The sequence below is a fragment of the Lonchura striata genome, chromosome 28 (genome assembly GCF_050655825.1).
Source record: "Lonchura striata isolate lonStrDom1 chromosome 28, ASM5065582v1, whole genome shotgun sequence".
NCBI lineage: Eukaryota > Metazoa > Chordata > Aves > Passeriformes > Estrildidae > Lonchura > Lonchura striata.
The window spans coordinates 955,277-1,501,011 of NC_140730.1; the positions used below are offsets into that span (position 1 = coordinate 955,277).

At 56.1% G+C, this 545,735-nt stretch overlaps 28 protein-coding genes and 1 long non-coding RNA gene across 92 annotated transcripts in view; 16 read left to right on the forward strand and 13 right to left on the reverse strand.

The window, feature by feature from the left end:
* CILP2 (cartilage intermediate layer protein 2) overlaps positions 1-3,604 on the reverse strand; it is an 8,870-nt gene extending 5,266 nt beyond the window's left edge. Inside the window, exons 1-4 of the mRNA XM_085562163.1 lie at positions 3,451-3,604; positions 2,354-2,500; positions 1,038-1,304; positions 1-9 (exon numbers count right to left, since the gene is read on the reverse strand). The exon at positions 1-9 is cut by the window's left edge and continues 174 nt beyond it. Of these exons, the coding sequence (XP_085418289.1) occupies positions 1-9; positions 1,038-1,304; positions 2,354-2,500; positions 3,451-3,604 (577 nt within the window). The remainder of the gene's footprint in view (positions 10-1,037; positions 1,305-2,353; positions 2,501-3,450) is intronic.
* A 3,655-nt stretch (positions 3,605-7,259) lies between these two features.
* YJEFN3 (YjeF N-terminal domain containing 3) lies at positions 7,260-17,950 on the reverse strand. Its single transcript, XM_021544879.3, has 6 exons — positions 17,473-17,950; positions 13,351-13,459; positions 10,934-11,044; positions 10,734-10,847; positions 9,986-10,130; positions 7,260-8,171 (listed from the first exon to the last, which is right to left on the reverse strand). The coding sequence occupies exons 1-6, from the start codon at positions 17,517-17,519 to the stop codon at positions 7,975-7,977; spliced, it is 723 nt and encodes a 240-aa protein (XP_021400554.1). The 5' UTR covers positions 17,520-17,950; the 3' UTR covers positions 7,260-7,974.
* A 494-nt stretch (positions 17,951-18,444) lies between these two features.
* Positions 18,445-22,026, reverse strand: NDUFA13 (NADH:ubiquinone oxidoreductase subunit A13). Its single transcript, XM_085562280.1, has 6 exons — positions 21,917-22,026; positions 21,548-21,626; positions 21,290-21,361; positions 20,338-20,407; positions 19,035-19,177; positions 18,445-18,715 (listed from the first exon to the last, which is right to left on the reverse strand). Exons 1-5 carry the CDS (start codon positions 22,008-22,010, stop codon positions 19,058-19,060), a joined length of 435 nt encoding a protein of 144 aa, XP_085418406.1. The 5' UTR covers positions 22,011-22,026; the 3' UTR covers positions 18,445-18,715; positions 19,035-19,057.
* Positions 22,027-27,713: 5,687 nt separating this feature from the next.
* On the reverse strand, positions 27,714-62,353 carry GATAD2A (GATA zinc finger domain containing 2A). 10 transcript variants are annotated; one of them, XM_077788881.2, is made up of 12 exons: positions 62,248-62,339; positions 50,986-51,036; positions 43,837-44,099; positions 42,735-42,846; positions 40,258-40,386; positions 38,278-38,370; positions 35,216-35,347; positions 34,113-34,280; positions 32,049-32,313; positions 30,880-31,169; positions 30,130-30,298; positions 27,714-27,984 (listed from the first exon to the last, which is right to left on the reverse strand). In XM_077788881.2, the coding sequence occupies exons 3-12, from the start codon at positions 44,088-44,090 to the stop codon at positions 27,854-27,856; spliced, it is 1,743 nt and encodes a 580-aa protein (XP_077645007.2). In that variant the 5' UTR covers positions 44,091-44,099; positions 50,986-51,036; positions 62,248-62,339; the 3' UTR covers positions 27,714-27,853. The 10 variants fall into 10 exon arrangements, with proteins under 10 accessions (XP_077645007.2, XP_085418399.1, XP_085418400.1 ...); XM_085562273.1 differs by having other exon boundaries at positions 30,880-31,199; XM_085562274.1 differs by lacking the exon at positions 62,248-62,339 and adding an exon at positions 55,546-55,693 and having other exon boundaries at positions 30,880-31,199.
* Positions 62,354-64,610: 2,257 nt separating this feature from the next.
* MAU2 (MAU2 sister chromatid cohesion factor) lies at positions 64,611-86,117 on the reverse strand. Its single transcript, XM_077788880.2, has 19 exons — positions 85,683-86,117; positions 85,412-85,429; positions 85,099-85,164; positions 84,189-84,284; positions 83,124-83,218; positions 82,070-82,097; positions 80,729-80,884; positions 79,639-79,785; positions 78,399-78,489; positions 78,032-78,135; positions 76,901-76,978; positions 76,190-76,255; positions 75,879-75,962; positions 73,653-73,702; positions 73,361-73,438; positions 72,121-72,232; positions 69,835-69,925; positions 67,417-67,544; positions 64,611-66,773 (listed from the first exon to the last, which is right to left on the reverse strand). Exons 1-19 carry the CDS (start codon positions 86,100-86,102, stop codon positions 66,699-66,701), a joined length of 1,983 nt encoding a protein of 660 aa, XP_077645006.1. The 5' UTR covers positions 86,103-86,117; the 3' UTR covers positions 64,611-66,698.
* A 295-nt stretch (positions 86,118-86,412) lies between these two features.
* Positions 86,413-111,791, forward strand: SUGP1 (SURP and G-patch domain containing 1). Of its 3 annotated transcripts, none has more exons than XM_077788878.2 (14): positions 86,413-86,454; positions 88,848-89,019; positions 90,463-90,566; positions 93,148-93,360; positions 98,119-98,242; positions 99,616-99,719; positions 101,817-101,940; positions 103,070-103,656; positions 103,916-104,022; positions 105,066-105,243; positions 107,111-107,217; positions 107,878-108,023; positions 109,433-109,562; positions 111,147-111,791. In XM_077788878.2, the coding sequence occupies exons 1-14, from the start codon at positions 86,430-86,432 to the stop codon at positions 111,171-111,173; spliced, it is 2,148 nt and encodes a 715-aa protein (XP_077645004.2). In that variant the 5' UTR covers positions 86,413-86,429; the 3' UTR covers positions 111,174-111,791. The 3 variants fall into 3 exon arrangements, with proteins under 3 accessions (XP_077645004.2, XP_085418407.1, XP_077645005.2); XM_085562281.1 differs by having other exon boundaries at positions 101,829-101,940; XM_077788879.2 differs by having other exon boundaries at positions 98,131-98,242.
* A 1,600-nt stretch (positions 111,792-113,391) lies between these two features.
* Positions 113,392-122,454, forward strand: TM6SF2 (transmembrane 6 superfamily member 2). Its single transcript, XM_077788746.2, has 10 exons — positions 113,392-113,617; positions 114,525-114,628; positions 115,916-116,013; positions 116,450-116,553; positions 117,155-117,237; positions 117,320-117,444; positions 117,519-117,620; positions 118,483-118,575; positions 119,627-119,746; positions 121,764-122,454. Exons 1-10 carry the CDS (start codon positions 113,529-113,531, stop codon positions 121,956-121,958), a joined length of 1,113 nt encoding a protein of 370 aa, XP_077644872.2. The 5' UTR covers positions 113,392-113,528; the 3' UTR covers positions 121,959-122,454.
* A 99-nt stretch (positions 122,455-122,553) lies between these two features.
* On the forward strand, positions 122,554-129,006 carry HAPLN4 (hyaluronan and proteoglycan link protein 4). The gene is made up of 5 exons (XM_085562285.1): positions 122,554-122,942; positions 124,048-124,165; positions 125,229-125,591; positions 127,006-127,308; positions 128,189-129,006. Exons 2-5 carry the CDS (start codon positions 124,048-124,050, stop codon positions 128,518-128,520), a joined length of 1,116 nt encoding a protein of 371 aa, XP_085418411.1. The 5' UTR covers positions 122,554-122,942; the 3' UTR covers positions 128,521-129,006.
* A 470-nt stretch (positions 129,007-129,476) lies between these two features.
* NCAN (neurocan) lies at positions 129,477-145,694 on the reverse strand. Of its 2 annotated transcripts, XM_085562284.1 has the most exons (15): positions 145,455-145,694; positions 140,975-141,054; positions 139,492-139,881; positions 137,420-137,594; positions 136,826-136,953; positions 135,271-135,564; positions 133,862-135,013; positions 132,642-133,751; positions 132,313-132,429; positions 132,091-132,204; positions 131,813-131,971; positions 131,650-131,732; positions 131,424-131,568; positions 130,355-130,537; positions 129,477-130,259 (listed from the first exon to the last, which is right to left on the reverse strand). In XM_085562284.1, exons 2-15 carry the CDS (start codon positions 141,045-141,047, stop codon positions 130,030-130,032), a joined length of 4,353 nt encoding a protein of 1,450 aa, XP_085418410.1. In that variant the 5' UTR covers positions 141,048-141,054; positions 145,455-145,694; the 3' UTR covers positions 129,477-130,029. The 2 variants fall into 2 exon arrangements, with proteins under 2 accessions (XP_085418410.1, XP_085418409.1); XM_085562283.1 differs by lacking the exon at positions 145,455-145,694 and having other exon boundaries at positions 129,477-130,263.
* A 7,842-nt stretch (positions 145,695-153,536) lies between these two features.
* NR2C2AP (nuclear receptor 2C2 associated protein) lies at positions 153,537-157,256 on the forward strand. 4 transcript variants are annotated; one of them, XM_085562290.1, is made up of 6 exons: positions 153,615-153,738; positions 154,608-154,654; positions 155,036-155,126; positions 155,263-155,368; positions 156,832-156,894; positions 157,029-157,256. In XM_085562290.1, exons 2-6 carry the CDS (start codon positions 154,614-154,616, stop codon positions 157,148-157,150), a joined length of 423 nt encoding a protein of 140 aa, XP_085418416.1. In that variant the 5' UTR covers positions 153,615-153,738; positions 154,608-154,613; the 3' UTR covers positions 157,151-157,256. The 4 variants fall into 4 exon arrangements, with proteins under 4 accessions (XP_085418413.1, XP_085418412.1, XP_085418416.1 ...); XM_085562287.1 differs by lacking the exon at positions 153,615-153,738 and adding an exon at positions 153,537-153,609 and having other exon boundaries at positions 156,832-157,256; XM_085562286.1 differs by having other exon boundaries at positions 153,606-153,738; positions 156,832-157,256.
* Positions 157,257-158,143: 887 nt separating this feature from the next.
* RFXANK (regulatory factor X associated ankyrin containing protein) lies at positions 158,144-166,971 on the reverse strand. Its single transcript, XM_077788874.2, has 10 exons — positions 166,939-166,971; positions 165,897-166,011; positions 164,952-165,023; positions 163,274-163,354; positions 162,018-162,083; positions 161,678-161,778; positions 161,027-161,152; positions 160,396-160,462; positions 159,310-159,390; positions 158,144-158,339 (listed from the first exon to the last, which is right to left on the reverse strand). The coding sequence occupies exons 2-10, from the start codon at positions 165,928-165,930 to the stop codon at positions 158,278-158,280; spliced, it is 690 nt and encodes a 229-aa protein (XP_077645000.1). The 5' UTR covers positions 165,931-166,011; positions 166,939-166,971; the 3' UTR covers positions 158,144-158,277.
* A 275-nt stretch (positions 166,972-167,246) lies between these two features.
* BORCS8 (BLOC-1 related complex subunit 8) lies at positions 167,247-172,034 on the forward strand. Its single transcript, XM_077788875.2, has 5 exons — positions 167,247-167,308; positions 168,347-168,459; positions 169,577-169,641; positions 170,470-170,562; positions 171,582-172,034. The coding sequence occupies exons 1-5, from the start codon at positions 167,272-167,274 to the stop codon at positions 171,622-171,624; spliced, it is 351 nt and encodes a 116-aa protein (XP_077645001.1). The 5' UTR covers positions 167,247-167,271; the 3' UTR covers positions 171,625-172,034.
* A 1,839-nt stretch (positions 172,035-173,873) lies between these two features.
* Positions 173,874-183,009, forward strand: LOC146765049 (myocyte-specific enhancer factor 2B-like). Its single transcript, XM_085562291.1, has 4 exons — positions 173,874-175,151; positions 182,188-182,267; positions 182,402-182,605; positions 182,673-183,009. The coding sequence occupies exons 2-4, from the start codon at positions 182,214-182,216 to the stop codon at positions 182,829-182,831; spliced, it is 417 nt and encodes a 138-aa protein (XP_085418417.1). The 5' UTR covers positions 173,874-175,151; positions 182,188-182,213; the 3' UTR covers positions 182,832-183,009.
* A 1,676-nt stretch (positions 183,010-184,685) lies between these two features.
* On the forward strand, positions 184,686-188,452 carry LOC110478323 (myocyte-specific enhancer factor 2B). The gene is made up of 5 exons (XM_085562164.1): positions 184,686-184,734; positions 185,411-185,553; positions 186,298-186,388; positions 186,474-186,558; positions 187,418-188,452. Exons 1-5 carry the CDS (start codon positions 184,686-184,688, stop codon positions 187,704-187,706), a joined length of 657 nt encoding a protein of 218 aa, XP_085418290.1. The 3' UTR covers positions 187,707-188,452.
* A 4,895-nt stretch (positions 188,453-193,347) lies between these two features.
* On the forward strand, positions 193,348-222,296 carry LOC144247597 (uncharacterized). The gene is made up of 5 exons (XM_085562317.1): positions 193,348-193,476; positions 195,049-195,172; positions 210,349-210,842; positions 219,177-219,286; positions 220,638-222,296. Exons 2-4 carry the CDS (start codon positions 195,162-195,164, stop codon positions 219,185-219,187), a joined length of 516 nt encoding a protein of 171 aa, XP_085418443.1. The 5' UTR covers positions 193,348-193,476; positions 195,049-195,161; the 3' UTR covers positions 219,188-219,286; positions 220,638-222,296.
* A 334-nt stretch (positions 222,297-222,630) lies between these two features.
* TMEM161A (transmembrane protein 161A) lies at positions 222,631-232,162 on the forward strand. Of its 4 annotated transcripts, XR_014950265.1 has the most exons (13): positions 222,631-222,663; positions 223,329-223,432; positions 223,915-223,995; positions 224,098-224,195; positions 224,710-224,866; positions 225,851-226,002; positions 226,772-226,832; positions 227,123-227,266; positions 227,929-228,042; positions 228,757-228,931; positions 229,888-229,984; positions 231,489-232,012; positions 232,058-232,162. XR_014950265.1 is itself a non-coding variant. In XM_085562309.1 (12 exons), exons 1-12 carry the CDS (start codon positions 222,661-222,663, stop codon positions 231,743-231,745), a joined length of 1,449 nt encoding a protein of 482 aa, XP_085418435.1. In that variant the 5' UTR covers positions 222,631-222,660; the 3' UTR covers positions 231,746-232,162. The 4 variants fall into 4 exon arrangements, 3 of the variants coding, with proteins under 3 accessions (XP_085418435.1, XP_085418436.1, XP_085418437.1); XM_085562309.1 differs by having other exon boundaries at positions 222,631-222,669; positions 231,489-232,162; XM_085562310.1 differs by having other exon boundaries at positions 231,489-232,162.
* Positions 232,163-235,889: 3,727 nt separating this feature from the next.
* On the reverse strand, positions 235,890-257,982 carry SLC25A42 (solute carrier family 25 member 42). Of its 6 annotated transcripts, none has more exons than XM_085562315.1 (8): positions 257,900-257,982; positions 248,919-249,035; positions 246,748-246,859; positions 244,964-244,989; positions 243,271-243,437; positions 241,636-241,752; positions 241,130-241,281; positions 235,890-239,421 (listed from the first exon to the last, which is right to left on the reverse strand). In XM_085562315.1, the coding sequence occupies exons 2-8, from the start codon at positions 248,994-248,996 to the stop codon at positions 239,096-239,098; spliced, it is 978 nt and encodes a 325-aa protein (XP_085418441.1). In that variant the 5' UTR covers positions 248,997-249,035; positions 257,900-257,982; the 3' UTR covers positions 235,890-239,095. The 6 variants fall into 6 exon arrangements, with proteins under 6 accessions (XP_085418441.1, XP_085418439.1, XP_085418438.1 ...); XM_085562313.1 differs by having other exon boundaries at positions 241,130-241,309; XM_085562312.1 differs by lacking the exon at positions 257,900-257,982 and adding an exon at positions 249,260-250,005 and having other exon boundaries at positions 241,130-241,309.
* Positions 257,983-258,454: 472 nt separating this feature from the next.
* LOC116184534 (uncharacterized) lies at positions 258,455-259,570 on the forward strand. Its single transcript, XR_004149290.3, has 2 exons — positions 258,455-258,717; positions 259,085-259,570. It is a non-coding gene; the product is annotated as an uncharacterized LOC116184534 (long non-coding RNA).
* A 6-nt stretch (positions 259,571-259,576) lies between these two features.
* On the reverse strand, positions 259,577-269,764 carry ARMC6 (armadillo repeat containing 6). 4 transcript variants are annotated; one of them, XM_077788864.2, is made up of 8 exons: positions 269,636-269,764; positions 268,291-268,420; positions 267,829-267,908; positions 266,290-266,848; positions 264,873-265,018; positions 264,204-264,335; positions 263,623-263,760; positions 259,577-261,492 (listed from the first exon to the last, which is right to left on the reverse strand). In XM_077788864.2, exons 2-8 carry the CDS (start codon positions 268,409-268,411, stop codon positions 261,280-261,282), a joined length of 1,389 nt encoding a protein of 462 aa, XP_077644990.1. In that variant the 5' UTR covers positions 268,412-268,420; positions 269,636-269,764; the 3' UTR covers positions 259,577-261,279. The 4 variants fall into 4 exon arrangements, with proteins under 4 accessions (XP_077644990.1, XP_077644991.2, XP_085418433.1 ...); XM_077788865.2 differs by lacking the exon at positions 269,636-269,764 and adding an exon at positions 269,376-269,485; XM_085562307.1 differs by lacking the exon at positions 269,636-269,764 and adding an exon at positions 269,069-269,301.
* A 938-nt stretch (positions 269,765-270,702) lies between these two features.
* On the forward strand, positions 270,703-298,781 carry SUGP2 (SURP and G-patch domain containing 2). Of its 14 annotated transcripts, none has more exons than XM_085562295.1 (12): positions 270,706-270,977; positions 271,874-273,433; positions 275,392-275,509; positions 280,117-281,384; positions 284,621-284,747; positions 287,303-287,738; positions 289,024-289,075; positions 290,677-290,741; positions 292,614-292,750; positions 295,264-295,865; positions 296,429-296,607; positions 297,765-298,781. In XM_085562295.1, exons 1-10 carry the CDS (start codon positions 270,863-270,865, stop codon positions 295,382-295,384), a joined length of 3,999 nt encoding a protein of 1,332 aa, XP_085418421.1. In that variant the 5' UTR covers positions 270,706-270,862; the 3' UTR covers positions 295,385-295,865; positions 296,429-296,607; positions 297,765-298,781. The 14 variants fall into 14 exon arrangements, with proteins under 14 accessions (XP_085418432.1, XP_085418428.1, XP_085418430.1 ...); XM_085562294.1 differs by lacking the exon at positions 289,024-289,075 and having other exon boundaries at positions 270,708-270,977; positions 287,303-287,790; positions 295,264-295,525; positions 295,725-295,865; XM_085562292.1 differs by lacking the exon at positions 289,024-289,075 and having other exon boundaries at positions 270,708-270,977; positions 287,303-287,790.
* Positions 298,782-305,327: 6,546 nt separating this feature from the next.
* HOMER3 (homer scaffold protein 3) lies at positions 305,328-337,709 on the forward strand. Of its 6 annotated transcripts, none has more exons than XM_085562322.1 (12): positions 305,328-305,640; positions 317,163-317,284; positions 320,626-320,782; positions 323,483-323,614; positions 326,126-326,233; positions 328,307-328,428; positions 330,264-330,420; positions 334,239-334,349; positions 335,332-335,412; positions 336,323-336,669; positions 336,709-336,815; positions 336,854-337,709. In XM_085562322.1, exons 2-10 carry the CDS (start codon positions 317,271-317,273, stop codon positions 336,509-336,511), a joined length of 1,071 nt encoding a protein of 356 aa, XP_085418448.1. In that variant the 5' UTR covers positions 305,328-305,640; positions 317,163-317,270; the 3' UTR covers positions 336,512-336,669; positions 336,709-336,815; positions 336,854-337,709. The 6 variants fall into 6 exon arrangements, with proteins under 6 accessions (XP_085418448.1, XP_085418447.1, XP_085418445.1 ...); XM_085562321.1 differs by having other exon boundaries at positions 305,328-305,400; positions 317,160-317,284; XM_085562319.1 differs by having other exon boundaries at positions 305,328-305,400.
* A 799-nt stretch (positions 337,710-338,508) lies between these two features.
* On the reverse strand, positions 338,509-349,089 carry DDX49 (DEAD-box helicase 49). 2 transcript variants are annotated; one of them, XM_085562318.1, is made up of 14 exons: positions 348,951-349,089; positions 348,525-348,648; positions 348,160-348,245; positions 346,978-347,099; positions 345,278-345,465; positions 344,725-344,865; positions 344,088-344,163; positions 343,934-344,010; positions 343,013-343,110; positions 342,653-342,727; positions 342,161-342,214; positions 341,394-341,482; positions 340,865-340,936; positions 338,509-338,985 (listed from the first exon to the last, which is right to left on the reverse strand). In XM_085562318.1, exons 1-14 carry the CDS (start codon positions 349,063-349,065, stop codon positions 338,791-338,793), a joined length of 1,512 nt encoding a protein of 503 aa, XP_085418444.1. In that variant the 5' UTR covers positions 349,066-349,089; the 3' UTR covers positions 338,509-338,790. The 2 variants fall into 2 exon arrangements, with proteins under 2 accessions (XP_085418444.1, XP_077644867.2); XM_077788741.2 differs by lacking the exon at positions 342,161-342,214.
* A 92-nt stretch (positions 349,090-349,181) lies between these two features.
* On the forward strand, positions 349,182-358,447 carry COPE (coat protein complex I subunit epsilon). Its single transcript, XM_077788873.2, has 10 exons — positions 349,182-349,364; positions 349,963-350,025; positions 351,244-351,344; positions 352,030-352,182; positions 352,955-353,008; positions 353,508-353,589; positions 355,264-355,419; positions 356,526-356,594; positions 357,096-357,170; positions 357,634-358,447. The coding sequence occupies exons 1-10, from the start codon at positions 349,197-349,199 to the stop codon at positions 357,679-357,681; spliced, it is 969 nt and encodes a 322-aa protein (XP_077644999.2). The 5' UTR covers positions 349,182-349,196; the 3' UTR covers positions 357,682-358,447.
* A 3,862-nt stretch (positions 358,448-362,309) lies between these two features.
* Positions 362,310-376,947, forward strand: CERS1 (ceramide synthase 1). 2 transcript variants are annotated; one of them, XM_077788868.2, is made up of 7 exons: positions 362,310-362,531; positions 369,794-369,953; positions 371,410-371,590; positions 372,776-372,937; positions 374,876-375,023; positions 375,783-375,919; positions 376,337-376,947. In XM_077788868.2, the coding sequence occupies exons 1-7, from the start codon at positions 362,310-362,312 to the stop codon at positions 376,377-376,379; spliced, it is 1,053 nt and encodes a 350-aa protein (XP_077644994.1). In that variant the 3' UTR covers positions 376,380-376,947. The 2 variants fall into 2 exon arrangements, with proteins under 2 accessions (XP_077644994.1, XP_085418459.1); XM_085562333.1 differs by having other exon boundaries at positions 362,311-362,531; positions 371,332-371,590.
* A 1,086-nt stretch (positions 376,948-378,033) lies between these two features.
* GDF1 (growth differentiation factor 1) lies at positions 378,034-383,068 on the forward strand. Of its 3 annotated transcripts, XR_014950267.1 has the most exons (3): positions 378,034-379,647; positions 379,763-379,800; positions 379,840-380,550. XR_014950267.1 is itself a non-coding variant. In XM_021552549.4 (2 exons), exons 1-2 carry the CDS (start codon positions 378,097-378,099, stop codon positions 381,420-381,422), a joined length of 1,155 nt encoding a protein of 384 aa, XP_021408224.1. In that variant the 5' UTR covers positions 378,034-378,096; the 3' UTR covers positions 381,423-383,068. The 3 variants fall into 3 exon arrangements, 1 of the variants encoding a protein (XP_021408224.1); XR_014950266.1 differs by having other exon boundaries at positions 379,763-380,550; XM_021552549.4 differs by lacking the exons at positions 379,763-379,800; positions 379,840-380,550 and adding an exon at positions 380,626-383,068 and having other exon boundaries at positions 378,034-378,454.
* Positions 382,570-408,342, reverse strand: UPF1 (UPF1 RNA helicase and ATPase). 2 transcript variants are annotated; one of them, XM_077788855.2, is made up of 24 exons: positions 407,825-408,342; positions 401,977-402,119; positions 401,582-401,671; positions 400,237-400,404; positions 399,263-399,443; positions 398,640-398,801; positions 397,955-398,039; positions 397,712-397,810; positions 397,396-397,513; positions 396,485-396,644; positions 396,279-396,397; positions 395,865-396,029; positions 395,571-395,685; positions 394,767-394,910; positions 393,453-393,666; positions 392,196-392,313; positions 391,012-391,168; positions 389,999-390,141; positions 389,143-389,317; positions 388,400-388,481; positions 387,440-387,601; positions 386,510-386,727; positions 386,058-386,180; positions 382,570-385,506 (listed from the first exon to the last, which is right to left on the reverse strand). In XM_077788855.2, the coding sequence occupies exons 1-23, from the start codon at positions 408,047-408,049 to the stop codon at positions 386,061-386,063; spliced, it is 3,363 nt and encodes a 1,120-aa protein (XP_077644981.1). In that variant the 5' UTR covers positions 408,050-408,342; the 3' UTR covers positions 382,570-385,506; positions 386,058-386,060. The 2 variants fall into 2 exon arrangements, with proteins under 2 accessions (XP_077644981.1, XP_077644982.1); XM_077788856.2 differs by having other exon boundaries at positions 397,396-397,504; positions 407,825-408,339.
* Positions 407,870-447,332, forward strand: COMP (cartilage oligomeric matrix protein). 6 transcript variants are annotated; one of them, XM_085562331.1, is made up of 26 exons: positions 407,870-408,008; positions 410,476-411,408; positions 412,560-412,688; positions 413,876-414,006; positions 424,129-424,235; positions 425,592-425,645; positions 427,418-427,491; positions 432,589-432,669; positions 433,703-433,788; positions 434,736-434,787; positions 435,803-435,975; positions 437,952-438,089; positions 439,012-439,089; positions 439,515-439,682; positions 441,436-441,540; positions 441,669-441,776; positions 442,465-442,624; positions 443,366-443,484; positions 443,709-443,761; positions 444,064-444,257; positions 445,286-445,464; positions 445,618-445,666; positions 445,846-446,042; positions 446,148-446,320; positions 446,491-446,630; positions 446,768-447,332. In XM_085562331.1, the coding sequence occupies exons 9-26, from the start codon at positions 433,723-433,725 to the stop codon at positions 446,812-446,814; spliced, it is 2,199 nt and encodes a 732-aa protein (XP_085418457.1). In that variant the 5' UTR covers positions 407,870-408,008; positions 410,476-411,408; positions 412,560-412,688; positions 413,876-414,006; positions 424,129-424,235; positions 425,592-425,645; positions 427,418-427,491; positions 432,589-432,669; positions 433,703-433,722; the 3' UTR covers positions 446,815-447,332. The 6 variants fall into 6 exon arrangements, with proteins under 6 accessions (XP_085418457.1, XP_085418458.1, XP_085418454.1 ...); XM_085562332.1 differs by lacking the exon at positions 432,589-432,669 and having other exon boundaries at positions 424,129-424,230; XM_085562328.1 differs by lacking the exons at positions 407,870-408,008; positions 410,476-411,408; positions 412,560-412,688; ... (2 more) ...; positions 425,592-425,645; positions 427,418-427,491 and adding an exon at positions 429,315-429,543.
* Positions 447,333-453,159: 5,827 nt separating this feature from the next.
* Positions 453,160-510,947, reverse strand: CRTC1 (CREB regulated transcription coactivator 1). Of its 9 annotated transcripts, none has more exons than XM_077788860.2 (15): positions 510,758-510,947; positions 491,080-491,196; positions 489,672-489,719; positions 486,865-487,002; positions 484,440-484,501; positions 483,580-483,674; positions 481,245-481,330; positions 480,820-480,863; positions 479,220-479,443; positions 473,993-474,126; positions 472,979-473,230; positions 470,201-470,302; positions 461,671-461,757; positions 458,848-459,028; positions 453,160-456,727 (listed from the first exon to the last, which is right to left on the reverse strand). In XM_077788860.2, exons 1-15 carry the CDS (start codon positions 510,881-510,883, stop codon positions 456,516-456,518), a joined length of 1,908 nt encoding a protein of 635 aa, XP_077644986.2. In that variant the 5' UTR covers positions 510,884-510,947; the 3' UTR covers positions 453,160-456,515. The 9 variants fall into 9 exon arrangements, 8 of the variants coding, with proteins under 8 accessions (XP_077644986.2, XP_077644985.2, XP_085418313.1 ...); XM_077788859.2 differs by having other exon boundaries at positions 473,993-474,129; XM_085562187.1 differs by lacking the exon at positions 510,758-510,947 and adding an exon at positions 509,750-510,130 and having other exon boundaries at positions 473,993-474,129.
* A 10,346-nt stretch (positions 510,948-521,293) lies between these two features.
* Positions 521,294-539,602, reverse strand: KLHL26 (kelch like family member 26). Of its 2 annotated transcripts, none has more exons than XM_031507153.3 (3): positions 539,473-539,602; positions 526,628-526,810; positions 521,294-524,075 (listed from the first exon to the last, which is right to left on the reverse strand). In XM_031507153.3, exons 1-3 carry the CDS (start codon positions 539,517-539,519, stop codon positions 522,494-522,496), a joined length of 1,812 nt encoding a protein of 603 aa, XP_031363013.2. In that variant the 5' UTR covers positions 539,520-539,602; the 3' UTR covers positions 521,294-522,493. The 2 variants fall into 2 exon arrangements, with proteins under 2 accessions (XP_031363013.2, XP_085418315.1); XM_085562189.1 differs by lacking the exon at positions 539,473-539,602 and adding an exon at positions 526,913-529,839.
* Between the last annotated feature and the right edge of the window lie 6,133 nt (positions 539,603-545,735).

Genomic DNA, 545,735 nt, shown 5'->3' on the forward strand with positions numbered 1-545,735 from the left:
AAGGGTGATCTGCGGGAGACTGGGGGTGACCGGGAGCGACTGGGATGGACTGGGAGTGACTGGGATGGACTGGGACTGACTGGGAGTGACCGGGAGTGACTGGGAGTGACTGGGATGGACTGGGAGTGACCGGGAGCAACTGTGACTGACTGGGATGGACTGGGAGTGACTGGGAGTGACTGGGACTGACTGGGAGTGACCGGGAGTGACCGGGAGTGACTGGGATGGACTGGGATGGACTGGGACTGACTGGGACTGACTGGGAGTGACCGGGATGGACTGGGATGGACTGGGAGTGACCGGGAGTGACTGGGACTGACTGGGAGTGACCGGGAGTGACTGGGAGTGACTGGGATGGACTGGGATGGACTGGGAGTGACTGGGACTGACTGGGAGCGACTGGGATGGACTGGGAGTGACTGGGACTGACTGGGGGTGACCGGGAGCGACTGGGATGGACTGGGAGTGACTGGGAGTGACTGGGAGTGACTGGGAGTGACTGGGACTAACTGGGATGGACTGGGATGGACTAGGATGGACTGGGACTGACTGGGGGTGACCGGGAGTGACTGGGATGGACTGGGATGGACTGGGATGGACTGGGAGCGACTGGGAGTGACTGGGATGGACTGGGATGGACTGGGACTGACTGGGACTGACTGGGATGAACTGGGAGTAACTGGGAGTAGCACTGGGAGTGACTGGGAGTGACTGGAGACGGCAGCCCAGGGGTTAAAGGGGCACGCGCCACCCCCATCCCGCAGCCCAGGGGGGACACGGGTGGGACACGGGTGGGGTTCACAGGAGATCCAGGTGTGCCCCAGGTGTGCCCCAGGTGTGCCCCAGGTGGAATACAGGTGTGCCAGGTACCCCCGGTACCCCCAGACACCCCCGGTGCCCTGGCTCACCCAGCTGCCCCCCGGTGCCCCCAGGCACCCCCGGTACCCCCGGTACCCCCGGTGCCCCCAGGCACCCCCGGTACCCCCGGTGCCCCCGGTACCCCCGGTGCCCCCAGCTGCCCCGGTGCCCCGGCTCACCGGGCGGGCACAGGAAGCGCAGGCGGTAGCTGGCGCAGGCCGTGCCCGGTGGCGGCGGGCGGGTTGGGCAGCGGGGGCCGCCGGTGGGGCTGGCACCGAGCCCCGGGGCCGCCGCCCGGCCGCCGCTGCGCGCCTCGATGGCCGCGGGCCGGGCGCACGGGCGGGCACCGAGCCGGGCCCTGCCCGCCACCGGGGCCCGCCCGGCACCGGCACCGGCACCGCCGGGGTGCGCGATGCTGAACCACGGGCTCCACACCGGGCCTTCACCTGAGAGGGACGGGGGACGGATGGGACAGGGGGACAGCGGGGACAGGGCTGGGGACAGCGGGGACAGGGCTGGGAACGGGGCTGGGGACACCGGGGATGGGGCTGGGGACAGCGGGGACGGGGCTGGGAACGGGGCTGGGGACAGCGGGGATGGGGCTGGGGACAGCGGGGACGGGGCTGGGGACAGGGCTGGGGACACCGGGGACGGGGCTGGGGACACCGGGGACGGGGCTGGGGACAGCGGGGACGGGGCTGGGGACACCGGGGACGGGGCTGGGGACAGCGGGGACGGGGCTGGGGACAGCGGGGACAGGGCTGGGGACAGCGGGGACAGCGGGGACGGGGCTGGGGACAGCGGGGACGGATGGGGAGAGGGCTGGGGATGGGTTGGGACACGCTGGGGATGGTTTGGGACACTCCGGGGATGGGTTGGGGACAGCTTGGGGACAGCTGGGGATGGGTTGGGGACAGCTGGGGATGGTTTGGGACACTCCGGGGATGGGTTGGGACACTCCGGGGATGGTTTGGGACACGCTGGGGATGGTTTGGGGACAGCTTGGGGACAGCTGGGGATGGGTTGGGACACGCTGGGGATGGGTTGGGTCACTCCGGGGATGGTTTGGGACACTCCGGGGATGGGTTGGGACACTCCGGGGATGGTTTGGGACACTCTGGGGATGGTTTGTGACACGCTGGGGATGGTTTGGGACACTCCGGGGACAGCTGGGGATGGGTTGGGACACTCTGGGGATGGGTTGGGACACTCCGGGGATGGGTTGGGACACTCTGGGGATGGTTTGGGACACTCCGGGGATGGGTTGGGACACTCCGGGGACACGGGAGGCAGACGCTGAGGGGCAGCTGGGACGGGGATGGGCAGTGGGGCAGTGGGAGGGACGCGGGGCGGGGCTGTGGGGACACGGAGAGGGGACAGGGGACACAGCCCACCCTGTGGGGACACGGAGAGGGGACGGGGGTGACCCCAGGGGACAGGGCAGGGTCATGCGGGGGGTGGCACAGGCTGGGACACGCAGGGGACACGGTGGCACCTGCCGTGCCCAGGTCCGGCTCCTCCGGGGCTCCCCAGCGCTGCCCGGCCGTGCCAGCCTCGCCCGGCTCCGCCTGCCGCTCCAGCGGGGCCGGCTCTTCCCCGGGACCCCGCGACTCCAGAGGGGCCGGCTGGGACACCTCTGTCCCTGTCACCCGCGGGTGGCACCCCGGGGTCACCTTGGGCACCCCGTGGCCACCACCCCTGCTCCAGCAGCCACCCCGTGGTGGGGGGACCGACCCTGCACCCCCTGTCCTTGTCCCCGTCCCTGTCCCTGTCCCTGTCCCTGTCCCTGTCCTGTCCCCGTCCCTGTCCCGTCCCTGTCCCTGTCCCTGTCCCTGTCCTGTCCCCGTCCCTGTCCCGTCCCTGTCCCTGTCCCTGTCCCTGTCCCTGTCCCCCTGTCCCTGTCCCTGTCCTGTCCCTGTCCCTGTCCTGTCCCTGTCCCTGTCCCTGTCCCTGTCCCTGTCCCTGTCCCTGTTCCAATCCCAATTCCCAAACCACAACCCTCAAACTCCAAGCCCAAACCCCAAACCTCAAAAACCCCAAATCCAATCCCCAAGCCCTTAACTCCAATTCCCAAAACCCAAATACAGCAATTCCCAAAGCCCAAACCCAAACCCCAAAAATCCAAACCCCCAAACTCCAATTCCCAAACCCCAAAAACCCCAAACCCCAAAACCCCCAAAACCCCAAACCCCAAAAACCCCCGAAACCCCAAAACCCCCAAAACCCCCAAAATCCCCAAAAACCCAAAAACCCCAAACCCCCCAAACCCCAAAAACCCAAACCCCCAAAACTCCAATAACCCCAAAAACCCCAAAAACCCAAACCCCCAAACTCCAATTCCCAAACCCCAAAAACCCCAAACCCTAGAAACCCCAAACCCCCCAAACCCCAAAAACCCAAACCCCCAAACTCCAATTCCCAAACCCCAAAAACCCCAAACCCCAAAAACCCCCCAAACCCCCAAAAACCCCAAAAACCCAAAAACCCAAACCCCCAAACTCCAATAACCCCAAACCCCCAAAACCCCCAAAACCCCCAAAAACCCCAAAAAACCCCCAAACCCCCCAAACCCCCCAAACCCCAACCCCTTACCTGCTCCCAGCGCCGGTGCCGCCAGCATCGCCAGCTGTGCCAGCAAGCATGCCAGGCGTGCCAGGCGTGCCAGGCGTGCCAGCGGTGTCAGCCGTGCCATCTGTGCCGTCTGTACCACCCGTGCCAGGCGTGCCAGCGGTGTCAGCCGTGCCATCTGTGCCGTCTGTACCACCCGTGCCAGCTGTGCCAGCTGTGCCAGCTGTGCCAGCTGTGCCAGCTGTGCCAGCCGTGCCGGTGTCCCGCGCCGCGGCCGCGCGGGCTCCGAGCGCCGCCGCCGCCGGGGCCGGGCCGGTTTTTATGCGCGGGAGCGGGGCCGGAGCCGCGCCAGGAACGGGCCCGGCCCGGGCAGCGCCCGCGGCTCCTCCGCGCGGAGCCCCCGCGGCTGCGGAAACCGGAGACGGCGGGAATGCGGCGGGAGGGAGCGAAAACACGGCGGGGAAAGACGGGGGATGATGGAAATCCGGGGGAAATGAGAATACGGGAGGAGTGGAAATCCAGGGGAAATAATGGAAATACAGGGGGGGGATAATGAAAATACAGGGGGGGAATAATGGAAATCCAGGGGAGTGAAAATACAGGGGGGAAATAATGAAAATACAGGGGGGGAATAATGAAAATACAGGGGGAGTGAAAACACGGGAGGAATGGAAATCCAGGGGAAATGAAAATACAGGGGGAGTGAAAATACAGGGGGGAAATAATGAAAATCCAGGGGAAATGAAAATACAGGGGGGGAATAATGAAAATACAGGGGGGGAATAATGGAAATCCAGGGGGAGTGAAAATACGGGAGGAATGGAAATCCAGGGGAAATGAAAATCCAGGGGAAATGAAAATACAGGAGGGGAATAATGAAAATACAGGGGAAATACAGGGGAATGAAAATACAGGGGAAATGAAAATACAGGGGAAATGAAAATACAGGGGAATGAAAATACAGGGAGGAAATAATGAAAATACAGGGGAAATGAAAATACAGGGGAATGAAAATACAGGGGGGAAATAATGAAAATACAGGGGAAATGAAAATACAGGGGAATGAAAATACAGGGAGGAAATAATGAAAATACAGGGGAAATACAGGGGAATGAAAATACAGGGGAAATAAAAATACAGGGGAAATACAGGGGAATGAAAATACAAGGGAAATAAAAAATATAGGGCGGAAATGCGGGGGAAATGAAAAAATCAGGGGAAATGAAACTACAGGGGGAGTGAAAATACAGGGGGGAAATGCAAGGGAAATAAAAAATACAGGGGGAAAATGTGAGGGAAATGAAAGTATGAGGGAAAGGGAAATACAGGGAAAAGGGGAAGTTCAGGGAAAAGGGAAATATGGGGAAAATAAAACTATGGGGAAAAGAAAAGGATGGGGGAAAGGGAAATACGGGGAAAATAAAAATATGGGAAAATAAAACTATGGGGAAAAGAAAAATACTGGGGAAATAAAAATACAGGAAAAATTAATACTGGGATGGACTGGGAGGGACTGGGAGGAACTGGGGGGAACTGGGAGGAACTGGGGGGAACTGGGGGGAACTGGGAGGAACTGGGGGGAACTGGGAGGAACTGGGGGGAACTGGGGGGAACTGGGAGGAACGGGGGGGAACTGGGAGGAACTGGGAGGAACTGGGAGGAACTGGGGGGAACTGGGGGGAACTGGGAGGAACTGGGGGGAACTGGGAGGAACGGGGGGGAACTGGGAGGAACGGGGGGGAACTGGGAGGAACGGGGGGGAACTGGGAGCCCCCATCTCCCTCCCAAATTCCCCCAATCCCCCCCACGGGCCTCACTCACCCCAAATCCATGGAAATCTGGGAATGCGCTCGGGTTTGGGGGCACCGGGAATTGCTGGGGGAGATTTGGGACCAACGAGGAACCCCCGACCCCAGTGACCCCAAAACCGCCCCCAGTGACCCCCAAAACCGATCCCAGTGACCCCAAAACCGCCCCCAGTGACCCCAAAACCGCCCCCAGTGACCCCAAACCGCCCCCAGTGACCCCCAAACCGACCCCACTGACCCCCAAAACCGCCCCCAGTGACCCAAAACCGCCCCCAGTGACCCCAAAACCGACCCGTGACCCAAAACCGACCCCACTGACCCCCAAACCGCCCCCAGTGACCCCAAACCGCCCCCAGTGACCCCAAAACCGACCCCAGTGACCCAAAACCGCCCCCAGTGACCCAAAACCGCCCCCAGTGACCCAAAACCGACCCCACTGACCCCCAAACCGCCCCCAGTGACCCCCAAAACCTCCCCCAGTGACCCCAAACCGACCCGTGACCCAAAACCGCCCCCAGTGACCCCAAAACCGCCCCCAGTGACCCCCAAAACCTCCCCCAGTGACCCCAAAACCGACCCCAGTGACCCAAAACTGCCCCCAGTGACCCCAAAACCGCCCCCAGTGACCCAAAACCGACCCCAGTGACCCCAAAACCGCCCCCAGTGACCCCCAAACCGCCCCCAGTGACCCCAAAACTGCCCCCAAATTCCCTCTGGGCCCCTTGGACCCCAAACCCCGCCCGGGATTTGGGATCGTGCGGGTCCGGGGGCGCCAGAGGGTTCGGGGTGGGCGGAAATCCCGGCGGGTCCCGGTGGATCCCGGTGGATCCCGGCGGGTCCCGGTGGATCCCGGCGGGTCCCGGTGGATCCCGGTGGATCGCCGAGGGGACACCGGGGACAGTCCCCGGCTCGGGGACACCCCCGTGGCGCGGGGGCTCCCCGTGACCCCTTCCCGGGTTTGGGGGGATTTTTGGGGATTTTTGGGGATTTTTGGGGATTTGGGGGATTTCAGCGGCCCGAGGCCACCAAGGTCCCCCCGGTCCCCCCAAACCCGAGCGGCCACCGGGGCTCCGTCCTGGGGTCCCGGGCTGGGGTTTGGGGTCCCGGGCTCGGGTTTGGGGTCCCGGGCTCGGGTTTGGGGTCCCGGGGCCACCCGGGCTCGGGTTTGGGGTCCCGGGCTGGGGTTTGGGGTCCCGGGCTCGGGATTGGGGTCCCGGGCTTGGATTTGGGGTCCCGGGCTGGGTTTTGGGGTCCCAGGCTCGGGTTTGGGGTCCCGGGCTCGGGTTTGGGGTCCCGGGCTCGGGTTTTGGGGTCCCAAGCTGGGGTTTGGGGTCCCGGGCTCTGGTTTGGGGTCCCGAGCTCGGGTTTGGGGTCCCGGGCTGGGGTTTGGGGTCCCGGGCTCGGGTTTGTGGTCCCGGGCTGGGGTTTGGGGTCCCGGGCTGGGGTTTGGGGTCTTGGGCTCGGGTTTGGGGTCCCGGGCTCTGTTCTGGGGTCCCAGGCTCGGGTTTGGGGTCCCGGGCTGGGGTTTGGGGTCTTGGGCTGGGGTTTGGGGTCCCGGGCTCGGGTTTGGGGTCCCGGGCTGGGGTTTGGGGTCCCGAGCTCGGGTTTGGGGTCTTGGGCTCGGGTTTGGGGTCCCGGGCTCGGGTTTGGGGTCCCGGGCTGGGGTTTGGGGTCCCGGGCTGGGGTTTGGGGTCTTGGGCTGGGGTTTGGGGTCCCGGGCTCGGGTTTGGGGTCCCGGGCTCGGGTTTGGGGTCCCGGGCTGGGGTTTGGGGTCCCAGGCTCGGGTTTGGGGTCCCGGGCTCGGGTTTGGGGTCCCAGGCTCGGGTTTGGGGTCCCGGGCTGGGGTTTGGGGTCCCGGGCTCGGGTTTGTGGTCCCGGGCTGGGGTTTGGGGTCCCGGGCTGGGGTTTGGGGTCCCGGGCTCGGGTTTGGGGTCCCGGGCTGGGGTTTGGGGTCCCGGGCTCGGGTTTTGGGGTCCCAGGGCCAGCAGGGGTTTGTTCTGGGGGCCACCAGGGCTTTCTTTGGGGTTCCAGAGCCACCACCAGGTTTTTATTTGAGGTCACAAGGCCACCAGGGCTTTATTTGGGGTCCCAGGACCCCCAGGAGTGATTTGGGGTCCCGGGGGTTATTTGGGGACACAGGGGTGATTTATTTGGGGTCCCGGTGATTTATTTGGGGTCCCGGGGGTTATTTGGGGACACAGGGGTGATTTATGCGGGGTCCGGGGTAGATTTATTTGGAGTCTCGGTGATTTTTGGGGTCACAGGGTGATTTATTTGGGGTCCGGGGTGGATTTATTTGGAGTCTCGGTGATTTTTGGGGTCACAGGGTGATTTTTTTGGGGTCCGGGGTGGATTTATTTGGGGTCCCGGTGGTCTCTGGGGTCACAGGGTGGATTTTTGGGGGTCCCGGGTGGTTTTTTGGGGTCCCGGTGGTCTCTGGGGTCACAGGGTGGATTTTTGGGGTCCCGGGTGGATTTTTGGGGTCCCGGTGGTCTCTGGGCTCACAGGGTGGTTTTTTGGGGTCCCGGGTGATTTTTGGGGTCCCGGTGGTCTCTGGGGTCACAGGGTGGTTTTTTGGGGTCACAGGGTGGATTTTTGGGGGTCACAGGGTGGATTTTTGGGGTCCCGGTGATCTCTGGGGTCACAGGGTGGATTTATTTGGGGTCCCGGTGGTCTCTGGGCTCACAGGGTGGTTTTTGGGGTCCCGGGTGGATTTTTGGGGTCCCGGTGGTCTCTGGGCTCACAGGGCCACCACGCAGTCGCTGCCCGGGTAGTGCCGGGGGCCGATCCCGAATTTGCGCTGCAGCTCCTCGGGCACGAAGCGCCCGGCCAGGAAATGTCGCCGTCCCTGGAAGCGCCGCGTCACCTCCTGGGGCGCCGCCAGCGACACCAGCACGGCCGGGCTGATGTCCCCGCTGGCCGGGCCGGGCGCCCACCCTGGGGACAGACGGACAGACGGACAGACGGACAGACGGACAGGGACAGGGATGGGACAGGGACAGGGGGACGGGGGACAGAGGGACAGGGGACAGGGGGACAGGGGAGAGGGGACAGAGGGACAGGGACAGGGACAGGGGGACGGGGGACAGAGGGACAGAGGGACAGACGGACAGGGGAGAGGGGGACAGACGGACAGACGGACAGGGATGGGACAGGGACAGGGGGACGGGGGACAGAGGGACAGGGGACAGAGGGACAGGGACAGGGACAGGGGGACAGGGGAGAGGGGGACAGGGGACAGAGGGACAGGGACAGGGACAGAGGGACAGGGGACAGGGGGACAGGGGAGAGGGGACAGAGGGACAGGGACAGGGACAGGGGGACGGGGGACAGAGGGACAGAGGGACAGACGGACAGGGGAGAGGGGGACAGACGGACAGACGGACAGGGATGGGACAGGGACAGGGGGACGGGGGACAGAGGGACAGAGGGACAGAGGGACAGAGGGACAGAGGGACAGGGATGGGACAGGGACAGGGGGACAGGGGAGAGGGGGACAGAGGGACAGACGGACAGGGGAGAGGGGACAGAGGGACAGACAGACAGAGGGACAGGGGAGAGGGGGACAGAGGGACAGACGGACAGAGGGACAGGGGACAGGGATGGGACATGGACAGGGGGACAGGGGACAGAGGGACAGGAACAGGGATGGGACAGGGACAGGAGGGACAGAGGGACACCGGGACAGCGGTCAGGGGACACGGGACAGCGGGGACACCCGGGGTGGCTCAGGGGTGTCCCGGGGGTCTCGCTGCTGCCGTGTGACAGAGAGGGAGCACCGGAGGGGACACGGGGACCCCTGAGGGGACACGGGGACACCTGAGGGGACACGGGGACCCTGAGGGGACACGGGGACACCTGAGGGGACTTGGGGACACTGAGGGGACTTGGGGACACTGAGGGGACATGGGGACCTTGAGGGGACTTGGGGATACCTGAGGGGACACGGGGACCCTGAGGGGACACGGGGACACTGAGGGGACACGGGGACCCTGAGGGGACACGGGGACACCTGAGGGGACACTGGGAGCACCTGAGGGGACTCGGGGAGCACCTGAGGGGACACGGCAGCACCTGAGGGGACACGGGGACCCCTGAGGGGACTTGGGGACACCTGAGGGGACTTGGGGACACCTGAGGGGACACGGGGACCCTGAGGGGACACGGGGACACTGAGGGGACACTGGGACACCTGAGGGGACACGGCAGCACCTGAGGGGACACGGCAGCACCTGAGGGGACACGGGGACACCTGAGGGGACACGGCAGCACCTGAGGGGACACGGGGACACCTGAGGGGACACGGCAGCACCTGAGGGGACACGGCAGCACCTGAGGGGACACGGGGACACCTGAGGGGACACGGCAGCACCTGAGGGGACACGGCAGCACCTGAGGGGACACGGGGACACCTGAGGGGACACGGGGACACCTGAGGGGACACGGCAGCACCTGAGGGGACACGGGGACACCTGAGGGGACACGGCAGCACCTGAGGGGACATGGGGACACTGAGGGGACACGGGGACACCTGAGGGGACACGGCAGCACCTGAGGGGACACGGGGACACCTGAGGGGACACTGGGACACCTGAGGGGACTCGGGGACACCTGAGGGGACACGGCAGCACCTGAGGGGACACGGGGACACCTGAGGGGACACGGGGACACCTGAGGGGACACTGGGAGCACCTGAGGGGACACGGGGACCCTGAGGGGACACGGCAGCACCTGAGGGGACACGGCAGCACCTGAGGGGACATCCAGGCTGACGATGGGGATGCGCAGCAGCCGGAGCGTGCCCAGGATGGCCGCGCAGGGCTCCGGCCCCTCGCTGCCCTCGGCTCCCAGCACCGCGTCCACCACGGCGTTGTAGGCGTCGTCGATGAGCTGCACCTGGGGGCGACGGCGACCTTTGGGTGTCCCCGCGTCACCTCGGGCCGCGCCCGGCCCCGCCGCTCCGCCGCCAAAACAAAACAAATCCCCCCAAAAGCGGAGCGGCGGCGAGGGACGGGCGCGGAGCCGAGCCCGGCACGCCGAGACGCGCGGCCCGGGCCAGGACGGTGAATTTTGGGTCAAATTCCTGCGTTCCCAGCGCTGGGAGATTCCAAAAATAACAGAGCCGGTGGCTGCAGGCAGCGGCCGCTGGATTCCGCGGCATCCCCGGGATCCCGGCAGCGGGAGCGGGGAGCGGGAGAGGGGAGCGGGGTTTGGGGGTTCGGGGGTTCGGGCCGGGAAAGGGAGGAGGGAATGAGCGATAAATCCGAGAAATTGGGCAGGGCGATTTTAGGGAGAGGGAAAGGAGAAAAGAGAGGGAAAAAAGGGAAAAGCTGGAGGATTTGGGGGCTCGGAGAGGGGAAAAGGAGGAGGGGGATGAACAGGGGGATTTTGGGATAAAAAGAGAAGGGAAAGAGGGGTAAGCAGGGGGATTGGGGGATTCCAGGGGAGGGGGAAAGGGAAGGAGAAGGGCCATGAGCGGGGCTGGGGCGCCGGGGTCACCTCGGTGGGCAGGTAGGACAGGAAGGGGATGTCCATCTTCTCGCACTGCGTGGTGAAGTCGCGGTGCAGCGGCTCCGGGGAGCGCTTGGGGTAGAAGATGGTGGGCTCGTAACCCTGCGGGAAAGGGCAGCGCTGGGGCCGGAGCCCGGCAGGAGCAGCAGCAGCAGCAGCAGCGGCAGGACGGGCGCGGAGGTACCCACAAAGCTGCGGAGGTGGCGGGCGCACACCAGCCCGATGGCGCCGTTCTGCGCCGGCCCGCACGCCACGAGCAGCGTGGGCTGGCGGCGCGGCAGCGACGGCAACGGGAACGCCTGCGGGGACAGCGGGTGGCACCGTGACACCGGGGACTCGGGTGGCACCGTGACACCGGGGGGCAGCGGGTGGCACCGTGACACGGGGGGCAGCGGGAGGCACCGTGACACCGGGGCACAGCGGGTGGCACCGTGACATGGAGGGACTTGGGTGGCACCGTGACACGGGGGACAGCGGGTGGCACCGTGACACCGGGGACTCGGGAGGCACCGTGACACGGGGGACTCGGGTGGCACTGTGACACCGGGGACAGCGGGTGGCACCGTGACACCAGGGGCAGCGGGTGGCACCGTGACACGGGGGGCAGCGGGAGGCACCGTGACACGGGGGGCAGCGGGAGGCACCGTGACACCGGGGACAGCGGGTGGCACCGTGACACGGGGGGACTCGGGTGGCACCGTGACACGGGGGGCAGCGGGTGGCACCGTGACACCAGGGGCAGCGGGTGGCACCGTGACACCGGGGACTCGGGTGGCACCGTGACACGGGGGACTCGGGAGGCACCGTGACACCGGGGGCAGCGGGTGGCACCGTAACACCGGGGACAGCGGGTGGCACCGTGACACCGGGGACTCGGGTGGCACCGTGACACGGCACCCAGGGTGGGGTGGATGTGGCACATGGAGCAGGACGGGGATGAGATCAGGGGAGGGAATGGGATGGGATGGGAATATGGGATGGGATCCATGGCACGGCACGGGATCCATGGCACGGGGTCCATGGCACAGCATGGGATCCATGGCACAGGGTCCATGGCACGGGGTCCATGGCACAGCACGGGGTCCATGGCACGGGATCCATGGCATGGCACAACACGGGGTCCATGGCACGGATCCATGGCACGGGGTCCATGGCACAACACGGGGTCCATGGCACGGATCCATGGCACGGGGTCCATGGCACAGCACGGGATCCATGGCACGGATCCATGGCATCCACAGCAGGATTTGGGCAGCACTCGGAGTGGGATGGAACAGGGGCCGGGCTGGGATGAGGATGATGCCTGTGGTGGGATGAAGATGATGTCCACGGTGGGATGAAGATGATGCCCACAGTGGGATGAAGATCATGCCCACGGTGGGATGAAGATGATGCCCACGGTGGGATGAAGACGATGCTCACGGTGGGATGAAGATGATGCCCACAGTGGGATGAAGATCATGCCCACGGTGGGATGAAGATGATGCTCATGGTGGGATGAAGACGATGCCCACGGTGGGATGAGGACAGCGCACACCCTGGGGTGAGGACAATGCCTGTGGTGGAATCCCAAGGTGGGCTCAGGGTGTGCCCGGGTGGGTCAGGGTGTGCCCGGGTGGGCTCAGGGTGTGCCCGGGTGGGTCAGGGTGTGCCCGGGTGGGAGCGGGGCCGTGCCCAGGGCAGGGGCACGGAGCTGCCCGGGCCGGGCCGTGCCCGCGGCCCCCCCATCCCGCCCGCTGCACATTCCAGGCTCCGCTGGGGCGGGAGGAGGGAGGAGGAGGGAGGAGGAGGGAGGGAGGAAGGCTCTGTTTATCCACTGACGGATTTTTTCCTGCTCACGGATCCTGGCTCCGGGACCCGTCCCCAGCGCCCGGAGCGGGACACGGCCCCGGTGGCCCGGCCCTGGCCCTGGCCCAGCGCTGGCCGCGCCGCCGGCACCTCCTGGCACCGGGGACACGGCGGGGACACCGCGGGGACACCGCGGGGACACGGCGGGGACACGGCGGGGACACCGCGGGGACACCCCGGCCGGCTGGGCGAGCCAGAGCTGGGGGGCCCTGAGGAAGAGGAGGATGCTGAGCCCCAGGTGGGGTCAGGGATGCTGCAACGGCACCAAAACATTTCTGCTCCTCGGGCAGCCCTTGGAGCAGGGAAGGGCCGATGGAAAAGCTGAGGCGGGCGCGGAGCTCCCGGCCCGAGGCACAAAGCTGCCCTTGATGGAGCCCTGGGCCTCCTCCTCCTCCTCCTCCTCCTCCTCCTCCTCCTCCTCCTCACATCCCGCACGAGCCCCGGGCGATCCCAGCAGCAGCGACATCGCCAGGACACGGGGACACCTCTGGGGACCCCCACGACCCCCGCCCCGACCCCCCGGGCAGGGCTGAGCATCCCCCTCCCCATGGGGACCCCAGCCCCTCGGGGTGTCCCCAGCCCCTCGGGGTGTCCCCAGCCCCTCGGGGTGTCCCCAACCCTGCTGCGGTGTCCCCAGCCCCTCCGGGTGTCCCCCGCCCCTCCGGGTGTCCCCAGCCCCTCCGGGTGTCCCCAACTCCTCGGGGTGTCCCCAGCCCCTCGGGGTGTCCCCAGCCCCTCGGGGTGTCCCCAGCCCCACCTTGGTGACAGCCACGGCACAGGCGTGTCCCCAGATCTCGATCAGCTGCTGCCGCCCGAAGCGATAATCCTCCAGCAGCTCCTTCTCCATGGCCTCGGCCTCCGCCCGGCTGCCTCGGGGACAGGCGGCGCTCAGGACACGGGGACGGAGCTGTCCCCGAGCCCGGCAGCTCGGGACCCGCTCCGCCCCGGACGGGATTTTGGGACGCGGGGCGAGCGCGCCGGGGGCGCGGGGTGGGCACCGCGGTGGGGACGGGCACGGGGGGCACGGGGGTGGCACAGGGATGTCGCACGGGTGGCACACGGGTGGCACACGGGTGGCACACGGGTGGCACACGGAGGACACCGTGAGCCCAGGGCCCGGGGCGGGAGCGGCGCTCGGCCGAGCTGGCGGCGGCCCCGGTTCCCCGGTTACATAAAAGCGAACAAAGCCGCGGTTGTTCCGCCGCCGCCGAGCCCGGAGCTGGCAGCGCCCAGCGCGACAATAATTGCTCACATCTGTTGGCTTCACCTGCGCGGGCGGAGCGGCCTGGGCCGCCTCCAGCGCCCGCCGCGGCCGCCGGCAGCGAGCCCGGCCCCGCCGGGCCGGGATCCCGGCGGCACCGGGGAACCGAGCGGGGCCGGGGCGTCCGGACCCCGCCGTGCCCGGGATGGAATCCGAGCCCTTCTGGGGCCGGGATCCCGGCGGCACCGGGGAACCGAGCGGGGCCGGGGCGTCCGGACCCCGCCGTGCCCGGGATCCCGGCGGCACCGGGGAACCGAGCGGGGCCGGGGCGTCCGGACCCCGCCGGGCCGCGATCCCGGCGGCACCGGGGAACCGAGCGGGGCCGGGGCGTCCGGACCCCGCCGTGCCCGGGATGGAATCCGAGCCCTTCTGGGGCCGGGATCCCGGCGGCACCGGGGAACCGAGCGGGGCCGGGGCGTCCGGACCCCGCCGGCCCGGGATCCCGGAGGCACCGGGGAACCGAGCGGGGCCGGGGCGTCCGGACCCCGCCGTGCCCGGGATGGGGGAACCGCTCAGAGCCAGCCCCGGGAGGGCACCGGGCACTGCCACGGGGCACCGGGGGTGCCGGGCTGGGGTCCCGGGTTGGGGCCCCAGGCTGCAGGGTGCTCCCACCGCGTCCAGGCTGTCCCTACGGACCAGCCAGAGCCCAAAAAATCCCTCGGTCATTCCAGCAGGGCCCCAGCAAGATCCTGCTTCCCCCATTCCCACATCCCACCCCTTGGCTGTCCTGATAAACCTGCCAGGAAAACTCCATCCCGTCCGGTTCCATGTTCCCATCCCATGTTCCCATCCCATGTTCCCATCCCAGATTCCCATCCCAGATTCCCATCCCAGATTCCCATCCCATGTTCCCATCCCAGATTCCCATCCCATGTTCCCATCCCAGATTCCCATCGCAGATTCCCATCCCATGTTCCCATCCCATACTCCCATCGCAGATTCCCATCCCATGTTTCCATCCCATGTTTCCATCCCATACTCCCATCCCATGTTCCCATCCCAGATTCCCATCCCATGTTCCCATCCCATGTTCCCATCCCAGATTCCTATCCCATGTTCCCATCCCATACTCCCATCCCATGTTCCCATCCCAGATTCCCATCCCATATTCCCATCCCATATTCCCATCCCATACTCCCATCCCATGTTCCCATCCCAGATTCCCATCCCATATTCCCATCCCAGATTCCCATCCCATACTCCCATCCCATGTTCCCATCCCAGATTCCCATCCCATGTTCCCATCCCATGTTCCCATCCCAGATTCCCATCCCAGATTCCCATCCCATGTTCCCATCCCATGTTCCCATCCCATGTTCCCATCCCAGATTCCCATCCCATATTCCCATCCCAGATTCCCATCCCATGTTCCCATCCCATACTCCCATCCCATACTCCCATCCCATACTCCCATCCCATGTTCCCATCCCAGATTCCCATCCCATGTTCCCATCCCATGTTCCCATCCCATGTTCCCATCCCAGATTCCCATCCCAGATTCCCATCCCATACTCCCATCCCATGTTCCCATCCCAGATTCCCATCCCAGGTTCCCATCGCAGATTCCCATCCTATGTTCCATCCCATGTTCCCATCCCAGATTCCCATCCCATGTTCCCATCCCATACTCCCATCCCATACTCCCATCCCATACTCCCATCCCATATTCCCATCCCAGATTCCCATCCCATACTCCCATCCCATGTTCCCATCCCATACTCCCATCCCATGTTCCCATCCCATACTCCCATCCCATGTTCCCATCCCATATTCCCATCGCAGATTCCCATCCCATGTTCCCATCCCATACTCCCATCCCATGTTCCCATCCCATATTCCCATCGCAGATTCCCATCCCATGTTCCCATCCCATACTCCCATCCCAGATTCCCATCCCATATTCCCATCGCAGATTCCCATCCCATGTTTCCATCCCATACTCCCATCCCATACTCCCATCCCATACTCCCATCCCATGTTCCCATCCCAGATTCCCATCCCATGTTTCCATCCCATACTCCCATCCCATATTCCCATCCTAGATTCCCATCCCATCCCTGTCCCCAATCCTTTGGTGCCCTCTAGTGAGTCCCAGCCCTGTCCCAGCCCCGCCCGGGGGTCCCGGGGCCAAAGCCGGGGGAGAAGGGCTGGGGAGGGACCGGGGCTGCCCGGAGCCCCTCCCGGGCCGCCCGGAGCCCCTCCCGGGCCCGCCCGGAGCCCCTCCCGGGCCGCCCGGAGCCCCTCCCGGGCCCGCCCGGAGCCCCTCCCGGGCCCAGCTGGGTTGTCCCCGCCCGGCGAAAGCCGCGCGTGGGCCGCAGTTCCCGTTCCCGAGCGCTTCGTCCCCGGCCGCTGCTGGCAGGACTCGCCGGGCCCGGCCCCGCGGGGCTGGCACCGGCACCGGCACCGGCACCGGCACCGGCACCGGCACCGGGCGGGGGACACGGCGGGGGCGCCCCGGGAGCTGCGGCCGCACCCCCGGAACGCATCCCAGTCCCATCCCAGTCCCGCATCCCAGTCCCGTATCCCAGTCCCATATCCCGGTCCCATCCCAGTCCCGTATCCCGGTCCCGCATCCCGGTCCCATTCCCCGTTCCATATCCCGATCCCATCCCGGTCTCATCCCAGTCCCATATCCCAGTCCCGTATCCCGGTCCCATCCCAGTCCCGTATCCCGGTCCCATATCCCGGTCCCGTATCCTGGTCCCATGCCGGTCTCATCCCAGTCCTGTATCCCGGTCCCGCATCCCAGTCCCGTATCCCAGTCCTGTATCCCGGTCCCATCCCGGTCCCATCCCGGTCTCATCCCAGTCCCGTATCCCAGTCCCATATCCCGGTCCCGTATCCCAGTCCCGTATCCCAGTCCCGTATCCCGGTCCTATCCCCGTTCCGTATCCCGGTCCCATTCCCCGTTCCCGTTCCGCCGCTCGCTCCCGGCACAGCCCGGCCGTGGGATCCTCCCATCCCTGCCGCTTGTCCCCGCTGTCCCCTCTGCGTGTCCCGGTGTCCCCGGTGTCCCCAGTGTCCATCCCGGTGTCCCGCTGTGCCCGGTGTCCCCGGTGCCCATCCCAGTGTCCCCGGTGCCCATCCCAGTGTCCCCGGTGCCCATCCCGGTGTCCTGGTGTCCCGGTGTCCCCGGTGCCCATCCCGGTGTCCCCGGTGCCCATCCCGGGTCCCCGCGCTCCTCTCCCGCCGCCCTCCGGAGCATCCCCGCCGCAGCCATGGAGACCCGGGATGCGGTTGCTCCGGCAACGGTGGCTCCGTGGGTACCGACCGACGGCCTCAGGGGACACCCGTGGGGACCGGGACCGCGCCGGGGCTGGCTCCGAGCCGGGGCAGCTCCCGGGGCGGCGGGGAGGTCCCGTTCCACCCCCGCGGGGTCCCGGTCCCGAGGCAGCCCCGGCCGAGCGGCGCCGCCCGGAGCTGCCGGTGCTGCCGGTGCTGCCGGTTCAGCCGGTGCTGCCGGAGCTGCCGGTGCTGCCGGAGCTGCCGGTGCTGCCGGAGCTGCCGGTGCTGCCGGTTTTGCCGGAGCTGCCGGTGCTGCCGGAGCTGCCGGTGACGCCCGGTGCTGCCGGCGCTGCCGGGGCTGCCGGGGCTCCTCGGGGGGACCCCCGGGCTCACCTGAGGTAGCGCGGCGGCTCCCGGGGCGGGCCGGGCGCGGAGCTCATGGCGGGGAGCGGGACGGGAGCGGCGGCGGAGCCGAGCACCGGCGGGAGCCGCACGGAGCCTCCGTGCGCGGCCGGACCGGACCCGGCGGCTCCGGATCCCGGGAATGCCGAGGATGCTCGGCCGGATCCCGGGAATGCCGAGGATGCTCCGACCGGATCGGATCCCGGGAGTGCCGAGGATGCTCCGGCCGGATCCCGGGAATGCCGAGGGTGCTCGGCCGGATCCCGGGAATGCCGAGGGTGCTCGGCCGGATCCCGGGAATGCCGAGGGTGCTCGGCCGGATCCCGGGAATGCCGAGGGTGCTCCGACCGGACCGGATCCCGGGAATGCCGAGGGTGCTCCGGCCGGACCGGATCCCGGGAATGCCGAGGATGCTCCGGCCGGACCGGATCCCGGGAATGCCGAGGGTGCTCCGACCGGACCGGATCCCGGGAATGCCGAGGATGCTCCGGCCGGACCGGATCCCGGGAATGCCGAGGGTGCTCGGCCGGAGCGGGGCCGGCGCTCGGCGGTGCCGCCCGGGGGGAGGCGGCTCCGGTGCCCCCGCCCCGCTGCCGGGAATGCCGCCCGTGCTTCCCGGCCCGGGAATTCCAACCGCGCCGCAATTCTGGTGTTAAACCCGCCCAGATCGGGGCTTTTCCCATCCCAAAAGGAGATCCCAATCCCAAAGGGGGATCCCAATCCCAAAGGGGGATCCCAATCCCAAAGGGGGGATCCCAATCCCAAAAGGAGATCCCAATCCCAAAGGGGGATCCCAATCCCAAAGGGGGATCCCAATCCCAAAGGGGGGATCCCAATCCCAAAGGGGGGATCCCAATCCCAAAAGGAGATCCCAATCCCAAAGGGGGGATCCCAATCCCAAAAGGAGACCCCAATTCCCAAAAGGAGACCCCAATTCCCAAAGAAGGAAATTCCAATCCCAAAGGGGGATCCCAATCCCAAAGAATTTATTCATTTATTAATTCATTATTTATTAATTATTGAGGAACAGGAGTCAGAAGAAGCTCGGGATGGGGGAACAGCCGGAGAGAGACGGGAAAAGGGGGGGAAGTTTGGGAAGGGCGGGGTTTGGGATTTGGGGTTTTTGGGGATTTGGGGGTTGGGGATTCGGGGTTTTTGGGGTTTGGGATTCGGGGTTTTTGGGGTTTGGGGTTTTTGGGGATTTGGGGGTTGGGGATTTGGGGTTTTTGGGGTTTGGGATTCGGGGTTTTTGGGGGTTTGGGATTTGGGGGTTTGGGGTTTTTGGGGATTGGGGGGTTTGGGATTTGGGGGTTTGGGGTTATTGGGGATTGGGGGGTTTGGGATTTGGGGGTTTGGGGTTTTTGGGGATTGGGGGTTTGGGATTTGGGGGTTTGGGGTTTTTGGGGATTTGGGGGTTTTGGGATTCGGGGTTTTTGGGGATTTGGGGGTTTGGGGTTTGGGGTTTTTGGGGGTTTGGGATTTGGGGTTTTTGGGGATTTGGGGGTTTTGGGATTCGGGGTTTTTGGGGATTTGGGGGATTTGGGGGTTTGGGATTTGGGGTTTTTGGGGTTTGGGGTCAGACGTAGTTCTGCAGGCCGAACTGCTCCCGCTCCAGCTCGCCGCGGGGCCGCAGGAAGTAGAGCTCCTCCAGCGTGGGCGGCACCCAGCGCTCCGTGTGGAAACGGGACTCGCCCACCTGCAACGGCCGGAACGGGCGGGAACGGTCGGGAACCGGGACGGGAACCGGGACGGGAACCGGGACAGGAACCGGGACAGGAACCGGAACGGGAACCGGGACAGGAACCGGGACAGGAACCGGGACGGGAACCGGGACAGGAACCGGGACGGGAACCGGGACAGGAACCGGGACGGGAATCGGGACAGGAACCGGGACAGGAACCGGGACGGGAACCGGGACGGGAACCGGGACAGGAACCGGGACGGGAATCGGGACAGGAACCGGGACGGGAATCGTCCAGGAATGCCCGGAATTGTGCTGGGAGGTGTACTGGGAATTGCTGGGAATTGTGCTGGGAACTGTGTCGGGAATTGTGTTGGGAATCACTGGGAATTGTGCAGGGAATTGTGTAGGGAATTGTGCAGGGAATTGTGTCGGGAATTGTGCAGGGAACTGTGCAGGGAACTGTGTCGGGAACTGTGCAGGGAATTGTGCAGGGAACTGTGCAGGGAATTGTGCAGGGAATTGTGCAGGGAATTGTGCAGGGAACTGTGTCGGGAACTGTGCAGGGAATTGTGCAGGGAACTGTGCAGGGAATTGTGCAGGGAATTGTGCAGGGAACTGTGCAGGGAATTGTGCAGGGAATTGTGCAGGGAATTGTGCAGGGAATTGTGCAGGGAATTGTGCAGGGAATTGTGTCGGGAATTGTGCAGGGAACTGTGCAGGGAACTGTGTTGGGAATTGTGCAGGGAATTGTGCAGGGAATTGTGTCGGGAATTGTGCAGGGAACTGTGCAGGGAACTGTGGTGGGAATTGTGCAGGGAATTGTGCAGGGAATTGTGTCGGGAATTGTGCAGGGAACTGTGCAGGGAACTGTGCAGGGAATTGTGCAGGGAACTGTGTCGGGAATTGTGTTGGGAATTGTGCAGGGAACTGTGCAGGGAACTGTGCAGGGAATTGTGTTGGGAATTGTGCAGGGAATTGTGCAGGGAACTGTGTTGGGAACTGTGCAGGGAATTGTGCAGGGAATTGTGTCGGGAACCTCCTCGGGAAGGGGCAGGAGCTCCCGCAGCGATGGGGGGAGGGCACCGAGGGATCCGAGCGCTCCCGGAGCTCCGGGGGATCCCAAATCCCGCGGGATCCCGGGGCAGCCCCCCCATTCCCCGGGAATGCCGAACCTTCCAGCCCGGAACGTCCCGCATGATCTTGGCCTCCTCCTCCAGGTTCTCCCGCAGCATCCGGAGAGTTCTGCGGGACAGGGGCACGGGAGGGACCCCAGACCACGGAGACCCCAAAGCTCAGGGACCCCAAAGCTCAGGGACCCCAAAGCTCAGGGACCCCAAACCACAGAGACCCCAAAGCTCAGGGACCCCAAAGCTCAGGGATCCCAAACCCACAGGGACCTCAAACCAGAGAGACCCCAAAGCTCAGAGACCCCAAAGCTCAGAGACCCCAAACCCACAGGGACCCCAAACCACAGAGACCCCAAAGCTCAGGGACCCCAAAGCTCAGAGACCCCAAAGCTCAGAGACCCCAAAGCTCAGGGACCCCAAAGCTCAGGGACCCCAAAGCTCAGGGATCCCATCCCACAGGGACCCTGATCCCACAGAGACCCTGATCCCACAGAGACCCCAAAGTCCAGAGACCCCAAACCCACAGGGACCCCAGACCACGGAGACCCCAAAGCTCAGAGACCCCAAAGCTCAGGGACCCCAAAGCTCAGAGACCCCAAACCCACAGGGACCTCAAACCAGAGAGACCCCAAAGCTCAGAGACCCCAAAGCTCAGAGACCCCAAAGCTCAGGGACCCCAAAGTTCAGGGACCCCAAACCCACAGGGACCTCAAACCAGAGAGACCCCAAAGCTCAGGGACCCCAAAGCTCAGAGACCCCAAAGCTCAGGGATCCCATCCCACAGGGACCTCAAACCACAGAGACCCCATCCCAAAGTTGATTCCCAGTTGCCAAAGGGGGACGTTCCCAGTCCGAAAGAGAGGATCTCTGTCCCCAAAGGCAGATCCCAGTCCCGAATTTGGGTCCCCAATCCCGAATTTGGGTCCCCAGCCCCGAATTTGGGTCCCCAGCCCCGAATTTGGGTCCCCAGCCCCGAATTTGGGTCCCCAGCCCGTACCTGCGGTCCGACTCCGCCTGCAGCAGCGGCATCAGCGCGATGCGAGCCTCCAGCTCCTCGATCAGCAACCGCCTGCGGGAGCACGGGCACTGGGCACGGGGGGCACAGGATGGGCACTGGGAGCATTGGGGGCATGGGGGGCACTGGGATGGGCACTGGGAAGGGACTGGGATGGGCACCGGGGGCACGATGGGCACTGGGATGGGACTGGGAGCACTGGGATGGGCACTGGGGTCCCTGGGGGTCCCGGAGCTTCACCTGCGCTCACGGTTCCACTTGACGAGGGTGTAATAACCCAGCAGGAGGCTCCCAACGCCGAGCGCGAACAGGCTGTACCCTGCGAGGGGCGGGAGGGAGTGAGGGGAGTGAGGGCAGTGAGGGCAGTGAGGGGAGTGAGGGCAGTGAGGGCAGTGAGGGGAGTGAGGGCAGTGAGGGGAGTGAGGGGAGTGAGGGGAGTGAGGGGAGTGAGGGGAGTGAGGGGAGTGAGGGGCCGTGAGGGCAGTGAGGGGAGTGAGGGGGAGTGAGGGCAGTGAGGGGCCGTGAGGGCCGCTCAGCCCGCCCAGCCCGCCCAGCCCGCCCGGCCCCGCTCCGTGCCCCCCGTGTCCCCCCGTGCTCCCCCGGGCTCACCCGAGAGGCCGCGGCGCGGCAGGTGCCGCCGGTAGTCGATGGGGCCGTAGCCGCCCGGCGGGGCCATGTCCTGCTTCACCTTCGGCGCCGCCATTGCGACGCTGCCCGATGACGTCACCGCGCCGCGCCGCCCCCTTCCCGCGCGCGGGAAACTCACGTGGGGCGGCCACGTGAGCGGTGGGGCCGGCGCTTAAAGGGGCAACGTGCGCTTAAAAGGGCGATGCCACGGTAAAGCCCCGGGGGGGCTCGGGATCGACCTCCCATCCAATGGGACCCTCGGGATCGTCCTCCCATCCAATGGGACCCTCGGGATCCACCTCCCCTCCAATGGGATCCTCGGGATCGACCTCCCCTCCAATGGGATCCTCGGGATCGTCCTCCCATCCAATGGGACCCTCGGGATCCACCTCCCCTCCAATGGGATCCTCGGGATCGACCTCCCATCCAATGGGACCCTCGGGATCGTCCTCCCATCCAATGGGATCCTCGGGATCGACCTCCCCTCCAATGGGATCCTCGGGATCGTCCTCCCATCCAATGGGATCCTCGGGATCGTCCTCCCATCCAATGGGACCCTCGGCATCATCCTCCCCTCCAATGGGATCCTCAGGATTGACCTCCCATCCAATGGGATCCTCGGGATCCACCTCCCCTCCAATGGGATCCTCGGGATCGTCCTCCCATCCAATGGGATCCTCGGGATCGACCTCCCATCCAATGGGATCCTCAGGATTGACCTCCCATCCAATGGGATCCTCAGGATCGACCTCCCATCCAATGGGATCCTCGGCATCGTCCTCCCATCCAATGGGATCCTCGGGATCGTCCTCCCATCCAATGGGATCCTCGGATTCCTTGGGATCATCTTCCCACCCACCAGGATCCACAATTCCTTGGGATCATCCTCAGCCATCATGGGATCCGTCACTTTGTGGGATCATCCTCCCATCCCACGGGATCCCTCAATTCCTTGGGATCATCTCCGCTCACACGGGATCCATTCCCGACATTCCCCGGCAATCCCAACGGGAATACGGGCTGGGAAACCCCAAACATCCGGAATTTTCCTGGAATTTTCCAGGCTGGGCTTCACCTGCAGCAGGATCCATTCCCTGATCCCTCCTTTTCCCTATCCCGGAGCGTGGCCAGACTCCACTGCTGCCCGGGAATTCGGGACAATTCCATGGGAATTCGGGACAATTCCATGGGAATTCCCACGTGGCCGTGGCTCTTCCCAGGCTCCGGGAATTTGGATTTTATCCGGAATCGGGGGAAAAATCCATCTGGGAATGTGCTTGGCCCGTTCTCATTCCAGAGGGAAACGCTCCAACGGCTCCGTGACTTTTCCGGGAATGTCCAGGTGAACTCCAAGGCTGCTGGAGCAGGAATTCCAGGCGGGAATGGAGAGGCTGGATGGATTTACGGATTTGCTCCGCCGGAACGCCGCGACGCGCCTCTGAAGCTGCTCCACAAAATTCCACAGAAATCCACAAAACTCCCGGATTTTTGCCGCCCTCTTTTCCCATTCTCTCGTCTTCCCGGGATTTTTTTTGGGAATAATCCTCAGGAGAGGAAGGAGCAGATCCGGCTCCGTCTGGGTGATCCGTGAGATCCATCCCGACCCCCAAATTCCCGGGAATATGAGGCAGACCCAGGAGCTTCTCTGTTTATTATCATTCCAATTCCGAGCCCCCAAATTAATTATCGATTAATTATTAATGAATGATCAATTCTGGATCCTGCCACTGGTGGGATTAGTGAGAATTATTAAATGTTGGAATTTATTCTGGAATGTTTTGAGTCCCAACAAATCCAAGGAATAAAAACCCCACCCTGTTCTCCCTCCTTCCCAAAGGAGAGGGAAAAAGGAGCCAAATTTGGGTTTTTCCCCCAAATCTCCTGGAATTTCCCCCATTTCACCCTTTCCTCCAACCTGAATTCCCGGTTTCCATCTGGGATTCGACTTCGGGAATTCAATTCCAATTCCTCCCCCTGCCAAAAAATGGGATAATCGCTGGGAGAATCCAGGGGTAAAGGAAGAATTCCCAAAATGAGGATAAAACCAGACACGGAATAAAACCCAATCCCGAATCCGCTGGAATTTTGGATTTCTGTTGTTTTCCCCAGGAATGGCAGGCGCAGGAATCCCCCGGATATAAAAAAAAATGTGGGAATTCACCTTTTTTTTTCCGAGTTGGGAACGCCGAGGAAGAAAACCCTTGGATAGAAAAAAAAATTCCAACCCCCTTTTTTTTTGTTTGTTTTTTTCCCCACGGTGAAATTCCCAATCCCGACCGTCGGGAACGACGAAATCCAAGGAAAAACCACAGGGCTCCCCGGTTCCACCGCGGGAATTCTCCCTGGAAAATCCGGGATCTCTTTATTTCACGAGTTGCTACAACCTAAAGTACAACGGCGCTTCCTGGTTCTCCGCGGCGTCCTGGAAAATCCCCAAATCCCGGCGGGAATTTTATGGCTTTAGGGACCCCCCGGATCCGGAGCCGCCCCGGAGCGGCTCATGCAGCGAAGCTCGGGAAGAGCGGGAAACGGAATCCAGGATCCCGAGGGATCCGTGGGAATCCAAGGGTGGGGGGTGTTCCCAGGGATCCGGGAGAACTCTGGGATTCCGGAATGCCAAAGGGGGATCCATGAGATATCTGGGATTCCGGAATGCCAAAGGGGGATCCAAAAGATCTCTGGGATTTGGGAATTCCAAAGGGTGATCCAAGAGATCTCTGGGATTTGGGAATGCCAAAAGGGAATCCATGAGATATCTGGGATTTGGGAATTCCAAAGGGGAACCCAAGAGATCTTCAGGATTCCAGAATTCCAAAGGGGGATCCAAGAGATCTTCAGGATTTGGGAATCCCAAAGGGGGATCCATGAGGTATCTGGGATTCCAGAATTCCAAAGGGGACTCCAAGAGATCTCTGGGATTCCAGAATTCCAAAGGGGGATCCAAGAGATCTCTGGGATTCCGGAATTCCAGAAGCCTCAAGGATTTGGGAATCCCAAAGATCTCGGAATTTTTAACCCCAATGGGTTCAGGAATCCCAAAGGGGATCCAGCAGATCTCCAGGAATTTGGGAATCCCAAAGATCTCAGGAATCAGGAGCCCAAAGGGATTTGGGAATGCCAAAGGGGACCCAAGAGGTCTCAGGGATTCCAGAATGCCAAAGGGGATCCAGTCGGAGATTCCCAAATTCCCAAGGGGATCCAGAGCAGGAATAAACCCGGAATTTCTTCCCAAACTCCCCCTTCCTCCACCATTCCCAAACATTTCCCTTCCAGGACGGAATTCCACAACGGGAATTTTCCGTTACGTTGAGAATTTCCCCCCCCCTGTTTTTCCCATTTTTTCCGGGGCTTTTTCCTGGAAAAAGGAGACCGGGAAGAGGTTTGGAAAATCTGTATTGAAGAGCTGGAACCACTTTGGGCCTGGTCCCAATCCCAAAAACCGTCCCGGCGTTCCCACATGGAATCCTTGCCCACACCGATCCCAACCCTGGCACAGCCTGGAGGGAACAAAGCAACGCTCCCAATTCCCGGCAGCATTCCAGGAACATTCCGGAAAAACCACGTCAGAACCAGGCTGGAGCCCAGGAGCCGCGTTCCAGGTGGAATTTGGAGCTTCAGCCCCATCCCATCAAAGATTTTGGTTTTCCAGCCTCGTTCCATGCTGGATTTTCCCTCCCTTTCCAAACAAATCCCCCCCCCCTCCCCCCCACCCCCTAAATAAATTTTTAAAAAAATTTTTCCTGAATTATCCATCCCCCCCAAAAAAATTGGGATGGAATATTTGGAAGTGTGGACACAGAGATTTGTTTGGATTTTTAATTCCAAATCCTTCAATTCCAACATTCCCAATGATTTTAATGATCCAGGGTTGGCTGAAATTCCAATTCCCAAGGGAATTCTGCTGGGATCCAGAAGGTTCTGACGTAGTTTTTATCCCTCTGAATCCTTCTGTGACTGTTCCATTCCCTGTTTTTTTTTTCAGGAATCATCCAAACTCTGGGAATAAACGAACCAGGTTTCCCCCCACCGCAAAAAAAAAAAAAAAAAAAAAAAAAAAAAAAAATTGGATTTTAATTGGAGGAATTTTGTTGGGATTTTTTTTTTTTGGGAATAAATGAACTTTTTCCAAACACTGGCATCCATGAGGAAAAAAACCAGGAGAGGAAAATTCCCCCGAACCAACCCCAGGAAATTCCATGTGGGACAGGAACAACAACTTTTCCATAAAATCCAACGGAATTGAAGGAATTCCACATCATCCCTCTGGCGGCATCTCCCAGTCCAAGCTTGGAATGAAAAGAAAACTCCAAATTCCAAAATTCCAACCCAATTCCCACATCTGAGCTCCTCACATCTCTACGGAAAACTCCCCAAAATCCGCATCCGGGTGGGAATTCCGGGGGTTTTTATCCAACCAATCCCAGTTTGGAAAACAAGGGGGTTTTGGGTTTTTTCCCTAAACTAAATCCCTAAATATGGAAACGCCGGGAAAAGCGGGAAAAGGGAGGGGTTTTGTCACTCGGATCCCGAAGGAATTCTTGGCTTCAGCGATTCCTAAGAAAATAAATCCGGATTTTCCTGAATTTCCCCCCACTTTTTTTTTTTTTTTTTTTTTTTTAATATATATAGATCTCTAAATTATATATATTTATAATTTCCCCAAGAAAATTCCCCAAATTTCCCCAAGAATTCTCCTCATGGAATAAGGCCTGGAATTCTGCCCGTTGGATTCGTCTGGAATTCGGGAAGAAGCCCAAGGAAAAAAGAGGATGAGAAACCAAAAATAAAACCAAACTGGCCCCGGATGGATTTTGGGTTGAACCTCTGGAATTCCCAGAAAAACGATGGAAAACTCCATCCCAAATGGATACAGGAGCAAGCTTGGGATGCCTGGAAGAACTCAAACCCCAGAGGGAAGGATTGGGAAGAGCCGGAATTCCCGGTGGGAATTGAGAATGGCTCCCAACCCTCCCTGCCTGCATCAGCTTCTGGAATTCCTATAAATTCTGGAATAATATCCCTCAAAACAACATCAGAAAAGGAAAAAAAAAAAAACAAAAACAAAACAAAAAATCAACCCAACCAACCCTCCCAAAGGAAAAAAAAAATTCCCAAAAAGTTTCGCTTTGGAGTCTCTGGGAACGTCGGGAAGGCCCAAAATTCGCGGGATGAGAAAGAACCGAGGTGGATTTTGTCTCTCAGAAACTGCAAGGGTTGGAAACTACCAACGGTTCCGGAGTCGATTCCAAGCAGAATCCAAGGAAAAAGGTGGGAATTCCCCGCAGCAATTCCCGCTCCCCAGCCGAGGTTTGGGCGGCAGCCGATCCGTAAGGGGGAAAAAGCAAACCAAGCTCAGCCGGAATCCGGGATTTGCGCTTCTTCATCCTCCTCTTCCTCTCCGTCGGAATTTTGGGATCTCGGGATGTGCCGCCTGCTTGCCCGGCTGGAAGAGGAGCAGGGAAAAGGAGCAGCCACGAACTCGGCTCACGAAACGCAGGATGGGGCCGGAATTCCTCTCTCCACGCCCCAAAATTCCGGAATTCCGAAGCATTCCCGGCAAAAAGTTCGGCGTCGGCGAAGGCAGAGAGGAGTCGCTGAGTCCTTTCGTTTTTTGTTTTGTGCTGGTGCCAAAGAAATTCCAAAACTAAATACGGAAAAAAAAGCCAACCGAAAAAAAAAAAAAGAAGGAATTCTTTCTTCCCCCTTTCCCTGCCAGCTTCCATGAAAAATCTGGGAGCCAACGGAGCCGGGCTTCGGCCGCCCCGCCGCCGTCACTTCTCCCGGCAGGGACGGACGAGGAGCGGCGGCGTCGCATCCTGGAAATCCTCGGGGCGTCATCCAGTTGGGATGGAAGCGGATTCCACGGAATTGTGGTGGAAGAGGAAGGATGGCGGAGCCTGGCCAAGTTCTCCCTGGGAATTACTTCCACGTGGCCGACTGCGGGATGGAGCGGGGCGGGATCATGTCCAGGAGATACTCGCGCTGCCGCTCCACGGCCGAGGCCGACTTGTGCACGGCCAGCGCGGGGCTGGCGAAGGGCAGGGCCCCACCTGCGGGAAAACGGGAATTGCGGAGTCACGGGAGGCCGGGATAGCCCGGGAACGCCGCGAGAGGCAGGAGGGTGCACACGGGAATCGGGATTGGGACGCGGCCGATCCCGGTGGGACTCGGCGCCGCCGGGGTCCCAGCTCATCCCGAGAAACGCAAAGGGTTGGGGTGAGAAGTGGGATTGGACCTCTGGAATTAGGGAATAGCTTGGGAATGAGGGGGAAAAGAACAAAAAACCACGGAAAAGCAAGATTTAAATAGGGATTATCCCGTGGAAAAGCAAGATTTAAACAGGGATTATCCCACAGAAAAGATTTAAACAGGGATTATCCCATGGAAAAGATTTAAACAGGGATTATCCCACGGAAAAGCAAGATTTAAACAGGGATTATCCCACAGAAAAGATTTAAACAGGGATTATCCCACGGAAAAGTAAGATTTAAACAGGGATTATCCCGTGGAAAAGTAAGATTTAAACAGGGATTATCCCACGGAAAAGATTTAAACAGGGATTATCTCGTGGAAAAGTAAGATTTAAACAGGGATTATCCCACGGAAAAGATTTAAACAGGGATTATCTCGTGGAAAAGCAAGATTTAAACAGGGATTATCCCATGGAAAAGTAAGATTTAAACAGGGATTATCCCACGGAAAAGTAAGATTTAAACAGGGATTATCCCACGGAAAAGTAAGATTTAAACAGGGATTATCCCACTGCAATCCGGCACCTTCAGGTTCCAAACTCATCCCGGTTGGGATTAAAGTCAGGATTTGAGCTCTCTGGAATTATGGAATGGCTTGGGAATGAGGGAAATAATGGAAATTATAATGTATAAATAATGAAATTGTAACATATAAATTATTCTAATTAAATATCAAATTAAATTAAATCTATGAAATAATTTTCTTATTAAAAGAATAATATAAATACTATGTAACTATAGAAATCATAATATAAAATTATATTTAAAACTTCTATTTATTTATACATTAACTTTTCCTATTAATTCTATTATTTTACATTAAATATAAACCCCCATATATAAAATATACATAACTAAGATATAAAGCCTATACCATAAAATAAATAAAACCCTACATATGAAATATAAATTTACAAAAGAAATATAAATTATATCAATTTTAAAATATATTATCATATAAAGTTTTGACTCCAAATGGATAAACCTGGAATTTTTATTAATTTTAGCCACCATCCCATGAGGACAAATCACTCCAACACCAACTTTCATTTTCCAACTTCAGCACCACCCCATGAAAATTCCCATCCAAAAATTGGGAATTTTGGGCCGTGATGGCACCAACTTTCATTTTCCACCCTCAGTATCACCCCATGAAAATTCCCGCCCAAAATCTGGGAATTCTGGGCAGGGATGACACCAATTTTCACCTTCAACCCTCAGCATCACCCCCCAAAAAAAATGGTAATTTTGGGTACTGATGACACCAACATTCACCTTCCTACCTCAGCACTGCCCCACAAAAATTCCCACCCAAAAACTGGGAATTCTGGGCTGGGATGACACCAACGTTCACCTTCAACTTCAGTATCACCCCATGAAAATTGGGAATTTTGGGCAGTGATGACACCAACGTTCACCGTCAATCCTCAGCATCACCCCACAAAAACTGGGAATTCTGGGCGGTGATGGCACCGATTTCACCTTCAATCCTCAGCATCGCCCCATGGAAATTCCCACCCAAAATTGGGAATTCTGGGCTGGGATGGCACCAGCTTCACTTTCCACCCCAGCCCAGCTGCAGGAATGGCGAGCGGGTGCGGGCTGCGCCGGGCGCCGTACCCGCGCTGGGCGCCGTACCCACACCGGGCGCCATACCCGCACCAGGTGCCGTACCCACATCGGGCGCCGTACCCGCGCCGGGTGCCATACCCACCCTGGGTGCTGTACCCACACCGGGTGCCATACCCACACTGGGCGCCATACCCACACCGGGCGCTGTACCCGCACCGGGTGCCGTACCCACCCTGGGTGCCGTACCCACACCGGGCGCCGTACCCGCACCGGGCACCGTACCCGCACCGGGCACCGTACCCACATCGGGCGCCGTACCCACACCGGGCGCCGTACCCGCACCGGGCGCCGTACCCACGCTGGGTGCCGTACCTGTGCCCACGGGGCTCTTCTTCCAGGCGCCGCCCTTGCCGCCGGCTCTGTCGTGCCTGCCGGGCCGGCCGCCCGGCGCGGTGCCGCCCGAGGAACTCTGCAGCTTGGCCGAGGAGCTGAAGGCGTGCGGCGCCCCGCGCGAGGCGCCCCGCGGCATCGCGCCCGAGCTCTGGGGAGGGAAAGGCCACACACGGAACACAAACATCACCCGCTGTGGGATTTCCGGAGGAATTCCCGCCTGGCGCGGTGGGGAGGGAACGGGGTGGAATTCCCAGAGCAGCTGCGGCTGCTCCGTCCCTGGAATGCCCAAGGAAAGGTTGGAGGGGGCTCGGAGCAGCCTGGAAGGTGGGAATGGAGGGTCTCTGGGGGCTGAACTGGGAGATCTTTGGGCCTGGATCATCTTTGGGATGGGATGATCTCTGGGATTGGATCGTTTTTGGGACTGGATGATCTCCAGGACTGGATGATTTTTGGGATGGGATGATTTTTGGGATGGGATGATTTTTGGGATGGGATGATTTTTGGGCCTGGAAGATCTCTGGGACTGGACAATCCCCACAGCCTGGCAGAACACCTACAGCCCACCCACCCCAATCCCAACGCGAGGGCCAAAGCCGCAGGCCCTGGGACATTCCCCACAGCAGCCCTGGGACATTCCCCATGGCATTCCTAGGACACTCCCTGTGGCATTCCTGGGACATTCCCCACAGCATTCCTGGGACATTCCCCATGGAAGCGGCGCGTGCCCACCTGCTTGAGCGCGTGGTGCTGCCCCACGGGCTCGGCCTTGGGCTGCCCGGGCGGCGCCGCTTGCTGCAGGATCCTCTGCTCGATCTCCTGCTCCTGCTGCAGCGCCTTGACGAAGGCGGCCTTGAGCCGGTTCGTGTGCTCGGCCTTCAGGGCCTTCTTCTGGTTGGAGGCCATGCAGGTCTCGCACATGATGGTGCCGTTCTTCTCCTCCCGCCAGCGGCACGTGAAGTCCGTGTGGCACTGGGCACACAGGTAGGGCTCCCGGCAGGACACGGCCACCGCCACCTTCCCTGGGGGACAAAGACGGCGGGTCACCTTCCCTGGGGGACAAACACGGTGGGTCACCTTCCCTGAGGGACAAACACGGTGTGTCACCTTCCCCGAGGGACACACACGGTGTGTCACCTTCCCTGGGGGACAAACAGGGTGTGTCACCTTCCCTCAGGGACAAACACGGTGGGTCACCTTCCCTGGGGGATAAACATGGTGGGTCACCTTCCCTGGGGGACAAACATGGTGGGTCAGCCCCAGTGTCACCTTCCCTGGGGGACACACATGGTGTGTCACCTTCCCTGGGGGACAAACAGGGTGTGTCACCTTCCCTGAGGAATAAACACGGTGTGTCACCTTCCCTGAGGGACAAACACGGTGTGTCAGCCCCAGTGTCACCTTCCCTGGGGGACAAACACAGTGTGTCACCTTCCCTGAGGGACAAACATGGTGGGTCAGCCCCAGTGTCACCTTCCCTGAGGGACACACACGGTGGGTCACCTTCCCTCAGGGACAAACAGGGTGTGTCACCTTCCCTGAGGGACACACAGGGCAGCCAGCCCCAGTGTGGTTGAAATGGTTTTGGGGAGGTTTAAACGATTCCAGTCACGCTTAAACCCTGCACTTCTGGAGGTTTAACTGATCCCAGCCAGGTTTAACCGACCCCAGGCGGGTTTAACCAACCCCAATCAGGTTTAACCAACCCCAAGCAGGTTTAACCAATCCCAGCCAGGTTTAACTGACCCCAATCAGGTTTAACCAACCCCAGGCAGGTTTAACCAACCCCAGGCGGGTTTAACCGACCCCAGGCGGGTTTAACCCACCCCAGGCGGGTTTAACCCACCCCAGGCGGGTTTAACCCACCCCAGGCAGGTTTACCCGGCTCTGCCCGGGCTCACCTTGGCTCTCGAGCAGGTTCTGCACCACCTCCTCCAGCCCCACCAGGTAGATGAACTCGTTGTTGGCGGCGCTGGGCAGGAAGTTCATCTCGGGCGCGGGCGGCTTGGGCGGGGGGATCTCCAGCAGGGTCTTCTCCAGCTGCTTGCGCAGCGCCAGCTTGGCCGCGGCCTGCCGGCTGCCCGGCGCCTCGCCCGCGCCGCCCGCCGGGGCCGTGCCAGCCGGGCCCGCGGGCACCGCCGAGCCCTTCAGGGACGTGGGGGACGCCTGGAGAGAGACGGGAATGGGATACATCACTGGGAATCAGGGAATGGGATCCATGGGATCACTGGGAATCAGGGAATGGGATCCATGGGATCACTGGGAATGGGGGGAATCCCCGGTGCCGCCCGCCGCGGCTGTGCCAGCCGGGCCCGCGGGCACCGCCGAGCCCTTCAGGGACGTGGGGGACGCCTGGAGAGAGACGGGAATGGGATACATCACTGGGAATCAGGGAATGGGATCCTCGTTGGGTCATTGGGAATCAGGGAATGGGATCCATGGGATCACCGGGAATCAGGGAATGGGATCCATGGGGGATCACTGGGAATCAGGGAATGGGATCCTCGTTGGGTCATTGGGAATCAGGGAATGGGATCCATGGGGGATCACCAGGAATCAGGGAATGGGATCCATGGGATCACCAGGAATCACGGAACCTGACACTCTCAGCCCTCCCAGCCCATTCCCAGTGAGAATTCCCAGTCATTCCTGGAAACGCCAACCTGGACCTGCGGGATGTTGATGTTGGTCATTCCCACTCTTCCCATCCCACTCCTGATGGGAAAATCCCAGGAATTCCTGGGAATTGCTCAGTGTTCACCTCCATGATGTTGATGTTGGTCACTCCCACCCCTCCCACACCGTTCCTGGCAGGAATCCCAGCGGGAATTCCCGGGAATGCTGCTCACCTGTGGGATGTTGACCATTCCCACCCCTCCCACTATTCCTGGCAGGATTCCCGGCAGGAATTCCCGGGAATGCTGCTCACCTGCGGGATGCTGACCATTCCCACCCCTCCCACGCCGTTCCCAGCAGGAATTCCCGCGGGAATTCCCAGGAATGCCGCTCACCTGCGGGATGCTGACCATTCCCACCCCTCCCACGCCATTCCCAGCAGGAATTCCCGGGAATGCTGCTCACCTGCGGGATGTTGACCATTCCCACCCCTCCCACACCATTCCCAGCAGGAATTCCCGACAGGAATTCCCGGGAATGCTCCTCACCTGCGGGATGCTGACCATTCCCACCCCTCCCACTCCATTCCCAGCAGGAATTCCTGGCAGGAATTCCCGGGAACGCCGCTCACCTGCGGGATGTTGACCATTCCCACCCCTCCCACTCCATTCCCAGCAGGAATTCCTGGCAGGAATTCCCGGGAACGCCGCTCACCTGCGGAATGCTGACCATTCCCACCCCTCCCATACCGTTCCCAGCAGGAATTCCCGGGAACGCCGCTCACCTGCGGGATGCTGACCATTCCCACCCCTCCCACACCATTCCCAGCAGGAATTCCCGGCAGGAATTCCCGGGAATGCTCCTCACCTGCAGGATGCTGACCATTCCCACCCCTCCCACGCCATTCCCAGCAGGAATTCCCGACAGGAATTCCCAGGAACGCTCACCTGCGGGATGCTGACCATTCCCACCCCTCCCACTCCATTCCCAGCAGGAATTCCCGACAGGAATTCCCAGGAACGCCGCTCACCTGCGGGATGCTGACCATTCCCACCCCTCCCACACCATTCCCAGCAGGAATTCCCGGCAGGAATTCCCGGGAACGCCGCTCACCTGCGGGATGTTGACCATTCCCACCCCTCCCACACCGTTCCTGATGGGAATTCCCAGGAATGCTGCTCGCCTGCGGGATGTTGACCATTCCCACCCCTCCCACACCGTTCCCAGCAGGAATTCCCGGCAGGAATTCCCAGGAATGCCGCTCACCTGTGGGATGTTGACCATTCCCACCCCTCCCACTCCATTCCCAGCAGGAATTCCCAACAGGAATTCCCAGGAATGCCGCTCACCTGCGGGATGTTGACCAGCAGGCTGGCGCTGGGCACGTTGGCCACGCGGATCAGGCCCTGCTGGATGATGCGCTGGCCCTGCAGCTGCACCGCGGGCACGGCGGCGCGCGGCGCCAGCAGCAGCGGCGGCGGGCCCGCGCTCGCGTGCTGCCGCATGCCGTGCATCTGCTGGGAAAACACGGAAAAGGCGCTGGGAATGCCCGGGAAAAGGGCAACCCGCCAGGAAAAGGAACCCGGGCTGCCCTTCCCAGGAGACCAGAGATGCTCCCAGCATTCCAGCCCCCACATTCCCACGTTTCTGAGTGGATTTGCTGGGGAAACATTGAAAAGGTGCTGGGAATCTGTGGAAAAGGGGGTGGGAATCTGTGGAAAAGGGGGTGGGAATCCATGGAAAAGGAGGTGGGAATCCGTGGAAAAGGGGGTGGGAATCCGTGGAAAAGGAGGTGGGAATCCGTGGAAAAGTGGGACTTGACAAGGAAAACAAACCCAGGAATAATTTTCCCTTTCCCTCTGTCTTTCCCTTTCTTTCCAAAACCAGGGGATTCTGAGCATTCCAGCCCCAAATTCCCAAATTTCTGAGTCCCAACTCCCGAGTGCTGCTGGAATCGATGGGTACAAAGGAGAACGGGAAGGAAAAACAAGGAAAAGCAGGGAAAAACAGGGAAAAGCAGGGAAAAACAGGGAAAAACAGGGAAAAAGAGGGAAAAGCAGGGAAAAGCAGGGAAAAGCAGGGAAAAACAGGGAAAAAGAGGGAAAAAGAGGGAAAAAGAGGGATTGGCTTCCACTCCCTCCTCCTGCTCTCATCCAGCCCCAGGAAATGAGGGACAAAGGGGAATTTTCCCATTTCAGGGCTAGAATTGGTGGGATAACCAGGAGGAAAACCAGGAAAAGCAGGAATTGCCTCCCACCCCTTTTCTGGGAGACTCCCAGAAAATCCCCCCCAGAGGAAAAAACGCCCGAAATTAACCCCAAAAATGCCGGAAAACGCCGTTTTCCTGGGACACACAAGAGCCCGCACCGCCGCGGGACGTCGGAAGCGAGCCGAGGGGGAAATCCCGGATTTTCCCATGGGATGGGAAGGGGGAAAAGCGGGAGCAGCTCACCTGGGCCCCTCGGACCAGGGGCGGCATGACGATCTGCGGGCTCTGCTGCGAGCCCAGCTTGGAGGCGGCCGCCGGGCCGGCCCGGAGCAGCGGCGGCGGGATCCCGGAGCCGGGAACGCGGCTGGACGAGGCCTGGAAAAACGGGAACGGCCTCAGCCCCGGCCGGCAGCGCCGGGAAAACCGGGACAGGGAGGGACGGGACACGTCCGGGAGACAACGCGTTGGGAAGGCTGGAAAGGGGAGAAAAACGGGGCAGCGGTGGCATTCCTGGGAATGGAATGTTGGGAATTGTGGGGATGAAGTGTTGGGATTCCTGGGAATGGAATGTTGGGAATTGTGGGAATGGAAGTGTTGGGAGTTTTGGGAATGGAATTGTTGGGATTCCTGGGAATGGAAGTGTTGGGAATTGTGGGGATGGAAGTGTTGGGAATTGTGGGAATGAAGTGTTGGGAATTGTGGGAATGGAAGTGTTGGGAATTGTGGGAATGGAAGTGTTGGGAATTGTGGGAATGGAAGTGTTGGGATTCCTGGGAATGGAAGTGTTGGGAATTGTGGGAATGGAAGTGTGGGAATGGAAGTGTTGGGATTCCTGGGAATGGAAGTGTTGGGATTCCTGGGAATGGAAGTGTTGGGATTCGTGGGAAGGAAATGTTGGGATTTATGAAGGGAAAGGAAAAGCAAGGAAAACACAGAGGAGGGAAGAAAAACATTGGGAAAAATCCTGGGAGAGGAATGAGGAGAAAGGGAAAGCTTTGGGAAAATCCTGAAGAGGAAAAAATGGGGGGAAAAGGACAAAAATGGGGGGAAAAAAGCGGTGGGAATTGTGGGATTTCTGGGAATGGAAGTGCTGGGGTTTGTGGGAATGGAAGTGCTGGGATTTGTGGAGGGAAAGGAAAAGCAGGAAAAAAGAAATGGAGAGAAGAAAAGCATTGGGAAAAATCCTGGAAGAGGAGAAGGGAAAAGCCCCAGGAGAAATCATGGAAGAGAAAAAGGAATCACAGGAAGGAAAAGATCTGGGAAAAAAATCTGGGAAGAGTGAAAGGAAAAGCAGGAAAAGAAAAAGAAAAAGGGAAGAGAAAGTTCTGGAAAAATCATGGAAGAGGGAAAGGAATGAGGAGAGAGGAGTTTGGAAAAGCTGCTGCCCGAGGATTCCCGGAATTCCAATCCTCAAATTCCCTCCTGGTGCTGGGCCGGGATAGTCCCAAAATTCCAAACTTTCCTCTGCATCCCAATCCTGGCCTTTCTCCCCTCCCTCCTTCCTGGATCAGGGAATTCCCCCTTCCCAGGATTTGGGATGTCGGGAATTTCCATCCCGAATTTCCATCCCATTCCCGCGGAATCCCTCGGCTCCTCCCTCTGGAATTCCTGGAATTCCAGCCAAAGCCAATCCACGTTCATTCACCCAAAATTCCATAGGAATTGTTGGGATAAACAGGATTTTCAGGGTTAAATCCAAGATTCCCTGAAGGTTTTCCAGTTCCTCTGGAAGTGCTTCCAAAGGAAAGATTCCCACGCCTCTGGATTAGGGAATGGCTCCTAGAGGAGGGCAAATCCCTCCCTTTCCTGGAATTCCAGGGGTTTTCCAAACCCTTTCCTAAGGAAAATCCCTCGTGCTGGAGCAGTCTGGGGCTCTGGGTCCCGTTATCCCAAAGGAAAAGAGGAAAAGCAGGAATGTTCTAATCCCAAGGGATTTCCAGGGTGATTGACAGCTGTCCATGGATTCTGGGGATTTCCTTCCCCGAGGATTCCCAGGATTTAGCTCAGCCTGGAATGGGATCGCTCCCACCCCGAATCCTGGAATTCCCCGACAGAATCCTGGGATTCCCCGACAGAATCCTGGGATTCCCTTAACAAAACATCCCGCGATTCCCGAGCTCTTCCAAAGAAAATCCAGGAATTCCCTCCCAGAGAATCCTGGGATTCCCTCGCAAATTCCAGAGAGAATCCCGGGATTCCCTCAGCAATTCCAGAGAGAATCCCGGAATTCCCTCAGCAATTCCAGAGAGAATCCCGGAATTCCCTCAGCAATTCCAGAGAGAATCCCAGAATTCCCTCAGCAATTCTGGAGAGAATTCCGGAATTCCCCCAGCAATTCCAGAGTGAATCCCGGGATTCCCTCAGCAATTCCAGAGAGAATCCTGGAATTCCCCCAGCAATTCCAGAGAGAATCCTGGAATTCCCCCAGCAATTCCAGAGAGAATCCCGGGATTCCCCCAGCAATTCCAGAGAGAATCCTGGAATTCCCTCAGCAATTCCAGAGAGAATCCCGGGATTCCCTCAGCAATTCCAGAGAGAATTCCCTGGAATTCCCCAGAGGAATCCGCTGGCTCAGGAATCCCAATCCCTCCTTTCCCGTTATCCCTAAATCCCGTGGGAGCTGGGCGATGCTGGCGGCTTTTCCCGGGAATGCCGGGCTTTTCCCGGGAATGCCGGGCCTCTCCCGGGAATGCCGGGCCTCTCCCGGGAATGCCGGGCTTTTCCCGGGAATGCCGGGCCTCTCCCGGGAATGCCGGGCCTCTCCCGGGAATGCCGGGCTCTTCCCGGGAATGCCGGCCTCTCCCGGGAATGCCGGGCTTTTCCCGGGAATGCCGGGCCTCTCCCGGGAATGCCGGGCTTTTCCTGGGAATGCCGGGCCTCTCCCGGGAATGCCGGGCCTCTCCCGGGAATGCCGGGCCTCTCCCGGGAATGCCGGGCTCTCCCGGGAATGCCGGGCTCTTCCCGGGAATGCCAGGCTTTTCCCGGGAATGCCGGCCTCTCCCGGGAATGCCGGCCTCTCCCGGGAATGCCGGCCTCTCCCGGGAATGCCGGCCTCTCCCGGGAATGCCGGGCCTCTCCCGGGACTGCCGGCCTCTCCCGGGAATGCCGGGCTTTTCCTGGGAATGCCGGGCTTTTCCTGGGAATGCCGGGCTTTTCCCGGGAATGCCGGCCTCTCCCGGGAATGCCGGCCTCTCCCGGGAATGCCGGGCTTTTCCCGGGAATGCCGGCCTCTCCCGGGAATGCCGGCCTCTCCCGGGAATGCCGGCCTCTCCCGGATCTTTCCCGCTTTCCCGGCTCCCACTGACCTGCAGGGAAGCTTTTCCCGCGGGAACGGCCTGGGGGCCCCGCACCAACGGCGGCGGCGCGGCCGCGGCGCTTCCGGAGGGGCCCGAGGAAAGCTGGAAAAGGAAACAGCGGAAAGAGAGCAGCGGGAAAAGGCTGGAAAAGCGGGAATACAGAGCGGGAGCGCAGGAGGCCGGCAGCGGCGGGAAAATCCGGGAAAATCCGGGAAAATCCGGGGAAATCCGGGAAAATCCTGGGGAAATCCAGGGGAAAATCCTGGGGAAAATCCTGGGGAAAATCCGGGAAAATCTGGGGAAAATCCTGGGAAAATCTGGGGAAAATCCGGGGAAAATCCGGGGGAAAATCCTGGGGAAAATCCTGGGGAAATCCAGGGGAAATCCTGGGGAAAATCCTGGGGAAATCCTGGGGAAATCCTGGGGAAAATCCGGGAAAATCTGGGGAAAATCCTGGGAAAATCTGGGGAAAATACGGGGAAAATCCTGAGGAAACCTGGGGAAAATCCTGGGGAAATCCTGGGGAAATCCTGGGGAAATCCTGGGGAAATCCTGGGGAAATCCTGGGGAAATCCTGGGGAAATCCTGGGGAAATCCTGGGGAAATCCTGGGGAAATCCTGGGGAAATCCTGGGGAAAATCCTGGGGAAATCCGGGGAAAATCCTGGGGAAATCCGGGGAAAATCCGGAGAAAATCTGGGGAAAATCCTGGGATCTGCTCCCGCTCATCCCGGCCCCGCCTGGGGCAAGGGGCTTTGGGAATTGAAAGGAAAATCCTCAGGAACTGGCAGGAGAATCCTTGGGAATTGTCAGGAAAATCCTTGGGAATTGTCAGGGAAATCCTCGGGAATTGTCAGGGAAATTCTCGGGAATTGGCGGGAGAATCCCGGGAAAGGGAAGACAAGACACCAGGGACTTCAAAATCCCAGGATGAGGGTTGAAAATTCCTTGGAAAAAGGCTAAAATATCCCAGAAAAATGTTTTAAAAATCCAGGAAAGGGCTTAAAAAATCCAGGAAAAAAGCCACACCAGGGACTTCAAAATCCTGGGAAAAGGACTGAGAATTCCTGGAAAAGGGCTGGGAATTCTGGGAAAAGGGCCGGGAATTCCAAGAAAAGGGTTGGGAATTCTGAGAAAAGGGTTGGGAATTCTGGGAAAAGGGCTGAGAATTCCTGGAGAAGGGCTGGGAATTCCAAGAAAAGGGTTGGGAATTCTGAGAAAAGGGCTGAGAATTCCTGGAGAAGGGCCGGGAATTCCAAGAAAAGGGTTGGGAATTCTGAGAAAAGGGCTGGGAATTCTGGGAAAAGGGCCGGGAATTCCAAGAAAAGAGTTGGGAATTCTGAGAAAAGGGTTGGGAATTCCTGGGAAAGGACTGGGAATTCTGGGAAAAAGGTTGGGAATTCTGGGAAAAGGGTTGGGATTTCCTGGGAAAAGGGCTGAGAATTCCTGGAAAAGGGCTGGGAATTCCCGGAAAAGGGCTGGGAATCCCTGGGAAAGGGCTGGGAATTCTGAGAAAAGTGACGGGATTCCCGGAACAGCGCTGGGATTCCTGGAGCAGGGCCAGAATTCCCAGAGAAAGGCTGAGAATTCCCAGAAAAGGGCCAGAAATCCCGGAGCAGGGCCGGGATTCCCAGAAAAGGGCCGGAATTCCCAGAGCAGGGCCGGAATTCCCAGAGAAAGGCTGAGAATTCCCAGAGAAAGGCTGAGAATTCCCAGAGAAGGCCATTCCTGGGGCGGCTCCGGCATTCCCAGAGCAGCTCCGGCATTCCCGGTGGAGCGGCTCTGCCATTCCCGGGGCGGCTCCGGAATTCCCGGGGCAGGGCTGGCATTCCCAGAGCAGGGCCGGAATTCCCAGAGAAGGCCATTCCTGGGGCAGGGCTGGAATTCCCAGAGCGGCTCCGCCATTCCCGGCGGCTCCGGCATTCCGGCGGCTCCGGCATTCCGGCGGCTCCGGCATTCCGGCGGCTCCGGCATTCCCGTGGCTCCGTACCTTGGGCGCCGGCGGCTCCTTGTGGCTCTGGCTCTGCCGCAGCTTCTTGAGCAGCACCAGCTTCGCCTCCTCCAGCCGCAGCTCCTCCCGCAGCTGCTTGATCAGCCGCTCCCGCTGCTCCGGGCTCCGCTGGGATCCCGGGAATAACGGTGTCAGCATCCCAATCCCGGTGTTCCCAATCCCGGTGTTCCCAATCCCAGCATTCCCAATCCCAGCATTCCCAATCCCAGCATTCCCAATCCCAGCATTCCCAGCCGCAGCTCCTCCCGCAGCTGCTTGATCAGCCGCTCCCGCTGCTCCGGGCTCCGCTGGGATCCCGGGAATAACGGGGATCAGCGTTCCCAATCCCGGTGTTCCCAATCCCGGTGTTCCCAATCCCGGTGTTCCCAATCCCGGTGTTCCCATCCCAGTGTTCCCATCCCAGCATTCCCAATCCTGGTGTTCCCAATCCCGGTGTTCCCATCCCAGTGTTCCCATCCCAGCATTCCCAATCCTGGTGTTCCCAATCCCGGTGTTCCCAATCCCAGTGTTCCCAATCCCAGTGTTCCCAATCCCAGCATTCCCAGCCGCAGCTCCTCCCGCAGCTGCTTGATCAGCCGCTCCCGCTGCTCCGGGCTCCGCTGGGATCCCGGGAATAACGGCGTCAGTGTTCCCAATCCCGGTGTTCCCATCCCAGCATTCCCAATCCCAGCATTCCCATTCCCAGCATTCCCAATCCCAGCGTTCCCAATCCCAGCATTCCCAATCCCAGCATTCCCAGCCGCAGCTCCTCCCGCAGCTGCTTGATCAGCCGCTCCCGCTGCTCCGGGCTCCGCTGGGATCCCGGGAATGACGGCGTCAGCATCCCAATCCCGGTGTTCCCAATCCCGGTGTTCCCATCCCAGTGTTCCCATCCCAGCATTCCCAGTCCATTCCCAGTCCATTCCCAGCCCATTCCCATTCCCAGTCCATTCCCATTCCCATTCCCATTCCCATTCCCAGTCCATTCCCAGTCCATTCCCATTCCCAGTCCATTCCCATTCCCAGCCCATTCCCATTCCCAGTCCATTCCCATTCCCAGTCCATTCCCAGTCCATTCCCATTCCCAGTCCATTCCCATTCCCAGTCCATTCCCAGCCCATTCCCATTCCCAGTCCATTCCCATTCCCAGCCCATTCCCATTCCCAGCCCATTCCCATTCCCAGTCCATTCCCATTCCCAGTCCATTCCCATTCCCAGCCCATTCCCATTCCCATTCCCATTCCCAGTCCATTCCCATTCCCAGCCCATTCCCATTCCCAGTCCATTCCCATTCCCATTCCCATTCCCAGCCCATTCCCATTCCCATTCCCATTCCCATTCCCATTCCCAGCCCATTCCCAGCCCATTCCCAGCCCGGAGGAGCCCGAGGGACAGGGAGGAGTCCCAGGGAAAATGTGGGATTTTCCCACCCATAAATCCCATGGAAGGGTTAAGGGAGGAGAATTCCCAGCTGGAATTGGGAATTAGGAGAAGCCATGGGGGTGGGTGGAGCGGGAAGGGGAAAATCCGGGATTTTTGCGTAAAAAAAAATGAAGTGGGAAGGGTTAAATGAGAATTCCCAGCTGGAATTGGCTCCCGGGCATTGGGATTGTGAAGGAATGGGAATGGATGGGGCTGGGAGCGAATTCCGAGAGAAAAATCTGGGATTTTTCCATTAAAAAATTCATCGGAAAGGCTAAACGAGGAGCATTCCCAGCTGGAATTGGCTCCCGGGCGTTGGGATTGTGAAGGAATGGGAATGGATGGGGCTGGGAGGGAAAAACGTGGCTGATCCCGGGATTTCCCAGCCAATCCCGGGATTTCCCAGCCAATCCCGGGATTTCCCAGCCAATCCCGGGATTTCCCAGCCAATCCCGGGATTTCCCAGCCAATCCCGGGATTTCCCAGCCAGTCCCGGGATTTCCCAGCCAATCCCAGTTAACCCTAAACCAATCCCAGTTAACCCTGACCAATCCCGGGATTTCCCAGCCAATCCCGGGATTTCCCAGCCAATCCCGGGATTTCCCAGCCAATCCCAGTTAACCCTGACCCATCCCAGTTAACTCTGACCAATCCCGGGATTTCCCAGCCAATCCCGGGATTTCCCAGCCAATCCCAGTTAACCCTAAACCAATCCCAGTTAACCCTGACCCATCCCAGTTAACCCTGACCCATCCCAGTTAACCCAGTTAACCCCAGTGGACCCCAGTTAGTTAGCCCCAGTTAACCCCAGTTAACCCCGGTTAGCCCTGGTTAGTCCCGGTTAGTCCCAGTTCCCCCGGTTCCCCCAGTTACCCCGGTTAGTCCCAGCTAACCCGGTTAGCCCTGGTTAGTCCCGGTTAGTCCCAGTTCCCCCGGTTACCCCGGTTCCCCCGGTTAGTCCCAGTTACCCCAGTTACCCCGGTTAGTCCCGGTTACCCCGGTTCCCCCGGTTAGTCCCAGTTAACCCAGTTAGCCCCAGTTAACCCGTCGGTTACCAGCAGCGCGGCCGGGCCGGGCGGGGCCGGGCCGAGCCCGTTGAGGCGCGGGCTGGAGGGTTCATTGTCCGACAGCACGATCACGTCTGGGGACGGCTCCCGACGGGAATCCCTGCGCATGGGATGGACACGGGACATGGGACATGGGACATGGGACACGGGATGGACACGGGATGGACACGGGATGGACATGGGACACGGGATGGACACGGGATGGACACGGGACACGGGATGGACACGGGATGGACACGGGACACGGGATGGACACGGGACATGGGATGGACACGGGACACGGGATGGACACGGGACACGGGATGGACACGGGACACGGGACACAGGATGGACACGGGACACGGGATGGACACGGGACACGGGACACGGGATGGACACGGGACACGGGACAGCGCGGTCAGACATGGGACACGGGTCAGACACAGGGCACGGGACACGAGACACGGGACACGGGACACAGGACACGGGACAGTGCGGGACAGACACGGGACACGGGACACAGGACATGGGACACGGGACATGAGACACGGGACACGGGACAGACATGGGACACGGGACATGGGACAGCATTCCCGGGATCGGGTCAGACACGGGACAGCACAGGACAGACACGGGACACGGCACATGGGACAGACACGGGACAGACACGGGACAGACACGGGACAGACACAGGACAGCACGGTCAGACACAGGACAGCACGGTCAGACACGGTCAGACACGGGACAGACACGGGACAGACACGGGATAGACACGGGACAGACACGGGACAGACACGGGATAGTGCAGGACAGACACGGGACAGACACGGGACAGACACGGGATAGTGCAGGACAGACACAGGACAGACACGGGACAGACACGGGACAGACACGGGTCAGCATTCCCGGGAGCAGCATTCCCGGGATCGGGTCACACAGGGACACCATTCCCGGGAGCATTTCCGGGATTCTCTTCCCAACTTTCCCACGATTCCAAAGGAAAAACCGGGAAGCTCCCAAACAACCAAACTCCAACTCCACCCCGAGGATGAGAAGGGCTCCAAAGCCGTTCCCGAGCCCAGGAATTCCCGGAATTCCAAGGAATCCTCACCCTTTGGATGTGCTCATGTCCACGGGCTCGTCCCCGGCCGGCAGCTCCGCTCTGTCGGCGCCTTTGGCCTCGGCGCCTTTCGGCATTCCCGGGATTTTCCCGGCTCCGGGATCCGCTGTGATCCTCGCGTCCCCCTCGGAGCCGAGCTCGGATCCCGGAATTCCTTTGTCCATCCTGAGTTTTTTATTGTCCGGCTCCGATTCCCGCTCCAGGGCGCGCTTCTGGCTCCGGGTGCGGCATGAGTCCTCACTCATGGCGAGGGCCTGCAGGGAAAGGGTTAAAACTCCGGGAAATCCCGGGAAAAGGGGGGGAATCCCGGGAAAAGATCCCGGAAAAGGGGGGGAATCCCAGGAAAAGATCCCAGGAAAAGGGGGGGAATCCCGGGAAAAGATCCCGGGAAAAGGGGGGGAATCCCGGGAAAAGATCCCGGGAAAAGATCCCGGGAAAAGATCCCAGGAAAAGGGGGGGAATCCCGGGAAAAGATCCCGGGAAAAGGGGGGGAATCCCGGGAAAAGATCCCGGGAAAAGGGGGGGAATCCCGGGAAAAGATCCCGGGAAAACGGGGGAAAAAAAAACCAGGAAAAGGGGGAAAAAATCCTAGGAAAAGAGACATCAAAGGGTTAAAAATCCCAGGGAAAAAAGGGGGAGGAAATCATGGGAAAAGGGGGGGAAATCCCGGGAAAAGATCCCGGGAAAAGGGGGGGAATCCCAGGAAAAGATCCCAGGAAAAGGGGGGGAATCCCAGGAAAAGATCCCAGGAAAAGGGGGGGAAATCCCGGGAAAAGATCCCGGGAAAAGGGGGGAAAAAAACCCCAGGAAAAGGGGGAAAACATCCCAAGAAAAGAGACATCAAGGGGTTAAAAATCCCGGGAAAAAAGGGGGAGGAAATCCTAGGGAAAGGGGGGGGAATCTCGGGAAAAGATCCCAGGAAAAGTGGGGGGAAATCCTGGGAAAAGGGGGGGGAAAATCCCGGGAAAAGGGGAAAAAAAAATCTCCTTGGAAGGGGGTTAAAAATCCTGGGAAAAGGGGGGGGAAATCCCGGGAAAAGGGGAAGAAAAATCCCGGGAAAAGGGGAAAAAAAATCTCCTGGGAAGGGGGTTAAAAATCCTGGGAAAAGGGGAGGAAAAATCCCGGGAAAAGGGGAAGAAAAATCCCGGGAAAAGGGGAAGAAAAATCCCGGGAAAAGAGACATCAAGGGGTTAAAAATCCCAGGAAAAAGGGAAGCAACGAAGAGTTAAAAATAGGGAAAGGGGAAAAAAAAGGGGGAAAGGGTTAAAAATATCAGGAATGGTGGGAAAAATCCTGGGGGAAATATCCCGGGAAAAAGGGAGAAATCCCAGGAAAAGGGAGACATCAAGGGGTTAAAAAGTCTTGGGAAAGGGGGGGGAAATTCCCGGGAAAGGGTTAAAAAAATCGGGAAGAGGGGAGGAAAATCATGGGAAAGGAGAGAGATCAAGGGGTTAAAAGATTCTGGGAAAAGGAGGAAAAATCCCCGGAAAGGAGGGAGAATATTCCCGGGGAAATCCCAGGAAAAGGGAGACATCAAAGGGTTAAAAAATCCCGGGGAAAGGGGTGGGGAAATCCTGGGAAAAGGAGAGGAAAAAGTCCAGGGAAAGGGGAGAGAACTGGCAGTTAAAAATCCCGGGAAAAGTGAAAATTCCCGGGAAAATGTCCCGGGAACAGGGAGAGAGCAGGGAGGGAAAAATCCTGGGAAAGGGGCTGCAGAATCCCGGGAAAAGGGAGGCACGAAGGGGTTAAAAATCCCGGGAATTCGGGATGGAATTCCTCCATTTCCAGCCAGGACAAAGTCCGGGAAAACTCTGGTGGGAAGAGCAGCCCGGGAAAGGAGGGAAAAAACCTGGAAAAGGGGCTGGAAAACCCCTGGAAAAGGGGAGGGAAAAAACCTGGAAAAGGGGCTGGAAAATCCCTGGAAAAGGGACGGGAAAAAACCTGGAAAAGGGGCTGGAAAACCCCTGGAAAAGGGGAGGGAAAAAACCTGGAAAAGGGGCTGGAAAACCCCTGGAAAAGGGACGGGAAAAAACCTGGAAAAGGGGCTGGAAAACCCCTGGAAAAGGGGAGGGAAAAAACCTGGAAAAGGGGCTGGAAAACCCCTGGAAAAGGGGAGGGAAAAAACCTGGAAAAGGGATGGGAAAAAACCTGGAAAAGGGAGGGAAAAAACCTGGAAAAGGGACGGGAAAAAACCTGGAAAAGGGGCTGGAAAACCCCTGGAAAAGGGGAGGGAAAAAACCTGGAAAAGGGATGGGAAAAAACCTGGAAAAAGGATGGGAAAAGGGAGGGAAAAAACCTGGAAAAGGGGCTGGAAAACCCCTGGAAAAGGGACGGGAAAAAACCTGGAAAAGGGGCTGGAAAACCCCTGGAAAAGGGATGGGAAAAAACCTGGAAAAGGGATGGGAAAAGAGAGGGAAAAAACCTGGAAAAGGGGCTGGAAAACCCCTGGAAAAGGGGCTGGAAAACCCCTGGAAAAGGGGAGGGAAAAAACCTGGAAAAGGGGCTGGAAAACCCCTGGAAAAGGGAATTCCGGGAGTTTTTCCAGCTGGAAACCTCTCCCAGGAGAATCCCAGCCCATCCCAATGCCCAGGGCAGGAAAGGGAAGAAAAGAGGGAAAAAATTCCTCTGAAATCCCAGGGAAACCTTGGAAAAGGAGGATTTGAAGGATTTTCCAGGAACGGGGATGGGGTTGGATTTGGAGGGAAATTCCCAAATAAAATCCTGATGAAAATTCCAATAAAGTTCCAAAGAAAAAGGAGAAACTTGGGCTGAAAATTCCATCTTTTCCCACGTCCTGGAATTCCTCCCCGGGAATTTTGGAAGCCAAAATTCCAACAACCAAAATTTCGGGAACAGGAAATTCCCAGAGGCGGAAAAGTGGGATTCCAACACTTCCCAAAACTTTCCATGGATTTGCTGCTCCCAAGGATTCCCGGGAGAGATTCCTGCATAGCCCGGCCTCGGATCATCCCAAAATTCCTGGGAATTCCCTTTTCTGGGAGGTTTTCCCAGGAAAATCCACGGGAATTCCCGGCTGAACGACTCCAGTCCTTGGCTGGCAGCGCCAGGGGGAATTCCCAAACTTTTCTTTGGGAATGCAGCGCCAATCCCACTTTTGCCACCCAAACTTGGGGAGAGCAGCAGGTGGAAAAGTGGGATGGAGCCTCTGGAAAAGCGGGATGGAACCTCTGGAAAAGTGGGATCAAGACTCTGGAAAAGTGGGATGGAGCCTCTGGAAAAGTGGGATGGAGCCTCTGGAAAAGTGGGATGGAGCCTCTGGAAAAGTGGGATCAAGACTCTGGAAAAGTGGGATGGAACCTCTGGAAAAGCGGGATGGAGCCTCTGGAAAAGTGGGATGGAACCTCTGGAAAAGTGGGATCAAGACTCTGGAAAAGTGGGATGGAGCCTCTGGAAAAGTGGGATGGAGCCTCTGGAAAAGCGGGATGGAACCTCTGGAAAAGCGGGATGGAACCTCTGGAAAAGCGGGATGGAGCCTCTGGAAAAGCGGGATGGAGCCTCTGGAAAAGCGGGATGGAGCCTCTGGAAAAGTGGGATGGAGCCTCTGGAAAAGTGGGATCGAGACTCTGGAAAAGCGGGATGGAGCCTCTGGAAAAGCGGGATGGAGCCTCTGGAAAAGTGGGATGGAACCTCTGGAAAAGCGGGATGGAACCTCTGGAAAAGTGGGATGGAACCTCTGGAAAAGCGGGATGGAGCCTCCGGAAAAGCGGCGCTCCCGCTTTTCCCGGGATTCCGGGAAGGGCCGGGGGGGCCCCGGTCCCGCGGGAATTCCCGGGCCGGCATTCCAAGGGTTAAGCGCTGCCATTTCCGCGCCATTCCCGAGAAATCGCCGGGAACAAAATGGCAGCGCTTAACCCTTGGAATGCCGGCCCGGGAATTCCCGGGAATTGCCGCCGGGAATCCCGGGGGCCCCATCCCGCCGGGAGGAATCCCGCTTTTCCCGCAATTCCCGGGATTCCCACCTGGAATTTCTCCCGCTTTTCCCGGATTCCCGGCCTGGGAATTCCCGGCAATTCCCGGGATTCCCACCTGGAATTCCTCCCGCTTTTCCCGGATTCCCTGTCCTGGGATCCCTGCAATTCCCGGGATTCCCACCTGGAATTCCTCCCGCTTTTCCCAAACTTCCTGTCCTGGGAATTCCCTGCAATTCCCGGGATTCCCTGTCCTGGGAATTCCCGGCAATTCCCGGGATTCCCACCTGGAATTCCTCCCGCTTTTCCCGGATTCCCGGCCTGGGAATTCCCTGCAATTCCCGGGATTCCCACCTGGAATTCCTCCCGCTTTTCCCAAACTTCCTGTCCCGGGAATTCCCGGCAATTCCCGGCATTGGGATTCCCTGGGATCCCTTTGATTCCCGGCAATTCCCGGGATTCCCAGCAGGATTTATCCCGATTTTCCAACCCCCCTCCCCCCACGTCCTTCCCGGATTATCCAGGATGGGAATTCCCGGAGTTTGTCCCGAATCCCTTGGGAATTATCCCGAGGCTGGGAGAAGTTTGGGATCAAACCCTGGAGCAGCTCCAGGAATTCCCGGGGGAATTTTGGAGCCTCCCAGATGGAATTTTTATCCAAGGGAAGGGAAATTTTTTGGGGAAATTTTGTGGAATTCCCACAGGGATTTGGGGAAAATCCTTCAAATTCCTGCTCCTGGAAGTTTGGAGCTCCAAAGGCTCAGGAAAAGTGGGAAAAGAGAATCCCAAAATTCCGCTGGAGCGGGAAAATGGAGATCAGAGGCTGCCTGGAAAAATCCATGGGGGAATTCCCGGAATTTCTGTGGAATTCCCGGAATTTCTGTGGAATTCCCGGAATTTCTCTCAAGTTTTTTGGTGAATCTTCCCTGGGGAAGAGCTGGAATTCTGGGAGGAATTTGTGGGATTTGATGGGAATTCTGGGAATTCTCCGGGTTCCGTGGACTAAAGGCGGGAAAATTCCCGAAAAATTCCCCTTTTCCCGCGGGAATGATTCCCAGATTGTTCCAGCTGGAATGTTCGGGACAGGAGCGGGATTCCCGGGCCGGGATTCTCTGGGAATGCAGAGAGGAAATCCAGGAGCACAATTCCCCATTTTCCCTGGGATTTTCCAAGCGAATCCTCCTATCGTTAATTAATCCCTAATTAATCACTAATTAACCATTAATTAATTATTTATCCATTGTTGATTTTCCATTCCAAATTCCTCCTTTAAGGGAAAAAATTCCCAGATTTAGTTGTTGGGAAGCAACAAAAATATCCGCGGGTTAATTTAAATATTCATGACTCGTTCACATATTCATGAGTTGATTTAAATATCCCCGCATATATTTGAATATTAATGAGGCGCTGCAATCGGATCTTTCCCAATTAATTCCTCGTTAAGGAGGAATTTCCATCTTTAAATGTTCCCAATGCCAGCGGCTTTTCCAGCCGGGAATGGGGAAATTCCAGGCCGGGAATTCCTCGGGATTCGCATTCCGGAGATTCCGGCCGGGAATTCCTCGGGATTCGCATTCCGGAGATTCCGGCCGGGAATTCCTCGGGATTCGCATTCCGGAGATTCCGGCCGGGAATTCCTCGGGATTCGCATTCTGGAGATTCCGGCCGGGAATTCCTCGGGATTCGCATTCCGGAGATTCCGGCCGGGAATTCCTGCCCCGGGATCATCCCAGGGAAGAGCAGCAGGACAAGGAACTGCCGCGGGATTTGCGACCCACCCGCCCAAATCCCGGATTGTTCCAATTTCCCGGGAATTCCGGAGCCACAGGATCCGGGAAAATCCCGGCCCTATCCCGGGACAATCCCAGCCCTATCCCGGGACAATCCCATCCCTATCCCGGGAAAATCCCGGCCATTTCCCGGGAATTCCGGAGCCACAGGATCCGGGAAAATCCCGGCCCTATCCCGGGAAAATCCCATCCTTATCCCAGGACAATCCCATCCCTGTCCCGGGACAATCCCGGCCATTTCCTGGGAATTCCGGAGCCACAGGATCCAGGGCAATCCCGGCCCTATCCCGGGAATTCCGGAGCCACAGGATCCGGGACAATCCCATCCCTATCCCGGGACAATCCCATCCCTATCCCGGGACAATCCCGGCCATTTCCCGGGACAATCCCGGCCATTTCCCGGGAATTCCAGAGCCACAGGATCCGGGACAATCCCGGCCCTATCCCGGGACAATCCCGGCCATTTCCTGGGAATTCCCGGCCCGTGGGATTCCCGGATCCACTCCGGGAAAAATCCCGGAATTCCTGCGGGGACATGAGCCCGGCCCAGGTGGGAGCTCAGCCACGGCTCCTCCCCGAGCATTCCCAGCTCCAATCCCAAATCCAAATCCAAATCCCAAATCCAAATCCAAATCCAAATCCCAAATCCAAATCCAAATCCCAAACCCCAAATCCAAATCCCAATTCCCAATCCCAAATCCCAAACCCCAAATCCCAAACCCCAATTCCCAAATCCCAAATCCAATTCCCAAATCCCAATCCCAAATCCCAAATCCCAAATCCCAATCCCAAATCCCAAATCCCAAATCCCAAATCCCAAATCCCGCCCCCCGGGCGCTGCCCGGCCCCGCCGGAGAATCCCGCAGGAATTCCAGGAGCTGCGGATCCTTTGGAATTCCCAATCCCTCGGGAAGCGCCGGAGGTTTTTGGGAAAGCTCCTCCCGGAGCTCCCCTGGGGCCGCTCCGGGAGGGAATTCCAGTTCCCATGGCACGGAATTCCCGGGAATTGTGGATCCTGTCAGGGAAGGGCCGGAATTCCCGGGAATTGTGGATCCTGTCAGGGAAGGGCTGGAATTCCCGGGAATTGTGGATCCTACCTGTCAGGGAAGGGCTGGAATTCCCGGGAATTGTGGATCCTACCTGTCAGGGAAGGACTGGAATTCCCGGGAATTGTGGATCCTGTCAGGGAAGGGCTGGAATTCCCGGGAATTGTGGATCCTGTCAGGGAAGGGCTGGAATTCCCGGGAATTGTGGATCCTACCTGTCAGGGAAGGGCTGGAATTCCTGGGAATTGTGGATCCTGTCAGGGAAGGGCCGGAATTCCCGGGAATTGTGGATCCTGTCAGGGAAGGGCTGGAATTCCCGGGAATTGTGGATCCTGTCAGGGAAGGGCCGGAATTCCCGGGATTTGTGGATCCTACCTGTCAGGGAAGGACATGGGGTCCCGCCGGGATGAGCCGGAGCCGAGGATCCTGCGGGAACACGGAGAGGTGAGGGAATGCCGGGAATTCCCGGGAGCAGCGGGGCTGGGAATGTGGGATTGGGAATGTGGGATTGGGAATGTGGGATTGGGAATGCGGGATTTGGGAATGTGGGATTTGGGAATGTGGGATTTGGGAATGCTGGGGTGGGAATGTGGGATTTGGGAATGTGGGATTTGGGAATGTGGGATTGGGAATGTGGGATTGGGAATGCGGGATTTGGGAATGTGGGATTGGGAATGCGGGATTTGGGAATGCGGGATTGGGAATGTGGGATTTGGGAATGCTGGGATGTGGGGTTTGGGATTTGGGAATCCCCGAACGACGGCTCCATGACAAGAATTGGGAATCCCAGCACGGCACAGCCACGGGATTTGGGAACCCCAAACGACGACACGATCCCGGGAATTGGGATCCGGGAATCCCAAATGAACCGATTCCCATAAAACCGGGAGGGCTCCCCCTGGCACCAGGATTCCTGGGAAGGAGGATTCCCACGGGAGCCTCCCAGGGTTTTCCCTGATCCCGTAAAATCCCCCCGGACGAGCCGGGCTGGCCTGGGAACGCCCCTGGATCCCAGGAATGGCTCCTCCCGAATTTTCCCAAGGAATTCCCAAGGTTTGGATCCCAGCAGGTCCCGAGCTGGATCCAAAGGTTGGGACTTGCCCCGGACCCGGCCCCGCCCGAGGCTTTTCCTGGGAATTTGGGATCAGGAAGCTCCAGAAGCAGCTCGGGAAAACATCCACGGAATTCCCAGATTTCCCTCCATTCCCGGTTTCCATCCACGGAATTCCCAGATTTCCCTCCATTCCCGGTTTCCATCCATGGAATTCCCAGATTTCCCTCCATTCCTGGTTTCCATCTATGGAATTCCCAGATTTCCCTCCATTCCCGGTTTCCATCCATGGAATTCCCAGATTTCCCTCCATTCCTGGTTTCCATCCACGGAATTCCCAGATTTCCCTCCATTCCCGGTTTCCATCCATGGAATTCCCAGATTTCCCTTCACTCCCGGTTTCCATCTATAGAATTCCCAGATTTCCCTCCATTCCTGGTTTCCATCCACGGAATTCCCAGATTTCCCTCCATTCCTGGTTTCCATCCACGGAATTCCCAGATTTCCCCCCGTTCCCGGTTTTTCTGGGCCGGGAGCAGCTCCCGGGGCCTTCGGCCATTCCCGGCTTTTTCCGGCCCCGTGATCCCGGGAATTCCAGGGGGAATTAGCAGAGCTCACCCCGAGCTGTTCCTGCTTAAGAGGATCTGGGAAAATCCCAGGAAATCCTTTGGAATTTGGAGCTGCCCCGGGAGTTGAAACTCCGAGGGTCCGGGAGAGCTGGAATTCCTTGGATTTCACTGGGAATTCATGGAATTCTGGAATTCCAGCTGTGCTGAGGCTCAGGATTCAAGGGAAGGAGCCCCCGCTTGGATCAGGAGTAGGAAAATCCTGGAAAAGTTTGGGATCTGTGGGAAAAACTGCAGAGGGAGCAGCACGGAATTCCCGGGAATTCCTGGGAGTGTCTGAGGGCAGCCTGGAAAAACCTGGGATAGCGGGAATGTCCCTGCCTGATCCCAGAATTCCATGAACCCGTGGAAAAAGAGGGATTCATTCCCTTTCAGGATTCATCTCTGGCTTTGGGATCCCACCAGCAACATCCCTGGTTTGGATCTGGAATTTTGGGATCTGAAACATCCCAACTTCCCAGCATTCCCAACTTCCCCCTATTCCCAACTTCCAGCCCCTTTCCCAAAATCCACGACTTTCCCACTGATCCAAGCTCCATCCCGGCCCCTTTCCCAAATTCCCAGGCACATTCCAGCCCTTTCCTGCTGCTCCCAGGCTGCTCCCAGCCCTTTTCCCAAACTCCCGGCCCTTTCCCGCTGCTCCCAGCCCCTTTCCCAAAATCCCGGTCAGATCCCGGCCCCTTTTCCCAAAATCCCGGTCAGATCCCAGATGTTTTCCCAAATCCTGGTCAGATCCCGGCCCCTTTCCCAAAATCCCGGCCCTTTCCCGGCCCTTTCCCGCTGCTCCCACCCCCTTTCCCAAAATCCCGGTCAGATCCCAGATGTTTTCCCAAAATCCCGGTCAGATCCCAGATGTTTTCCCAAATCCCAGTCAGATCCCGGCCCCTTTCCCAAAATCCCGGTCAGATCCCAGATGTTTTCCCAAAATCCCGGTCAGATCCCAGATGTTTTCCCAAAATCCCGGTCAGATCCCGGCCCCTTTCCCAAAATCCCGGTCAGATCCCGGTCCTGTCCCGCCGCTCCCGGCGCTCCCATCCCGGATTCCCAAAGGTCTCTCGCTGTCACTTCCCGCGCCTCTCCCAGCTCCGGCCCCGTTCCCGGTCCCGTTCCCGGCTCATTCCCGGTCCCGGTCCCGTTCCCGGCTCGTTCCCGGTCCCATTCCCGGCTCATTCCCGTTCCCGGTCCCGGCTCGTTCCAGCTCATTCCCGGTCCCAGTCCCGGTCCCGTTCCTGGTCCTGTTCCCGTTCCCGGCTCATTCCCGGTCCCGGTCCCGGCTCATTCCCGGTCCCATTCCCGGCTCATTCCCGGTCCCGGTCCCGTTCCAGCTCATTCCCGGTCCCGGTCCCGGTCCCGTTCCTGGTCCTGTTCCCGTTCCCGGCTCATTCCCGGTCCCGGTCCCGGCTCATTCCCGGTCCCATTCCCGGCTCATTCCCGGTCCCGTTCCCGGCTCGTTCCCGGCCCCGTCCCCGCTGGTCCCGGAGCCCAGCGCTCCGTGGGATCGGAGCGTTCCCGGGATTTGGGAGAGCTCGGGAATTGCAGCCCGAGCGAGGCAGGAAAATCCCGGACGATCCCGAGGAAAAGCGAGCGGGGAAACCGCGGAAAAGCGCCGGGAACGCTCGGGAGGAGCCGGGCTGGGAATCCCGACCCCGATCCCGATCCCGATCCCGATCCCGACCCCGATCCCGATCCCGACCCCGACCCCGATCCCGATCCCGATCCCGATCCCGATCCCGGCTGGAATTCCCGGCTGGAATTCCCGGCTGGAATTCCCCGCCCGCCCCGGGACAAGTGAGGAGATGCTCGGGAGGAGCCGGGCTGGGAATCCCGACCCCGATCCCGACCCCGATCCCGACCCCGATCCCGATCCCGATCCCGATCCCGGCTGCAATTCCCGGCTGGAATTCCCCAATTCCCGCTCTCCCCCTGCCCGCCGTGTGCCGGGCGGGCCGGGAGGGTCCCGCAGCCCCCGGGACTCCCGGTGCTCATCCCGGTGCCGGTCCCGGTCCTCATCCCGGTCCCCGTGCCCATCCCGGTGCTGATCCCCATCCCGGTGCCCCTCTCGGTGCCGGTGCCCGTCCCGGTGCTGATCCCCATCCCGGTGCTGATCCCGGTCCCGGTGCCGGTGCCGATCCCGGTGCGGATGCGGCGCCGATGCCGGTCCCGGGCAGCGCCCGCCGCTGCTGCCGGCGGTGCCGGTGCCGGTGCCGGTGCCCCGGGCACAGGAAGGGCGGCCGGCCGGGGACTCTTATTGTGACACGGCCCCGGCCCGGCCCGGCCGCACGGCGCGGCCGCGGCCACCGGGGGCACCGGGGGCACCGGGGGATCCGGCACCGGGGGCACCGGGGGATCCGGGGGATCCGGGGGATCCGGCACCGGGGGCACCGGGGGATCCGGGGGATCTGGCACCGGGGGATCCGGCACCGGGGGGACCGGCACCGGGGGGCACCGGGGGATCAGGGGGATCCGGCACCGGGGGATCCGGCACCGGGGGATCCGGCACCGGGGGATCCGGGGGGCACCGGGGGGCACCGGGGGATCAGGGGGATCCGGCACCGGGGGATCCGGCACCGGGGGGACCGGGGGATCCGGCACCGGGGGCACCGGGGGATCCGGGGGATCCGGGGGATCAGGGAGATCCGGGGGCACTGGGGGATCCGGGGGATCCGGCACCGGGGGCACCGGGGACACCGGGGGCACCGGGGGCACCGGGGGACCGGCACCGGGATGGGCACTGGCACCGGGGGCAGCGGCGGCACCGGGGGGGCACCGGGGGCAGCGCGGCTGTGCACGGCGGGGATTGACTCCCCGGGGCCACCGGGGAGAGCCGCGGGGACCGGGGGCTGAGCGGGGCTGCCCGGGGGCTGAGCACGGAGTGCCCGGGGGGGTTTAGGGGGGTCCCCGCGTCCCCGGTGCGGAGCGGGCACGGAGCGCTCGGGGCGGCGGCGGCGGAGGAAGAGGAAGAGGAGGAGGAGGAGGAGGAGGAGGAGGAGGAGGAGGAGGAGGAGGAGGAAGCGGCGGCCCGGCGGAAAACCCGCAGCAACTTTCCCAAACAAAAGCCGGCGGCGCCCCGGGGCGGCGGAGTTGCGGTTCCCGGTGGGGACGAGCCCCGGGAGCCGGGGCGGCCCCGGTACCGCGGCCGGCGGCGCTCGGCGCTCCCGGGGCTCCGCGCGGCCGGGCAGCGGCGCGACTCCGCCGGCAGCGCTCCCGCAGCCCCCGTTCCCCGCGGCCGCTCCGCTCCCGCAGCGCAGAAACTTTTACCGGGAGGAGCGGCGGGCGCCGCTCCGGTGTTTCCGCGCCGCATCCGCGGGGAGCGCGCCCCGCTCCGCCGCTCCGCCGTCCCGGGGCTCCGCCGCTGTCCCGGGGCTCCGCCGGGGCTGCCGCGGCCCCGCCGCTCCCGGGGCCAGCTCGCGCTGCTCACACATGGAGCCGCGGCGGCACCGGCGGAGCATGCGCGGGGCGGGGCGGGGCGGCGGAGGGGCGGCGGAGGGACGGCGGAGGGGCGCGGGCAGCACCGGGACCCGGGGCCATACCGGGCCGTACCGGGCCATACCGGGCCGCACCGGGCCGCACCGGGGCCGTACCGGGGCCACACCGGCCCGTACCGGGCCGTACCGGGCCGTACCGGGGCCGTACCGAGGCCGTACCGGGCCATACCGGGGCCGTACCGGGCCGTACCGGGGCCGTACCGGGGCCATACCGGGGCCGTACCGAGGCCGTACCGGGCCATACCGGGGCCGCACCGGGCCGTACCGGGACCGTACCGGGCCCGTACCGGGGCCGCACCGGGGCGCACCGGGGCCGTACCGGGGCCGTACCGGGCCGTACCGGGGCCGTACCGGGTCGCACCGGGGCCGTACCGGGCCGTACCGGGACCGTACCGGGCAGCACCGAGCCGTATCGGGGCCGTACCGGGCAGCACCGAGCCGTATCGGGGCCGTACCGGGCCGTACCGGGCCGCACTGGGGCCGTACCGGGGCCGTACCGGGCCGTACCGGGCCGCACCGGGGCCGTACCGGGCCGTACCGGGCCGCACCGGGGCCGTACCGGGGCCGTACCGGGCCGTACCGGGGCCGTACCGGGCCGTACCGGGCCGTACCGGGGCCGCACCGGGGCCGTACCGGGGCCGTACCGGGCCGCACCGGGGCCATACCGGGCCGTACCGGGCCGCACCGGGCCGTACCGGGCCGTACCGGGCCGTACCGGGGCTGTACCGGGGCTGTACCGGGACCGCACCGGGCCGTACCGGGCCGCACCGGGGCCGCACCGGGGCCGTACCGGGGCCGTACCGGGCCATACCGGGGCCGTACCGGGGCCGTACCGGGTCGCACCGGGGCCGTACCGGGGCCGTACCGGGCCATACCGGGCCGCACCGGGCCCGGGCCTCGCTCGCCGCGGCCGCCGCCGCTTCCGGGCGCGGCGCGGGGGGAGCCGCCGTTGTGTCGCCGGCCGCCATTGGCCGCGGGGGTCGAGCGGACGATGTGAGGAGGGCGGTGATTGGCTGGAGCGGCGGGCGGGGGGCACGCGGGCAGCGGCGCGCTGGGAGAGGCCACGTGGAGAGAGAGAGGGACGGACGGACGGACACGGGGACAGACAGGGGGACAGAGAGAGAGAGAGATGGACAGAGGGACAGAGAGAGAGAGAGAGAGGGACGGACAGACGGACAGAGGGACGGACAGACGGACAGGGGGACAGAGAGAGAGAGATGGACAGACGGACAGAGAGAGAGAGAGATGGACAGACGGACAGAGGGACGGACAGGGGGACAGAGAGACGGACAGAGGGACAGAGAGAGAGAGACGGACAGACGGACACGGGGACAGAGAGAGAGACAGGGGGACAGAGAGAGAGAGAGACGGACAGACGGACAGAGAGAGAGACGGACAGAGGGAGGGACAGGGGGACAGAGAGAGAGAGAGACGGACAGACGGACAGAGAGATGGACAGGGGGACAGAGGGACAGAGAGAGGGACACGGGGACAGAGAGAGAGAGACGGACAGACGGACAGAGAGAGAGAGAGAGATGGACAGACAGACAGAGAGATTGACAGACGGACAGAGAGAGAGAGAGAGATGGACAGACAGACAGAGAGATGGACAGAGGGACAGAGAGAGAGAGAGACGGACAGACGGACAGAGAGATGGACAGGGGGACAGGGACGAACAGACGGACACGGCCACAGAGGGACAGACAGACGGACACAGGGACAGACAGGGACAGGGAGGGGACGGACGGACGGACGGACGGACAGACGGACGGACAGGGCCCAGCGGCGGTGGCCGATGCAGCTGCGGCTCCGGGAGGCAGCGGGACGGGGGCAGGGCTCGGCTCCCATCCCAAAATTCCCCGATCCCACAAAAACTCCGGCCCAAGGAGAACCCAAATCCCTCCGGAGAATTCCCCAAATCCCGGGAATTCCCCAAAATCCCTCCGGAGAATTCCCCAAATCCCGGGAATTCCCCAAAATCCCCGAGTCCCCAAATCCCGGGAATTCCCCAAAATCCCCGAGTCCCCAAATCCCGGGAATTCCCCAAAATCCCCGAGTCCCCAAATCCCGGGAATTCCCCAAAATCCCCGAGTCCCCAAATCCCGGGAATTCCCCCAAAATCCCCGAGTCCCCAAATCCCGGGAATTCCCCAAAATCCCCGAGTCCCCAAATCCCGGGAATTCCCCCAAAATCCCCGAGTCCCCAAATCCCGGGAATTCCCCAAAATCTCCGAGTCCCCAAATCCCGGGAATTCCCCCAAAATCTCTGAGTCCCCAAATCCCGGGAATTCCCCCAAAATCTCCGAGTCCCCAAATCCCGGGAATTCCCCCCACATCAGCGCCCGGCATCCCCAGGATTTTGGGAAAAGACTTTTCCAGGGAAGTTTGGCTGGAGCCAAATCCCAAATCTCAATTATTTCACACCAGAATTAATGGCAGAAGGATTTCGGAGCTGTGTGATTCTTAATTATTAATTATTAATTAATTATTGATTAGCATTCCCAGATCTCCGCCATACTTTCCCAGCTCGTTCCCGTTTTTCCCTCGCCCTGCTGTACCCCAACCCAAAAAGAAATCCCTAAAAGCCCCAAATTCCTGGAATTTGGAAGGAGGATTTGGGAAGGTGGAGTCAAGGCAGGATTGGGAATCCCAAATATTCCCGCAGGGATACGATCCCAAAGACAATCCCACGGATATCACCCCAACAGCTGGAAAATCCTACGGGTGCCACCCTAAAAGTGGGAAAATTCCATGGATGCCATCCCAAACGTGGAAAATCCAATGGATGCCACCAAAACCTTGGACAAATCCAATGGATAACTCCCCAAATCTGGGAAATTCCAAGGACATCACCCAAATTTTGGGAAAGCTCCATGGATGTCACTGCAAAACTGGGAAAGTTCCGTGGATATCGTCCCAAAAGTGGAAAAAATCCAACGGGAGTCAAGCAAAACTTGGAAAATTCCATGGATGCCACCCCAAAAGTGGGATAATTCCATTTATACATCCCAAAGCAGGAAGATCCAGTGGATGCCATCCTAAAACTGGAAAAACCCAACGGATACCGCTCCCAGCTGGACAAATTCCATGGATATCAACCAAAACTTGGGAAACCCCATGGATGCCACCCCAAAATGGGAAAGTCCAATGGACATCGCCCCAAAGTGGGAAAATTCCAGGGATTCCACCCCAAGGCTGGGAAAATTCCATGGCTATCGCCCCAAACAGCTTCCCTGGATCAGATCCCACGGGAGGGGAGCGATCCCAGCGTTTTCCGGATTCCTTTGGAATTCTGCTCCGGTTTTCTGCCTCATTCCAGCGGCTCCCAGGGAACGTTTTGGGATTTCCCGGCTCCTCCCTCGGGATGGATGGGATCAGGGAAGGAATTCCTGCCTGGGAGGGAATGGGATGGAATTCCCAGGGAAGCTGGGGCTGCTCCTGGATCCCTGGAATGTCCAAGAAGGGAAGGATCCAAGGAAAACTTGGAGCTGCTTCCAGAGGTGCAAGGAGTTCCAAAGGAGCTGGAGAGGATTTGGGATAAGGGGTGGAATTGCAGGGCACAGGGAATGGATTTGGGATGGAATTCCAGGACTCAGGGAATGGATTTGGGATGGAATTCCAGGACTCAGGGAATGGATTTGGGATGGAATTCCAGGACTCAGGGAATGGATTTGGGATGGAATTCCAGGACTCAGGGAATGGATTTGGGATGGAATTCCAGGACTCAGGGAATGGATTTGGGATGGAATTCCAGGACTCAGGGAATGGATTTGGGATGGAATTCCAGGACTCAGGGAATGGATGGGGATGGAGCTCTGGGATTTGGGATGGAGCTCTGGGATTCGGGATGCAGCTCTGGGATTTGGGATGGAGCTCTGGGATTTGGGATGCAGCTCTGGGATTTCACACAGATCCCTGGGATCTGGGATGAACGCCCAGGAATCCCCCCAGAATCCAGGATCTGGGACAGATCCCCGGGATCCAGCGCAGACTGCCAGGATTCCAGGCGATCCCCAGGCCCGCAGGTTTTGGGGAAAACCCCCGGATTTGGGCAGTTTGGGACCATCCCTCGGCTTTCCCAGGGAATCCCGGAGTTTTCCAGGGGATCCCGCGGAGTTTTGAGGAACACGCTCCCAAGTTTTCCAGCGGATCCTTGGATTATCCCCCAAACCCTCGGGATTCCCTCAGAGCCCGGGGTTTTCCAGCAGAATCCTGGGATTTGGGGCAAACCCTCAGGATTTCCTGCAGAGCCTCGAGTTCTGGCACAAATCCCTGGATTTCGGGACAGCCCCTCAGCTTTTCCCCCGGCTTTTCCAGCAGACCCTCAAGTCTTGGGATAGACCCTCAGATTTTGGGGCAGACCCTCAGATTTTGGGGCAGACCCTCAGATTTTGGGGCAGACCCTCAGATTTTGGGGCAGACCCTCAGATTTTGGGGCAGACCCTCAGATTTTGGGACAGACCCCCGGATTTTCCAGTGGAAAATCCCTCGAGTTTTCCAACAGACCTCTGGATTTTCCAGCAAAGCCCCGAGTTTCCCTGCCACCCCTGAGGTTTTCCAGTGCATCCCCAGCTTTCCCTTCAGCCCCTCAGCTTTCCCCAAATTCCTCAGCTTTCCCTGCATCCCTGTTCCTCCTTTCAATCCCTCAACTTTTTCTGAAATCCCTCAACTTTTCCTGTACCATTCAGCTTTCCCTAAACCCCTCAATTCTCCCAAATTCCTCAGCTTTCCCTGCATCCCTGGTTTTCCCTTCAATTTTCTCCAAACCCCTTGACTTTTCCTGTACCACTCCGTTTCCCCAAACCCTCAGTTCTTCCCAAACCCCCATTTTTCCCCAAAACCCTCAGCTTTTCCTGTATCCCTGTTTCCCCTCAACTTTTCCTGTACCACTGTTTCCCTCAAACCCCTCAGCATTCCCCAAACTCCTCATCTTCCCTCAAACCCCTCAAATTTTCCTGTACCAGTTTCCCCAAACCCCTCAGCATTTCCTACATCCCTCTTTCTCCCCAAACCCCTCACTTTTTCCTGCACCAGTTTCCCCAAACCCCTCAGCATTTCCTGCACCCCTCTTTCTCCCCAAATCCCTCAAGTTTTCCTGTACCAGTTTCCCCAAACCCCTCAGCATTTCCTGCACCCCCCTTTCTCCCAGACCCCTCAGCATTCCTGCATCCCCGTCCCCCCAAACCCCTCACCTTTTCCTGTATCAGTTTCTCCCCAAACCCCTCATCATTTCCTGCATCCCTGTTTCCCCAAATCCCTCACCTTTTCCTGAATCCCTGTTTCCCCAAACCCTCATCTTCCCCCAAACCCCTCAGCATTTCCTGCATCCCTGTTTCCCCAAACCCCTCACCTTTTCCTGCACCCCTCTTTCTCCCCAAATCCCTCAAGTTTTCCTGTACCAGTTCCCCAAACCCCTCAGCATTCCTGCACCCCCCTTTCTCCCAGACCCCTCACCTTTTCCTGCACCCCTCACTTTTCCCTAAACCCTCATCTTCCCCCAAATTCCTCAGCATTCCTGTACCCCTCTTTCCCCCAAACCTCTCACCTTTTCCTGAATCCCTGTTTCCCCAAACCCTCATCTTCCCCCAAACCCCTCACCTTTTCCCGCAGCAGTCCCCAGCCCCTCACCTTTCCCGCACCCCTCTTTCTCCCCAAACCCCTCATCATTTCCTGAATCCCTGTTTCCCCAAACCCCTCACCTTTTCCTGCACCAGTCCCCAGCCCCTCACCTTTCCTGCACCCCTCTTTCTCCCCAAACCCCTCACCTTTTCCTGAATCCCTCTTTCCCCAAACCCCTCACCTTTTCCTGTATCAGTTTCTCCCCAAACCCCTCACCTTTAGCTGAATCCGTTTCCCCAAACCCTCATCTTCCCCCAAACTCCTCAGCATTTCCTGAATCCCTGTTTCCCCAAATCTCTCACCTTTTCCTGAATCCCTGTTTCCCCAAACCCCTCACCTTTTCCTGCACCAGTCCCAAACCCCTCACCTTTTCCCGCACCCCCCTTTGTCCCCCAAACCCCTCATCATTTCCTGAATCCCTGTTTCCCCAAACCCTCATCTTTCCCCCAACCCCTCACCGTTCCCGCAGCAGTCCCCAACCCCTCACCGTTCCCCACGCCCCTTTCTCCCCGGCCCAGCGCTGCCCGCACTCCGCATCCCTCCCGCACATCGCGCTGCTTTTCCCCGCCCCGTGCCCAAACTTTCTCGCTGTTTCCGGAGCGCCGCCGCGGGCCGGGCGCGCACCGGGACACCGGCGGGGCACCGCGCTGGCCCGGGCCAGGCCGGGCCGTGTCCCGGGCCGTGTCCCGGGCCAGGTCCCGGCCCCGCCGCCCCCCTCGCACTTCCCGGCTCCTTTTCCTCGCTCTTCTTTATTATCGCTCTCACCCTCGCCCCCCCGGCGCCCGAACCCCCCGCGCCCCTCCCGGGGCCGGCGGGCGCGGCCCGTGCCCAGCCCGGGGGCCGCGGGTGTCACTCACTGTCCGGAGCCCCTCGGAGCCGCCTCCTCTCCTCCTCCTCCTCCTCCTCCTCCTCCTCCTCCTCCGCCGGGGCCCGGACTGGGGCCGTGGGGGGAGGGGAGGCGGCTCCCTCAGGTGGCCACGGGCGGGGGGGGGCGGGGGGGCTGCGCGCGCACGGGGCCCCGCCCCCCCACCCCGTGCCCCCCCTCCCCCACCCTGCCCTCCCCCACCCTGCCCCCCCCTCCCCCCCCCGTTGCCAGGCAGATTTGGGACACCCCCGGCCCCGCCCCCTGCCCCGGCCTGGGGCGCAGCCTTAGCTGGGTTTTTTTTTAATTTTAAAATCTTTAAACTAATGATTGACAGCCGCGCCGGCCTATAGAAAGAGGGGATGCCGGCCCCGCGGCCAATCGCCGCGAGGAGGCAGCGGTGGCCCCGCCCGCGTAGTAAGCAGGGAGGTGGAAAAGGCGCGGTTTGGTTTTGATTGACGGGCGGCTTGGCCAATCGGCGGCGCAGCCCCGTGGGGCGCGCCTCGCCCCTGCTGTGCGGCCGGAAAGAGGCGCGGTGTGGGTTTGATTGATCGCTGAAGCGCCCAATAGGAGGCAGCGTGCGGCCGGCGGCAGCCAATGGGGGCGCGTTCCGCGGGAGGGGGCGGGGCGGCGGGGCCGTTTCGCGGGCCGCTCCCGGGACGGGCGCGCCGCCCTTATCCGCCCGCGCAGGCCGCGCCGGGGCCGCAGATAGGGCGGGCGGGGCCGGCTCCGGGGCGGCTCCGGGACGGCACCGGGGCCGGTTCTGCGGGCGGGGATGGCGGGGAGCGGGAAGGGCCCGGGCCCGGTGCTGCCGGGCCACCGGAGAGCCCCGGGGCCGCGGCGGGGCTGAGCCGCCCGGGCCGGCCCGGCTGCGGCGCCGGGATCCTTCCCGGTGGGATCTGGGTCATTCCCGGTGGGATCTGGGATCTTTCCCGGTGGGATCTGGGATCATTCCCGGTGGGATCTGGGATCATTCCCACTGGGATTTGGGATCGTTCCCACCGGGATTTAACCCCGGGATCGTTCCCGGTGGGATCTCGGTCCTTCCCGGTGGGATTTGGGATTATTCCATTGCATTTAACCCTGGGATCCTTCCCGGTGGGATCCTTCCCGGTGGGATCTGGGATCGTTCCCACTGGGATTTAACCCTGGGATCGTTCCCGGTGGGATCTCGGTCATTCCCGGTGGGATCTGGGATTATTCCATTGGGATTTAACCCTGGGATCCTTCCCGGGGTGGGATTTGGGATCATTCCCACTGGGATTTAACCCTGGGGTCCCTCCCACTGGGATTGGGATCATTTCCATTAGGATTTAACGCTGGGATCATTCCCACTGGGATTTGGAATCGTTCCCACTGGGATTTGGGATCGTTCCCACTGGGATTTGGGATCGTTCCCACTGGGATTTGGGATCGTTCCCACTGGGATTTGGGATCGTTCCCATTGGGATTTGGGATCGTTCCCATTGGGATTTGGGATTGTTCCCATTGGGATTTGGGATCGTTCCCACTGGGATTCGGGATCGTTCCCACTGGGATTTGGGATCGTTCCCATTGGGATTTGGGATCATTCCCACTGGGATTTGGGATCGTTCCCACTGGGATTTGGGATCGTTCCCGCTGGGATTTGGGATCGTTCCCACTGGGATTTGGGATCGGCTCCGTTTGGTTGGAATTTCCCACAGGAATGAGAGAAAAATCTGGGAACGAACCCCAATTCCAGGCGCTGGGAGCACCCCTGGAATCCGGAGTTATCCCGGAATTCTGGCAGCTCCAGCGGGAAATCCGGGGAAAAGTTCCGCCTCAGAGCCGGGAATTCCCAGCTCGGGAGAAAAGTGGGATTTGGGGAATTTTGGGGGGGATTTCTTGGAGATTTTTTAGGATTTTTCGTGATTTTTTGGGGAAATTTTTAGGGGATTTTCTGGGAAGATTTTTTGGGAATATTTGGGGGATTTTTGAGGATTTTTTGGAGGAATTTTTGGGGATTTTTTTGGAATTGTGGGGGGAATTTATGGGGATTTTGGAGCTGTTTTGGGGATTTTTTGGGGGGATTCTTTGGGAATGGGATCCAGAGGGAAAACAGCTGCAGGCTCTGGACAGAAATCCCATTTTTTTTAAGCTGTCCACACCAGGGATGGGATTTTAGGGAGAAATCCCGCCCATTAATCCTGATTTCCAGGATTTTGTGCTCATTTCTCCAGAGAATTCCATGATTTTAGGAAGCAAAACTCTCAATGAAACCAACCTGCAGAGAAAATCCTGGATTTTCCCGTTTTCCTCCAAAATCCCCAGGAATTCCAGCTCCTCCTTCCCAGCTCTGCTCCATGGACAAAAAAAGAAGGAAGAACTGCCACGAAAAGCTATTAAATAATTTAATATACAATGGTAAAAAGCTCTGTACATGGGAATTTCCGTGGGGAATTCGGGAATTCCGGAGGAGCCCCCGGGATTCCCGCGGGATTTTCCGGCCGGTTCACCCATTCTGAGGGATTTGCACGGGAGATTGAAGGCGGAAAATTGGGGATTTTTGGGAATTCTGCTCCTTCCTCGGCGGCTCCGGGGGTGGGAACGGCGCTTTTCCCCCAGAAAATTCCCTGGGGAATTCCCAAAGCTCGGCCCCAACCGCAGCTCTCCAGAATTGGGATTTTTTTCCCCATTTTTTTTCCGAGTTTTTCCCAAAGTTTTTGGGATTTGGCCGCCCTGGAAGTGCTCAAGTCCAGGTGGGAGCAGCCTGGAATAGTGGAAGTGTCCCTGCCCTGGGATTGGGATCATCCCGAGGCTTTTCCAGCCCAAAATTTGGGATTTGGATCCCAACATTCCAAGCTGGATTGGAAATTCAGAATATCGGGCCTGAAATTCCAGAATATTCTGGAACATTCCGGAGTTAGAAAGGGAAAATTTGGATTTCCTGGATGGGGTTCGGAATTTTCAGCCTTTCCCAACGCAGGAAAATTCCAAGGAAAAAGATTCCAAGGAATTGGTGAGCCCCAGAGGAGATAAAAACTGGGAATATGCTTCCCAAAAACCTCAAAAACTGGGAAAACTCCCCCAGTTCCTGATGAAAATCCCCAGATCCCAAAATTCCTGGGATGGTTCTGTCTCGGTGGGATCCCAAAAAAACCCTCGGGAGCCTCTGGAATTTCCCACAGGAATTCCAGCCCTGCATTCAGGCTGGAAAATCCCCGGATTTGTGAATTTTTTGGGATTTTTTCCCATTTTTTTTTGAGTTCCAACGGCACCAAGAGTTTTGGTTAATCCCCAAAAAAATCCGTAATAAAAACTCCCAATCCTCAATCCCCAAGAATTCCAGGGATTTCCAGGTCCTCTGGAGTTTTCCAAGAGAATCAGAACCTGGATTTCCATGGGGGAAAAAAAAGAAAAAAACAACCTGGAAAATCCCAATTTTTGGGAACGGGACAAAAAAACCTCATCCCTGGAATGAATCCCAGAGGGAAAAACTGAGGAATTTCAGTGGAAAAAATTCCTTGCTCTGGAAAAAGGTGGGATTTGGGAAGGAAAAATGCTGGGAATGAGGGAATTTTAAAGGGATTTTAAGGGAATTTTAAGGTTCCTTCCCCATCCATTGGGATTCAAAATTCCCAAAAATCTCTTGGAAGTTCCAGGGCTTTGGTTTTCCTCTCTCCAAGAATTCCAGAGTTCTTTTCCCTCCCCCTTTCCCAAAAAACTGGAGGAATTCCAACTGGGAAAAACAACTTGATTCCACCCCAGGCACTGCTGGGATCCTGGAAAAAACTTCCAGCTTTTTTCTGGGATTCAGCATTCCCAGATTTCTGGGAAATCCAAAAAAAACTGGGCTAAAACCAGGGAGTTTAACCTGGACAAGGGAACTTTGTGCCAAGGGCAAGGCTGGAATTCCATCCCAAACTTCTGGATCAGGATTATTCCCAGGATTTGGGAATCCTTAAGGCACGGCTGGTGCCTCCAGCCTGGAAAAATTTGGGATCAGCAGGAAAATTCCGGATTTTTCCCAATGCCAACGGCGCGGGGAAGAGCTGTGGCTGCGGGAGGGACATCCCAGGAAATCCCGGATTTCCTCCTTCCCAAAAAAAATGGGAATTTCCCCTCAGGGGAATTCCAGCTGGGAATCCAATCCATGATTTCCTCATCTCAATTATCCCCGAGGATTCGGAGCTTCCCGCTGGAATTCCCAGCCTTTCCTGGGAATTCCCTCCAGGATCAAACCTTGGGATTCACCTGGACATTCCCACCTGGAAAAGAGCTCCGGAGGCTCCGGGCATCCTGGAAAATTCCTGGCTTCTTCTCGCTACCAGGAGGAATTCCGAAGCTTTTCCAAGGATTTGTTTTGTTTCTTTTCCCAAGATTTTGACGCTTTCCCCCCCCCCCCGCCCCCCTGGGATGTTGTTGGTGGATATCCTGGAGTTTTCCTGGAGTTTTCCTGGAGTTTTCCTGGAGTTTTCCTGGAATTCACAGCAGGCTGGCCAGGCTGGTGGTGGGGCCGTTCTGGGCCTGGAACTGGACTGGGGGGGGTCCATCCGTCCACTGCAAGGGAAAAACGGGATCAGAATCCCGGGGAAAATTCCCAGAAAATTCCCTCGGCATCGTGGCATTCCCAGGAAAACCCTAACCCTCCCCCAGGGATCCGAAATTCCAACCCCACATCCCGCTGGGATTCGGTTTTCAAGGGGGTTTTTTGGGATTTCAAAGCCAAAATCCCAGGAAAAATGGGAGAAGTTCCCTCAGGATCACGGAATTCCCAGGGAATCCCACATTCCACCAGGGAACCCTGCTGGGATTCGGTTTTCCAGGATTTGGGTTTTTTGGGTTTTTTTTTTGGTACTTCAAAGCCAAAATCCCACTGGGAAGGGTTTGGATGATCCGGAGGGAAGAAAATCCCAATTTTCGCTGTGACAGCACTGAAAAAACCCTTCAAAAATCCCGTTATTCCCGGGCATATCCCGATTTCCTACGGGATATTTCTGAGGGATTTTTTCCCTGGGAATGGCAATTCCAGGATTCCAGGGATTGGGAGGGATCGGGATGACGCCGAGGGAGGAAAATCCCAACTCTGGATGGGACAGCACTAAAAAAACCCATTAAAAAAAGCTGTGCAAATGAGGTGAAGGGTCCTTTTTGCCCCGGGAATGTTGGGAATGTCGGGAATTCTGGGAATTCCGGGAATTACCGTGATCAGGTTGTGCTCGGGGAGGCTGCAGGCCTCGATGTGATCCTGCAGCAGCTGCTGCGAGAAGTTCTGGTGCATCTGGGCGGCCTCGTGGGCATCCATGGCATTGCCACACGCCTTGTTCAGGTCTGGGAACGCGGAAAAATCCCGGGATTTGGCCCCTTCCGGCCTCGGGAAAATCCCGGGATTTGTCCCCTTCCCGCCTCAGAGAAATCCCGGGATTTGTCCCCTTCCCGCCTCCGAGAAATCCCGGGATTTGTCCCCTTCCCACCTCAGAGAAATCCCGGGATTCGTCCCCTTCCCACCTCGGGGAAATCCCGGGATTTGTCCCCTTCCCGCCTCCGAGAAATCCCGGGATTTGTCCCCTTCCCGCCTCGGGGAAATCCCGGGATTTGGCCCCTTCCCGTCTCGGGGAAATCCCGGGATTTGTCCCCTTCCCGCCTCGGGGAAATCCCGGGATTTGTCCCATTCCCGCCTCAGAGCCGCCCCCATCCCAAAATCCCTGCCCTGGGTCCGGGTTTCGTGCCAAAATTCCCTCCGGCTCAGGCTAAACCTGCTCCGAAAGCTCCACGGAAATCCCAGATTTTTCCCCAATTCCCAACTCCTGGCAGCACCCAAATCCCAGGGATTGCCTGGATTGGGATTTTTTTGGCGCTTTCCAGCCTCATCTGGTGAGGCTGAAGGTGGAAAAATCCTGGGATTTATCCCGTTCCCACCTCAAAACAGCCCTCATCCCAAAAATCCTGCCCTGCGTTTGGGGGCTGCACCAAAATCCCAAGGATTCCCTGGGATTGCAGGGAATAAAATCCCAAAACTGCCAGGGATCCCCTGGGATGAGAAGGAATAAAATCCCAAGATTTCTAAAGATTCCTTGGGATTGTAGGGAAACGGATTCCCAAGGATCCCAAAGCTCCCCTGGAGCTGCACATTCCCACCCTTGGGATAATCCCCCAATTCCCACCCTCCCCAAGGCTCTATCCCAGTTTTTTGTGGACACTGAATTCCCCTGGAGTTACAAATTCCCGTTCCCCCACAACCCTGGGATAATTCCCACTTTTTCCCAAGGCTGTATCCCAGTTTTTATGGATCCCAAAGCCCCTGGAGCTGCAATTCCCATTCCCCCACAACCCTGGGATAATTCCCACATTTTCCCCAGCATTCCCACCCTCCCAAAGGCTCTTTCCCAGTTTTCCAGGATAATCCCTGATCCCAAACCACCCCTGGAGCCGTCCATTCCCATTCCCCCTCTCCCAAATGCTCTATCCCAGTTTTTTTATGGATCCCGAGTTCCCCTGGAGCCGCCCATTCCCATTCCCATTCCCATTCCCATTCCCATTCCCCCTCTCCCAAATGCTCTATCCCAGTTTTTTTATGGATCCCGAGTTCCCCTGGAGCCGCCCATTCCCATTCCCATTCCCATTCCCATTCCCATTCCCATTCCCATTCCCATTCCCATTCCCCCTCTCCCAAATGCTCTATCCCAGTTTTTGTGGATCCCGAGCTCTGTGGAGCCGCCCATTCCCATTCCCATTCCCATTTCCCTTTTCCCCATTCCCATTCCCGCTCCCATTCCCATTCCCATTCCCATTTCCCTTTTCCCCATCCCCATTCCCATTCCCATTCCCATTCCCATTCCCATTCCCATTTCCCTTTTCCCCATTCCCATTCCCATTCCCATTCCCATTCCCATTCCCCCTCTCCGCCAGGCTCTATCCCAGTTTTTCTGGATCCCAAGTTCCCCTGGAGCCACCCATTCCCATTCCCATTCCCATTCCCATTCCATTTCCCTTTTCCCCATTCCCATTCCCATTCCCGCTCCCATTCCCATTCCCATTCCCATTCCCGCTCCCATTCCCATTTCCCTTTTCCCCACTCCCATTCCCATTCCCATTCCCATTCCCATTCCCATTCCCATTCCCATTCCCATTCCCATTCCCATTCCATTTCCCTTTTCCCCATTCCCATTCCCATTCCCATTCCCATTCCCATTTCCATTCCCATTCCCATTCCCATTTCCCTTTTCCCCATTCCCATTCCCATTCCCATTCCCATTCCCCCTCTCCCAAATGCTCTATCCCAGTTTTTTTATGGATCCCAAAGCCCCTGGAGCCACCCATTCCCATTCCCCCACAACCCTGGGATAATTCCCCCTCTCCCAAATGCTCTATCCCAGTTTTTGTGGATCCCGAGTTCCCCTGGAGCCGCCCATTCCCATTCCCATTCCCATTCCCATTCCCATTCCCATTCCCATTCCCATTCCCATTCCCATTCCCATTTCCCTTTTCCCCATTCCCATTCCCATTTCCCTTTTCCCCATTCCCATTCCCATTCCCATTCCCATTCCCATTCCCATTCCCCCTCTCCCCCAGGCTCTATCCCAGTTTTTGTGGATCCCGAGCCGCCCGATCCCGGCTTTACCCCGGAGCAGGGCGGAGGACCAGAGCTGCACCGACATGTCCGGGATCTTGCTGGCCAGCTGCATGGCCGGCACCACCATGTTGTTGCTTTCCTGGGAAAAAAGCGGCAAGGGAAATGGAAAAAACTGGGAATTGGGGAATTTCCCCTGCCCCTTCCAGCAGGGATCGAGCGGAAATGACGGAAAATTCCCGGTGGGAAACTGGGTTTTTGTGGCTGTGATCGATGCGGATGGGAGGGAGGAAAGTGCTGCAGATTCCCAAGGATTTCTTGGGATTGAAGGGAGTAAAATCCCAAAATTCCCAAGGAATCCATGGTGTGGAAGGCAATAAAAGCCCAGAATTCCCAGGGGTTCCCTGGGATGGAAAGGAATCAGATCCCAAGGATTTCCTGGGATGGAAAGGAATAAAATCCCAAGATTCCTAAAGATTCCTTGGGATGGAAGGAAATAGCAGTCCCAAGAATTCCTTAGGATTTCCGGGGAATAAAACCCCAAGATTCCCAAGGATTCCCTGGGATGGAAAGGAATAAAATCCCATTTTTCCCAGGCACATCCTGATTTTCTCTGGGAGTTTCTCAGGGATTTTTTGGGATTTGTTCTGGGAATGCCAATTGCAGGATTCAAGGGATTGGGATGATGCAGAGGGAAGAAAATCCAAAATTTGGATGCGACAGCCCTAAAAAACCCTTTAAAAATCCCATTCCTCCAAAGCACATCCTGATTTCCTTTGGGATTTTCTCAGGAATTTTTTTGGTGGGAATTCCTGGGAATGCCCATTCCAGGATTCTGAGGATTGGGATGATGCAGAGGGAAGAAAATCCCAAATTTGGATGCAACAGCCCTAAAAAACCCTTTAAAAATCCCATTTTTCCCAGGCCCATCCGGATTTCCTTTGGAATTTCCTCCAGGATTTTTAGTGGGAATTTCTGGGAATGCCCATTCCAGGATTCTGGGGATTGGGATGATGCAGAGGGAAGAAAACCCCAAATTTGGATGCAACAGCCCTAAAAATCCCTTTAAAAATCCCGTTTTTCCCCAGGCCCATCCGGATTTCCTTTGGGATTTCCTCCGGGATTTTTTTGGTGGGAATTTCTGGGAATGCCCATTCCAGGATTCTGGGGATTGGGATGATGCAGTGGGAAGAAAATCCAAAATTTGGATGCAACAGCCCTAAAAAACCCTTTAAAAATCCCATTTTTCCCAGGCCCATCCGGATTTCCTTTGGAATTTCCTCCGGGATTTTTTTAGTGGGAATTCCTGGGAATGCCCATTCCAGGATTCTGAGGATTGGGATGATGCAGTGGAAAGAAAACCCCAAATTTGGATGCGACAGCCCTAAAAATCCCTTTAAAAATCCCATTTTTCCCAGGCCCATCCAGATTTCCTTTGGAATTTCTTCCGGGATTTTTAGTGGGAATTTCTGAGAATGCCAATTCCAGGACTCCAGGGACTGGGATGATGCAGAGGGAAGAAAACCCCAAATTTGGATGCGACAGCCCTAAAAATCCCTTTAAAAATCCCATTTTTCCCAGGCCCATCCGGATTTCCTTTGGAATTTCCTCCGGGATTTTTTTAGTGGGAATTTCTGGGAATGCCAATTCCAGGATTCTGGGGATTGGGATGATGCAGTGGGAAGAAAATCCAAAATTTGGATGCAACAGCCCTAAAAAACCCTTTAAAAATCCCGTTTTTCCCAGGCCCATCCGGATTTCCTTTGGGATTTCCTCCGGGATGATTTCTGGGGGTTTCTGAGAATGCCAATTCCAGGATTCTGAGGATTGGGATGATGCAGAAGGAAGAAAATCCCAAATTTGGATGCGACAGCCCTAAAAATCCCTTTAAAAATCCCATTTTCCCCAGGCCCATCCGGATTTCCTTTGGGATTTCCTCCGGGATTTTTTTGGTGGGAATTTCTGGGAATGCCCATTCCAGGATTCTGAGGATTAGGATGATGCAGAGGGAAGAAAACCCCAAATTTGGATGCGACAGCCCTAAAAATCCCTTTAAAATCCCATTTTTCCCAGGCCCATCCGGATTTCCTTTGGAATTTCTTCCGGGATTTTTAGTGGGAATTTCTGAGAATGCCAATTCCAGGACTCCAGGGACTGGGATGATGCAGTGGGAAGAAAATCCAAAATTTGTATGCGACAGCCCTAAAAATCCCTTTAAAAATCCCATTTTTCCCAGGCCCATCCGGATTTCCCCCGGGATTTCCTCTGGAATTTCCCCGGGATGGCCCCGGATGCTCGGGGGCTCCCGGGAATGCCCATCCCGGGATCCCGGCTCACCCTGTGGTTGCCCAGCACGTAGAAGATGTGGCCCAGCAGCACCAGCGAGCACGCCGTCAGCCGGTTCAGGTCCTCGGCGTTCGACATCTTCAGCGTCTCCCGCAGGAAGCGCCTGGAAAAGCGGGAACGCCGGGAAAGGCGGCGTGGGGGTGGCTCCCGGGAAAGGCGATTCCCGAGTTTCTGCTTGGATTGGGATCTTGGAAGGTGCGGAGCCTCGGGACGAGAGGCCGCGAGGCTCCCCAGGGTTCCGCGGCATTGCAGGGGTTAAGATCTCAGGATTTGGGGAATAAAATTCCCTGGAAAACTGGAATTCCCTTCCTTGGGATTGCAGGCATTAAAACCCCAAGATTCCCAAGGATTCCAGGGAATAAAACCCCAAGATTCCCAAGGATTTCAGGTATTAAAATCCCAAGATTCCCAAGGATTTCAGGGAATAAAACCCCAAGGATTCCAGGTATTAAAACCCCAAGATTCCCAAGGATTGCAGGGAATAAGATCCCAAAATTCCCTGGGATTGCAGGGAATAACATTCCCAACATTCCCTGGGATTGCAGGGAATAATTTTCCCAAGATTCCCAAGGATTGCAGGGAATAACTTTCCCAAGATCCCAATGATTCCCAAGGATTCATGGGAATAACTTTCCCAACATTCCCTGGGATTGCAGGGAATAACTTTCCCAAGATTCTCTGGGATTGCAGGGAATAATTTTCCCAAGATTCCCAAGGATTGCAGGGAATAACTTTCCCAAGATTCCCAACGATTCCAGGGATGAAAATCCCAAGATTCACAAGGATTCCGGGGAATAACATTCCCAACATTCCCTGGGATTGCAGGGAATGAGATCCCAAGGAGTCCCTGGAATTGCAGGGAATAAAATGCCCAAAATTCCCAAGGATTCACAGGGATAAAAGTCCAAGAGTCCCAAGGATTCCCAAGGATCGCAGGGAAGAACATTCCCAAGGATTCCTTAGGACTGAAGAGAACAAGCTCCCAAGGATTTATACACACTGCAGGGAATAAAATCCCAAGGATTCCCTGGGATTGCAGGGAATGACGTTCCCAGGATTCCCGAGGAAGGAGCTCAATCCCCACCACATCCCCCAGCCAATCCAGGAGGAATCCGTGGGAATGGGATGGGGGTGAAGCCTTGGCATTCCCTCTGCCATCCCAAAAAGCCAGGCTGAGTTTTCCCACAGTTTTTCCCAGTTTTTCCCACATTTTCCCAGGGCTTGGACTCACTTGGCCTCGTTGTATCTTCCCTGGAAAAAGGAGAAGAGCCCTCGGATGTAGAACGCTGCGGCCCGGAGACAGTGGGAGCTATGGAAAAAAAACCCACGGATACCTCAGGATCCCACCCCAATTCCCAGGAATTCCAGCCCAAAATCCAGCTCCCAAGCACAATATTCCATTTCCGCCCCATCCCGAGTTTTCCCTTGGAGTTAGGTTGGGTTTTTCCCCCTGATCTGTTGAAAATCCTGCTGCAAATCCGTCATTTCCAGCCCGGGATGTTGGGATTTGCTGGAATTCTCACCTCACTGGGAAGTTGTGGTCGGGATTTATCCTTTCCAATAAACTGTAGAGCTGGAAAATGGGAGAGGAAAAGAGAAAATGGATTTTCCAAGGAAAAACCAACACCAAAACACCGAAATCCACCCCAACCAGCCCAAGTTCATCCCAATATTGGGAATTTTAGGCTTGCTTTGATCCCAAAAATCAAAGTTTTATCCCAAACCTCCTCCAACTGCACCGCATTTCCTGGATAATCATATTCCCAAGGAAAACTTGGAGCTGGTGGATCTGATAATGAATTTGATATTGGATTCTATTGATATAGAATTGAATTAAAGAATTCACAATTTTTAAAGCTGTTTTTTTGCTTCTCAATGGTTTTTCCCCAATTTTGTGTGCAGGAAGCAAAATTCCTGGGGAGAATCTTCCCAAGGCAAATCCCTGAGGGGTCTGGGAGGGTGAAAATAGAGAATTTTGGGAATAAAACAGCAAAACTCAGGAGCAGATCCCTATTTTTGGTTATTTCTGTGATGCCCCCAAACTGCTGGATATGGAAAATTATGGAAAATGATGGAAAATGGATGGAAAATGAAGCCAAGGGGTTGAATGACACATGAAAGAGTAAAACTTCATTCCAATGGGAAGAATTCTGGGAATAATTTAGAATATTTGGAATTTTCCAGACGATTCCTCAGGAATTCCCAATCCCTGATGAAGGAGCTGCTGCCAGCAAGGTTGGATGGCAAAAATTCCCAGAAAAAGGCAAATCCCAGGAATTTTCTCCACAGAAAAAGGGGATTTCTCATTCCCCTCATGAAGGAGCTGCTGCCAGCAAGGCCCTGATGGGAAAAACACCCAGATAAAACCAAATCCTGGGATTTTTTCCCAGAAAAACTGGGATTTCTCATTCCCCTCATGAAGGAGCTGCTGCCAGCAAGGTCTGGATGGCAAAAATTCCCAGGAAAAAACAAATCCCAGGAATTTTCTCCACAGAAAAAGGGGATTTTTCACTTCCTGATGAAGGAGCTGCTGCCAGCAAGACCCTGATGGGAAAAACACCCAGATAAAACCAAATCCTAGGAATTTTCTCCACAGAAAGTTGCAATTTCTCACTCCCTCATGAACTGGCTGCTGCCAGCAAGGTCTGGATGGCAAAAATGCCCAGGAAAAGGCAAATCCCAGGAATTTTCTCCACAGAAAGTTGAGATTTCTCACTCCCCTCATGAACAGGCTGCTGCCAGCAAGGCCCTGATGGAAAAAATTCCCAGGAAAAGGCAAATCCCAGGAATTTTCACCACAGAAAGTTGAGATTTCTCACTCCCCTCATGAAGGAGTTGCTGCCAGCAAGGTCTGGATGGCAAAAATTCCCAGGAAAAGGCAAATCCCAGGAATTTTCTCCACAGAAAGTTGAGATTTCTCACTCCCCTCATGAAGGAGTTGCTGCCAGCAAGGTCTGGATGGCAAAAATTCCCAGGAAAAGGCAAATCCCAGGAATTTTCTCCACAGAAATAGGGGATTTCTCACTCCCCTCATGAAGGAGCTGCTGCCAGAAAGGCCTTAATAGAAAATTCCCAGAAAAACCCAAATCCCAGGAATTTTCTCCACAGAAAGTTGCAATTTCTCACTCCCTCATGAAGGAACTGCTGCCAGCAAGGTCTGGATGGCAAAAATTCCCAGGAAAAGGCAAATCCCAGGAATTTTCTCCACAGAAAAAGGGGATTTCTCACTCCCCTCATGAAGGAGCTGCTGCCAGAAAGGCCTTAATAGAAAATTCCCAGAAAAACCCAAATCCCAGGAATTTTCTCCACAGAAAGTTGCAATTTCTCACTCCCTCATGAAGGAACTGCTGCCAGCAAGGTCTGGATGGCAAAAATTCCCAGGAAAAGGCAAATCCCAGGAATTTTCTCCACAGAAAAAGGGGATTTCTCATTCCCCTCATGAAGGAGCTGCTGCCAGAAAGGCCTTAATAGAAAATTCCCAGAAAAAGGCAAATCCCAGGAATTTTCTCCACAGAAAGTTGCAATTTCTCACTCCCTCATGAAGGAACTGCTGCCAGCAAGGTCTGGATGGCAAAAATTCCCAGGAAAAGGCAAATCCCAGGAATTTTCTCCACTGAAAAAGGGGATTTCTCACTCCCCTCATGAAGGAGCTGCTGCCAGCAAGGCCCTGATGGCAAAAGCACCCAGGAAAAGGCAAATCCCGGGATTCTGTGCCCAGAAAAGCGGGATTTGGGGAGAGCCCAGCTCACCTCCTGGTGCCGATTCCCCTCCCGGATGTAGACGCTGGCCAGGTTGGTGACAATAAACGCCCACAGCTCCTGGTGGGTTGTGAGCTGGAAAGGAGAAAATTCCCACATATTTCAGCCTTTTCCTCACAATTCATTCATTCCCATTAAAAATTCCTGGCTTAAAAAAAAATCACACATCGGTATTTTGATGAAAATCCCCCCACAATCCAAGGAAAATCATTAATGAGTAATGGAATTAAGGATGGCTTCCCTTCCAAATTCACGTTGCCATCCTCAAGTTTCCACGAGAAAATTTGGGAATAAAATCTCACCCTCAGTGCTGTAGTGAATTGTGCTTCTGCGTTATCCATGCAGTTGACAGAGATGCAGTAGAGACCCTGGAAAAGAAAGGGTATTTTTTGGGAATGCAGCCCAAAACATTCCTGAATCCATGGAAATGTTGGGATAAGAGCAGGAAAAAGGGAGCAATGAGTCTCGAGTGTGGGGAAAATCGGGTATTTTCACAAAATGTCCTTTAAAATAAATTATTAATGGGAAAAAAAAAAAAAAAAGCTTAATTTAGCTTAAAAAAAGGCTTTCTTAAAATTATGGAAAACTCAGTATTCCCTACAAAAATCCTTCTCCTGCCACAATTCCCACAGAAAACCATCTCCAGTAGGCACAGCTGAAATCCCTGGATTTCCCTTTTTCCAGCTGATTCCTCCCAAATTCCCCCTCCCTTCATGAAGGAACTGCTACCAGGTAAGGCCTTGATGGCAAAAACACCCTGGAAAAGCCAAATCCAGGGAATTTCCTCCACAGAAAAGTGGGATTTTCTCTCCAGGAGCTGCTGGAGCAGCCTGGGATAGTGGGAAGTGCCCCTGCCCCACCCAAGCCATCCTGGAATTCTGCTTCCAAAGGGTTTCAAGGCGGGGATGAGCTCCCGCAGCAGTGCAGGATGCAGATCTGTAATTCCCAGGGAATCTCCTCTCTGGAATTCTGTGTGGGATGCAGAATCCCAAGGTTTCACCCCAAAAACTCACCAGGAGCGTGTGCAGCTGGGCAGCGTGGTTGGAGAAGAGCCTGGGAGACTGCTGGCACAGCTGGCAGACCTGGGAAATCTGGGAAAGAACACAATTCCCCGTTTTTCCACCCAAATCCCGCTCCTCGCTCCCCTCATGGATGCAGGGATCGGCTCCAGCATCTCCGGGGCTGGGTGTGAAAAGGGATTTCCTCACATCCCTCCCACATCCCAGCTGCTTTGGAATGGTTTCCTCCACCCCTTGGAATTCACGGCCACTCCTGAAGCGCTCCAGATTTTCCAGGAAAAGTGGAATAAAAGCTCCCAAAATCTGGGATTGGGGCGAGTTCCTGGAGACTGGAGCAGGAGGCTGAACCCCTCCCCATTCCCAGCACATTCCCAGTAAAGCTGACAGCAAGGACTGGGTGATCCCGTCCCGGGATGGATCCCCACGATTTTAAAATGATTGGAAAAATGGGAAAAAGAATGTTCAGCTTCCTCTGGAACAGCACAAATCAACCAGGAAAGAGGAGGAAAAGCAGGAATGTGAAAAAATGGGAAACACCTGGACGAGGCAGGGACTGGAAGAGGAAGGGGAAGGAGCCACTCTGGAATGGATGGAATGGGAAAGAAAACACTGGAATCAGCCTGGAATTGCCACCAGGAAGGTGCCAATCCAATCAATTATTGATTATTCCATGATCAATTCCAAAGTGCCCTTAAATAAACGTTTTAGAGGAGCCAATCCCACATTTCCCAAGTCCTGAGCCCCACCAAGGCTGGCTGAATCCATGATTACCCCAGCAGGAATTCCCACCTGAGCCCAAAACTGCAATTCCCACATTTTAAAGGCTGTTCCTGCAGGATATTCCCATTTTTTGGGAGCCATTCCCAGGCAGGAAATGCTAGAATTCCCACGTTTTGAATGCTGTTCCTGCAGAATATTCCCATTTTTTGTGAGCCATTCCCAGGCAGGAAATGCTGGAATTCCCATGTTTTGAATGCTGTTCCTGCAGAATATTCCCATTTTTTGGGGAGCCATTCCCAGCCGGGAAAGGCTGGAATTCCCACATTTTAAAGGCTGTTCCTGCAGAACATTCCCATTTTTTTGGGAGCCATTCCCAGGCAGGAAGGGCTGGAATTCCCACGTTACCTCCTGCAGGGCTGTGGCTTTGTGTCCCGTGACCAGCCTGCACATGATGATGTGTTCCAACAGAATCACTTGGAATGAGGACAGGATGGGGCTGCAGTCCAGCACTGGGAAAGGAGCAGGAGCAATTCCATCAGGCATTTGTGGAATGTTTCAAATCCCACCCCAAAAAAAAAACCACCCAAAAATCTCATTTTTGTACTCCAAAGCCACCACCTGGCCTTAAAATCAGGGGTTTAATCTTGGTTTCAGTCTTAGGCTGACCCAGCAACTCAACCAGGCTGCGGGATGGGTTTAAATGAGGAGCAAATAACGGGATTTTCCAGGATTTTCCTGGAATCCAGCTGAACTCCAAGCCCTTTTTCCTTACTTTTGAGCTTCTCCAGCTGCATGAGGGCTTTGTCTGTGTACTTCTGAGCCTTCTCCAGGTAGCCTGCCTGCATGGAATGCATCACTGTCACCTGCAGGGAAGCACAGCATGCATTACCCACCTGGGCTGCAATTCCCACCTGGGCTGCAATTCCCACAGCGGAAATCCCTGGGAAGTCCTGGAGCACCCCAGGATGGTGGGAGGTGTGACTGAGAGGGTGGGAATGGATTATTTTAAAGTTCTTTCCCACCCCAACCATTCCACAATTCCCAAAATTTGTCTGGGCAGAGAGGGAAGGGCTGGGAATTCACGGAATTCCTCAAATCCCAGATTTTTAACGTCACCAAGGGTTGGAACCATCTCCAAGAAATGGAACAAAATCCTTCAGCAATTCCAAATCCAGCTCTCCTCATGCTGATATAATTAAGCCAAAGCGGTTCTGCTTTGTGCAAATGACTCAATTTTCATTTGACTCAGGTATTAATTAATGAATTAGTGAGTTATTAATTAATTAATTCCCGTTTCCAGCCTGGAATCTCCTCACACACTGAGCAGCCCCCTCAGCATCACCCCAGGGCCGCTGAGGGGGAAAAAAGCACCAAACAGGTGATAAAATTAAGCCAAAGTGCTTTTCTTTTGTATAAATAACTCAATTTTCATCTAAGTTGGATGTTAAATAATAATTTAATTAATAATTAATTAATTCATCCCCATGTCCAGCCTGGAATCTCCTCACACACTGAGCAGCACCCTCAGCATCACCCCAGGGACACTGAAAGGGAAAAAAGCACCAAACAGTTGATAAAATTAAGCCAAACTGGCTCTGATTTTTACAAATTACCCCATTTCCATTTGAGCCAGGTACTAATTAATAAACAATGTAATAATTAGCTAATTAATCCCCGTTTCCAGCCGGGAATCTCCTGACACACTGAGCAGCCCCCTCAGCATCCCCCCAGGGACACTGAGGGGGAAAAAAACACCAAACAGTTGATAAAGTTAAGCCAAACTGGCTGTGATTTTTACAAATTACCCCATTTCCATTTGAGCCAGGTACTAATTAATAAACAATGTAATAATAAATTAATTAATCCCCGTTTCCAGCCGGGAATCTCCTGACAGACTGAGCAGCCCCCTCAGCATCCCCCCAGGGCCCTGCGGGAAAAGCAGCCCAAAGCAGCTCCAAACCCGCTGGCTCCAGAGCGCTCATTAAGGGCAATTAGCAGTAATTAGCTCTCACCAGGTAGACCAGCACACACATGTGCTCCTTGGGCAGCCAGTGGAAGAGGTCGGCGGGGTTGCTGGGCAGGATCTCGTCGTCGTGCAGGGTGGAGATGGTCTGGATGCACTGCTGCAGCTGCTTCAGGCACGGCTTCACGCTCTTCACCTGTGAGCGAGTCCCGCGCGTTCCCTCCGGAATTCCTCACGGCCCTCCGGAATTCCTCACGGCCCTCCGGAATTCCTCACATCCCTGCCTCTGGGATGCTCCGGGAGAGCAATTCCCAACCATTCCCACCAATTCCCAACCATTCCCACCAATTCCCAACCATTCCCACCAATTCCCAACCATTCCCTCCAGAATTCCTCACATCCTGCTGCTGGGATGCTCTGGGAGAGCAATTCCCAACCATTCCCAATGGAATTCCTCACATCCCTACCGCTGGGATGCTCTGGGAGAGCAATTCCCAACCATTCCCACCAATTCCCAGCCATTCCCTCTGGAATTCCTCACATCCCTGCTGCTGGGATGCTGTGGGAGAGCAATTCCCAACCATTCCCACTAATTCCCAACCATTCCCTCCAGAATTCCTCACATCCTGCCGCTGGGATGCTCTGGGAGAGCAATTCCCAACCATTCCCTCCAGAATTCCTCACATCCCTACCGCTGGGATGCTCCGGGAGAGCAATTCCCAACCATTCCCAGCAATTCCCAACCATTCCCTCTGGAATTCCTCACATTCCTGCCAGAATTCCTCACATCCTGCTGCTGGGATGCTCCGGGAGAGCGATTCCCAACCCTGAAAATCTCATCAGAGACCATACAAAAATATATAAATACACAAAAATATAATGTATATATATATATATATATAATATACATACAATTTATGTCTTTCTATTTATATATATATATATATAAAAATACAAAGACATAAATTGTATGTCTATTATATAAATTTATACAATTTTTACACAATTTACGTAAAAACATAAACGATATAAAAACCTAAGGGACGTCTCTCGACTACCGCGAGCCACGCCATTCGGAACGAAGCCAAGAGGAGCTCGCTTCCATGAAATCCCCCAATCCCGTGGGGCTGTTCCCGTACCTGCCCGGCGTCCAGGTAGTGCGTGACCTGCAGCACCAGGAAGAAGACCCGCAGCGATTCCTTCTGGATGGGGTTGCCCTGCCAGTTCTCCACGATCTGCCCGCACAGCGTCAGCAGCGGGTGCACCTCCTGCAGCTTCCGCTCCATCAGCAGCAGCTGCAGCGCCAGGGGAAAGCGGGAGAATCCCGAGGGAATGGCAGTGCCAGGGGAAACCGGGAGAATCCCGAGGGAATGGCAGTGCCAGGGGAAAGCGGGAGAATCCCGAGGGAATGGCAGTGCCAGGGGAAAGCGGGAGAATCCCGAGGGAATGGCAGTGCCAGGGGACAGCCGGGAGAATCCCGAGGGAATGGCAGTGCCAGGGGACAGCCGGGAGAATCCCGAGGGAATGGCAATCCCTCAGGAATGGCAATGCCGAGGGACAGCCGGGAGAATCCTGAGGGAATGGCAATGCCAGGGGAAAGCGGGAGAATCCCGAGGGAATGGCAGTGCCAGGGGACACCGGGAGAATCCCGAGGGAATGGCAGTGCCAGGGGACACCGGGAGAATCCCGAGGGACAGCCGGGAGAATCCCGAGGGAATGGTAATCCCTCAGGAATGGCAGTGCCAGGGGACAGCCGGGAGAATCCCGAGGGAATGGCAGTGCCAGGGGACAGCCGGGAGAATCCCGAGGGAATGGCAGTGCCAGGGGAAACCGGGAGAATCCCGAGGGAATGGCAATCCCGAGGGACAGCCGGGAGAATCCCGAGGGAATGGCAGTGCCAGGGGACAGCCGGGAGAATCCCGAGGGAATGGCAATCCCGAGGGACAGCCGGGAGAATCCCGAGGGAATGGTAATCCTGAGGGAAAGCCGGGAGAATCCTTCGGGAATGGCAATCCCGAGGGACAGCCAGGAGAATCCCCCCAGCAACAGCAATTCCAACGGACAGCCAGGAGAATCCCTCCGGAACGGCAATCCCAAGGGAAAGCCGGGAGAATTCCCCAATTCCGGGATTCCCCAATTCCAGAGATTCTCCAATTCCATGGATTCCCCAATACCATGGATTCACCACTTCCATGGATTCCCCAATTCCATAGATTCCCCAATTTCAGGATTCCCCAATTCCATGGATTCTCCAATTCCATGGATTCCCCAATTCCATAGATTCCCCAATTCTAGGATTCCCCAATTCAATGGATTCCCCAATTCAATGGATTCTCCAATTCCAGGATTCTCCAATTCCAGAAATTAGGATTGGAATATTCACCTGATTCCCACCCCTCTCTCCCCCCCAAAAAAAAAAAATCCTCTGGAATTTGCAATTAAACAGGGAATAATTTATTTTAAAAAGATTTGCAACTCACCATCCCCTTGCTGAGCAGAAAGAGAGCTCTGGAATAAAGGAAAATAAAGTTAAATTCCAAAAGAAATTACTCCATCCACAGGAAAAAACAAACAAACAAACCAACAAACCACCAGGAAAAACAAATCCGCCTTTTTCTCCCACTAAAAACAGGGAAAAAGAGAATAAGGGCAGCTGATAGAGGAATTCCCAGGGAATTAGGGGAGGAAATTCCAGAGAATTCAGGGAGGAAATCCCAGGAATTCAGGCGGGAAATCCCAGGGAATTCAGGGATGGAATCCCAGGGAACTCAGGGATGAAATCCAGGGAATTCAGGGATGAAATCCCAAGGAACTCAGGCGAAAAATCCCAGGGAATTCAGGGATGAAATCCCAGGGAATTCAGGGATGAAATCCCAGGAATTGAGGCGGGAAATCCCAGGGAATTCAGGGATGAAATCCCAGGGAACTCAGGGATGAAATCCCAGGGAACTGAGGCAGGAAATCCCAGGAATTGAGGCGGGAAATCCCAGGGAACTCAGGGATGAAATCCCAGGAATTGAGGCGGGAAATCCCAGGGAACTCAGGGATGGAATCCCAGGAATTGAGGCGGGAAATCCCAGGGAATTCAGGGATGGAATCCCAGGAAATTCAGGCAGGAAATCCCAGGGAACTCAGGGATGGAATCCCAGGGAACTCAGGGATGAAATCCCAGAGAATTCAGGCAGGAAATCCCAGGGAATTCAGGGATGGAATCCCAGGGAACTCAGGGATGAAATCCCAGGGAATTCAGGGATGGAATCCCAGGGAACTCAGGGATGAAATCCCAGGGAATTCAGGGATGGAATCCCAGGGAACTCAGGGATGAAATCCCAGGGAATTCAGGCGGGAAATCCCAGGGAATTCAGGGATGAAATCCCAGGGAATTCAGGGATGGAATCCCAGGGAACTCAGGGATGGAATCCCAGGAATTCAGGGATGGAATCCCAGGGAATTCAGGGATGGAATCCCAGGGAATTCAGGGATGGAATCCCAGGAATTGAGGCGGGAATGCCGGGACCCCTCGGGAATTGTCACCTGGTGTACTCGGAGCCCACCACGCGCGCGTACTCGGCCCCCACGCCCAGCAGGTCACAGGCCGACACCAAATCCTTCTCCAGCGTGTGCAGTTGCTGAAACGGGAATAAAAACAGCCACAAAAACTCAGGGTTTGCTCCATGAATCCCAAGAAAACACCATTATCCCTGGATTTGCAAATTCCTGCTCCTTAAAGGGGTTTCAAGCCCGTTTTCCAAAGACATCTGTGGCGTTTCCAAGGATTTGTCTGAGCCCAGAAGGGTTTTTTTCGCCTTCAAATTCCTAATTAGTGAGAAATTGGTTAAAAATGGCAAAGGGTGAAAATCCAGTGTTGATCAGATCCCAAGAGCTCCAAAAAACCCAGGGATTGTCACACTGGAGCAAGAGTTTTCCCAGCAAGAGGAGCCTCCGAGGTGTGCTCCCAAATTTGATCCCGTTCCCAACCCCAGGTGGGAATTCAGGAAGAGAACAAGCTCCAAGGAAATGGGAAAAATGGGAAACTCCAAGGAGAGGAAAAGCTTCGGAGTCCTCAGGATGAACTCCTGGAAAACTAAATATTCCTTAATCCAAAGGGAATTAAGGTTCTTTTTCCATAAATACGCTTCAGCGTGCCTCTACTCCTATAAATATTTTTAATTTACAAGTATTTTGGAATGTATTCCAAATCAGGAACAAGAATTTTCCTTGGATTCTTTTCCTTGCTCCTTTTCCTGGTTACTTTTCCTACTCCTCCCATCCCACATTAGACATAAAACAACGCTCCCAACCCCAGCAGGATTTGCTCTCCCTGCAAACCCCAAAATGGATTTTCTCCCTCCATCCTTGGAATTCCAGGTCTCCGATTCCCACAGAGTGATCCTGGCCGATTCCTTGATCCAATCCAACACCAACTGCCTTTTCCCTCTCCACTAACGACAAATTTTTAGGAACTAAAGGGATAAAAAGCAGCCGTTTGCAGCAATGTTTTAGGGAACATCAGACTGCAAGGCTTCCAGGCTGCTCTGAAGGGGGATGCAGGATTTTTCCAGGGATTTTTCCCCAGGAATTGCTGCTGCAGGGACTCACGGCCAGCTGGAAGAGCAGCCTGCAGTGCCAGTAGGGAGTCTGCTGGGAGATCTGGATGGCTTTTCGCAGCAGGGGCTTGGCCGTGTCCACGGAATTCTGCAAGGCAAAGAGCCCCAGTCAGCACCCAGCAGCTGGGAATTCCCGGGAAAACCACGGGAATTCCTGGGAAAACCACGGGAATTCCCGGGAAAACCACGCCCGGAGGCGAGGCTGGGAGGGGTCAGAGTGCTGGAAAAAAAAAAGAAAATTAAAGTGGGAGAAGTTTGGGGCTGCTCCGTCCTTGGAATGGCCACGGCAGGGCGGGATGGGACTGGAGAAATCTGGGATTTGGGAGGATTGAAGAAATCTGATAGGAGAAATCTGGGATTTCGGGAGGACTGGAGAAATCTAGGATTTTGGGAAGATTGGAGAAATCTGGGATTTTGGGAAGATTGGAGAAATTTGGGATTTTGGGAGGATTGGAAAAATCTGACAGGAGAAATCTGTGATTTTGGGAGGACTGGAGAAATCTGGGATTTTGGGAAGATTGGAGATATCTGGGGTTTTGGAGGTTTGGAGAAATCTGGGATTTTGGGAGGTGTCCCTGCACGTGGCAGGGTGGGATTGGATGGGATTTAAGGTCTTTCCAATCCAAACCATTCCAGGATATTCAAAATCCTGAGGAAAATCATGGATTTCCCTCCCTCTCCCCTGCCCATAAAATTAACATTCGTTTAATAAGGACCCAAAGATTTATTTGGCCAAGCAAAATCCTCTTGCAGTGGGAAACTCTTGCTGCAATTCCAGCAGGAACTCCCTCAGTAAGGAAGGAAAAAAGCCTCTCGTGGCAGAAATGGGATTTTTTCATGGGATTACCCCGTTCCAAGCCCAAATCCGAGGGGCACAGAGGGGTTTTGGGGGGTTCTCTCACCTCCTGGCAGTAGAGCTCCGACAGCAAACTGGCTGCCTCGAACTTCACATCTTCAAACTGGGGGATCTGGCACCAGGGTTAAGGGAACCACAAAATCTGGGTGGGAAAGAGCAGCAAAGCCTCCACAACCCCTCAGGAAAATGGGGGTGAGAGGGGATTTAAGGTCCCTTCCAACCCAAACCCTGCGGTTCTGTGAAAGCAGATTAAAACCACCCATCCCATGCCCCCGTCCCCAGGCCCTTGAGGTGTTCTGGGGGTTTCCTTGGAGCTGTTCCAAGCACGGAGCTTTTCCTGGATCCCGGGAAAAGGATACCTGCTGGGATATCAGCCACTGCAAGAGAACACAGCGGGTTAGGCTGGCACAAACCCCCCCAGCACCCTCCTGCTCCGTGCCCGGAGCCTCCCACCGCCGCCTGCCCTGCTCCTCATCTTCCGCCGCCTGCCCTGCTCCTCATCTTCCCCCGCCGCCAGCACCTCTCAGCCGCCCCTCCCGCCTCTCCTCACCTTCTCCAAGAGCCGGAGCCCCGCGCCCACCGCCCCCAGCCGCTGCCCGGTGCCCCCGAGGCCGCCCCAGCGCCGCTCACCGCCTTCTCCAGGTGCCCGCGGGCCTGGTCGCCGTTGCGGGTGTGGTGGTAGAGGACGGAGCCGAGCTGGAGGTGCGTGCGGGCCTCCATGCGGGCCGGGGGCTTGCGGGGCAGCACGGCCTGCAGGCAGTGCACGCACAGCCGCACCTTGGGCGGGCTGGACGTGCGGAAATGCTCGGCCAGGCCCAGCAGCGCCAGGTACCACGACTCGCCCGCGGCCGCGCCGCCGCCCGACCCCGAGCCCGCCGCAGGCCCCGCCGCGCCGCCGCCGCCTCCGGCAGCTCCGCCGCCGCCTCCCGCGCCGCCCGCCGCTCCCGCCGCCTCCCCGGAGCCGCTCCCGCCGCCTCCCGCCGGCTGCGGCGGCTGCTGAGGCGGCGGCGGCTGCTGAGGGGCCGCCGCGCCCGCCGCCACCGCCGCCATCTTGGGGCCGCCGACAACACCGCCGCGGGGCGCGGGGCACGACGGGACTTGGAGTCCGAACGCCGCCGGCGCGGAGGGGCGGTGGGAGTTGTAGTCTGCCCTCCCGCACCGACGGAACGCGGGGCGAACCGGGGAACGAGCGTAGCGGCGGAGCCGCCAGAGCGGGGCGGTTCGGCCGCCCCGCCAGCGGGGCTCGGCGCGGCGGGAGGAGCGGGGAGAGCGGCGCGGTGGCTCCCTGAGGGACTACATCTCCCAGGGGCGCCGGCGCTGGCGCGGCCCCCGGCGCGGCGCGCCCGGCGCGGGGCACGCTGGGACGGGGGCTCCAAAATGGACAACCAGCGGGATGCGCCAGGTACGGCCCGGCCGGGCGGCCCCCGCCGCTCCCGCCGCTCCCGCCGCTCCTCCCGCCCCGCCGCCGCCCCCGCCTCGCCCCGCCGCCCCCGGGGCTCCGGGACGCGGGGGTGGCGTGTGCGCCCGGGCTGGGGGTGTGCCGGCAGGGTCGGGGGCTGCGAGAAGCCGCCCCGTTAAATCCCCTCCTTTTCCCCCTCCTCGTTCCGGGATGGATCCCCGCCGCCGTTCCCGGCTCGTTTTCCCCTAGGGAAGCCGGGCTGCTGGTTCGGGATGGCTGCTCTGTTAATTCCCCCCCGTTCTCCCTCAGGAAAACCGAGCCTGGGGTCCGGGGTGGTCTCCCCGTTATTTTTCCTCTCTTTTCCCCCAGGGAAGCAGAGCCGATAGCTCGGGGAGGCTCCACGGATGATTTTTCCTCCCCTTTTCCCACAGGAGCCCCAGCTGTTCGTTCCCTCTCTTTTCCCGTAGGAAAGCTGAGCTGGTGGTTCGTGGAGACCCCGCTGCTGATTTTTTTTCTCTTTTTATTTTGTAGCGAAGCTGAGTTTGGGATGATCCCTCCGTTTATTCCTTCCCTTTTCCCACAGGGAGAGCAAGCCTTGTTTTGGGATGATGCCTGTGTTAATCTCCTCTCTTTTCCCACAGGGAATGCGACCCTTGATTCAGGATGGTTCCTGTTAAATTCCAGCTTTTTCCCTCAGGAAAGATGCCCCTAATTTCGGGATGGTCCCTGTTCTTTCCCCCTTTTTCCATAAGGAAGACCAGCCTTGGTTTGGGATGGTCTCTCCCTTAATTCCTGAGGGAAGCTGAATTCAGGGTGGCTCCCACTCTAATCCTGCCTTTTTCCCACAGGGAATGTGAGCTTGATCTGGAGTGATCCCTATTAAATCCCAATCTTTTCCCTCAGGGAATGCGCCCCTGGATTTGGGGTGATCCCTATTAAATCCCAATCTTTTCCCTCAGGGAATGCGCTCCTGGATTTGGGGTGATCCCTGTTCAATCCCAGCCTTTTCCCTCAGGGAAGGCACCCCTCATTCACAATTCTGGAGTTAATTCCGAGACAATTCCCAGACTAATTCCCACTTTTTCCCTCAGGGAATGCGTCCCTTATTCCAGACAATTCCCAAGCTGATTCCCGCCATTTTCCCTCAGGGAATGCGCCCCTCATTCCAGACAATTCCCAAGTTAATTCCTGCCCTTTTCCCTCAGGGAATGTGTCCCTTATTCTGGACTATTCCCAAGCTGATTCCCGCCCTTTTCCCTCAGGGAAAGCACCCCTGATTCCGGACAATTCCCAGGCTGATTCCCGCCCTGTTCCCATAGGGAATGCGCCCCTGATTCCAGGCAATTCCCAGGCTGATTCCCGCCCTGTTCCCATAGGGAATGCACCCCTGATTCCAGGCAATTCCCGCGCTGATTCCGCCCTGTTCCCATAGGGAATCCACCCCTGATTCCAGGCAATTCCCAGGCTGATTCCCGCCCTGTTCCCCCAGGGAATGCACCCCTGATTCCAGGCAATTCCCAGGCTGATTCCCGCCCTGTTCCCATAGGGAATCCACCCCTGATTCCAGCCAATTCCCAGGCTGATTCGCGCCCTGTTCCCATAGGGAATCCACCCCTGATTCCAGGCAATTCCCGCGCTGATTCCGCCCTGTTCCCATAGGGAATCCACCCCTGATTCCAGGCAATTCCCAGGCTGATTCCCGCCCTGTTCCCCCAGGGAATGCACCCCTGATTCCAGGCAATTCCCAGGCTGATTCCCGCCCTGTTCCCATAGGGAATCCACCCCTGATTCCAGGCAATTCCCAGGCTGATTCCCGCCCTGTTCCCCCAGGGAATGCACCCCTGATTCCAGCCAATTCCCGTGCTGATTCCCACCTTGTTCCCATAGAGAATCCACCCCTGATTCCAGCCAATTCCCAGGCTGATTCCCGCCCTGTTCCCATAGGGAATCCACCCCTGATTCCAGGCAATTCCCGTGCTGATTCTCGCCCTGTTCCCCCAGGGAATCCACCCCTGATTCCGGCCAATTCCTGCGCTGATTCCTGCCCTGTTCCCCCAGGGAATGCGCCCCTGATTCCAGGCAATTCCCAGGCTGATTCCCGCCCTGTTCCCATAGGGAATGCGCTCCTGATTCCAGCCAATTCCCAGGCTGATTCCCGCCCTGTTCCCATAGAGAATGCACCCCTGATTCCAGGCAATTCCCAGGCTGATTCCCGCCCTGTTCCCATAGGGAATCCACCCCTGATTCCAGGCAATTCCTGTGCTGATTCCGCCCTGTTCCCCCAGGGAATCCACCCCTGATTCCAGCCAATTCCCAGGCTGATTCCCGCCCTGTTCCCATAGGGAATGCGCCCCTGATTCCAGGCAATTCCCGCGCTGATTCCGCCCTTTCCGCAGGGAAGGCGAGCCGGTGGTTCGGCGTGGCGCAGTCCAGGGCGGCCAAGGCCAGCGTGAACATCCTGCAGCAGGAGGAGCTGATCGCCCAGAAGAAGCGCGAGATCGAGGCGCGGCTGGAGCAGCAGGCGCGGCAGAATTCCCTCAGCATCCCGCAGCTCCCGCTGCTCGGAGAGTGCGTGGGAATCCCGGGAATGAATCATCCCGGGAACGAATCCCGGGAACGCCGGCCTCCTGCCTGCCGCCGCTGGGAAGGGGAGCCGAGGGAGGAAATCCCGCTTTTGGCAGAGCAGAGGGAGGAAAATCCCGATTTTAATGGAGTAGAGGGAGGAAAATCCCGATTTTAATGGAGCTGAGGGAGGAAAATCCCAATTTTAATGGAGCTGAGGGAGGAAAATCCTAATTTTAATGGAGCTGAGGGAGGAAAATCCCAATTTCAATGGAGTAGAGGGAGGAAAATCCCAATTTTAATGGAGCTGAGGGAGGAAAATCCCGATTTCAATGGAGTAGAGGGAGGAAAATCCCGATTTTAATGGAGTAGAGGGAGGAAAATCCCGATTTTAATGGAGCAGAGGGAGGAAAATCCCAATATTAATGGAGCAGAGGAGGTTTTGGTGGATTGAGGAGCAAGAATCCCAGTTTCAATGGAGCACGGGGGAGAATCCCAGTTTTAATGGAGCACGGGGGGGAAATCCCAGTTTTAGTGGAGCAGAGGGAGGAAAATCCCAATTTTAATGGAGTAGGAGGAGGTTTTGGTGGATTGGGAAGCAAGAATCCCAATTTTAATGGAGCTGATGGAGGAAAACCCCAGTTTTAATGGAACAGGAGGAGGTTTTGGTGGATCAGGGAGCAAGAATCCCAGTTTCAATGGAGCAGAGGGAGCGAGATCACAGTTCTAGTGGAGCTGAGGGAGGAAGGCCCCAATTTTAATGGAGCAGGAGGAGGTTTTGGTGGATTAGGGAGCAAGATTCCCAGTTTTAATGGAGCACAGGGGGGGAATCCCAGTTTTAACGGAGCAGGGGGAGGAAAACCCAATTTTAATGGAGCAGGAGGAGGTTTTGGTGCATTAGGGAGCAAGAATATCCCGGTTTCAATGGAGCACGGCGGGGGGGGGAAATCCCAGTTTTAATGGAGCTGAGGGAGGAAAATCTCAATTTTAATGGAGCAGAAGGAGGAAAATCACGATTTTGGTGGATTGGGGAGCAAGAATACCAGTTTTGGTGCAGCAAGGGGAGGAAAATTCCAGTTTTGGTGGAGAAGAGGGGGAAAAAATCACAGTTTGGGTGGATTAAGGAGCAAAAATCCCAATTTTAGTGGAGCAGTGAGGGGGAAATTCCAGTTTTGGTGGAGCAGAGGGAGGAAAACCCAATTTTAATGCAGCAGAAGGAGGAAAATCACGGTTTTGGTGGACTAGGGAGCAAGAATCCCATTTTTAGTGGAACAGAGTGGGGAAAATCCCAATTTTAATGAAAGAGGAAGGAGATTTGGGGTTCTTTACGTAGTATGGTGGTAGGTGAGGAAAATGACCAATTCCAGGGGTTTTTCCTGTCCCAAATCCCACATGGGAAGGGCAGGGAAGCTCCCAAATTCCAGCCTCTGTTTTTCTGTCCCCGCTCAGTGACGACAGCTCCGAGAGCGAGGCCTCCGTGTCCAACAAGTTCGTGAACGATGGGAGCTTCCTGCAGCAATTCCTGAAGCTCCAGAGGGAAAAATCCAATGCTGGTAGGTCCTTCCTTTCCCAGCCCAATCCTGGGATTCCCGGGAATTCTGTCCCCGTCATTCTCCCCTCACAAACTGCCCCAAATCCCCCAAACATTCTGAGAATGCCCCAGCTCCAAACCTGGGGAGGAAGCGGCCGGAGCAGACCTGGAGCCTCTCCCAACCCAACCCAGGATTCCCAGGAATAATTTCCTTTTCTCCTCACTTCAGAAAATGCCCTAAATCCCCCTAACAATTCCAGGAATACCCCAGCCCAAACCCCAGGACTGCCAGGATAATTTCCCTTCATTTTCTCCACAGAAAATGCCCCAAATCCCCCCAGCAGCCCCGGGAACACCCCAGCCCCAAACCCTGAGGAGAAGCCGAGAATAATTTCCCTTCTCTCAGGGCAGGCCTGGAGACTTTCCCATGCCAAATGTGGGATTTCCAAGAATAATTTCCACAGAAAATGCCCCAAATCCCCCCAGCAATGCCGGGAGGGCCCCAGCCCCGCAGCCCAGGAAGAATCCGAGAATAATTTCCCTTATTTTCCACACAGAAAGTGCCCCAAATCCTCTCAACAACCTCGGGAATGTCCCTACCCAAACCTGGGAAGACAATGAGAACAATTTCTCTTCATTTTCTCCACAGAAAATGCCCCAAATCCCCCCAACAGAGCTGGAAGCACCCCAACCTCAATCCCTGGGAAGAATCCAAGAATAATTTCCCTTATTTTCTCCCCAGAAAATGCCCCAAACCACCCAGCAGCGCCCCGGCCCCAAACCCTGGGAAGAATCCAAGAATAATTTCCTTGTTTTCTCCCCAGAAAATGCCCCAAATCACCCCAGCCCCAAACCCCGGGAAGGATCCAATAATAATTTCCTCAGCACCCCATCCCCGGGAAGGATCCAATAATAATTTCCTCATTTCTCCCCAGAGAATGCCCCAAACCCCCCCAGCAGCGCCCTGGCCCCCATCCCCGGGAAGGATCCAATAATAATTTCCTCATTTCCCCCAGAGAATGCCCCAAATCACCCCAGCCCCAAACCCCGGGAAGGATCCAATAATAATTTCCTTATTTCCCCCAGAGAATGCCCCGAACGCCCCCAGCCCCAAACCCCGGGAAGGATCCAATAATAATTTCCTCGTTTTCCTCACAGAAAGTGCCCTGAATCCCCCCGGCAGCACCCCATCTCCAGTCCCCGGGAAGGATCCAATAATAATTTCCTCATTTTCCCCACAGAAAGTGCCCCGAATCCCCCCGGTGGCGCCCCGGCCCCCATCCCCGGGAAGGATCCAATAATAATTTCCTCATTTCCCCCACAGAAAGTGCCCCAAATCCCCCCGGCGGCGCCCCATCCCCGGGAAGGATCCAATAATAATTTCCTCGTTTCCCCCACAGAAAGTGCCCCGAATCCCCCCGGCAGCGCTCCATCCCCAATCCCCGGGAAGGATCCAATAATAATTTCCTTATTTCCCCACAGAAAGTGCCCCAAGCCCCCCCAGCAGCACCCCATCCCCGGTCCCCGGGAAGGATCCAATAATAATTTCCTCATTTCCCCCAGAGAACGCCCCAAATCCCCCCAGCCCCAAACCCCGGGAAGGATCCAATAATAATTTCCTTATTTCCCCCCAGAGAATGCCCCGAACGCCCCCAGCCCCAAACCCCAGGAAGGATCCAATAATAATTTCCTTATTTCCCCCAGAGAATGCCCCGAATCCCCCCGGCGGCGCCCCATCCCCAATCCCCGGGAAGGATCCAATAATAATTTCCTCGTTTCCCCCAGAGAACGCCCCGAATCCCCCCGGCAGCGCCCCATCCCCCATCCCCGGGAAGGATCCAATAATAATTTCCTTTATTTCCCCCAGAGAACACCCCGAATCCCCCCGGCAGCGCCCCATCCCCGATCCCCGGGAAGGATCCAATAATAATTTCCTTTATTTCCCCCAGAGAACGCCCCGAATCCCCCCGGCAGCGCCCCATCCCCCATCCCCGGGAAGGATCCAATAATAATTTCCTTTATTTCCCCCAGAGAACACCCCGAATCCCCCCGGCAGCGCCCCATCCCCAATCCCCAGGAAGGATCCAATAATAATTTCCTTGTTTTCCCCCAGAGAATGCCCCGAATCCCCCCGGCAGCACCCCATCCCCCATCCCCGGGAAGGATCCAATAATAATTTCCTTTATTTCCCCCAGAGAACGCCCCGAATCCCCCCGGCAGCGCCCCATCCCCGATCCCCAGGAAGGATCCAATAATAATTTCCTTTATTTCCCACAGAAAGCACCCCGAATCCCCCCGGCAGCGCCCCATCCCCCATCCCCGGGAAGGATCCAAGAATAATTTCCTCATTTCCCACAGAAAGTGCCCCGAATCCCCCCGGCAGCGCCCCATCCCCGGGCCCCGGGAAGGATCCAATAATAATTTCCTCATTTCCCACAGAAAGTGCCCCGAATCCCCCCGGCAGCGCCCCATCCCCCATCCCCGGGAAGGATCCAAGAATAATTTCCTCATTTCCCACAGAAAGTGCCCCGAATCCCCCCCGGCAGCGCCCCATCCCCCATCCCCGGGAAGGATCCAATAATAATTTCCTTTATTTCCCCCAGAGAACGCCCCGAATCCCCCCGGCGGCGCCCCGGCCCCCATCCCCGGGAAGCGGCCGGCGCTGCCGAAGCGGCCGGCGCCGGCGCGGAGCCGCGTGCTGCAGGCGCGGAGCCTCGCCCTGCCCAAGGCCGGCCCCGGCCTCCGCCGCCTCAGCGTCTTCCAGGGCCCCGACGAGGACGACGAGGACGACGAGGAGCAGTGGCTGGAGATCAAAGGTCAGCGGCGGCTCCTGCCCGCGCCTGGAGCGGGAACGTGGGCAGGAATCCCGGGAGGAGTGGGGGTTTGGGATAAGGGTTCATTTCGGACAGGATTCCCTGGGAGGAGTGGGGGTTTGGGATAAGGGATCCGTTTGGAACAGGATTCCCTGGGAGGAGTGGGGGTTTGGGATAAGGGATCCGTTTGGAACAGGATTCCCTGGGAGGAGTGGGGGTTTGGGATAAGGGATCCGTTTGGGATAGGAATCCCGGGAGGAGTGGGGGTTTGGGATAAGGGACCCGTTTGGAACAGGATTCCCTGGGAGGAGTGGGGATCTGAGATAAGGGATCCATTTGGGACAGGATTCCCCGGGAGGAGTGGGGGTTTGGGATAAGGGTTCATTTGGGATACGATTCCCTGGGAGGAGTGGGGGTTTGGGACAGGAATCCGTTTGGGACAGGATTCCATGGGAGGAGTGGGGGTTTGGGACAGGGATCCGTTTGGGACAGGATTCCCCGGGAGGAGTGGGGGTTTGGGATAAGGGACCCGTTTGGAACAGGATTCCCTGGGAGGAGTGGGGGTTTGGGATAAGAGATCCATTTGGGATAGGAATCCTGGGAGGAGTGGGGGTTTGGGATAAGGGTTCATTTCGGATAGGATTCCATAGGAGGAGTGAGGATCTGAGATAAGGGACCCGTTTGGGACAGGATTCCCCGGGAGGAGTGGGGGTTTGGGATAAGGGATCAGTTTGGGACAGGATTCCCCGGGAGGAGTGGGGGTTTGGGATAAGGGATCCGTTTGGGATAGGAATCCCGGGAGGAGTGGGGGTTTGGGATAAGGGATCCGTTTGGGACAGGATTCCATGGGAGAAGTGGGGGTTTGGGATAAGGGATCAGTTTGGGACAGGATTCCCGGGAGGAGTGGGGATCTGAGATAAGGGATCCGTTTGGGATAGGATTCCATGGGAGAAGTGGGGGTTTGGGACAGGAATCCATTTGGGATAGGATTCCATGGGAGGAGTGGGGATCTGAGATAAGGGATCCATTTGGGACAGGATTCCCTGGGAGGAGTGGGGATCTGGGATAAGGGATCCATTTGGGATAGGATTCCCTGGGAGGAGTGGGGGTTTGGGACAGGATTCCCTCAGTCCTAGTGGGAAGTTGGCTGGATTTATGCTAGGATAATGGGCAGGGCAGGATTCCCTCCCGGGACAGGGCTCAGTTTGGGACAGGATTTGGGGTGGTTTTATCCCGGGATAGGGCTCAGTTTGGGACAGGATTTGGGGTGGTTTTATCCCAGGACAGGGCTCAGTTTGGGACAGGATTTGGGGTGGTTTTATCCCGGGATAGGCTCAGTTTGGGACAGGATTTGGGGTGGTTTTATCCCGGGATAGGCTCAGTTTGGGACAGGATTTGGGGTGGTTTTATCCCGGGATAGGCTCAGTTTGGGACAGGATTTGGGGTGGTTTTATCCCAGGACAGGGCTCAGTTTGGGACAGGATTTGGGGTGGTTTTATCCCGGGATAGGGCTCAGTTTGGGACAGGATTTGGGGTGGTTTTATCCCGGGATAGGGCTCAGTTTGGGACAGGATTTGGGGTGGTTTTATCCCAGGACAGGGCTCAGTTTGGGACAGGATTTGGGGTGGTTTTATCCCGGGATAGGCTCAGTTTGGGACAGGATTTGGGGTGGTTTTATCCCGGGATAGGCTCAGTTTGGGACAGGATTCCCTCAGCCCCATTGGAAAGCTGGTTACTTTATCCCTATTTACCATAAATGTGTATTCCCAGCACAGTTTTGGGGCAGATTTCTCCTTTATGGAGTGAAAATTCCAGCAATTAATGCTGGTGGGTTCTTCCAATTCCAACTGAAATCTAAGGGATGAAATTCCTGACGTTTTAGATATGAAATTCCCAATATTTGACATATTAAATTCCTGATATTTTAGATATTCCTGACCTTCCCTGAGTTCAGTGTTTAAACATTACTGACCTCAGCCTGGAAAGTTTTTTGTCTTCAAATTATCTGAGAGCTTAGCCAGGCAAAAATATCAGAAAACAACAGATGGGGAGAAAACGTGTATTGATGGATTTGGTGGGTGGCAAATCCCAAAAATTCCATTTGCACCTTTGGAATGTTGTGCTGGGCTCTCCAAGAAATCCTTATTCTTGTCCTTAAAATGGGATTTTGGGGGTTTAAGTGCTGGAAAAGGAGGAATTAGTTTGGGAACATGCAGGGCAAATCCATGCGTGCGAATAAATAAAACAAACGACACATCCAGCACGGAGCTGTTCCCAGGTAAAATCCAAAATCCAGGTAAAAAAAATCTCACCTGTAGGTCCTGAACGCCTGGAAAAACAAGGAGTGGCAGGAATTATCCCGGGTTTTATTGGGATAATCCAGGGCAGGAAGCCCCGAGGCAGATTTGCCTTAGAATGGGAATTTCACGGGTGGGTTTTAATGGATAAAAGGAGCTCGGCTTTGTGGCTGCCTTTATCCATGCCCAGAATCCCACAGAACCCTTTCTGCTGGGATTTGTACCAGCACAGGCCTGGGAATTCGGGAACTGAGCGTGAAATGTGCTGGGAAACTGCAGAGAGCTGCGCTGGCTTTGCCTTAATTGCAGATTCTGGGGCTGATTCCCAAAATTCCCAAAATCTCCGGGGTTACTCCCACCCTGGGCACGGAAACCAAACTCTGCCTTCCCAAAATTCCCAAAATCTCGGGGTTTATTCCCACCCTGGGCACGGAAACCAAACTCTGCCTTCCCAAAATCTCGGGGTTTATTCCCACCCTGGGCACGGAAACCAAACTCTGCCTTCCCAAAATTCCCAAAATCTCTGGGTTTATTCCCACCCTGGGCACGGAAACCAAACTCTGCCTTCCCAAAATTCCCAAAATCTCTGGGTTTATTCCCACCCTGGGCACAGAAACCAAACTCTGCCTTCCCAAAATCTCCGGGTTTATTCCCACCCTGGGCACGGAAACCAAACTCTGCTTTCCCAAAATTCCCAAAATCTCTGGGGTTACTCCCACCCTGGGCACAGAAACCAAACTCTGCCTTCCCAAAATCTCCGGGTTTATTCCCACCCTGGGCACGGAAACCAAACTCTGCCTTCCCAAAATTCCCAAAATCTCCGGGTTTATTCCCACTCCGTGATCCCTGTAGGAACTCCTGGGCACAGAAACCAAACTCTGCCTTCCCAAAATTCCCAAAATCTCCGGGTTTATTCCCACCCTGGGCACGGAAACCAAACTCTGCCTTCCCAAAATTCCCAAAATCTCCGGGTTTATTCCCACCCTGGGCATGGAGACCAAACTCTGCCTTCCCAAAATCTCCGGGTTTATTCCCACCCTGGGCACGGAAACCAAACTCTGCCTTCCCAAAATTCCCAAAATCTCTGGGTTTATTCCCACCCTGGGCACGGAAACCAAACTCTGCCTTCCCAAAATTCCCAAAATCTCCGGGTTTATTCCCACCCTGGGCACGGAAACCAAACTCTGCCTTCCCAAAATTCCCAAAATCTCGGGGTTTATTCCCACCCTGGGCATGGAAACCAAACTCTGCCTTCCCAAAATTCCCAAAATCTCGGGGTTTATTCCCACCCTGGGCACGGAAACCAAACTCTGCCTTCCCAAAATCTCCGGGTTTATTCCCACCCTGGGCACAGAAACCAAACTCTGCTTTCCCAAAATTCCCAAAATCTCTGGGTTTATTCCCACTCCATGATCCCCGTGAGAATTCCTGGGCACAGAATCCAAACTCCAAGGGGTTTTTTTTTTGGAGCAGGAAAAGCTGCTGCTCCGGCCACACAGGCTGGAATGTTCTGGGAATGGCTTGGCAGCTGGAATATGGATTAAGCCAAATTCCTGCTCTTTCCCTGCTGGGATTTTTAGGGAACAAATCCAGCAGGAGCCAACTGTGCTAAAGCTGGGATGAGCTGGGCGCAGTTGAAACCTCCAAACTGGGATGGGGTGGTGGATTCCCAATCCCTGGAATGCCCAAGGAAAGTGGGAGAAGGGAAGGCTCCAGGAAAACCTTGGAGCTGCTTCCAGAGCCTAAAGGGGCTCCGGGAGAGCTGGAGAGGGATTTGGGACAAGGGATGGAGGGACAGGACACAGGGAATGGATTTAAACAGAAAAAGGGGGATTTGGCTGGGATTTTGGGAAGGAATTCCTGGCTGGAATGGGCTGGAATTCCCAGAGAAGCTGTGGCTATCCCTGGGAGCTGGAGAAGGGAAATTCCAGGCAGAGCTCTGGGCCTGAAAGGCCTCTGGGAGAGCTGCAGAGAATTTGGGATAAGGGATGGAATTCCAGGAGCCAGGGGGTGGCTTCAGACTGAGGGAGGGTGGATTTAGGTGGGATTTTGGAGCTGCGGAGAATTTGGGATAAGGGATGGAATTCCAGGAGCCAGGGAGTGTCTTCAGACTGAGGGAGGGTGGATTTAGGAGGGATTTTGCAAAGTAATTCCTGGCTGTGGGGAGGGTGATGAGCTGCAATTCCCAGAGAAGCTGTGGAAGCATCCAAGGAAAACTTAGCCTAGCGGAAAAATCGGGAGCGGGACGAGCTTTAACCTCCTCCCACCCCACAAAATGTTGGATTTTCCCGGTGGGAACCCCCCGGGGCAGCTCAGAAGCGTGCAGGAAAACGAGGAATTGTGCTGTGAACTCCTTCCTACAGCTGCGTGCCCCGTGTGGCGCTTTGCCGGCCCCGCGGCGCTCGGCAGCAGGGCCCCGCTCCCGCCGGGGCAGCCGACCCCACGTACTGACAGCTCCTTAAAGTTTTGCCCCCAGAGGACTCGGAGACGCGGCACGTGGTGGAAAAGCTGGCCAGGTTCGTGGCTGAGGGCGGCCCCGAGCTCGAGAAGGTCGCCGTGGAGGACTACAAGGACAACCCTGCTTTCTCGTGAGTGAGGAGCGACGCAGCCCGCGGGGCTGTGCCCCGGGAGGGGCAGACAAAGGGTGGTGTTCTTCCCGAGAGGGAAATCTGGGATTTGAGAGGGAGGTTTGGGTTGGTGTTCCTCCCTGAGAGGGAAATTTGGGATTTGAGAGGGGAGGTTTGGGTTGTGTTCTTCCCGAGAGGGAAATCTGGGATTTCAGAGGGAGGTTTGGGTTGGTGTTCTTCCCGAGAGGGAAATCTGGGATTTCAGAGGGAGGTTTGGGTTTGGTGTTCTTCCCGAGAGGGAAATCTGGGATGTCAGAGGGAGGTTTGGGGTTGTGTTCTTCCTGAGAGGGAGGTTTGGGTTGCTGTTCTTCCCGAGAGGGAAATCTGGGATTTCAGAGGGAGGTTTGGGTTGTGTTCTTCCCGAGAGGGAAATCTGGGATTTCAGAGGGAAGATTTGGGGTTGTGTTCTTCCCGAGAGGGAAATTTGGGATTTCAGAGGGAAGATTTGGGGTTGTGTTCTTCCCGAGAGGGAAATTTGGGATTTCAGAGGGAAGATTTGGGGTTGTGTTCTTCCCGAGAGGGAAATCTGGGATTTCAGAGGGAGGTTTGGGTTGGTGTTCTTCCCGAGAGGGAAATCTGGGATTTCAGAGGGAGGTTTGGGGTTGTGTTTTGCCTGAGAGGGAAATTTGGGATTTCAGAGGGAGGTTTGGGTTGGTGTTCCTCCCTGAGAGGGAAATCTGGGATTTGAGAGGGAGGTTTGGGTTGTGTTCTTCCTGAGAGGGAAATCTGGGATTTGAGAGCAGAAAGTTTGGGTTTGTGTTCTTCCCTGAGAGGGAAAATATGGGTTTGGTGTTCTTCCTAAGAGGGAAATTTGGGTTTGTGTTCTTCCCTGAGAGGGAAATTTGGGATTTGAGAGGGGAAAAAGTTTGGGTTTGGTGTTGTTTTTGTGAGGGGGAAAATTTGGGATTTCAAAGGGGAAAGTTTTGGTTTGGTGTTCTTCCCTGAGAGGGAAAATTTGGGATTTGAATAGAGAAATGTTTGGGTTTGGTGTTCTTCCCTGAGGGGGAAAATTTGGGATTTGAGAGGGAAAAGTTTGTGTTTCTTGTCCTTTCCTGAAAAGGAAAATTTGGGATTTGAGGGGAGACAATGTTTGGATTTGAGGGGTGGAAAAGTTTTTTAATCCCAGCACTGGGGGGCAGAGGATTCTTCCTTAATTTCCCTTCAAACACCAAAATTTGGATGCAAGTCCTTGGATTAAAACTCCAAAATCTAATTCCATGTTTCAGGTGCATTCTGAGTAATTCCTCTGCTTTTCCATGTGGGAGTTGGAGCTGTTTCTATCCCAGAATATCAATATTTGGATAATTATTTTTCTTTTTTTCCCTTTTTCCCAGGTTTTTGCATGATAAGAACAGCAGAGAATTCCTATACTACAGGAAGAAAGTGGCAGAAATAAGGAAAGAAAATCAAAATTCCCAGGCAGCCTCTTCCCAGAAAGGTAATTCCCACTAAAATCTGGGGAATGGCAACAACACGAGGGAAATTTGGGGTTTATTTGGGACTGGGGTGGAAATTTGGCTGCCTGGAAAGAAAATTCCCAACTGGAAGGAGAATCAAATCCTTCTGCCAAAAAATGTGGATTCCCAAAATATTCCTGGGATTTTGAATGGGATTTCCCTTGTATTTGTCAAAAAAAAAAAAAATTCCAAAATAATTCTCTAGCATTGAAAATTTAGGAAAAGAGGAATTTTTTTCCCCTCGGTTTTTGTTGGATTTTATTGGAGTGAGATTTGGAATTTTTCCGGGTGAGAATTGGGATTTTCCATAGGGAATTTCCCCTGAAACAGCCTCCAGGGGGTGCAGCGAGAGGAGATTTCAGTGGGTTTATGGGGAATTTGGAATTTTCCAAAGGATTTCCTCTTGTCCCCGGGTAATTCAGGGGCAAAACATTGAAAAATGGATAATCCTGGGTGGTGTAATCCTATGGAAAAATTCCTGGCACAAGGGAAAAACCCCAGATTTTAAATCAGGGATAATTCCAGGTGGTTTAATCCTATGGAACATGACAAAACCTTTAACTAGGCTTAATTCCAAGTGGTTTAATCCTAGAGAAAAGTGCCTGGCACATGGAAAATTTGGGATTTGGGAGCCCAAAGCTGCCTTATCTCATCTCTGCCATGCCTGCTCCCCAAAGTCAGGCCTAAACTGAAGTTTTTGTGTTTTCAGCTGTTCCTTTGTGCCAATTCTCCCCTTTAAACCCGACTTTAGGCCTCTCTGGGGTCCTTAGGTCCTTTCCCCCATCCCAAACTCAGACTTAACCTGATGTTTTGTGCTATTTAACCGTTCCTTTGTGCCAATTCCCCCATTTAAACCCAGCTTTAGGCCTCATTGCAGTCCTTAGGCTGAGTCCCTGCTCCCAAATTTGGGTTTAACCTGATGTTTTGTGCTATTTAACCGTTCCTTTGTGCCAATTCTCCCCTTTAAACCCGACTTTAGGCCTCATTCCAGTCCTTAGGTCCTTCCCCCATCCCAAATTTGGGTTTAACCTGATGTTTTGTGCTATTTAATCGTTCCTTTGTACCGATTCTCCCCTTTAAACCCGGGTTTAGGCCTCATTGCAGTCCTTAGCCTCCACCCCTGCTCCCAAATTTGGGTTTAACCTGATGTTTTGTGCTATTTAACCGTTCCTTTGTTGCAATTCTCCCCTTTAAACCCGGCTTTAGGCCTCATTGCAGTCCTTAGGTCCTTTCCCCCATCCCAAATTTGGGTTTAACCTGATGTTTTGTGCTATTTAACCGTTCCTTTGTGCCAATTCCCCCATTTAAACCCAACTTTAGGCCTCTCTGGGGTCCTTAGGTCCTTTCCCCCATCCCAAACTCAGATTTAACCTGATGTTTTGTGCTATTTAACCGTTCCTTTGTGCCAATTCCCCCATTTAAACCCGGGTTTAGGCCTCATTGCAGTCCTTAGGTCCTTTCCCCCATCCCAAATTTGGGTTTAACCTGATGTTTTGTGCTATTTAACCGTTCCTTTGTGCCAATTCCCCCCTTTAAACCCGGGTTTAGGCCTCATTGCAGTCCTTAGGCTGAGTCCCTGCTCCCAAATTTGGGTTTAACCTGATGTTTTGTGCTATTTAACTGTTCCTTTGTTGCAATTCTCCCCTTTAAACCCGGGTTTAGGCCTCATTGCAGTCCTTAGGCTGAGTCCCTGCTCCCAAATTTGGGTTTAACCTGATGTTTTGTGCTATTTAACCGTTCCTTTGTGCCAATTCCCCCCTTTAAACCCGGGTTTAGGCCTCATTGCAGTCCTTAGGCTGAGTCCCTGCTCCCAAATTTGGGTTTAACCTGATGTTTTGTGCTATTTAACCGTTCCTTTGTGCCAATTCCCCCATTTAAACCCAACTTTAGGCCTCTCTGGGGTCCTTAGGTCCTTTCCCCCATCCCAAACTCAGATTTAACCTGATGTTTTGTGCTATTTAACCGTTCCTTTGTACCGATTCTCCCCTTTAAACCCGACTTTAGGCCTCTCTGGGGTCCTTAGGCCGGGTTAGGCTGGGCTGGGGTGAGCTGGGCCCGGGACTAATCCCTGCCTAAAGTTTCCCCCCCAGCCGACCAGGAGACGCGCAACTCGGCCGAGAAGCTGGCGCAGTTCGTGGCTGCAGGGGGGCCCGAGGTGGAGGCCATCGCCCTGCAGAACAACAGGGAGAACCCCGCCTTCAGGTGGGCAGAATTCCTCCTTTCTGGGGGGCTTTTCCCAGGGAATTCCCAGGGAAAGTCCTGGGAATTCTTAGGTTGAGGTTTTGGAGCAGCCAGACTGGAGGTGCTCAAGTTTGGGGGGCTGGGGTGGGAATTTTGCCCTGCAGAACAACAGGGAGATCCCTGCCTTCAAGTACAGGAAATTCCTGATTTTTGGAGATTGTTTTCCAGGGAATTCCCAGGAAATTCCCAGGGAAATTCCTGGGAATTCTGAGTTTAGGAGGACATTGGGGTTTTGGAGCAGCGAGACTGGAGGTGCTCAAGTTTGGGGGGCTGAGGTGGGAATTTTGCCCTGCAGAACAACAGGGAGATTCCCAGCTTTCAGGTACAGGAAATTCCTGGTTCTTGGGGGTTGTTTTCCAGGGAATTCCCAGGAAATTCCTGGGAATTCTGAGTCTAGGAGGACACTGGGGTTTTGGAGCGGTGGGACTGGAGGTGCTCAGGTTTGGGGTGCAGAGGAATCAGCACGTTCCTGCTTTTTGGGGCTGCTTTTCCTTTATGGAATTGTGTTCCCTGCTCCCAGTGGAAGCTGCACTGGCTGCAGGGATAATCAGGATGCTGCTGGAGAGGCGGGAATGCTCTGGGAATTGCAGGAGGGAAAATTCCAGTGCTGGATCCCAGCCTAGGAGAGCTGGGAATGAGCTGGGAACTCTGTGGGCATTCCTGGAAGGAAAATTCCAGTGCTGGATCCCAGCCCTGGAGAGCTGGGAATGCCGTGGGAATTGCAGGAGGGAAAATTCCAGTGCTGGATCCCAGCCCTGGAGAGCTGGGAATGCCGTGGGAATTGCAGGAGGGAAAATTCCAGTGCTGGATCCCAGCCTAGGAGAGCTGGGAATGCCGTGGGAATTGCAGGAGGGAAAATTCCAGTGCTGGATCCCAGCCCTGGAGAGCTGGGAATGCTGTGGGAATTTGAGGAAACTGCTGGATCCCAGCTCTGAGACTGACTGGAGAGCTGGGAATGATCTGGGAGTGCTGTGGGAAATCCAGGCAGGAATTCCACGGCCGGATCGCTGCTCTGACTGGAGCTGGGAGTGCCCTGGGAATGCCCTGGGAATTCCCGGCAGGAATTCCCGGCTGATCCCGTTGTTTGCAGGTTCCTGTACGAGCCCCACAGCAAAGGGCACCGCTACTACCGCCAGAAGCTGGAGGAGTTCCGCAGGGCCCGGGCTGCCCCCGGGGGCTCCCCTTTTCCCGGGAATCCCCCCTTTCCCGGGAATCCCCCCTTTCCCGGGAATCCCCCCTTTCCCGGGAATCCCCCCTTTCCTGGAGAATCCGGCCTCAAGCGGAAGATCAGTCCCGAGGCTTCTCCGTCCCCCCTGCGCTTCCCGCCTCTCCCGGTGCCCGTTCCCTCCCCTCTCCCCGTCCCCATCCCGCCTCCTCTGCCCCTTCCCGTTCCCTCTCCCGCTCTTCCCGCCGCTCTTCCCGTTCCCTCGGCCTCTCCTGCCCCGTCCTCGTCCTCCGCCTCCCCTCCGGATCAGCTGGCCCCCAGTTCTGCCCCGATCCCAAACCCTGCCGCCGCCCCAAATCCACCCGGGACCCCAAATCCCGGCCCCATCCCGAGCCCCGCTCCGGGCAGCACCAAAAAGAAGAGGAAGAGCCGCTGGGGGCCGGAGGAGGAGAAGGTGGAATTGCCTCTCCCCCAGCTGGTGCAGCAGCTGGATTCTCCCTCTCCCCTCTCAGGTGAGTGGCATTGGGTTTTCCTGGGAATCCCGTGGCTCCAAAGTGGTTTTTTGTTTCCTGAGATGAACGTGGATCAAGTTTTCCAAGGAATCTCTGCTGTCGATCCCATTTTTTCCCAGTAGTTATATTTTCCCTTCGCTCTGTGGGAATTGCAGTGACAATTCCATTTTTTTTTTCTCTTCCCACCCTTTTATTCCCTTCAGTTCCCTCTCTGCGATTTTTCCAATCTCCGAAGGTTTTTCCCTGTTTTTTCCTGCAGTTCAGGACCTGAAGGGTCTGGGATACGAGAAGGGCAAACCCGTGGGTCTGGTGGGAGTCACGGAGCTCTCGGAGGCCCAGAAGAAGCAGCTGAAGGAGCAGCAGGAGGTGAATCCCAAAATTCACTGTGCCCCACTGGGATTCCTGGGACAAAACCCATTTTCCCCAGGCTGAACCCCGTTTTTCCAGGACAAACCTCATTTTCCCAGGCTGAACCCCATTTTCCTCGGGCTGAACCCCGTTTTCCCAGGACAAATCCCATTTTCCCCAGGCTGAACCCTGTTTTCCTGGCCTGAACCCCGTTTTTCCCAGGACAAGCCCCATTTTCCCCACTCTGAACCCCGTTTTTCCCAGGACAAACCCCGTTTTTCCCAGGACAAACCCCGTTTTCCCCACTCTGAACCCCGTTTTTCCCAGGACAAGCCCCATTTTTCCCACTCTGAACCCCGTTTCCCCACTCTGAACCCCGTTTTTCCCACTCTGAACCCCATGTTTCCCACTCTGAACCCTGTTTTTCCCAGGACAAACCCCGTTTCCCCACTCTGAACCCCGTTTTTCCCAGGACAAGCCCCATTTTTCCCACTCTGAACCCCATTTCCCCACTCTGAACCCCGTTTTCCCCACTCTGAGCCCCGTTTTTCCCAGGACAAACCCCATTTCCCAGTCTGAACCCCATTTCCCCACTCTGAACCCCGTTTTCCCCACTCTGAGCCCCGTTTTTCCCAGGACAAACCCCATTTCCCCACTCTGAACCCCATTTCCCCACTCTGAACCCCATTTCCCAGTCTAAACCCCATTTCCCCACTCTGAACCCCATTTCCCCACTCTGAAGCCCATTTTTCCCAGGACAAACCCCATTTTTCCCACTCTGAAGCCCGTTTTTCCCAGTCTAAACCCTGTTTTTCCCAGGACAAACCCGTTCCCCACCCTGAGCCCCGTTCCCCACCCTGAGCCCCGTTTCCCCACTCTGAACCCCGTGTTTCTCACTCTGAACTCCGTTTTTCCCAGGACAAACCCCGTTCTTCCCAGGACAAACCCGTTCCCCACCCTGAGCCCCATTTTTCCCAGTCTAAACCCCGTTTTTCCCAGGACAAACCCCATTTTCCCCACCCTGAACCCCGTTCCCCACCCTGACCCCGTTTCCCGCGCAGATGCAGCAGATGTACGACATGATCATGAAGCACAAGCGGGCGATGCAGGAGATGCAGCTGCTGTGGGAGCGGGCGCTGCAGCAGCACCAGCACGGCTACGACAGCGACGAGGAGGTGGACAGCGAGCTGGGCACCTGGGAGCACCGCCTGCGCCGCATGGAGATGGACAAGACCCGCGGTGCGTGGCACTGGGAATTCCAGAGGGTTCCAGAGGGGAATTCCAGCCCTAGGGAGCACCGGGGAGGGTGGCATTGGGAATTCCAGATGGGAATTCCAGCCCTAGGGAGCACCGGGGAGGGTGGCATTGGGAATTCCAGATGGGAATTCCAGCCCTAGGGAGCACCGGGGAGGGTGGCATTGGGAATTCCAGAGGGGAATTCCAGCCCTGCCCCGGGCACCTGGGAGCACCGCCTGCGCCGCATGGAGATGGACAAGACCCGCGGTGCGTGGGATTGGGAATTCCAGACGGGAATTCCAGCCCTAGGGAGCACCGGGGTGGGTGGGATTGGGAATTCCATCCCTAGAGAGCACCAGGGCAGGTGGGACTTAGAGTTCCAGAGGGAATTCCATCCCTAGGGAGAAGGACAAGACCCACGGTACCTGGGACTGGGAGTTCCCGAGGGAATTCCATCCCTAGGGAGCACCGGGGTGGGTGGGATTGGGAATTCCAGCCCTAGGGAGCACCGGGGAGGGTGGCACTGGGAATTCCAGAGGGGAATTCCAGCCCTAGGGAGCACCCTGGGGTCAGGAATTCCAGCCCTAGGGAGCACCGGGATGGGTGGGATTGGGAATTCCAGCCCTAGGGAGCACCGGGGAGGGTGGGATCAGCATTCCAGAAGGGGAATTCCATCCCTAAGGAGATGGACAAGACCCAGGATGGGTGGGATTGGGAATTCCAGTGGGAATTCCTTCCCTAGGGAGATTGACAAGGCACAGGGTGGGTGAGACTGGGAATTCCGGAGAGAATTCCATTCCAGAGGGGGAATTCCATCCCTGTCCTCATGGACTGGGAGCTGCAGGGACAGTCCCTCCACAAATCCCGAGGGATTCTCCACGAGTGCTGCTCTCCGTGGTTTTCCAGAGTAGGGATTCTCAGTGGGCGTTCCTAGGAAGCTCCATGAATCCCATGGGATTCTCCATGGTTTTTTCTCCATGTTTTTTTCTCCATGTTTTTTTTCCTCCATGGTTTTCTCCATGGTTTTTTACTCCATGGGGTTTTCTCCATGATTTTCTCCATGGTTTCTTTCTCCATGATTTTCTCCATGGTTTTTCCTCCATGTTTTTTTCCTCCATGTTTTTTTCCTCCATGTTTTTTTCCTCCATGTTTTTTTCCTCCATGGTTTTCTCCATGTTTTTTTTTCCTCCATGGTTTTCTCCATGGTTTTTTTCCTCCATGTTTTTTTCCTCCATGGTTTCCTCCATGGTTTCCTCCATGGTTTCCTCCATGGTTTTCACTCCATGGTTTCCTCCATGGTTTTCACTCCATGGTTTTTTCCATGGTTTTTTTTCTCCATGTTTTTTTTTCTCCATGTTTTTTTTTCCTCCATGTTTTTTTCTCCATGGTTTCCTCCATGGTTTCCTCCATGGTTTCCTCCATGGTTTCCTCCATGGTTTCCTCCATGGTTTCCTCCATGGTTTCCTCCATGGTTTTCACTCCATGGTTTTCACTCCATGGTTTCCTCCATGGTTTTCTCCGTGGTTTCCTCCATGGTTTCCTCCATGGTTTCCTCCATGGTTTTCACTCCATGGTTTCCTCCGTGGTTTCCTCCATGGTTTCCTCCATGGTTTTCACTCCATGGTTTCCTCCGTGGTTTCCTCCATGGTTTTCACTCCATGGTTTCCTCCATGGTTTTCTCCGTGGTTTCCTCCGTGGTTTCCTCCGTGGTTTCCTCCATGGTTTCCTCCATGGTTTCCTCCGTGGTTTTCTCCATGGTTTTCTCCGTGGTGTTCGTGGTTTTCCAGAGTGGGGATCCCAATGGGCATCCCTGGGCTGGCCCGGGAATCCCGCGGGATGCTCCATGAGCTGGTGTTCCCTGCTTTTCCAGAGTGGGCGGAGCAGCTGACCCAGATGGGCCGAGGGAAACATTTCATCGGGGACTTCCTCCCGCCCGACGAGCTGGAGAAGTTCATGGAGACCTTCAAGGCGCTCAAGGTGAGCGCTTCTGGGATTCTGGGAATGCTCCACGCTCCTCCCATGCTCCAGGCATTCCTGCAGGGAGGAGAGGGATCTGAGTCCCACTCCGGGCAGGGAAATGGGGCAATGTTTGGGAAAGATTCCTTCCCTGGGAAGCAATTCCCAAGGGATCCATGGTGCTCCGTCCCTGGGAGCATCCTGGGATGGTGGGAAGTGTCCCTGCCCGCAGGATTGGATGGGCTTTAAGGTCCCTTTCCACGCTGGAATTCCACGATTTGGGAATTTTGCTGGAATTCCAGACAAACCTCCCACTCGGCTCCTCTTTGGGATCAGTGGGAAAAAATGGGAATTTTTCTCCTGCTGATTGCAGGGAAGTGCAAACCCCACGCCCACAACTCCAGCACCTTCCAGTCCTTCCCAAACCCTGGAATTCCTGGAATCTGACTCATCCCTGTTTTCCAGCACGGGGCTGACATTCCCTGGGATTCAGCCTTAGGAAAGAACCAAATCTGAGGCTGCACCCAGGGAACAACCTGGAATTCTGGAGATGTTGGAATCCCGGGAAATCCTGGCAGTTCTTTCCCGAAATCCCGATTTGGGGGCGGGTGAAGCTGCTTTTCCATGATCCATGGAATAAAACATCCCCTTTTCCCACTTTTCCCGTTTTTCCCGCTGCAGGAGGGCCGGGAGCCGGATTATTCCGAGTACAAGGAATTCAAGCTGACGGTGGAAAACATCGGATACCAAATGCTGATGAAAATGGGATGGAAGGAAGGAGAGGGATTGGGATCCGATGGACAGGGAATTAAAAACCCTGTCAGCAAGTGAGTGCTCCTATGGATTATCCCTTCTTTTTTTCCCAGGAATTCCTGCTGGAATCACAGCCCGGCTGGGATTCCTCGCCTGAGCATGGAAAACTCAGCCCAGCAGAGAATTCCTGATTTTTTTTGGGACATTTCTCCTGGATTTGTGGCTGTAGCTGGTGCAGGAATTGTCTGAGCCCCCAAATCCTGAATTTCCAACCCAAATTTCCATAGGGAAGTGCAGATCCAAGAATTCCTGTCTGCACCTCCCCTCTCCCAGGATTAAATCCTTAAAATCAGAAAATCCCGGGAATATTTGCTCTTCTTGGTGTCATAAAATCCTGGAAATATTTAAAAAATCCAGTGGGAAGCAGATCCAGGGGAGGATATTCCAGCCAGGATCCCAGCTTTGTGTGATCCGACCAGTCTTGATTTCATTCCATGCCCAGAAATGTTGGGATTTGATCCCACTTTGGGCATTCCAAAGGGATTCTTTAGGTGGATTAGCTTACATCCAAACCCTGGGAATTTGGGATAGGAAACCAATCCCTGCTTCCGTCCAATACCAAACCCTGGGAATTTGGGATAAAACCGATCCCTGCTTCCATCCAGTACCAAACTCTGGGAATTTGGGATAGGAAACCAATCCTGCTTCCATCCAATACCAAACCCTGGGAATTTGGGATAGGAAACCAATCCTGCTTCCATCCAATACCAAACCCTGGGAATTTGGGATAAAACCGATCCCTGCTTCCATCCAATACCAAACTCTGGGAATTTGGGATAGGAAACCAATCCTGCTTCCATCCAATACCAAACTCTGGGAATTTGGGATAGGAAACCAATCCCTGCTTCTGTCCAAACCCTGGGAATTTGGGATAGGAAACCAATCCTGCTTCCATCCAATACCAAACTCTGGGAATTTGGGATAGGAAACCAATCCTGCTTCCATCCAAACTCTGGGAATTTGGGATAGGAAACTGATCCCTGCTTCCATCCCAATTCCCAGAGATTTGGGATAAAACGAATCCTGCTTCCATCCAATACCAAACCCTGGGGATTTGGGATAGGAAACCAATCCCTGCTTCCATCTGAATTCCCAGAGATTTTGGATAGGAAACCAGTCCCTGCTTCCATCCAATACCAAACCCTGGGAATTTGGGATAGGAAACCAATCCTGCTTCCATCCAAACCCTGGGAATTTGGGATAGGAAACCAATCCCTGCTTCCGTCCAATACCAAACTCTGGGAATTTGGGATAGGAAACCAATCCTGCTTCCATCCAATACCAAACCCTGGGAATTTGGGATAAAACCGATCCCTGCTTCCATCCAAGTGCCAGGGGTCTGGGGAGGAGGTCCCGGGGCAGAATTCCGTGGGAATTCCCGTGGAGGGGGTGTCCAGCGGCGCCATTCCCGGGTTTCCCGCAGGGGCACCACGACCACGGACGGGGCGGGATTCGGGATCGAGCGCCCGGCGGAGCTGACCAAGGAGGACGACGAGTACGAGGCCTTCCGCAAGCGCATGATGCTGGCCTACCGCTTCCGGCCCAACCCGCTGGTACGGGACACCGGGAATGGGATAACGGGAATGGGATTGGGATAACGGGAATGGGAATGGGATCACGGGATCCACGAGTACGAGGCCTTCCGCAAGCGCATGATGCTGGCCTACCGCTTCCGGCCCAACCCGCTGGTACGGGACACCGGGAATGGGATCACGGGAATGGGAATGGGATCACGGGAATGGGAATGGGATCACGGGAATGGGATCGGGATAACGGGAATGGGATCATGGGAATGGGATCGGGATAACGGGAATGGGATCACGGGAATGGGAATGGAATCACAGGAATGGGGTCAGGATAACGGGAATGGGATCACAGGAATGGGATTGGGATAATGGGAACGGGATAACAGGAATGGGATAACAGGAATGGGATCACAGGAATGGGAATGGGATCACAGGAATGGGATTGGGATAATGGGAGAACGGGATAATGGGATCACAGGAATGGGATCACAGGAATGGGATCACAGGAATGGGATCACAGGAATGGGTTCACGGGAATGGGATAATGGGAATGGGATCACAGGAATGGGATAATGGGAATGGGATCACAGGAATGGGATAACGGGAATGGGATTAAGGCTGGTGTGTCGCTTCCCACCAAACCCACTGGTAGGGAATGGAATTGGGATCGTGGGAATAGGGATGGGATGGATCGAGTGGAGTTGGGAATGGGATTGGGATGGAGCCAGTGATGAGGGAGAGTCCCAGGAACAGGGCAGGGACGGATCCCCTGGAATGGCGCAGGGATGGATCCATTGGGATGGGGCAGGGATGGATCCCCTGGAACGGGGCAGGGACGGATCCATTGGGATGGGGCAGGGATGGATCCCCTGGAACGGGGCAGGGACGGATCCATTGGGATGGGGCAGGGATGGATCCCCTGGAACGGGGCAGGGACGGATCCATTGGGATGGGGCAGGGATGGATCCCCTGGAATGGCGCAGGGATGGATCCATTGGGATGGGGCAGGGATGGATCCATTGGGATGGGGCAGGGATGGATCCATTGGGATGGAGCAGGGATGGATCCATTGGGATGGAGCAGGGATGGATCCATTGGGATGGGGCAGGGATGGATCCCCTGGAATGGCGCAGGGATGGATCCATTGGGATGGGGCAGGGATGGATCCCCTGGAACGGGGCAGGGACGGATCCATTGGGATGGGGCAGGGACGGATCCATTGGGATGGGGCAGGGATGGATCCATCGGGATGGGGCAGGGATGGATCCATTGGGATGGGGCAGGGATGGATCCATTGGGATGGGGCAGGGATGGATCCATCGGGATGGGGCAGGGATGGATCCATCGGGATGGGGCAGGGATGGATCCATTGGGATGGGGCAGGGATGGATCCCCTGGAATGGGGCAGGGATGGATCCATTGGGATGGGGCAGGGATGGATCCATTGGGATGGGGCAGGGATGGATCCATTGGGATGGGGCAGGGATGGATCCATTGGGATGGGGCAGGGACGGATCCATTGGGATGGGGCAGGGATGGATCCATTGCTGATTTTTGGGATAAAATCCCAAATCCTGATGATTTTCCCATTGTTTTTTTTTCTCCCTACAGAACAACCCACGGCGACCTTACTACTGAGGAGGGCTTTTCCCAACAGATTTCCTGGGAATTCTTATCCCAAACTTCATCATCCATCTCTTTTCTCCCAATATTATCCAGCTTTTTTTTTTGGAATCACAGCTCCTCCTTCCCCCATGGAAAAGCTTTCCCAGCTTTTTTTGGAGACAGGGGGAGGGTTTGGAGCAGCCCCAAAAATCCCCAGGGGCCTCCAATTCCAAGGAGTTTGGGATTTTTGGGAATGGCAGATCTTCTGCTGCTCCAGGAGGGAGGGGTTTTATTCCTTGATTTTTTCTGGGAATCCCAAATCCAAGGGATTTTGGGGAATTTGGGGAACCAGTGCCTCCAGTTTTGCCTCTGGATGGGTGGATCTGGCCCGGATCTGTTGGGAATTCCAGGATTTGATGGATCCAGGGGGGATTTATTCCCTTCCCAGGGATTTTGCCAACACCTTCTGTGCTTTGGGATGACGAAGACCCAAAATTCCAAAGCCACACTTTGGAAAAATCCAACAGAATTCCAGGACCAGGCTTTGAAAAAATCCAGTTGGGTTTTACTGTCCTAAAACGGAAAAACAAAACCTCTGGAAACACAAATTTTCTTCACGGAGTCTGTAAATAAAATCAAACTTGTTTGTTCCTTAGGTTTAATCCTTGGAATTTTTTGGGAAGAGAGGGATTTTGGTTTTTTGTTGTTTTTTTTTAGGGTGGGAGGCTGCCCTGGAACTGGGTTTTCCAATGATTTTCAGGGAAAAAAGCTGGATTAGGTTCCTATCTTGGGATGCTTGATGTGATTCTTTGTTAATTTTTTTTTAATTACAGAGTCGAGGGTTTAGATTTTAATTAAAACCGTTCCAAAGCTTGGAATGGGGAGGGGTGGGGGGGGGGGAGATTATTCAGGGAAAATCCAAAATCTGGGAGCCTGCAGCCCAGGATCCAAATCTTTCCTTTTGTGACCCCTTGCCCTTCCTCTCAGGACTTCTTCCCTGGATCCCAGTCCTGATCCCATTCCCTATCCCAGTCCTTCCCTGGATCCCAGTCTGGGATTCCAGTCCTGATCCCAGTCCTTCCCTGGATTCCAGTCTGGGATTCCAGTCTGGGATCCCAGTCCCAGTCCTTCCCTGGATCCCAGTCCTGATCCCAGTCCTGATCCCAGTCCCAGTCCTTCCCTGGATCCCAGTCTGGGATTCCAGTCCTGATCCCAGTCCTTCCCTGGATTCCAGTCTGGGATTCCAGTCCTGATCCCAGTCCTTCCCTGGATTCCAGTCTGGGATTCCAGTCTGGGATCCCAGTCCCAGTCCTTCCCTGGATCCCAGTCCTGATCCCAGTCTGGGATCCCATTCTCTATCCCTGTCCTTCCCAGATCCCATTCCCCATCCCAGTCCTTCCTTGGATCCCAGTCCTGATCCCAGTCCTGGATCCCATTCCCTATCCCAGTTCTTCCCTGGATCCCAGTCCTGATCCCAGTCCTGGATCCCAGTCCTGATCCCATTCCCTATCCCAGTCCTTCCCTGGATCCCAGTCTGGGATTCCAGTCTGGGATCCCAGTCCTGATCCCAGTCCTGGATCCCAGTCCTGGATCCCATTCTCTATCCCTGTCCTTCCCAGATCCCATTCCCCATCCCAGTCCTTCCCTGGCTCCCAGTCCGGGATCCCAGTCCTGGATCCCATTCCTGATCCCAGATCCCAGTCTGGGATCCCATTCCCTATCCCAGTTCTTCCCTGGATCCCAGTCCTGATCCCAGTCTGGGATCCCAGTCCCAGTCCTTCCTTGGATCCCAGTCCTGGATCCCAGTCCTGGATCCCATTCCTGATCCCAGATCCCAGTCTGGGATCCCATTCCCGATCCCATTCCCCATCCCATCCTTCTCCCCTCGTCCTTCCTTATTCCCAGGACTCCTTTCCTCCCTGCCAGGGTCCCTCCGTGTCCCTCTGTCCCTCCCGTGTCCCCCTGTCCCTCCCGTGTCCCTCTGTCCCTCCCGTGTCCCGCTGTCCCTCCTGTGTCCCCCTGTCCCTGCCCGGTGTCCCCGGTCCCTCCCGTGTCCCTCTGTCCCTCCGTGTCCCCCTGTCCCTCCGTGTCCCCCTGTCCCTCCCGTGTCCCTCTGTCCCTCCCGTGTCCCCCTGTCCCTGCCCGGTGTCCCCCTGTCCCTCCCGTGTCCCTCCCGTGTCCCTCCCGTGTCCCCTGTCCCTGCCCACTGTCCCCCTGTCCCTGCCCGGTGTCCCCCTGTCCCTGCCCGGTGTCCCCGGTCCCTCCCGTGTCCCTGTCCCGTCCCCGCCGTGCCCCGCCGCCCTCGCGGTGCCTCTGTGGCTTTAAGGGCGCTGCCCGGGCCGGTCCCGGGGCGAAGTCCGCGGTTCCGGTGCTGGCGGCGGGGCCGGGATGCAGCTCCCGGCGGGCCCGGCCGCCCTGGCCGCCCCCCTGCTCGCCCTCCCGGTGGCCTTCGGTGTCAGCGCTGTCACCTGCCTGGAGTGAGTGGGGACCGGAGAGACCCCGGGACCGGGAGAGACCCCGGGGAATGGGGAGAGACCCCGGGAACGGGGAGAGACCCCCGGGAATGGGGAGAGACCCCGGGAATGGGGAGAGACCCCGGGAACGGGGAGAGACCCCGGGAACGGGGAGAGACCCCCGGGAATGGGGAGAGACCCCCGGGAGCGGGGAGAGACCCCCGGGAGCGGGGAGAGACCCCCGGGAACGGGAGAGACCCCCGGGAATGGGGAGAGACCCCCGGGAATGGGGAGAGACCCCGGGAATGGGGAGTGGGGACCGGGAGAGACCCCGGGAATGGGGAGAGACCCCCGGGAATGGGGAGAGACCCCGGGAATGGGGAATGGGGACCGGGAGAGACCCCGGGACCGGGAGAGACCCCGGGAACGGGAGAGACCCCCGGGAACGGGGAGTGGGACCGGGAGAGACCCCCGGGAACGGGAGAGACCCCCGGGAACGGGGAGTGGGACCGGGAGAGACCCCCGGGAACGGGAGAGACCCCCGGGAACGGGAGAGACCCCCGGGAATGGGGAGTGGGACCGGGAGAGACCCCGGGAACGGGGAGAGACCCCCGGGAACGGGAGAGACCCCGGGAATGGGGAGTGGGGACCGGGAGAGACCCCGGGAACGGGGAGAGACCCCCGGGAACGGGAGAGACCCCGGGAATGGGGAGTGGGGACCGGGAGAGACCCCGGGAACGGGGAGAGACCCCCGGGAACGGGAGAGACCCCGGGAATGGGGAGTGGGGACCGGGAGAGACCCCGGGAACGGGGAGAGACCCCGGGAACGGGGAGAGACCCCCGGGAACGGGAGAGACCCCAGCGGGGTCGGGACCCTGACCCCAAGCCCGGCGGGGCCGGGCCGGTGCTGCAGCCCCGGTCGGTCCCGCAGCCCCCCGGCCCCGGCCCCGGCGCTGCTCCTGCTGCTCCTCGGCCTCGTGTCCCTCCTCATCCTCACCGGCAGCATCGGCCTCGTGCAGGACCCGCTGTTCTGCGGTGAGAGCCGGGCCGGGGCTGCGGACAGCTGGGGCTGCGGGATTTGGGGTTTGGGAGGAGCCGTGGGACCCGCACGGGCGGGGGTTTGGGGTCTGAGGGGAATTGGGATTTACACAGAGAGGGAATTTGGGATCTGAGGGGAATCGGGATGTGAGGGGAATTGGGATTCACACGGAGCGGGGGTTTGGGATCTGAGGGGAATCGGGATGTGAAGGGAATTGGGACCCGCGCGGGCGGGGGTTTGGGATCTGAGGGGAATTGGGATGTGAGGGGAATTGGGATTCACACGGAGCGGGAATTTGGGATCTGAGGGGAATTGGGATTCACACGGAGCGGGAATTTGGGATCTGTGGGGAATTGGGATTCACACGGAGCGGGAATTTGGGATCTGAGGGGAATTGGGATGTGAGGGGAATTGGGATGTGAGGGGAATTGGGATTCACACAGAGCGGGAATTTGGGATGTGAGGGGAATTGGGATTCACACGGAGCGGGAATTTGGGATGTGAGGGGAATCGGGACCCGCACGGAGCGGGAATTTGGGATCTGAGGGGAATCGGGACCCGCACGGAGCGGGGGTTTGGGATCTGAGGGGAATTGGGATTCACACAGAGCGGGAATTTGGGATGTGAGGGGAATCGGGACCCGCACGGAGCGGGAATTTGGGATCTGAGGGGAATTGGGATTCACACAGAGCGGGAATTTGGGATTCAGGATTTGGGATTCTGGGGACCCTGCACGGAGCAGGAATGCGGGATTCGGGATTTTGGGGACCCCGCACGGAGCAGGAATGCGGGATGCGGGATTTCGGGGACCCCGCACGGAGCAGGAATGCGGGATTCGGGATTTGGGGACCCCGCACGGAGCAGGAATGCGGGATGCGGGATTTCGGGGACCCCGCACGGAGCAGGAATGCGGGATTCGGGATTTTGGGACCCCGCACGGAGCAGGAATGCGGGATGCGGGATTTGGGGACCCCGCACGGAGCAGGAATGCGGGATGCGGGATTTGGGGACCCCGCACGGAGCAGGAATGCGGGATGCGGGATTTGGGGACCCCTCACGGAGCAGGAATGCGGGATGCGGGATTCTGGAGTACCTCACATGGAGCAGGAATGCGGGATTCGGGATTTCGGGGACCCCGCACGGAGCAGGAATGCGGGATTCGGGATTTTGGGACCCCGCACGGAGCAGGAATGCGGGATGCGGGATTTGGGGACCCCGCACGGAGCAGGAATGCGGGATGCGGGATTTGGGGACCCCGCACGGAGCCCCCCTGCTCCCCGCAGTGTTCGCGCTGTTCTCCTGCGTGTCGGCCGTGGATTTGCTGATCGCGCTGGAGGAGGACGGGATCATCTCGGGCATCTCGGAGCTCTACGTGCGGGAGGTGCCGCCCTGCCCGCGCAGCCCCGGCTCCGGCACCCGAGCCCCCGGGGACCGGCTGTCCCCCCGGTGGGACTGGGTGTCCCCCTCGGTGTTCCCCCCGGTGGGACCGGGTGTCCCCTCCCGGTGGGACCGGGTGCTCCCTCCCGGAGTCCCCTCCCGGTGTGACCCGGTCCCCTCCCGGTGTGACCCCAGTCCCCTCCCGGTGTCCCCTCCTGGTGTTCCCAGCCCCGGTGTGACCCGGTCCCCTCCCGGTGTCCCCTCCCGGTGTGATCCTGTCCCCTCCCGGTGTCCCCTCCCGGTGTTCCCAGCCCCGGTGTGACCCCGTGTCCCCCCCGGTGTGACCCGCTCCCCCCCCGGTGCCCTCCCGGTGTGACCCGGTGTGACCCGGTGTGACCGGTCCCCTCCCGGTGTGACCGGTCCCTCCCGGTGTCCCGCAGGGCGATCCCCACCTGCGCACGGCTCACGGGCTCCTCAGCTGCTACTGGGCCGGTACCGTTCACTGCGGGCTGGGCCTGGCGCTGGCCGGGGCCGCGGGGCGCAGGTGCGCGGGGGAACCCCGAAATTCCTGAGGGGCGGGAATCCCGAAATTCCTGAGGGGCGGGAATCCCGAAATTCCTGAGGGGCGGGAATCCCGAATTTCCTGGGGAGGGTGTTGGATAATCCCGAATCATTTTGAGGAGAGGGCTCAGGGGTCGGTTGGATAATCCCGAATTGCGAGGAGGGGCTCGGGTTGGAAATCCCGAATTCCGAGGAGGGGCTCGGGTTGGAAATCCCGAATTCCGAGGAGGGGCTCAGGTTCAAAATCCCGAATTCCGAGGAGGGGCTCGGGCTGGATAATCCCGAATTCCGAGGAGGGGCTCGGGTTGGAAATCCCGAATTCCGAGGCGGGGCTCGGGTTGGAAATCCCGAATTCCGAGGCGGGGCTCGGGCTGGATAATCCCGAATTCCGAGGAGGGGCTCGGGTTGGATAATCCCGAATTCCGAGGAGGGGCTCGGGCTGGATAATCCCGAATTCCGAGGAGGGGCTCGGGCTGGATAATCCCGAATTCCGAGGAGGGGCTCGGGCTGGATAATCCCGAATTCCGAGGAGGGGCTCGGGTTGGATAATCCCGAATTCCGAGGAGGGGCTCCGTGTCCCGCAGGAAGCGCTGCCGGCCGCTGGGGCTCTTCTGGCTGGGCTCGCTGCTGATGAGCGCCGTGGTTTTCCTGCTGGGCAGCCTGATCGGTACCGGGCGCGGGGAGCGGCGGGAGGAGGACGAGGGGGAGCGGGAGGAAGGCCCCGCGCCCACCCGCGCCCCGTCCCGCAGGGAAGTACAGCTCCGAGCTGAGCCCGGCCTTCCTCCTCAACCTGCCCTACCTCCTCCTCCTCGCCTGGACCGGCCTCCGGCTCTTCCAGCAGCCGCGGGCGCCGCCGAGCCTCAGCCCCGCCGAGGTGAGGCCGGAGCGGGGATTTGGGGGGCCGGGGGGAGCGTGCGGACCCCAAAAACCCCAAAGTGCCTCTCGCAGATTGAGGAGGAGCAGCGCAAACCCCTCCACCGCCGGCCCCTGGACCTGCTCCTCATCCTCATCCTCATCCTCACCGCCGCCTTCACCTTCTTCAGGGGGATGGTGAGGCCCGGGGGGCTCGGGGGTCCTGGGGGAGTCCTGGGGGGCTCGGGGGGGTTCTGGGGGGCTGGGGGGGTCCTGGGGGGCTGGGGGGGTCCTGGAAGGGCTTGGGGGGTCCTGGGGGGCTGGGGGGGTCCTTGAAGGGCTTGGGGTGACCCTGACTGGCCTCGGGGGCTCTTGGCGGGGCTTTTGGGGGTCCTGGGGGACTCTCGAGATGGTCCTGGGGGCCTCGGGGTGGCCCTGGAGGGTCTTGGAGGGTCCTGGAGTTGTTCTGGAGGGTCTTGAGGGTCCCAGGGAGGGTTTTGGTGTCCCGGGGCGGGTTTTGGTGTCCCAGGGCGGGTTTTGGTGTCCCAGGGCGGGTTTTGGGGTCCCGGGAAGGATTTTGGTGTCCCGTGGCGGGTTCTGGGGTCCCGGGGCGGGTTTTGGTGTCCCGGGGCGGGTTTTGGGGTCCCAGGGAGGGTTTTGGTGTCCCGGGGAAGGTTTTGGTGTCCCGGGGCGGGTTTTGGGGTCCCAGGGAGGATGTTGGTGTCCCAGGGCGGGTTTTGGGGTCCCAGGGAGGATGTTGGTGTCCCAGGGCGGGTTTTGGTGTCCCGGGGCGGGTTTTGGGGTCCCGGGAAGGATTTTGGTGTCCCAGGGCGGGTTTTGGGGTCCCGGGGAGTGTTTTGGTGTCCCAGGGAGGATGTTGGTGTCCCAGGGCGGGTTTTGGTGTCCCAGGGCGGGTTTTGGTGTCCCAGGGAGGGTTTTGGTGTCCCAGGGCGGGTTTTGGTGTCCCAGGGCGGGTTTTGGTGCCCCGGGGCGGGTTTTGGGGCCCCGGGGCGGGTTTTGGGGTCCCGGGGAGGCTCCCCTGCCCCGCCGTGCCCCCCAGGTGGTGCTGGACTGCCCGGCCGATTCCTGCTTTGACTACACCTACCTGCACGAGCCCTACCTGCGCGACCCCGTGGGTTACCCCAAGGTGCAGGTGAGGCTGAGGGGGCGGGGCGGGGGTCGCGGCGCCCCCCGAGCCGCGGGGTGACGGCGGCTGCTCCCCAGATGTTGATTTACCCCAAACCTGCTGCCCTCCCCAGATGATTTACCCCAAACCTCCTGCCCTCCCCAGATGTTGATTTACCCCAAACCTGCTGCCCTCCCCAGATGCTGATTTACCCCAAACCTCCTGCCCTCCCCAGATGTTGATTTACCTCTTCCACCTCCTGCCCTCCCCAGATGCTGATTTACCCCAAACCTGCTGCCCTCCCCAGATGTTGATTTACCCCAAACCTCCTGCCCTCCCCAGATGTTGATTTACCCCAAACCTGCTGCCCTCCCCAGATGTTGATTTACCCCAAACCTCCTGCCCTCCCCAGATGTTGATTTACCCCAAACCTCCTGCCCTCCCCAGATGTTGATTTACCCCAAACCTGCTGCCCTCCCCAGATGTTGATTTACCCCAAACCTCCTGCCCTCCCCAGATGTTGATTTACCCCAAACCTCCTGCCCTCCCCAGATGTTGATTTACCCCAAACCTCCTGCCCTCCCCAGATGATTTACCCCAAACCTGCTGCCCTCCCCAGATGCTGATTTACCCCAAACCTCCTGCCCTCCCCAGATGTTGATTTACTTTTTCCACCTCCTGCCCTCCCCAGATGTTGATTTACCCCAAACCTCCTGCCCTCCCCAGATGTTGATTTACCCCAAACCTCCTGCCCTCCCCAGATGTTGATTTACCCCAAACCTGCTGCCCTCCCCAGATGCTGATTTACCCCAAACCTCCTGCCCTCCCCAGATGTTGATTTACCCCAAACCTCCTGCCCTCCCCAGATGCTGATTTACCCCAAACCTCCTGCCCTCCCCAGATGTTGATTTACCCCAAACCTCCTGCCCTCCCCAGATGCTGATTTACCCCAAACCTCCTGCCCTCCCCAGATGCTGATTTACCCCAAACCTCCTGCCCTCCCCAGATGTTGATTTACCTCTTCCACCTCCTGCCCTCCCCAGATGTTGATTTACCCCAAACCTGCTGCCCTCCCCAGATGCTGATTTACCTCTTCTACCTGCTGCCCTTCCTGCTGCTGGCCGCCCTGGGGCTGGCGCTGCCCGGCTGCTCCTGGCTGCCCGACTGGAGCCTGCTGGTGGCGGGCGGCGTGGCGCAGGTGGGGCCGAGAGCCGGGATTTGGGGGGAAAACCCCAAAATCGGGGATTGGGGAAATCCCAACATGGGGCACTGGGGGGAAATCCCAAATCCGGGGATTGCGGGGAATCCTAAACTGGGCAACCCCAAAATCCCGGGGATTGGGGGGAAATCCCAAATCCGGGGATTGGGGGAAATCCCAAATCCGGGGATTGGGGGGAAATCCCAAATCCGGGGATTGGGGGAAATCCTAAACTGGGCAACCCCAAAATCCCGGGGATTGGGGGGAATCCCAAATCCGGGGTTTGGGGTTCAGATCCCGGCTTTGGGGGCAGATCCCGGGTTTGGGGGCAGATCCCGGGTTTGGGTGGTAAATCCCGGGTTTGGGGGCAGATCCCGGCTTTGGGGGCAGATCCCGGGTTTGGGGGGCAGATCCCGGGTTTGGGGGGCAGATCCCGGGTTTGGGGGGCAGATCCCGGGTTTTGGGGGCAGATCCCGGGTTTGGGGTGCAGGTCCCGGGTTTGGGGGGCAGATCCCGGGTTTGGGTGGTAAATCCCGGGTTTGGGGGCAGATCCCGATTTTGGGGTGCAGGTCCCGGGTTTGGGGGCAGATCCCGGCTTTGGGGGCAGATCCCGGCTTTGGGGGCAGATCCCGGGTTTGGGGTGCAGGTCCCGGCTTTGGGGGCAGAGCCACAGCTGCAGTTGCAAGTGGAGCAGCGGGGCTGGCAGATAATTGCCTCGGCCTCGGTGGATTTGGCCCGAACCCGGGATTCGTGGCACAGAAATAGGATGGAGAGAGACGCTGGGCTATAGATAGGATGGGCTGGAGCCAAAACCCCCCTGAGGTTGGGACCTTGCACCTCTTAGGGCCGGGCTTTGCACATTTAGGTCCAAGGCTCTGAACCCTTTGGGGTTGGGGTTTTTGCACATTTTAGGGCCGGGGTTTTGAACCTTTAGGGCCGGGGTTTTGTCCCCTCTAGGGCCGGGGTTTTGAACCTTTAGGGCCGGGGTTTTGTTCCCTTTAGGGCCGGGGTTTTGTTCCTTTAGGGCCGGGGTTTTGTTCCTTTAGGGCCAGGGCTTTGTCCTCTTTAGGGCCGGGGTTTTGTCCCCTCTAGGGCCGGGGCTTTGTTCCCTTTAGGGCCGGGGTTTTGTACCTTTAGGGCCGGGGTTTTGTACCTTTAGGGCCGGGGCTTTGTCCCCTCTAGGGCCGGGGGTTTGTCCCCTTTAGGGCCGGGCTTTGTCCCCTTTGAGGCCGGGCTTTTGTCCGCTTTAGGGCCGGGGTTTTGTCCCCTTTAGGGCCGGGGTTTTGAACCTTTAGGGCCGGGGTTTTGTCCCCTTTGAGGCCGGGGCTTTGTCCCCTTTAGGGCCGGGGTTTTGTACCTTTAGGGCCGGGGCTTTGTCCCCTTTAGGGCCGGGGTTTTGTACCTTTAGGGCCGGGGCTTTGTCCCCTTTAGGGCCGGGGTTTTGTCCCCTTTAGGGCCGGGGTTTTGTCCCCTCTAGGGCCGGGGTTTTGAACCTTTAGGGCCGGGGTTTTGTCCCCTTTGAGGCCGGGGCTTTGTCCCCTTTAGGGCCGGGGTTTTGTACCTTTAGGGCCGGGGCTTTGTCCCCTTTAGGGCCGGGGTTTTGTCCCCTTTGAGGCCGGGGCTTTGTCCCCTTTAGGGCCGGGGTTTTGTACCTTTAGGGCCGGGGTTTTGTCCCCTTTAGGGCCGGGGTTTTGTCCCCTTTGAGGCCGGGGCTTTGTCCCCTCTAGGGCCGGGGTTTTGTACCTTTAGGGCCGGGCTTTGTCCCCTTTAGGGCCAGGGCTTTCTCCCCTCTAGGGCCAGGGCTTTGTCCCCTCTAGGGCCGGGGTTTGTCCCCTTTGAGGCCGGGCTTTTGTCCCCTTTGAGGCCGGGCTTTGCCCTCTTTGGGGCCGGGCTTTGCCCGCTTTGGGGCCGCCTTCCTGCACATTTCGGGGCCGGGGCATCGCTCGCTTTGGCCCGGGGGGCTCGCAGCTCTTGGGGCCGCTGCCCTGCCACGGCCCGGCCGTGCCGCTGTCCGCAGGCTCAGTTCGCCCACCTGGGCTCCTCGCTGCACCCCCGCACGCCGTTCCCGTACCGGACCCCCGAGGAGGCGCTCGGCACTTTCCTGCTCTCCAACGCGCTCTACGCGCTGGCCCCGCAGCTCCTGGCGCTGCGCTGCCTGCGCTGCCCGGCCTTCTTCCTGCGGCCCGCCGCCGCTGCCAGAAAGCTCCAGTGAGGGTCCCCGATGTCCCCCGGGGCAGCTGGCACCTCCCGGGGCTGATGTCCCCTCCCCGGGGCTGCTGGCACCTCCCCGGGGCTCCTGATGTCCCCCCGGAGCCGCTGTCCCCATCCCGGAGCTGCTGTCCCCATCCCGGAGCCGCTGTCCCCTCCCGGGGGATCCCACCCGGTGCCTCTCACCCCGCTCCGAGCACTGGGACCAGGTGTGTCCCCGGGGGTGTCCCGGGGATGTCCCGCAGGTGTCCCGGTGATGTCCCGGGGGTGTCCCGGGGGTGTAGCGGGGGTGTCCCGGGAATGTCCCGGGAATGTCCCCGGGGTGTCCCGGAGGTGTCCCGGGGCTGTCCCGGTCCCGCAGCAGCCGCGGGGACATCGCCGCGGTCCCTCCCCGGCGGTCCCGGTCCCGTCCCGGTGCCCAGCCCGGGCTGGGAGCCCCCGGGGGTGGCGGCAGCGCCGGGGGGACGCCGGTGACAAAATAAAGGAGCCCAGGTTCGCTCCGAGCCCGTGTGTGCCCAGCCGGGACCCCCGCGCCGGGCGGGGACACCGGGGCGGCCCCGGGTGGGCGGGGTGAGATTTTGGGGGGTGGGCACAGGGCGGGAGGTGGTACCGGCGGCTCTGGGGTGGCACCCGCCGGGTGGGTGCCCGGGCTGGGGCTGGGTGGGCGCAGCCGCCCTTGCGGTGCCCGCGGTGCGGATTTACCGGGCGCGCTTCCCCGCCTGCTCCCGGCCCGGGGTCCCGGCAGTGCCGGGGGGCTCCGGGGCGCACCGGGCGGGCCGGTGACCTTGGCGAGCCGCCGGTCCTGCGCAGCGCCGGCACCGGGGCAGGGCCGGGCCGAGCTCCCGGCGTCGCTCCCTGCGCGGAACCGCAGCGGCGGCACCGGCGGCGGCACCGGCGGAGGTACCGGCGGAGGTACCGGCGGAGGTACCGGCGGAGGTACCGGCGGAGGTACCGGCGGGCCCCTCCCGCGGGCGGCACCGGGCACACGGTGAGTGCGGGGCTGCGGCCGCCGGGCACCGGGACGGGACCCCCGGGACCGGGAGGGACGCGGCAGGCGAGGGTCTCCCCCTGCGGGGCGGCGGCGGCGGCAGGAGCGGGGCTCCCCCCGCGCCGCGCTGTCCTCGCCCGGGCACCGGAGTCCCGCAGCCCCGGGGCTGCCGCCGCAGTGTCCCGCACTGCAACACCGCACCGGGCCCGGAGCGCCGCCACCGCCGCAGCCGCTGCCCCGAGCGGCACCGGGACCCCGCGGGGCTGCCGCGCTCCTCCCGCCCCCGCGGCGGCCACCGGGATGCCCGGGGGGGTTTCCCGCGCCCCCTGCCCCCACCGGGCACCGGGACCCCCGGGGGGGGGGGGTGCCCCGCTCCGTCCGCCCGCGGACCGCGCACCGGGGCTGCCGCGCTCGCCCTCAGCCCGGGCTTGGCACCGGCACCACCGGAGGGGTTCAGCCTCTCCCCCAGCCCCCGGACCGGGCACCGGGACCCCCGGGGGGGCTGCCCCGCTTTCTGTGCCTCTCGAGCGGACCCCGAGGGCCCGGGCAGCGCTGCCCCGCTCCCTTTGCCCCCGGGACGGCGCCGGGACCACCGGGAGGGGCCGTCCCTCCTCCTGCCCGCGATCGGGCACCGGGACCCCCGTGCCCCCATCGGGGGGGCAGACCCAGAGCCAGGCTGGCATTTGGGGCGCCCCGCGAGCGGGGCTCAGCCTCGCAGCCCCCCGAGGAGGGGGAGGCGCCTCCCGCGGCCCCTCCGCGCTGTCCCGGGCCGGGCTCGGGGCTCTCGGGGCCGCCGCCGCCCGCCCCGCGCCCACCGGTTCCGCTGCCAGAGGTGCCAAAAATAACTGGGGCGATCCGGCCCGCTGCGGCTGCCGCGGAATATTCATCCCGCCGGGAAGCCCCGGGGCACGCCGAGCTCAGAGCCGCGGCCGGGGGTCCCCGCGGGGCTCGGGAGGCGATCGGGGGGCGCAGCGCTGCCCGACCCCCGCCCGGGCACGGGGCGGGCGGCAGCGGGTGCGGGCACCGCTGGGCGCTGCGGGGGCAGAGCGGGGGCTCCGCTCGGCCGCGGGCTTTGGGGGGCTCAGGGCGCTGCTGTCCCCCCCAGATGCGTCCCCGCAGCCCCTGGGCCGCCGCCCCCGCGGCGCTGCTGCTGCTCGCCGCCCTGGCCGCCCCCGAGGCGCTGCCCGGCGCCCGCGGCAGGAAGAAGGTGGTTCATGTGATGGGTGAGTGGGGTCGGCTCCGGCGGCACCGGGACGGGTTTGGGGTCGGGGGAAGCGCCGGCAGCCTTTGGGCTGTTGGGTGTAACGCCCGGCAGAGCACGGCCGGGGCTCTGATGCGCCCCCCGTGTCCCCCCCTGCCCCGTGGGAACCGTCCTGGGGTCATCCCGAGCTCTCCTTAGGCTTTGCAAAGTCCCACAGAAAAGGGGAATTGCACCCGAAGTGTGTCCGCACGCCCCCATCCTGCTTTGCCCCTAAAAGCGGGGAATTCAGCCCCAAAGTGCGTCCCCACGTCCCCATCCTCATTACCCCATAAAAAGGGGAATTCAGCCCAAAAGATGCTCTCACATTCCGATCCTGCTTCATCCCCAAAAGAGGAATTCCCCCCCAAAGTACGCCAATCCCCCACATGCCCATCCTCATGTACCCCATAAAAAGGGGAATTCAGCCCCAAAGATACTCTCACATTCCGATCCTACTTCGTCCCCAAAAGAGGAATTCCCCCAAAGTGCGTCCCCACATCCTCATCCTCATGTACCCCATAAAAAGGGGAATTCAGCCCCAAAGATATTCTCACATTCCGATCCTACTTCACCCCTAAAAAAGAGGAATTCCCCCAAAGTGCGTCCCCACATGCCCATCCTCCTTTATCCCATAAAAAAGGGAATTCAGCCCCAAAGATACTCTCATATCCAGATCCTACTTCACCCCTAAAAAAGAGGAATTCCCCCAAAGTGCGTCCCCACATCCTCATCCTCATGTACCCCATAAAAAGGGGAATTCAGCCCCAAAGATGCTCTCACATTCCCATCCTACTTCACCCCTAAAAAAGAGGAATTCCCCCAAAGTACGCCAATCCCCCACATGCCCATCCTCCTTTATCCCATAAAAAGTGGAATTCAGCCCCAAAGATGCTGTCACATTCCCGATCCTACTTCGTCCCCAAAAGAGGAATTCCCCCAAAGTACGCCAATCCCCCACATGCCCACCCTTCCGTGCCCCTCAAGGAGGGGATCCCCACGCTCCCACCCCACTCGGGAGCCTCTCCGTGACCGCGTCCGTCCCGCAGAGGGTGACAGCGGCGCCGTGGTGGTGCAGACGGCGCCGGGCAAGGTGGTGACCCACCGCGGCGGCACCATCATCCTGCCCTGCCGCTACCACTACGACGTGTCCGCGCACGACCCGGCCGAGATCCGCCTCAAGTGGACCAAAGTGACGGAGCCCATGACCTTCGTGGACGTGTTCGTGGCTCTGGGCAAGGCCCGCCGGGCCTTCGGGCCCTACCGCGGCCGCACGGAGCTGCAGGAGGACGGCGCGGGCGACGCGTCGCTCATCATCCGCAACGTCACCCTGCAGGACTACGGCCGCTACGAGTGCGAGGTCACCAACGAGCTGGAGGACGACACCGGCGTCGTCAAGCTGGACCTCGAAGGTGCCCGCGGCCGTTCCCGGCCGGCCGGTCCCGGGATTCGCGCGGCCCGTGCGCCGTGGGGCTGTTACGGGGCTCCGGAGGCGGCTCGTTGTGGGGCGACGGTGGCGAGGGGAAAGCGCCGGGGACGGGCTGTGGCAGAGGGGGAAAAAGCTTTTTTAGGGGGTCAGGAGGTGGCAGAGGGGAAAAAAGCCTTTTTTTAGGGGTTCAGGAGGTGGCAGAGGGGGGAAACGCTTTTTTAGGGGGTCAGGAGGTGGTAGAGGAAAAAAAAGCCTTTTTTTAGGGGTTCAGGAGGTGGCAGGAACTCCCAAACCTCCTTGCAGAGATTTCCCAGGCGGTTCCCCCAAACAGAATTCCCATTTTCCCAAATCCCAGAGCAGAATCTGCTGGAGTCTGAGGTTCCCTGCAGTCCCCAAACCAGGAACTCCCAAACCTCCTTGCAGAGGAGATTGCCCAGGCGATTCCCCAAACCAGAATTCCCATTTTCCCAAATCCCAGAGCAGAACGTGCTGGAGTCTGAGGTTCCCTGCAGTCCCCAAACCAGGAACTCCCAAAACCTCCTGGAACTCCCAAACCTCCTTGCAGAGGAGATTTCCCAGGCAATTCCCCCAAGCAGAATTCCCATTCTCCTAAATCCCAGAGCAGATCTGCTTGAGTCTGAGGTTCCCTGCAGTCCCAAACCTCCTGGAACTCCCAAACCTCCTTGCAGAGGAGATTTCCCAGGCGATTTCCCCGAGCAGAATTCCCATTTTGCCAAATCCCAGAACAGAAACTGCTTGAGTCTGAGGTTCCCTGCAGTCCCCAAACCAGGAACTCCCAAACCTCCTGGAACTGCCAAACCTCCTTGCAAGAGGAGATTTCCCAGGCGGTTCCCCCAACCATTTTGCTAAATCCCAGAACAGAATCTGCTGGAGTTTGAGGTTCCCTGCAGTCCCAAACCAGGAACTCCCAAACCTCCTTGCAGATGGACGCTGAGCGGGATTTCCCAGGCAATTCTCCCATCCAGAATTCCCATTTTCCCAAATCCCAGAGCAGAACGCACTGGAGTCTGAGGTTCCCTGCAGACCCAAAGCCTGGAACTCCCAAACCTCCTTGCAGAGGGATGCTGAGCGGGATTTCCCAGGCGGTTCCCCCAACCATTTTGCTAAATCCCAGAACAGAATCTGCTGGAGTCTGAGGTTCCCTGCAGTCCCCAACCTCCTGGAACTCCCAAACCTCCTGGAACTCCCAAAGCCTGGAACTCCCAAACCTCCTGGAACTCCCAAACCTCCTGGAACTCCCAAACCTCCTGGAACTCCCAAACCTCCTTGCAGAGGAGATTTCCCAGGCCGTTCCCCCAAGCAGAACCCCCCGCTATCCTCCCAAAGCTGCGGCCGACCCCGCGCCCGCACCCACCGCGCCGTGCCCTCGCCCGCAGGGGTGATCTTCCCGTACCACCCGCGCCTGGGCCGCTACTCGCTGAACTTCCGCGAGGCGCAGCAGGCGTGCCGGCAGCAGGACGGGATCCTGGCCTCGCACGAGCAGCTGCAGCGCGCCTGGCAGGAGGGGCTGGACTGGTGCAACGCGGGCTGGCTGCGGGACGGCTCCGTGCGCTACCCCATCGCCCGGCCCCGCGAGCGCTGCGGCCGCAAGGACGAGCCCGTGGGGCTCCGCACCTACGGCTTCCGCCACAAGGAGAGCGAGCGCTACGACGCCTTCTGCTTCACCTCCAACCTCAACGGTGCGGGGAAACTGAGGCACGGCCGCCGCGGGGGGCGGCAGGGGGAGGGCGGAGGGGGAACGCAGCGCTGGTGGGGCTGGAACACTGCGATTCACCCAGAAAATGTGGGGGTTTTAGTCCAACTCTCTTTTTTTTTTAGCCAAACCCCTCTCCTTTCTTAACCGTTTTTTAACCCAAACCCTCTTGTTTTTAGCCGAAACCTTATTTTTTTAATCCAAAACCTTTCGTAGCCAAAACCTCATTTTTTAACCCAAACCCTCTTGTTTTTAGCCGAAACCTCTTTGTTATTAATCCAAAACCTTTCTTAGCCAAAACCTCATTTTTTAACCCAAATCCTCTTGTTTTTAGCCGAAACCTATTTTGTTGTAAATCCAACCCCTTTATTTTAACCTTTCTTAGCCAAAACCTCTTTTTTTAACGCAAACCCCCTTCTTTTTAGCTGAAACCCATTTCTTAATCCAAAACCTCTTCTTTTGTAATGCAAAACCTTTCTTGGCCAAAACCTTTTTTTTTAACCCAAAACCTCTTGGCTTTAGCCAAAATCTGTTCTTTTTTCCTCCAAAACTTTTTTTCTCTTTTCAGAAAAACATTTTTAATTTTTTTTTTTTTTTTAGCGAAAACCCTCTTTTCTTTACGGAACTGTTTCGGATGCTCCGCAGGGCATCGCTCACCTCCAGCCCCAAAATCACATTGGCTGCTCCACAGCGCTGCCACCCTTCAACTCCTCCCGCCTCCCCAAATCCTTCTGAGGGGCTCCACGGCGCTCCCATCCATCCCCTCCATCCCCCCAAATCCCCCCGGGGTGCTGCAGAGCGCTCCCCTCGCCCCTCCCCGCCGCCGGGCGGGTTCCCCTTCAGCCGCTCCTTTCACCCCGCTGCAGGCAAGGTTTATTTCCTGAAGACTTTCCGCAAGCTCAGCTACCCGGAGGCCGTGCAGGCGTGCAAGAACAACGGCGCGGCCGTGGCCAAGGTGGGGCAGCTGTACGCGGCCTGGAAGATCCAGCTGCTGGACCGCTGCGAGGCGGGCTGGCTGGCGGACGGCAGCATCCGCTACCCCATCGTCAACCCCCGCGCCCGCTGCGGCGGCCGCGAGCCCGGCGTGCGCAACCTCGGCTTCCCCGACAAGAAGTACAAGCTCTTCGGCGTCTACTGCTTCAAAAAGGCCGGAGGAAACCCGCCCGGGGCGGACGCGGGGCTCCCCAAACGCGTGTGAGCGCGGGCGGCTCCGGTCCCCCCCGCGCCCCGCGGGAGCTGCGGGCGGCCCCCGCCGGGGCGCGGAGCGGCGGCGGAGCGGGCCCGCGGCTCTCGGCGGCGCTCGGGGCAGCGGGAGGACTCGGGTTTGGGGAGCCCCGGCGGAGCCTGCGCCCCGAGCCGGGGCTGGTCCCCCGCGCCCCGCAGCTCTCGCTTCCCCACGCGCCTGCTGCATGCGCTAAAGGGCCGCGGAGCCGCCGCCCTCCTCATCCTCACCCCGACCCCCGCGAGGTGCCGCTGGGCCCCCCAGATCCCCCTCACAGCAGGGACAGGGCGGCAGCGGGTTCGGCTCCGCTCCGGGCCGGCTCCCGCTTGGCTCGGCGGGCACCGGGGCCGGGAGGGGCCGGGGGGCGGCGGCCGCTGCGCCCACCCGGCCGGGCACCGGCCGCAGGCTTTGGCAGCGCTGGACGTAGATGAAATAAAAGCTTCGGCCGCTTTGGAGAGCTGAGCGCGGCTCCGCCGTGTCCTTGGGGGCTCGGGGCCCGTCCCCGTCGCGACCCTCGGATTTACCGGGGCCCGATCCAAGGATCTGTGCCGGATCTGGCACCGAGCCGGCGGCCAGCGGGGTGGCACGACACGCGTGGGGTCCCCGGGGCTCGGAGGGGGATCGGAGCACGCCCCAGCGGAGCACAGCCCGTAAATCACTTTTCCTGCCGGGAAATCAATATCCGCCGGGATGTCACAGCCCTGGGAGGGGACAGCGGGCGTTGGGTGACGGGGGAACCTCGGGGGCGGGTGATGGAGGATGTTTTAGGCAGGAATCACCCCAAAAATCTATCGGCTCTCCCCATCTCGAGGGGGACACCAGGAGAGCTTGGGGCTGCTCGGAATTAACGGGGTGCGGTGAGAGGAGGCGGCTGGGGAGCGGCGCCAGGCGGGGAACACGACCCGAGGTCCCCAGGAAAGGGCGGGCGTGGCTCAACTGTTAAAAAAATTTATTAAAATGTCCAGCAGTACAGAAAGGCGGAGTCAGAAATGGGGAGGGGGCGCCGGGAGGGGGTCGGGGAGGGGGCGGGGACGCGGCAGTCACGTCGCAAGGAGCGGAGATCGGAAAGCGCCGTACACACACACGCACACACACACACACACGCCAACTCCGACGGGACCCGACACGAACGGACAGGGGACAGAGCCCCACCGAGCACCCCCAGAGCGGGCGCGGAGCGGGACAGGGGCCCCGCGACCACCGAGCCCCCCACGCCCCACCCGTGCCGGCCGCGGGGACGCCCCGGGGGGCTGGGGCAGGGAAATGGGGTGGGGGGCTGCTAAAAAACCAGAGCCACCCCGGGGGCGACGGGGCGGGGGCTGCCCCGGTTTGGGGCCAGGGACAGAGCCCGGCTCGGGGGCTCAGCCCGGGCCGGGGGCTGAGCGTGGGGCATGCAGGGTGGGCTGGGGGCGCACACGCAGCCGCCCCCTCCGGATCCTATTCCCTACGGGGCCGGGCATCCTAAGGAGCTAAAGCCGAAAGGGGCTACAAAAGAGGGGCGGGGAGGCGGTGGGGCAGGGACGGGGGACGCCGCCACGTCCCGCGGGGACCCCTTTGTGCTCGCCCGCCTCTAGAAGTAGTGGCCCTCCTCCATCCAGTCCAGCCGGAGGCGCTGGCGGCGTTTCCGCCGCTCCTTGCGGGGTTTGTGCCGGTGGTGCGGGTGGTGCGGGTGGCTGTGCCGGTGCCGCCGGTGCCGCCGCGCTCGGTGCGACCGCCTGGCTAACGGGGGGCAAGGCGGGGCACGCGTGGCGGGTCAGCCCCCCGGACCGGGGCTCCGGACCCCCTCCCGCCCCCCGAGGCCCCCACTAACGTTTTGTGCAGAGGATTTTGGGCCGGTCCCACTTGCCGCTGCTGTGGCACTTGATGGTGGGGACGTGGCGCTGGCTGAAGCCCTCGTGGCACTGGTAGCGCACGCTGGAGTGGATGTTGTACTTCTCCTTCTTCTTCCCCACCGGGAAAGCGTTCGGCACCTCCGGGGGGGGCCCGCACAGCACTGGGAGGGGGGGCACAGAGCTCCGTCACCCCCCGGACACTGGGAGTCACTGGGAGTCACTGGGAGTCACTGGGAGGGGACAAGGGACACCGGTCCGGGCCACCCTGGAGCTCCCCCGCCCATCCCTGGGAGCTGTCCCCAGGGTTTAATTGGTTAATTAATGGCCTAACTGGAGCGTCATTAGCCCGCGGGATGGGGAGGAGCAGCTGGAGGTTACTGGAACTTCCCGAGGTAAGGAATGGGAATTTAATGGGAGCAAATCAAACAAATCCGAGGGCTGAGGGAGGGACTGATGGCGGGGAAAAGAAAAATGGAGATTTAGGGGGGAATTGGTGGAGTTCGCCTGGGAGAAGGGCCGGGAAAGGTTGGCCGGGGATGGGGACAGGGACACCGGGACCTGCGGGATGAGGACACCGGGAGCTGCGGGATGAGGACACCGGGAGCTGCGGGATGTGGACACCGGGAGCTGAGGGATGGGGACACCGGGAGCTGCGGGATGAGGACACCGGAGCCTGCGGGATGGGGACACCGGGAGCTGCGGGATGAGGACACCGGGAGCTGCGGGATGAGGACACCGGAGCCTGCGGGATGGGGACACCGGGAGCTGCGGGATGAGGACACCGGGAGCTGCGGGATGAGGACACCGGGACCTGAGGGATGGGGACACCGGGAGCTGCGGGATGAGGACACCGGGAGCTGCGGGATGAGGACACCGGGACCTGAGGGATGGGAACACCGGGAGCTGCGGGATGAGGACACCGGGAGCTGCGGGATGAGGACACCGGGAGCTGCGGGATGAGGACACCGGGAGCTGTGGGACGGGAACAGGACGCCGCGGGCCGCGGGATGAGGCCGTGCCAGGCTGGGCAGGCCGGGCGGGCGCTACCTGTGCCTTTCTTGCAGATGTAGGGCAGGTTGTAGTTGCAGGGCACGTCGTTCCACTTGCCGATCTCGTGGGACACGAGCACCACGCAGTCCTCGCCGCCCGCGAAGAAGTTGTCGGGTTGGTTCTCCCGCCAGTTCTCGTATTGCTGCGGGGCCGCCGGGGAGGGTGACACCCTCCGCACCCCCGTCCCCGCACCCCGAGCCCCCCGAGCGCCCCGAGGCCTCACCAAGCCGGTGTTGTCGGTCCACTGGAAGTCCTGCTCCACGATGCGGTCGTTGAGGCCGATCCAGGTGTTCTCGTGGCCGAAGCCTGCGGGGAGAGGCACCCGCGGCTCGCACGGAGGAGGCGAGCAGCGCCCGGGGAGGGGGAGCTGGAGCCCCCCGGCCCACCGTTGATGAAGGCGTGCTCCTCCTGCGAGTGGATGCTGGTGAGGTGCCCGGCCCGGCGCCGGCAGTCGCGCTCCGCGTCCTCCCACGAGCGCCGGCGGGCGAAGTAGCGGTAGCAGTGGCCCTGGAACTTGTGCCAGTTGTGCTCACAGCCCTCCGTGTCTGCGGGGACGCGGCGACAGTGGCGGCGCGGCGCGGACCCGGGTCCCCTCCCGGCGCCCGGAGCCGCGGGGCTGGGCGGGGGGCTCGGCCGGGCCGGGGTCCCCGGCGGCGGCCCGCACCTTTCTCGCAGCGGCTGCCGCCGTAGCTGGGCAGGCAGAGGCACACGAAGGAGTTGACCTCGTCGATGCAGGTGCCGCCGTTCTGGCACGGGCTGGACAGGCAGTCGTCGATGTCTGCGGGGACACCGGGAGCTGCGGGCGCGGCCACCCCGCCCGCCGCCGCCGCGCCCCGCGGCTCGGAGCCGCGGTGCCAGCCGCGCCCGGCGGGGCCCGGGCCCTCACCGATCTCGCAGTTCTCGCCGGTGAAGCCCGGGGCGCAGCTGCAGCCGCACACGGTGCCGTTGGCACGGCTCGTCCCGCCGTGCAGGCACGGGTTGCTCTGGCACGGGTCCGGCGGCGCTGCGGGCGGCAGCGGGGCCCTGAGCCGGGCTGGGGGGCGCGGTGCCACCCCCGCTCCCATCCCAGCGAGGAAATCGGGGGAAAAAGGAGCGACACCGCCCAAACCTCCGCCTCAGAGCCTCCCGTTCTCCCCGCGGCCTCCAGCCCCGGTGCCCGCGGCTCACCGTGCCCGCGGCTCACCGTGCCCGCGGCTCACCGTGCCCGCGGCTCACCGTGCCCGCTGGCGTTGCCGGTGCCCACCCAGGCCAGCAGCTCCCGCTCGTCCAGCGCCGGCTCCTCCCCGCTGCCGCTGTCGGCATCCGGCAGCGGGGTCCCCCCCGGGACCCCCGGCGCCGCCGAGGGCTCCGGGAGCAGCCCCGCGCCCGGGGACCCGGCGGGCTCCGTCCCCCCGGGCCGGGGGGCGCTGGGGGGCGGCCGGGGCCCGCGGGTGGCCGAGCCGAGGGGCGTGGGGGGCTCCTCCCGCCCGGCCTCCCCGGAGGCGTCCTCCTGGTCTCCGGGGACAGCTGGGGGGCCGGGGGTGGCGAGGGGCTGCCGGGGGTCCGGGGGGGACAGGAGGAGCAGCTCGGCCGCCCCCGGCCCCGGCTCGGGGCGCTGGGTGGGCTGTGGGTCTGGGGGGGCGAAGGCTGCGGACCCCTCCTCGGCCACCGGCTCCAGCAGCGCCAGCCCCTCCGGCCGCTCGGTGTTGGCCCACAGCACCGCCTCGGTGGCCGTGGGGGAAGGGGGCGCCGAGGGGACGCCCCGGGCCGGGGGGGACGCGGCCGCTTCGCTGCCGGGCTCGGCCGCGCCATTGCCGACACCCCCGGGCTCCTCCGGCTGCTCCTGGCCGGGCTCGGCCGCCCCGGAGCGGGCCCGGGGCCCGGGAGGAGCCCCCTCGGCGCGGCCGGGGGTGGCGGGGTGTCCCTCGGAGGGACCCTCCGGCTGCAGGAATGTCACCGCCTTCCTCTGCCTCTCCAGCGCGCCGTCCCCCGGGGCTCCGCTGCCGCCGCCGCCGTCCCCGCGGGGCTGCGGGGCCGGCTCGGGACCCTCGGCCACCAGCGGGGCCGGGGGCAGCGGGGGCAGCGGGGGCAGCGGCGGCACGGAGCCCTCCTGGGACGGGACGTCCCCGGAGAAGTCCTCGGGGGCGTCGGCGGGCGGCCTCGGGGAGTCCCCGCGGGCTCCGGGGACGCGGGGCTGAGCCCCAGCCGCGGGGGGGTCCCGGTGGCCCCGAGCGTCCCGGAGAGTGGCGGGGGACGGGGACGGCACGGGCGGGGTCCCCGCGGGGGTCCCTGAATCCCTCGGGGCCGGCGGGAGGGACGGCGGGCCGGTGGCCGGGGCCTGGAGCTCTGCAAGAGACGGCACCGCCATGGGGCCACCGGGACGCGACGGCGCCGGGAGCCGCGTCCGGTGTCACTCACCGGGGCCGGTGTCACCCACCGGGGCCAGTGTCACTCACCGGGGCCGGTGTCCTCCTCCAGCGCGTTGGGGGACGCGTGGGGACCCTCCCGCCGGGGGCTGCCGGCTCGGGGGGGGCTCCACAGCTCCACGGCGTTGGCTGCGCCTCCCTTCACCTCCTGCGCCTGCACGGGGGCCCGGGTGACCATCCCCGGTGCCACCGCCGTGTCCCCAGCCGCGGCCGCGGGGTCCCGGGTGACCATCCCCGGTGCCACCGCGGTGTCCCCGGCTCCTGCCGCGGGGTCCCGGGTGACCATCCCCGGTGTCACCGCGGTGTCCCCGGCTCCTGCCGCGGGGTCCCGGGTGACCATCCCCGGTGTCACCGCCGTGTCCCCGGCTCCTGCCGCGGGGTCCCGGGTGACCATCCCCGGTGTCACCGCGGTGTCCCCGGCTCCTGCCGCGGGGTCCCGGGTGACCATCCCCGGTGCCACCGCCGTGTCCCCGGCTCCTGCCGCGGGGTCCCGGGTGACCATCGCCGCTGTCACCGCCGTGTCCCCCCCAGCTGCGGCCGCGGGGTCGCGGCTGTGCCGCTGGAACTGGAAGTGGCGCCCGTTGAGCCCGGGGTAGCTCCTCCTCGGGGCGCCGGAGCTGCCCGCGGGGGCTCCGGGGGTCTCCGGGGCCGCGCTGGGGACCACCCCAAGCCCGGGCGGTGACAGGGACGCGCCGGCGCTGCGCTCCAGGGCCGGGCTGTGGGGATGTGACCGGAGGGTGGCCGGGGGTCCCGCAGGGTCCCCTCGGGCCGGGCTGGCGCTGGGAGGGTCCCGCCGGGAGCTCTCCGGATCCTCCACCACGTTGAGAGCCTCCTCCTCGTGGGGCCACGCCGGCGGGGATGTCCCGGCGGGCGGCGGGGATGTCCCGGCGCCCGTGCCCAGCCCTGCAGCCGCCGGTGCCGGTGCCAGGGCGCTGCCCGGGAGGTCACCGCGCCGTGCCACCGGGCTGCCGCTGGCCGGCCGCAGCTGCTCGTCCTCATCCTCGGCCAGCCCCGCGGGCCCCGGCGGTGGCAGGAGGTCGTCGCGGTCGCGGGGGATGTCGCGGGTGTCCCCCGATGCGCCCGGGTCCTCGCCGCGCTCCACCAGCGCGTTGTCGCTGCCCGGCGGGTCGGGCGTGGGTGGCACCGGCAGCACCGGCTGCTCCGTGTCCCCGTGCCCCGCGGCTGTGGGGACACCGCGAGCATCGGCGGCGGCACCGAGCGCACCCGGGGGTCCCGTAGCCCCCCTCGAGTGTCAGCACCGAGCACCGCATCCCCCTCCCCGCGCCAGCCGGAGCCGAGCTCCCTCCCAGCGCCGCATCCCCTCATTTATCTCATTAATCCCCAATTAAATATTCATCCGCAGCAATTTTCCCGGCCGCGCCCACCGATCCCGGAGGGAAGGAGGCAGCGGCGGGGCAGGCTCGGCGGGCCCCCCTCACCTTTGTAGCAGTAGGCGTCGAATCGGGAGGCGGCGGGGGGGAAGCCGGTGCGGTTGGGGAACTGGTAGAGGGTCCGCACGCCCGGGGCCTCGCCGCCGCACTTGCTGCGCGGCCGGAGGATGGGGTAGCGCACGCTGCCGTCCGCCAGCCAGCCCGGGTCGCAGCGGTCCAGCCCCGCTCGCCACGCCAGGTGCAGCTGGCCCGTGGTGGCCAGCGCTGCCCCGCGGCTCCGGCAGTGCCGCCGGGCGCCCTGCCAGGTGAAGCGGCCCGGCTCCGAGGCGTGGAACACGGTCCCTGCGGGGAGGGCAGCCCTTGGCGACGCGGCCGCGGCGAGGGACGGCGCTTTCGGGCTGGCCCGAGCGCTGCCAAGGGTGGCACGGAGCGCTGGCACCCGCCCGGAGCGCGGCTGGGGAGGAATGCACCGAGATGTGGCCGTGGAGGGACACGGTGGGCACGGGGCCACGCCACGGCCAGGGGGGGACATCCTTGGGCACCCGGTCATGCCACGGCCAGCCAGGGAGGGACATCGTGGGCATCCAGCCACAACTGTGGCCAGGGAGGGACATCCCTGGGCACCCGGCCATGCCACGGCCATGGAGGGACATCCCTGGGCACCCGGCCATGCCACAGCCAGGGAGGGACATGGTGGGCACCCAGTCATGCCATGGCCAGGGAGGGACATCCCTGGGCACCCGGCCATGTCACGGCCAGGGACAGACACCCCTGGGTACCCAGCCAGGGAGGGACATCGTGGGCACCCGGCCATGCCACGGCCACAGAAGGACATCCTTGGGCACCCGGTCATGCCACGGCCAGCCAGGGAGGGACATCGTGGGCATCCAGCCACAACTGTGGCCATGGAGGGACATCGTGGGCATCCAGCCACAACTGTGGCCATGGAGGGACATCGTGGGCATCCAGCCACAACTGTGGCCATGGAGGGACATCCCTGGGCACCCGGCCATGCCACAGCCAGGAAAGGACACGGTGGGCACCCAGCCACGCCACGGCCAGGGACGGACACCCCTGGGTACCCAGCCATGGAGGGACATCCCTGGGCACCCGGCCATGCCACAGCCAGGAAAGGACACGGTGGGCACCCAGCCACGCCACGGCCAGGGACGGACACCCCTGGGTACCCAGCCATGGAGGGACATCCCTGGGCACCCGGCCATGCCACAGCCAGGAAAGGACACGGTGGGCACCCAGCCACGCCACGGCCAGGGACGGACACCCCTGGGTACCCAGCCAGGGAGGGACATCGTGGGCACCCGGCCATGCCACGGCCACAGAAGGACATCCTTGGGCACCCGGTCATGCCACGGCCAGGGAGGGACATGGTGGGCACCCAGTCATGCCATGGCCAGGGAGGGACACCCCTGGGCACCCAGCCGTGCTCCTGGCCGTGCCGTGGGCACAGACAGACCCTGGGCACCCATCCGTGCTCCTGGCCGTGCCGTGGGCACAGACAGACCCTGGGCACCCATCCGTGCTGCTGGCCGTGCCGTGGGCACGCAGGGACCCCCGGGCACGGATCGCGGGGCGCAGCCCTTGCCTCGCAGCTCCCGGGAGTAGCAGTAGACGTCGTAGAGCTCGGCGGGCTCCCTGCGGCCGTAGCTGCGCACGCCGGGGAGGCGGTCGCGGTCTCCGTAGCAGCCGGGCCGGGACAGCGTGATGGGGTACCTGCCGGGGGGGCACGGTGGGCGCGGGGCTCCGCGGGCAGCGGCGCCCGGGGTGCCCGGGGGTTCCCGGAGATGGCCCGGGAGTGGCCCGGGGGTGGCCCGGGAGTGTCCCGGGGGTGTCCAGGAGGTGTCCCGGGGGTGTCCCGGGAGTGTCCCGGGGGTGTCCAGGAGGTGTCCCGGGGGTGTCCCGAGGTGTCCCGGGAGTGTCCCGGGGGTGTCCCCGCGGTGTCCCGGGGGTGTCCCCGCGGTGTCCCGGGGGTGTCCCCGCGGTGTCCCGGAGGTGTCCCCGCGGTGTCCCCGGAGGTGTCCTGGGAATGTCCCGGGGGTGTCCCGGGAATGTCCCGGGGGTGTCCCCGCGGTGTCCCGGGGGTGTCCCGGGGGTGTCCCCGCGGTGTCCCGGAGGTGTCCCGGGAATGTCCCGGGGATGTCCCGGGGGTGTCCCGGCGTGGCCCGCTCCCCGCACTCACCGCACGCTCTGGTCGCTCAGCCAGCCCGCGTCGCAGTTGTCGTAGCCGTCCTCGAAGGCGGCCTGGAGGTGCTGGGGGGAGGCGATGACGGCGGAGTTGTCGCGGCAGGCGCGGCGGGCGGCGGCGAAGCTGAGCGCGTAGCGGCGGCCCGCGGGCCGGTAGTGGAACACCACGCCTGGGGACACGGAGCGCGGCGTGGGGCGCGGGCACGGCGGCCGCGGGGCTTGTGCGGGGGTGAGGGGAGCGGGGCTGGCACGGGATATAGAGCTGGCACGGGATATAGGGCTGGCACGGGATATAGGGCTGGCACGGGATATAGGGCTGGCACGGGATATAGGGCTGGCATGGGATATAGGGCTGGCACGGGATATAGGGCTGACATGGGATATAGGGCTGGCACGGGATATAGGGCTGGCATGGGATATAGGACTGGCATGGGATATAGGGCTGGCACGGGATATAGGGCTGACATGGGATATAGGGCTGGCACGGGATATAGGGCTGGCATGGGATATAGGGCTGACATGGGATATATAGCTGGCATGGGATATAGGGCTGGCACGGGATATAGGGCTGGCACGGGATATAGGGCTGGCACGGGATATAGGGCTGGCATGGGATATAGGGCTGGCACGGGATATAGGGCTGACACGGGATATAGGGCTGACATGGGATATAGGGCTGGCACGGGATATAGGGCTGGCACGGGATATAGGGCTGGCACGGGGTTCAGGGCTGGCACGGGATATAGGGCTGGCATGGGATATAGGGCTGACATGGGATATATAGCTGGCATGGGATATAGGGCTGGCACGGGATATAGGGCTGGCACGGGATATAGGGCTGGCACGGGATATAGGGCTGGCATGGGATATAGGGCTGGCACGGGATATAGGGCTGACACGGGATATAGGGCTGACATGGGATATAGGGCTGGCACGGGATATAGGGCTGGCACGGGATATAGGGCTGGCACGGGATATAGGGCTGGCACGGGGTTCAGGGCTGGCACGGGATATAGGGCTGGCACGGGATATAGGGCTGGCACAGGATATAGGGCTGGCACGGGATATAGGGCTGGCACGGGATATAGGGCTGGCACGGGATATAGGGCCGGCACGGGGTGCAGGGGATGCAGGATTGGCACGGGGTGCAGGGGATGTAGGATTGGCACGGGGTGCAGGGGATGTAGGATTGGCACGGGGTGCAGGGGGTGCAGGATTGGCACGGGATGCAGGGGATGTAGGATTGGCACGGGGTGCAGGGGGTGCAGGATTGGCACGGGATGCAGGCTGGCACAATGTTTAGGGCTCAGGGGGCACAGAACTGCCACGGGGCGCTCGGGACACGGCTTGTTTAGGGTGCAGGGGGCACACGGGGGGCACAGCTGCCGTGGGGGGCACAGGCTACACGGGGTGTGGAGATCCTGTGGGATGCAGGGAAGAAACGGGGTGCAGAGTTCTTATGGGGTGCTCATGGTTTCTATGGGGTGCAGGGACCAAACGGGGCGCACGGCTCTCATGTGGGGTCATGGTTTCTATGGGGTGCAGGGAAGAAACTGGATGCAGAGTTCTTATGGGGTGCTCATGGCTTCTCTGGGGTGCAGGGACCAAACGAGGTGCAGAGTTCTTATGGGGTGCTCATGGTTTCTATGGGGTGCAGGGACCAAACGGGGTGCAGATTTCTTATGGGGCGCTCATGGTTTCTATGGGGTGCAGGGAAGAAACTGGGTGCAGATCTCTCATGTGGGGGTCATGGCTTCTCTGGGGTGCAGGGACCAAACGGGGTGCACGGCTCTCATGTGGGGTCATGGTTTCTATGGGGTGCAGGGAAGAAACTGGGTGCAGATCTCTCATGTGGGGTCATGGTTTCTCTGGGGTGCAGGGACCAAACGGGGTGCACGGCTCTCACCTGGGGGTCATGGCTTCTCTGGGGTGCCCAGCTCTCCTGGGGTGCCCAGCCCACCCTGGTGTCCACCTCGCCCACCCTCCCTCGTCCCCAGGCTCCCCCCAGGCTCCCCCCAGGCTCCCCCCGGCCGTGCCCCGGCCGTGCCCCGGCCGTGCCCGGCTCACCCGTCACCTCCAGCGGCAGCAGGTCCTGCTCGTCGTGGATGCCGGCCACCACCTGGCAGCGGTAGAGCCCCGCGTCGCTGGCGCGGGCCGCCCGCAGCTGCAGCGTGGCGTTGCCGCGGTCACGGCCGTAGCCCGGCAGCCAGGCGCGGCCCTCGTAGCCTTTGAGCACCTTCACCGCGTCCTCCCTGGCCACCAGGACGGGCGCGTCCTCCCGCCGGCCGCCGGCCGAGCGCACCTTGCTCCATTTGACGCGCGGCGGCTCCGCGGGCGAGGAGGAGGAGGAGCGCAGGAGGAAGAGGCAGGGCAGCGCCGCGGGTTCCCCCAGCCCCACGCGCACCGCCCGCCGCTGCGGCCGCGCCATGCGGATCGCCTTCCCCTCGTCCTGCGAGCCTGCGGGGACAGCGGCCCGGCTGACACGGCGGGCAGGGCACGGCGGGGCCGGGGGGCTCCCCCCGAGCCCCCCGGGAGGAGCAGGAACCGCGAGGATGGATCGGGATGGGGCTGCAGCCCGACCTGGAGCCCTCTGGGGCTGGACCCCCAGCTCGGACGGGGTCCGCGCCTCCCCCAGGACGCTGCCCGGCCCCCCCGGGATGTCCCCAGGCTGTGGCCGCTGGTCTGCGCCCGTGGGTGCCGCGCGACTCCCGGGGGACACCGGCACTCCCCCGTGGGTGCCGCACCCCTCCCGGGGGATACCGGCACCCCCCGTGGGTGCTACACCCCTCCCGGGGGACACCGGCACCCCCCGTGGGTGCTACACCCCTCCCGGGGGACACCGGCACCCCCCGTGGGTGCTACACCCCTCCCGGGGGACACCGGCACCCCCCGTGGGTGCTACACCCCTCCCGGGGGACACCGGCACCCCGGCCCTGCCCGCAGGCGGGGGTCCCTCGCCCACGACGCCGCTTGACCCTGGTGGCACCAGGGAAAAGCCACCCCCGTGCTGGGATAAAGCGTGGCAGGACCGTGACCGACCTCTCCTCCTCCTCCTCCTCCTCCTCCTCCTCCTCCTCCTCCTCCTCCCGCACTAATCCCGTCCCAGCCTGGGCAGGCTCCCAGCGCAAATCCCCCGCGTCTCGGACCCCCCGTGGGCCCCCCGTGGGGTCGGAGACCAGCTGGGGCCGGGGGCTGCCGCTAATCCCCCCGGGACCTTCCTCCCTCGCTCACTGGGGCACGGGGGGCGCTGGGGGGGCGATGCCAGAGCCCCCCGTGCTGCGGGGACGGGGGGGGACGCGGCTCCGAGCCACGGCAAATCCCCGGGGGGCTCAGCTGGGCCCTGGGGAGGGGGATTAAGGGTTTAAGGCCGCGCCTGCAGCGATCCCCGCGCGGAGGAGGGGGCACGGCCGCCTGGGGGGCTTCTCCCCGCTAATCCCGGCGGCGGCCCGAGCCCTGCCCGGTTCTATTGCCCGTCAGGATTTACCCCGGCCCAGAGCTCATCACTGATCGCCGCTCGCCCTCTAATTAGCCCGGGCCGGCCAGCACTTACCCAGGACGGCGATGGGCAGGAGGGAGAGCCCGAGCAGGACCCAGCAGGCGGCATCCCCCATCACAGGCACCATCCTTGACCTGCAGGGACAGCGGCTGCCAGGCCGGGCTGCCAGGCCGGGCTCGCCCGCCCCGCCGTGCCCGGGGCCGCCAATCGGCCCCGTGAGCCCCGGGACCGGCGGGAGGCCGGGCACTGGCACAGCCGGCGTGGGCACAAGCGCTGGCTGGCACCTGCCACCGGCACTCGGCTGCCACCGCACCCAAACCGGGCACGGGCATCGCCCAGGGACTGCCACCATCGCCCAGGGACTGCCACCGGCACCCAGAGACTGCCATCCGCACCCAGGGACTGCCACCAGCACCCAGAGACTGCCACTGGCACCCAGGAGCTGCCACCGGCACCCAGAGACTGCCACCATCGCCCAGGGACTGCCACCATTGCCCAGGGACTGTCACCATCACCCAGGGGCTGCCACCGGCACCCAGGGGCTGCCACTGTCACCCAGGGACTGCCACCATCGCCCAGGGACTGCCACCATTGCCCAGGGACTGTCACCGGCACCCAGAGACTGCCATCCGCACCCAGGGACTGCCACCATCGCCCAGGGACTGCCACCGGCACCCAGAGACTGCCATCCGCACCCAGGGACTGCCACCATTGCCCAGGGACTGTCACCGGCACCCAGGAGCTGCCACCGGCACCCAGAGACTGCCACCGGCACCCAGGGGCTGCCACCGGCACCCAGGGACTGCCACTGTCACCCGGGCTGGCGGCAGGGACAGCCCGCTGGGAGCCGGGAGCATGAGGAGCAGGAATCCTGCCGGGTCAGGAATCCGGCTGGGATCAGGAATCCTGTCAGGATCAGGAATCCTGCCGGGATCAGGAATCCGGCTGGGATCAGGAATCCCGCTGGGATCAGGAATCCCGCTGGGATCAGGAATCCTGTCGGATCAGGAATCCTGCCGGGATCAGGAATCCCGCCGGGATCAGGAATCCTTCCGGGTCAGGAATCCCGCTGGGATCAGGAATCCTGCCGGGATCAGGAATCCGGCTGGGATCAGGAATCCCGCCGGGATCAGGAATCCTGCCGGGATCAGGAATCCCGCCGGGGGCTCGGGGTTGGCTTTTGGGGTCACACGGCTGAGCCGTGGCTTCCCTGCCCGCAGCGTCCCTGCGGGATCTGCTCCCGCAGCCGGAGAAGGGGGAAAGGCCGGGCCGGCAGCGCCCGGGGAGGCTCAGCCGCGCCCAGAGACCCCGGGGCGGGGCCGGGACACGGCTCCGCTCCTCCGGGGACACGGCTCCGCGGGACCGGGGACACGGCTCCGCGGGGCCGGGACACGGCTCCGCTCCTCCGGGGACACGGCTCCGCTCCTCCGGGGACAGCGGCTGCCACCCGCGGGGCCGGGACACGGCTCCGCTCCTCCGGGGACACGCGGGGGACACTCCCGTGGTGGCTCTGCTCCTGTCCCCGCTCCTGCCCGCAGCCCCTCACCGCACCCCCGGCGAGGTGCTGAGCCAGCAAGAAGTATTCCCGGGGTCAGCACGAGCGACCGGGCGGTGTCCCCGGGACCCATCGTCCCCTCCTCGCCACCGTCCGTGGATCCACGGCCCAACCCCGCCGGGACCGGGGCAGCCGGGGTGGCACGGTCACATCCCGGCCCTGCGGTGGCACCGGGCTCGGCCCGCGCTGGCTCCCGGATCCCAGGCAGATCCAGCCGGGATTCCCAGGAACAGCCGGGCGAGCTGGGCCACGCGGGTGTCACCAGGCGGTGCCCGGAGGTGCCAGCGAGGCGAGGGGGGTGGCACGGGGGTGGCACGGGGGTGGCACGGGGGTGGCACGGGGGTGACGGAGGTGGCACAGGGGTGGCACGGGGGTGACGGAGGTGGCACAGGGGTGGCACGGGGGTGGCACGGGGGTGGCACGGGGGTGGCACGGGGGTGGCACGGGGGTGGCACAGGGGTGGCACAGGGGTGGCACGGGGGTGACGGAGGTGGCACAGGGGTGGCACAGGGGTGGCACAGGGGTGGCACGGGGGTGGCACGGGGGTGACGGGGGTGGCACAGGGGTGGCACAGGGGTGGCACGGGGGTGGCACGGGGGTGGCACGGGGGTGGCCGGGCCACCACGGCCACCGGAGCCCGAATGTCACGGCGGGGTGGCTCCCCGCAGCCAGGGCGGTGTCACCGCGACGTCCCCGAGGCCGCGTGGCTCGGCCCCCTCGGGGACACGGAGCGTGTCCCTGTCCCCCCCCGGCGCCCCAGCCCAGCCGGGGGAACGGCAGACGAGAGAAATTAAAAATAACGCCGGTGCAAAACGCCCCCTCAAATCCCCCCCCAAACCGGGGCGAGCATTTTCACATCTGTCACTAGCTGTCACCTCATGAATAATTCATCCTGCTCATGAATATGCAAAGCCGGGGCTGGTGATTAGCTTGAGCTGAAACAGAGCTTAATTCCACCCAGGCCGCCGGGACCACCCGGTCAGTTCGGGGGTCACCTGTCCCCCAAAACCTGCCCCGAGCCCGGGCGGGGCCGGGGGCGGCCCGCACGGAGCAGAGGGGACATTTGGGACATTTGGGGACACGGCACGGGTGGCGGGACAGAGGCGGCGCTGCCCACCCACGCGGGCAGCCCGGATGCCGCCGGACATCGGTGTCCCCTCCCTGGGGACACCGCAGCCCTGGGGGTGCCACCAGCCGTGCCCGCGGCCACCGCAGCCCCCACGGCCTCGGGGTCACTCCGGTGCCACCGGGGCGAGCGCGGCATCCCGGTGCCCACCCCCGCGGCCTGTCCCCCGTCCGGGGGTGCTCCTGCACCCCGACCCCGAGCACCCCCGGCCCCCCTCTGCCCCCCGGCACCCACCTCCCTCCCAGCGCCGCCCCCCGGGCACCGGGGCGGCCTCCGGGGGTCCCGCGGCGGGGCCCGGCGGCGGGGCCGGCTCGGCGTCCCCTCCTCTCTGCCCACAACAAAGGAATTCTGCAAACCTCGCTGCCGTCACATCTCACAGGCAACGTGATGCTCCCGCTCCCCCCAGCCTGCCGGAATAAATTAGCACCTCGGGAAACTGCGATCCCGGCCAATATGGGCCCTTTGCCGGTGCGATTTTTATTAGGCAGACAGTCTGCAGCCTTTATTTTAGAATTTGCTCTTCTTTTTTTTAATTTTTTTTTTAAAAATGCATTCATTCTTTCTGCCCCGCTTTCTGCCTCGCCCCGAGCGCCGCGGGAGCCCCGGAGCCGGCGCAGCTTCGCTCCGAGCCCTCGGCTCCACTCGCTGCGAGCGAGTCCCGCACCGCGCCCGGTGCCACAACCGGGAGGAGAGCCCCGGGCCGCGGCGCCCGGCACGGATCCGGGCCGCGGGCACCGCTGTCCCGCCGGTTCCGGGCTGCCGAGCCCCGAGCCCGACCCGCACCCACGCCCGTCCGTCCATCCCGGCTCCTCCGCGCCGTGTCCCCGCGCTGGGGACATCCCGGCCGTGGCACCGCCACCCCGGGACAGCGACATTCCCCGGAATTCGGAGCCACCACCGCCGCCAGCAAGGGCGGCCCGGGCGCAGCCGGCGGTGGCACCCCGGTGGCACCGCGTCCCGCCGCCCCTCGCCGCCTCTGCCTGCCCTCGGTGTCGCTGCCAGCTCCCGGGGCACTCAGGCCGCCGTGTCGCCTGTCCCCAGCCGCGGCTGCCCCTCAGCGCCCCCAGCCCTGGAGAGCTCCGGTCCCCGCCGTGCCCCCGGTCCCGGTGTCCCCGCCACGCCCCCGTTGTGCAGCGGCCCCGGTGCCCCGGTGCCCGCAGTGTCGCCCTGCTGTCCCCGAGCCCTGCACGCCCGTCCCTGGCAGCTCCCTGTCCCCTCGGTGTCCCCGCGCCGGGGCCGCCCTCCGTCCCCCGGCCCCGCAGTGTCCCCGCACACCGAGCGTCCCCCGTGCCCGGCCCGGATCCGTCCCGCTCCTGCCGCGGCGGCGCCGGTGCCACCGGCCCCATCCCCGCCACCGCCGCCGGGACCCGCGGGCCCCCCGCCCCCGCATCCAGCTCGGATCCATCCCGCTCCTGCCGCGGCGGCGCCGGTGTCGCTGCCGGTGTCGCTGCCGGTGTCGCTGCCGGTGTCGCTGCCGGTGTCGCTGCCGGTGTCCCCGCCGGTGTCACCGCCCCCATCCCCGTCCCCGCAGCAGCGCCGGTACCGATGTCACCGTCCCCACCGCCGCCACCGGGCCCCGCATTCCCGCAGCCCCCGCAGCCCCGCCGCGCCCCCAGCCCGGATCCGGCCCGGATCCGGCCCTCTTCCGCCGTGGCGCTGCCGGTACCGGTGTCGGTGTCGCTGTCACCGTCCCCATCCCCGCCACCGGGCCCCGCGCCCTTGGCCCCCCCAGCGCGGATCCGTCCCGCTCCTGCCGGAGCCGTGCCGGTGTCCCCACGGCCACGGCCGGCCCGCAGCGGGGGCGGTGCCGGTGCCGGTGCCGGTGCCGGTGCCGGTGCCGGTGCCTCACGTACCTGCTCCGTGCTCAGGGCGCGCCGGGACTCATCGCCTCCGGTGGAGCCGAGCCCTCCCGCCGGCACCGGGGGCTTAAAGCGGGGCTCGGAGAGGGGGGCAGCGGGCCGGGCCCCCCGGAGGGGGCCGAGCCGGGCCGGGCCGGGCCAATCGCGGCTGGCGGCGGGCGCGGGGCCCCCCCGCCGGTGCCGCCGGTGCCGCCCGCCCGCACCTGCCCGCAGCGGCGGAGAACCCGCGCCCGCTCCGCGCTGCCCGGCGCAGGGCGAGGGGCGGCCGCGCATGCGCCGCCCCCCCCCCAAAAAACCCGGGCCAACCCCCCCAAAACCGGGGCCGCCCCCTCCCCACCGAGCGGGGCCGCCTCTCGCACCCCGCGCTGCGGGGAAGGGCTTGGGGGGTCCCCGAAATGAGGGGGGGTCTCCAGGAGGGCTCTGACAGAGATGGGGGGTCCGTGTGGGGGGGGGGCTGTGATGGGGGTGGGGTCCCTACGGGATGTGGGGGGGTCGCTGAAATGGAAGCCGGAAGAGGGGGGGGACCCAGCGGGATTTTTCTGGGGTGTTTCCAAAAAGGGGAAGCACCTTCCAGCCCCTCCGCACCCCAAAATTCCCTTTAAGCCATTCAGGGCGCAACCCCAGCCCCCCACACCCCGGCATGGGGCCGGAACGGGGCGCGGGGGGGGGGCTGGAAGATGCTGTGGGTGGATAAAAGCTTCAAAAAGCCCCAAAACCCCCCCAAAAATGGGTGGGACTCTCCGAAGAGCTGCGCTACCAGAAACGACCCCCCAAAAGGGGGACAAAAAGCATCACTGAGCTGCTGGAGGGGTTTTTTGGGGAGGGGGCGGGGGGGTCACCTTCCCGCCGGTGACTGAAGAAAGCCAGCCTGTCTCCCGCGACTTGGCACCAAAAAAAGAGAATCCCCCCCCCCCCCATTTCGCCCATAGGATGGATCCGCGGAAACCCGAGAGCAAAGTTCTCATTTCCGACTCCATTGTGCCAGACTTTTGGTGGCGTTTCCTGCCTTTTGTGAGCCCCCCCTGCTCCGGCACAATCCCGGCGTTGCCGGCGCACAGAGCTCCTCTGTTCCCCTCCTTTATGCGGCTGCAGCTGGCGGGCCCGGCCCCAGGGAGGTGCCCGTGGGGCACGGGGACAGGGGGCACCGTCCCCGTGGGCTTTGCCCAGGGGGGTTCGCGAGAGGGTCCCGGGGGCTGCCGCCCGCTCCCGGGGGCTCCCGGGGGCTCCCGGGGGCTCCCGGAGGCTCCCGGGGGCTCCCCGGGCCGCTCCTGGGGTTGCCGAGGGGAGAGGATGGGCCAGGAGCGGTCCGCGGGGTGGGGCCGCCTCTGAAATCCCCACCGCAGCCGGGTGGGTGCTGCACCTGCAGCCCCAAATCCTTCCTCCCGCCCCTCGTCTTCCTCAGTTGCACCCGGGATCAGGGACGGGCTGGGTTCATCCCGCATTCCCGGTGCGTGTCCCCATCCCAAAATCCCCACCGCAGCTGCTCACAGCCCGGCCCGGCCCTCGGAACGTCCCCGGGGCCTCTCGGGGAGCAAAGGTGAGGGAGGGGGGACCCCGGGGCACCCCCAGGGGACACCGAGCCCCGGCAGGGCCCCGGGGACGGGTCACCGGCCGCCCCGGGGCCGGGGAGGGCGCGGGCAGTGACCGAGCCGAGCTCTGGTCTCGAGTGGGATGAATGCCACAGCTCGGGGGCCGGGCTGCCACCGCCGCCTCTCCCGCTCCTCGGCGGCTGCCGGGGACCGGCTCCTGCACCGGGGTCACCTCGTGGGGTCCCCTCCGAGCCCAGCCCCGCGCCCAGGGTGGCGGGGCTGGCAGCGGTGTCCCCGTGTCGCGTCCGAGCCCAGGCTGGGGTCCCCCCACCCCTCCGGCCCCGAGCTGCTCCCACGGGGCCGAAGCTGCTGCCACCGTGTCCCGCAGCCCCGAGCGCACCGGGAGGCCCCGGGACAGCGCGGCTGGGGTGTCCCCGTCCCTCGGTGCCCCGTCCCTCGGTGCCCCATCCCTCGGTGCCCCATCCCTCGGTGCCCCAATCCCTCGGTGCCCCAATCCCTCGGTATCCCCGTCCCTCGGTGTCCCCATCCCTCGGTGTCCCCGTCCCTCGGTGCCCCATCCCTCGGTGTCCCCGTCCCTCGGTATCCCCGTCCCTCGGTGCCCCTGCCCCTCGGTGTCCCCATCCCTCGGTATCCCCGTCCCTCGGTGTCCCCGTCCCTCGGTGCCCCCGTCCCTCGGTATCCCCGTCCCTCGGTATCCCCGTCCCTCGGTATCCCCGTCCCTCGGTGCCCCAATCCCTCGGTGCCCCGTCCCTCGGTGCCCCATCCCTCGGTGCCCCATCCCTCGGTATCCCCGTCCCTCGGTGTCCCCGTCCCTCGGTATCCCCGTCCCTCGGTGTCCCAATCCCTCGGTATCCCCGTCCCTCGGTGCCCCGTCCCTCGGTGCCGCTGCCCGGGCCCCAGCCCCGGCGGCACCGGCGGCGGCGCGGGGGAGCGCGGGCACCGCGCGTCTTTTTGAGCCGGGATTCTGGCGAAATCCTGCAGCAGTGTTGCCGTGACGACCCTCCCGCAGCTTCCACCCAGAGATGTTTTCCTTTGTTGTGACAGGGACACGGCAGCGGCCGCGGGCGCTTGGGGTGCGCTGGCAGCGCCCAGGGGCGGGGGTCGCCCCGGCCCGCGGGGACCCCGCCGCGGCTCCAGCTGGGGCTGGGGGTCCCCCCCGCTCCAGCAGCGCCCCGCTTTGTCCCCAGGCCCCAGGGGACAGCGGAGGGGCCGGGTGACACGAGCGTGGCACGCCTCAGCCCGCTCCTGCCGCCAGCACAACAGAGGGGCGGCACGGCCAGCCCGCGCGTGGGGACACGCGTGGGGACACGGACGGAGCGGTCGCGTCTGCGGTGCCACCCCCGTCCCCCGCAGGACAGACCGAACCGGGCGGGGGCGAGGCCGGCAGCCTCCCGGGCCGCTCCAGCTCGGGGAGCCCCGCCGGGCGGAGAGGGAGCCCGGAGCTGCCCGGTGTCCCCGCACGGCCGCGGGGCGCTCGGGGGGACCCGTCCCGCGCCCCACGGAGCCGCTTGTTATTCCGCTCAGGTCCGCGGGCCGCTAATGAAGGCCGTTCCAGGAGAGATGCCACATTCATCAGCGCCGCAGCTCATTAGCGAGGCCGCAGCTGCGGCCGGCGCTCGGGGCGCTGCGCGGGGACGGGCGGACGGACGGACGGACGGACGGACGGGCGGACAGGAGGAGCCGCGGCTGGGGAGAAGCGCGGCCCTGCCCGCCCTGGCGGAGCTGCGAGGACAGCCCAGCCAGGGGTGAGGGGGCACAAGGGGTGGCGCCTCCTCCGCGCTGTCCCTGTCCCCCCAGCCCGCAGAAGGGGCCGCGGGTCCCCCCGGGACGCGGCGATGCTGCCCGGGCCAGGCCCGGCTCCGCTCCGGGCGCACCGGCAGCGCGCATTGATGCGATCCGCGGTTTCCATGGCAGCTGCCTCCTTCCCTTCCCCCGTTCCGGCAGCGCCGCGGCTCCGGCCCCTCGGGCAGCGGCCACGCCGCGCGTGGGACACGGGGGGACACGGGGGGACACGGGGGGACAAGGGGGACACGGGAGGGGACACGGGAGGGACACGAGGGGACACGGGGGGACACGGGGGAACACGGGAGGGGACACGAGGGGACACGAGGGGACACGGGGGGACACGGGGGGACACGGGAGGGACACGGGGGGACACGGGAGGACACGGGGGGACACGAGGGGACACGAGGGGGCACGAGGGGGACACGGGGGGACACGGGAGGGACACGGGAGGGACACGGGGGGACACGGGGGGACACGGGAGGGGACACGGGAGGGACACGAGGGAACACGAGGGGGACACGAGGGGACACGGGGGAACACGAGGGGACACGGGAGAGGACACGAGGGGACACGGGAGGGGACACGAGGGGGACACGAGGGGACACGGGGGGACACGGGGGGACACGAGGGGACACGAGGGGGACACGGGAGGGACACGGGAGGGGACACGAGGGAACACGGGAGGGGACATAGGAGGGGACACGGGGGGGACACGGGAGGGACACGAGGGGACACGGGAGGGACACGGGAGGGACACGGGAGGGACACGGGAGGGAACACGGGAGGGGACACGGGAGGGACACGGGAGGGACACGGGGGGACACGGGAGGGGACACGGGGGGACACGGGAGGGACACGAGGGGACACGGGAGGGGACACGGGGGGACACGGGAGGGACACGGGCGCCTCCTCGGTGGGGACGCCACCAGCCCAGCGCAGCGCTGGTTTTGGGCGAGCCGGGCTGGCACGGGACACGGGGGGACACGGGGGACACGGGGGACACGGGGGACACGGGGGACACGGGGGACACCGGGCCCGGCCAGCCCCGCTCTGACTCCGGCCACGGCCAGCAGCAGGGCTGGCAGGACGCCGCGCTGGCTCATTAGCCAGGGTGCTAATTGTCCCGCGCGGGGACACCGAGCAGCCAAGCTCATTAGCGGCGCAGCCGCCCTCACACCTGCTCACGCTCACGGGGTGGTGACACTCTTGGGGACACTGCAGCAACCCCGGTGCCCTCAGCTCGGCGAAGAAACGCCAGTTTGTAGCTTAAAGCCAGCCTTGTAATAAATTAATGATAATTTTATCATTTACCCATCGCCTGCCAGGGGGATGCTGCCACGGCCACCCTGCCCGGCTCCTTCCCAGCTCGAGATGCCGCCGCGGTGTCACTTGGCGTGAATGACAAACGACGTCTGGCGGTGCCGAGCCCTTCCCGAACCCCGCGGCACCCCCGTGCTGCGCGGCGGCGGAATTGGGGGATTTCGGTAAATAATGACGGCACGGAGAACAGGCAGAGCGCTGTGCCGGTGCGCCCTGGATTCCGCATCCCCGGCCACCCCCGGGGCCCTTCAATGAGCACCGGGATCCTCCCGGTTCCCAGCGAGCACCGGGATCCGCCGGTTCCCAATGAGCCGAGGGGTCGGGGGTCACCGGGATCCCCCGGTTCCCAATGAGCCGAGGGGTCGGGGGTCACCGGGATCCCCCGGTTCCCAATGAGCCGAGGGGTCAGGGTTCACCGGGATCCTCCCGGTTCCCAATGATGCCCGGGATCCTCCTGGTTCCCAATGAGCACCGGGATCCCCGGTTCCCAATGATCCCCGGGATCCCCGGTTCCCAGCGAGCCCCGGGATCCCCGGTTCCCAATGATGCCCGGGATCCCCGGTTCCCAGCGAGCACCGGGATCCCCGGTTCCCAATGATCACCGGGATCCCCCGGTTCCCAATGATCCCCGGGATCCCCGGTTCCCAGCGAGCCCCGGGATCCCCGGTTCCCAATGATCCCCGGGATCCCCGGTTCCCAATGATCACCGGGATCCCCGGTTCCCAGCGCTGAGGGCCGGGGGTCACCGGGATCCTCCCGGTTTCCAGCGAGCACCGGGATCCCCCAGTTACCAATGATCCCCGGGATCCCCGGTTCCCAATGATGCCCGGGATCCCCGGTTCCCAATGATCCCCGGGATCCCCCAGTTACCAATGATCCCCGGGATCCCCGGTTCCCAATGATCCCCGGGATCCCCCAGTTACCAATGATCCCCGGGATCCCCGGTTCCCAATAATCACCGGGATCCCCGGTTCCCAATGATCCCCGGGATCCCCGGTTCCCAGCGAGCCCCGGGATCCCCGGTTCCCAGCGCTGAGGGCCGGGGGTCACCGGGAGGAGCGGGGACGCGGCCCGTGCGGAGGTGGCGCGCACGGCGGTGGCAGAAGCGGCAGCTCTGTCCCCAGACGCGCAATTAGCCCGGGGGCAAATGAGGCTCCTGCGGTTTCTGACCCAATTTCTCAGGCGAAACTCGACGGGGGGGGAAGGAGGGGAGGGAGGAGGAGGAGGAGGAGGAGGAGGAGGAGGAAGGCAGAGCCGGTCACGCGTGTGCTGCTGTGTCGCGTGTCCCCGCGGGTGTGCACACAGGCGTGTGACATGTGTGTGACATGTGTGTGCGGGGGGCTGCGTGTCCCCAGCCGGGGCCGAGCCCCGGGGTGGGGACGGGACGGGGACAGGGATGGGGATGGGGATGGGATGGGGATGGGGACGGGGATGGGGATGGGGATGGGAATGGGGATGGGAATGGGGATGGGAATGGGAATGGGGATGGGAATGGGAATGGGAATGGGAATGGGAATGGGAATGGGGATGGGGATGGGGACAGGGATGGGAATGGGGATGGGGATGGGAATGGGGATGGGAATGGGGATGGGGATGGGGATGGGGATGGGGATGGGAATGGGGATGGGGATGGGGACAGGGATGGGAATGGGGATGAGGATGGGGATGACGGGGATGAGGAGGGGGACGAGGAGGGGGCGGCGGCCCCGCAGCTCTCCCGGGTTTCATTTTGCCGGTGACTGAGCTGAGGCGGCCTCGGCGCGGCCGCCGTGACTCAGCCGGCACCGGGAGCTCTGCGGGGCCGGGGGCTGCGGTGGGCAGGGAGGCTGGGATGAGCAGGGACGAGCAGGAATTCAGGGAGGCTGGGATGAGCAGGGACGGGCAGGAATTCAGGGAGGCTGGGATGAGCAGGGATGAGCAGGAATTCAGGGAGGCTGGGATGAGCAGGGATGGGCAGGATTCAGGGATGCAGGAATGTGCAGAGACGAGCAGGAATTCAGGGATGCAGGAATGTGCAGGGATGTGCAGGATTCAGGGAGGCTGGGATGAGCAGGGACGAGCAGGAATTCAGGGAGGCTGGGATGAGCAGGGATGAGCAGGAATTCAGGGATGCTGGGATGAGCAGGGACGAGCAGGAATTCAGGGAGGCTGGGATGAGCAGGGATTCAGGGATGCAGGAATGTGCAGGGATGTGCAGGATTCAGGGATGCAGGAATGTGCAGGGATGTGCAGGATTCAGGGATGCTGAGCCATGCAGGGACGCCAGGATAAACAGGGATGCAGGGATGGAAAAGGATGCAGGGCTGAGCAGGGAGGTGCGGGGATGGAGGGATGTGGGGATGTGCAGGGATGTACAGGGATATGCAGCAATTTGCAGGGATGCAGGAATGTGTGGGGATGCAGGGATTTGCGGGGATGCAGGGATTTGCAGGGATCTGTGAGGATGCAGGGATTCAGGGATGCAGCGATTTGCAGGGATCTGTGAGGATGCAGGGATTCAGGGACGCTGGCACGCCGGGAAATGCAGGAATTCAGGAATGCAGGCATTCAGGAATGCAGGATGCGCAGGGATGTGCAGGGATTTGCAGGGATCTGTGAGGATGCAGGGATTCAGGAATGCAGGAATTCAGGAATGCAGGATGCGCAGGGATGTGCAGGGATTTGCAGGGATCTGTGAGGATGCAGGAATTCAGGAATGCAGGAATTCAGGAATGCAGGATGTGCAGGGCTGCAGAGATGTGCGGGGCTCCAGGGACTCGGCAATGACGGAATTCAGGAATTCGGAGATTTAGGGACGCCGGGATGTGCAGGGGTTCGGGGATGTGCAGGGTTTGAGGGGTTCGGGAATGCGGGGATCCCTCCCAGCCCGCACTTCCCTGTCCCTGTCCCGGTCCCTGTCCCGGTCCCGGTCCCTCTCCGCCTGTGCCACCACCGGAGCTGCCCCGGGAAGGTCCCCGCGCCCCCCGGGACCCCCCAGCCCCGGTAAAGGAGCGGGGATCCCTCCGTTCCCAAGGACACGCGGGGAGCGGTACCGGGAAGCGGTACCGGGGGAGCGGTACCGGGGGGGGCTGTACCGGACTCCCGTACCGGGGGGCGGTACCGGGGGAGCGGTACTGGGGGGGGCTGTACCGGACTCCCGTACCGGCGGAGCGGTACCTGGAAGCGATACCGGGGGGCGGTACCGGGAAGCGGTACCGGGGGGCGGTACTGGGGGGCGGTACTGGGGGGGGCGGTACCGGGGGGGGCTGTACCGGACACCCGTACCGGGGGGCGGTACCGGGGGGCGGTACCGGGGGGGGCGGTACCGGGGGCTGTACCGGACTCCCGTACCGGGGGGCGGTACCGGGAAGCGGTACCGGGGGCGGTACCGGGGGGGGCTGTACCGGGAAGCGGTACCGGGGGGGGCGGTACCGGGGGGGGCTGTACCGGACTCCCGTACCGGGGGGCGGTACCGGGAAGCGGTACCGGGGGGCGGTACCCGACACCGGTACCGGGTGAGGCGTTCGCAGGGGGGCGAACACGGTGGGAGGGGGGCGCCGGGGCACGCGGAGCTCCCGCGGTGCCGGGGGCGGTACCGGACACCGGGAGCGGGGCGGCGGCTCCGCCTCTTCCTGCGGCGGGCGGTGAGCGAGGGGCGGCACCGGCGGGACCGGGAGGGGACCGGGGAGGAGCCCCCGGGGGTCCCCGGGGCTGCCCGGGGGTCGCCTGGGTCCCCAGCGCTGTCCGGTGGCGCCCGGGGGTGTCCGAGGGTCCCCGGTGCGAACCGAGGGTCCCCGGTGCGAACCGAGGGTCCCCATTCCTGCCCAGGTGTCCCCAGCACTGTCCGAGGGTCCCCAGTGCTGCTTTGGGTGTCCCCAGGCCCATTTTTGGTGTCCCCAGCCCCGTTTGGGGTGTCCCCAGTCCCGTTTGGGGTGTCCCCAGCCCTGTTGGGGTGTCCCCAGCCCCGTTTGGGGTGTCCCCAGTCCCGTTTTTGGTGTCCCCAGTCCCGTTTTTGGTGTCCCCAGTCCCGTTTCGGGTGTCCCCAGTCCCGTTTTTGGTGTACCCAGCCCCGTTTCGGGTGTCCCCAGCCCTGTTGGGGTGTCCCCAGGCCCATTTTTGGTGTCCCCAGTCCCGTTCCGGGTGTCCCCAGCCCCGTTTGGGGTGTCCCCAGCCCTGTTTGGGGTGTCCCCAGCCCCATTTTTGGTGTCCCCAGCCCCGTTTTTGGTGTCCCCAGCCCCATTTTTGGTGTCCCCAGTCCCGTTTCGGGTGTCCCCAGCCCTATTTGGGGTGTCCCCAGCCCCATTTTTGGTGTCCCCAGCCCTGTTTGGGGTGTCCCCAGTCCCGTTTTTGGTGTCCCCAGCCCTGTTTGGGGTGTCCCCAGCCCCATTTTTGTGTCCCCAGCCCCATTTTTGGTGTCCCCAGTCCCGTTTCGGGTGTCCCCAGCCCCATTTTTGGTGTCCCCAGCCCTGCTGGGCTGTCCCCACCATGTCCCCTGTCTGTCCCCTGTCCGCAGGCAGCGATGCCCCTGGAGCCCCTGGTGTGTGCCCGCACGGCCACGCGGTGAGTGCCGGTCCCTCCGCCTGTCCCCGGTACTGTCCCCGTGTCCCCGGTAATGTCCCCGGTCCCTCCGCCTGTCCCCGGTACTGTCCCCGTGTCCCCGGTAATGTCCCCGGTCCCTCCGCCTGTCCCCGGTACTGTCCCCGTGTCCCCGGTACTGTCCCCGGTCCCTCCGCCTGTCCCAGCACTGTCCCCTCTGTCCCGCCACTGTCCCCGGTAATGTCCCCGGCCCCTCCGCCTGTCCCCGGCACTGTCCCCGCTGTCCTGACACTGTCCCTTCTGTCCCCGGTACTGTCCCCGTGTCCCCGGCACTGTCCCCGGTACTGTCTCCGCTATCCCCGGCACTGTCCCCGCTGTCCCGGCACTGTCCCCGTGTCCCCGCAGGGTCAGCTCCGTGCTGAACCGGGACGTGAAGCACTTCGGGAAGCAGAACCTGTTCGATGGCAGCGAGGAGACCTGCTGGAACTCGGACCAGGTCGGGGACACCACGGGGACACAGCGGGGACCCCCCGTGACACCGGGGACCCCTGTGACACCGGGGACCCCCTGCGCCCCCCGTGCCCCCGGGGACCCCCGCCCCACCCTGCCCCTGACACTGCTGTCCCCACCAGGGCACAGCCCAGTGGGTCACCCTGGACTTCCCCCAGCCTGTCAGGGTCTCCCAGCTCCACGTCCAGTTCCAGGGGGGATTCTCCAGCCGGCTCTGCACGCTGGAAGGTGAGCGTGGCTCCTGCCTCAGTTTACCCACACCTGCATCCTGCGGGGGGAGAGGGAGGCTCAGGGAGATTGGTCAGCCAGTCCCAAAGGCCAGGAGGGCTCGGGAGCACCTGGAGAGGCTCTGAGGGGGAATAAAGAGGGAATGGGAGCCTCTGGGTGCCAGGGAAGATTTTGGGACACACCTGGGAGCACCTGGAGCAGCTCTGTGAGTGAATAAAGAGGGAATGGGAGCCTCTGGGTGCCAGGGAAGATTTTGGGACACACCTGGGAGCACCTGGAGCAGCTCTGTGAGTGAATAAAGAGGGGCTGGAAGCTGGTGGGAACCAGGGAAGATTTTGGGACAGCACCTGGAGAGGCTCTGTGTGAATAAAGAGGGGCTGGGAGCCTTTGGGTGCTGGTGGGAGCCAGAGAAAATTTTGGGACAGCACCTGGAGAGGGTCTGTGGGTGAATAAAGAGGGGCTGGGATCCTCTGGGTGCCAGGGAAGATTTTGGGAAAGCACCTGGGAGAACCTGGAGCAGCTCCATGGATGAATAAAGAGGGGCTGGGAGATGGTGAGAGTGGGGGAAGATTTTGGGACAGCACCTGGAGCAGCTCTGTGGGTGAATAAAGAAGGCTGGGAGCCTTTGGGTGCTGGTGGGAGCCAGAGAAAATTTTGGGACAGCACCTGGAGAGGCTCTGAGGGTGAATTAAGAGCTGGTGCGAGTGGGGGAAGATTTTGGGACAGCACCTGGGAGCACCTGGAGCAGCTCCGTGAGTGAATAAAGAGGGGCTGGGAGCCTCTGGGTGCCAGGGAAGATTTTGGGAGGCTCCTGGCAGCACCTGGAGAGGCTCTGAGGGTGAATAAAGAGGGGCTGGGAGCTGGTGGGAATGGGGGAAGATTTTGGGACAGCATCTGGAGCAGCTCCGTGGGTGAATAGAGGGGTGGGAGCCTCTGGGTGCCAGAGAAAATTTTGGGACACACCTGGGAGCACCTGGAGCAGCTCTGTGAGTGAATAAAGAGGGGCTGGAAGCTGGTGGGAACCAGGGAAGATTTTGGGACAGCACCTGGAGAGGCTCTGTGTGAATAAAGATGGGCTGGGAGCCTTTGGGTGCTGGTGGGAGCCAGAGAAAATTTTGGGACAGCACCTGGAGAGGGTCTGTGGGGGAATTAAGAGCTGGTGGGAGTGGGAGAAGATTCTGGGACAGCACCTGGAGCAGCTCTGTGAGTGAATAAAGAGGGGCTGGGAGCCTTTGGGTGCCAGGGAAGATTTTGGGAGGCTCCTGGGAGCACCTGGAGAGGCTCTGAGGGTGAATAAAGAGGGGCTGGGATCCTCTGGGTGCCAGGGAAGATTTTGGGACACACCTGGGAGCACCTGGAGCAGCTCTGTGAGTGAATAAAGAGGGGCTGGGAGCCTCTGGGTGCCAGGGAAGATTTTGGGAGGCTCCTGGCAGCACCTGAGGCTCCCCCCTCGCCCTGCCCAGGCTGCAGAACCGGAGAGGAGCTGGTGAAAATATCCGAGCTGTACCCGCAGGACAGCCACGCCATGCAGATATCCTTTCCCGGGATGGTGCTGGGGACAAGGCGGAATTTGGGGGTTTTTTGGGGGGCTTTGCTGCCGAGCAGAGCAGGGGGTGTGACCCCCACATGCCGACCCCAGCGTTGCTCCTTGACCGGGAGCTGCAGCAGTTCCAGGTGGAGGAGACGGTGCTGGACAAGCTGAAGATCACCTTCGGGAGCAGCACGGATTTCTTCGGGAGGGTGGTGGTTTATCACCTGGGGGTGCTGGGGGAGAGGCTCTAGGGGGACCCCGGGGCTGTGCCCACCTCGGGGGGCTCCGAAAACCCCCGGGGACACCTCGGGTGTGGAATGGGATCAATAAAAGGCATTCCTGCTTCTTTTCCTGGAATGAGCCCTCAGGGGTTTGGCTTCAGGGCAGAGGAGAAGTGTCCCCTGGTGTGCTGTCACCTCCTGAGCTGCTTGGGACGGCAGCACCAGAATCCTGCAGGATTCTCCAGAAGGGACAGCTCCGGGTGGGAATTTCATAATGCTGAGGGGAAATTTTGACTCCTTGGTGCCCAAAACCTGAGATTCCGACGTACCAGAATCCTGCAGGATTCTCCAGAAGGGACAGCTCCAGGTGGGAATTTCATAATGCTGAGGGGGAATTTTGACTCCTTGGTGCCCAAAACCTGAGATTCCGACGTACCAGAATCCTGCAGGATTCTCCAGAAGGGACAGCTCTGGGTGGGAATTTCATAATGCTGAGGGGGAATTTTGACTCCTTGTTGCCCAAAACCTGAGATTCCCACCTGCCAGAATCCTGCAGGATTTTTCCTCCTGGCTGTGGCAGCTTTATGGGAACTTCCCTTTGTGAAGGGACAGCTCTGGATGGGAATTCCACAAAGCTGAGGGGAAATTTTGACTCCTTGTTGCCCAAAACCTGAAATTCCCACCTGCCAGAATCCTGCAGGATTTTCCAGCTTTATGGGAGGTGAAGGGACAGCTCTGGGTGGGAATTCCACAAAGCTGAGGGGGAATTTTGGCTGGTGGCTGCCCAAAAACTGAGATTTCCATGTGCCAGAATCCTGCAGGATTTTCCAGAAGGGACAGCTCTGGGCAGGAATTTCAATGCCGAGGGGAAATTTTGACTCCTTGTTGCCCAAAAATTGAGATTCCCACCTGCCAGAATCCTCAGGATTTTCCAGCTTTATGGGCAGGAATTCCAGGATACTGAGGGGAAATTTTGACTTGTGGCTGCCCAAAATCCGGGATGAGGATGGGCTGAGGCAGCAGTCAGGGCTCCGCAGAGTTTAATTGCAATTAAAGTTCATTTCTGATGGGCAGGAATGAGCATCCCTGGATTTTCGGCATGGCAGCCATGGGGGTGGGATCACGGAAGCAGAAATTCCGGATTTCTCCAGGTCTGCTCATTTCTTCTTCCTCTTGTTGCGGAACAGCTTCAGGATGTGGTTCTCGATCACCTGCTGGACTGAGGGAGGAGAGCAGGGTTCAGGAGGCTGCTCTGGGAAGGAGCTGGGCATCGTTTCCTGAGGGAAAAGTCCCATTTCCTGAGGGAAAAATCTCATTTTCTGAGGGAAAAAACCCATTTTCGGAGGGAAAAATCCCAGTTTTCTGAGGGAAACCCATGTTTTCTGAGGCAAAATCCCTGCTTCCTTAGGGAAACCCTTACTTTCTGAGGGAAACCCCTGGTTTTCTGAGGGAAATGCCCGTTTTCTGAGGAGAAATCCTTGTTTTCTGAGGGGGAAAATTCCATTTTTCTGAGGGGGAAATCCCATTTTTCCTGAGGGGGAAAATCGCATTTTTCTGAGGGCAAAATCCAATTTTTCTGAGGGGAAAATCTCTGTTTTCTGAGGAAAGCCCTTGTTTTCTGATGGGGAAAATCCCATTTTTCTGAGGGGAAAATCCCTGCTTCCTGAGGGAAATCCCATTTTTGATGAGGGGGAAAAAAACATTTTTTCTGAGGGGGAAAATCCCATTTTTCTGAGGGAAAAGTCCTAGTTTCCTGAGGGAAACCCTTACTTTCTGAGGGAAATACCCATTTTCTGAGGAGAAATCCTTGTTTTCTGAGGGGGAAAATCCTGGTTTCCTGTGGGGAAAATACCTGTTTTCTGAGGGAAACCCCTGTTTTCTGAGGGGAAATCCCATTTTTATGAGGGGAAACCCCTGATTTCTGAAGGGGAAAATCCCATTTTTCTGAGGGGGAAAATCCCATTTTTCTGAGGGGAAACCCCTGATTTCTGAGGGGAAAATCCCATTTTTCTGAGGGCAAACCCCATTTTTGGGGGGGCAAACCCCATTTTCGGAGGGCAAACTCCATTTTCGGGGGGCAAACCCCATTTTTTGGGGGGCAAACCCGATTTTCGGAGGGCAAACCCCATTTTCGGAGGGCAAACCCCATTTTCGGGGGGCAAACCCCATTTTCGGAGGGGGACACTTGCCTTTCTTGTGTCCCAGGGCCACGGCCAGGTCCATGGGGGTGTACCCCGAATCTGCCTCCTCCGTCAGGTCGGCACCGCAAGCTGGGGGGCAGCGGGGGTGAGGGGGCTCGGGGACCCCCAGAACTGCCCCGGGGTGGGCAATGGGGGCTTTGGGGGGCTCGGGGACCCCCAGAACTGCCCCAGGGGAATGGGGACCCCCAGAACTGCCCCAGGGGAATGGGGACCCCCAAAGCTGTGCCCTGGGGTGGGAAATGGGGGCTTTGGGGGGCTCGGGGACCCCCAGAACTGCCCCGGGGGAATGGGGACCCCCAAAGCTGTGCCCTGGGGTGGGAAATGGGGGCTTTGGGGGGCACAGGGACCCCCAGAACTGCCCCGGGATAATGGGGACCCCCGGAGCTGTCCCCCAATGGGCAATGGGGGCTGCCGGGGGGAACGGGGACCCCCGGATTTTGGGATTTTCCCTTACCCGGGAGCAGGATTTGGGGATTTTCCCTTACCCGGGAGCAGGATTTTAGGATTTTTCGTTTCCCGGGAGCGGGATTTGGGGATTTTCCCTTACCTGGGAGTGGGATTTGGGGATTTTCCCTTACCCGGGAGCAGGATTTTGGGATTTTTCCTTACCCAGGAGCGGGATTCGTGGATTTTCCCTTACCCAGGAGCAGGATTTGGGGATTTTCCCTTACCCGGGAGTGGGATTTGGGGATTTTCCCTTACCCGGGAGTGGGATTTGGGGATTTTCCCTTACCCGGGAGCGGGATTTGTGGATTTTCCCTTACCCAGGAGCAGGATTTTGGGATGTTCCCTTACCCGGGAGCGGGATTTGGGGATTTTCCCTTACCCAGGAGCAGAATTTTGGGATGTTCCCTTACCCCGGAGCGGGATTTTGGGATGTTCCCTTACCCCGGAGCAGGATTTTGGGATGTTCCCTTACCCGGGAGCGGGATTTGGGGATTTTCCCTTACCCAGCAGCAGGATTTTGGGATGTTCCCTTACCCCGGAGCAGGATTTTGGGATGTTCCCTTACCCAGGAGCAGGATTTTGGGATTTTCCCTTACCCAGCAGCAGGATTTTGGGATGTTCCCTTACCCAGGAGAGCCTCCACGCACTTGACGTGGTTCCCGCGCACGGCGTAGAGCAGGGGGGTGCCCCCGTTCTGTGGGGACAGGGCAGGGGAGGGTCAGGCCCGGCTCCTGCTGCCCCCGGGGGTCCCTGGGGGCTCCCCGACCCGCTGGGGTCCCCTTCAGCCTCCCAGTTCCAGACTGGGATCCCCTCCAACCTCCCAGTTCCAGACTGGGATCCCCTCCAACCTCCCAGTTCCAGACTGGGATCCCCTTCAACCTCCCAATTACAGACTGGGGTCCCCTCCAACCTCCCAGTTACAGACTGGGATCCCGTCCAGCCTCCCAGTTCCAGACTGGGATCCCCTCCAGCCTCCCAGTTCCAGACTGGGATCCCCTTCAACCTCCCAATTACAGACTGGGATCCCCTTCAACCTCCCAGTTACAGACTGGGGTCCCCTTCAGCCTCTCCCAGCTCCAGACTGGGATCCCCTCCAGCCTCCCAATTCCAGGCTGGTGTCCCCTGGCCATGCTGGCAGCACTGGGGACACTTGTCCTCATGTCCCCCCTGTCCCCTGTGTCCCCCTGTCCCCCCTGTCCCTGTCCCCCTGTCCCTGTCCCCGTGTCCCCGTGCCCGTCCTGTCCCGGGTGGCACCCACCCAGTCGTAGGTGTTGATGTCCACGTCCCTGTCCAGCAGCAGGGTGACGATGTCGGTGTAGCCGCCCATGCTGGCCAGCGCCAGCGCGCTCTCGCGCTCCTTGGCCAGCGCGTGCGGGTCCGCGCCCTGCGGGGACCGAGGTGACAGGGGACAGGACAGGGACAGGGATGGGGGACAGGACAGGGACAGGGGACAGGGACACCCTGGGGACAGGGACAGGGGACAGGGACAGGGATGGGGGAAAGGGACAGGGGGACAGGGACAGGGGTGACACTGCCCTGGAGACAGACCCCAGACCCGGGACAGACCCAGGGCAGGCCCCACACCCAGGACAGACCTGGGACAGGCCCGGGACAGACTCGGGACAGACCCCAGACCCGGGACAGGCCCAGGACAGACCCCAGGCCAGACCTGGGACAGACCCCAGACCCAGGACAGACCCCACAGCCAGGACAGACCCCCAGGACAGACCCCAGACCCGGGACAGACCCCAGGACAGACCCCAGACCCGGGACAGACCCGGGACAGACTCGGGACAGACTCGGGACAGACCCCACACCCAGGACAGACCCGGGACAGACTCAGGACAGACCCCACACCCAGGACAGACCCGGGACAGGCCCAGGCCACCCGGGGAGCCCCGGGCCTCACCCAGTCCAGGAGGTGCCGCACGGTCTCGATCTCCCCGAAGGCCGCGGCCCAGATCAGGGGGGTGAAGCCCCTCTCGTCGGGTTTGTTCACCAAATTCTCACCTGGGTGGGGGGACAGAGCCGGGTCAGCCCCCCCGTGCTCCCAGTCCCACCAGTCCCACCAGTAAGGGCTGCGAGGCCTCCTCAGCCAGCTGCTGGCTGCTGGAACTGGGGATTCCGGAGGATTTTTCCGAGAAATCTCCACAGAAATGGAAGCAAACCACAATTCCAGCGAGTGGAAACCGAGTGAGAGGGCACGGAGAGGACCTGGCAGGTCCTGGCAGGGCCAAAGGGACACCAACCTTTCCTCAGGTGCTCCTTCAGCTGGATCAGCTCCCCCTGGGCAGCCAGCTGGTGGATGGACAGCGCTGCAGGGGCACAATCCGTCAGGAAAACAATTCCCTGAAAATCTGGGGGTGGCAGCTGTCCCCAAAATCCAGCAGTGACCCCAACCCCTCCCCTGCTGCCCCCAAAATCCCGGGGTGACCCCAACCCCTCCCCTGCTGTCCCCAAAATCCCGGGGTGACCCCAACTCCGTCCCCTGCTGTCCCCAAAATCCAGCAGTGACCCCAACCCCTCCCCTGCTGTCCCCAAAATCCCGGGGTGACCCCAACTCCGTCCCCTGCTGTCCCCCTGTCCCCTTGGGCAGCGCTGCAGGGGCACAATCCATCAGGAAAAGCAATTCCCTGAAAATCTGGGGGTGGCAGCTGCCCCAGGGTGACCCCAACCCTGTCCCCTGCTGTCCCCAAAATCATGGGGTGACCCCAACCCCATCCCCTGCTGTCCCCAAAATCCCGGGGTGACCCCAACCCCATCCCCTGCTGTCCCCATGTCCCCTTGGGCAGCGCTGCAAGGGACAAAATCCATCAGGGAAAAATAAATCCATGAAAATTTGGTGGGTGGGAGCTGCTCCCAAAATCCCAGGGTTCCACCAGCCCCCTGCCCTGCTGTCCCCAAAATCCCGGGGTGATCCCAACCCCTCTCCTGCTCTCCCCAAAATCCCGGGTGACCCCAATCCCTCCTCTGCTGTCCCCAAATGGAGCAGTGAACCCCACCCCATCCCCTGCTGTCCCCAAAATCCCAGGGTGGTCCCAGCCCCTCTTGTGTCCCCTCTCCTGCTGTCCCCTGTCCCCACGGGTGTCCCCACGGGTGTCCCTGTCCCCACGGGTGTCCCCACGGGTGTCCCCATGCCCACGGGTGTTCCCACGGGTGTCCCCAGGGGTGTCCCCATGCCCAGGGGTGTCCCCACGGGTGTCCCTGTCCCCACGGGTGTCCCCACGGGTGTCCCCACGGGTGTCCCCTGTCCCCACGGGTGTCCCCACGGGTGTCCCCACGGGTGTCCCCTGTCCCCACGGGTGTCCCCACGGGTGTCCCCATGCCCACGGGTGTCCCCACGGGTGTCCCCACGGGTGTCCCTGTCCCCACGGGTGTCCCCATGGGTGTCCCCACGGGTGTCCCCATGCCCACGGGTGTCCCCACAGGTGTCCCCACGGGTGTCCCCATGCCCACGGGTGTCCCCACGGGTGTCCCCACGGGTGTCCCCACGGGTGGCACTCACTGTCCAGCGTGGCGGGCAGCGCTGACACCTCGTTGCCTCGCTGCCTGTTGGTCAGGGTGTTGGAATGCTTCAGGGGGAAACCTGGGCCAGCCACGGGAGCCAAAATCAGCCGCGCTCCTTTGGGTCATTCCCACTTCACTTGGGTCATTCCCAGTTCATTTGGGTCATTCCCACTTCACTTGGGTCATTCCCAGTTAATTTGGGTCATTCCCACTTCATTTGGGTCATTCCCAGTTCATTTGGGTCATTCCCAGTTCATTTGGGTCATTCCCAGTTCATTTGGGTTATTCTCCATGAATTTGGGGTTATTCCCAGTTAATTTGGGTTACTCACAGTTAATTTGGGGTTATTCTCCATGAATTTGGGGTTATTCTCCGTTAATTTGGGTTATTCTCAATTAATTTGGGGTTATTCTCACTCCATTTGAGGTTATCCTCAGTTAATTTGAGGTTATTCTCATTCCATTTGGGGTTATTCTCACTCCATTTGGGGTTATTCTCAATTAATTTGGGGTTATTCTCAGTTAATTTGGGGTTAGCCTCACTCCGTTTGGGGTTATCCTCACTTCATTTGGGGTTATTGTCCATTAATTTGGGGTTATTCTCACTTAAATTGGAGTTATTCTCCATTAATTTGGGGTTATTCTCAATTAATTCAGGGTTGTCCTCAGTTAATTTGGGGTTATTCTCCATCAATTTGGGGTTATTCTCACTTCATTTGGGCTTAATTTCCATTAATTTGGGGTTATTCTCCATTAATTTTGGGTTATTCCCAGTTAATTTGGGTTATTCTCCATTAATTTGGATTATTCTCAATTAACTCGGGGTCACTCTTGATCAATTTCTGGTTTATCTTTATCCATTCTCTACCTATTTAGTTATTCTCTCTTAATTTCAGGTTTATTTTCTATTTATTAAAACCCACAGCACCCAGGTCCCTCCTCCTACTGCCCATCCTCGACGGGCTCCACTTGGGAATCCCAAATCCCTGAGCCGGGGTTTTATTGGGAAAAATCCAAGGAAAATGAGAATTCCCATCTCCAGTTCCAGCGTGGAGCTCCCGGGGCTGGCAGGGGCAGACACCAAATTTTGGGATTGGGATTGGGATTTGATTTTCCATGTTAAAGGAGCAGTTTGAGGCTCTTTTTGGGAATCCCAAAGCCCCTGATCCGAGGTTTTATTGGGAAAAATGAGAATTCCCGTCTCCAGCTCCAGTGTGGAGCTCCCAGGGCTGGCAGGAGCAGACACCAAATTTTGGGATTGGGATGGGATTTTCCATGTTAAAGGAGCAGTTTGAGGCTCTTTTTGGGAATCCCAAAGCGTTTCCAGCCCCTGATCCGAGGTTTTATTGGGAAAAATGAGAATTCCCATCTCCAGCTCCAGCGTGGAGCTCTCGGGGCTGGCAGGGGCAGACACCAAATTTTGGGATTGGGATTTGATTTTCCATGTTAAAGGAGCAGTTTGAGGCTCTTTTTGGGAATCCCAAAGCCCCTGATCCGAGGTTTTATTGGGAAAAATGAGAATTCCCAGCTCCAGCTCCAGCGTGGAGCTCTCGGGGCTGGCAGGAGCAGACACCAAATTTTGGGATTGGGATGGGATGGGATTTGCCACGTCCGGGGCTCCGTGCCGGGATTTTTGGGACGGGGGATCCCGGGATTTCCCCCCTGTGCCGCACTCACTGTCCAGGGCCTCGCCGGGGCTCTGGGAATCCCCGGGAGCGGCCGAGGGGTTCCGGGGGGTCCCGGCTCCGCCTGCGAGCCGACAGCCGGGGGTCACGGGGGTCGGGGTGTCCCGGCCCGGCTGACCCGGTCCCGGCTCCGGTTCATCCCGGTATCCCGGGGTGGCTGATCCCACCCGGCTCCGGTTCATCCCGGTATCCCGGGCTGGCTGACCCGGTCCCGGCTCCGGTTCATCCCGGTATCCCGGGCTGGCTGATCCCACCCGGCTCTGGTTCATCCCCGGCTCCAGTTCATCCCGGGCTGGCTGACCCCGTCCCGGTTCATCCCGGTATTCCTGGGCTGGCTGATCCCACCCGGCTCCGGTTCATCCCGGTATCCCGGGGTGGCTGACCCGGTCCCGGCTCCGGTTCATCCCGGCATTCCCGGGCTGGCTGACCCCATCCCGGTTCATCCCGGTATTCCTGGGCTGATCCCGCCTGGCTCCGGTTCATTCCCGGGCTGACCCCGTCCCAGCTCCGGTTCATCCCGGTATTCCCGGGCTGAATCCATCCCGGTTCATCCCGGTATTCCTGGCCTGGCTGACCCCATCCCGGTTCATCCCGGTATTCCCGGGCTGAATCCATCCCGGTTCATCCCGGTATTCCTGGGCTGGCTGATCCCATCCCGGTTCATCCCGTCATTCCTGGGCTGATCCCGCCCGGTTCATCCCGGTATTCCCGGGCTGGCTGACCCCGTCCCTCTCCGGTTCATCCCGGTATTCCCGGGCTGATTGACCCCGTCCCGTCCCGGTTTATCCCGGTATTCCCGGGCTGGCTGACCCCGTCCCTCTCCGGTTCATCCCGGTATTCCCGGGCTGGCTGACCCCGTCCCTCTCCAGTTCATCCCGGTATTCCCGGGATGAATGACCCCGTCCCTCTCCGGTTCATCCCGGTATTCCCGGCTCACCGTCCCCCGGCCCCGGGAGTGCCGGGTCCCCCATGCCGCCGCTCCGCTCGGTTCCGTTCCGCTTTTCCAACCCAATCCGGGGTCCCGGGCTTGGGGGGCCCGAGGGCTCCGTCACCTGGGGAGGGGAACCGGGTCTGGGGTCCCGTTTGTCTTCCCCATCCCAATTCCCGGGGTTCCCGTTCCCGTTCCCGGTCCCGTTCCCGTTCCCATTCCCGGGGTTCCCATTCTCGTTCCCGTTCCTGTTCCCGTTCCCGGTCCCGTTCCCGGGGTTCCCATTCCCATTCTCGTTCCCGTTCCCGTTCCCGGTCCCATTCCCATTCTCGTTCCCGGTCCCGTTCCCATTCCCGGGGTTCCCGTTCCCGTTCCCGGTCCCGTTCCCGGTCCCGGTCCCGTTCCTGGTCCCGTTCCCGATCCGGGTCCCGTTCCCAGTCCCGGTCCCATTCCCATTCCCGTTCTTGTTCCCGGTCTCGTTCCCATTCCCGGGGTTCCCGTTCCCGTTCCCGGTCCCGGTCCCGTTCCCGTTCCCATTCCCGGGGTTCCCGTTCCCTTTCCCGTTCCCGTTCCCGTTCCCATTCCCGGGGTTCCCGTTCCCGGTCCCGTTCCCGTTCCCGTTCCCGTTCCCGATCCGGGTCCCGTTCCCAGTCCCGGTCCCATTCCCATTCCCGTTCTCGTTCCCGGTCCCGTTCCCATTCCCGGGGTTCCCGTTCCCGTTCCCGATCCGGGTCCCGTTCCCAGTCCCGGTCCCATTCCCATTCCCGTTCCCGGTCCCGGTCCCGTTCCCGTTCCCATTCCCGGGGTTCCCGTTCTCGTTCCCGTTCCCGGTCCCGTTCCCGTTCCCATTCCCGGGGTTCCCGTTCCCTTTCCCGTTCCCGTTCCCGTTCCCGTTCCCGTTCCCGTTCCCGGTTCCGGTCCCGTTCCCGGTCGCTGTTCCCATTCCCGTTCCCGTTCCCGGTCCCGTTCCCGTTCCCGTTCCCGTTCCCGTTCCCGTTCCCGTTCCCGGTCCCATTCCCATTCCCGTTCCCGTTCCCGGTCCCGGTCTCACCGGCCGTTCCCGTCCCTCACTTCCCGTTCCTGCGCCCGCGGGGGGCCCGGCGGGCCCGGCCCCGCCTCCGGTGAGGGCGGCCCGGGGGCGACGGGCGCGGGACACCGGGGGGACACCGGGAGCACGGGCTGTCCCAAACCGGAGGCACACCGGGACCCACCGGGTGTCCCCGCGGTGCCACGGGGACTCGGGCGGGGCTGGCACCGGTTCGGGGGGGCGGAACGCCGCCGCCGCAGCCGCGTTTCCGGCCGGGGCTGTTTTCTCTGCCCGGGGAGGTTTCCGGGGGCGCCGGCGGAAGCGGAAGTGGCGGAGGCGGAAGCGGCGGCGGGCGGGATGGAGGAAGCGGAGATGCAGCTGAAGGTGAAGAAAGGTGGGAAAAACGGGAAAACCGGGAACGGAGCGGGGAAAACGGGAATGGAGCGGGGAAAACGGGAATGGAGCGGGGAAAACGGGAATGGAGCGGGAAAAAACGGGAATGGAGCGGGGAAAACGGGAATGGAGCGGGGAAAACGGGAATGGAATGGGAAAAAACCGGGAATGGAGCGGGAAAACCGGGAATGGAGCGGGGAAAACGGGAATGGAGCGGGAAAAACCGGGAATGGAGCCGGGAAAACGGGAATGGAGCGGGGAAAACGGGAATGGAGCGGGGAAAACGGGAATGGAGCGGGAAAACCGGGAATGGAGCGGGAAAAACCGGGAATGGAGCGGGGAAAACGGGAATGGAATGGGAAAAAACCGGGAATGGAGCGGGAAAACCGGGAATGGAGCGGGGAAAACCGGGAATGGAGCGGGAAAAACGGGACCGGGACTGGATTTCTAGGCGCTATTTCCCTGGATTTCTAGGAGCTGTTTCCATGGATTTCTAGGAGCTATTTCCATGGATTTCTGTGGACTTCTCTGGAGATGTTTCTATAAATATCCATGGACAGATTTCTGTGGGTTTCTCTGGATTTCTGTAGAGGTTTTTATGGGTTTCTGTGGATTTCTAGGAGATATTTCCCGGGATTTCTAGGAGCTATTTCCATGGATTTTTGTGGATTTTCATGGATATTTCCCCCCGTTAATTCCCGTTTTTTCCCATTTTTCCCCATTTTTCCCGCAGTGACAGACAAGTTCACGGAGAGCCTGTACGTGCTGCACAACGAGCCCTCGGTGCCGCTGGCCCGGCCATGGGAGTTCCTATGGATTTTTATGGATATTTCCCCCCGTTAATTCCCGTTTTTTCCCATTTTTTCCCGTTTTTTCCCGTTTTTCCCGCAGTGACAGACAAGTTCACGGAGAGCCTGTACGTGCTGCACAACGAGCCCTTGGTGGCGCTGGCCCAGCCATGGGAGTTCCTATGGATTTTTATGGATACTTCCCACTGTTAATTCCCGTTTTTTCCCATTTTTTCCCGTTTTTCCTGCAGTGACAGACAAGTTCACGGAGAGCCTGTACGTGCTGGCCAACGAGCCCTCGGTGGCGCTGTACCGGCTGCAGGAGCACGTGCGCCGCTCCCTGCCCGAGCTGGCCCAGCACAAGGTGGGAATCCCGGGAATTCCGGGAATTCCGGGGCTTTTCCAGGTCTTTCCTTCCCTTTCCTGCTTCCCCTGGAAGTTTGACCGTTCTCATAAAGCTCCTTTCGCTTTTTGATGGAATTCCCTCCCCAGACCCCCGTTCCCATGGAGACCCCCCCGATCCCCGTTTTCCCTGATCCCTGTTTTCCCTGTTTTCCCTGTTTCCCTGATCCCTGTTTCCCTATTCCCTGTTTTCCCTGTTTCCCTGATCCCTGTTTTCCCTGATCCCTGTTTTCCCTGTTTTCCCTGATCCCTGTTTTCCCTGTTTCCCTGATCCCTGTTTTCCCTGTTTTCCCTGTTTCCCTGATCCCTGTTTTCCCTGTTTCCCTGATTCCTGTTTTCCCTGATCCCTGTTTTCCCTGTTTTCCCCGTTTCCCTGATCCCTGTTTTCCCTGATCCCTGATCCCTGTTTCCCTATTCCCTGTTTCCCTATTCCCTGTTTTCCCTGTTTTCCCTGTTTCCCTGATCCCTGTTTCCCTATTCCCTGTTTCCCTATTCCCTGTTTTCCCTGTTTTCCTGATCCCTGTTTTCCTGATCCCTGTTTCCCTGATCCCTGTTTTCCCTGATCCCTGTTTTCCCTGATCCCTGTTTTCCCTGATCCCTGTTTCCCCTGTTTTCCCTGTTTCCCTATTCCCTGTTTCCCTATTCCCTGTTTTCCCTGTTTTCCTGATCCCTGTTTTCCCTGTTTCCCTGATCCCTGTTTTCCCTGATCCCTGTTTTCCCTGATCCCTGTTTTCCCTGATCCCTGTTTCCCTGATCCCTGTTTCCCCTGTTTTCCCTGTTTTCCTGATCCCTGTTTTCCCTGTTTCCCTATTCCCTGTTTTCCCTATTCCCTGTTTTCCCTGTTTTCCTGATCCCTGTTTTCCCTGTTTCCCTATTCCCTGTTTCCCTATTCCCTGTTTTCCCTGTTTTCCCTGTTTCCCTGATCCCTGTTTTCCCTGTTTCCCTATTCCCTGTTTTCCCTGTTTTCCTGATCCCTGTTTCCCTATTCCCTGTTTCCCTATTCCCTGTTTTCCCTGTTTCCCTGATCCCTGTTTTCCCTGTTTTCCCTGTTTTCCTGATCCCTGTTTTCCCCCCTGCAGTCGGACATGCAGAGCTGGGAGGAGCAGAGCCAGGGAGCCATCTACACCGTGGAGTACGCCTGCAGGTCTGGGGATCCCGGAATTCCCGGAATTCCGGGCTGGAAAACGCGCCAGGGAGCCGGGAATGGGGCTGGGGGGAGGCTGGGGTTTGGGATTTGCACCCTGGGAGGAGGGGAATTCCTGGAATTTTGGGTGGGAAAATCCAGGGAATGAGCTGGGATTTGGGATGAGCTTTGAGTTCTTAGCAGGAATTTGACTTTGAGAGGGAAATTCCTGGAATTCCAGGCTGGAAAACAGAGCAGGATCCCGGGAATGAATTGGGATTTGGGATTTTCACTTTGAAAGGGAAATTCCTGGAATTCCAGGCTGGAAAGCACAGCGGGATCCCGGGAATGAGTTGGGAAGAGGTGGGATTTGGGATTTTCACTTTGAGAGGGAAATTCCTGGAATTCTGGGCTGGAAAACAGAGCAGAATCCTGGGAATGAATTGGGATTTGGGATTTTCACTTTGAGAGGGAAATTCCTGGAATTCTGGGCTGGAAAACAGAGCAGGATCCCGGGAATGAATTGGGATTTGGGATTTTCACTTTGAGAGGGAAATTCCTGGAATTCCGGGCTGGAAAGCACAGCGGGATCCTGGGAATGAACTGGGATTTGGGATTTTCACTTTGAGAGGGAAATTCCTGGAATTCTGGTCTGGAAAGCACAGCAGGATCCCGGGAAGAGCTGGGATTTGGGAACACCCGGCAGGAATTTGGGGCCTTGGTGGGAGTTCCCCACCTTCCCACAGCACCAAGCTCCTCCGGCCCGAGGTTTCCCGGGATCGGGGAGGGGAGCAGCCGAACTCTGGGAATTCCAGCTCCGTCCCTGTCCCGCTTTTCCCGCCTTTGCAGCGCCGTCAGGAGCATGGCGGACAGCAGCGTGTGCTTCCGCAGCATCGACAGCCTGCTCCGGAATTCCATCGCCACCCGGGAGCGGCTGGGCAGGTACCGGACCCGGGAGCAGGGAGCTGGGCCGGAATTCCCAGAATCCAGGGAGGAGGGAGCCGGGACGGAATTCCCAGAATCTGGGGAGGAGGGAGCCGGGACGGAATTCCCAGAATCTGGGGAGCAGGGAGCCGGGACGGAATTCCCGGAATCCGGGGAGCAGGGAGCCGGGACGGAATTCCCAGAATCCGGGGAGCAGGGAGCCGGGACAGAATTCCCAGAATCCGGGAGAGGAGAGAGCCGGGCCGGAATTCCCCAAATCCGGGAGCAGGGAGCCGGGACGGAATTCCCAGAATCCGGGGAGGAGGGAGCCGGGACGGAATTCCCAGAATCCGGGCAGGAGGGAGCTGGGCCGGAATTCCCAGAATCCGGGAGAGGAGGGAGCCGGGACGGAATTCCCAGAATCCGGGCAGGAGGGAGCCGGGCCGGAATTCCCAGAATCCGGGGAGCAGGGAGCCAGGGCGGAATTCCCAGATCCGGGGAGGAGGGAGCCGGGACGGAATTCCCAGAATCCGGGGAGGAGGGAGCCGGGACGGAATTCCCAGAATCCGGGGAGGAGGGAGCCGGGACGGAATTCCCAGAATCCGGGGAGGAGGGAGCTGGGATGGAATTCCCGAGCATCCCTGAACCCCAAATCTGGGAGAGGAGGGAGCCAGGATGAGCCAGGACAGCATTCCTGCTTTTTCTGAACCCGAAATTTGGGAAAGGGCTGAGCCAAGACAGCATTCCCACTTTTCCTGAACCCGAAATCTGGGAAAGGAGGGAGCCAGGACAGCATTCCCACTTTTCCTGAACCCGAAATCTGGGAAAGGAGGGAGCCAGGACAGCATTCCCACTTTTCCTGAACCCGAAATCTGGGAAAGGAGGGAGCCAGGACAGCATTCCTGCTTTTCTTGCCACAAATCCCAGGAAAAACCCCTTATCCCAACCACCACCAGCAGTGGGAATTTTGGAAGGAAACCCCAAATTTCCCACATTTCCAGCCTGCTGCGTGTGACTTTTCCTTTTTCCTTCCACAGCACCATCACCCCCCAATCCAAGAATCCTCCAGGCACTTCCTGATTTTCCATCCTGAATTTCCCAACCTTGGGAAGAAGTGGGAAAAAACCTCTGGGGCTGCACAGGTAGAGAAGCCCCTGAATTCCCAGAGGGGAAAAAAGAGCTGGAAAAATCCCAAATCCTGCTTTTTTTGGGCCTCTTTTCCGTGGGTTGTGTTTCACCTTCCCAGTTTTTTTCCAGGCTTTTTTATTCCCAAAAAAACAAGAAAAAAAACCAACCCAAATGAGGTTTTGCTTTGGGAATTTTGTGTGAAAATCTGGAATTTCAGCACACAAAAGCTTTTTTTGAGGAATTCTCCAGTTCCCGGCTGGTGCCGGGGAATTGCTGGGATTGGTTTTAATGAGGACGAGAATAAAAAGGAGGAAAAAAACCCCAAAAAATCCTCCCAAAAAAAAAAGAAAATTCCTCTGAAAGGTTTTCAGCGTTTCTCCTGTCGCCCTGGGAGCTCGGAGCTGCTTTTTCATCCGGCCCCGGTTCCCCCGGAGCCCTCCGAGCATCCCCGGTCCCGCTTCCCCCGGAGCCCTCCGAGCATCCCCGGTCCCTCCCGAGCCCCGGTCCCGCCTCTCCGGTCCCGGTCCCGCCCCTCCGAACATCCCCGGTCCCGCCCGACCGGTCCCGGTTCCCCCGGAGCCCTCTGAGCATCCCCGGTCCCTCCGGCCCCGGTCCTGCCCCTCCACTCCCGGTTCTGTCCCTCCGAGCATCCCCGGTCCCGGTTTCCCCGGAGCCCTCCGAGCATCTCCGGTCCCTCCCGAGCCCCGGTCCCGCCCGACCGGTCCCGGTTCCGCCGGGCCCCTCCGAGCATCCCCGGTCCCTCCGGCCCCGGTCCCGCCGGCCCCGGTCCCGCCGCTCCCGAGCCCCGGTCCCGCCCCACCGGTCCCGGTCCTGCCCCTCGAGTCCCGGTCCCGCCTCTCCCGGTCCCTCCGGCCCCGGTCCCGCCTCTCCCGGTCCCTCCGGTCCCGGTCCCGCCTCTCCCGAGCCCCGGTCCCTGGAGCCCCGGTTCCCGGTGCCCCGCGGCTCTGGCCGGTCGGGCCCGGGCTGCCCCGGTGCTGCGGCTGCCGTGGAGGCGGCGGAGCAGGAGGCAGCTCACGCTGAGCACCGGGCGGAGCGCGGCCGGTACCGGCGGCGGAGCGGCCCCGGGAGCGACCGGGCCGTGGCAGCGGAAAGGTCCCGGGGAGCGGCGGCGCCGTCAGGGCTCGCTGCGGTTCCCGGAGGGCATGGCGGGGCCGGTACCGGCACCGGGAGAACCGGGGGTGCGCGCTCCCCGGCTCCTCCGTGCCGCCGCTCCGGGAATGGGAACCGGGACCGGGCACCGGGGCGGGCCCGTCCTGCCTCCGGTCCGGGACCGTCCCGGGCCGCTCCGCCCCCGGTGAGGCCCCGGGAGCCTCCCGGGGCAGCGGGAGGGGTGGAGGGGACTGAGGACGGACGGACAGACGGACGCGGAGCCGCTCCCGCCGTTCCCAGCGCTGGGAAACCGCGGGATCGAGCCCCGGTGTGACCCCGGGCGGGACGGGGGCACGGCGATCGCCCGGTCCCGCGTCCCCCGGGGAGCTCCCGGAACGTTCCCGGTCCCGCGGGGCTGGGAAAGGACCCCGGGACCCCCGCGCCGTTCCCGTGCCCGGTAAAGACCCCGGGGCTCCTCCGGGACCGGACAGCGGGAAAATCCTCCCGGGGCACCGGGCACCTGCCTGGCACGGAACTGCCGCGGAGCCGCGACGAGGGGACCCACGGGGGGACCCACGGGGGGACACGCGAGGGGACACACGAGGGGACACACGAGGGGACACCGGGGTCCCGCGCCCGCGGGTGCCACCCAGGCCACTCCCCCATCCCGGTGTCCCCTGCTGTCTGTCCTTGTCCCTCTGTCCGTCCCTGTCCCCCTCTGTCCCCCTCTGTCCCTCCCTGTCCCTCTGTCCCTCCCTGTCCCTCTGTCCCTCTGTCCCTCTGTCCCTCCCTGTCCCCCTCTGTCCCTTCCTGTCCCTCTGTCCCTCCCTGTCCCTCTCTGTCCCCCTCTGTCCCCCTCTGTCCCCCTGTCCCTCTGTCCCCCTCTGTCCCTCCCTGTCCCTCTGTCCCTCCCTGTCCCTCTGTCCCTCTGTCCCCCTCTGTCCCTCCCTGTCCCTCCCTGTCCCTCTGTCCCTCTGTCCCCCTCTGTCCCTCCCTGTCCCCCTCTGTCCCTCCCTGTCCCCCTGTCCCCCTGTCCCTCTGTCCCCCCCGTTCCCCTCTGTCCGTCCCTGTCCCCTCTCTGTCCCTCCCTGTGTCCCTCTGTCCCTCCCTGTCCCTCCCTGTCCCTCTGTCCCTCCCTGTGTCCCTCTGTCCCTCCCTGTCCCCTCTCTGTCCCTCTGTCCCTCTGTCCCTCTGTCCCTCTGTCCCTCCCTGTCCCTCTGTCTCTCTGTCCCTCTGTCCCCTCTCTGTCCCCCTGTCCCCCTCTGTCCCCCTGTCCCTCCCTGTCCCTCTCTGTCCCTCTGTCCCCCTGTCCCTCTGTCCCTCCCTGTCCCTCCCTGTGTCCCTCTGTCCCCCCCTGTCCCACAAAGTCCCTTTGGGGCAGCTCCACACCCGCGGGACCCGCCACCATCCCGCAGCGCACCCCGGGGTCTGTCACCTCCCCGGGCTGGGGACAGGGAGCGGCAGTGGCACCGGGAGGGTGGCACGGAGGCGTCACCCGGTGTCCCCGGTGCCTCCCTGTGGCGCTGCCACCCTCGGGGACCGGCTGGCACGGGAGGAGGGAGAGGCGGCTGCGTTTCTAAAATAAAAAATGCAATTAAAAGAAGGGGGTGCTTTGGGGGTCCCCGCTTGGGGCTCGGGAGGTTTTTCCACCGCGGTTTCGCTGAGCCCTCGGTGACATTGGGGACCGCGGGGGTGACACTCCCAAACCCTGCGGCTGAAGGGGCTGGCGGTGCCGGGGGACCCCCTGAAACCTCAGTGGGATCTGCCACGAACCCCGCCCGGAGCTGCGCCCCAAAACCTCGCCCCAGCCCGGCCGGAACCCCTCGGTGAGGGCTCAGTATCCCCCGGGACCCCCAAACTTCACCATCCCCGGGCCCCAAACTGCCCCTTGTCCTGCCCTCCAAATCCCCCATCGCAGCCCCAATCTGCTCATCCTCACCGCTCTTCCAGCCCCAAATTCCCCCAAACCCATCCCAGGGTCCCCAAATCCCCCCGAAATCCCCCCAAACCCGCCGCGCGCGAAACCTCCCCGGCCCCGCCCCTTTCCTTGGCCCCGCCCCTAACCCGCACGGAGGCGTGGCTATGCAAATACACACCCGCCGTCAGCCAATGGCAGAACATCCCGGCTGCTATATGCAAATTATCCGGCGGGATGGGCGGGGTTATGCAAATGTAAGCGGCGGCGCTCGCTGCGGCGGCGGCAGCGCGCTCCGGGGGCACGGACGGGACCGGGACCGAACCGGGACTGAACCGGGACCGAACCGGGACCAGCACCGGGACCAGCACCGGGACCAGCACCGGGGCCGCCCCGGCTCCGCCGCAGCGCCGGGAGGGCGCGGAGCCGCCGAGGAGGAAGCGCCGCTGCCCAGGTGCGTGTCCCGCGGCGGGCACGGGGGTCCGCGCCCCGGTGTGACCGGCACCGGGCGGAGGGGACAGCGGCAGGCCACGGCGGCGCTGTCTGCCCCGCTTTTCTCCGCCCGGGGCTCCGTCCCCGTGCGGGCGGCCGCGCCGTCGGGGCGCACGGGCAGGGGGAGCGGGGCGGCCCCGGGGAGGGGCCGGTGCGGCCGGGCCGGCGCCCGGCGGGCTGCTCTGGGCACGGCGGAGCCCCGGCCCCCGCCCCGCCGTCTCGGGATGGCGGGCTATAAAAAGCCTGTGGTTTGCGCCGAGCTCGGGGCGGTTATTTTTACTCGTGTCTGTGCAGGGAGGAACGCCCGGGTTTAACCCAAAAGCGCAGCCTGGGTGGCAGCCGCCCTGCCCCGGCCCCGCCGCCGCCTCCCCGCCACCCCCGGGGCCACCGGCGCCGCTGGGGGCTGGGGCTGAGCGCACGGCGCAGGGGGAAACTGAGGCACGGCACCGGCGAGCCGCTGGCTCGACGCGGCTGTAGCGAGAGCGGTGCCAGCGCCCCTGGTCACCCCCGACGGCGCTGGCACCTCGCTGGGGTGGCACAGCGGCCTGGCCGCTCCCAGGACGTGCCGGTGGCAGCCCGGGTCCTTCCCGCTCCCGGGAGGGGACGGGACACGGCCGGGGCTCCTGCCAGGGGCATCTCCGGGGTGGTGGCACCTCCACGTGGCATCTCCGGGGTGGTGGCACCTCCATGTGGCATCTCCGGGGTGTCCCAGTGCACCTGGGTCCCCCTGGCACCCGTGGAGTGTGAGGTGGATCCTCTGCCAGATCCCCTCTGCCAGCGTGTCCCCGTCCCTGTCCCATCCCTGTCCCCGTCCCTGTCCCGTCCCTGTCCCATCCCTGTCCCCGTCCCCGTCCCCGTCCCTGTCCCTGTCCCTGTCCCTGTCCCTGTCCCTGTCCCTGTCCCTGTCCCTGTCCCATCCCTGTCCCTGTCCCCGTCCCTGTCCCGTCCCTGTCCCTTCCCTGTCCCTGTCCCTGTCCCTATACCTGTCCTGTCCCCATCCCTGTCTCTGTCCCCCTGTCCCTGTCCCTGTCCCTGTCCCTGTCCCTGTCCCTTCCCTGTCCCTGTCCCTGTCCCTATACCTGTCCTGTCCCCATCCCTGTCTCTGTCCCCCTGTCCCTGTCCCTGTCCCTGTCCCTGTCCCTTCCCTGTCCCTGTCCCTGTCCCTGTCCCGTCCCTGTCCCATCCCTGTCCCTGTCCCTATACCTGTCCTGTCCCCATCCCCATCCTGTCCCCGTCCCTGTCCCTGTCCCATCCCTGTCCCCATCCCTGTCCCATCCCTGTCCCTGTCCCATCCCTGTCCCTGTCCCATCCCTGTCCCATCCCTGTCCCTGTCCCCATGCTCAACTTTCTGCTCTCCCCATGGGAGAAGCTCTCCCAGCTCTGGATTTTCCCAGCTCTGGAGTTTCCCAGCTCTGCAGTGCCCGGTGGAAGCCCGGGCTGAGCAGGGCCGGGGCCGTGGGCTGTGCCCCCCGGGGACCCTCCTGGCACCCCTGGGTGCAGGGGCTGGGACAGGAGCGTGGGTGCCCGTCCGGCCGCGCCGCCCCTGGCCCGATTCCACGGCCCCGTGCCAGCCGGACGCGGCACGGTGACGTCTGGGGAAGGAGGGAGCTGGATGCAGGCCTCAGGTTCTCCAGGATTTTGGTTCCCAGCCACCTCCAGCACCCACGACATCCCAAAAAAGCAGATTTGGGAACGCGAGGGGACGGGGATCCTGCTGGGTCATGCCAGCTGTGAGGGGCCTGCAAAGCCTGGCACGCTGCTAGGGGGGCACCCAGAAGGATTTGGGGGGAAATTGGGTTCATTTAAACCCCTTGAATTCCCCTCCTCTTCCCAAAAACCCCCCCAGGATTGTCAGGAGCAAACCAGGGAGCACACCCCAAACGAATTCCAGCCCAATCCCACGGGAATTGCGAGGTGCCCTCCTCGGACGTGGCACCCACCGGGGTGGAAGGGGGTCCCCGTGTCCACCCATCCTCCCCAGGCCCGCCTCGTTTTTGGGGCCCTTTCGATCCTCCCTCCTTCCACACACTCATTGTGGAACCGAAAACCCCTCCGCCCGTCGGCACCGGGCCGTGGCAGCGCCCGGGACTTTCGCTCTGTGTCACCCCGGGGTGACAGTGGCAGCGGGGTGGCAGCGGGGTGGCAGCGGGGCCGGAGGGTGGCGGCCCCACAGCCCCCAAAGCTGGCGGGTTTTCGGGTGCCGGGGGATGTTTGGGAGCTGGGGACGGGTTTTGGGGAGGTCGCGGCGGTCCCAAAACCCCCTCGGAGCCGCGTGCCCACCTCTGCCCCATTTCCCAGTGCCCTGGCAGCGCCGCACTGGTTTGCACTGGTCGCTTGTTTAAACAACCTATAAAAAGCAGGAGCGCCCGGCACAAACTCCGCGCTCAACTTTGACTTTTCCCCGTGCCGGGCTCGGGACGCTGCTCACACCAGCCCAGCCATCCCCCGGGATCCCCGGGATCCAAAACCGCGGGGCCGGGCCTGGATTTGTCCCTCTGGGCCCTCCGTGTCCGGTGCTCCTAAAATCCCCCTTTGAAATCCCCATTTTAAAATGTCCAGGTCAAGCCCCCATTCCAAACCCCCATTTTAACTCCCCATTTTGAAATCCCCATTTTAAACTCCCCATTTTAACTCCCCATTTTAAAATCTCCATTTCAAACCCCCATTCTAATTCCCCATTTTAACTCCCCATTTCAAATCCCCATTTTAAACTCCCCATTTTAACTCCCCATTTTAAAATCTCCATTTCAAACCCCCACTTTAATTCCCCATTTTAAAATCCCCATGTCAAACCCCCATGTCAAACCTCCATTTTAACTTCCCACTTTAAAATCTCAATTTCAAACCCCCATTTGAACTCCCCATTTGAAATCCCCATTTTAAACTCCCCATTTCAAGCCCCCATTTGAACTCCCCATTTTAAACTCCCCATTTGAACTCCCCATTTGAAACTTTCCATTTCAAGCCCCCCTTTGAACTCCCCATTTTAAACTCCCCATGTCAAGCCCCCGTTTCCACCCCTGCTGCCCTCCCCGTCCCAGCATCGTCCCCTCCCTCCCGTGGGATTTTTGTGCCCCTGGCTCAGATTTTCCCCTCCTTCGGGATGGAAACTCTTTTCCCTGCTCTAATTGTGTTTTTCCTCCACCGAAACGTTTTTTGGGAGCTGCCAAGTGCCACCAGCGGGTTTCCACAACCCCTCCCCTCCCAGTCCTGCCCAGCCACCCCCGGCTCTCGGATTTGCAGCAAAACCCCCATAATTTGGTAAAAATGACAATTTCCTCCACTTCTTGCACCCCGTCGAGGATGAATCCTGGGTGGCTCCGAGACCCTGCTTGGATTTTAGGGTAAATCCGGTGGATTTGGGATTTCTGGGATCCTCGGGGGGCGTGAAGGTGCTGGAGGCGCCGTTGTGGTGCTGGGATCCCACAGCAGCTCAGGGAAAACTCACGCGGCTCTCCCGGGTTCGTTTGGTCTCAGGTCACTAATTAGGAGCTGGAATTAGGGATTTCCACCCCTGGTGCCGTGCAAATGTCCCCTAAAGGCACAAAGGGTCTGGGGGCTCCTCATAAACCCGATCCCAGCGTGGGGGTCCGGGGAGGCCCCGCTGAGGGTGCTGGGTCCCACCGGGAATGGTTGGGATGAGGCGGGAGCGATCCTGACCCTGATCCCAACCCCAATCCCAACCCTGATCCCAACCCTGACCCTGATCCCAAACCCAATCCTGATCCTGACCCCAACCCCAATCCCAACCCTGATCCCAACCCTGACCCTGATCCCAACCCCAATCCTGATCCTGACCCCAACCCCAACCCCAACCCCAATCCCAACCCTGACCCTGATCCCAACCCCAATCCTGATCCTGACCCCAACCCCAACCCCAACCCCAATCCTGATTCTGACCCCAACCCCAATCCCAACCCTGATCCCAACCCTGACCCCGATCCCAACCCCAATCCCAACCCTGATCCCAAACCCAATCCCAACCCCGATCCCGATCCCAACCCCAGTCCTGATCTTGACCCCGACCCCAACCCAATCCTGATCCCGATCTCAACCCTGACCCCGATCCCAACCCCAATCCTGATCCTGACCCCAAACCCCTGGACCCCCTGGATGGACGGGGACTGTGTCCATGGATCCATCCATCCATTCCTCCATCCATCCATCCATGGAATCATCCATCCATGCATGGATCTGTCTGCCCCTGTGTCCATCCCTCCATCCATCATCCATCCATCCATCCATCCATCATCCATCCATCCATCCATGGATCTGTCCGTCCCTGTGTCCATCCATCATCCATCCATCCATCATCCATCCATCCATCATCCATCCATCCATCCAACCATCCATCCATCCATCCATCATCCATCCATCCATCATCCATCCATCATCCATCCATCCTCCATCCATCCATCCATCCATCCATCCATCCATCCATCCATCCATCCATCATCCATCCTCCATCCATCCATCATCCATCCATCCATCATCCATCCATCCATCATCCATCCATCCATCATCCATCCATCATCCATCCATCCATCATCCATCCATCATCCATCCATCCATCCATCCATCCATCCATCATCCATCCATCATCCATCCATCCATCCATCCATCCATCATCCATCCATCCATCCTCCATCCATCCATCCATCATCCATCCATCCATCATCCATCCATCCATCCATCCATCATCCATCCATCCATCATCCATCCATCATCTATCCATCCATCCATCCATCCTCCATCCATCACCCCCCCCAAAATCCCCCCCAGCTGAGGCTGTGAGGGACACGGGGGGCTCACAGCGGGGCCAGCACCCCCTGCCCCAGACCCCGAGGACCAGCCCCAAGCCCCCACCCCAGAAGGAGCCCGGGGAGCTCGGGATGTCCCCAGGAGCGCCGCAGGTGCCGGAGCCGTTCCAGCACCCCGGGGACCCTTGGGAACGGGAAAACCTCTCCTCTTCCACCGGGGAATTCTCGGCCCTTTCCGGCGGGGCCGGGGCGGTCCGGGCACCCCCGGGACCGCGGAGGGGGCACGGGGGGGGTCGTGCGTGGGCCCGGGGACACCGGGTGGCAGCGGGGCCGTGGGAACGGCAGTGCCGTTTCCTTCCATAAATTAAAATTAGTTTTGATCGGCTAAAAATAGCAGCCGAGCACGATGGCGAAACGGCAACGCGCTCCAGAGGGGGAAGCGGGACGCGCGGGGGCACCGGGGCACCCGAGGGTCCCCAAGCCCACCCCTGGCATCCCGCCTGGCACGGGGGGGTCCCAGAGGTGTCCCCAACACGGAGCTGCCACCCCGCTGCCACCCCACCCCGCTCCTGCCCCGGGCACCCTGGGGACAGCAGGGACACGGCCGGGCCACCTCTGTCCCCACAGCAGGGTGGGCACGGGGGTCCCGTGGGGGCATCTTGGTGCCACGCCTGGTTCTGCCCAAAAATCCCCAGATTTGGGGGGTTTTGGGGTGGGTGTTGCTGTGGGGGCGGCAGAGGAGCAGGAACTGCCCCCGGGACAGGCTCGGGGGGCTCTGGCACCCACAGCCAGGGTGGCACGGGGGTGTCCCAGGCCCGGGACAGGCTCGGGGGGCTCTGGCACCCACAGCCAGGGTGGCACGGGGGTTGTCCCCAGCCCCGGGACAGGCTCGGGGGGCTCTGGCACCCACAGCCAGGGTGGCACGGGGGTGTCCCCAGTGCAGGGACAGGCTCGGGGGGCGCTGGCACCCACAGCCAGGGTGGCACGGGGGTGTCCCAGCCCCGGGACAGGCTCGGGGGGTGCTGGCACCCACAGCCAGGGTGGCACGGGGGTGTCCCAGTTCAGGGACAGGCTCGGGGGGCTCTGGCACCCACAGCCAGGGTGGCACGGGGGTGTCCCCAGTGCAGGGACAGGCTCGGGGGGCGCTGGCACCCACAGCCAGGGTGGCACGGGGGTGTCCCAGCCCCGGGACAGGCTCGGGGGGTGCTGGCACCCACAGCCAGGGTGGCACGGGGGTGTCCCAGTTCAGGGACAGGCTCGGGGGGCTCTGGCACCCACAGCCAGGGTGGCACGGGGGTGTCCCCAGTGCAGGGACAGGCTCGGGGGGTGCTGGCACCCACAGCCAGGGTGGCACGGGGGTGTCCCCAGTGCAGGGACAGGCTCGGGGGGTGCTGGCACCCACAGCCAGGGTGGCACGGGGGTTGTCCCCAGCCCCGGGACAGGCTCGGGGGGCTCTGGCACCCACAGCCAGGGTGGCACGGGGGTGTCCCCAGCCCCGGGACAGGCTCGGGGCGCGTTGGCACCCACAGCCAGGGTGGCACGGGGGTTGTCCCCAGCCCCGGGACAGGCTCGGGGGGCTCTGGCACCCACAGCCAGGGTGGCACGGGGGTGTCCCAGCCCCGCGTCCCTGCCCGGTGGCAGCAGGGCCGGGTGGGTGGTTTCACTTCGCCGTCTCCTCGTGCAGCCACTTCCTGGCCTGCGAGTGGCGGAGGTCAAATTTAGTCTGCTGGAGTTTGAAAAAAAACCCCAAAAAAATTAAAAAAAAAATAAAAATCCCCGAATTGGAAGCTAAAAGCAACCTTTGGGTTTGAGGGACCCTCCCCGCCGCCAGCCCGGCCCCCTTTAAACGCCCTCCCCGTCCCACCGTGAGCAGCTTTGGAGCGGCCTCGCAGCGACCCCCCGGCTTTGGGGCAAGAGCTCTGATCCCAAAATCTGATCCCAAAATCTCCCTGGAGGTTTTTGGGATCACGGCCGGCACCCAAAGGTGCTCGGGAGTGGTGGATGGGGGTGCTTGGGCAAGGCCAAGGGGATTTTTTCCTCCCCTAACCCAGCAGAATTTCCCAATTTTCCCCCATTTTCCGCTTGGCCACCATCATCGCGGAAGAAGAAATGACCGAACTTCCTCTGAAAATCGATTATTTTTCGGCGGCCCCACTTATTTTTGGCGGCGCTGGGGCGGACTCTGCGCGGGGACAGCCCCAGGGCTGCGGGGCTCAGGCGCTTCTCGCTCTCTTCCAGCCCCGAACCCAGCGGAGGAGGCGAAAATGGGCCGGAAAAAGATCCAGATCAGCCGGATTTTGGATCAGCGGAACCGGCAGGTGGGGGGCTGCTGGCTGGGGATGAGCAGGACGGGAGTGAACCCCCCCCGCGCTGCCGGGACCCCGCGGGGAGCGCGTCCGGGGGTCCCGGGCGCCGCTTTTGGGGTGGGGGGGTCTCACGGCCGGCCCGGCAGGTGACCTTCACCAAGCGGAAATTCGGGCTGATGAAGAAGGCGTACGAGCTGAGCGTGCTGTGCGACTGCGAGATCGCCCTCATCATCTTCAACAGCGCCAACCGCCTCTTCCAGTACGCCAGCACCGACATGGACAAGGTGCTGCTCAAGTACACCGAGTACAGCGAGCCCCACGAGAGCCGCACCAACTCCGACATCCTCCAGGTAGCGGCCGGGCCGGCCCCGGGGCCGCGGCGCCCGCGGGGAGCCGCTCACCGGCACCTCCCCGCAGACGCTGAAGCGCAAAGGGCTGGGGCTGGAGAGCCACGAGCTGGAGCTGGACGAGGGCCCGGAGCCGCCCGCGGACCGGGGCAGGGGGCTCGGCGAGGGCGCGGATCTGGCGCGGGCGCGGGCCAGGTTTTACGTGAGTCGCTGGTGGCACGGGGGGTGAGGGTCCCCAGGGATCCTGTGCCCTCCCTGTCCTTGGGTTCTGGTTTGTCCTGCAGGGTCCCGAGGGTCCCCAGGGGTCCTGTCCCCTGGTTTGTCCTCCAGGGTCCCCAGGGGTCCTGTCCCCTCCTGTCCTTGGGTTCTGGTTTGTTCTGCAGGGTCCCGAGGGTCCCCAGGGGTCCTGTCCCCTCCCTGTCCTTGGGTTCTGGTTTGTCCTGCAGGGTCCCGAGGGTCCCCAGGGGTCCTGTGCCCTCCCTGTCCTTGGGTTCTGGTTTGCTCTGCAGGGTCCTGAGGGTCCCCAGGGGTCCTGTCCCCTCCTGTCCTTGGGTTCTGGTTTGTCCTGCAGGGTCCCGAGGGTCCCCAGGGGTCCTGTCCCCTCCTGTCCTTGGGTTCTGGTTTGTCCTGCAGGGTCCCAAGGGTCCCCAGGGGTCCTGTGCCCCGGTTTGTCCTGCAGGGTCCCAAGGGTCCCCAGGGGTCCTGTCCCCTCCTGTCCTTGGGTTCTGGTTTGTCCTGCAGGGTCCTGAGGGTCCCCAGGGGTCCTGTCCCCTGGTTTGTCCTGCAGGGTCCTGAGGGTCCCCAAGAGTCCCCGGGGGTCCCGAGGGGGCTGTCCCTGACCCCCGCGTGTCCCCGGGGGTCCCGAGGGGGCTGTCCCTGACCCCCGCGTGTCCCCGGGGGTCCCGAGGGTACTCTCCCTGACCCCCGCGTGTCCCGCAGAGCCCGGTGCCGCTGCCCGAGGCCGCCCACGGCAGCTCGCCCCCGGCCGCCGAGGCGTCCCTGGGCAGCGGCAGCTCCCCGCAGGGCCGGGGCCGCTCTCCCGCCGCCAGAGCCGCGGCCCCAAAGCCACCGGGACGGTCCCCAGGGCCACCGCCCCCAGGTAGGCTCGGGGACACTGATGGGGGGTGGCTACAGGGCAAGGGACCCTGCCGTGGGTGTCCTGTCCCCACCCTGGCACCACCATGGGCCACCGTCCTTGCTGTGGGACCCCAGTGCCCACCGTGGGCACCCCATCCCTGCCATGGGACACCTCATGCCCACCATGGACACCTCATCCGCCCATGGGACACCTCATGCCCACCCTGGGCACCCCAACCCCACCATGGACACCCCATCGCCACCCTGGGCACCCCATCCCTGCCATGGGACACCTCATCCCCCCATGGACACCCCATCCCTGCCATGGGACACCTCATGCCCACCCTGGGCACCCCATTCCCACCATGGACACCCCATGCCTGCCATGGGACACCCCATTCCCACCATGGACACCCCATCCCTGCCATGGGACACCTCATCCCCCCATGGACACCTCATCCCCCCATGGACACCTCATCCCCCCATGGACACCCCATTCCCACCATGGACACCCCATCGCCACCCTGGGCACCCCATCCCTGCCATGGGACACCTCATGCCCACCCTGGGCACCCCATTCCCACCATGGACACCCCATCCCTGCCATGGGACACCCCATTCCCACCAGGGACACCCCAACCCCACCATGGACACCCCATCCCCACCACCATGGACACCCCACCCTGGACCACCATCCCCACCCTGGGCCCCCTATTCCCTCCCTGGACCCCCCCATCCCCACCCTGGACACCCCATCCCCACCCTGGACCACCATCCCCACCCTGGGCACCCCAACCCCGCCCTGGACACCCCAACCCCGCCATGGACACCCCATCCCCACCACGGATACCCCATCTCCCCATGGACACCCCACCCTGGACACCCCATTCCCTCCCTGAGCCCCCCATCCACCCTGGGCCCCCCATCCCCGCCCGTGCCCCCGGCCCGCCCGTGTCCCTTCCCGGGCAGCTCCGGAGCCCCGCGGGGATTTTCCCCGCCGGCCCCGATGCAAAGCGCGGCCCGCGGGGCGTGTCCGGCCGCGGGGCCGGGGCTGCGTGGGTGCCGCGGGGCCGGGGCTGGCACAGCGGCCCGAGCCGGCTCCAGCGGCTTCCTGAGCCCTGCCAGCCCCGCTGTGCCCCCTGAGCCCTGCCAGCCCCACTGCCCTGCCAGCCCCGCTGTGCCCAGCCCGCAGCCGTGCCCTCGCCCCGGCCCGCCGGCGGCACAGCCCGGCTCGGGCTCATCCCCTGCGGGTGACGGGGACAGAAAAGCGGCTGGAAGCGCCGCAAACGGAGCCTTGAGCCGTGGAAAGCCCCGGGGGGTGCGCGGTGCCGCGGGATGGGCACAGGGGCACAGGCAGCAGCAGCATCCCAAACCCTTGGGTGGGCACCTCAAGCTCACCAGACGTTCCCACGGCACATCCCGGCCGCCCGTGGGTGCCCCCGCAGCAGGGGGCTCATCTGCGTGTCCCCCTGTCCCCGTCCCCCTGTCCCCCTGTCCCTGTCCCTGTCCCTGTCCCTGTCCCTGTCCCTGTCCCTGTCCCCCTGTCCCTGTCCCTGTCCCTGTCCCCCTGTCCCTGTCCCTATCCCTGTCCCTGTCCCTGTCCCTGCCCTGTCCCTGTCCCTGTCCCTTTCCCTGTCCCCCTGTCCCTGTCCCTGTCCCTGTCCCTGTCCCTTTCCCTGTCCCCCTGTCCCCTGTCCCGTCCCCCTGTCCCTGTCCCTGCCCTGTCCCCAGGTCTCAGCTACCCCCTGTTCCCCTCCGCCGGCCTGAGCCGCTCCCTGGCCACCAAGACGCCGCCGCTGTTCCTGGGGGCCGAGGGCCGGAGGGGCGAGAGCCAGGGCGGCCCGGCCAGCGGCCGGAGCGGCGCCAGCGCAGCGGTGAGTCGGCTGTCCCCAGGGCCACGCGGTGTCCCCAGGGTTACACGGTGTCCCCAGGGCCACGCGGTGTCCCCGAGGCCACACGGCTGTCCCCAGGGTTACACGGTGTCCCCATGGTCACACAGCTGTCCCCAAGGCCACAGGGTGTCCCCAAGGCCACCCGGCTGTCCCCATGGCCACACGGTGTCCCCATGGTCACACAGCTGTCCCCAGTGCCACACGGTGTCCCCATGGCCACACGGTGTCCCCGGGGTTACACGGTGTCCCCAAAGCCACAGGGTGTCCCCAAGGCCACCCGGCTGTCCCCAGTGCCACATGACTGTCCCCAATGCCACATGGCTGTCCCCATGGCCACACGGTGTCCCCATGGCCACACAGCTGTCCCCAGGGTTACATGGCTGTCCCCAGTGCCACACGGTGTCCCCGGGGTTACACGGCTGTCCCCAACGCCACCCGGCTGTCCCCAGTGCCACACGGTGTCCCCAAAGCCACAGGGTGTCCCCAAGGCCACCCGGCTGTCCCCATGGTCACACAGCTGTCCCCAGTGCCACCCGGTTGTCCCCAAGGCCACACGGTGTCCCCAGGGTTACACGGTGTCCCCAGTGCCACCCGGCTGCCCCCTCCCCAAACCCCACTCCTCCCATCCGCCCCTCCCTCCGGGGCCGGGGGGCTCGGGGCAGGGTGGGGAGGGGTCCCGCGGGGTTCGGGGCACGGCTCCCATTGGGGTCCCCCCGTTTCCCGCAGCGGCCGCTGTACCCCGCGCTCAGCCCGGGCAGCTCCGGCCCCCCGAGCCACGGCCTCGCCGGTTTCCCCTTCCTCGGCCCGGCGCCGGCGGGTGAGTGGCGGTCCCCCGGGCTCGGCACGGCCTCGTCCCCTCCCCTGGTCACCGTCCCCGCTCACCGTGTCCTCCCACCCCGCAGATTTTGGGGCTGGCGAGGTCCTGCCGCCCCCCGGCTTCCTGCAGCCCCCGGCGTGGCAGCACCCCCGGGACATGGCAGCGCTGGGGTGAGCACGGGGGGACAGGGGACAGGGACAGGGGGACAGGGGACAGGGACAGGGGACAGGGACAGGGGGACAGGGACAAGGACAGGGGGACAGGGACAGGGGGACAGGGACAGGGGGACAGGGGACAGAGGACAGGGACAGGGGGACAGGGGACAGGGGGACAGGGGGACAGGGGACAGAAGACAGGGACAGGGGGACAGGGGGACAGGGACAGGGGGACAGGGGGACAGGGGACAGGAGATAGGGACAGGGGGACAGGGGGGACAGGGACAGGGGGACAGGGGACAGAGGACAGGGACAGGAGGACAGGGGGGACAGGGTGGGGACAGACTGGGGACGACATGGCAGCGGTGGGATGAGCACGGGGGGGACAGGGGGGACATGGGGACAGAGGGGACAGGGTGGGGGACCGGGGGGGGACAGGGTGGGGGACAGGGTGGGGAACCAGGCAAGATGGGGGGACAGGGCGGGGGACAGGCTGGGGACGACATGGCAGCACTGGGGTGAGGACGGGGGTGGCCCTGGGGCAGGGGACAGTGGGGACAAGGCAAGGGTGACCCCATTCTGCCGCTGCCACCCCCAGCCATGGGCGCTGCTGGCACCGAGGGGCAGCCGCCCCCCACCAGGGCGCTCTCGGGGGGTCACCCCGAGGCGCCCCCAGCTCGTTTCCAGCCGGGTTCCCCCACGGATCTTGTCCCCACGTGTGTCCCCACGCCGGTCACACTCCTGGCTCCCAGCAGCCGTGGGGCCCAACTGGGCCAGAACCAGCCCAGGAGGGGAGCTCGGGGGGGTCTCAAGCCCTCAGGGGGTACCCGCGGGGGACACGGGGACACCCCTCAGCCCGTCCCCTCTCGCCCAGGGCCGGCAGCCGCATCGTGCCCGCGGAGGAGCCGGCCGCGGTGCCCGGCGCGTCCCCGCAGCGCCAGGCCATCAGCATCAAGTCGGAGCGGGTGTCGCCGGGGCTGGGCTGTCCCCCGGGCACCCCCCAGCCCCCCCTGGCCAGCCTGGCGACCCTCAGCGAAGCCTCCCGAGCCCCCGGCGACCTCCAGCCCCGCGACGACTTCGCCAAGGGCTTCCCCCCGTACGCGCCGGGGCCGCTGCCGCTCCCCGCGCGGAGGGGAGCGCCCGTGGACGTTTGGCAGAGATAGCGAGACCGGCGGGGCGTGGGGAGGGCGAGCACCCAGCCCGGGGGAGCGGCCCCCCGCTTCTCCGCCGTCTCAGCCCCTCGGGAACCCCCCCGTGCCCGTGGCGGTGCCACCGGGCTGCCCGCAGGGTCACTGTCCCCCAGCCTGGGGCTGCGGCTCCTTGAGACCCTCCCCAAGCCCCCCAAATGCCACCAAGCCCCCTCCTCTCGGCTCTGCCCGGCGCTGTGGCGGTGTCGGTCCGGTGGCGCCGTCCCCGCCGGTCCCCGCCCGTCCCCGCCGGTCCCCGCCCGTGCCAGCAGCGCGTCCCCGGCCGGCGGAGAGGCCGGGAGGTGCCACGCGGTGGCAGCAGGACCGAGAGCGGCGGCGGCCGCTCCATCCGTGCGGCCCCGGCGCCGTTGGGCGGCCGCGGGGAGCGGGGAGGGCGCAGGGCACGGGCGGTGGGCGCTGCGCCCCCAGCCAGGGGCTCGTTTCTATTTATTATCTCCGCACCAATAAAGAGCTGGGGGCCTCGGCGTGTCTGCTGTGCGGTTTTTGGGGCCAGGCAGCCCGCCTTGGGGCGGCACGGCGCCGATGGGCCCGAGGGGAGAGGCGGCACCCGCCCGCGCCCCCTCGGGATCAGCGTCGCTGTCCCCCCCGCGTGTCCCCGGGCTCGGAGCCACTCTCGGGGGTCACCGGCCAGCGGGGGTCACCCCCGCTCTGCCGTGCGGCTCCCACCCCCCGGTGACCCCAAAAAATCCTCTCGGGGCTCTCAGAGCAGGTGGGAGAAGGGAAAACCCCCTCGAAGCGGGGTTTGGGGGGCACGGAGGGGGTTAAGGGGGGGTGGGCCCGGCCCAGCTGAGCTGAGCCTGTTTTAGCTCAGGACTGGGCTGGGTTTGGGGGTCCTGCCGAGTTTTGGCACACCTGGGGCCGGTGGTGTGCTGGGTACGGCCACGGCCACGCCGCTGAGGTGACCGAGGGGGACAGCGGGGCCCTGCGGCGCCAGCACCCACAGGGACATTCTGGGGGGGCTCGGGCACCCCCAGCTCGGGATCGGGCAAGGCTGGGGGTCCCCCACACGCCCCAGGGCCGAGCTGGGCCCCTTCCCTCGGCTGGGGCCGGGGCTGGGGGGGGGGGATTACAGCCCCGAGATTAAAACCCGGGCGGGAGATTAATCCCGGAGGAGTCTGCCGGGTTTAACGGAGCGCCGCAAATGCCAGGCGGGATTAGGGGGCTGCGCCGAGCCCCGGAGCCCGGCCGGGCCAGGGCCGCACCCGAGGGTGCCAGGTCCCCTCCAGGGCCACCCCCGAGGGTGGCAGGTCCCTCCAGGGCCACCCCCGAGGGTGCCAGGTCCCCTCCAGGGCCACCCCCGAGGGTGCCAGGTCCCCTCCAGGGCCACCCCCGAGGGTGGCAGGTCCCTCCAGGGCCACCCCCGAGGGTGCCAGGTCCCTCCAGGGCCACCTTTGGGCCCGGCCGGGTTTGTGGCAGGAGGGGAGGCGACCCAGCGGGCGCGGGAGTGGGGGCTGGGGTAAGAGACACTGATTGAATAGCAACGACTGCATGATTTATCGTTTGCATTATTGCACGGCTCATTTGAATATATGCTAATCAGGCTGCTTTTTTTTTTTTTTTTTCTTCCCCTCCCCTGGTTTTGTTTGCAAGATTTAGATTCGCTATGGCAACCCGCTGGCATGGAAGGAGCGCCAGGAAATGTCAGGGCGAGGTGAGCCCCGGGGAGGGGCCGGGGGCGGCCGGGCCGGGGTGGCGGAGGCGGCGGCGGGGGGGACACGGCGCATCCCGGCACCGGGACACGGGCACGGCCGGCGGGACGCGGAGGGCAGCGCCGGGAGCGCCGGGAGCCGCCGGAGCCGCGCACCCCAGCCCTGCCTGCAGGTCCAGTACCGCCCATTGCGACACGTCCCCGAGTGGGCTCGGGAGGCGCCCTGGGGTGCCCCCGGCACCCTGCGGGCCCTCAGAGCGGCCGCTCTGTCGCTGTGTCCCCAGCCCCGCCGAGCGGGTGCCGTGCCCCGGGGCACTGCCCCAGGGTGGCACCCGGGACCCGCAGCGTCCTCGGGGTGCTGGCGGTGCCACCGGGGAGCGACGGAGCCGCGGTGTCCGCAGCCACGGGCGCTCCGTGTCCCCTCCCAGCTGGCCCGGGAGGTGCCCGGTCAGTCCCGGTTTCCTGCAGGCCCCACCGGGGCTGCGCTGCTCCGGGGGGCGCCGGGGGCCCGCGGGGCCGCCGGGGCTTTGTCTCCGCTCGGAGCCGGCGCCGCTCGCTGGGAGGTGCTGGGGGGGTCCGCACCCCAATTTTGGGGGTCGGGGACCTTCCCGTGCCTGCCTGGGATGGGGGGTTTGGGGGTCGTTCCTGCTCCTGTCACGGATCCCTCGGGGGGCGTTCCGAGGGGACATCCCGGGTGGGCGCGGGGTCCCCCCGCTGTCCCCACCCCGCACTGCGGAGCTCAGGGACCGTCCCGGGGCAGCCCCACGGCCACGCGTGACCGCGGGCAGGGCCGGGGACACTCCGGGATGTCACGGTGGCAGGGCCGCCCTCTCCAACCGGGGCCGCTCTCCGCGCAACCGGGGCCGGTTAACGGGGCAGCAGCGAGCCCCGGGGCTGCGGGCCAGCGGCCGCCGCCTCGGCCCCGACGGAACGGAGGTGGCCGGTCCCTCCCGCCGCCTCCAACCGGGGCCGAGGCGGGCACCGGGGGCTGCCGGTGGCCGGTGCAGCCTCCCCCAAACACGCACTTTGTTGTTTTGCGAAAGCCCTGAAATATTCATGGCGCTGCGCCGAGCGCCTCTTAATGAATTTTTGATCAAAACTCCACCAGGGAGCCAAAATACGCCACCCACTCCCCTAAATCGGCGCCGTCGGGGGTGGGGGGACAGCGGCCCCGCCGGTACCGGGCGGCTGGAGGAGCCGGGCCCGGCCCGAGCGCCTTTTACCGGGGGAAGCCCCTGGGCGAGCCGGGGCTCTCGCCTTCACCGAGGGCGGGGGTCGCACCGCGGCACCGGGCACGGGAGTTCCGAGGCTGGCCGCAAGATTTGGGGTGTCCGACGCCCCGGCCAGGCCTCCTGCTCGTCCGGGGCCGGCAGGGAGCGGCCGAGCCCCGGGGAAGCCCCGGTCGGACGGGACGGGCGGCGGGCGGCTGGGGACGCGCGTCCCGGCGCCCCCCGGCTCGGCCGCGGGAAATATTCGTTAATGAGGAAATGCATAAGCGGAGCTCATTAGGGGAGAGCGCCGAGCCCGGGGCCTTCCCGGCAGCACCGGCGGGCAGGACTCGGGAGGGCGGCACCGGCACCGGCACCGGCGCGGTCCCGGTTCGGCGGCGGCGGTCGCGCATCCCGGTGGCTCCGGGGACCGGAGCCAGGCCCGGCCCTCCCCGGCCGCGCTCGGGAGCTCCGGGTCCGCAGGGGGTTGGGTGTCCCTGGGGTTGCCCCCCTCCCCGGGGCCGAATTTGGGGCGCAATCCCCGCCGGGAGCTGCGCGGAGCCCCCGGATTTTATTTTTTTTTAGCGTTCCCAAAATCCCGGAGGAGCGGGGGGAGGTGGGATCCATCCCCGGCCGCCTCCCGGGGGCTTGAGGCGTTAACGCGCGGAGCTGCGCGGGATTTGGGGCGGAATGAAATCAAAAATAGCCGATTCCTCCTTCATTTCCACGCAATCATCCCGCAGCGGCCGGGGGCAGGGGACCCGGAGCGGGGCAGAGGGCAGGAGGAGCCCCGACCCTCCCCGCGCACCCCATGGGTGCCCCAAATCCCGAGGGTCCCCGGGCAGGGCGCGGTGGGTCCCCGGAGCGGCCGGAGCCACCCGCTGCCCGCTCAGGGCCGCATCGGCGGGGTCAGCGGGATTGCTTTTTAAAATTATTATTATTATTATTATTATTATTATTATTATTATTATTATTATTATTATTATTATTATTATTATTGTTATTATTATTGTTATTATTATTATTATTATTATTATTATTATTATTATTATTATTATCTCTCTCTCCCTTTTTTTTCTTTTAAATAATAAAATCCTCGTTATTTTTAGGTTCTGCCGCTGCCAGAGCCGCCCCCCGCCCCCGCGCTCCCCCCAGCCCGGTTTCCCCCCTCCCTCGCCGAGCTCCGGGCTAACCTATCCCGCTCCCGACGCCGGCGCGTCATTCCTTACGTAGTAAAATATGGAGAAAGCCAGGAAAAAAAAAAAAAAAAAAAAAAAAAAAAAAAAAAAAGACGCATTTTTTTTTTCCCCCCTCCTCTCTCCCATCTCCATTTCCAAAAGGGACAAAATGGATGTTTGGGCGGAATCCGCCCCCCGTCACGGCCGCCGCTCGCCGAGGCCCCGCTCGCGGCGGCGCGGGGCCGCCCGGTGCGGCGGCAGGTCCGAGCCGCGGGCAGACGTTCCCCGTTTAACCCCACGTAACGCGACGTGATCGCGGGGGGCTCCGCTCCCCGCGGCCCGGCCGCTGCTCTCCGGGAGCCGCGGCCGCGCCCGGCTGGCCCCGGGCTCCGCGCCCTGCCCGCTGCCGGTGCCGCTTCCCCCCGGCCCCGCGGCCCGGAGGCTGCCGCTGTCCCGGCGGCTCCCGGTTTTGCCGCCGCTAAGTCGGTAACGGACGCAGAGGTGCGGAGGGAGGTAAATAATCCCCTCCCCGCTCCCTCTCTTTATTTCTCCCCCCCTCCTCTCCCTTGCCCCGCACTGAACTCCCCGCGCCGCGGCGGCCGCCGGTGCCGCCGGTGCCGCCGGTGCCGGAGGGGCAGGGCTGGGCTGGGCGGGCACCGGCGGCCGCCCCGCGGCCCCTCCCGCTTCTCCCAACTTGGAGGAAGTCCGCGAGGGGGGACCCCGCGCCTCCCTCGCCTCGCCTGCCATTCGCAATTGCTGTTTTCGGGGGGCGCGGGGGGTGCCCCGTGCCCGCCCCACCGCCCCGGACCGGGGTCCCGGCAGCCCCGGGGCGGGTGCCGGGGCGGCGGGGCGGTGGCGGGGGGCGGCGCGGGAGGGATGGGGGGGGACGAGGCGTGGAAAGCTGCCCTCCCTCCGGCTCCCGCAGCGCCGGGAACAATGGCCACGGGCTCCGTGGGGACAATGCCCGGCGGAGCCGAGCTGCTTGGGTTGCAGGACACGTCCACCACCGCCTCGGCCACCCCGGGCCCCGGCCCCCCGCGCCCCCGGGGCCCGCGCCCCCCGCTCCCCCGGGGCTGTGGGAAAACGCGTGGCCGCGCTCGGCGGGGAGACGAGGGTGGGGGGGCTCGCCAAACTTGGGGAAAAGTGTGCGGGGGTCTCCCCGCGTCCCCCGCCGCCGCTCTGGGGTCCCCGCGGAGCCTCCGCTCCCCGCGGCCGCGGCTCAACAGGTCGGTACCGGCGGCGCGGCCGGCCGTTCCCAGCCCCCCTCCCCTCGTTATCGCCGTTGTCCCAGGGCAGCCCCCGCGCCCGAGCGGCGGCATGTGCGAGGCAAACAGAGCGCGATTGTTCCGAGCCTGGGAACGCGCGGAGGGGGCGCGGGGGCCGCCGCCCGCCGCCCCCGCCCGGCCCCCGCTCAGACGCGATTGTGATGGAAATCCGCCTTTCCCCGCACGCTGTTGAACTTGATGTTGACTCCTTTTCTTTGGAGTTTCACATCTCCTCGCTCGCTTGTTTTGTGGGAAAATTTTCTCCCGAGCTTCGGTGTGAAATTAATTAATCGGGGCCTCTAGATGGCAATGGGACACAAAAGGGGACGGCCCGGGGAAACTCCGGCAAACTCACAAAAGCCACCCCCGGGGTTTATAGCCCCGGGGCCGCTCGGACCGACTGCCCTGCCCTGCCCGGTGCCCGAGGTAAGGGGCTGCCGGAGCGAAGTTTCGGTGTGTGCAGCTATTTTTTTAAAAATTATTTGTAATTTTGCGGGGGAAGGATTTGGGGTTAAAAAAAAAAAAAAGAAAGAAAGAAAAGAAAAAAAAAAGAGAGCAGGGGGAATGAGGCGTGGGGGGCACTGCGCGGGGTTGGGGTGTTGTGTGGGTATCCCCTTCCACCCCTGCGTTGGTGCGAGCTTGTAAAAATAACCAAAAAAAAAAAAAAAAAAAAAAGGAAAAAAAAAAGAACACAAGGGAAAAAAAAAAAAATCCCCATGCAAAAAGCCGGGGTTGAATTCGGCATTTCTGGCGAAAGGAAGAAAAAAATAATTAATTCTTTTGGTTTATTGCTATTTTTCCCCTTAAAAAAAAAAAAAAAGTATCTGGGGGTTTCTTCTGTGCCCGAGCGGGCACGGCGGGGAATTCCACGCCGTTGTTGCCCGAGCTGGGGAATCTCCGCCGCGCACAGGGAAGAACCATTGAGCTCCCAGTTTGGACTGGGAATGGTTTTCGATTCCCAGTCCCCTTCCCTCGCTCGCAGTTTCGGCGGTGCCGCGCGTCTGCGTTCTCCGGCGGGGGGGAGAAATGGAAAATCAGATTTTCCTCGGAAGCACTTGGCAGGGCAGGATGTGATGGCTTCGAGGCGCATCAATCTTTTGCAAAGCGTTCGGGGCTTCGGGGGAATATTTTCGCCAAAATTTAGGCCAAAAATACGAGCGTCAAACGCCATCCCGCTCTTTGTTGCCTCGACACCTTTGGGTGACAGCGGCTGCGGGAAGAAAATCATTAAAATCTGTTCAATCTTTAGTTTTCCCCCACATCGATATTTTCAGCTGGGCAGGAATTCGGGGGGATTTGGCCGGGGGTTTGGGGACCCCTTTTCCTTGGGATGGCTCCCCCGCCTCTCCCGCGCTGGTGGAACCGAGCTGCGAAGCGACGCGGAGGGAAACGAGTCGTTGTATTTTAAATGCAAATAATTCCCAGCGACGTTGGAGCCAAACGAGCGGGGTGAGGGAGGGAGGGGGGGGGTAAAATTAGAGAAAAGAAAAAATCGGGGCGGGAAAAAAAAAAAAAAATAAGAAAGAAAAAAAGACGAGGGGGAAATAAATAAATCTCGGTGGGAGAAAAAGCGGGGTGGGAAATAAACAGCAGAAAAATCCACTTTGGAAGGGAGCCGGGCCGGGCGGGAGGGCGGCTGCGGTGCCCGGGGGGCAGCGGGGGTGCCCGGGCAGGAGCTGCCGGTACAGACGGACACCAGCCGGACAGATGGACAGGCACCGGGGCCGGGGCTGCCCAAATTCGGGCTGTCCCGGCCGTCCCCGGCAGCAGAGGCCGCGTCCCAGCGCGGCCCTGGGCGGGCCCCACGCCGCGCGTGGAGGGCAGCGCTGCGGGGCACCCACGCCGCGCCCGCCGGTAAAGCGGCACCGGCGGACCGGGCAGGGGCTGCAGCGCCGCCCGGCCCGGCCCCGCCGCCGGCCCCGCCGGGAAAGTTGCTCCAAGTTGGAGCGGTGGCGGCGGCTCCTCCTGACGCGACGTTTCTCTCTTTCCTCTCCTCAGGTGGGCACGGCCGGGCACCGGACACCGGGCGGTGGGACACCGGAGGGAACCGCGGCCGTGCCCCGGCTCCTCCCCGGCGGCAGCCCCGGGACGCGGCCGGGAGCACCGGAGGGATGCGTGGCAGGTGCGGGACCCGCGGTCGGTGGCGTTACCGGGAACCGTGGCAACTTCCCGGGCCGGCGGCATCGCTCGCTGCGGCGGGACGGGGCCCCGCGGCCGGCCGGGCTCCGGTGCTCCGGTGCTCCGGGGGGAAGCGGGGCCCCCGCGCCGAGCCCCGGCCGCGCTGCCTCCCGCCGAGGCGGCCGCCGGTTCCTGCGGCGAGCGCCGTGCTCGCACCGGAGCCCAACATGGCGCTGGAGTGACGGTATTTCATCCACGCCGCTGTCGGCGAGGGCAGAGCGGGGCACCGGCGGCGCCGCGGCCTGCCCGGCGCCCGCAGCCGCCGGGGAACCGGCTACCGGCGGGCGGCCACTCGGTAAGTGCCGTGAGGAGCGGGCCCGGGCGGCCCCCGCGCAGCCCCCGGCGCGGACACGCGTGGGGCGGCCGCTCCCCCGGTGCCGCCGGTGCCAGGCTCCCCCCGCGCCTGGCGGGCGGGCGAGCCGCGGGCACCGGGCACCGGCGGCCGGCGGGGGCGAACCGGGCCGCCGCGGCCCTCCCGGGCCCTGCGCGGTGCCAGCGGAACCGGGCGGTGAGAGCGGCACCGGCGGCCCCTCCCGGAGCCGGGCCCGAGCGGCTCCCGGGGCGGCGGCGAAGCTCCGCCGGTGCCGTTCGTTCCCTCGGCGGGGCCGCGCTCGGTGCTGGGGTTTTCCCTTCGGGCGAACGGGAGCCAGCCGCGGGCAGCGGGACCCACCGGCGCGGCGGGGCGCGGCGGGCACCGGGCGGCGTGGACGGCAGCGGGGCCGGGCCCGCCGGGCCCGCCGGCGGCCAGGGCGGAATTTCGGAGCCCCGGTTCGGAGGTAACGGCGGCGGCTCGGCCCACGCGTGGCGCGGAGCGTGGGGAGGATGGCGGGCAGCAGCCCCGGGGCTCTGCGGGGGCACGAGCCGCCAGTCGGGCACCGCGCTGCCACCGGCTCCCCGCGGGGACGGTACCGGTAATCATTGATAGCCGGATTAATGATCATCAATTAGCGGCGGCTCGGGGAGAGGAGGACGGAGGCGGCACGACCCCGCACGGCCCCGGGGCGCGGCGCGGCCGCCGTTCAGCACCACGGAGAGCGGCGGCGCCGGTGCCCGGTCCCCGGTGCCCGGTGGCGGCGGGAGGAGGCTCCGTTCGCTCCCCGCGGTGCTGCGGCCGCCGCTCGCAGTTTGGGGGGCTCCGGCCAAGGGCTGGCCAGCCCTAGGGGTGCCCGGTGCGGGCAGAGAGCCCCGTTACTCCCGGGGAGCCGCCGGTGCTGGCGGGTTGGCATTTCCGCAGGCGCCGCCGTTCCTTCCAGCAGGATATTCCCCATATTCCATATATTGTGTATATTGTGTATATTGTGTATATTGTGTATATTCTATATATTCTATGCATTCTCTCGCTACAGGGGTGGGTATGTAGAAGGCCGGGGCCGGGCAGCGGGGCCGGCTCGGATCCGTGCCTCCCTCCCGAAATCCGAGCTCCAGGAACGGGAGCCGGGCCCCGCCGCCCAGCCCGCCCCGCTGCTCCCGTTGCCCGTGGCCGGGGCACCGGGCCGGGGCCGTGCCGGGGCCGCCCGTTGGTTTCGTTTTCCGCCGTTTCACCGGAGCCTGGTGCCATGAGGCGTCCCCGGGAGGGATGCGGGGCCCGCGGGTCCAAGGCCAGGCCGGGGGAACCGGAGGAGACTGGGGACAACCGGGGGGACATCCGGGCGTCCTGCGTGGCTGCGGGTTCGTGTGCGAGGCCGTGCGGGCACCGGGACGAGCGTGCCCAGCGGCGGCAGCGATGCACCGGGGCTGGCGCGGGCGCTGCGGGCGCTCCGGTGTGCCCGGGCACCGCGGCGTGGTCGGTGCCCGCCGCGATCGCGGCTGCTCCCCGCGCTGCGCTGCCGGTGGGCGCCGGGGAAAGGCCCCGGTGCCCCCGCGCCGGCCGGTGCTGCCCCGGGGCCGCCGGGAGAGCGGAGCGGGGCCCCGCACCGGGCAGCGCCGGCGGGGACCGGCCCCGGGCGGCCGCACGGGGGGGACGTGGAGCCGGAGCTCGGCCCCGCGCCCCGGGCCCTGCCCCGCCGCCCTCCGAGCCGCGGCCGCTCCCGGGCCAGGGGGGCTTCTCCGCGGCCGACGGGCGCGGCCGAGGCCGGTGGGCTCCGTTACACCGGGGCTAAGGGGTGGCTCGAGCCCCGCTTGGCTCCTGAGCATCTTCCAAATTCCCCCTTTGCAAGCGGCTCCCGTGAGCGCCGCCCCGACGGGAGCGACCGGCCCGGCCGCCCCCCGGCCCCGCGGCCGCTGCTCCTCCCCGGGAGCGGGGCTTTAACCCCGGCCCGGCCCCGGGGGGCGGCTCCGGCGGCGCCCTGCCCGAGCGGGGTTACCCCCGGGGCACCGCCGCCTCCCGACGGGGCGGGCCGGCGGCGGCGGCGGCGGCGGGGGGCGGCCCGGGCCGAGCAGACGGAGCGGCCCCCGGGGACGGCGGCGGCCGTGGCGAATGGCGCAGCCCCTCCCGGGGGGGTGACCCCTGCCCCGGCCTGTCCCGGCCCCGCCGCTCGGGCTTTGTCCCCGCCGGCCGCCCGGTCCCTCCTCCCGCCCTCCCCCGCCCTCCGGCCGGCCCCGCGCCGCCGACTCTGCCTCAACTTTAGAGGCACGTCCCGGAGGCGCCGGGCAGCGGGAGAGGCACCGGCACCGGCACCGGCACCGGCACCGGCACCGGCACCGAGTGACCCATCCCATCCCGATCCCATCCCGATCCCGTCCCCGTCCCCGTCCCCGGGCCGAGCCTCCGCCGCTCCCCGCCAGCCCGGGAAGGATGCGGTGACCCGGAGCCGGCGGTGACCCGGAGCCGACGGCGACCGCGGGCAGCAGCGGCCCCAGCGGGATGAGCAGGTACCCCCGCCCCGGGAGCGCTCCCCGGGACCCTCCCGGGACTCTCCCGTTCCTCTCCCCGGCTCCCGCTGGGCACCGGAGCAGCGGCTCCGCCGTTCGAGCGGCCGCACGGCCGGAGCGGCCCGGGACCGGCCCCCGCCGCTGCCCGGGGCCGCTGCCCGCAGCCTCCCGGCCGGGCCGCAGGGTCCCGGTGGGAACGGGGCCGTCCCGGTGAGCCCCGGGAAATCCCCGCAGACCGGGAGGTGCGGGGTCCTGCCGGGTGCGCAGGGCCGGCAGCCGGGGGCGGGGGTGGGAGGAAGGGGAGGAAGAGGAGGAAGCGCGCGGGGACCCCCGGGGGCCCTTTCGGGCTGGGCCCGTCCGTGCCCAAATCGCTTTCCTGACTCAGCGGTTCCGTGCCGGGAATCCCGGGAATTCTCCGCTGGGCTCCGGGCTGGGGGCGAAGCTGGGCTGGCAAGGACGCGGCTCCCTGGGCCTGTGTGTGGGGCTGGAGCCTGGGGGTCAGCCGTGCCATCCTCTGTGCCATCCCTACCCGTGCCATCCTCTGTGCCATCCCTACCCGTGCCATCCTCTGTGCCACCCCCGTGCCATCCCTACCCGTGCCATCCCCCGTGCCACCCCCCGTGCCATCCTCTGTGCCATCCCTCCCCGTGCCATCCCCCGTGCCATTCCTACCCGTGCCATCTCTACCCGTGCCACCCCCCGTGCCACCCCATGCCATCCCTACCCGTGCCACCCCCCGTGCCATCTCCCCATGCCATCCCCCGTGCCATCCCTTGTGCCATCCCTACTCATGCCATCCCCGTGCCATCCCCGTGCCATCCCCCATGCCATCCCCCGTGCCATCCCCCGTGCCATCCCCGTGCCATCCCCGTGCCATCCCTACTCATGCCATCCCCGTGCCATCCCTACCCGTGCCATCCCCGTGCCATCCCCGTGCCATCCCCCATGCCATCCCTACCTGTGCCATCCCCGTGCCATCCCCGTGCCATCCCCGTGCCATCCCTACCTGTGCCATCCCCGTGCCATCCCGCAGGCCGCAGGGGCTGCGCTGGGCTGAGCCCGCTTTGGGGTCCGGCTCCTTCTGGGGGCAGCGATGCCACCCTGGGGCTCTGGGCTGGGCACCGGGGCCGCGGTGTCACCGTGCCACTCTCCGGGGCACCGGGGCCGCCCGTGCCGTGCCACACTCTGAGGCACCGGGAGCCACGGTGTCACTGTGCTGCTCTCCGGGGCACCGGGGCCGCGGTGTCACCGTGCCACTCTCCGGGGCACCGGGGCCGCCCGTGCCATGCCACACTCCGGGGCACCGGGACTGCGGTGTCACCGTGCCACACTCCGGGCCACCGGGGCCGCGGTGTCACCGTGCTGCTCTCCAGGGCACCGGGGCCGCGGTGTCACCGTGCTGCTCTCCGGGGCACCGGGGCCGCGGTGTCACCGTGCTGCTCTCCGGGGCACCGGGGCCGCGGTGTCACCGTGCCATACTCCGGGCCACCGGGAGCCGCCCGTGCCGTGCCACACTCCGGGCCACCGGGGCCACGGTGTCACCGTGCCATGTCACACTCCGGGGCACCGGGAGCCACGGTGTCACCGTGCTGCTCTCCGGGGCACCGGGACCGCCCGTGCCATGCCACACTCCGGGGCACCGGGGCCGCCCGTGCCGTGCCACTCTCCGGGGCACCGGGGCCGCCCGTGCCGTGCCACACTCCGGGGCACCGGAGCCACGGTGTCACCGTGCCACACTCCGGGGCACCGGGGCCGCGGTGTCACCGTGCCGTGCCGCTCTCCGGGGCACCGGGGCCGCCCGTGCCACCCCGGGGCTCCCGCGGCACAGCGCCCGGTGGCCGGGGCCGCGCTGGCCGCAGACCGGGGGGGGATTTTCTCTTTGGTTATCTAGCTGTATGAGTGTACGAGATCTCATAAAGCTAGAGAACCGAATGTAAAATCCCTCCCGCCACCCTCGGGCCCGCCGCCCGCCGGGCACCCGAGCCGCCGGCCCCGGGCACGGCACCGGAGCCCAATTTCTCCTTTGCTGCCTTTGTACCGAGGCCCGGAGCTGCTGCTGTGCCTGGCTGATGTTTCTCTGCCAACCTCCAACCCCGGCTCTTTTATTTGATTAATTTTTCCTCTTTTTTTTTTTCCTTTTTAATTTTTTCTTGTTTTTATTTTTTTTTCCGCCGCCGTGGTTTTAATTTCCACCCCGACAATTAACGCTGGAGACAAATGCAAGGGGGCCAGTTCCGAAATAACCCCCCGAGAAACGCTGTTTATAACCAAGTGGAAGGAAAGTTGCTTAAATATATTACCGCGTGCAAATTTTAATTTAGCACGAGCCCCGTTCCCGAGGCCGATTTATCTGCCGGGGGAGGGAGATAAATCATTGCCGCTCGTCGCTCCCTCCGCTCTGCCGAGACACCGGAGCTTTGTCCTGCCGAGGGCCGGGAGCGCCCCGGGGCTGGGGAGGCTCCTCCCGGTGCGGAGCCTTTCCAGGGGTGTTCTGGGGTGCACCCCGATATCCCGGCAGTCCCAGGAGGGAATTCCCGGGATTTGTTTTGGGGTGCACCCCGATATCCCGGCAGTCCCAGGAGGGAATTCCCAGGATTTCTTTTGGGGTGCACCCCGATATCCCGGCAATCCCAGGAGGGAATTCCCAGGGTTTGTTTTGGGGTGCAGCCCCGTTATCCCGGCAACCCCAGGAGGGAATTGCCGGGGCTGTTCTGGGGGGCACCCCGATATCCTGCCAATCCCAGGAGGGAATTCCCGGGTTTGTTTTGGGGTGCTCCATCCCTGGATCCATCCCTGGGATCCATCCCTGGGCTCCATCCCTGGGCTCCATCCCTGGATCCATCCCTGGGATCCATCCCTGGATCCATCCCCGGTTCCTGAGCTTCATCCCTGTGCTCCATCCCTGGATCCATCCCTGGATCCATCCCTGGGATCCATCCCTGGATCCATCCCCGGTTCCTGGGCTCCATCCCTGGATCCATCCCTGGGATCCATCCCTGGATCCATCCCTGGGCTCCATCCCTGGATCCATCCCCGGGTTCCTGTGCTCCATCCCTGGATCCATCCCTGGGCTCCATCCCTGGATCCATCCCCGGGTTCCTGGGCTCCATCCCTGGATCCATCCCTGGATCCATCCCTGGGATCCATCCCTGGATCCATCCTGGGCTCCATCCCTGGATCCATCCCTGGATCCATCCCTGGGTTCCTGGGCTCCATCCCTGTGCTCCATCCCTGGATCCATCCCTGGGATCCATCCCTGGATCCATCCCCGGGTTCCTGGGCTCCATCCCTGGATCCATTCCTGGGATCCATCCTGGGCTCCATCCCTGGGCTCCATCCCTGGGATCCATCCCTGGATCCATCCCTGGGCTCCATCCCTGGGATCCATCCCGGGTTCCTGGGATCCATCCCTGGGATCCATCCCTGGGATCCATCCCTGGATCCATCCCTGGGCTCCATCCCTGGATCCATCCCGGGTTCCTGGGATCCATCCCTGGGATCCATCCCTGGGATCCATCCCTGGATCCATCCCTGGGCTCCATCCCTGGATCCATCCCCGGTTCCTGAGCTTCATCCCTGGGATCCATCCCTGGGCTCCATCCCTGGATCCATCCCTGGATCCATCCCTGGATCCATCCCTGGGATCCATCCCTGGGATCCATCCCTGGATCCATCCCCGGTTCCTGGGCTCCATCCCTGGATCCATCCCTGAGCTCCATCCCTGAGCTCCATCCCTGGATCCATCCCTGGATCCATCCCCGGTTCCTGGGCTCCATCCCTGGGATCCATCCTGGCACCGACCCTGCACCCAGCCCACCCTGGGCTCGCCCACTTTGGGGCCTTTTTTGGGGCAGGCCGCAGCTGGGGTGCGTTTGTGCTGTGGGATCGAGCAGGGACACCCCAAAATTTGCTGCGGGATGAGGGGGAGCAGCTCCCGGTCCCCCCGGGGGCTCCGCAGGCATCGCGGAGGCGCAGCCCGCGATCCCACGGGAAATGTGCCCTGTGCCAGGGCTGGTGCCACCCCGGCTGGGCACCGGGATCCTTCCCCGTCCCCTCAGCTCCTCCCAAGGGCTGTGGGAGCAGCTTTTCCCCGCGGCTCCCGTGTGAGCTGGGCAGAGAATTCCCGAATTTCCCGAGCTGGAAGGAGCCTCTGGGGACAGCGGGGACGGGCAGGACGGTGCCCAGAGGTGGCAGTGCCACAGCGGGAGGGACACACCGCGCCCAGCGGGGCTGGGGACCCATCCCACCCTCACCTCCAACACTCCCCATCCCAAAAAAACCCCAAACGCGCCCCCAGATCCCAGCTGGGAGCAGCTCGGGGCGGGATCTGCTCCAGGAACCTTCTCCTCCCTCCCGGCTGCTTCGGCAGGATTCCGAAATCGGCTCCACTTGGAGGATTTCTCTGCTCAATCCCATTAATTTTCTGGGGTTCGTTAAAGCAAACTTGGTCTCGTAGCAACGGGATTTATTGCAGGGAAGCAGCCAAGGCAGGGTGTGCAACCTTTCAGCTGGCTTCCAGGCCTCCGGGCCTTCGCCTTGCCCTTCTTAATTTTTTATTTTTTTTTCCTCCAGAGAAGTTTTTAATTTTCAGGTTTTTTATTCCCCGCGGGAATAGTTCAGATTTTTCTCTCCAAAAAAAAAAAAAAAAAAAAAAAAGGGAAATATTGGGGGGGGGTGTGGGAATCGCCGTGGTTTTGTGGGTTTTTTGCGGTTTTGTGGTTTTTTGTGGCTTTGTGGTTTTGTGGTGTTTGTGCGCAGGGATGGAGCCGGTGTGGGATTTGGGATAAACTGGGAATCTCCATCCTTGGGCAGAGATGGATTTGGGATAAACTGGGAATCTCCATCCTTGGGCAGAGATGGATTTGGGATAAACTGGGAATCTCCATCCTTGGGCTCCTGCTCAGCCTGGCTGGGGACAGGATCTGGGCTTGGGGACACTCAGGACGTGGCTTTGGGGCGGCTGCGCTGTGTAAACCCTGTAAACCCAAACCCAAACCTAAATAAACCCAAATCCAAACCCAAATCCAAACCCAAATCCAAACCCAAACCCAAATCCAAACCCAAATCCAAACCTAAATCAAACCCAAATTCAAATCCAAACCCAAATCCAAACCCAAATCCAAACCCAAACCCAAATCCAAACCCAAACCCAAACCTAAATAAACCCAAATCCAAATCCAAACCCAAATCCAAACCCAAATCCAAACCTAAATCAAACCCAAATTCAAATCCAAACCCAAATCCAAATCCAAACCCAAATCCAAACCTAAATCAAACCCACATCCAAACCGAAACCCAAATCCAAATCCAAACCCAAATCCAAACCCAGATCCAAACCCAAATCCAAATCCAAACCTAAGTCAAACTGAAATTCAAACCCAAACCCAACCCCAACCCATCCCATTTCCATGGGATATTTCCATGGGATCCCCATGGGATTTCTGCTGTATTTCCATGGGATATTTCCTTGGGATCTCCATGGGATTTCTGTCGTATTTCCATGGGATCTCCATGGGATCTCCATGGGATATTTCCATGGGATCTCCATGGGATTTCCATGGGATATTTCCATGGGATCTCCATGGGATTTCCATGGGATTTCCATGGGATTTCCATGGGATTTCCATGGGGTTTCCATGGGATTTCCATGGGATTTCCATGGGGTTTCCATGTGATTTCCATGGGATTTCCATGGGGTTTCCATGGGGTTTCCATGGGATATTTCCTTGGGATCTCCATGGGGTGCCCATGGCTGAAATGTGCAGTGACGGGGTTTTTGGGGAGCCCATGGCTGCGGTGGGGAGGGCCCACACGTGTGCACACCAACCTTGCACACCCACGCACGCCACCCTTGCACACGTGTGTGACCCCGGCCTTGCACACACATGTAACCCCAGCCTTGCACATGTGTGTGACCCCAGCCTTGCACACGTGTACCCCCCAGCCTTTCACATGTGCGTATCCCACATGTGTGCCCCCCACCCTTGCACAAGTGTTCACCCCATCTTTGCACACACTCGTGTGCCCCCCATCCTTGCACACACACATCCCCCCCACCCTTGCACACACACATCCCCCCCATCCTTGCACACTCGTGTCCCCATCCTTGCATGCTTGTGCCCCCCACCCTCACTCACTCGTGGCCCCCATCCTTGCACACTCGTGCCCCCCACCCTTGCACACACTCCTGCCCCCACCCTCGCACACACATGCCCCCCACCCTTGCACACTCCTGACCCACCCTTGCACACGCGTGCCCCACCCTTGCACACGCGTGTGCCCGCGCCGCCGGGGCCGTTTCCCGCGGACAATGCGCCGCGGTTTGAAGCGATTGCTGTGAATGGCGCTTTTTCTTTTTTTTTTTTTTTTCGTTTGAATTTTTCCCCCCTTTTTTTCTTTTATTTTTTTTTTTTTCCCCGTCTCTCAGGGCCTGAAAAGACGGCGGGGAAGGAGGGAGGGGAGAGCAGGGAGGGGAGGGAGGGGAGCCCCTCCATTAGCTCAGTGCAGCGGCGAGAACAGCTGTGAAAAGAGCCGGGGCCTTTTTCCCACGGCCGGGGCCGCGGGGCGAGGCCCGGAGCCCCCCGCGGGGTCACATCCCGCCGCCCCCGGCCGCACACGCAGCCCGGGCCCGCTGCTCGCCCCGCCGCCGCTTCTCCGCCGCTCTCCGCCACCGAATCCTGCCGCCCTCCCTCCCCCGGCGCCTCCGACCCTCCCCGTGCCACCCCAGCGCGCTCTGGGGCTGGTTTTGGTTTTCTTGGGGTTTTTGGATGTTGTTGTTTCCTCGGCCATCCCCGCCCCTGACCGACAAGGTCAAGACGAGCTGGCCGCGCCGTGGCCGCGCTCCGGGCGGCAGCTGCGGCGCCGCCGCGGCTCCGGGAATGCGCCGGGGCGCAGCTGGGACCGGCCGGGGGTCGCGACTCGGCTGCGGCGCAGGGCTGGGGGCGCCGGGCGGGGGGACGGAGATTGCCGCCCCTGGGGGATGGTGAGGTGCGGGGGATGGAGATTTCCCCTTTTCGGGGATGTAGGGATGGGGGGGATGGAGATTTCCCCTTTTCAGGGATGTAGGGATGGGGGGAGATGGAGATTTCCACTTTTTGGGGATGTAGGGATGGGGGGAGATGGAGATTTCCCCTTTTCAGGGATGTAGGGATGGGGGGAGATGGAGATTTCCCCTTTTCAGGGATGTAGGGATGGGGGGGATGGAGATTTCCCCTTCTGGGGGATGTAGGGATGGGGATTTCCACGTAGGGATGGGGGGAATGGAGATTTCCCCTTTCGGGGATGTAGGGATGGGGGGGGAATGGAGATTTCCACTTTTTGGGGGATGTAGGGATGGGGCAGATGGAGATTTCCCCTTTTGGGGGATGTAGGGATGGGGGGAGATGGAGATTTCCACTTTTTGGGGACGTAGGGATGGGAGGAGATGGAGATTTCCCCTTTTCAGGGATGATGAGATAGGGGGGATGGAAATTTCCCCTTTTCAGGGATGATGAGATAGGTGGGATGGAAATTTCCCCTTTTCAGGGATGATGAGATAGGTGGGATGGAAATTTCCCCTTTTGGGAGATGATGAAGTGGCGGCGATGGAGATTTCCCCTTTTGGGGGATGCTGGACACGAGGGAGATGGAGATTTCCCATTTTGGGGGGGTGCTGGGATGGCAGAGATGGAAATTTCCCCTTTTGGGGGATGATGGGATGAGGACAGATGGAAATTTCCCCCTCTCAGGGGTGCTGGGATGAGGGGAAATGGGAATTCTGGAGATTTTCCCCGGCCCTGTGCCGGCTGTGAGCATCCTTGGGGTGTGGCTGATGGATTTGGGGCCGGGTGGAGCTGGGGGGCTCTGCTGGGATCAGCCCTGCCTGGTTTGTGGGGTTCAGGCCCTAAATGAGGAGTTTTGGGGTGGTTTTGGTGCTGCCAGCGGGGTTCAGCCCCTAAATGAGGAGTTTTGGGGTGGTTTTGGTGCTGCCAGTGGGGTTCAGGCCCTAAATCACAGCCTGATAAATCGATTCCCACTCAGCCCAAGGAATTCCCTCCTCAGCTCCTGGGGTTTGGGAAGGCTGAGGGGGCAAATCCCAGGAGGATCCTGGAGTGGGCATGGCTGGGATGGGGCTGGGACACACCTGGGCACAGCCAGGACAGGGGTGACGTGTCTGAGGGACACGTGTCCTGCTGGGGATGGCCAGGGTTTGTGGGTTTGTGGGGTTTGTGGGATTTGTGGGATTTGTGGGGTTTGTGGGGTTTGTGGGGTTTGTGGGGTTTGTGGGGTTTGTGGGGTTTGTGACTCAGAGATCTGTGGGGATGGCCCGGATTTGTGGGGTTTGTGGGGTTTGTTTCTCAGAGATCCGTGGGGATGGCCCGGATTTGTGGGTTCATGGCTCAGACATCCATGGTTCCTCCCCAAAAATGGGTTCCTCCCCAAAATGGGTTCCTCTCCCCAAGTCCCCCCGGGCTGTCCCCTCCCCAGCCCGGCCCGGCCCAGCTCCTTCACCCCCAACCCCAAACCCGGATCTGTCGGGAACCTCCCAGGGCCACCCCACCCCTGATGGGCCCGAGGAGCCTCTGCTGGGCAGGACCTTCCTCGTCATCCTCATCCTCCTCATCCTCCTCATCCTCCGCATCCTCCTCATCCTCCTCATCCTCCTCATCATCCTCATCCTCCTCGTCCTCCTCATCCTCCTCATGCTCCACGAGGATTCAGCACCCACAAATCTCTGAGTGCCAGGGCTGCTCGGGGCTCCTCATCCTGCTGCTCCCCAAGCTGCTCCTCCTCTCCTCCTTCCCTCCTTCCCTCCTTTCCTCTTTTCCTCCTTCCCTCCTTCCCTCCTTCCCTCCTTCCCTCCTTCCCTCTTTCCCTCCTTCCCTCTTTCCCTCTTTTCCTCCTTCCCTCCTTCCCTCTTTCCCTCCTTCCCTCTTTTCCTCCTTCCTTCCCTCCTTCCCTCCTCTCCTCCTTCCCTCCTTCCTTCCTTCCCTCTTTCCCTCCTTCCCTCCTCCCTCCTCCGTGTCCCCGCCGGGCGCGGACTCTGGCCGGCAGCGCATTCCAAATGCATGGGCTCCCCTTTCCGAGCGCCGCGCTCCTTTTGAACTGCGAGGATTTTCTCCGAGGCGAAGTTCAAATGTGCGCCCGTTATTTATTTATCAGCCCCGCTATGTATTATTCATTTATTTAAAAATGTATGGCAGCTGCGAGCCCCGTGTCCCACCGCCCCGCGACGGCCGGGCCAGGTGGGGCCGGGCCGGCCCCGCCGCGAGCCTGGCGCGGTGGCCGCACGCCTGGGTGACCTTGGGGACAGCCCGGAGGGTCCCCAAAGCCTGGGTGACCTTGGGGACAGCCCGGAGGGTCCCCAAGCCTGGGTGACCTTGGGGACAGCCCGGAGGGTCCCCAAAGCCTGGGTGACCTTGGGGACAGCCCGGAGGGTCCCCAAGCCTGGGCAGAGCAAAGTGTCCCCAAGCCTGAGTGACCCTGGGGACAGCCCGGAGGGTCCCCAAAGCCTGGGTGACCTTGGGGACAGCCCGGAGGGTCCCCAAGCCTGGGTGACCTTGGGGACAGCCCGGAGGGTCCCCAAAGCCTGGGTGACCTTGGGGACAGCCCGGAGGGTCCCCAAAGCCTGGGTGACCTTGGGGACATCCCAAAGTGTCCCCAAGCCTGGGCAGAGCAAAGTGTCCCCAAGCCTGAGTGACCTTGGGGACAGCCCGGAGGGTCCCCAAAGCCTGAGTGGCCTTGGGGACATCCCAAAGTGTCCCCAAAGCCTGGGTGACCTTGGGGACAGCCCGGAGGGTCCCCAAAGCCTGGGTGACATTGGGGACAGCCCGGAGGGTCCCCAAAGCCTGGGTGACCTTGGGGACAGCCCGGAGGGTCCCCAAAGCCTGGGTGACATTGGGGACAGCCCGGAGGGTCCCCAAAGCCTGGGTGACCTTGGGGACAGCCCGGAGGGTCCCCAAGCCTGGGTGACCTTGGGGACAGCCCGGAGGGTCCCCAAGCCTGGGTGACCTTGGGGACAGCCCGGAGGGTCCCCAAAGCCTGAGTGACCTTGGGGACATCCCAAAGTGTCCCCAAAGCCTGGGTGACCTTGGGGACATCCCAGAGTGTCCCCAAGCCTGGGCAGAGCAAAGTGTCCCCAAGCCTGAGTGACCCTGGGGACATCCCAAAGTGTCCCCAAGCCTGGGTGACCTTGGGGACAGCCCGGAGGGTCCCCAAAGCCTGAGTGACCTTGGGGACAGCCCGGAGTGTCCCCAAGCCTGGGCAGAGCAAAGTGTCCCCAAGCCTGAGTGACCCTGGGGACATCCCAAAGTGTCCCCAAAGCCTGGGTGACCTTGGGGACAGCCCGGAGTGTCCCCAAGCCTGGGCAGAGCCGGCTGGGGCCGCGGGGCATGCGGGAGCTGCCGTGGCCCCGGTGCCGGTGCCGGTGCCGGTCCCGTGCCGGTGCCGGTCCCGTGCCGGTGCCGGTGCCGGTGCCGGTGCCGGTGCCGGTGCCGGTGCCGTGCCCCGCGCTTCTCTTCGGGCTCGGTGGCGAGGCGGTGCCACCGCCTGTCCCCGAGCCAGGGGCTGCAAGGGGCTGGCGCTGCGCTCTCAGGAGGCAGCAAAAAAAGGCAGAAAAAGGAAAAAACGGGGCCGGCTTTTCTTTCCACACCGCGGGAAAGGACGAGGAGGAGGAGGAGGAGGAGGAGGAGGAGGAGGGGACACATCCAGCCCCGCTGGCATCTCGCTGTCCCCGCGGGGCTGAAGGCCCTGGAAGGGCTCAGGATGCTGCGGGACCCCCGGGACCCCCGAGGAGCCGCCGCCGCCCGGGACCCCCGGCGGGACGGGCGCTAATTGAGACCGCTCGGCCCCGCCGGCCCGGCCCGGCCCGGCTGCCCCGGGGGCGCATTGTCCGCCCGGGCGGGCGATGTAATCCCCGGGCGGACAAAGCCCCGGGCGGACAAAGCCCCCCGGCCGCTCCGCTCGAGGGCCCCGAGCTGCCCACGGAGAAAATCACCCCGAGCTGCCCACGGAGAAAATCACCCCGAGCTGCCCACGGAGAAAATCACCGCTGGGTCAGCCCCGAGTCCCGCGGCCCCGGAGCCCCGGAGCCCCGGGATGTGCGGCCGGGCGGGACCCGAGGGGCTCGTAATGCCCTAAAAAACGGGGAGATGTTCTGGAAAAGGGATGTGGGACCCCTCGTACCGCCCTAAAAACCGGGGAGATGTTCTGGAAAAGGGATGTGGGACCCCTCGTACCGCCCTAAGGACTGGGGAGATGTTCTGGAAAAGGGATGTGGGGTCAGAGTGGGACCCCGAGGGGCTCGTACCGCCCTCAAAACCAGCAGAGAAATGTTCTGGAAAAGGGATGTGGGACCCCTCGTATCGCCCTAAAAACCGGGGAGATGTTCTGGAAAAGGGATGTGGGACCCCTCGTACCGCCCTAAAAACCGGAGAGATGTTCTGGAAAAGGGATGTGGGACCCCTCGTACCGCCCTAAGAACCGGGGAGATGTTCTGGAAAAGGGATGTGGGACCCCTCGTACCACCCTAAAAACCGGGGAGATGTTCTGGATAATGGATGTGCGGCCGGGCGGGACCCCGAGGGGCTCGTACCTAAAAATGGGCAGGGAAATGTTCTGGGAAAAGAATCCCAGGATCCCAGAATTCCAGAATCCCAGAATTCCAGAATCCCGGAATCCCAGAGGATTTGGGGTGATCCATGAGGGTTTCGGGTGATCAGTGAGGGTTTGGGATGCTCCATGAGGATTTGGGATGATCCACAAGGATTTGGGGTGATCAGTGAGGGTTTGGGATGATCAATGAGGATTTGGGGTGATTAATGAGGATTTGGGGTGATCCACAAGGATTTGGGGTGATCAGTGAGGGTTTGGAGGAGCTCAGTCAGGATTTGGGATGATTAATGAGGATTTGGGGTGATCAATGAGGGTTTGGGATGATCAATGAGGGTTTGGGATGATCCACGAGGATTTGGGGTGATTAATGAGGATTTGGGGTGATCCACAGGGATTTGGGGTGATCAGTGAGGATTTGGGGTGATTAATGAGGATTTGGGGTGATTAATGAGGATTTGGGGTGATCCACAGGGATTTGGGGTGATTAATGAGGATTTGGGGTGATCCACAGGGATTTGGGGTGATCAGTGAGGATTTGGGATGATTAATGAGGATTTGGGGTGATCAATGAGGGTTTGGGATGATCAATGAGGGTTTGGGATGATCCACGAGGATTTGGGGTGATTAATGAGGATTTGGGGTGATCCACAGGGATTTGGGGTGATCAGTCAGGATTTGGAGCTGACACAACCCCTCACTCCATTTTTTGCAGAGCAGAATTCCCACCTCGCCCCGATCCAGCCCCATCCCTGACCGGGACCGGGAATGGAACCAGGAATGGGACCAGGAATGGGACCGGGAACGGGAACAGAACCGGGACCGGGACCGGAACCGGGACCGGGACCAGGAATGGGACCGGGACTGGGAACAGGACCGGGAACAGAACCGGGACCGGAACTGGGACCAGGAATGGGACCAGGAATGGGACCGGGACCGGGAACAGAACCGAGACCGGGACCGGGACCAGGAATGGGACCGGAAACGGGACCAGGACCGGGAACAGAACCGAGACCGGGACCAGGAATGGGACCGGGAACGGGACCAGGACCAGGACCAGAACCGGGACCGGGACCGGGCTGGAAGACCCGGAGCCTTGGGAAGAGCCCCGAGCGCAGAGCCCCGGCGGGCTCGGGGCTCCCTGCCCGGGAGCCGGGGCGGCTCTTGGGGCTCGGCTCCGGGCCCCGTCGGCGCCGCGCTCCCGAGGACCCGCGGTGAGTTTGGGGCTCTCCCGTTCCCCCGTTCCCGCGGGCCCCGCTGGGTCAGCACCGGCAATCCCAAATTCCAAACCTTTCCCACATTTTTCCTCATTCCCAGTTTTTAACCCTCTAAAGGTGTGATAGGGCTGGATTTGGGATCCCTCACTGATCCTGAGAGGCCTCAAAATCCCAAATTCCGAACCTTTCCCACATTTTTCCTCATTCCCAGTTTTTAACCCTCTAAAGGTGTGATAGGGCTGGATTTGGGATCCCTCACTGATCCTGAGAGGCCTCAAAATCCCAAATTCTGAACCTTTCCCACATTTTCCCTCATTCCCAGTTTTTAACCCTCCAAAGGTTTCCCTGTTCCCGTTTCCTGCTCCCGTTCTCTTCTCCCGTTCCCTTCTCCCATTCCCTGTTCCCGTTTCCCTGTTCCTGTTTCCCTTGTTCCCGTTTCCTTCTCCCGTTCCCTTCTCCCATTTCCCTGTTCCCATTTCCCTGCTCCTGTTCCCTGTTCCCATTCCCATTCCCATTCCCATTCCCACTCCCGTTCCCATTCCCATCCCCATTCCCATTCCCATTCCCATTCCCATTCCCATTCCCCATTCCCATTCCCATTTTCCCATTCCCATTCCCATTCCCATTCCCATTCCATTCCCACTCCCATTTCCACTCCCATTCCCATTCCCATTCCATTTCCCTTTTCCCCGTTCCCATTCCGTTCCCGTTCCCATTCCCATTCCCATTTTCCCGTTCCCGTTCCCGCTCCCGCCGTGCCCGCGAGGCGGCCCCGCGTGCTTCGGAGCGTGGGACGCGGTCTGCGCGGCTGCTCCCACGCCCGCCTGGCCTCCCTATGCAACGGGAATTAATTCCATTGGAATACGGTAATTAAGGCATCGCCCCCTGCCCAGCCGGGTGCTCCTCACGAGCTTCCCTTCTCCCTCTTTTCTCCCGGCCTTTCTTCCCACCCCCTCTCTCCCTCCCTTTTCCCCAATTTCCCCCAGTTTCCCCAATTTCCCCCAGTTTCCCCCAATTTCCCCCAGTTTCCCCCAATTTCCCCCAGTTTTCCCCAATTTCCCCCAGTTTTCCCCAATTTCCCCCAGTTTCCCCCAATTTCTCCCCAATTTTCCGCCATTTCCCCCCAATTTCCCCAGTTTTCCCCCTTTCCCCCCGATTTCCCACAATGTTTTCCCCCTTCCCCCATTTTCCCCCTGTTTCTGTCCAATTTTCGACAATTTCCCCCCAATTTCCCCCAGTTTTCCCCCAATTTCCCCCAATTTCCCCTAGTTTTCCCCAATTTCCCCCAGTTTTCCCCCATTTCTCCCCAATTTTCCCCCATTTCCCCCCAATTTCCACCCAATTTCCCCCTTTCCTCCCAATTTTCCACAACGGATTTCCCCTTTTCCCCAATTTTCCCATTCCCCCTCCAATTTTCCAAAATTTCTCCCTTTCCCCCAGTTTTCCCCCTTTCCCCCCGATTTTCCACAATGTTTTCCCCCTTCCCCACAATTTCCCCCCATTTCCCCACAATTTCCCCCTTTTCCTCCCAATTTTCCACAACCTTTTTCCCCTTTTCCCCAATTTCCCCATTTTCCCTCCAATTTTCCACAATTTTCCCTAATTTTTCCCCAATTTCCCCCCAACTTCCCCAATTTCCTTCCAGTTTTCCCCAAATTTCCCCCCAATTTCCCACAATTTTCCCCCAATATCCCCCTTTCCCACCAATTTTCCTCAATTTCCCAATTTTCCCCCAAATTTCCCCAGTGTTTTCCCCCTTTTCCCCACAAATTTCCCCAATTTTCCTCCTTTCCCCAATTTCCCCCAATTTTTTCCCCTTTCCCCCCAACTTTCCCAAATTTTCCCCAATTCCCCCCCTTTTCTCCCTTTGTCCCCATTTTTCAGCCTTTCCCCCAATTTTCTCTATTTTTTCCCCAATTTTCCCCAATTTCCCCCCATTTTTCCACCCTTCCCTCTCGCTTCTCTGCCCCAAGGAGTTTTCCCTAAATCCCAAATAAATTCCCAGCTCCATCCCAGCCCTTTTCCTGCTCGATCCATCCTTGGCCAACGGTTGTGGCCCAAAAAAACCTCCCAAAAAAACCCAAAAAAAGTCAAATTTGGAGCCTCTCTGATCCTCAAATTCCCAAAATTCCCTTTTTTTTTCCCCGGCCTTGGATGGGTGGGTGAAGCTTTTTTTGGGATTTCTCCCAGGGTTTTTGGGGAGATGGGAAAGGAAGGAATTGAGGATTGAAGGGGATTCCAACACCCAAAAAACAAAAACAAAACCAAAAAAAATTTGGGAATGGGAAAAACTTGGGAAAAAAAAAAATCATTTTTTTCTCCCCCAATTTTTTCCCATTCCCAAATTTTCCCAGCCCAAGGTGGGATTTATCCCCCGGAGCCAGCGGAGGTTTAGAACCTGTAAAAACAGAAATAAAAGGAAAATAAATCTCTCTGGGATATTTTATATCCATCTATATTTGTATTTTAATTTCCCTTTTTTACCCCCAATCCACTCATAAAGCAAAAAAAAGGAAAAAAAAAGGAAATTTGGGAAAAATTCAGAAAAGCAGAAAAGCCCCCGGGGGTTTCCCGGGAGAGTTGCTGGGATTTCTTTGTTTAAAATTGGGAATATTTTAAGGGAATGTTGGGAATATTTAAAGGGGATTAAATTCCAGGGAAACTTAAAAAGCCACCTGGAACAAGAAATAGGCTGGGATTATAATATAAATATATGAATATTAAAATATATATATATATATATGTATATATATATATATATATACAAATATAAAAAGATATATACAATAGATAAATAGATATACTATTAATATACTATATTAATAGGATATTAATACTATATTAATAATATTACAGTATAATCATATTATATAAATTAATATAGATAAAATATATAAATATAAAAATATACAATAGCCCAAAATATAGAAATCTAAAATTACATGTATGTGTATAAATATATAAACAAATAAACACATATCTAACAAACAAACAAACAAATATATAAAAATATATATATCTTTAGGGCATTTTATATAGATATTTATTTTTATATCGAATTTTTTCATTTCCCTGGCCTGGATTCCTGACTGGGAGCCACTTTGGGAGTTTCCCTTTGGCTCCAGTTTGGGTGGAAATCGAGGGAAATTGGGATTTTTTGGGATGAATTCTGGGTTTTTGGGATGAATTTTGGGGTTTTGAGTGGTTTTGGGATGACTTTTTTTTTTCCCCCCGCCTTCCCCACGCGGCGAAGGAAAACAAGGGAGGATGAGTTTTTATTTTTTAATTCTTTTGTCTCCTCTCGGTTCTAATCCAGCCCGGCCTCCTCCTTTGCCGTTCACAATTTTATTCCATTGCTGGGAGGGAAAAAAAAAAAAAATATTAAAAAATAAAAGAGGAAAAAATAGAATGTATTTTAATTAAATTTTAAAATGAATTAAAGAGGAAAAAGGGAAAGGAAGGAAGGATGGAGGGAGACCCGAGCTGCTCCCGGGGTGATCCCGAGGATTCCGTTCCTTGTGGTGCCACCTCCCAGTAATTCCTGTGGATTAAAAAAAAATTAAAATAAAATAAAATAAACGTAAAGGAAGTGCTGGGGATTGGGGGAAAGACGGGAGGAAAAAAAAATAGGGAAAGGAAAAAAACTGGGGAAAATTTGGCTGTAATGGGAAATCTCTATTTTGGGAAAACAAAGAAATTCATCTCTCAGGCCGAAATCTTATTTTGGTAAAAAATGAGAAAGAAATTCAGCTTTACATCGGAATCTCCCCATTCTGCCAAAGCCAGGAAATTTTCTTTAAGGCCAAAATGTCATTTTGGAAAACCAGGGATTTTTGCGTTTAAGGCCAAATTTCGCCATTTTAGCAAACCAAGAAAATTCCCTTCAAGACCAAATCCTCCCATTTTAAGAAACCCAGGAAATTCACTTTAAGGCCAAATTTCTCCCATTTTGGCAAACCCAGGAAATTCCCTTTAAGACAAAATCCCCGAATTTTGGCAAACCCAGGAAATTCTGTTTAATACCAAATCCCCCCATTTCAACCCAGGAAATTCCCTTTTGAGGCCAAATCCCCCAATTTTGGCAAACCCAGGAAATTCCCTTTTGAGGCCAAATCCCCCAATTTTGGCAAACCCAGGAAATTCTGTTTAAAACCAAATCCCCCCATTTCAACCCAGGAAATTCCCTTTAAGACAAAATCCCCAAATTTTGGCAAACCCAGGAAATTCTTTTTAATACCAAATCCCCCCATTTCAACCCAGGAAATTCCCTTTTGAGGCCAAATCCCCCAATTTTGGCAAACCCAGGAAATTCCCTTTTGAGGCCAAATCCCCCAATTCTGGCAAACCCAGGAAATTCCCTTTAAGATGAAATCTCCCCATTTCAACCCAGGAAATTCCCTTTTGAGGCCAAATCCCCCAATTTTGGCCAACCGAGGCCCCGGCTCCTTTGTGGGTTTCTTTGTTCCTTCCCCCCGGGCCGGCCCCAGGAGCAAATCAGCGTCATTTGCATATTCAGATGAGGGGGCCCAGCTGCCGGCATGCAATTAGCCACCCTAATCATAATCAGGGTGATTGCGGCGCTTCCCGCCATCGAGCCCGGCTCGGCGAGCTGGGGACGAGCACGATGGCTGGTTTGGGATTTGGGGGTTTTGGGGTTTTTTGGGGATTTTGGGTTTTTTTGGGGGTTTTGGGGGGTTTGGGGTGGGTTTTTTTTGGGTTTTTTTGGGGTTTTTTGGGGTTTTTTGGGTTTTCTCCCTGGCTGGTCCTGGCGCCTTCGCCTCGCGGTTCAACTCGCGTTTCCCGCCCGGGTTGGGCCGGGATGTTTCCGGAACGTTCCGTGTCCCGCCCCGCGTGGGTGGCACGCAGAACCTCGAGAAGGGGCCAAAATCCCCAAAATCCCCCAAATCCCCCAAATCCCCAAAATCCCCCAAATCCCCAAAATCCCCAAAATCCCCCAAATCCCCAAATCCCCAAATCCCCCAAATCCCCAAATCCCCAAATCCCCCAAATCCCCCAATTCCCCAAAATCCCCCAAATCCCCAAATCCCCAAAATCCCCAAAATCCCCCAAATCCCCAAAATCCCCCAAATCCCCAAAATCCCCAAAATCCCCAAAATCCCCCAAATCCCCAAATCCCCAAATCCCCCAAATCCCCAAATCCCCAAATTCCCCAAAATCCCCCAAATCCCCCAAATCTCCAAATCCCCCAAATCCCCCAAATCCCCCAAATCCCCCAAATCCCCCAATCCCCAAAATCCCCCAAATCCCCCAAATCCCCCAAATCCCCAAATCCCCAAAATCCCCCAAATCCCCAAAATCCCCCAAATCCCAAAATCGCCAAAATTCCCCAAAATCCCATTTTTTTGGCCTCTGGGAGGTGGCAGGAGGTGACACCTGGGACGTGGCACCTGGCAGTGTTTTCCTGGAGGAGCCCCAGAATGGGAACGGGAATGGGATCAGGAACGGGATTGGGAACGGGAATGGGACTGGGATGGGATCAGGAATGGGATTGGGACTGGGATGGGATCAGGAACGGGATCGGGAACGGGAATGGGAGTGGGATGGGATCAGGAATGGGATTGGGAACGGGAATGGGACTGGGATGGGATCAGGAATGGGAATGGGATTGGGATGGGATCAGGAACGGGATTGGGAACGGGAATGGGACTGGGATGGGATCAGGAACGGGATTGGGATTGGGATGGGATCAGGAACGGGATTGGGATTGGGATGGGATCAGGAACGGGATTGGGACTGGGATGGGACTGGGATGGAGGCAGGAATGGGACTGGGATTGGGATGGGAATGAGAATGGGATCAGGAATGGAATTGGGACTGGGATGGGACTGGGATGGGGGCAGGAATGGGAACAAGAATGGGACAGGGAATGGTTTGGGAATGGGGTTGGGAAAGGCCTGGGAATGGGGTTGGGAACGGGATTGGGAATGGGATGGGATCAGGAACAGGATTGGGACTGGGATGGGATCAGGAATGTGATCAGAAACAGGATTGGGACTGGGATGGGACTGGGATGGAGGCAGGAATGGGATTGGGACTGGGATGGGATCAGGAATGGGAATGGGAATGGGATTGGGACTGGGATGGAGGCAGGAATGGGAATGGGAACAAGAATGGGACAGGGAATGGCCTGGGAATGGGGTTGGGAATGGGATTGGGAATGGGACAGGGACGGGACAGGAATTAATATTTTATTTTGTTTTTTTATTTTATTTTTAAATTTAATTTTTTATTTTACTTGATGTTACTTTCTATTTTATTTTATTTTTTATTTTATTCTATTTTATTATATTTATCTATTTATTTTATTCATGTTATTTATTTATTTTAATTACATTCCTATTTCTTTTCTTTATTTTAATTGTATTCATTTATTTATTCATTATATTTTCTTCGATCATCCTAGTGTATTTTATTTATTTATTATTATACTTTATTTACTTATTCCAGTGTGGTTTAATTATTATTATTATATTTTATTTATTTATTCTAGTGTACTTTATTTATCCATTGAAATTTATTTACTTATTTACTTATTTATTTTTTTTTTAATTATTAAACCCAAAAATTGGGTTGAATTTTCCATTTTTAATGGATAAAATTCCACGTGGGAGCCATGGCAGGAGCAGGTTCAGATCCCCCACGGGGACATTCCAGAATCCACCTCAAAAATCCCATTTTTCACCCCAAATTGGGTTTTTTTGTTGGGTTGTTTTTTAATTATTTTGTGGCTGGGTTTTCCCATCTCCACCAGGAAAATACAGGAAATTCCCTTTTATTTCTAATTTTTTGTTTTTGTTTTTCTGCAGTGGAAACAAATCCTCACAACCCCGAAAAAGCCTCCAAACCACCCAAATTTAACAAAAAAATTATTAAAAAATCAGTTTCTCTGCTTCTTTCCCAGCATTCCCCATCCTGGATTTCTTTATTTGAATCCCAAATCCTGAGCAGAATGGGGGAAAAAAACCCCAAAAAACCCCAAAAAACCCCAAATCTGTCATTTCAATGCTCTTCTGCTCTTTAATAAAGGGAAATTCTCATTTTTCTTCTGCTCCACCAGGAGCTGGAAAACCTCGTGGCTTTGGCAATTCCTGGGATTTCCAAATTTTGGGATCGTGGCTTTTGGGGTTTTTTGGTTTTTGGGTTTTTTTGGGTTTTTTTCACCCCTGGATGTTCCTGTTTTGGGGGAAATGGGATGGGAGGATGAGCAGAATTTGGGGACATCTGTGTCCCCTTGTGTCCATGGGAGAATCCTTCCCAAAATCCCTTTTATGTGCCCAAAATCCCGTTTTTTGTACCCAAAACGGGGATTTGTGGCTGAGCTCCCGCGTGTTCTCCATCAGGGAAATTCCCTCTGCGCATCCCAAATTTCTCTAATTATTGATAAATTTTTTTTTTGCGGTTTTTTTTTGTTTGGGTTTTTTTTGTTTTGTTTTGTTTTGGTTTGGTTTGGTTTTTTTTTTTTTTTTTTTTTTTTTTTGTTTTTTTTTTTTTTGCGATTCTTGGAAAGTTCGGGAATTTGGGGAATTTTGGGCTTCTTGGAAACCCAAAATTCCAGGGTTGGGCTCCAGGCGTTCCCAAAGCTGGGGAGGAAGGGATGAAGGGCGGGATGGAGCCGCCTCCTCCTCCTCCTCCTCCTCCTCCTCCTCGTTTCCCGTCTCCCCCAATCCGGGAAGAGCTGGAATTCATCCCTATGGAAATTTATGCAAATGAATTCCCGCCTGGACACTCAAACTGTTCCCAGCCTGGCGAGGAGGGGGCAGGGACCCCCGGGAACCCAAATTCCCCCAAATTCCCCCCAGTTTTCCCCAAATCCCCCCAAATCCCCCCAAATTCCCCCAAATTCCCCCTGAATTCCCCCGAATTCCAGCAAATTCCCCCAAATTCCCCCCAAATTCCCCCAAATTCCCCCCAAATTCCCCCAAATTCCCCCAAATTCCCCCAAATTCCCCCAAATTCCCCCAAATCCGGCTCTGGGTCCCTGATTTTCCCCCGGGGCTCTTTTGGGGAGCCGGGAGGTTCCAGTGGCTCCCCTGAGCCCTGGGAAATAGGAACGGGAAAAGCTGGATCTGTTTAATTTGGGAAAAGCTGGATCTGTTTAATTTGGGAAGAGATTCATCTGTTTAATTTGGGAAAAGCTGGATCTGTTTCATTTGGATCTGTTCAATTTGGATCTGTTTGTTTTAATTTGGGAAAAGCTGGATCTGTTTAATTTGGGAAGAGATTCATCTGTTTAAATTGGCTCTGTTTAATTTGGATCTGTTTGTTTTAATTTGGATCGGATTAATCTGGGGAAATCTCGATCTGTTTCAGGGCAACGCTAACCAATAAACCAAGGATTCCAGGGTAGGAAAACCAGGATTTTGCATTTCTGGAAATGCTCGTGGAGTGTGGACATTCCTGGGGACGGCAAGTGACATTGGGTGTGTCCATCCCTGACCATCCCATCCCATTATCCCATCCCATCCCATCCCATCCATCCCATAAATTCCATCCCATCCCATCCCATCCCATTATCCCATCCCATCCCATCCCATTATCCCGTCCCATCCCATCCCATCCCATCCCATCCCATCCCATCCCATCCCATCCCATCCCATCCCTGTCCCCGCTGTCCCCTTGTCCCCAAGAGACCCCGGCCTGAGGATTGCGCCTGGTCAGGAATTCCTGGGATCGGGTGGGAAGTGCCACTGTCACCTGTCCCAAAGTGCCACTGTCACCTGTCCCCTTTCCTGTTTGGGTGGCACACGTTGGGGACAGGTTGGGGACAGGTTTGGGACAGGTAGGACAGGCTGGGGACAGGGGGGACACATTGGGGACAGGTTTGGGACAGGTGGCACACACTGGGGACAGGCTGGGGACAGGTTGGGGACAGGTTTGGGACAGGTTGGGGACAGGTGGCACACACTGGGGACAGGTTGGGGACAGGTTGGGGACAGGTTTGGGACAGGTTTGGGACAGGTGGCACACACTGGGGATGGGTTGGGGACAGGTTGGGGACAGGTTTGGGACAGGTTGGGGACAAGTGGCACACATTGGGTACAGGTTTGGGACAGGTGGGACAGGCTGGGGACAGGCTGGGGACGGGTTTGGGACAGGTTGGGGACAAGTGGCACACATTGGGGACAGGGCCAGGTTGCTCCAGCCCCAACAGGTCCCCGCCGAGCCTCATCCCAGCCCCACAATTCCCGTTTTTTCCATCTTTTAACCAAATTTCAAGGCAAAGCCCCAGCCCCAGCAGGACCCGGGCAGAGTTTGGTGACTCCAGCTCTGTCCCCTCCGCAGGGGACAGCTCCAAAATGCCACCAGACCTCTCTGGGTGACAAAGAGCCGTGACAAACCTCAGCAGGGACATCCCCGAAATCCCCAATCCCTCTCACCTCCAAATATCGAGCTACACATTAAATCAGGGATGGGAAAAAATATTTAAAAAATAAACCCCGCGATCGATACAATCGATAAAAGGAGGGAAAGGCGAGGCGGCCGGGGGGAAGCGTGGCAGTTTGTTATGCTAACCGAGGGGGGCTGCGAGGGGGGACGAGTCGGAGAGGTCTGAAGAGCAAGGAGTTCACAGGCCCTCTGCTTTTGTCATGCTAAAAGTGCAACCCACCAAATATACACAGGCAGCTGCTCGATGGAGCGTGAAATACGAGCGATTTCTGCGGCCCCGGGTAATGCGATGCAGCCCCGGGACAATGCCCGCCCGCCGCCTTTGTGCGCCACGGGAAACTTCGATTTTCATTTGATTTTTTTTTTTTTTCTCCCCTCTTTTAGGGACTGGGATGGGGGGAACGACGAGCGGCCGGCCAAAGGGACGGAGGTGCGAAGTTCCATCCCCCCGGGGCCGGTGGAGCGCGGCTCGGCCCGGCTGAAGCGGGGATGTGGCCGCCGGGAGGATTTTGGGGACGTTGCGGGGACGATCGGGGCCCGCGAACCGGCGGAGTCCCGCGGCGGCCGCGCCTTTGCTGATGCTAATGGGCGGCGGTGGAAAATCGGCCCTCAAAGCCGCCTTTGTGTCCCGCGGGGCCGGGGGTGCTCCGAGCATCCAGCTCATCCATCTTCCACCCCCCCAAAGCTCGCCGTTCGCCGGGAGCGGCGCCCGGGGGGCTCCGGGGCTCCCGGGGCTCCGCTCTCCTCCCGTCATGTCAAAACTGGGGGGATTTGGGGGTTTTTTTGGGGGGGTTTGGGGGCTCAGGGCATGCAGGCGGCGGAGATGATGGAGCAGGCGGAGTCCCTGGACGCTGGCAGCCGGGATTGGGTCATTTTGGGGGAATTTGGGGGATTTTGGCAGCGCGGTCCACGGGCGGAGGGGATGGAGTGGGGGGCACGGCGGGGGCTGCCCAGGGGAGGGGTTTTGGGGTGTCACCCCCCAAAGGAGGGTCCCCGAGCCCTCGGGGGATGCTCCGGGCACGGGAGGAGGCGACATCTGGTGGGAAGCGCATCCCGTCGCCAGGGAGATCGATACCCATGATCGGTATCCATGATCGGTATCCATGATCGATACCCATGATCGATACCCATGATCGATATCCATGATCGATATCCGTGGCAACCCCCGGGAGCGGCGGCGCGCCTGGACCGGGGCAGTGCCGAGCCCCGGGGGCACCGGGATGGGCCAGGACGGGCCGGGATTACCGTGGGGTCCCACCGGGGCAGGGGTCCTGGCACTGGGATTTGGGTCCTGGCACTGGGATTTGGGTCCTGGCACTGGAATGGGGGTCCTGGCACTGGGATGGGGGTCCTGGCACTGGGATTTGGGTCCTGGCACTGGGATGGGGGTCCTGGCACTGGGATTTGGGTCCTGGCACTGGGATGGGGGTCCTGGCACTGGGATTTGGGTCCTGGCACTGGGATGGGGGTCCTGGCACTGGGATTTGGGTCCTGGCACTGGGATGGGGGTCCTGGCACTGGGATTTGGGTCCTGGCACTGGGATTTGGGTCCTGGCACTGGGATGGGGATCCTGGCACTGGGATTTGGGTCCTGGCACTGGGATTTGGGTCCTGGCACTGGGATGGGGATCCTGGCATTGGGATGGGGCTCCTGGCACTGGGATTTGGGTCCTGGTACTGGGATTTGGGTCCTGGCACTGGGATTTGGGTCCTGGCACTGGGATTTGGGTCCTGGCACTGGGATGGGGATCCTGGCACTGGGATGGGGGTCCTGGCACTGGGATTTGGGTCCTGGCACTGGGATTTGGGTCCTGGCACTGGGATTTGGGTCCTGGCACTGGGATTTGGGTCCTGGCACTGGGATGGGGATCCTGGCACTGGGATTTGGGTCCTGGCACTGGGATGGGGGTCCTGGCACTGGGATTTGGGTCCTGGCACTGGGATGGGGGTCCTGGCACTGGGATGGGGGTCCTGGCACTGGGATTTGGTTTTATTCCTCATTCTGCCGCTCTGCTTTGGTTGGTAATAAATTAAATTAATTCAATTAAAGTCGAGTCTGGTTTGTGTGGGCCGGCTTGCGTGGGTCCCAGGCGTTCGCCCAGGGTCAGCGCAGGGCGGGGCTGAGGGCGGGCCCGCGGGTGCGATTGATCAATTCCCGATATCGGCGATCGATGCCCGCGCGGCGCTGCGGGCTGGCGCCGCCGGGATTCGAACCCTCGGCCCCGCCGCTCCCGCCGGGCCGCGCCCGCGGAACCGCGCGCCGCGCACGGCCCGCCCCCCTCCCACCGCCACCCTGTCATTGGTAGATAGCCTGCCAATCAAAGGGAACACGGCCGTGGATTGGTCGATGAGAGGGGCGTGCCCGTGGGGGCGTGGTTTCCTGCGGGCGCCTTTGCGCTGACCCGGCATGGTGGGAGCGAGCGGGGGACCGGGGGAACGGGGGAACGGGGAGACCGGGGGAGCCGGGGGAGCGGGGGGAGCGGGGAGACCGGGAGGGACCGGGGGAACCGGGGAGACCGGGGAGACCGGGGGGAGCGGGGGAACGGGGGAACGGGGAGACCGGGAGGGACCGGGGGAGCGGGGGGAGCGGGGAGACCGGGGGGAGCGGGGGAACGGGGGAACGGGGAGACCGGGGGAACGGGGAGACCGGGGGAATGGGGGGACAGGGGAGACCGGGGGAATGGGGGGACCGGGGGAATGGGGGGACCGGGGGGACCGGGGAGACCGGGGGAGCGGGGTGACCGGGAGCGACCGGGGAGACCGGGGGGACCGGGGAGACCGGAGGGACCGGGGAAGCGGGGGGACCGGGGGATCGGGAGGACCGGGAGGGACCGGGGGTCCTGAGTGGCGGATTCATGGCCAGGCTGTCCGGGGGTCCCGGGCTGGCCATGGGCCGGGGTCGCTGCAGTGCCACCGGCGGGACAGTCCTACCGGGGGTCCCCGGGCTCGGTCCTGCCGGGGGTCCCTGCCCGGGAGTTTCCCATCGGGGGTGCCCCAGCCCCGTGCCCCCAGCCCCGGTGCCCCCGGTGACCCCAGTGTCCCCCCGGTGCCGCGGTGCCCCCGGTGCCGGTGCAGGCGGTGATGGGGGTGCAGGTGGTGGTCACCCTGCTGGCCGCCAGCCTGATGCAGAAGCTGGCACCGCACTGCTCCTTCGCCCGCTGGCTGCTCTGCAATGGCAGGTACGGCCCGGGGCACCCCGGGGACCCCGGGGACACCCTGGGGACACCCTGGCACCCTGGGGACACCCTGGGGACACCCTGGCACCCTGGGGACACCCTGGGCACCCTGGGGACACCCTGGGGACACCCTGAGGACACCCTGGGGACACCCTGGACATGCTGGGGACACCCTGGGCACCCTGGGGACACCCTGGGGACACCCTGGGGACCCTGGGCACACCCAGGGGACACCCTGGACATGCTGGGGACACCCAGGGGACACCCTGGGGACACCCTGGGCACCCCGGGGACACCCTGGGAACACCCTGGGGATACCCTGGGGACACCCTGGAGACACCCTGGGGACCCTGGACACGCTGGGGACACCCTGGGGACACCCTGGGCACCCCGGGGGCATCCTGGGGACACCCTGGGGACACCCAGGGGACACCCTGGGGACACACTGGGGGCACCCTGGGGACGCCACCCCGCTGTCCCCACAGCCTGTACCGTTACAAGCACCCCACGGACGAGGAGCTGTGCGCCCTGGCCGGGAAGCAGCGCCCCAGGAGCAGGAGGGACAGGTCAGCGTCACCCCAGGGTGCTGGGGGGGAAATGTCGGGGTCGGGGTCACCCCAGGGTGCTGGGGGGGTGACGCAGCGTCAGCACCCCCGGCTGTCCCGCAGGAGGCACGGAGGGGTGGCAGAGGACCGAGGGCTGTGGGTGCCCTGCGACATCGACCTGCAGCTGGACACCAGCCCCATCACGGCCGTGGACGCGCTGGGTACTGCCCGCCCTGAGCCCCCCTGTGCCCCCCTGAGCCCCCCTGAGCCCAACCTGTGCCCGCCCTGTGCTCGCCCTGTGCCCCCCTGAGCCCAACCTGTGCCCCCCTGTGCCCACCTGGGAGCAGGGAGTGACCCCTGGGAGTGACCCCTGGGAGTGGGGAGTGACCCCTGGGAGTGAGGAGTGACCCCTGGGTGCAGGGAGTGACCCCTGGGAGTGGGGAGTGACCCCTGGGAGTGAGGAGTGACCCCTGGGAGTGACCCCTGGGGAACCCGCATGGTGTCCCCAGCACGGTGTCCCCACGGATGTCCCCCCGGGATGTCCCCCCGAGGTGTCCCCACGGGTGTCCCCAGCATGGTGTCCCCACGGGTGTCCCCACGGGGTGTCCCCACGGGATGTCCCCACTGGTGTCCCCCCAGGGTGTCCCCACGGGTGTCCCCCTGGGATGTCCCCCCGAGGTGTCCCCATGGGTGTCCCCCCGGGGTGTCCCCCCTCGGTGACGTGTCCCCCCGCAGTGCTGCGCCATTTCCTGGACTACCAGTGGTTCGTGGATTTCTCCGTCTACGCCGGCGCCGTCTACGTCTTCAGCGAGGGCTACTTCTGCCTGGCCAGCCCCGCCAGGGAGACCCACCTGGGCGTGCTCTGGTGCCTGCTCACCCTCCTCTTCTGCCTGTACCCTGCCTGTGGGTGCCAGGCTGCAGGGGGAGCCCCCCGCCCTTGCTTCGCCTCCCAGCTGGGGCGCAAATCTGAATTTCAGGGGTCGTTTGTGATGAATCTCACAGAGGAGGGGCTGGTGGGTTCATGGTGATGTTTGGGGGTGAGCAGAGGGGTGAAATCTGAATTTCAGGGGTTGTTTGTGATGAATCCCACAGAGGAGGGGCTGGTGGGTTCATGGTGATGTTTGGGGGTGAGCAGAGGGGTCAGATCTGAATTTCAGGGGTCGTTTGTGATGAATCCCACAGAGGAGGGGCTGGTGGGTTCATGGTGATGTTTGGGGGTGAGCAGAGGGGTCAAATCTGAATTTCAGGGGTTGTTTTTGATGAATCCTGCAAAGGAGGAGGAGGAGGTGATGTTTGGGGGTGAGCAGAGGGGTCAGATCTGAATTTCAGGGGTCGTTTCTGACCAGTCCCACAGAGGAGGGGCTGGTGGGTTCATGGTGATTTTTTGGGGTGAGCAGAGGGGTCAGATCTGAATTTCAGGGGTCGTTTCTGACCAGTCCCACAGAGGAGGGGCTGGTGGGTTCATGGTGATGTTTGGGGGTGAGCAGAGGGGTGAAATCTGAATTTCAGGGGTCGTTTGTGATGAATCCCACAGAGGAGGAGGAGGTGATGTTTGGGGGTGAGCTGAGGGGTCAGATCTGAATTTCAGGGGTTGTTTCTGACCAGTCCCACAGAGGAGGAGAGGATGGGTTCATGGTGATGTTTGGGGGTGAGCAGAGGGGTCAGATCTGAATTTCAGGGGTTGTTTGTGACGATGGAGGTGATGGGTTCATGGTGATGTTTGGGGTGAACAGAGGGGTCAGATCTGAATTTCAGGGGTCCTTTCTGACCAGTCCCACAGAGGACGGGGTGGGGGTGGGCTCACGGTGACAGCGGGGGTCTCGGCGGGGCCGGGGTCCCCCGGTGTCCCCGCTTTCCTTGACAGCCTCGCACCCAGCAAGGTTTTCCTGACGCTGCTGCGGCACTATTTCCGCTCCGAGGAGGGCGGCGAGCGCTCCGTGTGCCTCAGCGCCGCCCTCGTCTTCCTCCTCCTCGCCATGCTGGCCCTGCTGGTCCGTGAGGAGTACCTGGAGTTCGGCCTGGAGGCCGGTGGGTGACGGGCACGGGGGGGACGGGGTGCTGGGGGCACCCAGGGGTCACTCCCTGCACCCAGGGGTCACTCCTCACTCCCAGGGGTCACTCCCTGCACCCAGGGGTCACTCCCTGCACCCAGGGGTCACTCCCAGGGGTCACTCCCCGCTCCCAGGGGTCACTCCCTGCACCCAGGGGTCCCTCCCAGGGGTCACTCTCTGCACCCAGGGGTCACTCCCCACTCCCAGGGGTCACTGCCAGGGGTCACTCCCTGCACCCAGGGGTCACTCCTCACTCCCAGGGGTCACTCCATGCACCCAGGGGTCCCTCCCAGGGGTCACTCCCTGCACCCAGGGGTCCCTCCCAGGGGTCACTTGCTGCACCCAGGGGTCTCTCCCCACTCCCAGGGGTCACTCCCCACTCCCAGGGGTCCCTCCCAGGGGTCACTCGCTGCACCCAGGGGTCTCTCCCCACTCCCAGGGGTCTCTCCCCACTCCCAGGGGTCACTCCCTGCACCCAGGGGTCACTCCTCACTCCCAGGGGTCACTCCCCACTCCCAGGGGTCCCTCCCAGGGGTCACTCCCTGCACCCAGGGGTCCCTCCCAGGGGTCACTTGCTGCACCCAGGGGTCTCTCCCCACTCCCAGGGGTCTCTCCCCACTCCCAGGGGTCACTCCCTGCACCCAGGGGTCTCTCCCCACTCCCAGGGGTCACTCCCCACTCCCTGGTCACTCCCTGGTCACTCACTGGTCACTGGTCACTCACGGTCACTCACGGTCACTCCGCAGGGCTGGCCGGAGTCTCTGCGAGCCTGGAGCCCATCCTGAAGCCGCGGGGCTGGGAGTGGACGTGAGTGGGTGTGGGGGGTCCCGGCCCGTTCTGGGGCCGTTTTTGGGAGGTTTGGGGCTCCCGGCCCGTTCTGGGGCCGTTTTTGGGAGGTTTGGGGCTCCCGGCCCATTCTGGGGCTGTTTTTGGGAGGTTTGGGGCTCCCAGCCCGTTCTGGGGCCGTTTTTGGGAGGTTTGGGGCTCCCGGCCCGTTCTGGGGCCGTTTTTGGGAGGTTTGGGGCTCCCGGCCCGTTCTGGGGCCGTTTTTGGGAGGTTGGGGACAGCCAAGCCCGGCCCTGTCCCCGTGTCCCCAGGCTGCCGCTGGCCTCGCTGGCCTTCAAACTGGGGCTGGTGGCCCTGAGCTCCTTCCTGGGCACCTGCCTGACCTTCCCGGGGCTGCGCCTGGCACAGACACACCTGGACGCGCTCAGCATGGCCCGGGACCGGCCCCTGACACAGTCAGTGACACCTGGGACAGTGGGGACACCTGGGGGGACACCTGGGGGGACACCTGGCACACCTGGGACAGTGGGGGACACCTGGGGGGACACCTGGGCACACCTGGACACACCTGGACGCGCTCAGCATGGCCCGGGACCGGCCCCTGACACAGTCAGTGACACCTGGGACAGTGGGGGACACCTGGGAGGACACCTGGGGACAGTGGGGACACCTGGGGGGACACCTGGTGGGACACCTGGACACACCTGGACGCGCTCAGCATGGCCCGGGACCGGCCCCTGACACAGTCAGTGACACCTGGGGACACCTGGGGACAGTGGGGGACACCTGGGGAGGGAGGGAGTGCTCGGTGCTGGAACCCCCCGGCTCTGGGGGAGGTTTGGGGTGGGAGGGGAGGGGGCCTTGGGGTCCCCATGGGTCCCTGTGGGTCTGTGGGGTCTCTGTGGGGTCCCCGTGGGTGCCCGTGGGTCCCTGTGGGTGCCACCCCCGCAGGGCCCTGCTGCACCTGGGGTCTCTGTGGGGTCCCCATGGGTGCCCGTGGGTCCCTGTGGGTGCCACCCCCACAGGGCCCTGCTGCACCTGGGGTCCCTGTGGGTCTGTGGGGTCCCTGTGGGTCTATGGGATTCCCCGTGGGTCCCTGTGGGTGCCACCCCCGCAGGGCCCTGCTGCACCTGGGGTTCCTGGCTCCCGTGCTGGTGGTGCTGCTGTGGGTGCGGCCGCTGGGCCGGGACCTCCTGCGCCAGGCCCCGCTGGGCCGGCAGCCGGGCCAGATGTGAGTGCACAGCTGGGGACCCTGTGACCCCGTGACCCCTGTGACCCGTGACCCCTGTGGCAGCGTCCCCACAGTCACCCCGAGTGACACTCAGTGTCCCCTGTGAATCAGGGTCCTGTCCCCAGCCTGTCCCCAGCCCCGTGTCCTGTGTCACCTGTGGATTGGGGTTCTGTCCCCAGCCCTGTGTCCCTGTCCCTGTCCCCAGCCCCATGTCCCCTGTCCCAGCCCCCTGTCCCCATCCCGTGTCCCCATCCCCGTATCCCTGTCCCTATCCCTGTCCCTGTCCCCATGTCCCTGTCCCCATGTCCCTGTCCCCATCCCCTGTCCCCATCCCCGTCCCCATCCCGTGTCCCCAGCCCCATCCCTGTCCCCGTCCCCCTGTCCCATCCCCTGTCCCATCCCTGTCCCATCCCTGTCCCATCCCTGTCCCCATCCCTGTCCCCATCCCTGTCCCATCCCTGTCCCATCCCTGTCCCCATCCCTGTCCCATACCTGTTCCCATCCCTGTCCCATCCCCTGTCCCATCCCTGTCCCATCCCTGTCCCATCCCTGTCCCCATCCCTGTCCCCATCCCCATCCCTGTCCCATCCCTGTCCCATCCCTGTCCCATCCCTGTTCCCATCCCTGTCCCATCCCTGTCCCCTCCCTGTCCCCATCCCTGTCCCGTCCCTGTCCCGTCCCTGTCCCACCCCTGTCCCGTCCCTGTCCCCGCAGGCTCTCGGACTCTGCCTTCGACACGCTGCGGCTCTGGGCCGTGGTGTGGCTGTCGCTGCTGCGGCTGCTGGGGACGCGCCTCCACCTGCAGGCGTACCTGGGGCTGGCGCAGCGCTGGGCGCGCCGCCTGCGCCGGGAGGCGGGCCGGCTCCGGGCCCGGGACCTGCAGCAGCGGGTCCGGGACGGGAACGGGACGGGAACGGGATGGGAACGGGATGGGAACGGGAATGGGAACGGGACAGGGCCAGCTCCGGGCCCGGGACCTGCAGCAGCGGGTCCGGGACGGGAACGGGATGGGAACGGGATGGGAACGAGACGGGAACGGGATGGGAACGGGATGGGAACGGGACAGGGCCGGCTCCGGGCCCGGGACCTGCAGCAGCGGGTCCGGGACGGGAACGGGATGGGAACGGGATGGGAACGGGATGGGAACGGGACAGGGCCGGCTCCGGGCCCGGGACCTGCAGCAGCGGGTCCGGGACGGGAACGGGACGGGAACGGGATGGGAACGGGATGGGAACGGGATGGGAACGGGATGGGAATGGGATGGGAACGGGATGGGAATGGGATGGGAACAGGAATGGGAACGGGACAGGGCCGGCTCCGGGCCCGGGACCTGCAGCAGCGGGTCCGGGATGGGAACGGGATGGGAATGGGACAGGAACGGGATGGGAATGGGATGGGAACGGGACAGGGCTGGCTCCGGGCCCGGGACCTGCAGCAGCGGGTCCGGGACAGGAACGGGACGGGAATGGGACGGGAACGGGACGGGAACGGGATGGGAACGGGATGGGAATGGGATGGGAACGGGAACGGGACAGGGCCGGCTCCGGGCCCGGGACCTGCAGCAGCAGGTCGGGACGGGAATGGGAACGGGACTGGGACAGGGACCGGCACCGGGATGGGCATGGGGATTGGGACTGGGACCGGGAATGGGAACGGGACTGGGACCGGGACCGGGACTGGGACTGGGATTGGGGTCAGGACTGGGGTCAGGATTAGCACTGGGGTTGGGAGCAGGACCAGGATCGGGATTGGGGTTGGGGCGTCGCTGCCGGCATTCCCACTGAGAACTCCGGCATTCCCACTGAGAATTCCGAAATTCCCGCTGAGCATTCCCAGCTCCCGCAGATCGCCAGGATTTACTGCTACGTGTCCGTGGTGAGCCTGCAGTACCTGGGGCCCGTGATCCTCACGCTGCACTGCGCCCTGCTGCTCAAGACGCTGGGTGAGGAGGGGTCTGGGGGCTTTGGGGTGGCCTGGGGGAGCTCAGGAGGTCACTGCTACCCCAACTGTCCCCAGCGGTCACAGCCCCCCGCTCGGGCTGTCCCACGGTTCTGTCCCGTGGTTCTGTTCTGCTTTGCAGTGGGGACAAACTCGGTGCTGTGTCCCACAGGGACCCCCAGACCTGTCCCCTGCCCCACAGAGACCCCCAGACCTGTCCCCTGCCCCACAGACACCCCCAGACCTGTCCCCTGCCCCACAGGGACCCCCAGAGCTGTCCCTTGTCCCACAGACACCCCCAGACCTGTCCCCTGTGTCCCACAGACACCCCCAGACCTGCCCCTTTCCCACATGGACCCCCAGAGCTGTCCCCTGTGTCCCACAGAGACCCCCAGACCTGTCCCCTGCCCCACAGAGACCCCCAAGCTGTCCCACAGGGACCCCCAGACCTGTCCCTTGTCCCACAGACACCCCCAGACCTGTCCCCTGTGTCCCACATGGACCCCCAGACCTGTCCCCTGCCCCACAGAGACCCCCAGACCTGTCCCCTGTGTCCCACATGGACCCCCAGACCTGTCCCCTGCCCCACAGACACCCCCAGACCTGTCCCCTGTGTCCCACAGGGACCCCCAGACCTGTCCCCTGTCCCACAGGGACCCCCAGACCTGTCCCCTGTGTCCCACAGGGACCCCCAGACCTGTCCCCTGTCCCACAGGGACCCCCAGACCTGTCCCCTGTGTCCCACAGGGACCCCCAGACCTGTCCCCTGTCCCACAGACACCCCCAGACCTGTCCCCCATGTCCCACAGGGACCCCCAAGCTGTCCCACAGGGACCCCCAGACCTGTCCCCTGCCCCACAGGGACCCCCAAGCTGTCCCACAGGGACCCCCAGAGCTGTCCCCTGTGTCCCACAGACACCCCCAGACCTGTCCCCTGTGTCCCACATGGACCCCCAGACCTGTCCCCTGTCCCACAGGGACCCCCAGACCTGTCCCCTGTGTCCCACAGGGACCCCCAGACCTGTCCCCTGCCCCACAGAGACCCCCGAGCTGTCCCACACGGACCCCCCGAGCTGTCCCCTGCCCCACAGACACCCCCAGACCTGTCCCCTGTGTCCCACATGGACCCCCAGACCTGTCCCCTGCCCCACATGGACCCCCAGACCTGTCCCCTGCCCCACAGACACCCCCAGACCTGTCCCCTGCCCCACAGACACCCCCAGACCTGTCCCCTGCCCCACAGGGACCCCCAGACCTGTCCCCTGTGTCCCACAGGGACCCCCAGACCTGTCCCCTGTCCCACAGACACCCCCAGACCTGTCCCCTGTGTCCCACAGGGACCCCCAGACCTGTCCCCTGTGTCCCACAGACACCCCCAGAGCTGTCTCCCATGTCCCACAGGGACCCCCCAAGCTGCCCCACAGGGACCCCCAGACCTGTCCCCTGCCCCACAGAGACCCCCGAGCTGTCCCACACGGACCCCCCGAGCTGTCCCCCGTGTCCCGCAGGCCACCACTCCTGGGGGCTGTACCCCGAGTCCCCCGCCGTGTCCCCGGCAGCGCCGGCGGCCCCACCACGCCCCGGGGGCGACGCGGACGGGGACGTGCAGGTGGTGGTGCAGGAGATCTCGGGGGTCCTGGGCTGCATCTTCACCCCCCTCTTCTTCCGAGGACTCTTCTCCTTCCTCACCTGGTGGGTGGCCGCCTGCCAGGTGGTCACCAGCCTCTTCGGCCTCTACTTCCACCAGTACCTGGCAGCGTCCTGACTGGGAGGGACTGGGAGGGACTGGGAGGGACTGGATGCTGCCGGTCCCTCGCTGCTGCCTTGTCTGCTTGTCCCACTTTGAGGACGCACACGGGGACAGGGGTGCCACCAGGACGGGTTTTGTGTCACCGCTTGCCTGTCCCTCGTGGGGACACTCCGGGGCTGCCTTTTCCTGGAGGGCAGCGGCTCCTGGCGAGCTGGGGACACGGTGGGGACCTCCGGGAGCGGCCAGCAGAGGTTTCGGGGTGTTCCCAGCTGAGCCGGAGGGGTTTTGGAGGGGATTTTTGAGGGGGTTTTGGAGGGGATTTTTGAGGCGGTTTTTGGAGGGGGTTTTTGGAGGGTCTCTGCACCCCGCCGTCACCCCCCGTGCTGCTGTTTCACAATAAACAAGTGACACCAGTATTGTCCTCACCCCAAAGCTGCTCTGGGTGTCCCCAAACCCCCGTCCCGGGGCAGGAGCAGACCTGTCCCTGTCCCTGGGGTCACCGGGGCCGTGGGGACAGGGCGGGGGTCCCTGTGACCGGGCTGGCCCACGGGTGGGTGCTGCTGCAGCCGCGTGAAACAGGATTAGCAGGTCTGGGCTGGCGGCAGAAAGGGCCGGGGGCTCTGATCCTGTTTGATTGCCTTGTAATGGTCTTAATTCCCTCTGCCGAGGGCCGGGAGCGGCGCTGGGCCGGGGTTAACTGGGCTAATCCAGCTCCTCCTCCTCCTCCTCCTCCTCCTCCTCCTCCTCCTCCTCCTCCTCCTCCTGCTGCTGCTGCTGCTGCTGCTGCCCGGGAATCCTCGCCGTGGATGTTTGAGGAAAAAGAATTAGAAGAAAAGAGGGGGAAAGTCCCATTTTGCAGGCGGGGAATCCAAAGTCCAGCCAGGGCTAGGAGGAAATGGGGAGCCCAAAGCCCATCTCAGTGAGAAATGGGGAGCCCAAAGCCCATCCCAGCAGGAAATGGGGAGCCCAAAGCCTATCCCAGTGAGAAATGGGGAGCCCAAAGCCCAGTTTAGGAGGAAATGGGGAGCCCAAAGCCCATCCCAGCAGGAAATGGGGAACCCAAATCCCATCCCAGTGGGAAATGGGGAGCCCAAAGCCTATCCCAGTGAGAAATGGGGAGCCCAAAGCCCAGTTTAGGAGGAAATGGGGAGCCCAAACCCCATCCCAGTGAGAAATGGGGAGCCCAAAGCCCATCCCAGCAGGAAATGGGGAGCCCAAAGCCTATCCCAGTGAGAAATGGGGAGCCCAAAGCCCAGTTTAGGAGGAAATGGGGAGCCCAAAGCCCATCCCAGCAGGAAATGGGGAACCCAAATCCCATCCCAGTGAGAAATGGGGAGCCCAAAGCCCATCCCAGTGAGAAATGAGGAGCCCAAATCCCATCCCAGTGGGAAATGGGGAGCCCAAACCCCATCCCAGCAGGAAATGGGGAGCCCAAAGCCCTGCCAAAATGGGGAACCCAAAGCTCATCCTAGTGAGAAATGGGGAGCCCAAATCCCATCCCAGTGAGAAATGGGTAGCCCAAAACCCAGTTTAGGAGGAAATGGGGAGCCCAAAGCCCATCCCAGCCCATCCCAGTGGGATTTGGGAGCGTTCCCGGGGGTTCGGGGCACGGGCTGTCCCGGTCCCGGTGCCCCGAGCCGCGGAGCGATGCCGGGGCCGGGCTGCGGCGGGGCAGCCGCGCAGACGGAGCCTCCCCCGGGAGCTGCCCAGACGGGTGACCCTGCCGGCGGCGACAGGGACAGATCGAGCAGCCGGCGGCGCGGACAGCGAGGGGCGGCCCCGACCCGCTCCGGCCCCGCTCCGCCTGCCGGGATTCGGGGGCTCCAGCCGGGACAGGGACACCGGGACGTTCTGCTCTTCCCGGGGATCCGGCTCGGATCCGGGAGATGCTGGGGCGGGGGATCGTCCTGGCAGGGAGGGATGCAGGGAATCCTTTTCCATCCCATTTGCACCCCAAATGGGAGCCCTGACAGGGAGGGATGTGAGGAATCCTTTTCCCACTTTCCACCCCAAATGGGATCCCTGGCAGGAAATCCTTTTCCATCCCATATTACCCCAAATGGGATCCCTGGCAGGAAGGGATGCAGGGAATCTTTTCCCATTTCCACCCCAAATGAGAGCCCTGACAGGAAGGGATGCAGGGAATCTTCTCCCACTTTCCACCCCAAATGGGATCCGTGGCAGGGAGGGATGCAGGGAATCCTTTTCCCCTTTCCACCCCAAATGAGAGCCCTGACAGGAAGGGATGCAGGGAATCCTTTTCCATCCCATTTGCACCCCAAATGAGAGCCCTGACAGGGAAGGATGCAGGGAATCTTCTCCCAGTTTCCACCCCAAATGGGATCCGTGGCAGGAAGGGATGCAGGGAATCCTTTTCCCCTTTCCACCCCAAATGAGAGCCCTGACAGGAAGGGATGCAGGGAATCTTCTCCCACTTTCCACCCCAAATGGGATTCCTGGCAGGGGGGGATGCAGGGAATCCTTTTCCCCTTTCCACCCCAAATGGGATCCCTGACAGGGAGGGATGTGAGGAATCCTTTTCCCAGTTTCCACCCCAACTGGGATCCCTGGCAGGAAATCCTTTCCCATCCCATTTGCACCCCAAATGGGATCCCTGGCAGGAAGGGATGCAGGGAATCTTTTCCCCTTTCCACCCCAAATGAGAGCCCTGACAGGAAGGGATGCAGGGAATCTTCTCCCACTTTCCACCCCAAATGGGATCCCTGGCAGGAAGGGATGCAGGGAATCTTTTCCCCTTTCCACCCCAAATGGGATCCATGGCAGGGAAGGATGCAGGGAATCTTTTCCCAGTTTCCACCCCAACTGGGATCCCTGGCAGGAAATCCTTTCCCATCCCATATTACCCCAAATGGGATCCATGGCAGGGAATCCTTTCCCACCCCGTTTCCATCCCAAATGGGATCCCCGGCACGGTTCCTGAGGAGATTTTTGAGGGGTTGTGAGGGTTTTCTTGAGGGTTTTTTGGGGGATTATGAAGGGTTTTTAAAGGATTTTTTTGGTGAGGGGAGGTGAAGACTTTTTTGGGGGGCTTATGAGGCGTTTTTTGAGGGGTTTTGAGAGGTTTCATTGGAGGTTTATGAGGCGTTTTTTAAGAGGTTTTAAAGGGGGTTTTTTGAGGGTTTTGAGGAGTTTTTTGAGAGTTTTTTTGGGGGGTTATGAAGCGTTTTTTAAGGGGTTTTGAAGGGGTTTTTTTGAGGGTTTTGAGGCGTTTTTTGAGGGTTTTTTTGGCGGGGTTATGAGGTGGTTTTTTAAGGGGTTTTGAAGGGGTTTTTTGAGGGTTTTGAGGCGTTTTTTGGGGAGGTTTTGAGGGTTTTTTTGGGGGGCTATGAGGTGGTTTTTGAAGGGGTTTTTCCGAGGGTTTTGAGGCGTTTTTTGGGGAGGTTTTGAGGGTTTTTTGGAAGTTATGAGCGGTTTTTAGGCCGGCAGCAGCTCCGAGCTGACAGTGCCACCTGCTGCCACCAGGCTGGGGACAGCGACAGCGACAGCTCGGCCCGGGACCCTCCCAAATTCCCAGCACAGCCCTGAGCCACAACCCTCAAAAAAAAAAAAAAATTAAAAAACACCCAAAAATCCCCACCCAAAAACCCTCAAAAATCCTCACAAGCTCTACAAAAACCCCCTCATAATCCCCCCAAAACCCCTCATAACTCCCCCCAAAACCTCTCTCCAAAATATCTTTGCAAACCCTTAAAAAACTCCTCATAAGCCCCCCAAAAATCCCTTTAAAAACCCTTCATAACCCCCCCAAAAAAACTCTCAAAAATCCCTTCACAAATCCTCAAAAACCCCTCGTAACACCCAAAAAACCATCACAGCCTTCAAAAGACTCCTCACAACCCCCTGAAAATCTCACAAACCCTCAAAAATCTCCTCATAACGCCCAAAAAACCCTCACAGCCCTCAGAAAAACTCTCAAGAAACCTCTCAGAACGCCCCCCAAAAAATCTCCTCACAAACCCCCAAAAATCTCCTCACAACCACCAAAAATCTCCTCACAAACCCCCAAAAATCTCCTCACAAACCCCCAAAAATCTCCTCACAAACCCCCAAAATTCTCCTCACAACCACCCAAAAATCCTCAAAATTCCCCCCAAAAGGTTCCAGGCCTGAGAACCAGAGAGAACCCGGGGAGAGCCCCGAAGTTAATCATGTTTTTTATTAAATATACATCCTCTCTTGGCACAAATCGTAAAATATATAAACATTATATAACAAAGTGTCTTCACTGCAATAAAATAGAATCCAGATCCAAGAAAAGCCGTCAAAATCGACACACACACATCGATGGTGAGGGCACGGGAAAAGGCAATTAACAGTGTTTGTGCTAATTAAGAGATGCATAGAACACACGGGCAGTGACCGGTGCTGGGGCACCCTGCAGCTCGTGGTGATTTTGGGGGGAAAACATGGAAAAAAAGGGAGGGAAAGGGGGGAAAGAGGAAAAAGGGGAAAGAAAGGGGAAAGGGGAAAGGGGAAAGGGAAAAGGGAAAAGGGAAAAGGGAAAAGGGAAAAGGGAAAAGGGAAAAGGGAAAAGGGAAAAGGGAAAAGGGAAAAGAAAAAAGGGGAAAGGAAAAAGGGAAAAAGGGAAAAGGGGAAAGGGAAAAGGGGAAAGGGGAAAGGGGAAAGGGGAAAGGGGAAAGGGGAAAGGGGAAAGGGGAAAGGGGAAAGGGGAAAGGGGAAAGGGGAAAGGGAAAAGGGGAAAGGGGAAAGGGGAAAGGGGAAAGGGGAAAGGGGAAAGGGGAAAGGGGAAAGGGGAAAGGGGAAAGGGGAAAGGAAAAAGGGGAAAGAAAAAAGGGGAAAGGAAAAAGGGAAAAAGGGAAAAGGGGAAAGGGGAAAGGGAAAAGGGGAAAAGAAAGGGGGAAATCAGCCCCTGGAAGGTACAAAGTGAAGATGCCAAAGGAGTCAGGAAAGTTCCCCAAAACCATCCCGTGGTGCCAGAAATTCCTGGAGCATCCAGGCTGTGAGGGGAAAACGTGGTTGTGCTGTTTGAGAAATGCTAAAAAGCTGCAATTTTGACGTTTTGGGTGCATTTTTTTGGACCTGGTTTTCTCGAAGTGCCAGTGCGGGGCTCAAGGTGCAGGACAAGCAGGAGGAGGGAGAGGAAAAGAAAACCAAAAAGCACACATTTGGTGGTGATGCTTTAAGGATCCGTGAGAAAGGGGAGGGGGAAATCAAATTTGAGAGGAATAAAATGAAAAATTAGGGAACTGCAGGAAAGGAAAAAAGGGTAAAACTCCTGTTTTGAGTTGTTTCCTTTCTCAGAGCTCTTCCTGGCCAGCACACCTCAGAAAAAAATCTGGAACGTGTCTGAATCCATGCAGGGAAGAAGAGAAAGGAAGGGAACACTCTGTTTCCCCTTTTCTACATTCAAAAAAAAAAAAAAAAAAAAGGGGAAAAAAAAAAGCGCTTTTTAAACCAACCCAAAGCAGCAACACTCTCTGAGAGAAACAAAAGCACCAAAACCATCACAGGCTGAACTCAAGGATCTGCCCCTGGACGAACACCCAGCCTGCAAAACTTGTGGGGAAATTGGCTGAAATTCTGAATTTAAATCAGGTGCAGCTGCTAATTAAAGAACAACTTGTCAGCACCCCCGGGTTGCTGGAATTGCTGCTTTTCCCAGCTGGGAGGGGACAAGGAAGGGACAGGACGTGGGGATATGAGCAGTGCTGGGAATTCCTCCCTCTGGATCAGGACAGGAGCAGGATAATTGGCTTCTCCATTGGAGAAAAGAAATGGGGGGGCTGAGCGAGGGGAAAGCCCAAAAAAATGACCCAGAATTCGTGGCCATCACCTCCCAAAAGCCCAGGGATCTTTAACTCCCAGGTCAATCAGGGAACGCGTCGCCCTGCTGGGCCCGGGGGCAGAATTCCTGAGGCCAAATCCCAGTTCCAGTCTGCCCCAGTGCTGGGAATTTCTGTGTGCCACCACTCCAGCGCCATTCCCACACCCCCTGATTCCCAAGGAAATATTTGGCATCAGGAGCAGCTCCGTGCTCCGAAGAAGTGCAAAGACAAAAAAGAAAGGAGAAGGCTGCTCCTGCCCCCTTGTGCAATTCCCACTCATCCCATCCAGCCGCAGCAGCTCAAGCACAGAACAACCAGGAAAGGACAGGCTTGAAGGTCAATCTTCTCTTTTCCCTCGCATTATGGACTCCCTGGAAAGGGATTTTTCCACCTTGGTTTGTGTCATCTGATCAAGAGGAGTCTGAAGTCTGCTCTGACCTCTGAATTTAACAGAGGGAATGATCATCCACTGAAAAAAAACAACCTCCATTTCCCTGAAAACCGATTGGAAAGAGGAACACCGAGAGATTGTCCCGAATCCCAGCTGGAAGCGATTGGCACTGTCGGGCCAACGCCGCGGTGCCCACAGGGATGGAATTCCAAGGGGAATTTTAGGGATGAGTTAACGAGCAGAGGCGACAGGACCTACACAGCAGGTACCAAACGGGACAAGCAGGACGGCCAGGAGCTGGCCCGGCTCTTTTGGGGTGCAGCGGGGTTTGCTCTCACACGGTGCACAGAGCAGCGCCGACACTGAGTGCAAAGGGGGTTTTGGAGGATGGGACCCTCCTCCCTCCGTGCAGGCAGCCCTGGGAGCGCTGCCTCTGCAGGGCAGGCAGCCCAGAGGGGAAATACAAAAGCAGCTGGAGCGGATCCAGTTTGGGAATCCAGGCCTTGCTCACGCCGACAGCGCATGGAGGGAAATTTCCTTCGTGAAAGGGCTCGGAGCTCCCCTCCTCCGTGTCCTCCAGTCTTTGGTAATCTCAGAGGAACACCACAAACGAGGGACTTGGATGCAGCTCAACCCAAAAACCCAAGGAAAATCCGTGGAAAAAGGGCAGCATTCCCAGCCAGAGGAAACATTCAGCTTTCGGAACAAGTGTAGCGTCCTGGGCCTGCTCTGCCCTGCTTTCACAGCCCACAAGAATCTGGAATTCCCGAGGGATAACACTGGGATATTGCACTTGGCGGAACGTAGGGAGTACAGAACTGCCCCTTCCCAGATCCAGGGGGTCATTCCCAGCAGCTCCGAGCCCCCTCTTCCATCATCCACCGCTTCCTTCTGCCCACGGAGAGCCAGCTGAGGAGCCAGGAGCAGCACAGGTGGGGTGGGAGGCTCCACAGTCCATGGGAAGGCTGAGGCAGCTGCTTTGGAGGAGGACTCAGCTCTGCAGGATCGGGAATTTTTCACTTAGGCTTCCAAATTAAAAAGGGGGAAAAAATATACCCGGGAACAACAGGAAAAACCAAAAAAAACCCCAACAAACGGGCGAGTTCGCAGCTGCAGGAGCACGTGGGAGGCCGGGGAAGAACAAACTGCTCTTTCCACACGAAGCCACTACCTCTGGAGGCCGGGGCCGCGCTGCAGCTTGCGCAGCAGGATCTGCGTCAGGTCGAAGGTGGTGAAGCTGATGCCCACGGCGATGGGGCCCTTCACCCAGTTCATGCTGAGCCCTTTGTAGAGGCCTCGCACCAGCCCCTCCTCGCGCACGATGTCCTGCATGGTGAGCAGGATGGAGCTGTAGCTGTGGCCCAGCACGCCGGCCGTCTGCATGCGGCGCCGCACCACGTCCAGCGGGTACGAGGCCGACTGGCCGATGAGGCCGGCGCACGCCCCGAACAGCAGCCGCTCCGGGGGCGAGGGCTGCGCCCTGCCGCTGTGCTCTGGGGGGACACGGAGGCGCGGGGGCAGTCCTGGGCACCCGCTCAGGGCTGCCGGCCCGGGGGCTCGTCCTTACGCGGGGTTTGTTTTTCCCCACCTTGTTCTCCCCGTGGTTTGCTACCCACTGTTTGCTCCCCGCGGTTTGCTCCCCAGGTTTTGTTCCCCAGGTTTTGTTCCCCAAGTTTCGCTCCCGAGGTTTTGTTCCCCAAGTTTTGCCCCCCAAGTTTCACTCCCCAGGTTTTGCTCCCAAGGTTTTGTTCCCCAAGTTTCGCTCCCGAGGTTTCACTCCCAAGGTTTTGTTCCCCAAGTTTCACTCCCCAGGTTTTGCTCCCAACATTTTGTTCCCTGAGTTTCACTCCCCCAGGTTCTGCTCCCCAAGTTTCAGTCCCCAGGTTTTGCTCCCAAGGTTTTGTTCCCCAAGTTTCACTCCCCAGGTTTTGCTCCCAAGGTTTTGTTCCCCAAGTTTCACTCCCCAGGTTTTGCTTCCAAGATTTTGTCCCCCTAGTTTTGCCCCCCAAGTTTCACTCCCCAGGTTTTGCTCCCAAGGTTTTGTTCCCCAAGTTTCACTCCCCAGGTTTTGCTCCCAAGGTTTTGTTCCCCAAGTTTCGCTCCCGAGGTTTTGTTCCCCAAGTTTTGCCCCCCAAGTTTCACTCCCGAGGTTTTGCTCCCCAGGTTTTGTTCCCCAAGTTTCGCTCCCGAGGTTTTGTTCCCCAAGTTTCGCTCCCGAGGTTTTGTTCCCCAAGTTTCACTCCCGAGGTTTTGCTCCCAAGATTTTGTTCCCCAAGTTTCTCTCCCAAGGTTTTGTTACCCAAGTTTTGCCCCCCAAGTTTCACTCCCCAGGTTTTGCTCCCAAGGTTTTGTTCCCCAAGTTTCACTCCCCAAGTTTCACTCAGGTTCCGCTCCCAAGGTTTTGTTCGCCAAGTTTCGCTCCACAGGTTTTGCTCCCAAGGTTTTGCCCACCAAGTTTCACTCCCCAGGTTTTGTTCGCCAAGTTTCGCTCCCGAGGTTTTGTTCCCCAAGTTTTGCCCCCCAAGTTTCACTCCCCAGGTTTTGTTCCCCAGGTTTCACTCCCCAGGTTTTGTTCCCCCAGTTTTGCTCCCAAGGTTTTGTTCCCCAAGTTTTGTCCCCTAAGTTTCCCTCCCCAGATTTTGCTCCCAAGATTTTGTACCCCAAGTTTCACTCCCCAGGTTTTGCTCCCAAGATTTTGTACCCCAGGTTGCTCTCTTGAGGTTTTGTTCCTCAAGTTTTGCTTCACAAGTTTCACTCACCAGGTTTTGCTCCCCAGGTTTTGTTTTTCCCAAGTTTTGCTCCCAAGGTTTTGTTCCCCAGGCTGAGCTCCCAAGTTTTGTTCCCAAGTTTTGCTCCCAAGCTTTTTTTTCCCCAGGTTGAGCTCCCAAGGTTTTGTTCCTTAGCTTTTGCTGTCCAGGTTGATCTCCCAAGCAAAATCATTAGAAAAGGTCCCCAAATCACTAGAAAAGGTCCCATGAAACAAAACCCCGAGTTATATCACATTTACTGACATGTCACAGCTACAACTCCCCAGGCTTTATTCCCAACTTATGCACAACCAAGTCCTTCTCCACCTGGAAATTCCACTTTTTCCCTCCACAGACCAGGCAGAGCCTTCCTGCAGCTTTCCTTGCTCACACCCCAGAGCTGCAGAGACCCCAAGGCCAGATTCCAGCAGCCTCCAGCATTTCCCCCATTTACCTGCGTGCACTTTCTTCAGCGTCTCGTAGGTGAAGAAGCTGAGGCCGGCGTAGGGGATGACGCCCAGGATGGTGGGCGTGAAGCCCCTGTACAAGGTTTTCAGCCCCTCCTCCCGGGATATCCGGATGAAGACGTGCACAATGCTGCTGTACCTGGCGTGGGGACACGGGGAGAGCAGACCTGCGCTGGTCAGCGCCTGGGCTGCTCCCAGCAGGGCGCCCTGATGCATTAATTGGTAATTAATTTGGATCTGAGCTCGTCGGGCAGCTCGGAGAGGGTTTCAGCTCTCCCACAGCCCTGCTGTGCTGTCTCTTGGGTCTCCCTGGATCCAGCTGGTCTCCCAGTATCCATCTCCTCCCACATCCACACCTCTGGACGTTGAATTGCTGCTCAGACCCCGGAGCTTAATCCCACCAAAGGCTCCCCGCAAGAAATGACCCCAAAAAATGGCAATAAAGCCACGTCACCTTGTAAAAAACCCAGAAAGTTGTGCATGAGGCACTTACATCTCCTTGGGTGTGACAGCCATGCGGGCACGGACCATGTCCAGCGGGTAGGTGACCATGGCAGCTGTGGTGCCAGCCAGGGAGCCAGCAATGAAGCGAGGGAAAGGCGTCAGTGCCCTGGAATGGGGTGAGAGAAGAGACCAGAGGTCACCTGCAGCTGCAAATCCCACCTGGCTGCTGGGAACGGCACTGCTCTGCCTGCTGGGCGCTCCCAGCCACCCCACAGGGAAAATCCATGGGGAGGAGAGGAGCTGGAGCATCCCCTCGCAGCTTCCTGTGCCTCAGAGCTTCCTCCTCAAAGGCTCCACCTTGGAGCATCTCCTCGCAGCTTCTCCCTTGGAGCTTCCATCTTGGAACATCCCCCTCACGGCTTCTCCCTTGGAGCTTCCATCTTGGAGCATCCCCTCACAGCTTCTCCCTTGGAGCTTCCATCTTGGAGCATCCCCTCACGGCTTCTCCCTTGGAACTTCCATCTTGGAGCTTCCCCCTCACAGTTTCCTCCCCCTCACAGGTTCCCTTCAGAGCTTCTTCCTCAGAGTTTCCTCTCGGAACTTCCCCTCACAGCTTCCCCCTGGTTAATGTCCACCTTGGAGCTTCCCCTCGCAGCTTCCACCTCAGAAATTCCACCTCGGAGTTTTCCCCTCAGAGCCTTCCCCCTCAGAGCTTCCATCTTGGAACTTTCCCTCACAGCTTCCACCTTGAAACCTCCACCTCAGAGCTTTTTCCTCCAAGTTTCCACTTTGGAGCTTCCCCTTCACAGTTTCCACCTTGGAGCTTCCCATCACAGCTTCCCCCTTGAAACCTCCACCTCAGAGCTTTTCCCTCCAAGTTTCCACTTTGGAGCTTCCCCCTCACAGTTTCCACCTTGGAGCTTCCCATCACAGCTTCCCCCTTGGAACCTCCACCTCAGAACTCTCCCCTCAGAGCTTCCACCTCAGAACTCTCCCCTCAGAGCTTCCATCTTGGAGTTTCCCCCTCAGAGCTTCCATCTTGGAGCTTCCCCTCACAGCTTCCACCTTGAAACCTCCACCTCAGAGCTTTTCCCTCCAAGTTTCCACTTTGGAGCTTCCCCTCACAGCTTCCCCCTTGAAACCTGCACCTCAGAACTCTCCCCTCAGAATTTCCCCTCAGAGCTTCCATCTTGGAGGTTCCCTCTCAGAGCTTCCCCCTTGAAACCTGCACCTCAGAACTCTCCCCTCAGAATTTCCCCTCAGAGCTTCCATCTTGGAGGTTCCCTCTCAGAGCTTCCCCCTTGGAACCTCCACCTCAGAAATCTCCCCTCAGAGCTTCCATCTTGGAGTTTCCCCCTCAGAGCTTCCATCTTGGAGTTTCCCCCTCAGAGCTTCCATCTTGGAACTTCCCCTCACAGCTTCCACCTTGAAACCTCCACCTCAGAGCTTTTCCCTCCAAGTTTCCACTTTGGAGCTTCCCCCTCACAGTTTCCACCTTGGAGCTTCCCATCACAGCTTCCCCCTTGGAACCTCCACCTCAGAACTCTCCCCTCAGAGCTTCCATCTTGGAAGCTCTGAGGGAGAAGCTCCATCTTGGAGTTTCCCCTCACAGCCTCCCCCTCGGAGCTCCCCGCTCAGGATCCAAGGATCCCAGCAGAGGATCCCCAGCCCTGCTGCCTCTTACTTTCCCTGGAATCCGTAGTAGTTGCCCAGGATCTGCTTGTACTCCTCGTGGGCGCAGAACTGGATGGCGGCGTAGGGGATCACCCGCACCATGGTGGCAGAGTTGCCTCTCCAGAGGCTCCAGAAGCCCTCGTTGAGGTAGGTGTGGTAGATCAGCCTGTAGGCTTCCTGCGGGGATAAACTGGGGTCAGGGAGAGCAGGAATGGGGGGCAGGAGCTGCCTCAAGGCTGAACCCTCCAACCCCGTCCCACAGCGCTGCCATGGCCGCCCGGAGCGTCCCCGGCACATCCACGTGCTCCAAAAGGCAGGTTGTGTGGAATAAATGCATAAATGGAAATTAATGAAAGAAAAATATCATAACTGCACTTGTTTTTCACAGCATTTCCATCCCCACATCCCAGCCTAATTCCAGAATCCAGAGCTGACCTCACATCTTAACCCGTTCCCACTGAGCTGTTGTGGCCTCCCTGGCACATGCATGTGCTCTAAGATGCAGTTTGTGTGGAATAAATGGATAAATCAATGGAAATTAATTAAAGAAAAATATCAGAATTGCAGTTTGCTTGTTTTTCAGAGCATTTCCATGCCCACATCCCAGCCTAATTCCAGAATCCAGAGCTGACCTCACATCTCAACCCGTCCCACTGAGCTGTTGTGGCCTCCCCGGCACATGCATGTGCTTTAAGATGCAGTTTGTGTGGAATAAATGGATAAATCAATGGAAATTAATGAAAGAAAAATATCAGAATTGCACTTTGCTTGTTTTTCAGAGCATTTCCATGCCCACGTCCCAGCCTAATTCCAGAATCCAGAGCTGACCTCACATCTCAACCCGTCCCACTGAGCTGTTGTGGCCTCCCCGGCACACCCACATGCTCTAAAATGCAGTTTGTGTGAAATAAATTGATAAATCAATGGAAATTAATTAAAGAAAAATATCAGAATTGCAGTTTGCTTGTTTTTCAGAGCATTTCCATGCCCACATCCCAGCCTAATTCTGGAATCCAGCGAGGAGAGAGGGAAGCTCCACTCAAGAGCAAAGAAGGATTTTTACATCCCAGCCTGCCTCATTTGCCCTCTCAGGGAAGGCAAAATTTGCACAAAACCCCTTCCCAAAACCAAATTCAACTCCTGGGGGCCAGGCAGGAAGGTCTGGATCACACACACCACGCATGGAAAAGCTGGAATGCACAGGGAAAAAGCACTCGGATCCCAGATTTAATTCCCTGTAAATGCTGCAACAACTCCTGTGTGGCTGGGGGAAAGGAGTGAGCACTAGAAATGGTCAAAATCACATGGAAAGGTCCCAAAATCACAAGGAAAGGTCCCAAAATCACATGGAAAGGTCCCAAAATCACATGGAAAGGTCCCATAAACACAAAAAAGGGTCACCAAATCAACAGGAAAGGTCCCACAAACCCCAGGAAAGGTCCCAAAGCCACTAAAAAAGGTCCTAAAAGCCAAAGCCCTGAGTGAAGTCACATTTATTGTCACGTCACAGGTACAACCTGGAGTCTGAATCCCCCCCAGCAATCACTGTCCTAATTAATCCTGTAATTAAAACCACCATTCCCAGTCTTTCCCGCTATGTTTTCATGGAATGCTGCTGATAAATCCCCCCAAAAAAGTGAAATACAGGCCAACAAAAGATTAATTTAACACATCAGGGCAACAGCAGACAGACGTCACCTCACCTTAGCAGAAAATCTTTTTGAAGACACTGAAAATAAAAACAAACAAAAAAAAGAAGATTAGGGCTTGCAAGACAAAAATAAAATTTGATCCACAAATCCCTAAATAAGGGATAAATAAACAGGTGTTTTGGCTAAAGGGATAAAAATAGAAGGAAAAGAATGAATGCAGGAGGAAATAGAGATTCTTTGCCTCGTAAACGCTCCCATAATTTAGCACAAAAGTCTATTTTTTCCCCCTGCTGCCTGTTAGGAAAATTCAGTTTGTGCAGAATAAATGAATAAATGAATAAAGAAAAACAATTAATGAAAGAAAAACCATGCAAAGTGCACTGCTCACTTCTTTTTCAGAGCAGCTCCATCCCAGCAGAACTCAAATCAACCCCCTGATTTTTTTTATAGTTTGTTTTTTCCCCCACTTCCTTTGCATCCATCCAAAGTGACAGCACCTCCTTATCCCTGGAATGCACAGGCAGGATTTGGGCAGCAGGATTTGTCTGGCAGCTCTGCCACAGGAAGGGAAAACCCTGCCTGGAAAGTTTAATGAAACGTGGCTCCAATTAAGGGGCTGCAGCAGCTCCTGCCTCGCTCAGCTGAGACTTTGGGAGCCTCTCGAGTGCATCCAACAATTCCATGCAAATCCATTTTTCCCCTCTGCTGCTCCTCTGTGCAATGCAACGCTTTTATTTGGAATTTTTCTTTTTTTTTTTTTTTAAGGAATAAAAACCCACCTCGACGAACGGCGATGGTTATCGAGGGGGTTTTGTTCCTTTAAAAAAAAAATTATTAAAAAGAATAAAATGATTGAGTTGTGGGAAATTTATTGAGTTGTTGGGCTGGGAAAGCTCACCCACCCCTCTGCCATGGACACTTTCCACTATCCCAAGCCCCATTCCTCAGCTTCCAACTCAAGGCATCACTTGGATGATCCAAAGATGTTTTCCTTCCTCACAGCCAGGGAATAAAACCCCTTAGGGCAGCAAGAAACTAAAAAAACCCCTCTCAGATCCCAAAGAATTGCTCCCACTGGAAGATTTTAATCCCATCCTTTCCAGCCACTGGGATGGGCCGAATTTTTAGGGATTTTTAGGAAGGTGGCTGCCCAAATTCCAGGTGATCCCCTGGGTCAGCTGCTGCCCCAGCTCGGCTCTGTGGCTTCCCTCCCACCCCTGCTCCTGATGTTTCCACCCTAAAATGAACCTGGCTGTGTGGTTTTGGTGGGAAAAGCCAAAAATCCGGGTCCCGGGGGCAATCCCAGCCTCCCTGACCCACATCCCAGCGATTCCAGAGCTCCTTGCTCTGCCCAGAATGAAAATCATGTGAGGAAAAATCAATTCTAAATTAAATGTCAGCCAGGGATTAGGCTGAGCCCAGCTCGGTTAATCTGGGACGTCACCAGGCTTAAAATTCCTGGCTTTCCCAAATGTGCACTGAATTAAAGGCCTGTGCTGTTCCCTCTGGGATAATTGGAGGAATTGCACTGCAACAAGATCCCAAAATCCCCAAATCCTGCTAAACACACGGAAATTCTCCGTTCCACTCAGAGCAAAGTCATTTTCTGTGACAGCTCAGGGGTGCCAGAGCACACAAATCCAGGCGGGCAGCAGCTCCAGCGCCTGCTGCCTCGCATTTTGGGGAGAGCAGACAAAATTTGGGCAGCCAGCCTTCAGCAGGGAACTCCCCCAGCCCAGCTCCCCCTTCCCGGAGTCTCCACATCTCCAGGAAAAGGAGCTGGATGAGCACAGAGGGCTCAAAGTTAAAAACAATTTGGGGAAAAAAGAGTTCACCTTGGAACATGATTTTTGTCCTGTCCAGAGGAGCCACTGCAGTTTTAGCCACAGCCCCAGCCAGAGCCCCGGACATCAGGGAGTTCAGCACTTTCTCCTTCTCCTGGTTCTCCTGGGGGAAAAAAAAAAGCATTGGATAGTGAGAAAATAATAATAAAAAAATCAATCCCACAAGGAACACCATTTCACCTTTCCTGCAGCGTTCACCCCAGGGTCAGGATTTGGGTCAGAATGTTTCACTGAGTTTGCAGCACAGCGAATTGCTGCCTGGGCTGTGAGGCAGAATTCCAAGCATTCCTCCTGCATGTGCTGTTTTCTCCCTGTTATTTCTCTTTCTTCTCCCTCCCCAAGAGTTTTAGGCATGGGCAGAAGGGAAGTTTCCAGAAGAGAAGCACCCAAGCCCTATTCCCACATCATTCCCAAGCTCCTGAGGATAAATCCAGGCAGTTTTCCCCCTCTGATGGGTGGAATGAGAGGGATTCTGCTGCTGGAATTCCTGCTGCAGCTCATATTTATAAAATCAGCATTTTTCTCCCACAGAGAGGAGAAAAAAAAAAAAAAAAAAAAAAAGCCATAAAATCCAACCCCGTAGAAGTTGTGGAGCGAGGACAAGCCCAGGCTTGATGTGTGAACTTTTGACACTCTGTGGATGAGAGGAGTTCACATTTTCCTTGTGTTTCCCAATCCCAAAGTTAATGTTTATGCCCCAAAACCCCTGGATCAGCTCAATTCCCCCTCCCCAGCCAAGCAAAGGTGAACTTCAGCCCCGGGTTGGGGCTAAAGCACAGCGAGGCTGCAGCCACCTCCCTTCTGCTGGGATCCCAGGGATCCAGGGGCAGCCACAGCTGCTCTGGGAATTCCATCCCAGCCAGGAATTCCTTCCCAATACCTCACACAAATTCCCCTTTTCCAGTCTGAAGCCATTCCCTCCATCACTCATCCCAAATCTCTCCCCTGGAGCCCTTCCAGGCTCTGGGAGCAGCTCCAGGGTTTCTCTGGAGCTTCCCTTCTCCAACCTTGGGCACTTCCAGGGATTCCATCCCATTCCCTCCCCACCCTCCCAGGCAGGAATTCCATCCCAAAATCCCACCCCTCCCACCCTCTGGCAGTGGGAGCCATCCCCTGTGTCCTGTCCCTCCATCCCTCATCCCAAATCTCTCCCCTGGAGCCCTTCCAGGCTCTGGGAGCAGCTCCAGGGTTTTTCTGGAGCTTCCCTTCTCCAACCTTGGGTACTTCCAGGGATCCAGGGGCAGCCACAGCTGCTCTGGGAATTCCATCCCAGCCAGGAATTCCCTCCCAATACCTCACACAAATTCCCCTTTTCCAGTCTGAAGCCATTCCCTCCATCACTCATCCCAAATCTCTCCCCTGGAGCCCTTCCAGGCTCTGGGAGCAGCTCCAGGGTTTCTCTGGAGCTTCCCTTCTCCAACCTTGGGCACTTCCAGGGATTCCATCCCATTCCCTCCCCACCCTCCCAGGCAGGAATTCCATCCCAAAATCCCACCCCTCCCACCCTCTGGCAGTGGGAGCCATCCCCTGTGTCCTGTCCCTCCATCCCTCATCCCAAATCTCTCCCCTGGAGCCCTTCCAGGCTCTGGGAGCAGCTCCAGGGTTTCTCTGGAGCTTCCCTTCTCCAACCTTGGGTACTTCCAGGGATCCAGGGGCAGCCACAGCTGCTCTGGGAATTCCATCCCAGCCAGGAATTCCCTCCCAAAACCTCACACAAATTCCCCTTTTCCAGTCTGAAGCCATTCCCTCCATCCCTCATCCCAAATCTCTCCCCTGGAGCCCTTCCAGGCTCTGGGAGCAGCTCCAGGGTTTCTCTGGAGCTTCCCTTCTCCAACCTTGGGCACTTCCAGGGGTTCCATCCCATTCCCTATTCCATCCCAGTATCCAATCCCACCCTCTGGCAGTGGGAGCCACTCCCTGTGTCCTGTCCCTCCATCCTTTATCCAGAGTCTCTCTCCACGGTGGCTCCTGCAGGCACTGGAAGGTGACAGTGAGATGTCCCTGGAGCTCTTCCAGGCTGCACAATCCCAATTTTCCCAGCTTTTCCCCCACTCTGCTCACCCTGCAGCAGCTGCAGGTGCTTGCAGGGCTGGCTGCAGAAGTGCAGCTGGATCTCAGCCCTGCGCCCGGAGCTGCTCTGCCCGCCCAGCCCCGGCTCTCACCTCTGCAGGAATCCGGGCTGGGACGGGCTCCACATCCCTCTGCAATTCCACTGGAGCTCCTCTCACACCATTACCCATTCCAGTCACGCTTCCACGGGGCCAGCAGAGCTCCAGCTCCTAAAGGCAACCCAAAATCCAAAGGGAAAAGGTCAAAAGTGAGAAACAACCCGGTGATACAGCACGGGGATGGGCAGTGACCCGCCCCCAGGGCCATTTTCAGTGGGAAAACCCTCTCCCAGTTCCCAGAAAAAAGGAATTTCCAGGATCCTGGTGCCATTCCCTTCCTTTAAGGTATAAATGGATTTTTAGGGGGTGCCAGGTAAAAACTGTGCCATTCATACCCGCCCTTCTCGCCCCTCGAAGAACTCAGCTGCCATAAAACACCAAAATATCCATTAATTCCCAGAGAAATGGGGCAGAAAAACCAAAATATCCATAATTCCCAGGGAAAAGGGGCAGAAACACCAAAATATCCATTATTTCAGGGAAAAAGAAAAGAAACACCAAAATATCCATTAATTCCCAGAGAAATGGGGCAGAAACACCAAAATATCCATTAATTCCCAGGGAAAAGGGGCAGAAACATCAAAATATCCATTATTTCAGGGAAAAAGAAAAGAAACACCAAAATATCCATTAATTCCCAGAGAAATGGGGCAGAAACACCAAAATATCCATTAATTCCCAGGGAAAAGGGGCAGAAACACCAAAATATCCATTATTTCAGGGAAAAAGAAAAGAAACACCAAAATATCCATTAATTCCCAGAGAAATGGGGCAGAAACACCAAAATATCCATTAATTCCCAGGAAAAGGAGCAGAAACATCAAGATATCCAATAATTCCCAGGGAAAAGGGGCAGAAACACCAAAATATCCATAATTCACAGGGAAAAGGAATAGAAACACCAAAATATCCATTAATTCCCAGGGAAAAGGGGCAGAAACATCAAAATATCCATTATTTCAGGGAAAAAGAAAAGAAACACCAAAATATCCATTATTTCAGGGAAAAAGAAAAGAAACACCAAAATATCCATTAATTCCCAGAGAAATGGGGCAGAAACACCAAAATATCCATTAATTCCCAGAAAAAGGAGCAGAAACATCAAGATATCAAATAATTCCCAGGGAAAAGGGGCAGAAACACCAAAATATCCATAATTCACAGGGAAAAGGAATAGAAACACCAAAATATCCATTAATTCCCAGGGAAAAGGGGCAGAAACATCAAAATATCCATTATTTCAGGGAAAAAGAAAAGAAACACCAAAATATCCATTATTTCAGGGAAAAAGAAAAGAAACACCAAAATATCCATTAATTCCCAGAGAAATGGGGCAGAAACACCAAAATATCCATTAATTCCCAGAAAAAGGAGCAGAAACATCAAGATATCAAATAATTCCCAGGGAAAAGGGGCAGAAACACCAAAATATCCATAATTCACAGGGAAAAGGAATAGAAACACCAAAATATCCATTAATTCCCAGGGAAAAGGGGCAGAAACACCAAAATATCCATTATTTCAGGGAAAAAGAAAAGAAACACCAAAATATCCATTATTTCAGGGAAAAAGAAAAGAAACACCAAAATATCCATTAATTCCCAGAGAAATGGGGCAGAAACACCAAAATATCCATTAATTCCCAGAAAAAGGAGCAGAAACATCAAGATATCAAATAATTCCCAGGGAAAAGGGGCAGAAACACCAAAATATCCATAATTCACAGGGAAAAGGAATAGAAACACCAAAATATCCATTAATTCCCAGGGAAAAGGGGCAGAAACACCAAAATATCCATTATTTCAGGGAAAAAGAAAAGAAACACCAAAATATCCATTATTTCAGGGAAAAAGAAAAGAAACACCAAAATATCCATTAATTCCCAGAGAAATGGGGCAGAAACACCAAAATATCCATTAATTCCCAGAAAAAGGAGCAGAAACATCAAGATATCAAATAATTCCCAGGGAAAAGGGGCAGAAACACCAAAATATCCATAATTCACAGGGAAAAGGAATAGAAACACCAAAATATCCATTAATTCCCAGGGAAAAGGGGCAGAAACACCAAAATATCCATAATTTCAGGGAAAAGGAGCAGATCCTCCCTTTCCAGGGATCATTTTGGTGACACTGGAGAAAGAAGGTGGAAATTTAAAACCCTCTGGCAAAGGGATAAAAAATAGCCCCAGGAAGGCGTCCCCGGGCTGGCCAGGAGCAAGGAGAGGTTATTTATTTTTGGGAAGAGAGGGATCCAGTGCCTCACACGTGCCACAGAGGGATTTGCCTCCCAGCACTCCTTCTCCCCCCAGAATTTTGGGATTTGCACAGGATTTTCCTGCTCTGAGATGTCCCAAACCCAAGATCCAAGAGAAAAGGCCGGCCTGACCTTGGCTGCGGGGCGTGGATGAAGGAATAATTCTGTTTTAAGGGAATAATTGGCTTTTTTAGCTCTGATTTTCTGACGTTTCTGCCTTTCGCCCCGCAGCTTTTTCAGCCTGGAGTATCCAGGGCTGGGATTGCTGCTGTGAAAAGCCTGAGGTGGCCCTGGAGGACAAAAATCACTTTTCTGAGCCACGAATCTGCTCCAACAGCCCCGCTCTGCAAGGTGAAACCCTCCAGGGAATGTTTTATCAGGATATGACAATTCCTGAATTCAGGAACTTTTTGCCCCCGGCTCTTCCCTCCCTCTGATGCCTGCACGACATTTTGCTTACTTGGGGCTAAAAAACCATTTCCAGCCTCTTTTTTCCTCATTTTTTTTGGACAATTCCAGGTGCTTTGTGCTCCTCGGCACCTTTCAGACGCGCTGAGCTGTTTTTTAACTCTCAGGAATTAATTCAACACCCCCGCAGCTCTTTAACCACCCCAAAATTAAGGAAGTTTTGGGGTTTGGGAGGATTTTTGGATCATCTCAGCCCACCCCACACAGAATTCCACCCCAATTTTCCCAGCTCCACCTTTCCCTTTTCCCGCCTCTCCAGCGAAACACGGATGAAAAATTAAAACTTTACAATTTGAATAAATTGTAGGGAACGGGAATGTTTATTTAGGGATTTATTGCCCTTTCATGGACATGCTCCCCTCTGAGAACCCTCGATATTCTTTAATTACCTTTACTAATTTCTAAATGCACAGAATTTCATAATAAGTTAATGCATATTTTTATTTTGCTGATTTCACATTGTACTTACAGCTAGTTACACTCGTACTCAGTTTTTTGTCAGAAAGAACTCCTGGGTCACTCTGTCCTGTTACAAGGTTTGAGGAGTTTTTCTCATTTCTTATCTTTCAGTGTGAAAATTTGCTAAATTTGCCTTTTTTTTTTTTTTTTTTAGCTAGGATAGTTTCACTAAGGCTGTATATTAACTAGACTAAACAGCATATTTAGTAAGCTTAAAGTACCACCTTTTACCTGAATTGAAATACATTTTTCCTCTGTCTCACCAGGTGCTTGGGAATTGCCAAATTTCCTCCCCCCACCCGTTTTGTCGTCCCCCTCCAGGCCCCAAAATTCAGGCAGAGCCAAATCCAGGGATTCCCAATTCCGAGGGTGTTTGGGGAGCTCAGGAGGGATAAATGCAGTTTTTGGTGGGATGGAACACCAGGAAAAATTCCCTCACATCCCACAAAAACCCCGCCAGGAGCAGAGATCCCCCCCCAGTTACCCTTGAGCAGCACAGCCTTAATTATTTCTAATTAATTCTGATTATTCCTCACGCCTGCAGGTGCCCCCTGCCCTTCTCGCCCCTCCTGATCTCCCAAAAAGGAGCAGGAAAATTCCCTTTTTTTGGGGAGGAAAGCACAGGTGGAGACATTCCCCCGGCCCTGCCTGCAGCAAAGGAATGTAGGGCAAAATATCAGATTTATCCCTGCCAAAAATATCCCTCCCTGCCCAGCAAAAATAGAAATTGTGCTAAAGGGCTCAGCAAGGCACAGAGCAACTTTCTGCCCAAGCAGAACAATTGGAAGGAGAGGCCCGGCAGGAAAATTGCCAAATGGATTGATTTTTGCATGAGCATGGGGCCATTTATCCACAATATTCCCTTTTTTTTCCTGTTCACACACATTCCTTTCCTATTTAAATCTATGTATTTATATCTCTATTTATAAATATATAGATATATTCCTATTTAAATCGATATAATTCTATATATTTGCATGAGGATGAGGCAATTTATCCACAATATTCCCTTTTTTTTCCTGTTCACACACATTCCTTTCCTATTTAAATCTATGTATTTATATCTCTATTTATAAATATATAGATATATTCCTATTTAAATCTATGTATTTATTTATAAATATAGATATATATTCCTATTTAAATCTATGTATTTATATCTCTATTTATAAATATAGATATATTTAAATTGGAATATATCTATATTTATAAATACAGATACAAATACATAGATTTAAAAAGGAATATACATCTATATTTATAAATAATAAAATATAATTATATAGTGTAATTATCTATTAATAATATATAATATAATATAATATGATATAATATAATAATATAATATAGAATAGAATAGAACGTAATATAATGTAATGTAATGGAATATAATATAATGTAATAGAATAAAATATAATAATATAATACAATAATATATGATAATTATAACATACATAATTATATAGTGTAATTATATATAATATAATGTAATATAATACAGTATAATGTAATATAATGTAATGTAATATAATATAATGTAATGTAATATAATATAATATATGTAATATAATATAATATATGCAATGTAATATACTATAATATAACATAACATTATATTCCATTATATTCCATTATATAATAATTCACAATGGAGCCACAAAACCCAACAACTGTCTCAAAATTTGGCCCAAATTCAGAGTTTTGGTGTCAGTTTGTGGTGCCTGGCTGTGAAAACCCAAACTGATTTGGCACCTGCCTCAGCCTGGCTCGTTCAGGACCCAGCAAAACAAAACGAACCCAAAAAAACCCCAAAAAACCCCAAAAAACCCCAAAAAACCCCAAAAAAACCCCAAAAAACCCCAAAAAACCCAACCAAACTGGCGATTAAATGTGCTTTTTTCCTCACCCGCTCCTGGGTTATTTTTATTGTGCTGAGGGTTTGGGGAGGGAATAATTAAATTAATAATTAAATCAGGAACTTAAAATAGAATAAAAATATTAATAAGAATATTTAAATGTGTAAAAGATAATATTAATATTAATAATTAAATCAATAAGCATTAACATTAATAATGAATTCATTATTAATCCATATCATTGTGATTATTAATTCAGATTATTGTGATTATTCCCACTATTGTGAGTATCAATTCCCATTATTGTGATCATTTATTCAGATTATTCCCATTATTCCTGTTATTGTGGTTAATTCAGATTATAGTGGTTATTAATTCAGATTATTGTGATTTTTTATTCCCGTTATTCTGATTATTAATTCAGATTATTCCCATTTTTTCCATTGTTGTGATCATTAATTCAGATTATTCCCATTTTTTCCCTTGTCGTGGCTATTAATTCGGGTTATTCCCATTTTTCCCGTTATTGTGATTATTTATTCCCATTATTTGCATTATTAATTGGGATTATTCAGAGCTGATCTCTGCCCTGCAGGCCCGGCCCTTCCCTGCAGGCAGTTTTATCTCAGGGGACGCAGCCCCTGGGCAGGGAGCCACAAAAAGTTTGTTCTGCCAAGAAAAAAAAACTCAATTCTGCTTTTTCTTTTAAATAGTAAAGAAATGAATACATTTCCTGGAAAAATTCTAAATTTCAATTTAATTTTTTCTAGGAAAAAATGTAAGTTTCAATTTGATTATGATCTGGGGAAAATTAAATTTAAATTTGATTATTTTCTAGGAAAAAAATTGAATTGCAATCGGATTGTTTTCTGGAAAAACATTAAGTTTTAATTTGATTATTTTCTGGAAAATTTTTAAATTAATTTTTTTTTCCTTGAATATTTTTAAATTTAAACTGTGATTTTTCTGGACATTTTTTAATTTAATTTTTTTTTCTGGGAAGTTAAAAAATTTTGTTATTTTCTGGGGAAAAAAAAAATTTATTAGTATTGAAGTGAAAAAAATCAGAATAAATCTTCCTCCAAGTAGCAGCAAAATATCTCAAATTGACCCCTGACTTTTGAGGATTTTTTTTTTCTGCAGCCTCCTAAATTCTGACACACGAAAAGCACCTGGAGCCCAAGCAGCGGCGCTAAAATGTAATTAAATTACATTTAAAATGAAATTAAATCCAAATTGGGATTCTTGCAGTTCCCTCGGCAGAGGATTTTGACACCCGACCCCCCCAGAGCCTGGGACCCCAAAAATCCCCGGGAGTCGGAGGGAAAAAAGAATTCCACTAAAGGAAGGAAAAAGGGAAGGAAAAAGGGAAGGAATAAAGATTTCTATGTAAATAAAGGAATAAATAAATCAATAATTTGACATAAAGAAAGGAATAAAGAATGGAATAAGTGAAGGAATAATGAAGGAATAAGTAAGTGAAGGAATAAAGAAAGGAATAAAGATTTCTATATAAATAAAGGAATAAGTGAAGGAATAAATAAAGGAATAAATGAAGGAATAAGTGAAGGAATAAGTGAAGGAATAAGTGAAGGAATAAGTGAAGGAATAAGTGAAGGAATTAATAAGTGAAGGAATTAATATTTCTATATAAATAAAGGAATAAATAAATAGAAAGGAATGAAGGAAGGAATTTATATTTCTATATAAATAAAGGAAAAAAAAATAAATAATTTGACATAAATAAAGGAATAAGTGAAGGAATAAGTAAGTGAAGGAATAAGTGAAGGAATTAATATTTCTATATAAATAAAGGAATAAATAAATAAATTGACACAAATAAAGGAATAAATAAAGGAATAAATAAAGGAATTTCTATATAAAGGAATAAATAAAAGAATAAAACGAGGCACAGAGAGACACAGGGAAGGTGTCAGGGCAGGAAAAGGGACTCGGGGACACTCTGGGATGGTGGCAGGGCACAGAGCGGGACAGGCCGGGAAACCGGGCAGGGAAACGGGGAAACGGGGAAACGGGGAAACGGGGAGGGAAACGGGGAAACCGGGCAGGGAAACGGGGAAACCGGGCAGGGAAACGGGGAAACGGGGCGGGGAAACGGGGAAACCGGGCAGGGAAACGGGGAAACCGGGCAGGGAAACGGGGAAACGGGGAAACCGGGCAGGGAAACGGGGAAACCGGGCAGGGAAACGGGGAAACGGGGCAGGGAAACGGGGAAACCGGGCAGGGAAACGGGGAAACCGGGCAGGGAAACGGGGAAACCGGGCAGGGAAACGGGGAAACGGGGCAGGGAAACGGGGAAACCGGGCAGGGAAACGGGGAAACCGGGCAGGGAAACGGGGAAACCGGGCAGGGAAACGGGGAGGGAAAAAGGAACGGGGAAAAGGGGAGGGAAACGGGGAAAAGGGGAGGGAAAAGGGAGCGGGGAGGAAAGGAGGGGCTGGAAAAGGCCGGGAAAAGGGGCAGAGAAAAGGGAGAGGGGAAAAGGGAACAGGGAAACGGGGAAAGGAAAAAGGAACAGGGAAAAGGGGAGGGAAAAGGGAGCGGGGAAACGGGAGCGGGGAGGAAAGGAGGGGCTGGAAAAGGCCGTGAAAAGGTGCAGGGAAACGGGGAAAGGAAAAGGGAGCGGGGAAAAGGGAGAGGGGAAACGGGGAAAGGAAAAAGGAACAGGGAAAAGGGGAGGGGAAAGGGAGCGGGGAGGAAAGGAGGGGCTGGAAAAGGCCGGGAAAAGGGGCAGGGAAAAGGGAGAGGGGAAAAGGGAACAGGGAAACGGGGCAGGGAAAAGGGAGAGGGGAAAAGGGAACAGGGAAACGGGGCAGGGAAACGGGGAAAGGAAAAAGGAGCGGGGAAAAGGAGCAGGGAGGAAAGCAGGGAAAGGAGCAGGGGAAAGGAGCCGGGAGAAGGGAGCAGGGCTCGGGAGTCGGGAAAAGGAGCCGGGAGGAAAGCAGGGAAAGGAACCGGGAGCGGGGACACAGCCCGGGAGCCGGGAGAGGAGCCGGGAGCCGGGAGAGGAGCCGGGAGCCGGGAGAGGAGCCGGGAGCCGGGAGAGGAACCGGGAGCCGGGAAAGGAGCCGGGAGAGGAACCGGGAGCCGGGAGAGGAGCCGGGAGCCGGGCCCGGGAGCCGGGAAAGCGGCGCAGCAGCAGCGCAGCTCTCCCGGAGCCCTCCCGGAGCCCTCCCGGAGCCCCTCCCGGAGCCCTCCCGGAGCTCTCCCGGAGCCCTCCCGGAGCTCTCCCGGAGCTCTCCCGGAGCTCTCCCGGAGCCCCGGGCGAGCACGGCCGAGGCCGGCGCCGCTCCCCCGCGGCCCGGCCCGGTCACGGCCGCTGTCCCGAGCGCACCGGGGCGGCCCCGCGGGCCCGGCCGGCCGCGGGCGAGCGGCGGGAGGCCGCGGCAAGGGCACGGCCACGGCAGCCTCCGCCGCCACAACGGGAGCGGCCGCCCGGGCCGGGTCAGTGCCGGTGCCGCCCGGGCCGGCCCCGCTCCCTCCGGTCCTGCACTCTCCGGTCCAGCCCCGCTCTCCCCGGTGCGGCCCGGGCCGGTGCCGCTCTCCCCGGCCCGCTCTCCCCGGCCCCTCCCCGGGCCGGTGCCGCTCTCCCCGGCCCGCTCTCCCCGGTCCCTCCCCGGGCCAGCCCCGCTCTCACCGGCCCCGCTCTCCCCGGCCCCTCCCCGGGCCAGCCCCGCTCTCCCCGGCCCGCTCTCCCCGGTCCCTCCCCGGGCCAGCCCCGCTCTCACCGGCCCCGCTCTCCCCGGGCCCTCCCCGGGCCAGCCCCGCTCTCCCCGGGCCGGTGCCGCTCTCCCCGGTCCCTCCCCGGGCCAGCCCCGCTCTCCCCGGCCCGCTCTCCCCGGTCCCTCCCCGGGCCAGCCCCGCTCTCCCCGGCCCGCTCTCCCCGGTCCCTCCCCGGGCCAGCCCCGCTCTCACCGGCTCCGCTGCGCGTCCGTCCCGGCCGCGTCCGCCGCCGCCAGGCCGCCCCCGCTGCGCCGCGGGAGGCGGGGCCCGCCGCGGGGCGCGGCCAATCGGCGCGGCGCGGGCAGAGCCGTGCGCGGGGATTGGCTAACCGGAGCGGATTGACAGAGAAGATGACCAATGGAGCGAGAGGAGGCCCGGCGAGGGGCGGGGCGCCGGTAGCGGCACGGGGCGGGCGGGGAGCGCGGCCGGGCCCGGGGACCGCGAACGGGGACCCCGACCGGCCCCACCGGGAGCCCAAAGAGCCCCACCGGGACCTCGACCGGCCCCACCGGGAGCCCGACCGGCCCCACCGGGAGCCCAAAGAGCCCCACCGGGACCCCGACCGGCCCCACCGGGAGCCCAAAGAGCCCCACCGGGACCCCGACCGGCCCCACCGGGAGCCCAAAGAGCCCCACCGGCACCCCGACCGGCCCCACCGAGAGCCCAAAGAGCCCTACTGGGAACCCCGACCGACCCCACCGGGACCCCGACCGGCCCCACCGGGAGCCCAAAGAGCCCCACCGGGGACCCCGACCGGCCCCACCGGGACCCCGACCGGCCCCACCGGGGACCCCGACCGGCCCCACCGGGAGCCCCGGCCAGTGCCCGCCCCGAGGAGCGACGATCCCGCCCGGTTCTACCCTGCAGCACCGGTGCTGGGCACGGAGATGCCGCCCGAGCACAGCGGGGAGCGCCCGGGGATGCCAGCCCGGGGATCCCGCCCGGTTCCGCTGTGCAGCGTGGTCCGGGTGTGCTGCCCGGTGCCCGGTGCGCAGCTCCAGCGAGTCCCGGTGAGAGCGAACGGAAAGGAAATCCCCCGGTCTGATCCTCCCCCGGCCTTTGGGGCTGCCGCTCCCCATCCCAACCCCAGCAGAGGCAGAGCTCGGGAGCCACGGGCTGCACCGGAGGCGCTGCCCTCGCTTCTCCCGGTCCTGCCCTCGGTTCTCCCGGTCCTGCCCTCGGTTCTCCCGTCCTGCCCTCGCTTCTCCCGTCCTGCCCTCGCTTTTCCCGGTCCTGCCCTCGCTTCTCCCGGTCCTGCCCTCGGTTCTCCCGGTCCTGCCCTCGCTTTTCCCGGTCCTGCCCTCGCTTCTCCCCGGTCCTGCCCTCGATTCTCCTCGGTCCTGCCCCCTTTCACCCATCCTTGCACCCTTTTACCAGTTCCTGCCTGCTTTGCCATGAGGAACGGGGCCCTTTCAGCCAGCTGGGCTCAGAGCAGTGAAATCACCATCACAGGGCAGTAAAATCACCATCACGGAGCAGAAATCACCATCACAGGGCAGTAAAATCACCATCACGGAGCAGTAAAATCACCATCACGGAGCAGTAAAATCACCATCACAGAGCAGAAATCACCATCACAGGGCAGTGAAATCACCATCACGGAGCAGAAATCACCATCACGGAGCAGTAAAATCACCATCACGGAGCAGAAATCACCATCACGGAGCAGAAATATCACCCAGCCCTGCAGCCTCTCCTGCTGCACGGGGGGAGGAAGCTTTGCAGAACACCCTGACCTTTGCGAAGTGGGGCTGCACGAGGTTTTACTCACCAGCTCAGCACCCAGGTACCTCCCAGCACTTTGCTTTTCCCGCCACAAAAATAATAATAAAAAAACCAAAAAGCTCCACAAAGAGCCACCCAGCCCTGGAAGGTTTAGTATGGTTTTATGTAAGGTCAGCACTTCTACAGAGAATACCACATTAAAAACATCCATTCATGGAACCGGGGCTGCCACAAAAGCCTTGGGGTGAGACTTCAGAGCCTTTCTGAGCTCTGCCCACGAGGTTCTCGGTCTGTGACTACAGTGAAAGCACCCCTGGGTCCAGGGAAGGGCTGAGGGGTGACAAAGGCTGGGATTCCGGGACTGCCGTGCTTCCTGCAGCCTGGAATGCTTGCTTTGGTCTCACTTGGGAATTCCCACCCCACTGCTGGTCCCTGCCCTGCTCCTCTCACTGAACTTTCCTCCTGGATGCCAATAGCTCCTTTGGGTATTATCCCAAATCCTCACTTTGCTCTTTTGGGTGTTTTTTTGTTTAAAACGTTACGCTGGAGGAAAAATCCCAGACAAAGCAGCGACACAAGAGTGGGCTCGGCAGGAAAAGAACAGGGCAGCAGGACAGAGAGAGCACACTGACAAACGCTGGGATTCCTCCTCAGCCAGAGGAACAGATGGGAACCAGCAGCCAAATTCTGAAAGGACAGAGCTCCAAACTCTGGAGGACAGAGCCAGCCCTGCTCCAAACTCTGGGCAGGACAGAGCCAGAGCTGGTACCAAACTCTGGCAGGACAGAGCCAGAGCTGGTACCAAACTCTGGAGGACAGCCCTGCTCCAAACTCTGGAGGACAGAGCCAGCCCTGCTCCAATCTCTGGAGGACAGAGCCAGCCTTGGTACCAAACTCTGGCAGGACAGAGCCAGCCCTGCTCCAAACTCTGGAGGACAGAGCCAGAGCTGGTACCAAACTCTAGCAGTACAGCCCTGCTCCAAACTCTGGAGGACAGAGCCAGCCTTGGTACCAAACTCTGGCAGGACAGCCCTGCTCCAAACTCTGGAGGACAGAGCCAGAGCTGGTACCAAACTCTGGCAGGACAGAGCCAGAGCTGGTACCAAACTCTGGAGGACAGAGCCAGCCCTGCTCCAAACTCTGGAGGACAGAGCCAGCCTTGGTACCAAACTCTGGAGGACAGAGCCAGAGCTGGTACCAAACTCTGGAGGACAGAGCCAGAGCTGGTACCAAACTCTGGAGGACAGAGCCAGCCCTGCTCCAAACTCTGGAGGACAGAGCCAGCCTTGGTACCAAACTCTGGCAGGACAGAGCCAGAGCTGGTACCAAACTCTGGCAGGACAGCCCTGCTCCAATCTCTGGAGGACAGAGCCAGAGCTGGTACCAAACTCTAGCAGTACAGCCCTGCTCCAAACTCTGGAGGACAGAGCCAGAGCTGGTACCAAACTCTGGCAGGACAGCCCTGCTCCAATCTCTGGAGGACAGAGCCAGAGCTGGTACCAAACTCTAGCAGTACAGCCCTGCTCCAAACTCTGGAGGACAGAGCCAGGGCTGCTGTCACCACGGGGTCAGAGCAGTGACAACAGCCCTGTCCTGCACGCCAAGGATGCCAGGGGGGAGCAGATCACCTTCAGCCATGCTGTGATCCAGGGAATGATCGGCACACAGAGCTGGTTTGCAGCCCGTGGATGCAGAAAGCCGTTTCAGCTGCAGCTCCCCAGAGAAAAGCTCCCTGCAGCTCCCGAGGCGGGCGTTTGCTGCGGGTGTTGCACAACCGCCCACGCCGCTCCCACCGCTCCAGGGGCTACGGACACTTGGGCTCTTCCCTGCTGGGCTCAGACGAGCCTTCACTGGGCCAGGCCGCCCTTCTGGCCCGTCCAGAGCTCCCGCAGCTCCACGTGGCAGCCCAGGTCCCTGAGGGCGGCCCTGGCCACGTCGTCGCAGTCGCGGTGCAGGGCGCGCGCCTCGGCGAGCAGCGGCTCCGCGCCCATGGCCAGGATGGGCCCGCGCAGCTCCCGGCTGCGCGCCACCAGGTTCCGCAGCAGCATGCACGCCTGCCTCTGCGTGGGGGAAGCACAGGTCAGCGGGGTCCCGAGGGGAGCACAGGGGGCAGTTTTGGGCTTTGCAGGGAGGTCAGAGAGTTCCTGAGGGAAGCACAGGTCAGTGGGCTCCTGGGGGAAGCACAGGTCAGTGGGATCCTGAGGGAAGCACAGGTCAGCGGGGTCCCGAGGGGAGCACAGGGGGCAGTTCTGGCCTTTGCAGGGAGGTCAGAGAGTTCCTGAGGGGAGCACAGGTCAGTGGGATCCCGAGGGAAGCACAGGTCAGTGGGATTCCGAGGGGAGCACAGGTCAGTGGGATCCCGAGGGGAGCACAGGTCAGTGGGATCCCGAGGGAAGCACAGGTCAGTGGGATTCCGAGGGGAGCACAGGTCAGTGGGATCCCGAGGGGAGCACAGGTCAGTGGGATCCCGAGGGAAGCACAGGTCAGTGGGATTCCGAGGGGAGCACAGGTCAGTGGGATCCCGAGGGGAGCACAGGTCAGTGGGATCCCGAGGGAAGCACAGGTCAGCGGGGTCCCGAGGGGAGCACAGGGGTCAGTGAGTTCCTGAGGCAGGCCCAGGGGTCAGTTTTGGCCTTTGCAGGGAGGTCAGAGAGTTCCTGAGGGAAGCACAGGTCAGTGGGATCCCGAGGGGAGCACAGGGGTCAGTTTTGGCTTTTGCAGGGAGGTCAGAGAGTTCCTGAGGGGAGCACAGGTCAGTGGGCTCCCGAGGGAAGCACAGGTCAGCGTGGGCTCCCAAGGGAAGCACAGGTCAGCGGGGTCCCGAGGGGAGCACAGGGGTCAGTTTTGGCCTTTGCAGGGAGGTCAGAGAGTTCCTGAGGGGAGCACAGGTCAGTGGGCTCCTGAGGCAGGCCCAGGGGTCAGTTTTGGCCTTTGCAGGGAGGTCAGAGTTCTTGAGGGGAGCACAGGTCAGTGGGATCCCGAGGGAAGCACAGGTCAGCGGGGTCCCGAGGCAGGCCCAGTGGTCAGTGGGCTTTGCAGGCAAGCCCAGAGGTCAGCTTTGGGCTTTGCAGGCAGGCCCAGGGGTCAGTGGGCTCCTGAGGCAAGGCCAGCGGTCAGTGGGCTTTGCAGGCAAGCCCAGAGGTCAGCTTTGGGCTTTGCAGGCAAGCCCAGGGGTCAGTGGGCTCCTGAGGCAAGGCCAGGGCTCAGTTTTGGGCTTTGCAGGGAGGTCACTGGGCTCCTCAGGCAAGCCCAGGGGTCAGTGGGTTCCTGAGGGAAGCCCAGGGGTCAGTGTGGTCTCTGCAGGCAAGCCTAGGGGTCAGTGGGTTCCTGAGGGAAGCCCAGGGGTCAGTGTGGTCTCTGCAGGCAAGCCCAGGGGTCAGTGAGGTCCTGAGGGAAGCCCAGGGGTCAGTGTGGTCTCTGCAGGCAAGCCCAGGGGTCAGTTTTGGGCTTTGCCAGGAGGTCACTGGGCTCCTGAGCCAAGCCCAGGGGCTTTGCAGGGAAATGCAGCCATGGAAGGTTTTGGCATGCACAGAGCAAATCAGCTAAAGAGTATTTCCTGAGAAGTCCAAATGTGAGATGCTGCAGAGCGACTGCTCCCTGGAGGAATAAAATCTGTGGATGTTTTTCCCTGTTGAAGTTTAGACAACCAGAGCTCTGTGCAAATCTCCAACACCAGCCAGGCAATACCAATTAATTCTTAAATAACACTAAAAAATTCTCCAGTGCAGCAGCCCTGCCTTTCCATGCTGTTCCAGGCACTCAAACTACTCCTTCAGAAATTATTTTATATTTTTTAATCTGTGGAAAGCACCAAAGTGGACACAGAACCTACTGAAACCTGCAGGAGAAACCAGAGGGAATTTTTTTGCCATGCAGGTGGTTTGTTTGACTCTGGAGAATGGATGGCACAGGCTGGGCTGGAAAGAGCCCATCCTCTTTCTGAGGAAAAGGAATGCCTGGAACTGTGGCATTGCACAGTTTTAAGAACCTGCATTCAGGTGGATTTGAAAGCTCAATTCAGTTTTGCTCTGAGCAGCTCAGGGTGACAAATGCAGAGGGGCTGCACTGAGCCGCTGCATTCAAAACCCAGCAGGATTTGATGAGTAAAAGGGGGGAAAAAAATCCCAAAAACCAGATGAACACCCCCAAAGCAGCCCTGCCAGACTCGGCAGGGGCTGTGAGGGGCTTACCTGCACAGCTGCCTCTCCTGGGTGAGCCTTCATGGCCTGCAGGGCTGCCAGGGCCCCGCCGCCCTCCACGATGACGCCGCAGTTCTCGGGCTTGCGCAGGGCCAGCATGCACAGGGCTGCACAGCCCTGCTCACAGATCTGCAACACACAGGCCAGCACCTCACTGCCTGCACAGCTGCCCTGCAGCCAGACCACAGTGGGCTGTCTTCCCTTCTGGGGCACTTTTGGAGCTGGTTTTATTGTTTAAATTAAAGTTTCTCCCGCTGCACGTAAAGCAAGGGGAGGGTTGGATAATGATCTTGGAGATAATTCCAACCTTCATGACTCTGTGTTTTGCACACCAGAGTGTAAAACACCATCCCTGCTAACCATCTGATTCAGGAATAAGAAAAATAAACCAATACAAGGTGGAACACCCCTAAATTCACACAAACACTCAATGCTCCACAGCCTGGTGCTGGTGCTAGAGGTTTCCCCGTTCCCAGCCGCTCACACGCACACACCTGCAGCTCCAGCTGAGCTCCATCCCCACCCAGAGGAACTCCCAAACCCTGGAGGGTGCCAGGGGCACCCGGGGGTACCTGAGGGTTGCCCAGGTGCCGGTTGATGGCCAGCACGATGAGGTCGGCGGCCCCGGCGCTGACCACGGCGTCCTTGACGTCGTCGTTGCCGGCCACGGCGCGGAGGACGCCCAGCGCCTGCCTGACCACGTCCTGCCCGGGGAAACAGCAGCTCAGGGGCAGCAGGGAGAGCCTGAGGGCTGGCAAAGCACAGCCAACATCCCCCCACGCCACGAAAACGGCTGTGGAAACCATCAGCTGCAGCAACTCCGCCCTCGGGCGCTTCCTCGCCGCACCTCCGAGACCTCTGCCAGGTCTCCACAAAATCCAAAATTCACACATCACCCTCTGGGACTTGATTTTAAGCATCCTTTGTTTAAAATCTCTCTGGTGGAAAAACCAAATAAATCTTGGTGGAAAATAAATTTTGGTGGAAAACCAAGCATTCAGCTTTTTCTGGGAGCAGGCAGAGTTCTGCTGCTGGAAGCTGGAGGACACAGGGATAATTCTGAGTAAAAAAACTCACAAATTTTACCTGCAGGGCATTGAATTCTGCATGTGTAGGGTGAATAGGGATCAGAGGGGCTCCAACCCTGATTGCACAGGCTGAGGCTCGCTCGTGAACACGAACCTCGTTGCTCAGGATGAGAAGTTCCCCCCAGCCCACTCCCAAAACCTCCCAGGGCTCACCGGGTGCTCCATGCAGTCTGCCAGCAGAGTCACCATGAAATTCAAGCCCCCAAGGTCCACGATTTCCTGGCAGAACTCGTTCCTGACAGCGAGGCGAGAGAGGGTGGCACAGAGCTCGCTGAGAACCCCGCAGTCATCCCTGAAGGCTGGAGCAGAGAGGGAGGCAGTGAGGGAGTCGTCAGTGCACGGTGAACGTGCTTTACTCTGATTAATGGCACAGGAGTTCATTTTACAGATCACAACAGCAGGGTGACACCTGCTTGCTCTGTTCCTAGCCAGGCACAATGTCTTCTCTGGGTAAGGAGCACCTGAGCAGAGACAACAGGGCCCTAAACCTGTAAAATGCTTCCTAAATACAGTGAAAAACTGCTCTGATCACCTCACTGCTCCACGGGTAGCAGCACAGTGGCATTTTTGGCTCTCTCAGGCCGCATTTTATGGACAGAATTAAACAACCCCAATTTGAGTGACAAATTCTTGAATCACCTCTGAGGAGCTTCAAGTTATGACAATGGGAGAAGAAATCACAGGTGATTCCTGAGACAATGGGAGAAGAAATCACAGGTGACTCCCGAGACAATGGGAGAAGAAATCACAAGTGATTCTTGAGATAATGGGAGAAGAAATCACAAGTGATTCCTGAGACAATGAGAAGAAATCACAGGTGATTCCCGAGACAATGGGAGAAGAAATCACAGGTGACTCCCGAGACAATGGGAGAAGAAATCACAAGTGATTCTTGAGATAATGGGAGAAGAAATCACAAGTGATTCCTGAGACAACGAGAAGAAATCACAAGTGATTCCTGAGAAGAAATCACAAGTGATTCCTGAGACAATGGGAGAAGAAATCACAGGTGATTCCCACGAAGAAATCACAGGTGATTCCTGAGACAATGGGAGAGGAAATCACAAGTGATTCTTGAGATAATGGGAGAAAATAAATCACAAGTGATTCCTGAGACAATGAGAAGAAATCACAGGTGATTCCCGAGACAATGAGGAGAGAAATACCAAGTGATTCTTGAGATAATGAGAAGAAATCACAAGTGATTCCTGAGACAATGAGAAGAAATCACAGGTGATTCCCGAGACAATGAAGAGAGAAATACCAAGTGATTCCTGAGATAATGAGAAGAAATCACAAGTGATTCCTGAAAGGAAATCACAAGTGATTCCTGAGACAATGAGAAGAAATCACAAGTGATTCCTGAGAAGAAATCACAAGTGATTCCTGAGACAATGGGAGAAGAAATCACAAGTGATTTCTGAGACAATGAGAAGAAACCACAAGTGATTCCTGAGAAGAAACCACAAGTGATTCCTGAGACAATGAGAAGAAGCCACCAGTGACTCCCAAGCCAAGAAGAAAGCCCAGTGCCTGCCCAGCAGGACCAACACCCGCAGGCCCGCCGTACCTTTGGCAGCCTCGATGAGCACCCTCAGCCCGTCGTTCTCCAGCACGATCATCCTGGCGTGCTCGTGCGCGTGCCCGAAGGGCACACGGATGTCGTCGTCCAGCGTCACGGCGCGCAGGGCGGCGGCGGCCACCCTGACCAGCTGGGCATCGCCGCCGTGCCGGGCGACGGCCCCGGTGAGCAGCGGCAGGACGCCGGCCCCGACGAGCTGCTGCCGGTTGCGCTCGTGGCGGAGGCAGGCGTGGCGCACGCAGCGCAGCGCGGCCGGCGCCGCCGGCCGCTCCCGCAGGGCCCGCAGCAGCAGCTCCCGCCCCGGCGCGTCCAGCAGCTCGGGCTGCCCGTCCAGCAGCGCGGCCAGCGCGGCCAGCGCGGCGGGCAGCGCGGCGCCGTGCCCCTCGGCCAGCCCGCAGGCCGCCAGCAGCGCCGGGTAGGCGCCGTGCCGGGCGGCCAGGCAGCGGCACGCCGGCTCCTGCTGGCACTGCGCCGCCAACGCCGCCAGCAGCTCGGGCAGCCGCGCCGCGTCCTGCTCCGCCACGGCTCTGCCCAGGCTCTCCAGGCTCTGCGGGACACACGGGGTTACGGCGTTGTGTGTTCGGTGTATATCCCCTCGTATTGGTTCATCCCTCTACAGCCCCTCTTTGTGCCTGCGTCATCTACCCCAGGTTTCCCCTCCTTTGCCCCCGAGAGCCACTCCCCTGTCCTTCCCCCGTTGGCTGTGTGGTTTTCCCCATCCTCTCTATATCTGGCTGCTCTGGGCGGGCCTCCCTCTCTTTCTCCTTCGAAGCTGGATGTGGCTGGGGACCTCTCCAGGCTCTCATTAAACTTTGGAACTAATCCTGAGGGAGAGCGCCTCTTTCCTTTGCTTGTGGGACCAGCTCGTCTTTGGACTCACAAGGGAGCTTCTCCAAGCCCCCCGGGATCCAAGGAGAAGTTCCTTCCCTCTGCCTGCCTCGCCCCACTGCCCAGCTGGCCGGGCTCCACAGGGGTTTTGTCCCCGTGGATTCGAGGGAGGGACGCAGCATTACAGGAGTGACAGCAAGTGACAGCGAGCTGGTCATTGCGAGGCTGGAAATCAGGGTGGTGCAAAAGGAGCAGGGACAGGGGCTCCTCTGCCACCTCTGGCACAGCCCCAGCGGGCTCTGGGCAGCACCCTGCAGCTCTGCAAGCACCCACAGCCGGGCTGGGCTGAGTGGGACTGATCCCCAGCCTGTCCCCAGCCCAGTGCCACGTCCTGTCGCTGCTGGGCAGCTCCAGGGCAGCCCAAACCTCCGTGAGGAAATCCCTCCTGATGTCCCAGGAGCTCCCCTGGCACACCCTGAGGCTGTTCCCTCCTGTCCTGCCCCGGGAGCACAGCCTGACCCCGCCTCACTCACACAGGAAAGTGCAGGGAGCTCTTGGAATGTACTTCCAGAAAAAATGGGATTAACTGCCTGGAGAGCTCCCAGAGAAATGGGGCAGAGGCAGAAGTTGGCCTAGTACTCCTATTGTTATTATTATTATTACATAACCCCAAGAGAGAGCAACAATTTGAGCCCCTACCAGCAGGATTTGATGCTTTTGCCTCTGCCCATTCTCAGAGACAGGACGCACAGCTTTCACAATATTGCTCAGGTCCACACCTAAAAGGGGAAATAAAACCAAGTTGAATATTGGTTCCAGGATAATTAGAGTCAAATAAACCGTATTAGTTCCAGTTCTAGGGAAAAGCTGCCAAGGTAACCACAGAGAACAAAGACGAACTTGTGAAGATGCTGAAGTGATCAGGGTCAGATTCTGCCTGGAACAAAGCTGGATGTCATTTGAGGGGGGAAAAAATAGAAAAGAACTTAATTTCACTGACCAAATTTTGCCCTCCAGCTTCCCTCTAAGCAGTTTTGCAGCCATGATTAACCCACAGATGGTTGGGCATTAACTGAGCATTAATGGTGCCTGTGTTCCACTTCACAAAGGCTCCTTTGCAGTGCTGCAGGACTCCTTTAAACCTCCGAGATTTTCAGTTACCTTGGGACTGGAACTGCTGCACCGCCTCCCTCACGGCCTCCTCGGGCTCCATCTGGAACTCGGTGATGTTCTCCTGCACCGCCTCGTCGAACGTCTCCTGGGCGATCTGCCGGGAGCCCATCTTGTGCCACTGAAAAGAAAACGTTGTAAAATCACGGGGTTTAGGGTTAGCAGGAAAATTAACCTTGGCAGGCCCTGAGAAAACACCCTGGGAACATGTAGGCCTCGTACCTGCTGGAACTGCACCTGTGTAGCTAGTACAGGATAAACGATGTAATTGCTAGATATGATGATTGTTTAATAATTAAATATAATTACTAAATAATATAATAATAATATAAGCACAATAAATAATATTTAATAATAAATAATGATAAATTATAATAAATAATAAATATAATCATGAGAAACTGTGGTCCGAAGCTTAAGAGACATCATGAGAATCTCATGCTTGAATAAAGTCACTGTATACAACAGAACAATGTAAGTGTGAAAAATGCGTATTTTATGATTGGCTTTTTGCACGTATTACAATGAATATTGTATGCGCAATGTTAGAAAGTTATGCTGTATTAATTCTCTTAAGTAGTGCGTTAAATATAGCTTTAGGTTCCAACATACTGTTAAAATAGAGACTATGTATGTGGGGGAAGTTTTTTTTTAGGAATAGGATACTCGCTTCAAGGAGCACCTAAATGAGTTTAATCATTCAGATAAAAGTTCTATAAGGATATAACACAAAATACGTTCAGCTCGAGAGCCGTGTCGGAGACAAAACCTGAAACAGCATCAACGACACCCAACCGACTGCCGGGCTGATTCAGCGGGGAAAACGCGGCCGGGAAGAGGAAGAAGGAGATATTCCAGCAGCATTTAATGGATTTTGTGCGATTTCTGCACCGTGAGGCGGCTCCCGCTGCAGCGCCGAGGGCGCCGCGCCCGGCCCTCAGCCCGCCCGCCCCGCTCCGCTCCCCCGGGCACCCCGCACCCCTCGGCGCTCCCGGGAGGCGGGGAGAGCGCCGGGGAGCACCGGGGAGCGGCGGGGAGCGGCGGGGAGCGGCGGCCCCGCTCCCCTCACGACCCACCTGCGCGGCCGCCGCACGAACCGCACGAACCGCGCGGCGCCACCCGGCCCCACCCGGCCGCCGTACGCGCGCCCCGCGCATGCGCCCGCGCCCGAATTCGCGCCGCTCGCCCTCACGCCTCGCGAAAAAGAGCGCGGGGGGCGGCACCGCGCATGCGCGCCGCTCCCGCCGCTCCCGCCGCTCCCGCCGCAGCGCGCCCGGCCGCGCCCGGCCGCGCCCTCAGAGCCGCGGGCCGCTCCCCTCGCTCCCGCCGCGCTTACCGGCAGCGCGCCCGCGCCGTTAGCACCGCCCCGCTCCCGCCGCCGGCGCAGGGGGATGAGGCGGCGCCGCTCCGCGCAGGCGCGGAGGCGTGGTCAATGCGTGAGGAGGCGCGGCCCGCGCGAAGGAAAAGGCGTGGATATGCAAATCAGAGACGAGATTATGCAAATCGGAGACGCGATAATGCAAATCAGATGCGTGGTTATGTAAATGAGAGACGATATTATGCAAATAAGAATCGCGATTATGTAAATCAGAGGCGTGGCTATACAATTGAGAGACGCTATTATGCAAATCAGATCCGTGGTTATGCAAATGAGAGCCGCGATTATGCAAATCAGAGACGCGATTATTCAAATAAGAGACGCGATTATGCAAATCAGGCGCGGTTATACAAATGATGCGCGATTATTCAAATCAGACACGCGATTATTCAAATCAGAGACGCGATTATGCAAATCAGAGGCGTGGTTATACAAATGATCCGCGATTATTCAAATCAGAGACGCGATTATGCAAATCAGAGACGCGATTATGCAAATCAGAGGCGTGGTTATACAAATGATCCGCGATTATTCAAATCAGAAACGCGATTATGCAAATCAGAGTCGCGATTATGCAAATCAGAGGCGTGGTTATACAAATAAGAGCCGCTATTATGCAAATCAGATACTCGATTATGCAAATCATACGCGTGGCTATGCAAAATAAGAGGCGTGGTTATACAAATAATAGGTGTGGTTATGCAAAATGAGATGCGTGGTTATACAAATAAGATAGGCGAATATGCAAATAAGAGACGCGGTCATTCAAATCGGAGGCGTGGTTATACAAATCACTGGCGCGCTGATATGCAAATCAGAGGCGTGGCTATACAGATCTCACGGGCGCGCTGATATGCAAATCAGAGGCGTGGCTATACAGATCAGAGGCGTGGTTATGCAAATCAGAGCGGCGGCCTATCAGGGGGCGTGGCGCGGCGCGCTCCGTTGGCCGCGGGCGGGGCGTGGCCACCCGCGGAGGGGCGTGTCCGCCGGGAAAGGGGCGTGGCCAGCGCGAGGCCCCGGTGCGGCGGCGGCGCCGCTCGTGAGGGCGGCGGGGCTCGGCCCCGCTCGGCTCCGCTCCGCCCCGCTCGGCCCCGCTCCCACCGGCAGCGTGCGCTCCCCTCAGGCCGCGCGTCCCCTCAGGAGCGGCGCCAGGCCGCGCCGCCGCCGCCCCGGGAGCCGGCGATGGCCTCGCGGAGGATGCCCCGGCCGGCGCCGGAGGCCGCGGCGCGGGACAGAGTTCCGCGGTACCGGCTGGAGCGGAGCGCGGCCGCGGCGGGCGCCGCGCATCCCTTCCGAGGTACGGGCGGCGGCGCCTCCACCCAGCGCCGCGCGCCGCCGCGGCTTCCCCACATCCATGTTTGTGCCCGTAATGGGAACGGGGGATAAAAACGGGAATTCAGACAAAGGGATTCGCCGCCTCACCGAGCGGGTCCGGCTCCGTGCGCCACGATGGAATTCCGGTGATGGCTGATGGGTTACATCAATGTAGGAAACCATCGGGGCTTTGTGTTTGGTGGTGGTTTTGGGGGATAAGTCTCAAAGCAGGGCATTAACCTCGTGAACAGAACACAAAATGCCATCCCCAAATTAATTAGCTCCTAAATTTGGAGTTTAAAATGTCCAGCCAGACGCTTGGATTGCATTGGCAGGGGTGGACGTTCATAGGAGAGCTTTAAAATGAAGTCTGTTATTTTTAGACTTGTAAGAGCCCTGAAGAAATCATTTATATTAAACACTTCTATTTTTTGCCGAGTATTTATTTTCTGAATTGAACTTCTGGGATTGGGGAACGAAGGTTTTGGGTAATGAGAATTTCCTGCAATAGCGAGAGAATTGCGGTTGAGTTTGTAGAAGATCCGAATTTCTGTCCAGCTGTAGAATTCCTCCTGGGAATTCTGCTCTGGGTGACAAGGTGGGGATTGGCCAAAGCTTGGAATTGCTGGTCTTGGAGGTCTTTGACAGTTTCTAAATTCTGGGAAAGCTGAAAGTTCAGAGTTTCGATGGATTTTATGCCTCAGGTAGAAGACCAAGACTTGAGACAGCGATGAGCAAAGAAAGATTTGATTTGGAGGAGAACTGGAGCTCCTGAATTTAGGGATTGGAACGTGGGAATGGGAATGTGGTGATATGGATATCCTTCAGAAATCTCCCCAGTTTTGACCTCTTTCCAACCTCTGAAATTTCTTTGCCCAGCTCACTCCCGGCCGCTGCCCCGGCCCCGCTACAACGAGAGCTTCCACCACGACGGGCGCTTCCCTCACGCCAACTGCCAGCACGAGGACTGGAGCGAGGATCCCGGGGAGGATTATCCCGGGGAAAACTACCCCGGGGAGGATTATCCTGGAGAGAATTACCCCGGAGAGAATTACCCCGGAGAGAATTACCCTGGGGAAAACTACCCCGGGGAAAACTACCCCGGCCCTTCCTACAGAGCCGCCAGCCCCCCGCTCCGCAAGGAGAATTATTTCCAGGGACAGTTCTCCCGGCCCGCGCCCCGGGAGCGGGAATTCGCCCGGGATTACGGGAAATTCGGCCGTGCAGCTGCCCCCGGCCGGGAGTACGGGCAGCGGGACAGGGAGTACCCGCAGGGCTACGGCCCCGCGGGTTCCTGGCAGGCCGGAGCAGAATTTGGCTCCCCGGATGTTTTGGGGGATTTCGGGCCGATGGAGGAGGAGTACGGCGGCGCGGAGGACCCGGAGTACGAGGAGGATTTCGGGGCGCCGCCGCGCAGGGGAGGCGCGGGCAGGGGGAGAGCCCTGCGGGGAAAGCGCCTGGCCGGGGGGGTGGTGAAACCCAGGGCGTTCAGAGGAGACCCCAAAAGCCCCCTGAAGAAGTGGGGCTTGAAGAAAGGCCAGCCCGGCCCGGATGCCGACGCTCCGGAGCTGCCTCCGGACGTCGCCGAGCCCCTCCAGCAGCGCCCCAGCCCCGAGCTGCCCCCGCGGCCCGGCGCGGCCCCGGGAGCCGTCCTGAGGCTGCCGAAACCCGCCCACGTCTTCAGGAGCCTCAGCTTCGACCCGGTGGATAAATCCGACATCTTCTCCACCTTCGGCGTGGAGATCATCAAGTGGGCCGGGTTCCACGCCGTCAAAAACGACGCCGAGTTCTCGCGCCTCTTCGGGGCCCTCTTCGAGCTGGAGACCGAGACCTGTGCCAAGATGTTGGCCTCCTTCAAGTGCTCCCTGCGGCCGGAGCACCGGGACTACTGCTTCTTCACCATCAAGAGCCTGCAGCACGCCGCCCTGAAAACCCCCAAGGTGGACAACGAGTTCTTGAACATGCTGCTGGACAAGGGGGCCGTGAAAACCAAGAACTGCTTCTTCGAGATCATCAAGCCCTTCGACAAGTACGTCATGCGCCTGCAGGACCGCCTCCTCAAGGGGGTGACCCCGCTGCTGATGGCCTGCAACGCCTACGAGCTGAGCGTGAAGAGCAGCGCCTTCGGCCACCCCGGCCACGTGGCCGGCGCCCTGGAGACCACCGTGTCCCTGTGCCGCAAGTCCCTGGCCCTGCTGGGCCAGACCTTCGCCCTGGCCTCCGTTTTCCGGCAGGAGAAGATCCTGGAGGCCGTGGGGCTGCAGGAGATGGCCCCGGCGCCCACGGCCTTCCCCAATTTCGACGACTCCACGCTCTTCGGCAGGGAGTACATGGAGAACCTGAAGGCGTGGCTGGAGAGGAGCGGCTACCCCATCCAGATGAGGAGAGGCCCGGCAGGAGCCGCCGAGCAGCTCCCGGCGGCCGCCCCCGGCGCCAACGGTACCGGGCGGGGGGAGCCCCGCAGGGGCGGCTCCGTGGTCGGGCTTGGGCAGGAATTCCTGGCTCCGGGAACGCCGGGGGAGCTCAGGGCTGGGGCAGGGAGGGAATTCCCGGTGAGGCCCAGGCAGGGAGGGAATTCCCAGTGAATCCCAGTCAGGGCTGGGGCAGGGAGGGAATTCCCGGTGAGGCCCAGGCAGGGAGGGAATTCCAGCTGAATCCCAGGCAGGGAGGGAATTCCAGGTGAATCCCAGTCAGGGAGGGAATTCCCGGTGAATCCCAGTCAGGGAGGGAATTCCCGGTGAGGCCCAGGCAGGGAGGGAATTCCCAGTGAATCCCAGGCAGGGAGGGAATTCCAGCTGAATCCCAGTCAGAACAGGAGCAGGGAGGGAATTCCAGCTGAATCCCAGGCAGGGAGGGAATTCCCGGTGAATCCCAGTCAGAACAGGAGCAGGGAGGGAATTCCAGCTGAATCCCAGGCAGGGCTGGGGCAGGGGTGGAATTCCAGGTGAGTCCCAGTCAGGGAGGGAATTCCAGGTGAATCCCAGGCAGGGAGGGAATTCCAGGTGAATCCCAGTCAGGGAGGGAATTACAACTGAATCCCAGTCAGGGAGGGAATTCCAGCTGAATCCCAGTCAGGGAGGGAATTCCAGCTGAATCCCAGTCAGGGAGGGAATTCCCAGTGAATCCCAGTCAGGGCTGGGGCAGGGGTGGAATTCCAGGTGAATCCCACTCAGGGAGGGAATTCCAGGTGAATCCCAGTCGGAACAGAAGTAGGGCTGGAATTCCAGGTGAATTCCAGTCAGGGCTGGAATTCCAGGTGAATCCCAGTCAGGGCTGGAATTCCAGGTGAATCCCAGCAGGGAGTCTGTGGAAGTTTCTGGGGTGAAATCGTGTCCTTCCTTCTCTTTCTGACACCTGCTTCGACCTTAAATCCAAGATTTTTCACCCCAGTTTCACCACCTCAAGGCAGGGAAACCAGGACCAGCCTGGAACTGGCTTAATCACAGAGTAAATATTTGCATATATGCAAATATGGAGATGTCAGCATCAGCACTGAAGTCAGATCCAGGTGCATTCCTTTGGAGGTGTTCCCTGAGCTGGGCCAGTGATTCCTCCTGCCTGAAACATTCCTGCTCATCCTGGTTTTTCCTAATTCATCCTGATTTTTTCCCAAAAAAACCTGTTTTTTCCTTGAGCCTCAGATCCTTTCTCGGGGAGGTTTTGCAAATGGTTGAAAATTTGTCACTCAGCCCTTCAGAGCAGCATTCAAATAAACGGATTTTCCACAAAAAGTCCTTTTGCCGCATTAAGAAATTGCCTTTTTAAGGATGATTCCACTTGCCCAGGCTGGTTGTGGATGTGGTTTTTTAGCCCAGGGTGTTTTTAAGAACAAACAAGTGCAGAATTGCAGTTGAAACGTGGAGTTTTCCCTGATTTTAGATGGAAAGCGTTGGGCAGAGCTTTCCCAGCAGGTCCAGTTCTGGCTCCAGAGGCTCCAGGAATCATTTGGGGTCTGGAGCTTGTGGGGCTGGGCCTGCAGAAGGAAAAGCTGAGAGAGGACCCCAAAATCCCCACAAATATCCCCAAAAAGTGTCCTGGGGTGGTGTCAGGACAAGGGAAACTGAGGCCTCCTCTGGGGACACCCCAACCCCAGCAGACATTTGTGTGTCACCTGCTGCAGCCTGGATGATTTGGGATCTCCAAAATATCCTTCCCCACCCCACCCTTCTGCTTTCTTTGTCAAATGTCAAATTTTTCTCTTTTTTATTTTTTAATTGCGAGCATGAATTGTGTGAAAATACCAAAAAAAACCCCAACAAAAACAAACAAACAAAAAAAAAACCCATCTTGCTGCTGGATGAGAATAAAACAAAGAGTGGGGGTTTTTTTCTAATGGGATTTATTTGATTTTAACGCGGTTTTTGGGTTTTTTTAATGGGATTTCTTTCTCCCCACAGCCCCCCAGCGAGCTGACAGGAAAGTTGTGGACACCATTGAGCAGCTGGTGAGCAGCATCGTGGCAGGAACTCTGTCTGCCAAGGACAGGAGTGCTCAGAAGAACTCTCCTGAATATTGGTGGGTGTGGGGGAAATTCGGATTTGATAGAATTAAAACTTCAGCCCTTCACTCGGTGGGAATGATCAAAGCCTGTTGTATATTTAATCGGGTTTTTTTGGGTTTTTTTTTTGGTTTTTTTTTTTTTAGGGGGGAATGTTTGCCTGGAGTTCATTATCCCTGGAAATGATCCTGGTGTTTGTGGTGTTGCTTTTGATGTGCCAATAATGGCTCTCGGTCGACCCAAATTCGAGGTGTTCAAAGCAATTTGGATTTTAGGAGCAAAGTCGGGTGATGGAGGCATCCAGCAAGGTAACAGGGTTTAGAATTCCAGGGAAAATGCTGGAAAAGGGGGAGCTGAGGCACCTCCAGGTGTGTCAGCTGATTCATTCCTGTCCAACCCCTCCAGCATTTATTCCCTCGATCCCAGAAAAACCTGCTCAGCCTCGTGCTAAACACCTGGAAAAAACAAACCAACGGGAATGCTGAGGGGTTTTGTGCTTAAAAAATGGAGATTTTTCTGCAGATCTCTTCTTTTTCTGTGTTTCTCAGGTTCCTGGGTGATGAGGACTACAAATCTCACAGGTTGAGGCTGTAAAAAATGGAGATTTTCAGCAGATTTCTCATTTTTTTTCTGTTTGCCAGGTTCCTGTGTGACGAGGACAGCCTGGAGTACAAGTACTACAGGCTGGGGCTGTAAAAATGGAGATTTTCAGCAGATTTCTCATTTTTTTTCTGTTTGCCAGGTTCCTGTGTGACAAGGACAGCCTGGAGTACAAGTACTACTGGCTGGGGCTGTAAAAATGGAGATTTTCAGCAGATTTCTTGTTTTTCTGTGTTTCCCAGGTTCCTGTGTGATGAGAATTAGATATCTTACAGGCTGGGGCTGTAGAAATGGAGATTTTCAGCAGATTTCTCATTTGTTTTCTGTTTGCCAGGTTCCTGTGTGATGAGGATTAGATATCTCACAGGCTGGAGCTGTAAAAAATGAGATTTTCAGCAGATTTCTAATTTCTTTTCTGTTTCCCAGGTTCCTGTGTGACGAGGACAGCCTGGACTACAAATCTCACAGGCTGAGGCTGTAGAAATTGAGATTTTCAGCAGATTTCTCATTTCTTTTCTGTTTGCCAGGTTCCTGTGTGACGAGGATTAGATATCTCACAGGCTGGGGCTGTAGAAATGGAGATTTTCAGCAGATTTCTCATTTGTTTTCTGTTTCTCAGGTTCCTGTGTGACGAGGACAGCCTGGAGTACAAGTACTACAGGCTGGGGCTGTAGAAATGGAGATTTTGAGCAGATTTCTCCTTTGTTTTCTGTTTGCCAGGTTCCTGTGTGACGAGGACAGCCTGGAGTACAAGTACTACTGGCTGGGGCTGTAAAAAATGAGATTTTGAGCAGATTTCTCCTTGTTTTCTGTTTCCCAGGTTCCTGTGTGACGAGGATTAGATATCTCACAGGTTGGGGCTGTAAAAAATGGAGATTTTCAGCAGATTTCTCATTTTTTTTCTGTTTGCCAGGTTCCTGTGTGACGAGGAGAGCCTGGAGTACAAGTACTACTGGCTGGGGCTGTAGAAATGGAGATTTTCAGCAGATTTCTTGTTTTTCTGTGTTTCCCAGGTTCCTGTGTGATGAGGATTAGATATCTTACAGGCTGGGGCTGTAGAAATGGAGATTTTCAGCAGATTTCTCCCTTTTCTGTGTTTCCCAGGTTCCTGTCCAAGGAGGAGAGCGTGGAGTACAAATCTCACTAGGCTGGGGCTGTAGAAATGGAGATTTTCAGCAGATTTCTCATTTTTTTTCTGTTTCCCAGGTTTCTGTGTGACGAGGACAGCCTGGACTACAAATCTCACAGGCTGAGGCTGTAGAAATTGAGATTTTCAGCAGATTTCTCATTTCTTTTCTGTTTGCCAGGTTCCTGTGTGACGAGGACAGCCTGGAGTACAAGTACTACAGGCTGGGGCTGTAAAAATGGAGATTTTCAGCAGATTTCTCATTTCTTTTCTGTTTGCCAGGTTCCTGTGTGATGAGGATTAGATATCTTACAGGCTGGGGCTGTAGAAATGGAGATTTTCAGCAGATTTCTCCCTTTTCTGTGTTTCCCAGGTTCCTGTCCAAGGAGGAGAGCGTGGAGTACAAATCTCACTAGGCTGGGGCTGTAGAAATGGAGATTTTCAGCAGATTTCTCATTTTTTTCTGTTTCCCAGGTTTCTGTGTGACGAGGACAGCCTGGACTACAAATCTCACAGGCTGAGGCTGTAGAAATGGAGATTTTGAGCAGATTTCTCATTTCTTTTCTGTTTGCCAGGTTCCTGTGTGACGAGGACAGCCTGGAGTACAAGTACTACAGGCTGGGGCTGTAGAAATGGAGATTTTGAGCAGATTTCTCATTTGTTTTCTGTTTGCCAGGTTCCTGTGTGACGAGGATTAGATATCTCACAGGTTGGGGCTGTAAAAAATGAGATTTTCAGCAGATTTCTCCTTGTTTTCTGTTTGCCAGGTTCCTGTGTGACGAGGACAGCCTGGAGTACAAGTACTACAGGCTGGGGCTGTAGAAATTGAGATTTTGAGCAGATTTCTCATTTCTTTTCTGTTTGCCAGGTTCCTGTGTGACGAGGATTAGATATCTCACAGGCTGGGGCTGTAGAAATGGAGATTTTGAGCAGATTTCTCCTTTGTTTTCTGTTTGCCAGGTTCCTGTGTGACGAGGATTAGATATCTCACAGGCTGGAGCTGTAAAAAATGAGATTTTCAGCAGATTTCTAATTTCTTTTCTGTTTCCCAGGTTCCTGTGTGACGAGGACAGCCTGGACTACAAATCTCACAGGCTGAGGCTGTAGAAATTGAGATTTTGAGCAGATTTCTCATTTGTTTTCTGTTTGCCAGGTTCCTGTGTGACGAGGAGAGCCTGGAGTACAAGTACTACAGGCTGGGGCTGTAAAAATGGAGATTTTCAGCAGATTTCTTGTTTTTCTGTGTTTCCCAGGTTCCTGTGTGATGAGAATTAGGTATCTTACAGGCTGGGGCTGTAGAAATGGAGATTTTCAGCAGATTTCTCCCTTTTCTGTGTTTCCCAGGTTCCTGTCCAAGGAGGAGAGCGTGGAGTACAAATCTCACTAGGCTGGGGCTGTAAAAATTGAGATTTTGAGCAGATTTCTCATTTCTTTTCTGTTTCCCAGGTTCCTGTGTGACGAAGTCAGCCTGGACTACAAATCTCACAGGCTGAGGCTGTAGAAATGGAGATTTTGAGCAGATTTCTCATTTGTTTTCTGTTTGCCAGGTTCCTGTGTGACGAGGACAGCCTGGAGTACAAGTACTACTGGCTGGGGCTGTAAAAAATGAGATTTTGAGCAGATTTCTCCTTTGTTTTCTGTTTGCCAGGTTCCTGTGTGACGAGGACAGCCTGGAGTACAAGTACTACAGGCTGGGGCTGTAGAAATGGAGATTTTCAGCAGATTTCTCATTTGTTTTCTGTTTCTCAGGTTCCTGTGTGACGAGGACAGCCTGGAGTACAAGTACTACAGGCTGGGGCTGTAGAAATGGAGATTTTGAGCAGATTTCTCCTTGTTTTCTGTTTGCCAGGTTCCTGTGTGATGAGGATTAGATATCTTACAGGCTGGGGCTGTAGAAATGGAGATTTTCAGCAGATTTCTCATTTGTTTTCTGTTTCTCAGGTTCCTGTGTGACGAGGACAGCCTGGAGTACAAGTACTACAGGCTGGGGCTGTAGAAATGGAGATTTTCAGCAGATTTCTCATTTCTTTTCTGTTTGCCAGGTTCCTGTGTGACGAGGATTAGATATCTCACAGGCTGGGGCTGTAGAAATTGAGATTTTGAGCAGATTTCTCCTTGTTTTCTGTTTCCCAGGTTCCCGTGTGACGAGGATTAGATATCTCACAGGTTGGGGCTGTAAAAAATGAGATTTTCAGCAGATTTCTCCTTGTTTTCTGTTTGCCAGGTTCCTGTGTGACGAGGACAGCCTGGAGTACAAGTACTACAGGCTGGGGCTGTAGAAATTGAGATTTTGAGCAGATTTCTCATTTCTTTTCTGTTTGCCAGGTTCCTGTGTGACGAGGATTAGATATCTCACAGGCTGGGGCTGTAGAAATGGAGATTTTGAGCAGATTTCTCCTTTGTTTTCTGTTTGCCAGGTTCCTGTGTGACGAGGATTAGATATCTCACAGGCTGGGGCTGTAGAAATGGAGATTTTGAGCAGATTTCTCCTTTGTTTTCTGTTTGCCAGGTTCCTGTGTGACGAGGATTAGATATCTCACAGGCTGGGGCTGTAAAAAATGAGATTTTCAGCAGATTTCTCCTTGTTTTCTGTTTGCCAGGTTCCTGTGTGACGAGGACAGCCTGGAGTACAAGTACTACAGGCTGGGGCTGTAGAAATGGAGATTTTCAGCAGATTTCTCATTTGTTTTCTGTTTGCCAGGTTCCTGTGTGACGAGGAGAGCCTGGAGTACAAGTACTACAGGCTGGGGCTGTAAAAATGGAGATTTTCAGCAGATTTCTCATTTCTGTTTGCCAGGTTCCTGTGTGACGAGGACAGCCTGGAGTACAAGTACTACAGGCTGGGGCTGTAAAAATGGAGATTTTCAGCAGATTTCTCATTTCTTTTCTGTTTGCCAGGTTCCTGTGTGACGAGGACAGCCTGGAGTACAAGTACTACAGGCTGCGGCTCTCCGAGGTGCAGAGGAGGAGCAGCCAGCCCGTGGAGGAAGCAGCCCCAGAGTCCCTGCGGGCCCTGCTCTATGCCCGGAGGGTGGCCAGCATCAAAAGGAGACTTTTCAAGAGGAAAAAGAAGCCTGGCACTGCCCCTCCCCGTGCCAGCAGGGCCAGGAGGGTGAGGAGGGCCAGCAGGGCCACCCAGACCCTGCTCTCAGCGGGGACGGTGCTGAAGCAGCCAGGGCCAGCCCGGGCCCCGGGTGCTGCCCTGGGTGCCCCCCTGGGTGCTGCTCCAGGTGCTCTGGGTGCTCCCCCGGGTGCTGCCCTGGGTGCCCCAGGTGCCCTGGGTGCTGCCCCAGGTGCTCCCCTGGGTGCTGCCCCAGGTGCTGCTCCAGGTGATGCCCTGGGTGCTCCCCTGGGTGCTACCCCAGGTGCCCTGGGTGCTCCAGGTGCTGCCCTGGGTGCCCTGAGTGATGCCCCAGGTGCCCTGGGTGCTCCCTTGGGTGCTGTCCCAGGTGCCCTGGGTGCTCCAGGTGCTACCCCAGGTGCCCTGGGTGCTCCAGGTGCTGCCCCAGGTGCCCTGAGTGATGCCCCAGGTGCCCTGGGTGCTCCCTTGGGTGCTGCCCCAGGTGCCCTGGGTGCTCCAGGTGCTGCCCCAGGTGCCCTGAGTGCCCTGGGTGCCCTGAGTGATGCCCCAGGTGCCCTGGGTGCTCCCTTGGGTGCTGCCCCAGGTGCCCTGGGTGCTCCAGGTGCTGCCCCGGGTGCCCTGAGTGATGCCCCGGCTGTCCTGGGTGCTGCCCCAGGTGCCCTGAGTGCTGCCCCAGGTGCCCTGGGTGCTCCCCTGGGTGCCCCGGGTGCCCTGAGTGATGCCCCAGGTGCCCTGGGTGCTCCCCTGGGTGCTACCCCAGGTGCCCTGGGTGCCCCGGGTGCCCTGAGTGATGCCCCAGGTGCCCTGGCTGCTCCTCTGGGTGCTCCCCTGGGTGCCCCGGGTGCCCTGAGTGCTGCCCCGGGTGCCCTGGCTGCTCCCCTGGGTGCTACCCCAGGTGCCCTGGATGCCCCGGGTGCCCTGGGTGATGCCCCGGGTGCCCTGGGTGCTGCCCTGGGTGCTCCCCTGGGTGCCCCGGGTGCCAGCAGCTGCCCGGTGCCCGTGCCAGGCCAGGCCAGGGCAGCTCCTGAGCCCTCCGCAGCGTCTCCCGAGCCTCTGCCAGCCCCGGGCTCTCCGTGTGCTGATGGTGAGTGAGGATTTGGGGTGCCACGGGGGGGTTTGGGGCCCAGCAGGGCAAAAACTCACAGCTAGGTTGGGAATTTTAAATTGTGTCCAGGAAAAAAAGCCAAACTTCTGCAATTCACAAAAATTCCTGCATTCTTTAATTCTGTGATGGAAACCCCAAACAACATTTATTCAATTCTTTAATTCCCAAACATCATTTCTGTAATTCTGTATTTATGGAGTGGGAAGTTCTCAGTTGCACTGGTTTGGGGTTAGATTTGGGGATTTTAGAGCATAGCAGGGGAAAAAACTGACAGATTTGAAAATTGAAATTGTATCCAGGAAAAAAAGCCAAACTCCTCCTGCAAGTCACAAAAATTCCTGCATTCTTTAACTCTGTGATGGAAACCCCAAACAACATTTATTCAATTCTTTAATTCCCAAACATCATTTCTGTAATTCTGTATTTATGGAGTGGGAAGTTCTCAGTTGCACTGATTTGGGGTTAGATTTGGGGATTTTAGAGCATAGCAGGGGAAAAAACTGACAGATTTGAAAATTGAAATTGTATCCAGGAAAAAAAACCAAACTCCTCCTGCAATTCACAAAAATTCCTGCATTCTTTAATTCTGTGATGGAAACCCCAAACAACATTTATTCAATTCTTTAATTCCCAAACATCATTTCTGTAATTCTGTATTTATGGAGTGGGAAGTTCTCAGCTACACTGATTTGGGGTTAGATTTGGGGATTTTAGAGCATAGCAGGGGAAAAAACTGACAGATTTGAAAATTCAAATTGTATCCAGGAAAAAAAACAGACTTCTCCTGCAATTCACAAAAATTCCTGCTGGAAACCCCAAATGGCATTTCTTTAATTCTGTGATGGAAACCCCAAGCATTTATTTAATTCTTTAATTCCCAAACATCATTTCTGTAATTCTGTATTTATGGAGTGGAAAGTTGTCAGCTACACGGGTTTGGGGTTAGATTTGGGATTTTAAATTGTGTCCAGAAAAAAACTGAAACTTTTCCTGCAATTCGCAAAAATTCCTGCTGGAAACCCCAAACATAATTTCTTTAATTCTGCATTTATGGAGTGGGAAGTTCTCAGCTGCACAGGTTTGGGGTTAGATTTGGGATTTTAAATCATAGCAGGAAAAAACTGACATGGGGTTAGATTTGGAATGTTCAATTGTGTCCAGGAAAAACAAACTGCTGCAATTCACAGAAATTCCTGCTGGAAACCCCAAATCATTTCTTTAATTCTGTAACACTGATTTGGGGTTAGGTTTGAAATTTTAAATTCCATCAAGAAAAAACAAACCCAAATTCCTCCTGCAATGCACAAAGCAATTCTGCTGCAATTCCCAGCAGAATTTCCATATTTCTGTGCCAGGAAGAATTCCCGCTGGGAATCCCAGAGCCCGTGTGTTTAATTCTGAAGTGGGAAGTTCTCAGCTCCACTGCTCTGGGGTTAGATTTGGGGTTTTAAATTCCATCAAGAAAAAACAACCCCAAATACCTCCTGCAACGCACCGAGCAGTTCTGCTGGGATTCCCGGCAGAATTCCCATATTTCTGTGCCAGGAAGAATCCCAGAGCTCGTGTGTTTAATTCTGAAGTGGGAAGTTCTCAGCTCCACTGGTTTAAGGTTAAATTGGGGATTTTAAATCATAGCAGGAAAAAACCACCCCAAATTCCTCCTGCAAAGCACTGAGCAATTCTGGTGGAATTCCGAGAGGAACTCCCGTGTTCCTGTGCCAGGAAGAATTCCAGAGCTCGTGTGTTTAATTCTGAAGTGGGAAGTTCTCAGCTCCACTGCTCTGGGGTTAGCTTTGGGGTTTTAAATCACAGCAGGAACAAACCTGCCAGGCCCCGCGCGGTTGTGCCGGGATTCCCGGCGGAACTCCCGTGTTCCTGCGCCAGGAAGAGTTCCCACTGGGAATCCCAGAGCCCGTGTGTTTAATTCTGAAGTGGGAAGTTCTCAGCTCCACTGCTCTGGGGTTAGCTTTGGGGTTTTAAATCAGAGCAGGAAAAAACCACCCCAAATTCCTCGTGCAAGGCCCCGAGCGGTTGTGCCGGGATTCCCGGCGGAATTCCCGAGTTCCTGTGCCAGGAAGAATTCCCACTGGGAATTGCAGAGCCCGTGTGTTTAATTCTGAAGTGGGAAGTTCTCAGCTCCACTGGTTTAGGGTTAAATTGGGGATTTTAAATCAGAGCAGGAAAAAACCACCCCAAATTCCTTGTGCAAGGCCCCGAGCGGTTGTGCTGGGATTCCCGGCAGAATTCCCATATTTCTGTGCCAGGAAGAATTCCCGCTGGGAATCCCAGAGCCCGTGTGTTTAATTCTGAAGTGGGAAGTTCTCAGCTCCACTGGTCTGGGGTTAAATTGGGGATTTTAAATCATAGCAGGAAAAAACCACCCCAAATTCCTCCTGCAACGCACCGAGCAGTTCTGCTGGGATTCCTGGCGGAGCTGCCGTGTTCCTGTGCCAGGAAGAATCCCAGAGCTCGTGTGTTTAATTCTGAAGTGGGAAGTTCTCAGCTCCACTGGTTTAGGGTTAAATTGGGGATTTTAAATCGCATCAGGAAAAAACCACCCCAAATTCCTCCTGCAAAGCACTGAGCAATTCTGGTGGAATTCCGAGAGGAACTCCCGTGTTCCTGTGCCAGGAAGAGTTCCCACTGGGAATTCCAGAGCCCGTGTGTTTAATTCTGAAGTGGGAAGTTCTCAGCTCCACTGCTCTGGGGTTAGGTTTGAAATTTTAAATCAGAGCAGGAAAAAACCACCCCAAATTCCTCGTGCAAGGCCCCGAGCGGTTGTGCCGGGATTCCCGGTGGAACTCCCGTGTTCCTGTGCCAGGAAGAATCCCAGAGCTCGTGTGTTTAATTCTGAAGTGGGAAGTTCTCAGCTCCACTGGTTTAGGGTTAAATTGGGGATTTTAAATCAGAGCAGGAAAAAACCACCCCAAATTCCTCCTGCAAAGCACTGAGCAATTCTGGTGGAATTCCGAGAGGAACTCCCGTGTTCCTGTGCCAGGAAGAATTCCAGAGCTCGTGTGTTTAATTCTGAAGTGGGAAGTTCTCAGCTCCACTGCTCTGGGGTTAGCTTTGGGGTTTTAAATCACAGCAGGAACAAACCTGCCAGGCCCCGCGCGGTTGTGCCGGGATTCCCGGCGGAATTCCCGAGCTCCTGCGCCGCGGTTCCGCGGTGGCGCGTGGGTCGGGTTTAACGCGCAGCCCCCGCCCTGTGCCAGGTGCGTGTCCCGCCGTGGACGCCCGGAGCAGGGACACGGCGGAGCGGCTGGCCCGGTTCGTGGCCCAGGAGGGGCCCGAGATGGAGCGGATCAGCATCGCCCACAGCGCCGACAGCCCCGAGCTCTGGTGAGCGCTCCCCGCCGCAACTCCGGGCACGCGGGATTTCGGGCGGCGCTCCTCGGCCCCGGCAGGATCCGAAACCCCGCGGGGTGACCCGTCCCTGCCTCAGCGTGGGGCTCCCCGTCGTCCCCTGGCTTTCCTCTCCGTCCTGCTCAAGCCTGAAACGGGAATTGGCGAGATGATTCCAGTGAATCCATGAATTCTTCCCGTTGAATTCATTATTTCTTCCCGCTGAATTCATTTCGTACTTCCCAATGAATTCATTAATTATTTCCAATGAATTAATTTTGTACTTCCCAATGAATTCATTACTTCTTCCCACTGAATTCATTTCGTACTTCCCACTGAATTAATTAATTATTTCCAATGAATTAATTTTGTACTTCCCACTGAATTCATTACTTCTTCCCACTGAATTCATTTCGTACTTCCCACTGAATTCATTAATTATTTCCAATTAATTAATTAATTCTTCCCAATGAATTAATTCCGTACTTCCCACTGAATTAATTAATTATTTCCAATTAATTAATTATTTCTTCCCACTGAATTCATTTCATACTTCCCACTGAATTAATTAATTATTTCCAATGAATTCATTATTTCTTCCCACTGAATTCATTTCATACTTCTCACTGAATTAATTAATTATTTCCAATGAATTAATTTTGTACTTCCCACTGAATTCATTTCGTACTTCCCACTGAATTAATTATTTCCAATGAATTCATTATTTCTTCCCACTGAATTAATTTTGTACTTCCCAATTAATTCATTACTTCTTCCCACTGAATTCATTTCGTACTTCCCACTGAATTAATTATTTCCAATGAATTCATTATTTCTTCCCACTGAATTCATTTCGTACTTTCCACTGAATTCATTTCGTACTTCCCACTGAATTCATTATTTCCAATGAATTAATTTTGTACTTCCCAATGAATTCATTACTTCTTCCCACTGAATTCATTTCGTACTTCCCACTGAATTCATTAATTATTTCCAATGAATTCATTATTTCTTCCCAATGAATTCATTTTGTGCTTCCCACTGAACTCATTTCGTACTTCCCACTGAATTCATTAATTATTTCAAATTAATTCATTATTTCCAATGAATTCATTATTTCTTCCCAATGAATCCATTTCATACTTCCCACTGAATTCATTTTGTACTTCCCACTGAATTCATTAATTCTTCCCAATGAATTGATGAATTCATTAATTCTTCCCAATGAATTGATTAATTCTTCCCAATGAATTCATTATTTCCTATGAATTCATTAATTCATCCCACTGAATTAATTAATTCTTCCCAATGAGTTCATTAATTCTTCCCAATGAATTGGTTAATTATTTCCAATGCATGCCTTAATTCTTCCCAATGAATTGATTAACTATTTCCAATGCATACATTAATTCTTCCTAATGAATTAATTTCATTCTTCCCACTGAATTGATGAACTATTTCCAATGAATTTATTAACTATTTCTAATTAATTAATTAATTCTTCCCACTGAGTTCCTTCTCAGGAGTCTGGGGGTGCTGCTGACCATCAGCTGCAGGGGAAATTCCTAAAATCTTACATCACTCCAGCTGAAGAAAATCTGCTTTGGACTTCAATTTCCCTGGCTTTTTGACCTCAATTTCCCTGGCTTTTTGACTTTATATTCCCCTGCATTTTTGACCTTATTCCTCTGCATTTTTACCCTTATTTCTCCTGGATTTTTGCCCTTATTCCCCTGCATTTTTGACCTTATTTCCCCTGGACTTCTGATCTTATTTCTCTGCATTTTTGACTTTATATTCCCCTTTATTTTTTATCCTTATTCCTCTTTATTTTTACCCTTATTCCCCTGTATTTTTGACCATATTTTGCCCACGTTTTTACCCTTACTTCCTCTGGACTTTTTCCCTTATTTCCCTTTTTTTTTACTTTATTCCTCTGCATTTTTACCCTTATTTCTCCTGGATTTTTGCCCTTATTCCCCTGCATTTTTGACCTTATTTCCCCTGGACTTTTGACCTTATTCTCGCCTGCATTTTTGCCCTTATTTCCCTGCATTTTTGACCATATTTCCCCTGCGTTTTTACCCTTATTTCCCCTGGACTTTTGCCCTTATTTCTCTGCATTTTTGACCATATTTCCCCTGGACTTTTTCCCTTATTTCCCTGCATTTTTGCCCTTATTCCCCTGGACTTTTGCCCTTATTTCCCTGCATTTTTGCCCTCATTCCCCTGCATTTTTACCCTTATTCCCCTGCATTTTTGCCCTTATTTCCCTGGACTTTTCACCTTATTCTCGCCTGCATTTTTGACATTATTTCCCTGCATTTTTGACCATATTTCCCCCGCGTTTTTACCCTTATTTCCCCTGGACTTTTGCCCTTATTTCCCTGCATTTTTGCCCTTATTTCCCCTGGACTTTTTCCCTTATTTCCCTGCATTTTTGACCATATTTCCCCTGGACTTTTCCCCTTATTCCCCCGCCTTTTCCCCCTCGTTCCCCTGCATTTCTGACCTTCCCCCTCCACATCTCCACGCTCCATTTCCCCTCTCAGGTTCCTCCAGGATCCCACCAGCCCCGCCTTCCAGTTCTACCGGCGGAAAGTCCTGGAGCTGTGTCCCTCCATCACCTTCAGCCCCGAGGCTGCAGGAGCTGCCCCAGCCGCAGGCACAGCCCAGCAGGACGAGGACGACGAGGACGACGAGGAGGAAGAGGAGGAGGAAGAAGAAGACGACGAGGAAGAAGCTGAGTTTGAACCCTCCCAACCTGCGGAGGATGAGGAGGATGATGAGGAGGACGTGGCAGCAGGTAGAAGGGTGGCAGACCTAGAGGAAGAGTTGGTGTCCAGAGCAGGAGAGGAGATGGCAGGAGGTGACGTGCGGCTCTGCAGCCCCCCTGACGGCGCTGTCCCAAATCTGTCGACACAGGCACCCGGCCCGGCCCCCGGCGCGCGCTTCCCCCGCAAACGGGTCAGCTCCAAGTCGCTGAAGGTGGGCCTGATCCCCGCCCCAAAACGGGTCTGCCTCGTCCAGGAGCCCAAAGGTCAGTGGGAATGGAAAAAAATAGAATTTATAGTAAAATACAGCAGGATTTGGGCAAAATTCCCCATGCAAAGTCGCTGAAGGTGGGCCTGATCCCCGCCCCAAAACGGGTCTGCCTCGTCCAGGAGCCCAAAGGTCAGTGGGAATAGCAAAAATACATTTTATACTGAAATAAAACAGGATTTGGGCAAAATTCCCCATGCAAAGTCGCTGAAGGTGGGCCTGATCCCCGCCCCAAAACGGGTCTGCCTCGTCCAGGAGCCCAAAGGTCAGTGGGAAGAGGAAAAATATAATTTATAGTAAAATACAGCAAGATTTGGGCAAAAATCCCCATACAAAGTCGCTGAAGGTGGGCCTGATCCCCGCCCCAAAACGGGTCTGCCTCGTCCAGGAGCCCAAAGGTCAGTGGGAATGGAAAAAAATAGAATTTATAGTAAAATACAGCAAGATTTGGGCAAAATTCCCCATGCAAAGTTCAGCTCCAAGTCGCTGAAGGTGGGCCTGATCCCCGCCCCAAAACGGGTCTGCCTCGTCCAGGAGCCCAAAGGTCAGTGGGAATGGAAAAAAATAGAATTTATAGTAAAATACAGCAGGATTTGGGCAAAAATCCCCATGCAAAGTCGCTGAAGGTGGGCCTGATCCCCGCCCCAAAACGGGTCTGCCTCGTCCAGGAGCCCAAAGGTCAGTGGGAATAGCAAAAATACATTTTATACTGAAATAAAACAGGATTTGGGCAAAATTCCCCATGCAAAGTCACTGAAGGTGGGCCTGATCCCCGCCCCAAAACGGGTCTGCCTCGTCCAGGAGCCCAAAGATCAGTGGGAATGGAAAAAAATATAATTTATAGTAAAATACAGCAAGATTTGGGCAAAATTCCCCATGCAAAGTTCAGCTCCAAGTCGCTGAAGGTGGGCCTGATCCCCGCCCCAAAACGGGTCTGCCTCGTCCAGGAGCCCAAAGGTCAGTGGGAATGGGAATGGAAAAAAATAGAATTTATAGTAAAATCAGCGGGATTTGGGCAAAAATCCCCATGCAAAGTCGCTGAAGGTGGGCCTGATCCCCGCCCCAAAACGGGTCTGCCTCGTCCAGGAGCCCAAAGGTCAGTGGGAAGAGGAAAAATATATTTTATACTGAAATAAATTAGGATTTGGATAAAAATCCGCATTTTTTAGGTGTTTTTTAATATAAAAATTCACATTTTTCCAATACGAAATTCAGCTCCAAGTCGCTGAAGGTGGGCCTGATCCCCGCCCCAAAACGGGTCTGCCTCATCCAGGAGCCCAAAGGTCAGTGGGAATAGAAAAAATTATATTTTATAGTAAAATAAATCAGGATTTGGGCAAAAATCCCCATTTTTTAGGTGTTGTCACTTTGAAGAATTGCTTTTTTTTAATAAAAAATTCAGCTCCAAGCCCCTGAAAGTTGGGATGATCCCAGCCCCAAAAGGATCTGCCTCGTCCAGGAGCCCAAAGGTCAGTGGGAGTTGAAATATTTCACTTTTCTATTAAAATAGAAGAGGATTTGGGCAAAAATCCTGAGTTTTTAGGTATTTTGTCACTTAAAAATTCACATTTTTCCAATACAAAATTCAGTTCAAGTTGCTGTAATGATCCCCGCCCAAAAATGGGTCTGCCTCGTCCAGGAGCCCAAAGGTCAGTGGGAATTGAAATAATTATATTTTATAGTAAAATACAGCAAGATTTGGGCAAAAAAATCCCCGTTTTTTAGGTATTTTGTCACTTAAAAATTCGCATTTTTCCAATATGAAATTCAGCTTCAAGTCCCTGAATGTTGGGATGATCCCAGCCCGAAAAGGATCTGAGGCCAAAGGTCAGTGGTCATCTAAATATTTCACTTTTGTATTAAAATAGAAGAGAATTTGGGCATAAATCTTGAGTTTTTAGGTGTTTTGTCACTTAAAAAATGGCATTTTATAACACAAAAGTGAACACAAAATTCACTTTAAATCTGCATTAAAGTGGCAAAGGATAGAAGAGCCCAAAGGTCAGTGGGGATCAAAATATTTCTATTTTATACTGAAATAAAAGAAGATTTGGGGGAAAAAAAAAATCTCAATTTTTGGGTGTTTTCATGCTGGTTGTTGCTTAAAATTTGCATTTTTTGGTACAAAAATGGACACAAAATTCACTTTAAATCTGCATTAAAGTGGCAAAGGAGGAGCCTGGTCAGTGGGCATCAAAATATTTCAATTTTATTCTGAAAGAAAAGAGCATTTGAGCAAAAATATTGACATTTTTTAGGTGATTTCTTGCTTAAGAAATTGCATTTTTTTCCTACAAAAATGGACACAAAATTCACTTTAAAGTGGCAAAGGAGAAGCTGAAGAGAAAATCCCAAAGGTCAGTGGGCATGGAGATATTTCAGAGGAGAATTTGGGCAAAAATCATGATTTTTTAGGTGTTTTATCACTTAAAAATTGGATTTTTTATACAAAAACGAACCCAAAATTCACTTTAAAAGGAGAAGCTGAACCAATGGGCCAACAGCAAAATTTGTATCAAGCATCTTCCCATATTCTCTGAGCATATATTTATATTAAATTGATGCTAGATTGAAAATTTTTAATTAATTCTTATCTTTTTCTTACTGCTAGTTTTTATTTTTATGATTTCATTTTTATTTCTAATTCCTCTTCTTGCTTCTGTTTTAGGTCCAGGCTTGAAATGCGATTTTTGCGGAGGATTTTTTAGCCGTGCTTTGGAGTTTTTGACCGAAAAAAAACTCCGATTTTGAATTGGAATTTCCAGCTGCAATTTAATTGGAATGAATAAATTAATTGGGATTCATGAATCAATTCCAATGAAATGGATTAAAATGAATTTAATTGGAATTTTCCAGCTGAGTTTTGGTTTTCTTTGCCTTGCAGTGCATGAACCTGTCAGGATTGCTTATGACAGACCCCGGGGCTGCCCCATCACAAAGAAGAAAAAGGTAAAAAAATTCACATTTCTGCCCCAAAATCCAGCCAGAAATGAGAAATGGTTTTGGGGGGGAAAAAAAAAAAAATCTGTTTTTTGTCTGGAAAGAAGGAAATTAATTCTTAAACATTTATTTTAAAATGCCTTTTAAAGAAGGGAAAATCCTTTTTTTTCCCCGGTTTTTCCCGGTTTTTCCCGGTTTTTCCGGTTTTTCCCGGTTTTCCCCGGTTTTCCCCGGTTTTCCCATTTTCCCGGTTTTTCCCGGTTTTTCCCGGTTTTCCCCGGTTTTCCCCGGTTTTTCCCGGATTTTCCCGGTTTTCCCTGTTTTTTCCCGGATTTTCCCGGTTTTTTCCGGTTTTTCCCGGTTTTCCCCGGTTTTTCCCGGTTTTTCCCGGGTTTTTCCCGGTTTTTCCCGGGTTTTTCCCGGTTTCCCCGGTTTTTTCCCGTTTTTCCCATTTTCCCCGGTTTTTCCCGGTTTCCCCAGTTTCCCCGGTTTCCCCGGTTTTCCCATTTTCCCCGGTTTCCCCGGTTTCCCCGGTTTCCCCGGTTTTTCCCGGGTTTTGCCCGGTTTCCCCGGTTTTCCCCGGTTTTCCCTGGTTTTTCCCCGGTTTTCCCCAGTTTTTTCCCGGTTTCCCCGGTTTTCCCGGTTTTCCCGGTTTTCCCCAGTTTTTCCCCGGTTTCCCCGGTTGTTTTTCCCGGTTTTCCCCAGTTTTTCCCCGGTTTCCCCGGTTGTTTTTCCCGGTTTTCCCCAGTTTTTCCCCGTTTTTCCCATTTTCCCCGGTTTCCCCAGTTGTTTTTCCCGGTTTCCCCGGTTTCCCCGGTTGTTTTTCCCGGTTTCCCCAGTTTTTCCCGGTTTCCCCAGTTGTTTTTCCCGGTTTTCCCCAGTTTTCCCCGGTTTCCCCGGTTTTCCCTGGTTTCCCCGGTTTCCCCGGTTTCCCCGGTTTTCCCATTTTCCCCGGTTTCCCCGGTTGTTTTTCCCGGTTTTCCCCAGTTTTTTCCCGGTTTCCCCGGTTGTTTTCCCCGGTTTCCCTGGTTTTCCCATTTTCCCCGGTTTCCCCATTTTCCCCATTTTCCCCGGTTTTCCCCAGTTTTTCCCCGGTTTCCCCGGTTGTTTTTCCCGGTTTTCCCCAGTTTTTCCCGGTTTCCCCGGTTGTTTTCCCCAGTTTTTCCCGGTTGTTTTTCCCGGTTTTCCCCAGTTTTTCCCGGTTGTTTTCCCGGTTTTCCCGGTTGTTTTTCCCGGTTTTCCCCAGTTTTCCCGGTTGTTTTTCCCGGTTTCCCCGGTTTTCCCCGGTTTCCCCGGTTGTTTTTCCCGGTTTCCCCGGTTGTTTTTCCCGGTTTTCCCGGTTGTTTTTCCCGGTTTTCCCATTTTCCCCGGTTTCCCCGGTTGTTTTTCCCGGTTTCCCCGGTTGTTTTTCCCGGTTTCCCCGGTTGTTTTTCCCGGTTTCCCCGGTTTCCCCGGTTGTTTTTCCCGGTTTTCCCCAGTTTTCCCCGGTTGTTTTCCCGGTTTTCCTGGTTTTCCCCAGTTTTCCCCGGTTGTTTTCCCGGTTTTCCCGGTTTCCCCGGTTGTTTTTCCTGGTTTTCCCCGGTTTTCCCCAGTTTTCCCCGGTTGTTTTCCCGGTTTTCCCCAGTTTTCCCCGGTTGTTTTTCCCGGTTGTTTTTCCCGGTTTTCCCCAGTTTCCCCGGTTGTTTTTCCCCAGTTTCCCCGGTTGTTTTCCCCGGTTTCCCCGGTTGTTTTTCCCGGTTTTCCCCAGTTTTCCCCGGTTGTTTTTCCCGGTTTCCCCAGTTTCCCCGGTTGTTTTTCCCGGTTTCCCCGGTTGTTTTTCCCGGTTTTCCCCAGTTTTTCCCGGTTGTTTTCCCGGTGGTTTTCCCGGTTTCCCGTCCCCAGAAGCCCACGGAGCCGGAGGTGCCCCCCAAGAGGCTGAGCCCGCGGAACGTGGGGTTCCAGATGCTGCAGAGGATGGGCTGGCAGGAGGGGCACGGCCTGGGCACGCGCGGGCGCGGCATCCGCGAGCCCGTCCACCTGTAAGGGGAAATGGGGAAAATATGGGGGGGAAATGGGGGGATTAATGGGGAAAATGGGGGGGTTTGTATGGGAAAATATGGGGGGGAAATGGGGAAAATATGGGGGGGAAATGGGGGGATTAATGGGGAAAATAGGGGGGTTTGTATGGGGGAAATGGGGGGGAAATGGGGAAAATAGGGGGGGTTGTATGGGGGAAATAGGGGGGTTTGTATGGGAAAATATGGGGATTTAATGGGGAAAATAGGGGGGTTAATAGGGAAAATATGGGGGTTTGTATGGGAAAATATGGGGGTTTATATGGGGGAAATATGGGGATTTAATGGGGAAATATGGGGGTATAATGGGGAAAATAGGGGGGTTTAACAGGGAAAATATGGGGGTTTGTATGGGGGAAATATGGGGGTTTATGGGGAAAATAGGGGGTTTAATGGGGAAAATAGGGGGGGTTAATGGGGGAAATAGGGGGGGTTAATGGGGGAAATAGGGGGGGTTAATGGGGGAAACAGGGGGGGTTAATGGGGGAAACAGGGGGGTTTAATGGGGAAAATATGGGGATTTAATGGGGAAAATATGGGGGGGTTAATGGGGAAAATATGGGGGGGTTAATGGGGAAAATGGGGGGGTTTGTATGGGAAAATATGGGGATTTAATGGGGAAAATATGGGGATTTATAGGGGAAAATATGGGGGGGAAATGGGGGGTTTCATGGGGAAAATAGGGGGGTTTAATGGGGAAAATGGGGGGGTTTGTATGGGAAAATATGGAGATTTGTATGGGAAAATATGGGGGTTTGTATGGGGGAAATATGGGGATTTGTATGGGAAAATAGGGGGGTTTGTATGGGGGAAATATGGGGGATTTAATGGGGAAAATAGGGGGGTTAATGGGGAAAATAGGGGGTTTAATGGGGAAAATATGGGGGTTTGTATGGGGGAAATATGGGGGTTTGTATGGGAAAATATGGGGGATTTAATGGGGAAAATAGGGGGGTTTAATGGGGAAATATGGGGGTATAATGGGGAAAATAGGGGGGTTTAACAGGGAAAATATGGGGGTTTGTATGGGAAAATATGAGGATTTAATGGGGAAAATATGGGGGGTTTATGGGGGGTTTAATGGGGAAAATTGGGGGGTTTGTATGGTAAAATAGGGGGGTTTAATGGGGAAAATATGGGGATTTAATGGGGAAAATATGGGGATTCATGGGGGAAATATGGGGGTTTATATGGGGGAAATATGCGGGGTTTAATGGGGAAAATATGGGGGGGTTTAATGGGGAAAATGGGGGGGTTTGTATGGGAAAATATGGGGGTTTAATGGGGAAAATATGGGGGTTTGTATGGGGGAAATATGGGGGTTTATGGTGGAAAATATGGGGGTTTAATGTGGAAAATAGGGGGATTTATAGAGGACAATGTGGGGTTTAATGTGGGAAAATATGGGGGTTTATGGGGAAAAATACAGGGGAAAGTAGGGGGGTTTATAGGGGAAAATAGGAGGGTTTATGGGGAAAATATGGGGGATTTATAGGGGATTTACAGGGGGGGTTATAGGGGAAAATATGGGGATTTATAGTGGGAAATATGGGGATTAGAGGGTATTTATAGGGGAAAATAAGGGGGTTTAATGGCGGATTTTTAGGGGATATATAGAGGAAAAAGAGGGAATTTATAGGGGAAAATAGGGGGGTTTATAGGGGCGAGAAGGGGGATTTATAGGGGAAAATATGGGGTTTAATTGGGGAAAACATGGATTTTTAATGGGGGTAATATGGGGTTTTAATAGGGGAGAACATGGGGATTTAATGGGGGAAATATGGGGTTTGCAACTGGGAATTCACCTTCTAATGGGAATTGGGGGGGGAAATGAAAATAATTGAAAATAATTTCAAATTATGTAAATAATTCAACTGAGAATTCACCTTCTAATGGGAATTGGTGGGGGGGGGAATAAAACAATTGCGAAAAATTCAAAATAATTGAAAAGAATTCCAAATAATTGCAAAGAATTCCAAATCATTGAATTGAATTCCAAATCATTGAATTTACTTCCAAATCATTCAATTTAATTCCAAATCATTCAATTTAATTCCAAATCATTCAATTTACTTCCAAATCATTGAATCGAATTCCAAATCATTGAATTGAATTCCAAATCATTGAATTTACTTCCAAATCATTGAATCGAATTCCAAATCATTGAATTGAATTCCAAATCATTGACTTTACTTCCAAATCATTGACTTTACTTCCAAATCATTGAATTGAATTCCAAATCATTGAATTGAATTCCAAATCATTGACTTTACTTCCAAATCATTGACTTTACTTCCAAATCATTGAATTCCACATAACTCAATTTAATTCCAAATAATTCAATTTAACACCAAATCATTGAATCGAATTCCCAACAACTCAACTGAACCCCAAACGGGCGGCGGCGCCGGGCCCCGAGGGATGTGGAATTTTTGGGAAAACGGGAATTTTCGGCTCTGACGGGATTTCCTCCCCAGGGGCGCCACCTCGGCCGGGGAGGGGCTGGGCGTGGTGGGGGAGGAGAGCCGCGAGGACGCCTTCGACGTGTTCCGCCAGAGGATGATGCACATGTACCGGCAGAAACGGGCCGGCAAGTAGGTGAGTGTGGCCAGCCGGATCCCAAAATCCCAAAATCCCAAATCCCAAAATCCCAAATCCCAAAATCCCAAAATCCTGGGCGTGGTGGGGGAGGAGAGCCGCGAGGACGCGTTGTACCGGCAGAAACGGGCCGGCAAGTAGGTGAGTGCGGCCCGGATCCCAAAATCCCAAATCCCAAAATCCCAGATCCCAAAATCCCAAAATCCCAAATCCCAAAATCCCAAAATCCCAAAATCCCAAAATCCTGGGCGTGGTGGGGGAGGAGAGCCGCGAGGACGCCTTCGACGTGTTCCGCCAGAGGATGATGCACATGTACCGCCAGAAACGGGCCGGCAAGTAGGTGAGTGTGGCCAGCCGGATCCCAAAATCCCAAAATCCCAAATCCCAAAATCCCAAATCCCAAAATCCCAAAATCCTGGGCGTGGTGGGGGAGGAGAGCCGCGAGGACGCGTTGTACCGGCAGAAACGGGCCGGCAAGTAGGTGAGTGCGGCCTGGATCCCAGATCCCAAAATCCCAACATCCCAAAATCCCAAAATCCCAAAATCCCAAATCCCAAAATCCCAAAATCCTGGGCGTGGTGGGGGAGGAGAGCCGCGAGGACGCCTTCGACGTGTTCCGCCAGAGGATGATGCACATGTACCGCCAGAAACGGGCCGGCAAGTAGGTGAGTGTGGCCCGGATCCCAAAATCCCAAAATCCCAGATCCCAACATCCCAAATCCCAAAATCCCAAAATCCCAAAATCCCAAATCCCAACATCCCAAAATCCTGGGCGTGGTGGGGGAGGAGAGCCGCGAGGACGCCTTCGACGTGTTCCGCCAGAGGATGATGCACATGTACCGCCAGAAACGGGCCGGCAAGTAGGTGAGTGCGGCCAGCCGGATCCCAAAATCCCAAAATCCCAAAATCCCAACATCCCAACATCCCAACATCCCAAATCCCAAAATCCTGGGCGTGGTGGGGGAGGAGAGCCGCGAGGACGCCTTCGACGTGTTCCGCCAGAGGATGATGCACATGTACCGCCAGAAACGGGCCGGCAAGTAGGTGAGTGTGGCCAGCCGGATCCCAAAATCCCAAAATCCCAAAATCCCAGATCCCAAATCCCAAAATCCCAAAATCCCAAAATCCTGGGCGTGGTGGGGGAGGAGAGCCGCGAGGACGCCTTCGACGTGTTCCGCCAGAGGATGATGCACATGTACCGGCAGAAACGGGCCGGCAAGTAGGTGAGTGTGGGCCAGCCAGATCCCAAAATCCCAAAATCCCAAAATCCCAAAATCCCAGATCCCAAAATCCCAACATCCCAAAATCCCAGATCCCAAAATCCCAAAATCCCAAATCCCAAAATCCTGGGTGTGGTGGGGGAGGAGAGCCGTGAGGACGCGTTGTACCGGCAGAAACGGGCCGGCAAGTAGGTGAGTGTGGCCAGCCTGGATCCCAACATCCCAAATCCCAAAATCCCAAATCCCAAAATCCCAACATCCCAACATCCCAAATCCCAAATCCCAAAATCCCAACATCCCAAAATCCTTCCTGCCCTCCCGGGAGGCGCCTGTGCTCTGCGACCCCAAAACCTTCATTTGTGGAAGTTTCTCTGATTTCTGAGAATCTCTTCTCCTCTTTTTTTCCTCTTTTTTTCTGTTTTTTTCTTTTTTTCCTCTTTTTTTTCTCTTTTTTCCCCTCTTTGTTTCCTCTTTTTTCCCCTTTTTTGCTCTTCTTCCCTTTTTTCCTCTTTTTTTCCTCTTTGTTTCCTCCTTTTTTCTCCTTCTTTCCTCTTTTTTATCTTCTTTTCTCTTTTTTCCTCTTTTTTTCCCTCTTTTTTTCTCTTTTTTCCTTTTTTTCCTCCTCTTTTTTTTCCTTTTTCCTCTTTTTTCCTCTTTTTTTCTCTTTTTCCCCTTTTTTCCTCTTTTTCCCTTTTTTCCCTCTTTTTTCCCTCTCTTTCTTTCCTCCTTTTTTCTCCTTCTTTCCTCTTTTTTCCTCTTTCCTCTTTCTTTCCTCTCTTTTCCCCTTTTTTCCCCTTTTTTCCCTCTTTTTTCTTTCTTTTCCTCTTTTTCCCTCTTTTTTCTCTTCTTTCCTCTTTTCCTCCTTTTTTCCTCTTTTTTTCTCCTATTTTTTTCCTTTATTTCCCCCCTTTTTTCCTCTTTTTTCCCTTGATTTCCCCCCCTTTTTTTCCTTTTTTTCCCTCCTTTTTCCCTCCCCTTTTTCCCCCTTCTTTCCCCTCTTATTTTCCCCTCTTTTCCCCTAAATTTTTCCCCCGTTTCCCGCTCTGTTTTTTCCCTGTGTTTTTTCCCTCTCCTTTTCTGTTTTATTCTTTTATTCTCTTCTCTCTTTCCCCTCTTTTTCCCCTCCATTTCTCCTTTTTCCCTCTTTTCTCTCATTCCAGGCTCTCTTCCATGAAGATCCCAGAGCCCCTTCCCTCCCTCCCGTGCTGTCTCTGCTGGATTTTGGTTGGATTTTTCCTGGAATTCCACCCCAAACTCTGGATTTTTCCTGGAATTCCACCCCAAACTCTGGATTTTCTCTGGAATTCTATCCCAAACTCTGGATTTTCTCTGGGATCCGTCACAAATTTCAGATTTTCCCTGGAATTCCATCCCACATTTCAGATTCTCCCTGGAATTCCATCCCAAATTTCAGATTTTCTCTGGGACCCACCCCAAACTCTGGATTTTCCTTGGAATTCCATCCCAAACTGGATTTTCTCTGGGATTCATCCCAAATTTCAGATTTTCCCTGGAATTCCACCCCAAACCTAAAATTTCCATGGAATTCCACCCCAAACTCTGGATTTTCCCTGGAATTCCATCCCAAATTTCAGATTTTCTCTGGCATCCATCGCAAATTCTGGATTTTCCCTGGAATTCCACCCCAAAATCTGGATTTGCCATCCCAAATTTCAGATTTTCCCTGGAATTCCATCCCAAATTCTGGGTTTTCCATCCCAAATTTCAGATTTTCCCTGGAATTCCACCCCAGATTCCCTCCTTTCCGTGCAGCTTTCCATCCCAGGAGAGGAAAAATGAAGATTTTTCCCCGTTTTGGTGTCACTTGGGTAGAAATGTTCAATCCAATAAATGTAGAGCTGGACAATTCCTGCTTCCTGTCATCTTTCCTTTGCATTTTTCCTTCTGGCTTTGGCCCTTGGCAGGGGATGTGCATTCTTATTTTTATTTCAATTCAATGAAATTTTTCCTTTTGGTGGAATTTGGAATTCCTCTGGGTGCAGAACAGGATTTTGGGGTCAAAATCTATTTTTGGGATGGGATTCCTCACCAAAAACTGGAATTAATTCTTTCCCAAAAATCAATGTACAACTTTTTTTTTTTCTTTTCCTCTTGACTTCCCACTCTACTTCCAATTTTTATTTTGCCCAAATAAAGCCTGGCCTCAAAAATCCAAATATTCTCCTTTTGGCTTCTTCCCTACCTTACAGCAGCTACATTTTCTAATTAAAACCCTTTTTAATCACCTTTTTAATCCTGCATATCCCACAGCTGAAAACCCCACAGGGATTTTCTGTAATAAATCCAATTTTGGGGTTTTTGGTGACCTTTGTTGGGTTTGGAGCTGGGACTCTTGGAGTTCTCTGTGCCAATAAAATTCTGGGGCTGGAATTTTGGGGTTTGGAGTCTCTGGGTTTGGAATTTTGGGGGTTGGGATTTCAGGTTTGGGATTTTGGGGGTTTGGGATTTTGGGGTGGGAGTTTCAGGGTTTGGAATTTCAGGTGTTTGGGATTTTGGGGGTTGGGATTTCAGGGTTGGAAGTTTAGGGTTTGGGATTTTGGGGTTTGGGATTTTGGGGGTTGGGATTTTGGGGGTTGGAGATTCAGGGTTTGGGATTTTGGGGTTTGGGATTTCGGGGTTTGAGATTTTGGGGTTTGGAATTTCTGAGTTGGGATTTTGGGGTTTGGGATCTTGGGGGTTGGAAATTCAGGGTTTGGGATTTCAGGGTTTGGGATTTCGGATTTTGGGATTTGGGATTTTGGGGTTCCTGCGGTTCTGTGGGGTCAAGGAGGGGTTGGGGTGGGAGGGACCTCAAATCCCATGGGGACACTTTGGGGACACCTTGGGGACATCCTCGGGACACCGTGGGGAGAGCTTGGGGACACCTTGGGGACACACTGGGAACAACCTGGGGACAATTCCTGCCACCCCAGGTGGCTCCAGCCCTGTCCCTGTCCCTGTCCCTGTCCCTGTCCCTGTCCCTGTCCCTGTCCCCATCCCTGTCCCCTGTCCCCATCTCTGTCCCTTGTCCCCTCTCTGTCCTCCTCACTGTCCCTGTCCCTTTCTTGTCCCATTTTCTGTCCCTGTCCCCTCCTGTCCCTGTCCCCATCCCTGTCCCCTGTCCCCATCTCTGTCCCTTGTCCCCTCTCCTCTGTCCTCATCCCTGTCCCTTCTCCCTTTCTTGTCCTATTTTCTGTCCCTGTCCCCTCTCCCCTGTCCCCGTCCCCATCCCTGTCCCCATCCCTCTCCCCTCTCCCCTGTCCCCTTCCCTGTCCCCATTTCCTCTCTTTGTCCCTTGTCCCCTCCCCATCCCTGTCCCCTTCCCTGTCCCCATTCCCATCCCTGTCCCATTTTCTGTCCCTTGTCCCCTCTCCCCTGTCCCCGTCCCCATCCCTGTCCCTTTCCCTGTCCCCATCCCTGTCCCCATTTCCTCTTTGTCCCTTGTCCCCATTCCCATCCCTGTCCCATTCTCTGTCCCTTCCTTGTCCCATTTTCTGTCCCCATCCCTGTCCCCTCTCCCCTGTCCCCTTCCCTGTCCCCATTTCGTCTTTGTCCCTTGTCTCCTCTCTCATCCCTGTCCCCTGTCCCTTTCTTGTCCCATTTTCTGTTCCTTGTCCTCTCTCCCCTGTCCCCATTCCCATCCCTGTCCCTGTCCCCATCCCTGTCCCATTCTCTGTCCCATTTTCTGTCCCCTGTCCCCTCTCCCCTGTCCCTGTCCTCATCCCTGTCCCTTCCTGTCCCCATTCCCATCCCCTTCCCCATCCCTCTCCCCTCTCCCCTGTCCCCTTCCCTGTCCCCATTTCCTCTCTTTGTCCCTTTCCCTGTCCCCATCCCTGTCCCTTCCTGTCCCCATTCCCATCCCTGTCCCCATCCGTGTCACTTGTCCCCTCTCCCCTGTCCCCGTCCCCATCCCTGTCCCCTTCCCTGTCCCCATTTCCTCTCTTTGTCCCTTGTCCCTTCTCCCCTGTCCCTGTCCTCATCCCTGTCCCATCCTGTCCCCATTCCCATCCCTGTCCCCATCCCTCTCCCCTCTCCCCTGTCCCCTTCCCTGTCCCCATTTCCTCTCTTTGTCCCTTTCCCCGTCCCCATCCCTGTCCCATCCTGTCCCCATTCCCATCCCTGTCCCATTTTCTGTCCCTTGTCCCCTCTCCCCTGTCCCCATCCCCATCCCTGTCCCCATCCCTGTCCCTTTCCCTGTCCCCATCCCTGTCCCATTCTCTGTCCCTTCCTTGTCCCTTTCCCTGTCCCCATCCCTGTCCCATCCTGTCCCCATTCCCATCCCTGTCCCATTCTCTGTCCCTTCCCTGTCCCATTTTCTGTCCCCATCCCTGTCCCTTGTCCCCTGTCCCTGTCCCATTCCCTGTCCCCATTTCCTCTCTTTGTCCCTTTCCCTGTCCCCTTCCCTGTCCCCATTTCCTCTTTGTCCCTTGTCCCCTCTCTCATCCCTGTCCCCTCCCGAGGCCGGGCCCCGCCCTCCCGGGAGCTTTAATTACCCGGCCCAATTAATCCCGGCCCAATTAATCCCGGCTAATTGGCTGGGCTGGGGAGGATTTGCTGCAGCGCCTTCCTTGTATGAGCTTGAATTGTGCTGATTTATGGTAGCTTCATTTCTCTTTCATTCCATTTATTTATTATCTATTTATTTCTATTTCATTACATTTATTTATTCTAGGATGCATTTATTTCCGTTTCATTCTATTTATTTATTATATTACGTATTCATTTCTCTTTCATTCCGTTTATTTACTATTTATTTGTCAGAAATTACAAATATTGGCTTTGGGCTTGGGGTGGTAACTCCTGCTTTGGGAGTTATTGTTCAATACAACCCGATTATATTTCTTTATTATTAAATAGGATAATATAATATTAATAATAATATTATATATACTATTATATACTATGATAATATTAATACAATATATTGTTAATATATATAATGTAATGTAATATATAATTAATATAAACATATAGTAAAATATAGTGTGATTATAATAGAATGAAATATAGTATAATACAGTATAATGTGAAAATTATAAAAAGCAAATTTCTGCTTTCTCAGAATTGTAAAAAATGGGGGGAAATGAGCTGCCTGTGCCTTTCTGTCCTGGGATTTTCCTGAGCAGCAACTCAGGGTAATTCCCACCCAAGAAAAGGGAAAATTCACTTGGAAAAAAGAGAAAAAGTGGCTCAGAAAAGCTGAAATTTCAGCTTCTCCCCCCTGAGCCGTGGCCTCACCTCAGCAATAAATAAATTCAGCGGTTGAAATTTGATTTATGACATTTTTGGACACAGGGAGATGTGGAAAAGGTCGAATTAGGACAAAAAAAAAAAAAAAGCAGGGAAAAATCCTTTTGAGAAGCTAAAGAAAGGAAAAAGGAGAAAAAATGGGGGGAAATGGAGGGGAAGGCTCCGGCCAGTGAGGAATAATTTCAATTTTCCTGGAAAAGCAGCAGCCTCAGGGGCACGGGGAGGCTTTAATGAGCTGCTTTAAACAGAAAGTGGAAGGTGAATTTGGGGTATTTTTAGCGCTGCAGGATTAATTTCTGTAAAGCCGCACAGAAAAGTGGCTCAGGGGCCGTTCTGGAGGGGAACTTCGAGCATGTGTGGGGAAAAAAAAGGAATTTTGGGTTTAAAAGCAACAGCTGGGGACAGATTTTGGTGTTTATTGGAGATTTTTCTGCTCCTGGAAGAGATGGGGGATCCTTGCAGGAGTTTGCATTTCAGCGGTTTAAATTGAAATCCTGAATTGAAATCCTGAATGGAAATATTGAATTGAAATCCTAAATTGAAATCCTACATTCAAATCCTAAATTGAAATCCTGAATTGAAATATTGAATTGAAATCCTGAATTGAAATATTGAATTGAAATATTGAATTGAAATCCTGAATTGATATTACCACACCTGGGTTATCACTGGTATTATCACACCTGCGTTATCACACCCAGGTTAGTATTACCACACCCGGGTTATCACACCGGGGTTATCACACCTGGGTTTTCACTGGTATTATCACACCCGGGTTATCACACCCGGGTTATCACACCCAGGTTAGTATTACCACACCCGGGTTATCACACCCAGGTTATCACACCCGGGTTATCACACCCAGGTTAGTATTACCACACCCGGGTTATCACACCCAGGTTATCACACCCGGGTTATCACACCCGGGTTATCACAGGTGTTATCACACCCGGGGTTATCACACCTGCGTTATCACACCCAGGTTAGTATTACCACACCCGGGTTATCACACCCGGGTTATCACACCCAGGTTAGTATTACCACACCCGGGTTATCACACCTGGGTTATCACACCCAGGTTATCACACCTGGGTTATCACTGGTGTTATCACACCTGGGTTATCACACCTGTGTTATCACACCCAGGTTAGTATTACCACACCCGGGTTATCACACCCGGGTTATCACACCCAGGTTATCACACCCGGGTTATCACACCCAGGTTAGTATTACCACACCCGGGTTATCACACCCGGGTTATCACACCTGCGTTATCACACCCAGGTTATTACACCCAGGTTATCACACCCAGGTTATCACACCCGGGTTTTCACTGGTATTATCACACCTGGGTTATCACACCTGGATTATCACTGGGGTTATCACACCCAGGTTATCACACCCGGGTTAGTATTACCACACCCGGGTTATCACTGGTATTATCACACCTGCGTTATCACACCCAGGTTAGTATTACCACACCCGGGTTATCACACCCAGGTTATCACACCTGGGTTATCACTGGTATTATCACACCCGGGTTATCACACCTGGGTTATCACTGGTGTTATCACACCTGGGTTATCACACCGGGGTTATCACAGGTTTTATCACACCCGGGTTATCACTGGGGTTATCACACCCGGGGTTATCACACCCGGGTTATCACACCCAGGTTAGTATTACCACACCCGGGTTATCACTGGTATTATCACACCTGGGTTATCACACCTGGGTTATCACAGGTGTTATCACACCTGCGTTATCACACCCAGGTTAGTATTACCACACCCGGGTTATCACAGGTGTTATCACACCCGGGGTTATCACACCTGCGTTATCACACCCAGGTTAGTATTACCACACCCGGGTTATCACTGGGGTTATCACACCCGGGTTATCACACCCAGGTTATCACACCCGGGTTATCACTGGTGTTACCATACCCAGGTTATCACACCCGGGTTATCACTGGGGTTATCACACCCGGGTTATCACTGGGGTTATCACACCCGGGTTATCACTGGTGTTACCACACCCAGGTTATCACACCCGGGTTTTCACTGGTATTATCACACCTGGGTTATCACACCCGGGTTATCACACCCGGGTTAGTATTACCACACCCGGGTTATCACTGGGGTTATCACACCCGGGTTATCACACCCAGGTTAGTATTATCACACCCGGGGTTCTCTCACTCATGTTCGTGCTGCCAGGCTGGAATTCTGGATTCCAGGGGTGAGTGAGGGGGTTTGGGGGGCAGAGGGTTTTGGGGCTCAGAGAACCCCGAGGATTCTGTCCCCGCCGTCCCGGGGGTGGCACCGAGCTCCTGTCCCCGCTGTCCCCGCTGTCCCGGGGGTGGCACCGAGCTCCTGTCCCCGCCATCCCGGGGGTGGCACCGGGCTCCTGTCCCCGCTGTCCCGGGGGTGGCACCGGGCTCCTGTCCCCGCTGTCCCCGCCGTCCCGGGGGTGGCACCGGGCTCCTGTCCCCGCTGTCCCGGGGGTGGCACCGGGCTCCTGTCCCCGCCGTCCCCGCTGTCCCGGGGGTGGCACCGGGCTCCTGTCCCGGCAGGTGGTGCTGCCGGCGCCGCGAATAAAGTCGGGAGAAGAAAAGCGGCCAAACGTGAGCGGGATGGGGCGGCGGGAGCGGGCAGGGAGCGGGTAGGGAGCGGCCGGACCGGGCAGGACCGGCGGGACCGGGCAACGCGGAGCCCGGGCCGCGGTGCCCGCGGAGGGAGCGCCCGGTGCGGGGGGACAAAAGGCGTGGACAGGCACCGGGTCCGTCCGGCCGCTCCCTGCCGGGCCGGACGGAACCGGGCAGCGGGCGGAGAAGCGCCGGGGCACAGCCCGGAGCGCCCGGGGCCGCTCCCGGTGCCGGTGCCCATCCCGGGGCCGCTCCCGGTGCCGATCCCGGGGCTATTCCCGGTGCCGGTGCCGATCCCGGGACCGCTCCCGGGGCTGGTGCCGATCCCGGTGCCGCTGCCGGGGCTATTCCCGGTGCCGGTGCCGATCCCGGTACCGCTCCCGGTGCCGGAGCCACTCCCGGTGCCGGTGCCGACCCCGGTACCGCTCCCGGGGCTATTCCCGGTGCCGGAGCCGCTCCCAGAACCACTCCCCGGTGCTGGTGCCGACCCCGGTACCGCTCCCGGTGCCGGAGCCACTCCCGGGGCCACTCCCGGTGCCGGTGCCGACCCCGGTACCGCTCCCGGTACCGCTCCCGGGGCTATTCCCGGTGCCGGAGCCGCTCCCGGGACCACTCCCCGGTGCTGGTGCCGACCCCGGTGCCGGAGCCGCTCCCGGATCCATTCCCGGTACCGCTCCCGGTGCCACTCCCAGCACCACTCCCCGGTGCCGATCCCGGTACCGCGCCCGGTGCCGGAGCCGCTCCCGGAGCCGCGGAGCAGCAGCTGCAGCAACGCTTCAAAGTGAAATTCCGGAGGAAATTTAAAGAGCATCCGGATCCGGAGAAGGACAGAAAGAAAGAGGAAGGGGAGAAGGAGGAGGAGGAGGCGGCGCGGGAGGATCGCGGCCGCCGGGGATGGGGTGAGACCGCCGGGCTCCGTTCCCGTTCGTCTCCGCTCTCCGTTCCCGTTCCTCTCCGTTCCCGTTCCTCTCCGCTCTCCGTTCCCGTTCCTCTCCGCTCTCCGTGCCCGTTCCTCTCCGCTCTCCGTTCCCGTTCCTCTCCGCTCTCCGTTCCCGTTCCTCTCCGCTCTCCGTGCCCGTTCCTCTCCGCTCTCCGTTCCCGTTCCTCTCCGTGCCCACGGTCGCGGAGCCGCTTCTCAGGCACGAATTCAAGGCTTGATCGGCGCTTTTTTTGGGGTTTTATTTTTTTGCCGTGTTGCGAGCTGGAAAGTTTCGCCTCGCCTTTAATTTTTGGGGCGGGGAAGCGGAGAACGGCGAGCGGCCGCGACTCGTGCACGGGCGGCGCCGGGAGCCCGGGAACTTCCCGGAGTTCGGAAATTGGGAATTCCTCGGGACTGCGGGCGGGAAGATGGAGCCGAGGCGGTTCTGCCGGGACGGGAACCGGGGAGAGGGAATTTGGGAGAGGGAATTTCGGAGAGGGATTTTGGGAGAGGGAATTTGGGAGAAGGAATTTGGGAGAGGGAATTTGGGAGCGGGATTTTGGGAGAGGGAATTTGGGAGCGGGAATTTGGGAGAGGGAATTTGGGAGAAGGAATTTGGGAGAGGGAATTTGGGAGAGGGAATTTGGGAGAAGGAATTTGGGAGAGGGAATTTGGGAGAAGCAATTTGGGAGAAGGAATCTGGGAGAGGGAATTTGGGAGAGGGATTTTGGGAGAAGGAATTTGGGAGAGGGAATTTGGGAGAGGGAATTTGGGAGAGGGATTTTGGGAGAGGGAATTTGGGAGAAGGAATTTGGGAGAAGGAATTTGGGAGAGGGAATTTGGGAGAGGGAATTTGGGAGAGAGAATTTGAGAGAGGGAATTTGGAAGAAGGAATTTGGGAGAGGGAATTTGGGAGAAGGAATTTGGGAGAAGGATTTTGGCAATAGGATTTTGGGAGAAGGAATTCGGGAGTGGGATTTTGACAGTGGGATTTTAGGAGAATAATTTTGGGAGCGGGATTTTGGGAGAAGGATTTCGGCAATTGGATTTTGGCAATGGGATTTTAGGAGAAGAATTTTGGCAATGGGATTTTGGCAATGGGATTTTGGGAGCGGGATTTTGGCAATGGGATTTTGGGAGCGGGATTTTTTATTTTTTTTTTATTTTCTGTTTTCCTTATTTAAAAAATTCTATTTTCCTTTTAAAGATTTTTTCCTGTTTTCCTTGATAAAATTTTCCCTTTTCCTTTTTTTTTTTTTTTTATAAATTTCCTATTTTCCTCTTTTTTTTTTTTTTTTTTTTTTAATTTTCCCTTTTCCTTTTTAAAAAAAAAAAAAATGTTATTTTTGGACTAGCTAGAGGGAGCGATGAGGCAGGAACCAGCAGTGACAGAAATGTGAGGCTGGCAGAAGCCTTTGAAGCTGGCAGGGGATGTGCTGATCCAGGTGAAATCCCTGTGTCCCTGTTTTCTCCTGCCGTCTGCAAAGTCGCTGGAAAACCCCCGGAGCCGCCTGGAGGAAAATTTGGGATGCAGGAATTATTGCTGTACCTGGAATGATCTGGAATTCTCGCTGGTGGAGCAGCCAGATGTTTCCACCCCAAAATTCCTGAATTCCCATTTCACTCCTGAGATTAAAGGGTGGCCTTGGAGGTCCCACAGGGATATTGAGCAGCAGAATTTCCTTAAATAACTCTGGAATTCCAGCAGAATTTCCTTAAATAACTCTGGAATTCCAGAAGAATTTCCATGCCTTAGAATTCCAGCAGCATTTCCTTAAATAACTCTGGAATTCCAGCAGAATTTCCTTAACTAACTCTGGAATTCCAGCAGGATTGTCTTAAATAACTCTGGAATTCCAGCAGAATTTCCTTAACTAACTCTGGAATTCCAGCAGACTTTCCTTGACTTTGTAATTCCAGCAAAATTTCCTTAAATAACTCTGGAATTCCAGCAGACTTTACTTAACTAACTCTGGAATTCCAGCAAAATTTCTTTAATTCTGGAATTACAGCAGAATTGTCTTAAATGACTCTGGAATTCCAGCAGGATTTCCATGCCTGGGAATTCCAGCGGAGTTTCCTTAAATAACTCTGGAATTCCAGCAGGATTTCCATGACTCTGGCTATAAAGGAGATAAAAAGCATGTTCAGGGAGCTGATTTTAGTTAAATTATTTTTAAAGCAGGGATGATTCTCCTTTCTAGACTTCTTGGGAATGTTCTGGTTGTAATATTCTGCTTTTCCCGGGTGAATTCTGTGTGGGTTCCTCTGAAATCCCTGGGATTTAGGGGACAGCTGGAAATAACACCTGGTGCTGGGGGAAGGGAACTGGGTGAAAATGAATTTTAGGGAATTTTAGCTGGATGAAGTTTCCATCCAGCTGAGCCCTCAGCGGCCACGTCCTCACATTTCTGCTGGCATTGTAAATCCTAAATACTGTAAATTTTAAATACTGTAAATTTAAAATACTGTAAATTTTAAATACTGTAAATTCTAAATACTGTACATTTTAAATACTGTAAATTCTAAATACAGGGAGGCGCTGATGGATTGTCAAATAGAATATATATAAGCATGGGGAGGTGCAATTTAATGGCTTCTAATTAGAGCAGTAATGAGTTTATCCCAAATTAATTCAGCCACCCCCTGCCCCACGGGGCCCTGGCCTTGTCACAGAGCTCCTGGAGCTCTGGCAAGGACAGGACAAAAACAGCAGCAAAAAAGGGTAAAAATACTATTTTTTTTGGGATTTTTAATTTTTCTTCTGAGCGGGGATCTGGAAGTGTGGAGAGTTGGAGAAAAGCTGGATCTGCGTTTGTCTAGTTCTCATTATTTTCTGGGATGTGTGTGGAATTCCTGAGCTCTGCTGGGATTATTTGGGATTTTTGGTGGCTGCGCGGGCAGGTTTGTGTCCCAGGCAGGAGCGGGAGGCTCCGGAATTCCAGGGAAAAACCAGGATTCCCAGGTTTACAGGCATTGTGTGTGTGTGACCTTGCTGGAGGCTCTGGAATTCCAGGGAAAAAACAGGATTACTTGTTCCCTAAATCCATCTCTGGAATCCAAACTTTGGCCCCTAAATCCATTTTGCAATCCAAGTTTTATTCCCTAAATCCATCTCCGGAATCCAAACTTTGGCCCCAAAGCTGTAAATTCGTCTCCCAAAGATGGATTTGGCCCCAGAGCAGTTCTGCAGTTCAGTGTCCCAGGGAGGAATCGTGGGATATCCGGGGTTATGGAATTTCCTGGGTTGAAACATGGAATATCCTGGGTTATGGAATATTCTGGGTTATGGAATATCCTGGATAGAATTGTGGAATATCCTGGGTTGTGGAATATCCTGGGTTATGGAATATCCCGGGTTGAATTGTGGAATATCCTGGGTTGAATTGTGGAATATCTGGGGTTGAATTGTGGAATATCCTGGGTTATGGAATATTCTGGGTTATAGAATATCCTGGATAGAATTGTAGAATATCCTGGCTTGTGGAATATCCCGGGTTATGGAATATCCTGGGTTGAATTGTGGACATTCCTGGATTGAATTGTGGAATGTCCCGGGTTGAATTGTGGAATATCCTGGATTGAATTGTGGAATATCCTGGATTGAATTGTGGAATATCCTGTTTTATGGAATATCCCGGGTTGTGAAATATCCGGGGTTGAATTGTGGAATGTCCCGGGTTGAATCGTGGAATATCCCGGGTTATGGAATATCCCGGGTTATGGAATATCCCGGATAGAATTGTGGAATATCCTGGGTTGTGGAATATCCCGGGTTATGGAATATCCCGGGTTATGGAATATCCGGGGTTGAACTGTGGAATGTCCCGGGTTGAATCGTGGAATATCCCGGGTTATGGAATATCCCGGGTTATGGAATATCCCGGGTTGTGGAATATCCCGGGTTATGGAATATCCCGGGTTGTGGAATATCCCGGGTTGAATTGTGGAATATCCCGGGTTGTGGAGTATCCCAGGTTGAATTGTGGAATGTCCCGGGTTGTGGAATATCCCAGGTTGAATTGTGGAATATCCCGGATTGAATTGTGGAATGTCCCGGGTTGTGGAATATCCCGGGTTATGGAATATCCCGGGTTGTGGAATATCCCGGGTTGAATTGTGGAATGTCCCGGGTTATGGAATATCCCGGGTTGTGGAGTATCCCAGGTGGAAAGGGATCACCAAAACCCAGCTGCAGGCCCGGGACAGCACCGGGCCAGGGATCGTCCTGCACCCCCAGGGCGGATCTGGAATTTGGGAGGAGGGCAGAGGGAAGGAGCTGGGGGCTGGCTTCTATCAGCCCGGGTTCCCCAGACAGACAGACAGACAGACAGGACAGACAGACAGATAGGACAGACAGACAGGACAGACAGGACAGACAGACAGACAGACAGATAGACAGATAGGACAGACAGACAGACAGATAGGACAGACAGACAGACAGACAGATAGGATAGACAGACAGGACAGACAGGACAGACAGACAGACAGACAGATAGACAGATAGGACAGACAGATAGGACAGACAGACAGACAGCACAGACACACAGACACACAGACAGACAGACAGATACACAGACAGCAGCTCCTGAGGCTGCTGAGGGGAGATCAAAGGAAAGCAAAGAGCCCTGCAGGAGGAGGAGGAGGAGGAGGAGGAGGAGGAAGGGCTGGGCTGGGCTCCAGCCCCTCTCTGTGCCCCAGTTCTGCCTTTGGGGTGCCGGGCCCTGCCTCGGGGGTTTCGGGGGGATTTTCCCTCAGGGATCTCTGGGGGGATTTTCCCTCAGGGATCTCTGGGAGGATTTTCCCTCAGGGATTTTGGGAGGATTTTCCCCTGGAATCCCTGGGGGGATTTTCCCTCAGGGATTTTGGGGGGATTTTCCCTCAGGGATCTCTGGGAGGATTTTCCCTCAGGGATTTTGGGGGGATTTTCCCTCAGGGATTTTGGGGGGATTTTCCCTCAGGGATCTCTGGGGGGATTTTCCCTCAGGGATTTTGGGGGGATTTTCCCTCAGGGATTTTGGGGGGATTTTCCCCTGGGATCTCTGGGGGGATTTTCCCTCAGGGATTTTGGGGGGATTTTCCCTCAAGGATTTTTTGGGGATTTTCCCCTGGGATCTCTGGGGGGATTTTCCCTCAGGGATTTTGGGGGGATTTTCCCTCAGGGATTTTTTGGGGATTTTCCCCTGGGATCCCTGGGGGGATTTTCCCTCAGGGATTTTGGGAGGATTTTCCCCTGGGATCTCTGGGGGGATTTTCCCTCAGGGATTTTGGGGGGATTTTCCCTCAGGGATTTTGGGGGGATTTTCCCTCAGGGATCTCTGGGGGGATTTTCCCTCACGGATTTTGGGGGGATTTTCCCCTGGGATCCCTGGGGGGATTTTCCCTCAGGGATTTTGGGGGGATTTTCCCCTGGGATCTCTGGGGGGATTTTCCCTCAGGGATTTTGGGGGGATTTTCCCTCAGGGATTTTTTGGGGATTTTCCCCTGGAATCCCTGGGGGGATTTTCCCTCAGGGATTTTGGGGGGATTTTGTCCCGGGATCTCTGGGGGGATTTTCCCTCAGGGATCATTTGTCCTTTTCACTCATTCCTGTCCTGTTCTCATTTCTGTCCTGCTCTCATTTCTGTCCTATTAACTCTGATTTTTGTCCTGCTCTCGCTCATTTTTATCCTGCTCACACTCATTCCTGTCCTGTTCTCATTTCTGTCCTGCTCACACTCATTTTTATCCTGCTCACACCCATTTTTATCCTGTTCACTCTCATTTTTGTCCTGCTCACACCCATTTTTATCCTGTTCACTCTCATTTTTATCCTGCTCACACCCATTTTTATCCTGTTCACTCTCATTTTTATCCTGCTCACACCCATTTTTATCCTGTTCACTCTCATTTTTGTCCTGCTCACACCCATTTTTATCCTGTTCACTCTCATTTTTGTCCTGCTCACTCTCATTCCTGTCCCCCTCACTCATTCCTGTCCTGCTCTCATTTCTCTCCTGCTCTCACTAATTTAATTTCTGTCCTGTTCACTCTCATTTTTGTCCTGCTCACACCCATTTTTATCCTGTTCACTCTCATTTTTATCCTGCTCACTCTCATTCCTGTCCTGCTCTAATTTCTGTCCTGCTCTCACTAATTTAATTTCTGTCCTGCTCACACGCTTGGGCTGGAAAAGGATTGTTTTGTCTGCCTGAGCTGTGTTGTTTTGTCTGCCTGAGCTGTGAGGAGAACTTGCTAACACTTTACACAACGTTGTAAAGATTCCCACAACAATGCAGCCCAGAACCTGGGAAATATCAAAATATCAGAATGATAAATGGAAATATCAAATAGCAAAGCTGAGCAGAGTTTGGGGTGATCATCTCTGCATCCAGGGGCCTTTCCCTGGCAGGGAGATGCAAAGAGCAGCTGCAGGGAGGGAGGGGAGTTTTGGGATTTGGGAATTCTGGAATTTGGGGGTTTGGGAATTCTGGAATTTGGGGATTTTAGGATTTGGGGATTTGGGGATTTTGGAATTCTGGAATTTGGGGATTTTGGAATTCTGGAATTTTGGGGATTTTAGAATTCTGGGATTTGGGGATTTTGGAATTCTGGAATTTGGGGATTTTGGAATTTGGGGACAGTCCATGTGGCATCCATGACAGGGCTGGGATCAAGCACAATCTGTGTGGCAGGGCTGGCATCAAGGACAGCCCGTGGGACATCTGTGGCAGGGCTGGCATTGGGGACAGGCTGGCATCAAGGACAGCCCGTGTGGCAGAGCTGGCATTGGGGACAGGCTGGCATTGGGGACAGTCTGTGTGACATCCCTGGCAGGGCTGGCATCGAGGATCAAGGTCAGTTCATGTGGCAGAGCTGGGATCAAGGACAGCCCGTGTGGCAGAGCTGGCATTGGGGACAGGCTGGCATCGGGGACAGTTCCTGTGGCAGGGATGGCATTGGGGACAGGCTGGCATTGGGGACAGCCCGTGTGGCACCCTGGCAGGGCTGGCATTGGGGACAGTCCGTGTGGCAGAGCTGGCATCGAGGACAGCCCATGTGGCACCCTGGCAGGGCTGGCATTGGGGACAGGCTGGCATCGGGGACAGTTCATGTGGCAGGGCCGGCATTGAGGACAGTCCGTGTGGCAGAGCTGGCATTGAGGACAGGCTGGCATCAAGGACAGTCCGTGTGGCACCCTGGCAGGGCTGGCATCGGGGACAGTCCATGTGGCACCCCTGGCAGGGCTGGGATCGAGGATCAAGGACAGTCCATGTGGCAGGGCTGGCATCGGGGACAGTTCGTGTGGCAGAGCTGGCAGGGCTGGAATCGAGGATCAAGGACAGTCTGTGTGACATCCCTGGCAGAGCTGGCATCGGGGATCAAGGACAGTCCATGTGGCAGGGCTGGCATCGGGGACAGTTCCTGTGGCAGGGCTGGCATTGGGGACAGGCTGGCATTGGGGACAGTCCGTGTGGCAGGGCTGGCATTGGGGACAGTTCATGTGGCAGGGCTGGCATCGAGGACAGCCCATGTGGCACCCTGGCAGGGCTGGCATTGGGGACAGGCTGGCATCGGGGACAGTTCATGTGGCAGGGCCGGCATTGAGGACAGTCCGTGTGGCAGGGCTGGCATTGAGGACAGCCCGTGTGGCAGAGCTGGCACTGGGGACAGTCCGTGTGTCACCCTGGCAGGGCTGGCATCGGGGACAGCCCGTGTGGCAGAGCTGGCATTGGGGACAGCTCGTGTGGCAGGGCTGGCATCGGAGACAGCCCGTGTGGCACCCTGGCAGGGCTGGCATTGAGGACAGTCCGTGTGTCACCCTGGCAGGGCTGGCATCGGAGACAGCCCGTGTGTCACCCTGGCAGGGCTCTGCCCTCGCCGCCCTGCCTCTCCCGTGCCCGCTGCTCCCTCCCGGCTCGGCACGGGCTGTGCTGGCCCTGCTCGGTGCCATCTGTCCCTGCTGCTGGCCCTGTCCCCGTCAGTGCCACCGTGTCCCCAGCTCTCCTCTGCCCAGGCTGGGAGCTGAGGGCACAGATCGCAGATAACAAATCGGTGACCACAGAGAACAAACCAGAGATAACAGATAACAAATCAGAGATCACAGATAACAAACCAGAGATAACAGATAACAAATCAGAGATAACAGATAACAAATCAGAGATAACAAATAACAAATCAGAGATAACAGATAACAAATCAGAGATCAGAAATAACAAATCAGAGATAACAAATAACAAATCAGAGATCAGAAATAACAAATCAGAGATCAGAAATAACAAATCAGAGAGAACAAATAACAAATCAGAGATAACAGATAACAAATCAGAGATAACAGATAACAAACCAGAGATAACATATAACAAATCAGAGATCGGAAATAACAAATCAGAGATCACAGATAACAAATCAGAGATCGGAAATAACAAATCAGAGATAACAAATAACAAATCAGAGATAACAAATAACAAATAACAAATCGCAGATAGCAATAACAAATCAGTGATCACAAGTAACAAATCAGAGATCACAGATAACAAGTAACAGATCACAGATAACAAATTATAAATCACAGATAACAAATCAGAGATCAGAGATAACAAATCAGAGATCACAGATAACAAATAAGAGATAACAGATAACAAATCAGATCACAGGTAACAAGTAACAGATCAGAGATAACCAATTCTAAATCACAGATAGCAAATCACAGATAACAAATCAGAGATTACAGATAACCAATTCTAAATCACAGATAGCAAATCACAGATAACAAATCAGAGATCACAGATAACCAATTCTAAATCACAGATAACAAATCAGAGATCACAGATAACCAATTCTAAATCACAGATAACAAATCACAGATAACACACTCCAGCTCCAAGGTGCCAAACCCCAGCATTTAACCCCTTCCTGCCCTGGAGGCCCACCCGGGACAAGCCCTTTTTTGGCTCCCCGGCGCTGGGATATGGAATCTGCCCTTCCCCCTGTGCTGGGAGCAGCGCTGGCAGGGATGGCACCTGGGTCCCTGCCAGTGCCACCCGGCCAGATCCTTGTCCTTCCCTTGTTTGCTTTGCTTCTCCTTAATTATCTGCGGAGGCCAGCCCTGGGGGATCCGGGTTTCTTTACACGTTTGTTTATTTGTTTATTGACACGTTTGTTTATTTGTTTATTGACACGTTTGTTTATTCGCCCTTGGGGAGTGAGCAGTGTCAGCGTTTCAGGGACCCTGCTGGGTTCAGCTCGGGGGCCTGGAGGGGGGAACAGGACTTGGAACCCCGGAGCTGCTTGGAAAAGCTCGGTGGGGTTTGGGCTGTCCCCTCCCGGGTGTCCCTCAGCCCTGTCCCTGTGTCCCAAGTGCTGTCCCTCTGTCCCCAGCCCTGTCCCTCTGTCCCCAGTGCTGTCCCTCTGTCCCCAGTGCTGTCCCTCTGTCCCTCAGCCCCGTCCCTCTGTCCCTCAGCCCTGTCCCTCTGTCCCTCAGCCCCGTCCCTCTGTCCCTCAGCCCCGTCCCTCTGTCCCTCAGCCCTGTCCCTCTGTCCCCAGTGCTGTCCCTCTGTCCCTCAGCCCTGTCCCTCTGTCCTCACTGCCCCAGGTCAGGGTCAGTTCAGAATGGAGAGGATGGAAAAGTTCTGCCCTGGGATGAATTCCCAGAGCAGCTGTGGATCCCTGGGAGTGCCCGGGGTTGGAGAAGGGAAGAGCCAGAGGATCCCTGGAGCTGCTCCCAGAGCCTGGAAGGGGCTCCAGGAGAGCTGGAGAGGACATGGAGGGACAGGGACACGGGGATGGGATCATGGAGGGACAGGGACACGGGGATGGGATCCTGGATGGACAGGGATATGGGGATGGGATCGTGGAGGGACAGGGACATGGGGATGGGATCGGGATAGAGCCCCACAGAGGGACAGGGACACAGGGACAGGATCCTGGAGGGACAGGGACACGGGGATGGGATCGTGGAGGGACAGGGACATGGGGATGGGATCGGGATACAGTCCCATGGAGGGAGAGGGACACGGGGATGGGATCCAGGATGGACAGGGACACGGGGATGGGATCGTGGAGGGACAGGGACACGGGGATGGGATCGTGGAGGGACAGGGATATGGGACTGGGATCAGGATACAGTCCCACGGAGGGACAGGGACTCAGGGACAGGATCCTGGAGAAGCAGGGACTCAGGGACAGGGTCCTGGAGGGACAGGGACAGGATCCTGGAGGGACAGGAACACAGGGATGGGGTCTGGATACAGCCCCATGGATGGACAGGGACTCAGGGACAGGGTCCTGGAGGAACGAGGACACAGGGACAGGATCCTGGAGGAGCAGGGACTCAGGGACAGGATCCTGGAGGGACAGGGACACAGGGACAGGATCCTGGATGGACAGGGACTCAGGGACAGGATCCTGGAGGACACAGGGACTCAGGGACAGGATCCTGGAGGACACAGGGACTCAGGGACAGGATCCTGGAGGACACAGGGACTCAGGGACAGGATCCTGGAGGAATGAAGACTCAGGAACAGGATCCTGGAGGACACAGGGACTCAGGGACAGGATCCTGGAGAATCAGGGACTCAGGGACAGGATCCTGGAGGAACGAGGACTCAGGGACAGGATCCTGGAGGACACAGGGACTCAGGGACAGGATCCTGGAGGACACAGGGACACAGGGACAGGGTCCTGGAGGAACGAGGACTCAGGGACAGGATCCTGGAGGACACAGGGACACAGGGACAGGGTCCTGGAGGAACGAGGACTCAGGGACAGGATCCTGGAGGACACAGGGACTCAGGGACAGGATCCTGGAGGACACAGGGACTCAGGGACAGGGTCCTGGAGGACACAGGGACTCAGGGACAGGATCCTGGAGGGACGAGGACACAGGGACAGGATCCTGGAGGGGCAGGGACACAGGGACAGGATCCTGGAGGACACAGGGACTCAGGGACAGGATCCTGGAGGAATGAAGACTCAGGAACAGGATCCTGGAGGACACAGGGACACAGGGACAGGATCCTGGAGGACACAGGGACTCAGGGACAGGATCCTGGAGGGACGAGGACACAGGGACAGGATCCTGGAGGGGCAGGGACACAGGGACAGGATCCTGGAGGACACAGGGACTCAGGGACAGGATCCTGGAGGAATGAAGACTCAGGAACAGGATCCTGGAGGACACAGGGACTCAGGGACAGGATCCTGGAGGACACAGGGACTCAGGGACAGGATCCTGGAGGAATGAAGACTCAGGAACAGGATCCTGGAGGACACAGGGACACAGGGACAGGATCCTGGAGGGACAGGGACTCAGGGACAGGATCCTGGAGGGACAGGGACACAGGGACAGGATCCTGGAGGACACAGGGACTCAGGGACAGGATCCTGGAGGGACAGGGACACAGGGACAGGATCCTGGAGGACACAGGGACTCAGGGACAGGATCCTGGAGGAACGAGGACACAGGGACAGGACGCCAGCATGGACAGGAGCCCAGGAACAGCTGCTGTGCCCCAGCAATGATCTCCAGGAGGGTTTTCCAGCGGGCAGCAGCCTCACATGGGCACGGCTGGAAGCCCTGCAGCCTCCCCGGCTCCTCCGTGGCTGCTGCCAGGGGGATTTGCTCCATTGCTCAGCCCAGTATCAACCAGGACAGGGGGAAAACCTCGTTCGGGGACGAGGGGTCACGGCAGAGGAGCAGCTCCGGGAACCCTGGGGCACACTGGAGGTGCCGGAATGACAGCTGGGCTTTTCCTTCAGCAGGGAATGAATCCCTGTGGAGGCAGCGCTGGGAAGGAGCCCGGGAGCAGCTGAGAGGCCCCTGAGGAGGAGCTGGAGGAGGGGACACCCCCTAACTGCCCCTGCTGACAAATGTCAACAACTCGGTAAAGTCCTGCCTTTGTTCTTTCCAAAACCAGCCCAGGGTCGGGGGGCTGGGGGCACAAACATCCGTTTGGCCTGCGTGGCAGAGATTCACAGATAACAGATTAGAAATCACAGAGAACAAATTATAAAGCACAGATAACAAATTATAAATCACAGATAACAAATCGGAGCTCACAGATAACAGATTAGAAATCACAGAGAACAAATTATAAATCACAGATAACAAATTATAAATCACAGATAACAAAGCACAGATAACAAATTATAAATCACAGATAACAAATTATAAATCACAGATAACAAAGCACAGATAACAAATTATAAATCACAGATAACAGATTATAAATCACAGATAACAAAGCACAGATAACAAATTATAAATCACAGATGATAAATTATAAATCACAGATAACAGATTATAAATCACAGATAACAAAGCACAGATCACAGATAACAAATTTTAAATCACAGATCACAAATTTTAAATCACAGATCACAGATAACAAATTATAAATCACAGATAATGAATCACAGATCACAGATAACAAATTTTAAATCACAAATAACCAATCAGAGATCACAGATAACAAATTATAAATCACAGATAACAAAGCACAGATCACAGATGATAACAAATTATAAATCACAGATAACAAATTTTAAATCACAGATCACAGATAACAAATTATAAATCACAGATAACAAATTATAAATCACAGATAACAAATCGGAGCTCACAGATAACAGATTATAAATCACTGATAGCAAATCACAGATCACAGATAACAAATTATAAATCACAGATAACACATTCCAGCTCCGAAGGTGGCAAAACCCCAGCATTTAACCCCTTCATGTCGTGGATATCCCTTGATGCCCTTTTTTAGCTCCCTGGGCAAAGACAGGTCGCCATCCACGTGAGAACGGAGCCTGGGCGGTTGGAATTTCGCTCCCAGATCCCAGGCAGAGAGGGTGTGGAGTGTACCCGAGAGGAGACACCCGAGCCAGGGCTGGCACCTGGACAGGCTGGGAGGAAATCCAATATTCCCTGCACCGGGTGCCTTGGGATTGCTGGACGGGCTGCGGGCACGGCGGGGAGCGGGGCAGCTCTGGGGCTGCCCGGAGCGGAGCTGTGCCCGCGCCGCTGCCAGGGGCCAGATGCCCCCGATCGCCCGGCTGCGGGCGTGAGCCCCGCGGGGGCAGAGCCTGGGCACCCCGAGCCCTGGCACAGCTGGGAAACCTCCCTGGGACGTGGAAACCCTTCCTGGGACGTGGGAAACCTTCCTGGGACGTGGAAAATGTTCCTGGGAAACCTCCCTGGGACGTGGAAAACCTTCCTGGGACGTGGGAAACCTCCCTGGGACGTGGGAACCCTCCCTGGGACGTGGAAACCCTTCCTGGGACGTGGAAACCCTCCCTGGGATGTGGAAAATGTTCCTGGGATGTGGAAAATGTTCCTGGGAAACCTCCCTGGGACATGGAAAACCTTCCTGGGATGTGGAAAATGTTCCTGGGACGTGGAAAACCTTCCTGGGACATGGAAAACCTCCCTGGGAAACCTTCCTGGGACGTGGAAAACCTCCCTGGGACGTGGAAAATGTTCCTGGGACGTGGAAAACCTTCCTGGGACATGGAAAACCTCCCTGGGAAACCTTCCTGGGATGTGGAAAACCTCCCTGGGATGTGGAAAACCTCCCTGGGACGTGGGAACCCTTCCTGGGAAAAGCGTTCCTGGGACGTGGAAAACCTCCCTGGGACGTGGAAAACCTTCCTGGGATGTGGAAAACATTCCTGGGATGTGGGAACCCTTCCTGGGACGTGGAAAACCTCCCTGGGACGTGGAAAACCTTCCTGGGATGTGGAAAACATTCCTGGGATGTGGGAACCCTTCCTGGGACGTGGAAAACCTTCCTGGGACGTGGAAAACCTTCCTGGGATGTGGAAAATGTTCCTGGGACGTGGAAAATGTTCCTGGGACGTGGAAAACTTCCCTGGGAAAAGTGTTCCTGGGACGTGGAAAACCTCCCTGGGACGTGGGAACCCTCCCTGGGATGTGGAAAATGTTCCTGGGACGTGGAAAACCTTCCTGGGACGTGGGAAACCTCCCTGGGACGTGGGAAACCTCCCTGGGAAAAGCGTTCCTGGGACGTGGAAAACGTTCCTGGGACGTGGAAAACCTTCCTGGGACGTGGAAAACCTTCCTGGGACATGGAAACCCTCCCTGGGACGTGGAAAACCTTCCTGGGACGTGGAAACCCTCCCTGGGACGTGGGAACCCTCCCTGGGATGTGGAAAACATTCCTGGGACATGGAAAACATTCCTGGGACGTGGAAACCCTTCCTGGGACGTGGAAAACCTTCCGGAAACATGGAAAACCTTCCTGGAACATGGAAAACGTTCCTGAAACATGGAAAATGTTCCTGGAACATGGAAAATGTTCCTGAAACATGGAAAATGTTCCTGGAACAGGAGGCACAAGCAGCAAAGGACCAGCCCAGTTCTCCCCCAGGCTCTGCAGCTGGGATTTAGGGGAGTGCCGGGGATTTAGGGGAGTGCCAGGGAGAGAAATCCCAAAAGTCTCGGAGAGCCCAGCAGGGACACCGGGACCTGTCCCTGGCAGAGCCCAGGAGGGTGAGCAGGATCCAGGGAAGGGAGCAGCAGAAATCCCTGCACTTCCCCCTTGCCTTGGCTCCCCCCTGCCCTCACAGGGTTAAAATCAGGGGCACACACTCCCTAATTAGCCCGAGCTAGAAAGGGGTGTGCTAATTACACTCTGCTGCTCCCAAAGCGTTCCCTGCTCCGCTTCCTCCTACAAATGAGTTCCTGAGGCAACAATTAGCCTCAGCTTAAGCATCTAATAATCATTAACGGTCATTGATCATTGATCATTATCCCTGGTGCATCTAACTTCAGCGTGGATTGGTCCCTCACCCTCAGGTAAGGCCTCAGCCCTCCCAGACGACGATTCAACACCGTTGTCCTGATTTGTGAAAGCGTTACGTTTTCTTCCCTGGTGCTTTTGAAAGTTTTCAAATTCTCATAAAACTTCTTTGGCTTTTTGATGATGTTTACGTGCTCGAGAGTCAGAGTTCCCACACAATTCATATAAATGGAATATTTAGGTATTTCTCTGTGGGTGGAGAGAAATGATCGATTGGTGGATGGATGGATTGATCTTTGGAGCAGCGTGGTCGGAAAGGTGGCGGTTCCACCCTCCCACCCACGCCCAGCCCTGCAATTCCGTAAATCCCAGATGTTTGAACCAAAATTGGGTTTTTTTCACCCGAATTGCCGTGTGCTGTGTGCCCGGCGGGTCTCAGCCCGTTTTTTGTCGCGCAGGGAGCAGCCGATCTTCAGCACCAGGGCGCACGTGTTCCAGATCGACCCGGCCACCAAGAGGAACTGGATCCCGGCCAGCAAGCACGCCCTGACCGTCTCCTACTTCTACGATGCCACCCGCGGCGTCTACCGGATCATCAGCGTGGGGGGAGCCAAGGTGGGCTTCTTTCCCAAAAAAAAAATAGCATTTACCCAAAAAAAACAGCATTTACCCAAAAAACAGCATTTACAGCCAAAAAAACCAGCATTTACCCAAGGAAAACAGCTTTTCTCCCCAAAAACAGCATTTACACCCAAAAAAACCAGCATTTACCCAAGGAAAAACAGCATTTACCCAAAAAACAGCATTTACACCCCAAAAAAAACAGCATTTACCCAAGGAAAACAGCATTTACCCAAAAAACAGCATTTACACCCAAAAAAAACAGCATTTACCCAAAAAAAATAGCATTTACCCAAAAAAACCAGCATTTACCCAAGGAAAAACAGCATTTACCCAAAAAACCAGCATTTACCCAAGGAAAAACAGCATTTACCCAAAAAACAGCATTTACAGCCAAAAAAACCAGCATTTACCCAAAAAAAATAGCATTTACCCAAAAAAACCAGCATTTACCCAAGGAAAAACAGCATTTACCCAAAAAACAGCATTTACAGCCAAAAAACCCAGCATTTACCCAAGGAAAACAGCTTTTCTCCCCAAAAACCAGCATTTACACCCAAAAAAACCAGCATTTACCCAAGGAAAAACAGCATTTACACCCAAAAAACCCAGCATTTACCCAAGGAAAAACAGCTTTTCTCCCCAAAAACCAGCATTTACCCAAGGAAAAACAGCTTTTCTCCCCAAAAAAACAGCACTTACCCAAGGAAAAACAGCATTTACACCCAAAAAACCCAGCATTTATCCAAGGAAAAACAGCATTTACCCAAAAAACAGCATTTACACCCAAAAAAACCAGCATTTACCCAAGGAAAACAGCTTTTCTCCCCAAAAACAGCATTTACACCCAAAAAAACCAGCATTTACCCAAGGAAAAACAGCATTTACCCAAAAAACAGCATTTACACCCAAAAAAGCAGCATTTACCCAAGGAAAAACAGCTTTTCTCCCCAAAAAACAGCATTTACACCCAAAAAAACCAGCATTTACCCAAAAAAAATAGCATTTACCCAAAAAAAACAGCATTTACCCAAAAAACAGCATTTACACCCAAAAAAACCAGCATTTACCCAAGGAAAAACAGCATTTACCCAAAAAACAGCATTTACCCAAGGAAAAACAGCTTTTCTCCCCAAAAACCAGCATTTACCCAAGGAAAAACAGCTTTTCTCCCCAAAAACAGCATTTACCCAAGGAAAACAGCTTTTCTCCCCAAAAAACAGCATTTACACCCAAAAAACCAGCATTTACCCAAGGAAAAACAGCTTTTCCCCAAAAAAACAGCATTTACACCCAAAAAAAACAGCATTTACCCAAGAAAAAACAGCTTTTCCCCAAAAATCCAGCTTTTCCCAAAAGAACCCCAGGTGTTCCCCCACAAAACAGCTTTTCCGACACAAAAGCTGCTGATTCTCTGATTGATTCCCCAATTCCCTGATTGATCCCTGACACCCTGATCAATCCCTGATCGATTGATCCCCGATCAATCCCCAATCCATCCCTGACTCCCTGATCGATCCCTGATCCACAATTGATCCCTGATCCACGATCAATGCCCGATTGATGGATCCCCGATCGATCCCTGATCCCTGATCAATCCCCGATCGTTCCCTGACTCTGATCAATCCCCAATCGATCCCTGATCAATCCCTGGCTCCCTGATCGATCCCTGACTCTGATCAATCCCCGATTGATCCCCGATCAATCCCTGACCCCTGATCGATCCCTGACTCTGATCAATCCCTGATCGATCCCTGATCCACGGTCAGTCCCTGATCCCCGATCGATCCCTGACTCTGACCAATCCTCGATCGATCCCTGATTGATCCCTGATCCCCGATTGATCCCTGATTGATCCCTGATCCCCAGTCAATCCCTGGTCAATCCTCGATCGATCCCCGATCAATCCCTGATCTCTGATTGATCCCTGATCCCCGATCAGTCCCTGATCCCCGATCGATCCCTGACTCCGACCAATCCTCGATTGATCCCCAATCGATCCCTGATCCACGATCAGTCCCTGATCCCTGATTGATCCCTGAGTCCGATCAATCCTCGATCGATCCCTGATCAATCCCTGATCCCCAATCGATCCCTGACTCCGACCGATCCTCGATGGATCCCCGATCAGTCCCCGATCCCCGATTGATCCCTGACTCCGACCAATCCTCGATGGATCCCCGATGGATCCCCGATGGATCCCCGATCCCCGACCGATCCCTGACTCCGACCGATCCTCGATTGATCCCTCATCAATCCCTGATCCCTGATCAATCTCTGATTGATCCCTCATCAATCCCTGACCCCTGATCGATCCCTGACTCTGATCAATCCCCAATCGATGGATCCCCGATTGATCCCCGATCCCCGATCGATCCCTGACTCCGACCGATCCCCGATGGATCCCCGATCAGTCCCCGATCCCCGATTGATCCCTGACTCCGACCAATCCTCGATGGATCCCCGATGGATCCCCGATCCCCGATCGATCCCTGACTCCGACCGATCCTCGATGGATCCCCGATGGATCCCCGATCGATCCCCAATCCCCGATCGATCCCTGACTCCGACCGATCCTCGATGGATCCCCGATGGATCCCCGATGGATCCCCGATCGATCCCCAATCCCCGATCGATCCCTGACTCTGATCAATCCCCAATCGATGGATCGATCGATCGCTGTCCTGCCCCCAGGCCATCATCAACAGCACGGTCACGCCCAACATGACGTTCACCAAGACCTCGCAGAAGTTCGGGCAGTGGGCGGACAGCCGGGCCAACACGGTCTACGGGCTGGGCTTCGCCTCCGAGCAGCACCTGGCGCAGGTGAGCCCCGAAATTGGGGACGGGGGGGTCAGGGGAGCACCTGGAGCAGGTGAGCCCCGAAATTGGGGAACGGGGCGGGTCAGGGGGGCACCTGGCGCAGGTGAGCCCCGAAATCGGGATTGGGGGTCAGGGGGGCACCTGGCGCAGGTGAGCCCCGAAATTGGGACTGGGGGTCAGGGGGGCACCTGGCGCAGGTGAGCCCCGAAATTGGGGAACGGGGCGGGTCAGGGGGGCACCTGGCGCAGGTGAGCCCCGAAATTGGGATTGGGGGTCAGGGGAGCACCTGGAGCAGGTGAGCCCCGAAATTGGGATTGGGGGTCAGGGGGGCACCTGGCACAGGTGAGCCCCGAAATCCAGATTTGGGGGGTCAGGGGGGCACCTGGCCCAGGTGAGCCCCGAAATTGGGGAACAGGGGGGGTCAGGGGAGCACCTGGCCCAGGTGAGCCCCGAAATCGGGACTGGGGGTCAGGGGGGCACCTGGCCCAGGTGAGCCCCGAAATTGGGGAACGGGGGGGTCAGGGGGGCACCTGGCGCAGGTGAGCCCCGAAATTGGGGAACTGGGGGTCAGGGCAGCACCTGGCGCAGGTGAGCCCCGAAATTGGGGAACTGGGGGTCAGGGGAGCACCTGGAGCAGGTGAGCCCCGAAACTGGGGAACTGGGGGTCAGGGGAGTACCTGGCGCAGGTGAGCCCCGAAATTGGGGAACTGGGGGGTCAGGGGAGCACCTGGCGGAGGTGAGCCCCGAAATTGGGGAACTGGGGGGTCAGGGGAGCACCTGGCGCAGGTGAGCCCCGAAATTGGGGAACTGGGGGGTCAGGGGGGCACCTGGAGCAGGTGAGCCCCGAAATTGGGGAACTGGGGGGTCAGGGGGGCACCTGGCCCAGGTGAGCCCCGAAATCCAGATTTGGGGGGTCAGGGGGGCACCTGGCGCAGGTGAGCCCCAAAATCGGGACTGGGGGGGGTCAGGGGGGCACCTGGCCCAGGTGAGCCCCAAAATCGGTATTTGGGGGGTCAAGGCAGAGTCAGCCCTTGTGCCTGCAGAGCTGAGCTGTGCAGCCAGACTCTGATGAACGATGGATAAACTGATAAACTGTTGGGTGTGGTGCTTGGTCAGTAATTAAATATAATTACTGCTCAATCGTGAGAGTAATCACGAGAAACCGCGGCCAGCGGCTTGGGGGAGATCAGGAGAAACTCGTGCTTGAATGAGGTCAATATATAAATTATAAAACATCTTTATTTTTTATGATTTCTGTGTAAGTTATGAAAGGATAGAATATAAAATGTGCTCAGCTCCAGAGGCGTGTGGGAGTCACATTTGGGTCTGGCCCCTGACTCCCAGAACTTCCAATAAAAAATAGAATTTTATCCTGTGATTATTTGTGTCCTGCACGCTGGCACGGGCACCCCCCTGCAGAAACGCCCCGAAAATGCCCAGGCACCCCGAGGTGCTGCTCTGGCCGGGCTGAAATGGAATTAAAGGGGGAAAAGTGCTAAAAACCACTTTGAGGTTGTGTTTGCAGAGTGGTTTGGGCACCACGAATGCAGCTGGGGCTGCAGGCCCTGCTTCTGCCCCAAACCCAAACTGAAACCCCTGAATTTTCCTGTTGGAGAGAAATTATTAAAAATTTTAAATGAAGCTGCATGAACCCACAGCGCTGGGTGCCAAATCCAAATTGAAACCCCTGAATTTTTGAGTTGGAGAGAAATTTTTATAAAATTTAAATGAAGCTGCATGAACCCACAGCCCTGGGTGCCAAATCCAAATTGAAACCCCTGAATTTTTGAGTTGGAGAGAAATTTTTATAAAATTTAAATGAAGCTGCATGAACCCACAGCCCTGGGTGCCAAATCCAAATTGAAACCCCTGAATTTTTGAGTTGGAGAGAAATTTTTATAAAATTTAAATGAAGCTGCAAGAACCCACAGCCCTGAGTGCCAAATGCATGAAATTTTTGAGTTGGAGAGAAATTTTTATAAAATTTAAATGAAGCTGCGTGAACCCACAGCCCTGAGTGCCAAATCCAAATTGAAACCCCTGAATTTTCCTGTTGGAGAGAAATTTTTATAAAATTTTAAATGAAGCTGCGTGAACCCACAGCCCTGGGTGCCAAATCCAAATTGAAACCCCTGAATTTTCGAGTTGGAGAGAAATTTTTAAAAATTTTAAATGAAGCTGCATGAACCCACAGCCCTGAGTGCCAAATCCAAATTGAAACCCCTGAATTTTTGAGTTGGAGAGAAATTTTTAAAAATTTTAAATGAAGCTGCATGAACCCACAGCCCTGAGTGCCAAATCCAAATTGAAATCCCTCAATTTTCCTGTTGGAGAGGAATTAAAAATTAAAATTTAAATGAAGCTGCGTGAACCCACAGCCCTGGGTGCCAAATCCAAATTTAAAACCCCTGAATTTTCGAGTTGGAGAGGAATTAAAACTTAAAATTTTAAATGAAGCTGCAGACAGGGCAGCAGCCCTGCTGGTCCCACGGTGACTTTTCCCTTCCCCTGCAGTTTGCAGAGAAATTCCAGGAAGTGAAGGAGGCAGCTCGTCTGGCCAGGGAGAAATCCCAGGATAAAACCGAGCTGACCAACCCCGCCCTGAGCATCGCGTCCCACCAGGTAATCTTGGGGAAAAAAGGGGAGAAAAAGGGAAAAAAATGTTCCCTGTGGTGCTGCCATTCCCTTCCCCCCAGAGCTGCATGGCCAGGCTGGACAGCTTTGGGTGGCACCAGGTCACACCAAATTAATTAATTAATTAATTCCTTCGTTAGTGCTTTGGGTGGCACCAGGTCACACCAAATTAATTAATTCATTCCTTCGTTAGTGCTTTGGGTGGCACCAGGTCACACCAAATTAATTAATTCATTCCTTCGTTAGTGCTTGGGTGACACCAGGTCACACCAAATTAATTAATTCATTCCTTCGTTAGTGCTTGGGTGACACCAGGTCACACCAAATTAATTAATTCATTCCTTTGTTAGTGCTTTGGGTGGCACCAGGTCACACCAAATTAATTAATTAATTAATTCCTTCGTTAGTGCTTTGGGTGGCACCAGGTCACACCAAATTAATTAATTAATTAATTCCTTCGTTAGTGCTTTGGGTGGCACCAGGTCACACCAAATTAATTAATTAATTAATTCCTTCGTTAGTGCTTTGGGTGGCACCAGGTCACACCAAATTAATTAATTAATTAATTCCTTCGTTAGTGCTTTGGGTGGCACCAGGTCACACCAAATTAATTAATTAATTAATTCCTTCGTTAGTGCTTTGGGTGACACCAGGTCACACCAAATTAATTGATTCATTAATTCCTTCGTTAGTGCTTTGGGTGACACCAGGTCACACCAAATTAATTAATTCATTCCTTCGTTAGTGCTTTGGGTGGCACCAGGTCACACCAAATTAATTAATTAATTCATTCCTTCGTTAGTGCTTTGGGTGACACCAGGTCACACCAAATTAATTAATTCATTCCTTCGTTAGTGCTTTGGGTGACACCAGGTCACACCAAATTAATTAATTCATTCCTTCGTTAGTGCTTTGGGTGGCACCAGGTCACACCAAATTAATTAATTCATTCCTTCGTTAGTGCTTGGGTGGCACCAGGTCACACCAAATTAATTAATTCATTCCTTTGTTAGTGCTTTGGGTGACACCAGGTCACACCAAATTAATTAATTCATTCCTTCGTTAGTGCTTTGGGTGGCACCAGGTCACACCAAATTAATTAATTCATTAATTCCTTCGTTAGTGCTTTGGGTGACACCAGGTCACACCAAATTAATTAATTAATTCCTTCGTTAGTGCTTTGGGTGGCACCAGGTCACACCAAATTAATTAATTAATTAATTCCTTCGTTAGTGCTTTGGGTGGCACCAGGTCACACCAAATTAATTAATTAATTCCTTTGTTAGTGCTTGGGTGACACCAGGTCACACCAAATTAATTAATTAATTAATTCCTTCGTTAGTGCTTTGGGTGTTACAAGATCTTTTCAGGGACAGTGACAGTGATGGTGACAGGATAGTGACATTGACAGTGACAGGACAGTGATGGTGACAGTGACAGGACAGTGACAGTGACAGGACAGTGACAGTGATGGTGACAGTGATGGTGACAGGACAGTGACAGTGACAGGACAGTGATGGTGACAGTGGTAGGACAGTGGCAGTGACGGTGACAGGACAGTGACGGTGAAAGGACAGTGAAGGTGACAGTGACAGTGATGGTGACAGTGGCAGGACAGTGACACTGACAGGACAGTGACAGTGGCACTGACGGTGACAGTGACACTGACAGGACAGTGACGGTGAAAAGACAGTGAAGGTGACAGTGGCAGTGATGATGACAGTGACAAGACAGTGACAGGACAGTGACAGTGACAGTGACGGTGGCAGTGGCAGTGGGTCCCCTCTGTCACCAGTGGGTCCCCTCTGTCACCGGTGGGTCCCCTCTGTCACCGGTGGGTCCCCTCTGTCACCAGTGGCGGTGGGTCCCCTCTGTCACCAGTGGGTCCCCTCTGTCACCGGTGGCAGTGGGTCCCCTCTGTCACTGGTGGGTCCCCTCCGTCACCAGTGGGTCCCCTCTGTCACCTCACCGCCCCTCCGGAGCCGGGCCAGCCGAGCCCTCCGCCTCGGTGGCCGCGGGGCCGGCCCGGGCTGAGGTGACCCCCGGCCCTCTGCGCCCCAGGTGCTGCCCAGCCCCATGGTCAGCTCCAACGGGCCGGGCGAGGACAAACTGTTCCGGAGCCAGAGCGCCGACGTGGAGATGACCACCGAGAAGGAGAGGCTGAAGAAGATGCTCTCGGAGGGGTGAGGCTGCTCCGAGCTCTGACTCTCCCCTCGGGCGGGATTCGCTGCATGGCTTTGTCCCCCCAAATCACTCCGACCCCTTCTGCCCTTCTGATGCTCCGGAGCGATGCCCCGTGCCCAAACCCTCCACTGGATTCGTTCCCCTTTTCCCAGCAGGAAGCGATTCCGGCTGGGAAATCCGCTCGGGCAGGTGGGGAGAGGATGGGGCAGGGGCTGTGCCAGCCACCTCCGCATCTGGACTTGGTGACAGCAGGAGATGTTCGGCTTCTCCAGCTGGCCGGGGCTGTTTGTGTTAATCCCTGGTGATTCCAGCAAAGTCCCTGCTGCTTCCTCTCTTTGTCTCCTCAAAAGACTCCGGGGCGGATTCAGCCCCGTGGCTCGGGCCGAGCTCCCAGCTGAACGCTTGGAGCATTTTTAAATCAAAAGCAGAGTCCTTTGCTACCTTCTCCCGAGCCTGGCCTTTATTCGGAGCAGACTCTGCTCTAATGTGGGTTTTGGAAACGGATTCACAGTCCCACACAGCAGAGCCCCTCTAGAGTACCCGGATCTCCCCCGCCCATCAACCCCGTCCCTCCCTCGGGATTCCCTCAGGATTCCCAATGTCCCTCCCTCGGGATTCCCTCAGGATTCCCCATGTCCATCTCTCAGGGTTCCCTCAGGATTCCCTCAGGATTCCCCATGTCCATCTCTCAGGGTTCCCTCAGGATTCCCTCAGGATTCCCCATGTCCATCTCTCAGGGTTCCCTCAGGATTCCCTCAGGATTCCCAATGTCCATCTCTCAGGGTTCCCTCAGGATTCCCAATGTCCATCTCTCAGGGTTCCCTCAGGATTCCCAATGTCCATCCCTCATAATTCCCTCAGGATTCCCAATATCCATCCCTCAGCATTCCATCAGGATTCCCTCAGGATTCCCAATGTCCATCCCTCAGGATTCCCAACATCCCTCCCTCAGGATTCCCTCAGGATTCCCAATATCCATCCCTCAGGATTCCTAGTGTCCATCCCTCAGGATTCCCTCAGGATTCCCCATGTCCATCCCTCAGGATTCCCAACATCCCTCCCTCAGGATTCCCTCAGGATTCCCTCAGGATTCCCTCAGGATTCTCAATATCCATCCCTCAGGACTCCCCATGTCCATCCCTCAGGATTCCCTCAGGATTCCCCATGTCCATCCCTCAGGATTCCCTCAGGATTCCCTCAGGATTCCCTCAGCTTTGTGGTTTGTGCAGCCTCAGGCCCAAAACCCAAAAACCCCCAGGATAAAGCGCAGAGGGGGACGCTCAGAGCCGGGGGAAGAGTGAAAATTCGGGAAGCCGGAGGGAGAAGCCCCGGGCAGGGGCAGAAGCCCCAGGAAGGGGGAGAAACCCTGGGAAGGAAGAGAGAAACCCCGGGAAGGAGGGGCAGAAGCTCCAGGAAGGAGGAGAGAAGCCCCGGGCAGGGACAGAAGCTCCAGGAAGGGGCAGAAGCTCCAGGAAGGAGAGGAGAAGCCCCAGGCAGGGACAAAAGCCCCAGGCAGAGGGAGAAGCCCCGGGCAGGGGCAGAAGCCCCAGGAAGGGGGAGAAACCCTGGGAAGGAGGGGCAGAAGCTCCAGGAAGGAGGGGAGAAGCCCCGGGCAGGGACAGAAGCCCCGGGCAGGGGGAGAAGCCCCAGGAAGGGGGAGAAACCCCGGGAAGGAGGAGAGAAGCCCCAGGCAGAGGGAGAAGCCCCGGGCAGGGGCAGAAGCCCCAGGAAAGGGGAGAAACCCTGGGAAGGAGGGGCAGAAGCTCCAGGAAGGAGGGGAGAAGCCCCGGGCAGGGGCAGAAGCCTCCCCTGACCCCGTCCCACGCGTCCCCAGCTCGGTGAGCGAGGTGCAGTGGGAGGCAGAGTTCTTCAGCCTGCAGGACAACAACACCAAGCTGGTGGCCGCCCTGCACGAGGCCAACGCCAGCGTGGAGCAGTGGAAGAAGCAGCTGGCGGCGTACCAGGAGGAGACGGAGTCGCTGCGCCAGCGGGTGAGCTCGGCAAAGCCTCCACAAACTCCTCCCTGTCCAAAGCACAGGCTGAGAGAGGCGTGCTTCTGCCTTGTTCCAATAAAGGGACAGGCCATGCGGCGTTCTCCCAGGGTCTCTCCAATTTTTGGAGGATGCAGCCTCCTTTTTTATCCCAGTTTTCCTTGTTTTTCCCCATTTGCTGAGAGACTTGAGAGGTTCAGACTTCCCAGCCTCCATTTTATCCCAGTTTCCCTTGTTTTTCCCCATTTGCTGAGGGCCTTAGAGGTTCAGACTTCCCAGCCTCCTTTTTATCCCAGTTTTCCTTGTTTTTCACCACTGGCTGAGGGCCTTGAGAGGTTCAGACTTCCCACAACGCCTGCTACCAAAGATTCCCTTGTAATGTATAACCCTCCCCTTTTAATTCTTACATTCTTACGGAATTTAGGGCTTTTCCCCATTGTTTCTTTCATCTTTCGATATCCAGTTTCATTTATCAGCCAACCTGCAGTTTGTAAAAGCAGATTATCTTTTTTTCTTTCCAGTCACCAATCAGTGGCATTGTTTCTTTTATCTCTGTGGTTTTATCCAGCAGCAGGCCCACAGCTTGTTTGTAAGGACAAATCCCTCGTTCCTCTCAGGAGGAAGCCCCGGCCCTGCTGCTGCCCTTGACCCCTTTTCCCATCAAATCCAGCAGATCCAGGCAGCTGGGAAACGGTGTCAGGAAACGGGGCCGTGGCACTGGGGAGCTCCCCAGGAAAGCAAAGTGCACAGCCGCACAATTTCAGCTTCCCTTGGGGGTTTTTCTGGAAGGAATTCCCAGCTTCCAGCACAATCGAGGCCAGTCTGGCCCAGTTTGGCCCAGTTTGGGTGTCAGGGCGGCGAGTGGCTCTGGCTGCTGCTGTGAGCTGGGATCCGAGCTGCAGCACCACGGGAGCAGCACAGAGGAGCTCCTGTTCCTGGGAATGAGGACAGCTCTGAGCTCCAGAGGGGCTGGGGGGTCTGGGCAGGGGCACTCGGGGGCTCCGCTGCGAGGGCAGAGCCCTGGGCAGCTGGGGGAGCTTTGGGAGAGAGCTGGGGCTGGCTGGGACAGGTCTTGGGAGAGCTGGGACAGGTCTTGGGAGAGCTGGGAAAGGTCTTGGGAGAGCTGGGAAAGGTTTTGGGAGAGCTGGGAAAGGTTTTGGGAGAGCTGGGAAAGGTTTTAGGGGAGCTGGGAAAGGTTTTGGGAGTGCTGGGAAAGGTTTTGGGTGAGCTGGGAAAGGTTTTGGGAGAGCTGGGAAAGGTTTTGGGAGAGCTGGGAAAGGTTTTGAGAGAGCTGGGAAAGGTTTTGGGGGAGCTGGGAAAGATTTTGGGGGAGCTGGGGAAGGTCTTGGGAGAGCTGGGAAAGGTTTTGGGAGAGCTGGGAAAGGTTTTGGGGGAGCTGGGGAAGGTTTTGGGAGAGCTGGGAAAGGTCTTGGGAGAGCTGGGAAAGGTTTTGGGGGAGCTGGGAAAGGTTTTGGGGGAGCTGGGGCTGGCTGGGGAAGGTTTTGGGAGAGCTGGGAAAGGTCTTGGGAGAGCTGGGAAAGGTTTTGGGGGAGCTGGGAAAGGTTTTGGGAGAGCTGGGAAAGGTTTTGGGAGAGCTGGGAAAGGTTTTGGGGGAGCTGGGAAAGGTTTTGGGGGAGCTGGGAAAGGTTTTGGGAGAGCTGGGAAAGGTTTTGGGAGAGCTGGGAAAGGTTTTGGGAGTGCTGGGAAAGGTCTTGGGTGAGCTGGGACAGGTTTTGGGAGAGCTGGGAAAGGTCTTGGGAGAGCTGGGAAAGGTTTTGGGAGAGCTGGGTGAGCTGGGTCTGATGGAGACAGGTTTTTGAGGAACTGGGGAAGGTTTTGAGGGAGCTGGGAAAAGTTTTGGGAGTGCTGGGAAAGGTTTTGGGAGTGCTGGGAAAGGTCTTGGGAGAGCTGGGGAAGGTCTTGGAAGAGCTGGGGAAGGTTTTGGGGGAGCTGGGAAAGGTTTTGGGAGAGCTGGGAAAGGTTTTGGGGGAGCTGGGGCTGGCTGGGGAAGGTTTTGGGAGAGCTGGGAAAGGTTTTGGGAGAGCTGGGAAAGGTTTTGGGAGTGCTGGGAAAGGTTTTGGGAGAGCTGGGAAAGGTTTTGGGAGAGCTGGGAAAGGTTTTGGGAGAGCTGGGAAAGGTCTTGGGAGAGCTGGGAAAGGTTTTGGGAGTGCTGGGAAAGGTTTTGGGTGAGCTGGGAAAGGTTTTGAGAGAGCTGGGAAAGGTTTTGGGGGAGCTGGGAAAGGTTTTGGGAGAGCTGGGAAGGTTTTAGGGGAGCTGGGAAAGGTTTTGGGGGAGCTGGGGAAGGTCTTGGGAGAGCTGGGAAAGGTTTTGGGAGTGCTGGGAAAGGTCTTGGGAGAGCTGGGAAAGGTTTTGGGAGAGCTGGGACAGGTTTTGGGGGAGCTGGGAAAGGTTTTGGGAGAGCTGGGGCTGGCTGGGACAGGTTTTGGGGGAGCTGGGGAAGGTTTTGGGGGAGCTGGGGAAGGTTTTGGGGGAGCTAGGGAAGGTTTTGGGGGAGCTGGGAAAGGTTTTGGGAGAGCTGGGGAAGGTTTTGGGGGAGCTGGGGAAGGTTTTGGGGGAGCTGGGAAAGGTTTTGGGGGAGCTGGGAAAGGTTTTGGGAGAGCTGGGGAAGGTTTTGGGAGAGCTGGGAAAGGTTTTGGGAGAGCTGGGAAAGGTTTTGGGAGAGCTGGGAAAGGTTTTGGGAGAGCTGGGAAAGATTTTGGGGGAGCTGGGGAAGGTTTTGTAGGAGCTGGGAAAGGTTTTGGGGGAGCTGGGAAAGGTTTTGTGGGAGCTGGGTCTGGCTGGGAAAGGCCTCGGGAGCCCTGGGGAAGGAGGCAGGAGCCATTTCCATGTGGAGAGAGCCAGCAGGGACTTAGAGCAATTAACAGCTGTTTGCACTGATGGCTGCCCTGGTGTGCAGCAAACATCCATCCCTCGGGATCCCTTCAGGATCCCCAGGATCCATCCCTCAGCATTCCCTCAGGATCCCCAGGATCCATCCCTCGGCATTCCCTCAGGATCCCCAACATCCCTCCCTTGGGATTCCCTCAGGATTCCTTTCTGCAGGATTCCCTCAGGATCCCCTCAGAATTCCCTCAGGGTTCCCTCAGGATTCTCTCAGGATCCCCAACATCCCTCCCTCAGGATTCCTTCCTGCAGGATCCCCTCAGGATTCCCGCAGGATTCCCGCAGGATTCCCACAGGATTCCCTGGGCCTTGGCAGGCTCACAGAAGGAGCTGTGACTCCGTGTCACTGAGACTCTGTAACTCAGCTGTAACCCAGTGAAACTCCCAGTTTTTGTCCCTAAATCAGCATTTTGGTGGGTCCTGGCAGCTCCGGGGGCAGGATCCCGCTCCCTGTCAGGAAGAGCTCCTGGAGCTGCTTGCAGAGCTCAGAGCAGCCCCAGCACAAATGGATTCCTTCTAAAAATGAATCCTGCTCATGAATAATCCAAGGCACCGAGCTGTTTTCCAGGTCGGTGGAGACGGGCAAACCCTTCCAGCTGAGCTGCAGCAGCTCCAGAGATTTTGGAGATCTCTGGCCAGAGGTGTAAAAAACAGAGCTGGGTTTTTGGGCTGGGGGCTCAGGTGCTGAGCTGGAGCGCAGAACTCCTGCAGAAAGCACAGACAGAGTCTCTAAAGTGGCTTTTTCTGAGCCACAAAGCACTCCTGGTGTGATCCAGGCAGAGCAGAGCAGGGGGAATTGTTTTCCTCCCAGCCCCAAAGAGCTGCCGGGAGCCAGGTGGGTTTCCAGGGAGGGCAGAGCGGGGCTGGGGGAATTCCTGCAGGGAATTCTGCAGCTCCCAAACCCCCCTTGGCAGGTGGCAGAGCTGGAGGCGCAGGGCACTCCGGATTCCTGCGGAGAGAGCAGCAAGGAGGAGCTGAGCCAGAGCCTGGAGGAGCTGGAGCTGCTGGTCAAGGCGAAGGACGAGGTGAGGCTGCGCCTGGCACGGGGCTCAGAGCTGCAGGGCAGGGGCTGAGGAGTGTGAAACCAAACTGAGAGCCGTGTGTAAAATGAAAATCAGAGCTGTGTGTAAAATGAAAATCAGAGCCGTGTGTGAAACCAAACTCAGAGCTGTGTGTGAAACCAGACTCAGAGCTGTGTGTAAAAGGAAACTCAGAGCTGTGTGTGAAACCAAACTGAGAGCTGTGTGTAAAATGAAAATCAGAGCTGTGTGTAAAATGAAAATCAGAGCTGTGTGTGAAACCAAAGAACTGTGTGTAAAACCAAACTCAGAGCCGTGTGTGAAACCAAACTCAGAGCTGTGTGTGAAACCAAACTCAGAGCTGTGTGTGAAACCAAACTGAGAGCTGTGTGTGAAACCAAAGAACTGTGTGTAAAACCAAACTCACTCAGAGCTGTGTGTAAAACCAAACTCAGAGCCGTGTGTGAAACCAAACTCAGAGCTGTGCCCTGGTGCAGGGCAGGGGCTCAGGAATGTAAAAACCAAAATGCTGAGGCACCAAAACAACACGGGACTTGAGAAACAGAGAAACTGGAATCTAAAGGCACCAACAGTGGGATTTGAAAAACAGAGAAGTAGAAATCTTAAGGCACCAACAGCAGGGCAGGATTTGAAAAATAGAAATACTGAAATCTGAAGGCAGCAGCAGCAGGGCAGGATTTGAAAAATAGAAATACTGACATCTGAAGGCACCAACAGCAGGGCAAGATTTGAAAAATAGAAATACTGAAATCTGAAGGCAGCAGCAGCAGGGCAGGATTTGAAAAATAGAAATACTGACATCTGAAGGCACCAACAGCAGGGCAGGATTTGAAAAACAGAAATACTGACATCTGAAGGCAGCAGCAGCAGGGCAGGACATGAAAAGCAGAAAAGCAGGAATGTTCGGGCAGCAGCAGCGGGGTGAGAAGCACAGCCCTGGGCTCTGACGGCCTCTCCCTGTGCCCAGGAGATCCAGCTGCTCAAGAGCCAGAGGTGCGGCCGCTGGGAGGCCGAGGGCGAGCGCGAGGAGACGCTGCAGAAGCTGCAGGTAAAGGTGGCACCTGTGGGACACCTGGGGAGCTGCCAGCCCTCTGCAGCCAGTCCCACCCAGTTCCCATCTGGGGAGGGTCCAGAGAGCTCCAGGGCCAGTCCCACCAGCCTGGGGAGGATCCAGGGCCGATCCCACCAGCCTGGGGAGAGTCCAGAGATCTCCAGGGCCAATCCCACCAGCCTGGGGAGGATCCAGGACCAGTCCCACCAGCCTGGGGAGGATCCAGGGCCAGTCCCACCAGCCTGGGGAGGATCCAGAGATCTCCAGGGCCAATCCCACCAGCCTGGGGAGGATCCAGGACCAGTCCCACCAGCCTGGGGAGGATCCAGGGCTGATCCCACCAGCCTGGGGAGGATCCAGGACCAGTCCCACCAGCCTGGGGAGGATCCAGGGCCGATCCCACCAGGCTGGGGAGGATCCAGGGCTGATCCCAGAGATCTCCAGGGCCAATCCCACCAGCCTGGGGAGGATCCAGGGCCAGTCCCACCAGCCTGGGGAGGATCCAGGGCCGATCCCACCAGCCTGGGGAGGATCCAGGACCAGTCCCACCAGGCTGGGGAGGATCCAGGGCTGATCCCAGAGATCTCCAGGGCCAATCCCACCAGGCTGGGGAGGATCCAGGGCCAGTCCCACCAGGCTGGGGAGGATCCAGGGCCAGTCCCACCAGGCTGGGGAGGATCCAGGGCCAGTCCCACCAGCCTGGAGAGGATCCAGGGCCAGTCCCACCAGCCTGGGGAGGATCCAGGGCCAGTCCCACCAGGCTGGACAGCACCCAGAGGGGCCAGCTGCTCTCCCAGCCCCTCACACCGCAGGCAGGGCTGAGGCTGGGGACAGGGCGGGGACACAGCTGGGGCCACCCCGGGGTGGCAGGGCCCAGGGGCTCTGAGCAGCCCGGCTGTCCCTGCAGGAGCTGGAGGCCCGGAACGCGGAGCTGGAGCGGCGCCTGCAGCTGGCGGAGCAGAGCCTGGCAGAGAGCCTGGCAGACAGGGAGAAGGTGCAGCACGAGGTGGCCAAGGTGGCCGAGATGATGGATGTGAAGGTCTTCGAGCTCAGCGAGCTCCGGCAGGGCCTGGCCAAGCTGCTGGAGAGCAACTGAGCAGCACCGAGCCCCTCGGAGCGGGGCAGCTCTGCTGGGCCAGGACCACCGAGACCCCTGGGCACCACTGAGAGCTCCCGTGGGCACCAAGAGCTCCTGTGGGCACCAAGAGCTCCTGTGGGCACCACCGAGAGCTCCCGTGGGCACCAAGAGCTCCTGTGGGCATCACCAAGACATCCTGTGGGCACCACTGAGAGCTCCTGTGGGCACTGAGAGTTCCTGTGGGAACCACCAAGAGATCCTGTGGGCACCACCGAGAGCTCCCATGGGCACCACCGAGAGCTCCCGTGGGCACCAAGAGCTCGTGTGGGCACTGAGAGCTCCTGTGGGAACCACCAAGAGATCCTGTGGGCACCACCGAGAGCTCCCGTGGACACCGAGAGCTCCTGTGGGTACTGAGAGCACCTGAACCCCCAAATCCTCTCCAGAGAGCACCTGAAGTCCTCAAATCTTCTCCAGAGTCCTCCCAGGAGACCCTCAGCTCCCAAATCCTCTCCAGGGAGCACCTGAACCCCCAAATCCTCTCCAGGGAGCACCTGAACCCCCAAATCCTCTCCAGGGAGCACTTGAACCCCCAAACCCTCTCCCTGGAGCACCTGAGCTCCCAAATCTTCTTCATGGAGCACCTGAGGCCCTGAACCTCTCCATGCAGCACCTGAACCCCCAAATCTTTCTCCATGGAGAACCTGAACCCCAAACCCTCTCCCTGGAGCACCCCAAGTCCCAGCCAGGCTCCCTGGCCCTGCCCTGGCCGTGCCAGCCCTGGTGCCACACTGTGCCCCGAGATTTTTACATTTTCTAAGGGGACGGGGCCGAGCCTCGGCCGGGGGATTTTTTCTGTAGTTTTTATTTTTTAGGAAACCACTTGGCCTTTTGCAGATCAGCTGCTGCTCCCTCCCAGCTGGGGAGGAAGGACGAGTTCTTCCTCTTCCTCTTGCCCAGTGCTGGGTGTTCCCAGCAGGATCCTGGAGCATCCCAGGGGAGCAGAGCTGGAGCTCCCCGTGTCCTTCCCGGAGGAAAATCTGCATTTTCACAGCGTGCTGGGATTGAAAAACCGAGCTGGGCACGAATCTGGCAACTGGGAGGGTGAATCTGGCAACTGGGACATCCCTCAGGGCCACCGAGCTGCTGGGCTGGCAACTCTGCCGGCCTCGGGGGGGCTGAGGTTAATTGCAATTAAATGGAGCAAATCACAGCCGCTCTTGGGGGGTTTTTGGCTTCTTTTTTTGGTCCCTTTTATGGTGGGGAGTGTCCCCGGGGGTGTGGCACGCCCTGGCAGCCCAGTTCTCACCAGCCTGCGGAGGCTGTTAGCCCAGGAGCTGCGAGGATGAGATTGTAATTAAATCACGCTGCTAATGAGGAGCTGGGTGAGCTGAGCCTCAGAGCTGCTGCAGGATCAGCTGCAGGATCACTGCAGGATCAGCTGCAGGACTTGGGCTGCAGGATCACTGCAGGATCGGCTGCAGGATCTGGGCTGCAGGATCACTGCAAGATCAGCTGCAGGATCACTTTAGGATCAGCTGCAGGATCTGGGCTGTAGGATCACTGCAGGAACAGCTGCAGGATCTGGGCTGCAGGATCAACTGCAGGACTTGGGCTGCAGGATCACTGCAGGAACAGCTGCAGGATCACTGCAGGATCAGCTGCAGGATCACTGCAGGACCTGGGCTGCAGGATCACTTTAGGATCAGCTGCAGGACCCGGGCTGCAGGATCACTGCAGGATCAGCTGCAGGATCACTGCAGGAACAGCTGCAGGATCAGCTGTTAAGCTGCCCGAGGTTATTTTTGGAGCAGCGATGCTCGGTTTACACTCAGCAGCACAGGGCACTGGCCGTGCTGTGGCACCCCCAGACGCACAAAATCTGCTTTGGCACCTCCCAAAATCACCTCAAAATCCCCCAAGAAACATCCAGGATGAATCCCTGAGGGACAGCTCTCAGGGAATTTAGGGCTGGGCTCAGGCTGCCTGAGGGATAAAACACCCAAAATGCTCAATTCTCACCCAAACCCCATTTTATCCCCAGAACTCCCCCAACAATTCCAACATCCAGGCATTTGTGGCAACAAAGTCCCCCCAGACCGTGCCAGGCGATTCCCAGGGAACTCTGGATTCTCCAGGAGAGGGACCCAGCTCAGCAGGAATGGGGGAAGCCCTTCCCGGGGAGGAATTCCTGGAGATTCCCGGAGTGTTCCTTCTCCCCAGCAGGGATTCGTTCCCCCGTCCCAGCGCTCAGTCCCGATTTTCCTGCGGCAGCAGCAATTCCAGGGCAGTTCCAGTCACTGCTCCTGCTCCTGCTGCTGCTCCCTGTCCATCCTCCTCCTCCTCCTCTCCGCCCCTCGCTGCCGTTTCCTGCTCAGCCGCAGCTGCCGCCGCCGCCTCTCCAGGCTCTGCCGCGCCTTCTCCCGGCACTCCCGGTTCCGGCGGCGGATCCCGGCCAGCTCCGCCCGCCCGCGGGCCGCGCGCTCCGGGTCCTGCGGGGACACCGGGATGGGACACCGGGGCACGGGATGGGACATGGGGACACCGGGATGGGACACCGGGGCACGGGATGGGACACGGGGATGGGACACGGAACACGGGGATGGGACATGGGGACACCGGGATGGGACACAGAACATGGGGATGGGACACGGGGACACCGGGATGGGACACCGGGGCACGGGATGGGACACCGGGATGGGACACTGGGGCACAGGGATGGGACACGGGGACACTGGGATGGGACACGGGACACCGGGATGGGACACGGGGACACCGGGATGGGACATGGGGACACTGGGATGGGACATGGGACACGGGATGGGACACCGGGACACCGGGATGGGACACCAGGGCACGGGGATGGGACACGGGACACGGGGATGGGACACTGGGACACCGGGATGGGACACCGGGACGGGACACGGGACACGGGGATGGGACACCGGGACACCGGGATGGGACACGGAACACGGGGATGGGACATGGGGACACCGGGATGGGACATGGGACACGGGGATGGGACATGGGGACACCGGGATGGGACACCGGGGCATGGGATGGGACATGGGGACACCGGGATGGAACACAAGACACGGGGATGGGACATGGGGACACCGGGATGGGACATGGGGATGGGACACAGCCAGGGGATGGGACACCGGGATGGGACACGGGACACGGGGATGGGACACCGGGACACCGGGATGGGACATGGGGACACTGGGATGGGACATGGAACATGGGGATGGGACATGGGGACACCGGGATGGGACACGGGATGGGGACACTAGGATGGGACATGGAACACGGGATGGGACATGGGGACACCGGGATGGGACACGGAACACGGGATGGGACATGGGGACACCGGGATGGGACACGGGATGGGGACACCGGGATGGGACACGGAACACGGGATGGGACATGGGGACACCGGGATGGGATACGGGGATGGGACACGGCCAGGGGATGGGACACTGGGATGGGACACAGGGGTGGCGACACTGGGGATAGCCCGGGGATGGGACACTGGGATGGGGACACAGCCAGGGGATGGGGACACTAGGGACAGCCCCAGGGGCTGGGGACATTGGGGACACGGCCAGGGATGGGGACACAGGGATGGGGACAGGATGGGGACAGGCCAGGGATGGGGACAGGACGGGGTACGGGACATTGGGGACAGGCCCAGGACGTTGGGGACAGGACACTGGGGACACCCCCAGGACACTGGGGACACCCCCGGGACACTGGGGACACCCCCGGGACAATGGGGACACCCCCGGGACAATGGGGACACCCCTAGGACACTGGGGACACCCCGAGGACACTGGGGACACCCCCAGGACACTGGGGACACCCCGAGGACACTGGGGACACCCCCAGGACAATGGGGACACCCCCAGGATACTGGGGACACCCCCAGGATACTGGGGACACCCCTAGGACACTGGGGACACCCCCAGGATGTTGGGGACACCCCCAGGACAAGCCCTGCCCTTTCCCAGGTGCCCACGACTGAGGAGGCTCCAAAACCCCTTCTCCATTTTCTCCAGAGCATTTTTAACATCCCAATACTTGTTCCATTTAATCTCATAACACTGAATAGATTTAACAATATTTCCAATTTTTAACAGCATAATATTCAATATTATGCTGTTAAAAATCTAAATCTTTTAATATAACATTGTTTAATATTTCTTTTAGGATTATTTTAAATAAACCTTCCCCACTCAGAAGGGGAGTGAGCCCATAGGGAGGGAAAGCTTTAATTTCCCTTTTCCTTTTCATTTCCCTTTTCCTTTTCATTTCCTTTCCCTTTCCCACATTTTTCCAGCTCAGAGCAGATCAGAAAGCTGCAGCTCTCACCTTCCCTTCCAGGATCAGCTGTTTCCTTTTATTGATTTCTTTCTTCTCATCAAAATCCGCCCCCTCCAGCTCCTGGCAGAGAGGGAAGAGCAGAGCGGTGAGGAAAGGGCAGAGCAGAGCCACAAAGCTCAGCCCTCAGCAGCAAAAACCCCTGAAAAACTGTGAAAACCCCAGAAAATTCTGAAAAAACTGTGAAAAAAACAGAAAAATCCCCCAAAACCAGTGAGAAAAGCAGAAAATGCCCCAAACCCCATGAGAAAAGCACAAAATGCTCCAAAAACTGTGAAAAAAACAGAAAAACACAAAACCCTGTGAAAAAAATTGGAAAAGCCCTGAAAAAAAAATGTGGAAAAAACAGAAAAAACAGTGAAAAAAACAAAAAAAGCCCTGAAAAACTGTGGGAAAACGCTGAAAAACTGTAAAAAAAACCCTCTGAAAACCTGTGAAAAAACCAGAAACCCCACAAAAAACCTGTGAAAAAAGCAGAAACCCCCCAAAAGCTGTGAAAAAAGCAGAACCCCCCACTCACAATCTCACACTCCCTCCTGGTGACGCTGACTTGGGTCAGGATCTGCAGCACCTCCTGCTCCTGCACGGGGAACTCCTGCAGCTGCAGCTCTGGGGACACAGGGGGTCACAGATCCCAAAATTAGGGTCAGAAATCCCAAAATCAGGGTCAGAAATCCCAAACTCATGGTCACAGATCCCAAAATCTGGGTCACAGATCTCAAACTCAGGGTCACAGATCCCAAATCCTGCATGAATCCCAAATCCTGCATGGGGAACTCCTGCAGCTGCAGCTCTGGGGCACAGGGGGTCACAAATCCCAAAATCAGGGTCACAGATCCCAAAATCAGGGTCAGAAATCCCAAATTCAGGGTCACAGATCCCAAATCCAGCTGCAGCTCTGAAGCAGAGGGACACAAAGGGCCTTTCACAAAGAGAAGGTGAAGATTGGAATAAGGAATGTGAAAACCTGAAAAGTGGAATAGGGAATGTGAACCTGAAACTTGGAATAGGGAATCTGAAGAGTGGAATAGGGAACAGGGATCCTGAAACTTGGAATAGGGAATGTGAACCTGAAATATGGAATAGGGAATGTGATCCTGAAACTTGGAATAGGGAATGTGAACCTGAAGATTGGAATAGGGAATATGAACCTGAAATATGGAATAGGGAATTTGAAGAGTGGAACATGGAATAGGGAATGTGAACCTGAAACTTGGAATAGGGAATGTGATCCTGAAATATGGAATAGGGAATGTGAACTTGAAACTTGGAATAGGGAATGTGAACCTGAAGACTGGAACAGGAAATCTGATCCTGAAACATGGAACAGGGAAGGTGAACCTGAAATATGGAATAGGGAAGATGAACCTGAAGACTGGAATTGGAATAGGGATCCTGAAGACTGGAATAGGGAACCTGAAGACTGGAATTGGAATAGGGATCCTGAAGACTGGAATAGGGAATCTGAAAAGTGGAACATGGAACAGGGAACGTGAACCTGAAATATGGAACAGGGAATCTGAAGAGTGGAACATGGGACAGGGAATGTGAACCTGAAATAGGAAATCTGAAGATTGGAACAGGGAATGTGAACCTGAAGACTGGACAGGGAATCTGGACCGGGCTTTTTGGAGCAGCTGCTTTCACAGGGGAGAGCTCCACACAATTCCTGCTCCATAAAACCCAGCAGGAGCACCGGCAGGGATCCCAGCTCGGGGATTCAGCTGCTCCTGCTCCTCCCCGAGCCCCGGGCAGGGGAAGGAGCCCGGCCCCACTCACTGATCTCCTCCTCGATGGCGTGCACCAGGTGGATGTCGTACTGCGTCACCAGCGTCAGGGCCAGGCCCTTCCGCCCTGGAAAGGGGGAAAACAGGGATTGGGCCGTGCTGGCAGGCAGAGAGGGATGGATCCCAACCCCTCCATCCCCAGCAGCCACGCTGGCTGCTGCGGGAGCTCCTCTGCCTCTGAAAACCCCATTAACGATCCCATTAACGATCCCGTTAACGATCCCGTTCAGACCAGATCCGCCCTCAGGCATCCCAGGGCAGGATCCCAGAGATCCCAGAGATCCCAGGGATGGGGAGGGTGCTGCTGGGACACCGGGGGCCCCTCCAGGGGCTGTCACCCCTCAGGGCTCACCCGCGCGCGCCGTCCGCCCCACACGGTGGATGTAGATCCTGGGCAGCCCCGGGGTGTTGTGGTTGATGACGACCTGCACTGCAGGGATGTCCAAACCTCTGCCATGGGGGGGAAAAACAGCTGAAATGTCATAGAATTACAAAATGCCAGCACGGTTTGGGGTGGGAGGGACCTTAAAACACGTTTAGTGCTTGCCTCGGGTAAGGGCACTTCCACTATGCCAGGGATCTGTTTAATTCCTGCTTTCCCTAAAAGCCCCCCAAGTTCTTAGGGATAAAGTGGCTTGTTGGAGGATTTCTTGGCTGATTGGAGGGTAAATTCCTTCCTCACAGAGTTCAGCAATTCCCCAATTCCTTCCTCAGAGTTCATTTCCCCAATTCCTTCCCTCAGAGCTCAGCAATTCCCTGTCCCCTCAGAGCTCAGCAATTCCCTGTCCCCTCAGAGCTCAGCACTTCCCCAATTCCTTTCTAAGAGCTCAGCAATTCCCCAATTCCTCAGAGCTCAACAATTCCCCAATTCCTCAGAGCTCAACAATTCCCCAACTCCTTCCTCAGAGCTCAGCAATTCCCCAATTCCTCAGAGCTCGGCAATTCCCAAATTCCTTCCTCAGAGCTCAGCAATTCCAATCCCAATTTCTCCCTCAGAGCTCAACAATTCAAATTCCTCAGAGCTCAACAATTCCCCAATTTCTCCCTCAGAGCTCAACAATTCCAATTCCTCAGAGCTCAACACTTCCCTGTCCCCCTGGAGCTGCTCCCAGCCCCAGGAGCCCCTCAGGAAGCTCCAAGCCCAAATCCCAGCTCAGACAGCCTGGGACGAGCCTGTCCCACCCAAATCTGGGGGATTTTAGGCTCAGCTCCTGCTGAGCTCAGCCTAAACTGGTTCTGGGAACAAACCCAGGCATGAGAGCTTTGGTTTCACCTGGCAGCCACGTCGGTGGCAATGAGGATCTTGAAGATGCTGGACTTGAACTTGGCCAAAGCTGCGAATCTCTGTTTCTGGGAGGGGAAAATTCCAGGTGAGGGCTGTGGGATGCAGCTGGGAGCAGCCCCTGGCAGGGCCCTGCACCCCTCACCTGCTTCATCATGGAGTGCAGAGCCACAGAAGGGAAGCTGAATTTCCTCAGCATCATGTTCAGCACCTGGCAGTCCCTGGAAGGGAGGAAAAAACCAAGGAAAATCCTCAGGATGCACCGAGGGAATGGATCAGGACACAGCTGGGACAGGCAGGGACTGTCCAACCGTGCCAGGGTGCTCCAGCGTGGCCTGGGACAATTCCAGGGGTGGGAAAACTGGGACAAGTGCAGGGACACCTCCTGTTTCTGTCTTTAATTCCTCAAATCCTCACTTTTCACCTCATTCATGACATCTCCCACAACCCCAGGGTGCTCCAGAATGGCCTGGGACAATTCCTGGGGTGAGACAGGCAGGGACACTCCCCATTTCTGTCTTTAATTCCCAAAATCCTTATTTTTCTCCTCATTCATGACACCTCTCATTATCCCAGGGTGCTCCATCGTGGCCTGGGACAATTCCTGGAGTGGAAAAACTGGGACAATTGCAGGGACACCTCCCATTTCTGTGCGTAATTCCCAAAATCCTCATTTTTCCCATCCTTTATGACACCTCCCACAACCCCAGCGTGGCCTGGGCCAATTCCAGGGGTGGGAAAACCGTGCCAATTCCAGGGAGGAGGAGGAGGAGGCCCCTCACTTGCAGGTTTTGGTGAAGATGATGATGGCCCAGTCCTCGTGCTGGTCCTGGAAGCTCTGCACCAGGTGCACCAGGTAGGCGTCCTTGAGTGCCTCAGGCACCAGCAGGTACCGCTGCTCCAGCCCCTCCACCGTCCTCACCCTGCAGGGAACGGGGAAAAATGGGAATCCCGGGATCCCCGAGGCTGGAAGAGCCCCCCCAGGATCATCCCCAAGGATGGAAGAGCCCCCCAGGATCATCCCCGAGGCTGGAAGAGCCCCCCAGGAATTCTCTAGCCCTTTCCCAGGAATTCTCCAGCCCCCTCAGGAACTGTCCAGCCCTTTCCCATGGATTCTCCAGCCCCCTCAGGAATTCTTCAGTCCCCTCAGGAATTCTGCAGCCCTTTCCCAGGAATTCTCCAGCCCTTTCCCAGGGATTCTCCAGCCCCTCCCTGCCCTTCTCCTGACACCCCACAGGGCCGGGCGGTGCCTCAGCAGCGCCGGCACGGGGAGAGGCAGGAACAGGATCCCGAAGCCGGGGAAATCTGGGAATTCCGGGAATTCCCGGCACTCACGGGGCCGTGGCCTCCCAGAAGAAGGGGCTGTTGGCGGCCAGGGCCCGCAGCTGGCCCAGCGTGGCCGTCAGGGTGGCACTGAACAGCAGCGTCTGGCGGCGCGCGGGCACCGCGCCCAGGATCAGCTCCAGGTCGGCGCTGAAATCCGCGCTGCCCTGCTCCAGCAGCCGGTCCGCCTCGTCCAGCACCTGGCACGGCGGGCACGGGGAGAGCGGGGAGAGCGGCAGTGGGCACGGGGAAACACGGGGAGAGCGGCAGTGGGCACGGGGAAACACGGGGAGAGCGGGAATGGGCACGGGGAAACACGGGGAGAGCGGGAATGGGCACGGGGAAACACGGGGAGAGTAGCAGTGGGCACGGGGAAACAAGGGGAGAGCGGCAGTGGGCACGGGGAAACACGGGGAGAGCGGCAGTGGGCACGGGGAAACACGGGGAGAGCGGCAGTGGGCACGGGGAGAATGGGAATGGGCACGGGGAAACACGGGGAATGTACCCAAGGAACCCCAGGGAGAGCAGCAGTGGGCACGGGGAAACACGGGGACAGCGGGAATGGGCACGGGGAGAGCGGGAATGGACACGGGGAGAGCGGCAGTGGGCACAGGGAAACACGGGGAGAGTGGGAGTGGGCACGGGGAGAATGGGAATGGGCACGGGGAAACATTGGGAGAGTGGGAGTGGGCACGGGGAGAATGGGAATGGGCACGGGGAAACATTGGGAGAGTGGGAGTGGGCACGGGGAGAATGGGAATGGGCACGGGGAAACATTGGGAGAGTGGGAGTGGGCACGGGGAGAGTGGCAGTGGGCACGGGGAAACACGGGGAGAGTAGGAATGGGCATGGGGAAACACGGGGAGAGCGGGAATGGGCACGGGGAGAATGGGAATGGGCACGGGGAAACATTGGGAGAGTGGGAGTGGGCACGGGGAAACATTGGGAGAGTGGGAGTGGGCACGGGGAGAGCGGCAGTGGGCACAGGGAAACACGGGGAGAGCGGGAATGGGCACGGGGAAACACGGGGAATGTGCCCAAGGAACCCCAGGGAGAGTGGCAGTGGGCACGGGGAAACATGGGGAGAGTAGGAATGGGCATGGGGAAACACGGGGAGAGCGGGAATGGGCACGGGGAGAGCGGGAATGGGCACGGGGAATGTGCCCAAGGAACCCCGGGGAGAGAGGCAGTGGGCACGGGAAGAGTGGGAATGGGCCCAGGGAATCACAGGGAGAACTGGGAATGGGCCTGAGGAATGTGCCCGGGGAGAGCAGGAATAGGCCCAGGAAATGTGCCCGGGGAGTGTGCCCAGGGAGAGCAGGAATGGGCCCAGGGAATCACAGGGAGAGCCGGGAACGGGCCCAAGGAATGTGCCCGGGGAAACCGAGGGAATATGCCTGGGGAAACCCTGGGAATGTGCCCGGGGAATGTGCCCAGGGAGAGCCAGGAATGGGCCCAGGGAATCACAGGGAACCTCAGGGAATGTGCCCAGGGAGAGGCAGGAATGTGCCCGGGGAACATGCCTGGGGAACCCACAGGAGACCTGGGATGTGCCCAGGGAGAGCCTGGAACGTGCCTGGGGAAACCCAGGGAGACCTGGGAATGTGCCTGGGGAATGTGCCCAGAGAAACCCTCAGGATTCCCGGGAACCCCCAGGGACGTTGGAAACCCCTCAGGATTCCCGGGGAGCCCGGGGCCGGGGGGAAGCTCACCAGGACCTTGACCTTGGCCAGGCTGAAGGTGCTGCTGCTGCGCAGGTGGTCGGCGAGGCGCCCGGGCGTGGCGATCACCACGTGCGGCCGGCGGGCCAGCGCCAGAGCCTGGGCCACCATGTCTGCGGGACACGGCGCGGGCTGGGAACGGGGCTGGAACACTGGGAACGGGGCTGGAACACTGGGAACACTGGAATGGGGCTGGGAGAACTGGGAACGGGGCTGGGAACGGGACTGGGAACACTGGAATGGGGCTGGGAACACTGGGAACGGGGCTGGGAATGGGGCTGGAACACTGGGAACGGGGCTGGGAACACTGGGAACGGGGCTGGGAACGGGGCTGGAACACTGGGAACACTGGGAACGGGGCTGGAACACTGGGAACACTGGGAACGGGGCTGGGAACACTGGGAACGGGGCTGGGAACGGGGCTGGAACACTGGGAACACTGGAATGGGGCTGGAACACTGGGAACGGGGCTGGGAACGGGGCTGGAACACTGGGAACGGGGCTGGGAATGGGGCTGGAACACTGGGAACACTGGGAACACTGGAATGGGGCTGGGAGAACTGGGAAGACTGGGAGCGGGGCTGGGAACGGGGCTGGGAGAACTGGGAGTGGGGCTGGGAATGGGGCTGGGAGAACTGGGAACGGGGCTGGGAACGGGACTAGAACACTGGGAACATTGGAATAGGGCTGGGAACGGGGCTGGGAACGGGGCTGGGAACGGGGCTGGGAGAACTGGGAACGGGACTGGAAACACTGGGAACGGTGCTGGGAACACTGGGAGCGGGGCTGGGAACACTGGGAGCGGGGCTGGGAACACTGGGAACGGGGCCGGGAACACTGGGAACGGGGCCGGGAATGGGACTGGGAACGCTGGGAACGGGGCTGGGAACACAGCAGGGCTGGGAATGGGACTGGGAATACCGGGAATAAGGCTGGGTATATGGGGAATGGGACCAGGAAACCTGAGAATGGGGACACTGGGAACACTGGGAGCATTAGGAATGGCACTGGGAGCACCAGGATCACTGGGAACGGGGCTGGGAGCACCGGGAATGGGGCTGGGGGCACTGGGAGCACCAGGAGCACCGGGAACAGGGCCGGGGGCACCGGGAACAGGGCCGGGAGCACCGGGGGCACCGGGAAGGTGCCCGGCCAGGCCCCGCGGTCACTCACCGAGGCCGCCCACCACCACGCAGTCCTTGAGGCCCAGGGGTTTGCCCAGCACCCGGAACTGCTCGGCGATCTGGTAGGCCAGCTCCCTGCGGGGCGGCGAGGCTCAGCCCACCCGGGGCTCCCCCGGTTCCCCCGGGGCTCCCCCAGAGCTCTCCGGGAATCCCCCGGTTCCCCCAGAGCTCACCTTGGTTCCCCTGGGGCTCCTCTGGAGCTCTCCCCGGTTCCCCGGAGCTCCCCCCAATTCCCCCCCGGTTCCCCCGGGGCTCTCCCAGAGCTCCCCCCAGTTCCCCGGTTCTCCCTGAGCTCCCCCGGTTCTCCCCCCTGGCTCCCCGGTTCTCCCCCGGTTCCTCCCCGGTGCCCGGTACCGGGTGGGGGTGAGCACGAGGCAGAAGATGCCGTAGGGATCCTCGGAGAGGAGCTGCAGCACCGGCAGCACGAACGCCGCCGTCTTCCCGCTGCCGGTCTGCGCGCAGCCCAGGCAGTCCCGGCCTGCGGGAACAGGAACTGGGATGGGAACGGGAACCGGGAATGGGAACGGGGATAGGAACGGGAACCGGGAACGGGGATGGGAACGGGGATGGGAACCGGGAACGGGAAATGGGAACGGGGATGGGAACCGGGAATGGGAACGGGGATGGGAACGGGAAATGGGGAATGGGAACGGGAAAGGAACCGGGAATGGGGAACGGGAACCGGGAACGGGAACCGGGGCTGGCTCGGGACCCTTCCCGGGGAAGGACCGGGGCCCGCCCCCGGCCGTTCCCGGTTGCGGGGCGCCCCGCGGCGCTCACCCTGCAGCACGGCCGGGATGCAGGCGGCCTGCACGGGCGTGGGCCGGAGCAGCCCCAGCTGCCGCGCCTGCTCCGCCAGCCACGGCGCCAGCCCGAGCGCCCGGAACGCCGCCATGCCGCCCCGCCCGCGCGCCGCGATGGCGTCACGGCCGCGCCGCCCGCTCATTGGCCGCCCCGCCCTAACCCCGCCCACAGCGCGTCGCTCTGATGACGTTTCGCCTCCTCGCGTTGCGATTGGCGGTTTCCATGGAGACGGCGGCTCCCGGCGGCCCCCGCGGCGCGGCCGCTTCCGGGGACGTGGCCGGGGCGATGGCGGCGACGGCGGCGGCGGAGCCGGACGAGCTCTTCGACCTCCGCAACAACTTCTACATCGGCGCCTACCAGGCTGCCATCAACGAGGCGCAGCGGGCCAAGGTCTGCACGGCGAGCGGGGCTGCCCGGAGCTCCCTGAGGGGCGCGCGGCCCGGCGGGGATTGGCGGGCCCGGGAGCGGCTGTGTGGGGCTGGGTTTGTGTGGGGCGGGTTTGTGTGGGGCGGGTTTGTGGGGTGGGTCTGTGTGGGGTGAGTCTGTGGGGTGGGTTTCTGTGGGATTGGGTTCGTGTGGGGTGGGTCTGTGTGGGGCTGGGTCTGTGTGGGGTGAGATTTTGGGGCTGGGTTTGTGTGGGTTGGGTTCTGTGGGGTGGGCTTTACAGGACAGGTTTCTGTGGGGTTGGTTTAATGGGGCTGTTGCTGTGGGGTGGGTTTGTATGGGGTGGATTTTATGGGGCGGGTTCCTGTGGGCTCTCGCTGTGGGGCGGGCTCTGTGGGGCAGGTTCTATGGGGCAGATTCCTGTGGGGCAGATTTCTATGGGGCAGGCTCTGCGGGGTGGGTTCTATGGGGCAGGTTCCTGTGGGGTCTGGTTTTGGGGCAGACTCTGTGGGGTGGGTTCTATGGGGCAGGTTTCTATGGGGTGGGCTCTGTGGGGTGGGTTCCATGGGCTCTGCGCTCCCGGTCCCACCGCTGCTCTCTGCAGCCCCGCAGCCCCGAGCAGGCCCTGCAGCGTGACGTGTTCCTGTTCCGGGCCTACATCGCCCAGGTGAGGGGCTGGGCCGGCGGGGAAGGGGTTAAACCCGCCCGGGACAGCCACAGCCCCCGGGAATCCCTGCCCGAATCCCACCAGGGAATCCCTGCCCGAATCCCACCAGGGAATCCCTGCCCGAATCCCACTGGGAATCCCTTCTCAATCCCACCGGGAATCCCTGCCCAAATCCCACCAGGGAATCCCTGCCCGAATCCCACCCGGAATCCCTGCCCGAATCCCACCCGGAATCCCTTCCCAAATCCCACCAGGAATCCCTTCCCAAATCCAACGGGAATCCCTGCCCAAATCCCACCCGGAATCTCTGCCCGAATCCCACCTGGGAATCCCTTCCCAAATCCCACCCACAGCCCCTTCCCAGTATAAATGCATTCCCTGGGTCCTGGGATTCCATCCCAAATCCATTCCCTGGGTCCTGGAATTCCATCCCAAATCCATTCCCTGGGTCCTGGAATTCCATCCCAATCCCAAATCCATTTCCATCTGTGCCCTGGGGTCCCTATCCCTGCAGATCCCTGAGAGTTCTGCTCAGATTTAACCTCCTTTCTCTTCCTGCTTTTCCCTTCTTTTCCTTTCTTTTCCTTCTTTTTTTTTCCTTATTTTTCTTCTTTTCTTTTCCTACTTTTCCTTCTTTTCTTTTCCTACTTTTCTTTGTTTTCTTCCCTGCTTTTCCTTCTTTTCTTTTCCTACTTTTCTTTGTTTTCTTCCCTGCTTTTCCTTCTTTTCTTTTCCTACTTTTCCTTCTTTTCTTTTCCTGCTTTCCCATTTCTCCTTTCCCGTTTCCCCACTCCCTTTCCCATTTCCCTGCTCCCTTTCCCTGCTCCCTTTCCCGTTTCCCATTTCTCCTTTCCCGTTTCCCCACTCCCTTTCCCTGCTCCCTTTCCCCATTTCTCCTTTCCCGTTTCCTCACTCCCTTTCCCTGCTCCCTTTCCCGTTTCCCATTTCTCCTTTCCCATTTCCCTACTCCCTTTTCCATTTCCCATTTCTCCTTTCCCGTTTCCCTGCTCCCTTTCCCGTTTCCCATTTCTCCTTTCCCGTTTCCCATTTCTCCTCTCCCGTTTTCCTACTCCCTTTTCCATTTCCCATTTCTCCTTTCCCGTTTCCCATTTCTCCTTTCCCATTTCCCATTTCTCCTTTCCCGTTTCCCTACTCCCTTTTCCATTTCCCATTTCTCCTTTCCCGTTTCCCCGCTCCCTTCCCGTCGCTGCGGTGCAGAGGAAGTTCGGCGTGGTGCTGGAGGAGCTGCAGGGCAGCTGCAGCCCCGAGCTGCAGGCAGTCAGGATGTTGGCTCAGTTCCTGGCCAGCGAGAGCCAGAGGTGAGGCCGGGCCCTGGGGCAGCTCAATTCCCTCTCTCCAGGAGCCTTTGGGAAGGAGAGGCTTTGGAGATCATCCCGGGACACCCTCGGGTGCTCAGGCTGCTCCAGCCTGGCCCTGGGCACGTCCGGGGATGGAGCAGCCTCAGCTTCTCCTGCTTTATCCTCTTTCCTCCCCGTTTTCTCCCCTGTTTTATCCCATTTCCCCCCTTCTATTTTCTCCCTCTCCTATTTTCTACCCTTTCTGTTTTCTTCCCCCGTTTTCTCTCCCATTTTATCCCTTTTCCCCTCTTCTGTTTTCCCCCATTTTCTCCCCCGTTATCCTGCATTTTCTCACCCATTTCATCCCCATTTTCTCCCTCCCTTTTCTTCCCCCATTTTCCCCGCCATTTTCTCCTATTCCCCCCTCCCACTTTCTCACCCACTTTGTCCCCATTTTCTCCCCCATTTTCTCTGCCATTTTCTCCCCCATTTTGTCCCTGTTTTCCCCCATTTTCTCCCCCATTTCTCCCCCGTTTTCTCCCCCGTTTTCCCCTATTTTCTCCCCCAAATTTCTCCCCCTTTTCCTCCCCCTTTTTCTCCCCCTTTTTCTCCCCCATTTTGTCCCTGTTTTCCCCCATTTTCTCCCCCATTTTGTCCCTGTTTTCCCCCATTCTCTCCCCCATTTTCTCCCCCGTCCCACCCCCAGGGACGCCATCGTGGCCGAGCTGGACAAGAAGATGGCCAAGAGCGTGGAGGTGGCCAACTGCACCTTCCTGCTGCTGGCAGCCTCCATCTACCTGCACGACCAGAACCCCGAGGCTGCGCTGCGGGCCCTGCACCAGGGGGACAGCCTGGAGTGGTGAGGGACCCCGGGAACGGGGTCACAGACCCCCAGGAACGGGTCACACCTCCCCCAAAAATGGGGTTACAAACCCCCCAAAAACGGGGCCACATAACCCCCAAAAACGGGGCCACAAACCCCCAAAAACGGGGCCACAAACCCCCAAAAAATGGGGCCACAAACCCCCAGGAATGGGGTCACATCTCCCCCAGGAACAGGGTCACATCTCCCCCAAAAATGGGGCCACAAACCCCCAAAACTAGGGTCAGAAACCCCCAAAAATGGGGCCACAAACCCCCAAAAACAGGGCCACATACCCCCCCAAAAACGGGGCCACATACCCCCCCAAAAACGGGGCCACATACCCCCCCAAAAATGGGATCACACCTCCCCCAGGAATGGGGTCACATCTCCCCCAGGAACAGGGTCACATCTCCCCCAAAAATGGGGCCACAAGCCCCCAGGAACAGGGTCACATCTCCCCCAAAAATGGGGCCACATACCCCCCAAAAATGGGGCCACATACCCCCCAAAAATGGGGTTACAAACCCCCAAAAATGGGGTTACAAACCCCCAAAAAAGGGGCCACAAATCCCCAAAAATGGGGGTTTGGGGTGGGGAGGGACCCTCAGTACAGTCCCGGGTGGCTTTGGGGTCAGTCCCGGGTGGCTTTGGGGTCAGTCCCGGGTGGCTCAGAGCCCTGTGCAGCCGTTCCTGGAATTCCAGCCGTTGGGAATTCCCGGGATCTGCCGGGCTCCGAGTGCAGCGGCTCCGCTCTCTGCCCCTGCAGCCTGGCCATGACCGTGCAGATCCTGCTGAAACTCGACAGGCTCGACCTGGCCAGGTGGGATTGGCCCTTCCCTTTCCCTTTTTCCTTTTTCCCTTTTTTCTTTCCCTTTTTCCTTTCCCTTTTTCCTTTCTATTTCCCTTTTCCTTTTACCTTTCCCTTTTTCCCCTTTTCCTTTCCCCTTTCCTCTTTTTCCCATTCCCTTTTCCTTTCCCATTCCCTTTTCCATTTCCCTTTTCCCTTTCCCTTTTTCCTTTTCCTCTTCTCCCCTTTTCCCCTTTTTCCTTTTTCCCTTTTTCCCTTTTTCCCTTTTTCCCTTTTCCTTTTTCCCCTTTTACTTTTCCCTTTCCCCTTTCCTTTCTTCCTTCTCCTTTTCTTTCTCCTTCTCCTTCCCCTTTTCTTTCCCCTTTTCCTTCCCCTTTTCCAAGAATCAAACCAGGCCTCACCTGGTGAAATAAAACACAGAAAACTCAAGGTGAAAGCCCCCAGATTTTTTTGTTTTGTTTTGTTTTGGGCTGAAATCCCTTTTCCTTTGTGATTCCCACTTTTCCTGCAGGAAGGAGCTGAAGAAGATGCAGGAGCAGGACGAGGACGCGACGCTGACCCAGCTGGCCACAGCCTGGGTGAACCTGGCCTTGGTGGGCACCCTCTGCCAGGAGGAGCCAGATGGTCCCAAAACACCCCAAAAAAAAACCCAAAACACCCCCAAACACCCCCAAAACACCCCAGGGAGCTGCTCTGCTGCCCCAGGACTTCAGGACACAAAATGTCCTTGGAGCTGTTTGGGAGTGAGGCAGAACTGCTGAGTTTGGGAAGCAGGAGGGATGAAAAGAAACTCCTCAAATTCCTGGGATCCAGGGGCACACAGCCTGGGGATCCTTTAAATGAATTCCTCAAATTCCTGGGATCCAGGGGCACACAGCCTGGGGATCCTTTAAATGAATTCCTCAAATTCCTGGGATCCAGGGGCACACAGCCTGGGGATCCTTTAAATGAATTCCTCAAATTCCTGGGATCCAGGGGCACACAGCCTGGGGATCCTTTAAATGAATTCCTCAAATTCCTGGGATCCAGGGGCACACAGCCTGGGGATCCTTTAAATGAATTCCTCAAATTCCTGGGATCCAGGGGCACACAGCCTGGGGATCCTTTAAATGAATTCCTCAAATTCCTGGGATCCAGGGGCACACAGCCTGGGGATCCTTTAAATGAATTCCTCAAATTCCTGGGATCCAGGGGCACACAGCCTGGGGATCCTTTAAATGAATTCCTCAAATTCCTGGGATCCAGGGGCACACAGCCTGGGGATCCTTTAAATGAATTCCTCAAATTCCTGGGATCCAGGGCACACAGCCTGGGGATCCTTTAAATGAATTCCCAATCAGGAATTAACCAGCCCAGGCATGACCATGAGGGTGTGAATTGGGAATTCCCATGATCGTGTGGCTGGAAATCAGGAATTCCCAGCCCAGGAATGGCTGTCAGTCAGGAATTCCCAGGCTGTAAATTAGGAATTCCCAGCCCAGGGATGAATGTAAATGCCCATGACCCTGAAAATGTAGATCACGCATTCCCAGCCCAGGAAGGGCTGTCAATCAGGAATTCCCAGGCTGTAAATCAGGAATTCCCATGCCCCCCGGGCTGTCAATCAGGAATTCCCAGGCTGTCAATCAGGAATCCGGAGGCTGTAAATCAGGAATTCCCATGCCCCCCCGGGATGTAAATCAGGAATTCCCAGGCTGTCAATCGGCAATTCCCATGCCCCCCGGGATGTCAATCAGGAATTCCCAGGCTGTCAATTGGGAATTCCCAGGCCGTCAATCGGGAATTCCCAGGCCGTCAATCGGGAATTCCCAGGCCGTCAATCAGGAATTCCCAGCCTGTCAATCGGGAATTCCCGGGATGTCAATCAGGAATTCCCAGCCTGTCAATCGGGAGTTCCCGGGATGTCAATCAGGAATTCCCAGGCTGTCAATCGGGAATTCCCAGGGTGTCAATTGGGAATTCCCAGCCCGGGAATGGGGAATTCCCAGCCCGTCAATGGGGAATTCCCAGGCCGTCAATCAGGAATTCCCAGGGTGTCAATGGGGAATTCCCAGCCCGTCAATGGGGAATTCCCAGGGTGTCAATGGGGAATTCCCAGCCCGTCAATGGGGAATTCCCAGCCCGGGAATGGGGAATTCCCAGGGTGTCAATCGGGAATTCCCAGCCCGGGAATGGGGAATTCCCAGGGTGTCAATCGGGAATTCCCAGCCCGTCAATCAGGAATTCCCAGCCCGGGAGCGTCCCTCAGTGAGGAATCCCTCCCGCAGGGCGGCGAGAAGCTGCAGGACGCCTTCTACACGTTCCAGGAGCTGGCGGAGCGCGGCTGCCCCTCGCTGCTGCTGCTCAACGGGCAGGCGGCCGCCGCCATGGGCCAGGGCCGCTGGGACGAGGCCGAGGGGCTGCTGCACGAGGCGCTCGACAAGGTACCCCGAGTCCACAGGGACCCCCGAATCAGCAGGGACACCCCGAGTTCACAGGGACACCCCGAATTTACAGGGACACCCCGAATCCACAGGGACCCCCGAATCCACAGGGACACCCCGATCCGCAGGGACACCACGAATCCACAGGGACCCCCGAATCCGCAGGGACACCCCGAGTTCACAGGGACACCCCGAATCCACAGGGACACCCCAAATTCCACAGGAACACCCTGAGTTCACAGCTCGACAAGGTACCCCGAATTCCACAGGGACACCCCGAGTTCACAGGGACACCCCGAGTTCACAGCTTGACAAGGTACCCGAGTTCACAGGGACATCCTGAATTCACACAGGGACACCCCGAATTTACAGCTGGACAAGGTACCCCAATTCCACAGGGACACCCCGAATCCACAGGGACACCCTGAATTCCACAGGGACACCCCGAATTCACACAGGGACACCCCGAGTTCACAGGGACACCCCGAGTTCACAGCTTGACAAGGTACCCCTAATCCACAGGGACACCCTGAATTCCACAGGGACACCCCGAATTTACAGCTGGACAAGGTACCCCAATTCTACAGGGACACCCCGAGTTCACAGGGACACCCCGAATTCCACAGGGACACCCCGAATTCACACAGGGACACCCCGAATTTCCAGGGACACCCCGAATTCACACAGGGACACCCCGAATTTCCAGGGACACCCAGAATTCACAGCTCAACAAGGTACCCAAATTCACAGGGACACCCCAGATTCACACAAGGACACCCCAAATTCCACAGCTTGACAAAGTACCCAAATTTACAGCTGGACACCCCAAATTCACAGAAGAGACACCCCGAATTCACAGCTGGATAAGGTACCCCGATCGCAGGGACACCCCAAACCCCACAGGGGCACCCCAAATTCCCAGGAGTTTTCCTTCTCAAATCCACAGCAGTGACAGTTTATGGATCCACCTCGCTGTGCTTGGGATTGCAGAGTGGTATATTAAATTATATTAAGTTTTATTGTGCTTTGTTATTTTATTTTATTTTATTTGACATTTCATTTCACGTTTTATTTTATTTTATTTTATTTCTTTTGCTGGTTCCCAGGACAGTGGGCACCCTGAGACCCTGCTGAACCTGGTGGTGCTGTCCCAGCACCTGGGCAAGGCCCCGGAGGTGAGCGGGGTCCTGGGGGCAGGGATGGGGAAATGGGCTCATTTTGGGGGAAATGGGATAATTTTGGGGTTAAATGGGATAATTTTGGGGTTAAATGGGATAATTTTGGGGATGAACAGGCTCATTTTAGGAATGGGGAGCTCACAGCCCCAGGGAGCTCTTGGGAATTGCCCTTTCCCATGGAATTGGATGATCCTGAAGGTCCCAACCCAAACCATTCCAGAATTCCACATTATTGAGAAAAAACCTGGACACAAAAAGCCTTTAGAGCTCTAAGTCCTGCTCTTCCTGATTTTATTTCATTTTTAACTTGGAACCACCACTGAAAGTTGATTTTAAAGTGTTCTATTTTTTTATTCCAAGTGTGTGCATGGCTCCTACTGGTTTGAACTGGGACAGTGAGAAAAATCAGGATTTTAGGTGTAAAAAACAAAAACACATTTAGGTGGGATTTACTCCACTCTGCCACCTCCAAATTGAGTTTTTTTTGGTCCCCCCCAGGTCACCAATCGTTACCTGTCCCAGCTGAAAGATGCTCACAAAAACCATCCCTTCATCAAGGAGTACCAGGCCAAGGTAGGGAATGGGAGAAAACAGAAATAATAACCAAAATAAATCAAATAAATGGAATTTCCCCCCATTCTGATGGAGCCAGGGGGTTCCTTACAAACAAATCCCAAGGGAGCAGCTCCATCTCCTTCAGGTTTTCCAACCTTTTTGGGAATCCCAAAATCTGCCTGAGATGCAGATTTTTAATCCAGGTGGAAATTTGTGCTGAAAACAGGAAAAGAAAAACCCAAAAAAACTGGGAGAGGGAATTTGGGGAGAGGGGAAGGGAAAAGCAGCAAATGACAAAAAAGGGATAAATTGGGTTTGCTGCTGGAATTAATTGAGTTTTAGGGAGCTGATTGTGGTGTGTTCTGCTAGAGGAGAGGTGATACATGTAAATTTGAGGAGGATTGATTGATAATGATTCATTATTGATTAATAAATGAATTTATAATTAATTTAATACATTTATTTTTGGCTGTGGTTGCAGGAGAACGACTTTGACCGCCTGGCCCAGCAATATGCACTGAGTGCCTGAGCCCTGGGCAGGGAAAATCCCTGGAACCCAAAAAATCCCTCTGGAATGGGGAAAATCCCCCTGGAACAGGGAAAATCCCTCTGGAACCCAAAAAATCCCTCTGGAATGGGGAAAATCCCCCTGGAACAGGGAAAATCCCTCTGGAACCCAAAAAATCCCTCTGGAACCCAAAAAATCCCTGTGGAATGGGGAAAATCCCTCTGGAACAGGGAAAATCCCTCTGGAACAGGGAAAATCCCCCTGGAACCCAAAAAATCCCTCTGGAATGGGGAAAATCCCCCTGGAACAGGGAAAATCCCCCTGGAACCCAAAAAATCCCTTTGGAATGGGGAAAATCCCTCTGGAACAGGGAAAATCCCCCTGGAACCCAAAAAATCCCTCTGGAATGGGGAAAATCCCTCTGGAACAGGGAAAATCCCCCTGGGACCCAAAAAATCCCTCTGGAACCTGTGGGATCCCCCGAATTTGGGGTTAAATTTTGGGCTTCAAGCCCCTCCTGAGGCCTGAACCATTCCCAAGCAATGGAATTCGTTCCTGGATCTCCCAGCCCTGGAATTTCTGGGATTGCAGCCCTGGGGGAAGGTGAAACTCCAACATCTCCACGGATCCATCCCAAATTCCCAAATTCCGCAGCACCTTCCAGCCCTTCTGCTGATTCTTTTTGGGATAAAAATCCCTGGTGAGAGGGAAAACCCCAAAACAGTAATGAATAAATTAAAAAAAAATAAAATAAAATAAAATAAAAATAAAAATACTCGTCCTGTAATAGGCTCGGGCTGAGTCTGGTGTCCCCCCTGCAGTGTCCTCGTCACCAATCCCTGCTGGGTCCAACCTGGATTTTTAGGATTTAGGATTTTTAGGATTTATTCCCCATGGAATTTCCCCCAATCCCTGCTGGGTCCAACCTGGACTTTAGGATTCAGGATTTTTAGCATTTAGGATTTATTCCCCATGGAATTTCCCCCAATCCCTGCTGGGTCCAGCCTGGATTTTTAGGATTTAGGATTTTTAGGATTTATTCCCCATGGAATTTCCCCCAATCCCTGCTGGGTCCAGCCTGGATTTTTAGGATTTAGGATTTTTAGGATTTATTCCCCATGGAATTTCCCCCAGTCCCTGCTGGGTCCAGCCTGGATTTTTAGGATTTTTAGGATTTATTCCCCATGGAATTTCCCCCAATCCCTGCTGGGTCCAACCTGGATTTTTAGGATTTAGGATTTAGGATTTTTAGGATTTATTCCCCATGGAATTTCCCCCAGTCCCTGCTGGGTCCAAGCTGGATTTTTAGAATTTAGGATTTTTAGGATTTATTCCCCATGGAATTTCCCCCAATCCCTGCTGGGTCCAGCCTGGATTTTTAGGATTTTTAGGATTTATTCCCCATGGAATTTCCCCCAATCCCTGCTGGGTCCAGCCTGGATTTTTAGGAATTACTGTGGCAGAAATCCCCATGGGAATTTCCCTCAATCCCTCCCAGATCCCATCTGGATTTTTGGGATTTTTCCCCCTCCCCACGGCTCCGTGCCCGAGTTTTGGGGTTTTCCCTGCGGTGCCCCGGCCCTGGTGGCACTGGAAGGTGGCACTGAGGGGTCCCTTTGTGCCACCTGGACGGGGACAGGGGGACACAGCAGTAAAATAAATGACATTTATGTCCTTTTTATTTTCTATTGATATCGGTTTATTTTCTATTTATATCAGTTTTATTTTAAATCAGTTTATAATATATAAATTAATATATGAATATATATATATTTCTATAGTATACAATATAATTTATATCAAGATAATAAAAATATTATATTTATATTGATATATAAGAAGCCCAAATTGGCACTTGAATCCCCTCCATTGGCAGCTGAGAACTCAAACTGGCACCCGAGACCCCAAATATTGGCGCCCAAGACCCCCAAACTGGCACCCGAGACCCCCAAATTCCCACCTGAATCCCCTCAATTGGCATCTGAGACCCCAAACTGGCACCTGAGACCCCCAGATTGGCACTTGAATCCCCCAAATTCCCACCCGAGACCCCCAAATTCGCACCCAAATCCCTTCCATTGCCATCTGAGAGCCCAAACTGCCATCCCAGACCCCCAAATTCCCATCCCAGACCCCCAATTCCCATCCCGGACCCCCAAATTCCCATCCCAGACCCCAAATTCCCATCCCGGACCCCCAATTCCCATCCCAGACTCCAAATTCCCATCCCAGACCCCCCAATTCCCATCCCAGACCCCCCAATTCCCATCCCAGACCCCCAATTCCCACCCCAGACCCCCAAATTCCCATCCCAGACCCCCCAAATTCCCATCCCAGACCCCCAAATTCCCATCCTGGACCCCCAAATTCCCATCCCAGACCACCAATTCCCATCCCAGACCCCCAAATTCCCATCCCAGACCCCCCAGTTCCCATCCCAGACCCCCCAAATTCCCAACCCAGACCCCCAAATCCCATCCTAGACCCCCCAAATCCCACCCCAGACCCCCCAAATTCCCATCCCAGACCCCCCAATTCCCATCCCAGACCCCCAATTCCCATCCCGGACCCCAAATTCCCATCCCAGACCCCCAAATTCCCACCCGAATCCCCCAAATTCCCACCTGAATCCCCTCAATTGGCGTCTGAGACCCCAAATTCCCATCCCAGACTCCAAATTCCCATCCCAGACCCCCAGTTCCCATCCCAGACTCCAATTTCCCATCCCAGACCCCCAAATTCCCATCCCAGACTCCAAATCCCACCCCAGACCCCCCAAATTCCCATCCCGGACCCCCAAATCCCCCCCGGGTGCCGCCGTTGGCAGCCGCGGCTCGGCGCCCTCTCACCGCCGGTGCCCCCCCGCCGCCGCTGCCGAACTTGGGCTTCTCTTTCCTCTCTTTTCTCTCTTTTTCCCTCTTTTCTCTCTTTCCTCTCTTTTCTCTCCATTCTCTCTTTTCTTTTTCCTCTCTTTTCTCCCTTTTCTCTTTTTCCTCTCTTTTCTCTTTCCTCTTTTTTCTCTCTTTTCTCTCTTTTCCCTCTTTTATCTACTCTCTCTCTTTCCTCTCCTCTCTTTTCTCTCTTTCCTCTCTTTTCTCCTTTTTCTCTCTTTCCCCTCTTTTCTCTCTTTTCCCTATTTTCTCTCTTTTCCCTCTTTTCTCCCTTTTCTCTCTTCTCTCTCTTTTCTCTTTTCTCTCCATTCTCCCGTCTCTCCCTTTTCTCTCTTCCCCCCTTCTCTCCCTTTTCTCCCTTTCCATTCTCCCTTTTCTCCCTTCTCTCCCTTTTCTCTCTTTCCCCCCTTTCCTCCTTCTCTCCCTTCTCTCCCTCTCCATCCTCCCTTTTCTCCCTTTCCCCCCTTCTCTCCCTTTCCTCTCCATTCTCCCTTTCCTCTCCCTTCTCTCCCTTTCCCCCCTTTTCTCTCTTTTCTCCCTCTGCATTCCCCCTTCTCTCCCTCTCTCCCTTTCCTCTCCATTCTCCCTTTTCTCCCTTTTCTCCCTCCCTTCTCTCCCTTCTCTCTCCTCTCCCTTTCCTCTCCCTCTCTCCCTTTCCTCCTTCTCTCCCTTTCCTCCCTCTCTCCCTTTCCCCGCTCTCTCCCTTTCCCCGCTCTCTCCCTTCCCTCTCCATCCTCCCTTTCCTCCCTCTCTCCCTTTCCTCCCTCTCTCCCTTTCCTCCCTCTCTCCCTTTCCCCCCTCTCTCCCTTTCCGCGCTCTCTCCCTTTCCTCCCTCTCTCCCTTTCCTCCCTCTCTCCCTTTCCTCCTTCTCTCCCTTTCCTCCCTCTCTCCCTTTCCCCGCTCTCTCCCGTTCCCCACTCTCTCCCTTTCCTCCCTCTCTCCCTTTCCCCGCTCTCTCCCGTTCCCCGCTCTCTCCCTTTCCTCCTTCTCTCCCTTTCCTCCCTTCTCTCCCTTTCCCCGCTCTCTCCCTTTCCTCTCCATCCTCCCTTTCCTCCCTCTCTCCCTTTCCTCCCTCTCTCCCTTTCCCCCTTCTCTCCCTTTCCTCTCCCTCTCTCCCTTTCCTCCCTCTCTCCCGTTCCCCCCTCTCTCCCTTTCCCCGCTCTCTCCCGTTCCCCGCTCTCTCCCTTTCCCCGCTCTCTCCCTTTCCTCCCTCTCTCCCTTTCCTCCCTCTCTCCCTTTCCTCCTTCTCTCCCTTTCCTCCCTCTCTCCCTTTCCCCGCTCTCTCCCGTTCCCCACTCTCTCCCTTTCCTCCCTCTCTCCCTTTCCCCGCTCTCTCCCGTTCCCCGCTCTCTCCCTTTCCTCCTTCTCTCCCTTTCCTCCCTTCTCTCCCTTTCCCCGCTCTCTCCCTTTCCTCTCCATCCTCCCTTTCCTCCCTCTCTCCCTTTCCTCCCTCTCTCCCTTTCCCCCTTCTCTCCCTTTCCTCTCCCTCTCTCCCTTTCCTCCCTCTCTCCCGTTCCCCCCTCTCTCCCTTTCCCCGCTCTCTCCCGTTCCCCGCTCTCTCCCTTTCCCCGCTCTCTCCCTTTCCTCCCTCTCTCCCGTTCCCCGCTCTCTCCCGTTCCCCGCTCTCTCCCGTTCCCCGCTCTCCGCCGCGGGGGCCGGGCCGTGCCAGGGGGCGGCTCCCGCCGGTACCGGCGCGGGGGGAGCGCGGCGCCCGCCCCGCCGGAGCCTGCGCGGGGCCGCGGCCGCGGCAGCTCCGCGATGCCGCCTCCGGAGCCCATGCCCGGCTACGGGGAGCTGCTCCGCCGGGGCTACGGCAGCCTGGCCGCGGCGGCGCGGAGCTGCGGGGACTGCGGCTGGCGGCTGGCGCTGCGCACCTGGGCCGAGAACGCGCACCTGGGCTGGGCGGAGGTGCTGCTCTGCGGGCTCTGCGCGCTGGGCTGGACCGCGCTGCGCCGCGCCTGCTCCCGCCGCCTCTTTCGGGTCAGTGCCGGGCTCCGGGCCGCGGGGGAACCGGGCTGGGGGCGCGGGGGGCGCGGGGGGCAGCGCCCGGCCCCGCCGCGGGGCTGCGGATGGCGGGGGGACGCGTCTGTGCGGGGAGGGATGCGCCCCGCTCGTGCTCCCCGAGATCCAGCCCGCAGCGCGGAGCATCCCGAGGGACCGGGAGAGCCCCGCCGCCTTCCGCCGCCTTCCGCCGCCTTCCGCCGCCTCCCGCCGCCTCCCCGGCGCTGCAGCCCCGCGGGGCTGAGCGGATTTTCTTCCAGGTTATTCCCAGGTTGTTCCGCGCCCTCCTCCGGCGCTGCATCCCCGAGGATGGAGCATCCCGGCGCACCGGGAGAGCCCCCCACCACCGCTCCGTTCCGCCCGGCCCATCCCCCCGGATCCATCCCCGCATCCCCTCCAGGCTGGGGTTATTTCTTCCCGGTTCTTCCCCGGTTATTCCCGTGCTGTTCCGTGCCTTTTACCGGGAGCTGCATCCTGTAGGATCTGAGCATCCCGGAGCACCGGGAGAGCCGCCCCTGCTCCATGTCGCCCTCCACGTTTCCATCCCTGCCCCCACAAGGCTGAGGCGTTTTTCTTCCCGGTTATTCCCGGGTTTTTCCTCCCGGTTATTCCCGGATTTTTCCTCCCGGTTACTCCCTGTTTTTTTCCGTGCTGCCATGCCTTTTCCAGGGGGCTGCATCCTGCGGGATTGAGCATCCCCGAGCTCCGGCAGAGCTCCCCTTGCTCCTTTTCCCCCTTGCTCCCCTCCATGTTTCCATCCCCGCATCCCCACCAGCCTGAAGGTGATTTCTTCCCGGTTATTCCCAGATTTTTTTGGTGCCTTTCAGGGGCTGCATCCCGAAGGATTTGAGCATCCCAGAGCCCCCCCCCAGCCCGCTCCTCCCCCGCTCCCGTTCCCATCCCCGCATCCCCGGAAGGTCACGGATTTTTCCTCCGCGCTCCTTCCCACCTCGTCCCTTGCCCGAGGGGACACGGCGGGGACACGGAGGGACACGGCGGGGACACGGAGGGGACACGGAGGGGACACAATCCTGCGGTTTTTGGAGCAATCTCCGTCCCCGGCTCGGTGCTGCAGCGCGGGGATGCGGCGCTGCCGCCGCCCGGCCCCGCAGCCCCGGAGCGCTCCCGGTGCCGCCGCTGTCCCCGCCGGTCCCCGCCGGTCCCCGCCGTGTCCCGGGGCAGGAGGAGGCTCCCGGTGGCCGTGCGGCGGTGGCCGGCCCCTCCCGGTGCCGCCGCTCCGGTTCCTCCGGAGGCGCCGCCGCCGCCGGCCCGGCCTCTCCGCCTGGCTCCGGGGCAGAACCTTCGGCAGTCTGGAGCATTTTGGGCTCGGGGACAGCTTTTTGTCACCTCCCCGTGCCCGCAGGCCTGGAGGATGCCGGCCCGGGCCTCGCTCAGCTCCTGGCTGAGCTGGATGCTCAGGGAGCCGCTGCAGGGTGTCCCTAAAATGTCCCTGAAATCTCCCTAAAATGTCCCCAAAGTGTCCCTGGAGTGTCCCTAAAATGTCCCCAAAGTGTCCCTAAAATGTCCCTGAAGAGGCTCTCAGGGGGTCCCGACCTCGTGCGAGGTCCAGCCTGAGCCCTCCAGGGCTGAAAATGAGAAATCTGCAGGAATTTGTGCCAGGCTGGATTTCCCCCCATTCCCCCATTCCCTGTCTGTCCATGGTGCGTGGAAGGGGCTGAAAATGGGGAATTTGCCCCTGGCAGGTCCTGGCAGGTCCTGGCAGGTCCTGGTAGCCCCTGGCAGGTCCTGGCAGTTCCTGGTGGCCCCTGGCAGGTCCTGGCAGCTCCTGGCAGGTCCTGGTAGCCCCTGGCAGCCCCTGGCAGGTCCTGGCAGGTCCTGGCAGCCCCTGGCAGGTCCTGGCAGGTCCAGGCAGGTCCTGGCAGTTCCTGGTGGCCCCTGGCAGGTCCTGGCAGGTCCTGGCAGGTCCTGGCAGCCCCTGGCAGGTCCTGGCAGGTCCTGGTGGCCCCTGGCAGGTCCTGGCAGCTCCTGGCGGCCCCTGGCAGGTCCTGGCAGGTCCTGGCAGCCCCTGGCAGGTCCAGGCAGGTCCTGGCAGTTCCTGGTGGCCCCTGGCAGGTCCTGGCAGCCCCGAGGCGCCGTTCCCGGGGGAAATGGGTCACTGCTGTAACTGCAGACGGGCCAGGGGGGCTGATGAGACGCTGAGCAGGGCTCGGGTGGCATCGGCTTTCCCCGGCAGCGGGCAGGGACAGCTCCGTCCTCCAGAGCCGCGTTGGGAAAATCGGGAAAATTCCCGGCTGGAATTGCGGTGCGGGAGGAGGGGAGCTGGGGATTTTCTGTGAGAGTTGGGTCTCACCAGGATGGGTCGAGGGGAGAGAAAAGAATTGTTGGAGCCCAGAGCTTCTCCCTGCTCAGGAACCCGAATCCTGACCTCGACTCGAACCCAAACTGAAATCCCAATCCCAATCCTGAACCTAAACCTCAAAGGATTCCCGGGATCCCCACAGGATTCCCAGGATCCCCACAGAATTCCCGAGCTCCTCACAGGATTCCCAATCTCCTGACAGAATTCCCAATCTCCTGACAGAATTCCCAATCTCCCCACAGAATTCCCAGTCTCCCCACAGAATTCCCAATCTCCCCACAGAATTCCCAGTGTTCCTGACAGAATTCCCAATCTCCTCACAGAATTCCCAGTCTCCCCACAGAATTCCCAATCTCCCCACACAATTCCCAGTCTCCCCACAGGATCCCAGTGCTCCCCACAGAATCCCCAGTCTCCTGACAGAATTCCCAGTCTCCCCACAGAATTCCCAATCTCCCCACACAATTCCCAGTCTCCCCACACAATTCCCAGTCTCCTGACCGAATTCCCAGTCTCCCCACACAATTCCCAGTCTCCTGACCGAATTCCCAGCTCTCCCCTCCCCATCCCGCCCTGCCGGGGCCGCTGCCGGGATTTCCCCGCCCGGGCCGGGTCTGGCTCCGTTTTCCCTGCGCGGGGCTGGGGCGTGCGGAGCCGAGGCCGCAGCAAAGGCGCTTTATCCGCCCCGCCGCCCCGGGCAGGCGGCAGCGAGCGGAGCAAGGAATTCCTGCTCCATCTTTTGCTGGGAAAATCGCTTTTTTTTTCCCCCCCCCCGCTGGTGGAGCTGGGAAACGCCGTGCGCAGCTTGGCATGGTGCGGGGAAACTGAGGCACGGAGCTGGCTGGCTGCCGGCCTCGCAGCTCTGGGAATTTTTTTCCCGTTTTTTCCTTTTTGAGGCTGCCAGGGCAGCGTTGGGGGGGGATCCTGGGTGGGGGAGTTGCTCCACGTGGGGCGGAATTCCCAAAAAATCTGCAGTGCCCGGGGCGGGTCGGGGGGCTCAGGGGACACAGGGGGGAACAGGGGGGCACAGGGGGGAACAGGGTGGGCACAGGGGGGAACAGGGGGGAACAGGGGGGAACAGGGTGGGCACAGGGGGACACAGGGTGGTCTCAGGGGGGCACAGGGTGGGCACAGGGTGGATACAGGGGGCACAGGGGGGCACAGGGGGACACAGGGGGGAACAGGGTGGGCACAGGGGGGAACAGGGTGGGCACAGGGGGACACAGGGTGGTCTCAGGGGGGCACAGGGTGGGCACAGGGTGGATACAGGGGGCACAGGGGGGCACAGGGGGACACAGGGGGGAACAGGGTGGTCTCAGGGGGGCACAGGGGGGAACAGGGGGGAACAGGGGGGCACAGGGTGGGCACAGGGGGGCACAGGGGAGCACAGGGGACACAGGGTGGGCACAGGGGGGCACAGGGGGGAACAGGGTGGGCACAGGGGGGAACAGGGTGGGCACAGGGGGGCACAGGGGGGAACAGGGTGGGCACAGGGGGGCACAGGGGGGAACAGGGTGGGCACAGGGTGGTCTCAGGGGGGCACAGGGTGGGCACAGGGGGACACAGGGGGACACAGGGGGGAACAGGGTGGGCACAGGGGGGCACAGGGGCACCCCCAGCCCTGGGACGGGCTGGCAGCCTCCGAACTGTCCTGGCCCGTCCCTCCCGCTGGCACTGCCAGGGCCCGGGGATGCTCCGTGCCAGCCGCTCCTTTGTGTCCCCCGGGAACGTTCTGTGCCCGCAGCCGGGGCTGGCACCGGCCCCGGCCCCGCCGGGCTCCTTCCAGCAACCGAGCATCGCTGCGCCGTGCCCGTGGCAACGGCGGCGGGCGGCGGCAGGACAGCCCCGGTCCCCCGTGTGCCCCGTGTGCCCCGTGCTCCGTGTCCCTGTGTCCCCCGTGTGCCCCGTGTCCCCCGTGTCCCTGTGTCCCCCGTGTCCCTGTGTCCCCCGTGTGCCCCGTGTGCCCCCCGTGTGCCACATGTACCCGTGTGCCCCGTGTGCCCCGTGCCCCGTGTCCCCCGTGTGCCCCGTGCCCCGTGTCCCTGTGTCCCCCGTGTCCCCCGTGTCCCCCGTGTTCCCCGTGTCCCTGTGTCCCCCGTGTGCCCCGTGTGCCCCGTGCCCCGTGTCCCTGTGTCCCCCGTGTCCCCCGTGTTCCCCGTGTCCCTGTGTCCCCCGTGTGCCCCGTGTGCCCCGTGCCCCGTGTCCCCCTTGTGCCCCGTGTCCCCCCGTGCACCCCGTGTGCCCCGTGTCCCCCATGTGCCCCGTGACCCCACAGACCCCACAGACCCCACAGACCCCTGTGGGGCCTTGCACCCAAACCCTGTGGGGTGAGCGGGGATCTGAGTCTGAGCTCAGATCCCAAATCCACCCTGGGATAGGAGATCCCTGCCCCACAGACCCCACGGACCCCACGGACCCCACGGACCCCACGGACCCCACAGACCCCACAGACCCCACGGACCCCACAGACCCCACAGACCCCAGAGACCCCACGGACCCCACGGACCCCACAGACCCCACAGACCCCACGGACCCCACAGACCCCAGAGACCCCAGAGACCCCACGGACCCCACGGACCCCACAGACCCCACAGACCCCAGAGACCCCACAGAACCCACGGACCCCACAGACCCCACAGACCCCACAGACCCCAGAGACCCCACAGACCCCACGGACCCCACGGACCCCACAGACCCCACAGACCCCACAGACCCCCCAGACCCCACAGACCCCACAGACCCCACAGACCCCACAGACCCCACAGATCCCTGTGGTCCCTCCCACCCCAACCCCTGTGGGGTGAGCGGGGACCTGAGGATCCCAAATCCCCGTGCCCGTGTCCCTGCCATGTGGAGCTGATCTTTCTGTGCACTCTTTGCTCCCCTCCCTGCCCGCTCCCATTTTTCCCCTGGAAAAGGCCTCGGCAGCAGCTCCGTGCCCGGAACCCCGGAGCTTTTGGGATCGGAGCCCCTGGAAAAGGGGCCAAGGCCTGGGGACAGCTGGGGCCTTAATTTAGGAGCAGAAATGCTGAGCCGGGCAGGTCCAGTTACTCTGCGGGAGTTTTGTTTTCAGCCTGGCTCCTCCGGAGCTCCCGGGGCGGGATTTGGGAATTCTCGGCGCTCTGGATCCCCCAAACCCCCCCCGTGCCCCCCCGGCCTGGGCTGTGTCCAGGGGCTCCGGAGGGACCCTGGAGCTGGCACTGCCCTGATGGGAGCTGGGTCCGTTTATTCCCAAAAACCCGGGGTTGTGCCGTGCTGGGTCCATTTATTCCCAAAAATCCGGGGTTGTGCCATGCTGGATCAGTTTATTCCCAAAAACCCGGGGTTGTGCCGTGCTGGGTCCATTTATTCCCAAAAATCCGGGGTTGTGCCATGCTGGATCAGTTTATTCCCAAAAACCCGGGGTTGTGCCATGCTGGGTCCATTTAATCCCAAAAATCCGGGGTTGTGCCATGCTGGGTCTGTTTATTCCCAAAAACCTGAGGCTGTGCCGTGCTGGATCACTGGATGGATGGATGGAGGGATGGATCCATGGATGGACACAAGGATGGATGGATGACAGAGGGATCCATGGATGGATGATGGAAGGATGGATGGATGGATGAAGGATGGATCCATGGATGGATGAAGGATGGATCCATGGATGGATGGATGAAGGATGGATCCATGATGGATGGATCCATGGATGGATGGATGATGGATCCATGGATGGATGGATGATGGATCCATGGATGGATGGATGGACGCATGGATGGATGGATGATGGATCCATGGATGGATGAAGGATGGATCCATGGATGGATGGATGATGGATCCATGGATGGATGAAGGATGGATCCATGGATGGATGAAGGATGGATCCATGGATGGATGGATGATGGATCCATGGATGGATGACAGATGGATCCATGGATGGATGGATGGATCCATGGATGGATGGATGATGGATCCATGAATGGATGAAGGATGGATCCATGATGGATGGATCCATGGATGGATGGATGATGGATGGATGATGGATGGATGGATCCATGGATGGATGAAGGATGGATCCATGGATGGATGACAGATGGATCCATGGATGGATGGATGGATCCATGGATGGATGAAGGATGGATCCATGATGGATGGATCCATGGATGGATGGATGATGGATGGATGATGGATGGATGGATCCATGGATGGATGGATGGATCCATGGATGGATGGATGATGGATCCATGGATGGATGAAGGATGGATCCATGGATGGATGAAGGATGGATCCATGATGGATGGATCCATGGATGGATGGATGATGGATGGATGATGGATGGATGGATCCATGGATGGATGGATGGATCCATGGATGGATGATGGATCCATGGATGGATGGATGGATCCATGGATGGATGATGGATCCATGGATGGATGATGGATCCATGGATGGATGGATGATGGATCCATGGATGGATGGATGATGGATCCATGGATGGATGACAGATGGATCCATGGATGGATGGATGGATCCATGGATGGATGGATGATGGATCCATGAATGGATGAAGGATGGATCCATGATGGATGGATCCATGGATGGATGGATGATGGATCCATGGATGATGGATGGATGATGGATGGATGGATCCATGGATGATGGATGGATGATGGATGGATGATGGATCCATGGATGGATGGATGATGGATCCATGAATGGATGAAGGATGGATCCATGATGGATGGATCCATGGATGGATGGATGATGGATGGATGATGGATGGATGGATCCATGGATGGATGGATGGATCCATGGATGGATGGATGGATCCATGGATGGATGGAGGATGGATCCATGGATGGATGAAGGACGGATCCATGACGGATGGACCCATGGATCCCCGGGCTCGCTCCTCCCCCGGCTGAGGAGTTCCCCGTCCCCGCAGCCCTTCGGGGAGTGGTGCCAGCTGCAGCCCAGGGACGCTGCCAAGATGCCCGAGAGCGCCTGGAAGCTGCTCTTCTACTCCGTGTCCTGGTCCTACGGCGCCTACCTGCTCTTCTGCACCGACTACGCCTTCTTCCACGACCCGCCGTCCGCCTTCCGCGGTGAGGAACCCCGAAATTCCCCTTTGGTGCCCAGAATTCCCCTTTGGTGCCCAAAATTCCCCTTTGGTGCCCAAAATTCCCCTGTTGTGCCCCAAAATTCCCCTTTGGTGCCCAAAATTCCCCTGTTGTGCCCCAAAATTCCCCTTTGGTGCCCAAAATTCCCGTTTTGTGCCCAGAATTCCCCTTCTGTGCCCAAAATTCCCCTGTTGTGCCCCAAAATTCCCCTTTTGTGCCCAAAATTCCCCTTTGGTGCCCAAAATTCCCCTGTTGTGCCCAAAATTCCTGTTTTATGCCCAAAATTCTCATTTTCTGCTGCCCCAGACGCCCCGCAGGACGGGCACGGGGTCCGGGTGTTCCTTCCTCTCGGGCACCACCAGAGGGGCTGAGCAGGAAAAGCATAATAATAAATAATATAATATAATATAATATCGTATCATATCATATCATATCATATCATATCATATCATATCATATCATATCATATCATATCATATCATATCATATATCATATCATATCATATCATATCATATCAATCATATCATATCATAATCATATAATACAATATAATACAATATAATACAATGTAATACAATGTAATGTAATGTAATGTAATACAATACAATACGATACAATACAATACGATACGATATAATACGATACAATATAATATGATATGATATAATATGATATGATATGATATGATATAATATAATATAATATAATATAATATAATATAATATAATATAATATAATATAATATAATATAATATAATACAATATAATATTATAATATAATATAATATAATATAATATAATATAATATAATATAATATAATACAATATAATACAACACAATACAATACAATACAATATAATACAACACAATACAATACAATACAATATAATATAATATAATATAATATAATATAATATAATATAATATAATATAATATAATATAATATAATATAATATAATATAATATAATATAATATAATATAATATAATATAATATAATATAATACAACACAACACAATACAATACAATGCAATATAATATAATACAACACAATACAATACAATACAATATAATATAATATAATATAATACAACACAACACAATACAATACAATACAATACAATACAATACAATACAATACAATACAATATAATACAACACAACACAATACAATACAATACAATACAATACAATATAATACAATGCAATACAATACAATACAATACAATACAATACAATATAATATAATACAACACAACACAACACAACACAACACAACACAACACAACTCAACACAACACAATTCAATACAAACACTAATAAAACAAGACCACTCCAGTAACAACCCAGCTAACCGCAGCACAGCCACCGAGAGCAGCGGGCCGGGCCCGCGGCACTGGAGGCAACGTCCCTTTCCCGTCTGGGCTGTGCCCGGCAGGCTGGCAGCGGGGCATGGCGGTGCCCGCCGACATCGCGCTGGCCTACCTGCTGCAGGGCAGCTTCTACGGGCACGCGCTCTACGCCACCGCCTACATGGACACCTGGCGCAAGGACTCGCTGGTCATGCTGCTGCACCACGTCGTGGCGCTCACCCTCATCGCCGCCTCCTACGCCTTCAGGTGCCCGAGCCGCGGGGGTCTGCGGGAGGAGCCGGGGATCTGCGGGAGGACCCGGGAATCCTGTGGGATCCGTGGGGAATCCTGTGGGGATCACCCAGGAATCTGCGGGAGGAGCCGGGGATCTGCGGGAGGACCCGGGAATCCTGTGGGGATCACCCAGGAATCTGCGGGAGGACCCGGGGATCTGCGGGAGGACCTGGGAATCCTGTGGGATCCGTGGGGAATCCTGCGGGGATGACCCAGGAATCCTGTGGGGATCACCCAGGAATCTGCGGGAGCACCCGGGAATCCTGCGGGATCCGTGGGGAATCCTGTGGGGATGCCCAGGAATCCTGTGGGGATCACCCAGGAATCTGCGGGAGGACCCGGGGATCTGCGGGAGGACCTGGGAATCCTGTGGGATCCATGGGGATCCTGCGGGGATGACCCGGGAATCCTGCGGGAGGACCCGGGAATCCTGCGGGATCCGTGGGGAATCCTGCGGGGATGACCCGGGAATCCTGCGGGGATCCCTGGGAATCCTGCTGGATTCCATGGGGATCCTGTGGAGATCCCTGGGAATCCTGCGGGATTCCATGGGGATCCTGTGGAGATCCCTGGGGATCCTGCGGGATTCCATGGGGATCCTGCAGGGATCCTGTGCGAATCCTGCGGAATCATGTGGGGATCCTGTGGGAATCCTGCAGGAATTCCGCGGGATCCTGTGAGAATCCTGTGGGGATCCTGCGGGAATCTTGCGGGGATCCTGTGGGAATCCTGCGGGGATCCTGTGGGAATCCCATGGGAATTCTGTGGAATCCCCCGGGAATCCCCTGGGAATCCCCCGGGAATCTGGAGCGGGCTGTGGGGTCGGGATGGGGCTGGGAATGCCAGTCCCGGGGCCGGCATCGGCCTCCTCCCGCTCTGCTCCCTGCTTTTCCCTGCTTTTCCCTGCTTTTCCCTGCTTTTCCCTGCTTTTCCCTGCTTTTCCCTGCTTTTCCCCCTTTCCCCCCATTTTCTCCTGCTTTCCCCCTTTTTTCCCTGCTTTCCCCTTTTGTTCCCTGTTTTCCCCCCATTTCCCTGTTTTTCCCCATTTCCCCATGGTTTCCTCCATTCCCTGTGGTGTGTCCCCATTTTCCCCGTGGTTTTTCCCCATTCCCGTGTTTTTTCCCATTTTTTCCCCCATTTTCTCCCATTTCCCCCCAGGTACCACAACGTGGGCATCCTGGTGCTGTTCCTGCACGACGTCAATGACGTGCAGCTGGAGTTCACCAAGCTCAACGTCTACTTCAAGCACCGCGCCGGCGTCTACCACCGGCTCAACGACGTCGTCTCCAACATCGGCTGCCTGGCCTTCAGCGTCAGCTGGTGGGTCTGGGTCCCTGATCCCAAATCTGACATTCCCTGGTGGGTCGGGGTCCCTGATCCCAAACCCGACCTTCCCTGGTGGGTTGGGGTCCCTGATCCCAAACCCGACCTTCCCTGGTGTCCCCTGATCCCAAATCCAACCTTCCCTGGTGGGTCTGGGTCCCTGATCCCAAATCCAACCTTCCCTGGTGGGTCGGGGTCCCTGATCCCAAATCTGACCTTCCCTGGTGGGTCGGGGTCCCTGATCCCAAACCCGACCTTCCCTGGTGGGTTGGGGTCCCTGATCCCAAACCCGACCTTCCCTGGTGTCCCCTGATCCCAAATCCAACCTTCCCTGGTGGGTCTGGGTCCCTGATCCCAAATCCAACCTTCCCTGGTGGGTCGGGGTCCCTGATCCCAAACCCGACCTTCCCTGGTGGGTCGGGGTCCCTGATCCCAAATCTGACCCTCCCTGGTGTCCCCTGATCCCAAATCTGACCTTCCCTGGTGGGTCTGAGTCCCTGATCCCAAACCCGACCTTCCCTGGTGTCCCCTGATCCCAAATCCAACCCTCCCTGGTGGGTCGGGGTCCCTGATCCCAATCCTGACCCTCCCTGGTGGGTCTGGGTCCCTGATCCCAAATCTGACCTTCCCTGGTGTCCCCTGATCCCAAACCCGACCTTCCCTGGTGGGTCTGGGTCCCTGATCCCAAATCTGACCCCTGGTGTCCCCTGATCCCAAATCTGACCTTCCCTGGTGGGTCGGGGTCCCTGATCCCAAATCCGACCTTCCCTGGTGGGTCTGGGTCCCTGATCCCAAATCTGACTTTCCCTGGTGTCCCCTGATCCCAAATCTGACCTTCCCTGGTGGGTCTGGGTCCCTGATCCCAAATCTGACCCCTGGTGTCCCCTGATCCCAATCCTGACCCTCCCTGGTGGGTCGGGGTCCCTGATCCCAATCCTGACCCTCCCTGGTGGGTCGGGGTCCCTGATCCCAATCCTGACCCTCCCTGGTGGGTCTGGGTCCCCATCCCAGTCCCAACCTTCTTCCCCTCTGGATCTGTGTCCCGCTCCCACTCCTGATCCCACTCCTGACCCTCCCTGGAGGATTTGTGTCCCGGATCACAATCCCCTCTCTCCTCCTGGTTTTTGGGGGATTTTTGGCTCCCCACGGAGCCGGAATCCCTCTGTAGTGCCCGGTGAGAGTGGCTGCGAAATTCCTGCTGGGACCAATGAGAAATTCCTGCTGGGACCAATGAGAAATTCCTGCTGGGACAAAGGAGAAATTCCTGCTGGGACAAACCAGCCTGGGCAGGGCAGGGGGAGGGGGAGGAGGAGGAGGAGGAGGAGGAGGAGGAGGAGGAGGAGGAGGAGGCCCCGCCCCAGATTCCAGCTGCTCCTGGGGCCTGGAGGAGGAAAACATGGATGGATGGATGGAGGGATGGATCCATGGATGGACACAGGGATGGATCTATGGATGATGGACAGATGGATCCACAGATGGATCCATGCATGGATGGATGGATCCATGGATGAATGGATGGATCCATGGATGGATGGATCCATGGATGAATGGATGGATCCATGGATGGATGGATGGATCCATGGATGGATGGATCCATGGATGGATGGATCCATGGATGGATGGATCCATGGATGGATGGATCCATGGATGGATGGATGGATCCATGGATGGATGGATCCATGGATGGATGGATCCATGGATGGATGGATCTATGGATGGATGGATCCATGGATGGATGGATGGATCCATGGATGGATGGATGGATGGATCCATGGATGGATGGATCCATGGATGGATGGATCCATGGATGGATGGATCCATGGATGGATGGATGGATCCATGGATGGATGGATGGATCCATGGATGGATGGATGGGCTGTGCCGGCTCTGTCCCTGCCGGGCCACGCTGACCCCGTGCTGTCCCCATCCTCGCAGGTTCTGGTTCCGTCTCTACTGGTTCCCCCTCAAGGTGCTCTACGCCACCTGCCACTCCAGCCTCCAGGCCGTCCCCAACATCCCCTTCTACTTCTTCTTCAACGCCCTGCTGCTCGTGCTCACGCTGATGAACATCTACTGGTTCCTGGTGGGTGTCCCGGCCTCGCAGCGAGCTGCCCGCCCGGCTGGGACAGCGGGGACACGGCCCCTCCTGGGCCAGCCCTGTCCTGCTGCTGCTGGGATCGCGGGGACCCGGGAGGTTTTGGGGGATCCGGAGGGGTCCCTTGGGAATTCGGAGTGTCTGACAGCCCGGGATCCACCGCGGGGGTGAAAACAGGGCTGGGATTGCAGAGAGGTGGGAACGTCCTGGGAATGCTCCTGCGTCCCAGGATGGGGATTGGAGAGAGGTGAACGTCCTGGGAATGTTCCTGTGTCCCAGGATGGGGATTGGAGAGAGGTGGGAACATCCCGGGAATGCTCCTGCATCCCGGGATGGGGATTGGAGAGAGGTGGGAACGTCCTGGGAATGCTCCTGCATCCCGGGATGGGGATTCCAGGGAGGTGTGAACGTCCTGGGAATGTTCCTGTGTCCCAGGATGGGGATTCCAGGGAGGTGTGAACGTCCCAGGAATGCTCCTGCATCCCAGGATGGGGATTCCAGGGAGGTGTGAACGTCCCGGGAATGTTCTGCCCCGGGCTGTGGGCGCGGGGCAGAGCAGGGCAGGGAGCTGCTGACTCCATCATCCCCGGGATGAACCCTGCCAGGAATTCTGCTCCGAGTCACGGACCCAATCCCGGGGCTGTGGCCATCCCGGGGGGAGCTGCCCTGCCCAAAAGGGGCTGGGGCAGCAGGGGAAGCCCCCCGGGCTCGGGCCGTGCCTGAGGGTCTCTGTGCCCTGTCCCCCAGTACATCGTGCTGTTCGTGGCCAAGGTGCTGCTGGGGCAGATGCAGGAGGTGAACGACGTCCGCGAGTACGACGTGGAGGAGAGCAGGAAATCCGGGAAGGAGGCCGGGATCCCACTGCCCCAGGCTCTGAAGGAAGGGTACGGGCGATTCCAGACTGCCTTGGGTGGCAAAACCCTAAAGCACATCCAGTTCCACCCCTGGGACACTTCCCACCATCCCAAGGTCTGGCCGGGGACACTTCCAGGGATGCAGGGGCAGCTCTGGGAATTCCATCCCATTCCCTCCCAGCCAGGCATCCCTTCCCAGTATCCCACCCAAATCTCCTTTTTTCCAGTTTAAATCCATTCCCTGGGTCCTGTCCCTCCCTGCCTTGTCCCCAGTCCCTCCCCAGCTCTCCTGGAGCCCCTTCAGGCTCTGGAAGCTCCGAGCTCTCCCTGGGCTTTTCCCCGTGGGAGCGCCTGGTGCTGGCCCCATCAGACTGCCCAAATCTGGGGGTGCAGGGGAATTGGGGGGGGGGATCTGCCGTGCTGACCACGGGCTCTGCTCCTCCCCAGGCTGCACCTCAGGAACGGCCTCGTCAAGGACAAGAGGTTGTGAGGGCGGCGTGGCCACGGCTGCCAGGACCTGGCCCTGCCAGGACCCTGCCCTGGGACCCTGCCAAGGACAGGCCCGAGGAGAACCTCCCCGCTGAGCCCCTGCTGCCCAGTGCCAGGACGGGGCCCCTCGGGGCTGGGCCGTGCCCTGGCACCGTCCCCTGGGGCTGGGGGCTCCCCGGGGCCCAGTTTGGCTGTGCCAGCCCAGGGAGGGGCTGGGGCTGGCTCTGTGTCCCCGGTGTTGCTCCACGTTCTCAGCCCCCTGGACCCCCGTCCAAGCCTCCCCCAGCTGCTCCTGCAGGCTCCAGCTCCAAACTGGGCAGGGGGAGCTCCAGCTGTGCTCCAGCTGCCACCCGGGGCACCAGAGGTGACCTTGGAGGAGTCACTGTCACCTGCCTGGAAATCCACCTCAGGAGCTCCAGCCCAGCCCTTGGAGGAGGCCCAGGAGGTTGGAAAAGCTTGGAAAGCCCCGTGTAGGTCTTGGAGTGGCTTCAGAAGGGTCCTGCAGGTCCCTGCTGGGGGATTCCCCCCAGGACTGTCCCCTTGCCGAAGGAAGAACTGAGAATTCCTGCTCCCAGGGCTGGGTTTTTGGGAAGAACAGAGAATTCCTGCTCCCAGGGCTGGGTTTTTAGGAACAACTGAGAATTCCTGCTCCCAGGGCTGGGTTTTTGGGGAGAACAGAGAATTCCTGCTCCCAGGGCTGGGTTTTTGGGGAGAACAGAGAATTCCTGCTCCCAGGGCTGGGTTTCTAGGAAGAACAGAGAATTCCTGCTCCCAGGGCTGGGTTTTTGGGGAGAACAGAGAATTCCTGCTCCCAGGGCTGGGTTTCCAGGCAGCTCCAGCCCTGCAGGTTCCAGGTCCTGTCCTGGGCAGCTCTGTGGGGTTGGGTCCCTCGCTGTCCCCTCGCTGTCCCCCCAGGCCAGGACCCACAGCTCCCTCCCGAGCAGCTGCAGGGAGATCCAGGGTGTCAATTCCAGGTGTGGGAATTTGCGGGATTTATTCCATGTTTGGTCTGGAGGTGATTTCCCTCCAGACTTGTTGTGTCTGAGCCAGGGACAGACCCTGAGTGGGGCTGCTGGGAGTGTCCCCAAGCTGTGGCAGGACCTTGTCCCTCCCCGGTGACTTCCAGGGTGTCAGAGGAGCATCCCAGGGCTGGAATCCCTCGGTTTTCAGCGGGGTCTGATCCCCCAGGATGGGCCGGAGCAGAGCTGGGCTGACCTTGGGGGATAAAACTGAATTTTCCAGCGCTGGCATTGCGCTGGGTGGCTCTGGCTGTTTTTGGGGGCTGTGACACCAAGCTGGTGGTGGCAGCTCTGCTGTGATGGCCAGGAAGGGACTGGGGCACCTGGGGGTGCCTGGCTGGGGCAGGACCCGGTGCTGGGTGGGGACTGGTGGTTTTGGGGGTCAGTGGTTTTTTGGGGCCGATGGTTTTTGGGGCCGTGTGAAGCAGGACTTTGATGGTTTGATGCGCTGGAGGTTGACGGCTTTAAGAGAGAAGGGCTGGACGCCGTGATTGAGTTAAAAAAGGGAATTTTTTTGGGAGGAAGAGCCGGCTGCGGGTGTGCCCCCGGCTCCGGGCAGGGCTTTGGGCAGCAGCGCTGGATTTCCACCCCCACCCCTGACCCACGGAGCGTGCTGGAGCCCGAGCGGGCGCTCCGGAGGTGCGGGAGCGCCGGCGGAGCCGCTGAAAGGGTTAAGGGGTGCGGGAGCCGCAGGGATCCATGCCAGCCTCTGGCCGGAGCCGGAACCCCGCGGCGCTGATTGAGCTCGGAGCCCATCAAAGGCTCTTTGTGCTCTTTGTGCGGCCGAGCAGAGCGGCGATGTGGCTCCTCCGCAGCCTCGCCTGGGCTCTCCTGAGCCCCGTGCTGGCGGCCGCGCCCGGCCCGCAGGAGCGCATCCTGCTCCGCTCGCTGGGGCTGAGCGCCAAGCCCAGCCCCAGCAGCCCCGGCCCGGTGCCGCCCGTGCTCTGGAGGATCTTCCACAAGAGGAGGACGCTGGCCCGGCCGGGCGAGCCGCAGTCCTGCCGGGTGGAGGAGTTCCATGTCCCCGGCGACATCGTGCGCGTCTTCGCTGACCGAGGTACAGGCACGGGTCGAGCTCGGCTCCGCTCCTTCCTGCCCGCTGTCCCGAGGCCGGAGCCGGGTTCCAGGAGAAATCCCTGCTGGGTGGAATCCCTCCGGCTGCTGGAGGTGGCGATTCGTGGGTTTGGAACCCCGAGGGCGGCAGCTGTGCCAGGCTCTGTCCTGGAGCCCCCGAAATCCCTCCCGAGGTGCTGGTTTGATCCCAGTCCTGATCCCGGTGCTGATCCCAGTCCTGGTCCCAGTCCTGGTCCCGGTCCTTATCCCAGTGCTGATCCCAGTCCCGTTCCCGGTCCTGATCCCAGTCCTGGTCCCAGTCCTATCCCAGTGCTGATCCCAGTCCTAGTCCCAGTCCTGGTCCCGGTCCTTATCCCAGTCCTGGTCCCGGTCCTTATCCCAGTGCTGATCCCAGTCCTGGTTCCCAGTCCTGATCCCAGTCCTGGTCCCTGTCCTGATCCCGGTCCTTATCCCAGTCCTGGTCCTGGTCCTTATCCCAGTGCTGATCCCAGTCCTGGTCCCAGTCCCGTTCCCGGTCCTGATCCCAGTCCTGGTCCCAGTACCGTTCCCGGTCCTGATCCCAGTCCTGATCCCAGTCCCGTTCCCGGTCCTGATCCCAGTCCTGGTCCCAGTCCTGTTCCCGGTCCTTATCCCAGTCCTGATCCCAGTCCTATCCCAGTCCTGGTCCTGGTCCTGGTCCTGGTCCCAGGCTTTGGGGTCCGCGCTGGTGGAGGTGAGTGGGAATGTGGGTGCAGGAACGGGACCAGCAGCAGCTCGGGCAGGGATGGGATGCTCGACCCCCGGGCTGTGTCCCCCCCTCCTCATTGTCCCAGCGCCTCTGGCTGACCCCGCGGCACATCTGGCTGACCCCGCGGCACATCTGGCTGACCCCGCGGCACATCTGGCTGCTCTGAGCCGTTCTCAGTCCCCTGGGGACTGTTTGATTGGCGTCCCTGAGGGCTCGGGGCACCTCAGGGCTCTTTTCTCTCGTGGTTCCAGTTTGGCTCGGGCTGGCTAAACCAGGCAGATCCCCGAATTCGCCGCTGCTCGCCCTCTTTTCCCTGATCCTGCTCAGCCCCAGCCCAACCCTGGAGCTGATCCTGCTGAGCACCAGGGATCCCCCAGCCCTGGAGCTGATCCTGCTCAGCCCGAGGATCCTCCAGCCCAGCCCTGGAGCTGATCCTTTTCAACCCCAAGGTTCCCCCAGCCCTGGAGCTGATCCTGCTCACCCCAGGTGTTTCCCCAGCCCTGGAGCTGATCCTGCTCAGCCCAAGGATCCCCCAGCCCTGGAGCTGATTCTGCTCAGCCCAAGGTTCCCCCAGGCCTGGAGCTGATCCTGCTCAGCCCAAGGTTCCCCCAGCTCTGGAGCTGATCCTTGTCAACCCCAAGGTTCCCCCAGGCCTGGAGCTGATCCTGCTCAGCCCCAAGGTTCCCCCAGCTCTGGAGCTGATCCTTTTCAACCTCAAGGATCCCCCAGCCCTGGAGCTGATCCTGCTCAGCCCCAAGGATCCCCCAGCTCTGGAGCTGATCCTGCTCACCCCAGGTGTTCCCCCAGCCCTGGAGCTGATCCTGCTCACCCCAGGTGTTCCCCCAGCCCTGGAGCTGATCCTGCTCAGCCCAAGAGTTCCCCCAGCCCTGGAGCTGATCCTGCTGAGCCCCAAGGATCCCCCAGCCCTGGAGCTGATCCTGCTCAGCCCGAGGATCCTCCAGCCCAGCCCTGGAGCTGATCCTGCTCAGCCCCAAGGTTCCCCCAGGCCTGGAGCTGATCCTTTTCAACCTCAAGGATCCCCCAGCCCTGGAGCTGATCCTGCTCACCCCAGGTGTTCCCCCAGCCCTGGAGCTGATCCTGCTCACCCCAGGTGTTTCCCCAACCCTGGAGCTGATCCTGCTGAGCCCAAGGATCCCCTAGCCCTGGAGCTGATCCTGCTCAGCCCAAAGATCCCCCAACCCTGGAGCTGATCCTGCTCAGCCCAGGTGTTCCCCCAGCCCTGGAGCTGATCCTGCTCAGCCCGAGGATCCTCCAGCCCTGGAGCTGATCCTGCTGAGCCCCAAGGATCCCCCAGCCCTGGAGCTGATCCTGCTCAGCCCGAGGGCTCCCCCAGCCCATGCCTGGAGCTGATCCTGCCCATCCCGAGCGTTCAGCCGCCCCCACCCCTGTTTCTCCTTCTTTGCCAGGCCGCTTCCTCCCCGAGGGGCAGCCCCCGGGGCGGCTGTGTCTGCGGAAGCTCCTGTTCTTCAACCTCTCCGCGCTCGAGGAGGGCGAGCGCCTGACCATGGCGCAGCTGGAGCTCCGGTTCCACCACAACTCCTACCAGCCGGCCAGCCCGGGGCAGGTTTTGGAGCTCCGGCTGTACCGGGCGTCCCCCGGGGGGCTGCCCCGGCCCGGCCGGAGCCCGCTGGTGGAGCGCTCCTTCGTCCAGCTGCGCAAATCCCTGCCGCTGGACCTGAGCGCGGCGCTGAAGGACGGCGCGGCGCCGGGCAGCAATTTGGCTCTGGTGCTGGAGATCTCGGCCGGAGGGGACGGCGGGACCCCGCGGAGCCCCTGCGGCAGCAGCGACGCCTTCGCGGCCACCTCGCTGCTGCTGGTGACGCTGGGCCCGCGGTGCCGGGCTGCCCGCGGCAGGAGGAGCCCCCCGAGCCCCCCGCTGACCCCCAGCCCGCTGTGCAAGCCCCGCCGGCTCTACATCAGCTTCAGCGACGTGGGCTGGGAGAACTGGATCATCGCCCCCCAGGGCTACCTGGCCAACTACTGCGGCGGGGACTGTCCCTTCCCGCTGGCGGCCGAGCTCAACAGCACCAACCACGCCGTGCTGCAGACCATGGTGCACTCGCTGGACCCGCAGGGCACCCCCCAGCCCTGCTGCGTGCCCGTCCGCCTCTCCCCCATCTCCATCCTCTACTACGACAACAGCGACAACGTGGTGCTGCGCCACTACGAGGACATGGTGGTGGACGAGTGCGGCTGCAGGTAGCGGGATGGTGCGGGCAGACCCCGCGCTGCGGAATCCCCGCTGTGTTTCGGGGCGTTCCGGGGCGTTCCGGGGCTCCCCTCCGTGCCGGCGGTACTGGCGGGGCCGGTGTAGGATGAGCCGGGACGGGGCTGCGGGGTTGTGACCGAGCCCGGCGCTGGGTCCCCTCTGCGCGGGGGATGCTGGCGCCGGGCTCCGAATCCCGCATTTCCCCCCTTGCTCGCGGCTTTTGGGGGGTTTGGGCTGAATTCTGGGGATTTCTCAGGGTGTAAATGAGTTTTCTGGGTGAATCGGGGCCGGGGGTTCCTTGGGGTGTGATCCAGGGTGACCAAACCCCATCAGAGCCGGGCGGGAGCTTTGTGCTTTGTGCTGCTTTCGGGGTGATGGGGTGGTTTGGGGACGGGGCTTGTGTTGGGTGGCCAAATGCAGTGGGGGTTTTGCCTAAGAAAATGAAGGTTTTCCCTAAAAATTTGGAGGTTTTCCCAAAAAAAAAATGGAGGTTTTGCCTTAAAAACTGGAGATTTTGCCTAAAAAATTGGAAATTTCACCTAAGAAACCCACAGGGAGCCTTGTGCCAAGGCAGGATCCTGCAGGGAATGTGGCTGAGGAAATTCGGGGGGGTTGCTGGGGTCAGTGGCTGTGAGTCAGTATTAATTAATTAATAATTAATTTACCTCATTTGCAAATCGATGAGCCCAGGCTGTCCCCGAGTGCCGGGTGGCAGCCGAGCCTCAGGCAGGGGCAGAGCTCCGCACACTTTTGACTTTTTCGGGTTGTTTTGGGTTGATTTGTTGGGTTTTGTGCCGGCTGGCAGCCCCAGGCTCTCTGTGCTGTCACTGAGGGGCAGCAGGGACCCAAATTTGGGGCATTTCCCTCTCCTCTGCCTCTTCCAGCTGCTGAGCTGTCCCCGAGCGTGTAAAACCGAGTGTGAAAACCAGCAGAGCAACAATTCCCTGCCCCTTTGGGGATTTTGGGACAACTGAGAAGGAACCCGAGTTAGACTTGAATTTTTTCTCTTTATTTTTGAACTGTGAAGCCGTAGTGCAGCTTTGGGGTTTTTTTTTGCTGTTTTCTCTTTGAGCTCTGATGGTTTTCCCACCTCCTCCCCCCAGGGGAAGCACTGAGGGTTTAACCACCTTGGAATAGTGTATTTTTTGTTTTGTTTTGTTTTGTTTTAATACCCAAAATGTGGAGCTGAAGAGCCAGCCTGGAGCAGCTTTAGCTGGATTCCCATTCCCAAATCCAGGTGTTTCCCACCCAGCCCTGCTCCATTTCAGTGTTTAAAGGGCTCAACTCCAGCCAGCAGGAGCCACTGGATTCTGATTTTAGATGGGCACAGGAGGAAAAGCTTCGAGGATTCCTGGGTTTGTGGCCACGCAGGGGGGTGAGAGGCAGGACAGGCTCTCACTGGGACCCCGGGTGAGTTTGTGCCCAGGGTGGTGCCAAGGCCAGCCCGCAGCCCCAGCCTGAGCCTGGCAGGCAAAGCCGTGTTGGTGTTTGCTCCCAGCCCGGGAGCCCTTCCCAGTCCTCCCAGTCCTCCCAGTTGAGTCGCTCACCCCCTCTGCTATGCACACCCCCACTTTTGTACTAGTCTTGTGTTTAAAAAAAGTAATAAACTTGAAGTTTATACAATCAGACTAAAGCTTTAATGAACGTTGCATGGTTTCCTCATTGAAACTTAGGGGCCACCTTGAATGCAAGAGCTGTTTATTCTTTTTTTTTTTTTTTTAATCGATGACAAACAGGTTTTAAAACAAAACTGAGACAAAAAAAAAAAGTAATTAATTTAAAAAAAAAGTTTAACACCGTGCTAGCACTGATGTCTGGATTTGTAAAACTCAAAAGAGTTTGAACTGCTACAAAGGAAAAAACCAGCACGAAGCAGAGGCAAGCATTCCCAGCAGTGAAATAAAGGGTGAGGGGAGAGGAGGGGGTACATTACTCATGGATAGCTTTGCACAGAGGGGTTCAGCTTAAACCTACCCGAAAAGTCTACGCCACTACGCAGCCTACCAAGGAAAAAAATTAAAAAGCCCTTCGGCAATGTTAATAAATAAAACAAGTCCATCTCACGAGGAAGGAAGGTGGCCTGTGTCTCCATTCTTTCACTGTTTTGAAGTCTAAACTCTGGAGGCTTTGGATGAGAAAAGAATGGGTTTTGTGAGTTGAGTTTTTTGTGGTTTTTGCAGTTTCTGCAGCTCCCCCCCGGGGCTGGGGCTGTTCCACACCAGGGCTGCTCTGGGGGCAAATCCAGCAACTCCAGGCAGGGATCTCCAGGAAGGACAGGAATGAAAGGTTCCCCCTCCCCGGCTACAAAACGGGGTTGGAGCTGTTTGAGTACATTCAGATGAGAGGTATTTTGAGTTTCCCCCCCAAAAAGAAAAGGACTACAAACACTCAGAGCCCTTTGAGTGTAAAGCTTAACTCCAGCCTGAGGAACACCCAGGCCTGGCTCCATCTCTGCTGCTGCTGGCCAATTGGGAGGTAGAGGTTATTCTAATTCAGGATCTGCTAAGAACGGGGCTGGAGGAATCAATTCTCTCTCTGCGCTGTCCCTAAAAAAAGGTTTTGACAGAAATGAAAAGCTCCCAAATGTCCCCTGTGAGTATTTCAGACATGGCCACAACTCAGAGCGTGGATGGCTTCTCCTCGTGGGCTCTTCCCAGCCCTGATCCCCAGCTGGGCTGGAAACTCTGCTTCAGCAAAGCAAAGCTCGTTCCGACTTCTTCCCCCTGCAAACTTGGCTTCACACCTCACTCTGTCCCTCTCCTGCCTTCACCACCCAGGAAGCCACCCCAAAGCCTGACCCGTTGTCCCAAATTAAACCCAGCTCTGTCTCTCAGAGGCCACCACCTTCCACCACCTGCCTGCTTTGTCCGTTTGTCCCTCCTGCTCCTGCAGCGGCGTGGAGTCTTTACTTTCCATCCAAAATAATCCCCAATTTCCACTACTCCTGCCCCACACCCGTGGGGACCAAAGCAGGCCTGGCTGCACCTTCCCTCCAGGGCCGAAGGGCACAGGAACCCGTCCCCTTTCAAGCATAAAGTTCATCGTACAGAAAGGCTGTTTTTCACAGAGTAGAGTCCAGACAGTTGCCAATTAAAGCATACAGAAAACACTTTGAAACCCTCCTGCTCGAGCACGCAGGCTCCTCTCACTCTAAACCTATCCCATGTAGGAAGAAGAGGCTGATTGCTGCAACTTGAAATCACACTGAAAGTTCTCAAGGATGTTGCTCTAATTTTTCTTTGAAACGTATTTTTTTGGGGTTTTTTTTTTGTTTTTTTTAAAGTTTTTTTTGTAATATAAGCTTCTCAGAACAAGGATCTAAATCTCCCAGGTCCACCACTAAGAATTCAGAGACAAAACTTCTTTAAAAATTCAGTGCTCTTTTTGAAAGAATCTCTTTAAAACCACCTCGTTCAGAATGTGGGCGACACGATGACAACAAATTTCAGAGCCAGTGTTGGACAACAAAACCTGCACCTCAGAGTTGAGCAGCAGCTGGATTTCTGCTTGGCTGGCTGTCACCCAGGCAGGGACTTCCTCTCTTTTTTGTTTCCCCCCCTCCTCTCTCAGATACTCTGCTTCTAAAATGTAAACAGTTCCTGCTAAAATGTTTGTAGTACCCCTGGCAAAAGGAGCCCAACTCTGAGATGAGGGTTTTCCTCTCCCCATCTGCTCTGAAAAGGTAATGCCCTGCCCGCCAAGAGAAGTATGGAATGAAGTGAAACCTGCTTTGTTAAGGCCCTTCTCCGGAGCTGGGCTGACGGGGGAGCAGGGACTCAGCTGAGCTCTCCTGCTGGGTGAGTTCCTCCCCACGAGGCGCCAGCCAGTCCTCCAGGGCTCTGTCTCCTCTCCTTGTCAGTCTCCTTGTCTCAGTGAGCTCCAGCAGTGGCTCTCTCGCGCGCTCCTCTCTCTCTCTCCTCTCTCCGTTGGTTGGTTTCTTTCTCCTGTTGCTCTCACACAGTGGTGCTTCAGTTTTAGCAGTGGAAAACAGGTATCCATTTTATTTTATTTTTTTTATTACCCAGAATAAAATGCTGATGAACTAAGCTCCACACAAGCTTAGCTCTTCTTCCTCAACCTAGGGGTGGAAGGAGAGCGGAGTTAGGGGTGGCCCTGCTCAGGAGGGACAGCTAAAATCAGGGAGGGACAGTTTAAATCAGAGTAAAGGGACAGCTAAAATCAGGGAGGGACAGCTAAAATCAGGGAGGGACAGTTTAAATCAGAGTAAAGGGACAGCTTAAATCAGAGTAAGGGGACATCTTAAATCAGGGAGGGACAGCTAAAATCAGGGAGGGACAATTTAAATCAGAGTAAAGGGACAGCTAAAATCAGGGAGGGACAGTTTAAATCAGAGTAAGGGGACAGCTAAAATCAGGGAGGGACAGCTAAAATCAGGGAGGGACAATTTAAATCAGGGAGGGACAATTTAAATCAGAGTAAAGGGACAGTTTAAATCAGGGAGAGACAGCTAAAATCACAGTAAAGGGACAGCTTAAATCAGGGAGGGACAGCTTACATGAAGGAGGGGACAGTTTAGATCAGGTGAGGGGACAGTTTAAATCAGGGGAAGGAACAGTTTAAATCAGAGTAAAGGGACAGTTCAGCTCAGGGAGGGCACAGGGGCCTTACACTCTAATACTGTGACAGTCCCGTCACTCCACCATGTTGATATGCTCGTTCCCCCTGGTAAGTTGAGTCCTGTGACAGCGCCACGTCAATCTGGGATTTAAACTCATCACCAAGGTAACTGTCCTGCAGGGGGAAAGGTGAGGGAAGCCTCAAAATCACTGTCCAGCTCAAGTGCAAGGCAGAACCAGGTTAATGACACAGCTGAGAGGGTTTGGTTGTTTAAAATCTGCTTTTTTGGTGCAGAATTTCCCTATATTAAGGGGTTTTTGAGCTGTTTATCAGCTGAAGGAGTATTTCACTTTCCTGCCCCCAACAGTACAGGGTGTAAATATTTCAGCTGAGTCACTGAGAGCAGTTTCAGTTTCGTTTCCCTCAGGAGGGAGGAGGTGCAGGCACCAAGCACCAACACCAACCCCAGGAAAAAGCTCTGCTATCCCCAAATCGGCGCTCACCTGGGATAATTCCGGCTGGGAGAGCCCAGGCTGACTCATCTGTGAGGGCTGGCTCATGGAGATGTAGCCCTGGGTCAGGGGGCCCTGGGAGAAGGGCTGGGACACCACGTCCTGGCTGGCCTGGCTGTTGGGGAGGTTGGACTGGCTGGTGCCAGGAATCCCAAATCGGTTTTTCTGCCGCCCGCCACGGCCCGTCTTCCCCTTGGGAGCCCCACGGCCTGCAAGAGAGTCCATGGCAGCCAGCAGTGAGCCTTGGGCAGGTATGTGAAAAATGCAGATTTTATCATTGGCTTTTCGCAAATATTGCGATGAATATTATAAATGTGATGTTAGAAAGTGATGCTGTATTAATTCTCTTACGTAGTGTGTTAAATGTAGTTTTAGGTTACAACATAATGTTAAAATAGAGACTGTGTATGTGGGGCAAGGTTTTTTTTAGGAATGAGATACTCGCTTTGAGAACACCTAAATCTTCCAAAGGAGAGGAATTTATGATTTTCTTATCAGAAAAAACTAATTTCTTCAGGCCTTGCCCAGACTCAAAGATGCCAGGGGATCAAAGGAAACAGTTGATACACAACAGACAGAGTTTCTTGTTTAGAATAAAATTCATGCATAACCATGAAGGATGTATGAATATGCAACAAGTGTATTGGTTTAAGGGTGATTCCTTTGTTCACAAGGGATGCTTTTCATGACTTAGTGTCCGAGAGCATCCGTAATTCTTTGCCATTTATTGTCTTGTAATTGTCCTAACTCTAAACTTTATTACTCCAATTGTGTTACTATTTTTATAACCATCTTATTATTATTATTACACTTTAAAAATTTTTAAAAACCAAGCGACTGGTGTTTTTCACAGGTACCAGGACACTTTTTAGGGACTCTGACCCCTCCCAGAAGGCTCCCTGGGCGTTCCTCCCCCTTTACCTGCAGCGGGGCCGTTGGCCTGGCCGAAGTAGCCCGGGGGTGGCATCGGGGGCATGACGAGGTTGAAGGGGATGGGAATGTTCATGGCAGTGACGTGGCTGGGGCCAGCACTGATCATCCCAATCTGGTCGTGGGTTTGGAAGTACATGTTGGATGGACGCCCTGGGAGAGGGGAAAGCACAGGCACTGCAGGAATTCTGCGTTTTTCAGCATCAATCCCGTGCCCTGGAGCAGGATGGACAAGGACGAGCTCCCCCTGCCAAGAGCCAGCAGCGTTTCTGCCTGGCTGCTCATTCCTGGGAATTCCATAAATCCACCCAACACGCTCTCCTCATCCCCACAGCAGCACCTGAGACTCCTGAAATGCTTCTCACTCTCCTTTTCCCCTCATTTTGCACTTGCTCTGCACACCTCAGGTTGGGAGTCTATTTACAGAGAGCAAAATCCAGGCTCGAGACTTTCAGTCCTCAAATTCATCCCAAATATTTTCAGTTGTTAAATTAAATCCCAAACATTTCAGCCTCGAATTCATCCTGAGCATTTTCAGTCCTTAAATTCATCCAAAGCATTTTCAGTCCTTAAACTCATCCCAAACATTTCGGCCTCAAATTCATCCTGAACATTTTTCAGCCTCAAATTCATCCCAGACACTTCAGTCTCAAATTTACCCCAAATATTTCAGCCTCAACTTCATCCCAAATTTTTCAGCCCTCAAATCAATCCCATTTTCAGCCCTTAAACTCATCCCAAACATTTTCAGCCCTCAAATTGCACCAAAATTCCAGCTCTCAAATTCCATTTCCGCAGTTTGAAGTTTAAATCTTTAACAAATTCAAAATTTTCACACGTTGAAAAGCCTTTAAGAAGTTTCAAAGTTTGAAGTGTGTAAGATGTGACCCCTCAGGGGGTGGTTAGGAGAAAAAGCAAGCCCTGAAAGTGAATTTTTGGCATTTTCTTTACCTTGGCTGCTGCGGTCGTAGACAGAGCCAGGGATGATGGCCTCTCGTGCATCATACATGGCAGTGGTCATGAAACGGGCACCCTGCAGAGATTTTGGCAATTAGGCACTCATCCTCAATTTTTTTCCCCCCAGAAAACCTTGCACTGCAACCTCAGTGGAAGCTATTTTGGGTAAAAATCCATAAAACCCCACAGATCACGCCAATGTTGTGGAAATTAGTTCTAACGCATAGAAAACCTTTAATTATTATTTCAGCCACATCCTGAATACCAAAAGTAAGATTTTCCAGCAGCCTGTCCCAAACTGTGGGACTCCTGATGAGTTTTCAGTCTATTCTGAGGCTCTGGCAATTCCCTTGCTCCATTCACTGTTCTGTGGTGGCTGCCAAGCCCCTCTCCAACAATAATTTATGTTAAATATCAAATATAAACCTTGCAGCTTGAGGGTTAAAAGTGACTTTGCCCTTTCTACACAAACCAGTTCCTTCATTTCATTCACCTCAGGATTCAGCCCTAATCAAATCCTGCAATTACAAAGAAATAATGAAGTTTGCTCAGCCCGGGGACAGCAGCAGCAGCTGCTTCCCCCTGAAGTCACGCTGCACCAAAAGGCAGCAAAAATGGAAACTTCTGGGGGCGTGAGGCTGTGTGGGTGGCTCATTCCACCCATTTAGGATTAATTAAGGCATCAGGGCCTAATTGGCTGCTGTCAGCAGCCCCGGGGGCCAGGGCAGGTCACTCACGGGGTTGATGGTGTTGACGAGCTTGCGGGGTTTGCTGAACTGCATGAGGCTCTCCCGCAGGTTGTTCAGGGGCCCCTCCACCAGCACCTTCTGCTCCTTGTAGTAATTCAGGAGGTGATTCCAGAGGGGCTGCTTGGACAGGGCTTTGGGGTTCCCCACAATGATCACCCCGTACCTGTGGAGGGCAGAGGAGCCGCAGTTAACCCGGAGATGTTAAAACCACCTCGCTGTCAGAACAGCCCCTGGGTTCTGGTGCAACTGGAATTGTTTACAGCAACCATTCCAGATGTGGCTCAACAGCTGGAAGGGGATTGCTGCAGGCAGTTCCTCCTTCAGGCTCCCTCCGTGTCCACCCAAACCCCCCGTGCTGGCTTTGAAGCTCGCAAACACCAGGGAGGCCAAGCAGCACCGTGCTGGATTCCACCTCAGCCTCTCTGCAATCAAACCCATTTAAAAAAAACCCCAAAAAACCCAAAAATGGTTGCTGGAAGTGACAAAGCAGCAGATGAAGGGAAGGGATCTGTGCTGAAAACAGGAAGGACGTGGTGACTTCCAAATTTTACTGATGCCAAACGGTGACAGGGGCTCAGATGAGCAGATAAACATGGCACAGAATGGTTTGGGCTGGAGGGACCTTAAAGCCCATCCAGTGCCAGCCCTGCCATGGGCAGGGACACCCTAAAGCTGCTCCAACCTGGCCTTGGGCACTGCCAGGGATGGAGCAGCCCCAGCTGCTCTGGGAATTCCACTCCCAGAGGGAAGAATTCCTTGCCAGTGTCCCACCAGCCCTGCTCTCTGGGGAGCCATTCCCTGTGTCCTGTCCCTCCATCCCTCTCCACGCCCAGCTCCCCTTTACCTGGCTCTTGTCAGGGCCACGTTGAGCCTCCTGGGGTCGTTGAGGAAGCCAATGCCCTGGTGCTCGTTGGCCCTCACACAGGACAGGATGATGAAATCCTTCTCCCTGCCCTGGAAGGCGTCCACACTTGCAATTTCCACTTCCTGCAACACAGGAAAACACCTCAGGCACGGAAGGAAAACAGCTCTGCCACCACCAGGCACTGCCAAAGGCCCTGGCCATGCACTGAGCCTTCCACCAGCTGAGAAAAATGTTGGTTTTGGAGCGAGGAATGATTTGGTAATTCCTCCGGGCACTGAGGAATTCCCAGAGGGGAACAAGGAGTCTCAGTTTAGGAGAAATTCCTTTCATGTTCAGAGCTTCATGGTTCTCCTGTTTCCCCAAAACTGTGCAAAGCAGCTCTTTGCTTGAGGATGTTGCCAGAAAGTTCTGACTGTTCCAAAATTTTGTAGGATGAGAGGATCCAAATTAGCTCTGAGAAACCTCAGTGAGAGGGACACATCATTGCTGGCACAGGGAAAAATATTTCCACCAAGCCTCCCTGCAGTGAAAACACTGCTCAAGTTCTCAGCCTTGCAAAACAAGACCATATTAAACACAGAACTGGGCTGTTTGTAGCAGCTCATTTTTCTGTTTGGTGGAGGAGTTGCACTGATGGCAGGATGTGTTCCCAAGCAAATAATCGTGTGGCCACCAGGATTTATTTGCTTGGTTTCCTGCACGTCCCTTGGCATGGAGGGCTGATGAAGGCACAAGGTTTTCCACAGTGACCTCTCCCTCCTGTGCCTCAGAGGATTTGTTGGAGCCTTTTTCCACACAGATTTTCCCTCTTCCCATTGGTACCTCCTAACTCTTCTTGATTTTAACCAAAACCAACTTAAAAACCCAAAAATTGATCGGTATTAACCAAAACCAACTCAAAAATCCATCAACACAGACTGGGCCTGAATGTGGAATGAACATAAAACCCCTTAGGATTGTCACAATCTGTGATTTTGGGCTCTGTGCAGTACCTGGTAGAGCTTGGTGTGCAGGGAGCCACTGAACTGCATGTACTGCACCAGGTAGGAGCGCTGCCCCTCGTAGGGGGTGATGATGCCAATCTGGTCAGGCTTGGCCCCAGCCTTCAGCAGCTTCGTGGTGATCTTCTCCACGTTGGCAGCCTCCGTCCTGGAGAGGCAGATTGGGTCAGCCAAGGAGGGTCAGGGCATCAGGACTCAGTTTTTAGGCAGTTAATGGGATTTAAAAGCCTCCCATGTGAGGGTGCTTGAATGGAAAGATCAATTTGGCTCGAGCACTGCAATTAATTTGGCTCGAGCTCCTCAGCCTGGACATGCACAGAGGAATGTGGGCCAAAACCAACATCCCCAAGGCCTCAGAACCACACAGATTTCACCTCCACCTTCTCAGAACTGCACAACAGACAGCAAAACTCCTCAAGTCCAAAGGGAATTCCTTGCTGGAGTTAAATGTACACATGGAACTTTTACAATCAGCATCATTCCAAACATCCCCCAGATCCTTCGGCTGCTTTATCTTAAAGCTTTAAATATAGAATATTTTCAATGTCAATGCCCCCTATCAGCCAAGCATTGTGCTGTTTGCTCGTGCACAATCTGCTCCACTGTATCCAGTCTTGCACATGCTGCTCAGGAAACAGACTGAGATTAAAAATATCTCAGCTGATATTTTTTTCACAAGTTGGGCTGGTTTCCCTGCCAGGCACGTGAACAACCATGACCCAAGAGGAGCAGATTTTAAATTTATTTGTTGAAAAAGAAGGTTGAATGTGCAGAAAAAAAGGGATGGGGAAAAAAAAAGTTAATTTCCATCCCTTTTGAACTAAATCTAAGATTTAGGCTTCTGCTTGAGGAGTTATTGGAATTCAAAATGTGACTTGATCAGCATTTCCTGCTGGCCCAAACTCACCCACATCAGGCATTTTATCATCCCCTGCTCCTTCTACACCCAGTGAGGGTGAACTCCTCCACACAATCCCAGCCCAGCTCAGCTCTGAGCTGCTCCCTCCTCCTCCTCCTACGAAAGGAGCCCAGGGAAAACCAACCCCAAAACGCAGCTCAGGCTGCAGCCCCTGATGGAGGCTTTATTAAAGCAAAAATCAGGGTTTATCCCCTGAGGAATCAGCAGCCCTGCCCTGCACACGGAGGCCAGGTTCAGAGACCAGAGTTCTGCTCACCTGTTGAGGTAAGAGGTGCCCGAGCTGGCAATCTCCTCCTGTCCCTGGGTCACGTAGAAGAACATGGGTTTGTCAGGCTGGGGCCACTGGAAATCAAAGCCTTTCTTCACCCTGTCAGCTGAGGAGCACAGCAACAGGGAGCAGAACAAATCAGCAACACCACTTGGCAATTTCCATATCAAAGCGCCTCCAAATGAAGCCTGATGCTCATTTTTTTTATTAAAAATCCAAACCCAGATGAGAGAATGCCTGCTTTGATCCCTGCTCAAGATTTGCAGCTCTCCCCAAAAGCTCAGAAACCTTTAGTGTCACTCTCTTTTCAGATGATCATTTTCATAGGAAATCTTGTTCACTCTCCAGATTGTTCCAACAGCACCAACACCTTCCAGGCCATGGAAACAGGAACCAGCAGGGCAAACCCAAAATGAACAGGGTGACCCCAGAATGAACAGAGGTGACCCCAAAATGAACGGGGCTGACCCCAAAATGAACAGGGCTGACCCCAAAATGAACAGGGTTAACCCCCAAAATAAAGAGGACTAACCCCCAAAATGAACAGGACTAAGCCCAAAATGAACAGGACTGACCCCAAAATGAACAGGACTGACCCCAAAATGAAGTCAGCCAGGTTTATAATATGGAAAACTCTGTGTGCCCATGCTGGGAACACGCCTGCTCAGATCTCCCTCCTGCCTGTCTCCCAGCTCCCTTTCTGAGGCAGGGCAGGGTCCTGCTGCCCTGCCTGGGTGCTGCAGAGCCCCTTACCTGCAGTGACCCCGTTCCTGCTGCCCTGCCCGGGTGCTGCAGCCCCTTACCTGCAGTGACCCCGTTCCTGCTCCCTGCCCAGGTGCTGCCCAGGTGCTGCAGCCCCTTACCTGCAGTGACCCCGTTCCTGCTCCCTGCCCAGGTGCTGCCCAGGTGCTGCCCAGGTGCTGCAGCCCCTTACCTGCAGTGACCCCGTTCCTGCTCCCTGCCCAGGTGCTGCAGAGCCCCTTACCTGCAGTGACCCCGTTCCTGCTCCCTGCCCAGGTGCTGCCCAGGTGCTGCAGCCCCTTACCTGCAGTGACCCCGTTCCTGCTCCCTGCCCAGGTGCTGCAGCCCCTTACCTGCGGTGACCCCGTTCCTGCTCCCTGCCCAGGTGCTGCAGAGCCCCTTACCTGCAGTGACCCCGTTCCTGCTCCCTGCCCAGGTGCTGCAGCCCCTTACCTGCAGTGACCCCATTCCTGCTCCCTGCCCAGGTGCTGCAGAGCCCCTTACCTGCGGTGACCCCGTTCTGCAGCGAGCCCTCGTAGAAGATGTTGGAGGGGAAGGCGCTGAGCGCGGGGTGCATGCGGTACTGCACCTGCAGCCGGATGGGCCGGATGCCCAGCACCACCAGCCGCTCAAACAGCGACTGCGACAGCCCCGCCTTGGCTGCCTTCTTGCACATCACCACGGGCCCCAGCTGGCAGTGGTCACCCACCAGGATCAGCTGTGGGGAGAGTTTGGCACGGCTCAGTTTGGTTGCTGGAGGTTGTTTGGGATAATTGAAATATGCTACTGGAAAATGGAGAATGGCCATTTGGGATGGGAGGATCTTAAATCCCACCCAGTGCCACCCCTGGGGCCCTTCCTGCTGTCCCAGGTGGCTCCAGCCTGGCTTTGGGCACTGCCAGGGATCCAGGGGCAGCCCCAGTTGCTCTGGGAATTCCATCCCATTCCCTCCCCACCCTCCCAGGGAACAATTCCTTTCCAAAATCCCACCCAGCCCTGCCCTCTGGCAGTGGGAGCCATTCCCTGTATCCCATCCCTCCCCAGCTCTCCTGGAGCCCCTTCAGGTCCTGCAAGGGGCTCTGAGCTCTCCCTGGAGCTTCTCCTCTCCAACCTGGCCTTGGACACTCCCAAGGATGAGGCAGCCACAGCTTCTCTGGAATTCCATCCCAGCCCCTCCCCTGCCTCACAGGCAACGATTTCCCCTAAATATAAAATCCAAACCCACTCTCAGTCAGTTTAAACCATCCTCTGACATACTAGGAATTAATCATTCTGACTCGGGATAAGCTTCAGCTCTCCCCAAAGGCTCAGCAACCTTTAGTGTCACTCTCTTTTCAGATTATAATTTTCATAGGAAATCTTGTTCACTCTCCAGATTGTTCCAACAGCACCAACACCTTCCAGGCCATGGAAACAGGAACCAGCAGGGTAAACCCAGAATGAACAGGGTTGACCCCAAAATGAACGGGGCTGACCCCAAAATGAACGGGGCTGATCCCAAAATGAACAGGGCTGATCCCAAAAAGGAACAGGGCTGATCCCAAAAAGGAACAGGGCTGACCCCAAAATGAACAGGGCTGACCCCAAAATGAACGGGGCTGACCCCAGAATGAACAGGGCTGACCCCAGAATGAACAGGACTGACCCCAAAAATGAACGGGGCTGATCCCAAAAAGGAACAGGGCTGATCCCAAAATGAAGTCAGGTAACTTTACGTTACAGAAAAGGAAAATCCTGTGTGCCTGCACTGGGAGTGTGGCTGCTCAGTGCTACTCCTGCTGTGTTTCCAAGGTAATTTTTGGGGTTCCCAGGCTTTACCTGCTTGGCCCCCAGCACCACGGGCACCATGCACTCCGGCTCGGTGGCCTGCGTGCTCTCGTCGATGAGGATGGAGCGGAACTGCATCTTGGCCAGCCTGGGGTCTCCAGCTCCCACACACGTGCAGCAGATCACATCAGCGTTCTGAGGCAGCAGGGAGCACCATCAGCACCGGGGGGGCACGGGGATGGGGGCACGGGGATGGGGGCACCACTGGGGTGGATGGGGGCACCACTGGGGTGGATGGGCGGCAGTGATTTGGGGTGGTCGCAGAGATTTCAGGCTGGCAGCCCCGGGGATTTCGGGGTGGCAGCCCCGGGGATTTTGGGGGTGCAGCCCTGGGAATTTCGGGGTGGCAGCCCCGGGGATTTCAGGGTGGCAGTCCCGGGGATTTGGGGGTGCAGTAGGAATTTTGGGGCGGCAGCCCCGGGGATTTGGGGGTGCAGCAGGGATTTTGGGGTGGCAGCCCCGGGGATTTGGGGGTGCAGCAGGGATTTTGGGGTGGCAGTCCCGGGGATTTGGGGGTGCAGCAGGGATTTTGGGGTGGCAGTCCCGGGGATTTGGGGGTGCAGCAGGGATTTTGGGGTGGCAGTCCCAGGGATTTTGGGGTGGCAGCCCCGGGGATTTGGGGTGGCAGCCCTGGGGATTTCGGGGTGGCAGCCCTGGGGATTTCGGGGTGGCAGCCCCAGGGATTTTGGGGTGGCAGTCCCGGGGATTTGGGGGTGCAGCAGGGATTTTGGGATGGCAGTCCCAGGGATTTTGGGGTGCAGCAGGGATTTTTGGGGTGGCAGCCCCGGCCCTCACCATCAGCAGCTCCCGCTCCGCCGTGCGCTTCAGCGCCCGGTACCGCTTCTCGTCAGCAGAGGAAAGCTCTCCAGTCTCATCCTTGAGCTGCTGCAGCTTCTGAAGCTCTGGCATGCTGAAAATAAACAGGAATTTTGCTTTACAGCCCACCCAGCTTTGTAGGATTGCAGTCAAAGTGGTTTTTAACTGAAGCAAAATAATCCCATCAAGCAAACCACGGTGCTGGGTTGACAGAACCCCTCAGCTGCGCCCATCACAAACACCAAAATTGGAGGTTTTTTCCTCATTCCTCACCTGTCCATGTTCCTGATCTGGTTGTGCAGGGCCAGGAAGGACACGGGGGAGTCGATGGCCTCACGGCTCTTGGCACACAGACGAACCACCTTGAGGCCAGTCTGGTGGATCTTCTCTGTCAGCTGATCCACAGCGATGTTGCTGGGGGCACACACCAGCACAGGCCTGGGAAAACCAGCCAGGAATCAGCCAGAGCTCTCAACAAACTGGAATTCTTTTTCCACTAGACTTGCAATAAAATATAAGTAGTAACACATCCCCTAAAATATGCTGGGGAAGGGTGTTTTATGCAACAAGCCCAAGTCTCCCCAGAAAATACAGTTCAATGACACGCATGACTTTTGCTTTTAAAATCAAGGTGATTCTTTGCATGAATCAAGCTCATCCTTGGGGCTCAGAGTGAGCAGCTCTCACCCATTGCCCTGCCTGGCCAGGTGATACACGATGGTGGCTGATGTCACTGTTTTCCCAGTGCCAGGGGGACCCTGGATAAGGCTCAGAGGACGCTGCAGGACGGTCTTGACAGCATAAACCTAAAAAAGGAAAAAAATTTATTGTCATTTAACATTCCCAGCAGAGGATTGAAGCTGTTTAACCTCTGTGAGAGGAGATGAGGTTACCTGAGAGTGGTTGAGATCAGGGAGGCCCTGGGCTGTGAAGCGTTTTGGCAGCTGGCATTTGATGATGACATCTTCCACCTCGTGGCCCAGCAGTTTGTGGTAAATGTACCCAGACACCGAGGTCTCGTCCACTGCAAACGTCTTCAGAGCACTCTGCATCCTGAAATGAAGGAAAAGCAGGAAAATTATTCCTAAAGATCAGTGTGAAGCACCCCCAGGTGTCCCACACCAGGTACCAGACACAAATAGGAAAGTGAACAGCCAACACTTATTAACAGAATTAAAATCACAGAAATTACACTCTGAGAACACAAATTTTGCTTTTTCCCCACGTGAACATTACAAGGTATTCCCAGAAAAACGCGGAGGAACACCAGCTTTGGTGACAGAATCTGGGACAGTAATTTGAGGTGCAAGAGTTTGCAGCCATAATGAAGAAAATAATAGGATAAGAGGAGATAATAATAATAGGATATACTACTAATAAGAAATTATAATAACAGGACAAGAAGCTAAGCCCTGTCTTACCACACAGCGACTTGGCTGAAGCCTGTGGGCCCCACAGCCAAATGTTGATATTTTAACTGTTTAAAGCAATTTCAGGAAGCTCAACTATAAAACTGTTTTTCTTCTTACATTTCAAGTATAATTAAATATAAGGTAAATTTCTCCCTTTGATATCTTTGCAACAAACCCTTCAAAATGAGAAAAATTGGCCGCTTCATGCCATTAATTCAATTTCTAGCCTCTCTGAACCAATACCAGGTGTTGATCACACACTGAGATCTCTGATGGGTGGTGCCAAACCAAGAGAAATGTTTTGGTTGAAAACAGTGGGTGAGGGCAAAGAACAAAAAATCTACACCGAGTGCATCCAGTGCCTGCCAAGCTGAGAGGTGCTGCCTCAATACCTGTCGAAGGAAGTGGATTTCCACACAAAGTCCACCTGGAAGTTGTGAGTGACCTCCACGGGAGCTCCCACGCTGCTCCTCAGCTCGATGGCTATCTCATCACCATAATCTGTAGAACCTCGTTAAGTAGTAATTTCGAGCAAAAATTTGAATTTTATTCTCCCCAATTTTGGTGATTTTCTTTGGCAGAGCCCCGCCCCCTCCCCCAAAAACAGATTTTAAATTAGCAGAGAATTACTTTTGGATATAACGAGTGAGTTGTTAACGACTCCAGCTGTGGGCTGGCCCTGCTGAGGGCTCTCCAAGTAAAGGATACTATCAGGAACTTTGATCACATGCCCAATTCCCTTCCAGAGGGGAGCCAGGTCTCCCTTGTACCTCAGGCAGATCTCATCTCCTTGCATGAGGCGCATATCTGCAAAGGAAGGGGAAAAAAGCTCTGAACAACCACAAAAACCTTCCAGAGCCACCCCAGGCCAGCCCTCAGAGTGCTCTGAAGGCTGTTTTTTCTTCAGAAGGTACAAAAAAGCCCTGACAGAGACAGTCCAGGTGTCCTTACCTGAATCAGTCTTTGGCAAAGTGAAATACGCAATTCTCTTCTTGTTCAGGCCCAGGTCCCACCTGACTGTGATGTTATCTTGGGTCTGAGAGGAAAAAAAAGATAAAAAGATTATCTATTATTTTCTTGAAGAGCTGTTTGCCAACCACCACAGTCCTGTGCTTCAAAACAGTGCAGAAATGACAAAACTTGCTGTTCCAGTGTCACAGAAATCTGTATTTATTCCTGTTGCTGAGTTCACAGCACCTGCAGAAGGTGAATCCTGTTCTGAGAGTTAATGATGAGAAACAAAGTCCTGCTCACCAGCTGTGTGATTCTCCCCCACTTCAAACACCCCATGAAATGTTTCCAGGAGCTCTCAGAACTCCCATTTCCCTGCCAGGGAACTGCAGCTTCTGAGGGTGACAAACAGCTGCACTTCTGGGAGAGAAGGTGGTTTTTGGAGAGAAAAACTTGAACACAAAACAGGTGACAAGTTCCCACGTGTTTCAATCTCTTAAATCCCCTCACTGTGAGGATTTTCCTCTCCCTGCTACCACAGCACCATCACTGCTGATATCCCACTGCTGCTACACCACAGCAATTCAAGTATTTATTTCTTGCACTCAAGGCTTCCTTTTGTGCTGTGACTCCACGTATGACCCTGGTCAGGAGTCCCTGAAAAGGCAAATCTCACACATTTTACCTGAGATTCCTTGAGTTTCTTGTCATAATCTGCCTCAAGCTTGACCAGAGGACCAAATATATTTTGGTATTGATAAGCATCTTCGTATCTAAGCAGGACATGCTGGGGCTCCTCATCAACACCAGGTTTTTCCAAGTCCTCGAGGGTTGCAGATGGATTTTCCTGGAAATTAAAGCAGAGATGTTTTGTTTCACAGTTTGAAGTATAAAACTTGGCACAGGGACTGGTAAAATTGTGTTTTGCTGATACAGGCAGTGATACCAAGGTGGGACCACCCTTAAAGCTGCACCAGGGCATTACAAATCATATTAAACTCAGTTTAAATTTTAAAGGATGAAAGAAAACCTCTTAAAAACCTCGTAACTGAGTGAAGCAACAACTCCCTGCTCTCCTGGGCATCACTTAAAGCAGAAATATTTGAAAGTCTTGATATGAGCAAGGAAAGTTGTTTTTCAGCTTGGTGAAGCCTTCAACAATTTCTTGAATGCTCTGACAAATTCCCTGTGGCAGTGCAGGATTTAAACCTGGTGTGATTTCTGCCTTCCAGAGCTGTTAAAAGTCTTGTCCTTCCTTCAAAAGACACTCAGAACTGGTAAAATAAAGCCTGCAAGCTGAGGCTGTACCTTCCAGAGCTCCTCCAGTTTGTTGATCTGCTGGGCTGTGATCTGCCGGGCCCGGAGCTGCTCCTGCTCCGAGGGGATCTTCACCAGCCAGGAGAGGAAGCAGCGGTCCTGGATCAGGGGCTGCCACTGGGAACTGTCCCAGTTGATGTCCTTCAAGCTGCTCTGGCTGGCACATGGCTGCCTGCAGGACCAGAACACAGCCAGGAGTTGTGAGATCCGACAAGAGTGAGGGAGATTGGTGTGGAGGCTGAAAACAGGGCTGAGACTGCTCAAAAACCAGGGGAAATCCAAGCAAAACAACCCCGGTCTGCTGGGAAAACTAATTTTTCAGTTCTTACTCCAGTGTTGTGAGAAGTGTTGCTTGGGTTTTTCCAGGATTGAAAATGCCATTTAAAATATTAAATATGACACCTTTGGAGGTGGTTATGATCCATGAATATTGTGCACACACAGACCAGAAAAAGACGTTATTTCCCAAACAGAACTTCCTCCACAGAAATACAATTTCTACTGGCAAACACACAGTGACAGCACTGAATTAAAACACACACAATTATAAATTTTCAGTTCTGACTGAGCCTGTCAGAACAATTTCTGATTTACTGTGGCCTCAAATGACTCTCTGAGCTGAGAGAAAAACACCCTGAGTGAGAGTCACTGTTCCATGGCTCCAGAGTCACTTCCTGACAGGAGCTGTGCCTCTCCCAAAGCTCAGAGGGGAAAACACCTTTATTCCATTAAGGAATGCAGAATTCAGGAAAAAAATACTTTTCTACAGAACGAAGATGTTTGCCCAGCAGAAGAGAACTCCCTTTGCTGCGTTATCCATCTGCACCCCTGAGCTGTGTGCGACCACCTGAAGGAAAAAGGGTGGCAAACTAGAACCTAAGATGTATTTTGGGCCAAAATGAAAGCAAGGGCTGGTTTTTCTCAAGGCAGACGCTGAGGAGAGCTGGCAGCAGAGCCTCCCTCACCTGCACAGCAGAACCACCACGGAGTCAGCCTTGGCTGGGATGAAGCCCAGCAGGAAGACGTTGCGGCAGCCGCAGTTGTAGCACTCCAGGACGGTCTCGCCCAGGGGCCCGTCCTTGTGCAGAGTCACCTCCTTGCACTTGGCTCTCACCAGGTGGTTCACGATGTGGCTGCAGGCACAGAGACAGGTCACGGGGAAGATTCACAGCACAGACCCACAGCACTTTCACACCACAAACGTGTGTTAGGATTGATTGCTGCAGGCTGGCGTTGAAGGCACTTGATGCTGTTTCATTTTCGGACTCGGGTGTTTATTGTTTCTGATCTATGTTACAGGCTCACTACCCTGCAGCTCTTTCAGGAGCACGGCACAAAATGGCTAACGAACTCCTATTACAAGGTCTTTAAAAACTAAACTGTCCAATTAAGAAAGGACACCTGGATTATTTTCCCTTTTAACCCAACAACTGATCCCCCAAAGCCCCCAATGCAAACCTTTCTTTCCAATCACAAAACATCACCCAAACCCATGAAGAAGAAGGAAGAAGGTGAAGAAGAACAACCTGTCTCCACCCTAAAACCTCCGTCTTGCTTCATATTTATTTCAATATTCTAAAATCCCAAACTCCAAGTTTTCCACCCTGTGATATTACACACTTCCAACCAACTCCAAACCCACAATCCCAGTGCTATTAATCTATTTGAAAAGCCTGTTCCTGACCTCAGGCCAAGTGCAGTGTTCTCTCATGGGTCTGTGCCTTTAAGCCCAGAAGGTTTAAAATTCTCAGCATCCGGGATTCCAACTTGCTAGCAATTATTAGAGCACTGATAAATCTATTTATTATGGCACACATTGGCAGGATCTGCCTCTTTCCATCCGTGCTGGGAACATTTCTCAGTGCATGGGTGTGGTATTCACATGCCCTCTGAACAGAGGGAGACTCGCTTTCTCAGGATTTCTCCTGAGAGAAGCTGAGAAAAGAGGATCAAAACAAATCTTATCTCATTCACTACTCCTGTGTTTGTGCCATGTAGAATGTGCTACAGAGATTGTTTACCCAAGGTGATTACCTAATGAAATTTTGGTGTTTAGATTCACTGACCAATTGGATCCATGTGTGTGTCAGGACTCTCAGGAGAGAATCACAAGTTTTCTACTTAGTTAGTTGTTGGTTCCTGTTAGTGTACTATAGTATAATAGTTTAATGAAGTAATTAATTAGCCTTCTGAAATCATTAGAGTCCTCCACATCATTGTTCCCAACACCGACACATGGGTGCTCCGAGAGTGAAAGAAGGGGAAATGGGTACAAAGGTGATTTTTGATTTCCAGGATTTCACCGTTTACCTGCCAGAGGTGTTTCCACGCCCGTTGCAGAACCATTTCTTGCTGGTGTTGCAGTAAACCACACAGGCAGGGTCATGGATGCCACAGTAACTGCAATTCCAAGGGGAAAACCAGAAGTGATTGGTTATTGCTGAGAGGAAAATCCAAATCCAAACTCTGACTGGATTTACAGGGCACAAAAATAAGGGAAGAGGAAACTGGGAGAAGCATCAAACAGGAGCAGATTCCTGCTGCGAGTCACAAATATTTTAGAACTCCCCATCACTGGGGTGGCTGAGCCTGGGATTTATCCCCAGGGAGCTCCGAGCTGGCCAAACGTGGACGTGGCAGCTCCAAACCTGCTCCAGAACTCCAGGAGCAGCTCCCAAAATCCCTCTCCCTCCTGGAAGCCGGACCTGCAGGCGTGCACAGGGAGATCCTTGGTGTAGTAAGTGTCCTCCTCATCCTCCTCGAAGTTGAGCTCTGCCAGGAGCTGGCTGGTCTTGGCCACGTTCTCATCCACAGCTCCGTTCTGCAGGATCCCATCAGGACCATTCACCTGGAACGGGGTGCACACCCAAAATGAGCCCCAAAATCTTGTGTGGCACCGAAAAACCTCCTCAGAAACTGCTGCCAAGAGCATCATACACGGCCATTATACAACCACGATTTGCTTCATCAGCTCCTGCTCTCCAGGACTATTTCAACTCCAGCTGATAAGTTGGAATAAAGTTTCCAGGAGGAGATTGCTTTCCTGCACATTGCATTTTTCCATGCAATCCCACAATCGATACTTGCTCCAACTGATAAGCAGGAAAACAAGGAGATTGCTTTTCTGCACTCACATTTTCCCACAACCTTACAGAACAAAATTCCATTTCAACAATTCCAGCAGTTGTTTTCTCACCCTTCTTTTTATTCCTGGGATCTACCTGGGAACAGGAATTTCCCCCACCTCTTCCTGTATCCACCATGGACTGCCAGAACCATGGAATTCTGCAACATTTGGTGCTGTCTCAGCAACTTTCCCACCCCCAGCCTTTCTCCTGACAAAAATAACTCCATTTTTTGGCACTTTTACCACCAGGAGGTGGTGGATATCACGCTGGGATTTTGGCAGGACCACTGCAGGTGCTGCCCCTTGGGCTTCCCACGTGTCCTGGTTTACTTTCTCCAGCCCTGAGGGGCTTCAGCACCCCAATACTGAGCTGGGAAAGAGCCCAAAATGTGGTTTATTCTCTGTCTTCTTTAGCCAAGATCCCACCAAAAGCTGAACAGGGATAAGTTTATCTTAATCCACATTAATTTTGAGTGGAAAATGTGGGAAAGGGGCCACCAAAGTGGCTGGAATATTCGAAACACATCTGAGGGGAGTGCTGGGGTCATTTCCCTATCAAAGGAATAATTAACCCCCCCCCCCCCCAATATTAGTAAAGTTAAGATTTATTTTCTAAATATTAACCAGCCAAATAGGACAAAAATCACTCATGGCCTTTGTCTCTGATATAATATTTGAACAACTTAGATTTAATGCAATTTAACTGGGAGGTGCAACTTAATTCTGCCAGGGAGAACACAAAACCTTTAGCAAAAGAAATCAAAAAATAAATTAAAAAGTTGCCCTCTTCATGCTGTAATGAAGCAAACTCAGCTTATTTCTCATTTAGAGAGATCCACATTAAAAATTTAACAGCCAATTGCAAGAATTAAAGGCCAAAGCCAATTTCCCACTTGTCCTGGGCCACCAGCTCTGTTTCCAGTTCTGCAAATGAAATGAGGAGCATTTAAATACAATCAATAAATGGGCTGACTTCTATTGGTGTTATCTCCAAGCTCTGCCTTTAATAGAAAGGATCAGCCCAGAGGAACCGAGAGTGCAAAAGGGAAGCTGGAAAAAGGAATCCAGCCCCACGGCAGGAGCAGCAATATCAGCGGGGTGAGGGCAGATCCCATCAGCTGCCTGGGGAACAGACTGCACAGATAAATATCCACTTCAGATCACTGCCAGCAGAGAAATACCCACTTCAAATATCCAATTCCACTTGACAGAGCCATTGTACAAAAGGTAAATAAGGCCTGATCCAGCACAGGTGGGATTCCAAAGCCTGGGGTTTATCTGAACTCCTTACAAGCATTCCCAGGCATTTCTACCCCACAATGCATTACTTGAAGGTTGGTTGATTTTGATACATTTTCTGAGTGCTCATAAAAAACCGCCCTCCTGTTTTTTTAAAAAAAGCAGTAAAGTTTGGGCTCGGTTTGGGATTTTTTAAGGCAGAAAAGGAAGAAATGTCAAGGGCAGGAGTGGCTGTGCTGTCCCAGCCCTCGGGGAGGCAGCGGTGATGTCACCTGTGCTGTGCAGCCCCAGCCCTTGGCAGGCTGTGGATGAGGAAGTGATTGTTGCAAACCCTCCTGTGATGTCAGCCCGTGTGCACTGGATTAAAAACCTGGCACGGGCAGCTGTGGTGGCAGGGGGGCCACTGCTGTGCTGGGAAAAATGTTGGCTGCAACTTCTGGCACGGCGAGTTTGGCAGCTCCGGGCTGAGCGGTGCCACAAAACTACTCCCAAAAACTGCCCGGCCTGCCTCGCTCCTCTGCTGGCCTCCAAAACATTCCCTGGGACACAAAACAAGGGCCAGGGACCGAGCTGAGGGGCAGAAAGCAGCGGGGACGGGGAAGCTGTGCCTGCTCCATCCCTGGATGGGGCTTGGAGCAGCCCGGGACAGCGGGAGGTGGCCCTGCAGGGCTGGGGTGGCACTGAAGGTCCTTCCAAGCACTCTGGAAGTCCCTGGTTCCATGAACGAGGTGGCACCATGGCGTGAAGATGTCACCAGGAGGTCCCTGAGGGATCCAGGAGAGCTGGAGAGGGACTGGGGACGAGGGATGGAGGGATATGGGGAAGGGATCGTTCCCTGTGGGAACTGGAGGTCGGGCTGGAGGAGGGAAGCTCCAGGGACACCTTGGAGCCACTTCCAGAGCCTGAAGGGGCTCCAGGAGAGCTGGAGAGGGATTTGGGACAAGGACTAGAATCCCAGCACAGGGAATGGCTTCAAAGTGGGAAGGGGAATCTGGGTAGGATATTGGGAAGGAATATCCCACCTCCAGGCTGGGATGGAATTCCCAGAGAAGCCGTGGCTGCCCCTGGAAGTGCCCAAGGGGGTCTGGAGCACCCTGGGACACTGGAAGGTGTCCCTCCCTCTAGGACCTTTAAGTTTGAAGGTGGGATGGAATTCCCAGAGAATCTGTGACCATCCCTGGAAGTGCCCAAGGGGGTTTGGAGCACCCTGGGACACTGGAAGGTGTCCCTCCCTCTAGGACCTTTAAGATTGACGGTGGGATGGAATTCCCAGAGAAGCTGTGGCTGCCCCTGGAAGTGCCCAAGGGGTTTGGAGCACCCTGGGACACTGGAAGGTGTCCCTCCCTCTGGGACCTTTAAGACTGAAGGTTTTCCAACCCAAATCGTGCCGGGATTCTGGAATCCTGCAGGCTGTGAGTCCCGGATCAGTGCTGACAGAATATTCCCCTCTCACTCCTGCTCCCAGCTCCCACACCCAGCCGGGCCAGCAGCAGAGCCCCAGGTGAGCACACCTGCAGCCTCCTCACCCAGCTCTGCTTGTAAGTGCTGCATTTCAAGCTGCAACAAGAGCTGTAATTGCACTTTAACTCCAGCAGGTATTCTGCCAGAGAAGTCCTGCGAGAGGCTTCAGCACCAGCCTGCTGACAGAGTCACCCCCAGCTCAGGGGATCCCCCAAACCCCACAATTCTGGGGTGGGGTGGCAAAGGTGTGTGACTTTCCCCTCGGGGCTCTGCTGGGACGGCGGGGTGAGGGAGATTCGCTTTCTTCGCGTTCCCTTTCCCGAGGAGGAAGCCGAGGAAAGCCTCGCCCCTGGGAGGGAGCAGCGAGGCTGGTGTGGCCCGGACAGAACAGCCTTTGTTAGCAGAGCAACGAAAGGAAAGCCAGCCCCGGCGGGCCGGAGCGTGCTGAGCCACCCGGGAGCCCGGCTCGCCCACACCGAGCTCCCAGCAGCGAGAATTCCACAGAATTCCCGGCTGCTCTGGGCTGGGAAGGGACCCCAAAGCCCGGCCAGGGCACCTTCCTCGCTCCCACGGTGCTCCTTGGGCAGCTCGGCGATCCACAGCTGCTCTGGTTTAAATTCCTCTGAAAACACTTCCGAAAATTCTTATGTTGATTTAATTCTAGCAAACAATGGGAATAGAATTTTCTGTAGAAAATGTTTGTGCTCCACTCCTACTTTCGACCATTGGCCGCTAATCAAGTGTAACACTATTAATTAAATATATTGGGAAAGGAAGTTTTTCCCTAAAAAATGAAGTGCCCTGCATGGCTCAACTCATCTTTTTAAAAAGACCCCAGAAACAGCAGAGCAAAAGTTTCCACCTCCAATATTCCTCAGCTCCAAATACAATTATTTACTTAATTAGCTTTAATTATAATCACAGGGCTAATATTTCATTAAGCAAAACCTGATCAATTGGAGAAGTCATTATTTAAGATGCCTCCTGCCAAAAAGAATAACAAACTTCAATCATCTAGCGAGGGCAGCAAAACTTCTGCCCAGAAGTTTTAAAAAACCCCAGATTTTGTGATTTTATCAGCCCTGAGCCCATTGAGAGGGGCAGGTCTGAGCAGATCCTGGGCTTTGTTTTACTTCACCCAGGAGGAAACGGGGCCTGCTCCTCCTCTGAGAGTCCCTCCCCAAAAATGACATTTCTAACGTCAAAATGAGCAGCAGGATGACCGCAAAAGTTTGCAGAAACTCAAAACCACCCTGAGTTTTAAAAAAAATCAACCCAAAATCCCTTCCTTTTAGACAGGAGACAAAACCAGTACCTGAAGGTGCTCTCCAGAGATTTTTTTTTTTTTTTACTTTGACTTCAAAGGTTTTTCAAACATGTTTAGACAAAAAAAAAAGGCCAATTAATTATCCTCTTGCCTGGACTTTCAGCTTATGAGGCTGATTTTGGGGTGGTTTTTCTTCTCCTTGGCCACAAATTCCCTACTGGGAGCTCTGGAGTGATCACAACCCATTAAAGGTTTAAAATTAAATGTGATTAAAATTCTCTTTTAATGTACACAGAGATTTTACTGCTGGCAGAAAATAATTCTGATCTCTCAATGCCCAAAAACTGGATCAATTCTACCAAATCCAAGAGCTGCAAATGAACAGAAAATAACCCAAGAGCTCTGACTCACAGTGACCTGAGCACACCCCTGCAGTCACCGAGCACTTTCAGGCAGAAAAACTGATTTAATTCGTGCTGGGATAAACCCCCAGCACAGGAGAAAGCCTCGCTCAGCCCTGCCCTGCACACCTGTGGAGCTGGATGTGCTCCCTGCTCCCACTCTGCTGCACTCACACACCCACCTGGGGCAGCTCCTGCAAGGAAAAGGACAAAAACCAGGCCCAGGATGTTTGGTTTGGGCATAAAAAACTCACCTAAAACTCTCAATTCCTTTTTACACTCATCCCTTAACACGTGGGTGATGTACAAGCATGTAATGGTTAATAATGTGATTTCTGTGAGGGACCTGAATATTCCACGATCTTCAAACTGGAGAAAAGTGTGGCTTTTTTAGAAATACCGGAGAGTTCTTTGGAGTTTTTGTTGTTTACTACGGGCACACTGAGATTGTTATCTTCATTTGCTGCACTTCTTGTCAGCTGCAATCCTAATTCCTCCCCTGCCTACGAGTTGTGAATTGCTAAATAAATACAATTTCATTCTCTTCTAGGCATCAACTGCAATAATAAAAAAAAACAAAACAAAATAAAACTAAAACCTGTTGTTAAACCACCAAGAACCAGAGCTCAGAACTTGTCCCTACCACACAATCCCCAAACAAACCCAACAGCTGCGTAGCGACAAAGTGGAAACTGAAATTTAAAAAATAAAAAAAAAAATCAACATTCACAGTAATAACAAGCAGAAATTAAAGCGTTATTTTAGCGAGCGGAAGTAAAGAAGTAAAGAATTTCGTCAGCGCCCAACTTTGGATGACAAACACCAGCGAAAGCTGATTGTTTTAAGGAGAAAGAACCCGAATTTCTCCTCGCCTCGGTGGTTTTTTCTTTCCCTCCTCCCCATCGCAACGCCACAACTATCGCGACTCGGCCGCAAGTTTCCTGCCGGCACCAATCCCGGTGGAATCCCGGCGCAATCCCGGCGCAATCCCGGCGCAATCCCGGCTCCCGGGGCCGGGCTCCCCCCGGGGCACCGACCCCCGCTCCTCCGCCGCTCACCTGCGCTTCCAGCGGGCCCGGCGCTCCCTGCCCCGCGCCGGGGGCGCCCTGGCCCTGCGCCGGCCCCGCCTGGCCCGGCCCGGGCGGGGTCTGCGTCTGGCTGGGGAGGGTGAAGTCGGTGAACTCGAACTCGGAGCCCTGCGTGTCGGCGCCGAGCAGCTCGGCCTCCTCGGTGTCCAGGAAGGTGAGGGTCTGCGAGCTGGGGCCGTACGCCTCCACGCTCATGGCGGCGTTCTGCTGCGGGCCGGGAGGATCCGTCCTCCCCACCCTCACCCCGCCCCCGCCGCAGCAGCCGCGGGCTTCCCCCTCAGCGAGCCCGGGCGGCCGCGCTACGCGAGCGGCGGGATGCGCCGCGCGCACCAGGCCGCGCGCCCCAACCCACACACACAAACGAACCCGCCGCCGCCGCCGGCTCGCCGGGCGGCCCCGGAGCTAACGGGCGGGAGAAGGGAGCGGAGCGGGCCCGGGAGTGCGGCCCGGCTCGGTCGCTCGGTCGGTCGGTCGGTCGGTCGGTCCGTGCGGCCGCGGCCGCCGCGCGCCAGGCCCGTGAGCGGTGACGCGGAGCGCGCGCGCGCGCGGGGGGGGCGGGGGGGGGAGGACGCGCCGGCGGCAGCGCGCGCGCGCGCGGGAGGGCGACGGCGCGGGGGGGGGCGGGAGGGGGGGGTGACGCACGCGCAGCACGCACCGGGGAGGGGAGGCGCGGCGCGGCGCGGCCGCCAGGGGGCGCGCTGCGCGCCCACGCAGCCCGCACGGGGAGGGGGCGGGGCTTGGCGCTGAGTGACGGGTGTGGCGGCCAATGGGATGGTGAGGTGAGAGGGAGGGCGGGAGGGAGCGGCGCGCGGAGGGAAGGGGCGGGGTTTGGCGGTGAGTGACGGGTGCGGCGGCCAATGGGAGATCGAGATGAGGGGCGGGGGCTGAGGGGGTGGAGAGGTCACTGTGAGGGGATGGGGTGGCTGGGCACTCGTGAGGGGTCACTGTGAGGGGATGGACAGGTCACTGTGAGGGGATGGGGTGGCTGGGCACCCGTGAGGGGTCACTGAGGGGATGGACAGGTCACTGTGAGGGGATGGACAGGTCACTGTGAGGGGATGGGGTGGCACTGGGCACTCGTGAGAGGTCACTGAGGGGATGGACAGGTCACTGTGAGGGGATGGACAGGTCACTGTGAGGGGATGGGGTGGCACTGGGCACTCGTGAGGGGTCACTGAGGGGATGGACAGGTCACTGTGAGGGGATGGGGTGGCACTGGGCACTCGTGAGGGGTCACTGAGGGGATGGACAGGTCACTGTGAGGGGATGGGGTGGCACTGGGCGCTCATGAGGGGTCACTGAGGGGATGGACAGGTCACTGTGAGGGGATGGGGTGGCACTGGGCACTCGTGAGGGGTCACTGTGAGGGGATGGACAGGTCACTGTGAGGGGATGGGGTGGTCACTCTGAGGGGATGGGGTGGCACTGGGCACTCGTGAGGGGTCACTGTGAGGGGATGGACAGGTCACTGTGAGGGGATGGGGTGGCACTGGGCACTCGTGAGGGGTCACTGAGGGGATGGACAGGTCACTGTGAGGGGATGGGGTGGCACTGGGCGCTCATGAGGGGTCACTGAGGGGATGGACAGGTCACTGTGAGGGGATGGGGTGGCACTGGGCACTCGTGAGGGGTCACTGTGAGGGGATGGACAGGTCACTGTGAGGGGATGGGGTGGTCACTCTGAGGGGATGGGGTGGCACTGGGCACTCGTGAGGGGTCACTGTGAGGGGATGGACAGGTCACTGTGAGGGGATGGGGTGGCACTGGGCGCTCATGAGGGGTCACTGAGGGGATGGACAGGTCACTCTGAGGGGATGGGGTGGCACTGGGCGCTCATGAGGGGTCACTGAGGATATGGACAGGTCACTGTGGGGGAATGGGGTGACTGGGCACCCATGAGGGGTCACTGACAGGATGGACAGGTCACTCTGAGGGGATGGAGTGGCACTGGGCACTCCTGAGGGGTCACTGAGGGGATGGGGTGGCACTGGGCACTCGTGAGGGGTCACTCTGAGAGGATGGACAGGTCACTGTGAGGGGATGGGGTGGCACTGGGCACTCCTGAGGGGTCACTGAGGGGATGGGGTGGCACTGGGCACTCCTGAGGGGTCACTGAGGGGATGGGGTGGCTGGGCACTCGTGAGGGGTCACTCTGAGGGGATGGGGTGGCACTGGGCACTCTGAGGCCACGGGGACACTGTGGTGACAATGGGGTCACCTGTGCCCACCATAAGCTGCCAGCTCTGCCTGTTTCCTTGGAGCTGGCGGGAGGGACACAGGGTTAAGTGGGAATTAAGGAGCGGGAATTACATTAATTCCTGCTCCAGCTGTAATTCCTGTCCCACCTGTAATAACCCACAGCTCTGAGTGAAGGCTGAGCTGCTCTGGGCGTGCTGCACTGGGCATTCTCTGAGCTCAGGGCCGTGCAGAGAACATTTCTACCTTGAAATAAACCAAAAACTTAGAATTTACCCTCATTCCATTCGATCAGAACACAATAAATCCCTTCTTAGTGTTGGGAAAGGCTGGATATTCAGTGCCTTTTCCCGTCCACATTGAGATGCAAATATGTATCTTCTCTTATAAATAACTTGGATTTTATATTCTTGCTTTTCGTGTAGGATAAAGCCCAGCCTGAAACAACATGTACCAGATCTGCGGCTGCTGGGCTGAAAAGATGGAGATTGGAAAACATCCTTGTCCTGGGAATATTGTGCAGCAAAAGGATGGGAAAAAACCAAATCCAGGGAGCACAGGAGTCTCCACTTCTGCAGAGAGACTGAGTTCAACTTCCTTTGAAGCAGAATAAACTGTTCAGACCAAAGCATAACGGGGAGAAGCATAAAATAACATTTGAAGATGAAAGTGGAGCCAGAGCGGGGGGAAAAAAAATATAGTACAAAGCCAGGTGGCTGCTTGCTGCAAACACTTTTATTTATTAATAAACACACCTCACTCCTAACGTTTGGCTGCTTGACAGAATCCTCAGAAGTCTTGGAAAGGGATCAAAGTTGTGCTCTCCCTGTGCCTGCAGAGCTCTTTAGGGACAGGCTGGAAATTCCCTCTGTGGGTTTGTCCCTCGAGGGTGGCCCTGGGGACACTCCGGGGCTGCTGTCTGAGGTGCTGAAGCTGCAGATCCCCCAGCACTGGAAAAGCAGCTGGAAAACCAAACTGGTTTAAACTGGAGGGTGAAATTCTCTTTATAGCAAGGCAGAGCAGAGGCACGTGGATTTTGGGATGGCTCTGCTTCATCGCAGCGCTGGAAGCTCTGGGGGCCGCTTTGAAGCTTTTCAGGATAAAATGGATGCACAGCCAGACTGCAGAGCTGCCAGGCTGCATTTTCTGTATTTTTTTTTTTTTTTGGGTGTTTTGTGCAAGTTTTCTGCCTCAACCCCGGGCTGCTGCAGAGGAGAGGCTGTGACTCACTGGGCTTGACTGCTGTGCTGCCAGTATGGAATTTAAACGGGCACAAACTGGCACAACTCCCTGCAAACACTGCTGAGTTTCCCGTCGCCCTGCAGATCAGAAGCTGAGATTCACAAGGAGATAAAAACGTGAGTGAATTCATATTTTAAGAGATGCTTTCTGCTCGCAGGAGGTGCAGAGGGGATTATGCCGAGGTGCTGATGAGGAGTGACAAACCCGAGCAGCTGGAGGTGCTGGAGAGAAATCCCAGCCCTGGAAATAAGGAGAGGCCTTTCCTTGAACCTGGTTTGAATTCCAGAGCCCAGCAGCTCTGGGATTTGCTGGCATCCTCCTCCTCCTCCTCCTCCTCCTCTCGGGGCTGTGAGGGAAGGCAGGGATGGGATTGGTCTCCAGGAATTCCCAGCCATGGAGATAAGGCTGGAAGAGCTCTGTGACGTGAGGGGGGCACAGCCAATGGAGCCCAGGCTGGCCAAAACGGGGGAAAAGTGGGATATTTTTATCCTGGCATGGAACAATTCGGGTTAGGGGGAGTGAGGGTGGAGCAGGGAGCAGGTGGGGAGGGAGGAGCTCAGGGGAGCTCCCACCCAGAGCAATAAATGCACCCAGGGTGTTCCTTAAGGACAATAAATGTACCCAGGATGTTGATGAAGGACAATAAATGCACCCAGGATGTTCTTTAAGGACAATAAATGCACCCAGGGTGTTCTTTAAGGACAATAAATGCACCCAGGGTGTTGATGAAGGGCAATAAATGCACCCAGGGTGTTCCTTAAGGACAATAAATGCACCCAGGGTGTTGATGAAGCAATTTTATCGCTTTATCTCCTCCCTGCTCTGTTCACATAATTTTATTTAGTGCTCAGGGAGCTCAGAGGGTTTAAAAATCACAGAATTCCAGGATGGTTTGGGGTGGAAGGACTTTAAATCCCATCAATTCCCACGGGCAGGGACACCTCCCACTATCCCAGGTTGTTCCAACCCCATCCAAGCTGTCCTTGGGATGGAGAATCCACACCAATCTCTTCCAGTGCCTTCCATAATAAAGAATTTCATCCAAACGCTCAATTTTCTTAATTTCCTGTCTCTGTGTTCTGCCTTTTTTCTTCCCTTTTTACTTAAAACAAATCCTAAATGAAAATACCTTAATTTTTTACTTATTTTACCACACCTGAATACCAATAAATGAAAGAATAACAAAAAAATCTGTTTTTTAAAAAAATTAAAATATTCTCAATGCTGACAAAATTACAGTAAAGTAATAATTATTCTTTTTCTAAAGGGTTAAATCCATAGGGAAAAAAATTGGGAATGAGTTTTTCCAGTGCCATTTCTCCTGAGTTACCACGAGAGGGACACAGAAGGAAAGCAAAAGGAGCTGGGGAAGAAAGAATCCAAGGACCAGCTCGAGGTGGGATCATAGCAACACATTTCCCTTTTGTTTGGGAATTTCTGGGATCACAGCATTCCTACAAATCCCATAAAATCCTCCAAAATCCCTAAAATCCTAAATTCATCCCATTAAACCTTAAAAAATCTTCACAGATAATGGGCTGAGAAACCTGAATAGTTAAAATAGTTTTTTTCTCCCCCCACAGATTTTCCTCATTTCCAATCAGCTTTTTCCCTTTGGAATGTCAGCACAGGGAGAGGTTGGGCTGGCTGGGATTTTGTTCCATCCTGGAGCAACAAATCCCACAGGATTTTGTGGGTTTGGGGAGGTATTTTTGTTTATTCCCACTGATTTTTTGTTTATGGAGGCTGGGGAGGTATTTCTGTTTATTCCCAGGGAATTTTCACTAATTAACAGCTGATGATGCAAATGCCAGGAAATCCCAGATCCATAAAATTCCTGCATGGAACAAAGGCCCCATGAAAGCCCCTGAAGTAAATATTGAATATTTCGTGGGCTCTTGTGGAGTTAAAGATCCCAGTCCTGAAATGGACTGGAATCCATTGGAATTAATGCAGAGTGGATTTTTAGGGACTCATCCTTAATGGCAGCAAAACTTCACTTCCAGCCCTGGCTGGGCAGGCTGGGATTGGGATAAAAACGCTGGAAAAAAGGAAAATGGGAGGAAAAATCCCTTATTTTTTAAGAATTATAACTTTATGGACTTCAGTCTTGCATTTTACAATGTGACAACATTTTAATATCACATTAAAAGGCCCATTGAGTGCTGGGACCCTGAGTGGTCATTTAAAAATATTTATACTTTTATATATTTAATAACTATTTCTATTAATATTATATAATATTGTATCTCTATATTTTATAATTTTATACTCATATTTGTATATTATTGTATATACCTAATTTTATATTTATTTATATAACTTAATGTTTTAATATTTATTTTTGTATTTTTACCCGTTAATACCCAGAATGCTTTCACAAGCTAAGAACATCTCCAAAAAGTGTTATTAAATAAGTGTAAGAATGTCTTTAATTTACCAGAAACTTTAGTGCAACAGGAAATACAAATTCAGCTCTGATTTCAGCGGGGAAGATTTGCAGAAAAGGGTTTTTCCTCATGATTGTTTTTTTTGTTTTTCAGCAAATTGTGATAAATCTGATTAATTCTGCTTTATCTGCAGGTTTAATTGGGGATACACAAATATTCCCAGAACAAGTCACAGGGATGTAACTCCATGAGGGAAAAGGAGGAGAAGATTTTAGCCAAAATCCAAGGATTTTGAATGAAGAAAGTTCTCAGAAATTAAGGATGGTGAGTGACATTAAAAGATAGCAGATAATAAAAGCTAACAGATAATAAAAGATAAATAATAAAAAATAACAGCAGGAGATGAAAAGGAAATGAAATTTGGTGCTCTAAACCAGCTCCAAATGGATGCTATATATAAATAAATAAGTAAACTCCAATAAATTAGGGTTGAATATTAAAATAAGAATTAAAAATACTGAGTTTCAGTGGGAAACTTGAAATCCTTCCCTCCAAAATCGTGTTAAAATTCCCTTCCCTTGAAAAGGTCTGAAACAACAGGACAGGACCTGGATTGAAGGAATTAATGTAGGGAAAAAAGCTTTTTATGGACAGAACTTGTGCCTTTTTTAGGTTTTTAGCTGCAGAATCACCATGTGAAGTTAAAACTCACCAAGAAAAAGCCAAGAGTTCCTAAAATTCAAGGGAAAAAATGCTGGAATTCCTGAATTTATTCAAGGAGATCTTTGGGAGGATCTGTTCCCTATTAAAGCTGCCTCTGGAAGGAGCAGAATTGTTAAAAATCCTCAATTTCCAAAGGGGCATAGACAGCTCTTGGGGGAATAAAATGTAAAAAAAATTAAAAAAAGGGATTTCTCCAAAGCAGATGTTGTTGGAGCTGAGCTTAAAAACAAAATGTGGAGCTCTTGATGGGCTCCAAAATGTCCCTGTTTGTTGGGATTGCTGGCAGCCTTCCTGGGCAGATGGAGGTGATTGTGGAGTAATGGAAAATCCAGGCTCCCACAGGCTGGGATGTGTGTGTGGGGCTGCTGAGCCTCCCCAGAAAGAGAGGAAAATGGGGAATTTCCAGGTTATCCCCTGGAAATTTGGGATTGGGTGCACTTTCAGCAGGTTTTGGATGTGGTGATAGCTGACTTCTCCTCAGATTTCGTGCTGATGCAGGTTTTTAATTCTGGGGCGGGCAGAACGCTCAGGGTTAAACCTGAGGTTGGGTTTGCATCTTCAAAGCACAAAAAAAAATCACTTCAAAATCAGGAATTTTGGAGTCCCACCCTGGCTTTTTCTGTGCTTTCAGTGTAAGGGAATAACATATTTACATTCTCTGCATAGAAAATAAATCCTCCCAAGGAAATCCTTCTTTCCTGCTGTGGAGAAATCTTAATTTGGCTCTTAATGTAAGGAATCAATAATTGGGATTTGGCCGAGTGTCCAAAGTGTGTTTGGCCACACCAGGACTTCCAGGAGGGCTCCAGGATTAAACACCCTCATCCAAAAATGCCCTGAAACTGGAAAATTTAATTTTCTGGCCTCCGTCCCTGAAGAATTTTCCTTTTCAGTCCCTTTTGATGTTAAATTTGCCCAGCTTGGCCTTATCTTCTCCTTGCAAATAGTCCAAATTTGAAAAAGAAGGAATGTAAAGTCATTTCTGCTTCCACACCTGTAGGAAAAACTGGTGATATTTCATCAAGTGTACGTTTCTTTTTCATTTTTGCTGAACAAAAATCAAGCAGAATTGAGGGACCCCAAAAGGGTTGGGTGTTGCAGTTGTTTTGCCACCGTGGAAGGCCTTTCCAAGGAGCTGTTTGTCGTGTCTGGGGGGGCGGTTTTAGGAAGGGGAAGGAATGTTTTCCTTGCAGAATTCTGTGGATTTCAGGAGGAACCCAGCCAGGGCTGCCCTCAGGCCGTGAATGGTCTCAGTGTAGTTCTGTGAGGCCTTCCCAGAAGTCAGGAGCTGCTTGGAAATGAACCCAGGAATGCCATCAAACAGCCTGGGACGAGATCAAGGCGGCTGTGGGCTCCCAGGCTGCCCCACATCCCCCAGGGGGAACATTCCCACCCCAGAGGGCACCGACACCCCAAAACAGAGGGACCCTTGAACTCTGGATCCGTGCTGGGAGGTTTCCCCTCGTCCCACCGATGCTCAGGGCTCTTCCAGCTGCTCCCTTTGCCAAGGATGCTGGCTCGTCCCTTTTCCACGTGCTCCCACAGCCTGGGGAGGATCCTGCCCCCAGCCCGGCGGCGCTGGGCGCTGGCTGCGCCTCAGGATCGTGCTGGAAACACCTCAGCAGCTGCTCCGTGCGAGGAGGCAGCGTTCCCACCGGGAAGGGCGGCCAGCTGGACAGGGAATAACGCTGCAAAGGCCGTGGAAATTCGGGGAGAAGGACTTCTGCCATGCTGGTCCCTTCAGAATCACCAGCAGAGCCATTCCAGAGCCTCCCACAGGTGCTCCGGTGGACGTGTGGCCTGGTGGAGCTGCTGGATTCGGAGCAGGGCCTGTGGCAGCACAGCAAACCCATGGAGGAGTCTGGAAACTCTGAACTGGGCCGCTTCTGCTAAAAACGGCACCGCTGGCCTTGATTTATGAGCAAACAGAAGGCTGCAAACGGCCTCGGGAGCCTGGCCCAGAAATCCATCAGCCTGATGTCATGTGGAGAGGGCCCAGAACACAGAATTATTTTTATGGAGTTGTTAGCAAGTGTTATTAAAAATTTGAAAAGTTCAATTGGATTTTTTTTTTTTTTTTGGCTATAGGATGAGGGCAGAGCAGAAGTCCTGGGATGGATGTGGACAAGACATTCCAGTTCTAGGCCACCCTTCCTGGCTCCAGATGAGAACACAGCTTTGCTGGAAGAGGGGATTGCAAAAGGGGATGTGAGGGAGGTCTGGAGAGCAATAATTTTAAACAGCACTTCAGCCATGATGTCATTTCAGCTGAAAAATAATGTTCAAGTTTGGGCAAACAGAGCCCGGGGCCAGCAGCCAGGGTGGGGAGAAACTGCAGCAAAATGGAAAGTCCAAAGCGTGGAAGGTCATGGTGGAAAACCAAATCAGAATAACCCTGAAGAAAGGTGGCTGAAAACCCTGGAATTTTCTGTGAGCATGAAGATTCCAAGGAAATGGAGGGGAGGAAGATGTTCAAACCCTGGACAGGGTTTTCACTCCTCTTGTCTGGAAGTCAGAAGCCAGATCCTGGAGCACAGGAACAGCCTGAAGGATTGTTGTGACCCCAAACTGTGATCCCAAAGTGATCCCAAGCTCTTCTCCTGGGATTTAACCCAAATCCAGCCAAAATCTGCATCCACATCCTTTGCCTGAGAAGGCCAAAAGGCTGAAACAACCAAGGGACGTTGTTCCAGTGGATTTGGACATCAAAAATACCATCTAAAAACTGCTTTGTGGGGTTTCTCCCTCACGGGCTGAAATGGAGGATCACCCTCAGGCCAGGCTGTAGCCTCAGCCCTTTCCATGGGGTTTTAATTGAATTCCCACTAATCCAGCCATAGAAAGCTGAGGCTTGCTCAGCCTTGGATAAAGCCTCGCACATTTTGTCCTTTTCTCGTTCCCTGTTCCACCACAAACCTCAGCTGGGGGGAAAAAACCCAACAAAGCAAGCGGAGGAAGGGGCACCTGCAGCTGGAAATGACAAACAGCTCCTGTTTCAGGAGGAGATTTAGGACTTGGAGCTCCCCAGGAACAACTTCTCTTCCCGCTGTGCTGGGAGCCAGGAATGAGCTCAGGCTGTGAGATCAGATTTTGCTGAGTCTACAGGGTTAGGCTTGTTCTTTCCTCTTTTCCAGAAGTTCCCCTCTCCAAGCCATGCCTGGATATTTGATTTCCTGGGGAAATCTCAGCAGCTTTTGCTGCCTTTTGTGTCCAGGACACTCAACTGTGCCAGCAGAAAAAGTTGCTTTTGTCATTCCCGTTTCTCCACCTGAGCATGGGGTTCCTGGAATCCTGTGAGCTTTTCCTGGAAGAAGTGGTGCAGGCTGGAATGGCTTGTGCAGAAAGCACTCCAAGGCTGCAGAGATGTCCAGGAGGCAGCTGGAATTCAGGGAGAGCTCCTGGAATTCTCTCTCCTGGTGGGTACTTCTCTGGCTGTCGATGAGCACCCAACGTGCTCTGGCTCGAGGGGAAGCTCAGGCAAGAACCTGACCCTGTGCTGGCCAAAAGGAATTGGAACTTTATGGAGGGAACGCTGCAAAAATGCAGGGGATTGACGTGGTCTCCATCTGGAATTCAAATTAAAGGAATTTGGGACTGTCACAATCAGGCCAAACCTGTGCCCTTGCAATTTTTGGGTAGGAAGAGCAGTTCAGATGAAGCAAGGGCTGACTCTGGATCTCTCCACAGCCCATCATCCTGAAAATTATTATGGAAAAAGAGCAGGTTTGCCCTTGAGGCTGTTTTTCAGCTCTGGGTGGGGTCGGGAGAAGGCATTGCCAGCACTCCCCAGAGCCAGGTCATTCCTGGGAGACTTCTGGGGCTGAGATTTTCCAGAAAACTCCAGAGGTTTGGGTCAGTCTCCATCCTCCTTCTTTCTGGAGAGCTTCCCATCCCTTGTGAGCCTGCACACGCCGTTTTTCCATTTCTCTGGAAGTGACCAAAAACCCCAAAACAAGCCCAGAGCCTGGATGATGCAGAATTTTCCTCTGAGCTCATCGAGGATGTCCAAAGCAGCACCATCTGCAGATGGGGCCAAGAATCTGTAATGTCTCGAAGCTGAGCAAAATAAAACGTGTGTGAGAGAGGAGATGGGTGATAAGGGGAGCTGAGGGGGTGGGAGTCAGGAAAAAGATGGATTTGGGAACCCAGTGGTTGTCCCAGAAGCCATGAGGGGGTGAAATGAGCATTCCCACAAGTGCAGCTGTTTGTTTGAGCCTCTTTAATTAATTATTTTGATTTACATTCGTTAATTGCCTTCAGGAAGGAGCTGCAGCTCCAGACTGAGAAGATTCTCCTGCGTGGAAGTGTTTCCCACTGTTCAACTGCTGCAGGTTTTTATTTCTGGAATTCCCTCTCTTTCTCATTTGGAAATTCACCTTTTTATTGGAAGAAATCTTTCTTTGGAGAGAGACAAAGGACAGGGTGAGGAATCCTGAGGGTGTCCGTGTCCTTGCCCATGCCCAGAGCATCTCTGTGCACTCATCCTGCTCACAGCCAGCATTATCCTGGCTGGAAAACCTTTGGAATGCCTCAGGAAATCCCTGGGAAGGGGGCAGAGGTGAGGAGCTGACACACCAGGGGCTGTCCTGGGATTGTCCCTCTCTGCTCCATCCTTCCGTGCTCGGGATTTTGGGAGCAGCTCCCAAAGGAATTAAAAGCAGTTTTTTGAGGAAGAAAACTTCCTTCTGGTGTGCTGGGGATGAAATATCAGCTGAGAGGGGGACAGGAAAAAAGGATGGAGACAAAGCTCTGCTCCACCACCCCCAGAAGAGGGAGAATTTGATAATAAATCCATTTTCTTGTTCAAGATTCTCGTTTTACCCAAGGACAACAAGACCACTTCAAAGAACAGCATGGAGAACTTGCTGGTGCTTCCTCTACCCCTCTTTTCTTTGTGTTCTTCACAAATCTCCCCATTCCACTGCAAAAAAACCCACCTATCCTGGAGAGGTCTCATTGTAATTCAGAAAGGTTTTCTCCCCCATTTTCCTATATAAGAAAAAGCTCTTTTTCTTCACACAAGTGTTAAATGACTCCTATTAAAACCAAATTTAAGTGAATTTAAGTGAATTTAATCTCTCCCTGAGACAAGACAGAGAATATTACATTCGATAATCAATTTATTTGCCCCCTTTTCTCTGTCCCACTCAGTATTTCCAGTTGGTAGAAAGGGATTTAACACACAGTGATCGATCCTTTTTCCTCTCCTTACAACTTAAATCTCATTTCCAGCAGGGAAAAGGTTTCTGTCTCCTGCCAAGAGCTGGCTGCAAAATCATTTGTACAGAGCACCTCTTTGATCACTGGTGTCCTGAAAAGACCTGATTGCTGGGTTTGCCTTTTTCCAGCTGTTAAATTATCCCAGATATCTTCCTGCTGGATTTGTGGAGGGCTTTTTTAATGGAAAAAGGGAAAATTTGGAGGGGAAACCCAGCCCCTATCGCAGTCAGCGAGAGGAAGAAGCAAGAGAAGCAGCATTAATTTTGAATGAATTAATTAAAAGTTGGTTCTTGCTGTGTATTCAGGAGATTTGGGCAGGTTCCCTTAAGAAAAGCCCTGGCATGGAAAAGCTCTGGAGTTCCCTTGGGATGCCCACGGAAAGGGCAGCTCTGGGGGCAGCGTGGCCACAATTCCTGGGAAATTCCCAGTTCCCCACTTCTCATCCCCATTTTCCCTGGAGGCTGTGCCCAGCTCCATCTCCAGGGGATCCATTCCTCAGCTCCCTGGGAAAAACCCGATTTTCTCCGGCGTTCCAACCCAAATATTTCCCTTTCCCCCTGGATTTGGCTGTGCTCCCTGTCCCTGTTTTCGGGGTGAATGTTGTCAGGTTCCTTGGGATCCTTCCTGTGGAAAGGAGAGGTGGAAGCTCTGTCCTGGCTGTCCCCAGCTGTGCCAGGAGGCAGCAACCTGAGGACACCAAATCCTCGTCCGAGCCATCCTCGGGGTCACGGAAATGCCATTTTCCCTACAGAAAACGTGGATTTTTGTGCAGCCCCAGAGCCCACAGCCCGCAGGCAGCTCCAGCAGCGAGGAGATCCCCAGGATCCCTGAGCTCCAGGCTTCTCCGTGCCAGATGTTCCTTTGGAGTTCATAATCCTTGGGATGCGTTCAAAGCCAGCTCAGTGCTCCCGGAGAGAGGTCCCAGAGCTATTAAAGCGTGGACGTGCTGTCTGCCCACCTCCCCCGTGATCTCAGAGCCCTGAGCACTTCCAGTCCTGCCTGGAGGAGCCAGCTCCTGTTTACTCCTGCCTGGAGACCCCGGCTTCCAAAATTCAGGAGCTTTGACCACAGACATCAGTGGGATGCATCATTTAGGGGAAAAGGAAAAGCCGGGCTGCTTCGAAGAGTATTTGTTTTTAAGCTCTGCCATCCCAGGGAGTTTTGGGAACACGGAGCAGTAAATCTGTGTTATTGTCATTATGACTCTGGGAAGTGTTTTTCGGGAGAAAATCCCAAAAAAAAGAAAGCGAGATCTCAGCCAAAGGACTTTCAGTGGGAAAAGCTGAAGACTCTGAGCATGGAAGTCCCAGCAATTCCCAGCACGCAGTGATGGCTTCACTTTCTCATCACTTTGCACCTCTCTCAGACAAAACATCCCTCAGCCTCCCCCGATTTCCCAGCACAATTCCAGTGAATTATTCCCGCTTTCCTCGGCGTGTCTGAGCTCCCGCTGGCTGCTGGAGGAAGAGGAGCTCATTGTTACAAATGAGCCTAATCCAGAGCTCCAAATCTTTTATTATCCCTGCTAGAAATCGCCGTGAATAGCGCAGGAAAAAATGCAGGGCCGTTTCCTGCGGGGATTTCGGCGCCCGCCTGGGGCTGGGGTTGCGCCATGGATGGGGCTGGGTGCCTCGGGCACATCCCCTCATCCCCTCATTCCCTCATCCCCACATTCCCTCATTCCCTCATCCCCTCATCCCCTCATCCCCACATCCCCATATCCCCTCATCCCCACATCCCCACATTCCCTCATCCCCTCATCCCCACATCCCCACATTCCCTCATTCCCTCATTCTCTCATCCCCACATTCCCTCATTCCCTCATCCCCTCATTCCCTCATTCCCTCATCCCCTCATTCCCTCATCCCCTCATTCCCTCATCCCCTCATTCCCTCATTCCCTCATCCCCTCATTCCCTCATTCCCTCATTCCCACATTCCCTCATCCTCACATCCCCACATTCCCACATCCCCACATTCCCTCATTCCCTCATTCCCTCATTCCCACATCCCCACATCCCCACATTCCCTCATCCCCTCATCCCCACATTCCCTCATCCCCACATCCCCTCATCCCCTCATCCCCACATCCCCACATCCCCTCATCCCCACATCCCCACATTCCCTCATCCCCACATCCCCATATCCCCACATCCCCTCATCCCCACATTCCCTCATTCCCTCATTCTCTCATCCCCTCATCCCCAGATCCCCATCCCCATCCTCAGGGCTCCTTCTGGGCAGGATGGGCCCCAGCTCCTCCCGACCCGGCCTCTCCTGGGATTTGTCCCCTCCAGGGCTGGGGGACTTTGGGGCACTGTGGGAGCCCAGCTCCTCCCTCTGGCTGTCCCAGACCCTGGCAGGGATCTCGGGCACCTTGGCACCAAGTCACAAACACCCGTGGCTTCCATTTTAGCTGCCAACTCTGTGAGGAATCCCAAGCCACAAGGGTTTGAGCAGTGTGGGAGTTGGATTAACACAGGGTGGAAAATAAGAATTTTGGGGTTTTAGAATGGGGTTCAAGGGTTCAAGATGGATTGGGCATGTCCTGGCCTTCTTCTCCTTCTCCTCACCCTCCATGCTTTGCTGTGCTGGTGACACTTTTCTGTTGGTTTAAGGTAGGGACACACTGCCCAACATAAATGATTGATATTGCCACCTTATTGTAAATATAGCACACGTGGTTTTGGGTATAAAATGTGAAATTTTAGTATAAAATGTGTAAATTTTAGTATAAAATGCCCTAGAGGGCAGACAGAATGCCATGGCCGAGCTGCTGGCCAGAGCTCAGCAGGGCAGAGAAAGAATGTTCTAGATAAAGGAAAATAACACCCTTGAGAAGCCGAGCCTGCACATTCAGACTCCTCTGGCTGCGGGGCTGGAAATGAGGATTTTTACCCTCCTGAGGTCACCCCGACAGCCAGACCCCCTGGGGCACCTCCTGGGCCTCCTGGCCTCGGCCTGGCCGAGCCCAGGTGAGTCCCGGCTGTTGTGCTGGGACAGGACCCTGCTGGCACCAGGCTCGGGTGGTGGGGTCACCGGGTGGGCCCGGGGATGGCTGCAGAGCTGGGGGGGCACAGGGAGATCCGGGATCCAGCAGAGAGCCGGGATTAATCAGAGATCTGGGATTAATCAGAGATCTGGGATTAATCAGAGATCTGGGATCCAGCAGAGCTCTGGGGTCAGCAGAGAGATATCTGGGATCCAGCAGAGCTCCAGGATCCAGCAGAGCTCTGGGATCCAGCAGAGATCTGGGATCCAGCAGAGATTGGGATCCAGCAGAGCTCCAGGATCCAGCAGAGATCTGGGATCCAGCAGAGATTGGGATCCAGCAGAGCTCTGGGATCCAGCAGAGATCTGGGATCAGCAGGGATCCAGCAGAGCTCCGGTATCCAGCAGAGAGAGATCTGGGATCAGCTGAGGTCTGGGATCCAGCAGAGATCTGGGATCCAGCAGAGATGTGGGACCCAGCAGAGCTCTGGGATCCAGCAGAAATCTGGGATCCAGCAGAGATGCGGGATCCAGCAGATATCCAGGATCCACCACCCAAACCAGCCTGGAATTCTGTGCTCTGAACTGGGACCAGCCTGGAATTCTGTGCTCTGAACTGGGACCAGCCTGGAATTCTGTGATTTGAACTGGGACCAGCCTGGAATTCTGTGCTCTGAACTGGGACCAGCCTGGAATTCTGTGCTCTGAACTGGGACCAGCCTGAACCGCTTCACCAGGAGCAAATCCATCAAAAACCCCACAAAGAAATCCAAATTTCACACTTTGGATGCTCCATCTGCAAATTCCCAAATACTCCATGGGCACTGGACACTGCAGCTGGAGGCAGGATCCTCCTTCCTGGCCCACCTTTCTGCTCCCAGACAAAACAAAAACCTTGCTTTTTTTTTTTTTCCTTTTTTTCATCCTTTTTTAAAAGCCTGCTCAAACAGGATTTTCCAGCCTGATCGTGTTCAAACCCCGATCTCACCCGTTGCTAAAACAATCCCAACAAACAGATTCCAAAAGGATCCCCTCAGAGCTGCTGCCAGCTAACGACCTGGAGCCATTAATTAATTCATTCGTTAATAATGGACAGCAGTAGCAGCAGTGATTATGTGAGATAAACACCCAGCGTGATGCAAATATTAGAAATAAATCCATTAATCCATGGGAAGGGCAGCCCATCCGTGGAATAATGCACTGAGGGCTGTGCTTTGTCACAGCTTTGAGGAGTCCCAGCCTGCTGCAGTCTGCTTTGTGTCTCAAACTCTGAATTCCTCAGGAAAGCGAGGCCTTAAAGACCTTTTTAAAATCACTTTAATGCTTTGATTTTCCATTTCATCAGAGGCAAAGTGAATTAAACCTGGGGGCAGCTCCATTGTGCAATTTACCCTTAATTTTTTTTAACTTTATCCTTTTTTTTTTTTTCAACTTCACCCTTTATTTTTTTAACTTCACCCTGAATTTTTTAACTTCACCCCTAATTTCTTTACTCGGTCCTTTCTTTCTCCAGCTGTTTTCTTCCCCATTTATGGAATTTGAACCCTGGCAAGGCTGGGCCACCTTGCAGAGGAAGACAGGGACTGGCACCCTGGGACCTGGATGGTTCTTCCAAGTAAGGTTGAGCTTCCAAACGTCATTTTTATTAGGATTTATTGGGATTTATGGGATTTATTGGGATTTATTTGATTTATTGGGATTTATTGGGGTTTATTGGGGTTTATTGATATTTGCTGAGATTTATTGGGATTTATTGGGGTTTATTGATATTTATCAGAATTTATTGGGGTTTATTGGGATTTATTGGGGTTTATTGATATTTATCAGAATTTATTGGGGTTTATTGGGGTTTATTGGGGTTTATTGGGATTTATTGGGACTTATTAAGGTTTATTGTTCTTTATTGGCATTTATTGGGGTTTATTGATATTTACTGATATTTATTGCGATTTTTGGGGGTTTATTGGGGTTTATTGGGATTCCAGGATCCTAGGAAAGCATGGAATTACACTGCAAGTTTTCCAAATCTGCTCCTGGAGGCCCTGGGGAATAAAAGGAGGAATGGCTTTGAAAGGCATCCCTTAAAACTGGGGATTTCACTGACTGGAAGCATTTAAAAACCTCTGGAAGCCCAAACTGTGAGGAAAATGAGACTTTTTTTGAAGGCTTTCCTTGTATCTCCTCTATAATTTGGATTTTCCCCCCAGAAATGCATCAGAGCCCCTCTGAAACCCTTCTCACCCCAGCTCCAGGCCGGAGATGTTTTCCACTTATTTTTAGAACCTGACCTTCCAAGGCTGAAAAATAACATTTTTCCTCCTTCTGACTTTTGTCCTTCACTTGGCAGAGGCCAGTTCAAAACAGAGAAATGGAAAATATTTCAACTTTCAGGCAGCAGGAGCTTTGCTTTTTTGTTGTTTGTTTGTGAGCTCCTCTCATTTGTGATGTCAGCTCCAGCCAGGAAAAAAAGGTGTAACGAACCTGGCAGCGCCCAGACTCCAAAAAAACCCCAAAAAACACCCCAAATAAACATTTTCTGCTGCATATTTTGATTTTTTTTTTCAGTAAAGCTTCAATAATAATCCTGCTCCAGGCTGGGAGATGTTTCCCCATCAGCTCCTTCTGAATTTGGGTTTTTTCAGCAGGAACAAGCAAAGTTTTCTGCTCCTGAGCTGGCTTGGAGGTGATTTACAGGGATTTAGGAAGGAATCAGGTGAATCCAAGGAAAATAAAGGAAAATAAAGGTGGGAATGACCTCAGCCCACCAACTGCTCAGCTCAAGGCAGGAGCAACCAGCTCTGCTGAGCTTTGCTGCCCTCACAGCTGATCCCAAAAATCTGCTGCAGCCCGAAGAAAAATTCCTTTGGGTTTCTAAAAGGATGAAAATGGGGAAAAAAAAATGAAAAATAGAAAAAATTGCCTTGATATGCAGGAGCCTTCATTCCTTTAAATGTCAATTATTGGGGTTTCTTTCAGCCTGGAGCAAAAAGCCCAAAGGAAATGACCTGGCTTGTCGATTGTGTGGTTTTGGTGAGTTAATTTGGCTGTTAAATAACAGAAATAATAGAAAATGTGGTTATTTAAATATATAATGAAACCACCCTTATATATAAGAATAGGCCTATTGTTATGATCGGTTTATAGGGTTATAAAATGGGATTTTGGAGGTGCTGAGCTCTGTCCAGAGGCACTCCTGATGGGATTTAAATTTTAAAAAACTCCCTCCCTGCCTGGCTGGAGGTCACAGAGCAATCCCAAAGTGATTTTTCCTCTCCAGAATTTTGGCAATTGGGGCCACTGAAAATTTAGAAACCCAAAATTCACTGGAGACCCAACTTTCAAGGCTTTGGTTTGGGTGCTTATTTTTAATGCGGATTTATTTGATCAATAAATACATCAAAATTCATTGAAAATGCATTTCAAATATAGAAATAAAATCTGCTATCTGTGGATGGGAATTTTAAGGCTCTTCCAACCCAGGCCATTCCATGATTCCATGATCCCACTTTTTTTTTTTTCCTGCAAAAATGAGGATTTTGGGGTCTCTCTGCTCCCCACACAAAGCAGATTTTTGGTCAGTTGTGTCTCTCACGAGTGACCCTGTCCACTCTTCATTCCATGGGAATTACATCTCTTTCTTTCTGCACTTTTATGACTTTTCCACAGTTTAAAAAACTCATTTTTTTCCCATGAATACTTGGCAAAACCCCTTTTTTATTCACGCCTCTGATAAGCAATGTGTTTTTCCTTCACTCTGCGCTGCCAGAACAGGGACTGCTGCCTTTCCCAGGAGTGGGAATGTGAAAATTTGGGATTTTCCTGGCTGCTCCTGCCCTCCCCAGCTGGATGAGCCCCAATTCTCACAGCTCCGGGTGAAGGATTTGATCCCTGAGGGATGTGGCAAAGGCAATTCCTCCTCACTCACTCCTCGTTTGTTACTGGAAAATCCAGATTACAAAGCAGATTTTCCCTCAGGATAGCAGTGGGGAAAAAATCCTATTTTTTGTCTTTAATAATAATAATAACAATAATAATGGTAATAATAGCATTAATAATAATGATGATGATAATAATAATTATAATGATGATCATGATAATTATGATGATAATAATAATGATGATAATAATGATAATGATAATGATAATAATGATAATAATAATGATAATGATGATGATAATGATATTGACAGAGGGTCGATTTATCCACAAATGCTAAAACCAGGGAAATTCCAATATATGATAATGATAATGATCATGATCATGATCATGATAATCATATTGACAGAGGGTTGATTTATCCAGAAATGCTAAAACCAGGGAAATTCCAATATATTATAATGATAATGATAATGATAATGATAATGATAATGATAATGATAATGATAATGATAACGGTAATGATAATGATAATGATAATGATAATGATGATAATGATGACGATAATGATATAGACAGAGGGTTGATTTATCCACAAATGCTAAAACCAGGGAAATTCCAATATATGATAATGATAATGATAATGGTAATGATAATGATTGATAATGATGACGATAATGATATTGACAGAGGGTTGATTTATCCACAAATGCTAAAACCAGGGAAATTCCAATATTTTGATCCCACAAGGATCAAACCCTTCAGCCCTTGGCTGGATGTGCCACCCAAATGCCATTGAGTCCAAATTCCCTCATTTCCAGTGGGAATTGCCTGCAAGAAAAAAAGGGTAAAAACCCATAAATTCCATCATTCCTGGCACAGCAAACCGGGAATATTTGTGATTTATTATTTATTGTTTCTTCCAGGGCCTGTGTGGGCCCAGCAGCGCCCTCAGGGCTGGGCCGGTCACCACAGGGACCTGGAGCTTGGGAGGTCTGAGGTAAAAAATCCCATTTTCTGTAAATATCCCAAATTCCTGCTGCTCCCTCTTCTCAAAGACTGAGCTTCTGTTTCCTGGGGTTTCCCTCAGCCTCTCCTGTTTGCTTTTTGGGGTTTTTTTTTGCTGCATTTCCAGGCCAAACTCCAGGAATGTTCCAGGCCTTTCCTCCCACCTGGAATTCTTCTTGGGATTGGGAAATTCTTGGAAGTTTTTCCACTTTTTCCTCAGCTGCCCCAGGGTGGATTTGTCCGTCCTGTCTGTGTTTCCTGCTGGGAAATGAGAAGAAGCTGCAATTCACCTTTTTTCCCCTCAGTTTTGTACTTCATCCTTCCTTTGGGAATAAAAATTGGAATTTTCTTCCATTTTTTTCCTTCCAGTTTTTTTTTCTTTCTATTTCAGCACCAAAACAAAACAAACAAACAAACAAAAAAATCTGGAATTTTCTTCTGGTTTTTTTCATCTAGGTTTTTCATCTAGTTTATTTTTTCTTCCTATTTCAGCACCAAAAAAACCCAAACAAACAAAAAAGGAATTTTCTTCCAGTTTTTTCTTCCAGTTTTTTTCTTCCAGTTTTTTTTCTTCATATTTTAGCACCAAAAAACAAAACCAAAAAACAAAAAAGGAATTTCTTCTGTATTTTAGCCCCCAAAACAAAACAAAACAACAACAAAATTGGAACTTTCTTCTCTATTTTAGCCCTTAAAAACAAACAACAAAAAATTTTTTTTCTTGCAGTTTTTTTCTCCCATTTTTTTCCTTCCAGTTTTTTTTTTCCCTTCCTATTTTAGCACCAAAAAAAAACCCCAAAAAATCACTTTGAGCTGAGTTTCTGCCTTGTTTACTTTGGGGCCGGGGGAGCGGAGCCAGCGGTGACGCGGCCGGAGAGGAGCCGAGAGGGGGAAGGAGGGAGGGAGGAAAAGAGAGATGGATGGAGGAGGAGGAGGAGGGCAGGGAGGAAGGAGGGAGGGAGGAAAAGAGAGATGGACGGAGGAGGAGGAGGGCAGGGAGGAAGGAGGGAGAGAGGAGGGAGGGAGGAAAAGAGAGATGGACGGAGGAGGAAGGCAGGGAGGAAGGAGGGAGAGAGGAGGGAGGGAGGGAAGGAGGGAGGGAAGGAGGGAAGGAGGGAAGGGAGGAAGGAGGGAGGGAGAAGGAGGAAGGAAGGAGGGAGGGAAAGAGGGAGGAAGGAGGGAGGGAAGGAGGGAGGAAGGAGGGAGGGAAGGAGGGAGGGAAGGCGGAAGGAGAGAGGCAGGAGGGAAGGAGGGAGGGAAGGAGGAAGGAGGGAAGGGAGGGAGGGAGAAGGAGGAAGGAGGGAGGCAGGAGGAAGGAGGGAAGGAGGGAGGGAAAGAGGAAGGAGGCAGGAGGAAGGAGGGAGGGAAGGAGGGAGGGAGAAGGAGGAAGGAGGGAGGGAAGGAGGGAGGCAGGAGGAAGAAGGGAAGGAAGGAGGGAGAAGGAGGCAGGAGGGAAGGAGGGAGGGAAGGAGGAAAGAGGGAAGGAGGGAGGGAAGGAGGCAGGAGGAAGGAGGGAGGAAGGAGGGAAGGAGGGAGGGAAGGAGGAAGGAGGGAGAAGGAGGCAGGAGGGAGGAGGGAGGGAAGGAGGCAGGAGGAAGGAGGGAGGGAAGGAGGCAGGAGGCAGGAGGGAGAAGGAGGCAGGAGGGAGGGAAGGAGGGAGGCAGGAGGAAGGAGGGAAGGAGGGAGGGAGGGAAGGAGGAAGGAGGAAGGCAGGAGGCAGGAGGCAGGAGGCAGGAGGGAGAAGGAGGCAGGAGGAAGGAGGGAAGGAGGGAGGGAAGGAGGAAGGAGGAAGGCAGGAGGCAGGAGGCAGGAGGGAGAAGGAGGCAGGAGGGAGGGAAGGAGGCAGGAGGGAGGGAAGGAGGGAGGAGGAAGGAGGGAGAAGGAGGCAGGAGGGAGGCCGGCGCCCATAAATAGCCGGGCTGGCGGGGCAGAGCAGCCCCCGCCGCGATGGCCGCAGCCCCGCTGCCGCTGCCGCTGCTGCCGCTGCTGCCGCTGCTGCTGCTCGTGTGCGCTCCGCTCGGCCGGGGCCAGCAGAGGAGGATCGGTAAGCGCTGCCCGGCTCCGGTGCGCTCGCATCGTGCTCCCATTCTACTCGCATTTAGTGATGGTTTAACTCTGATGTAACTCCAATTTTATACAGGTTTTACCCTGATTTAATGAGGAGTTAATTCTGATGTAACTCCAATTTTATACAGGTTTTACTCTGATTTAATGAGGAGTTAACTCTGATGTAACTCCAGTTTTATACAGGTTTTACTCTGATTTAATGAGGAGTTAATTCTGATGTAACTCCAATTTTATACAGGTTTTACTCTGATTTAATGAGGAGTTAATTCCAATTTTATACTCCTTTTACTCTGGTTTAACTCTGGTTTAACTCCAATTTTATACTGATTTAACTCAGATTTGATTTAACTCAGATTTAATGATGGGTTTACTCTGACTTTACTCCGATTTTATTCTGATTTAACTCTGATTTAATGATGATTTAATTCTGATTTAACTCCAATTTTACACTGCTTTAACTCTCCTTTAACTCTGCTTTAAGTCTGCTCTAACTCCAATTTTACTCTGATTTAATTCTAACTCTGATTTAATGTTGATTTCATTCTGCTTTAACTAAGGATTAACTTGGGTTTAATTCTGCTTTAACTCTACTTTAACTCTGATTTAAGGTGGATTTCATTCCTCTTTAACTCCACTTTAACTCCGCTTTAATCCTGATTTAACTCTACTTTAACTGGGATTTAATCCTGATTTAACTCTGCTTTAACTCCACTTTAACTCCGCTATAACTCCGCTTTAATCCTGATTTAACTCTGCTTTAATGCTGGTTTAATGCTGATTTCATTCTGCTTTAACTCTGCTTTATTTCTCCTTTAATTCTGACTCAATTCTGATTTTTTGAGGCTTTTTTAGGCTGCTCTGCAAATGCTGAGGGGTGGAAGGCAGCTGGAGCCTGAAAATATTGAAGGGACTTCTATAGGAAAACTGTAAATGGTCCATGAGATTTTTTTCCCCCAATTTTCCTCCTGAGAGGTGAAACTTTATTTAAGGAAAAGAAAGGAAATCAATAATTGAAGGAAAAGAAAGGAAATCAATAATTGAAGGGAAGGCCTGACCTCCAGGAATGTTCAAATTCCACTTTTCCAACCCTGCTTTTGGGGAATTCTCAGCTCTGGCAATCCAAATTATTATTCCCAATCCAAAAGTTACTGGAGAGCTCACAAATATTCACTTTTTTTATTTTTATTTTTATTTTTTTGGGGGAAGATCCACGAGGTTTTTGGGTTTCTTTGTGGAAAATGAGGACTTTTTATTAAATCAGTGCTGAGAAATTCTCCCTGCTCGAGGATGCAGAGCCCAAATTCCAGCTGATTTTCCCCCTGGACACACAGAGGGTTTTGTGGGATTTATTCCTGGTTTTCTCTTTGCTGTAGGTGAGGGGTGGTTTCTGCTGGGGGATTGGCAAATCAGGGGGAAAAGAGAGAAATTATGGGGAAAAATTAGAGAAATTGGGGGGGAATTGAGAAATTATGGGAAAAATTGAGGAATTATGGAGGAAAATGAGACATTATGGGGAAAATGGAGAAATTATAGGGGGAAAATATATAAATTATAGAAAAATTGAGAAATTGTGGGGGGGAAATGGGAAATTGTAGGACTAAAATGGGAAATTGTAGGAAAAATTGAGAAATTAGAGAGAAAAAAGAGAAATGAGATTGTGCATCCTCATGGCCGCCGAGGAATTTGGGATTTGGGAGAATCCCTGAGTTAAACTGGGATGTCCAGTTCCCTTTGCACTCCCAAATGATCCCTAAAAATCCCCTAAAAATCCCCTAAAAATCCCCTAAAAATCCCCTAATCCCAGAAGCACGAGCTCCATCCTCCCTCCCTTGGGCAGATCCCGGATTTTTTCCCCTTCCCAAAGGGACCCTGCAGACCCCAAATCCCATCGGGAGGGAATACCGGGATCCTTCCCTGGCTGAGCTCGGGACCTGTTCCTGCAGCATTCCCGATTTTCTCTGGAGCTGCTCCTGGCCCTCCGGCATTCCTGATTTCCTCTGGAGCTCATCCTGACCCTTCAGCATTCCCGGTTTCCCTGGAGCCCCTCCTGACCCTTCAGCATTCCTGATTTCCTCTGGAGCTCATCCTGACCCTTCAGCATTCCCGGATTTCCCTGGAGCCCCTCCTGACCCTTCAGCATTCCCGGTTTTCCTGGAGCATCCCCTGACCCTTCAGCATTCCCGGTTTCTCCGGAGCCCCTCCTGACCTTTCAGCATTCCCGGTTTCCCTGGAGCTCATCCTGACCCTTCAGCATTCCCGGTTTCCCTGGAGCATCCCCTGACCCTTCAGCATTCCCAGTTTTCCCTGGAGCTCATCCTGACCCTTCAGCATTCCCAGTTTTCCCTGGAGCCCCTGCTGACCCTTCAGCATTCCCGGTTTCCCTGGAGCTCATCCTGACCCTTCAGCATTCCCAGTTTTCCCTGGAGCTCATCCTGACCCTTCAGCATTCCCGGATTTCCCTGGAGCCCCTCCTGACCCTTCAGCATTCCCGGATTTCCCTGGAGCCCCTCCTGACCCGCAGCATTCCCGGTTTCCCTGGAGCTCATCCTGACCCTTCAGCATTCCCGGTTTCTCCGGAGCCCCTCCTGACCCTTCAGCATTCCCGGTTTCTCCGGAGCTCATCCTGACCCTTCAGCATTCCCAGTTTTCCCTGGAGCTCATCCTGACCCTTCAGCATTCCCGGTTTCTCCGGAGCCCCTCCTGACCCTTCAGCATTCCCGGTTTCTCCGGAGCCCCTCCTGACCCGCAGCATTCCCGGTTTCTCCGGAGCTCATCCTGACCCTTCAGCATTCCCGGTTTCTCCGGAGCCCCTCCTGACCCTTCAGCATTCCCGGTTTCTCCGGAGCTCATCCTGACCCTTCAGCATTCCCGGTTTTCCTGGAGCTGCTCCTGACCCTTCAGCATTCCCGGTTTCCCCGGAGCCCCTCCTGACCCTTCAGCATTCCCGGTTTCCCCGGAGCTCATCCTGACCCTTCAGCATTCCCGGTTTTCCCGGCTGAGCCCGTGTCCTTTGTGTCCCAAGATCCCAGCCGGCCGCTGCCCGGTTCCGCCGCCCGCCCGGCCGCTGCCTTCAGCCGGAATCCCGGGAATGCCGTGGGAGCAGGTGAGAGCGGCCGGAATCCCGGGAATGCCGTGGGAGCAGGTGAGAGCGGCCGGGATCCCGGGAATGTGGTGGAGAGCCCCGGGCACGGAGCTTTCCCATCCCGGAGCTTCTTTCCCATCCCGGAGCTTCTTTCCCATCCCGGAGCTTCTTTCCCATCCCGGAGCTTCTTTCCCATCCTGGAGCTTCTTTCCCATCCCGGAGCTTCTTTCCCATCCTGGAGCTTCTTTCCCATCCCGGAGCTTCTTTCCCATCCCGGAGCTTCTTTCCCATCCTGGAGCTTCTTTCCCATCCCGGAGCTTCTTTCCCATCCTGGAGCTTTCCCATCCTGGAGCTTTCCCATCCCGGAGTTTGCCCGTATTTTTCCCAGAGTTTTCCTGGAGTTTTCCCGGAGTTTTCCCGGATCCGCTGCTTCTGGCACCAAATCCCTTCCCCAGCGTGAGCTCCAGGGCTGTGCCAGAGGAGATCCGGGAGCTGCTCCCAAATCCCAGCCCCAAATCCCAGCCAGAAACTCCTTGGGATGGAGGCTGAACCCGGAATGTTACATTGTTCACAGGATAATACATGAATATTATCCATATGATTACTATGGTAATCTAATTTGTAATCATAGAATAGAAAATATTATATTAAAATATAATATTTCTATTTTATAATATAAATATTACGTGAACAATAATTATTTTCATATAATTATTGTTCATATGTGAATATATGACTATATCATATAGATTCGTAATTATTGTTCATATATGAATCTATGACAATATAATATAGGTTCATATATACACATTAACGTATAAACATATGTTTATATGTTAATGTGTATATAATGTTTTAAACATAAATATATGAATATATGAATATATATCCATCTAGAAATACATTTTCATATATTCATATGATCCATATAAATACATATAGATATATGGATATAATATATATATCCATATAAACCTTCCCAGGTTTATAATCAGCTGGATTATAAACCTGGGATCCTCTGGGATTTTCCCAACAATTTTGGGGTTTTTTTTAGGAGGAGAAGTTGGCCCAGAAATGCTGCAAGAAATGAGGGAAACCAACCGTGTGCTGCTGGAAGTTCGGGATCTGCTGAAGCAGCAGGTGGGTGAAAAATTCCCAATTCCCGATTTCCTGAGGGCTGGGAATTCTCTGCTCATTCTGGAACTGGGGAGATCCTTCCTGGGCCTAATTCCCGATTTTTTGAGGGCTGGGAATTCTCTGCTTCCTGTCTAGAGTGGGGAGGTTATTGCTACAAAACAGAACCCAGAGGTGGTTTGTAATTGGGAGATAAAGTTGGGAAAAACTCACGGCTTGGGAGAAACTTCAAGGTGGGAAAAAACCTTTGAGTTGGGAAAGAATTCCAGTTATAAAAACCCCTTGAGTTGGGAAAGAATTCCAATTGGAAAAACCTTTGAGTTGGGAAAAATTCCAGTTGAAAAAACCTTCAAGGTGGGATTCCCCAGGAGCTCCTTCCTGGTTTCCAGCAGGATTTGATGTTGGGAATTTGGGATTCCCCGGGAGCTCCATCCTCATTTCCAGCAGGATTTGACTTTGGGTATTTGGGATTCCCTGGGAGCTTCTTCCTGGTTTCCAGCAGGATTTGACGTTGGGAATTTGGGATTCCCCGGGAGCTCCTTCCTGGTTTCCAGCAGGATTTGATGTTGGGAATTTGGGATTCCCCGGGAGCTCCATCCTCATTTCCAGCAGGATTTGACTTTGGGAATTTGGGATTCCCTGGGAGCTCCATCCTCATTTCCAGCAGGATTTGACGTTGGGAATTTGGGATTCCCCGGGAGCTTCTTCCTGGTTTCCAGCAGGATTTGACTTTGGGAATTTGGGATTCCCCGGGAGCTCCTTCCTGGTTTCCAGCAGGATTTGACGTTGGGAATTTGGGATTCCCCGGGAGCTTCTTCCTGGTTTCCAGCAGGATTTGACGTTGGGAATTTGGGATTCCCCGGGAGCTCCTTCCTGGTTTCCAGCAGGATTTGTTTCACCCCCGGGCGTGCCGGGTGCCCCCAGCTCAGCCCAGCCCGGCTGTTCCCTTGCAGATCAAGGAGATCACGTTCCTGAAGAACACGGTGATGGAGTGCGACGCCTGCGGTGAGTGCCAGCCGTGCCCGCTGCTGCCAGCCCCAATTCCAGCTGCAATTCCAGCTGTGCCCGCTGCTGCCAGCCCCAATTCCAGCTGCAATTCCAGCTGTGCCCCGGGAGGAGCTTGAGGCACCCCAGATCTGAGACAGTGGCTCTGGGACACCCCAGAGTGGAGTGGGTGGTTTTGGGACACCCCATGGTGGCTCTGGGACACCCCAGAGTGGAGTGGGTGGTTTTGGGACACCTCATGGTGGCTCTGGGACATCCCACAGTGGCTCTGGAACACCGCAGGTTGTTCTGGTGGCTTTGGGACACCCCATGGTGGCTCTGGAACACCCCAGGTTGTTCTGGTGGCTCTAGGATACTCCAGATCTGACCTGGTGGCTCTGGGCCACCCCAGCTTGTTCTGGTGGCTCTGGGACACCCCGGGCTGTCCCGGTGGCTCTGGGACACCCCACGGTGGCTCTGGGCCACCCCAGGCTGTCCTGGTGGCTCTGGGACACACCACGGTGGCTCTGGAACACCCCATGGTGGCTCTGGGACACCCCGGGCTGTCCCGGTGGCTCTGGGACACTCTGGGACACCCTGGGCTGTCCCGGTGGCTCTGGGACACCCCACGGTGGCTCTGGAACGCCCCGGGCTGTCCCGGTGGCTCTGGGACACTCTGGGACACCCTGGGCTGTCCCGGTGGCTCTGGGACACCCCACGGTGGCTCTGGAACACCCCATGGTGGCTCTGGGACACCCCGGGCTGTCCCGGTGGCTCTGGGACACTCTGGAACGCCCCGGGCTGTCCCGGTGGCTCTGAAACACCCTGGGCTGTCCCGGTGGCTCTGGGACACCCCACGGTGGCTCTGGGACACTCTGGGACACCCCGGGCTGTCCCGGTGGCTCTGGAACACCCCATGGTGGCTCTGGGACACTCTGGGACACCCCGGGCTGTCCCGGTGGCTCTGGGACACTCTGGAACGCCCCAGGCTGTCCCGGTGGCCCCGGGCCGTGCCTCAGGCGCCGCTGTCCCGCAGGGATGCGGCCGGAGGTGACGGGCCCGGTGGTCACGGTGACGCAGTTCAGCCGCTGTGTGCCCAACCCCTGCTTCCCCGGCGTGCCCTGCACCGAGAGCGGCGGCGGCTTCCGCTGCGGGCCCTGCCCGGCCGGCTACAGCGGCAACGGCACGCACTGCGCCGACGTCAACGAGGTGAGGCGGCGGCGCTGGCATCGCCGGGGCAGTGCCTGGGCATCATCGGCCTTGGCGTCACCATGGCACTGCCTCGGCATTGGCTTTGGCATCACCGGGGCATCATTGGCCTTGGCGTCACCATGGCACTGCCTTGGCATTGGCTTTGGCATCGCCGGGGCAGTGCCTGGGCATCATCGGCCTTGGCGTCACCATGGCATTGGCTTTGGCATTGCCGGGGCATCATCAGCCTTGGCGTCACCATGGCACTGCCTCGGCATTGGCTTTGGCATCACCGGGGCATCATTGGCCTTGGCGTCACCATGGCACTGCCTTGGCATTGGCTTTGGCATCGCCGGGGCAGTGCCTGGGCATCATCGGCCTTGGCGTCACCATGGCACTGCCTTGGCATTGGCTTTGGCATCGCCAGGGCATCATCGGCCTTGGTGTCACCATGGCATTGGCTTTGGCATCGCCAGGGCATTGCCCAGGCAGTGCCGGGGCATTGCCCGGGCATCATCGGCCTTGGCGTCACCATGGCACTGCCTTGGCATTGGCTTTGGCATCGCCAGGGCATCGCCTGGGCATCATCGGCCTTGGTGTCACCATGGCATTGGCTTTGGCATCGCCAGGGCATTGCCTGGGTATCATTGGCCTTGGTATTGCCGGGGCATCACCATGGCACTGCCTTGGCGTTGGCCTCGGGGGCAGGGACAGCCCTCAGTGCCTGCTGGAGCTGCAGCTCTGTGCCTGGCACACACCAGGAGTCCTGCACTCTGGAATTCTGTGCCTGGCACACACCAGGATCCCTGCACTCTGGAATTCTGTGCCTGGCACATTCCAGCACTCTGGAATTCTGTGCCTGGCACACACCAGGGTTCCTGCACTCTGGAATTCTGTGCCTGGCACACTCCAGGGTTCCTGCACTCTGGAATTCTGTGCCTGGCACATTCCTGCACTCTGGAATTCTGTGCCTGGCACACACCAGGGTTCCTGCACTCTGGAATTCTGTGCCTGGCACACTCCAGGATTCCTGCACTCTGGAATTCTGTGCCTGGCACACACCAGGGTTCCTGCACTCTGGAATCCTGCGCCTGGCCCTCCCCAGGGAGGGTTTAGGGCCAGTCCAGTCAGGATTTCTCCCAACAAAATAAATCCTGAGGTTTGTGCCACACAGGGAGGGGAGTTTGGAACCAGAGCCGCCTCCCTGAGGATTTGTCAGAGATAAGATTGATGAGGTGTGGAGTGGGATCAAACAGTTCCCAGATAATCCTGAAACAGCAAATCTTAACCACAGGCTTTGTTCCTGCCCCTAAATCAATCCTTGCTGGGCAGATACCGTGCATTATTTGTAGGAAAATTTATCTTTTTTTAGGAAATGTGGCATTCCACCAATTCTAAGCTCTGTGTGTGTGCAAAGCTCTGCTCATCCATGGATTTTTTTGTAGGGCTCCTGAGCTCTGTGCTTCCCAAACCACGAACTTGATTATCCCGCTCTTGCAGAACCTCAATTGCATTTCAATTTAAAAACCTGCTGAAGGCCCCGTGGGAGATTCTGGGATTGTCAGTCCAAAATACGGGATCCACTGTGTTCCTGTGGTGCATCTGCCAGCACAGAGCATAAAAACCCAGGGAAAAGGATGAAGTGTCGGAGGAAGCCAAGCATTTGGGGCGATTTTGGAAAGGGTGGTGAACCAACAACCGGTGTTGTGTTCCGAGGCCAGGGTGAGGAATTATCCAACCCCCGGGCTCTGCGGATTCCAGGAAGGAGAAGGTGAAGCAAGAGCAGCTCCCTGCAGAGCTCTGGGGCCACCTGAGGATGCTCAGAGCTCCGGGTGGCTTTGCTGTACTGCAGCCCAGGGGCCAGCCGAGCTGGGGGAGCCCCGGAGGAGCTGCTGTCCTTGACCTGCCTCCAGGCTAAAACTCCAAGAGCTGGACGTGCCCGGGGCTGGAGCTGCCCCCTGGCACAGCCCCGGGCACCCTCTCTCTTGTTTCAGTGCAATGCCAACCCCTGCTTCCCGAAAGTCCAGTGCATTAACACCAACCCCGGCTTCCGCTGCGACCCCTGCCCGCCCGGCTTCACCGGGCAGCTGCTGGAAGGGGTGGGCCTGGCCTTTGCCAGGGCCAACAAGCAGGTGAGAGCCTGGAACCTTCCGTGGCCTCAGGAGCTGGGAATCCTCTCCCCTCTGCAGCCGGGGCTCCAAGGCCTGCGAAGGAACGGGAGGGAAGCGCGAGGTGATGGTTCCTAAGGGCGGAAGGGATTCCTGAGGGATGGAAAGGGAGGGCTGGCAGGGAATTCCCACCCCTGGAAGTGTCCCAGGCCAGCTTGGAGCAGCCTGGGCTAGTGGAAGGTGTCCCTGGGGGTGGGATGAGTAAAGGTCCCTCCCCACCCAAACCGCTTTGGGATTCTGATTCCGTGTATTGGTGGGAATGCAGGGAGAGGAGAGTGCCCAGGATTTCGTGGCACTGAGCCCCAGAGGCACCTCCCCGGTGCCAAACTGGGGCTGGGCAGAGCATCCCAACACCTCTGGGGCCGTGGGGCCGTCCTGGGGATGGGAGTGGGAATGAGAATGGGAATGGGAACAGGAACGGGAATGGGAATGGGAATCCTTCCTGCTGGGACACAGACGAGTTCCTGCAGCTGCTGCCACCCCCTCCCAGCTTCTCTGACAGCTCCAGGCAGATTAAAAATCCCAACAGCCTGGGCTGATTGGGGTTTTTAGGGATAATTATCCCGCATGCGGCTCTGGGAATTTAGGGCTGGTCGTGGGATGCAGCCATTGAGCTTCCAAACCCATGGAGCCCCTTCCACAGTGAGGATATTCCAGCAGCTTGGCTCGGGGCTCAGCTCTGTTCCCAGGCTGGAACCTCTGCTGACTCTGGACAGGGCTCTGGAACCCTGCTGGCACCTGCCTCAAGCCTGGCAGCAGGAAAACTTGCTAGTCCTGGGCTAGTGAGGTGTGCCAGGGCTCTGCTGCTGCTGGGCCCGCCCAGGTCCCGGGGTTTGGCTGGAGGGAAGCCAAAGGTGTGTCCTGTTCTCCTGTTCTCCCTGGGCAGGTGTGCACCGACATCAACGAGTGTGAGACTGGAGCTGCCACCAATTGTGTCCCAAACTCCATCTGCATCAACACTCGGGTAAATCCGCAGGGATCGGGGAGGATCCCGGGCTGGGAGAGCTGGGAGAGCTGAGGGGGTTCAAATGAGAGGAGCAGCTCCAGGGAGAGCTTCCAGAGCCTGAAGGGGCTCCAGGAGAGCTGCAGAGGGACTGGGGACAATGCAGGGAGGGATAGGACACAGGGAATGGCTCCCACTGCCAGAGGGATGGATGGATGGATGGGAGATTGGGAATGGGGAATTGTTCCCTGGGATGGGACGGGATGGGATGGGATGGGATGGGATGGGATGGGATGGGATGGGATGGGATGGGATTCCCAGAGCCCCTGGATCCCTGGCAGTGTCCCAGGCCAGACCCCGGGACAGGGGGAGGTGTCCTGAGGAGGGGCTGTGGGAGGCATTTCCCGGGATTCCCCTCCGAGCTCCTCCTCGCCCTTTTCCCGCAGGGATCCTACAAGTGCGGGCCGTGCAAGCCGGGCTTTGTGGGGGATCAGATCAGCGGCTGCCGGAGCCAGACGGCCCCGGGGACGCGGCGCTGCCCCAACGGCGAGATCAGCCCGTGCCACGAGAAAGCCGAGTGCATCGTGGAGAGGGACGGCTCCCTGTCCTGCCAGGTCCGGGGCACTGCTGCACCCTGGCACCGGGCACCGTGCCACCGTGCCGAGGCTGGGCTCTGCTCCCCTCTCCCCAGTCCTGCACTGGGCTCTGCTCCCCCCTCCCCAGTCCTGCACTGGGCTCTGCTCCCCCCTCCCCAGTCCGGGACTGGGCTCTGCTCCCCCCTCCCCAGTCCTGCACTGGGCTCTGCTCCCCCCTCCCCAGTCCGGGACTGGGCTCTGCTCCCCTCTCCCCAGTCCGGGACTGGGCTCTGCTCCCCCCTCCCCAGTCCGGGACTGGGCTCTGCTCCCCCCTCCCCAGTCCTGCACTGGGCTCTGCTCCCCTCTCCCCAGTCCGGGACTGGGCTCTGCTCCCCCCTCCCCAGTCCGGGACTGGGCTCTGCTCCCCCCTCCCCAGTCCGGGACTGGGCTCTGCTCCCCTCTCCCCAGTCCTGCACTGGGCTCTGCTCCCCCCTCCCCAGTCCTTGACTGGGCTCTGCTCCCCCCTCCCCAGTCCTTGACTGGGCTCTGCTCCCCCCTCCCCAGTCCTGCACTGGGCTCTGCTCTCCTCTCCCCAGTCCTGCACTGGGCTCTGCTCCCCTCTCCCCAGTCCGGGACTGGGCTCTGCTCCCACCCTCCCGAGTTTGGGGTCGGCTCCCAGCCCCTGTGAGATTGGGGTCTGCTCTGATCCCGTCTGGTCTGACCCTCCTGTGTTTGGGGTCTGCAAATGGGGTCTGGTCCCAGTCTCCCCCCAGACTGGGGTCGGCTCCCACCCTCCCGAGGCTGGGCTGGGGTCTGGTCTCACCCTCCAGACATCTGGATTTAATCCAAATTTTCCTGAGGCGGGGGTCTGGTCCCGCCCTCCCGAAATCGGGGTTGGGTCTCACACTCCTGTGGGTCTGGTCCGACCCCCGCCCCGGGATTTGGGTTTGATCCAACCCCCAAAGAACAACTGAGGTCTGATCCAGCCACTCCTGCGGTTGGATTGGGGTCTGGTGTGACCCCAAACCCCCTGGGCTGGGGTCTGGTGTGACCCCAAACCCCCTGGGCTGGGGTCTGGGGTGACCCCAAACCCCCTGGGATTGGGGTCTGGCGTGACCCCAAACCCGCTGGGATTGGGGTCTGGTGTGACCCCAAACCCGCTGGGATTGGGGTCCGGGGTGACCCCAAACCCCCTGGGCTGGGGTCTGGGGTGACCCCAAACCCGCTGGGATTCGGGTCTGGGGTGACCCCAAACCCCCTGGGCTGGGGTCTGGGGTGACCCCAAACCCCCTGGGATTCGGGTCTGGGGTGACCCCAAACCCCCTGGGCTGGGGTCTGGGGTGACCCCAAACCCCCTGGGCTGGGGTCCGGGGTGACCCCAAACCCGCTGGGATTCGGGTCCGGGGTGACCCCAGACTCCTGCGGTTGGGGTCGGTGCTCGCTGCTGGCTCCCGCATCCCGCGCTCCTGTCCCGGGTCTGCCCTGCCCTCTCCTGGAGAACGCCCTTCCCGAGCCATCCCCGCTGCTCCGGGGCTGCTCCCGCTGCTCGGGATTTTGCTTTTCCCCGGAGGGAATTCCCGGGGCTGGGCAGGACCCGCCCCGCAGGCTCCGAGCCGGGTCCCGCTGTTGCTCAGCGGGCAGAGCGGCCCCGAGCCGCCCCCCGAGCCTTTCTGCCGGCGCTGTCTCCCCGCGGGTTCCCATCCCGGGATTCCCAGTTTTGGGCTGTTTCCCGGAAATCCTTGCGTTCCGGAGCCCATCGGGAGCTGATTTTTTTGTGTCTGCCCTGCTGCAGTGCCTCGTGGGGTGGGCAGGGAACGGCTACGTGTGCGGGAAGGACACGGACATCGACGGGGTCCCCGACGAGAAGCAGCGCTGCTCCGACAAGAAATGCCGCAAGGTGAGGGCGAGGGCAGAAATCCGGGAATTTCAGCCCAGTTTCGCTGCAGGACGGGCCGCGGGTGCTGCCCAGAGCCCCGGAGCCCGGGCTGGGTGCTGTCCCACGTCGCCGTGCCTCTGTCCCGGCAGGATAACTGCATGACCGTGCCCAACTCGGGCCAGGAGGACGCGGACCGCGACGGCATCGGCGACGCCTGCGACGACGACGCCGACGGAGACGGGATCCCGAACGCTGAGGTTGGGGTTGTGCTGGCCCCGCCGGGCTCCTGCAGGGCAGCAGCGCCTGCAGCGGGAATTCGGGGGTCCCGGAGGAATTCAGGGGGTCTCAGTGGGAATTCGGGGGTCCCGGTGGGAATTCGGGGGGTCTCAGTGGGAATTCAGGTGTCCCGGTGGGAATTCAGGGGTCCCCATGGAATTCGGGGGTTGCAGTGGAGTTCAGGGATCCCAGTAGGAATTCGGGGGTCCCGGAGGAATTCAGGGGTCGCAGTGGGAATTTGGGGGTCTCAGTGGAGTTCAGGGGTCCCAGTGGAGTTCAGGGGTCCCAACATGACCCCGCTCTGGGGGCTCTGAGGGTCTCAGGCCAGGCTAAGAACCCTCGGGACGCTGAAGGGACACCCAGGGCTGGGAGTGGGGAGCCTGTCCTTGGTGAGCCCTGCTGGGGACACCCTTGGGAGGGTCCCCTGTCCCCTGTCCCCAGCCCCTGTCCCCATCCCCATGTCCCCATCCCCTGTCCCCAGCCCCTGTCCCCATCCCCATGTCCCCATCCCTGTGTCCCCATCCCTGTCCCCATCCCCATACCCATCCCCTGTCCCCAGCCCCTGTCCCCATCCCCATCCCCATCCCCTGTCCCCAGCCCCGTGTCCCCATCCCCTGTCCCCATCCCCATACCCATCCCCTGTCCCCAGCCCCTGTCCCTGTCCTGCAGGACAACTGTGTGTACACGAGGAACGCCGACCAGCGCAACGCCGACAAGGACAACTTTGGGGACGCGTGTGACAACTGCCGGCAGGTGAAGAACAACGACCAGAGGGACATCGACGGCGACGGCCGGGGCGACGAGTGCGACGAGGACATGGACGGGGACGGTGAGGCGGGGCACGGCCCGGGCAGTGCCCCGGGCACCGGCCAGCGCCATCCTGGTGACAAACTGGGCTGAGACCCCGGGCACCGGCCAGCTCCATCCTGGTGACAAACTGGGCTGAGACCCCGGGCACCGGCCAGCGCCGTCCTGGTGACAAACCGGGCAGTGCCCGGGGCACCGGCCAGCTCCATCCTGGTGACCAACCGGGCAGTGCCCCTGGCACCGGCCAGCGCCGTCCTGGTGACCAACCGGGCAGTGCCCCGGGCACCGGCCAGCTCCATCCTGGTGACAAACCGGGCAGTGCCCCTGGCACCGGCCAGCGCTGTCATGGTGACCAACCGGGCAGTGCCCCGGGCACCGGCCAGCGCCGTCCTGGTGACAAACCAGGCAGTGCCCCGGGCTCAGCCCCTCGGGGCACTGCCCCCAGCCTTGGGTTTATCATCGCTTTTATCGTCCACACTCACCCAGCCGAGTCCTGGCTGCCTCGTGCTGCGTTTTTGGGGAGAAACTGGGGAATCTCCAAGCTGCCAGCAGCTCCTGGCTCCAGGCTGGGGGGTCAGGGCTGTCCCCTGAGGTGGGGACGAACCTGGCTGGCTTTGGAAACGGAGCTGATCGCAGTTTGCACAAAAGCTGCTCCCAGCAGCCAGGAATCCCAGCAAACGCCACCCCCAAATCCTGAAATCGTTGCTTTACCGTGAATTCACCCCCCTGGATTTTTGTGGATCCACTCTCCCCTGTTTTCCAGGGATCAAAAACACTATGGACAACTGCAGGAGAGTGCCCAACCCTGACCAGAGGGACGGGGATGGGGACGGCGTGGGGGACGCCTGTGACAGCTGCCCCACCCTCAGCAACCCTGACCAGGTACAGAGCCCCAGTGTGAGTCCTGCAGGGCTGTCACTGTGTCACCTGTGTCACTGCCCAGGTGACAATTCCAGCTGCCACCTTCCTGCCCTGTCTCACTGCTGGAATTCTTCAGAATCCCCCCAAAAATTCCCACAGAAACTCTCCTGCTGCTGGCGACTCTCTGTTCTCTCCCTTGCCTTTTCCTCTGGAAAACTGAAATTGTTCTTCCTTTATTTTTCTAGAAAGACACTGATCACGATCTGGTGGGGGATGTCTGTGACACCAACCAGGACAGGTGAGCTGCAGAAATTCCAAATTCTATTTATTTGCCTGAAATCCTGGGGGTGAAGGGACCAAAGGGCTGTGACAAGCCGGCTTGGCCTCATAAAAAACGGAGCTTTAGAGTGGAGTTTTCTTCAGCCCTCACAAAAAGTGACCAGTGGAAGGAAGGAGCACTGCCAGAGCTGCCCGAGTTCAGCAGGAACATCCCCGAGCCTGCTGTGCCCTTTGAGGCTGGACCCGCCGCGGGTGCCGGCCCCGGGGAGTTCCCCGCTGGCACCCATGGGTGACGTCCCCGTCCCTGTCCCCTCTCCCCAGCGACGGGGACGGGCACCAGGACTCGCGGGACAACTGCCCCACGGTGCCCAACAGCTCGCAGCTGGACACGGACGGCGACGGGCTGGGCGACGAGTGCGACGAGGACGACGACGACGACGGCGTCCCCGACTTCAGGCCCCCGGGGCCCGACAACTGCCGGCTGGTGCCCAACCCCGGCCAGGAGGACTCGGATGGTGAGCGGCCACCCCGGCCTCGGCCACCCCGGCCTTGGCCACCCCGGCCTCGGCCAGCACGGCCTCGGCCACCCCGGCCTTGGCCAGCACGGCCTCGGCCACCCCGGCCTCGGCCACCCCGGCCTCGGCCAGCCCAGCCTCGGGTCACCCCAGCCTTGGCCACCCCGGCCTTGGCCACCCTGGCCTCAGCCACCCCGGCCTCGGCCACCCCGGCCTTGGCCAGCACGGCCTCAGCCGCCTCGGCCACCCCAGCCTCAGCCACCCCGGCCTCGGCCACCCCGGCCTTGGGCCACCCCGGCCTCGGCCACCCCAGCCTCGGCCACCCCGGCCTCGGGCTCCCCCGGCATTCCCGGGATCCGCGGGAATCCGATCGGGTGCTCCCGGGGCCGACGGGCGCCAGGCCCGTGCCGCTGGCAGACGTCCTCAGTGCCAGAGGGGGTCAGGTTCAGGGTCAGGTTTAGGGTCAGGTTTGGGGTCAGCTTCGGGATCAGCTTCGGGGTCAGGTTTGGGGTCAAGTTTGGGGTCAGCTTTGGGGTCAGCTTTGGGGTCAGCTTTGGGATCATCTTTGGGGTCAGGTTTGGAGTCATGTCTGGGACCAGGTCTAGGATCATATCTGGGACCAGGTTTGGGATTGTGCTTGGAATCAGGTTTGGGGTCATGTTTGGGGTCATGTTAAGGATCATGTCTGGGGTTGTGTTTGGGGTCATGTTGGGGATCACATTTGGAGTCACGTTTGGGGTCACGTTTGGGGTCACGTTAAGGATCATACTTGGGATCATGTTTGGGATCGTGTTTAGGACCACGTTTAGGATCACGTTTGGGGTCAGGATCTCCCTCCCAGAAGCGCCGGGGGTTTGAGGGGTTGCTCTGCCAGCAGAAGTCTCCAGGTTTCTCTCAGCTGCCCGGGGCGTCGCAGCCCCTCGGTGCCCTCAGCTGCTGCTGCCAAGGCTGAGCAAAGCCAGGGCAGGAGCTGCTGCTCCAGGCTCCTTCCTCCTCCTCCTCCTCCTCCTCCTCCTCCTCGTGCCCAGGGGACGGCGTGGGGAACCTGTGTGAGGATGACTTCGACAGGGACATGGTGATCGACAGGATCGACGTCTGCCCCGAGAACGCCGAGGTGACGCTCACCGACTTCAGGGCCTTCCAGACCGTGGTGCTGGACCCCGAGGGGGACGCTCAGATTGACCCCAACTGGATCGTCCTCAACCAGGTAGGGAGAGCCCAGCTGATCCTGGAGGGTTTTCCCTAAAGGCCTCCGTGGTTCTGCAGTGCCCAAATCCCGGAGTCGCAGCCCCGGAGCGGCACAAGAGGGACTTTGGTGTGTCTGGAATTGCATCAAAGAGTCACAATTCCTCTTTCCCAGGGCATGGAGATCGTCCAGACCATGAACAGCGACCCTGGCCTGGCTGTAGGTGAGGAATTTCCCTTTGGGAAACCATCACACAGCTTTGATCAGCCGCTGCTTGACTCCATCCGCTGTTCCCTGGAGGGCACAGAGCCCAGATTGCCCCTGGCAAAATCCACCTCCCCAGCCGAGTCCTGGCTCTGTTGTGCCCTGGGATGCAGAGTCTCTGTTCTGCTGCCCTGACAGGGTACACGGCCTTTAACGGGGTGGACTTCGAGGGCACCTTCCACGTCAACACAGCCACGGACGACGACTACGCCGGCTTCATCTTCGGCTACCAGGACAGCTCCAGCTTCTACGTGGTGATGTGGAAGCAGATGGAACAGACCTACTGGCAGGCCAACCCCTTCCGGGCCGTGGCAGAGCCCGGGATCCAGCTGAAGGTGAGGGAACCTGCAAAAGGAATTCCCTGCTGGGCTTTTGCCTCGGGATGAGCGGCTCTGTTGAATCCTTCCTGCACGCATCGAGCAGGCTCTCCTCTGTCCCAGGCAGTGAAATCCAAAACCGGCCCTGGGGAGTACCTGAGGAACTCCCTGTGGCACACGGGGGACACCACGGACCAGGTGAAGCTGCTCTGGAAGGATCCCCGGAATTCCGGCTGGAAGGACAAGACCTCGTACCGCTGGTTCCTGCAGCACCGGCCCCAGGTCGGCTACATCAGGTGAGGCTCAGGGCAGGACCTTTCCCAGCAGGAAAAGCAGCCCCAGGGAGCCCCAGGATGGTTCTGGGAGGGAGCCCACCCCTGGGCAGGGACACCTCCCGCCGTCCCCAGGGATGGAGCATCCCGGGGCCGGGGCAGCTCCTGCCACTCCCTGCCTTGTCCCCCTCCAGGGCTCGTTTCTACGAGGGCCCCGAGGTCGTGGCAGACACTGGGGTTGTCGTGGACACCACCATGAGAGGGGGACGCCTCGGGGTCTTCTGCTTCTCCCAGGAGAACATCATCTGGTCCAACCTGCGCTACCGCTGCAACGGTGAGTTCGGGAAGGCAGCCTCGCAGTTCTCCATTTTCCAGTCGTTCACAGGGACACCTGCACAGGGGCAGCAGCAGGACCGAGTCCTTTCTTCCCTGCTCTTGCTGCCCCTGACCTCTCTTTGCTTTGCTGCTCAGACACCATCCCAGAGGACTACGAGACGTTCCGGTTCCAGCAGGACTAATCCCCGCGGCGCGTCCCGAGCCCGTCCCGCTTCCCGCTCGCCCGCCCGCTCCCGCTCCGGAATCCTGCCCCAAGAGCTGTCAGCACCTCCCAGCGCCCCCACAGCCTCCAGCTCCCCTTCCCCACCAGCAAACCCTGGAAACGTTCCCCAGATCCTCGGGGAGGGGCAGAGGTGGAGACAGGGAGGGCGACCGAAGCGGAGCTGCCGCAAGCCCGGCTCAGGGCCGTGCTGGAGCTCCCTGCAGCAGCTGCGATGGCTGGAGAAGGTTTGGCGTGGACGATTCCCGGGAATCTTCTCCCTGCTCCAAGGCTCCCGAGTGTGAATGTTGTTTTCCTTTTCAAGACCTGCTGCAAAGCAAACTCGGCGCGAGTCTGGGAGGGACGCGCGGAGCAGCCTCGGCACAAGTTGCTCACTTTAATAAATGAAAAAGCACTTTAAGGAGAGAATCTTTGCTCTGGAATGTTGGGAAATGAACACTTGGAATGCTGGATAATAAATTCTAGATTTCTCCTTGGTCACGTGTGTGTTCTCTCCACTCCTCTGAAGCTTTTCCCTTGCAGACGTGGAAGGGAGGAACCTGCAGGGCTGAGCTCAGTGGGGCTGAGAGAGCCCGGGGCTGGATTGGGAATTTTCCTGGAAATGCCGATGCATGGAGACACCTTTTCCTCAAGAACCTCCCTCTCCTCAGCCCTGGTTCTTGCTGGAACAACAAATTAAAGCTTCGTGCTGGCTCTGTGAGCGTGCCAGGGCTGCACAAACAGCCGGAGCTGGGAAATGCTCCTGTCCCTGCTGCGAGAGGTTTTCCAGAGCTGAAACCTGGGAAGCCTCAAATCCCTGTCCCTGCCAGGTCACCAAGCCCCGGGGAACATTCTGGGGACAGTTTTAATTCAGACCTCACAAGGTTTTAGAGCAGCTGCAGTTTCCCCTTGAAGAGTCCCCAGTTCAGTTTTCAACCAAAATAATCTGATTTTGCCATTTCCTTATCAACACTGAACCTCCACCAAACCAACAACACATGAAACAAAAAAAGCTGAGCAGCCAGAGGCAAAAACATTTGAACTTTTATTCCGTTTCCTTTACAAGGAATGCAAAGATACAAAGACAAAGAAGCCTTCACACAAAAAAATCGAGGTGGGAGAGGATGCACACGGAGCTGAGCTGCGTTTTCACATCAGGTCTGGCGGCAAACACTTGAAGCCAACGTCGGTTTTCCACTTTACCCAGAGAAAAACACAGTAAGTAAATCTTTGCTGGCACAGGGGCAGTTTTTCCTGCCTTTCTGTGCCCCTGCTGCTGCACTGAGCAGGGTTTGTTTGCATAAATCAATGAAACCACCCACAAATTGTCTGAAGAGGAAAGGTTTTGCTTGTCCAGAGCAGCATTTTCTGTTTTTTTCCCCAAACTGAACCCCCTCCAGGTCGGGTTTAGGTGCCACTGAGGCAGAGACGCTGCTGGGCTGGGTTGGATAAAATCAAAGTTTCCCTTCAGGAGCACAAAGCTTCACTTCCCCCGGGATCCACTCAGGGCCAGGGCCCCCAGAAGGTCAGGAAGAGCTCAAAGTTCTGATTCCTCCCCAAAAGCGCCCTCGGGCCTCCTGCCCACTTTTATTGGGGTTTTTTGGGTGCCCAGGGCTGGGGATGTCCAGGGGATGCTGCCCTGCCAGGAATACTCAGGATCCAGCAAGGTTTGGTTTAATGAGCCTTAAAACCCCCAAAATTCACCCCACAAAATCACAGAACTTTGATATCCCTGCAAGGATGGAAACATCACCTCAATCTCCTCCTTGAATACCTTAAAAATCCCAAATTTCAGCCAAACTGAACCTTTCCTTTCAAAGGTGGCATCAGACAGAAGGCAGAGTATTTGGGAAGGGCTTTTCCTGCTGGTTGATTCCAAAAATTCCCTTTTTATGTCAAAATTGAACTCAATTTCTACCAGCAAGTTCAAGCCTGTTGGTTTTCCCTTCAGGAATTTTACAACTCCCCTGCTCCAGTGACAGAAGCCATTTTTAGGTTTAGAATGGAGACTTTTCATCCCTTTTCTCTTCCTAAACCACAGTGGGGCACAGCGGGACTGGGGAACCCCTGGGGTGGTCGAGCTCTGAGCAGTCCCAGCCCTCCTGGGGTCAGGGCCTGGAGGATTCTCCAGTGGCTCACGGGGACCAGGAGGTGACACCGGGCCCAGGCGTGTCCCTTGTCCCCTCAGGGGACACAGGAAAATCGAGGAGCCCAGGACAGAACCACCTGTGGCCAATCCCAGCTCCAAGGTCAGCTCTAGCCCCGCTCACCAGCTCAGGGAATGAAGGGAACACCAAAAACTCCACCCAAAGGACACCAAAATCCAAGTTTTAGGTGTGACCCAAAGCCACCGGCACGGCCGGGCCCTCAGAGCTGCCTGTCCCTGTCCCCAGGGCCACCACGGCTCCGGAGCGTCCCCACAACGCTCCAGAAGTTCCACCTCCCCAGGGGAGAACTTCCCATGGAGGTGGCAGAGCCTGAACAGCTCCAGGGAGGGTCTGGGGGCATCCCAAACCCACCTGGGGATGTCCAAAACCCACCTGGGGACGTCCCAAACCCACCTGGGGACATCCCAAACCCACCTGGGGACGTCCCAAACCCATCTGGGGACGTCCCAAACCCACCTGGGGACGTCCCAAACCCACCTGGGGACGCCCCAAACCCACCTGGGGACGTCCCAAACCCACCTGGGGATGCCCCAAACCCACCTGGGGACATCCCAAACCCACCTGGGGACGCCCCAAACCCACCTGGGGACGCCCCAAACCCACCTGGGGATGTCCAAAACCCACCTGGGGACGTCCAAAACCCACCTGGGGATGTCCAAAACCCACCTGGGGACATCCCAAACCCACCTGGGGACATCCCAAACCCACCTGGGGACGCCCCAAACCCATCTGGGGACATCCCAATCCTACCTGGGGATGTCCCAAACCCACCTGGGGATGTCCCAAACCCACCTGGGCACGCCCCAAACCCACCTGGGGATGTCCAAAACCCACCTGGGGACGTCCAAAACCCACCTGGGGATGTCCAAAACCCACCTGGGGACATCCCAAACCCACCTGGGGACGTCCCAAACCCACCTGGGGATGTCCCAAACCCACCTGGGCACGCCCCAAACCCACCTGGGGATGTCCCAATCCTACCTGGGGATGTCCCAAACCCACCTGGGCACGCCCCAAACCCACCTGGGGATATTCAAGGATTCCAAGGTTGGAATTCTACAATTCAAACTCGACTTCCTGCTCTTCACTCCCAGCAGTAAATCCCACAGGGCCCAGCTGCCTTTGGGATCCTCTGCCTTTTTCCACAGGATTCTCTCCCCTTTTCCACAGGATTCTCTCCCTTTTTTCCACAGGATTCTCTCCCTTTCTCCCCCAGAATTCTCTCCCTTTTTCCCCCAGAATTATCTCCCTTTTTCCCACAGGATTCTCTCCCTTTTTCCACAGGACCTGCTCCCTTTTTTCCACAGGATTCTCTCCCTTTTTCCCACGTTTCTTTCCCTTTTTTCCACAGGATTCTCTCCCTTTTCCCCCAGGATTCTCTCCCTTTTTCCCACAGGATTCTCTCCCTTTTTCCCCCAGGATTCTCTCCCTTTTTTCCACAGGATTCTCTCCCTTTTTCCCACGTTTCTTTCCCTTTTTTCCACAGGATTCTCTCCCTTTTTCCCCCAGAATTATCTCCCTTTTTTCCACAGGATTCTCTCCCTTTTTCCCACAGGATTCTCTCCCTTTTTCCCACAGGATTCTCTCCCTTTTCCCCCCAGGATTCTCTCCCTTTTCCCCCCAGGATTCTCTCCCTTTTTTCCACGCTTCTCCCATCCCACCCTCCACCCCCGAAGACAGGAGCCAGCGGATTTTACCCCTTCAGGCCTTTATTTTGATAAAATTGGTCAAGCCCACATAAGGCAACGCACACACGGCTCCGCCCGCCCCCCGCCCACCCCAACCGCCTCGGAAAATAAATAACACAAACCAAGAGAGGACTCCATGTAGTGTTTGGCTTTGCAGTATAGAAATTCCACACAATGATTCTGTTGTGTTGTTGTTGTTTTTTTTTTGTTTGTTTGTTTGTTTTGTTGGTTTTTGTTTTTTTTTTTTCTCCCTGTTTAAAAAGGTAAAAATGATTTATAATACACAGTCAGAATGTCGTGGTGCCCGCATAGAAAACCGACATGCAATCCATGCCTACACTGCGCCGTATAAATAAGATGCAACTCAAAATACAAAGAACAGGAACACTACAAAGTTTAATTCTAAGAGGGAAGGAGGGTTTTTTTTGGGTTTTTTTTTTCCTTTTTCCTGGTCGTTTTTTAAAAAGGACAGAGACACGTAACAAAGGCTACCTGCGCTTTCACATTGCCATCACAGTGACGGGGGGGCCGTTGCTCTGAGGAATAAACGCGCTGGTTTTGGGGTTTCTCCCGAAAAAAACAGCCAAGGTCGGGGTCTGCGGGGGAGGAGGGGCCTTCCTGCTTCCTTCCTGTCCAGAGGGGCTCCAGGCTCTTTCCTCAAGGGAGCAGCTCAAGCCTCACTTGTTGTCTTGGCAGAAATTCAAGGTATTGGGTCCGAGGGCTCGCTTTTGAGGGAAATTTAGGTAAACTGGTTTTAGGTAAACTCAGGGCAGCTTTTGGTCTTGGAATCATGGAATTGAGGTTGGGAAATAGACACTGAATCAGGGCTGGAAAAGAATCACTGAATTAAGGCTGGAAAAGAACCTGAATTGAGTTTGGAAAAGAATCACCAGATTAGGGTTGGAAAAGAACGACCGAATCCAGGCGGGAGAAGAAAAACCAAATTAATGTTGGAAAAGAATTCTGGAATCGAGGTTGGGATGGAACAACCAAATCGAGGTTGGAAGAGGCTTCCAGGACCATCGAACCCAACCTCCCTCTGAGCTGAAGGTTCACCGTGAGCGCTCCCAAAAGCGAATTCAGCGAAGGATCCACGAAACCTCCCCGGAGGGCGCGCGGTGCCGGCGGCCGCCGAGGCGATTCCCGGCCCTCCCTGGAGAGGTTTTCCCCTCTGGAAAATGGGAAATCAGCCCGGGGGGCAGAGCCCAGCCCCGGCTGCGGGGGCACGGGGGGCTGGCAAGCGCTCCCTGCCATGCAGAAGCCGTGGGCGCCGGGCCGGGCGCGCGCGCCCAGAGGGGGAATTATGTACAAAGAGCCTCCCCCAGCCAGGGCTGGGCTGGAAAAAATCACAGTTTTGGGTGCACCGAGGGTTTATTCCTGTTCTTCCCCATTGTATTGGCAAATGCAACAGTCTAGCTTGGGAATTGGGGTTAATTCCTTGCGGAGATAGAAAAACACGGCGGGAGGGAGGGGGGATCGGGAGGGAGGGTGGACAGTCACCCCTGGGACACCAGGCAGCCTCACCACCACTGAAACCAAACCTAGCAGTAAGAGCCATTAACACCATTTTCTCCCTGGTTTGTTTTTTGTTTTTTGCTAAGTGATGGTTTTCCCTTTCTGCTCCCACCCCTGGGGAGAGAGCCCCACACACTGAAACGAGCACAGGGTTGTTACATTTGAAATAAAAGCAGATTTTTTTGTTCTGGGAACACTTGGGTTTGCTTCCAGATCAGCCTGATGCCACAAAAACTGGAATTTGAAGGAGTGAGAAAGGGGGAATCCTCTGGGGCAGCTCCCACATGAAAGGTTCCCCTGGGGGAAGGGAAAGGCAGGAGCTGCTGGAATCCCTGGATCTCACGGGGTCGGGATGAGCAGCAGCTTCTCCCTGGCCACAGCTGGAGCCCATCCTGCTCCTTCCCAGCTCCTTCCCTCTCCTGAGGGATTAAACCTGCACTTCTCCCAGCTGGAGGGTCCCTGACTGTGACAGTTGCATCCAAGGTGTGTTAGTTTGAAATTAAGGCGATTTTCAAGGTCTACTTACAAGTCTAAGAAACGAGGAGCTCCTATTTACACGGGGAGTTAGGAAGTTGGGAAGCTCCTGCTGGCTGCTCCCTCCGGAGCGACCCTGGCGTGGCCAACCCAGCACGGCCAAGGGCTGCAGGAGCACGGAGCCATCCCAGCAGGAATCCCCCCGGAGCTCCGGAGCTGCACCAAGCTCTCCCTGCAGCCTCTGCTGCTCTTTCCAGGTTTCCTCCTCTTTGAGCTGCCTTTTATCTCCTCCCTTCCCTGGAAAAGCACGAGGGATCAGCAAGGAGCCAGCAGGAGCGAACCTGTCCTACCGAGCTCAAACCCTGCCAAAAAATCCCAAAACGTTCCCAAGAGGTGCGGGGAAACCTCTGCAGGGCGTGGAGAAGGATAACATGAAAACAAAACAAAACAAAAAACCAAAGAAAACCAAAAAGACACAGGGAAGCCAAGAAAAAATTCCACATTTTTAGTGCAAATGGTCAACAAATGGCACAGAAGGCGAGGGGATGCCTGGGGCTGGGAGATCCTGGCCCTGCTCCTGCTCAGCAGAGCAGGCAGCAACCCCAGCCCGGATTTCTGGAAGCACACAGAAACTTGGTATAACTCATTAGAACTCAGCGCTGAAAGTCATTAATTGCAGGGGACTCTCATTAATTGCGGGGGGAACTCGTGAAGAGCAGCCCAGTTCCAGCTGTGGGAACTGGGATGGGATTTGAGGGAATGGAATCCCAAAAATCCTGCTCCCACCCCAGGCTGGAGGCGCCTCCCCCTCCAGGAGCAGCTCGCCCTGGGGTGAGTTAATTAGTTAATTAATGAATGACTCCAAACCCTGCTCGTTCCTGATGAATTCCTGCCTTTCCCCACGCAGATCCCAGTGGAATGGGGATGTTCATCCATTCCCACAAACCTGGGGCAGCCTCCAGCCAGCCAGAGTGAAAGCCCCAATTCCCAGCCTGAGCAATCTGCGTGGGACTTTGGGGATTTTTTTTAATTTGCAGCACAAAATATTCACAAGGACCATCCAAAATGATCAATTCTCCATTTAATTAAAGAGAATTTTGGAGGATTCAATCCTGGTCATTGTGGAGCAAGAGATTTTTTTCCCCTCAGGTGAATGAAGGAATTTTTAAGTTCCAACCACCCTATTTTGCCTATTCCAAAGGAAAACATCTAAACTTGCCTTAGGCTTTCTTATTCCTGCTTATTCCATCCGTTTAAAATTCCAGTTAGTTTAAAAATACATACATATATAATATATATAATATATTTCTGGAATAAAACCACAAAAAAAAAAAGTACTGTACAAATATTATGTAGAGTGCTTCCATTGGCTGTATGTAGTTGAGCTACTTTTCTAATATCCAAATATTTAAATAAAATTTTAAAAAAATGAAATTAAAACAACAACGACAAAAAAAAAACATAAATAAGTAACAGAATAAGTAATGAATAATAAAAAATTTTAAAAATCATGATTCTACGAGCCTGGCATTGCTATGGAAATGCCGTTCCTGTTGCCCAGGAATCTCTGACAAAGTAAAAATTAGGATTATGCAGGTTAGTCTCTATTTCTTTTTAGCTGCTTTAAGATGTTCTGATCCTCTGTCTAATCAAGTAATGAATTATAGAACTTTCATGTGTGCTCAGAAATGCTCTCTATATATGTAGCCATATATAGAAATAGATATATATTACATATATATTAAAAAAAAGACCCCAAAACTAAACAGAACAAAACCATAAAAAGCTTGGAAGGAAATAGTGTTTAAAGCGGATTTTTGGGACTGGTGGCCGGCGGCGGCTCCGCTGTGCCGGGATGGCCGGGGCAGGAGGGAGGGACAAGAGGGTGGGGACACAGGTGGGGACACAGGTGGGGACATGGAGAGCACCTGAGGATGCCAGGCTGGGACACAGGTGGGGACAAACAGGGCACCTGGGGGGACACAGGTGGGGACACAGGTGGGGACACAGGTGGGGACAGGCAGGGCACCTGGGGGGACACAGGTGGGGACACAGGTGGGGACACAGGTGGGGACAAACAGGGAACCTGAGGATGCCAGGCTGGGACACAGGTGGGGACACAGGTGGGGACACAGGTGGGGACAGAGGTGGGGACAGGCAGGGCACCTGGGGGGACACAGGTGGGGACACAGGTGGGGAGATGGACAGCACCTGAGGATGCCAGGCTGGGACACAGGTGGGGACACAGGTGGGGACACAGGTGGGGACAAACAGGGCACCTGGGGGGACACAGGTGGGGACACAGGTGGGGACACAGGTGGGGACAGGCAGGGCACCTGGGGGGACACAGGTGGGGACACAGGTGGGGACACAGGTGGGGACAGGCAGGGCACCTGGGGGGACACAGGTGGGGACACAGGTGGGGACACAGGTGGGGACAGGCCGGCGTCCCAGAGCACAGCCCCAGCTGCAGGGGGGGTGGCAGGGCCGGGATTTGCTCCCCAGGGCAGCAGCAGGAGGAGGAGGAGGAGGAGGAGGAGGGGGCACGGCCCCAGCCCGACCCCAGAGGAGCTTTGAGGCACCTCCCGCCCCTGCCCCGCTGCCCAAAGCCCTGCGGGTGCCCAAAGCCCCTCGGGTGCCCAAAGCCCTGCGGGTGCCCAGAGCCCCTCGGGTGCCCAAAGCCCCGCGGGTGCCCAAAGCCCCTCAGGCGCCCAAAGCCCTTCGGGTGCCCAAAGCCCCTCAGGTGCCCAAAGCTCCTCGGGTGCCCAAAGCCCTTTGGGTGCCCAAAGCCCTTCAGGTGCCCAAAGCCCCGTGGGTGCCCAAAGCCCCTCGGGTGCCCAGAGCCCTGCGGGTGCCCAGAGCCCCTCAGGTGCCCAAAGCCCCTCGGGTGCCCAAAGCCCCTCGGGTGCCCAAAACCCCTCAGGTGCCCAAAGCTCCTTGGGTGCCCAAAGCCCCGTGGGTGCCCAAAGCCCCGCGGGTGCCAGGGGATGCGGGCACGGCCCTGCCAGAGCTCTGCTGGGGGAAAGGGCAGCTCTGGAGAGGAAAACCAATGGGAAACCGGGGAAAACTGGGGAAAAAAGGGGAAAAAAGAGGGAAAAAACCGTGGAAAACCGGACAACTCCTCACTGCTGGACTGGACGGCAACAGCGGCGGGGGTGACATGGCTGGGCGCCACGGGGACGGGGCTCGGCAGCGCGGCAAGCTCAGAACAACAAGCTGTGGTTACTCATTGCACAGGGGACACGGAGCAGCTCTCCCTCCGGGCTGGGACGGACCCTCCAGGATGGGCTGGACCCTCCAGGATGGACCCTCCAGGATGGGCTGGACCCTCCAGGATGGACCCTCCAGGATGGGACAAACCCTCCAGGATGGACCCTCCAGGATGGGCTGGACCCTCCAGGATGGGCTGGACCCTCCAGGATGGACCCTCCTGGATAGGACAGACCCTCCAGGATGGACCCTCCAGGATGGATGCTCCAAGATGGGACAGAACCTCCAGGATGGGTCACACCTTCCAGGATGGGACAGAGCCTCCAGGATGGGCTGAACCCTCCAGGACGGGACAGACCCTCCAGGACAGGATGGACCCTCCAGGATGGACGCTCCAAGATGGGACAGACCCTCCAGGATGGGACAAACCCTCCAGGACAGACCCTCCAGGATGGGACAGAGCCCCTGGAACAGGATGGACCCTCCAGGATGGGACAGAGCCCCTGGAACAGGATGGACCCTCCAGGACGGACCCTCCAGGATGGGACAGAGCCCCTGGAACAGGATGGAGCCTCCGGGCCGGGATGGAGCCTCGGGGCCCTCCCGGGCGCTGCGGAGCTGGCGGCGGCTCACAGCCGGTCCATGCGGAACGTGTCCTCTGTGGCGGGGTCGGTGAGGACCATGTCGGGGTCGTTGAGCATGTGCAGTCCATCCAGGGTCAAAGGGTCAATTTTGAGTTCATCCAGGGGGAACTGGGAATCCGTGTCGAAGCTGACGTCCCCCACTCCTGCCAAGGAGCTGGTCAGTTCTTTTGATAAGCTGGGGGGGGATTCTCCTGTCACTGCAGGGGACAGAACACACGGGGGTCAAACACCAGTGTGCAGGTCAGAAAACAGCCACCACAAACCCTGGAGATGTTTATGGAGCTCTCGGGTGAGGAACATCCACCCTCCACCACATCTCTGATTCCTCACGGCACCTCCAAGCCACCAAACACAACCCAAAGGTTGCTGTAACTGCAGCCTTTTCTCTCCCTCAGCTTTAGGAGGAATAACCTCAATTTCCACCATTCCCATCAGCAATCCCTGGTTTTCACAGGGTGAAAAAGTAGAATTTTGAGGTTTTTAGAATGGGGTTTGAGGGGAGAAGATGGATTGGGCATGTCCTGGCCTTCTTCTCGTTTTCTTTCTCCTCGCCCTCCATGCTTTGCTGTGCTGGTGACACTTTTCTGTTGGTTTAAGGTAGGGACACACTGCCCAACATAAATGATTGATATTGCCACCTTATTGTAAATATAGCACACGTGGTTTTGGGTATAAAATGTGTAAATTTTAGTATAAAATGTGTAAATAAAGTGTGTAAATTTTAGTATAAAATATGTAAATAAAATGTGTAGATTTTAGTATAAAATGCCCTAGAGGGCAGACAGAATGCCATGGCTGAGCTGCTGGACAGAGCTCAGCAGGGCAGAGAAAGAATGTTCTAGATAAAGGAAAATAAATGTTGGAACTCAAAATGTCTCTCAGACGTTTTTAGAGGTTCCAGGCCTTGGTCAGAAGCATTTGAGCCCCTGGCAGGCAGCTGCAAACAGCTGTGATTTTGGGTTTGAGCCATGGAATGAGTTACCAACTTTGGAGGTGGAACAAGCAGTCACAAAGGGTTAGATAGGAGAGTAAAAGTAGTTACAAAACAGAGGGGAAATTTTTTTAGTGTTGTACAGGGGGGTTTTAGCACCTGTCCAGGAGGGTTTTACTTTGTACATGGGGGTCAGAAGTTCTAAGATGGAGGAAAGTGGGCTGATCCTGTTCTTCCTCCTTCTTCTTCCTCACCTCCATGTTCTTGGTGATGTTGGCACTCACAGATTGGTTTAGAGTAGAAAAGCACCATTTAACACAGGTAATAGGCATTGGGGAAAACTGTAAACATGTAACACGTAATATATCATATAAAAGATAGAAAGGCAGTATTTAATATAGGTAATAGGCACTGGGGGAAAACTATAAACATATAACACGTAATGTACCATATAAAAAATAGAAAAGCACCATTTAATATAGGTGATAGGCATTGGGAAAAACTCTAAACATTTAAAATGTACTGTATCATATAAAAGAGAGCAGCAGCCCTGGGTGGGAGAGCAGAAGCAGTCAGGGTCAGAGAGGGTGTCAGGGTGTGTGTGTGCCTCTGCCTGAGCTGTGAGCAAACCACAGCAGCCCGAGAAGAAAATCTTTTAGATAAATCACAATAAACTGCCTTGCGACCCAACAGCAGAGCCTGAGCAGTTTTTCTTTGGAATCATGGCTCGGAGGAGAAATTTCACCAGCACACGGGACCCTAAAGCAAGGCTGGGGCTCCCACAAATAAACACCCTTGAGAAGCCGACCCTGCACATCCAGCCTCCTTTGGCTGCGGGCTGGGACAAAAAGGACTTTGACACCCGGGGGTCACCCTGACAACCAGGGGGTCACCCTGACACCCAGGGGATCACCCTGACAGCCAGGGGGTCACCCTGACAGCCAGGGGTCACCCCGACAGCCAGGTGGTCACCCTGACACCCAGGGGTCACCCCGAGAGCCAGGGGGTCACCCCGAGAGCCAGGGGGTCACCCCGAGAGCCAGGGGGTCACCCTGTCAGCCAGGGGGTCACCCTGTCAGCCAGGGGTCACCCCGACAGCCAGGTGGTCACCCTGACAGCCAGGGGTCACCCTGACAGCCAGGTGGTCACCCCGACACCCGGGGGTCACCCCGACAGCCAGGTGGTCACCCTGACACCCAGGGGTCACCCCAAGAGCCAGGGGGTCACCCTGACAGCCAGGGGGTCACCCTGACAGCCAGGTGGTCACCCTGACAGCCAGGGGGTCACCCCAACAGCCAGGTGGTCACCCTGACACCCGGGGGTCACCCCGACAGCCGGGGGTCACCCCGAGAGCCAGGGCCCATCGCCGCGGCACGCAGGGGTTACCTGTCAGGATGATGTTGGGGATGTTGCCGTGGCTGGAGTAGCCGAGCTGCTGCGAGTCCTGCAGGCTGCCGTGGCTGCCCGTCAGTCCCATCACGGCGGCCTGCGAGTAGTTGAGGGTGGAGCAGGGGCTGTAGAGGCTGTTGGAGCTGATGGCGCCCTCGATCATGTTGAACTGCTCCAGCTGCGGGCGACACGGCCACGGTTAAAGGGCAGCCCTGGCGGGGACACGGGGACGGGGCACGGGACACACGGACAGCGAGCAAATCCAGCTGTGCCTGCTCCAAATCCAGCTGTGCCTGCTTCAAATCCAGCTGTGCCTGCTTCAAATTCACCTGAGCCTGCTTCAAATTCACCTGAGCCTGCTCCTAATCCATCTGTGCCTGCTCCAAATTCACCTGAGCCTGCTCCTAATCCATCTGAGCCTGCTCCAAATTCACCTGAGCCTTCTCGAAATTCATCTGAGCCTGCTCCAAATTCATCTGAGCCTGCTCCAAATCCAGCTGTGCCTGCTCCTAATCCAGCTGTGCCTGCTTCAAATTCACCTGTGCCTGCTCCAAATCCAGCTGTGCCTGCTCCAAATTCAGCTGTGCCTGCTCCAAATCCATCTGTGCCTGCTACAAATCCAGCTGTGCCTGATCCAAATCCATCTGTGCCTGCTCCAAATTCACCTGTGCCTGCTCGAAATTCAGCTGTGCCTGCTACAAATCCAGCTGTGCCTGCTCCTAATCCATCTGTGCCTGCTCCAAATTCATCTGTGCCTGCTCCAAATTCATCTGAGCCTGCTCCAAATTCACCTGTGCCTGCTCCAAATTCATCTGAGCCTGCTCCAAATTCACCTGTGCCTGCTCCAAATTCATCTGTGCCTGCTCCAAATTCATCTGTGCCTGCTCCTAATCCATCTGTGCCTGCTCCAAATTCATCTGTGCCTGCTTCAAATTCATCTGTGCCTGCTCCAAATTCATCTGTGCCTGCTCCAAATTCATCTGAGCCTGCTCCAAATTCACCTGTGCCTGCTCCAAATTCATCTGAGCCTGCTCCAAATTCACCTGAGCCTGCTCCAAATTCATCTGAGCCTGCTCCAAATTCATCTGTGCCTGCTCCAAATTCACCTGAGCCTGCTCCAAATCCAGCTGTGCCTGCTCCTAATCCAGCTGTGCCTGCTCCTAATCCATCTGTGCCTGCTCCTAATCCAGCTGTGCCTGCTCCTAATCCATCTGTGCCTGCTCCAAATCCAGCTGTACCTGCTCCAAATTCATCTGTACCTGCTCCAAATTCACCTGAGCCTGCTCCAAATTCATCTGTACCTGCTCCAAATTCACCTGAGCCTGCTCCTAATTCATCTGTGCCTGCTCCAAATTCACCTGAGCCTGCTCCAAATTCACCTGAGCCTGCTCCAAATTCACCTGTGCCTGCTTCAAATCCATCTGTGCCTGCTCCAAATTCATCTGAGCCTGCTCCAAATTCATTCTTTCAAATTTCATTATTTTTCCATTATTTAAAAAATTCATATCCTTGTTTTTCCTTTCAAAATGGATTTTCATACAAAAATATTCACTCTTTTTCCTCTTTCATATTTCATTATTTTTCCTTTTTATACATTTATACTTCCTTATTATACTTTTTTAAAATTGATCTACCACTTTACAACCTCCATTATTATATTTTTAAATTGATCTCCCATTTTAAAAGCTTGATTACTATACATTATTTAACTGATCTCCCATTTTAAAACCTTAATTATTACACATTTTTTAAACTGATCTCCCATTTTAAAATGCTTGATTATTAAATATTTTTAAATTGATCTCCCATTTTAAACCTCCATTATTACACATTTTTTAATTGATCTCCCATTTTAAACTTCCATTATTACACATTTTTTAATTGATCTCCCACTTTAAGACCTCCATTATTACACATTTTTTAAATTGATCTCCCATTTTAAAATCTCCATTATTACACATTTTTTTAACCGATCTCCCATTTTAAGAGCTTGATTATTACACATTTTTTTAGTTGATCTCCCATTTTAAAAGCTTGATTATACATTATTTAACTGATCTCCCGTTTTAAAACCTCCATTATTAAACATTTTTTAAATTGATCTCCCATTTTAAACCTCCATTATTACACATTTTTTAATTGATCTCCCATTTTAAAATCTCCATTATTACACATTTTTTTAACCGATCTCCCATTTTAAAAGCTTGATTATTACACATTTTTTTAGTTGATCTTCCATTTTAAAACCTCCATTATTACACATTTTTTCAGTTGATCTCCCATTTTAAACCTCCATTATTACACATTTTTTTCATTGATGTCCCATTTTAAACCTCCATTATTACACATTTTTTAATTGATCTCCCATTTGAAAACCTCCATTATTACACATTTTTTAATTGATCTCCCATTTTAAAAGCTTGATTATTACATATTTTTTTAGTTGATCTCCCATTTAAAAATCTCCATTATTACACATTTTTTTAACCAATCTCCCATTTTAAAAGCTTGATTATTACACATTTTTTAATTGATCTCCCATTTAAAAATCTCCACTATTACACATTTTTTAATTGATCTCCCATTTAAAAATCTCCATTATTACACATTTTTTTAACCGATCTCCCATTTGAAAATCTCCACTATTACACATTTTTTAATTGATCTCCCATTTAAAAACCTCCATTATTACACATTTTTTAACCGATTTCCCTTTTTTTTTGGCAGAACGGCTGCGTGGGACGGGAGGGGACCAGGGGAAGGCAAGAAAGGCGCCGTTAATTGCTCGTTAATTAGTGGGTTAATTGGGGCGCGGCTCACCTGGTGGGACAGGGCGTTGGCCTGGCGCGCCGTCAGCTGCTGCTCGTAGAACGAGTCCCCGAAGGCGCCGCCCAGCAGGGAGGAGTGCTGCAAGGAAACGGGAATAACCGGGAATAACGGGAATAACGGGAATAACCGGGAATGACGGGAATAACGGGAATAACAACGGGAATAACAACGGGAATAACGGGAATGACGGGAATAACGGGAATAACAACGGGAATAACGGGAATAACCGGGAATAACGGGAATGACGGGAATAACGGGAATGACGGGAATAACGGGAACAACGGGAATAACGGGAGCAACGGGAATAACCGGGAATAACGGGAACACCGGGAATAACCGGGAATAACGGGAATGACGGGAATAACGGGAGCAACGGGAATAACCGGGAATAACGGGAATAACGGGAATAACAACGGGAATAACGGGAATAACGGGAATAACGGGAATAACAACGGGAATAACGGGAGCAACGGGAATAACGGGAGCAACGGGAATAACGGGAATGACGGGAATAACAACGGGAATAACGGGAATAACCGGGAATAACGGGAATAACCGGGAATAACGGGAGCAACGGGAATAACGGGAGCAACGGGAATAACCGGGAATAACCGGGAATAACGGGAATAACCGGGAATAACGGGAGCAACGGGAATAACAGGAACAACGGGAATAACAGGAACAACGGGAATAACGGGAATAACGGGAACAATGGGGAATAACGGGAATAACGGGAACAAAGGGAATAACGGGGGGAATAACGGGGGGAATAACAGGAACAACGGGAATAACTGGGAACAACGGGAATAACGGGAATAACCGGGAATAACGGGGGGAAAAACGGGAATAACGGGAGCAACGGGAATAACCGGGAATAACAGGAACAACGGGAATAACGGGAACAATGGGAATAACCGGGAATAACGGGAACACCGGGAATAACCGGGGGAATAACGGGAACAACGGGAATAACGGGAACAACGGGAATAATGGGAATAACGGGAACAACGGGAATAACCGGGGGAACAACGGGAACAACGGGAATAACGGGGGAAAAAACGGGAATAACGGGAATAACCGGGGGGAACAACAGGAATAATGGGAATAATGGGGGGAACCGGGAACAAGGGGGGAACCGGGGGGAACAACGGGAATAACAGGAACACCAGGAATAACGGGGGAACAATGGGAATAACCGGGAACACTGGGAGCAATGGGAATAACTGGGGGTAACCAGGAACACCAGGAAAAACGGGAATAACCCGGGGGGAACCAGGAACACCGGGAATAACCGGGAAAAACAGGAATAACCGGGAATAACCGGGGGGAACCGGGAATAACTGGGAAAAAATGGGAACGGTGCGGGGAACTGGGAACAGCGGGGGGAACCGGGAGCACCGGGAAAAACTGGGAACGCTGGGGGAAAACTGGGATGCAGAGAAAAACTGGGATTCCTACAAAACCGGGAACACCGAGAAAAACTGGGAATGCTGGGGGGAACCGGGATGCACAGAAAAACTGGGATTCCTGGGGATGCCGGAGAAATCCGGGAGTTCAAGGGAAATCTGGGAATTCAGAGAAAACCAGGGATGGCGGGGAAAACTGGGGATGGCAGAGAAATCTGGGAGTTCTGGAAAAAGCTGGGAGTTCTGAAGAAATGGGGAATTACGGAGAAATCTGGAAATTCAGAGAAATCCGGGAATGGCAGAGAGAACCAGGAATGGCGGGGAAAACTGGGAATGGCAGAGAAATCTGGGAGTGGCAGAGAAATCTGGGAGTTCCGGAGAAATCTGGGAATTCTGGAGAAATCCGGGAATTCAGAGAAATCTGGGAATGGCAGAGAAATCAGCGTGGTGTGGGCAGGAATCGCTCGGGGCCCTCACGGGGGGCCCGGGGGATCCAAAGGGGCAGGAGGGAATTCCTCAGGACCATGAAAATCCCACAGGAATTCCTCAGGACCATGAAGATCCCACAGGAACCCCTCAGGACCATGAAGATCCCACAGGAATCCCTCAGTAACATGAAATTCCCACAGGAATCCCTCAGGACCATGAAGATCCCACAGGAATCCCTCAGGACCATGAAGATCCCACAGAAATCCCTCAGGACCATGAAGATCCCACAGGAACCTCATGGAGCACGAGGGAATCCCTCAGGACCATGAAAATCCCACAGGAACCCCTCAGGACCATGAAAATCCCACAGGAATCCCTCAGGACCATGAAGATCCCACAGAAATCCCTCAGGACCATGAAGATCCCACAGGAACCTCATGGAGCACGAGGGAATCCCTCAGGACCATGAAGATCCCACAGGAATCCCTCAGGACCATGAAGATCCCACAGAAATCCCTCAGGACCATGAAGATCCCACAGGAACCTCATGGAGCACGAGGGAATCCCTCAGGACCATGAAAATCCCACAGGAACCCCTCAGGACCATGAAAATCCCACAGGAATCCCTCAGGACCATGAAAACCCCACAGGAACCTCAAGGAGCACGAGGGAATCCCTCAGGACCATGAAGATCCCACAGGAACCCCTCAGGACCATGAAGTTCCCACAGGAATCCCTCAGGACCATGAAAAACCCACAGGAACCTCAAGGAGCACGAGGGAATCCCTCAGGACCATGAAGATCCCACAGGAACCCCTCAGGACCATGAAAATCCCACAGGAATCCCTCAGGACCATGAAGATCCCACAGGAACCCCTCAGGATCATGAAGATCCCACAGGAACCCCTCAGGATCATGAAGATCCCACAGGAATCCCTCAGGACCATGAAGATCCTACAGGAATCCCTCAGGACCATGAAGATCCCACAGGAATCCCTCAGGACCATGAAAAACCCACAGGAATCCCTCAGGAACATGAAGATCCCACAGGAACCTCATGGAGCATGAGGGAATCCCTCAGGACCATGAAGTTCCCACAGGAATCCCTCAGGACCATGAAAAACCCACAGGAACCTCAAGGAGCACGAGGGAATCCCTCAGGACCATGAAGATCCCACAGGAACCCCTCAGGATCATGAAGATCCAACAGGAATCCCTCAGTAACATGAAATTCCCACAGGAATCCCACAGGACCATGAAAATCCCACAGGAATCCCTCAGGACCATGAAGATCCCACAGGAATCCCTCAGGACCATGAAGATCCCACAGGAATCCCTCAGGACCATGAAGATCCCACAGGAATCCCAAGGAACTGTCAGGAACCCCTCAGGACCCTGCGCCTGCCACGGGGACACCACAAAGCCCTGGAGGCCTCTCCCAGAGCAGGAACAAAATGGAAAATTGGGATTTCCAGAGAGGACAATGAGCTGGGAAACGGGCAGGGACAGCAGCACCGTGATTGCTGGGGGGGGTTGTGGAATTTCTGGGGGGTTTTGTGGAATTCTGGGGCATTTTGTGGATTTCTGGGACATTTTGTGGAATTTCTGGGGCATTTTTTGGAATTTCTGGGACATTTTGTGGAATTTCTGGGGCATTTTGTGGATTTCTGGGGCATTTTGTGGAATTTCTGGGGCATTTTTTGGAATTTCTGGGGGGTTTTGTGGAATTCTGGGGCATTTTATGGATTTCTGGGGGATTTTGTGGATTTCTGGGGGATTTTGTGGATTTCTGGGACATTTTGTGGAATTTCTGGGGGATTTTGTGGATTTCTGGGGCATTTTGTGGATTTCTGGGACATTTTGTGGAATTTCTGGGGCATTTTGTGGAATTTCTGGGGGATTTTGTGGATTTCTGGGGCATTTTGTGGATTTCTGGGGCATTTTGTGGAATTTCTGGGACATTTTTTGGAATTTCTGGGACATTTTGTGGAATTTCTCCCCTCTGAGGCGGGAGGTGATGTTCTGGCTCTGGATCAGCAGCCCCCAAGGGCAAAATTCCCGATTTAAAGTCATGAGCAGGAAAGGTCAGGGGGAAGCTCAGTGAGAATTCCAGGGAGAATTCCTCAGCCCTGCCCAGTCCCTCAGTTATTCTCCATCATTTATCAATGATTCTAAAGGTGACCAAGAATTTGATGTCCATCCTGATCAAAAATACCAAATAAAAATCAGCAACGTCACTCCTGATTTAAAAATTCCCAAATTCTGATATTCCAGCTGAAAATAAAGACCACTGACTGACAAAGAGAACATCTCCAAAAGACAATTCCCACGGGGTGGTTGTCTCACTCTTGGAAAACAAAATTCAGCTGCTGGTTTATCCACATGGCAAAAGCAGAAGGCCACAAATTTCCTCCTTAGAAACCTAAGCGTGGGAAATTCAGGGAAAGTTTAGGAAGAATCAGAACAGGCACGGATTTTAGACCCTCAAAAAAACCCACCTTGTATGAAAAAAAGAATTTAAATCATTTTAAATAATTTAAAACCACCTGAAGCTCCAAGATAGGGATGGTTTGGGATAAATGTGGATCAAGGGGGGAATTCCCAACCCAATTCCCTGCATGGTTGGAATTCCTCCTCCAAACTCCTGCCTGAGCAGATCCTGGCTGGTGCAGGGCTGCTCCGAGCTGGGTTTGGATGAGCTTGGGAGGAGATTTGGGATTCCCTTTCCTGTCAGAGCCAGACCAGCCAAGCAGCCCAGCTCCACGTGCAGCCACAACTGGGAGAGGGCTGGAACTGGAAATTTCTCCAGTTTGTCACCTGCTCACCAACGCTCCAGAGGCTGCTGGGTCCCAGGAAAAAGGATCAAACACCCCTGGGAAAAGGGATCAAACACCCCTGGGAAAAAGGGATTCAAACATCCCTGGGAAAAGGGATCAAACATCCCTGGGAAAAGGGATCAAACATCCCTGGGAAAAAGGATCAAACATCCCGGGGAAAAAGGGATTCAAACATCCCTGGAAAAAGGGATCAAACATCCCTGGAAAAAGGGATCAAACACCCCTGGAAAAAGGGATCAAACATCCCTGGGAAAAGGGATCAAACATCCCTGGGAAAAGGGATCAAACATCCCTGGGAAAAAGGGATCAAACATCCCTGGGAAAAAGGGATCAAACATCCCTGGGAAAAGGGATCAAACATCCCTGGGAAAAAGGGATCAAACACCCCTGGGAAAAGGGATCAAACATCCCTGGGAAAAGGGATCAAACACCCCTGGGAAAAGGGATCAAACACCCCTGGGAAAAAGGGATCAAACATCCCTGGGAAAAAGGATCAAACATCCCGGGGAAAAAGGATCAAACACCCCTGGGAAAAAGGATCAAACACCCCTGGGAAAAAGGATCAAACACCCCTGGGAAAAAGGATCAAACATCCCTGGAAAAAGGGATCAAACACCCCTGGGAAAAAGGATCAAACACCACAAGAGCCACTGATAAAATGCTGGTAAGAGAAAAGCAAAGCACCACTTAAAGCAATTTAAAGAAAATGTGGGGGTTTTAAACCAATCTAAATCCATTTATAACTATTTCCAAGGAAAACCTGAAATTTGGGATGGCACAGGCTTGACAGGAAGCAAAACCAACACTAAAATCCAACGGGCATTTGAGAGTTCCAAAGAGGATCAAGATATTTTGTCCCTTTCACTCCTGTGGTTTCATTCCACAGAACGGGAATGAGAGGACGATTCCCAAAATGAGGACCATCCCTAAAATCTTTGTTTCACCGAGCGCTGTTTCCATCCCAAAAAACTTTTGAAGTAAGCAAGAGGAGAGCAGAACGGGCTCATGCAAGTCCAGGTCAGAGCCTCCCACCCAACCCCAGGCTGGGTTTGCTCCTCCTGTGAGGTGTGCTGGTTCCTACAGCTGCAAGAACGGAAATTCCCAAAGGAAACCCAAAATTCCCACTGGAAATGTCATTCCTTCAACACTTCAGAGCTTCAGAATAATTTATCACCATCTCCAGAAGCAACACTGTGCAAACATCATCTCCTGGAGAGTCACCAGAGCATCTCCTGTGAGGAAAAACCAAGCCCAAAGCACAAATCCCTGGCTGGGATGATCCAGCCAGGAATACCTACCAGGTTCTCCAGGTCAGAGCCACTGGAGCAGGAATGTTTGTGTCTAACTGGAACAGGAGTGAGGGTGAGAGCAGGGGAGCAGAGCCCAGGCACTGGGGTGGAAGCCATGCAAACACAGAGCTGGGGGGCAGGCAGAGCTCTCCCGTCCCGCGGGGGGAACTGGGAGCACTGGTGGGACACACACACACACACGGCTGGGACACGGGGGCTTGGGAGAGGTGGGAGCACGGAGAAGAACCTGTGGTGGACCTGGGACACAAACCAAAGCTCGGGGTTTGTGGTTTAGGGAATGTCCTGTGGCACTGGGGGGGTGGAACCCCAAATCCACGGGAGGAAGAGGAGCACGTGGAGGCACCTGCCCGGCCACTGCACCCCACTCAGGCTGCTCCACAGTGGGAATTCTGCTGTTGGAAGGGATCTGCCTTCACTCTGGGCAGGTCATCAAGGGATTCTGCTGCCTGGAGCTGCCCCCAGTTCCCCTCCAAACTGGTTTTTCTTCTCTCCATGTTTCATGTTTGTGACCACCACCAGCTTTTGGGCCTTTCCTGGAGGCACCGAATCCACCTCAGTTTTAATTTAGCCAAACTAAGGAATTCTGTGGATATTTCAGAGGTCAAAACTACAGAGAGCAGAACTAATAAATCCACCTCAGTTTTAATTTAGCCAAACTAAGGAATTCTGTGGATATTTCAGAGGCCAAAACTACAAAGAACGGAACTAATAAATCCACCTCAGTTTTAATTTAGCCAAACTAAGGAATTCTGTGGATATTTCAGAGGCCAAAACTACAAAGAACGGAACTAATAAATCCACCTCAGTTTTAATTTAGCCAAACTAAGGAATTCTGTGGATATTTCAGAGACCAAAACTACAGAGAGCAGAACTAATAAATCCACCGAATCCACCTCAGTTTTAATTTAGCCAAACTAAGGAATTCTGTGGATATTTCAGAGACCAAAACTACAAAGAACGGAACTAATAAATCCACGAATCCACCTCAGTTTTAATTTAGCCAAACTAAGGAATTCTGTGGATATTTCAGAGGCCAAAACTACAGAGAGCAGAACTAATAAATCCACCGAATCCACCTCAGTTTTAATTTAGCCAAACTAAGGAATTCTGTGGATATTTCAGAGGCCAAAACTACAGAGAGCAGAACTAATAAATCCACCGAATCCACCTCAGTTTTAATTTAGCCAAACTAAGGAATTCTGTGGATATTCAGAGGCCAAAACTACAGAGAGCAGACCAAATAAATCCTCTGCCTGCCAGTCAAGAGTTGTGGTGTCCCTGTCAAACACAGCAAAACCTGAGGAAATTTTTACAGGATAAAACCAACAGGAAAAACCATAGCCTAGTGTGTGTGCTCTGGTCATTGGGACTGACCAGTGGGGACAAAACCAAGCCAGAGTGACTGAGAAATCAAAGTGGGGGAAAAATTCAACATAAACCCCAAATTTGGACATGCTGTCCAGTGAGAGCTGAGAGTTTGCAGCGTGCTCTGCTCTAGGGGACAGTGCTGGTTCCTGGAGGCACACAGAGCACAGCAGAACCCACAGAAGCAGGCAGCAGAGAGAGGTTAAGAGGCAGGCAAGGCAGGGTTAAGGAAATGCAGACAATTCCTGCCACTCGGATCCAGGGCTGAGCTTACCATGACCTGGCTAATGAAGGAGACCTGGAGCTTCTGCCTGGGAACCAGGAAGGGGCAGCACTTATTTAGAAAGGATCCTCCTTACAGCCTTCAACGTTCAGTGATGGAACAGAAAATGGATTTTCACCCTCTTGTGATGCTCTGGAAGAATTCCCTGCACTTCTTTTCTCCAGGTGGGATTCTCCAGAGCAGCCAGCTGGGGCTCTTTCAGCAGCATCAGGCACTGGAAATGCACTTTCTTACACTGGGGCACCTTCAAATTTTGCCTGGTTTTAATGCCTTGCTGCTGGCAGGTAAAAAAAAGCCCTTCAGAGGATCACACACTCCCCCAAGTCGTGATTTCCATCCAGGACATGTGGATGTGTGAGGAGATACAGGCAGAGCAAGGAAAAGCAGCTGGCATGCAAGGGAGTGTGCTGGGAACCCATTCCCTGCCAGCCACAAGCTGCTCATTTTAGGAGCATTTTCTCCAGTGTTTTCTCTCACTGGGTGTGCTCTCACATGGAAAAGATCCTGATCTAAATCCGTTTGGGATATTTAGTGTCAATATTGAAATATTTCGTGCCCCAGGAGCTTTCCTGCTGCAGGAGGCACTGAAATTCCCCCTTTCTCGCCCTCCCAACCTCACAGCCATCAGCTCCCCTGGGACCCTGGCAATTGAAAGGATTCCACCTGGAGGTTCTGCCCCTCAAACCAGCAGCAGCCTGATGCTGTGGTTCTGAGCTCCCTGAACGGGGCAGCTGAGCAGCTCCTGAGCCCTGTGGGAGCGGGGATGGAGGGGCGGCGGCGAGGCACGAGGCACACACGGGGGCACGGCGAGACAGCTACGGGGCAGCCATGGAGAAATCCAGCTGGAACACGCACGAGAAGCAAGGCCTGTGGAAGCACAGAGTCCCTTACTTGAGGGGAGCTGCCAGGAGAGAAGCCTTGATTGGAGACAGGAGAGGTGGGAGACTGGTTGGCTGGGGAGCCAGCATTACTGCGGTACTGCTGGAGTGAGGCCTACAGAAGGACACAGAGTTAAACAGCGTGCACCGAGGGAGCCCTGCACAACACCAACACCCTCTGCACGGCCTGGGTAGGACACAGCACCACGGCAATCAGCCCCCCAAAAAACGGGGCAGAGCTCCGGGACAGCGCCAGGGCAGGGGCAGGCGCAGCCGGGAGCGTTGCCTGCCTGCTCGCGCTTAGGCGCCGTTCAAAAGATATTAAACAAACAACAAAAAAAAAATCAGGTCAGCCAAGGATTTAGGGCAAAGAAGTCTTGGAAGCTGGGAATAATTCCAAAAGAGTGTCACGCATGCTTCAGCTGCAGTTCCAGCCCCACGTGTGGGCTCGGTGGGATGCTGCTCTGCCTCCAGGTGTGTCACCAGCACAGGGCAGGTGAGAACACCTGAGTGACAAACCTGGGCCCCAAACTCCACTGAGCCCCAGGACACGGAGCAGGCAGCCCCAGGGGATTCACACTGTGCTCTGCACGCCTGTATCTGGGATTTTCATACTCTTCTCAGGTGTCTTGAGAAGTTCTTTTCAAAGATTTAGGTTTTTTCTGTATCAAATTAATAATATTAATGGTGTTTAAATAATGCTGCGCTAATTAACATCAAGAGTAGCCCAGCTCTTCTTATTTTACTCTCATTAGAAATTAAGGGGTGATTGAGGAGAACCTGCAATCCAGTGAATTTAATCAGATTTGCAGTATGGGAGAACTCTGCACTGCCAGTTTTTCACCCTTAATTCTCTAAATCCTGAGAAAATTTCCCCTTTTGCTCTGCAGTGCCACTTACAGCCTGTCAGAAGCTGTACAAACTACAAATAAATCTCAATTCTGCTTTGCAAAACCTGTGCAGAAGTTGCCAGCGAGGCTGTGACAGCTCCAAAGGCTTTTTTTGACAAAGTGGCTTTAAATCTGTTTATTTAGGAATTACTTGAGTTGCTTTAGAAGATCAACACAGCAGCCTAGAAGTTCAGGTCATAAAGAGGTTTAGGATGAGGAAAGCAACACAGAAAGCAAAGATGAGATCAGAATTGTCCGTACTGGTGCTACGTGAGGGTTAGAATCCAAACAGGGACAGGTTTTGAGTGGGGTGGGATCCTTCCCACTGCTGGGTTGTCCTTCCCACCCTGGAAGGGAAGCAGCTGCTCCCAAGGAGCACCAACTGTTAAAACTTCCATCCACAACAGAGCAGCAGAATTGCTTTGTTCCCATTCCCAAAGCCATTGCTGTCACTGCCAGGAGCCCCCAGGGCCAGGAGGGGCTGGGGGAGCTGGGACCTCCCCTCTTCCCTGGCCTGTGATTCCTGATTTGGGATTTTCAGCTGCTGGGACACAACAGTTCCTAACAGGCCACGTTAGAACAAGCAGGAAAAGGGATCTGTCCGTAAATCCCTGCTCCAATTCTTCTGGGCACTGGAGGCAGCCACAAATCCCACTTTGGAATACACGCTCTAAAATTCCTCGAAATAAAAGGGTTCTAAGTAGTGAAGCTGCAGAGAATACCTGGTTCTAGACAGCTTTTGGAAAATGGATTTTCCAGGTGGCATTGGACTGGGAAATGGTTGTTGTGGACTCTCTCTCAAGGCTCTGGGAGCTCCCCCAGTCTGTATCATGATGTGCTGGGGGGACACTGAACACCCTGAAAATCTCCTAGTAAATACTGACAGATTTAAGCTGGGTCTAATCAAACCTGGACAAAACTGAATAAAAATTTTCCTGTAGAAAACACTTAAAAGGTTCATTCAACCAAAACAATTTGAAGTTTACTTCAGCCTCCCTAGAATTCTCATGATCACGGGGTTGTCCAAGCTGATTTCCCAGCCCCAGTGACTGTCCAGGCTGATTTCCCAGCCCCAGTGAGTGTCCATCCTGATTTCCCAGCCCCAGTGAGTGTCCATTCTGATTTCCCAGCCCCAGTGACTGTCCAGGCTGATTTCCCAGCCCCACTGATTTTCCATTCTGATTTCCCAGCCCCAGTGACTGTCCATTCTGATTTCCCAGCCCCAGTGAGTGTCCATCCTGATTTCCCAGCCCCAGTGACTGTCCAGGCTGATTTCCCAGCCCCACTGATTTTCCATTCTGATTTCCCAGCCCCAGTGACTGTCCAGGCTGATTTCCCAGCCCCACTGATTTTCCATTCTGATTTCCCAGCCCCAGTGACTGTCCAGGCTGATTTCCCAGCCCCACTGATTTTCCATTCTGATTTCCCAGCCCCAGTGACTGTCCAGGCTGATTTCCCAGCCCCAGTGATTTCCCATTCTGATTTCCCAGCCCCAGTGAGTGTCCATCCTGATTTCCCAGCCCCAGTGAGTGTCCATTCTGATTTCCCAGCCTCAGTGACTGTCCATCCTGATTTCCCAGCCCCAGTGACTGTCCAGGATGATTTCCCAGCCCCACTGATTTTCCATTCTGATTTCCCAGCCCCAGTGAGTGTCCATCCTGATTTCCCAGCCCCACTGAGTGTCCATCCTGATTTCCCAGCCCCAGTGATTTCCCATTCTGATTTCCCAGCCCCAGTGAGTGTCCATCCTGATTTCCCAGCCCCAGTGAGTGTCCATTCTGATTTCCCAGCCCCAGTGACTATCCAGGATGATTTCCCAGCCCCAGTGAGTGTCCATCCTGATTTCCCAGCCCCAGTGCCCGCTGCCAGCCCTCCCCAAGCACAGCCCTTGCCAAACTCACCGAGTTGATGTCGATCCCCATGGAGGGCTGGCTCTGGCTGCCGGGAGGGGACTGGGGGATGGTGGAAGGTACCGTGACAGACAGAGGGGGCAGCTGGGGACCCCTCTGCAGCCCCGAGCTCTGCAGCAGAGGGGGGGTCTGGGGCAGGGAACTGGCCACTGGTGGCTGCTGCTGCTGCTGGGAGCTGGTCTGGGTGAAAAAGGGGTACGGGGGGAGCTGCTGCTCCAGGGACAATGCATCCATGGCCACGGCCTGCAAAAGAAGGAGCAGGATCAGCCACGCTGGCAGGGGACTCCTCTTCACACCAAGAAAATGGAGTCAGGATCGGTTTGTGTTGTAAAAATGGCATCTAAAGGTTTAGAGAGTCAAGAAGCTGCTCCCCTGGCAGAGGGGATTGGATGAGGTTTAAGTTCCCTCCAAGCCAAACCATCCTGTATAAAACAATATTTTAAAAGCCCAGTTGAATCTCAAGGTCAGAAATCACCAACCTGGGCAGTCACAGAGCCACCATGAAATCAATTTTAAAAGTTAATTGAGTTTCTCTCGCTAATTGAGAGAAACGGCTTTCAAATTTCACAGCTCACTTTGGGACAACACAAAAAAATGTGGTCTAAGAGATGGTTTTTATCACAGCTCTAGAAAAGAGGAAGTAAAATCTGCCCCTTCTACAAACCTCTCCTGTTTTAAGGCTCTGAATTAAGTAACACCTTTAAAACAGGAAATTATACAACAAGAGATGAAGTTCATGGAATCATGGAATGGTTTGGACTGGAAAGGACCTTAAAGCTGATTTCGTCCCATGGGCAGGGACACTTTCTACAATCCCAGGCTTCTCCAAACCCAGTCCGACCTGGCCTTGGACACTTCCAGGGATGGAGCAGCCACAGCTTCTCTGGGAACTCCATCCCATTCCCTCCCACTCCCCCAGGCAGGAACTCCCTCTCCATACCCCTGTGGCTCTCCGATGAAGCAGATGGAGCTGTGATTGGAAAAGCTGAATATCTGGGCTCCTACCTGGGTGATGGGTGACAGCGGGGACAGCGTGGGGGACATTTGCTGGGCCTGAGGCCGCCGCGAGTCCGTGCCCAAGGACAGGGGGCTGACGCTGGGCTGGCGGTGCTGGGACGGGGCCGGCGGCGTCGTCATTCCTGCTGGGAACAGAACCCCCCTCAGCAGGGCCACAGCCAGGCCCTGCTGAGCTCCGTGCCCAAAGCAACGCCTGAAACCCGGAGAGGAGAGCGGCCGGGAGCTCGTTAGGTGATCTGTAATTAATTTGGTCAGGCTGAAGAGCATCGGGATGAGAGGAAGAGTCCCGTGGCTTGTCCTGGCTCAGGCCCAGGCATGGTTGGTCGGGTTGGTGGCCAGGATGAGGAATTGGAAGAGGCAGAGCAGCCTCAGCAGTGGCAGGCACCACAGGCCCTGCACGTGGCCCAGCCCAGGAAAAGCAGGTTCTGTTTTCTTTGTGTGGGCTCAGATTCAGGGAATGAGATAACAAACCCTGGAACCGGCCTTTATCAGAGGGCACTTGAGGTACCGCAAAAGCAAACAGCTCTGGAATGGAAAAAGCAGAACTGGTTAAGCAGGAAGAGCCCCGTTTTTAATGGCACAGCAGGGCAGGAAATGTCCACCGCGCTCCCAAGAGCCACGGCCCAGCACGGGGTGAGGACACACAACCCAAACATCATCATTTGGTTCAGCTCAAACCCAAAACCCGGGCCTTTGGAAACCTGCCCTCCTTTCTGCCCCGCAGGACGCGAGGGAAGGGTCTGAGGCCGGGCCGGCGCCAGCTGCTCCCCAGAGCTGCCAGGGAGGAGCAGCCCACGGGAGGTGCCCGCAGAGCTCAGGGCTCCGGGCAGGCTGCCAGCGAGCCAGGAGGGCCAGGATGCCAGGAGGCAGCAGGAGAAGGGGCTGAGGCCGGGCAGGTGCCCGGGCAGGTGCCCAGGTAGGTGCCCAAGCAAGTGCCCAGGTGACCAGGTGCCCAGCTAGGTGCCCAGGTGCCCAGCTAGGTGCCCAGGTGCTCGGGCAGGTGACCGGGCAGGTGCCCAGGTGCCCAGGTAGGTGCTCAGGTGCTTGGGCAGGTGACCGGGCAGGTGCCCAGGTAGGTGCCCAGGTGCTTGGGCAGGTGACCAGGTAGGTGCCCAGGTAGGTGCCCAGGTGCCCAGCTAGGTGCCCAGGTGCTTGGGCAGGTGACCGGGTAGGTGCCCAGGTGCTCAGGCAGGTGCCCAGGTGCCTGGGCAGGTGCCCAGGTGCCCAGGCAGGTGCCCAGGTAGGTGCCCAGGTGCCCAGGCAGGTGCTCAGGTGCTTGGGCAGGTGACCGGGCAGGTGCCCAGGTAGGTGCCCAGGTACCCAGCTAGGTGCCCAGGTGACCAGGTAGGTGCCCAGGTAGGTGCCCAAGTGCCCAGGCAGGTGCTCAGGTGCTTGGGCAGGTGACCGGGCAGGTGCCCAAGTAGGTGCCCAGGTGCCCAGGCAGGTGCCCAGGTGCCCAGGTAGGTGCTCAGGTGCTCGGGCAGGTGACCAGGCAGGTGCCCAGGTGCCCAGGTAGGTGCTCAGGTGCTTGGGCAGGTGACCGGGCAGGTGCCCAGGTGCTCAGGCAGGTGCCCAGGTGCCAAGGCAGGTGCCCAGGTGCCCAGGTAGGTGCCCAGGTGCCCAGGTAGGTGCTCAGGTGCTTGGGCAGGTGACCAGGCAGGTGCCCAGGTGCCCAGGTAGGTGCCCAGGTGCCCAGGTAGGTGCCCAGGTGCCCAGGCAGGTGCCCAGGTGCCCAGCTAGGTGCCCAGGTGACCAGGTAGGTGCCCAGGCAGGTGCCCAGGTGCCCAGGTAGGTGCTCAGGTGCTTGGGCAGGTGACCAGGCAGGTGCCCAGGTGCCCAGGCAGGTGCCCAGGTGCCCAGCTAGGTGCCCAGGTGACCAGGTAGGTGCCCAGGCAGGTGCCCAGGTACCCAGGTAGGTGCCCAGGTGCCCAGCCCAGCCCTGGCTCCTCCTGGCCCCAGGCGCTGGCGCCCGGCCGGTGCCGCCGTGCCCGCGGCCCCTGGGCACCGCCCCGGGCACTGAGCAGGGCACAGGAGGCTCCAGGGAGGATTTCTCCCCAAGGGAGGGTTGGGAAATGGGTTTGGAAAGAGGAAAAGCTGAGCGGGGCAATGGGTGAAGCGTGGGGTCACTGCAGGGAGAAGCTGGGCTGAAACCAGTGAGCACATCCTGAATTTGGGATGGTTTTGACTCAGTTTCAGACTCACCACTTTGGATTTTTATCATTTACTTTGCTAATTATGGGGGAAAAAAATTGTGGAGATCCACTGTGGTTGAAATCCTGATTTCTAAACCCATCCCTCAAATTTTGCAGCTCAAAAAAACTCTTCCAAGGATGCTGAAAGTCCCCAAATGTTGAAATCCTTTAAATGGTTAAATTCTCTTTTCCTTCCCCAGCTCACCTGCTCGGTCATTTCCTCCTCCCAACCCAGGAGAAGTGGGAAAGGGAATCCTGCCCAGCACAGGAAATATATTTGTATTTTTGGATACAACTCCTCATTTCTATTCTAGGAATCAACAGACTTGCAACTGTCACTGATAATTAACAAAAAACCCAAAAAACAAAACCTCTTCATCATTATCATTGAAATTACTTTAAAAAGATCAATTAATAATTAAAATATTAATGAAGAATTGACTTCAAAAGGATCCTCACATGAAAAAAAATTGCTGTTTTAAAGGAACGGAAACAAAAGAGCTTCTGGAAATATTCCCATAAAACACGGGATGGTGGGGCTCAGCACAGGGAATGCCAAGTGATGAAAAACATTAAAAAACTAAATTATTTTAAAGAACCATAAAAAAGACCCCAAAACCAATGCCAAAAAAGCATCAAGAACACAAGATAAAGGTCCTGTAACTAAACACAAACTCCTCATTTTTTTGTCCATATAATACAGAGCAGCAGTGAAGCCAAATTCCCTCTGGGAAATAATTCCCCAAATCCCACAATTTTAGGGCAGGTGGCTCCTGGAGATATTCCCATGCCACAAGGGATGCTGGGGTTCAGCACGAGGAACTCCAAGTGACCAAAACATTAAAAAATCAAATTTTTTTTTTAAAAAAAACCATAAAAAAGACCCAAAACTAAACCCCCAAAAAGCAGATTTGGGCATCAAGAACACAAGCTGAAGGTCCTGTGGGTAAACACAAACTCCCCGTGCTTGCACCCCCTGGCAGCCGGGGGCTCACGGCGCTGGCAGAGCCGATGCCCGGCTGGGTCAGGTTGGCAGCCGGGCTCCCGGCAGTACCCTGGCAGTCCTGGCACTCCTGGCAATACCCTGGCAATACCCTGGCACTCCCTGGCAGTACCCTGGCAGTCCTGGCAGTACCCTGGCAGTACCCTGGCATTCCTGGCAGTCCCCTGGCACTCCTGGCACTCCCGGCAGTACCCTGTCAGTCCCCTGGCACACCTGGCAGTACCCTGTCAGTACCCTGTCAGTACCCTGTCACTCCTGGCACTCCTGGCCGTACCCTGGCAGTCCCTGGCAATACCCTGGCACTCCCGGCAGTACCCTGGGCATTACCCTGGCACTTCTGGCAATACCCTGTCAGTACCCTGGCAGTCCTGGCAGTCCTGTCAGTCCCCTGGCACTCCTGGCACTCCCGGCAGTACCCTGTCAGTCCCCTGGCACTCCTGTCAGTCCCCTGGCACTCCTGGCAGTACCCTGGCACTCCTGGCAGTACCCTGGCAATACCCTGGCACTCCTGGCAGTCCCCTGGCACTCCTGGCAGTCCCCTGGCACTCCTGGAAATACCCTGGCACTCCTGGCAGTACCCTGGCATTCCTGGCAGTCCCCTGGCACTCCTGGCACTCCCGGCAGTACCCTGTCAGTCCCCTGGCAATACCCTGGCACTCCTGTCAGTCCCCTGGCACTCATGGCAGTCCTGGCAGTACCCTGGCACTCCTGGCACTCCTGTCAGTCCCCTGGCACTCCTGTCAGTCCCCTGGCACTCCTGGCAGTACCCTGGCACTCCCGGCAGCACCCTGTCAGTCCCCTGGCACTCCTGGCAATACCCTGTCAGTACCCTGGCACTCCTGGCAGTACCCTGGCACTCCTGGCACTCCTGTCAGTCCCCTGGCACTCCTGGCACTCCCGGCAGCACCCTGTCAGTCCCCTGGCACTCCCGGCAGTACCCTGTCAGTCCCCTGGCACTCCTGGCAGTACTCTGGCACTCCTGTCAGTCCCCTGGCACTCCTGGCAGTACCCTGTCAGTCCCCTGGCACTCCCGGCAGTACCCTGGCACTCCTGTCAGTACCCTGGCACTCCTGGCAGTCCCCTGGCACTCCTGGCACTCCTGGCAGTCCCCTGGCACTCCCGGCACTCCCGGCAGCACCCTGTCAGCCCCACAGCCTCACCGGCGCTGGCGGAGCCGATGCCCAGCTGGGTCAGGTTGGCAGCCAGGCTCCTGGCAGTACCCTGGCAGTCCTGGGACTCCTGGCAGTCCCCTGGCACTCCTGGTACTCCCGGCAGTACCCTGTCAGTCCCCTGGCACTCCTAGCAGTACTCTGGCACTCCTGGCAGTACCCTGGCACTCCTGTCAGTCCCCTGGCACTCCTGGCAGTACCCTGTCAGTCCCCTGGCACTCCTGTCAGTCCCCTGGCACTCCTGGCACTCCCGGCAGTACCCTGTCAGTCCCCTGGCACTCCCGGCAATACCCTGTCAGTCCCCTGGCACTCCTGGCAGTACTCTGGCACTCCTGTCAGTCCCCTGGCACTCATGGCAGTCCTGTCAGTCCCCTGGCAGTACCCTGTCAGCACCCTGGCACTCCTGTCAGTCCCCTGGCACTCATGGCAGTCCTGGCAGTCCCCTGGCACTCCTGGCACTCCTGTCAGTCCCCTGGCACTCCTGGCACTCCCGGCAGCACCCTGTCAGTCCCCTGGCACTCCTGGCAGTACCCTGGCACTCCTGGCACTCCTGGCACTCCTGGCACTCCTGTCAGTCCCCTGGCACTCCCGGCAGTACCCTGGCACTCCTGTCAGTCCCCTGGCACTCCCGGCAGTACCCTGGCACTCCTGGCAGTACCCTGTCAGTACCCTGGCACTCCTGGCACTCCCGGCAGCACCCTGTCAGTCCCCTGGCACTCCTGGCAATACCCTGTCAGTCCCCTGGCACTCCTGGCACTCCCGGCAGTACCCTGTCAGTCCCCTGGCACTCCTGGCAGTCCCCTGGCACTCCCGGCACTCCCGGCAGCACCCTGTCAGCCCCACAGCCTCACCGGCGCTGGCGGAGCCGATGCCCAGCTGGGTCAGGTTGGCAGCCAGGCTGCCCGCGCTGCCCGAGCTGCTGAGGGCAGGGAAGGGCGCCTCCTCGGGGTCCAGCGGCGTGGGCAGCGGCGAGGGGAAGTGGATGTTGCTGAGGTCGGGCAGCGAGCCGCCCGTGCTGTGCGCGGCGGGCACCAGCGCCGCCGTGCCAGCCTCCTGCTCGGCCGACGGGAAAATGCTGCGGGGACACAAACAGCCAGTGCGGGTAAAAGAGAGGCTTTTAGCAAGGTGTTTCTTTTTTAAAAAATTCCGCATTAAATTGGAATTTTATTAGGGTTCGTTGGAATTGTTGTTGAAAATTTTATCCGAGTTTTTTAGGATTTCAATTAATATTTTATTCACATTTTTTTATTTTAATTTTATTAAGAGTCGTTAAAATTTTTTTGAAAATTTTATTCAAGTTTTTTAGGATTTCAATTAATATTTTATTCACATTTTTTAATTTTAATTTTATTAAGAGTCGTTAAAATTTTTTTGAAAATTTTATTTGCTTTTTAAGATTTCAATTAGAATTTTATTCACATGTTTTAATTCTAGTTTTATTAAAAGTCGTTAAAATCTTAATTTTAAAAATTTTATTCAAATTTTTAAAATTAAAATTTCATTAAAATTTTGAAATTTTAAATTAAAATTAAGATTCTTTAAAATTTTTATTAAAATCGTTTAAAATTTAAATTAAAATTTTATTAATACTTTAAATTTTTTATTAAAATTTTATTCAATTTTTTAAACTTTAAATTAAAATTTTATTAATACTTTAAAATTTGTATTAAAATTTTACTCAATTTTTAAAACTTTAAATTAAAATTTTATTAAGATTCTTTAAAACTTTTACAAAAATTTTATTAAGATTCTTGAATTATTAAGATTTTTCTTAAATTTTTATAAACATTTTTTAAGTATTTTGACATTTTTATTAGAATTTTATTAAGATTGTTAAAGTTTTTTATTAAGGTTCTTTAAATTTTTACTCTTACTCAAATTGTATTAAGATTTTTTTAAGTTTTTATTAAAATTTTAACACGATTTTAAAAGATTTTTATTCAAATTAATTAAATGCATTTAACCGGAAAATTTCATTTGGAAGATATTTTTCACCTTTTTAAAACGCATTTATCAGGAAACATTCATTAAGATGAGGTTTTGAGGGTTTTAAATGTATTTATCAAGAAAATTTAATTAAGAAAGCTTTTTAAGCTCTTGGAAATGTTTTTAACAAGGAATCCCATAAAGGAGATATTTTTGACTTTTTAAAATGCATTGAACAAAGAATTCCATAAAGAATCTATTTTTATAAATATTTTTCTAAAGTTTTTTTTGTAAGACTATATTTTTATGTACGATTTTTTATATTTTTCACATATTTTATAATTTTTTTTCTATTTTAACATATTTTAATACCTTTTTTTATATTGATATTTTTATTTCTGGTCCTTAGAGGGTCTTGTTGTGTACCCAGAACCTTCCCAGAAAATTCCAAAGCAAGAGGAAATTCCATCCCTGGTTTTTCTTAGAGATTTTGGTGATTTTAAATTAAAATTGCTGAGGACTCACTTGATTCCTGGAACTTCACAGGATTTAGGTCTCGACGACCCAGCCTGAAATAAAAAAAGAAATATTTCAAAATAAAGATGCTGCTGGAGGATATTGCCTCAGGGATATTTCAATTTATCCATTTAATTTCAGCATTTCCATGTCAAATCTGGCAGCCCTTAGAAGATATTTATTATTTTTATCTCTTAAAAGATATTTATCTTTTTTATTTTTGCTTTATTGACCCAACAAATTTGAAATTTCAGGAGTTTCCTCTCATACAAGCAAGGCTGTGTTCACACCCTTCTGCTCTAATGTTTATTTTTTTTTTGTTTAAACACATCATTTCATCTCCAGCCTCACGTATGTTATTAATTAATCATTAATTTATCTGAAATCTGTCCGGAAAAATAACATTTCCAGCCTTTGAAATGTGCAATTCCCACCTTTTTAGTGTCCCAGCCTTGCTTCGAGAGGTTTTTGTCTGCATCAGAGGTGGTTTCTTCCATTCCAGGGACAGTCAGCAATAAAACTAAATAAAAAATAAAAGATTAATCATCAAAATAAATTTAGAATAATTTTAAAAAATTAATAAAAATAATCAAAATCATTAAAATAATCAATAATCTTCAGCTCCTTGGAAGTTGAACCTATGGGAAAATCTTACAAAGTTTCAATTCACAAGGAATTCTATAAAGAATATATTTTTGAGCTTTTGAAAATGTATTTAACAAGGAATTCCATAAAGAATATATTTTTTAGCTTTTAAAAATGTATTTAACAAGGAATTCCATACAAATGTATTTTTGAGCTTTATAAAAATGTATTTAACAAGGGAATTCCATACAAAAGGTATTTTTGAACTTTATAAAATGTATTTAACAAGGAATTCCATACAAAAGGTATTTCTGAGCTTTTTAAAATGTATTTAATTTAAAAAATTCATGAAGAAAAACTTCTAAACTTTTTGAAATGTTTTTAATAAGGAATTCCATAAAGGAGATATTTTTGAGCTTTTAAAATTGTATTTAACACGGAATTCCGTAAAGAATATATTTTTGATATTTTAAAAATGTTTTTAACACTAATATTTCATTAAGAAGTTTTTTTTAATGCTTTTTAAAATGTTTTTTAACCAGGAATTCCATAAAGAAGATATTTTGATGTTTTTATTTCTGGCCCTCAGAGGGTCTTGTTTTGTACCTAGATCCTTCCCAGAAAATTCCAAAGCAAAGGAAATTCCATCCTTGCTGAGGATTTGCCCGATTCCTGGAATTCCGCAGGATTTCGGTGTTTGCTGGGTGCGTGTGGAAGGATGAAATTCGGGAATCTGCTTTAGGATCGGGGCGTTTGAGGGCTGGGAAAGGCCTTTGGGATGAGCAATTCCCGATTTTCCTGAGCTGGAGCTGGAGCAGGGCCCAGCAGAGGGCACCAGAACTGAGGGTGCCAGAGCTGCTCCAGCCTGGAATTCTTCTGGGATCCTTTGGAATTGTTCTGGAATCCAGCCTGGAACTGTCCTGGGATCCAGCCTGGAATTCTTCTGGGATCCTCTGGAATTGTCCTGGGATCCTCTGGAATTGTTCTGGGATCCTTTGGAATGGTTCTGGGATCCTTTGCAATTGTTCTGGGATACTTTGGAATTGTTCTGGAATCCAGCCTGGAATTCTTCTGGGATCCAGCCTGGAATTGTTCTGGGGTCCTCTGGAATTGTTCTGGGATACCTTGGAACTGTTTTGGGATACCTTGGAATTGTTCTGGGATCCTTTGGAATTGCTCTGGGATTCTCTGGAATTGTTCTGGAATCCAGCCTGGAACTGTCCTGGGATCCAGCCTGGAATTCTTCTGGGATCCTTTGGAATTCTGGGATCCTCTGGAATTGTTCTGGAATCCTCTGGAACTGTCCTGGGATCCAGCCTGGAATTATTCTGGGATCCTCTGGAATTGTTCTGGGATACTTTGGAATTGTTCTGGAATCCAGCCTGGAATTCTTCTGGGATCCAGCCTGGAATTGTTCTGGGGTCCTCTGGAATTGTTCTGGGATACCTTGGAACTGTTTTGGGATACCTTGGAATTGTTCTGGGATCCTTTGGAATTGCTCTGGGATTCTCTGGAATTGTTCTGGAATCCAGCCTGGAACTGTCCTGGGATCCAGCCTGGAATTCTTCTGGGATCCTTTGGAATTCTGGGATCTTCTGGAATTGTTCTTGAATCCTCTGGAACTGTCCTGGGATCCAGCCTGGAATCGTTCTGGGATGCTTTGGAATGGTTCTGGGATCCTCTGGAATTGTTTTGGGACCCTTTGGAATTGTTGTGGGATCCTCTGGAATTTTCCTGGGATCTTCTGGAATTGTCCTGGGATCCTTTGGAATTGTTCTGGGATCCTCTGGAATTTGCCTCCTCCCTGGGGATCCCCCAGGCATAAATCGGAGGTGAAGCCTCTGCTCCTTCCCTGTGTGTCCCTGACTGGGATTTTGGGAATTCCTGCTGCTCCAGGAGCTCCAGGAGAGCTCAGAACTCGGCACCGGAGTCCCAGGGCAGGAATGACAAATTCCGGGGCTCAGGAAAAACCTCTCCCTTCGTTTTGTGGCATTTCTCCCTGGATTTCAGCACCCAGGAGGGTGAATGTGACCCAAGTGCTGTGCCACAGGAAGTGCCAGCACTCCTGAATTTTATAAAAACCCCCCAAAAAAATATGGTTTGGAGCCCAAACCATTCTTATAAAATCTTATCATTCTTATAAAATTCTTATAAATCTTTTTATCTTTTTCTTTTTCTGCTCACCTCTTTTCTGCTGCATGTCCTGCGACCCTCCTGAAAAGGATTCCTGCTGAGCTGGAGTCATGGTGCTCTGGTGCAAGGCAGAATCAGAGTTTGTCCTGAGAGAAAGCAAAACCCACAATATTTTTATTGTCAGCTTCACTCAATAAAAGAATTTTCCTCTCAGATAAAAGCAACAACTCGGTAAAACCTCAATATTGTGTATTAAAACCCAAAACTCTCTATATGGCAGCAACCAAGCAGAATTTCCTTGTGAAACAATCAATTTGCAGAACAATTAGTTCAAGTTTGAAGAGCGATTGTTTCAATAATGGGATTGAGAGGAACACAGGATAAATTGGTTGTCCTTGTTAGAGCAGAGTTTTATCTGCTTTGTTCAGATTAAACAAGATCAAATAATGCCAGTTTAAGCTGTTTAGCCATACTTTGGTTATTGTGGTGGTTAAAACAAACATTCCTGGATGGGAGGAGGAAAAGGAATGGTTCAGGATGTTGTGGAGATGGGAATTTCCATGGGCAGCACAACTCAGGATGAAGTTTGTGAGTGTGGCCACCCTCAAAGTGTAACTCCGTGTTCCTTCCCTCTGGAACATGCCCAGCCCAGTTTCTGCACCCAGAGAAACATCCAAGTTTTGGGCTGTGCCTGGGAACACTGGATTTTTACAGCTTTTTGAGGATTTTTACAGATTAAGGATTTACCTTTCCAAAGGTACCATGACATCAAAGTATCCCTTGCAGCCACCTGGATTTTAAAGCTCATCTAACAGGAGCGGTGCTGAACTGCAAGCTGAGTTGGTGACTTTGGAAAGGCAGAGCTGCAAGCTGCTGCAGGCTCAGAGAACAGCCCCGGGAGTGGCACCCACCTCCTCCAGCTCGTGTCCGACGGCGGTGACAGGTACACCGTGCCATAGGGGCAGCTGTCCACGTGGGCCAGGGTTAAGGCAGCAACACTTCCCACTCCAGCAGGACTTCTCTTCCCAAGAATAATTCCAATTATCCCGTCAGAACCACTCAACTCACAGATTCTCTACGGGGAACTGTAAAAGGATCTCAACCCAAAGTGTTATTTGGATTGTTGGGATGTCTGAGCAGTAAAAAATCTTCCTGCCTTTTCCATGGATTTAAGTGCTGGTGCCTCCGCCCTCCTGTCACACACCCCCTCCAGCCCCAGCTGATTTTAAACCTGTCAGAAAGGCTCGGCTCATCCCCATCCAAATGGCAACAGCCCGAACCAGCCTGTGCTGGAATGCACCAGGAGCTGCAAAGGAGAACCCCGGGCTGGGCTTGCTCAGCTCTGAGGGAAACTCCATTTCCCCAGGACAGCCCTGACCTTTCCAGGAATCCTGGAATGGTTTGGGTTGCAATGAGAGGACACAGAGCTGACAGGGTGCACCCAATCCCACTGTCCTTGTCACCCTCAAATGTCCCCAGACCAGCTCTGAGGACACCACTTGGCACTGCTGTGCACTGGGACACTGAGCTGTGACCAGAACATCCACCCAGTCAATTCCTGACCCACTGCTCCACCCTTCAAGCCCAGTTTAGGCACTGGATATTCCGTGGGACAGAGCCAAATGCCTCACACGAGCCCAGCTGAGGATGGCAGCAGCCCCATCAGAGAAAGCCACCAAACTCACAGGGCACCTGTGCCCTGCGTGAGCCCTGCTGGGTGCCCCGATCCCGCAGCTGCACGTGGGTCATGCCCACGGGAGGCTGAGCAAAGCTGAGCCCTGACTTTACAAACAGCAGCTGTTTTGGGAACACATCATGGATTGGGAAAAGCAGGGACATGGAGCTGGGGAAAACAGGGAAATGGAGCTGGGAAAAGCAGGGACATGGAGCTGGGAAAAGCAGGGACATGGAGATGGGAAAAGGAGGGACATGGAGCTGGGAAAAGCAGGGAAATGGAGCTGGGAAAAACAGGGAAATGGAGCTGGGAAAAGCAGGGAAATGGAGCTGGGAAAAGGAGGGACATGGAACTGGGAAAAGCAGGGAAATGGAGCTGGGAAAAGGAGGGACGTGGAACTGGGAAAAGCAGGGATATGGATTGGGAAAAGCAGGGACGTGGAGCTGGGAAAAGCAGGGACATGGACTGGGAAAAGGAGGGACATGGAGCTGGGAAAAGCAGGGAAATGGAGCTGGGAAAAGCGGGGACATGGAGATGGGAAAAGGAGGGACATGGACTGGGAAAAGCAGGGAAATGGAGCTGGGAAAAGCGGGGACATGGACTGGGAAAAGCAGGGAAATGGAGCTGGGAAAAGCGGGGACATGGAGCTGGGAAAAGCAGGGAAATGGAGCTGGGAAGTGACTGTGCTGCTGGGGGAGAGGGAGGAGAAGGGACCTGTGGTGGTGAGGCACCCATGGGGAGCAGAGGGGAGGGATGCTGGTGGTGTGGCACCCCCAGAGTGCAGAGGGGAGGGATGTTGGTGGTGAGGCACCCCCAGAGTGCAGAGGGGAGGGATGCTGGTGGTGAGGCACCCTCAGGGAGCAGAGGGGAGGGATGCTGGTGGTGTGGCACCCCCAAAATGCAGAGGGGAGGGACACTGGTGGTGTGGCACCCCCAGAGTGCAGAGGGGAGGGATGCTGGTGGTGAGGCACCCTCAGGGAGCAGAAGGGAGGGACGCTGGTGGTGAGGCACCCCCAGAGTGCAGAGGGGAGGGACGCTGGTGGTGAGGCACCCCCAGAGTGCAGAGGGGAGGGATGTTGGTGGTGTGGCACCCCCAGAGTGCAGAGGGGAGGGATGTTGGTGGTGTGGCACCCCCAGAGTGCAGAGGGGAGGGATGCTGGTGGTGAGGCACCCCCAGAATGCAGAGGGGAGGGATGTTGGTGGTGAGGCACCCCCAGAATGCAGAAGGGAGGGATGCTGGTGGTGAGGCACCCCCAGAATGCAGAGGGGAGGGATGTTGGTGGTGAGGCACCCCCAGAGTGCAGAGGGGAGGGATGCTGGTGGTGTGGCACCCCCAGAATGCAGAGGGGAGGGATGCTGGTGGTGAGGCACCCTCAGGGAGCAGAAGGGAGGGATGCTGGTGGTGTGGCACCCCCAGAATGCAGAGGGGAGGGATGCTGGTGGTGAGGCACCCTCAGGGAGCAGAAGGGAGGGATGCTGGTGGTGTGGCACCCCCAGAGTGCAGAGGGGAGGGACGCTGGTGGTGAGGCACCCCCAGAGTGCAGAGGGGAGGGATGCTGGTGGTGAGGCACCCTCAGGGAGCAGAAGGGAGGGACGCTGGTGGTGAGGCACCCCCAGAGTGCAGAGGGGAGGGATGCTGGCTGCCCTGCTCCCAAGGATATCTGCCGGCCGTGCTTGTCCACGGAGAGCGGGCGGCGGTGGGGCGAGCCCAGGCGGTTCCGCTCCCGGTACACTCTGTCCACCAGCCCGTGGTGCCGCGTGGTCCTGCTCGTGTCCAGCGCCGACGACTGGAACGGGGTCTGGGAGAGACACAGGGGTTAGACAGGGAAACAGCCCCAGCCTGCCCAGAGCCTCCTCCTCCTCCTCCTCCTCCTCCTTCTCGTGTGCCAGGCTGGCTCGCTCCAAGGAATCACTCGAAACAAGAGGTGCTCTTTGCGTGGTTTTGTTTTTCCTCCGACAGCTTTTTTTGGGAAAGCTGCCTCCTCCAGAGGGGCCATGCTGGAGCTGCCTCACAGCCAGGCAGCCCTGGTGCCCCGGGCTGAGGTGGCAGGAGTGCCAGCCGCTGCCACATGCCCTTGGTGCAGCATGCAGGGTGCACGGGAGGAACATGCCGACATCCAGAGCCCAGGCCAGGGCAGGGGATGCAGGGAGGAGCTGCACGCTGAGCTCAGCATTCCCCAGGCCACGCTGCCTGCTCCCAGGCTGCCTCTCACCCCTCCTTGCAGCAGATTTATTTGAAGGGGACACTGAGAGAATGAAAAGAAAAAGAAAAGCAGTTTCCTTCCTCCTCTGTCGGATGGTTTTGAAGTGATTTTCAGCTCCTTCAGTGACCTGAGGTGGGACGATCCCACCTGGACTCTTATCTCACCGACATCCTGAGCAGATGAGCTCAGGAGGATGGCAGGGGAAGGACAGGGAAGATGAATTCCCAGGCTAAACTGGAAAACTTTCACATTTTCCACAGCCCTTCCCAGGCTGTACCGGGGGGACAAAGGAAGTACCGAGGGGTCAATCTCTGCTCGTACTCCACCAGCAATTTATGGGTCTCCAGGGAGAAAAATCCTCCCCAGCCCTGCACTCGCTGCCAATGTGAACAGCTTTGCTGAGTCCCTCAACACCATCTGTTTGGAAATCCAAAATTTCCTCCTCCATTCAGGTGCTGCACGTGGCAAATGCACTGTCCTGTCTGCCAAGCCCTGAAACCATCTGGCTTCCACATTCATCCCTTTTTTCTTCTTTTTTTTTTGCTCTTCTTTTTTTTTCCAAGTGTCAGCTTTGGCTGTTGAAAAGATTATTTCTATAAAGCTTTGCATTTATTTTGAAAGACTTTGTTTGTATGAACTTTTTAAAGAGTCTTTCTACTATTTTAAACTCTTTTCTCTTCAGCAAACATTGGGCTCCTCACCCTCTCTGCACACACAGGCTGTGTTAACAGAGCTGCAGAGGGGCTGTAGTGTTTATTTTCTCATTTCAGGGCCAACATTTTATATGCAGCAGAATATTTAAGGCAACAGGGGACTAGAAAGGAGCACAGTGACTTTTTACAGGACTTCAAATCATGAGGTTTGTTCTTCACTTCCTCACTTGGCTGAGAAATCTCAAACAGAATCTCAATTTTAAGGGTTTTAAATTCAAACACGGTGCTTTAATCTCTGCTGCGAGCCCTGAGCAACAATCCCCACACACAAGTGGGAATATTCATCATTCCAAAGTGACAAAAGGTCTCAAACTCCTCCTTTTTTCTGTTGTTACAACCCAAAAGGCAGCAAAATTTGCAAATACGTGCTTGGAAGGTCAACAGGAAAAGCAATTTCCTATGTCAGTGGTGTCAGCACAGCGCTGCTAAAAAAGGAGCAGCCAGTCCTGAGCACAGGGCTCACCTGGAATTTAAAGGGAGGCCAAAGCATAAAATTATAAAGACAAAAAGTTCCATGTAAAAACAGCTATTTCTTAGGATTTTACCTTTTATTGGCGTGATTTCCTTGTTAAAAACACCATCAAAATCTCATTTGAGTGCAGCAGCGGCACAAATAAACACAGAATGTGTCCCAGATCAGGGCTACAGTTTATGGAAAGAGGGATTTTGGGACAGTGCTGTTCCCTGCCTTTCCAGGAACCCAGATCCCAAAAGAATCCTGAATTTAGGGGAACAGAAAACACCTGAGGAAATGGGTATCACCTCCAACGGGTCTGGCTTCTCTCAGCAACCTTCCTACAAAATTTATTTAGGGCCAAACAGCAGGGCAATGTTCCTGGATTAAAATTCCCCATCTCTGCAAGGCAGCAGATATTTAACTCTAGGGAAAAAAAATGGATTAAAAGCAATTAATAGATATGAGCATTGATTGTATTTGGGGAAAATTAAGAACTAAAAGAGTTTCACTCCCCTGAAAAACATTCAAGGATTTGAGAGCAGGCCCAAAACCCCCCAAACCATGAAAAAAGCAGCTCAATACAGACAGGAAGGAAAAAGCTCAGCGCTCTCCAAGCGTCCTTTTAGGATTTCTTGGGAAATAAACCCAGGAGAGGTGGATGAGGGGGAAGGAGGAGTGGTACCTACTGCTGGTTGGTATTTTGGTGCCTCCTGGTGCCAAGCAGGATTTGGGAATTCATTCTGCCCTTCCCCATGGATTTAAACATGCAGGCTGAGTGCACATGCTCAGAGATCGCTGAAACCACAGGCCAAGACGGAATAATCCACCAGCTGCACCGAAGAAACCCCCCAAAAAAACCAGAATAACCACATGACAGCAAGTCCAGGGAGTCTGCACAGGAATTATTTGCATGTTCCAGACTGGGATGCACGGCAAAACCTGGATTTGTGTGGCAGCCCTGCAGTCCTGTGGAGCTGGGGGTGAACCAAATAAATCCTGTGTGCAGCACAGCGGGTGTGCAGAAATACGTATCCACCTGGGCAAACAGGACCAGTCCTAAATACGTATTTGCACAAACCTAAAAACTTGTTTACCAAAGAGACAGGAACTGCTCCAAAGGCTTCAGCCAGAGCTCCGTTGTGCTGCAAATCAAAGAAGCAGAAGATGCTCAGACACCAACGCTCTCAGCAGGCACAACCACCCAGGCTCTGCCTTCACACCACCCCAGAGCCGTGCTTGGGAAAACCTGGGAAGATTTTCCCCCCTGCTACAAACACATGGGGTTGTTTTGTTGCTCGTCACCATTTGTTATCTGGAACAACATCAATTTGGGGTTTTTTTTTAGAGTGTGTGTGGAAAAAAATACAGCAAACCCCAGGGTTTAAGGATAGTTTGTTTCTGTCTCCTCCTCCAGTCATTCATAAATTTTTTGAATATTCACTTTTCAGCAGTCAGGATTAAAACAGTCCAGGTAAAAAACACCAGTGATGGCCATCAAGCATAGAAATACTGAAATATTATTGTTTAAAAGGAATTTTTAATCCCCCTAACAAAAAGCTGAAGAGAAAAGCTTGAACAGAGCAGACATTGTGGAGTAGCACTGGGGACTTCAATCCGCTACAAACCTCTGCTCTGGATTCCACAGGGAATAAAAGATCAAAATAGACTTTTGCCTCTCCTGTGGCACAAAATTCAAGGCTTTAACCTGCCCAAATTCAGCTGTCTGCACCTATTTCAAGAAGCAGTTAGAGGAGGTCAGCAAGAGTTTCTCCATCTTTATTAAACAGCCTTCATCAGAAAACCACAAACTGCAAAATTTCCTTCCCACCACATCCTCGTGAGCTCAACCGTAACTCTGACTGCTCAAAGAAGGAAAACTGATGCAGAAATGTTCATTATTTTGGCCACTCTAAATCAACTAAATGTGCAAATCGGGAGTCCACAAAGGATCCACCAACTAATCCTGTCCTTGGACAACATCCCCTGTCCAAACATGCTTCACACAGCAAAATATTCACCTGAAATTCTGATTTTCTGTTTAAGGTGCATCGTCCCTGGAGTCACAAAACCCAGCCAGGACATTCTTACATTTCATTTCCAGCCAGCCCAAAAAAAAGTGATTATTCTGATACCACTTTGTGTCCCACTGCTCTTCTCCTCTCCCAAAATTCCTCCCACAGAACATGCACATCGATTCCTCCACCCCCCAGCCCCAACATCATCTTTATTTCCTCCCATTTTGCTTTGCATTTACAGCACTTTGCCAGATTTCATCAGGAATGGCATCTCTCAGAGTATTCCTGACCCCCAAAGCCTCACAACCAGGGACAGGAGAATTAAAATCTACCACAATCAACATCAAAAACACCCACACATCCCAACCCCACCCCAAGTTTTTAAATCAGGGTGCTGCCTCCTGAACCAGCAGCTGCCTGGGAGGGCACAGCAGCTTCCAAGCCCAGAATTCATCAGCAAATCCAAGGAAAAAGCCTCTGAACTCACCTGGAAGGGGAGATCCATGGCACTGTTCCCAATCTGGTTCACATTTGGCAATGACCCCCCATAGTACTGGCCACGGCTCTGCCCCAGTTGCAAATATTGGGTTTTCTGCAGCTGTAGCTGAAAGAAAAGAAGGAAGAAAATACAATTTCAACTCTTACAAGCAGCACAAGTTGACACTGTGATCGCTGAGAATGGAAAGCATTAAAAGGCATCAATCCAACTTTCACAAAGGAGGGTCGACCTTCCCCAGCAGGAAAAGCCCTGGAGAAAGGACAGGGAGAGATTTCCAAGGAAAAGGCAAAGCCAAGTTTTCAAACAAAGGACTGAGAGGTTCTCACAGAAAACCCCTTCAGCCAAGGAATAACCAAAGCACCACCAGGAATTCCCCGTGGGCCAGGTGCACACGGGTGGTCTGCAGAGCTGCCCTGAATTCCAGGCATCACTGCCCAGGAAAATATTCCAGGTGTCTGCCCAGAGCTGGAGACATTGCTGGGATGCTGAGGGGTGCTCAGGGATGTTCAGGGGTGCTCAGGAATGTTCAGGGGTGCTCAGGGTGCTCAGGGATGTTCAGGGTGCTCAGAGGAGCTCAGGGGTGCTCAGGGCTGTTATGGGGTGCTCAGATGAGATATGGGGTGCTCAGGTTGTTCAGGGGTGTCCAGGAATTCCCAGGGATGTTCACGGGAGCTCAGAGATGTTCAGGGGTGCTCAGAGGAGCTCAGGGGTGCTCAGGGCTGTTATGGGGTGCTAAGAGGAGATATGGGGTGCTCAGGGATGCTCAGGTTGTTCAGGGGTGTCCGGGAGTTCTCAGGGATGTTCAGGGGTGCTCAGGGTGTTCAGGGATGTTCAGGGGTGCTCAGGGCTGTTATGGGGTGCTCAGAGGAGCTCAGGGCTGTTATGGGGTGCTCAGAGGAACTCAGGGGTGCTCAGGGCTGTTATGGGGTGCTCAGAGGAGCTCAGGGCTGTTATGGGGTGCTCAGAGGAGCTCAGGGGTGCTCAGGGCTGTTATGGGGTGCTCAGAGGAGCTCAGGGCTGTTATGGGGTGCTCAGAGGAGCTCAGGGGTGCTCAGGGCTGTTATGGGGTGCTCAGAGGAGCTCAGGGGTGCTCAGGGCTGTTATGGGGTGCTCAGAGGAACTCAGGGGTGCTCAGGGCTGTTATGGGGTGCTCAGAGGAGCTCAGGGCTGTTATGGGGTGCTCAGAGGAACTCAGGGGTGCTCAGGGCTGTTGTGGGGTGCTCAGGGTTGTTGTGGGGTGCTCAGAGGAGCTCAGGGGTGCTCAGGAGTGCTCAAGGATGTTCAAGCATGTCCAGGGTTGCTCCAGGTGCCCACCCCACACTGCCAGCACCCAGGCAGGGTTGCAGAGAAAAGGCCCAGCCTGTTTACTCCAGGCCAACACCTTGGGGAGTATCCATGGAGGATCACAGAGTATCCATGGAGGATCACAGAATTCCAGAACAATGTGGGTTGGAAAAGTGACCTTAAGGATCATCTCACCCCAGCCCTGCCACGGGCAGGGACCCCTCCCACCATCCCAGGGACCCAGGGGCAGCCACGGCTGCTCTGGGAATTCCATCCCAGGGCCTCCCACCCTCCCAGGGAGGAATTTTATATTGGAACAGTCCCTGAGTACAAGCTCACCCTGAGGACAGCTCACGCACTTTCCTGACATTCAAACAATTCCTAGAAAACTCAAAGACTCTCCATGCAGAGAATTTCCCCCAGAAGGCAGCAATTTCCAACTGCACAGAATCTCTGGGCTTGAGCTGAGGGACCAAAGTAATCCCTGACTTAGGAGTGACTCTGGAGATGAAACCTCCCCATGGAATGCCAGGATCAGGAAAACAGCTCCAAGGTCCTGTCCAGCCTTTGCCAGGATGCTCCAAAACCTCAGAGCATAGGGCAAGACACCTCCCACAAAGTGGTTGAGGGCAGATAAACCCCTCAGCCTGAAGATTTGTAAAATATTCCCAGTTTTCCCTATCAAATGCCTCAGAAAGGTGCCATGTGAGGAGCAGGAAAGGCCCCTTTGCTTTTCTTGTGCAATATTTTGCCACGCAATTCCTGAAGCAAGACATGAAATTAGAGAAACCCTGTGTTAGTATCACTTAATGAGTCACAGCCCCTCCAACTCAGAGCACAAAAAGCACAATAACAGAACTAGCTGTGCTTTTTCCCTGGCCCCTGCATATGTTTTTGTTGTTAAAAAAATAGGAAAAAAAAAAAAAAAAAAAAAAAGCCTTTTTTGGGATTTGGGCCAAACATTGAAGTAACTATTTCAACAGGTGTTGGTTTCCTTTCAAGAACCTCCAAAAGGCACCCAGGGAGGAGGGGGTGGCTTTGTGTTTCTTTTAGGATTTTGGGTTTTTCTCAGGATATTCCCACCTCAAAGCAGCACAGTCCAGGGAGGTCAGGAGCATTTATCTTTGTGCTGCACTTGCATGGAAATGAGGCGAACCCAGAGCTGGGGAAGCGGGCTGCTCGGTGATTTGAGCAGGATGGAGGCTGCTGGAGCTGCGTGCCAGAAAGGAGAGCAGCGACTGCTGCAGCCCATCAACAACTGCCACTCCCAATCTGGGGGATCAAGTGGAAGCAGAGCAGGATTTGTGTCCTGAGCGCCTCCAGCTCCGCCTTTGGAGCTGGAAGAAAACGCTGGTTGAATGTGAGGAGCTGGAAGGAAACTTCGTTTGAATCTGAGGAGATGGAAGAAAACTTTGGTTGAATGTTAGCAGCTCGAAGGAAACTTAGTTTGAATCTTAGGAGCTGGAAGAAAACTTAGTTCGAATCTTAGGAGCTGGAAGAAAACTTCGTTTGAATCTTAGCAGCTTGGAGAAAACTTTGTTTGAATCTTAGCAGCTTGGAGGAAATTTAGTTTGAATCTTAGGAGCTGGAAGAAAATTTTGTTTGAATCTTAGCAGCTTGAAGGAAACTTTGTTTGAATCTTAGAGCTGGAAGGAAACTTTGGTTGAATGTTAGCAGCTTGAAAGAAACTTTGGTTGAATCTTAGGAGCTTGGAGAAAACTTTGGTTGAATCTTAGGAGCTTGGAGAAAACTTTGTTTGAATCTTAGGAGCTTGAAAGAAACTTAGTTTGAATCTTAGGAGCTTGGAGAAAACTGGTTGAATCTTAGGAGCTTGAAGAAAACTTTGTTTGAATCTTAGGAGCTGGAAGGAAATTTAGTTTGAATCTTAGCAGCTTGAAGGAAATTTAGTTTGAATCTTAGGAACTGGAAGGAAACTTTGGTTGAATCTTAGGAACTGGAAGGAAACTTTGGTTGAATGTTAGCAGCTTGAAAGAAACTTTGTCTGAATCTTAGGAGCTTGGAGAAAACTTTGTTTGAATCTTAGGAGCTTGGAGAAAACTTAGTTTGAATCTTAGGAGCTTGAGGAAAACTTTGTTTGAATCTTAGGAGCTTGCTGTCACTCCAGCAGAAATCAGGAGTGAAATCAGCTCCAGTTTTTCCCTTCTCTGCAAACAAAAAAAAAAGCTGCAAATTTCTCTCAGATACCTCAGTGGGAAGCAGCATCAAAATCCAGAATAAAGTTTAGGAAGGGACCTTAAATATTATTTAATTCCACTATGCCAGGGTGCTCCAGCAGGCCTTGGACACTTGCAGGGATGGGAAATCCACAATTTCTCTGGGCACTCTGTGCCAGGGCCTCCCCACCCCTCAGGAAAACAGATGCTGGGACCAAAATGAAAATTCATTTTCCTCTCCATCCACCCTGCGAGGAGGAGCAGGTACATGGCACAACTGGGGATGAGGATTTGAGAGAGGGGTTTGAACTGAAAAGAAAATAACAAAAAGGAACAGCCTTTTCTTAACAGAAAAATTCCAATTACTCTGAAAACGTTAACAAGTCCCAGGGCAGCCCCAGGGTTATCTCCTGGGGCTGGATTCAATTAGTGCCATTTGCATTCTGGATGAATTAGACAGGGGAGGATGATAAGGAATTACTGAGTGCTCACCAGATTTATTAATTTCGTGAACACCAGAATTTCTGGTGGCTCTACACCGCAGCTTTTCCATTTCTCTGTGGTGTGGCCAAGAGCAGCTCCCTGACAGCTGAAAATATTGCAAAATATCCCAGCTCCTTCCCAAGGAAGCTTTTGGTAAGGAAGCAGCTTTTGCTCGTTAAACCACTTCATTTCTGCTTGGTTTTCTTGTTCTTTTCTTCTTGTGCGTTTTTTCTTATTCTGAAGAAATGCTCCCCAAACACCAGGTCCAGATGGAATCTGTAATTTTCCTTCCACCAGCCTTTCTCTTATTCTACTTAACTTTAAATCCTCTTTTTTTTTTTCTTTAAAATCCAATTTAATCATGAAAAATCACATAATTGATGTGAACATTAATATAAAATACATCAATTTTTTCATTTGGGTTACCATTTGCTGGACACACAGCTGTGTTTGTACGGAGAGATTAAAGTTCTACAATTAAAAAAATAATAAATAAAGACAGAAACAAAACCCTAAATACAAATCCAGTTTTTTTCTATAGATTTTCTAATATGCTGATAGGAATTAAATGAAGCATTTATTAAGAATGCAATACTTCAAGTTGCTGAAATTCTTCCCTGAAAAATTCGGAGTAAATTACAAATTTGTGCGCAGAACCCACTGGGAAGTTTGGCAGTTTTGGCTTTGTCAATCAACCCAAATCCACAGTAAAGGTTTTTCTAAAAATGCCTTTTTTAACAGACAAAATGTGGACTGCCAGCACGATAATAAAAGGGTGGAGTGTCCGTTTGATAAAACCCCAGATATCTGATGACTACAGGAAGCAAAGATTTGGTGATAACAGCTTTTGCACTGCCTTGCAGTTTCCACGTCGAGCTTTCTTATAATTTCATTTTTTACCCTTAAAAAAAACCCTTCTCCTTTAGCACCTCCAGCCTAATAAGCAGCAAAACCGGCGCAGATTAAAATTAGAAAAGAATTATTAAAGCTTAATTAGGATTTAGTGGGAGTTTTAGAGGCTGCATGACTGGGAAATCCCGTTGTGCCAAGCTGGGTTTGCTTGGACAGGGATGAATTTCCCAGGAATTCTCACCTGGAGCAGCCAGCCCTGCTGCAGGATTTGGGATTTGGGATGTCAGGAATTTGTCAGAGGGGAAGCAGGAGAAAAAGAGGCTCCCCAAAATCCTGGGTTTAAACAGCAAATCAAACAAACCCATCCCAGGGGAGTGGCGCCTTCAAAGGGAGATTCCTCCCCATTCATTGATAAGAAAAGCAAATAAAAGTTCAAAAAGAAAGAGACCTTAACAGCATTTAATGATTGGGGGTTAGATTTAGTGGCAGCCACCAGCTACAAATCACATTAATCCTTTAATTATTTCTAAGGTGCCAAAAACCCTCCAAACACCCAGACTTTGGCTTCTCAAGGGAACCTGTTTCTGTTAACAGTCCAAAATTCACATTCAAATTTGAATTTTAAAAACTCAACGCTTGCTGACTCAAATTATTAGTAAAATTTGAGTGGCAATGAATAAACATTGAAAATAAAAATGAATGAACATTGAAATAACTGCTGGTTTGTGAGCCCACCCTCCCTGAAAACTGCCCGGGGTTTCTTTAATGCAGTGAGGAAAGAATCAGAAATGAGTAAGAGAAAATCCTGGTAAACCAAGGAAAAAGGAATTTCTGTGTTGGCCACACTTTTGTTAATTCCAGACGGTGCCTCTCCACATCCCCGAGCTGAAAATTCAAATCAATAATGAGCAGACACAAAGTTCTGAGCACAGAACAAGTTCCAGGGGGAGAGGAGTTGGTTTTAGATCCCAAACTGGTCCCATCCCAGGGATTCTCCTGGGAAATGGGAATAATCCCAGCAGGGGGAGTTGGGATTTTTTGTTCTGCAACTCCTCACAGTCCCTCCCTGCAGGTTTAATTCTCCCATCAGCAACTCAAAGTTTGAGTGGAGCTCCAAGCCTGGAGCAATCCAGGGAAATTGGGGATAAATGAAGATATTCCAAATATTCCAGCCACCAGCACCTCTGGATCCCACCTAGGGAGTGAGGATAAATGAATTAAAATATCCTGCTGCTCCCAGAGGAGATGAATGAAGGCTGGGAAGACTTTTGGACTTTTTAGTCTCTATAATGCTTTTAAAGCTTGGGTGAATACTGCTTGTTTTTATAATTTTATCATGTTTTGGATAATTTATTGCAAATAATTACAAATACTTCCATTATTTACATGTTACTGCTATAAATTCATTCACGCTGTTATCAAATATTCAATAGGTGGCTGAAGAGATAGATTTGCAAGTTTAGCTTTTTATTCTAATTTCCCATGTAATTAAAAAATAATATTATGAGCTGTAGTAACAGCAATATTTGCACCTCAGCAGGCAGCTGTAATGTGTCAATAATGGAGTTTATCTTCAATGCCCTGATAAACAAGGGGGAATAAATCTTATGGTGCAAAGCCACATGTTTGAAATTGTCTTTCAGAGAAAGGAAAAGGTGTGATAACAGCAAACCACAGCTCAAAATCTGTGATAAAACACCCTGATCCTCTAGGAAAGGGCTTGAGCCAGAGGGAGATAAAAGATATCCGCAGCTCCAGCTGCTGTCAGCTGGGAGATAAAAAAGGGGCTCTGAAACCCCAGCAGTGCCCCAAGGAGCCCCTGCAGCTGCTGGAAACCTCTCCAGAATTTGGGCAGAACTGCAAATTCCGTGCCCTGACAGAGGAGCAGGAGGTGATGGAGTGGGTTCGTGACAACCTGAGCACCCTCAGGATTCTCACCCTCTGGATGTGGGGCTCAAAGCAGGCTGGGTTTGGGAATAATGCACATTTCAGGGTCCCGGAGGAGGAGGGAAGGGGAGGCAGAGCAGCTCCCGGGCTCTGCCCAGCCCCGGGGGCAGGATGAGGAGCAGGGCAGCCCTGCCTCTCCCTGCCCGGGCTGTCACACTCGGCAAGAGGCAGATTTCCAAAGTCACCCATTTCCTGCGCTCTCCAGCCCTGCTCCAAGAGCAGCAGAGCTCCAAAGGCGCAGCTGTTCCTCCCGGGAAGGAGGGGAGAGGAAATGAAGGCTGAAGTTGAGAGGAAAGGGATAATCCACAGCGAGAGCAGCTGCTCTGCCTGCCTCGCCTGGGACCTCAGAGATTCCAGCAGCAGCTTGGAACAAAATGTTTTGCAACGGGTTTGGGGGGGGTGTGTTTTGAATTTCCAGGGTGTTTTTAGTTGTCATGAAAGTGAAGATTTGAAGGCTGGCTCCGGACAGGAGTGAGGACAAGCCCAGGGAAAGTTTCCCTTGTTGCCTGTGCCAATCCTTGCAGGGCTCCCGAGGATCCCGGTGTCCTGGAGCGATGGATTTTGCAGGGAATGGGACAAGCAAAGCCAAAACAGGAAGCCAAATGTCTACGGAGAAACAAAGTGAAAATTAACCCGAAAAACTGCAGACATATGGGATGAACTGGATGTGACCCCCCGGCTCGTGGAACTGCTACATCATTGTTTACTCCTCCAGCACCACAAGTGTCACTGCAGCCACTTCTGAGGATTTGTTCCATTATCCCATCGCCCTGTCAGGACACAAACACGGCTCTGGGGCCAAGCAAACGCAGCCAGGAAGAACAAAAATGCAGGAAAAGGCCAGAAAAAAAAGCATTTTTGTTCGTTTTTTAGTTGGTTTTTTTTTTTTTTAAAGGGAAGGAAGCTGTTGTAATATCTTGGAATTTAGCAGCCACAAAAGAGCAGCAGTTTTGTTGCTGCCACCGAGACACTTCCCAAGCAACTCCTTGCTCAGAGCTGAGCTGAGAGCACCAGGCCAGCCTTGATTTTCAGGGATTTTAATTTTCCACCACTAAAACACCCACATCTTCTCCAAAACTTCAAAAATTAACAACTAAACATGAGGTGACACCTCCAAGGACCAGGAGCAAAGGGAGAGCAAAATCCTCCTCTTCCATCTCCTGGAATGAAACAGGAGCTCCATGGAAAAATAAACTGGGATTCAGAAAAAGGTGTTTTCATCATGAGAGTAATAAAAACTGCCAGGCACAGGGAAGGGCACAGAGAGACAGCTGACCTGAGACTTTGTAAATCTGATTATTTTTGAAGTTACCTGATAGCACTGCTTCAATCCTGCACTTCCAGTGGCTTCCCAGGAAAATCCTGAGGGCTCAAAGGCTGCAACACCTGCAGGAGGCCCCTGCACTGCTGAAAAACCTCTCCAGAATTAATGCAGAACTGCAAATTCTGTGCTCTGACAGAGGAGCAGGAGGTGATGGTCACCTCCAGTCTGTGATATCCTGAGCAAGGCATTCCCACCCTCTGGATTTGGAACTCAAACCACTCATTTTTGCAGGCTGCATCTCCAGGAAGCAGAGAATTGGGAGGCAAGGATCCCTTCTTCTTTGTTATCATCAAACTTTGGGCACTTGGGTGACTTCTGGAGAGCAGGAGACAAAGCAAACCCAAAAAAACAACCCCAAAAAGGAACCCCAAAAAGGAGAGACAGCCCTACCCCACACAGCTGAGGTGCAACACAGCACTCACTATAAAACAACCTAAAATAAATTTCTCACAGAAAAGTCTGACTTAAAGGGACCCATTAGAGTTAACTTAAAATAAATTTGTTGCAGACTACACTGAGTTAGAAGGGACCCATTAGGATCAACCTAAAGTAAATTTATGACAGAAATGGCTGAGTTAGAAGGGACCCATCAGGATCAAGCTAAACTGAATTTCTAACAGAACAGGCTGAGTTAGAAGGGACCCATCAGGATCCAGCTAAACTGAATTTATCACAAAAAGGGCTGAGTTAGAAGGGACCCATCAGGATCAAGCTAAACTGAATTTCTCACAGAACAGGCTGAGTTAGAAGGGACCCATCAGGATCCAGCTAAACTGAATTTCTCACAGAACAGGCTGAGTTAGAAAGTATCCCATCAGGATCAAGATAAACTGAATTTATCACAGAAAGGGATGAGTTAGAAGGGACCCATCAGGATCCAGCTAAACTGAATTTATCACAGAACAGGCTGAGTTAGAAAGGATCCCATTAGGATCAAGATAAACTGAATTTCTAACAGAACAGGCTGAGTTAGAAGGGACCCATCAGGATCCAGCTAAACTGAATTTATCACAAAAAGGGCTGAGTTAGAAGGGACCCATCAGGATCAAGATAAACTGAATTTCTCACAGAACAGGCTGAGTTAGAAAGGATCCCATCAGGATCAAGATAAACTGAATTTATCACAGAAAGGGATGAGTTAGAAGGGACCCATCAGGATCCAGCTAAACTGAATTTATCACAGAACAGGCTGAGTTAGAAAGGATCCCATTAGGATCAAGCTAAACTGAATTTATCACAGAACAGGCTGAGTTAGAAGGGACCCATCAGGATCAAGATAAACTGAATTTCTCACAGAACAGGCTGAGTTAGAAGGGATCCATCAGGATCAAGATAAACTGAATTTCTCACAGAACAGGCTGAGTTAGCAGGGACCCATCAGGATCCAGCCCAACTCTTGGCCACGCTCAGGACACGCCAAGAATCCCAACTCAGAACTGCAATCCAAAGAACCCTTTGCTAAGAGCATTCCAGCCCAGCAGATTCCATTCACGAGAGCTGAGCTGTTATTGATCAGCAGAGCAGGAATCAGCTCAGATTCCATTCACAAGAGCTGAGCTGTTATTGATCAGCAGAGCAGGAATCAGCTGAGCCCTGGCCAAGCCCCAGCGCTGCACTTGGAGCACTCCAGGAGAGCCAATTATTACTCATGAGTTCATGTTTTCTTCACCTTCCTGTTGAAGAGATTATTTAAGACCTCAAATCACTTAACTGGATTGTTTTGTCCTCTTATGAGTCATCTCCAAATTCCAAGGCCCCATTAGATTCTCCTTCAGGAGCTGCAAGCAGCTCCCCAGCTCGCCTGAGCCATAAAACCGTGAGGAAACGGGGCTGTAAAAATCACCCGGGCTCGCAGCTCTCCCCCAGCTGCCTCCTCCAATTCCTGTCAGTGCAAAGATCTCACACCCCAACACTATTTACAACCCCCAAAATCCACAGCACACTCTAATCTTTTTTTTTTTTTTAAAGAAATAAGAAAAAGACGATTTTTTTTTTTTTTTCACAAGAAAAATCAATTTTCTCTTGTGAACCCAAAGAAAACAAACCAGAAAGAGGAGAGGACAGGGGAGGTAATTTAATGCTGTGTTTATTTTTTATTCCTTATTTCTGGTTTGTTTCTTTTCTAATCTCTGAACAGTAAAAACAGAGAAAAACTGCATTTTTCCCCCCAAAACGAATGAATATGAATCATTGGGTGGCCGAGGGCAAAGAATCGTTAAGAACGCACCTTGCAGGATTTAAATAAATAAACAAAGCCATAATAATAAAGCATTAAACTTAATGCAAAGGCTGCGACTCGGTGTTTAAAAGCACTTTTGCTATTTCTGGTGAACAAAGGTTTACTGTTTAAAACTTCACAGTCACAACTGAGCAGCAAAAACAGGATACAGCAAACTGGAGCCTTAAAATAGTGACTATTCTTCCGAGTTGTGCTCTATCGCCGGGCAGGGAGCCAAGCAAAGCTACAACAGGCACCCAACCTGATTTGAGAGCTTTGGAAATGAAAAAGCCAAACCTGATTTGAGAGCTCTGAAAATGAAAAACAAACCCCAGCCCCTGGCAGCTCGGAGTGGCACCTCCTTCCCCGCCAGGCTTCCAGCGTGGATGCTGCTGGTAACTCAGCAGAGCAGAGGAGAGGCTCCTGCTGGAAGCTTCTTTATTATTTTATTATTATTGATATGCAGAAGGGAAAGAATTCTTTTTGGTTCTATTTAGATGGAGCTCGACACTCGGAAAATGTTATTTTTGTGAGTGTTATTAGGTAACAATGAATTGTGCAGAGAATTGGGAGGCGAGGATCACTTTTCTTTGTTATCGTCAAACTTTGGGCACTTGGGTGACAAAGGAGAGCAGGAGACAAAGCAAACCCAAAAATCGACCCCCAAAACCAACCCCAAAAAGCAGAGACACAGCCCTGCCCCACACAGCTGAGGTGCAATGCTAATTACTACAAACCAACCTAAAAATAAATAAATTTATCACAGAAAAGGCTGAGTTAAAAGGGACCTTCTTTTTTAACGCAAATATTCCTTCTGAGCAGGGAACTGATGGAGAACGCCAGGAAACATTCGTCCAGCTTCAATAAAAAGCTCCTCAACCATCCCCATCCCTCCTATTGAAATGCCTCAGAAAAGTTGAAATAAAAGCAGAGATGCCCTCATTAAGGAAGATGAAAATAGCTTTTATGTTCCATTTTTTATTTTTAGCTAAAGAAAGAAAATTCAGTTATGTAACCCTACAAGTTTCGTAAATTAGGAGCCAAGCAGGGCATGTTTGCACTCTTTGGGGTTCAGGGCCACCTCACTCTGCCCTCAGAGTGGCCAAAACCTACAGAAAGTTGTTTGTGGCTTGAAAACGTGGCATCAGTCAACCCTTCAGGTACCAAAAATATCCAAAATATCCTCAGAGTCCAAATTCTTCGAATGCAAAAGGCTCATTCAGCACAATCATCTCCCTGAACCAGAGGCAAATCTAATTACAAGGAGAAGGTCAATCAGACATTTGAGTCTGAGCTGGCTGCTGGAAACTTGTGCAATATTTAAGATATTAAATAAATATTAAATCAGATATTTTCTAGCCCTCTTGCTGCCAGGAATCCAATCCACACCGAGACTCTGCAAGGAATCAAAAAGTGAGAAGTCAGGGTATGAAACAATCCCTGCCTTCCCTTCTCCCACGGAGGTTTTTTACTCCTTTAATCCAGCTTACAGATGTTGAAATCCCACTTTGAGGCTCCAGAGCTGGAAAAATCTCCTGCACAGCTTCACCAGCTGCTCCTCCAACAGGTCTGAAGAGGCCCCATCCTGTCACCAGCAACTGCTCCTCTGTCTGAGGTGGGAGCTATCACCATCTGCCTGGAAATTCATATTTTTTGGGATATCAACTCCAATTCCCTCCCCTCCGAGACCTCGGCCGTCCAAGGAAAATAATATTCACATAAATAGTAATAGCTGGGTACCAGAATTAATTGAGAATTCATCTGACAGAGCTGCAGTGTGCAGTTAACACATCTTACTGCTCTGGAGTGATAAGTAAGCAGAGGAAAACCACCAGCGAGCAGCTCAGCAGGGACAGCACAGAGGAGATTTTCCCAATCATCAGGAAAAGTGATGGAGCAGGCAAAGGAAGGAAAAGGCACTTGGAGAAAACCTGCCTGTGAAGCAGAGACTTCCAGCCAGGGCTGGGGAATTCTTGCTGCAGCCTCAAGCTGCAACACTCCTCCACTTCATTATTTAAGAGCTGTTTTTTGTGGGCGTGTGGTGTTGTTGTTTGATTGCAAAGGATTGTTCTGGTACGAGGGGAAGAATTTTTAATTCCCGAGAAATTATTTGCAAAACAAGGCTGTTATCAACGCTTGGTTACGACTGTAGAAATTAGAAAGTCCCAAGGAGAGCAGGCCAAAACGTAAACCACAAAATGATCAAGAGGGGCTGATCAGTGCTCCACAAACACTGCTGGAGAGCCTCACAGAGCCTCATTCCTGGATTTCACCCCCAGCACCACAAAATGCAAATCATTTCAAACAAATCACAGCAGCATTTTCAATATGAACTCCAGAGATGCTGATAATAGAGACTCACATCAGCTGCCACCTCGAGCTCACGGGATCCCAGGCTGGTTTGGGTGGGAAGGGACATTAAGGATCACCCAGGGACACCCCAGGGATGGGGCACCCCTGGGATCACATTTGTTTCACAAAATATGAGGAGTTGAGCCCAAAAGAGAACAAAGTGAAGCAGCAGCGAGGTCACAGCCGGTCACTGTCACAAAATGAAGGCTGCTCCCAAAAAATCCCCCGATTTTGAATTTGCTGCTGTGCACTGCCTCGCTCCAAGCCCTCAGGAGCCCCTCAGCAACAGCTCCTCCAGCACAGCTGAAAAACAGAATTCCAGCCAGCACAACCAGCAAGGTTTTAACCCAGAGGAACTTCTCCTCTTTACTTTTTTTTTTTCTCAAGATACAGCCTTATATTTGCTGAAAAGTGCCTTGAAGTCTACTTGAGTTTCAGATCCTGCATTAGGCACAAAAATATCGATGCCAGTGTGGAACAGAGCATTAGGGAGTGATCGATGCTGTCAGGGCCACGGACTAACCTGCCCTTCCACTGCTCAAGAAAATGTTCCTTTGCAATCACAGATGGATAATGGAGAACACAGATAAATATTTAGCCTTTAATACATTTTGGTTACATCCCTATTGATCATTTTTGAGAGGATGTCTGGTTTTTGCCAAATTAGTGTTTGATTACCATAATGGAGGTGCTCAATAACACTCAATAATTTCACAGAATCCCACACTGCTTTGGGTTGGAAGGACCTTAAAATCATCAAATTCCACCCCCTGCCACAGGCAGGGACACCTTCCACTATCCCAGGCTGCTCCAAGCCCCTGGCTTGGACATGGCAAATCCACAATTTATCCGAGCAATCCCTGCCAGGGCCTCCCCGCCCTCCCAGGGAGGATTTTCTTACAGAAAATTCACACAGTGCAGGAACTTTTGGGTTAAAACTCCCCCCAAAAGCCCCAAAGCCATGGGCTTGGTATAATGTAGACTGAACACGGTGCTGGACACAGGAGGGAAAACTGGCACAGAAATGTGCCCAGTGCTGCTGCCTCAGCAGAGCCAGGGCTTTGATATTCCTGAAGTGCAGAAGTGCTGCCGGACCAAAATCAATGGCGTTGATAAATTGATTACAAAATGGAGAACAGCGTGTTAGTGAGAGGAGCAGGGGTTGATGAGTGGCAGATTTCAGTACACGTTGTTTCTGAGATAGTTCAGAAAAACAAAAATGCAGTTTACTCGATAAAAAATGCGATAAGAATTAATCTGATGGAGAAACCCAAGAACAGGTAAAGATGGTTCCCAAGGCCACGGCCTCACACAACCACAACCACACTCTGGGCTTTCCAGGCCTGGGGCTTCTCCTCCTTCTCCTCTGCGCTGGGAGGAACAGCCCTTTTTCCATTCACCTCACAGATCCTGAAGGCAGCTCACCCTCAGGCCACACTGCTCCTACAATCATTTCTCAGTACCAAACACTCTTGAAAATTCCTTTGAGGCACAGTTCCTGTGGCTGTGTTTTGTGGGTGGTGTTTTGCTCAGGCAGAGATCCTCCCCCAGCCCTGGCCAGCACAGAACTCAGATTAACTCAGCACCAGCCCCTCCTGTCCCCCTCGGGCACCTCTACACTCCCAGCTGGAACTCAAAGCCTGTGCCACAAATTTCAATTTCTGCCTGGTAAGCCAAGAGATTCAGCATCCACACCTCCCCCTTTGCAGTGTGACCACAAGCTCAGCTCCCCTCTGCAGCTTGTTTTGAGGGGAAAACCCCAAACCAGCCTCAAAGAAGTGGAAGAACTGACTGTACCTCACCTCGAGAACAAATTCTCTTCCTAAATGAGCACCTTCTATAAATGCAAATTACCACCCAGTGCTGATGCTAAATAAAACCCAAGCGCAGCAGCCGGAGCTGAGTCCCACATGTTCACCCTGAGAATTACAACCAAACACCCAAAATGCAGCAGTTGTACAATCCAGCCTCACGTGCTCCCAGAGCCTTCCCAGCCTTGCTACATCATTAACACCCAGGGATTTGGCCACTGCACACAGCAAGACTTTGTCCAGCAGCAGCTGTGCTGTGTGGGAGTGATGGGACAATCAGTAAAAAAGTCATTGTCTCCTTAAAAAAAAAAAAAATACAAAAAAAAAAAAAAAATACAACAAAAGCTGCCTGGGTTTACCAGAAGAAAGCTTGTCCTGCTGAGTGCAGTTTCCCAGGATGGCACAGCAGAGCTCTGTGTTTACCTTGGACAGCTCAGGCAGGCTGAGGGAAGCCAAGGGTTGCACAAGAACAGAGATTCTTTGTGCCCTGGCAGGTCCCCTCTCCTCTCACCCTGCTGATTTACAAACATTCTTTCAAAGAATGAAGGGCACTGCTGGCTCAGCCGGCCTGGGATGCCACAGCCCGAGGTGGTGGCACCTGGAGCACCTCTGTGGGTTCCAAACTCTGCTTTGCTTGGGGACCTGCTCCGTGGTGGCCACGAGGCTCCCAGGACAGGAGGAACGGCCTCAGGCTTTGCAGGCTGGACAGCAGCAGGAATTCCTGCAAGGAAAAGGTGCCCAGGTGTTGGCAGCAGAAATTTCTGCAAGGAAAAGGTGCTCAGGTGTCGGCAGCAGGAATTCCTGCAAGGAAAAGGTGCTCAGGTGTTAGCAGCAGGAATTCCTGCAAGGAAAAGGTGCTCCGGTGTTGGCAGCAGGAATTCCTGCAAGGAAAAGGTGCCCAGGTGTTAGCAGCAGGAATTCCTGCAAGGAAAAGTTGCCCAGGTGTTGGCAGCAGGAGTTCCTGCAGGAAAAGGTGCCCAGGTGTTAGCAGCAGGAATTCCTGCAAGGAAAAGGTGCCCAGGTGTTAGCAGCAGGAATTCCTGCAAGGAAAAGTTGCCCAAGTGTTGGCAGCAGGAATTCCTGCAAGGAAAAGGTGCTCAGGTGTCGGCAGCAGGAATTTCTGCAAGGAAAGTGTGCCCAGGTGTTGGCAGCAGGAATTCCTGCAAGGAAAAGGTGCCCAGGTGTTGGCAGCAGAAATTTCTGCAAGGAAAAGGTGCCCAGGTGTTAGCAGCAGGAATTCCTGCAAGGAAAAGGTGCTCAGGTGTTAGCAGCAGGAATTCCTGCAAGGAAAAGGTGCTCCGGTGTTGGCAGCAGGAATTCCTGCAAGGAAAAGTTGCCCAGGTGTTGGCAGCAGGAGTTCCTGCAAGGAAAAGGTGCCCAGGTGTTGGCAGCAGGAATTCCTGCAGGAAAAGGTGCTCAGGTGTTGGCAGCAGAAATTTCTGCAAGGAAAAGGTGCTCCGGTGTTGGCAGCAGGAATTCCTGCAAGGAAAAGGTGCCCAGGTGTTGGCAGCAGGAATTCCTGCAGGAAAAGGTGCCCAGGGGGGCTGGGAGTCCCCAGGCCCGGAGGTGGCACAAGCTGGGGATGGGCACAGGTTGGGCTGGGAGAGCTTTTCCAGCCTCAGTGACCCCGGGATGCACCAGAGAAGGAAATCCATCACACCAGTGGTGAGCACAGGTGAAGCCCAAGTCACCCCCTTCTTGGTCTGGAAATGTGCAACCTCAGGGTGGAAACTTTGGGAAAGTTAATGAAGGAAAAAAAACCCTCTAGAGCTTGAAAAACTCACATTTGTGTTTGTGAGAACTCACTTCTAAGGCGAGCTGCCAGCTGGAAGCATCAGTCTCTGTGCTAGGAGGGCTCAGTCCTGGTTTTGATGCATTTCTTTAATATCTCTCAGACATTCAAAAGCACTCTTACGTCACCAGGAATTTCTTTTGTATCACATTATTTAATAAAAACCTGCTGAAGACATCAGGAACCGCTGCAGCTCTGTATCATCATCATCATCATCATTAGTGCTTCTCATTTTTAAAAGCAGATTAGCATTCCTGATTTAACTAAGCTTTTAAATACTGTTTTGCATATTATCTACATCCAGCTCTGAGCTGGGGATGTACAAAGAGACATTTTCATCTCTTCTACAGGAACCAGAAAACCACTGAGTGCCTCATTTTTAAGTACAAATTTTGTGGCAGGGGGACGTGTGTGGGTTTTACACACACACTCCATCACAAACTGTGGGGTTCTACTTCATTTTTATTTCAAATAAAAATCAAATCGATGCTATTGCAACATACTCCACTTGACAAAATTAAACTACAATAAAAATCTGTATTAAAATTAGCCAGGTTTAAAATATAAACACCAGCTTTTTACTTCACATGGTTTTCAGGAACTCAACAAAAGCCACGCGGAACTTTGGATAACACCTAAAAATACAAAAGCAGAGGGTGATGAAAATTTGCACAATGTTTCTAAACACCACCATTAACCTGGATTTAATTCCCCAGCACCCACTGGCAGCTTTTTGGAGGTTGGGGGAGTCTTTTTTTATCAAGGTAAGATTGCAGGGCCCATCAGAGGGAGCTCAAACACAGCTCTGGCTGAAAGCCCTTAAAATTAAGTGACTTTAGGTAAATATTAAAATTTAAAAAAGCAATCTTGGAAACTTGAGAAAATCTCCAACAAGAACAACCCTTAAAATGCAGGTCACAAATTAAAAATATTACATTTTTTTACCATTTCAAGAGTCGCATCTTGAAAGGCTCAGCAGTATCTGCACGTTAATTTTTTGGTTAATTACAATTTGAAAGGATTTGGTTTATCAGGATTTCATGCAAAAATTACAACCTTGGATGAGTAAATAGCTGCATCAAAGCATCCCTGGGCTGAGAAATCCAGACAAGCCCTGGTAAACAAGCCCAGAAATCAGAGCAGCGCTGAAATTCCAAACCTCACAGAGAATAAAAAAATTAAAAAAAATAAAAAATAATTAAAAAAAATAAAGAGAGAAGGAGCAGAGCCACAAACAAAAAAGAGGAGTCACAGAGAAAAAAAATCCTAACTCCCCCTGTGCTGTCCTCACCCACTTTGTTACTATGGGACTGGCAGCCAGCTCTGGATTCTGAGCACCAAGGTCCCACTCACAAGACAATTAAGCAGCTCCAGAGCTTCCATCGAGCACCCACCTCCGCTCTGCCAAGGTCTGCGCCTCCCAGCAGAGCTGAAAGGCCAAAAATCCACCCTGCCAGCTGAAAGCCAGCTCTGCTGCTCCACGCTCCAGGGAAACCCTCTGCAAAACAAAGCTGACGGGTTTTTGGGTTTATTTTGGTGAGGGTAGTAAAGGTGGATCAGAACTTCAAAATCCCACACGGATCCAACATCGTAAATGGGTGGAAGATGACCGTGGCAGAAAGGAAATTCAGAATTTCTGCCTCTGCTCTGAGCAGTAACCAACAATAAGGCAGACAAGATGGTAAACATTGCAAAAAGACAATTACTAATAATGAAAAGGCAACAGAAATTCTGGGCTGCTTCCACCAACTGAGTAAGGCGTTTTCAAACTGACAGCAACGTGCTGCTTGCCAAATGAAAATGAGAGCAAACAGCAAAGTTGTGCTTAACCCCTTTTTGCTTTTATGCTGCATTTTGAGCCCCGATGAAATCATGGAATTTGAAAGAAAAAGTCTACAAAGGAGACATTTTACTCAGCTCTCTGGTCAGTGTTTCCATCACTTCAGTACCCAGAATGCTCAGAAAAGTTATTCATCTTGGGTCCTTTCCTCAAAACCAGGTTCTTGAAAGCGTGATGGGTTTCCAAGAGCGAAACCTGGGTTAGGAGTGCTCGGATTTGGGAGAAACTGAGATGGGGTTCAGGAGAAATGAATGTGGATTCTGACTCCTCCTGCAGAAGGGTGAAAGCTCAACGTGTGAGTTAACTGAAGGCCAGCCTGTAATTCACATTGCAAAAACTCCCTGAGGAACACCCAGCAGCAAGGACTGACCACCGAAGGCAGAACCCCAGGACACTGAGCCACACAAGACGATTCCAGTGCCTACAAACACCTCCAAATTATCCTCACTCTGGTGCCAACTAACTCCAGCAGGAACATCCAACATGCAGGTGAGCACGAGCTCCAGCCCCACACCTCCCCAGGCAGGTGCCTCTCCTTTCCATCCAACCAGCAGCACCACCAATTCAAAACAAATATTTACCCTCTCCTGACACAGAGGAATAAAAGGGAACCTTTTCCTGCAAATCCAACCGTGTGTTGTGTTGTTCTCGCAAAGCTTCCGCCGCAAACAGGCTCGTAAATTTTCTCGAAGCAGTTAAAAACAAAACACTGACACGAGCAGGTGAGGCAAGAACGGAACAGCCCCGACATCCCCGAGCCCGGACCGGGAACGGCATCTCGTGCCCGGAACGCGCACCGGTCCTGCCGGGAATCTCTGCCCATGGGCTTTGCAGAGACACCAGCAGCCAAGGGAGGCTTTGGAAGCGCAGCAATTGGCACCCACGACAACCGGAGCGTAACGGGAACAACACCGGGCACGGCGAGCGCGGCAGCTGCGCCCGCGGCGGCCCCGTGCGCGCTCCCGGAGCTGCGGGGGATGCTCGGGGGGACCCCAGCCCGGAACCGGGAGCCCGCTGAGCGACCCGCGACCCCGGCTCGGGGCTGGGGATGCCCCGCGCGGGGCTGGCGGAACCGGGATCCCCGTCAGAGCCGGGCCCGTCCCGGGCTGATGCAATTGGGATCTCCGCTCAGACAGCAAAGGCACCCGGGATGCCCGAGCCTCCGGGCCGGGGCCTGTCCCGCTGCGGGCACCGGGACCCTCCTCGTCCCCCGGGCAGGGCGCACGGCGCTGCCCGCGCCCCGCCGGGCCCGCTGCCCGACCCTGCGGCGGGGGCACCGGGGCCTCCCCGCGCGGCAGGTGTCGGTCTCCGGAGGATGCTGCGGGCGCGGCGGGCGGCGCGGGCCGGGCCCGGCGCGGCGGAACCGGGGGTGGGGGGGTGGAACGGGGGCCGTGATGGGGGGGCTGAGGGGCCTCCCCCCCCTCCCCTCCGGTGCCCGCGGCGGGCGCCGCCCGCCCCCGCCAGGGGGCGCTGCCCGCCCCGCCCGCCGCCGCCGCCGCTGCCCCCGGCCCGAGGGGCTCCGCGGGGGGGGCGCCGCCCCTCACACCCCCCCGCCCGCCTCAGCCGGGGGCGGCGGCGCCGAGGCTCACCCGGTGCGCGCGGGTCAGGCTCAGGTCCTTCATGACCTCCTCGAAGGCCGCCGTCTCCTCCGCCTGCTTCTGGTTGTGCAGCGCGATCTTCTCGCTGAATTTCCGCGGGTTGTTCGAGGCCGCCATCTTCCCCCGTCCGCATCCCCCTCCCCGCGGCCGAGGGGGGGGGGGGCGGCGCGCATGCGCCGGCGCGCGGAGGGGGGGGCGGCCGCAGGGCGCGTGCGCGGCGGCGGCGGCGGGGCGGGAGGGGGCGGTGAGGGGGCGGAGGTTGCGCATGCGCGGGGCCGGGCGCGCGCGGGAGGGACGGCGCGGGCGGGGGCGCGCGCGCGTGCGCGGGGCCGGGGCTTCCCCCGGGGCGGGGGCGCGCGCGGGGCCCGGAACCGGGCCCGGAACCGGTGCTGGTCACGGTCCTGATCCTGTCCCGGACCGGGTCCTGGTCCTGTCCTGATCCGGGTCCCGGTCCTGTCCTGATCCCGGTCCCGGACCCAGTCCCGGTCCCGGTCCGGGTCCTGTCCTGATCCCGGTTCTGGTCCCGGTCCCGGTCCCGGTCACGGTCCTGGTCCCGGTTCTGGTCCTGGTCCTGTCCTGATGCCGGTTCTGGTCCCGGTCCGGGTCCTGGTCCTGGTCCCGGTCCTGGTCCTGATCCCGGTCCCGATCCGGGTCCCGGTCCTCTCCTGATCCCAGTTCTGGTCCTGGTCCTGGCCCCATCCCGGTCCTGGTCCTGGTCCTGTTCCTGTCCTGATCCCGGTTCTGGTCCTGGTCCCGGTTCTGGTCCCAGTCCTGGCCCCATCCCGGTCCCGGACCTGGTCCTGGTCCCGGTCCCGGTTCTGATCCCGATCCTGGTCCTGGGTCCGATCCCGGTTCTGTCCCCGATCCCCATCCCTGCCCCTGTTCTTGTGTTTGTCCTAATCCCGATCCCGGACCTTGTCCCTGTCCCCATCACCGGTCACGATCCCGGGTCCCCATCCCTGTCCCTGTCTGTCCCTGTCCCTGTCCCCCTGTCCCTCTGTCCCCCTGTCCCCCTGTCCCTGTCCCTCTGTCCCCCTGTCCCTGTCCCCCTGTCCCTCTATCCCTGTCCCCCTGTCCCTCTATCCCTGTCCCTCTATCCCTGTCCCCCTGTCCCTCTATCCCTGTCCCCCTGTCCCTGTCCCTCTGTCCCCCTGTCCCTGTCCCCCTGTCCCTCTATCCCTGTCCCCCTGTCCCCCTGTCCCTGTCCCTCTATCCCTGTCCCCCTGTCCCCCTGTCCCTCTGTCCCTGTCCCTGTCCCTCTGTCCCTGTCCCCCCGTGCTGGCCGCTCTCTCTCCTGCTGGAAAATCTTCCAGCGCTGCTCCCACTCCACCGCAATGAGGGAAACCCAGGAGGTGCCCGGCTTGTGTCAGGATTTCACGGAAAAATCACCTGTAACTGCAAAAACCCACCCTGAGCTCCCCTTCACGCCTCCATTTATTTCTCTTTAATTCCTTCAGCGTGAGAGCCGCGCTGGTGCATCCCAGGAATAATTAACAATTGCCCAGATAATGAGCAGGGTTTGGGAACTGCCTTATCAGTGATCCTTAGCAGGGAACACGAAAGCCAGCGGGGCTTTCACCTCCTGCTCGGGCAGTTGTCACCTCCCGTTGTCGCCTGGTGCCACTCGGGTCCCCCCGTGCCCCTTGTCGCGCCCGGGCTCGGTGCCAGTCCGCAGCCTCGGGCACGGGGGGATCGGGAGCCGAAACCCACCCCGAGGACGAGAAAAGCTGAGCCTGAGGGCTAATTAACACGAGAAGAGAGAGAATCGATTATCAGGTGGAATTTAGAGCATTGATTAATAAAGAATCCGGTAACTTGTAGCCGAGGAGCTGCGATTTCTTTGTTGGCTAAAATTACTCGCGGTGTGGAGGTTTGAAACTCCTCGGGCTTGGTTTGTGCAAAACTTCTGCAGAAAAAAAAAAAAAAAAAAAAAAAAAGAAAAGAAAAAAAAAGTAAAACCTGTGCAGAATAAACTCTTTCCTAAACGGGTCCCTGTGCTTAGAAACTCCTCGGGCTTGATTTGTGCAAAACTTCTGCAGGAAAAAAAAGAAAAAGCAAAACCTGTGCAGAATAAACTCTTTCCTAAACGGGTCCCTGTGCTTAGAAACTTGGTTTGTGCAAAACTTCTGCAGGAAAAAAAAAAAAAAAAAAAAGAAAAAAAAAAGAAAAAGCAAAATCTGTGCAGAATAAACTCCTTCCTAAACGGGTCCCTGTGCTTACAAAGTCCCCAGCGTGTCCCCAGGGCGGTCCCCACCCCGGGGCCGCCACTTTCCCACTTATTTCTCAGATTTCCCACCGCTGGTGGACGGCCCAATCCTCATTCCAGGCTCAGGATTAGCCACAAAATCACGTCCTGCCCTAAATCCTGGCTGCCAGCTTGCACTTAACATTTCCAGCGAGGCGCGATACCATCTCGGGAAGCTCATCCAGAGCTGGCAGGACCAGCCCTCCCTCCGGGCAGATGTTGCTCCGAGCCCTTCCTTGCCTTTCCCACCAGGAATAAACACCATTTTCCCTAAAATCCCCCCTGGCTGCGCACACACGAGCAGCACATGACCCGCAAAATTGGCCTGTCACGCTAAAAGCCCATCAATCCCCGAGATTGACCGGGAGATAGTGATTATCCACATTGTTTTCACTCGAGGAGCGAGACGAGGATAAATAATTGGTGCGCTTGTCCTGGATTTCATCCCGAAGGTGCTGATATCAACCATCTCCAGCCCAGCTGCCACTCTGCCTCCGCCCCAGCCTGCCAGATGAAGTGCCTGAGATGGAGCTTGATAAATTCTCCCCTTCTGGATCTCCTGAGATGGGATCTCCGCTCCTGCTCGCTGGGAAGGAATGCAGATGGCCGGGGAGGCAAGGGGAGGGGGCTGCAGCTTCCTCCCCCAAAATCCTCCCTTCATTCCCATTGTTTCCCTGCGCAGCTTCATCAGATCGAATTCCAGCGTGAACCTGGAGCCTTCCTGAAATCCCCACGTTTTAGCCGGGTTTGCAGCGCAAACTTCTCAAACTTGGGGTGCTGGAACATCCCGGGCTCTTGGAGCCCCAGGTTTTGGGGTGTCCCTGGGGGTGCTGGAACATCCCAGGCACTCGGAGCCCCAGGGTTTGGGGTGACTCTGGGGCTGCTGGAACATCCCGGGCACTCGGAGCCCCGGGTTTTGGGGTGTCACTGGGAGCTGCTGGAACATCTCAAGCACTCGGAGCCCCAGGGTTTTGGGGTGTCCCTGGGGGCTGTGGGAACATCCCGGGCTCTTGGAGCCCCAGGGTTTGGGGTGGCTCTGGGGGTGCTGGAACATCCCAGGCACTCGGAGCCCCAGGGTTTGGGGTGTCCCTGGGAGCTGCTGGAACATCTCAAGCACTCGGAGCCCCGGGTTTTGGGGTGACTCTGGGGGTGCTGCCCTGCAGGTCCGGCTGAGGGCAGGGAGAGGCTCCAGGGGTTTCCTCCTGCCCCCGGGGAATTCTGCCATTCCTTGGACAGGGCCATGAGCTCTCGGCCCCACCTCGAGCACAGCTGGGACAAAATCCAGCTTCCCTCCATCTCTGAGCCCCTGAACTGCCCCATCCCCCCAGAACTGCCCCACCTCACCCAGCCCCATCCCCCCAGAACTGCCCCATCCCCCCAGAACTGCCCCACCTCACCCAGCTCCATCCCCCCAGAACTGCCCCACTTTACCCAGCCCCATCCCCCCAGAACTGCCCCATCCCACCAGAACTGCCCCATCCCCCAGAACTGCCCCACCTCACCCAGCCCCATCCCCCCTGAACTGCCCCACCTCACCCAGCTCCATCCCCTCTGAACTGCCCCATACCCCCAGAACTGCCCCACCTCACCCAGCTCCATCCCCCCAGAACTGCCCCATCCCCAGAACTGCCCCACCTCACCCAACCTCATCCCCCCAGAACTGCCCCATCCCCCCAGAACTGCCCCATCCCCCCAGAACTGCCCCATCCCCCCAGAATTCCCCCTCTCCCCAGAATTCCTCCCGGGGATCCCCCGGCCGGCGGCTCCGGCTCCTTCCAGCCGAGTTTGGGGAGAGATTTTGGTAAGGGAGACCCCGGGGCTGCCGCAGCTGCCAAAATCCTCCCCGGCCACCCGCGGCCGGGGCGCTGCGGGAGGAGCCGCTCCGCGCTGTTCCCGCTGGCTTTCATCCCCCAGAACCCCCAAAATTCCAGCCCCTCGGAGCTCTCCCAGCGAGGTGGGAGGCTGAGGGGCTCACGCAGCACCAGGGTGTGCGGCGATCCTCAAACGAGCTGGCGGTTCTTTTTTTTATTTTATTTCATTTTTTTTGTTGCCTGCAGACACGAAGATTTTGATCTTTCACACTTCCTACTTAATGTTCCTGTTGACATTCCCATTATCCTCGGAGAAGAATATCCTCAGAGTCCCCAGTTAGTTTGAACCGGGCTCCAAACCGTGCTCGGAGCAGGAAAACATTCTCTTGTTTCACTTGGAACTGGTGAAAATTTCTTTCATTTGAGATCTCCAGAGGGCAAATAAAAGCACCCGAAGCGCTCTCCCCTCCAAGAGCCCAGCAAACCCGCCGCCACCAATATTCCCCGGTCACCCTTCCAGCCCCGCTCCTTCAGCATTCCCTGTAAATCCCACCATTGCAGACAGCCAGGCGAGCGGCGGCTGCTGGAGAAATCCATTCCCATTTCCACACCCGGCACCTTTCTGCTGCCCGGGGAGGGTCCGGCAGCCACGCCGGGGGTTCTGCTCCCGTCCCTTCGCCCACAATCGGGCTGGGCTTTGTTCCACGCGGGATGCAGGGAGCGTTCCCGGGATGCAGGGATCATTCCCGGGATGCAGGGATCATTCCCGGAATACAGGGACCGTTCCCGGGATGCAGGGATCATTCCCGGGATGCAGGGATCATTCCCGGGATGCAGGGACCGTTCCCGGGATGCAGGGAGCGTTCCCGGGATGCAGGGATCATTCCCGGGATGCAGGGATCATTCCCGGAATACAGGGAGCGTTCCCGGGATGCAGGGATCGTTCCTGGGATGCAGGGATCATTCCCGGGATGCAGGGAGCGTTCCCGGGATGCAGGGATCATTCCCGGGATGTAGAGAGCATTCCCGGGATGCAGAGGTCATTCCCGGGATGCAGGGATCGTTCCCGGGATGCAGGGAGCGTTCCCGGGATGCAGAGGTCATTCCCGGGATGCAGGGATCATTCCCGGGATGCAGGGATCGTTCCAGGGATGCAGGGATCATTCCTGGGATGCAGGGAGCATTTCCAGGGATGCAGAGGTCATTCCCGGGATGCAGGGAGCGTTCCCGGGATGCAGGGAGCGTTCCCGGGATGCAGGGAGCGTTCCCGGGATGCAGGGATCATTCCCGGGATGCAGGGAGCGTTCCCGGGATGCAGGGATCATTCCCGGGATGCAGGGATCGTTCCCGGGATGCAGGGAGCATTTCCAGGGATGCAAGGAGCATTTCCAGGGATGCAGAGATCGTTCCCGGGATGCAGAGGTCATTCCCGGGATGCAGGGATCATTCCTGGGATGCAGGGGCCGTTCCCGGGATGCAGGGAGCATTTCCAGGAATGCAGAAATCATTTCCAGGAATGCAGGAATCATTCCCAGCATGGAGGGAGCATTCCTGGAATGTGGGAATCATTTCCAGGAATGCAGGGATCATTCCTGGGATGCAGGGATCATTCCAGGGATGCAGGGAGCATTTCCAAGGATGCAGGGAGCGTTCCCGGGATGCAGAACTCATTCCTGGAATGTGGGAATCATTTCCAGGAATGCAGGAATCATTCCTGGGATGCAGGGAGCATTTCCAGGGATGCAGGGATCAATTCCAGGAATGTAACAATCATTTCCAGGAATGCAGGAATCATTCCCAGCATGCAGGGAGCATTACCGGGATGCAGGGAGCATTCCTGGGACGCAGGAATTATTCCCGGGATGCAGAGATCATTCCTGGAATGCGGGAATCATTTCCAGGGATGCAGGGAGTATTCCCAGCATGCAGGGAGCATTCCAGGAACGCAGGGATCAATTCCAGGGATGCAGGGATCATTTCTAGGGATGCAGGGAGCATTCCCGGGACACTGCATCCCTGGACACAATTCCCAAGGGATGGAGGGACAGCACACAGGGAATGGTCGGGCGGGATTTTGGGAAGGAATTCCTGCCCGGGAGGGTGGGGAGGGCTGAAGGAATTAAAGAGAAATAAATGGAGGCGTGAAGGGGAGCTCAGGGTGGGTTTTTGCAGTTACAGGTGATTTTTCCATGAAATCCTGACACAAGCCGGGCACCTCCTGGGTTTCCCTCATTGCGGTGGAGTGGGAGCAGCGCTGGAAGATTTTCCAGCAGGAGAGCGAGCGGCCAGCACGGAATTCCCACTTTTGTGGCTCCTGGGAGCTGCTGCCCCTGCCCAGGCACATCTCCCACTGTGCCAGGCTGCTCCAGGCTCCCTCCAAGCTTTGGGCACTGCCAGGGATGGAGCAGCCACGGCTGCTCTGGGAATTCCATTCCAGGGGCTCCTCACCCTCTCAGGGGAAGATTTCATCCCAAAATTCCATCTGGATCCCGTGCCGGGGTCCCTCTGACCCGCCGGGAGCTGCAGCACTCAGGGCTGACACACGGAGGGCACCTCTGCCCACCCAGGGGTTAATCCTGCCCCTTTTCCATGGGGAAAACTGGAAAAGGTGGGATTTTCCTCCTGAGGAACACCCAGGGGGTTTGGCAGCCTCCCCTCTCCTGAAAAGCCCAAATCCTGCAAAAAGGAGCAGCCCAGGCACCAAACCCCAAATCCTGCAAAAAGGAGCAGCCCAGGCACCAAACCCCAAATCCTGCAAAAAGGAGCAGCCCAGGCACGCCACCTGCACCCCGAGGCAAGCTTCTCCCTTGCAAATCCGGGTGGAATTCCAACATTCCTGGGAAATGCAGCTGGGAAGCAGCTCCTGGAGGCGCTGAGTGCCAGCACCGACCCTGCTCTGCATCCCCAGGAGGATCAAACACCAGCCCAGGCCACCGCAGAGGGAGGAAAATGAACTTTGCATTTCAAACTCAATAATTGCCAGCTCAGTGGGCAGGCCCAGATTAGCAGCCTGGTTGCAAACATCACTCAACCACACGGAAAATAACTTTTAGTGCAGTTTGCAAAGCACTGGGACCCGGATGAACAAAAAAAAAAAAAAAGAAATATATTAAAGGATCCTTTCTGCTTTAGGTGCTCCCGATGTGGTGAGAGCCTGGTGACTTCAAAGGCCAGTGACTGAGGGGCAGCCAGCAGCAGGCTGGGCTGGTGGCCTGCACAAACAACCCCAAAAAAAGAGATTTTCATTCCTTAAGGAGCCATATAAACCAGTTTGAGCTAATTACAGGGGCCTGGGTGTGAAAGAGCAACTGCAAAGCCTCAGGGACCCGGCCAAGAAGCTTTTGATTTCTCTTGTGAAAACTCCTGAAAACTTCTGCCCCAGCAGCTTTTCTGCTTTCAGAAGACCCCAGAGTGGTTTGGGCTGGAAAAAGATTGTCTGGGGGGCACCTTCCACTCCCCCAGGGCGCTGGAACCCCCTCCAACCCCTTGGACACTCCAGGGGTGGGAAGTGTCACCCTCCTTTTCCTCCTCTTCCTCCTCTTCCTCCTCAGCCTTTTCCTGGAGCTCCGAGGCTGATTTCAGTGTCACCCTCCTCTTCCTCCTCTTCCTCCTCAGCCTTTTCCTGGAGCTCTGAGGCTGATTTTGGGTGGCCCAGCTGAACCAGCAGCTGTTTCCCTGCAGAAAAGCCCATTTCACCTTCATTTTCTGGAATCCTTGGGGTCGGAGCAATCAGAAACGTACCTGCCCCACAAAGAAAAGCTGGAACTTCAACCCGGAGCCGAGTTATCAAACAGAGGAGTGGCAAAAAAAAAAGAAGTGCCAAAAAAGAAGAAGTGCCTGCTCCTCACTGAGCTCAGCGAGGAGCTGGGAAGGAGAAACAAAAAGTTCTGCATCCGTGGGATGCTGCTGTGCCCACTCAGCGCTGACGTGCACAGAACACCTCGAACACCTGGGGGGTGGCTGGAGGAATTTCTGTCGTTCTGAGCCCTCCCTGGCAGGCCAGGGCAGGCAGCTCTGCTCCCTCCCTCTCCTGCCGTGCCAACACCCCCAGACTGAATTTCTCCAGCCACATCCACTTTCCCTGCTCCTTCAGCCACGAGTGATGAAATCCCATTCACTTGTGCGAGCAACTGGGAAGATTTATTGTAAATCAAGTTCTGCACATTACACAACTGGCTAAAAATCATAATTAGAGCTGCACTGGGGAGCATGTTTTATTTATCCTGACAGTAGTCTGGCTCCAATAACCCCGCCGTGATAAATGTCCCGAAAGTTTGTGGAGTTGCAGCAGCTCCAGCCCCTTATCAGAGCCGTGGAAGTGGGAATTTCTGCCTGGGTTTGATGTGGCTCCCACAGCAGCACTCCAGAGCAGCACCAGGCTGACTGGGAGCTGCTGGGAGTGCCTGGCTCTGTCTCCATCCAAGCCTCGGAGGTTTTTGCACTGCTGCTATAAAACCTTGCTGGGCTCAGGCACGTCTGAGTGAATTATCTGGGCTCTGGGCTAGGGGGAAGTGACAGAGGGATTGGGAGCAGGCAGAGCCTCTGGAAAAGGGTCAGTGACACCATTAATGGGATGCAGACATTCCCCATCTCTCGCTGCTCCGCACCCTGCCAAGACTCCCAGGGCTGCCTTTAGAGTTTTAAGCACAATTTCAGGCCCGTAAAACATCGGAGGAGACAGGAATTATTATCCCAGGAGCCTCTGGAGGGACACACGGGCTCCGTGCTGAGGATGCTCCGGCTCCTCCCGCTCCCCATCTGCTCAGGGGAATTTCCAAATTTACCCAATTCAGCCCCAGGGTTTTTGTGGCTGCCCCGAGACCCATAAAGGACTCCGAGGGCAATCGAACATTTATCTGGTTTTGCTCATTCCTCAGGAAAAGAGGAGCCCAATCCACCTCCTTTCCACGTGGGGGATGTTTCCACACAATCCCATCCGCATTGATGGGAAAACCCTCCTGAAACCATCAATCATTGAGTGCACCAAAAGCACCAAACCCATTTATTGTCAGAATATCAGGGAGGTTGTGCCCAGCCCAGAGCCACAGCTCCATCCCCTGCACGGGGGGTCGAGCAAAATTTATGATCCAAAATATTTATGGTCCACAAATATTTGAGCCTCTCCTAAATTTAGAGCGGCCAGAAGACTTGCAGCTCTTTTGATGAGAAATAATTATTTACATTGCTATAAAAAGAACATTCCAGCAACAAAGAGCTGCAGTGCTCTGATCCAGAGACCTCCAGATTCTTTCCCAGCTCCTGCTCCTCGGTGGCAGGGAATAGGAATGGCAATCCCAGGTTAGTTCTGCTTCATGGCAGGCAATTGTTTAATAAATAGAATTCCAGAAGGGCTTTGTGCATCCTCCTGTCTGCAAAACAATGCTTCCAACGGGAATCAACGCTGGATTACATTAATTTTTGCAAGGTTGTCCTTAAAAGCGAGACCAAACAGGCTTTTCCATGTTTTCCAAGGATTTTCCCCTTTTCCCCCAACACACACACACCTACCTGAGAAGGCTGAAAGGAAAAAGAAAAAATAAAGTTTGTTTTCCTCAGGAAGAGATTCCAGGGATGGGCTCCACGTGGATCTGGGGGATGGGAACCACGGCTGCACATCCAGAAAAACTCAGGGATTAGAGCACCCAAACCACCCACTGCTGCCCCAGGAATCGGGGGAAATGCAGATAAAACAGGGAGGAATCTTTAAGTGCTGTAAAATCATGGAATTCCAGAGTGGTTTGGGTTGGGAGGGACCTCAAACCCCACCCAGTGCCAGCCCTGCCAGGGGGACACCGCCACTGTCCCAGGTGGCTCCAGCCTGGCCTTGGGCACTGCCAGGGATCCAGGGGCAGCCCCGGCTGCTCTGGGCACCTGTGCCAGGGCTGCCCACCCTGCCAGGGAAGGATTTATCCCAAATCCCCCACCCAAAGCCCCTCTCTGTCCCTCTGGGTGAAGGAAGAGCCCCTCGGAGGGGCACTGAGCAGATCCCGCACACAGGAAAGGGAGGAACACCTCAGTTCGTTACCAACCTGAGAAAGAACCATTTTTTAGGCACATGTGGAACCATTCAACAAGGAAAATCCATTCTTTTGGAACTGTGGAGCTTGAACCGAGTTCCAGCTCATCCTCTCAGCATCTCCTGCCTCTGCCAAGCCCGTCCCAGGCGTTTCTGGCGGCCAGGCCAGGCCAAAGGAACAGGGAAAAGGAGTCAATGAAGTGCCTGAGAGCCTCCGACTGCAGCATTCCATGCAGCAACACCTCCTTTGCATCCATTTGTTCTTGGCAAAGCAGCAAATGGAGAGGAGCAGAGGAAATTCTGCAGGGCTTTCATCTGAAATTCAGAATGCGAGCGCCCTGCATCCTCACCCGGAGGTGCTCTGATGCCGTGGATTCCAGAAAAACCTCGGAGGTGAGGAGCTCAAGCTGCACACAGACCTCTCAAGGATTCCTCAGCACACCAGACACTAGGAGTTGTCACTAAAGGTTGCAGCCCAGGATTTATTTCAGAGCAGAATGCAACAGCTTCTCTACAAAAGGAGACCGTGTGCATCCAAATCAAGCTGACACAGATACAAAACAAAGCCCTTGGAAACAGAATTCCTGACAGAAGCAGAGAGTTTTGCAATTCATTCATCAAATTAAATAAGGAAAAATGGCTTGGAGGAGAGGAAAGTTCAGGAAGTGTTCTGTGCAGTGAAGATTTTACAAAAACGACAGAGCCATCATAAACCAGCCTCTTAATTTAAAATACCACCACAACAACAAAACCACATTCCACTGGGACTCCCAGCATTTTGGGATGCCAAGCAGCTCTTTCACATGGCAGGCAAGAAAACCTTCCAGCTGCTGAAGGAGTAGCACCCACCTCCTTTACTGGAGGAAGAGTTGGGATGGAGGTGCTGGGAAAGGTGAAAATCCTGACCCAGAATCTGCAGGAGCTCTTGGCTTCACTGATGGACGACCGCAGAGCTCTTATTGCCAGGGCAGCCCAATTTTTGGCACTTCTAAACCCAAATCATCAAGCCTGTTTATATATAATCAAGCTTTCAGCATGGCTTTAGTGCTGCAAACTCTGCACGCCCCAATTAAGGGTGAATTTCTGCACCAGAGGAGCTGGAGGGGGTGAGGAATTGCAGCGTGATCCAAGCAGTGAAGACCAGAGGTGTGCAGGGATAAATGTTCCCTTTTTCAGGAAGGGAAAAAAAGGAAATGTCACCTTTGAAAATCAGGGATCTGCTTTCCCAATCCAAGCACCTGAGCTCTTGTAGCTCCCTTTTATTGCTTCTGGAGGTCAGCGTGTTACACAGGTTTTGGTATTTTTGTTTGTTGTTTGCTAAAAAACCAACAAAGCGACGCACGATGCTTTTTATTTTTGGAGCTATTGATAAAAACACCCTCACCTGATCTCTGGGAAACAAGGCCCCAGTGCTGAGTGACTCCTGAGCTGCCAACGTTAAAAACACAGAAAGTTGGCAAAAATGCACCCCCCCACCAAAACAAAAAAAAGAGAGAGAGAGACGGAGAGGAGAGAAAAGCTCTTCCCAGCTGTAACATCTGCTCAGTGTGCCTGGCTGACGAGTGCTGCTGCTGGAAGTGGTTTGCCAGCACTCCCCAGCAGGAGGGGAACCCTCTGGAGCTGCTTTGTCCTCGCCTCTCCCACTGCCCCCCGAGTCACCTCTGGCCCGTCACCTGCGGGAGGATGACGGGGGCGCAGGCGATGCCAGCGAAAGACTCTGGGAAGTGCAAGTCCCTCTCCCACTCGTCCGTCTCCGTGTTGTAGACCTGCACGATGCTGGTGACGTTGTTCAGGTGCCAGTTGTAGCCCCCCACGATGTAAATCTTTTTCTCCAGGAGGCAGCAGCCGGCCTCCGACTGCCCCGCGCGCATCGGGCTCACCGTGGTCCACTGGTCCGTCTCGGGGACGTAATATTCCACGGCCAGGACGTCGAAGCAGCGATCCACGTGGTCCATGCGGCCTCCCAGGGCGTAAATCCTGCTGCTGGCGCTGACCATGGCGTGCAGCACCCTGGGCTCGTTCATGGGCGTCTTGAACTCCCACTGGTCAGCGGCGGGGTCGTAGCAGTGCAGGGCTTTCTTGTCCTCCACGGAGATCCCGTAGCCCCCCGAGATGTACAGCTTGTCCCCCGCCGTGGCCCCGGCGTGGCCCCACGTCCTGCGCTTCAGGGAGCACACGTAGGTCCACTCGTTGTCCTTGGGGCAGTACTTCTCCACCGAGGCCAGGCTGCCCGAGCGGTTGCGGCCGCCCGTGGCGTAAACCATGCCGCGCAGGACGTTGAGCTGGAACTGGATCCTGCTCTCCTGCATGGCCTGGATGCGCAGCCACTGGTTGAGGTGGGGGTCGTAGCGGTAGGAGACGTCCACGGCGCCCTCGCCGCTGCGGTACTGCAGCTGCTGCCCTCCCACCAGGTAGACGAAGTTGTCCAGCACGGCCACGCAGGAGTGGCTGCTGCCCACCTCCATCTCGGTGAGCTCGCGGAACTGGCGGCCGCCGGCGTCGGGCAGGCAGAAGACCTTGGGGCTGACGGTGCGGTCGTTGTCGGTGTAGGGCGTGCCGCCGAAGGTGACGAGGGACAGCGCGTCCGAGCGGATGGCCGTGCGCGGGGACTGCATCTCGTGCTGCCGGAAGGGCAGGATCTGGTAGTTGAAGGCCTCCAGCAGGTACTGGCGGCACAGCACGTCCTCCACCATGATGTCCAGGGTCTGCACGCTGTCCACCAGCTCCGAGGACTTCATGAGGGGGAAGCGGATGTGGCACAGCACCTGGCTGGCGCTGGCGCGGCGCGCGGGGTCGAACTGCAGCCAGCGCACGGCGGCGCGGAACAGCTCGATCTCGCTGCAGCTCTTGAGCTTGTTGCTCTGCAGGAAGAACACCAGGCGCTCCAGGGGCAGGTGGAGGAAATCCTCCTCCTCGGAGATCTGCAGGAAGTGCCTGAAGGTGAAGGCGTCCACGGATTCCTTGAGGGAGGCCAGGCTGAAGGTGGTGGCCATCTGGCCGATGTTGAGGCACGTCTCCACGCTCATGGCGGACTTGAGGAACTCCTCGCACAGCTCCACCACCGGCACCATCTGCAGGAAGACGGCGGCTCCCAGCACGTCCTGGATGCAGTCGAGGTCCAGAGTGACCTCGGCGCTGTAGGCGAAGTCGATGATGTGCTTCAGGCCCTTGGCAGACACGCCTTTGAGCTCGATCACATCCTGGCTGGCTTCTCTCATCCCGCCCGTGAACATCGCCCTGCAGGTCAGCAACACAAAGAAAAAAATCCCCCCCGGTTAAGCAAAGGATGCGGCACCTCGGAGCTGGATTTTATTTAACTCTGATTCTTCTAGGGCGGGGAAGGGGGGGAATAAATCAAGGCTAAATCTCTACAAGCCGGGAGAAACCAGGGTGTGCAATGGCTTACGTAAGGCTTGCATAAACAGTGCGCTGAGGAGGAACATTCAGCAACTGGAGAAGTTTTTCAATCCCACTGGCAGCAGGAGTAAGAGCAGACCACAGGAGCAAGCTCCAGGAAGAGGCAGAGCTGCCAGAGGGAACAATTCTGGACACCAATGAACCCACGATATCCAACAAAAAAGGATCCCACGGGATCTGCACCAGCAGAGGTTGGGAGCTGCTCCCTGAAGGGTCTCAGGCTCAGGTTTAGGATTTAGGAGCACAAGGAGGGAACACACCTGTGGTGGGCGGCCAGGCCCTCAGGCCCTGTTATCCTGTTACCTCGCAGGGAACTGCGAAATGGCTCAAAAATTGCAGGTGCAACACATCTCATGAACAGCTTTGGTCTTCCAGCAGAACCTCCCCTCCAAGGCTCCTTCCCAAGGCCTGAAAAAATGGGAGCCGCAGCCCCTGCAGCAGGGGGCTGACAGGCAATTAAACAAAAATGGGGGGAAAAGGCTCAGTTACAGCACAGCTGCGAGCACATCGCTCGCCCAGGCCACGCAGAGCTTAGGCCCTGGATCACCTCCTTGGGAGGCTCCTAAATTCCACAGGAAGCACATTCCACGCCGAGGGCTGGAGGCCGCAGCTCCCAGCGCGGGGGGCGGGATGGGGACGGGGCTGCACTTGTGGGGTTTGGGCCCTTTGGGGCACTTTGGGCCATTTTCAGCCCTTTCCAGAGGGTTTTGTTGCCCAGGGGGTGAAGGTTTGCACCCCGTGGTGCTCAAGGAGCAGTGGCAGAGCAGTTGTGGGTCAGGCAAAGTCACAGCAGGTGACAGGGAGTGACAGGGGTGGAGTGTCACCACTCCCTGCCACTGCACACACGTCCCGTCCCAGCAACCCATGAAATGTCACACAAAAGTCTCAAAATTGCACTTTTTGGGCTGTTTTTTCACCTGCTCTTTTCCATGGGAAAGGTAAATCCGTGGTGTCACCAGAGCTGCCTGCGCCGGCTCCAAGGTGTGAGTCAGCCCCAAAAAATGCTGACCAGACCCTGCATCCACACAGGAATAAAGGAATATCTTGGGAACACTGTCAAAAGACAGGAGTTCCAAGTTTCCTGTCCAAACCAGGCTAGAAAACCTGCTGCCGTCCAGCACAAACCCAAGAAATCCTACATGACCTAAAGAAGGAAATATCTGCACGTGAGATCAGCCTGCTGCAACCCCGTGAGCAGCAACGCTGCTCCCCGTTATTTGTCCGTGCAGCAGATGGGAGCATCCTGCAGAAATCCCAGCACATCCCAAATCCCAGCCCTGCTCCCTCGCCCCCCAAGGACACCCAGCCACGTGTGTGCTCCTGCACAGGGAGAGGAAAGCCTTTATTGTTGCCATGCTGAAGACAAACCATCAACTAGAATGCAATCCCCTTCAAAAGTGTTATGGTTCTAAAATGCTGATTATATAAATGCCTCAATTTCACTCTTTTCCCTCCTCCTTCCCGCAGGAACAAAAAAAAAAAAAAAAAACCACAGAGAGTTTTCAAAAACTGGATTATTCTGCCATTGTTCACCAGGACAACTTTCTCAAGCACCGCTGAAGTTCTGAGGAGGAACCTTCTCAGAGAGGTGAAACCACCCTGGCACCCAGCAGGGAGGAATAAAACAGTGCCACCAGCACTTGGGGGAGAGCAGCTCCAGGATTAATTGTGTGCCTGCTCAGTTTGGAGTCCCCAGCCCTGGAGGTGGCCAAGGAATTCCTGGACATGGCACTCAGTGCTCTGGGCTGGTGATGAGGTTGAACTTGATGACCTTGGAGATCTTTTCCAACCTGAACCACAAATTCTGTGATTCTGTGGCAGAGGCAAGATGAAAACAGCTACTTGCACTCAGGACTGAATTCCCTGCCCTGCAGTTGTGTCCCTTTGCATTAATTTGGCTGCAGGAACTCCTCGCAGTGCTTCTGTTTTCAGCCCACACCAGCTGGGACGGTTCTCCCAGGCCTTGTGGGACCCTGCTGCTCTCAGCCCAGGGGCAGGGAGCCCACAGACAGAGCAGTGGTGGTCAAAGAGAACAGCAGGATGGAATGCCTCATTTCGGAGCCCTCGCTGCCACTTCCAAATCAGCTCAAGTGGCTCCAACAGCAAAAGCAGCAGCAACACCCGCCCAGGTGGGGTCAAAACCTGAGCTTGGGCTCCTGCCTTGGCCCAGCAGCTGGAGCTGAACAAACCTGAGTGCAGAGGGACTGATCCTGAACCTCTACCTGCCTGCAGGACATCTGTGGAGCAAACCAAACCTTCACCTGTGGGGTGGCACTTTTGGGGTGTGGTGGGGAGGTTGGGGTGGGGGAGGATGGGGAGACAGCAAACCCACGGGAAAGGTGAAAGTGCCTGCTTCCCTGTGGGATTCTCACCTGAAATAGTCACTGCAGGCAGCCAAGACAACTTTATGAACCTGAAACACTTCATTATTTATAGTGAGGATGACATCAAGCAGCTGAGCCTGGGCTCGGAGCGAGGCCAGTCCCTGCAGCAGCGTGGTGCTGTGGCCAGGAGCAGAGAACGTGCATTTCAGGGTGCTGTTCTTGTCAGCCATGCTAAAAACAGAACAAGAGAGACAGGCCGGTTTGAAAGGAACACAGAATGTCAGAAACCCACCCAGCGAGATGGGGACACACAGAAGGAAGGCAAATCCCCACCTCAGCAGCCACCCAGAGAACACCAGCACCTCCAGCTGCCTTCTCCACAAAACACTTCCATGCTGTCCAGACATCCTCTGGCACTGGTGACACACGGGGTTCCACACTGGTGACATCTCCTGGGGCCACAGCCTCCAAGGAATGTTGGTGTCTCCACGCTGAGCTGGCCCAGAGTCCACCCTGACCTCGACTTCAGCCACACCACCAAGTCACAGTCGCTGCTTCTCCTCACCACCGTCCCTGCCTGCAGCTGCTGGACTCCCTGCTCCGGCCAAGGACAGCCCTGCCAGCCCCATTTGATCCTTCCCTTCTGCCTGACCCCCAGGAGAGCAGCAAAAAGCAAAATATTGCACGGCACTGGCTGCCCTGAATAACGTCAGCTGTTCGAGCTGCACTGTCAACATCCCCTCCCAGCGTAAACATTTCCTCGCTTTTCCCAGTGCCTCTCGCACGTGTTCCCCAGCAGCATCCCGGGATCTGCCTGCCCTCGGATGCACCCGTCAGTGGGAGCAGCAGGAGCCCTGCTCCAGGGGAGGAACCAGCCTGTGGGATGCTCTGCAGAGAGCTCCAGAACCGACTGAGCCCGCTCGTGGGAAATCCCAAATTCACCTGCAAATTTAATCCAGCCCTGACCGATCCCGTGGGCTCCTGGGGAGAAAACGCACGGATCAATATTCTGGATGGGGCTGGTGTTTCCAGGAGCATCCTGCTGCTTGGTGTCTCTGCATTTTTGAGGAATGTTTTATGGAAACGTGACCTCAAAAAAATCCCCAAGGAGATTATCCCGAGTTTGGGAAGGTGCGTGAGCTGCTCCCAAATCCACAGTGGGAGAGTGCATTTAGGACTGCACTTAGAGGGAATTATCACTATTATTATTATTATTATTATTATTATTATTATTATTATTATTATTATTTAGTTGGAATAAAGCAAGGGAGCCAAAAAGGAGTAGGCTGGGTTGAGTAATCCCAGGGTTTGCTCCAACCCTCCTCCCTAAGAACTCCCTGGAACAACAACAGCCACACACAATGGACCAAACGAGGTCAGGGAAGAGTCAGGGAGATGGGATAACAAAAAAAGGGGATGTAAACAATCCTCGAACAATGAGGGACAAGGGACAGGGCTCGCTCCTATCGGGTTGCAATTTCCTGCAAGCTTTAGGGAGAGGGAGCGAGGGGAAATCTGGGATGTCCATCAGAGCCCTGGGAGGGATGCACAAAGCAAACCTGGGCAGGCTGGCTCAAGCTCCTCAGCCTTGGGAATGCGCCTCAAAATCCATGGGAGCTCCTGCAGGGATGGCTGGTGGTGCTCAGCTGGGGAAGAAGGGTGGTCTGAAATCCCCACCCTAAAATCAAAGCACTCTAAAGAGCCTCAGAGCAGAGTGTGGAGTATTCCTCGCTGGAATAAAAAGGATTAGCAAAAAGGAAGCTGCTGACAGGACCTTTATCCACACTCTGCAAGCCAAGAAATGTCTGTCCACTCTGGCTCTTCCTGAGGAAAAAGAGGGAAGAGATTGGAGGGATTCTCAGCACGTCAAAGCCCTTTCCCTCTCCTCTCTGGAAGGTGGATTTGCTGGGGGAGGAAGGAGGGAAGGTCCAGCAGCAGCACGAAGTGATGCTCCTCTGGACACAGCATCAGCCACCCAGCAAAGCACAGCTCCAGGCTGGACAGGTCAAAGCCACAGGGACAGATCCAGGGGAGCCCAAATTCCCCAGTTTGTTGTGACTTCATCACTCTCCAGGAGTCTCCTCAGGGGAGCTTTCCTCAGTGGTTTGTATTTGGTAATGGTTTCAGACATTCCTCTTCCCAGCCTCGGGTTCATCCCCATGGAATGCTGTCCCTGCATCCACAGGCAGCACAGGTTCAAACAACAAGAGTCACCTGCACAAATATTCCTTTTTTTTTTTCCTTTTCCTCAATTCACTTTTACAGGATTAGCTCAGGGTGGGTTGGGTCATCTGTGTGGAATAAAGGTGTTTGGGTGTGGGACTCATTTCAACAGGTAATGGAACAGCTACTCCAGGAAAAACTCCTTGTTCTGGTTCCTTTATTTACAGGGATAGAATAAAAGGATCCAATGATTACACAATACCCTGAAAGAGGAAAAAAAATAAAAGTAAAATAAAATAAAAGCATTGCTAATGTCCAGAAAAAAAAAAAAAAAACCAAAAGGATTTTAAGGAGGAAAAAAAAAAAAAAGCTGGAAAGAAAACAAAATCCACACAAAGCATGAGAAATCAAGTAAGGGATTTATGGAAAACAAAGTGGGAGGAGGAGAGGTGCGAGAACAGCACCAAGCAGTGTTTGCTCTGCGGGGAGAAAAAAGGGATTTGTGATAAGAGCAGGCGTGGCTGGACACGGGAGCACGCCTGAACCCACGGCCTTGGCTCCCACTCCAGCACTGGGAATGAAGGAAGAAGAGGAGCAGCAGTTGGATGCTAGAGAGTGAAAAATAAATATATAAAACCCCGGAGCACAAAAGGAAGCCTTGAACATGTGAGAACGCCTTTGTGAGGCTGTCGCTATCTCATCCCAGATCTCCAAATGCCGTGTACTTGTTGCTTAACAATTTGTTACAGCAGGAACAGCCTGGAAGACAAAACTTGGGAAGAGTTTTGTCTCCTCCTCGCAGCTCAGAACGTGCCCCGGGAGATAAAAGCCTTTCAGCACAAGAGGGAGAAAGTGTTTATTCCACTCCTTCCCTTTCCTCGGGAGGCAGGGCTGGAGAGCTTCTGGAATTTTCCTGGGGATGCTCATCTTTGTCCTGAAAAAGCTGGAGTTTCACGGGGGTTCCTGGGGTCAGAGAGACCCTCAGCAGCTGGGCTTGGATTTCCAAAATATGGGACACAAAAATGACAGGCACAGCATCGTCCCACGGCGAGGATGCCAGCAGCCTGCCCAGCACCAGGGCCTCTCGTGTGGCTGGGCTGGCACCAGGGTGGCTTTGCAGGAGCAGCATTCCCACTTTCTCCATGGAAGGAAGCAGCAGGGTGGCTTTGCAGGAGCAGCATTCCCACTTTCCCCATGGAAGCAGCAGGGTGGCTTTGGAGGAGCAGCATTCCCACTTTCCCCACGGAAGCAGCAGGGTGGCTTTGCAGGAGCAGCATTCCCACTTTCCCCAGGGAAGCAGCAGGGTGGCTTTGCAGGAGCAGCATTCCCACTTTCCCCATGGAAGGAAGCAGCAGGGTGGCTTTGCAGGAGCAGCATTCCCACTTTCCCCATGGAAGGAAGCAGCAGGGTGGCTTTGCAGGAGCAGCATTCCCACTTTCCCCAGGGAAGCAGCAGGGTGGCTTTGCAGGAGCAGCATTCCCACTTTCCCCACGGAAGCAGCAGGGTGGCTTTGCAGGAGCAGCATTCCCACTTTCCCCAGGGAAGGAAGCAGCAGGGTGGCTTTGCAGGAGCAGCATTCCCACTTTCCCCAGGGAAGGAAGCAGCAGGGTGGCTTTGCAGGAGCAGCATTCCCACTTTCCCCACGGAAGCAGCAGGGTGGCTTTGCAGGAGCAGCATTCCCACTTTCCCCACGGAAGGAAGCAGCAGGGTGGCTTTGCAGGAGCAGCATTCCCACTTTCCCCAGGGAAGGAAGCAGCAGGGTGGCTTTGCAGGAGCAGCATTCCCACTTTCCCCATGGAAGCAGCCCTGAAAGGTATCTTTGTGCGCGTGGCACGCCTGGCAGGGGCAGCTGGAATCCCAGAGCCACGCCGAGCCAGGAGGGCGATGCCTTTTGGGCAGCAGCCTCAGAGGCTCTGCTGACACCCCCGGCAGCCCAGTTGCAGCCAGGGAACAAGTAATGGGATTGAGGATTTGTCTCCAGCCGCTGCTCTGAAGCCAGATTGCTTTCAATCCTCTGCGGTCACCGTGGGCCAGAGCTCAGCGTGGGGGCACCAGCCCCGGGCTGAAGCCTGGAGCTCGGGGAGGGCGAGGAGGTGTCCCAGCGAGGGTGAAGGGAGTGGTTCCAGCAGGGAAGCAAACAGGGCCAGAAATTCTCCTGCTGCTGCACCCAGAGAGGAGCCCTCGCCCGCGCTCGCCGAGCTCTGCTCACGCATTTCCCAGCGAGGGTTTTGACCAAAACCAGATGCAGAGAGGAGGCACCTGGACACCCCAGAGGCCTCTGAAGCTGAGATGTTGAGGGCCACACTTCAAGACTCAGCTCAGGCACAAAGAACATCCCAAGAACAAGCGGCCCCTGGCGCTGCCTCCTCCGTTCCCCACGGCGTCACGTGGAATCCAAGATGCGTTTCGAGCTAATGAATCATTTTTACCAAATCTGTACTGATGATTAAAAACATCAAAGCTGGAATTAAAGGCTTACCAAGCATGAGTTCATATTTCAGCATGTTTGCAACCACTGCACAAGCACAAGTGGAGAGAATTAGAGCAGGACAGATTGTAACATTTTAGTGATTGAATTAAGGGAGAAAAATCTTTGGCTGCGCCGCTGCCTGTCATGTTCCTCCTCTTCTTTTACAACGTGGAAGGAGGGGCAGCTCGGTGCTCTCCAGCCCGGCTCAGCATCCCCACATTTTCCCATTTTTTGGGCAGGTGGTGCCGGGTAATTTTTCATCCAGGAGAAACTCGAGGGGGTTTGGCAGGATTCCTGAGCGGGGCAAACTTCCAACAGCCAAACTCTTCCATAAGCGCCAGCTCCAGAGGTGGGACCCCGCAGGGAACGGCGGGGGGACAGGAGGGGAAGGAGGAAAAGCAGCAGAATGTGTGCAAAAGCACCAGGTATGGAGTGGCACAGCTTTTCCAAGGCTAAACAAAAAGGGCTGGGATTGCAAAATAGCCAGCGAGGCACCTGCAAGGGACTTCTTGTGGCGAGAGGAGCAGAACTCCCAGAAAGCTGCAGAGTAACTTTCTTTAGAACATAAGGTATGAATATTAAGGACCTTCTTTAGGAACCTTTGACAGGCAGCATTATAGATATTTTAATAATGCAAATCATTTAATGCCTTTAGTTTCATGCCTAAGTAAAAAAAACACATTTAGATTCTGATTTTTAAACTACAATTAAGACACTTAAAATCAAAACAAAAGTCAAACTCCCTCAGATAAGTCACTGGTAGCCATGGTGACTGTAATATTTCAGATCCTGAGGCTTTGTATCACATGCCCAAACGATGAAAATGAGTTTTCAGCACTTCACACTCACAAATGCTACGTTAGGGCAGAAAGGCTGAGCCCTTCACTGAGGATTTGCTGCTTCCCAGACTCTCGTTTGGGATTTTGGGATGACGTTCCCGTGGCCTTTGCATCCCTCTAAGAAGACACAGCAAGGAGTTTCCTTGGAAGTTTGGGGGCAAGGAAGAAGAGGCACAAAAATACCTGCCCTGTTAACCTACTTCTGTTCCCAGCAGCATTTACAGCGTTTCCTGGCCAAATCAGAAAGCCGAATAAGCACTTAATGATCAGCAACTAATTAAATATTAACACTCTGAATGAAGGGGATGTTTTCCAGCAAAACATAAACATGCTCAAGAAAGATATGGGCGCAAAAAAAAAAGTGTTTAATTCATTTCTTTGCTCCCTTTTCCAACTCCTCCCCTTCATTTCTCCCTCTGCCTCCACTCATTTTCCACTCCTGACACCATCTCTTTCATCCAAGCAATAAATAAAAGGAGAGAGCCTGAGACTAATATCGCTCTTTAAAAGTGACTGGCAATTTGCAGGGCTCAAATAAAGAGATTACAAATGGGAAGAGTTTCAGGAGGAGTGATATACTTTGTGTGAAAATAATGGACCTCTGGAAAACGCCTCAAGTGCAACAGGAAAGTTTGAAAAGTTTCCAGCCTCAAAATTTAAGGGAATTTATTGTTTGGCAAAGGGAGAGCAAAGAAACATTCACTATTTAAGAAAGAAAAAGGACAAAGCCCAGCAAACAAAGCTTTTTTTTGTTCAGTTGCGGGGCCCCGAAGGCTGGTCCCTCTTCCAGCAGCTGGACTGGTCAGCACTGGCGTGGGACTGGGCACTGCTGTGCTCCCACACTGACCACTGCCAGCCAGCCCAGGCCTGATTCAGCCCTGCAACTTTGTGAAAACAGCAATTAAAGCTGGATTTTACAGAAGCCAGGAGGCACCTGGTTCATTTTCCAGTGCTTTCCACCCCAGGCCCTGCTGATCCCCTGATTTCCTTATCTGCATCCCATTTCCCCCAGGCTGGAACCAAGGACACCCTGGGGCCTAAAGGTAAAGCAGCAAGAAGCTTTTCAATTTATTTATTTGTTAAATGTTATTTTTTATGTCCTTAGAAGTCTCAGCCGTTTCCAAAATCTCTGTTTTTCTTTTCTTCTGAGCCGGGCTCACTCGGGGCCCAGCAGACACACACGAATTTATTCTGCTCCCAGGCATCAATCAGGAGGCTGTTTGCAAGCCAAAAGAGGTGGGATTTTGGTTTCTGCACTAATAAAACTGTGGATGGCTGTCAAAAAGCTGGCTGGCCTGCTAAAGCAGAGCAGCAAAAAAGTGGAGGGTGAAAGATGTGAACACGTTCAACTCTGCCACCGCCCAGGGTTTCAACGTGAGGCTCTGGGCAGGACATGCTGTAGCCAGGAGAAATTGTGAGGGGGAAGAAAAACAGCAACAACAACAACAAAAAAAACCAGAATCAGATTTTTTAAATGTTTCTGTCACAGAGCCAGAGGCATCTTTGTGCTGGTGCAATGGGAAAAGCAGTTTGGTGCTGGTGCTTCAGCAGCCAAGAAGGAGCAGTGGACTCTCAGGTGAGAGGTCCACGAGCCCAGGTTTGGACACCAGGGGCAAAAATGTCACAGTGAGATTAATGAGGAGGATTTGCCATTTCTCTTTTTTCACATTTAAAGCTACCACAGAGGGTTTTGTCCTGTACTGGTCTTTTCCTCAGTGCTGCCCAAAGCTGGTCCCAGCAGAGAGGTGACAGCTGGAGAGGTGACACTCACCACCACCATCCCTGCCCTGTCACCACCTCGACCCACTCTTGTCACAACAACTGGAAACGGGCAGATGCTCCCCCACCCCAGAAACTCGATGATGATTAATTTTTGTCAGCCCCAAACCTAATCCCTCTGAGCCAGGAACAAACAGAGCAAACACAAAAATCACTCGGAGCGCGTCCACGACTGCGGCAGGCACGGGCAGTGTGACAGCAGTGACAGAGCCGGGCACGCAGGGACCCTCAGAGCGTGGAGTTTACACCCCATAAAATCCATGTACACCCCCAGCTCAGCCTCCTTACACCCTCAATACCCCCTGCCTAAAACGCTGCGAGTTTCCCCAGCTTAGGGTCAAACCCTGCAAAACTACAGCGGTGCCACGTCCAAAATAACCCAAAAATCCGAGCTGTGCCCTGCTGATGGAACAGCCCGGGGGAGCAGCGGGTGCTCCCGAGCATCTCCCAGCTGTGCAAAGGCCGGGAGGCACCTAGTGGTGTCGGGGAGCACAGCAGAGCCACCAAGGCCACCCAAAAAGTGTCACCTGGGCCACACACGGGCACTGCTGGGCACTGCTCAGGCAAAACCAGCACCAAGTGATGGAGCGGCAGAGAGCAGCAGCAAACGTCCCATTCCCGCTGTGGAAATGAAGGAATTGGTGTTTTCCAGCACTCAGCATCAAATTCCGTCTCAAATCTGCTTACAGCTCACTCCTCTCCTCACCTGAACCCTCTGCACTCAGGTTTGCCCCCATCACAACGTTGTTTTCTCTCCCAGCTCCGTGGGCAGCTCTGTCTTGCACAGGTTTTGTGCCACCCTGCCCTGAACAGAGCCACCCAAGGCCACCAGAACAGCTTTTCTTAAAGATCCCAAATTTCTGTGCAACTTAATAGCATTTCTTAATAAATGAGAAAGTGGGAGAGACACTTGAACCACGTCCTGCTGGGCTAGGCTCCTCCTTACAAAGCCACACAACACTCAGAGGAAGGACAGGAACCTGTAGAGCATCCCCCAAGTTTACTTTTGGTCTAAATAAAACCCCCAGCTCCGGACTCTCCCAACACTGCAAGAGCAGGCAGCAGTTATTTTTACAGTGATTCAGTTCGAGCATAAACATTTATACCACGTCTACCAGATCTAACAACTAAATCTGTCTGAAACTTGCCATGTGGCAGAGGATAGATCATAGAAACCCCACAAAAACTCCACTTCAGCTCCAAAAGGGAAAAAAATACCAAGCCTGATTGAAGGGTGAGGCTGTAGGAGATGACAGGAACACCAAAGCAAGGCAGGCTCACAGCCCTTATCTTCCCCAGTTTGTGGTTTTACTCCATCCCCCTGGACATTTCTGTCCTTCCCACCACTTTCTCAGAAGGAATAAAGTTTGGGAAGCTCAGGTCAGCATTCCCTTGATGGAAACCCAGACATTTGTGACAAGACCTTTCCTGTTCATCCTGGTTTTCACAGCAAACACTCCAGGGCATCCTTCAAGGGATTATTCCCAATTCATTCCTCAGCAGCTTGTCTGGACGCCTCAATTAATTCCCATGGAAAGGCCTGCAAAGGGACATTCTCTCCAGCATGGAGAGATTATATTTTTCCCTGATTTTTGTGGCCCTGCTTTGCTTTTTGTGACCCTGCTTTGCTTTTTTTTTTGACCCCACCTCACCAATGCTGCAGCAACGATGGCTCAAGCACAGAAGCTGCTCCTGCTGAGGGTCCCAAAGGGTTCCACATTTCCTCTCCCCTTTGATCCCAAAGCACATCCCCCATGCTGCAGAGTGAATTCTGCAGCCTGAAACTCTCCCTCTACATGATAAAGAGGGCTGGGAGTAAAATATGAAATCCATTTGTAAGTCATGAAATTCTACCCAAGGAGGAAAAGAGGAAGAAAAACCCCCAAACCCCAAGTTTATTTCCAAACAGAAGACTGGGGCCATTTGCTTTTCTGTGCCCAGGAGTGGCTTTATCTCGTGCCATCAGCGTGTCCTTTTGTCCCCACGGTGGTGTGTTGAATGAAAGAGCAGGATCCCAGCAGAGAAGTGAATTGAAGTGAATTTTCCTGCTCCGGGGCAGCCACGCAGCTCCAGGGCAGGCGGTAGCAATTCCAAAGATGGAAATTCTGCCCGTGGTGCTGGAGCTGCAGTGCACCATCCAAATGGCATGTGTGAAACAGCCCCGGAGCCTCCGTCCTCCTGCCTCGGAGAGCAAATAAGAAGTGCAAAAAAGTCACGAGTGGAAGCACCTAACAAGGAATCACTGCCGACAGGGAATGCCCTTGGAATCCTCCTCACGCTCCACAGCACATCCAAAGTCCTCCATCAGGTTTCTCCTCGTATTGCCCAATAAATCCACCTTCAAACAAGTAAAAAAAAAAAACCTTTAAACTGCAACGAGAAGCAGGATCCAAACTTGAACGGGCTTTGCTTTAAAATTAACAAAGAAAATAAACATGCAGCGATAGGGAACATGACGGAGCTGCAGCTCGGGGGAATGAAAGTGCTGCAGCTCCAGCCTGGGTGATTTATCACAGCCCTGAAACAAATTACTTCCATTTCTCACTGCTGCACACCCAGGGAACTCCCAAGTGCCAGGGGAGAAGTGCTACCAACACCTGGAGTGAGAAGTGCTGGAATTCCCGTCTGAGAAAGGAAAAGGAGGCGCAGAGGGATGAGATGCTGCAGGTGACACAGCATGGAGCTTCACAGAGCACAGATGGTTATTAGGGGGAAAAAATCGAATATATCGATAGGTGAGGATTGAGAGGCTTGTCCAGACTGAACAATGCCTGCGAGCCTGTCCCCTCCACGGCTGACACACGCGGCTGGTTATTTCAGGAGGCAGCGCTGAGCGAAGCTGAGGATGAATGATGCTTTGCAGCCAAGTGACAGCCAGACAGCACCAGGAAACATCCCCAAGACAGACACAACACCCCAGAGAGACACCACAACTCCCATGCCACACCCGGGATGGCAGGACAGGGAAACCCTGGGAACAGAAACTCCTCCGTGAGCAGGTGCCACCTGCAACACCCAGAGCATCACCTGACAGGAACCACACACCCTGACAGGTACCACGTACCAAAACAGGTACCACACACCCAAACAGGTACCACATACCAAAACGGGTACCACACACCCTGACTGGTACCACACACCCAAACAGGTACCACACACCCTGACAGAAACCACACACCCTGACAGGTACCACACACCCAAACAGGTACCACACACCCTGACAGAAGCCACACACCCTGACAGGTACCACACACCCAAACAGGTACCACACACCCTGACAGAAGCCACACACCCTGACAGGTACCACACACCCAAACAGGTACCACATATCAAAACAGGTACCACACACCCTGACAGGTACCACACACCCTGACAGGAACCACACACCCTGACAGGAACCACATCACCCCAACAGGTACATCACCCCCAAAGGTACCACATCACCCTAGCAGGTACCACCTGCCCTGTGCTGCCTTCAAAGCCCGAGTGACCCCCCAAAATCAGGGGCTGGGAGTCTGCAGGCACAGCAGTGGGGATGGAGGGCAGCAGAATGGGCCTGAACCACCAAAAAATGGGTGTCTCTGGAACTGCTACACCTGGTGCCTCTACAAAGCCGCAGAGCTGGTGGCTCCAGAGAGCTGAGCCAGGGTGGGACTCACGGGGGGATTCACTGAGTGGATTCACTGGAGGATTTGCTGTAAGATTCACTGGGTGGATCCATTATAGGATTCACTGTCGGATCCATTACAGGATTCACTGTAGGACTCATTATAGGATTCACTGTAGGATTCATTATAGGATTCACTGGGTGGATCCATTATAGGATTCACTGTCGGATCCATTACAGGATTCACTGTAGGATTCATTATAGGATTCACTGTAGGATTCATTATAGGATTCACTGGGTGATTCACTGTAAGATTCACCGGGTGGATTCATTATAGGATTCACTGGGTGGATCCATTATAGGATTCACTGTCGGATCCAGTACAGGATTCACTGTAGGACTCATTATAGGATTCACTGTAGGATTCATTATAGGATTCACTGGGTGATTCACTGTAAGATTCACCGGGTGGATTCATTATAGGATTCACTGCAGGATCCATTATAGGATTCACTGTAGGATTCACTGTAAGATTCACCGGGTGGATTCATTATAGGATTCACTGCAGGATCCATTATAGGATTCACTGTAGGATTCACTGTAAGATTCACCGGGTGGATTCATTATAGGATTCACTGTAGGATTCATTATAGGATTCACTGTAGGATTCACTGTAGGATTCACTGTAAGATTCACCGGGTGGATTCATTATAGGATTCACTGCAGGATCCATTATAGGATTCACTGTAGAATCCATTATAGAATTCACACGATTTTCTGCTTCAGAGCCTCCCCCAAACCTCACACACCCCACAAGCAACAGCACTGCAGCTCATCACGATCGTTCCCTTCCTGCGGGCCCCACTCAGGAAGATCCCTGGCTTCGAGGACAACGGGCACCGAGCACCGAACACCGGGCAATGGGCACTGAGCACTGGGTACCGAGCACCGAGTACCAAGCACTGAGCACCAAGCACCAGGCACCGGGCACTGAAGACTGAGCACCGGGCAACGGGCACCGGGTACTGAACACTGAGCACTGAGCACCGGGCACTGAGCACTGGGTACCGAGCACTGAGCACCGAGCACTGAGCACCAAGCACCAGGCACCGGGCACTGAAGACTGAGCACCGGGCAGTGGGCACCAAGCACTGGGTACCAAGCACCGAGTACCGAGCACCGGGCACCGAAGACTGAGCACCGGGCAATGGGCACTGGGCACCGAGCACTGAACACCGAGCACCGGGCACTGAGCACCGGGTACCAAGCACTGAGCACTAGGCACCGAGCACCGGGCATGGAGCACCGGGCACCGAAGACTGACCGAGCACCGGGCACCGGGCACTATGCACCGAGCACCAAGCACCGAGCACTGAGCACCGGGTACCGTGCACCGAGCACTGAAAACCGAGCACAGAGCACAGAGCACCGACAACCGGGCACCAAGCACGGAGCACCGGGCACCAGGCACCGAGCACCGAGCACCGAGCACTGAGCACCGAGCACCGGGTACCGTGCACCGAGCACTGAAAACCGAGCACAGAGCACAGAGCACCGACAACCGGGCACCAAGCACGGAGCACCGGGCACCGGGCACCGAGCACCGAGCACCAGGCACCGAGCACCGAGCACCGGACACCAGGCACCGGCTACCATGCACTGAGCACCGGGCAGCGAGCACCGGGCACCGGGCACCGAGCACCGAGCACCGGGCACCGGGCGCCGGGCACCGAGCACCGGGCACCGAGCATCGAGCACCGAGCACCGGGCACCGAGCACCGGGCACCGAGCACCGGGCGCCGGGCACCGAGCACCGAGCACCGGACACCAGGCACCGGACACCGGGCACCGAGCACCGGGCACCGAGCACCGAGCACCGGGCACCGAGCACCGGGCGCCGGGCCGTGCTGCCGCCCGGCAGCGCCCCCGGGCAGCGGCTCCGCTGGCGGCCGGGCCGCGCTCCGTGGCCCGGGCCCGGGGAAGGCGCGGTGGGCCCGGCGCCGCTGCCGGGCTAGGCCGCGCCGGCCCCGCTCACCTGCTCGGCCGCTCCGCGCCGAACTCGGCCCCGCCGGACTCCGCCATCGCCGCCGCCGCCGCCGCCGCGGGGGAGGCGCAGCAGCCGCGGCGGCACCGGCAGCCCCGGGCCCCGCTCCGCGCCCGCCGGGCCTGGCGCCGCCCCGCCGCCGCTGTCACCGCCCCGCGGGGCCGCGGCCGGCTCCGCTCACCGGGACCGGGGCTGGCTGCTCTCACCGGGGCTGTCACCGCCCCGCGGGGCCGCGGCCGGCTCCGCTCCGTTCACCGGGGCCGGCTGCTCTCACCGGGGCCGGCTCCGCTCACCGGGGCTGGTGGATTGGGGTGCCACCCCTCACGGGGCTGGGGGACCGGGGGCTGTCACCTCCCCACAGGATTGGGGGTTAGGGGGTGTCTCCTTCCCCACAGGATTGGGGGTTAGGGGGTGTCACTCCCCACAGGGATGGGGCTGTCACCTCCCCACAGGGATGGGGGATTGGGGTGTCACCTCCCCACAGGGATGGGGCTGTCACCTCCCTTCAAGGCTGGGGGACCGGGGGCTGTCACCTCCCCACAGGGATAGGGGGTTAGGGGGTGTCACCTCCCCACAGGATTGGGGCTGTCACCTCCCCACAGGGATAGGGGGTTAGGGGGTGTCACCTCCCCACAGGATTGGGGCTGTCACCTCCCCACAGGGATGGGGGGTTAGGGGGTGTCGCCTCCCCACAGGGATGGTGGACCGGGGGCTGTCACCCCCCACATGAATGGGGGATTGGAGCTGTCACCTGCCCCCAGGATTGAGGCTGTCACCTCCCCACAGGGATGGGGGACCGGGGTCTCTCATGTCCCCACAGGGCTGGGGGATTAGGGGGCTGTCACCCCCCACAGGGCTGGGAGCTGTCACCTCTCCCCAGGGCTGGGGGACCTGGGGGTGTCACCTCCCCATGGCCGAGGGGATGGGGGGTCTGTCACCCCCCAGACTGCGGGGACCAGGACTCTGTCACCCCCAGACTGAGGACTTTGAGGCTCTGCCACTGCCTCCCGGCTGAGAGGAGCTGGGGTCTGTCCCCAGGGGTGTCCCGAGCCGGGGTCTGTCCCCAGGGATGTCCCGAGCCGGGGTCTGTCCCCAGGAGTGTCCCGGGAGATGTCACCGCCCTGAGGCTGCGGGGTCGCAGGGGTCTGTCACTGCCCCACAGGTCACCATTGCCTCCCTCCGAGCCTTATCCCGCCTTTGCTGGATGTCCTTCCCTGCAGCCTGCCCTGAAATCCCAGCACTTCCCTCGGGATTCCACCTGCGGTCACTCAGTGCCACCTGCGGATGGCTCGGGGTCACCTGTGGTCACTTATTGTCACCTGCGGTCACTCAGTGTCACCTGCGTTCACTCACTGTCACCTGCAGTTGCTCGGTGTCACCTGTGGTCACTCATTGTCACCTGTGGTCACTCACTGTCACCTGTGGTCACTCACTGTCACCTGTGGATCTCTCAGCATCACCTGCGGTCACTCAGTGTCACCTGCGGATGGCTCGGGGTCACCTGTGGTCACTCAGTGTCACCTGCAGTCACTCAGTGTCACCTGCAGATGGCTCGGCGTCACCTGTGGTCACTCATTGTCACCTGCGGTCACTCATTGTCACCTGTGGTCACTCACTGTCACCTGCGGATCTCTCAGCATCACCTGCGGATCACTCAGCATCACCTGCAGTCACTCCTTGTCACCTGCGGATCACTCAGTGTCACCTGCGGATCACTCAGTGTCACCTGCGGTCACTCACTGTCACCTGCGGATCTCTCAGTGTCACCTGCGGATCACTCAGTGTCACCTGCAGTCACTCAGTGTCACCTGCGATCTCTCAGCATCACCTGCGGTCACTCAGTGTCACCTGCGGTCACTCACTGTCACCTGCAGTCACTCATTGTCACCTGCGGTCACTCATTTTCACCTGCTATCTCTCAGCATCACCTGCGGTCACTCATTTTCACCTGCGATCTCTCAGTGTCACCTGCGATCTCTCAGCATCACCTGCGGTCACTCAGTGTCACCTGCAGTCACTCATTGTCACCTGCGGTCACTCATTTTCACCTGCGATCTCTCAGCATCACCTGTGGTCACTCTGTCACCTGCGGTCACTCACTGTCACCTGCGGATCACTCAGTGTCACCTGCGGATCACTCAGTGTCACCTGCGATCTCTCAGCATCACCTGCAGTCACTCAGTGTCACCTGCGGATCACTCAGCATCACCTGCAGTCACTCATTGTCACCTGCGGTCACTCATTGTCACCTGCGATCTCTCAGCATCACCTGCGGTCACTCAGTGTCACCTGCAGTCACTCATTGTCACCTGCGGTCACTCATTGTCACCTGCGATCTCTCAGTGTCACCTGCGGTCACTCAGTGTCACCTGCGGATCTCTCAGTGTCACCTGCTGTCACTCAGCATCACCTGCGCTCTCTCAGCATCACCTGCGGGGCTCCCAGCCAGGCCCGCGGGGACATCCCCGGTGGGGACAAGCCCTCGGCCGGGCCCGGGCCGCTCGGGGCGGCTTTGGGCACCCGCGGGCCGTGCAGGAGCCGCGGGACCCTGCAGAGGGTGCCGTGCTGTCGCCGAGCTCCCCGCACATGGTCGGCAGCAGAGCCCGCCCAGCTCTCCCCGAGCCGCCGAGGCCACGCGGGCTCCGTGTAATTCCTCAAGCCGGCTCGCATCTGCTCCGGGGGCATTCCAGTCACCAGCGGGAATCGGGGAATTCTTCCTTAGCGCTGGCCCTGCCAACGGCCGGGGGGAGATTTCTTTGATTAACCATGCTCGGTGGCCACATCTGTACAAGGGAAAGGGGGGAATTCGTCCATGAGAATAAACGCGCTTGGAAAGCCGTGAAAACTCCCTTTCAAGTCAGCCTGATGAAAACTTCTTGTTCTGGAGCTCTTTGCTTCGAGGGGAGCAATCTGTTTCGAACAGGAAAAGCCGTGTATTTTTCTTATTTAAACCTCCTAAATCTGCCGGAGCGTTAAAAATATTTGGCATTTCCACAGCACATTTCATTCCCAGCTCCAAATGCGTTTTACAGACATTCATTAATTAAGCCTCGCAAAACCTTGGGGAGAAAGGGAAGCAGTGCTTATTAATTTGCTATTTGTGTTGCTGCAGCACTCGGAGACCCCGGCCAGGACCTCAGGGCCTTGTTATTTTAGACACGACCTGCCCAGAGGAGGAGATGTCAGCGCGGGAAGAGGCCACGGATGGACCCTCCTGGTGTTCCGTTCTGGAATTTGGAGCTGCAGGAGCTCCCACCCAGCTCTGCCCTCTCTCCAGGGGTGCTCTTTGCCTTGTTCTGCTGTTTGGGGGGGCTCCTGCCCCTCCTTCCCAACACCTCAGCGTTGTCCCGCTTCCAGCTCGGCTTCATTTGACACCTTCCCCTTTCTCTGGGGGTCACTTTGTGGAATCTCGGGTTTATTTAGATTGGAAAAGACTTCCGAGACCACCGAGTGCAAGCTGTGACTGATCCCCACCTCGTCCCCAGCCCGGAGCTCTGAGTGCCACATCCACGAGTTCCTTGGACACCTCCAGGTTGGGCACTCCAAACCTCCTGGGCAACCCCTTCCAGAGCCTGCCCATGAGGAAATTTTCCCAAATCCCAGCCTGAGGCTGTTCCCTCTGGTCCTGTTGTCCCCTGAGAGCTGAGCTGGACGTCCCCAAGCTGTCCCCTCCTTTCAGGAGCTGTGCAGAGCCCAAAGGTCCCCCCTGAGCCTCCTTTGCTCTTTCTGAGCCCTTCCCCAGCTGCCCCTCACCTGATCAGCACACCCTGATCTGTGAAGACTTCAAACAAACGCTTCCCCTCTGTTATTTTTAGGTCTGCCCTGATATTTTTAGGTCTGCCCTGATATTTGAAGTGCAGCTATTTCTGTCCCAAAGGGCCGTGCCCTCTCCACCCCAGGTGGGGCAGCGATGGGAGCTGTGAGCGTTGCGCCTCTGCTTCCCCTGCAGGAAAAGCGGGGCCGGGCTGGATGCTGTAAATGCCTTTCACATGTTCCCCAGATCCCAGTTAAATCGAAGCCCAGAAGGTCTCTCAAAGCAGGAAAAATGCATTTATAAGACCCTGGAAGGAAGATGTATTCCATAACGACTCTGGTGACCAGGCGTGCTGACTTGTGTCATGTGGAGAAGGAACCAAGGGGGGTATTTCTTGTTATTTCATATTGCTGATGGGATTTTACCTCTGGCAGCAAATCCAGGAACTTTTTAGTTACCATTATTGTTTGATTTTATGGGCCATTTGATATTTATTTTTATTTCTCTTCATTATTTGTTGAGTGCACTTAGCCCCCTTCCCCGAGCAGCCTGCCTTATATCTAAGGTGAATTTTATGACCAGTGTTAGCACAGCAATCTGAGCAACTCACACAACTGTAATATATTTATCCCGTGCACTCAGAACATCCAGGCAGGCCTGGAATTCCTACTGTGGAGAGCAGAGGTCTGCCTGGAAAATCCCAACTCCAACTGGACTGGATTTATTTAAAAAAAAAAAAAAGAATAAAACCCAAACTATTTACATTCTTCTTTCTGATCTTGATTTCAATCTATGACTATTTGAGTCATATTTTCACCTTTTTTTTTTTTTGGTTGTTTGTTTGTTTTTCCCCTTTGCAAGACATGAGGTGTCTCCGTGCACCTTTTGCTGCAAGCCAAGCTCTTGTGTATCCCACGGCTCCCACAGCTGGACTTTAAAATCCACAGCCAGCACTGGGAGAATAATGACAAAATCATGAGCTGGCAGCACTGCCTTTCCCTCAGAGCTCCTCACTTCATCCTGCTCAGGAGCAGGAATTCCTCACAGCTCCCAGCACCAACATCCAGGGGTTTGGCTTTTTTTTTTTTCCAATTTTTGTTAGATTTTTCCCAGCACTTTTTTTTTTTTTTTTCCCAATCTTGTTACTTTTTTTGGCTGCTTTATTTTCCCTTGTTGTGGAGGAGGCTGCAATGACCTGCCTGGCTCTTCCTCGGTGATCCCCCCGCCCTGTGGAGCACCGTTATCCAGTGGGGATGGGACATGGAGAGTGGGAATGCTGCTGGAGCAGCGTTATCCAGCGGGGATGGGACACGGAGTGTGGGAATGATGCAGGGATGGGACATGGAGTGTGGGAATGCTGCTGTTATCCAGCAGGGATGGGACACGGAGTGTGGGAATGCTGCTGTTATCCAGCAGGGATGGGACACGGAGTGTGGGAATGATGCAGGGATGGGACACGGAGTGTGGGAATGCTGCTGTTATCCAGCAGGGATGGGACACGGAGTGTGGGAATGCTGCAGGGATGGGACACGGAGTGTGGGAATGCTGCTGTTATCCAGCAGGGATGGGACACGGAGTGTGGGAATGATGCAGGGATGGGACATGGAGTGTGGGAATGCTGCTGTTATCCAGCAGGGATGGGACACGGAGTGTGGGAATGCTGCAGGGATGGGACACGGAGTGTGGGAATGATGCAGGGATGGAACACGGAGTGTGGGAATGCTGCTGTTATCCAGTGGGGATGGGACACGGAGTGTGGGAATGCTGCTGTTATCCAGTGGGGATGGGACACGGAGTGTGGGAATGCTGCTGTTATCCGGCAGGGATGGAACACGGAGTGTGGGAATGCTGCAGGGATGGGACACGGAGTGTGGGAATGCTGCTGGAGCAGCGTTATCTGGCGGGGATGGAACACGGAGTGTGGGAATGCTGATGTTATCCAGTGGGGATGGAACACAGAGAGTGGGAATGCTGCTGTTATCCAGCAGGGATGGAACACGGAGTGTGGGAATGCTGCTGGAGCAGCGTTATCCAGCGGGGATGGGACACGGAGTGTGGGAATGCTGCTGTTATCCGGCAGGGATGGGACACGGAGTGTGGGAATGCTGCTGTTATCCAGTGGGGATGGAACACTCAGTGTGGGAACGCTGCCCTGTGCCGGACACGAGCCGTAGGAGCGGGAATGGGCAGGACACGGAGCACGGAGCCACGTGGGCTCTGGCCTGGGGGAAGGATCAACACCTTCTGGCAGGAATCTTGGGCTCCTTCCACTCGCCCGCGGGGAGCTGCCCCTCAGGAGTTGGCTCCAGCTCAGCTGGCGGCGTTGGCCGTTCCCGGCGGCGTTGGGCACCGCGGCGAGGCCGCGATCCCGCAGTCCCCTCCGTGCCCGAGGCGTGCCATCCCCCCAAACCAGGGCTGGCTCCAGAGGGGAGCGGGTGCTGCAGCAGCACCCCAGCCCGTGGGGAGCCCCGTTCCCATCCACCCAGTCCAACCCCAGCTC

Excerpts from the sequence above, each read along its gene's own strand:
- YJEFN3 (XM_021544879.3), bottom strand. The coding sequence starts at position 17,519 with ATGAGCTCCGCGCCCGGCCCGCCCCGGGAGCCGCCGCGCTACCTCAG. Across the intron at positions 11,045-13,350 it reads GTGCCGTGGCTGTCACCAAG|GCGTTCCCGTTGCCGTCGCT; the intron begins GTGGGGCTGGGG and ends CTGTCCCCGCAG. Across the intron at positions 10,131-10,733 it reads TGTCCTACCTGCCCACCGAG|GTGCAGCTCATCGACGACGC; the intron begins GTGACCCCGGCG and ends CGTCGCCCCCAG.
- NDUFA13 (XM_085562280.1), bottom strand. The coding sequence starts at position 22,010 with ATGGCGGCGCCGAAGGTGAAGCAGGACATGGCCCCGCCGGGCGGCTAC. Across the intron at positions 20,408-21,289 it reads CAGGCGGAGTCGGACCGCAG|AACTCTCCGGATGCTGCGGG; the intron begins GTACGGGCTGGG and ends CCTGTCCCGCAG. Across the intron at positions 19,178-20,337 it reads GGGACGTTCCGGGCTGGAAG|GTGGGCGAGTCCCGTTTCCA; the intron begins GTTCGGCATTCC and ends CGGCCGTTGCAG.
- GATAD2A (XM_085562270.1), bottom strand. The coding sequence starts at position 36,145 with ATGCTTTTCTTCTCTCCATTTCTTTTTTCCTGCTTTTCCTTTCCCTCC. Across the intron at positions 32,314-34,112 it reads TGCTGGTCAACATCCCGCAG|GCGTCCCCCACGTCCCTGAA; the intron begins GTGAGCGGCATT and ends GTCTCTCTCCAG. Across the intron at positions 31,200-32,048 it reads GAACCTGCTCGAGAGCCAAG|GGAAGGTGACCCGCCGTCTT; the intron begins GTGAGCCCGGGC and ends TTTGTCCCCCAG.
- MAU2 (XM_077788880.2), bottom strand. The coding sequence starts at position 86,102 with ATGGCGGCGGTGGCGGCGGGCGCGGCGGCCCCTCAGCAGCCGCCGCCG. Across the intron at positions 76,979-78,031 it reads AAGCCACAGCCCTGCAGGAG|ATTTCCCAGGTCTGCCAGCT; the intron begins GTAACGTGGGAA and ends GTTCTTTCCCAG. Across the intron at positions 75,963-76,189 it reads AATTCACTACAGCACTGAGG|CTCACAACCCACCAGGAGCT; the intron begins GTGAGATTTTAT and ends TCTCCTTTCCAG.
- SUGP1 (XM_077788878.2), top strand. The coding sequence starts at position 86,430 with ATGGACAACCAGCGGGATGCGCCAG. Across the intron at positions 98,243-99,615 it reads AAGGACAACCCTGCTTTCTC|GTTTTTGCATGATAAGAACA; the intron begins GTGAGTGAGGAG and ends CCTTTTTCCCAG. Across the intron at positions 105,244-107,110 it reads GGAGATGGACAAGACCCGCG|AGTGGGCGGAGCAGCTGACC; the intron begins GTGCGTGGCACT and ends CTGCTTTTCCAG.
- TM6SF2 (XM_077788746.2), top strand. The coding sequence starts at position 113,529 with ATGCAGCTCCCGGCGGGCCCGGCCGCCCTGGCCGCCCCCCTGCTCGCC. Across the intron at positions 116,014-116,449 it reads CGGAGCTCTACGTGCGGGAG|GGCGATCCCCACCTGCGCAC; the intron begins GTGCCGCCCTGC and ends GGTGTCCCGCAG. Across the intron at positions 118,576-119,626 it reads TGGGTTACCCCAAGGTGCAG|ATGCTGATTTACCTCTTCTA; the intron begins GTGAGGCTGAGG and ends TGCCCTCCCCAG.
- HAPLN4 (XM_085562285.1), top strand. The coding sequence starts at position 124,048 with ATGCGTCCCCGCAGCCCCTGGGCCGCCGCCCCCGCGGCGCTGCTGCTG. Across the intron at positions 125,592-127,005 it reads CGTCAAGCTGGACCTCGAAG|GGGTGATCTTCCCGTACCAC; the intron begins GTGCCCGCGGCC and ends CCTCGCCCGCAG. Across the intron at positions 127,309-128,188 it reads CTTCACCTCCAACCTCAACG|GCAAGGTTTATTTCCTGAAG; the intron begins GTGCGGGGAAAC and ends ACCCCGCTGCAG.
- NCAN (XM_085562284.1), bottom strand. The coding sequence starts at position 141,047 with ATGGTGCCTGTGATGGGGGATGCCGCCTGCTGGGTCCTGCTCGGGCTC. Across the intron at positions 135,014-135,270 it reads CGACGCCTACTGCTACAAAG|CCGCGGGGCACGGGGACACG; the intron begins GTGAGGGGGGCC and ends GTGTCCCCACAG. Across the intron at positions 132,205-132,312 it reads CGGCGAGAACTGCGAGATCG|ACATCGACGACTGCCTGTCC; the intron begins GTGAGGGCCCGG and ends GTGTCCCCGCAG.
- NR2C2AP (XM_085562287.1), top strand. The coding sequence starts at position 154,614 with ATGCCCCTGGAGCCCCTGGTGTGTGCCCGCACGGCCACGCG. Across the intron at positions 154,655-155,035 it reads TGTGCCCGCACGGCCACGCG|GGTCAGCTCCGTGCTGAACC; the intron begins GTGAGTGCCGGT and ends GTGTCCCCGCAG. Across the intron at positions 155,127-155,262 it reads CCTGCTGGAACTCGGACCAG|GGCACAGCCCAGTGGGTCAC; the intron begins GTCGGGGACACC and ends TGTCCCCACCAG.
- RFXANK (XM_077788874.2), bottom strand. The coding sequence starts at position 165,930 with ATGGGGGACCCGGCACTCCCGGGGCCGGGGGACG. Across the intron at positions 163,355-164,951 it reads CCCCGGCGAGGCCCTGGACA|GTTTCCCCCTGAAGCATTCC; the intron begins GTGAGTGCGGCA and ends TGGCTGGCCCAG. Across the intron at positions 161,153-161,677 it reads TGCGGCACCTCCTGGACTGG|GGCGCGGACCCGCACGCGCT; the intron begins GTGAGGCCCGGG and ends CGGTCCCCGCAG.
- BORCS8 (XM_077788875.2), top strand. The coding sequence starts at position 167,272 with ATGGAGGAAGCGGAGATGCAGCTGAAGGTGAAGAAAG. Across the intron at positions 169,642-170,469 it reads ACCGTGGAGTACGCCTGCAG|CGCCGTCAGGAGCATGGCGG; the intron begins GTCTGGGGATCC and ends CCGCCTTTGCAG. Across the intron at positions 170,563-171,581 it reads ACCCGGGAGCGGCTGGGCAG|CACCATCACCCCCCAATCCA; the intron begins GTACCGGACCCG and ends TTCCTTCCACAG.
- LOC146765049 (XM_085562291.1), top strand. The coding sequence starts at position 182,214 with ATGGGCCGGAAAAAGATCCAGATCAGCCGGATTTTGGATCAGCGGAAC. Across the intron at positions 182,268-182,401 it reads TGGATCAGCGGAACCGGCAG|GTGACCTTCACCAAGCGGAA; the intron begins GTGGGGGGCTGC and ends CCGGCCCGGCAG. Across the intron at positions 182,606-182,672 it reads CCAACTCCGACATCCTCCAG|ACGCTGAAGCGCAAAGGGCT; the intron begins GTAGCGGCCGGG and ends ACCTCCCCGCAG.
- LOC110478323 (XM_085562164.1), top strand. The coding sequence starts at position 184,686 with ATGCAAAGCGCGGCCCGCGGGGCGTGTCCGGCCGCGGGGCCGGGGCTG. Across the intron at positions 184,735-185,410 it reads GGCCGCGGGGCCGGGGCTGC|GTCTCAGCTACCCCCTGTTC; the intron begins GTGGGTGCCGCG and ends CCCTGTCCCCAG. Across the intron at positions 185,554-186,297 it reads GGAGCGGCGCCAGCGCAGCG|CGGCCGCTGTACCCCGCGCT; the intron begins GTGAGTCGGCTG and ends CGTTTCCCGCAG.
- TMEM161A (XM_085562309.1), top strand. Across the intron at positions 224,196-224,709 it reads CACGGCCGTGGACGCGCTGG|TGCTGCGCCATTTCCTGGAC; the intron begins GTACTGCCCGCC and ends GTCCCCCCGCAG. Across the intron at positions 228,932-229,887 it reads CCCGGGACCTGCAGCAGCGG|ATCGCCAGGATTTACTGCTA; the intron begins GTCCGGGACGGG and ends CAGCTCCCGCAG.
- SLC25A42 (XM_085562312.1), bottom strand. The coding sequence starts at position 249,295 with ATGGCAGCTGAGTTCTTCGAGGGGCGAGAAGGGCGG. Across the intron at positions 243,438-244,963 it reads CAAAAAGATTTTCTGCTAAG|GAAGCCTACAGGCTGATCTA; the intron begins GTGAGGTGACGT and ends TTATCCCCGCAG. Across the intron at positions 241,753-243,270 it reads TACTACGGATTCCAGGGAAA|GGCACTGACGCCTTTCCCTC; the intron begins GTAAGAGGCAGC and ends ACCCCATTCCAG.
- ARMC6 (XM_077788865.2), bottom strand. The coding sequence starts at position 269,456 with ATGCGCGGGGCGCGCGTACGGCGGCCGGGTGGGGCCGGGTGGCGCCGC. Across the intron at positions 265,019-266,289 it reads GCTCATCGAGGCTGCCAAAG|CCTTCAGGGATGACTGCGGG; the intron begins GTACGGCGGGCC and ends TCTCTGCTCCAG. Across the intron at positions 263,761-264,203 it reads GGCACCTGGGCAACCCTCAG|ATCTGTGAGCAGGGCTGTGC; the intron begins GTACCCCCGGGT and ends TGTGTGTTGCAG.
- SUGP2 (XM_085562296.1), top strand. The coding sequence starts at position 270,863 with ATGGCCTCGCGGAGGATGCCCCGGCCGGCGCCGGAGGCCGCGGCGCGG. Across the intron at positions 273,434-275,391 it reads GGCCGCCCCCGGCGCCAACG|CCCCCCAGCGAGCTGACAGG; the intron begins GTACCGGGCGGG and ends TTCTCCCCACAG. Across the intron at positions 284,748-287,302 it reads GCCGACAGCCCCGAGCTCTG|GTTCCTCCAGGATCCCACCA; the intron begins GTGAGCGCTCCC and ends TTCCCCTCTCAG.
- HOMER3 (XM_085562322.1), top strand. Across the intron at positions 323,615-326,125 it reads CCGAGCAGCACCTGGCGCAG|TTTGCAGAGAAATTCCAGGA; the intron begins GTGAGCCCCGAA and ends CTTCCCCTGCAG. Across the intron at positions 330,421-334,238 it reads CGGAGTCGCTGCGCCAGCGG|GTGGCAGAGCTGGAGGCGCA; the intron begins GTGAGCTCGGCA and ends CCCCCTTGGCAG.
- DDX49 (XM_085562318.1), bottom strand. The coding sequence starts at position 349,065 with ATGGCGGCGTTCCGGGCGCTCGGGCTGGCGCCGTGGCTGGCGGAGCAG. Across the intron at positions 342,728-343,012 it reads GGGGCGGACGGCGCGCGCGG|GGCGGAAGGGCCTGGCCCTG; the intron begins GTGAGCCCTGAG and ends CCCCCTTTCCAG. Across the intron at positions 338,986-340,864 it reads AGCTGATCCTGGAAGGGAAG|GACCCGGAGCGCGCGGCCCG; the intron begins GTGAGAGCTGCA and ends GTGTCCCCGCAG.
- COPE (XM_077788873.2), top strand. The coding sequence starts at position 349,197 with ATGGAGACGGCGGCTCCCGGCGGCCCCCGCGGCGCGGCCGCTTCCGGG. Across the intron at positions 351,345-352,029 it reads CTGGCCAGCGAGAGCCAGAG|GGACGCCATCGTGGCCGAGC; the intron begins GTGAGGCCGGGC and ends TCCCACCCCCAG. Across the intron at positions 352,183-352,954 it reads CAGGGGGACAGCCTGGAGTG|CCTGGCCATGACCGTGCAGA; the intron begins GTGAGGGACCCC and ends CTGCCCCTGCAG.
- CERS1 (XM_085562333.1), top strand. The coding sequence starts at position 362,328 with ATGCCCGGCTACGGGGAGCTGCTCCGCCGGGGCTACGGCAGCCTGGCC. Across the intron at positions 362,532-369,793 it reads GCTCCCGCCGCCTCTTTCGG|CCCTTCGGGGAGTGGTGCCA; the intron begins GTCAGTGCCGGG and ends CCGTCCCCGCAG. Across the intron at positions 369,954-371,331 it reads CCCGCCGTCCGCCTTCCGCG|CACAGCCACCGAGAGCAGCG; the intron begins GTGAGGAACCCC and ends AGCTAACCGCAG.
- GDF1 (XM_021552549.4), top strand. The coding sequence starts at position 378,097 with ATGCCAGCCTCTGGCCGGAGCCGGAACCCCGCGGCGCTGATTGAGCTC. Across the intron at positions 378,455-380,625 it reads GCGCGTCTTCGCTGACCGAG|GCCGCTTCCTCCCCGAGGGG; the intron begins GTACAGGCACGG and ends CTTCTTTGCCAG.
- UPF1 (XM_077788855.2), bottom strand. The coding sequence starts at position 408,049 with ATGAGCGTGGAGGCGTACGGCCCCAGCTCGCAGACCCTCACCTTCCTG. Across the intron at positions 402,120-407,824 it reads CGGGCCCGCTGGAAGCGCAG|GTGAATGGTCCTGATGGGAT; the intron begins GTGAGCGGCGGA and ends ACCCCGTTCCAG. Across the intron at positions 396,398-396,484 it reads CTGATCTCAACCACTCTCAG|GTTTATGCTGTCAAGACCGT; the intron begins GTAACCTCATCT and ends TTCCTTTTTTAG.
- COMP (XM_085562326.1), top strand. The coding sequence starts at position 429,447 with ATGGCCGCAGCCCCGCTGCCGCTGCCGCTGCTGCCGCTGCTGCCGCTG. Across the intron at positions 443,762-444,063 it reads TGTGACACCAACCAGGACAG|CGACGGGGACGGGCACCAGG; the intron begins GTGAGCTGCAGA and ends CCCTCTCCCCAG. Across the intron at positions 446,043-446,147 it reads AGCCCGGGATCCAGCTGAAG|GCAGTGAAATCCAAAACCGG; the intron begins GTGAGGGAACCT and ends CCTCTGTCCCAG.
- CRTC1 (XM_077788859.2), bottom strand. The coding sequence starts at position 510,883 with ATGGCGGCCTCGAACAACCCGCGGAAATTCAGCGAGAAGATCGCGCTG. Across the intron at positions 487,003-489,671 it reads GAGCAGTTCCTGTCTCTTTG|ACCCCGTTCCAGTCGTCGGC; the intron begins GTAAACAAGTTT and ends TGTCTCTCCCAG. Across the intron at positions 473,231-473,992 it reads CGCTGTCACCCATCACCCAG|GCCGTGGCCATGGATGCATT; the intron begins GTAGGAGCCCAG and ends CTTCTTTTGCAG.
- KLHL26 (XM_085562189.1), bottom strand. The coding sequence starts at position 527,028 with ATGTCACCAGTGTGGAACCCCGTGTGTCACCAGTGCCAGAGGATGTCT. Across the intron at positions 526,811-526,912 it reads TTCTCTGGGTGGCTGCTGAG|CATGGCTGACAAGAACAGCA; the intron begins GTGGGGATTTGC and ends TTCTGTTTTTAG. Across the intron at positions 524,076-526,627 it reads GCCTGCAGTGACTATTTCAG|GGCGATGTTCACGGGCGGGA; the intron begins GTGAGAATCCCA and ends GCTGACCTGCAG.